This window comes from Diabrotica virgifera, chromosome 8 (assembly GCF_917563875.1).
Source record: "Diabrotica virgifera virgifera chromosome 8, PGI_DIABVI_V3a".
NCBI classification, from domain to species: Eukaryota; Metazoa; Arthropoda; class Insecta; order Coleoptera; family Chrysomelidae; genus Diabrotica; species Diabrotica virgifera.
The window spans coordinates 116,494,011-116,981,597 of NC_065450.1; the positions used below are offsets into that span (position 1 = coordinate 116,494,011).

Genomic DNA, 487,587 nt, shown 5'->3' on the forward strand with positions numbered 1-487,587 from the left:
TATTTTTACATAAAAACCAGGAAAAACACAAATTCTGGTAAACCGATTCTTCCGGTTCAGGAGCTCGATCTTATACATCAAAAAAAGAGCCCGTATACCAAATTTGGTTGAAGTCGGACTTTTGGTTTAAAAGTTATCGTGCTGTTAGTCACATATGTATCGTCGCCATTTTGAATGCCTGCCATTTTTGTAAAAGGTAAAATCTGAGATGGCCTCCTATCTAATTTTGAACCTTTATATGTGTAGTGTATGTGGTCTAAATTATATGCTTCTATCATTAAATGCACAATTCTTATATTTGCACGAATCCGCCGCACTAAATAACAAAATTTATTTTTCAAAATTCTTTCATTTTACGAACAGGAAATGATAAATTTGATAACTAGTCCAGAAAGCCACTGCGCATCCGCTAGGAAAAATATTCTAATTCGGATTTTTTGCAAAATCTTACTCAAAAAGGACTCCTTTTAACAAATTTGTATGTTGCCAGGACCAAAAGGTGGTCAAAAATTATTGAAACGTTTTTTTTTTTTGTTTTATTCCTAAAATTATTTTTTTTGCACGGAAAAAAGTTTTTTTAGGTTTTTTGGATCATTCCAAACAGAAAAGGTCTTTAGTGACTTTTCTTTAAAAATGATAGTTTTTGACATATAAGCGATTAAAAATTGAAAAATTGCGAAATCGGCCATTTTTAACCCTCAAAAACTATGTGAAAAACTGAAAATTTGAATGTTGCCAAGGTAGGTAGATATTGTTTAAACATCGATTGATGAAATTCCGAAGAGTTTTTTGCAATACAATATTCAAAACTCCTTTGTTTTTTAATTGCTAATCAAGCGTGCGCGACACTATTTTCCACCGACAGTATGGTGCAAATGAAAGGAATAAATTCGTTATTTCGTAAACCGGCGACTTTAAAGAAAAATACCGAAACAGGTCGATTTTTATTTTTAAGTTATGATATTGTGGCATATATGGTATACTAGTGACGTCATCCATCTGGGCGTGATGACGTAATCGATGATTTTTTTAAATGAGAATAGGGGTCGTGTGCTAGCTCATTTGAAAGGTTCTTCAATTCTCTATTCAGTAATATAAACATTTACATAATTATTTATACAGGGTGTCCAAAAAAATTTTATTAAATTAAATTATTTGACAAAAAAAGAAGTGGAAGGACACCCTGTCTAAATAATTATGTAAATGTTTACATTACTGAATAGAGAATTGAAGAACCTTTCAAATGAGCTACCACACGACCCCTATTCTTATTTAAAAAATCATAGATTACGTCATCACGCCCAGACGGATGACGTCACTAGTATACCATATATGCCACAATATCATAACTTAAAAATAAAAATCGACCAGTTTCGGGACTTTTCCTTAAAATCGCTGGTTTACGAAATAACGAATTTATTCCTTTCATTTGCACCATACTGTCGGTGGAAAATAGTGCCGCGCACGCTTGATTAGCAATTAAAAAACAAAGGAGTTTTGAATATTGTACTGCAAAAAACTCTTCGGGGTTTTATCAATCGATGTTTAAAGAATATGTACCTACCTTGGCAACATTCAAATTTTCAGTTTTTCACATAGTTTTTGAGGGTTAAAAATGGCCGATTTCGCAATTTTTCAATTTTTAATCGCTTATAATATGTCAAAAACTATCATTTTTAGAGAAAAGTCACTAAAGACCTTTTCTGTTTGGAATAATCCAAAAAACCTAAAAAAACTTTTTTTCCATGCAAAGAAAATAATTTTAGGAAAAAAACAAAAAAAAAAACGTTTAAAAAATTTTTGACCAACTTTTGGTCCTGGCAACATGCAAATTTGTTAAAAGGGGTCCTTTTTGAGTAAGATTGTGCAAAAAATCCGAATTAGAATATTTTTTCTAGCGGATGCGCAGTGGCTTTCTGGACTAAACAGTAAGAGTTATTATTAAAGACTGTTTAACTGTTTAGAAATTAAAATGTATTTATTGTTAATAAAAATTTAAATTTCTGGTGCAACTATAGTTCTATTAAATAATATACATTTAAAAAAGTTTTTATCATTATTAAATTATATTTAGGGGCCCGAAAATTGTGTAGTGCCTCGGGCCTGATTTGAAGTAAAATAGGCCCTGAGTGGCGGCTAGATTTCGTGTGTACAAGAGACCTTTTGAGTATAAATTGGAAAAGATTGATAAAGTAGTGCTAGCTACCATTGTGCTTCATAATTATTTGAGAACTCAGACTATTTCCAGTGCTAATTTGCAGGGGGAAACAGTGAAATCACTGTAGCGACACTTGGCAACAATCAACTTGCTTCTTTACCAAGGAACCGGAACAGATGTTCTAACGAAGCATTTTCCATCAGACAGAAGTTCACTGATTGTTTCAATTCGGCTAATGGGCCAGTTGATTGGCAACGTAGAGCGGTTGAGAGAGGGCAATTTTGAATATTACTAAAATAATTTCATTTATTTATATCTATTTTGCAAAGTAGTACCAACTATCTAAGCGAATCATTAATATTCAGTTCAGCGGGGTGCTATTGTTGGAGGTGTGGAATTCCATAAACAATAGATCTATGTCTTTTATGAAATGATCCCTTGTTTATGCATATTTCACACCTCTAATAATATCATCCCGCTGAGCTGAATATTAATGAGGCTCTTAGATACTTAGGTAGGTACGGGTATATGTTTCACAACGAATTTTTAATTTTATACCTTCAATGTATTTAAAATATTAATAATATCTCCAATTGTGATTTTAACTGTGTAATAAATTACATACTACCACACCAACAACGCATTATTTGCATGAGTGCATTTTTCTATAGTCAAAACTGCTTACCTATTATATTTATATCTCGTCTACATATTTTGTTTTTAAGCATAAACAAAAATGTAGATACATACCTAATATTATGAGGACAAATTTTATTTGAGGGTAATGCGATATTCACAGATATCCTTAGCGGATTTTAAATAATTAATCATTTTTCAATGATAATGTTGTGTAGATTTAAGAAATGAATAATACAAAATTTTTATACCTATATAAAGGGGATTACGCCATCATTTCTAGGCCTGGATCCCGCGTAGCAAAAAAGTTGATTAATAGCAAGCTGAAAATTTGTTACCTAATAGCTTAACGGTGTCTCGTCAGACACACTTTGATGTATGGGAACACTGGAACGGAGGAAGTTTTAATTGTGGAACAGTTTAAAAATTTGGAACGTCATACTAAGAAAACGTCCCATGTATTTTGTCGGACAGAACTTCCAACTGATTTGTTACCCTTTCATTAAACTCTCATGCAAAAATCAGACTGGTATTTATCACCAACTGTGCATTTTAATAAGTCCGACACGTAGAACATGTCAAATGACAGGAATAATGACAGGTGATAAACAGCAGTCTAATTTTTGCATGAGAGTTTAATGAAAGGGTAAGAAATCAATTGGAAGTTCTGTCCGATAAAATACTTGGGAAGTGTTTGTAGTCTGACGTTCCAAATCTTTAACCTGTTCCACAATTAAAACTTCCCCTGTTCCAGTGTTCCCATACATTAAAGATTGTCCGACCAGACACCGTTACGCTATTAACAAATTTTAAGCTTGCTATTAATCAACTTTTTTTTTGTTACGCGGGATCCAGGCCTATTCGTTTTAAGTAACCTTTTTTTCTAATAGTGTGTTCTTGTAAAGGCATATCTGGTATCGCCGTTTATTTTGTCTACGAGTACCTAATAAAGTTAGCAGAATTTTAATGACAAAGGGGTGTTGGTTTTTGATTATATGTACTAATATTTTTATTTATCACAGTAAATTGTACTTACTATTCGTATTCAGTTCGTTTCCTATCTTCTCCCATACCTCGTCTTTTATTTCGTCCTCATATAATCGTCGTGGCTGGTATCATATACGATGGAATAATTTCGAACGAGTTCTATCAGCTTTTCAACGTTCATCTCGCAAACAAAAACACAACTGAGAATTGAGTCACGCGTCCCACGAGCCAAGAAAACTACGCCGATGACAAACCTTCCCAAGCTAGACCTGCGAACGCATGAACTGATATTAGGATGCGCAGAACGGTCTACGCAGTCCGCCGGTGCAGGTTGTGTCTCGCTTAGGTTCAATTTGCGCCGGGCCTTAGGACTTCGTAAGTCCTAGGTTTTCACCCAAAGTAATCGAAAGTAGAACTGGAAGTCGATATTTGAACTCTTCGTGTAACTTTGCGTCGATTGATATACGATTTTACTAATTATGAGATTGATACATTTTTACTAAACTTTGGGTCATCATCATCATTGTTTAAAAAGAAATTATTTCAAAACCGGAACTAAAGATTCAAACTTATATATATTTTCAAAAAACATTTTTACCACATAGTATTGTGTAAGGCGACAATACATTACAATGTATGCATACAATACATTATGGTACATTATAATACAATAAAGATTCAAACTTAACTTTTCAATACGTCTCGAGTAATGTGTTATATATGTTATATGTACTATTTCTACGACTATAATGGCACTTCTGGTTAGAACTTTTTAACCGGAAATGATAGTAGAACCAAAATTTTACATTTTTTCTCATCTTGCTAAGACACGTCGAATGATATATTGCTTTTACTATTTCGGCGTCGGCGACTTTAAAACAGTAGGTATTTACGGTTGCAACTCTAAAACCGGAAGTCCGATGTCAAATTTCTTATCTTTAATACCATCCTTGGGTTATGTTATAAGCTTACATTCGACACCTCATTTGTCATTCTATCTGTATTAATAACGGAGGAGTTGTATTCACGGATGGACAGACAGTCATGAAACAGGAAGTATATTGATATATTTGTTCTCGTCTTGCGAGGGCGCGGCGAATAATATATCACTTCTACTATTCCGTTGACTTTAAAACAGTACTTCTGGTTGCTTTTCTAAAACCGGAGGTCCTAGGTCAAATTTCTCACCTTTAGTACCATCCTTGAATTATAAGCTTTTAATCGACACCTCATTTGCTATTCTACCTAGTATAGTGACGGAGGAGTTATATTCGCGGTCTGGCGGACAGACGGACAGACAGCCTAGGTCAAATTTCTCATCTTTAGTACCATCCTTGGATTATAAACTTTCATTTGACACCTTATTTGTCATTCTACCTGCTATAATACCGAAGGAGTTATATTCGTGGTCGAACGGACAAACGGACAAACAGCCAAGGTCAAATTTCTCACCTTTAGTACCATCCTTGGATTATAAGCTTTCATTTGACACTTCATTTGTCATTCTACCTGGTATAATGACGGAGGAGATATATTCGCGGTCGAACGGACAGACAGCCTAGGTCAAATTTCTCACCTTTAGTGCCATCCTTGGATTATAAACTTTCATTTGACACCTCATTTGTCATTCTACCTGGTATAATGACGGAGGAGTTGTGGTAACGGACAGACGGACGGACGGACGGACAAGCGGACGTGGACAATTCAAAGTTTTCACATTCTTTTAAAATTGGGTTCAGTTTAAACGTTCTTATAAAATTATTCTATTATTATTCTTGTAGGTACGTTTAACATTGATTGAAATTTTATTGTGAAAGAAATAAACAAGAAAGTATGACAACACTGTGACGCACAAACATAAGATTCAGATGTAGGTTACATAGGGTGAACTAATATACAAGCTGTCCTTAAAGTTCTAAATTTAAACAAAATGGCCCGATTTTCATTGGAAAGCCCCGGATTTGGGAGTTGGTCACACTAGGTATACATACATGAAAATCAGTATTTCTTATGGACTTCAAAACGCAAAAAATATACACTGTCTTCCATTTGAAATAAGAAAGTTCATTAAATTTCAAGAAAAACGGAAGATCTGACAACAATGTACCACTAATATCGGCCTTACGCACGACAATCTAAAAGAATCGTGCAAGCAGTTTCCGAGATAATTGATGCGTTCCATGCATAAAACTCACTCTGTACTCTGTACTCTGTATACAGTGATGAGCACGCTAATAACCGACAGAATAACGCAAAAGAAGGAAAACATATTAAGTTTTGTGAGATAAAAAGATATGATACTAGTGGAGGTGGGAAATTTAGCGCTAAAAACCTATAAATTTATGTTATATTTATTGTTTCCCACCTTTAGACGTATCGAACGAGTTTGTCAACTGCCACTGTGCCAGTGACAGTTTTAATTGACATACTCCTCTGATACGTCTAAAGATGGGAGACAATAAATATAATGTAAATTTCTAAGTTTTTATCGCTGAATTTCCTACCTCCACTCCACTAGTTTCATTTCTTTTTATCTCACAACTTAGTATGTTTTCCATTTTTTGCTTTATTGTGAATCATCAAACGGGCCATAGGAAACCCAATGGAAAATTCTAGATTGTTGAATTTCTGATTCCCTAATTGTCTTAAATCAAAAGTCATAAACTATTTGTAGAGAACTGAAATCTCTATTAAATATAAATGTCAGATTTGTTCTACTAATTAAACACATTCCCAAATTTTGCAAGAATATACATTTACCAGAGTATTATTAGTCCAATCGTGAGAGATTTGACCTCTAAAAATCATAGCCTCAAGCTGAATTTTGCTGAGAATATCAATTTTGGGGCGTCAAAAAAGATGAAAAAAAGTTTGCCACTCTTACGCGCGGGCTTCCCCCTAAAATTCCCATAAAAATCGTAAAAATGGCAAAAATCGCTCAATTTTTATTTATTTAACAGCTATAATAATATAGAAATTGACTTCATTTGGAGACAAAAGCTGTCCTTTTCGCCTTTTAAAGGCATTTTCATTTTTGTCGATAAGACACTACGCTAATCAAAAGATATTAACTGAAACAACGCAGCGACTGGCGATTTGAAACGTCATTTACGCACTCGTAATCAATTTTTTAAATAAAATGTGTATCAACTCAACGGTAAAGATTCGGTATCTTTTGATTAGAGTGTAGAGTGTCCTATCGACAAAAATCAAAATGCGTTTTAAAGGTGAAAATGGCAGCTTTCGTATCCAAGTTTTGCATTTTGTTTCAAATGAAGTAAACTATACAGCTGTTAAATAAATAAAAATTGACCGATTATTGACATTTTTTACGATTTTTATGTGGGTTTTTAGTAGGAATAATAAACTTTTTTTTCATCTTTTTAACGGTCCCAAGATTGATATTCTCAGCAAAATTTAGCTTGTGCATATTTTTGTAGAGGTCAAATCTCTCAAGATTGGACTAATAATACTCTGGCAATAATGTATTATATTTATGCAAAATTTTGGAATCTGCTTAATTAGAACAAATTTAACATTTGGTTTTAATAGATTTATGTTCTCTACAAATAGTTTCTCATGACTTTTGATGTAAAATAATTAGGGAATCAGTAATTCAACATTTTAGAATTTTCCATTGAGTTTCCTATGTCCGTTTGACGATTCACCACCCGGTATGTTAAATAAAATTAAATAAAATAAATCGAATCGGATCGAATCGAATTGAAGCGAATCGAATATAATAGAATATAATATAATAAGAAATATTCACTTCTGTCGGCACTCCGCCACTGCCACGCTCTCATTTTTTTTATTATTAGTGGACGTAATAAAAGAAAATAATTTAAACTCAAAATGTTTCCCCAACGACTTCTTCTGTGTATGCTTTGGTTTTATTTAACACGATGTTTGCAAGCACTTTTAGTTGGTATTTAGGATTAGGAGCATTATTCCCTGCTAATACATTGCTTCTTGTTTCCGCATTTTTTTCTGAAAAAATCTGAAGACTTAGAAATATAGTGTTTGATAAAATACACAAAATAAAAAAAGACTTGCAGCCATCTTCAAAGAAAGTTAGACGATACATTTTGAGATTATGTACACTCAACTTACTGATTTATAAAAAATAGAAATGTTTTGTAAACGCCTCAACTGAGTATGCGTGGTCATTGTAGTAAGTTCTTTAACGGTAAAATATTGCAAAACCTCTAACTTTTAAAGAACCGCTTGGATTGACATGAAATTTGGGATACACATAGCTAACAAGTCAAAGAAAAAAAGTGATATTGTGCCGATATGTGCTTTTACCCCGGGGTGGTTTTCACCCCCTGTTGGGGGTGAAAAAATATTCGTTCAAAGTAAGTCCGGAAATGGATAAACTGACTAATTTTAAGTAACTTTTGTTCTATAGAGTTTGTTCACTAAGTCAACACTTTTTGAGTTATTTGCCAGTGAATCTGTTCATTTTTTCAACAAAATAACCACGTTTTTAGACGGTTTTTCGCAAATAACTCAAATAGTCAGTATTTTGTCGAAAAAACATTGTTAGCAAAAATATAGCCTATAAAAAATAAAAAAAAATGGTGTATATATTACGTCTCTATACCTAGTAGAAGCATAGTTCTAGCTAATTAAAAATAGGTTCATATTCGTCAAATTTCAAATGGAATAATTTAACGTGAAATAACCAAAAATGAAGCACATTTCGGGGAAAACTCATTACAACTTATTTAAAGTGTTTAAAAAAGCTTCATTTTTGTTTTATAAAAAAAAAATTCTAGCATCAAAAGTAAACAAGTTAAGCTCAAAATGAAGTTAGTCCCTTTTTTTGGTAAAAAAATCGGGAAAATCACCCCTAATTAGTACGACTTACGATTAGTGAACTTAATCGTTACGACTTCACAAGTTTCTTGACTCGTGTATGTATTGTTTATATGATCTGTAAGTTTCATCGGTTCAAAGTCCTTATTTTTGAAAGGGCTGTAGTTAAAAGGGGTTGAACGAGTCACTGATCACGAATGTATGCAAATCTAGAAACACCAAATCTTAATCAATTTTTGTCTAACAGAAAAACAAAAAAATACATGATATTCAGAAAAGCAATGCTGACTTTTTTGTTTTCGAGATTTTTGGTGTCTCTAACAATTTTTAAGTTATTTTGAAAAAAAGCTTATTTTTCAAAATTAAAATTTTTAAAAATTTTACTTTAAAACCAAATTTTTTCAAAAATAAGCACTTTGAATCAATGAAACTTACAGATCATATAAACACAACATAAATAAAATAATTTGTGGAGCAGTAACGATTAATTTCATTTAAGTTGCTAATTAGGGAGTGGTCTTCCCAATTTTTTGTTTGCCAAATCAAAAGGGATCAACTTTATTTTGAGCGTAACTTGCTTAAATTTAATGCTAGATCTTTTTATAAAAACAGAAACAAAGCTTTTTTAAACACTTTAAAAAAGTTATAATGAGTTTTCCCCAGAAAGTGCTTAATTTTTTGGATATTTCACTTCGAAATATTCTATTTGAAATTTGGTGAATATGAATCTATTTTTCATTGACTATAACTCTGGTTCTACGAGGTCCAGAGACCTTGCTAAGAACGTTGTTTTCGACAAAATACTTACTTTTTGAGTTATTTGCGAAAAACCGTCTAAAAATGTAGTTATTTTGTTGAAAAATGAACATATTCACTCGCAAATAACTCGAAAAGTATTAACTTGGCAAAAAAGCTCTATAGAACAAAAGTTACTTAAAATTAGTCAGTTTATCCATTTCCGGACTTATTTTGGACATATATTTTTTCACCCCCAAGAGGGGGTGAAAGTCACCCCCAGGGCAAAAGCACACATCGGCACAATATCATATTTTTTTCTTTGACATGTAAGCTATGCATATGCCAAACTTCATGTCAATCCAAGCGGTTTTTAAAATTTAGAGCAAAAACTGTGAAATAATGTACTATTGTTTGAGATTTTAAAATTGATTGCATCCCAGCTAAAAAAATAAAAATCAAAAAATGACGGGAAGAATGGTGGGAGTTAAAGTTGCGCTGAGCCTTATTTTTTAATCATATAGAACAGGGGTGGCCAAACTGCGGCTCGCGAGCCACATGCGACTCTTTGAAGGATTACTTGTGGCTCTCGATTGTACCAGAGTTATTTTTCAATTTTTTATTAGATATGATTTAAAAAAAAATATTATCGTTCCATATGTGTTTCAAAACGTCTTTTAAATTACTGACAACAAACATGAAAGACTTTGTAACAAATTCCATTTCCATCCAAGATAAGAATGATATGACACATCGAAAACTGCGCTAACGAACATTACAGAAGAGCAGCGCAATGTGAAAGTCAGTAATCAACCGAATCCAGACCGATTTTTGTAAATTCTTGCTACGGATATGATATAATTTGTAATTTGGATTAGGTACACATTTTAAATTTTAGTCATTTCACTCGACTTAAAAAAATTTGTTAGAATATTAAACTAGAAAAACGAGTATATAAAAAAGCCGGAAGGAATATTGACCGACCTACAAAATAGATTTCAAGACTTAAAATATGTTAAATCGTCTCTTCATTTTTTCTGAATTCATTTGAAATGAACATAGTTCATAAGGTGAATTTTTTATTATTACCAATATATGACCCAAACAACATCTGGAGAATTAAAATTAATAGAGACGCAAGACGATCAAGCTCGAAAATAAAACTATAAGTCGACGCAGAATACCGAATTTTGGAAATTTGTACCAGAATCCAAGTAGGTACCCTAAAAAAGGATGCTTGTCGAATTATTTCCATATTAGGAACAATGTACCTGTGTTGACCATTTTATTCCATTTTATAATTCGTGAAATCCTAACACCTATCAGTATTAACTAACCAGCATCTAAAAGAATTACTGAGAAGTATTGCCACATATTAATCACCAAATTGTAAAGAATTATCAAAGTTCGAGCGAGTACTTGAACAATTAAAAATCTTTTTGTGCTCCGCTGTTATCTTTATATCGTAGTGCTATCAATAAAAATAGCAAACAGTTATTGTTATTTTACACTTGGACAATTTAACGTATGTATTAAAATTTTATTTACATTTTTTTGGTGTAAATATTAATTAGTATATCGAATAGTCACAGAAAGAATCTCCCTGCCCACCAGTGGCGTGGGTGCCTACAATTATAATGATAATCTAAACTTCAGAAAAATAATAGTAAGGGAAAACAAAGTACCTACATATACGAATAATTAATTAAATTAAATAAAAACTATAAATAAATAGCTTTTAGAGGAGAATTGATCTCTGAAGAGTCAATCTGGATTAATTCTCCTATCGTAAAGCAAAAAAGAGCAAAAAAAAATAATAAAATAACTACATAAAAAACTATTATATAGACAAAAAAAAATTGTAAATAAAAATGAAAATTTACCCTAAATTAGTATGGTGGTAGTAGGTGAAATGGAATGGGAAAACCAAAATCCAAAATCTGATAATATACAGAGTCACTCTCCCATGTTAGAGAAAGCAGATGTGAATCCAACTGTAAGAAAGTCCGGACTGGCACGAACTCCTCCACCTTTACTCAAAAATAGAACACACAGTATTTCTTCGAATGAAAACAGCATAAACGCCACCAATAGCCCATCTCAATGTGCCTCAACGTCGACATGCTTATCAGGTAACAAACCAGCACAACACACAGAAGCTACCGACCAATCTCTTCAGAATAATGATAATACAGGCTGGACGTTAATTCCAAATAAGAAGCGCCGATCCGAAGATAGTCCTCCGAATAGAAGTAAAAAGCAAACTACTATTGAGGATTATTGGTTACGGAAACCTACGCCAACGACCAATAGATATAGCCCCTTAGCTACTGATGATGATGATGTACAAGAAGAAAATGAAAATGAATCCAAAAAACCTCCACCAATATTTATTCAATATGTCGAATACATACAACCGTTACGTGAACTGCTTGACGAAAAAATACCAAATCAATATACCCTTAAATGCCTTAGGGATAACCAAATTAAACTTCAAGTTGATTCACCTGACAACTATTCAGATATTGTTAAAAGTTTAACAGAAAAAAAAAACACAATTTCACACATATCAGATAAAACAGGACCGTGGATTTCGGATAGTTATCCGCAATATTCACCCCACAACAAAAGTTAATGATATTAAAACGGCACTCGAAGAACTAGGACATTCAGTGAAAAATATTTCCAATATAAAACGAAAAGAGGATAAAAAGAAACTACCACTTTTTCACGTAGAATTGCTTGCAAATGCAAATAATAAAGACATTTATAAAGTCAATAAACTGCTTAACACAATTATTGAAGTTGAACCACCACATCCCAAAAGAGAAATTCCTCAATGCCACAGGTGTCAACATTTTGGACACACTCATAAATATTGCAACAGAATGCCTCGATGCGTAAAATGTGCAGCCAACCACTTGTCATCCGAATGTCCAAAACAAAAACGAATTACAGATGTCAAGTGCACAAATTGTCAAGAGAATCATCCTGCCAATTATAGAGGCTGTTTAGTTTATAAAGAGCTCCAAAGAAAACAATTTCCAAACCTGAGGGAGAAAACACAACCTAATCATCCAACTTCGTCTAGTTTCTCAAATACTCGTCGCCCATCTGTTACATATGCAAACGCTGTGGAAGGACGAAATCAAACCACCACCGCATTTGTCCCAAACACGAGCACTACACAAGAAAAACTGAACACAACAGAAACAAGTAACAGTTTAGAACTAATGGTCCAAAAACTTATGGAGAGAATGGATAAAATGTTCGACCTTCTCATAACTATGCTCTCAAAACTTAATGTATAACACTAAAATTAAAATTGGATACTGGAATGCAAACGGTCTCACAAACCATAGTCAGGAGATTAAGGCATTTATAAAATTAAGTAATCATGATATCATGATGGTCTCTGAAGCTCATATGACAAACAGGAGCTATTTTAGTATGCCAGACTTCTGCACCTATATCACACCACATCCAATGGGAAAAGGTCATGGTGGAACTGCGTTAATCATTAGAAGTAATATAAAACATCACGAAATAAATAAAGTATGTGAAATAAATATTCAAGCAACCTCGATATCCGTAGAACTTAGCAAGAGACATATAACGATGTCAGTTGCGTATTGTCCCCCAGGTAAAATAATTAAAGAGGAACATTTCTCTAGTTATTTCAATGGGCTGGGTCATCATTTCATTGTAGCCGGTGATTTTAATGCAAAACATACAAGTTGGGGTTCAAGATTGATAACAACACGCGGAAGAGAACTTATTAAAAGCTTAAACGACAATAATTTGACTCCAATTTCTACTGGACAACCAACCTACTGGCCTACGGATAGAAATAAAATTCCTGATCTCATCGACTTTGCTATCGTAAAAGGAATTAGTAGTGACTTTTTAAATATTAAACCATCCTTTGACCTTTCCTCGGACCATTCTCCCATATTTATTGATGTGACGGAACATGTATGCAATACAAATAAACACCCCTCCCTTTCAAATCATAAAACAAATTGAGGTCTATTCAGACTTAACATCCAAAATGCAATTAATTTAAATCTTCCTCTTAAAACAAATGAAAATATTGAGGAAGCAGTCCATCACCTTACAACAATCATACAACAGGCAGCTTGGAGCGCAACTCCAGATCTAAATCAGAGGAATAACTATGCACCATATCCACACCATATAAAAATCCTAATCAACTAAAAGAGAAAACTAAGAAAACAGTGGCAAACTTCCAGATCTCCTGGGGACAAAACTCAACTTAATAGGGCTACTCGCATTCTTAAAAGAGAACTACACAAATACAAAGATCAAGGCATAAATGAATTTCTGGAAGGTCTCACTGCGACGGATGACACAAATTACTCTATTTGGTAACTCTCAAAAAAACTTAAACATCAGATCAAGCATGATGGACCCATTAGAAAGGAAGATGGTGATTGGGCCAAGGCAGATGACGACAAAGCCCAAGCTTTCGCTAATCATCTCAGGCAAGTTTTTCAATCTCATCCCAGAATTGTCCCTACGGAAGAAGAAGAATTCATTCACAAGAGCTTAGAGGTACCCTACCAGATCTCACCTCCGATTGAAAATATCAAAATAAATGAAATTAAAGATTTAGTTAAAAATCTTAATATCAAAAAAGCTCCAGGGTATGATTTAATATCGGGAAAAATCTGCAAAAACTTACCTGAAGAAGGACTTCGGTTGGTTATGTACATATTCAAGGCTATAATAAAGTTAGGCTATTTTCCGTTTCAATGGAAAATAGCACAAATTATTCTAATACCGAAACCAAATAAAGATCCGCACGAACTACCATCTTATCGTCCACTCAGTTTGCTTCCCATTATATCTAAGATATTTGAAAGGTTACTCCTTCAAAGAATGAATCCTATAATCGAGAGAAAAAAGTTGATACCGGAGTACCAGTTTGGATTCAGGCAACAACATGGAACAATTGAGCAGGTACATAGGGTTGCCAAGGTAGCAAGAGATGCAATTGAAAAGAAAGAATACTGCACTGCAGCCTTTTTGGATGTCTCACAAGCATTTGATAAGGTATGGCATGATGGGCTGCTATCTAAAATAAAAACTCATTTTCCCCATCCTATCTATACACTATACACTTCTGAGATCCTATCTTACCAATCGATACTTCCAGGTTAGACATAATGAAGCAGTATCAAACATAACTCCAATTCTATCAGGAGTACCCCAGGGCAGTATATTGGGACCAACTTTATACTTACTCTACACAGCAGATATTCCACAACAGCAAACAGCACAATTGCTACATACGCAGATGATACTGTTATAATGGCCTCTAGCTCGGTTCCAGTTACAGCGTGCCAAAATTTACAACATCATTTAAATGGTTTAGAGAAATGGTTACAACTGTGGCGAGTTAAAGTAAATGGCAGCAAATCTGCACATATAACATTCACTTTATGCAGGGAAAGTTTACCATCTGTGCATATAAACAATACCATCATACCCACAAGAAATGATGTTAAATACTTAGGAATACATTTTGACAGCCGACTAAATTGGGGAAAGCACATCTGGAAAAAACGACTACAACTAGGAATAATATACAGGAAAATGTATTGGTTCATGAACAAAAACTCCAAATTAAGTCTATACAATAAATTATTATTGTATAAGTCTATCCTAAAGCCAGTTTGGACTTACGGTATTCAGATATGGGGTACAGCATCTAATTCCCATTTACTGAAACTTCAGCGTTTTCAATCAAATGTCTTGAGACATATTACCAACACTCCGTGGTATGTGCCTAATTATGTTATACATCGAGACATTCAGATCCAAAACATTAAAGACACCGTTGTCTCACTCAGTGGAACCTACAAAAATAGACTACTGAAGCATCCAAATACGCTTGCGCAAGACCTACTTAAGCGACCCAGGAGAGGAAGACTAAAACGCCGTGACCCATTAGACCTTTCTGTACCTGTAATTACTGAAACGTAGACTATATAATTTAATGTGTGTGTATTTTAACTATTGATGTTTTTCTTATATGTTCGTAAAATATGTTTTTGTAAATTGTTATTTAGATCTCAGATATTTTTATCAGAAATGTATCGCAAAGGATTTTCATCACTGGATGGATCTCCACTATGTTAATGTGATAAACCTATTTCTTATTGTTTTTTTTTTAATTGTAAAAACAGATTGCAGTAAATAAAGGATGTTTAAAAAAATAATAATAATTCGTGAAATCCTAACACCTATCAGTATTAACTAACCAGCATCTAAAAGAATTACTGAGAAGTATTGCCACATATTAATCACCAAATTGTAAAGAATTATCAAAAGAAGGAAAACAAAAATGTAATTAAGTTTTAATATTTCGTAATTTTTTTTAGGTTTTCAGTAAGTAAAAGTTCTGTTAAAAAAATTATAAATACCTTCTTTACATAATTTTTGAATACGTATTTGATTGCGGCTCGCGAAAAACTTCAACTTGTGAAAAGTGGCTCGGACTATTAAGGAGCTTGGCCACCCCTGATATAGAATGTAAATAAATTGAATTCTGGAAGTGAGGGCGTGAAATTTTGCCTATCTTAACTGGAGGTTCCTTCTTTTTTTTTGTAGGTGGGAATCTTCTTAAGACCGTCTGGGAAGGTGTCCCAGGTGTGTCGGATTCTGCCCGCCCTCTCTGTATCACGAGCCGCCTACCGACTAAACCCACCTCCTCTTTCTCCAGCCGACGGGTCTGGAACCGCTCTTAGCGAGCATATCTGACCCGTCGACCTTACTCATAGCTGCCCTCCGGCACTTCTAGCGTGCATTCCATGGATTGGTTGGCCGCTCGGCCGTCCCCGCGCACACGCCCCGCACGGTGAAGCGACCGCCTAGCTCAACCCGTGCGCGGGTAGGTCAACCGGGGTGTCCCCCATCCCAGGATGGAACTAACCATGCAACGCCTCGCCGCTCATGCGCGGCCGCTACGTTGCTACACCGGCTGTCGGATGACAACAAAGGCGTAGCCCGCTATGCTCTAGTGAGATGGGGGGGGGGGGGGGGTTCGTTGAGACTTCTCTTTTAACCTGAAATAGATATTAACTGGGCGCCAGGCAAGTTTGCCCCACGGCCCACGCCTAAAGTAGACTGCAACTCCAAACCTACCAAATTGTTGCAGTACCAATCATGTGGTGTATGGAACAAATGAAATTAAGCGATACCTCACGTAAAAATTATCTATTAATAATAAGTAAATAAGTAATAAATAAATTTAGTCCGTAAACCTGCAATAATTAAAAAATATAATAAACTGAATCATAATAATACCATAATATTAAACAACCACAACAATAACCTACAAAGTAACTAGATGCGTCAAAGCAAATAGGGCTTCTAGCCCTCAAAATTAACCGAAAATTAAGCGTCGCATGAGCTCAGGCGCAACCGCTGTAAAACAAAACAAAAAGTATAACAAACCGAAAACACACTAGGTACTATTCACAAATAAACTAAAATTAATAAAAGCTAAAGAACATAAACGCAAAAAAAGTAAATTAATCAAAATCCTTATCTTAATTTTGTACTGAGGTATCCAACGATGTATCCAATTCCAATAAGAAGAATAACCAGTAACATATCAACGACATAAACAAACGATTTCAAACACAACAAACTAAACGGAACTGAACGGAAAACATGGAAACCCTAAAAGAGAAAAATAGTATTAGAATATCTACTTGTATTTACACTATTATATTCTATAAAACTAAATCTGAAATTACTAAGTTAACCTGAACTGTCAAATTGACGTCTATTACTACAACAATTAATATTAAGAAAAATAAAAACTAAAAACTAACTGAAATGACGTCAGAGAAATAATTATATTTTAGTAGCAATGTCAAATAAGAAAAAAAAAATGAAAACTGTAAATTAATGTAGATTTCTTCAAAATGACGTCAGAGCAACGATTCAAATTCTATATCAGTCAATAAATAAGAAAACAATAGAAGATCTTATACTAACCTTTGGCCAGAAGGGTTTTTAATGGGGTACAGACACAAATATATACTCTTCTACTTCCCATAGAGTATTTCCATCATTAAATACTAATTACCCCTATAAATTCTGTGGTTTAAGGCCTAATTGCTGCAAAAGAAAATAACAACTCTCAGAAAAACTAATAAATAAAAATCTCGGAAATCAACAATGCACTTATTGCAGTGCTTAAGAAAGCGAATTAAGACATACCTGATGTTCTTTTCCTTCAGAATGGCTTCAGGAATCGTTACAGCGTATCTAAAATGGTGCTTTGAAAATAGGTCCCGTTTCATACGGTGTGAACTTGACAACAACACAAAATGTACCTACAACACTACAATATGCCAAGTTCAATTAACATAAATTCAGGCCGATATCCCCAATGAGGGTGATCTATCCAAGATCAATTGCCTGAAAACTTATGTTCCAAGTAGCACCCCAATTTTAGAATTCGACGACTGTCAAAGTGACTTACCGTAACGTATCCATGACAACCCTTGCCAAATCCAAAGTCTGCTATCTATTCGATTATTTATTTAAGAAAATAGGAGAAATGTGGGAAACGATATGAAAGAGTGGAATAATTTATTAAAAAAAAAATAATATTGAGACGGTTGAATTTTTAAAATGTAACAACCAGAGAATGTCAGTTGGCAGTTACGAGCAACTCCAGTCATTCATACTTTCATCTATCCACGCTGTCTCATCCACCCATTCATACTTTCTTTCATTTAACTCCAAACATTCCTTACTTTCATCTACACACACTTACTCGTCCACCCATTCATTCTGACGTTTAGATGGGGCAGTCTGTGTAGGTCGGATGTAAAAGGTCCTTCCCGACTGACTGTCCCAAAACGATACAAAACATGGTATAGCATACAAAGAAAGAACTAGAGTAAAAGGAGATGAAAAGAGAAAGTGGAGATAGAATTAGAGAGGAGAGAACAAAGAGAAAAGAAAGAATAGGAAAGAAGCAAAAAAGGAAAAGAAAATGTAAAGATAGAGAACATAAACAGGAAATAGAAAGATAAAATTGTTCAAAGAACGTTTACTTGTATAGATAAAATTAAGTAAATAAATAAATAAACTACAATAAAATAAATAAATAAATAAGTAAGACCATGTAAAAATAAAAATAGACAGTCAGTGTGGTTTTTAATGTAAAGGGTCCTCCCCCCGCTGACTGCCCGCCACGACACAAACACATTTTAAATAAATAAATATAGTGGTCATCCCGTCTGCAGACGCCTCTCCTTCTCTTCCTTGTGCTTCTTGGAGGTTCCTTCTAATTTATTTATTCCGTCCATAAGTGGAAAGTTGACGCGCCACTGTCGACAGTTGTTTCACTGAAAATTAACATACCTACTTTTGGGTAATGCTCATACGTTTTCTTTTAGGTTCTTCTATCCGATGGGAGGGTTGACATGGACGGGATATGACATGTAGACAGCAGCGCCGGATTAACCATTAGGCGGACTAGGCGGCCAACCTAGGGCCCGGGCATTTGATGGGGCCCGCGTCCCGCTCAAATGCATTGACATTGAATTATTTAAGTAGTTATATAGGAAGAAATATAAAATGTTAAATAAATCAAATAGGGATAACGGAGACAAAGGAAAAAGAGAATAGTTAATTTATGATTCCCTATCAAACTCAGTTTTTTATTTGTCTTCTGTCAAATAATTCAGGAAAATACAACTGCCTTCAAGCCAACATTAAGTAGTTATCTCCAACGGCATTTATACTCCATGTTCTAATCATTCCCTTAATTTGGTAATCAATTTTGCAAGCAAATTTTGCTTAGAAGCTGTTAATTATTTTGGAATGGTTCAAGAACTATTCGTTCTTAATCGTAAAATATTGCAAAACCTCCGAATTTTAAAGAACCTTTGGATTTTAAAGAAGAGCTTGGATTGACATGTAATTAGGCACACACATAGCTAACACGTCAAAGAAAAAAAAAGTGATATTGTGCCGATGTGTGCTTTTGCTCTTAGGTTGAGTCCACCCCTTCTCGGGCTTGAAAAAATATACGGTCAAAATACGTACGGAAATGGATAAACTCTTAATTCTAAGCAACTTTTGTTCTATAGAGTTTTTTCACCAAGTCAATACTTTCGAGATACTTTCGAGTGAATATGTTCATTTAAAAAAAAAACACGCTTTTAGAAAAAAATATTCTTAGCAAAAATATAGTTTATAAAAGGTGAGAAAATGGTGTATATGTGAAGTCTGTAGACCCAGTAGAAGCAGAGGTGTTAAAACGAGTAAGAGATGGACTACCCCAGCCAATTGAAACAATATCCGAAAATATTACCTCAACTAACCAAGATAGCCATTGCCACACCCTTAGCTTAGCTCAGTCACTCAGGTGTGTGTTCGTCTTGTCCTAACCTTAGATATATATGAACTCTGAAAATTTAGAATGGAAGCAAACAAAACAGTATTTTTAACTAATCATGTTTATTGTTAATAAAGATATAATAAAAATATGACTTAGTAAATTGCATTAACAAATGTATTCAAATTCTTGCCAAAAACTAACAATTCTGGATTATACTTATGGCTTTTGGTAGCTGATGGTAACTTCTTGATGTTGAATGGTACTGCTGTGGACTTCTCTTGACCTGGGCAGATGTTGTGGCCCTAGGTCAGTGCAGCTACGGTCTTGGTTGTTGCAGCGTAGATTTCATGGTCCCCATTGTGTCAGCCTTAGTTCCATCACCGGTGTGGATGGCTTGAAGCTCCCGAAGGGAGAAAGGTGCTTTCTATCCAAAAACTATAAAATAGAGACACATATCAATCATCAAGAAGAAAAACCAACGTGTGCCATCTGCCGTTCTAATCGTCAGAAAGAGTAGCAGATGACAAGAATAAATTAAATGAAATTTAGATGAGGAGAATAGTTAAAATTTTGATTACTCAACGTACATATATGTAAATTAAAAAGAAATATTTAATAGATGAGAATGTAAAATATAGAAACTAAACACATGATTTAACATTTGAAGGTTAGAGAAAAATCTTAGAAAAACTGTTATAAGATGCTAGGTATGGATGGAATATAATGACTGTAATAAATTATTAAAAAAGCTTTATGTAAAACTCACCCCAAGAGGAAGATTTGATTTGGAATAAAAATGATTTAATTTTGAAGCTTCTTTGCCTTTTATGACATTTCCACCACCCTTTTGAGAATGAAATACGGGGGCTGTCACTGTCATTAAAACCATAGAGGTATATATTAACATAGAGGGAGCCTACCTTCCGCGCTTCCTGACGACAAGATCTCATGGACTGGTTTGCTGCATCTCTTTCTAACACATTGTATCGAAAATCTATGATGACATTCAGTGTGAATATAGGCACGGAAGAGGAGGACAACTGTAGCAGCTTTACTATGCGTAAGAGTGAAACAGCACTAATCCAAATAAAAAAGATGGTGTCGTCACTTCACTCTGAATGACACTCTCTCTATGCTAATAGATTAAAATGCTCTATGATTAAAACGACATAGGCAGTGGCGAGCATGTTCATTGTTCCGTATTGAAAGACAGATATTTAGAGAGCAAAGGTATACGGGGTACGTTCAGTATGTTCAGTTGATGATTTAAATAAAAAGAAATATAGTAAATAGAAGATAATAAAATGATAATAAAAGAGGATAATAAAAGAGAATAATCAAAGATGATAATCAAAAAGGATAATAAAAGAGGGCACCAACGAGTTTTTAACGAAGAAAACTGGTAAAACAAATAGAAGAAAATTATTGTTAATGAAATATTAAAGAAAATAAAATGAAATAATTATTTAAAAATAAAATATCAAAGAAGTGACGTTTGTAACGTTACAGTGTAGCTAATGAAAAGTAGGTTCTTAGTCGTTAAATTCCAAATCGAATATTTCAACTTGAAATAATCAAAAAATTAAGCATTTTTCAGGAAAAACTCCATCATAACTTTTTTAAAACGTTTAAGAAAATACTTATTTTTGTTTTTAAAAAAGTTTCTAGCATCAAAAGTAAGCAATATACGCTCAAAATAAAGTTGATCCCTTTGTTTGGGTAAAAAAACTGGTGAAAATCACCCTCTAATTAGCATCCCAAATGAAATTAATCGTTACCGCTTCACAAGTTACTTTAATTTTGTATTGTTTATATGCTCTGTAAGTTTTATCGGTATAAAGTGCTTATTTATTAAAGGGCTGCAGTAGAAAAGACGTACAAGTCACTAATCACGAGTGTATGCAAATTTTAACAGCCATATTTTAACCAATTTTTATCTTATAAAAAAACACAAATCTAAAATATTCAAAAATAGAAAACCTATATTTTTTTACTCTAAGATTTTTGGTACCACTAATAATTTTTAAGTTATTTTGAAAAAAGACCTTTTATTAAAATTTCAAAAAAAATTGTTTTACTTTAAATCCCAATCTTTTGGTAAATAAGTAAAGTAAATTATAAAGCGGTAATAATTATTTTCAAGCGGGATGCACACTAGGGGGTGATTTTCAAGATTAACAAGCATAATTTGCTTAATTTTGATACTAAAACAAAACAAAAATAAAGGTTTTTTAACACTTTAAAAAAGTTTTGATGATTTTTCGTCGAAAAGTGCTTCATTTTTTGGTTATTTCACGTTGAAATATTCGATTTGCAATTTGACGAATAAGAATCTACTTTTCATAAGCTTCAGCACTGCTTATACTGGGTCTACATACTTCATACATACACCATTTTTTTACTTTCGTATGTGCTATATTTTTCCTAAGAATATTTTCTAGATAAAATACGTCATTTTTGAGTTATTTGCGAAAAACCGTCTAGAAACATGTTTCTTTTTGGTTAAAGAATGAACATATTATTATTCACTCGTAAATAACTTTAATAACATAACATAAATAATATAGAACAAAATTTACTTAGAATGAATCAGTTTATCCATTTCTGGACTTATTTTGAACGTATATTTTTTCACCCCCGAGAAGGGTGAAACTCACCCCCAGGGCAAAAGCACACATCGGCACAAAATCACTTTTCTTCTTTGACATGTTACCTATGTGTATGCCAAATTTTATATCAAACCAAGCGGTTCTTCGATTCGGAGCAAAAACCGTGAGAAAATGGAAGGACAAGTTGTTGCGAAATGTCGGTTAAAAGACTTGTATACTAGATGGTCAGCTAGATTTGATGCTGCTACTGCAGTACAAATTTTATTTAGGAAAATGAATAAGTATCAAATAGCTCTTTTAACCATTATGTGGTCTAAAGCTTTAGAACGTTTTAGTGCTGCTAATAAACATTAGAAGATACATACAACTGTAAATTTATCAGATGCAGTTATTTTACTTAAATCTTTAGCAAAAGTAATAGAAGTAAAAAATGAAAAATTATCTTTTTTATATTGTCGTAATCTATTTTTGTAGTAACTACTTCCCAAAACAACATAAATATCTGTAAATTTGTTTTAACTAAATGGTCGCTATAAAGGGGCCTACTTCTTATGGCCGCTTAGGGCCCCATGATGCCTTAAGCTGTCACTGGTAGACAGTGTTTCTCATGGTGGCATTATTTGTAAGCCGTCCCCCACGGGCGATAAATTCAGTTCTTTTTCTTCGCTATATTTTCTTACCATAGTAATGAAATCCACCTCTTCTTTTCAACCAGATCCTTTGGAACCACAAAGAATCTACATATCCCTCTTTAAATATAGTGTTTACAATGGGGGGCAAAGCACATTATTATTCTTATTATACAAAATAAATAGCTACAATGGTTCACGAAAGTTCCTAACCGTTGATTGGTGAATATCACAAAAAAACTATATTTCATAAAAAATTTAAAACCGAATTACTCTCGGCGCAAATTGAACCTAATAAGCGAACACAACCTGGCACCGGCGGGACGGGTGACCTGTGTAGTTATTTTTCTAGCGGGCGCTGGATCTTTCACAACTCTCACTGCAATGGGTAATGCAGAAATCGTCACGCGCAGGTCGCAAAATGAATAAGTACCAAGTCGGATATGACCCTATTCTTATACACCCAACTCGCATACAGATTAAGAAAATATTTGATGGATAATAATTTTGTATTACAAATGGGAAGGAAAAGAGAAGAAGAGACGATCTACTAAAGACTAAACCTAAACACCTGAATTATGGATTTTTGAAAACGTCACAGTTGACAGTTTTTAATTTTTGCTAAAAAAACCTCATCAAACCTAATTTAGTGTGAAAACAGTTGTTAATTCTTGTTAATTTTTTATTTATCGTTGATAAGAAGTCGAGGTCCGCTGGGATGAACAGCCTCGGCTTCTTTTCGCAGTGAATATCTGTTGTGAATTTTGTTGTGTTTGACATTTGATTTTTTGGAAGAAAACTTAAAAAAGACAAATCTGTGATTATCGTTCGAGGTGAACGGACGACTCATCCAAAGGGTAAGGGCCAAAACTATCTATATTTCCCTGTTAATTTCTAATTTGCATCGACTGGCATAGATTTTAAATTCGTCAATCTGCCGCATAAGATGGAGGAAGAAGTTCCTCCCGATCCTCCTCCACCACCTGACCCTCCTAATAAAATCAACCAACATGAATGTCAATCTCAACCTCCAATTATTCAGAAAAGTCTTAAAGGAAAAAAACAAATACTATTTTCGGAGACCGACATAGGTCCTTATGAAGTATTTGTCCAGGGTCAGGATAAAAATATTGGAGATTACCACGTGTTAAGTATAGCTAAATCTATTTCTGTTTTAAAAATTAAAGACATCACGAAAATCAGTAGAAAAGGTAAAAACAGGATAGGGGTATTATTTGCCACTAGAAAAGCAGCCAACGATTTCGTTGTGAGGAAAGATTGGGAAGCCCTAGGGTATGACGTGTTCATTCCATTTCATCAGATTTCTTGTAGGGGTATAGTAAGGGGAGTTAATAAAAGATTCACAGAGGAAGAAATAAAGGAGGCATCAGAAACCAACTTGGCTTTATGTAAGATATTAAGTGTAAAGCGAATGAACCGGAGAGTACAAGTGGATTCAAAGGTTGAATTTGTCTCCACGGAAACTATTATACTGCATTCGCTCTCGCGAGATTTTTTTTGACACTGACGTTAGTAATTTCTTTTTTGAAAAATTCAGTTGTCAGAAGTGACTGGAAATTACTACAAAACCAACGCACCTGCTCATATCCAATATTATTAATAGTAAACAGACATAAAAATAACATAAACCTTACGCCAATCAATATTTATTTATTTAAACCATTATAATGTATTGATAGCAAATGAGAAAATTATTTATTATACAAAATAAAAATATTTTGTAGAAATAAACTTCACAAAATTTTATTAGATTAGTAGACACTCCCACTATTTCTAATAATTCTTCTTTTTTTAATGAAAGATTAAATTGATTTGAGTTGATTTTAGCAGTTAATAGTGTGAGGTAGGAATTTTTGTGTTGTACGTTTCCTATTCCGAATGTCTCAAAAAAAATCTCGCGAGAGCGAATGTAGTATAGCATAACTTTTTCAGGAAAAACTATTCCTAAAGAAATTTCCATATATCAACTACCAATGAGGGTCACACCATTCATCATCCCTGTTCTTCAATGTGGAAATTGCTTACTTTATGGCCATTCTACGAACCAATGTAGAGGAAAAAAGAAATGTGCTAGATGCGGAACTTCTCATGAGGATTCTTCATCTAATACATGTACAAAATATTGCATTTTCTGCAAATCTTCTGACCATGAATCAAATAGTCGTAATTGTAGAGAGAGAGTCAGACAAAAAGATATTAAGGATCTAATGTCCTTTTCTAATCTATCTTTCTATGAGGCAAGTCAGCAGGTTCCTAGGATCCATAATATTTCATCTTTAAACATAAACGATTTCCCCCCCTTACATAGCGATCAGAATAATTCTAATGGCATCTTACCACAAGAGAGGAGGTCTGCAGCCTCAGCTCAATATTCAAAACCTTTTAGTCAAGTCACTCAATCTCCACCAAAAAGAAGAAGACCTTCAATACAAGAAAATACAGGTTATGATAAAATCTCCCACCAAAGACTACTTATTAATCCATCAGGTAGAAGAATAAATGAGCCTTCGACTTCAAAATTCAATCCTGCTCACTCTGATTCTCAAATCACTAACTCACAATCTTTATCCCAACTTCATTTGGATTTCAATCAGGCCATGTCTATGCTGAACCAATCTCACAGGGAGCTCGTCATGACCTTCATTGGGGACTTAATAAACTCAAAATCATACTCCATTCCTTACAATATGGCAGATCTAAAGACTAGCATAAACAAAAGTGTATCACCTTTCAATACAAATGTAAACCAGGGTCGGAGGGGAATAGAGGATCTCGAGCCTGAGGATTCGAGATCTTTTGACTCCTTGGTCTAGCAAACATACTCTTTATAATGAATCCTAACACTCCGATAACTATTATTCAGTGGAATATACGTTCGTATAACACTAATTCTGACAATCTAAAAATCCTTATAAAAAACCTTAACCCAGATATAATCCTTATTAGCGAATCTTGGCTCTCAAACCAACATGTTATAAGATGTAGAGGGTATCAAATAATCAGAAAAGATCGAGAGGATGGCTATGGCGGATTAATTACTCTTATCAAAAATAATATTGATTATAGGGAAATTCAAATTGCCAATCCAGGCTTCAATCATGATGTCCAATTCCAACTCACATTTCTCCCTAACTTTAATTTGAATATTCTTAATATATACTGTCCACAAGACAACTCTATCTCCAAATCCAACTGGTTTTCCCTTGTTAAATTACTTAATAAGCCATTTTTAATCATGGGTGATCTAAATTGTAATCATAAGGCATGGGGTAGTTCTAGAGACAGTCACAATGGTAGGATTATTTTTGATTCTTTGGAGGAACTTGAGCTAGTATTTCTCAATGATGGGTCCCCAACTAGACTGGTGGCCCCAGGAGGCAGTAAGTCGGTAGTAGATCTAACAATGGCATCAGTCGATGTGGCAACCAGTGTGGGCAAGTGGTCCACTATTTCAGATACTGGAACTAGTGACCACTTCCCCATAATATGTCAGATAGGTGTATGTCCTCAATCTCCCCCGCATTCATGTAAAAGAAGAAATCTAAAGAAAGCTGATTGGTCTACTTATCATAACAATTTAAACATCATTTTCTTAGCTTCTCCCAGGGAAGATTACGAATTTTTTACTAACTCCATATCATCGGTAGCTGATGAAACAATACCTTGGCTTCACCCTCCTAATAATTCCAAATACCACATTCCATGGTGGGATGACTCATGTGCTGAAGTCGTCTCTGCGAGAGTGTCTGCCTTAAAAAAATTTAAAAATATCCCCTCAATGGAAAACTATATCGAGGCTAAAAAGAATATAGCCAAATCAAGAAAATTCCTAAAATCAAAACGTAAAAATAGTTTCAGACTATTTTGCAGTAAATTAAATAGAAACACTCCTCTAAAAGTTGTGTGGGAGAAAATTAATAAGGTATCGGCTTCGAAACCTTCAATATATACACAATTGCCCTCTACTCCTATATCCCACGAAATTCTATGTTGCTTAACCCCCCTTTCTGCTGTCAATAAAGTATTGGTTAGATCTCCTCAAGCCCTAGAACCGCCATTTGCTCTCGACGAGTATCAGAACTCCCTCTCAATTAAATCTGACTCGGCTCCTGGTTTGGATCAGATTTCCTACTCAATGTTAAAAAATCTTCCCGTTGTTGGATCTTTGTTATTAATTCAACTTTTCAATGAAAGTCTTAGAACGGGTATAGTTCCTGTTCAGTGGAAACAATCAGTAATTTTACCTATAATCAAAATAGATAAAGATTGTAATAATCCGTTAAACTTTAGACCAATAGCTCTTTCTTCATGTGTAGGCAAAATGCTCGAAACTCTTATAAAGAATAGAATAGAGTGGATTGTGGAACATAATAAGATTTTTAATCCACTACAACTAGGATTTAGAAGGGGTAGAGGTTGTACGGAATGCCTTACATACCTCACCTCAACAATTCAAATAGGCTTCGCTCAAAATCAATACACTGTTGGCATATTTCTAGATATCTCTTCTGCTTATGATAATGTCAATATATCACTCTTGTATTCCAAATTATTAAAGTATAACATTCCAACCCAACTGGCTAATTTGATTTTCTGCCTTCTAAATGATAGAGAGCTATTTGTCAAAGACAAACTGGGACAAACCCATGGCCCAAGAAAATCAAGTCTGGGACTACCCCAAGGTTCCCCATTAAGCCCTATCCTCTTCAACCTATATTGTCTTTCCCTGTATAATTTAATCCCCTCTTCATGCAAACTAATTCAGTATGCAGACGATTTGGTTCTTCTGATTAGAGGGAGTGATATTAATGAATTGGTAATTAATGTAAATAAATTATTGATTCAGATGGAATCATGGTTGCTAGACCACAATTTAAATCTGTCTAAGAACAAATCTTCTGCAATATTATTTACAAAAGGAAACACGAAAATCTCTCCCCCTAACGTAATATTTTGTAACCAGAATATTGGTTGGGTGGATTCAGTCAAATACCTGGGGGTAAATATTCAAAAAAACTTAAAGTGGAATTCATATGTAAACTCAATAGAACTAAAAGTAAATCGTGGCCTGAATGTGATGAGAGCTCTTTGTGGGACTTATTGGGGAAGTGATCCAAAAACCTTACAAATTGTACACAATGGTCTGATTCAGAGCCATCTGGACTATGGCTGCCAGGTAATTTTCGATTGTCCAACTTCCTTAATTAAAAGATTGGAGAAACTAAAATACAAAAGTATCCGAATTATAACTGGATGCATGAAATCTACCCCTATTCATGCTCTCTTAAGTGAAAGTGGTCAGATCTCGCTTAAATCTAGATGGGAATGGCTTAGCTCTAAATTTATATTAAAAAATTTAATGTTAATTGGCAACCCAATTATTTCCGCTCTCGACCTGTTAGACTTGGCAATTCAAAGGAACCAAAATCATTGGAAAAACACAAGTATTCCATTTCTAGTGCTTTTAAAAAACAAATTTAAAAGTACTTATCCCAACTTATATTTAAGTGACTTATACCCATGCCATAACTTTGAACTAGACCATCAATTATCAACAATTCCAATCATAAATATCCAATCTAATCGTTCAGATGAACTTGCCTCAGTTCAACTCCAAAAAATAATTCTAAATAAACCTAGTCACACCAAATTCTTCACGGACGGCTCGGTTGATGATGAAAGATCAGCAGGCTTTGGTGTCTTTAGCCGAGAGATCAACTATTCTTATACCAGTAAACTACCTAAGTATACCCAAATATGTACGGCTGAGATTGTCGCAATTAATCATGCCCTCCAAATTATTTTGAAAAATGGGATTAAACAAGCAATCATCTGCTCGGACTCTAAAAGTGCCTTACAGAAAATAGGCAGATCAACCTATTCTATGGAAACAGAACATTCGTCGTTCATGACCAAGAGAGGCATCACTGAAGCGAAAGAAAATAACGTTAATATTAGTCTGGCATGGATTCCAGGTCACTCGAATATTAAAGGGAACATGGTGGCTGATAAACTAGCTAATATAGGTCGGAATGACTCCAGTAGTAGACATAACAATAGGTATCGTCTGGGTACTTTGCATTCTCCATTGCCTTCGTATTTGAATTTCTAGATCTCTGTACTTGGCGATCTTTTCAGTGAATTTACTACGTAGATTATTGTTGTTAGGTATCGCCACATCAATTAGTGTTGTTTGTCTTGTTAATTTATTAACTAGTACGAGATCTGGTCTATTATGTGCCACTGTTTGGTCTGTGAGCACAGTGCGGTCCCAGTTTAGCTTGTATAGTTGCCATCCTCAAGCATACTCTCAGGGACGTATTGATAATACGGGAGATGGTCCGTTTGGAGAAGTCCCAGCTTGATAGCTATCTCTTGATGAAGGATTTTTCCCACTGCGTCATGCCGTTCCTTGTATTCAGTTGCAGCAAATGCCTGGCAGTCCCCTGTAAGATGTTGGATGGTTTCTTGGGCTTGACATCCATATCGGCATCTGTCGTTTTGAACCTGAGGGTCTTTGATGATATATTTCAGGTAGTTTCTGGTTGGTATAACCTGATCCTGAATGGCCAGTAATGAACCCTCCGTTTCAGGGAACATCTTTCCTGATGTCAACCAGTAGTTCGACGCTATATTGTCGACATAATCTTGGCTGACCTCATTGGGATGTCGCCCGTGCAAAGGTTTACCCATCCAGGCGCGCACTTTTTCGTCCTTAGTAAGGTGGTTTATTCGCAGTTCTGCTTCCCTCAGTTTGATCGGTGTTGTGTCATCTACTGCGCAGATAGCGCGATGTAGAGTAGATGTCTCAGCCTGCATCTGAAAATAAGTTCTTAAATTAGCAATTTGTTTATCTAATTGCTCACCTATATCCATAAGTCCTCTTCCTCCTAAATACCGGGGTAATGTCGTTCGTTCTACTGCACTTTTAGGGTGGTGTTTTTGTGCCTTTGTGAGGTGTGTTCGTACTTTTCGCTGAAGATTTTCTATATCCGTTTTTGTCCACTTAACAATACCAAATGAATAGCTAAGCGCGGAACAAGCGTAGGTGTTTAGTGCCTTAAACAAATTTTTACTGTTAAGTTGTGAACGAAGCAGCTGTTTACCCTTCTTATAAACTCAGTAGTTATCTCAGTTTTCATTTGCTTATGGTCAATTTTCCGCGCCTGCTTTACTCCAAGATATTTGTACATATCGTTGTCGCCCATGGCCTCGATGTTCTGGCCATTTTGCATATCGAATCCACCGGGCTGTACCTTTCCTCTGACTATATTCAAAACACGGCACTTGTCTAGACCGAACTGCATACTAATATCATTAGAAAATGTTTCTACAGTTTTTAGCATCTCTTCTAGGTGTTCTCGAGTGGAAGCCATATAATATTATTAATACAAATGTATTATATTATTAATACAAATGTACTGCTCGAGTTTGAAAATAGATAATAAAATATCTAACAATAGCACGGGCAAATTACGTAAGCGTGAGCCACGTTCGTTATTCACTAGTAATGTCAACCCGGATTTAAACATAGACCTTCCCCAAATCTTTCCATAATCTGTCTGTCCTCGGCTGTGCTTTTCCAGTGAGTTCCTGCAGCTTTTACAATATCGCCCCTCTATTGCATCTGAGGTCTTTATCTTCTTCCTGTCCACGGTCTCCAGTTTTGTATTTCAGCATTTCATCTTTTTATCTTCCTGTCTCGCATTGTGGCCAGCAAATCTCCATTTTAACTCTGTTTTATGTTCAGTTTCATTTTTTTACTTTTGTTTTCTCTCTTATCCATTTGTTTGATTTTCTGCCTTTCAGTTTTATTCACAACATGGATCTTTGCATTTTTCTCCGGGTTATTTCTATTTTGTTTATGTTGACTTTTGTTAATGTCCATGTTTCTGAGCCATACGTCAGAACACTGATCAACTACATGGGTTTGTGTATTTGTGCTTTTTAGTATCCATCGTAACTTTCCAAACGCTGCCCACGCCAATCTGATTTTTCTTTGTACTTCAATTGTTATTGTTTATAATTGGATCTCTTTATTAGCTTTGATTATTTGACACAGGTAGATATATATTCTTCAACAACCTCAATATTTACGTTATTTATATTCATATTTATTCTATCATGATATTTGTTTTACTCATGTTCATTTTTTTAAATAAATACATTAAATACATTTTGTACCTACACTTTTATTAAATACATATTTGTATTTTTTTAGGGAATTTTCCAAGATATATATACAATATATACATATATGTATAATATCAATTTACAAATTATTGGGGAACAGCTTAAATGGAAGACTCAGTGTACTCTTTTCTACGATTCCAATATGTTGTTAAGAGTCGTTAACATCATTAGTGACGCAGTTTGAGATTTTAGTCAACGATGTTATAGGTATATGTGCAAAAAAGCGGCATTAACAAAACGAATTGCAGTGAATGTTATTAAAAATGAAAAATATAACTACCTATAATACATATAACGATGCAAAAAACCACTAATTATTAAAATCTTTTAAAATTCGTTGCACAGAAAGGTTTTAGAGACAATTATATCAATGAAACCTTTCTGTGCGACGAATTTTAAAAGATTTTAATAATTAGTGGTATTTTAATAACATTCACTGCAATTCTTTTTGTTAATGCCGCTTTTTTTCACATATATAACATTGTTGACTAAAATCTCAAACTGCGTCCCTATGATGTTAATGACTGTTAACGAAATATTGGAATCGTAGAAAAGAGTACACTGAGTCTTCCATTTCAGCTGTTACTAACATTACTAACATTTCAGCTAATTAACTAATCAGCTGTGATCATTTCTAGTTTATGTATATATAATATTTACAGTCAGCGCCAACATACTAGACACACAGGAACATTGAGCCATTACAGTCCTGGAACCTTCACTTGTTGCAATGAACCTTCACTTGTTTAGAACGTCAGATTAATATGACAGTGATGAAAATCACATCTGAGAACGGACCGGATTAGCCCATAAGCGTGGCATTTAGGTACCTCCCCATGTGTCTAGTACGGTGGCTCTTACTGTATATACATATATAGTGATGAGCACGCTAATAACTGGCAGAATAGCGCAAAAGATGGAAAACATAATACATTGCGAAATAAAAAGAGATGAAACTAGTGGAGGTGAAAATTATTGTTATAAATGTATACAGTGATGAGCATGCTAATAACCGGCAAAATAGTACAAAAGATGGAAAACATAATAAACAAAAAACCTACATTGCGAAACAAAAAGAGATGAACCTAGTGGAGATGGAAATGATCGTTATAAAAGTATAAATTAACATTACATTACATAGTTTCCCACCTTTAGACAGACGTATCAGAAGAGTATGACAACTGTCACTGTGATAGAAGAATTTTGTAAAATACTCCTGCCACAGACCACTAAAGGTGGGAAACTATGTAATGTAATGATATTTTATAAGTTTATAACTATAATTTCCACCTCCACTAGTTTCATCTCTTTTTGTTTCGTAATGTACAGTAAAACCTCAATATAACGGACCTCTATTTAACAGACTTCAGATATAACGTACCAAAAATAAGGTCAAATGTAAAAAAATTTAAAACGTCCTGTTAATCTTATACATACTTAACCCTGCCTTTACTAACATACATTGCCTAATAACGGGGTCCCCGTGGATCCCAAACGTTGTATTTTACAAAGAATTTCAATAAACTTTTTATTATAGCAAAATGAGGACACATTTCCAAATAATCTGATTTATTTTAAAGCTATTTTTATATAACGGACTTTCGGCTTTAACGGACACCCCGTCCCCCCAATTAGTCCGTTGTATCGAGGTTTTACTGTATTATGTTTTCCATCTTTTGCCGGTTATTAGCGTGCTCATCACTGTATATAATTACTGTGACAGGAATATTTTATAAAATTCTATTGTCACAGTGATAGTTGTCATACTCCTCTGATAAGTCTAAAGGTGGGAAACTATGTAATGTAATGGTAATTTATATGTTTATAACGATAATTTCCACCTCCACTAGTTCCATCTCTTTTGTTTCGCAATGTAGTGTTTTCCATCTTTTGCGTTATTTTGCCGGTTATTAGCGCGCTCATCACTGTAGGTATATAAATTTATGTTGTACTTTTTCACTGTCATCAATATACTTGTAATATTTACCTAACTGTAAGGTCAGAAACTCATTCTTTGGTAATATCTGTACTCTAGAAAGCTTACACATGTGCTTTATTAAAGTTTTGTTGAGTGTTATGATGAGTAGGGGTATTCAAAATGAGTCATTTTGGGTAAAAAACAGGTTTATTTGACATGTTAAATGTTTATGCAATTTTAAAAACATTTTCTCTTGAACAAATCGTTGCTTGATTAAAAATGTATGTCCACAAAAAGTAGCCATTTAATCTTTTTTCATTCAATCACATAAATAGAAAATTGCAATTGTATTTCAATAAACTGCGCTAACTTTAGAATACCTATGTATATTATAGTATAATAATAAAAAATTTAAAATATGTATTGTGATTATTTAGAATTTTTAATACAATTTGGAATGTAAAAATGGAATTGAATTATTGTAATTTAATTGATAACTGTCCTTTTCAAAAGTTTCCAAACTACTGACAATGTCCACTGCTGGATCCAATCTAGATTCCTGGTTTCAAAAAGTCTTGCATGTATTCTTTTGGAATGCAATTCCAAGGCAAATTGGTTCTTTATCGTAGATTTTAGATGTGCTTAAAAATTGCAATTCATTGCTGTCTTCTCTAATCCTAGAAAAATGATTGCACTGATTCTCCCCCAGCTTGCCTTCTGCTTTGAAATCTGTAAATTTCAACAATTTCCAAAGGGTCAAGATTGTAAAAATTGTCCATTGGTGTAACAACTTCAATGAATGTTTTATCTATGATCTGCTGGTCTGGTAGAAGTTGTGGCTTTAGAAATATACTTCTTTCTTCAAAAACTACTTTATATACAGCATAATAATCAAATCATTGTAATAGGTTAGGTAGGTAGCTCAAGTCTTCTTCTGTTTTTCTGCCCATTTATAATACAAAATTATTATCCATCAAATTATTATTAACATAAAAGTATTACATACATGGTCCATAATTTTTAGCGATATAATAGCATGAATCATTAACTCATTTTCTAAAATATATTCTTCAATTCTTCCATATATTTATTTTTCTTAATATGTATGCAAATTGGGTGTATATGAATAGGGTCATATCCAACTTGGTACTTATTCATTTTGCGACCTGCGCGTGACGATTTCTGTATTACCCATTCCAGTGACAGTTGGGAATGATACCCGACCCTTTTCTAGCGCACCGCATATTGTTCACAACAAAACCCAACCGTTGGCTGTCACTGCAACGAATAGAGGGACGGGCAAAATCAGTGCGGACGTGTAACGGTTACTTTTGATACCGGGTCTCAGTGGTAGATACTGATTACAAAATACTGATGTATCTGTATCTGATGTGTTTCATAGATTATAACAAGGCCTTTGATAAAGTGCGGCATGATAACAACGCATTACATATTTGCATTTTTCTATAGTCAAAACCAGTTTACTGTAATAACTCGCACCTTTGGAGAAACACTGACGTAATTGCAAATTTTTCACAAAAATTTATTTAATCAACACTACGATATTCCTAATATTCGTATTTCTCTAAAGGAACAAAAAAACAAAGAATTATAACTATTCTCCATTTCGCTAGATCAAGTGTACCTGTGTATATCAAAGAATGTCAGATTGTCAGTTGTGCGTGACACAACATTAGTATGCAATGGTAAAATTATGGAAATTTTCGGGGAACAATGAAATAGTTATTTTCTAATTTTTTGAGAAACAATACAATGAGATATTTGCTAATTTCCTTCCCTTTCAGGCACGCGGCTTTGAGGTGTTGTTTAAGAATAATTCTAATCCTAAAATCCTAATAACTAGGACTGTCGACAATAGATTTCTACTTCCTCTTGTAATTTGCGTCTCATTTTTGGCTTTAAGTACCTTTTAAAACTTTAAATGCCTACGTTTTCTCAACAATTAACAAATTTGCTTTTATGTACCTCAGTGTCCAGAAAAGTGCGAACTTTGCTAAAAACTAATTATTTTATCAGCCGATGCCCATACTATTATTATAAACAACACTGATTGTGATTGGATTCTCGTTGCAAAAACTGCTTACCTATTAAAGTCGAAGCGAAGATCGGTGGAATATGCGCATTTTATCAATGAAATTCAATATTTTTAAGATAATCCAGAAGCCGCTACAGATAAAATGTTTTAACGACCTATTCATCATTCAGAATTACTCAACGGATATTAGTACAGTTAAAATAATTAAGACGATAACCGGACAACATTGATTTAATGAGTAAAATTTAGTTTTTTTTTACTTTAATGACAAAAAAAGCAAGCCCATTAGCAGAACCCAATTGAAAATTATTTTGCACATTATATTTGAAACATTATTTGGTTGAAAAATCTCATTTTTGTTGGCAAAAAAAATATATTAATTTGTTTGGACTAAATTACAGTTGTGCTTATCTTAAAAAGGATATGTTACTATCAACATTCGCACAGTGTTGCCAAACTGAATTTTGTTATTTTGGGTGTAAATTTTTTCCACGGATCTCCGAGGGTACTTACATATATTTATATCTCGTCTACATATTTTGTTTTTAAGCATGAACAAGCCCGGTATGATGACACATTTTATTTAAGGGTAATGCGATATTCACAGATATGCATAACGGTTTTTAACAATGAATCATTTTTAATGATAATGTTGTGTAGATTTAAGAAATGAATGATATTTACAAAATTTTTATACCTATAGAAAAGGGATTACGCCATCATTTGTGACATTGTATTTCTAGGCCTGGATCCCGCGTACCAACAAAAAGTTGATTAATAGCAAGCTGAAAATGTGTTAATAGCTTAACGGTGTCTCGTCAGACAAACTTTGATGTACGGGAACACTGAAACTGAAACAGGGGAAGTTTTAATTGTGGAACAGGTTAAAAATTTGGAACGTCATACTACGAAAACGTCCCATGTATTTTGTCGAACAGAACTTCCAGTTGATTTGTTACCCTTTCATTAAACTCTCATGCAAAAATCAGACTGGTATTTATCACCAACTGGGCATTTTAATAAATCCGACAAGAGAACATATCAAATGACAGGAATTATGACAGGTGATAAATAGCAGTCTAATTTTAGCATGAGAGTTTAATGAAAGGGTAAGAAATCAATTGGAAGTTCTGTCCGATAAAATACATGGGAAGTTTTTGTAGTCTGACGTTCCAAATCTTTAACCTGTTCCACAATTAAAACTACCCCTGTTCCAGTGTTCCCATACTTTAAAGTTTGTCCGACTAGACATCGTTACGCTATTAACATATTTTCAGCTTGCTATTAATCAACTTTTTTTGTTACGCGGAATCCGGGCCTATTCGTTTTAAGTAACCTTTTTTTTTCCTAATAATGTATTCTTGTAAAGGCATATCTGTTATCGCCGTTTATTTTGTCTACGAGTAGGTACCTAACAAAGTTATTAGAATTTTAATGACAAAGCGGTGTTGGGTTTTGATTATATTGTACTAATATTCCTCATGTAATCCTTATTACTGGTATCATATACACAGGGATAATTCCGAACGAGTTCTCTTAGCTTCTCTACGTCCATCTCTAAACCAAAACCACATCAAAAGAATTGAGTCACGCGTCCCACGACACCAGAAAACTGTGTTTCGATGACAAACGTTCGCATGTGTAGACCTGGCACTGTATTCACTGATATAGGATGCGCAGAACTCTCTACGCACCTCTCCGGTGCCAGCTTGTGTTCGCTTAGGTTCAATTTGCGCCGGCACTTATGGTGGTATTATCCACACTAAACCATACTACACTTAAACAAAAAAGCAACAGAGGAAGCAAAATTTCAACTTTATAAGAATTAAAAAGGATTAAGATTGAGCATATCCTGGCTTTTCAAGCTTTGTTTTTTACAAATAACAATATGAGAATCTTGACGTCACACTTCGTTCGGCTGTCAGTCGAACGAGATATAACGATATATTTAAACGATATTTACGTATTATATCAGACATTTTCTACCATATAGAGTATTTAGAGCAAATTTCTATTACTGTATTGATACATTAGCATAAAACTAACAGTAAATAATCTCTTTTTTTTGTAAATCGCACATAAAGCATACACATAAGATTGTCCCACGCGACGTCAAGTTTACAACGTAACCAATAGAGTTACCGCTCCCAGCGGATAAGTTATGGACTCTTACGGTACCTAAAATTATTAACGAATTTTTTCTATCCAGCTCCTTTTGATCTATATTAAAATTTGTTTTTGGAAATACAAATAAGGCCTGTAGAAGCCAAGGGATACAAGTGCATTTTTGATACTTTTGAGAAAATCAAGTTTAAAGTTTAACACCTTTCCTAAATTCTACCGCTTGTTTTTCAAAATAGTTAGTGATTGGCTGGTCTTTTTAACTTTAAAAACTATGATGTAATAGTATATTTATATCAGATTGAAAAAAACTTGGCATTTTATAAGATATTTTAGAATAAGAAACAGCACTTATACCCATTGTCTTCCAATTAAATACTTGGACTGTACCTTTATTCTTTTAAATACAATTTAATTAACAAAACCCCGAATTTTTGTAAAAAAGTAAACAATTGCCATATAAAATGTAAAAAGTAGGAAACACACTAGAAATAAACTTAACTAGTCATCATCGCTGTCAAAGCAGTTATCTGGTTCGTCGGGTTCTTCCTGAATATTATCCTATGAGTACCTTGATCTGGCATTTGTTGTCTTTCCCGTTGTTGGTAAGGCAAATTTCTGTAGAAGTTGTAATGGATGAGAGGCACAAACTGCACTAATTCCATAAGATTAGCATATGTTGCCTGTTTTAATAATGGTTTCACATGGTAGATTATTTTGTAATATTTGAGGTTTTCCCCGACGATTCGGTTTCACGCTCAAATTTTCGAAAAGAGATTCAGTTCCTACACTGTTCTTGAAAAACAATGTATCAGGATGATCTTTATATACAATTAATCAAATCAACGCAAGATTTTTGTTATTTATGTTTGTTTGCTCTTAATATTGGCCATAAACACGTGTGCTTGGTTGTACAGTAATTTACAGCTGCAGCCACGTCTAAAATGTAACTAACTTGGCAAAAATATAATTACTAAAATTACTAGACATGGAGTTAAAAGCTAATAAGAAATTTTAGACGGTTTAGACCAGGGATCACCAATTAGCGGACCGCGGTCCGCATCCGGACCGTGGGCTAGTTTTGTGCGGACCGTCAATAAATTCAGAATATACCTAGTGGTTGGCAATTTTGAAAATGTTTGGCCAAGAAATTGTGTACTATGTTTTGCTTAACTTATGTGTGCGAAGCCGCTTTATCAAGAATGAACTTTATTAAAAATCGGTAGAGATCTCACTTAACAGATGAATATCTCAACTCTCTAATGAGACTCAGTTGCACTAAACTCACTCCAAACTTCAGACAGGTTGTACATAAAAAATGTCATTTTTCTCTCTGATAAATTAATTTTGTAAAGAGTTTTCCCCCTTATTGATATACTTACTAATCATTAATTTTGAAATTAAGTAAACTAATATAAAATTGTCATGTACATTTTTTATATTCATTTCCTCTCTACTATAGGTTAAGTAGGAGTACCTACTTTTCAGATGTGCATTTAATTAAAATAATTTTCAGATTTAATCAGTTTGCAACAAACACCTTGCATTGAAACTAATGTAAAAAAGATAACATGTTGATTAGCATTTTGTACTATGATTATTTATTTTAAATTCTTCAGTTTCCTTTCTACAAAATTGAAGATGTCTAAAAACTTCATTACCCTTCAAAATATAAATTCCTAATTTTTAAAATATTCTCAGTAACAATTTACAATACTGCTGTTTTCAAAATGTACTGATAATAAGATCAAAACAATACACAATGAATTTATATTTTATTTATTGTACCAGGAAAACTTACAGAAAAGTATAAAGTAACCAAAAAATAATCAGATATTATTAGTTTTCCTTTCCATATTAGTCCATGTGTGAGGCCACTTTCGTATGAAAAATGTTTCTGACTCGATTTCTTTGCGGATTCCTGTTCAAAAATGTCCCCTTTAACGTTCCGATGACCAACCTTTTTTTGTTACACGGATGACCAAGGGAGGGGGGAAATGACCCCAGGTCAAAATGTCAAAAATGACAAATAAAAAAAAATAATTTTTTTTTTAATTTTTATTTTTTTTTTTGGCATGGACTTTATGTCATTCAGCCAGTCACAAAATGAGTATTAGTGTCATGTGTAGTGTGTATGTTGAGTAAGTGTCTTGTTACTTTGCAAAGTCGATGTCATTAGCGTAAAAATACTTGTAATTACACATAATAGACGCTATTTTACTAAACATCAACTTCAGAATATATTTTTTATTCGTAAAATATAGGGAATTTTTATTATTTCAAAATATGAGGATATCTAGAATGATATTAAAATCAAATAAAAAAATAATGAGTTAAAAATTAAAAATACTTTTGAATTTATTAAAGAAAAACATACGCTGGGGTCACAATTTCCCCCGCTTGGTCATCCGAAGGTTAAATGGGTAGTGGGTAGGAACTCCTTGGAACTCCTTGGATAGTCCTATCAGGGAAACTGAATCAATCCCTGCCCCCCACAGATTCCAAGTGTTTCTTGGCCCGGGAAACTAGTACCTGCTTAGGGTCCCTTGTCCAGGGTTACGGATGAAGACCACAACGGCAGCCACGGCGGAGAGGGAAGCCTTCGGTACGGCGAGGATGGCGGAAGTGGCGACCCCGGATTTTAGGGTTAGTATAAAATCTATCACATTGAAATGGGAAGCACCATTTTCATTACTGTGTTAAGGTGGAGAAAAAGTTTCGGAACAGTTTAATACGGACACTTTTAGGCGACAATTACTATATTAGATTGATACGGCTAAAACACTGCGATGGGAAAGGCAACGGGAAACCACCCCATTATAATCCCTAGTAAAGTTATCACGAAATCAATTAGTGAAACGAATAACATTACTGATCATGGGCTGCGGAACTCAAGATCCGGCAGGGGAAGGAATACAAAATTAAACCACAGGGCTTCTCAGGTCGCTAGCCAGCGAAATCCCTGTGAGCAAAACATCACCAGACATAAGATGAAAATGAAGAATCCGTATAAAATAGCTACATGGAATGTAACAACTTTATATGAAGCCGGTAAGCTGAGAAATCTACTCTCTGAAATGGACAGACTAAACATTACTATCATGGGGGTATGTGAAACAAGATGGCCAAATACAGGGAATTTCATAGCACACGGATACGCCGTTTATTTTTCTGGAAATCAAGACCATATGCATCGAAACGGAGTAGCAATAATTATGAAACAGCATATTAGTAAATATGTGACTAACTTCATCCCAATGTCAGACAGAGTAATTTTAATACAGCTGAATGCTAAACCTGTAAATATAAATATCATCCAAGTTTATGCTCCCACTGCAGATGCAGATGAGCAGAAAATGGAAGAATTCTACCATCAAATAGAAGAAGTGCTAAAAACAACAAAGAAACACGAAACAACAATAATTATGGGAGACTTTAACGCTAAAGTTGGACAAAAGATGACACAAAACATCACCGGAAAGTTCGGCTTGGGAGAGAGAAATCAAAGAGGTGAGCGTCTAATAGAATTCTGCCAAGAAAATGACTTCGTCATTACAAATACCTGGTTTCAACTTCCAGAAAGGCGTCTCTACACGTGGAAATCCCCTCAAGATGGACATCAAGGTAAAATAGTACGGAATCAAATAGACTACATCCTAATAAACGATCGATTTCGGAACAATATTAAAGATGTAAGAACTTACCCCGGCGCCGACATAAACTCAAATCATAATTTACTCTGCTCCAAAATACAAATTAAATTAAAGAAACTAACAAAGCCAACTAAGCCTAGTAAGATATATCTCTACCCTCTTAAAAACACCCAAACGCGCGAACACATAGCACAGCAGATAAATAGTAAAATGCACAGAATATCAAATATACCAAACGAAAACAGAACTATTAACGAATGTTGGTACGATATTCAAAACTCGATTTTAGAGGACGTAAGGGAATCTTTAAAAACACCTACAATGTTGGCAAAAAATGAATGGATGAACCAAGAAATTCTAGACTTGATGGAAGTTCGACGAAAATACAAAAATAGAAATATTATCAAATACCGTGAAATTAACAAACTCATAAAAAGAAAAATTAAACAGGCCAAAGAATCCTGGCTCGAGAATTCATGTAAAGAAATAGAAGACCTCCAAGAAAAAGCATGACAGTTTCAACCTCCACAAGAAACTTAAATATACCTCCGGAATTAGAAAACAGAAAAATGCTCACGTACTTAAAACCGCAGACGGAAAAATTTGTGATCAAGAACAACAGTGCAAAGAATGGGAGAGACACATCAGTGACCTTTTTGACGATGCTTCTCGAGAAAATGCTCCAAATACTACCTGTGACAACCAATTAGACAGAGGTCCCAGTATACTGAAGTCAGAAGTCATAAAAGCAATACAACAAGCCAAAAACAATAAAGCACCTGGACCAGATCAAATCCCTGTTGAGCTACTTAAACTTTTGGATGAGGAAAACATTACCTACTTGACTACTTTCTTTAACAAAATTTACAACGAAGGAAAAATACCAGATGATTCGTTGGAGTCACTGTTTATAACATTACCAAAGAAAAGCAGGCCCACCAAATGCAGCGATTTTAGACTAATCAGTTTGATGAGTCACACACTTAAGATACTTTTACGTATTATACAAAACCGAGTATTCCTTCTGTGCGAAACTAGAATGGGTAATAAGCAATTTGGATTTAGAAATGGTCTAGGAACTAGAGAAGCACTATTTTGTATGCGCGTTCTATTACAAAAAAGTTGTGAATTCCGAAAGAACGTTTATGTTTGTTTCATCGACTTCGAGAAGGCATTCGACCGAGTACAACATGATACACTTTTCGATTGCCTGCAGGCAGCAGGACTTGACCACTACGATATAAGACTGCTGAAATACTGATATTACAATCAAGTAGCCTCTATCCAAATTGGAGACAGTCGTACTGAAAAACTGCCGATAAAACGTGGAGTACGACAAGGTTGTGTTTTATCACCCACCCTTTTTAATCTGTACTCTGAAGAAATCTTTAGGGAGGCTTTGGATGACAGACAAGAGGGAGTAAGGCTAGGCGGAGAAGTAATCAACAATATTAGATACGCTGACGATACAGCCATTCTTGCTGAAAATTTACAAGATCTTCAGACACTACTAAATCTAGTCAGTGAAGCAAGCTATCGGAGAGGCCTTAAAATCAACATTTCAAAAACAAAGTGGATGGCAGTTGGAAAGATTAATATAGATCAAGGCCAGCTTTCTCTTGATGGAGAGGAGTTAGAACGGGTAAATCATTTCAAGTACCTTGGCAGCTGGTTAAATGTAAATTGTGACTCTGATGAAGAGATAATAACTAGGATCGAAATATCACGGAAGGCTTTTATGACCTGGAAACCAGTTTTATGTAACAGAAACCTGTCGATGAATATTCGAAAGAAGGTGCTGAAATGTTATGTGTGGTCTATCCTATTGTATGGTTGTGAGACATGGACGTTAAAAACCACAATGCTAAACAAAATAGAAGCATTCGAATTGTGGTGCTATCGACGAATCCTAAAGATATCGTGGGTTTCGCACACTGCCAATGAAGATGTTCTTTAAATGATGAATTCGGAACGTCTGCTCATAAGCATCATAAAAAGGAGAAAAACAGAATACTTCGGCCATATAATTAGAGGACCTAAATACCATCTGCTTCGCGTTATAATACAAGGAAAAGTGGAGGGAAAGAGATGGATTGGTCGAAAGAAACTTTCATGGATGCGTAATATTAGACAATGGTGTGGCTGCACAGTAGAAGAATTATTTCGCGTAGCAGCCGATAGAGAGAGATTTCGAGAAATTGTAAACATGATGACGGCCAACGTCTGAATACAGACACGGCACCTAAAGAAGAAGAAGGTCATCCGAAGGTTAAACAAATCAGAAGGGTACCGGGTGAAACAATTTTTTAAGCAAATTCAAAATTATTTTTTGCCTCGACAAATGTGTTTTTAGGTTTCTTGGGTAATTGTTAACAATAAAGGTCTCTTGTTATATTTTGAAAAGTTGATAGTTTTCGAGTTATAAGCGATTTGAAATCTGAAAAATGCGAAAATATGCATTTGCGATACTTGAAAACTCAAGTTTTAATTAAATGACAGATCTTTTTTATTTAAGATGGCCCAAAAATGCTAAACACATATTTTCGCTGGCAAAAAAGGTGATGTTTTGAATTTGTTAAAAAAAATTTTAAACAATTTCTGCCCAAAAATTTCGCCCGGCCCCCTACTGATTTGTTTATAAGGGATAATTTTTAACAAGAATCCACAAAGAAACCGAATCAGAACAGTTAGACACAGGCAGCATAAATCCGGACCCCGGAAGTGTCATAGGTTTTCGAAACGGACCCTCAGGGAAACTAATTGGAGACTCCTAGTTTAGACAATAGATTTAGTTTACTAGACAATTACTAACAAGTATTAACGAGTTGGTTGCCAAACGATATAACTAACACTTGTTTGGAGGCCAAGGGATATAGTAGGGGAGGAAAGTATGCTAAATCTGCAGTCAGTAGGTTCTAAAACCAAAAAAAAAGTTAAGTAAAAGTAAAGTTTTCCATTTTAGTGGGGACTTTCCATTATTAATTTAATTTTCCATTTCCAACAATCGTTTTTTCCGATTATAGTGCCATTTATCCATAATTCGAAAAAATGTTTCAAATAAAAGTTACTTATTTTTACGCAAGGAATCCGAATCTGCAATAAAAAAATGGGGGCTCCTATTTAAAATTTTAAAATAACCCCCACCTCACCTCCGTGGGGGGTCGTGTTTGGTGCCATTCGATAGATTTTTCAAACATATTGAATAAGTGTATTTTTCAGTTTTTCGGTCTGATGTTCATTTCGCGAAATATCGCGGGATTCGTATTTAAAATTTTAAATTTACCCCCCACCCCTCTCCGTGGGGAGTCGTGTTTGGTATCATTCGATAGATTTTTGAGAAATATTGAGCACGTATTTTTTAGTTTTTAGATATATCGTTCATTTCAGATTCATATTCGCCCAAATCGTCAGATTTTTGAAATGTACACTGTTTTGCATGTACTTAACTTACCTTATCTTAATCTGGCGATTTCGAGTTTTTCTAAGGATAGATTTTTTTCGCCCCCCCCTTAACGAACTCCCCTGAGTTTAGAGCCAATATATGGTAGAGGTACATCTACAGGGTACCATGTTTCTCCCCATATGATAATCTGACGCGCTCGAGTTACTGCAAAAATACCCGCTTGGGCTCCCCTACCAATATAAACGTACTCATATCCAGTGGCTGCCAAATGGTAAACAAACTATTTTCAGGATATAAGTGAAATATCCATAGATGTCACTACTGGTTTTAAATTCACTTGTATCCTTTGTCCACATAACAGCATTAAAATGGGTATTGACTATATATTACTGTAATTATCTCCAACTTGGCCAAAATTGCACTTATACCCCTTGGCTTTTAGACTCCTCAAATACAATAATTAATAGGGATATATAGGTATCCTTAAAAAACGCCACCAATGCAAATTACTCTTTCCAATGCCTATTAGCAGAGAGTGCTAATAGACGTTACTAAAAATATTTTTAGATTGTTGCAGACTGATTAGGGCATTATTACAAAAGGAAGGGCAGCCGTTGAATAATTGTCCCTATCGTTATAATTTAGTTTTGACATTCGCGAAAGGGCTAGGGTTAGCTGGGGAGATATTGACCGCTCTGTTCATTGCTTGTAATTAATACTTAAACAAATCCTGCAACCTTGTGTAGTTATCATTGATAATACGATTTAACGTAGTTCTTCAATAGAAGATAAATACATATGCCATTTTGGATTTAAATTCTAGTTTTTTTATATATATTTAGATATATTTCAAATTATTCATCTGTTACCATTGATTTGAATATTTTTTCTCCTTATGGTTTTCCAAGTGTGGCTTGATCAGATCAATAAGGTGATTTGATTCCGTAAAGTTGCCTCAATAGCAACGTCTAAAAGTTCGTTAAAGTTAACCAAACTCTTTAATCTTAACATTAAAAAGTTCCAATAAACGTGTGTGATAGGTTTATCGTCGAAAGACATGGTTATGACTAGAAACAGGAATATATTATGCAAAATACATTATTTTCATATCTGGCATATTTTGCATAAATGTCATATTTTTACAAGGACTTGCGTATATTCCAATTTGCCAATATGTTCTGAATGTGTCGACCTTTTCTCTCGAAATTGTCAGTATACCCCATTCCACGAATATATGACCCTCTTGGATTATCGCGACAACGAATATTTGACTGTGCAAAATATGAAGAACGAAAGTAAATTGCAAATTATATTGTTGTTTATTGGAGTAATTATTAGAGCAAATACTTTCGTACTTCTTATGTTGCACACTAAAATATTCGTTGTCGCGATAATCCAAAACAGTCGTATATTCGTGGAATACACCATAGTAATTGTAGTGTATCACCAATGATACAAACCAAAGACGTATGACGTAGATATACAGGGTGTCCCGGAAAATAGTGCGTTCCTTGAAGGTATAGGTAGAAGGCACCATGTAGAACAAAAAACTCTTATAACATTTTTTTCTAAATGCAACCGTTTGACCAAAAAATTAAAATGTATTTTGGTATGTAAATTTAAATCTGACAACTATGTGCGGTACGCAAATTTAAGCATAGACAGTCCCATGTAAATAGATAGAAGATACTAAGATACAACAGATAGTTTTAAAGAATCCTGTTTAGTGTTTAGTGTCAATGCGAAAATGTTTTCAAATAGTGAGTGTATTACCTATTATGTTATTACCTATGAATGGTGTTTGTGAAAGGTTACTTGAAACATCTATTCGGTATAATAATTATTTTCAAGTAAGTACAACTTAATTATTTCAATTCACAAGTAAACAAATTACTGAGACATTATCTGGTGTATTTAAGTTCCACTGTAAACTATTAAAACTATGTAATTCAGTTAAAGCCCTCAGCAGTACTCAGCATTCAACCCATTTAAACCTTACTAAATACATAATACTAGTTTAGTTAAAAGACGTGTTTTTATGTTAAAAGATGTGTAATTCGTTTAAAATTATGCAATAGGTATTTCAATACATTTCAAAAGAAAATAATTTTAGTAAACAAATCGTAAATACATAAGTATTACCTACTATTAGGTTGGATTATTTTAAATACTGTTAATCACAATCACAAACGAGTTTTTATTATGTTATTATTCCGTAGTGCGTTCGATGTTGCCAGTTTATTAAAATTTCCAAACATTAAAATACAGGTATATGGAAAACAATGTTAACTTTTTTTTGGAAACGGCTAACTTTAGAAAAAAATGGTATAGGACTTTTTTGTTCCAAATTGTGTATTCTCTCCATACCTTAAAGGAACGCACTATTTTCCGGGACACCCTGTATTAATATTATGTGACACATCACAGAAGCTCGAAACAATCAAATGACAAAAAATGACAATCGATGAAAAGCCCTATTTATAGAAAAAGACAGCAAATACAAAATAAGTGATGGATGTGATCGTTCATGGGCTTTTCATCGATTGTCATTTGTTTCGAGCTCCTGTCATATGTTGCATAATCTTTGTATAATATTAATATACACGGATTATATGACATATGACAGAAGCTCGAAACAAATGACTGTGAATGAAAAGCCCTATTCTTTCATTTTTGTATGTAAGTACAAATTACTACAGTTAAACACACAGTTGTTATAAATATTTGATGGTTGAAAGTCATCACTTTTATAACTTTTAAAACAGTAATTGTCATTAATGTCACTTATTCATAAATGGAAGAATGTGGTGAGCAACTTGGATAGTCCATAGCGGCCAGCTGCAGCTTTTGAACTGAGTAGAGAGCTGTGGAAGAGTTTGTTATGGAACTCTAAGGACCTCATTGCCTTCTTTATGTATGAATAGAAAACAAAAAAGTTGTGACTGGCTAATTGACACCCAAGTCTATGCCATAAAACAAAAAAAAATTAATGTCACTGAATGTATTTTTTCGTAGCAACGAAGGGCATCTGACGTAATATACTTGACGACGGGATATTATCAAAAATTATCACTTTAATTTTTATTTCTGTAGCTTTCTATTGGTCAGAATCTCCTATGAATGAAATAATTTATTAAAATTCCCCGAGTAGATAATAAAATATGTTAATTTGAATCATTTTGAGAGTAACTGCTATTGTAGTAAGTGGTTTTAGGTAAACTGGTAAACAAATAACAACCCTACAATCGATATACCACACTCTGCGACGAGTCTAATCTAAATTTACAATCAAGATGCAGTAGAAATAAACAAACCAAGACACGTTAAATGCTACTGGGAGCACTCCCGAATCATAATTTACAATGTATACACATTGTAAATCCCAAAACATGATTTTCAAGTTTATACATTCAGTAGCATTTAATGTGTTTTGGTTTGTCTATTTCTATTGCATCTTGATTGTAAATTTAGTATAGTCGGATACGTGACTCTCTAATGCTTTCTGGCCTAAAGACAGAAGGCGAGAACGATTAAGGTACTTTTTACTGGCGCGGCAGTAAAAACGTACCGTTCATATACGTACCGTTGAAACGTACCAGTAAAAACGTACCGTATAAAGCGCTCGTTAACGCTGAAAGATCGTCGCTGAACAGGGTTGCCAGATTGGGATATTTTCCCACAATTTTGGGGTAATTTGAAAGCGTCTAGGGGAATTTTTCTAAGCAGAAATGGTTAGGGGATTTTTGGGGGGAACGGGAATTATGGATGATTTTAAGGGGTTATAGTAAGTTAAATTTGCGAATGTACATAGAACTGTATATTATACTTTCATATAATCGAAGACGATAGGACCTATGAATTAATTCCAGGGATAAGTAGTATAATTTTGGTTTACTGTTCTTTACATATTATGACTACTAATTTATTAAAATGCGGCAAAAATTTAATGAAGTAGGTATTTTTAAATTTTGAATTATCCTTCTTCTTGTCTTCTTTTAAATATTGCGTGTTCTTCTAATCATGGAGCACTTGCATTTCTAACATTTATTTATCCTCTATTTCCTCTGCTAGCAGGTATTTTAACAATAATTGTTTTCTTTTAATAATAATATTAATATTGTCCGTCTGTCGGTCTTTCCGTCCGTCCGTCCGTAAACACAATTTCTCCATCATTAGGTATACCAGGTAGAATGACAAATGGTGTGTGGAATGAGAGCTTATGATCCAAGGATAGTACTAATTGTGAGAAATTTGACCTAGGACTTCGGGTTTTAGAAATGCAATCGGAAGTACTGTTTTAAAGTCGCCGGAATAGTACCGACTGTCCCAATAAGAATGGCTCTCGGCCAAATCTCAGGAACCGTTTATAGTACAGCTTTGAAAAAAAAATATTTATAACAAAAGTTGCCTCGGTAAAAGCCAGGAAATTATTTTCGTAATTGTAGGTCCACCGCTAGAGGGCGTAATTGAATATCAAAAATTAAAAAATTAAAATTTTACAAAATTTACGTAATGAAATGGCAGTGGAAATTCAATCATCGTATTCTTCATAAAATTCTGCGCATATTTGATTTCACAAGTTTAAGTCTACCTTTGCAAATAAGAGGTGGGGGTCAGTGGGAACCTTCTTATGAAAAAATGGCTGTAAGTCCGGTTCTGCTAAAGCGAATTTTGCATACTTGGTCTTGTTGAAAACAGTTATTTTTCATCAATGTAAGTGTCTTATTTTTGAAATAGCCTTTTAAGTAATATGCAAGCTAGGAGGCGTGATTTAATTATTTTCAGAAATCTAGTTTTCTTTGGAAAATATTAAATACAAGTATGCATTTTTAATCCTGTATTACAAGATTAGACCAAGTTAGCAACATAATACCGAAAACCGCATGTCGATACCTTTTTTCTATCTCGAGATATCTCGATAAAGAAATGTGTAAATTTTAAACATTACTCTTACTGTCACCGGTAAACGAGGTTAAGGAAAAGTAGTGTGTTATGAAAAAAACAAATAAACATTTTCCAGATGTAAACGTATATAATTAATTAAAACAACAATAAGACAAACAACGCTATAAAATAGAACAAAGAAATAGAAGCAACTACTTACTTAGTCTTAGCGTTGTCTTCGTGACTGCCTAAATGTTCAAATTGTTGCCCATCATTTTCGATGCCCGCATTTACTCTTTCAAGCGTAGAATGAATAGCAACAGATTTAACTGTTTTAGACTTTTATTTATGGGGACGGAGTAAAGACCTTGTTTTTGCCGCTAGGCCCACTACGCGAGAAAACATGATCTAGAATCTGGAGAATACGAAACGCCATTAAAAGCATTGCGAAAGCAGAAATTGAGACTGCTGTTCAATCTACTCTTGAAAGAGTAAATGATGGGCAACAATTTGAACATTTAGGCCGTCACTAAGTAAGTAGTTGCTTTTATTTCTTTGTTATATTTTATAGTGTTGTTTCTCTTATTGTTGTTTTAATTAATTATATACGTTTACATCTGGAAAATGTTTCTTTGGTTTTTCCATAGCACACTATTTTTCCTTAACTTCGATTACCGGTGACATTAACAGTTGTTTAAAATTTACACGTGTCTTAAGATATCTCGAGATAGAAAAAAGGTATCGACATGCGGTTTTCGGTATTACGTTGCTAATTTGGTCTAATTTTGTAATACAGGATTAAAAATGCATACCTACTTGTATTTAATATTCTCCAAAGAAAACTAGATTACCGAAAATAATTAAATAACGCCTACTAGCTAGCATACCTATTACTTATTAGGCTATTTCGAAAATAAGACTCTAGCATTGACTAAAAAGAGCTGTTTTTAACAAGACCAGGTATGCAAAATTTGATTTAGCAGAACCGGACTTACAGCCATTTTTTCATAAGAAGGTTCCTACTCACCCCCTTATTTGCAAAGGAAGACTTAAACTTGTGAAATCAAATATGCGCAGAATTTTATGCAGAATACGATGATTGGATTTCCAGTGCCCTTTCATTAGGTAAATTTTGTAAAATTTTGATTTTTTAATTTTTGATATTCAATTACGCCCTCTAGCGGTGGACCTACAATTATGAAAATAATTTCCAGGCTTTTTAATAGCAATTTTAATTTTAATAGCAAGACCAGAACAAATGTATACTTCCGGTTTCATGACTGTCTGTCCGTCTGTTTGTCGTCCATGAAAATAACTCCTCCGTCATTGCACTAGGTAGAATGGCAGATGAGATGTCGAATGAAATCTTATGATCCAAGGATGGCACTAAAGGTGAGAAATTTGACCTAGGACAACCGGTTTTAGATATGCGACAGGAAGTACTGTTTTAAAGTCGCTGGAATAGTACAAGCGATATAGTATTCGACGCACCTTACCAAAACCAGATCAAATGTATAGGTATTTCCGGTTTCATGACTCTGTCCGTCTGTTCGTCGTTCGCGAAAATAACTCCTCCGTCATTGCACTAGGTATAATGCCAAATGAGATGTGCAATTAAAGCTTATAATCCAAGGATGTTACTAAAGTTTAGAAATTTGACCTAGGACAACCGGTTTTAGAAATGCGACCGGAAGTACTGTTTTAAAGTCGCTGGAATAGTACAAGCAACTCTAAAACCGGAAGTCCGATGGGAAAGTTCTCAAGTTTAATACCATCCTTCGGTTATAAGCTTTCATTCGACACCTCATTTGTCATTCTATCTGCATAAATAACGGAGGAGTTACATCCGCGGACGGACGGTCAGACGAACAGACAGTCATAAAACGGGAAGTATACATTTGCTCTCGTTTTGATAAGGCGCGTCGAATAATATATCGCTTGTATTATTCTGGCGACTTTAAAACAGTAGTTTCGCTTGCATTTCTAAAACCGAAAGTCCTAGGTCAAATTTCTCACCTTTAGTCCCATCCTTGGATCATAATCTTTCATTCGCCATCTCATCTGTCATTCTAGCTAGTGCAGTGACAGAGGAGTTATTTTCACAGACGACGGAGAGACGGACAGCTAGTCATGAAATCAGAAGTATACATTTGTTCTCATCTTGCTAAAGCGCGTCGAATAATATATCGCTTGTACTATTCTGGCAACTTTAAAACAGTGCTTCCATTCTAAAACCGGAAGTCCTAGGTCAAATTTCGCACCCTTAGTACTATCCTTGGATCATAAGCTTTCATTCCACACCTCATTGGTCATTCTACCTGGTAATGCCTGGTATAATGACGGAGGAGTTGTGTTTACGGACGGATGGACAGACGAACAATATTAATATGTATTATTATTAAAAGAAAACAATTATTAAGACTAAGTTTTCACTCTAATGGCATATAAAACAACATAATGCTATTCTACATCCCACCAGAATGAAAACAATGGGAAACTTCTCTGGTTACACCTCCGAGGCTTCTACAATTTGCAAGCCATACGGATGCTGAGACCAAGGAAGATGAGGGAATTCTACAATTTACAATTCACGTCCCATCTGCTCAGCGCGGTAAAGTTCCAACGAGAATGGTTCCCTTCATACTCCACACAGAGTAAATGTAAATAAAAAATGAATAACCATTTTCAATTTCGTTGCAAAACGAAAACACAGCCGAACCATATTCTAGTCCAATCAGAGAGTGCTGCAAGCACCCCTACCGGTTTCGAAACTTATTAGTCTCTCATCAGGAGGCACATATGCTGCTCTCCCCGATCCAACCAAAACAAACCCCAGCGTGCAGTCCCGGATTGTAACGAACGAAATGGCATAGATGCCCTAGCGGCAACTGCTAGCAAAAAGACTAAGTTTTAACTCTAATGGCATATAAAACAACATAATGCTATTCTACATCCCACCTGCTGGTTTGTTTTGGTTGGATCGGGGAGCGCAGCATATGTGCCTCCTGATGAGAGACTAATAAGTTTCGAAACCGGTAGGAGTGCTTGCAGCACTCTCTGATTGGACTAGAATATTATTCGGCGGTGTTTTCGTTTTGCAACGAAATTGAAAATGGTTATTTATTTTTTATTTACATTTACTCTGTGTGGAGTATGAAGGGAACCATTCTCGTTGGAACTTCACCGCGCTGAGCAGATGGGACATGAATTGTAAATTGTAGAATTCCCTCATCTTCCTTAGTCTCAGCATCCGTATGGCTTGCAAATTGTAGAATCCTCGGAGGTGTAACCAGAGAAGGTTCCCATTGTTTTCATTCTTGTGGGGTGTAGAATAGCATTATGTTGTTTTATATGCCATTAGAGTGAAAACTTAGTCTTTTTGCTAGCAGTTGCCGCTAGGGCATCTGTGCCATTTCGTTCGTTGCAATCCGGGACTGCACGCTGGAGTTTGTTTTGGTTGGATCGGGGAGAGCAGCATATGTGCCTCCTGATGAGAGACTAATAAGTTTTGAAACCGGTAGGGGTGCTTGCAGCATTCTCTGATTGGACTAGAATATGGTTCGGCTGTGTTTTCGTTTTGCAACGAAACTGAAAATGGTTATTCATTTTTTATTTACATTTACTCTGTGTGGAGTATGAAGGGAACCATTCTCGTTGGAACTTTACCGCGCTGCGCAGATGGGACGTGAATTGTAAATTGTAGAAGTCCCTCATCTTCGTTAGTCTCAGTATCCGTATGGCTTGCAAATTGTAGAAGCCTCGGAGGTGTAACCAGAGAAGGTTCCCATTGTTTTCATTCTGGTGGGATGTAGAATAGCATTATGTTGTTTTATATTCCATTAAAGTGAAAACTTAGTCTTTTTGCTAGCAGTTGCCGCTAGGGCATCTGTGCCATTTCGTTCGTTGCAATCCGGGACTGCACGCTGGAGTTTGTTTTGGTTGGATCGGGGAGAGCAGCATATGTGCCTCCTGATGAGAGACTAATAAATTTCGAAACCGGTAGGGGTGCTTGCAGCACTCTCTGATTGGAGTAGAATATGGTTCGGCTGTATTTTCGTTTTACAATGAAATTGAAAATGGTTATTCATTTTTGATTTACATTTACTCTGTGTGGAGTATGAAGGGAACCATTCTTGTTGGAACTTTACCGCGCTGAGCAGATGGAACGTGAATTGTAAATTGTAGAATTCCCTCATCTTCCTTAGTCTCAGTATCCGTATGGCTTGCAAATTGTAGAAGCCTCGGAGGTGTAACCAGAGAAGGTTCCCATTGTTTTCATTCTGGTGGGATGTGGAATAGCATTATGTTGTTTTATATGCCATTAGAGTGAAAACTTAGTCTTTTTGCTAGCAGTTGCCGCTAGGGCATCTATGCCATTTCATTCGTTGCAATCCGGGACTGCACGCTGGGGTTTGTTTTGGTTGGATCGGGGAGGGCAGCATATGTGCCTCCTGATGAGAGACTAATAAGTTTCGAAACAGGTAGGGGTGCTTGCGGCACTCTCTGATTGGACTAGAATATGGTTCGGCTGTGTTTTCGTTTTGCAACGAAATTGAAAATGGTTATTCATTTTTTAAAACAATTATTGTTAAAATATGTACCTGCGAGCAGAGGAAATAGAGAACGAAGAAAAAATGTTAGAAATGTCAAGTGCTCCAAGATGAGAAAAATATGCAATATTTAAAAGAAGACAAGAAGAAAGATATGTACTTCAAAATTGTGATAAAAGCCATTTATTAGGAAATTATTAAATGAGACATATTTATAAAAACCAGTTTCACTTCACAAACTGCTAAAAATCTCTCAAATAAAAACCGCGAAACACACACCGCCAATAAACCACACAAGCAGTACACCGCTTAGCTACAGAGTTACCAGATGTGATTTTATAAATCCCTCACTTAGAAACTGAAATGTCCTCAAATTGGAGCTCAAATCCCCCAAATTTAAATTTTTTCATTTAATTTTCCATTTCCATCAATCAATCAATCAAAGTTACTTATTTTTACGTAAGGAATCCGAATCTGCGATAAGAATGGGGGCTCCTATTTAAAATTTTAAAGTAACCCCTCACCCCACCTCCGTGGGGGGTTGTGTTTGGTGTCATTCGATAGATTTTTCAAACATATTGAATAAGTGTATTTTTTTGTTTTTCAATCTGATGGTCATTTCGCGAAATATCGCGGGATTCGTATTTAAAATTTTAAATTTACCTCCCACTCCTCATCGTGGGGAGTCGTGTTTGGTATCATTCGATAGATTTTTGAAAAATATTGAGCACGTATTTTTTAGTTTTTAGATCTATCGTTCATTTCGCGAAATATTCGCTTTTTTCTTGTGAAACTTTGTGACTCACCCATTTCCTTACGCTCCGCCCAAATCTTCAGATTTTTTAAATATACACTGTTTTGCATGTACTTAACTTACCTTATCTTAATCTGACGATTTCGAGTATTTCTAAGGATAGATTTTTTTTCGGCCCCCCCTTAACGAACTCCTCTGTGTTTAGAGCCAATATATGGTAGAGGTACATCTACACAATCTACAGGGTACTAGGTTTCTCCCCGTATGATAATCTGACGCAAAAATCGAGTTACAGCAAAAATCCCCGCTTGGGCTCCCCTACCATAAATTATATATATCGTATATTTTTATACAGTTCATGTGTGTTTGGTGTCATTATCTGACAAGTCCTTCATATCTGATACCACACGATTCTTTCTATTATATTTGAACCATCTTTCCTTGCCTATGGTTTTATCCCTTTTAATATATTGCTCGCGTTTCTCGTCGAATTTGTATACCTTCGATCATTTGTATGTCGATCATGTTTTGATGGTTAATGTCGTCAAACGTTTTTCGATAATCAATAAAACATGCATATACATCTACATTCATGTCCTTGCTTCGTTGTGTTAATTAATAGGTACCTAAGGCAAAGACAGTTTCTCGTGTTCCCAATTCGTTTCGAAATCCGAATTGAGTATCACTCATATGGAACTCATACTTCTGGTAAATTAATTTATGGATGATTCTGAGAAAAGTTTTAAAGACATCATAGGTCTTGGGCCCTTACAAAAATTATTACCTCCCTCATGAGACTTCTTTTATTCAGTTAATTATGTTGTAACATTTTTTTATATAATAGGATTACTAAATAATTAATATGCCTTTTGGAGTAATTTTTAGGCCCACTAGCCCTAATGACGGGTACGCCTATGGCCGTATCTGCAAATAACTGAGTTTATTATTCTAAACGGGACCATTTTTTATTGCAGCTTTGCCGAAACACAATGTTTTGGAAATAGACCGAAAGTCTCTTATTTTATATAGCTCCTGTTATTGTAATATGTTTAGTATAAAAGGTACCGTTAAAGAACCTCTTAAGAGGTTTACTACTAAGATTCCGTTAGGTACTCCACTCTATTGAAAGCGGGAATTTGTATTGCAATGTTTTATTGCTACTTTCCGTTTCAGTTATATTTCAAAGGAGACCTTTGACTGAATAACTTTTCCTTCTGAAAACAACCGTTAGGTCTCTTGACTTCATTTTTCGGTATGTGTATGATGTACCGTTACTTTACCTAAAAACCAAAATAGGTCGATTCTTTTTTAAGAGTTGCAATTTTTTGAGTGTGGATATATCCCCACTTTTTTTAAAGAAAAAGCATCGAAAAGATTGCTATTAGGAAAGGACTTGGCGGCTGAGTATCTTGGAGTGCAGACGTGTGTCTCTAGTATCTTATCTACAATATATCTTATCTGAGTGTGAATTCACTCTATCATCTTCCTGATTGAGATAACATATGATTAGATCCAAATCACAATATAAGTAACTTCAGTACTTGATTACTAGTTAAAGTAAAGTTAGATTCAGTGCAATTTAAGAAGCATCACCATCATAGTAATTACTGTAAGTGTCTTAATTAAACATACATCCAATTATCTATAAGAGTAGAGCTAATCTACGGACTATCTACCTCAAACCTTTCTTCATCTGTGGTTAAGGCTAACCACCGATGTAATCTAGTTCACTAAAGGACAGCGATTTCATTAATAGAACTGTTTATTCATAAATAAGGACTTTTCATTATCAAACATTAATTACAAACATTAACTATTTAATCAAAAGCTGTGGGATTGGCTATTTTTTATAAAACCGAGTGCGGGGTGGTTTTTGAATTTTGAACTATAAACTTTTGTTAACTTTGTACGCTTTGCCTTTAATTTTATTATATATTTGTTCTTTATATTTTCTATCCATCATTAAATTTACCATATCAGTTATCTCGAGATAAGCCCTAAAACAGTAAAGAGAGATTTTTCATGATAGATGCTTGATTTGATTTTTTTTTCATTAATGACCAGGCTCTCTTTACTGTGTTTTTAATTGTGCATGATTTTACCATATGATACTTGTATTTTTTAATCATAATTATTGTTTATAACTGTACACAACCACACATTAATTGTTGGTGCAGTTTTGATTTGTGTATATTGTTTCCTCTTTATTTCTTGTTGTTTTTTTGGGATTCACCCTTCTGGTGAACCATTTGTTCAATATATTGTTTTTTGTTTATTTCACGATTTTTATTTATCTACTCCTAATAAGTTTCCTGATAATAGATTACCTCTAAATATTTGCTAAGTAACATAACTATCCCTATATTATCTTCGACCAGAAGAAAGATCTCGCACAATAAGTTTTGTAGGCAAGTAGGTGGCCGACTGTCACCGAATATATTTATTATTTCGTTATGTAGTGTGTTGACAACATTTATTTCTTTTACTAATTAACTGTTCATATCCTTTCTGGTATTTGGTCTCAGAACCTAATTATCTTTCCTTACCTGTTTCCGTCTCTAAGGTTTTTTAATTTTCCCCTTGTAACCCCAAAAAGTTAAGTGGCGCCCTCTTTCTATCTTCCCTTATCTTTGGTAATTTTACCTATCTACCTTTTTATCTGTTTCTCTCTCTTCTCTAATCTACCTTCTCTTGTCTTATCTTTACCTATTTCTTCTATTGGCCCCATTCCACGTTCCAAAAGCTAGATTCGAACCCACGACTCGCTTTCCACCAACCATCTGGCTGCCGTTCTCAGTGTCTCCATTGGTGACATTTCTAGCACCATCCAAAAAAGGTTTCCGACGTTACAATGTCGAGTCGGACAACTTTTCTAATAAGGAAAATTTTCGAGAGGGACGTTTCGTAAATATAGAGGTTTTTAAGCTTTGGTGAGTCCGACAACTGGAGTACCCTTAAAAATTTGTTGTATTACCAGTAAATTGTATTTTTATCAAACAATCCTGCAAAAAATCATCATTTATGACTCCATAGTGCACTCCCAAAGACAAAGACGGAAAGTGACAAAGACGGAAATATTATTGTAGACTTAACAGAAAAAATTAATAGATGGAGTGAATACATAAGAGAATTGTTTGAGGACAACAGAAATAACATTGACAAGGTAAATGGTGAAACGGGACCTGAAATCCTAAAATGTGAAGTAGAAATGGCACTTAGAAATTCCAAAACTGGAAAGGCAAATGGACCCGATGAGGTTCCTACTGAATTACTAAAGCTCTTGAATGATGAATCAATAGGTATAATATTGCACGTATTTAACACAGTATACAATACTGGTATTATACCTCAAGAGTGGCTGCTGTCTACATTCGTTACACTGCCAAAGAAATCCAATGCAAAAGAATGTTCAGAACATCGAACAATATCTTTAATGAGCCATCTACTAAAGATATTTCTAAAAATCATCCACAACCGAGTTTATCAAAAGTTGGAGTCAGATATTAGTAATACACAGATGGGGTTCAGAAAAGGGCTAGGTACTCGAGAAGCTCTCTTCGGTTTGAATGTTCTTACACAAAGATGCCTAGACGTTAATCAAGAAGTACATGCATGTTTTATCGATTTTGAAAAAGCGTTTGACAGAGTACGCCACGATAGGCTAAGAGACATTCTTGAAAGAAAAGACATAGATAATAAAGATCTGCGAATAATTCTCAACTTATATTGGAATCAGAAAGCTAACATCAAAATAGAAAACGAGATATCAAAAGCAATAGAAATACGTAGAGAAGTAAGACAGGGATGCATTTTGTCACCACTGCTATTTAATGTATATAGTGAAAGCATCTGTCAGGAAGCCCTTTTGCAAGCAAATGAAGGAATCGTAATCAATGGAGAGGTTGTAAATAATATTCGATACGCAGACGACACTGTACTAGTTGCAAGAACAGTAGAAGAATTACAACGATTACTTACAAACATAAATATTGCTTGCAACAATTATGGCATAAACATTAATATCAAAAAAACCAAGTATATGGTCTTCAGTAAAATCATGACACAACCAGCACATATTAGTATAAACGGCATTCAAATTGAAAAAGTATCAAGTTATAAATACTTGGGAACTTTAATAAACGAAACTGGAGACCAAAACAATGAAATAAAAAGACGTATCGAAATTGCCAGGGCCACCTTCATAAAGATGAGAAAATTCTTCTGCAACAGAGATATAAGCATCCCTCTACGATTAAGAATGCTAAGTGGCTACGTATTTAACACGCTATTATACGGTGTAGAGGCCTGGACTCTCAAACAGAACAACATAAAAAATATTGAAAGTTTCGAGATGTGGTGCTACCGTCGAATGCTGAAGATAAGTTGGGTTGAAAGAATCACAAATCTTGAAGTAATACGAAGGATAGGAAGAGACCCAGAAATTTTATTAACGATAAAACGAAGAAAACTCGAGTATTTGGGTCACCTGATGAGAGGTCATAAATACGCATTACTTCAAAATATAATGCAAGGAAAAATAGAAGGAAAACGGAATCCAGGCCGTAGAAGAATGTCGTGGATGCGGAATTTGAGAGAGTGGTTTGGCTGCACCACTAATGAACTTTTTAGGTCAGCTGTAAACAAAGTCAGGGTAGCCTTGATGATTTCCAATCTCAGATAGGAGTGGCACAAGAAGAAGAAGAAGTGCACTCCCATATGGGAGACGCACGTATCATAAAGAATCATAAAATTTAAAGCCTTCACAGCTGATTTTTGAAGGATTATTTGATAAAAATAGGTACTTACAATTTACTGGTAATATTGTCGGATAAATTTTTAAGGATAAGTACTTCAGTTTTCGGACGCACCAAAGTTTAGGAACCTCTCTATTTACGAAACGCCCCCTTCTAGAAAATTTTCCGGACTTAACATGAATAACTGAATAAAAAAGTTCTCATGAGGGAGGTAAGAAATTTTTTTACGTGTGGGCCCAAGGTCTATCAACCTTAATATCCGATAATAAGCGTATTGTGAGGAATTGTATTTTTTTTGGTAACGTTGCCAATGTACTGGTTCCTAAAAAAACTGATACGACTCTTAAAGCGTATTTTGTAGAAAATTGAGCAGTGTATTTTGAAAGACAAATACTTATTATTAACCTACTGTCACTGTCACTGCCAAATCTTAAAATTTGTCAGATAACTTATTCTGTTCAACCTCAAAAAATAATAACAAAAACCCTATTTTATGTAAAAACCATCACTTATATGCATTATAAAATGCAGGAATTTAAAATAATATCAAAATTTAGACCTTAATAATTATTACAATTAATGAATTAACATATGTAATCAGTTGTTTGTTGTTTGTTTGTTTGTTTATTTTAGTATTTGTCTGTCATAATAAATATAATACCGGGTGTCCACTTATATATTTTCCCCCATTTTAACTGCCTATAACGTCTAAACGGCGCAAGATAGAAATATGCGGTTTTCGCTGAAATGTTTTATTTTAGTAAAAGTTTTGTCTGAATGGATTGAATTTTTTATATCGCTTTCAAATACGAAAAAAAAATGGCGGATTTTTGAAAAAAACGTTGTTGATTTTTTTTAATGAAACACCCAGTATATTTTTTTGTAAATTGAAAGGAAGGTCATTCACCTATCCAGCGATATAAAGTTTTTCAAAATCGGTTGTCAAATCACTGAGTAATTAATTTTTAAAATGAGGGGTGCAACGTGGATATCACATACCTAAATAACATAACTGAGCAAAATGATATTATGTTATTTTCCACATTGCATCTCTCATTTTAAAAATTAATTGCTCAGTCATTTGGCAACCGATTTTAAAAAAATTTATATCGCTGGATAGGTAAATGACCGTTTTTTCAAGATACAAAAAAATATACTGGGTGTTTTAATAAAAAAGTCAACAATGTTTTTTTTAAATCCGCCATTTTTTATTTAAAAGCAATATAAAAAATTACCTTACTTACCTAAAAACTTGAAAAAACGGTCATTTATCTATCCAGCGATATAAAAATTTTTAAAATCGGTTGTCAAATGACTGAGCAATTAATTTTTAAAATGAGATATGCAATGTGGAAATCACATAACTTGGTTTAGTTATGTTATTTTGGTAACCTTTCATTTTAAAAATTAATTACTCAGTGATTTGACAACCGATTTTGAAAAACTTTATATCGCTAGATAGGTGAATTATCTTTCTTTCAATTTACAAAAGAATATACTGGGTGTTCCATTAAAAAAAAGTCAACAACGTTTTTTTTTTCAAAAATCCGCCATATTTTATTTCATATTTGAAAGCAATATAAAAAATTCAATCCATTCAGACAAAACTTTTACTAAAATAAAACATTTCAGTGAAAACCGCATATTTTTATCTTGAGCCGTTTAGAAGTTATAAGCAGTTAAAATAGGGAAAAATATAAGTGGACACCCGGTATAATGTCAGACCAATCAAATACACTGCTCAAAATGATAAAATCTTACTAATAGTAGTATCTAGTAGTATAGTAGTAGTAGCTGTATGTACATTGTATCTACAATAATAATTGTATTATTTAATGAAAAAATTTTATGTATATAGCTAAAATCGTTTTTTTTTTTAATTAAACGTTTCGCAATCTTACGTGTAATTTATTATCATCGATTATTTATTATTCATATACAATGGGCTATTAACATACTATTGATTGGAGCAATCTATTATTTGGTTAAATAAAATAGGAAACGAAGACCGCACGCCAGGTGGATTATGCAATTTTTCTAATTTTCCCGGTGACTACTTGGCAAAGCCGTGCCAATCGTTTCGAATTGGTTACGGCCCTGAACAATTAGTAAAAACTCATTAAATATGCGTTACGTAAAGAAGATCACAGCATGCTTGTATAATAAACAAGCAAGCTTTTAGTACGGTCGATGGGATAAAAATTATTACATGTCAACCAAGACACAAGAGGCATACAATAATTACAAGGCAATAAGAAACGATGACAGACGACATCTTAAAATTGATGGAACAACGACGACTGATCAAATCTAATGAAACAGAATATAGACACCTGCCGAGAAGAATAAAAAAGGAGATCAAATTAGCCAAAGAAAAATGGATGAGAGAAAGGTGCGACGAAATGGAGGATGTGATATCTAGACACGACTTATTTAATGTGCACAAAAAACTAAAAGAAATAAGTAACATATTTAAAAAACGAGTTCCCTCTGTGCTCGTTGACAATAATAACAAAATTATTATAAATGAGCACGAAATAAGAAAAGAATGGCAACTGTATATATCAGAGTTGTTTGAAGATGACAGGAATAATATTGCCGATTTCTACCAAAACTGTACTGACGCGACGGCCCAGAAATTATGAAATGCGAAGTAGAACACGCTATAAATAGTGCTAAAATTAGAAAATCTTGTGGTCCAGATGATACACCAACTGAGTTGCTGAAACTAATAGGGGATGATAACATAAAAGTAGTAGTAAGACTTTTTAATTAAATATATAACACCGGAGTGATTCCCACAGATTGGCTCAAATCCATCTTTGTCGCAATACCTAAAAAACACAATGCGAGAAAATGCTCAGAATATCGATTAATTAGCCTAATGAGCCACACTCTTAAGATTTTCGTAAGAATACTTCACAACAGAATTAGACGCAAATGCGAAGATCTCGAAAATACCCAATTTGGTTTTAGGAATGCTATGGGTACCAGGGAGGCACTTTTTGCGCTTAACATACTATTACAAAAATGCCGTGAACAAAGAAAAAAAGTATTTGCATGTTTCGTGGACTTCGAAAAGGCATTCGATAAAGTACAGCATGTAAAATTAATGCAAATACTGAAAAATATAGGAATATATGACAAAGATATTCGTGTCATTAAAAATTTGTACTGGAATCAAACTGCTACGGTCAAAATTGGAGATAACTACACCGATGAAATCGCCATACAACGAGGAGTCAGACAAGGTTGCATTTTGTCACCAACATTGTTTAATGTTTACTCGGACCAGTTATTTAAAAAGGCACTTGAGAGACAGCCATATGGAATAAAAATCAACGGAGAACTACTTAATGTGATAAGATATGCAGACGATACAGTAATTCTGTCAGATAATATTGAAGGTCTCCAAATTCGGCTTGATCATGAGGTAGGAGAGGAAATGGGCATTAAAATTAACTCAAACAAAACCAAATTTTTAGTGTTTAGTCGTGACCCACATCCCGATGCAAAGCTTCAATTAAACGGAGTCCAAGTTGAGAAAGTTCACAAAATGACATATCTGGGAACTGTTATAACGGACCAACTAGATCCAGACATAGAAATAGAACGTAGAATAGCAATGACTAAAACTAATTTTATGAAAATGAAGTCATTTCTTTGCAATAATCATCTCAGTTTAGAACTAAGACAAAGAATGGTCAAATGCTATGTTTGGTCTGTACTTTTGTATAGTGCAGAAGTGTGGAAGCTAAAAGTATCGATCATGAACAAAATTGAAGCATTGGAACTGTGGATTCATAGACGGATGCTGAAGATACCCTGGACAGCCAGAAAAACTAATGAAGAAGTACTAAGGAAGGTCAACAAAGATAGAGAACTGCTAAAGAATGTTAAACATCGAAAAATGTCTTATCTGGGACATATAGTGAGAGGCAGTCGATATAAAATTTTACAACTGATCCTTAAAGGCCAAATAGAGGGCCGTAGAGGTGTAGGAAGAAAACAAGTTTCTTGGTTAAAAAACATTCGTGAATGGACTCAGATATCAAATGCAGGACAATTATTCCATATTGCAGAAGATCGAGAAGCCTTCGCAATGGTGATCGCCAACGTCGGATAATTCTGATATGGCACGTGAAGAAGAAGAAGAAGAAACGAAACGCATTCGCTTGTAAGACGAATAAAAAATTATCAATGGCGCTTTATAAGACGTCAAAGAACGGAGGTGAAGGAACTAATAGAACCAAAGCACATAGAAAAGGATACACGGATTGACTATGTAAAAAAGCTCTATGCAGAGGAAGAACAAATGACGCTAGAACCGGAAACACCAGAAATGACCACAAATGAAGAAATTAGTGTAAGTACACAAGAAGTTCGAAAAACACGTGAAAAGCTGCAGTTAAAGACAGGATACTAAACGAATTATTAAAATATTGTGTAGAAGTAATTACAGAAAAACTAACAACATTAATTAACAAAATTATAAAACACAATAAAATACTGAAACAATGGAGAAAGAGCGAACTAATTCTAGTATTCAAAAAAGGAGATAAATAGCAGACAGAAAAAGAGCAGAGGTATCAACTTGTTAAATACTACTCTAAAACTTACAACTAAAATTTTACAAGAACTAATAAATCAGATGAGCAACAGTTGAATAAGATGAAGTTTAGCAGATGAACAGTAGGGTTTTCATACTGGAAGATCGTGTACAGATGCAATAATCATCATAAAGCAACTGCGAAATCACCGTAGTATAATAATAGCGTTTATATGCCTGATTGATTTGAAGAAAAGATTTGACATAGTAAGACTCAAAGGTGTAATCTATCTTCTGTAAAATAAGGACGTTTCCCTAGATATCATAAAAACCATTGAAAACATCTGCTAAGACAACAAAATGGAAGTCAGAATAGATAGTCAACTTACAAAACCTATAGACATAGGCAGGGGACTCACTAAGCCCTATTGTCTTCAATTTAATCATGCTTCAAAAGCGCCAACAGAAAGAGGATACAGAATGGGAAACACAGAAGTAAAACATACTCTGTTACGCAGACTGCAAAGATTAGTCCACAGATTTAACATAACAGCAAAAGAATTCAATATGACAATCTCATTTCAGAAAACTAAAACAATAGTATTTAGCAAAGAACCAAAGATGTAAAATAGAAATTAATGGCATCAGTATTGAACAAGTAATGGACATAAAATACCTTGGAATTACCCTGTCCAGCTAAGGAGACCTGGACAAAGAAGTGAGAAATCCAGTACAAAAGGCTAATAGACTGGCAGGATGCCTCAATAACACTAGGTATATGGCGACACCGACATATTAACACTGAGATCAAGTCAATAAAGCAGATCAGAAACAAGACCCGATACAGCCACAACACAAAGACTACTCGAAACGGCATAGATGAAAGTGCTGAGAATAATTACAGGAAATACGCTGAGAGTTCGAAAGAGGAGTGAAGACATTAGAAGAAAATGTATCGTACAATGTACATATAAACGAATAAAAATAGAAAAAAGAATTGAATAACCACATAAGCAGAATTGGGGAGACATGTTTGGTAAAAATAACAAGAGATAAATCACCAACCGGTATAAGAAGTACCGACCGTGCAAAAGATGAAGTGACAACCTTCCATAGAGGTATCAATCGGTCAATGAACAAACTAAATTCCTTATACAGAGGAAGAAGAAGAAGATACTAAATTTTAGTGTCTAGTTACCTGTGTCCTAGTTACTTTTAAATTTAGTTAGCACTAATTAAAACTACTCTCATTTTGTCTACACTACAGCAGTTGGTTACGGTCTTTTCCCAATCTGTGGCTCTAAGCATTATCATCATACTGCATAAAAATTTTTAGATAAATTGGGGAGGAAATGAAAAGAAAGTCCACATATTGCTCTATTGTTGTAATTATCATGTATCTCCACAAGGTACTGTTCTTGGACCAGTACTATACCTTTTGTATACATTTGATATTCCGGAGAGAGAAAACATTCAACTAACGATATTTGCTGATCATACAGCAGTCTTGACTATAGGAGCAACTGTAGACGAATCTACTAATACTAATCTAATGGGTAAACCCTCACTACTCTACATCCCAACCACTCTGGCGTACCCCAAGGAAGCGTCTTTTTGGTCCCACACTGTACCTCCTCTTCACAGCAGATATACCAACTTCAGATCGTACAACAATTGCAACATATGCTGATGACACTGTCCTAATGGCCTGCCACGAAAATCCCACACCCTAGCTTCTCAGATACTACAAAGTCACTTAAATAGACTTGAAATATGGTTTAAACTGTGGAGAGTCAAAGTTAATAGCTCCAAGTCAACACACATTACGTTTACACTAAGCCAAGCCGCACACCAGAGAAACATGAAGCGAAAAACATGAAACATGAAACGAAAAACATGTTTCATGAAAAGAAAACACTGCTAAACAAATCTCAAAGTCCGCCTACCAATGAAACGAGTGTGATTCATGCTCATGACACATTTTTATTTTCGGAGAGTTTAATAAATGGCCGGACATATATTTGTTTAGCAGTGGTTTATTTCCATGAAACGTAATTTACGTTTCATGTTTCTTTGATGTGCGGCCTAAGGAAGGGGATCAATCCAGCTGTAACCTTTAACAACACACCACTGCCAATAAGAAGTGATGTCAAATACTTGGGGGTTTACCTAGACAGCCGCCTAACATGGCAAAAGCATATTTGGAACAAACGACTGCAACTGTGACTCGTAAATACATAGAAAGATGTACTAGTTCATGAATCAAAAATCACGCCTAAGTCTAGACTCTAGACAATAAACTGCTGATCTACAAATGTGTACTGAAACCCATCTGGACGTATGGCATTCCAATCTGGGTAACTGCCAGTGAAACAAATTTACTCAAGATACAGCGCTTGCAACCAAAAGTTCTGAGGCAACTGTGCCAAGCTCCTTGGTACATTTCCAACGATAATATACATAGGGATATCCAAGTCCAAACTGTCAAAGAAGAAATTATTTCTCTTTGCTCCAAGTACATACCACAATAGACTACAGGTTCACCCAAACATATTGGTCACCAATTTCCTGACACCCCTACAGAACAGAAGACTAAAAAGAACAGACACTCTTGACCTCAACACTAACTAATCATTCCAACTTATTACTATTGTACTAGTCAAATTAATTCAATTAATTATTAATGTATTAATTCAATTATTATTGTACTCTTTTAGGTATTCACCACTGGGTGAATTATGACTGTGTCACTTTCTTAACACTTATATGTATTGTTTATTATTTTGTATAAAATAGATTGCAATAAAATGGATGTCAAAAAAATGGATAAACGTTCAAAATGCAATGAATGGTATAGAACACAGGTCAAAAAAATGACGTATAAAGTTTAATGAACGAAATTAAAATCCCCGAGAATGAATCCCCGTTTTTTGAGAAGCGAAATTTTTTGGAGGGGAGAAAACAAAGTCTCTCCAGGGTGGTTTATACACAGATGTCACTGTGCAGGCTCCTATTTCGACGGTCAGAATTTCAATGTCGTTGTAGCATGTTTTTTCAGCTGATGTTACATCAATATCTCTCCTCACGAAGATGGCGCTTCCGTGTTTTGCACTTGGATGTTTAATGATAAGCTGCATTCCCTCAACGCCAGGTCTATGTGCTGATTTGTCACGGTGAGTCTCTTGAATACATAAAATATCACATTTGTGGATTTTACTCAGTTCAGACAAAACTTCCTGTTTATTACAAGTAATACCCTCAATGTTTATGGTCATCATTGTCAATGTAGGCTCTGAGAAGAGCCGTTGGTTCTCGTTTGTTTGTTCGGATCCAAGTAGAATTATCGGATCCAAGTAGAATTTTAATCTATATTTGAGTTTCATATGCAGCAGCTTAACTTAACTTATTAAATTTCTTAAGGTATTTGCAATTTGCAATTGTTTTTTAAATTATGCAATAGATTGTTACTGTTTTTGTTTCAATTCATTATATTTTATTTATATTGACGATTTATATAATTTTAGTAAATTGTATTTGTTATTGTTTTTATTTATGACTCTTGTAAGCTTTGTCTATAAAATTATTAAATTTTTCATGGCAATAGAGTATATTTCTATTCTATTCTATTCTCAACTGGTCTCGATCTATGGCCTACAATTTTGGGGCTGTACCAAAAAAAGCAATTATAGAAATCTAGAAACACTCCAGAACCGAATACTAAGGAATATTGTAGGTGCTCCTTGGTACGTTCGGAATGACGATTTATCTAGAGATTTACGTAAGTCGAATCTATTATAAATCAAATTAAGAAAGTCGCCAGGAGATATGAAGAGAGGCTCCATAAACATCCCAACCATACCATAAACATGAAGTACTTCTCAACCAACACCATGCGAAGGCTCAAGAGTACTAAACTGTTCGAGATTGTGTAATATGAGAAGTTGTGCAAGGCTTGAAGGCCACAACATGCATTGTAGCCACAACAAGAGGACGTAAGCAGTTAAAGCAGAGTCAGTGCTGTGTTGTGTAGCCAACAAAGAAGTGGGCGTTTCATGTCAAAAAAAGCTAGGATACACCAAGTGACATCTAGATTACAAACAATTTTAAGAAAATTAGCTAAAGATAAAATGCTGAATAATTAATTAAAAAATCATGTATCAAAATCTAGGAAAAGAAAAACACCGTTTTGGTCCGCACTTTTCTGTTTTTAGTTAATCTTCCCATCTAAAAAGTGCATAAAGCAAGACAGCAACACCATGCACTTATCAAGCAGCATGGTTTTCAAAACAAATTCGCCCAGTGAAGCATTTCATATTTTTCTCGTTGTCAGTAGGCAGAGTATCCACCATAATCAGTAGTAGGCTCGCTGGCTCGCTGCGGTAGATACGCATGGTAAGTGGCGGATGAAGAGAGGCAGAGATCGCGATTGCAACAATTGACACTCAGTCTCATTGCGATCGCCTCTTGTTTCAGATTTTAATCGCGTATCCGGTGCTTCAGTTGCGTCGCGATTAATAATATTTCAGTTTCGTTTTATAGCGGTAAGTCTATTAATAGTCCATTTACTCACGGTAAAATATTGCAAAACCTCCGAATTCTAAAGAACTGCTTGGATTGACATGAAATTTGGCATACACCTAGCTAACATTTCAAAGAAAAAAGTGATAGTGTGCCGATGTGTGCTTTTGCTCTGGAGGTGAGTAGTACCACTTCTCGGGGGTAAATAAAAAAACGTTCAAAATAAGTCCTGATGTGGATAAAGCGACTAATTCTAAGTAACTTTTGTTCTATAGAGTGAATTCGTTTTGAGTTATTTGCCAGTGAATATGTTCATTTTTCAATAAAAAAAACACGTTTTTTGAATATTTTTTGCAAATAACTCAAAGAGTAAGTACCTATTTTATCGAAAAAAATATTTTTAGCAAAGTATAGCTTGTAATAAAGTGAAAAAAATTGTGTTTGTATGAAGCCTAAGTGTTTAGAAAAAACATTAATTTTGTTTTTTAAAAAAGTTGTTTGTAACACCAAAAGTATTCAAGTTATACTATCAGTGGCGTAACAAACTCCGTCGGCCCCCCCCCCCCGCAGAATTGGAAATGGGGCCCCCTTTAAAAAATTACTAAATGCGACTTGTGTAACAAAAACTTATGTGTTATAGCCCAGTAAATCAACGTGTAATAACTCAAAAAGTAAGTATTTGATCGAAAAAAAACAATTCTTAGCAAAAATGAAGCTAAAAAAAATTAAAAAAATTAAGGGTATCGATCCAGTAAAAGCAAAGTTGTAGCTCATGAAAAATTGTTCTTATTCGTCAAATTCCAAATCGAATATTTTAACGCGAAATAACCAAAAAATAAAACATTTTTCGGGGAATACTCATTAAATTTTTTTAAAGTATTTTTGCTAATTTTATTTTCTTAATTTTTAATAACTTTTCTCAAAACGAAATAATATGGGTCATATAAATTCACATGTAAAATACAAACCAGATGCTAAGAGGGTCACGGTTTTACGAAACGGGATGTATCCTTAACCATATGTTTTTGATGTGTTCAGTTTAACAAACTGAATTCCCCATAAATTAATTACCTTATCAGACCTTATGTCAATAACTCACAATTGGACATGCATTCCAAAACGTTTCCTAAAACTGCAGAAATGTTTCAACTTTGAAACGCCAGATTTAAATAATTTATTGCCCTCTGGTCAGATGGTAGAAACACAAACAGATTAGCGTCTGTAGTTCTTTTCAGCCACTTAGGCTACGGCTCCACGGGCTGGAAATTGACGCTAGCAGTAGCCGCAAAACGAACTTAAGGTTCCGCAGAACGGAATAGGAATAGCCGAACTGTACCGACTACAGGACTTGTGCGTAGTCGGTTCAGTTCGGCTATTCCTATTCCGTTCCGTGGAACCTTAAGTTCGTTTTGCGGCTACTGCTAGCGTCAATTTCCAGCCCGTGGAGCCGTAGCCTCAGTCAGTTGGTTACAACACCCCAGAGGCATCGGCCGCTCGCTGGGCCGAAACAATAACAAACCCTCTTACGAGATGTATAAGCAAAACACCTTTTTGTACCAAAAATTAATAAGTATATTATTGAAAATTGTTTGTGTTTTAATTAATATTATTTTATATAAATGTTTCCGTCAACACACACACCTACCGAAACATTAAGTTTCTATCATCAAAACTAAGCGAGTTACTCTCCAATTTAAGTTACATTAACCTTTTTTTTGTAAATTTTTTTTAAAATCTCCCCCTATTTAGCACCCCAAATGAAACTAATCATTACCGCTTTACAAATCACTTAACTTGTTCATCTTTTATTGGTATGCGAGTATATCTACAATTTTATTAATACATATCTATCTGATGGGCAATTTCATTTTCAACACTACACTGCTTAAACAAACCTAGCGTATATGTGTGTGAAATAATATAGCAATAACACATTTTTACATATATATTAGACGACAAGATGGGGTCCCTGACATATTGGGGACCCCCGCAAGCTTCATGCTGCGGGGGCCTCTGTTACGCTTCTGTATACTATCAAAATATAGTTAATCTGTTTTTTTGTAAAAAGAAATCATAAAAATCACTACCTAATTTAATTAGCATTCCAAATGAAATTAATCGTTAACTGTTCACAAGTTACAAGTTACTTTACTTAGTAGAAATTGATCCTGAAGCACGAAAAGGGGGGCTTAAAACAAACGAAGCAAAAACGAAGTACAGTGGAACCTCGATTATCCGTCTCTCCATTTACCGTCACCTCTGTTAACCGTCAAGGTCCCTACATAAGTTGTATTGACTACATGAGCAATAATTGTCATCAATTCATTTTTTCTACAACCACTATTCAAAGTGCACTTTTCTGCACGGTTTTATGTTAGCAAACTTGATATTTTCTCACAGTATAAGATATTTGAGATTAGTGTGCAGAAAAGTGACGTTTCTGTGCCGCAAAGTGACGTTTCTGTGCCGCAAAGTTCTTTTCTGCACAGTTGACTACCTCATTCTGAGTAACGTTATAGCCAGGGATGTAGTGTCAAATTTGACCGGAGCATTTTAGCATGGCTGGTTTCTTACTATTTAGGTAGGTGCTCCAAAGCTTATTAAGAAATGATGTGTCAGCTGGCCCAAAACCGGGGATTTTAGTCAAGAAAAAGTAAAACATGAAAGTTGATGGACCAACGCTACAGCTTAAATGTCAAATAATTATATACGTTACTCAGAACATTTAATGGACTTGCTTACTTGGCGCCTACCTTTCACTCAGGAGATCGGGGTTCAAATCCTGGCGCGGAAAATTCTTTTTGTTTTTTAAAATGACATTTTATTTTGAAAAATATTTATTTTTCTAATACCACGTTTTTATTATTTATACGAGACAATATAAAAAAATCTGTATGTCTTTTATAGAATCGCAAACTATGCATTTTTGGTCATATTATGATTGATCTTAATAAGCAAATGTGTTGTACATGAACCCCTGAAGGTTCCTGAGTTAGTAAGACCAACAATCTAAGTGAAAAGGGAGATATTATTTGTTATTTTTTTGGACACACTGTTTTTTCTTAATTTTATATGTTGTAGAACCGACAGATACAACCCTAAATTTTCACTGTTCTATCACCAACCCCCATGTTTTAATAGCAATCTAAATATTTCCCTATTCTCTATAATATATATAAAATATAATATACAAAAAACAGTTTGTCTAAAAAGATAAAAAATGTCAGGAGGGGGGTGGGGTGGGGAGGCCACGTAGATTGGTCGTACTAACTCAGGAAGCTTCAGGGGTTCATGTACAGTAATTTTGCTTATTAAGGTGAATCATAATATTTATGATCAAATGTATATATTATGCTATTTCATAAGTTCTATGCATAATTCTATAAAAGACATACAGATTTTTTTATATTGTCTCGTATAAATAATAAAAACGTGGTATTATAAAAATAAATATGTTTCAAAATAAAATGTCAATTTAAAAAACAAAAAGAATTTTCCGCGCCAGGATTTGAACCCCGATCTTCTGAGTGAAAGGTAGGTGCCAAATAAGCAAGTCCATTAAATGTTCTGAGTAACGTATATAAATATTTGACATTTAAGCTGTAGCGTTGGTCCATCAACTTTCATATTTACCTTTTCTTGACTAAAATCCCCGGTTTTGGGCCAGCTGACACATAATTTGTTAATAAGCTTTGGAGCACCTACCTAAATAATAAGAAACCAGCCATGCTAAAATGCTCCGGTCAAATTTGACACTACCTCCCTGGCTATTATATTCTGTTTACATCCGTGGACTACCGCATTCTGAGTAACGTTATATTCTGTTTACATACGTGGTTAAACTTTAGACAAATATATAACCTATAAGACAATTATTATATTTAACTATAGCATAGAAACTAAATTATGGATGTTACAACTGTTTTATTTTACAATTTTATTCTTATTAAACATTTTATAATTATCAAATAACCAATAAGGATTTAGCAACCTGTGCAAGAGACGTCGAATGAAGTAGGTTTTGTGTAAATCCGTGACTGCATAAATACGAGTATAATGTCAATAATGTGTAATAATTGTTTAAATTTAAACAAATTAAGGCAGTGCATTAATTTTTTAACTGATTTCTGTGCAATTTATTTAGGTATAAGGAATTTAAATTGATTAGTAGGTATTAATTAAATACAGTTTAAAATTTATCACATAGGTACCTATTATAATTAATCGTCGTTTGGAAATTGTGATTTTTATTTTTAGGAAAAACTGTGCTTGTAGAAAAAGTATAGTGTGAAACACGTGCAGAAAGGTAATTTCTCACTCGTTTGAATTGCGGCACTCGCTTGCGCTCGTACCGCAACTTTTCAAACTCGTGAGAAATTAGTACCTTTCTGCACTTGTTGCACAATATACTATGTTGGAGCAATGCGATAAGCCAAACGAAACTCGCTGAAATGTACAGTTCTACAACAACTGCATTTTTATGGCTATATCAACTGTTTTATTTTCGTTTCCTAAAGATGACACAAACAAAATATGCAACAATTCATCGAGTGGTATTCTCGAAGAAGAAGCCAATATAGTAGATTGTATGATCTTACGCCGATTAAGAAATTCAGCCGTTGCAAAATGTGAAGCAACAATAAAACAACAAAGATTTCAGAATATTTTAAACCAAATTGACTCGATTGTACGAACACAAATCCCTCTTATATTTTTCAACAAAACATATAAATAAAATTTGAGAGTTGTACGATGAATTCTTAATTTTTTTTGTTAATGTTCTGTTATGCGTCTTTTCGATTATCCGTCATACCCTTGGTCCGGTGCCCTGACGGATAATCGAGTTTCCCCTACATGACCGTCAAAAGAACACCTGACAATGAAAATTATATCACAATAGACAACTATACTATTGAACGTAGCGAAATTCATGCACGTATTTCCAGCGGGAATCGTACATACTATGCTAATCAAAGATTGGTGACATCGAAATTATTAGACAAAAGAACCAAAATGACTATCTACAGAAAACCCTTAGACCCGTAGTAATCAATGGTTGTAAAACCTCTGTAATCACGAAAAGGGATGAAGCGCAACTCAGGACATTCAAGAAAAAAAATACTGAGAAAAGTATAAATATGGCCCGGTGCAAGAGGAAAACGGCACATGGAGAATCAGGAGAAACAACGAGGTTAATGAATTTAACGATATTATACTTCTTCATCATGTGCCGTGCTCGTTTATCGAGCGTTGGCTATCAAATTGGCTAAAGTAATTTTGTTGACGGCACCTCGGAAAAGGGATGCAGAGGATCTGTTAAACCATTCTCTGAGGTTTTTAACCCATGACATCCTTCTTCGACCAGGCACTCTTCTTTCGTCTACCTTGCCTTGTATTGTTAAATGTAGTATATTATATCTCGGATTCTACGGATATCTACGGATTCAGAGCACGACGGTCCACAACAGATAGTATTTTCTGCTTATTACAAATACTCGAGAAAAGAACACTGAGATGTCGAGAAGTGCATTTTCCTTCAATCGATTTAACAAAAGCATATGACACCGTTCCTGTTGCGAAGTTGTGGTAAGTATTGGAGAAAACTAGTATCAGCGTTACACTAATCGACGCTATTAAAGAGCTATATAAGAACACAATAGCAAAAGTTATAATAGGAAAAGAGGTGTCTAATGGCTTTCAGGTAACAAAAAGACTGAAGCAAGGTTGTTGTTTATCTCCCATACTGTTCAACATATATATCGATGAAGCACTCAGGCACTGGAAAAATAAGTGTAAAGGGATGGGGCTATCTATTGGGGATGAAACGTTATATACGTGGCACTATGCAGATGACCAGGTAGTTATTGCCCAAGACAAAGAAGACCTGGAGTATATGGCTAGAAAACCAATGGAAGAGTACAAAAAATGGCGCCTCGAAGTAAATGTCCAAAAAACACAATATCTTTGCGTAGGAGGAGAAAATACTACAGATGACCTCGACTTAGAAGATGAAACCAATAAGAAATGTGACCAATGTACATATTTGGGGGTAAAACTAACAAAGATAGGGAGAAGTGATGAAGCCATAAAAGACAGAATAACCAAAAGGAAAACAAGTTAGAGGTGCATTGAATTCAGTATTATGGCAAAAAAATATAAGACCGGAAACGAAAAAAAAAAGAATATAATACCATATTAAAACCAGTAATCGTCTATGGCTCAGAAATGTGGCAGTTAGCACAAAAACTTAAAGGTAACCTATTGGCAGTTGAAATGGATTTTTGGAGGAGAGCAGCGGGAAAGTCTAGATTAGAACATGTGAAAAATGAGGACATAAGGAGACAAAAAAAGTACAAAGATCAATTATAGTAGAAGACATCGAAAAGAAAAACAACAACTATTATGGTACGGACATGTTAGACGTATGAGGGAAGAAAAACTACCCAAAAAGATATTAGAATGTATACCACCAGAGAAAAGAAAACGAGGACGACCACCAAAAACATGGATCCAAGAAATCTCAAAAGCAATGTCAACAAGAAATCTATCTGAAGAAGACTGGCAGAATAGACAGGCTGGGCGAACGGGAACCCAAAAGCGTATTACGCTGTGAACGGTATATTATATCTCTCTGGGTGTCGCATAACATGGCCAAAATATTCAAGTTTTTAATTTTTAACTGTTCTGACGACTTCCGTGACTTTTCGCATCCGGTGCAAAACAACTTCGTTACGAACTCTATCCACCCAACTTATTCGTAGGATTCTCCGATATACCCAGATTTCAAAGGCTTCCAATGTTAAAGTCCAACCTTCGACACCGTAGAAAAGAGTAGAGACCACATAAATTCTCACTAATCTAATTTTCAGATTCAAAGTAATGAGTAATGTTGTTTCCACATAAAAGTTTCTTTATCTTAAAGAATGCAGTTCTGGCCTTCTCTATACGTATTCTTTCTAATTTCTTTGCTCATGTCCCAGTTCTCATTTAGATTACAACCAAGGTAGGTGATAATGTTAGTTCTCTCTAATTGTTCACCATAAGCTGTTACTACTTCCGCTTGTATTGGCGTCCTACTGACAACCATCACCTTGGTCTTTGCAGAGTTTAGCTTGGGTCCATATTCATCGCACGTTATGGTAATCCTAGATGTTGAAGTTCTTCGTAATTGCTCGCAATTAACACCGTGTCATCCACGTATCTCAAATTATTAATATTGACGCCATTCATTTTGATACCACATTGAGCATTATCCACTGCTTTATTAAAAACAAACTCAGAATAGATGTTAAATATTAGTGGGGACAAAATGCAGCCCTGCCTTACTCCTCTTCGTATTTGAAGTTCTTCAGACGTGTCCCGGCCAATCCTTCAGACGTGTTCCACTTTCTGAAGAATGGCAATCATTTCAGTATGTTTTACTCGATCAAAGGCCTTCTCAAAGTCAATGAAACACATATAAACGGATCTCCGACATCTCTGCATTTCTGTACCATAACCTGAATATAAATAGTGCTTCTCTGGTCCCAAGGTTATTGTGGAATCCAAACTGTGTATCACCAAGCGATTCTTCTATTTTTTGGTACATCATAGAGTGCAAAATTCGTAGAAATATCTTTAAAACATGACTGACTCATCAAGCTAATGGTTCGGTAGACACTACATCTTTTCGCGTTTGCTTTTTTAGGTATCGTCACAAAAGTCGACAGCAGCCAATCCGTTGGTACATAGCCAGTTTGATAAACTTTATTAAAAAGATGAAAGAGAGATCTTTTACCTAAACTCTCGAAGGGCTTTATTATTTCACTCGGTATTTCGTCTGGTCGCGTCGCTTTTCTGGTCTTTACTAATCTTATTGCTTGTTCAATTTCGTCCATAGTGATGTCAGGTCCTTTAACTACTTCGTTAATTTCAAGCTCGGGCCTTTAATCATTAAACCGTTCCTCAATTTAGTCTTTCCATCTGTCTATTTTATTCAAATCAGTGATAATCAGTTTTCCGTCTCTATTAACGATGTTTTTTGTTCTGACCTGTGAGTTCTTTTATTTTTTATACATATTAAATGAATCATGTTTTCTCTGCAACTCTTCAATTTCTAAACATGTTTTCAAAGTATGTTTCTTTTGCAGCTCGTATTTTAGTCCTTGTCTCTTTAGTTTTGGTTCTTAAATTTGCGTCTTTTTTCCATCCAATTCAAGATCTCATCATTCATCCACTGTTAATTCTTTTGATTTTTCTCTTTGAAGTTTGGGAGTTGAGTTGCTTTAATAATCGTTTTGATTTGGTTCCAATGATAGGCCAGGGTAATAAGGCAAAAATATACCCTGTTCGTGACACTCGAGCAGCCAAGGTACTGAAGCGTTTTTTCGACAGGTAATACCTATGAGAACAAATTGTAACTATTTCCTGCGTAGGATCTGGCGGCCATTTTTATTTATAAACAATTTAATGTCAAAAAACGGCATTTTTTCCGTTTTTTCTAAAATCAATGGAAAACACTGTACCTTGTGGTTACATTAGTACAAACATCTTCGTGAGTATGGAAAAAGCTTTAAAATGACGTATTACACAGATTGATATACTAATTTATTGTTAATATAATTGAGAAAAAAGGTCTAAATTTCAAAAAAATTAATTTTGCAATAACTATTGTAAAAATTAGTGTAGAGCTTTGAAATTTTTGTCAAATGAGGGTTCTGTAGTGCGTAATATGTGACAAAAATTTCGAAGCGATTTATTAAATTGTTTATATTTTATTCAAATTGTTTATCCCAGAGAGCTTATTTTTTGCAATAAAATAAGTTAGCAAATTTTGAACAGCCATATCCAAACCAACTTTTGTCTTACAGAAAAACAAAAGATACTGTAATATTCAAACGAGCGTTCGTATTTATATACGACTTTATTAATTTATTTATACAAGTTTTCTTTACAAATCTCTAGCTTAAACTAACTCTATTTACAAAATTTATTCCTATTTGTAGCCCAGCCGTTATTCTGGAACAATCCACGCTCATCCCTAGATATCAGCTCATCACGCCTACTTGAATTACGTTCTCGAACTCTCTTTATCCCTCCGCCGATGCCTCGAACATTTGATTGCGTCATTATCGAGTTGTGTAGCGTTATGCAGGGGTCGGCCAAGAGTTTTCTTTCGTTACACTGCTCCCCTCTTAAGATCTGAGCGTCCCGATCAGCAACTCTAGATGAAGGCCCAGGATGGCGGAATCTACACGACTCTCCAGCTCTGCATACACCCTTCAAGAAGAAATAACAGTCTACTGTCTTTGAATTCATTCGTAATTGTTATTCATTCGTAACTTCAGGCGGTCGACGTATTCTTCGCCTGCAACATGTTCCTCGGAAGGTCTGCAGCCAAACTCTAGGTCGCAGGGCAAACGAACTTCACGACCCAACATCAGGCAGGTTGGTGTTTGACCTGTAGTTTCATTCACGGCTGAGCGGTAGGCCATCAGGAATAAATGAATGTGTTGGTCCCAATCTCGCTGATGTTCAGATACAACTTTGGACAAGTGTTTACCCATCGTTCGGTTCATCCTCTCGACCATTCCATCTGATTGAGGATGCAGGGGTGTCGTTCTGGTCTTATTGACACCAATCAATTTACAAACGTTTTGGAAAAAAGCTGACTCAAAGTTTCGCCCTTGGTCGGAGTGGATCTCCAAGGGAACACCAAATCGGCTGAAGAATTCTTTAACAAGTACCTCTGCAACGGTACCAGCTTCTTGATTCGGTAATGCATAGGCCTCGGTCCATTTCGTAAAATAATCCATGGCTACCAGGACTGTCTCATGGGTGCTTTCTTTTTACCAACTGGACCATTACTGGATGCACACAGTTCACATTTCCGGCACCATCTTCTTACATCATCTTTACAGTTCATCGAATAGAACCGTTCTCGAACCTTTTGCAGAGTCTTCGTAATACCAAAGTGTCCACCTGATGTACCGTCATGCAACTGACGCAATACTTCTTACACTTTATTTTTAGGTACAATCAACTGAAGCTCAGATTTTGTACCATCATCGTTCTCAAAGGTTCTGTACAGAAGATCATCTTTTAGTACCAGGCAATTCCATTGGCTCCAGTAGGCCTTGACTTCTGGACTACATACACTAATGTTCTGCCAACTAGGTCTCTCAGCTTGCCGCATCCAATCCAATAGTCTTTTTATAGATGGATCATCTTCTTGGTCGTCTTGTAACTGTTGGGGCTGCCATTGCTCATTAACTACGGTGGTTCGTCTCAGTCCTGTGATCTATCTCGTAATCATATTCTTGTAATCGTTCTAACCATCTTGTCATCTGACCCTCTGGATTACGGAATTGTATGAGCCATTTTAGAGCAGCGTGATCGGTGCGAAGAAGGAACTATCTGCCATACAAGTATTTATGGAAATGTTCGCAAGCCTTCACTATACCCAGCAGTTCTCTTCTGGTACCGCAATAGTTTTTTTCTAGTTTCGACCGGACTTTGCTGAAATAAGCGATGACTTTTTCCTGTCCATCCTGGATTTGTGAGAGAACAGCTCTACGACACTGTTGCTAGCATTGGTACCCAAAACAAATTTTCCTGCCTGTCCCGGGTAGCTTAATATCGGTGCACTGATCAGAGCCATTTGTAGTTGTTGGAAAGCTTTTTGGCACTCTTCACTCCATGTATATTCTTTGCCCTCCTCCGTCAAGTTTGTTAGGGGCTTGGAGATATTATCAAATCCTTTGACAAATCGTCAGTAATATGTACATGGGTCAAGAAAACTTCTAATTTTATGTTTATCTTTTGGTACTGGCCAATCTTTAATTTCTTCAATCTTTTCAGGATCAGCTGTTACACCATTACTCGATACAATATGTCCCAAGTACTTAACTTCTCGTTGAAACATGTGACATTTCTTCGGACTTAAGTTCAAGTTCGCTGCACTCAATCGTTGAAAGGCTTCTATTAGATTCTTGGCATGTTCATCAAAGGACCTTCCAACCACAATTACATCATCCAAGTAAACCAGGCATGTTTTCCATGTTAGACTTCTTAAAACTGTGGCAGGGGCATTCTTAAAATTAATCTTTCAAATGTGGCAGGGGCATTACATAAACCAAACGGCATAGCCTTAAACTGCCAAAGCCCTGATACTATCGAAAATGCGGTTTTCTCCCGATCGACTGGCTCCATGTCTACTTGCCAATATCCACTTTTTAAATCGAGTATGGAGAACCAACGAGAACCGGAGAGAGTATCCAATGTATCGTCTATTCTGGGCAAATGATAACTATCTTTTTTTGTTACCGCATTGAGCTGGCGGTAGTTGATACAAAAACGCGTTGAACCATCTTTCTTCTTTACCAGAACTACTGGTGATGTCCATCGACTGTTCGATGGTTCAATTACCACTTCTTTGGCCATATCCTTGATAATCTCTTCGGCTTCATCTCTTTTCGCAAATGGAAGTCGTCTAGACCGTTGTCTGATTGGCTGAGCGTCTACGGTATTTATTTTATGCGTTACTATGCTTGTTTTACCCTTATCCTTCTTATCAATACCAAAAACATCTTGATACTCTATCAGCATATACCTCACTTTTTCCGTTCGTTCATGATCAAGATCTTGGCATCTTTCAATGATCATCTCAACAAGGTCCTTTGGATACTTCGACATCGATGATTTCTCATTGGTATTCATAGAGCAAATTGAAGCCACGGAAACACACTGTCCTATTAAAGCTCCTCTACTCAACTTGATAGCAGTTTCCTTTAAATTCATAACTTTTATAGGGACGACATCTCGAACTCTCACCAAAGTTTTTGCCGTTAGGAACTCAACATTGTCCACATCTTCAACGATCCTTAAACTTCCCTCTCGGCAATGTTCATCAAGTCTGGTCATCAGAATTTTCTCACTATTACCGGGTATGGCTACGTCGCATGTAGTTAGTAAGCGGATGACATCTTCTTTGTCGTCGTGAAAGGGCACGTCGTGAAAACTCTTCACCATTGATCCGGAGAACTCCATTTTGAACATCCAATATTGCCCCAACTTTTCTTAGTACGTCAATCCCTAATATAAATTCGTCGGAGATCTCGGCAATTAATACTTCGTGTTTAACTGTGGTCTGGCCAATGGATACTGACATATTAGCCTCGCCATATGTATTAATTAGCTCACCAGTCGCTGTTCTAAGCCTTACTGTTACAGGTGATAATTTAGGATGGCCTCGTACTACTTCTGGACGTACGATCTTCTTACAATTACGACGAATGTGGCCTACGTCGCTGCAATTCCAACATCTAGGCTCGCGTCTCTTTGGCATCTAGTTACGAAATACTCTCCGTATCATTTCCTCCAGACGTTCCTCGTTGTGTTCGTCACTTTCTTCAATGGTTCTTACTCTATGGCTTCGTGAAGTTTGACTAGCCGTTTCGTGTTCCAATGCAATAGCAAGTGCTTCATCTAAAACTTTCGGTCTTGCTAGTCGTAAAGCTTTCTGTAGTTCACTATCTTTCAGCCCATTCACGAAGGTATCTACCGCAATTTCTTCTAAAACGCTGTCTGGCACCTCTGGATAAGCCAACCGTACCACACGAGCCACATCTGCCTCAAATTCTTGCATATTCTCACTTGCTCGTTGACTTCTACTTCGCAGTTGTGCTTTGTATACTTGTTGTAGATGGGCATCTCCATAGCGTTTTTCTAGACGAGTGAACAAGGTCTGGTAACATCTTTCTTGACCCTTAGGAATTGACCTTAATATATCTGCAGCATCACCTCGTAGAGCAGCACTCAAGGAAACAGCCTTTTCTTGTTCGGTCCAATGATGGCGGTCGCAATAGCTTCGAATTGTCTAAGGTATATGGACCAAGAGGACTTTCCATCAAATGGTGGTAATTTGAACCTCAAATTATGCGACGTTTCGTCTCTCGGTGATTCTTCTTTCACTACAGGATCTAACGCTACTGCATTAACTAGTGGTTGCATCTTCGTATTGATTATTATGCTCTCTAATTCTTTGACCTTTTCTTCTAAATTCTCTAATTGTTTGATCTTCTCTTCTAACATTTTTTGTTGTCGTCTACACTTTTCTGTATCTTATCGGTTTTTCTAAAAAGTTCTTCGAATTTCTCGTTGTTCTGTCTACAAACCTCTTTAATTACTTGAGAAGTCTCGTCAAATTTTTTAGCAACGTTCTCGAATTGCTCGTCGCTTTTTTTACTAACTTCTTCAAGTTTCTCGTTGTTCTGTCTACAAACGTCTTTAATTACTTGAGAAACTCTCAAATTTCTCGTCTAATTTCTCATTATTTATCTTAGATGTTTCATCGATCTTTTGAGAAACACTTTCGAATTTCGATAAGATTGCTTGTTCTGCTGACTGGAAGTAGAACGTCTTTTAAAAGTCTTTCCGAATACCGAACAATTAACGCACTCCGATTTTTCCCCGACGAATAAAGTTCAAAAATCTTTTAAAGTCTTTCTCTAATTCACTTATTTATATCGCACTAAGTTTACCGAACACCACTGTAATATTCAAACGAGCATTCGTATTTATATACGACTTTATTAATTTATTTATACAAGTTTTCTTTACAAATCTCTAGCTTAAACTAACTCTATTTACAAAATTTATTCCTATTTATAGCCCAGCCGTTATTCTGGAACAATCCACGCTCATTTTTAGCTATCAGCTCATCACGCCTACTTGAGGTACGTTCTCGAACTCTCTTTACCCCTCCGCCGACGCCTCGAACATTCGATTGCGTCATTCTCGAGTTGTGTACCGTTATATGGGGGTCGGCCAAGAGTTCTCTTTCGTTACAATACAAAATATTTAGAAAAGCAAAACCTACATTTCTTTACTCAGCCTTTAAGATTTTCGGTGTTACTAATAATTTTTAAACAATACCTACATAAACAAAGTAAACCCTGTGAAGCGGTAACTATTAATTATTTCATTTGGAATGCTAATTAGGGGGTGATTTTCACGATATTTTTTCCAAGAAAAAACGGATCTACTTTATTTTGAACGTAACTTGCTTACTTTTAAACTATTGTTAGTTTGTTAGAAAGAAAAAAATAAAGATTTTTAAATACTTTAAAGAAATAATTGTTGCGAGTTTTCCCCGAAAAGTGCTTAATCATTTAATTATTTCTCGTTGAAATATTCGATTTGCAATTTGACAAATACAAATAAGAACCTACTTTTCATTAGCTAGAACTTTGCTTCTATTAGGTATACAGACTTCATACATACACCATTTTCTTTTTTACTGCTTTATAAGCTACATGTTTGATAAAATATTTACTTTTTGAATTATTTGCGAAAAACCGTCTAAAAACGTGTTTTATCTACTCTATCTCATAGTATGCATAAGTTTTTAGTTTGTGAAAACTGTCATTATCGATAGCAATACGTGAAGGGTTTAAAGTGTGCGTGAAGTAACAATGTATTTTAAATGGGATTTATTTTTTCGCACTGTTTTTTGGCACACTTTTTTGACAACAAGAGTTGCAGTTTTTTTATTTGTTTATCGTAGATAAAATATTGTATGAAACTGTGCGTTGAAGTACTTTTTGCGCACTTACGCGATGTATAGCACTAGCGCCGCTCGTGCTGTAAACATCGCGTGCGTGCGCAATAAGAATACTTCACGAACTGTTTCATAAATAACTATTTTTTTGTTGAAAAATGACATAATAATATGTTCATATTATGAATATATCATATTCACTCGCAAATAGCTCAAAAATATTGACTAAGTCTAAAAACTCTATAGAACAAAAGTTGCTTAGTATCTGTCAGTTTATCCACTTCCGGACTTTTTCGAACGTATTTTTTTCAACCCCGAGAAGGTAGTTCACCTCCAGGGCAAATGCACACACACACACACACCGCAGAATATAGCTTTTTTCTTTGACATGTTAGTTACGTGATGTGTATGACAAACTTCATGTCAATCCAAACGGTTCATTAATATTCGGAGCAAAAACCGTGAGTGAATGGACTATAAAGACAATAATTTTGTTCGTTGTCATGCATTGCGGAATCTTTCCGCGTTTCTACATGTCTTAATACTATTGTTTTGTTTTTAGATCATTTGTTTGACCTTGCTGTTTACCTCGTATTTTCTCTGATGGATGTGCGAACTTTCCGTGAAGTTGGATTACACGTGAGTAACTGATTTGCATTTTTATTCAGTTTATATGACTGTTAGGGCTTCCCCTAATTATCAATTTACGTGACACCATTAGGGGTTTTATATTTGAGTTTAGTAGAATATACAATATATTTATGGTATCTATATACATACTACGGATACTCATCAATGATTTCAATTTGTGTTAATCCATTATTAATTTGATTAATTAAATACATACTGATAATTAAATATGTATAGGGTTAATTTTAAGGTTAGCTTTATTTTTTTACTAAGTTATCAATTGTTTTATTTTCAAATCTTTTAAGCACCCCCTCTGTGGCTCAGTGGTAAGAGAGTCTACCTTTGGATTCAGGGGTCGTGAGTTCTAATCTCATCAGGGATAGGAAATTTTTCTGTTCTTGTGGGATTGGTACTCACTGTAGTGACTGCAGACGTTCGGATAAAATTAGCTCCTCTTTGTAAAGAAAATGAAGTCGACTTTTCGTAATCGTAATGTACACTCTTTTGCTTTTGTATTAAACCTGTAACTAGTCTTTGAACTATCTTCATTTTAAGCTATCAATCGTCTAAGCTATCAATCGTTTAAGCTATCGTCTGCCTTCCTCCTTTATTTCTTCACTCAACAAATTGTCGCTTCTTTACGTATCTGCACACCTACTAGGTATACCTATTTTTCTATACTTTTTTGGCATGGTGAAACAATTTTTTCTATTGTACTTTACTTTGTTAAACTTAATCATTGGTTTTGTAAATAACAGTCAACACTATACTACTTCTTTGTTCACTTGACATTTGTATCAGACATCCGACATCTATTTTAGTCATTTAGAATCTGTTTTTCTGTGGCATCTCAGCTTTTTATGAAAAAAAATCATTTTTTTCTCAATATTGGTATACAATTATATTCCTCTGGATACGTCACATCTATTATAGATGCTGTTCTATAAATTATGTATCAAAATATTCTTTTGTGTCGTAATTATGTTGTCAAAACGAGTCAACACTATACTACTTCTTTGTTCACTTGACATTTGTATCAGACATCCGACATCTATTTTAGTCATTTGGAATCTGTTTTTCTGTGGCATCTCAGCATTTTATGAAAAAAATTCATTTTTTTCTCAATATTGGTATACAATTATATTCCTCTGGATACGCCACATCTATTATAGATGCTGTTCTATAAATTATGTATCAAAATATTCTTTTGTGTCGTAATTATGTTGTCAAAACGAGTAAGTATTTTATTTTTAGCCACTTCACTTCTTTCAGTAGGTACACCTTTGCACCTAATCAAATTCTAACACATTACAGAGACGCACTTGTAATCGAATATGATGAATAAATTAATGGTTTTAAAAGATTCTACATTTCATAAATACGTAGAGAAATTGAAGATTTGAAAAACAATGTTTTTCAAAGTTTACAATTTGTTACAAAATTGACTTTTCTATGATCTTTTATTTATGTTTTTAGGCACTAAGTTTAATTTAAATAAAGGAAGACTTACTTAATATTATTTTATTTTACATTACTGATTTAATTTATTTAATACTTATAAATAACTCGAACTAACACATCTAATTTATTTACAATCTCAAATTTATGATTTAACTAACTAAAACATAATAATTCCAATAACTAATACATTTCAAAATACACGGCGAACAACTCAATCCGAAATACAATAATTATTACGCGTCGATAACTGACCGGACTGCTAAAGCTAAATGAATCCCTCGTTCTTATATACTTCGGTATCCCTCGTTCCGAATGCCGTAGAAAGTAATCGTGTTCTCTGGTGACGACGAGAAGGTTCGGAAAGAAATAGGCCAGGTTTTGAGCGGCCTATAAATAGTGTCACAAATTATTAAAATAAAACGGTGAGAACTCTTAATTATACAAACTTACATATATTATGTCTTTAATTTAAAACTCCCTTTATACTTCAACAATAAGTTTCTTTGTAAAGGAATTTTAATATTGTAATTTATCTATTTTTTTATTTCTGTCCAATAATAGATTTCAGATTGTTTATACAGTAACGGACAAAATGATGGAATAAATTAATATTTTCGCGAATGAGCGATTTGGAGAAAAATCCCGAAACTGGTCAATTTTCATTTTTAAACTATGACTTTTTAGCATGTATATCATACCGGTGGCGCCCAAAATCCCGACAGCCAAAATCCCGACGGCCAAAACACCGACACGCTAGAATCCCGACAGGAAAAATCCCGACATGCAACAATCCTCGCATAAGCAAAAATCCCGACCACTACATTTTGAATATTCATTGTTTCCTTTTCAAATGCAATATCCGAGTCATATTATAGAGTATTGAAATTGAAAAATTAATTACATACTTACTAATAAGTACGGGTATTAATTATTATGTATTTTAAAAGAAAAAATCATTAAACACTTCATATTATAATATAAAAGCTATACTTGCTGAACTGGAAGGTTGTAAGTGACAAGATAATATCTACTACATATATGAAAGTAAACTTGAATTCAGGACTTGATTATACATATTATTGGACTATATATTGGCAAAAAAAATAATTTAATTCATATACCCATTAGAGATGTATCAAGTCAAACTAGTTTGATTTTATTCAACAAACTTGACTTGACTTGAAAACCAAACTTTTTTTGTAAAAAAGTTTGACTTGACTTGATTTCGATATCTTTAGGTTTGACTTGAAATCAAACTTCTTCAAACAGTTTGAAGTTTGAATATCATATTGCGCAACGTGTTTATTTCCAATTCTAATTGAGAGCGTACCTACTGACTTTTGTTTTGACTTATTTGGATAGGTCTGAATCTGTACTCTGCTACTCCGCAAATTAGTTTGTAGTTCATATTAAGAAGTATGTGCTAGGCTTGTTTATTACGTTCGTTTTTAAGTGTGTGCTTTGTGAAATAATATCTGAACCTGAATATTTTTCGGCTCAGAACAAGTACCAGATCAAATTGAGTCTGATTTTGAAGGTATCTCTTTTCTTCCACTGCAGAAATTAAGAGAAAAAATCTGTAGTTGAAGTAGAATTAATTAAGAAAAATAAATATACTGATTTATTTGATATTGCGGCAGGTGATTTCAAAACAATGAAAATTGAAAAGTACATACTTGTATTATGTAAAAATAAAGAACAGTGTTATAAAATGACAATTAGTGAACTAATTCTTTAAGACGACATTGCAAAGTCGCAAAAAAATCATTAAACCTAGTCTATCAAAAATATAATATTTTGTTGTTCCTTCATAAATTTCTGTTAAAGGGCCGTTCAAGTATCGTAACACAATTTTACAACCTCTTTATCCCATCTGTACCTTTTCATCTTTTGTTGTGAAGAACGGTCCAGCTATTTATTGCCAACATGTGTTACTGTGCTTGATCTTAATTTTCATTTGAATACTATTGTCCTATTGTAACGTGAGCGGAGCGTAAGGGGGCTATATAATACAATCCAGGGGTTCTATGTAAAATATAAACGAAAGTTGAAAAGTTAGGAGATTGTGATTCCGTAGTTTTTTTTACTAAAGAGCAAACAGTAGCGATCAACAGGTAGCAACAAACGCGATCCAAGATTGCGGCTCTAATTTTGAATATTTTGTCGAGATATTTGGCACACATATTCGTAAAATATTAAAGAATGGCGGTACAGAGACCAATTTCAGAAATATGTTAGTATGTAGAAATAACTCTATACCTAAATAAAATATTTAAAAAAGGAGCCTGTACCGCCATTAAAAAAGACAAAAAAATACACTTTCTTCAAATAAACTTTTTTATCCCGTGCCTAGATTTTGTGTCACATTGGAACTACTAAAAATCGATTATTTTATAACAAGAAATCGAACATCACTGACATGGCAACATTTCGCGCCTATGTATACTTATAAAAATTATTGTTTTTGGTAGTATAAACATCACTGTCAGTGTCGAATTAACGACGCAATGTTGCCTCACTTTTGAAAGTTCGCAGAACTTTCGCAATCTTGGAACGCGTTTGTTGCTACCTGTTGATCGCTACTGTGTGCTCTTAAGTTAAAAAACAATGTTATGTAACGCGCTGTTCGAACCCCCCTCCCCCGTATGACGCGCCGTAACGTTTTACATAACCCCCTCCCCAAACTTCATCATCATCAGTAGCTCGACAACCCTTTTTAGGTCCTGACTTGTTCTAGGATTTTCCGCCATTCTGTTCTGTTCCTTGCTTTGTTCTTCCAATTGGTAATCTCAAGTGTTTTCAGGTTTTGTTCCACTTGTTCCATGTATCTAAGTGTGGGTATTTGGATCTTCCCTTTGACTTTCTCCCTACTGGTGTTTGCCTCATTATATGTTTTGGTGTTTCGGTCTCAAACATCCGTTTAACATGACCCATCCAGCGCAGACGTCCGATCTTTAAGGATGTTATGACGTCGCGGGTTCGTTGTATGTTGCGTATAGTTCAAAATTATATTTTCTGCGCCATACGTCATTTTCTTTCACCCCCTTATAATCGCTTTTCGACAGTGTCCATGTCTCTAATCCATATATAAGGACCGGTTTTATCAGGGTTTTGTATATTTTGCATTTGGTTTTTCTCGTGATGTTGTTAGATCTTAGATGTTTAATTAGTCCATTTACTAACTTGCGTTACCCTCTCCCAACTTGCGTTACGTAATAATTTAAAGATTCCAAAGTAGATTAAATTACACTTGGTATGATAAAAAAACTATCCAACGAATTCTTTGTTTTAATCTAGTGACACTCTAATATAAAAAAAGTTATATCGATAAAACGAAACTTACCAGCAAGCAATTCTAAGCATACAGGAATCATTTTCAAAAAATTTACCCTATTTTGATTATAATCGCTTCCTGTATGCTTCTTTTCATGAGCATTTTTCAGTGCGTCACAAATGATAGAAAAAAAGGTAAGTCCGTGATAATATACATTTTAGTGACATGACATTTTAGTTAAATCTGACAGTTGTCACATTTTATTTGCAATTTGGCATAAAAACAAATCAATTGTGTTTATTGCATTTATAAAATGGTATTTTCTTTGATTTGTATAGTCTTATAAATTGTACAGATTATATTCTTAGATATATTATATAATTCGTAAATAATTTTTTTTTCGATTATAGCCCCATCTATTGACAACTAGAATAAATGTTATAAATGTCACCGACGAAATGTAATCACCGACGTGACTTTTTTTCTGTCACATACAATTTAATGCGTTAGAAAGAAATCGAAAAACTGTGACGCACTGAAAGATTCTCATGAGAAAAAGCATATCAAGATACTTTTATATGGCACTCATTGTATTATTAATTTTCTTATCTTAATTGGCAACTAACATGTCAATCTCGACAAAAAAGTATATCTACTAAATAAATTATTTTTCAAACTCTTTCAAACTAGTTTGACAAACAGTTTGAATTTTCAAACCTGTACGATTGACCAGTTTGACTTGACAATTATTTGTCAGAAGGATTGACTTGAGTTTGACTTGAAATTAAGTCAAACTCAAGTCAAGTTCAAACATTCAAGTCAAACTTGTGCAACTCTAATACCCATGTTAGAAATTTTATTTAGAAAATTAGTTCATATTAAATGGTAAATACTTATGGCCATAAACAACACACCAGAAATAAATGTAATTATATGTTAAAAAGGAACTTATCAAACCTTTCGGGATTCTGGCGTGTCGGTATTTTTGTCCTCGGATTTTGGCTGTCGGGATTTTGGGGTAGACCCATATCATACTATTATAGTGAGGTTATTGTCTGGGAGTTATGACGTAATCGATATTTTAGCTCATTTATAAGGTTACTCAATTTTCTATTGAGTAATATTTATAAACATAATTATTTGAACATAGTGATGAATCTAATTCTTTTTTTTTATAGATACTTGTTCATGTCTGTTTTTTTTTAATTTCTAGGCACAGTAAATTCGGTGACAAACATTCGTATTCAACTTCTAGAGGAAAATTTAGGTACCTATATACAAATATACATATCACTAAAACATTTATATTTATTTATCACTATCAACAATTTCATTATCTATCTTTTTTGAAACACATCCGTTTTCGACATAAAAATTACGTAACTTTTTGTTACAACTATATCTACTTTAAAATAAAAAAATCATCCGTAAAATAATATTTAATTTTTAAACACTAGGGTTTATTATTATTGTCACCTCTTTAATACCACATTAACATAAATAATATTGTTTTTAAACTTTTTCGTTGTGGCATCAGTTAACTCTATTCCTTTACATTATTATAGCGATTTACGTTTAAATAAAACTCACGATTCGATTTATACACCATTTATTTACAACTTTTGAGTTTGAATTTATCTTATGCACTAAACTAAAATAATTTAATGGTTCCTTATATACTAAAACACAAAAATACTAGAAGGTTCGAGGAAAACGGATCCGCCCATCTCTATTTCATCAATATTCTAATCGACATTCGAAAATTCTGGAAAACCTATAACGCCGCGGTGATTTCGAGAGCATCTTTTAAGGTGGAACGGTCATACGAGAGGTCCGAATATAGAGGTCCTTATTCGTTACAATGTTATATCCGAGCTTATGATCGGAACACCGCTGCTTAGCTGTTTAAGTCATCCAACAATACTGCAGGCGGACAGTAAAGCCAAAATAAACAGGACATGTATCCAACACATAAGGCATAGAAACGAGAGATACACCAATAATACCATAAATACACTATTTATACAGTATGGTTCAAATATATGGAATACATTCGTTACTTCGTAAGCCGGCGACTTCGGGAAAAATCCCGAAACAGGTCAGTTTTTATTTTTAAATTATGAGTTTTTGGCATATACATATATCATACTGGTGACGTCATCCATCTGAGCGTGATGACGTAATTGATGATTTTTTTAAATGAGATTACTGGTCATGTTAGCTTATTTGAAAGGTTATTCAATTCTCTATATGGTAATATAAACATTAATATAATTATTTATAGAGGGCATACAAAAAACTTTTTTTTACTTAAATTAATTGACGCAACAAGAAGAATGTTTGTAATTTATTGAATTCAAAATTCATTTTACTGCTGTCCAAACACAAAAAAAAGTGTTTATTTTGACTAATGAACATTATTTTTCGCTTAAATTAAATCTTCACGCTTCTAAGGGGCAAATGAGTGGCAGCTTGACCATTGAAATTAATACACGAGCGGGACACCCCCAAAAAAGTGCTTAGTTTTCGAGATACTGACCACGGAGGGGTGAATGGCTAATTTTATTCATACTTTATATTTTCGAGGGTGCTGAAAACGAAAATGAAGTTTATTTTGAATTTTATGTGGGGGAACATTGTCAAAATCGCAATTTTAACCTAAAAATAAAAAAAAATGAAGTCACGTTTTTTCGTTTACCTCGCTACAACTCTGTTCCATTTTAATATTTTTTTCTGAAATTTTTACAGTATATTAACATTTTTGAAGACAACGGTACCCGTTTCAAGCTTTTATTCTTATCCTGATAAAGGTTATGAATTTTTCAAAGCCAAAGGTGCGGATTTGTGCATTGCAAAGTTTAATCGCAAAAGTTGTGTGAAGAAGTTTAAAATTTAGAATGAATAACCATTTTCAATTTCGTTGCAAAACTAAAATACAGCCGAACCATATTCTAGTTCAATCAGAGAGTGCAGCAAGCACCTCTACCGGTTTCGAAACTTATTAGTCTCTCATCAGGAGGCACATATGCTGCTCTCCCTGATCCAACCAAAACAAACCCCAGCGTGCAGTCCCGGATTGCAACGAACGAAATGGCATAGATGCCCTAGCGGCAACTGCTAGCAAAAAGACTAAGTTTTCACTCTAATGGCATATAAAACAACATAATGCTATTCTACATCCTACCAGAATGAAAACAAAGTCTTTTTGCTAGCAGTTGCCGCTAGGGCATCTATGCCATTTCGTTCGTTGCAATCCGGGACTGCACGCTGGGGTTTGTTTTGGTTGGATCAGGGAGAGCAGCATATGTGCCTCCTGATGAGAGACTAATAAGTTTAGAAACCGCTAGAGGTGCTTGCTGCACTCTCTGATTGAACTAGAATATGGTTCGGCTGTATTTTCGTTTTGCAACGAAATTGAAAATGGTTATTCATTTTGATTTACATTTACTCTGATTGGAGTACGAAGGGAACCATTCTCGTTGGAACTTTACCGCGCTGAGCAGATGGGACGTGAATTGTTAATTGTAGAATTCCCTCAGCTGCCTTAGTCTCAGCATCCGTATGGCTTGCAAATTGTAGAAGCCTCGGAGGTGTAACCAGAGAAGGTTCCCATTGTTTTCATTCTGGTAGGATGTAGAATAGCATTATGTTGTTTTATATGCCATTAGAGTGAAAACTTTTTAAAATTAAGCTTCCTAATCACGTTTATGTTAAAGTAGAGAGTACAAAGAAGTTTTCTGGTAAGTTTTAGATCAAAATGTTTTATAGAAAAAAAAAATAGGGCAACTTTTAATGTCGACATTAGAAATTCCCAATATACCTAACGATTATTTTTCGAGATACTGACCATGGGTGGTGAATGACTAATTTTGGTCTTAGATTATGTTTTTGACCGTGACAAAAACGAAAATGAAATTTATTTTAAATTTTAGGTGAGGGAATATTGTCAAAATTGCAATTGTACCCTAAAAATAAAAAAAAATAAATCACGTTTTTTGCGTTTAGCTCGCTACAACTCTGGTCCGTTTTAAAATTTTTTTCTAAAGTTTGTACACTATATATCGCTCACATTTTTTAAGACGATAGTTTCTGCTTTAAGCTTTTAGTCTTATTCTAGTGAAAGTTATGAATCTTTAAAAGTACAAGGTGCAGATTCGTAAATTGCAAAGTTTAATCGCAAAATTTGACTGAAATATAAATTTTAAAGCAAATTCAAAAATAAAACATGAGTACAAAGAAGTTTTCTGGAAAGTTTTGGAACAAAATGTTTTATAGAAAACAAATGGTGCAACGTTTAACATCTACGTTATAAATCCCCAAAATAACGCTAATTTTTCGAGATACTGATCATTGGTGGTGAATTGCTAATTTTGGTCTTACTTTATGTTTTTGATGGTGCTGAAAACGAAAATTAAGTTTATTTTGAATTTTATGTCTGAGAACATTAAACCACGTTTTTTTTAAAATTAAAAGTTGCACCATATTTTTTCTATAACACATCTAGATCTAAAACTCCCCATAAAACTTCTTTGAACTCTATGGTTTAACCAACATAAATGAAATCAAATAGATAAATTTTAAATTTTGTCACTTAATTTTTGCGATTTAACTCTGCAATTCACGAATCTGCACCTTTTATTTTAAAAAATTCATAACTTTTATTAAGAAAAAGGCTGAAAGACTACAGTTACTTTCATAATCTTCACAAAGGTGAGAAATATATGCTGCAGAAATTTTAGAAAAAAATATTAAAATGGAACAGTGTTGTAGTGAGTTAAACGTAAAAATTCGTGACTTCACTTTTTTTTTCATTTTTAGGTTAAAATTGCGATTTTGACAATGTTCCCTAACATAAAATTCAAAATAAACCACTTTTTCATTGTCAGCATCATCGGAAACATAAAACAAGACCAAAATTAGCCATTCACCTCCCATGGTCAGTATCTCGAAAAATAAGTGTTATTTTGGGGATGTATAACGTCTATATTAAAAGTTGCGCCATTTTTTTTCTATTAAACATTTGTAATTAAAACTTTCCAGAAAACTTCTTTGTACTCTATGTTTTAACATAAACGTGATTAATAAGATAAATTTTAAATTTCGCCTCTCAACTTTTGCGATTAAACTTTGCAATTCACGAATCTGCACCTAGTACTTAAAAAATTCATAACTTTTACTAGAATAAGACTAAAATCTTAAAAGAGATACCGTTGTCTTCAAAAAAATGAGCAACGTATAGTGTAAAACCTTGGAAAAAAATATTGGAATCGACCAGAGTTGTAGCGAGTTAAACGCAAAAAAACGTGATTTCACTTTTTTATTTTTATGGTAAAATTGCGATTTTGACAATATTCCACCAGCTGAAATTTAAAATAAATTTTATTTTCGTTTTCAGCACCGTCAGAAACATAATCTAAGACCAAAATTAGCCATTCACCACCCATGGTCAGTATCTCGAAAAATAACCGTTATATTGGGGATTTCTAATGCCGATAATAAAAGTTGCACTATTTTTTTTTTTTCTATAAAACTTCTTTGTACTCTATACTTTAACATACACGTGATTAAAAAGCTAAATTTTAAACTTCGTCGCTCATCTTTTGCGATTGAACTTTTTAATTCAGAAATCTGTACCTTTCACTTTAAAAAATTCATAACTTTTATTAGAATAAGACTGAAAGCTTGAAGTAAGTACCGTTCTCTTAAGAAAGGTGAGAAATATATACTGTAAAAATTTCAGAAAAAAAAACGTTAAAAGGGAACAGAGTTGTAGCGAGGTAAACGCAAAAAAACGTGATTTCTTTTTTTTTATTTTTAGGTTAAAATTGCGATTTTGACAGTGTTCCCCCTCATAAAATTCAAAATAAACCTCATTTTCGTTTTCAGCACCTTCAAAAATATAAAGTATAAATAAAATTAGCCATTCACCTCTCCGTGGTCAGTACCTGGTCATTTTAGGGGTACCTCCCGCTCGCCTATAAGCAAAAAGCAATGTTTATTTCTCAAATAACCATTTTATTCTGTTTCCTGACAGCAGTAAAATGTGTTTTGAATTCAGTAAATCAAAATTTATCAATAAATAAAAATTTTTTTAGACACCCTATATAAACAATTATGTTAATTGTGTCAGATTACGTCATCACGCCCAGATGGATGACATCAGTAGTATGATGTACATTATGTATATTCCAAAAACTCACAATTTAAAAATAAAAACCGACCTGTTTCGGGATTTTTCCTTAAAGTCGCCGGCTTACGAAATAACGAATGTATTCCACACATTTGCTCCGTACTGTATGATTTTAAGTGCATTGGGATCTCCGTCAACACAATTTTTTGTGTCACGAGTGCCGTCACATGTATCCGTTTCTTTTTGTTTTTTTATTATTATTAAAATGTAGTGGTTCCAATAGACTACTTTTTATTATACTACTGCCCCTATAACAGCCTCTTCAAAACCATGAAAGGTTAATTTATCTGCATAATAAAGGCCACACATCTTGAACTGTTCACTTAATATTTGAGTAGATATTACTTTACCCGACGCACTTATGTATACAAATTATAAGCTAACCCGTATATGCGTTGGCTTGTGGTTCTCCTTTAACCCGCATATATCCCACCTTTATCAACATCTTGTCTGATTAGCGATGATATCATGAACGAACTGATTGACCAATATCTATTATTATGATCTTATAACAATAATAATAATTATCACAGAGACTGTCGTCGTTGTTACATTAGACCAGGAGAGTTAAGTTTTTCCCAAGACACTCTGTAATACAGGTTTCTAAAACGTGCGTTTGAAAAATTTGGTGATAACAATATATGTAATAAACAAAATGTACTTACTATTTTTTACTTATAAACAATCCTACAGTATGTTGCAAATAAAAAGAATAAATTCGGTATTTCGTAAATCGGCGACTTTAAGGAAAAGTCCCGAAACAGGTCGATTTTTGTTGTTAATTATGATGTTGTTCTGAAGCTATTTCCTTGTGGCATTTTTATAATTAAGTATTTTCTATGGGAAATAAGCCACAATTTTATTAAAAAATGAATTTATTAACGTTTCGAAGCCCAAATCGGGTTTCGTTGCCAAAATACAAAATACTATTAAAATAAACAAAAATGTTGTTGCTAAGTAAAAAAATTCTTCTAATAATTTATTTAATCTGACTCATTTATATTGGCAGTTCAGACGTATATTATACATTTTAAAGTAGAAGACTTTAAAATGATATCGCCAATATTTATGAGTTGCGTTCCTGGGACGACTTTACTAAAAGATAGTTCATTCGATTACATGAAATCAATCCCAACTCAAGAATATCCGTCGCAAATATTGACACATTGCCTGTGTTCCTATTATTTGCAGCGAGGTTTCGAAGATTGTTGTTTACCTGTTCTCTTGTCCTTTCCAGTATAGTTGCGTCTTTCAGTTGCTTAACGTCTATCTTTTGTTTAGCTGCATTTTTCTGTAGTTTCTTGAATCTTATATTTACTACAGCCACCACCGGATTGTGATCCGATTCTATATCAGTGCCTGGATAGGTTTTTGTAGACGTGATGGAGTTTTTAAACCGGCTTCTGATTAGTATATAATCGATTTGATTCCTGACGATGTTGTCTGCATTATCCCTGGGTGATGTCCACGTGTACAATCTACGGCAGGGGTGGGCAAATACTTTTAAGCGCGGTCCAAAATGAAATTTTCAAAATGTCTCCCGGGCCGGAATAGTATATCACGTACGTAAGCTTGTGCACACGCGAATGTTATTGGTAAAGTTTTTCCCTATCCAAGAAATTATTTTGAGAAAACTACTATAAGTATCATTTTAAAGCATTTGGATAAAGAAATTTTACTGTGAATAATAGATAACAGTAATCATAAACAAGTAATTAGACTTCGTAAGTCCTAATTTTTTACCCAACGTGACCGGAAGTAGAACCAAAAGTCGATATTTGAACTCTTCGTATAATTTTGCGTCGATTGATAAACGATTTCACTAATTTCTAGTAATTTTTGACAAACTTTCGGTCATAACTTATCGGAGCTTAGCGTAAATGACGTCAAAACCGGAACTAAAGATTCAAGCTCGACTTTTCTAGACTTTTACGGGTCTAGTGGTCGACTGTTGATGTATCACATGTACTATTTCTGTGACTATAATATGGCACTTCCGGTTAGAACTTTTTAACCGGAAATGATATAAAAACCAAAATTGTACACTTGTTTTCATCTTGCTAAGGCACGTCGAATGATATATCGCTTATACTATTTAGGTGACTTTAAAACCGTACTTCCGGTTGCAACTCTAAAACTGGAAGTCCGAGGTAAAATTTCTCACCTTTAATAGCATCCTTGGGTTAGGAGCTTTCATTCGACACCTCATTTGTCGTTCTATCTGTTCTAATAACGGAATAGTTGTGTTTACAGACAGACAGACGGACGTGGACAATTCAACGTTTTCACATTTTTTCAAAATGGGTGAAAACATTTGTATTACTTGGGTGTACATGCGAACAATTTGTGGCCAGTAAAATATGTCACGTAATTTTTAAAGAAATATGGTCCAGATAAAAAATGAAGATATAAACAAGTGGACAAAATGAAATACTTTACTTAGGGTAGAGGTCTGGATTACGGAAGATCTAAATCCGAAATCGGAAATTGTATCAAGAATAGGACAATCAAGAGCAGCTTTTTTGAAGGTGAGAAAATTTCTGAGTATAACCAAAGACTCAATCTGCAAATCACATATAGGATAGTAAAATGTTATCCTTCTCTGTTATGTTAAATGTTAACTATATATTCTTCTTTATGGTGCCGAAGCGTGGACTCTTAATGTTGACTTAATGTGAAAGCTGGAAGCTTTTGAGAAGTGTTTTTAGGAGAATTTTGAGAATATCATGGACAGATCATATTACGGACGAAATGGTGATGCACAGAATGGGAAGAGACAGATTACTTTTGACCACTATTAAAAAGAAAAAGACAGCATATTTGGGGCACATACTTAAAAATAATAAGTATGAGTTGTTACAGCTGAATGTGAAGTATAAAATCGAAGGAAAAAGTGTTCTTTGGAGACAACAAATATCCTGGCTGAAACCAAAACATCACTGTCTCAAAGAGTGTGAGAACTGCACATTCAATTCTATGTAGTCAGTAGAATCTTGCTTTGTGAAACTATGTTGTATACTTTAAAGTAGGGTTACAGCTCTTCGGAATTATAATATTCTTTATTATTTACATATTTTATTATTTATATGAACAGCACACTATCGCCTGTCGATTTCAACAAAATTGCATTTACGAGTTTAAAAAAAATTGCTTGTGGGATTTTTCAACGGGCCGGATAAAGTAAGCGAAAGGGCCGGATCCGGCCAGCGGGCCGGCTTTTGCCCACCCCTGATCTACGGTTTGGTAATCTGAACATTGTGTTCATTACTACAAATTCTTTTTCTTGGCAAAATTGTACGAGACGTTCACCTCGGTCGTTTCGTTGTCCAAGTCCAAATTCACCAGTGCATCCATCAGTTTTCACCTTACCAACTTTAGCGTTGAAATCGCCCATGATTACGGTGACTTCTTCTTTTTTGGTCGATTCCAGAATGTATTCTAGTTGCTTGTAGAATTCTTCTATTTCCTCATCCTCTTTCTCTGCTGTGGGTGCATAGACTTGAATAATGTTAATTTTTCCTTTGTTAGACTTTAGTTGGATTGCTATAATTCGTTCTGAATATGGGGTAAAACTTAGTACCGATTTGTTGATCTCCCCCCGGAGATCCGATTGGGGAACATTTTACTCCGGAATTTTTCGTTTTGAACATTGCCATTAATGGTTTTTTACAAGGGAATCCATTTGGATATTTAATGCAGTGGTTTCCCGTTGCCTTCTGCATCCTGATGCCGTTGACCACTGTCTTGGTTCCTCCGCCTTCGAGACCGATTTCTCAGTCTCAGGACAACAGAGTGCCCTGCCATTTACCAGCTCATCTTCCCGAAGCCGTTGGCCGGTAGATGGGGGATTACTTATACCGGTAATCGCTCGGTTGGATGTTACAGGAAGTAGCAATAAGGGGTGAAAGGATGAAAATTAGTGCAGCCACTAAATATTTTCACCTCTGATTTCGTTGAACCTCCACCGATTTGCGTGAAAATTGGTAAGTAGTTAGTATACCATACCTCAAGAAACAAAAGTGGCATGGTGCCAACTTACGCTTTTACCCTGGGGGTGGATTCTACCCCTTCTCGGGGGTGAAAATTGTTTTATTAAAAATAACCACACAAATCGATAAAGGGACAAATCTTAACCAAAATTTGTTATATCAAGTTATTAAAATAAATCAATACATACTTGTTGAGAAGAACAAAGCTTTGAATGTTTCGTAAAAAAATGCATGGTGTAAAGCGGTTTTTCATAAATAATTCAAAAACTATCAGTTTTAACAAAATAGTAGTTGTGATTACCAAAATTAAAGATAATATAATATTGAATAGAGTATATTTTTTTCGGCTAGAACTCAAATCTAAGTATTCAAGCTTAAATAACGAGAAAACGATGCATTTTTTAATGGTAGGGGAGCAAAGTATGCTAAATGTGCAGTCATTCCAGCGTTATGGGGACCTATTGGGTTGTGAAGAGTAGGTCCTAAAACCAAAAAAAGTTAAGTAAAGATTTCCATTTTAGAGGGGACTTTCCATTTTAGTGGGGACTTTCCAATTTTTTTAGATTATAGCGCCATCTATCTATAATTCGAAAAAATATCTCTAACAAAGGAGAACCGGCAACGGTGTAGAGCCAAGAGAAGGTTATTGATATACCACCTACTATTTTACCGAATTTTGGATGTAGTAGTGGAAATTAAATAACAGTTTCCAATATAAAGTGTATATAAAAGTGCATACTGACGATATAAGTGAAAAAATAAACAAAAATTACTAATTAAGTGTGAATTTAAGAGTGTATAAACAAACAAACACAAAAAACGAGCATAGGAAGTGAACGAGTTTCAACAACCAGCTGGTAGACGGGTCACGATCCACGTCACGGCGACGTTGCCAGACTGTAGTAAAAGTCACGGAAAAAGGGATACCTATAAAAATTAAAATACTTAGCGAAGAAAAATAAAATACTCTAAGAGGAACCTAGCTTTTGAAAAGTCGATCTGGGCGAAGTTCCTATCGTTGAGATACCAACTAAGATACCGCGAAATAAACAAGAACATGGCGGAAGGCGATAATAAAATAAGACTATATAATAATAATAGTAAAGAACAAAAACTAGATCTATTATTAGAGATGGTGTCGGAGCTCAAAAAGCAGAGTGACAAAACCAGTGAAGATATAAAACTGATAAGAGAAGAAAATAAGATATTGAGACAAGAAAATCAAAAACTAAAAGAAGAAAATAAAGATATAAAAGAGAAGCTAGATGAAACAAATGATAGAATTGAATGGCTAGAGAGAGAGAGAAAAGGAAAAATAATATAGTGAAGTCAGGAATTGAAATTGAGACAGAAAATAAAACAGAACTTAAACAATTCGTGGAGAACATGATAAAAAACACTCTACCGATAAATATTAATGTAAAAACAGCTCATAAAATAGGAAGAAAAGTATGCTTAATTGAAATAAATAATGAAGACGAAAAAGAACAAATCATGAAAACCAAATACAAATTAAAAGAACTGCAGCAGGAAATGGTCTACATAAATCATGACATGACAACAAAGGAGCGTGAAAAGAACAAGCAAATAAGAAAAATGGCAAAAGAAGAAGAATTAAAAGGAAATAAGGTGAAAATTGGGTACAATAAAATAACTATAAATGGCGAGATATGGAAATGGAATAAGACTACGAAAAAACTAGAAGTAATAAATCCAAAACCGAATAGCAGAAATTGAAGGCGGCATGAAAACAAACACAACGAACCTGGCAAATAAAATGGACACGAATAAAAATATATATGAAGCTACAAATATAGTGAGGAACAAAAATGGTGGGATATATAAAAATACGGAACATAAGAAAAATGAAAAGGAAATCATAAAAATGGCTACATGGAACGTGCGAGGTATTAACGGTAACGAAGAGAAAATAATTGAAGAGATGAAACTACAAAATATAGACTACTTGGGAGTAACTGAAATAAAAAAGAAGGGTAGAGGAATAGTAGATCTAAATAAGGATTATCGCTTATATTGGTCAGGAGTGGACTTAAAAGAATGGGGCGCGGGAGGTGTAGGCCTAATAGTAAGAACAGAAAAGACAAATAACATAATAGGTGAAAGATATATAAACGAAAGATTATTGGTAGTGGAAGTAAAACTAGAAAATACAAATATAACCAGCATAATCGTAGCATATGTGCCAAATGATAATGCCAAAAAAGAGGAAAAAGATGAATTCTTTGAAATATTACAAGCAGAGATGGATAACGAAGGAGAAAACGGGTAAGACAGTCTGGATGCTAGCTGAGCCACCAAAGAAATATAGGGCTAATAACCCTTCAAATATAAAATGTATGCTTTACAGATGCATATTTACTTAAAATGCCTTGTGATGGGCAAAAGGCAACAGGAATAATGCCCTAAGGTAAGGTATTTAAATTCCCAACATGTGGGATGCAAAAAAATTGAGTTTACATTTCGATGACTTTATGGCAACTGAGAAGGAGAAGGAGAAAACATTATATTAATGGGAGAGCTAAATGGTAGAGTGGGAAGAGACAATAAAGGGATTGAACGATACCTAGGGCAACATGGAGAAAAAATGAAAAATAATAACGGAAACAGAATCATAGACCTATGTATAGCAAATGATATGGTTATAACGAATTCAAAATTTATGCACAAAGACATACACAAATATACTAGAGAAATCCCATCGAGAAAAGAAAAATCCATAATAGACTATTTCCTAATAAAAAGAAAGACCTAAAGATGATAAAAGACGTAAAGGTAAAAAGAGAGGCTGAAATAAGCAGTAACCATTACTTGTTGCTTATAATGGAACTAAGGGTGCACACACATAACACAACAGAAAAAAGAAAGAAGATAACTAAGGAAAAAATAAAAAGCTACAAATTAAGAGAAATAGATAGTAAAGAGGAATACCAGAAGAAGTTAACCAAACAGTTCGAGACTATAAAGGCAATTGACACAGGAATAGAAAATAAATGGAAGCAATTTAAGGAAATCATATTGAAAACAGCAAAAGAAGTATGCGGAACAACTAAAATCACAAACATATATTCGAAGAAAAGTAAATGGTGGACAGCAGAAATACAACGTAAAGTGAAAGAAAAGAAAAAAGTATGGAAAAAGTATCTAAAAACCAAATCGGAGAACGCTTACGAAAAATACAAAATGGCCAGAAACGACATTAAACAAGAAATTAAAACGGCAAAAAAGAAGTCTTGGGAAGATTTTGGACATAAAATGAATGAAAACTATTTTAATAACCAGAAATTGTTTTATGGTACATTGAAACAGCTAAGACAAAAGAAATCACATAGATTAAGAAATATAAGAGATAAAGAATGAAATATATTAACAACAGAAAGAGAAATAATGCAAAGATGGAAGCAGTATTTTGAAGAACTAACAGAATGGAAACAATATCAACAAGAAAGAGAGGAAGACATGATCGAAAATACAAAGGAAATGCAACAAATAACAAAAGAGGAAATTGCAGAAGCCATTGACAAATTAAAATTGGGAAAATCTCCAGGCCAAAATGAAATCACAGCTGAAATGTTAAAGTACATGAGTGAAAATTCAAAAGAAAAATTCAGAGAACTACTAAATGAAATAATCACAGCAAAGGAAATACCATCTGATTGGAAAACAGATATAATAATACCACTGTTTAAGAAGGGAGACGCAAGAAATTGCGAAAATTATAGGGGTATTACATTGACAAGCGTTCCTGCCAAAATATTCAATAGAATAATTGAAAAAAGGCTAAGGGAAAAACTAGAAATAAAATTAGAAGAATCCCAGCATGGCTTCAGAAAAGGAAGGAGTACCCAAGATCTGATTTTCATATTGAGACAAATAGGAGAAAAACTATTGATGAAAGGCAAAGAGATACATATATGCTTTATTGATCTGAAAAAAGCTTTTGATAGAATAAGAAGGGAAGATATATGGAAATGTTTAAAGAAAAATGGAATAGAAAAGGATATGATAGAAATAATTAAAGCCTTGTATAAAAATAATAAAATAAAAATAAGGACGCACAATCAAGAATCTGACGAATTCCAGGCAAAGATAGGACTAAAACAAGGCTGCGTACTAAGTCCATTACTTTTCTCAATGGTACTAGATGACGCAATAAAGCAATGCAAGGAGAAATCTAAAGACATGATATTGGGAAAATGGAAAATGAACAATGTACAAATACAAGAATTACTATTTGCAGATGATATGGTATTGTTAGCTGACACGGAAGAGAAACTGCAACAAATAATAAACACTTATATAAAAGAACTAAGATAAATGAACATGGAAATAAACACCGATAAAAGTAAAACAATGGTTATGGCAACTACAAAAAAAGTGATAAAAATTAAGGTAGAAGGACAAGTGTTGGAACAAGTAAACAGCTACAACTACTTAGGTACAATTATTGAAGAAGATGGTAAAATAGACAAAGAAATAAACAATAAAATAGGAAAAGCAGGGACAATTTATAATACATTAAGAAATGCGTTCTTTGGAAAGAAAGAGATACCCAAAGAAGTCAAAACACAAGTGTACCAAAAAGTGGTTCGACCATCAATCATCTATGGGAGTGAGTCGTGGACGCTAACAAAGAACAACAAAAGAAAAATCAATGCTACAGAGATGAGATTCTTGAGAAAAATAGAAGGGGTCACACGAAGAGACAAAATAAGGAACGACACAATAACTCAAGCTCTAAAGATAAAACCCATAGAGACAATTATAGGGGAACGACAGTTAGGATGGTTGGGACACATCCATAGACTAAACGACACAAGAATAACGAAAAAAGTATATGAAGTCAGAGTACAAGGGAAAAATAAAGTAGGTCGCCCAAGAATGAGATGGGAAGAACAAGTTAGACAAGAAGCAGAGAAGAGAGGACTGCAATGGAGTATGGCAAAACAATTAGCTCAAAATAGAACAGCATGGAAAAGATGTATCAAGGAAGCACCACAAGATTAAAACATATGGACAGAAAGATGGGTCAAATAAGTAATTTATATTCATTAAAATTATATTGTTAAAATAAGTATTGTATAATTATTAAAATACAGGGTGTAACAAAAATACAGGTCATAAATTAAACCACATATTATAGGACCACTAATAGTTCGAATGAACCTAACTTACCTTAGTACAAATATGCACACAAAAGAAGTTACAGCCCTTTGAAGTTACAAAATAAAAATCGATTTTTTTGAATATATCGAAAACCATTAGAGATTTTTTGTTGAAAATGGACATGTGGCATTCTTATGGAAAGAACATGTTAAAGAACAATCATAGTGAAATTTGTGCACCCCATAAAAATTTTATGGGGGTTTTGTTCCCTTAAACCTCCCCAAACTTTTGTGTCCGTTCCAAATAAATTATAATTGTGGTGCCATTAGTTAAATTCAATGTTTTTAAAACTTTTTTGTCTCTTAGTATTTTCTCGATAAGGCACTTTGTATCGAGTTGCGGCTTCTTTTTTAATATGTTTATATAAAAATTTTATGAGGGTTTTGTTCCTTTAAACCCCCCAAATGTTTGTGTACGTTCCAATGAAACTATTACTGCGGTACCATTAGTTAAACAAAGTGTTTTTAAAACTTTTTTGCCTCTTTGTATTTTTTTGATAAAGCATCTTTTATCGATATGTGGCTTCTTTTTTAATATGCTTCAAAATATACTTAAAAATGTAAATCATAAATAAATTTTCATATTATTACCAAGTCTCCATAATCGTACTTAACCATATACAAATATGTGGTGGATTTGACAAATGAATGGTGGGCTACAACAACGTTGTAAGCGACAAACATTTTACCTTCCCCGAGTTTTTCGTACCGCAATATTGGTATCCGTATTGTCATAAACGACTTGTCAATAAGGTTTTTCCATCTCCTGCATAATCTTAATTCTGTCGCTTACAACATTGTTGTAGCCCACCATTCAAATATTCAAATATCTCAATAAAAACTGACTTTTGGAAAAAGTACTAAGGGACAAAAAAGTTTTTAAAAACTTGTGTTTGACTAATGGCGCTACAATAATAATTAAATTGGAACGTACACAAAAGTTTGGGGGGGTTTAAAGGAACCAAACCCCCATAAAATTTTTATGGGGTGTCCAAATTTCATTATCATTTTTTCCTAAAATACTACTGCCGTAAGAATACCACATGTCCATTTTCAATAAAAAATCTCGAATAGTTTTCGATATATTGGAAAAAATCGATTTTCATTTTGTAACTTCAAAGGGCTGTAACTTTTTTCCGTGCACATTTGTACTAAGGTAAGTTAGGTCCAATCGAACTATTTTTGGTCCCAGAATATGCGATTAAATTTATGACCTGTATTTTTGTTACACCCTGTATATTGAAATGTAGATATTGAACTAGTTGTAAACATCCCAACACCGAAAGGTACGAATGGGCTTAATTGATTAAATAAAATAAATAAATAATATCTAACAAAATTTACTTATTTTTATGTAAGGTATCCAAATCTGCAATAAAAAATGGGGGCTCCCATTTAAGATTTTAAAGTAACCCCTAACCCCACCTCCGTGGGGGGTCGTGTTTGGTGCCATTCGATTGATTTTTCAAAAATATTGAATAAGTGTATTTTTCAGTTTTTCGATCTGATGTTCATTTCGCGAAATATCGCGGGATTCGTATTTAGAATATTAAATTTACCCCCACTCCTCTCCTTGGGGGTCGTGTTTGGTATCATTCGCTTTTTCTTGTGAAACTTTGGGACTCACCCATTTCCTTACGCACCGCTCAAATCGTCAGATTTTTGAAATATACACTGTTTTGCATGTACTTAACTTACCTTATCTTAATCTGACGATTTCGAGTTTGTCTAAGGATAGATTTTTTTCTGCCCCCACTTAACGAACTCCCCTGCATTAAGTGCCAATATATGGTAGAGGTACATTTTCAGGGTACAAGGTTTCTCCCCATGTAATAATCTGACGCGCTCGAGTAACTGCAAAAATCCCCGCTTGGGCTCCCCTACCATAAAATCGGTGGCGCCCAAAATCCCGACAGCCAAAATCCCGACGGCCAAAACACCGACACGCCAGAATCCCGACACGCCAGAATCCCGACAGGCCAAATTCCCGACATGCAACAATCCTCGCATAAGCAAAAATCCCTACCACTACATTTTGAATATTTATTGTTTCCTTTTCAAATGAAATACCAAATCATATTATAGATAGAGTATTGAAATTGAAAAATTAATTACTTACTAATAAGTATGGGTACTAAATTATTATGTATTTTAAAAGAAAAAATCATTAAACACTTCATTTTACAATATAAAAGCTATACTTACTGAAATGGAAGGTTGTAAGTGGCATGATAATATCTATAATATGAAAGTAAACTTGAATTCAGGATTTAATTATACATATATTATTGGACTATATATTGGCAAAAAAATTTAATTTATATACCCATGTTAGAAATTGTATTTAGAAAATTAGTTACTTAGAAAGAAAATTTTAGAAAACTACTTTTGTTTAGTAACAAAAAATAAAAAACAGATGGCCATAAACAAAAAACCAGAAATAAATGTAATTATATGTTAAAAAGGAACTTATCAAACCTGTAGGAATTTTGGCGTGTCGGGATTTTGGCCTGTCGGGATTCTGGCGTGTTGGTATTTTGGCCGTCGGGATTTTGGCTGTCGGGATTTTGGCTGTCGGGATTTTGGGGTAGACCCCGATAAAATATACTTATTAAATACTTGTCAAAGTACTTTAGAATACCTATCAAGTGAGCTCCAGGTGAAGTTGCTGGCATCAAAGCTAAACAAATTATAATGAAAATAAGAGAACCCTTTCGAATTCTTTACGAAAAAGTGAAAAATAAAACACTATTTCCACAAAAATTAAAATTGATGACCTATAAGACTTTCTTTATTTTAGGATAAGTAGTAACTTCAAAAATTTGGACTGGTTTGGAAAGCATATTTTTGAAAAAAAAATAAAAATAATTTAAAAAAATCATAATTTTTCAAATCTTCGTAAATTTAATTTTCTTTTGGTAATAACTCCCAAAAATAATCTATATACGTAGACAATGATAGAAAACCAAATTTTAGTTTTTTCTTTGGCAAATATTTAATTTTTTTTTATTATTTTTGTTGGATAAAAAATAACCGAGATAGAAACGTTTAAAACATAAATTTTACGGCGAGAACCATGTAACCGGGGCCCGTTAACCTTTTGTCTTAACAAAAATAAGGGATATAAAAGATTAACTTTAATACTATTTTATAGCCCTTGAAACTACATTTAAAGGGATTTTAGCTAAACCCGATATCATAAAAATTATTGGAGTTATTCTAAAAAAACATAACATTTTTTTATACATTTTCCTAAACCAATTTTTTGTTGATTACGCCTCAATGACGTTTGTCAAACTGACAAAAATAGAATTAATAGGGCTTTTCGTCGAGTGTCATTGGTTTTGAGCTTCTGTCAAATGTCGTATACGTATAATCCGTGTATAACATTAATATACACGGATTATACGACATATGACAGAAGCTCGAAACAAACAGATCCTGACGGATCTGTCATAATTTTGTCACTGAGATATTGTCACAATGGCGACCTCTTGTGGATTTCGGCGGAACTAAAATTGAGGCGTTTTTTCTTTTTATTGCCCTGCTATAATGGGTGTTTTTAATGTCAAATCATTGTTAAAATCGTTGTCACTATCTTCGAAAATCAATATAATTAATAAATTTTAATAAAAAAGATTTAATTAAAAGCTTACAAACCTTTTATCAAAAGTGTTCTTATGTGTGTGTTGTGTTGCAGAATATTTGGAGTAAATTTAGGACGAACACGTTCTTTTTGATTCTACTGATGCTGGTAGGCTACTAAATTTTTTACTTTATTGATTTTTGAAAATACTGACAACGATTTTAAGAACGATTTGACATTAAAAACCCCCATTATAGCAGCGCAAGAAAAAGAAAAAAGGCCGCAATTTTAGTTCCGCCGAAATCGACGAGAGGTCGTCATTGTGACTTAACATCGCCAATCACGGACAGGAAGGAGTTTTGTCAGTAGGATACGTGGCATTTCTATGACGTTTTATCAGTTAAAAATAGTCTAGTGAAATAGTCAACATAACATCACAAGAGAGTGAGAATAAATTGAAAACAATGCAACAATTTTTTGAAAACTTGTTGCCTGGCAATTCGCTCCGAGCGTTAACAAAGTGTCAAAGCAAAATCTACCGACCTGCTCATGGTGGCGGTTTTTTGAAATTTTATAAGGACGCTTTGTGTATGTTTAAATGAGACATTTAAAAAAATGCTGTGTCACGCTAGTGATATTATGTATTAATATAAACAGAAAATAAAAACGCACTAATCTGATATAAATTCTTCACTTTCCAATATTGATTTTGATTTTGTATACATAACCTCACTCTCGCAGTTTATGTCAAGAAATATTTATTAACGAAAAAGAAAATATTTTGTTGCACTATAAATTACAGTATAAATTAATATCTAACTAATGAATTATAACAATTGTATTCGGTTATTATCACTACAAAATAAAATGTTCAAGTTTAACAAAATAATCCCATAAGACTCAATGTTAAAACGTCCTTACAAAATCTGACAGCGTGTCACGTGACTGTAAGTAGAGGGGAGACGCACGGAGCCAATAGACACGAGAGCCCGCAGGACTCGAGTTACTATTGCCGAATGGAAACAAGTTTAAGAAACAAATTGGAGCATTATTTTTTATTTATTCTTACTATCGTGTTATATTCAAAAGATTAATTTTTAATACTTACATACAAAATTCAAGTCTTTGTATGTAAATAAACATTCAGTGACATTTATCACATCTAATGTTTTTCAACTTGTCAAAGTGAACAGCACAGTTTAGCAAATATTCAGACGAAGATATTAATAAAATATTAGTTAAAATTATTTATAAAATAAAAATACAGTTGTATTCGTGAAATAATCTTACCGAATTAAACTGGAGCGCTTAAAATTGCCGATATGTTTTGTGACAATTTGACATTGATGCAGAACTAAAAGTTTATTATGGTCCATTTTCTTAAATGTGGACAGATGTCAAAACTATAAAAATCGTTGTAACTAAACAGAAACAAAATACCTAAAAATTATTCCCACTATAATAATGTAAATAGAATATTCCAGGTATAATAATAATCTGATTGGACAGAATTAAACACGTGATGAAAAATCTTACTACACGATTAGAAATTAAAATCATTAAAAAATAATCACAAGTATTTCGTCCAGTGATGTGGGAGGGATATCCCTCCCTCCCACATCACTGATTTCATCTAATCCAGCTGCCATATTACCTTTTTTAAGTTGAATTGAGCTTTTGATACATAGCATATTTGATTTAATATATCTGTATAGTCCTGTTTATATACACAGAATATCCACCAAAAGTGTTACTGTGTTTTCTTGGCCATCTATATTGTTAGATTTTGCTTGTTCTTATAGTTTAAATAAATAAAGATAATTATTATTAATATTGTTTACCTATGGTTTATGGTTTGTTAAAAATAACAAAATCGGTACAGAAATCAAAAGAACTAAAACATGAACATTTATCTGTCGATAAGTAATTTTTTCAATGATAGCTACGGATTCATTTTCCGGCAAATTAGGCATGTTGTTTATCAGGTTGTGCTCTAAAGGTGAATAAATATTCATTGTTTATTTATATGCATATGTGCATTATCCAAAAATATCTCTTTATCATATCATACCTGCTTACTGCATATTGTTATACACAGTCACGATGTGATGTAATGTTTGTGTACAATAATTCACATATTTTGCTTTGTAGATTTTAAACATGCAACATGCCTTCGATTAATAAATAGTCAAAATAATACAAACAGTGTAGACTTTCATTGCCGGTATTTTGTAATGATACATTGTTTTTCGGACTTATTGGACCTGATTTTTTTGTTCGTAAAAAAAAGCAATAGTAAAGAATATGACATTACAGAAAACATTACATAGGTAGGTATAACAAATGAATATATGTAATAAGAAGACTAAAAAATGGAAAGGCACCTAGACATGATAAAATTAAAGCTGAAATGATTAAAAGTATGGGTAACAAAGGAAAACAAAAACTACTGGAATTACTCAATATAGCATGCAAAGAAATAAAAGTACCTACAGACTGGGAAATAAGTTTGATTGTACATATTCTGAAGAAGGGCGATAATTAAAATTGCAATAACTATAGAGGAATTACCCTGCTTAGCACAGTTGCGAAAATATACGAAACAATATTAGAAAAAATACCTAAAAAACTGAACCGTATAATAGAACCAACATTACAGTTGAGGGGTTCTTTACCCGTGTGAGAATCTTCAAAAGATCGTCTGGGAAGGTGTCCCAGGTGTGTCGGATTCGGTCCGTCACGCTTCACCGTGCGAGAATCGCCTACTGACTAAACTCACCTCCTCTTCCTCCAGCCGACAGGTCTGGAACCGCTCTCGGCGAGCATGTCTGATCCGTCGACCTTACTCATAACTCCTCCCGGGCACCCTCTGCGTGCACTCCGTAGATTAAGTAGGCCACCCAGCCGCCCCGCCCCGCACACACCCCGCACAAAGACCGGTCGGTGAAGACAACCGTCCCGTGCAGCCCATGTGCGAGTGGGGCAACCGGGGTGCCCCCAATCGAACATGAACTAACAGAAGGATACCAGTCGACAGTTACGAGCAACTCCAAGCATTCGTGCTTTCATCAATTCGCACTCACACCCATACCCATTCATTCTACAGTTAAAAGGAAGCAGTCAGTGAGGTTGGGTGTAAAGATCCTCCCCAACTACCTGAGACAAAACAAAAACAGACTAAAAAACAAGACAAAACAGAAAGGAAACAAAACAATACAAAGGCGGTCAGCATGGGTCAGATATAAAAAGTCCTCCCCCTGCTGACTTCCGCTTACCACACGCAACACACTTGAGTAATAAATTTTATTTAAAATAATAAATATTGTATAAATAAGATTGAAGAAGTAAATAAGGAGATAGAACAAGATAAAATAAATAAATAAATAAAACTAATTAAAATAAGACAGACAGCGCAGGTTGGATGTAAAGGATCCTCCCCCACTGGCTGCCCTCTACGACATAAAAAAAAACGTTAAAAAATAAATAAATAGACGGTCATCCCGCTTGCAGTCGCCTCTCTTTCTCCTCTTTGTGCTTCATTGTCTTCGTGACGAAAGCAATGATCAGGTCGAAGTCTCTCTTGCTCTTGATAGCTTTATCAATTAGCTCGTGAGGCTCGCCTAGAGGGGATCGCAGTCCCAGCTGTAGCTCGGTACGTCCCGCCTGGTATGCAGGGCACACGAAGACGACATGCTGCGCGTGATCCACTACTCCACACTCAGGGCATAGATCATCCACGGTTTTCCCTATACTATGAGTAAATTTTCTGAACGATGCATGTCCCGTTAAAAATTAAGTGAAATAGTAGTTGACGCGCCGATGCCGGCACTCGTACCACCACACCACATCCGGAATCATTCCCTTTGCCACATCTCTAGACTTCTTTTCCTTTCTTGTGGACCTGAACCTATTGCCCCGTTGCCCCTCTGGTACATTCGGACTCTTTCTCTGGCCAGGATGTGCACCGGCACAGACCCAGCTACCACCTGTAAGGCAATTGTTGATACGGTTCTGTACGCACTGCACACCCTAATCAGAGGTGTCATCTGTGTCTTAAGAAGCACGTCTTTATACTTTTTCATTCGAAGGACCTCGTGCCACACTGAGGCTCCGTATAAAACTATGGATAAGATGGATTGTGCCATTACCATTCTCTTCTGAGATCCGGGACCCGTTATTATATTTGGCATAAATTTATTTAGTGTAGAGGTCCTTTCTTCTGCCTTCCGACATGCTTCTTGTACGTGCTGTCCGAATTTAAGCTTGTCGTCGAAAATAATTACTAGGTACTTAACCGTCTTTTGGAGTCTTATTACGGAGCCTTTGTATTCGAATATTATGTCACCTCTCTTTCTTGGTCCCCTCAAGATAATGGCTTCTGTCTTCTCTACTGCTAACTTTAGATCATTTCTCTCTATCCAATCCGCGGTCTTCTGTATTGCTTCGTTTACTTTTAGTATTATTCCCCTATTCATGTCGTCCTCGACCAGTAAGGCTAGATCGTCCGCGTATGCAATCGCTCTCACTCCTTTCTGCTTGTTTACTTCTAGTACCCCGTTGTATAATATATTCAAAAGTAAGGGTCCAGGACTGACCCCTGGGGTACTCCCGCGGTCATCTCTTTCTTCTTTTTCTTCGATATGCATACGGTTCTTTCAGATAGGTAGTCCTTTATTATGTTGGACACATACTCTGGAGCCCCAAATTCGACTATTCGGTCTACTATGAGACCCCAGTTTGCTGTATTAAACGTATTTTTTATGTCCAACAGTACAAGGACCACCCCATCTTTTTTTACTTGCTTTAGCCGCGTCCCTTATCCAGGTCGCGGCGTCGATTGTCGACTTCTTCCGTGTCTTTAGCCGTGATTTACCTTTTCGAAATCCATATTGTTAATTTGATAACACTCTCTGATCTTCCAATACGCCTTCCAGCCTCTTCTTGATAAGCCCTTCGTAGAACTTAGCAAGGCAGTCCAGAAGGCATATTGGCCGATAAGAGGCTGCTGAATCGGGGGGTTTCCCAGGCTTTAGGAGTAGAACTAAGTTCGCTTCCTTTAAGTCCCTGGGAAACTCTTGCTTCTGCAGTAGGTCGTTGTATATTCTTCTGATCAAACCTGGTTTCTCCGTTGCTATTATTTTTATTGCCTCTGGTGGCAGCCCGTCAGGGCCGGGAGCTTTCCCTGCCTTCATCTCCTGACCAGCGATTCTTACTTCCTCTTCCGTGAACTCCTCTATCATCGTTGCAAATATAAAATTTTGATGATCCTTGGTAGGAAAGAGGAGCTCAGCTGATTCCATCCGCTGGTCTTCGTCGAGTCTATATGGGGCGATTATTTTCAGCGTCTTCATAGTGATCTTGTACGCATCGCCCCATATATCTTCGCCCAATGCTTTTATCAGGGTCTGCCACTTTTCTTTTGTGTCATTAATACCTGGCAAGATAAAACACATACTTTTTATCTAGCAACATTGTCTTTCACGCATGAAACTAAAGACAAATCAGATACCGCATGTTATTAAGTAAAGACACATGTTAGTTTTATAAACGCTCTAGAGTCAGTACATCGAAAAGAGATAGGTACAAAAAAGACGCTTGGTGACGTTTTCAGACTTTAAGTACAACTTGTGACGTTTCTGGTTTGTTTACTTGTCACTGTCAGTTTGTTAGATTTTTTGTTTTTTTTTGTCCTGTTTTTTCATTTAGAATATACTTATTTATATTAAATCAACAGTTGTTTTCACGTCTAATTTTATACTGGAGTTTTAAATTTTATGGTAAGTGTATTTTATTTTGATCCTAATTTACATACAAAGTTAACCTCATTCACAGTTGTTAAGATACGGTTTTGTTTAAATTTCCGTAAAAGTGAAATAAAAAACAGAAAGAAAATATTTTATTTTTAAATATTTATATTATAACAAATATTTAATATCACTAATGATATTAAAAGAATTTATTAAGCTACTTCAAATATAGCTGTAATTCTGCACCAAAATTTTAAATTTATTTTATAACGTCATATTTTATAATATAATCCGTGATCGGAGTAATAGCCACTTTCTGTCACTTGCTGTGGCGTGGAATAGATTTCCGACTTATTTCGTATGCTTTAAAAATGATGACGCACGGGTAAAGAATCGTGGACTTAAGTGTAGATCACTCCCAAAGTGGTTTTAGACCAGGTAGATCAATGAGGTATCAACAAAAGGCTTCTGAGAGGACAGGATATTGGTAGCTTTACAACGTTCCCCTACGTCTTCCCCTTTATTTGAAAAGAGTTTTAATGGAGCTTCCATTTTTTTATGCAGACAATTCAATGACTAATTTTGAAATTATGTCGAAATTTTTAAGAACTGGAACTTTCAAAACAAAAATTTCGATATAATTTCACAATTAATGTCATTAAATTATCTGCGCAAAAAAATGAAGTGAGCAATTAAATATAGTTTTTTGTGCTATTAAAATTTTGAAAATTTTAATATACAGGGTGTTGTTTCAAGGTCACAATTATTTAATTTTTTTTTTGTTAATCCGGACCTGACTTTTTCTTGTGATTACTAAATGGATCGTTGAAATGTAGTAAATACGTATTGATTATTTTTAAAATGAGTATTTGTTCATTATCTTTAATAATTTATTATTAAAAGTTAATAATACCATGCATTTTAATCAGAGTTCTTAAAAATGTCAATATAATTTAAAATTAAAGTCATTAAATTGTCTGCCTCACGCCTCAAACACATCGACACACTATCAAATAATTTGAAAAACACGTGAAGTTTGACAAATAATTTGATCACAGGGCCCTTTAGTTAGCCTTCGGGCCGCATAAAAAACGCTAGAGGGCCGCAGGTTGAGTATCACTGTTGTAGAGTGTCTCTAATCAGTGAGCAATTGCCTGAAATGCCATATTTGATCGCATATGAGGTGAAGTAATTTTATTTCCATTTTTTTTTGTTTTTTTGAGCATTTTTACTATGTAACGCTATGCATTACTATAGCTGGGCCTGGTGCTTTATTTAATTTAAGTTTTCTACTGCTAGTTTTTTATCAATCTATTTATTATTTTCATTAAAACATTTAACGTGCTTAATTTTTTTGCGTTTTTAGCTCAATGTTTGATAATTTTATTATCTTCCTTTAAATCTTTTTGGTGTCGTAACTTCATCGTATAAATATTACGCATATGATTTATCTTAGTCTATAAATAGTAAATTTTGATTCTTTTATCTTAGATGCTGGCGGATTTGTGAAAATATACAAAAGTTAGTGGATTTTAGGGATTTATTCATAAAAGACTTTCTTGAAGACAATCCATCATGATGCGAATTCATCAACGAAGTCGTAGAAAATATGTAGATACTCACGGCTATTAAGTCGATTGATAAATAGTAATAGGTGAAAACTCATCTCGCGTTTTTCATCTGTATTGACTATTTATGGGCATAGAATTTACACTCATCTAAACCTGTAAGGATCTGAATGTCTCATGTATATCTGTAAATAATTTTAAACATAATCTGGGAGAGTCGTTATTTAAAAAATCATTTATGTGTGACAATCTGTATGTATACCTATATACAGGGTGTAACAAAAAGTATTTTTTTTGTGTGAATTTGATGGCCTTGGCCGAGCGTAACAAAAAGGTAGGTCATAAATTAAATCAGATGTTTTGGGACCAAAAACAGTTCCAATGAACTTAACTTACCTTGTTACAAATGTGCACCTAAAAAAGTTACAGCCCTTTGAAGTTACAAAATGAAAGTAAATTTTTTCCAATATATCGAAAACTGTTAAAGATTTTATGTTGAAATTGATTCTTATGCCAGGAACATCTGAAAAAATAACAGTGAAATTTGTGCACCCCATAAAAATTTTATGTGAGTTTTGTTCCCTTAAACTCCCCAAATGTACGTTTCAATTCAATTCGTATTGTGGTACCATTAGTATTTTGCCTCTTAGTACTTTTTTTCGATAGGCTAGATTTTATCGAGGAAATTCATCACATATTTGTGTGTATGGAAGATTAGAGAGACCTGGTAATAATACGAAAATTTATTTATAATTTATATTTTGTTAGGCATGTACTCAACCATTTTGAAACATTAAAAAAAGCCATATCTCGATAAAAACTGGCTTATCGAAAAAGTACTAAGAGGCAAAAAGTTTTAAAAGGATTGTGTTTAACTACTGGTACCACAATAATATTTAATTGGAACGTACAAAAACATTCGGTGGAGTGGGGGAGTTAGGGAGCGTTGAAGTATTACGTAACGCGGTTTTTGAAGATTTTTGCCCCCCTCCTCCCCTACGTAACGCACCTTAATGGGGCCTTCACGTATTACCCCCCCCCCCAACCTGCATTACGTAATACTTGAACGGTTCCTTATGGGGTGTACAAATGTCGCTGTTATTTTTTTAAATGTTCTGCGATAAGAAACCCACATGTTCATTTTTTATGTGTACATTTCTACTAAGGTAAGTTGGGTTCAATCCAACTATTTTTGGTCCCAGAATGTATGATTTAATTTATAACCTACTTTTTGTTACACCCTGTATAATAATATGTCTGTGAATAAACTTGGGCTGGAGCTGGACTGTATATAGGTGTGTTCTCTTTTTTGTGTTTCCAATGTGGTTGAAATAATTGTATATGTACTGATTTAAATGTATTAATGGAACATGTATTAGGGAAACATTTACAAAACCAGTATATGAAACAAAATTTTTCTTACATTAAACATTAAAATTGCTATGGCAACAAATTACAATTCTTCTTCCATTCTTCTTTTAAATTCTTCAAGGTGGGCTAAAGGAAAACTGTACATACCCCCCACCTTAAAAGAAAGTCTTTCAACACTAAGTTTCAGCCAAAGGCAGAAGGCCCAAATTGGCTACGGCTCTTCTTATATTTCCTCTGGAGGTGCGTAGGGACGCCACTCGTGCTACACCATCAGAACCAGTATGGAGGTGGGTAACTCGTCCTAACGTCCATTGCATAGGACCTTGATGAGGCTCTTTAAGAAGAACAAGATCATTGATCTTTAATTTAAATTTATTTTCCTTCCATTTTTGCCTGGACTGCAATTCAGATAAATACTCCAATGACCATCTCTGCCACAGGTGCTGTAGAAGCTGTTGAAGTCTTTCGAAATGGTCCAGCCGATTAACGTTAATTTCTGTTAAGTTCTTCTCACGTATAGAGGTAAGAGGTCTTCCAATTAAGAAATGTGAAGGTGTGAGACAGGAAAAGTCGTCAGGATCGGAAGAAAGAGGAGTAAGAGGTTGTGAATTTAAAATTGACTCAACTTGAACTAAAATAGTTTGCAAATCTTCATACATGAGAAGAGCCTTGGAGAGAACACGCTTTAAATGTCCTTTCATGGACTTTACACCAGCCTCCCAAATACCACCGAAATGAGGGGAGTAAGCAGGAATAAAATGCCAAGCAATTCCTTGGGAAGCACAAGAGGAAGATATATTTTCATTATTAATATTTAAAAATTTTCCAAGTTCCAAAAGATGATTGTTGGCACCTACAAAGGTAATACCATTGTCTGAATAAAGGGCTTGGGGTTTTCCCCGTCTGGAAATAAATCGTTTTAAAGCTGCTATGAAGGCAATAGTTGTCAGGTCAGTAACGATTTCTAAGTGGACCGCCTTCGATGAGAGGCAAATAAATAGGCTAATATAAGCCTTATAAGTTTTAAATCCGCGACCGCGTCTGTCTTTTAAAACAAAAGGTCCCGCATATATAATAGTCAACTCCAGTGTTAATGAAGGGAAGGTATAGAGTCACTCTTACTTCTGGGAGATTTCCCATAAGGGGAAAGTTGGAAACGGGTCGAGCCTTAAAACAAATAAAACAGCGATAAACTACCTGACGGGCCAAAGCCTTGCCGTGTATTGGCCAATAGGTTTCGCGAATTGAATAAAGCAATTGTTGAGGACCGGCATGCATCAGGTGCTCATGTTCAAATAATAATTTGGAAAGACGATGCTTTGGAGAAATTATGATAGGATGTTTCTTATCATATGAGTAAGAAGATTGATGTAGTCTACCCCCCACCCTGAGTAATCCACTTGCATCAAGAAAAGGATTCAAAGATAACAGTTTACTGTTAGATGGGATAGTTTTTCCATTCAACAAGCTAAAATATTCAGTATAAAATGATTCACATTGAGAGAATTTGACTAAAATACTTAGAGCTAAATCAAGCTCTTCTACAGAAAGAGCTCCAGATTTCATCTGCTGGGCCTTAAGTACAGCAGATGAGTTATGAATGAATCTCAAACAGTAGGCAAACGAACGCTTTAAACGACCAATTCTAGAATATCTGTCAAAAGGAAATTTAAAACTTTCTATAGAAACCATTGAAATTATTTTTGGCTGTTTAGTTTCAAGTTTAGTTTTCAATTCTAAGGGTGTAAATGGCCATTCATCAATAGATTTCAACAAAAATTCGGAGCCATGCCATCATAAATTACAGGATATGAGACTAGAGGGATTGACTACCGTAGAAATAAAATCTGCGGGATTTTTGTTCGTGCTTATATGTCGCCAGGAAAAATTGCTGGTGAGAGATTGAATCTCTGACACCCTGTTAGCTACGAATGTTTGTAATAAATGAGGTGACGTTTGAATCCATGAAAGGTCTACAGTTGAGTCAGACCAAAGAAAAATATTATGAATATTAATGGATAAAGATTCAAGAACTTTCTTTAATAATCTGCTCAAAATCAGGGCAGAACATAGTTCAAGAAGAGGTATTGTTACCTTTTTCAAAGTTGCCACCCTAGATTTGGCGCAAAGCCATTCGATTTGAACCTTTCCAAATGCATTAATGGAGCGAACGTAAATGCATGAGCCATAAGCAAGCTCAGATGCATCACAAAAACCGTGAAGTTCATTGAGGAGAGAATCATGTAACTTGACGTTACGAGGTACCTCAAGATCATTTAATTTAAGCAGTTGCTCCCGAAAGGCCATCCATTCAGTATGAATTTTTGAATTTACTGATTCATCCCAACTTAAGTTCTCTAACCACAATTGTTGTATTAACACTTTGGCCTTGATAATTACTGGACTTAAGAGTCCTAACGGATCAAATATACTGACAATACTTGAAAGTATCGTGCCGTGCGCTTCGTTATCACAGTAGAAAAAACTTGGGAAGAAATAGTATATTTAAGCGAATCGGAGCTTTGAAGCCAATGAAGACTCAAAGCTTTCGTCCCATTATTGGAACCAAAGGTATATGTAGTGTCCTGAGATTCAATAATTTGTTTGATACCTTTTTGGAACGAAGACTTCATTGGATACCCATTTACGAAGAGGAAAACAACCTTTAGCTAAAATGGCTACGATTTGGTTACAATGCAAAATAAGTTCAGAAATGGAATCGGAGCCAGTTAGCAGATCATCCATATAGAAATCATTACCTATAATTTTAGATGCTTCAGGATACTCATTTAAGTGTTCCTCAGAAGTTGTATTAAACATCGAGTAGCTAAACAACTTGCCGAAGCAGTACCATAGGTCACAGTATTCAGACAAAAAGTTTGCAAAGGTTGGGAAGGATCTGATCGCCAAACTATTTGCTGAAGGTTTCTTTGAGAAGGATCAATTAAAATTTGACGGTACATTTTTGCAATATCAGCGGATACCACATAAGAATGTTGTCTAAATCTCAGAATTATTGTATTTAAATCATTTTGAACTACTGAACCTACCATTTGTAAGTCATTCAACGAAACTCCAGATGTAGTGGGTGACGAACCATTGAATATAACTCGAAGTTTTGTAGTTAGGCTATCTTCTTTTTCCACTCCGTGATAGGAAAATAGGAATTAACTGGAGACTCGTTCTTTTCGTGGAAGTTCCAAAAGATGATTGTTGGCACCTACAAAGGTAATACCATTGTCTGAATAAAGGGCTTGGGGTTTTCCCCGTCTGGAAATAAATCGTTTTAAAGCTGCTATGAAGGCAATAGTTGTCAGGTCAGTAACGATTTCTAAGTGGACCGCCTTCGATGAGAGGCAAATAAATAGGCTAATATAAGCCTTATAAGTTTTAAATCCGCGACCGCGTCTGTCTTTTAAAACAAAAGGTCCCGCATATATAATAGTCAACTCCAGTGTTAATGAAGGGAAGGTATAGAGTCACTCTTACTTCTGGGAGATTTCCCATAAGGGGAAAGTTGGAAACGGGTCGAGCCTTAAAACAAATAAAACAGCGATAAACTACCTGACGGGCCAAAGCCTTGCCGTGTATTGGCCAATAGGTTTCGCGAATTGAATAAAGCAATTGTTGAGGACCGGCATGCATCAGGTGCTCATGTTCAAATAATAATTTGGAAAGACGATGCTTTGGAGAAATTATGATAGGATGTTTCTTATCATATGAGTAAGAAGATTGATGTAGTCTACCCCCCACCCTGAGTAATCCACTTGCATCAAGAAAAGGATTCAAAGATAACAGTTTACTGTTAGATGGGATAGTTTTTCCATTCAACAAGCTAAAATATTCAGTATAAAATGATTCACATTGAGAGAATTTGACTAAAATACTTAGAGCTAAATCAAGCTCTTCTACAGAAAGAGCTCCAGATTTCATCTGCTGGGCCTTAAGTACAGCAGATGAGTTATGAATGAATCTCAAACAGTAGGCAAACGAACGCTTTAAACGACCAATTCTAGAATATCTGTCAAAAGGAAATTTAAAACTTTCTATAGAAACCATTGAAATTATTTTTGGCTGTTTAGTTTCAAGTTTAGTTTTCAATTCTAAGGGTGTAAATGGCCATTCATCAATAGATTTCAACAAAAATTCGGAGCCATGCCATCATAAATTACAGGATATGAGACTAGAGGGATTGACTACCGTAGAAATAAAATCTGCGGGATTTTTGTTCGTGCTTATATGTCGCCAGGAAAAATTGCTGGTGAGAGATTGAATCTCTGACACCCTGTTAGCTACGAATGTTTGTAATAAATGAGGTGACGTTTGAATCCATGAAAGGTCTACAGTTGAGTCAGACCAAAGAAAAATATTATGAATATTAATGGATAAAGATTCAAGAACTTTCTTTAATAATCTGCTCAAAATCAGGGCAGAACATAGTTCAAGAAGAGGTATTGTTACCTTTTTCAAAGTTGCCACCCTAGATTTGGCGCAAAGCCATTCGATTTAAACCTTTCCAAATGCATTAATGGAGCGAACGTAAATGCATGAGCCATAAGCAAGCTCAGATGCATCACAAAAACCGTGAAGTTCATTGAAGAGAGAATCATGTAACTTGACGTTACGAGGTACCTCAAGATCATTTAATTTAAGCAGTTGCTCCCGAAAGGCCATCCATTCAGTATGAATTTTTGAATTTACTGATTCATCCCAACTTAAGTTCTCTAACCACAATTGTTGTATTAACACTTTGGCCTTGATAATTACTGGACTTAAGAGTCCTAACGGATCAAATATACTGACAATACTTGAAAGTATCGTGCCGTGCGCTTCGTTATCACAGTAGAAAAAACTTGGGAAGAAATAGTATATTTAAGCGAATCGGAGCTTTGAAGCCAATGAAGACTCAAAGCTTTCGTCCCATTATTGGAACCAAAGGTATATGTAGTGTCCTGAGATTCAATAATTTGTTTGATACCTTTTTGGAACGAAGACTTCATTGGATACCCATTTACGAAGAGGAAAACAACCTTTAGCTAAAATGGCTACGATTTGGTTACAATGCAAAATAAGTTCAGAAATGGAATCGGAGCCAGTTAGCAGATCATCCATATAGAAATCATTACCTATAATTTTAGATGCTTCAGGATACTCATTTAAGTGTTCCTCAGAAGTTGTATTAAACATCGAGTAGCTAAACAACTTGCCGAAGCAGTACCATAGGTCACAGTATTCAGACAAAAAGTTTGCAAAGGTTGGGAAGGATCTGATCGCCAAACTATTTGCTGAAGGTTTCTTTGAGAAGGATCAATTAAAATTTGACGGTACATTTTTGCAATATCAGCGGATACCACATAAGAATGTTGTCTAAATCTCAGAATTATTGTATTTAAATCATTTTGAACTACTGAACCTACCATTTGTAAGTCATTCAACGAAACTCCAGATGTAGTGGGTGACGAACCATTGAATATAACTCGAAGTTTTGTAGTTAGGCTATCTTCTTTTTCCACTCCGTGATAGGAAAATAGGAATTAACTGGAGACTCGTTATTACATAGAGACATGTGACCCGTAGATAAGTATTCGTTCATAAAATCAGAATATTTTTCCTTTAACATAGGATTCTTTTGAAACTTACGCTCAAGAGACAAAAATTTACTTCTAGCAATAGATTTTGACTCACCTAATTGATCAAGACCTTAAAGGGAATTGTTACGATGAACCTGCCATTTTTGTTCCTCTCATGAAATGACTGAAAATGTTCCTCGCAAGAGATTTCTTCCTTCGAACGTGGGGAAGATGTAGAAATTTTCTCTATTTCCCAAAAGCGAGATATATCGTTTACATCAGATAAACGGGAAATATTACAGATTGTCCGGTTAGATGTAGTTTGAGCAATTGGACCAGAAACAATCCATCCTAATCTCGTTTTCTGCAAAATGGGACCAATGCGATTTAATTTTATCTGTCCCACACACAGCAAGTTATAAAATAGACCTGCTCCAATTAACAAATCTATCGATGAGTTAATATGAAAGTTAGGGTCACATAGCTGAATATTAGAAGGAATTCGTAATGAAGATATATCAACATTACAACCAGGGAGTTGATCACATATTGAGTTAGTAATTAGACAATTGATAGAACTTTGGAACGAGGAATAGCAAGAACCAATTCGTAAATTACAATTGTATTTTAAATTTGAGGAAACTTGACCAAAGCCAGATACTGATACATTCAAACGATTTTTTGCTATTCCCAATTTATCAAAAAAATTAGAGACAATATAATTTGATTGTGAAGCACTATCCAGGAGGGCACGACATTTGTGCGCAACTCCTGTGCTGTCAAAAACATTCACTAGAACTGTTGACAACAGAACAGACTTGTATTCTGTGACATAGTTAGATAGTGTTTGAGTACTGTGTACAGTCGAGTCAGATTGAATATTCGAAGATGACTGCACTGGATTGGAATATGAAGTTAAATTATCTGAGTTGTCCGTATTGATATGCAAGAGAGAATGATGCTTTTTACCACATTTAGTACACTTTCCGTACTTACAATTTATATTAATATGGCCTGAATGTATGGCCTTAAATGATTGAAATCGGGACACAGACTTATTTTATGATTGATGGATTTGCAGAAAGCACAAGAAGTTTGGGTGGCTACTAGAGCTCTTGAAGATTTCTTATCGAAACTGAATCGTTCTTTATTATTCTGTCCAAGGTTGGCATCAATTTTTTCCAAAACGTCAGCCTTACCTTTTAGAAAATTAATAAGATCCTTTAACGTTGCGTTTGAAGGTTTCTTAGATTCCCACTCCTGTGTAGTGTAGGAATCAAGTTTTTCTATTATAATAAATATAAGTAGGGTATCCCAGGTATCAACTGGTTGGTCCAATGATTTAAGTGACCTTAAATTACCTTGAAGTTCATCTATTAGTTACCTGATGCTTGATACAGATGGCTTTGTGATTTTTGGGAGAGAAAAAAAGACACTTGGTGTGATTCTATATTAATAAATCTTTAATATAAATATATAAATAAATCTATATTAATAAATCTTTTAATATTTTCAATATTAATAATTTACTATTAGGATTGAAAACTACTTCGTCTTTCAATGCCAGATGGCGCTAGCCACCTACTATCATCACTTCAGTTGCAATGGGTGGGAAAACCTCTCGATACGAATCAGTTAAAATATGGAGAACAGTGCCTACGTTCCTTTCGATGAAGGCTCCAATAAGAGCCGAAAATCGCGATTCAAGGGACTGGACTGCACTCCGTATTCTAATTGAAAAGTAAGATTGTTTTGCCTTCGCATTGCAACTGAATAAAAATGGTATACATTTTTATTTTATAGTCGTATTACTCCGTAGAGTAACTAGGTGCATTTTTCCGTTGGAACTTTACCAGCTGCAGACGGGGGATGTGAATTGCATAGTGTAGAATTCCTTCCCTCTCGTCTTCACTGCAGCATCCATTTGACTTGCAAATTGTAGAAGTCTTGGAGGTGTCACCAGGAAAGTGTACCAATAAGTTTTCAATTTAAAAATCTTTTAGTAATATTTTTAATATCTTCAATATTAATAATTTACTAGTAGGATTGAAAACTACTTCGTCTAATAAATCTTTGTTTGCAAATCTTTCACATAGCATTTGCCACGCGACTGAGAAATTACTTGAAGACACTGGCAAACTACTAATGACCTTTTCGGCAACACCGCTAAGAGAGGATTTCAAATAGTGGAATTTTTGAATAGGATTTATATCTGAATTATCCAAGATTATTGACTGAAACGAATCTCTATACTCTAACCATTTCTCATAGTTTCCGCTGTATTTTATAAGTTAAAGAGTAGGTAATTTAATGTTACAATTGATGTTAGGTCGACTAGAAGGACCTGCTTGGGATTGAACATCGTTTTCTGAATTAATGTTATGCATAACTTCATTGGGATTGGACTTTGATAGCAGCGATCGTGTTTTAGTAATAATAGAGAAATAATCTTTTTCGAAGAGCTCTCTTTGGGACGCTTCCTCCTCTAAATCGTTCACATGACATTCAATTTCGGATTGAATTTTATCGAAATTATCTAATAAATCTACAGCTTTATTTAACCTTAATTTGATTTCCTCTGACGGAATATTATAATCATCGTTGGAAATATTGGACTCTACATCTGTGATATAAGTTTTAAAAATTGTCAATTTAGATTTAAGCCCTGCTCTCTTTCTCTTGTACCTCTCAACGTTAGAAACTTGACTATGATTTTCAGTTTCGGACATTGTGACTTATGTTGAAGTAAAAAAGAAGAAAATAAAATATGACAGTAATTCTATAACGAGAAATGTCACGTAAACCTCACGTAAATGTCAGATAGTTTTGACAAACCAAATTAAATGCAGAATTGTCAAATACGAAGGATTGATATTAAAGAAGTAGGTAATAAGTTACAAAGTAACAACAAAAATTAATAACCAACTGGAAACTTAGGCGTCACAAGTGAATGATTAGACACTGTGACCTTAAATATCAAATAATCGATCAATAAAATAAACCAAAGAAATATGAATAAATTTTGTGACACTGACGAATGATTAGCGCCGAAATTGTCAATTTAATAGGAAAATTAAATATAATTCAATTTTATAACACTGGCGAATGACTAGACGCCGAAATTGTTAAACTGTTACGCCAAAGTACAAATTCGAAAAATAACAAGTATGAGTCAATTCTTATTCAACAAGAAAGTGGAATATAAGAAAACGAATATAAGTTCTAACCTTTTAACTTCAACGGCTAAAAGTCGGCTTCTCGTTATTTTTCTTATATCCGGCTCGAAGGACCAATGAATAAACTTGGGCTGGAGCTGGACTGTATATAGGTGTGTTCTCTTTTTTGTGTTTCCAATGTGGTTGAAATAATTGTATAGGTACTGATTAGAACAAGTATTAATAGAACAAGTATTAATAGAACAAGTATTAGGGAAACATTTACAAAACCAGTATATGAAACAAATTTTTTCTTAGATTAAACATTAAAATTGCTATGGCAACAAATTACAATTCTTCTTCCATTCTTCTTTCAAATTCTTCAAGGCTAAAGAAAAACTGTACAGTCTGCGTAACTTGGAAACATATGGGAAACTTTTTATTATCAATGTTACGAAAAAAATTTACTCCTAATGAAAAGTTAAGGTCTCTAAAACGTAAGATGCAACAATCAAATATCTGATTTTATCAATTTTATACGATGTATGTAAAAACACATGAATTTCGCACAAGAGTGAAGCACCTTTATACATCACAATATTCCAATTAGAAGGATGTAATTACGTATTAACACATCGTTTTAATTTACAAATTTTCATTCTAACAATTTTCAGTATTGTGGTACTCTTGATAAAGGTCTCTTGAGCGAAATTCATATTTTTTACATACCTCGTATAAAATTAATAAAATGTAATATTTGATGGTTGCATCTTAGGTTTTGGACCAATCAGAGCTTTTTATGAAGAATAACATTTTTTTGTAAAAGTGATCATAAAATTTTTCCCATATGGTTCCAAGTTACGCAGACCCACTGTATATGTATATAGAGATCTTTGAATTAAAATAAGATCAACGACTCTTTCCTGTAAGTACACACCTGTTTTGTAGTACCCTCGATCCTTTTGTGCATGCTGGTAAAAATCTCTTGTCTGTCTACCTGAAACTTGCTATCCCTTTCACGTTCAATTTCACAGTCTTCATATTGGAATCTCAGACCAAAAGGGTTAAAAAGGAATGCGGTTAATTATTACGATCTGAAAATATATCAAGATTATCCTGCCTGTTGGTTAATATTTAAATGAAGGCTTCATTCATCCGTCTAGCGCTAACGTCTAGTTTCATTTTGCTTGTTCATTTCTAGAAAAAAAATAGATCAAGATAATGTAAATTCTTAACTTATAATTTTTTATGTAAATTAAACTTATAATTTTTTGTAATACCTAATTATTAAGCTTATAGGCGAGGCAATGAAACACTAAGCCTTACCAATTTTCCGCAGCACGATGAATCACTGTACAACTTTTTGCAATCAATTGGGGAGAATGTCAGTGGCGGATTTAGACATTTGTCTTGGGAGGGGAAATTTGCGTTAGAGGGAACTCCCAATGATGCACCAAACAAAAGACATAAAAAGATAAAACCCCAAACTACATAAAAGACATAAATAATAACTTATTACCTTCCCTTAATTTTCCTACATAGCGTGTTTATTGGGTTGAATTTGTCTGTCTGTGGTTTAAGTTGCATGTCAGGTAATATATTTTAATAAAAAATTTGCAACTCGGAAAATATCGACATGAATGAGTTCAATTTTTTGTTACTCGAGGGGATTTCGAGGTTACTGAACAAAAAATATGATAACGACGATGGTCATCGAGCTACGTTGTACCCAGGGTGGACCTCGTCTCCTAGAGTTTTATGTTAATTTCACAAGGGTACGAACATGCCGAAGATACATGGATGAGCGCGGTGTAGGTCTCGATCGCGGTCGAGGTTGATATCGATGATGGGCAGACCATACCGAAGATACCTTCCTTTCAGTCTTCTTTGCGGTTTCCATATAACCAATACACCAGCCGTATCTCCGGCGACTTTCACGTGGTTTAAAAACCACCAATAAACTTTAATTTACCACGCGATCAGCAACTCGAACGCGATGTAAAACAAACTATTTTATTTTGGCATCTACATCGCTGTAAACCGCGATGATAGGTCGCGAGGGTTACGGGTGACACATCCTTGGTATATGCGATCTCATAAGAAAATGAAGGTTTGTTTTGACATTGATGTAGCTACCGTGATCGCGACCTACACCCCACACATCCATGTATCTTCGGCATGTTTGTACCCTTAATCAGTCGACAGTCATTACTCGGGGGTTATCGAGGTCGCTGAATACGAATTTGATTACGACGATGGTCCTACCTGATGCCCAGGGGCCCAGGTGGGACTTCGTCTCCTAAAGTTTTATGTTATTTTCATTCGAAATTAATTAAAATTCATAATCATAACTCAGGGGATTTGGGTTGCTGAACACGAATGTTACGACGGCGATAGTCTTCAAGGTAGTACTCATTGTGGACTGTTTCCTGAAGTTTTATGTTAATTTGTTATTTAAGGTTTTTATGAAAGCATGGTATCAAATTAGATTTAAAAAATATTATTTCTTGAATATAAATACAACTTTTTTTATTAAATAAAAAAAGATGATTAAAAAGTAATCGTGTCATTCAAATTACTAAAAAGGTACAGTTCCCTGGAGTTGGCTGTATACCATGTAGTTAAAAATCTCTAACATCGAAGTACAAAATCTTCTTAGTAGTAGGTATAATTTAATAAGATGCTAAAAAATACCAATGGATTTTTTCAGAATTTTTTTTCAGAACGAACGTTTTTAGACCTATCTGTCCATCATCAGTGAACTCGTATACTTTAAATAGCCCCAGAACCAAACAATGGTTATATTTATAATTCAATGTACATTCTAAAGTAGTAAAATTGAAATGGCTTAACGCCGATGATAGTGGATACCCTCCGGGAACATGATGAAAACACGGAAACTTTAAATAACCATCTTGGACCACGAATATCTGCCAAGTGACTTGTGACTTGGATTTGAAAAAAATGAATGCATTTAAAAATGATTGGCCCGAAATTTTGCGCCTACTCTCTTAGTTATGTCAGTATAGACTAAGAGCTGCTATAGGTAAAATTTGCTGATTATTTTAGGCACGATAAGAGCCTATAACTTAACAAATAGTAGAACCTAAAAAAAGACGTATACCCACCCATACACGTTTTTTCGTAAAATTGATAATAAAAGAGTTTCCCATATGGTTCCTAGTTACGCAGACACACCGAGCTCAAAAATGTTTGATTTTTCAAATTGTAGATATTGTCAGATTCAGGTTCAGCATAATCAAAAACAAACTAGAAACATTTTTGTTCAAAGTAAAAAATGAATTCAACGATATTTTTAAAATTATTTACACAAAACAATTGTTATTATTTAAACAACTAATAAACAATTGGCAACGTTGCTTGGCTAGATAAACAAGTTCGGAAATTTACTGTGAATAAATCGCGAAAATTCTTAAAACTGAGGTGAAAATAAAATTTAAACACCACACCAATTCGTATCTAAGGACAACAGCGAAGTGTACAAATAAAATTCGGAGTGAAACAAACATTTTTTAAGTAAATAAAACCTGCAGAGCCAGTGCTGGTCAAAAAAACAAGGTTAGCTATAAATAAATAAAACAGTCAATTATTGTATTCCATAAGAAGGTAACTGCTAAACAATTTTTGGCGGTGTTGCCAAATCTGAAAAAAGCACTGAGAAATAGGGAAGAAAGAAATAAATACCCTTTTAAATAGGCCAGTCTAAGAAGGGCAAAAATCTCCGCGAGGTTGAATCGGATTTTTGCACTTACCGCAGACAGCCAAATTATACGTGTGTAAAAAATATATTTAGTATATCAAATAGTAACAATCGAATAGTAACAACATGGAAGAATTCATAAAAGATTTGCGAGAAAAATTGGACAGAATGGAAACAAGGGATACGAGGATAGAGCAAAAATTGGATGGAATCCAAGAAGAGCTTAAAGAATTAAGAAATCAAAACCAGGAGCTGAAAAGAGAAAATATGCTACTAAAGCAAGAAATGAGTGAAATAAGAGCAGAAAATAAACAAATGAAAGCTGAAATTAAAGAAGTGCGAGAAGAAATGGAAACGCTAAGCAAACTAAAATTTAATGAGGCAGTGCCAAAAAGACTAAGCGACCTAGAGTATAGAACGGAAAGAGAGGAGAAAAAGAAAATTGAGAAAAACGTAATAGTCAGGGGAATTAAAATAGGAGAAGAAAATGTAAAAGAAGATCTAGAAAATTTACTAAAAATAAAACTCAACGTTGAAGCTAAAATAGAACAAACAGAGATAATTAGACCAAGAAATTCACAGCCGTTCATAATAGCAAAATTGAAAAATATACAAGATAAAAAGAAAATAATGGAACAAAAGAAAATCCTCAAAGGTACAAAAATATTTATCGACGAACAAAGAACCTATGAAGAACGAAGAATACACAGGCAAGTAAAGAAAAGAGCAGAGGTGGAAAAGGAAGCAGGGAAGAAAGTGAAGATGGGCTTCAAAAAATTATGGATAGACGATCAACTTTGGGAATGGAATAACATTATAAAAGACTTAAAGCTGAAGTGTACTGGAAACAACAGAGAAAATCCAAAAAACTGAAAGAATCAAACCGAAGGATAGTGGAAACAGACCCGGCTAAGGAAATGGATAATGATAATAATAAAACAATGTACAAGAAAAAGAGGAATAAAATTAACATGAATAAAAGAGCTAAACCCATTAAAATTGGATCATGGAATATCCAGACAATGCTAAAAGTAGGGAAAATGCAGGAAATTGCTTTAGAAATGGAAAAATACGAACTAGAAATACTAGCACTACAGGAGATACGATGGAAAAATGAAGGAACAGTTAAGAAGAAAAACTTTACTATGTATTACTCAGGATAAGACAAACAGGGGAAAAATGGAACAGCTTTTATGGTGAGCAAAAGAATGAGAGAAAAAGTTATACATTTCAAAGCTATTAATGGAAGAATCTCCTACATCAGAATCGAAAATAAACAAGCCAATATATCTTTAGTTAACTGCTACGCACCTACCGAGGAAGCAGACCAACAAGATAAAATGGAATTCTATGAACTTTTAGAAGAAACCTGCGAAAATATTCCTAGGAACGATATCTTAATAATACTGGGAGATTTTAACGCGCAAGTGGGAAAAGAGAGTGTAGCAGTTACGCTATTAACTAAATAAATCCCAATAAAATTTCATCAAATACCCCTAAATAAATCCCGTGTGCGACGCCGTCGATCGACTTAAAACGATATCTCTCTGCTCACGCGCGAAAACCTCGGCGGTCGATTTTGTCGATCCGGATCCGAATCGGAACTTCAGTTTTGGTCAAACTCAGGGTCTGAGCGAACGCGCTGTTTTTTTTGTTCTAAGTGGCGGATTTGGACGAGATTTTGGATAAAATGGAGCAGATATATCACTAAAATCAAGGAACATTAAGACCATTTTTTTTTGGAATAGCGATAATATCAAAACTCAATTTATCTTTGGTTTTTTTTTTTTACATAAAAGAAGTTTAAGGCCAGCGTGTTTCGTCTGTCCAAGTAAGTAAACTGTTGATATATTTCTCATTATTTTTCGTGGTAATGCATCATTGTAGTTAAGTTCATATATAATCCATATTATAATAATGATATTCATTTCCATTTACAAAGGAACAATCAATCAAGGCCACAGGGTTTTAGTGTTAAATTTAAATTCCAAATTGTAGCTCATATTATCCTTTAAATATTTGAAAAGAACATTGAAGGTCAAGTTTTTCCTAGTGTCCAAACCTAAATTCTAATATCTTTTATACCTTACCGTTACGCTTTTTACTTAAGTGTTTTTTATCTGGGATTTATAAAAAGTTTTAACGAGTATCTATACAGCCTTCTGTCACGCCCATCTAATGCGCACGTCCCTGTCATGTCTGAATTGAAGTAAACTTCAGAAATTTTGACATGACATATGGATACCTAACCTACCTAATATTTGATGTTTTTGTTTGGGCCTGTTCAATATGTACTGCTACTGTTATTGAAATACATAATAACTAAATTTAATAAACTTTATTGTAGATTCCGCCACTTAGTCACTTAGTTACGTCGTAACTTAGTCACTTTGCATTCCTTTGCATAATTTATGTCATTTGAAGTATGTACCAGTAACTGTTAGCAACTTTGCCATGGTTTACCCATAGAGCTCGCTGTTTTGTTGGAGAAAACCAGTACCTGACTTCACAACATTTAGGATTTTTCAGTAGGACTTGCCCACCACAGCATCCAACCAGTTTATCGTGCCAAAAGGACTCTCCTATGGACTTCATCTTGCATTCTTAAATAGGAACTGTGGTGAAAGATAAGTTTGTTTACTTTTATTATTTATATATTTTGGGTACTCTATAGTTGCTTGCACTGTAAACTGTTTGTATGCATACAATCGAGTGGAACTGGGTACATATTTTCGTGACAGATAGGGTTTTCAGGTCTTTGTTTTGTTCCATATTATAAATAGTAGTTTTTTCTAATTAAGTAAGTCTTGTTTAATAATAATCATAAATAATTGTAGCTTAAAATTTGATAGGGAATCGGGGGTAAAATTTTGTCGAGCTTTTAAAATAGGGAATATGTCTAGTGGGTTTTTACATTGTATATTAAGAGTCTGACCAGCTCATTTATATAAAACAATTATATAATAATTAGTATTTTTGCTAGATGAGATACTTAATTTTTGGTAACCGTAGCGTTCTTGTCGTGTATGTATCTCACTAGACGAGTTCAATTTAGGAAATATTACTAACTTTTAGTTGTAAGAACTTTGTGCTATTCACACGGACTTTTTGCTTTGGATTTTCTACTAATACAGTTACTTAGCGCAGCGTGTAGTGGTTAATTGTAAGTTAGTGGCTTTTTGGTCCTGTTTGACCATTCCACCACCCACTACCACTGTTATTGTGTTTTGATTTATATATTACATTGTCAATATATGTATAATATAGTTATTATTATTAATATATTTGTATGTATTAAGGTTGATGTTTTATTTCAGTCTGTATTACCAGTATATAATATAGCGGGACAAGATTAGTACTTAGTATTTTGTATTTCAGGTGGTTGTAACCAGTGTCATAGAGTTCCTGTTGTTCATTACTTCAAAAATCTCGAACCTGTCCAACTTCTTGGTTCTGAGAGCCGAGTTGTTCGTTCGAGTTGGCGCCCTTTGTTCTTCTTCTTTCTTTGTTGTATCTCGATATTATTTTATCTCTAGCATTCTTATCTATTTTCTTCCATTTTTGTGTTTGCAGGTCTCATTTTCTTTCTAGTTACTATCATTTCATTATCAAATTTTTTTTTTCTCATATCTCCAAAGCCACTATTCGGTGTATTGAAGCTAGCCCGAATTCTCACTTGAGATTTAGTGTCTCTCTGTCCTTTTGATTTTTCCCTTCTGAGCTAAGCCCCTCTTCTTTTTGTCTTAAATCTCTTCGCTCCTATTTTTCCCCATATTTCGTCAGTCTTCTTCTCTTCAAAAATCTCTATACCCAGAGTATAGAGGTTTCAATTGGCGCCCAACGTGGGGCTTCTTTTACATTTTTGGCTTTGAAAATATCTCATTTTACTTTTGGTTTTATCTTGGTGGTTTCATTGTGTTAGAGTTTCATTGATTGTGTTTTTAGATTTTGATTCGAATGTTCACTTTGGTACTTCAAATTTTTTTTGGACGTGTCTTATATCTATATCTTGAATAAACTTGTTTTGCTATAGTATACTGTGTTGACTGAATAAATTTATTTGTTTTGATTGGTTAAATATTTATTTTGGATTAATAATAAATTAAATTTAAATTAAAAATTTAAATATCTTGAATTTAAAGATTTCACATATTTTTACAAGTCCGGAGTAGCATTAAAAGTGAATCACTACCTTGAATTAAAAGTTTTTCGATTTTAGGTTTATCGGAAGTTGTAGCAGTACATTTCAACGGAGTTCACGACTGGACCAAACAAATAAACATTATTGGTATAGGTATCCACTCACAACATTAACTTGAGGACAGAGAGTAAGTTACACTTTACCTACTTACATTTTATCTCATTCTCGTGTTTATTTCCCAGTTGTTTATAATGGCATCGTTTAAGGTGGAATATCTGTTAACTCCTGAATTAGACTATGAATTGGGGATTCGTCAGTTGACTGATCCATCTTTAACTTCGGATGATGCTAAGATGGTCGTGTTGAGAGGTGCGTTGAAACAAGCTTCAGCAAATAGGAGTTATGCTGTTCTGTCAGCTTCCCATCTTAATTTTGTTGATGAGGTCCGTGAAATAGAAGTCACTATGGCAGATCTAAAGGCTCAAATTAGTTCTTTTGTTGGCTCCGATAGTGATGTCGTATATGGTCGCTTGACTTCCCGTTTAGGTCATGTTTCAGGTAGGGTTCATTTGTTAGAGTCAGTAAATGAGGAAGAGGATGCCATCAAGAAGTCTCTGAACTTCAAGATACTTAATCTGGAAGGCGAACTTGAGTATAAAGTAGTTCCACAGGCTCACTCCACTCCTCATAACCCTAGTGTTTCAGTAAATTCCTTCCCTTTCTTTAAGTCGGCTCCTATTTATAAATGGGGCGTACATTTTTCTGGTGGCTCTAATGAAAATGTTGTTGGTTTCTTGGAGAAAGTAGAGTGTCTGCGTCTAGCACGTGGGAATAGCGAAGAGGAGTGCTTTTCGTCAGCAGGTGACTTGTTTAAGGATTCAGCTCTTACTTGGTACCTCAATAACCGAGGTAGTTTTACTTCATGGCAACAGTTAGTTGCTAAACTGAAATCAGATTTTCTTCCTTATAACTATGACGACAACTTACTGGACGAAATTAAATCTCGTAAACAGGCTCCCCAGGAGAAAGTCACCATCTTTATCAATGAAGTTGTTAGTTTGTGTAACCGTCTGGAAGTTCCTCTTTCTGAGTCCCATACAGTAAGAATTATTAGGAAAAATTTGTTGCCGTCTTATCATCCGAGTCTGGCACTCACTGACATTCTCTCGATTGCTGATCTTACAGAAAAATGTAAGAGGTTAGAAGAAGTTTTGTCATGGTCTTCTGAACCTATATCTAGTGTCCCAAGTCGGTCAAATTTCAGAAATCAGGAATCAACCTTTTCTGATAGGCAAAATTATTCTCGGTCTGGTAATATCTCTACTTTTAATTCGAAGATTACCTGTTGGAATTGTCTTCGGTCCAAACATCGGTATTTTGAATGTTCTGAACCTAGAGGTCTGTTTTGTTATGGGTGTGGATGTCAAGGTGTACGTAAGAGTGAATGTGAATTCTGTTCGGGAAATGACAGAAGGGGTGACTCCCACTCCTCATCAAAATACAGGGAACACTCTAGAAAATCCTCAAGACCTAGAAATCAGTTTCTCGAGTCAGGAGGTCCATGCCCAAACCACTCAAATATCCCAACCCCCACCGAAAGACAAAAGACCACAGAACGGCAGATACCAACCGAAAAGAGGACGTTAGTCGACCATGTCCTTTGTGATTCTTCTGTAGTTTCTCCAAGTAGTACCTTATCTTCTTTTATTGATGTTGACATTAATTCATTATTAGTTCGAAAAAACAAGGATAATCGTCCATACCTTGAAATATCTCTCTTAGGACATTCTTGTTTAGCTTTACTGGACACAGGGTCCAATATCTCTATTTTAGGTTCTGTAGGTCTGGAATTTCTCCAGAATTCTAATGTTAAGATAGGAATGGATGAGAGTTTGCAAGTGACTACAGCTGATGGTCAAGTCCAACCAATTTTAGGTCAGTTTACAACTGAGATTTCTGTTAGTTCATGTAAAAGGATGATTACGTTTTTTGTTATACCTTCTGTTAAGAATTCAGTTATCCTAGGGATGGATTTTCTGAAAACTTTTAATAGTGAATTGAATTTTTCTGAATTTTCTTTATCTGTCTCTTCTTTTAATAACTCTTGTGTTGATGCAGTTAAAGATATGAGTAGACTCAATGCTCAGGAGTTAGAGCAGTTGAATAATGTCATCAAATCATTCTCTTCTATCTCTTCGAAGAATCAGTTAGGCAGAACTCATCTCATCGAACATCACATTGATGTGGGTTCGTCTAAGCCCTTCAGACAATACCAGTATCCATTGCCTCAAGCCTGGAATGAGAGCTTAGTTAAGGAGGTGGATGAAATGCTTAAGCTTGGTATTATCGAGCGGAGCTCGTCTAGCTTTTGTAGTCCCTTATGGATGACAAAGAAGAAGGATGGGACTTTTCGTGTCTGTTTTGACGGACGTAAACTTAACAGCATTACGATGAATAGGGATGCCTATCCTATACCTCGTATAGATATCATCCTCACTAAGCTACAAAATGCTAAATACATTTCATCCATCGACCTAAAGAAGGCATTCCTACAGATTCCATTAAGCGAAGAGAGTAAGAAGCTTACTGCCTTTGCAGTAAGTGGCAAAGGATTGTACCAGTTTACTACAATGCCTTTTGGTCTGGTGTCTGCTCCCCAGACTATGTGTAGATTAATGGATTTGGTAATAGGCCCTGCTTTAGATCCCTATTGTCAATATTATCTTGATGATATTCTAGTCATTACTCCTGATTTTGAAACTCATATCTCTGTATTGCAACAGTTGTTTCAGCGTTTAAAAGACGCCAATTTGACGATTAACTTAGATAAAAGCAGCTTTTGTCGTGACTCTATTAAGTTTTTAGGATATGTTGTTGATTCTCACGGCCTACATACTGACCCTGACAAAGTGTCAGCTATTCGTGATTTTCCTGTGCCTAAAAATACCACCCAGGTTCGTCGATTGTTAGGAATGGTGGGTTACTATAAAAAGTTTGTTAAGTCTTATTCTACCTTGTTGTCCCCTATTACTGACTTACTTCAAAATAGGAAAAAGGGACAAAATATTGTGTGGACTCCTGAAGCTAATGAAGCTTTCATTAAAATCAAGGAGGCTCTCACCAACTCCCCAGTTATGGTAGCCCCAGATTTCACTAAGCCTTTCTATTTAATGACTGATTGTTCAAACACAGCATCTGGTGGTGTACTCTATCAAATTGTAGATGGAGAAGAACACCCTATAGCCTACACCAGCAGGAAATTAAATAAAGCCCAGAAAAATTATACAACAACTGAAAAAGAGTTGTTAGCCATAATTACGGGTATTGAACATTTCAGATATTTTCTTGAAGGTCGTTCGTTTACGGTCATAACTGACCATAGTAGTTTGGTGTGGCTACAAAGTATGAAGAACCCATCTCCTCGTTTGGCTAGGTGGATTTTAAAATTGGCACAATATGATTATAAAATTGTTCATCGTAAAGCTGCAGGTGTAGTAGTCGCCGATGCACTATCTAGAACTTTTGATATTAATTTGTTAGATTTATCTACTTTACAACCAGATGATTGGTATCGAAAAATGTTGTATGATGTTCAGAATGTTTCAGGTAAATTTCCTGATTTTAAAGTTGAGCATGGTGTTTTATATAAACATGTTTTAAGTTCTATGGATGCCCTCACGGGAATGTCTGAGTGGAAGATAGTAGTTCCAACCCCAAACAGAGCAGAGGTTTTGGCCACTTTTCATGACCATCCTACTGCAGCGCATTTTGGCTTCTACAAAACTTTCTGTCGTATATCTGAACTGTATTACTGGCCCAAGATGCGTCAGACTATTCGTAGTTATCTCGCTCGATGCAAAATTTGTGCTACGTGTAAGTCGACAAATCTTCCCCAACCAGGTTTAATGGGTAATTATCGACGGATTGATTTTCCATTCCAGCTTATATCTTTAGATCTTATTGGTCCTTATCCTAGGTCGTATAAAGGTGCTCAATATGCCTTAGTAGTTGTTGATTACTTTACAAAATTTCCTTTGGTTCATACGATGTCTAAAGCAACTACTTCAGCCATTATCAAGTATCTAGAGAATGAAGTTTTCCTAATTTATGGTGTTCCACAGATCGTGTCATGCGACAATGGGCCCCAGTTCACAGCCAAGGCTTTTCGTGATCTCATGTCTAAATACAACGTACAAAAGATCTGGTACAATGCTAACTATCATCCTCAAATTAATCATACTGAAAGAGTAAACAAATCAATCGTGACTGCTTTAAGATCGTATTCTTTTCCTGATCAGAGAGCTTGGGATACTCATATCCACTCTATAGTACAAGCTATCAGGACTTCTTCTCACGAAATAACCAAATGTCCTCCATCGTACTTAATGTTTGGTCGTCATGTTCCTCTTTCTGGTGATTACTTTGGTAAGATTTCCGATAATGCCACTAATTTTCCTGCAATATCAGATAAGCTACACCGTTTAGAAGATCTTCAGCATCTTCCTGATATCTATGTGGATGTTCGCAAACGTTTAAAGGCATCTTATGATAGAAATAAGTGCCGTTATGATCTGAGAAAGCGAGCCTTATCGTTCAGAGTTGGAGATTCCGTTTTGAAGAAAAATTTTGTCAAATCAGATAAAGTGAATTTCCAATCTGCCAAGCTGTGTCAAAAATACATACCTTGCACTGTTATTAAGGTTATCTCTCCTTTGATTTATGAGTTGAAGGAAACCTCCACTGGCAGGAAACTAGGCAGGTTTCATGTCAAAGATTTACTTGAGGATAAGACTGTAGGTCCACATAACTTGTCTGATAATTCTGATGGTTCATATTCAGATGAAGATTAAATTGTGAGGGCCAGTTTGTTATTTATAATCTGTTTATCTATTTTGTTTACCTGGTTAATTTCTGTTTGTTGTGCTTTTTTTTTCTTATTTTATCTTATCTTAATGTTGGTTAATATCTTAGTTTATGAACTTGTTCATTTTCTTGTTGGCAATATATTTTTTTTTTAGAAAGCATATCATAGGAGTACAGGATGGAAAATGGGAATTTTCCCCATCTTGAATTCTGGGTTAAATGAGTATTTATAGGGATACTTAGAAAATACTGTTAAAACATTTTCTTTGAGTTATGGCTTTGCATGGTTCAAGCGCGCGGACCATGCCCATAAAGCTTATGTATTCACTTAACTGTGTCAGGGTTTAGCGTGGGTTCAGGACTGATCACCCTGGGCTTGTGCATTTCACTTGGCTCAGAAATCTATTAATATCTATAAGTTGTTCCTAGAGTGTCTCTTAGGTTGAAATTAGAATGTGTCATATAGAATTGGATCGTTCTGATATTCAGCTGTAAGTAAGTCTGTTTAACTTGGTTGTCATCTCCTATGCTGTTATCTTTTAGATGATTGGAGTTTTAACATATCTTATTACTTTAAGTTTGGTTACCTGTCTCTACCACTTGCTTGGATTAGTGGATGTGAGTATGTGAGTTACCTTATTTGTCTCCCTACTGAGCATTATGTTAGTAGATGTTCTTCTACCTTAAATATGAAAAGGTAGATATGAGTTTATCTTTACCTTTACCTGAAGTGAGTTTATCTTTACCTTTAGTTTGAGTTTATCTAGTACCTTTACCTTGATGCATTTATCTTTATCTTTATCTTGAGTTTACCTCGTACCTTTACCTTGACGAGTTTATCTCTTATCTATATCTTGATTGAATGTATATCTTATCTTTATCTTGATTATTATAAAGTCCTAAGAATCTGTCCTTCTCTGTGCTTGTCGTGAGTAAAGAATTGGACCACGTCAATAGTACAGTTTAGGTATTACAGTTAGGATTTTTATTACCTTTTACCTGTTGTGCATACCCTCTACCACGAGTAGATGCGGGCTTGCCAGTATCTTTACCTTTTAGCATACCCTATACCATGAGTATAGTGGGCTTGCTAGTATCTTTACCTATATTGTGTCTTCCTATCACTGCCCAAGAGAGTAGATGTTAAGGATTATCTTTTACCTTGCTTTTTAGTTGTTGTTGATATCCGGAACCATATCATATAGGTTTAGCTTTGTAGCAATGTAGTTTCAACTAGTCCTGATGAATTAGTCCCTCATTGAACTCTCGGGTGATTAATAGAATTTGTTCGCTCTAGTGTCAATGTTGGGTAAAGTTAATAGGATTTGTTTTAGTTTGATTGTTGTGAATGGTTCTGGTAATATTGTGTTAGGGGTTGTTAATAAACGCCTGTAATTTAGTTTTAATGATGGTTTATTAACACATGAGAATGTAGATAGTAAGTAGTGTTAAGAGTTAACTTACTCTATAAGGTTGTATAATTATATTTAGAATGTAAGCGATTAACGCGTAATTGTTTGTTTTTTTTCTTCAATCTTTGGTTTTACTAAATTAAAATTATCGCGTTGAATAACTTATGTCGGTCAGTTACCTATGTCGGTTAGTTACATATCCCTTCTATGTTTTATACTTTCTGCAAATATGATTAAATATATCTCGCGTGGCCTTTATACTGTCTGTATGACTTCGTTCCTGATTTTTGTTCCGCCTCCTCAGCAAATAGTATGGCTGTTGAGCCTACCATAATTATGGTTTTATACCACCACGTTTCTCCTTTACTGTGTCCATCCTCGGGTTCGCCCTAGCGTTAGTTCGCTCAGGAAAACTTAAAAAAAAAAAGGAATCCTTTGGAAGTTTTCCTTTTTTTTGCTGGAGATGAGGGAGAATGTAGCAGTTACGCTATTAACTAAATAAATCCCAATAAAATTTCATCAAATACCCCTAAATAAATCCCGTGTGCGACGCCGTCGATCGACTTAAAACGATATCTCTCTGCTCACGCGCGAAAACCTCGGCGGTCGATTTTGTCGATCCGGATCCGAATCGGAACTTCAGTTTTGGTCAAACTCAGGGTCTGAGCGAACGCGCTGTTTTTTTTGTTCTAAGTGGCGGATTTGGACGAGATTTTGGATAAAATGGAGCAGATATATCACTAAAATCAAGGAACATTAAGACCATTTTTTTTTGGAATAGCGATAATATCAAAACTCAATTTATCTTTGGTTTTTTTTTTTACATAAAAGAAGTTTAAGGCCAGCGTGTTTCGTCTGTCCAAGTAAGTAAACTGTTGATATATTTCTCATTATTTTTCGTGGTAATGCATCATTGTAGTTAAGTTCATATATAATCCATATTATAATAATGATATTCATTTCCATTTACAAAGGAACAATCAATCAAGGCCACAGGGTTTTAGTGTTAAATTTAAATTCCAAATTGTAGCTCATATTATCCTTTAAATATTTGAAAAGAACATTGAAGGTCAAGTTTTTCCTAGTGTCCAAACCTAAATTCTAATATCTTTTATACCTTACCGTTACGCTTTTTACTTAAGTGTTTTTTATCTGGGATTTATAAAAAGTTTTAACGAGTATCTATACAGCCTTCTGTCACGCCCATCTAATGCGCACGTCCCTGTCATGTCTGAATTGAAGTAAACTTCAGAAATTTTGACATGACATATGGATACCTAACCTACCTAATATTTGATGTTTTTGTTTGGGCCTGTTCAATATGTACTGCTACTGTTATTGAAATACATAATAACTAAATTTAATAAACTTTATTGTAGATTCCGCCACTTAGTCACTTAGTTACGTCGTAACTTAGTCACTTTGCATTCCTTTGCATAATTTATGTCATTTGAAGTATGTACCAGTAACTGTTAGCAACTTTGCCATGGTTTACCCATAGAGCTCGCTGTTTTGTTGGAGAAAACCAGTACCTGACTTCACAACATTTAGGATTTTTCAGTAGGACTTGCCCACCACAGCATCCAACCAGTTTATCGTGCCAAAAGGACTCTCCTATGGACTTCATCTTGCATTCTTAAATAGGAACTGTGGTGAAAGATAAGTTTGTTTACTTTTATTATTTATATATTTTGGGTACTCTATAGTTGCTTGCACTGTAAACTGTTTGTATGCATACAATCGAGTGGAACTAGGTACATATTTTCGTGACAGATAGGGTTTTCAGGTCTTTGTTTTGTTCCATATTATAAATAGTAGTTTTTTCTAATTAAGTAAGTCTTGTTTAATAATAATCATAAATAATTGTAGCTTAAAATTTGATAGGGAATCGGGGGTAAAATTTTGTCGAGCTTTTAAAATAGGGAATATGTCTAGTGGGTTTTTACATTGTATATTAAGAGTCTGACCAGCTCATTTATATAAAACAATTATATAATAATTAGTATTTTTGCTAGATGAGATACTTAATTTTTGGTAACCGTAGCGTTCTTGTCGTGTATGTATCTCACTAGACGAGTTCAATTTAGGAAATATTACTAACTTTTAGTTGTAAGAACTTTGTGCTATTCACACGGACTTTTTGCTTTGGATTTTCTACTAATACAGTTACTTAGCGCAGCGTGTAGTGGTTAATTGTAAGTTAGTGGCTTTTTGGTCCTGTTTGACCATTCCACCACCCACTACCACTGTTATTGTGTTTTGATTTATATATTACATTGTCAATATATGTATAATATAGTTATTATTATTAATATATTTGTATGTATTAAGGTTGATGTTTTATTTCAGTCTGTATTACCAGTATATAATATAGCGGGACAAGATTAGTACTTAGTATTTTGTATTTCAGGTGGTTGTAACCAGTGTCATAGAGTTCCTGTTGTTCATTACTTCAAAAATCTCGAACCTGTCCAACTTCTTGGTTCTGAGAGCCGAGTTGTTCGTTCGAGTTGGCGCCCTTTGTTCTTCTTCTTTCTTTGTTGTATCTCGATATTATTTTATCTCTAGCATTCTTATCTATTTTCTTCCATTTTTGTGTTTGCAGGTCTCATTTTCTTTCTAGTTACTATCATTTCATTATCAAATTTTTTTTTTCTCATATCTCCAAAGCCACTATTCGGTGTATTGAAGCTAGCCCGAATTCTCACTTGAGATTTAGTGTCTCTCTGTCCTTTTGATTTTTCCCTTCTGAGCTAAGCCCCTCTTCTTTTTGTCTTAAATCTCTTCGCTCCTATTTTTCCCCATATTTCGTCAGTCTTCTTCTCTTCAAAAATCTCTATACCCAGAGTATAGAGGTTTCAAGAGCTACAACCAAAATGTAGCAGGTAAAGAAACGATCCACAATGTCACGAACGATAACGGGGCAAAAGTTTGCAATCTGGCAGCAGCAACAAATACCTACATCGTCAGTACGAAATTTATTCATAAAAGGGAACACAAGATAACCTGGATGTTACCAGGGAGATCAGATGGCAACCAAATAGATCATGTTTTGATTTCGAAAAAATGGACAAAGATAATACAAGATGTGAGATCCTTTAGAGGAGCAAACGCTGACACTGACCACATACTCTTAATAGCCAAAATGAAGATGAAAATCATCAAAGCTAATAATAAAGTAGGAAAAAGAAGGAAGTGGAACTTAACCAAATTAAAAGTGCAACAAACAAAACAAGAGTATTCAGAGGAATTAGTACAAAAACTAAAGAGGTACAATGGCACGAACGTAGAAGAGGAATGGAAAAATATAAAAATGAGCATCATAGAGGCTGCGGAGCAAACCATAGGACCTCAAGAAAATAAAAAAACTAAAGAATGGTTTGACGAAGAATGTCGATACCAAAGTCAACTGAAAACGCTGGCACGAAACAAATGGCTTGAAAATAGCGGACAAGAGGAAAGAGAACAATACCAGAAAGAAAAGAGAGAAGCGGCCAAACTTTATAAAAGAAAGAAAGAGACATGGATCTCAGATCAGATGCAAGAGATTGAAACAAATAATAGAGACAACAAAAAATTGTTTGAATATATAAAACAACAATATAATGGTAACAAAGTGACCAGCAAAATAAGGAAAAAAGATTGGGAAAATCACTTTAAAGATATAAATACAAGCAACCAAGCAATCGACACAGAAGAAGAAGATATAACAGATAACCGAGATGAAGAAGAAGATGCACCTACCTACCAAGAATTTATAGAAGTAGTAAAACAACTAAAATCTGACAAAACTCCAGGACCAGATGAGATTAACAATGAACTTATTGCAAATGGAGGAGATGACCTTCTAAACCGTATATATAAATTAATGGTCAGTATATGGGAAAAGGAATACATGCCTGAAGAATGGAAGAAAGGACTCATTATACCAGTTTTTAAAAAAGGAGACCCAACGCTTTGCAGCAATTATAGAGCAATTACGCTATTAAATACAACATATAAGATCATGACAACAATTATAAGAAATCGGCTAACCAGATACACAGAAAAAAACTTAGGACCATATCAACAGGGATTTAGAAAAGGGAGATCAACAATTGATGCAATCCACGTTTTAACGCAAACAATCGAAAAAAGTTATGAACATGGCATAGAATTGCACATATTGTTTATTGATTTCCAGCAGGCTTTCGACAGCATCTACAGAAAACAGCTATTAAAAGAAATGAAAAATATGAATATACCTGCAAAATTAATAAGATTGACCAGAATGACAATGATGGACACAACAGCAAAGGTCAAAACAGTGGATGGTGAAACGAAGAATATCAACATAGAACACGGGGTAAGACAAGGTGACAGCCTATCGACAACGCTCTTTAATATAGCCTTGGTGGGAGTCATTAGAAACACAGGACTAACAAAAAAGACAATAATCCAAAGTTCTACACAAATAATAGGGTATGCAGACGACCTAGGGTTGATAGCCCGTGACAAGAGAAGTCTAGAAGATGCACTGCTAACATTGACAAGAGAGGCAAAAATCAGGGGGTTAATAATTAATCAGAAAAAAACAAAATACTTAATAAGTACGAGAAATCAAGACCAAGTAAATAGAATAAAAGAGATAAGAATAAGTGATAATGTATTCCAAAGGGTTGACTGCTTTAAATACTTAGGAGTGATAGTAGATGGTCAAAACAGAAGAAGCATAGAGATAAATGAAAGAGTTAAAGCAGGGAATAGGGCATTCTGGAAATACCACAAGTTACTTAACCCGCCATTACACGCGCTATGAGGAAATCCCTCACCATATTTGTTTATAACCAATGAAATTGTGTAAACTAGTACGATAACCTTAAGCACCCAGGAATGCCTTTAGCATGGTTCATGAGAGGGTATGAAAAAGTTATAGAATATTTCAGGCGGTCAGTGTACTGTGTGATAGTTGAAAGAAGAGACATCCCTCTTCAAGTGAGGGAATTCCTCACTGCGCGTGCAATCACGGTGAAATCACGTTTCTGTTATCTCAAAGAAACTTTTAGGTTTTTATTTAATATTTAGGTAGGTTTAATTAAAATATTATTGTTTGGATTAGGTTAGGAACAGTGGCACAGCGTGGGGGGTTTGGGGGTTAGAATCCCACCCATAGCATATAGAAATATATATAAAAGGAGGTAGGAAAATGTAACTTGTCTTTCACAAATAATACAAATAACTTTCGGTGCCCAAGCAAACCCCCCCCTCCCCCAGAGGAAAATTCTAGGTGCGCCACTGGTTAAGAACCCATTTTTAAATTAACCTATTCTAATTGGGAAATAAGCCAAAATTTAACTTGAAAAATTGATTTTATTGACGTTTCGAATTCCACCTCGGACGTCGTTATCAAAATACAAAATATTAATAGTTAATTACAAAAATGCCACAAAGAAATAGCTTCGGAACAGTTGTTAATTTTAATTTGTATTTTTAGTAAAATGAATTCGCGTAAAGAACGTTAATTTCTTCAGTGGCTTGCTGAAATTGAAAATTAAGAAAACTTGCTTTTGATCTATATTATTTTTACGTTTGTTTTGTTAAATTAATAAAAAAAATTGGTTTACGAGACTTTCTATAATATGTGAGTACAACCCATTATATATTTCTACATGTTGACATTCATTCTTCCTCGAAATAAGTCGAATTTATGTAGGTGAGGGCGACGCTCATACGCGTGCAACCACGTCACAATAGAAGACGCGTGTAACGGCGGGTTAAAGATAAAAACCTAAGCAAGAAAACAAAGACAAAGATATATAGAGCGGCAATTAGACCAGTCATCACTTATGGAGCAGAAGCAATGTGCCTTACAAAAAAAGATGAAGAAAAATTGAGAATAATAGAAAGAAAAATTATTAGAAGAATACATGGCCCAATCAAAACAGATCAAGGAGAAATACGAATTCTGATGAATCACGAAATAAGAAATCTAATGGAAGGAGAAGATATAGTGAGATTCATTAAAGCACAAAGGTTAAAATGGTTTGGCCACATCCAACGAAGAGAAGCAGATGCACTAATTAGGCAGATAACAAATTGGACGCCAGTAATAAACATACCTAGAGGAAGACCGAAAATAAGATGGGAAGACCAACTGCGAGAGGATATATCCAATATGGAAATTACAGGCTGGAGAGAAAAAATACAGAATAGGAAAGAATGGAAACAGATTACAGAAAAAGCAAAAAAACACGAAAATCTATAAAGGATAATGAAGAGGAATTATGCGGACCAATCCACCGCATGAAATGGATTAAAAGAGCTCATGAACCTGAGCGACCTATACTCTATACTAGAGTGACCGGTCTATATATATAATAAACAATTAGCGGTTAAATCTGTGAGTAGAACTTTTTACTTTAACATATACCTATGTATATATAAACTAACAAAAACAGTTTTAGAAAAATATATAGCTTGTTTGAATTTTTCCGAAACAATGCAAGTTTTCCTTCTATATTGACTCCCATATTAATTTAACCCAAAAACCTCAATGCACTAATTAAATAACCCCCTTCTGTGTACTTTTATCTCATTCATGTTATGCAGCGACAAATAAACGGTACAAAGAACAGAGACCAATCTGGCATAGAAAGCCACCTCTTTTTGAAGTATGCTAACGGAAATTGCCCATTGAAACATTTGCGTTGTAACTTTAACGAAGTTACTTGGAAAAAAGTTCAAGGATGCTTGTGGAAAAACAGCCAAAAGTCACGTTTTCTTAGCGTTTAATACTGCTCATATTTTATTTGCCTGACGTATAAAATTTCTTAAATCTAGCAACGCCTTTGCAAATAATTCTTTTGGTAAAAATAAAGCATTTATAACACTCAAAAGGAAAAGATCGTATAATATGAACATGAACATTCGCATCAAAATTAATTTACATCATTGTGAGTAAAAATTGTTGAATTGTAAAATAAGTAGTACCTACTTGTAATAAGGCATAAAATGTCCCCTGAATAATAATATATTTTGAGAAATTTATTTTTGATCAAGCTGGATTACTTACTTATTCGTGGCTTTACTCAGCATTTGTTTACTGGTTTGCTGAGCTATTCTCTTTGCTGTTTACCAGTTTACCACATCTCAATCGGTCATCTGTCCACATTTCTTGTTCCATTCTTTTAGTGTTTTTTCTATATAAAGTTTAAAATAAGGTCGGTGACAGGCAGCATCCTTTTTTTTTATTTTATTGATAACAGCATCAACCAATTTGGGTTATTAGCTGTACTATATAGTTGATACAAGGTTACTTAAATCTAACCGTATTTTTAGATAAATTACCATTTTTACAATTTATAAGTAGGGTTTACAAAATATTAACAGTATGTAGTTACAGTGTGTTTAAAGCATTAATGTATTTCAAGAAATTAAACATATTTGTAAATTAATGTTGTCCTAACACTGTTTTTATGTATTGTTAGGTATTGAGTGTTTTTGTCTTATATTAATATATTTAGGACACTCTAAAGATGTGTTTTACATTAATATCGTAATTACATAAGTCACAGATAGGGCGATTTGACTTGGAGATTAAGTAGCTGTGAGTTAGTCTGCTATATCCTATACGTAAACGAGTTTGTTTCACAAACTGCTGGCGATTTAAGTCTATCTCGCACCAAGATTCGATTGAGGGCTTTACTGTGTGTAGAGTTGATTGTGAAAGATTCCACTAGTTTTTCCATTCGTTTATCACATTTCCTTAAGGGACGATTTGTAGTCGGAAACAGACACTAAGTTCACTAACACTGAAGACGCACACGCACTGTGTATTGCTTCTCTGGCATGAAAATCTGCTTTCTCGTTTCTTTGAAGTCCAATGTGTGATGGAACCCATATAAAGCCTACTTGCTGTCTCGTGTTCTTTAGTACATGTAATTGTTCTTTTATTACAATACTTATAGGATTACTTGTATATATTAACTGTTCTATCGTATATAATGCACTAAGAGAGTCAGTAATTATGACAGATTCTGGAATTTTTTGAGTACGAATGTGAATGAGGGCTTGCATTGCAGAATTGAATATAGTTCTCCAGAGTAAATACTGCAAGTGGAAGATAATTAATTGTAATATAGTGTCTACAACTGCTGATCCCACACCATCAACAGTCTTAGACGAATCGGTATAAATATGAATCCTGGTTGAAGTCCTTTATCGACTTTAAACGGTTTTGAGTAGTTTTATCCGACTTTAATTCTACATTCATTGTCTTCGTAAAGTGATTTGACTGTGTAATTTTCACCAGTACTTATTCCAGTACGTCGTCAGTCTCCTGGCTTGCCCGGCAGCTTGACTGAAAATTATGTCAACGTAAAAATAAATTGTTCATACAAGAAGATTACTTGTGAGAGTCTATACGTATGAATACAGGGTGAGGCAGATAAACGGCCTATTAGAAATATCTCGAGAGCTAAAGGCAACAGAATCATGAAAATTTGAATGAAAGGGTTTTGAAGAGTGATCTATTTAATGAAAATATTTTCATCTAATTGCTACTTCCGGTTATACCGGGTTAGATAATTTTAGTATCCAGGGTTAGTCGAAACTCGGAATGAGTATTTTCTGAGTTTTTCGAGATATTTCTAATAGGCCGTTTATCTGCCTCACACTATATATTTGAAATTTACATGGAAATGGTAGGAGGTGTAACACTATGGAAATCAGGGGATGCATGCTACAGAGGAAAAAGTGTTGCCTTAATTGATCCCAGAGAGCTATTGAACCCTGGGAGATTATAGCGTTAGCACTGTAATTAATCTTACTATACACAATGGTAATGATCAAAGAGGTGATTCCGCCGTCTCTGCCGTAAATAGTGAGCGAGGTGTTCCGAAAGAAACGGACTTTGAGCCCATTGTTAAGAAGCGCTTCTCTAGAGCTCTGAAGCTCTGAAGAACACAAGAAGATCAAGAAATAGACAAAAACGGCTGCTGTGACGTGGATATGTTACCGGTCAATATCGACAATGGCCTGTTGAATTAGTCATTGTCGGCAATGGCCGGATATTAACGTTATTGTCCATAGAAACTTAACATTGGTGATAATTTTAAATTCTTAATAACATTTCCATCATTGTCCGCTAAATGTCAACAATGCCCGTTGTTAATCGGTCAATGTTGAAATTTAGACTAAAAGATAGGTTATGTTTATTATTTGCTTCATTTCTGTGCTCGTGCTAAAATTACTCGTAGTAAATTTATGTAAAAAGTGTTATAAAATGTCATGGTTCACTATTTTGTCAAAATAAAAATGATTAGCCTTCAAAAGTTATCTTATTTAAAAAAATAATAGGACATCCATCCATACCTAATTTTATTTATTTATCAACATTGGCATTTTGCCAATCAACGCCTATCAAAGCCTATCAACATTGGCTTTTGGCCACTGTCGTTATTGACCGGTTATTGATGAAAACTCGAGGGTAAAAAAATACCTCGATAATTCCATAACCCCCGCTCGAGAGAGTCGCTAAAAAACCAAGGAACCCTAAAGAGCAGACTACATCTTTTAGCACAAGATATATTTATCACAAAAGTATTCAAGATAACGGTGATACACATACACATTCTGATAATCAAGTATATTGCGCTCAAGCAGACCTGATCAACAAACTGAAATAAGCAGTGAATAAGGCTCCTATCGGAAGTCAGCATCTACTTCTGTAGTTCTATAAAACACCGATAAGCGCAGGGGCCCTCTGGGTAAATTGTTGTACTGACGATAAAAAAACTGATCTGGTGAGGGTTATGGAGAGGAATTGAGGGTAGTAGACTTGACTGTAGTCGATTATAATAATATGCTCAACCGTACCATCGTCCTCACCCGCTTTCACCATAAGGAGACTGATGAAGTAATAATTATCAGGACATGTCTAAGGAAACAAAATCAAGGCGTTAAGACAGAAGATTGGTTTTTTAAAAATTGGAAGAACGGTGAGGATGCAGGGAATTGAGTTCTGCTCATTTTAAGGCGTATTTTAGACTTGTAAAGATAATATTCAAAACCACCATAGGCCGCGACGACTCGAATAGGAAATTTTTTTTTAATTATTTGACAAAAAAAAAGAAAAATGTATGTATGTAATTTATTTAATTCAAAATACATTTTATTGCTGTCATAAATCAGAAAAAAATGTTTATTTCACAAATAAACACTGCTCTTCGCTTAAAAATGTCCAAACTTCCAAAAGGCAGGTGGCTGGCGGGAGCTGGTTTGAACAATGAATTTAATCGAAAAGCAATGTTTATATGTGAAATAAATATTTTTTCTGTTTTCGTGTAACAATAAAATTTACTTTGAATTAATTAAATTACATACATTCTTTTTTTTTGTCAAATAATTTAATTAAAAAATATTCTTTTGGACACCTTGTATAAATAATTATGTAAATAAAAATATATACCATTTTTACCTTTACCTTTACCTTACCTTTTTACCTTTTTAATTATGTAAATGTTTATATTACTGAATAGAGAATTGAATAACCTTTTAAATGTACTGGCACACGACCCCAATTCCCATTAAAAAATCATCGATTACGTCATCACGCCCAGATGGATGACGTCACTAGTATGACATATATGCCAAAACATCATAATTTAAGAATAAAAATTGACCTGTTTCGGGATTTTTCCTTAAAGTCGCCGGTTTGTACTATACTGGCCATTAATATTCAGCTCAGCGAAGTTGCTATTCTTCAAGGTGTGAAATTCTATCAACAAGGGATCTACCTGTTTTATTGAATAATCCGTTGTTTTTTTATGACTCTCTTAGTTTGCTTGCACAACTATACCTATACTTACACCAAATTTGTTATGCGTTATTGTTTGTGATATTTCAATCTCTATGCATTTGATTTTGAGCTTTGTTAATTTGCTTCTGTTATTTTTCTCCTAATTAAGTTTTAGCTGTAGATCTACGAACTATATCTGTTCATGTCATTCCATTCCATTAATTTTGTATTATTTTAATTGCATTGTAAAATGTAATCATCAAAAAACCACAAACACAATTAGTTGGAGAGTGTAGGTCAAATCGTAATATACGAAGTTGTTTTTTATTGGAGTTAATAGTAGTTATTGATTAATGGCTATATACTTATTAAGCTTAATCTTGTTTATTAACGAGATAATAAATGATTCTTTACTATATATTATACTATTTAAATAAATATACATTTAGTGAAAATTTCAATTCAACTTTCTCCTGTCAGTGAATTAGTTAGAACTATTATAAAGTTATTTCATAAATTGAATAATTATACAAAAATTATTCCAATAACGTAACGCTACAAAAATTATCTCTAATGAAGCCTATTAATATAGCCCCTACTGGCGTAAATCGTAATTATAAAGCAATTATAAATTTTGTTCCTGTCTACCGGTCGTTTCCACCTTCCAAAAATCTACGTCGATTTGCGTCCACACGTTCGATTAAACTGCACCAATGAACTGCACTGTCACATACGCTACGATAAATCTTTTTACCCGTGTTGAGCTGGCCCCCCCCACTTGCAAAAATTAAAAAACAAATAGCCCTGATTTATGAGCTATTTATGAGCTCTCATATTCCGCAAACTAAAAATTTTGAGCTCGTTCCACTGAGCAGGAATTTAATACCCTAGTGGGGGGGGCTGAGTCAGCCCCCCCCCACTACTTAAAAATAGGAATATTGAATCGGTTTTTGCGGCAGAATTACGAGCTATTTATGAGCTCTTGAAATTACATAGTTTCGATTTTTGAGCTCATCCCCTTCACCCCCAAACAACCCTTTAATTGATTTAACTTAAGAGAAAGATGCTGAGAAAACTTAAAATATATCGTATTGCGAATATAATTCCTATAGCTTATATACTCTAAGAATAAACTATTAAATCAAGAGCATTTCGATTATTGAGCTACAACCCCTTCGCCAGAAAACCACCCTATCTTCCCGGCTTAAGAGAAAGTTGTACTTAAAATGCGTTAAACTAATTATTTGGCGACTACATATCATTTAATAATTTATAACCTTCCAAATTACGCGCATTTAGATCAGTAAATTGCAATTTATTTTGTATAGTGCAGTCACTGAAGGTAAAAATCAACGATTACCTTCAATTTCGGTGAACCTTCATCGATTTTCACGAAAATTGGTCAGTGGTTAGAGGATACGTCAAGAAACAAAGGTGACATGGTACCACCTTGCGCCTTTACCCTGAGGGTGGATACCGCCCCTTCTCGGGGGTGAAAATTATTTTATAAAAAATAACTGCACAAATCAATAAAAGAACAAATTAAAAGCAAAATTTATTATATAAAGTTAATAAAATAAGTAAATACTTTTTAAGTTATTAAAGATCAAAGATTTTAATTATTTGTGAAAAAAATGCATGTTTTGAAGAGGTTTTTTGTAAATCACTGAAAAACTGTAAGTTTTTACAAAACAGTTAATATTAGTTTAATTCGTATAGCTTATATGCTAAGAATAAACTCTAAAATCACGCGCCTTTCGATTATTGAACTACAACCCCTTCGCAAGAAAACCATCCCATATTCCCGGCTTAAGAGAGGGTTGTACTTAAAATAATTTAAATTAATTATTTGTCGACTATATATTGTTTAATAATTTATGAGCTCGCAAAATATACGCATCTCAATTATTGAATTGTCATTTTCTTTCTATAGTGCAGTCACTGAAGGTAAAAATCAACTATGACCTTCGATTTCGGTAAATCTCCATTCATTTTCACGAAAATTGGTGAGCGGATTTTGATACTATCAACTTTTTCTGGATCTTATTTTTCATAGGTATTTCCAAGTACTTTGACAAGTATTTAGTACCTAAGTGTTATAAAATGCATCTCTTTCCCGTTATTTAAGCTTAAACCCTTAGATTTGAACAGTCGCGGAAAAAATATACATTTAATTACCAATAACTTACTTTAAATTAACATTAAAGGGTTTTTCAAGTAAGCAATTTATTATATTTTTTATTAGCTTCAATTTTAGTGATGAAAACTTTTTTGTAAAAACTTACAGTTTTTGAGTCATTTATGAAAAATCGCTCTAAAGCATGCATTTTCTTTCCAAAAATTAAAATATTTTATCTTTAATAACTCAAAAAGTATTGATTTATTTTAATCACATTATATAACAAATTTTGCTTACAATTTGTCACTCTCTCGATTTGTGGGGTTATTTTTAATAAAGTAATTTTCACTCCCGAGAAGGGGTGACATATACCCCAGGCTAAAACCCCAAGCTCTTATTGTCAATTCGTGAAAATAAATGGCGATTTACCGAAATCGAAGGTAATAGTTGATTTTTACCTTCAGTGACTGCACTATAGAAAGAAAATGGCAATTCAATAATTGAGATGCGTATATTTTGCAAGCTCATAAATTATTAAACGATATGTAGTCGCCAAATAATTAATTTAAATTATTTTAAGAACAACTCTCTCTCTTAAGCCGGGAATATGGGGTCGTTTTCTTGCGAAGGGGTTGTAGCTCTATAATCGAAAGACGCGTGATTTAAGAGTTTATTCTTAGAATATAAGCTATACGAATTAAACTACTATTAACTTTTTTGTAAAAACTTAAAGTTTTTCAGTGATTTACAAAAAACCTCTTCAAAACATGCATTTTTTCACAAATAATTAAAATCTTTGATCTTTAATAACTTAAAAAGTATTGACTTATTTTATTAACTTTATATAATAAATTTTGCTTTTAATTTGTTCTTTTATTGATTTGTGCATTTATTTTTTATAAAATAATTTTCACCCCCGAGAAGGGGCGGTATCCACCCTCAGGGTAAAGGCGCAAGGTGGTACCATGTCACCTTTGTTTCTTGACGTATCCTCTAACCACTGACCAATTTTCGTGAAAATCGATGAAGGTTCACCGAAATTGAAGGTAATCGTTGATTTTTACCTTCAGTGACTGCACTATACAAAATAAATTGCAATTTACTGATCTAAATGCGCGTAATTTGGAAGGTTATAAATTATTAAATGATATGTAGTCGCCAAATAATTAGTTTAATGCATTTTAAGTACAACTTTCTCTTAAGCCGGGAAGATAGGGTGGTTTTCTTGCGAAGGGGTTGTAGCTCAATAATCGAAATGCTCTTGATTTAACAGTTTATTCTTAGAGTATATAAGCTATATGAATTATATCCGCAATACGATATATTTTAAGTTTTCTCAGCATCTTTCTCTTAAGTTAAATCAATTAAAGGGTTGTTTGGGGGTGAAGGGGATGAGCTCAAAAATCGAAAGTATATAATTTCAAGAGCTCATAAATAGCTCGTAATTCTGCCGCAAAAACCGATTCAATATTCCTATTTTTAAGTAGTGGGGGGGGCTGACTCAGCCCCCCCCCCACTAGGGTATTAAATTCCTGCTCAGTGGAACGAGCTCAAAATTTTTAGTTTGCGGAATATGAGAGCTCATAAATAGCTCATAAATCAGGGCTATTTGTTTTTTAATTTTTGCAAGTGGGGGGGGCCAGCTCAACACGGGTAATCTTTTTCCACCTACCTCTACCGAAAGTATACTTTTCCGGACCTGATTGTAGGGAGCAAAGTTGTACTTTTCCTCCCTAGGGAGGAAAATATTTTTCCTCCCTAGGGAGGAAAAGTAAAAGTGACGTCATTCATGAAATATAACTTATTGACGCCCTGTACAATATCTATTTTCTATTACGTAAGTATCTATACATTTAACGTTTATTTATAAAACAGAATTATTTTGCAGAATGGTAAAAAACAGTAAATTGTTATTTTGATTTAACAATGTTTACATTAATAATTTGACTTATATTTGACAGTTGACAGTTATATTGTACCTACTTGCTAGTTTTAGTTCTAATAAATTTTGTTGGTTAGTTACATAAATAAATTAAGTAAAAATAAAAAAATGACTTGTTATTTGAGGAAGGTGGAAAAACCATATGTATAACATGGGAGTAAAGTGCCTTTTCCTCCCTTGAATGATTACTGCCCTCCGCTACGCGTCGGGCAGTAAACTTCATTCTCGGGAGGAAAAGTAGCACTTTCCTCCCTTGTTATACAAATAGCTATTACATTGGTGTATCATTGTTTGAAGGTTACATTCGTTAGATTTATAAATGCGAATGATTACTTGGAATACATTGTACCTACTTTGTATTTAAAAAAAAGTAATGTTGTTTTCATTAAATACTGAACTGCATTAATGGAACGACCATCTACCAGACGTTATCATAACCCAGTGTATATTTCGTCCCTGCCATTTCCAACTATCGAATGTGAAAAGTGGTACTTTTCAGGAGAGCAAAATAACTCGTTTATAGAAACTCCTAAATCAGCGCATTAACAAATGGGAAAGTTTTTATATTTTTTGTATGTAGTGTTTAATCCTTGTTAGATTGATAACAAATTTGAACTGCTTATCATTTTTTTCTTTCCAAAAAATCACATTTGTTACTTTGATTTTTGTATTAATAAAAGATTTGTTTCGGTCCGATGTTTCAAAGTAGCGAATGTATAATAGCGAATAACTGTATAATCAAATAATGAAAATCCGTGAAAATAAAATCATAAACTGCCTCACAAGAATTTCTTGGAAGCGATACTGAAGCAAAATTCGCACAAATTGTAAACACGTGCATTTTGTTCTTCTCAGCAGTTTAGCATTTTCGACAGTTTACAGATTATAATTGAATAACTGTTGAATAAATTACAACACAAACTAACGAATGTGACACATTCGATATTTAGCATTGTACAAAATATACCTTTAGTTATATTTATACAAAACAAAAGTATCGAATACAACCATTTTCGTCAGTTTGCACTAGTTTGCAGTCAACCAAATGGAAAAATGTTCATATTCGATAGTTTAAACAGCATATTTCCCGCGCTCCTAATGAAGCTACGAGAATTTGCCATAAGTTGTATCACATATTATAATGCGAGGACAAGGTATCGAATCTGAAAAACCCGATTTTTCACATTCGATAGTTGGAAATGGTAGGGACGATTTGTTGCAAAAGAAAAGTCTGAGATCATACAACGTGCCTTAAATAACAATGATGTTGCATATATATACAGTAATGGAAGCATAGGCGTAGCGTGACCTAATAATTTGGGGGGGCACGGGGTCTACGGGGGGGAGTGGTGGTCCCGTGGAAACTTTTTTGAAAACTACCACTTAAGAACTAAAGTAAAGTATATGTGTATTTTTGTTAAACATTGGTTTTAATCAATTTTTACTATATTGATGGATTGTAAAAAGACTCAATTTCAAAATATACAAGTTTATTCTATTCTAGACATAACTGCATGGACATTTATAACACAAAAACAAATTTGTGTACAAAACAAAGTTTTAAGGTGAACAGAACTACAGTAATGGTTTTCAACGAACCAATTTTCGTTAGTTCTAATGAAGCATTAGCCTCCTATCGGCTAGTTTTGAAAATCTGTCAACTAACTGATCTAGTTTTTTATCTTTCATGTATTCAGACGTCAATTCTTGCTCAATAGACATCAGGGCAAGCCCACTTAAGCGGTCTTCTGTCATGGTGCTTCGAAGAAATGTCTTTAGCCTTCGTAGTGTAGAAAACGATCTTTCTGCGCTTGCTGTTGTGATAGGCCACGAAAGTGATATTTCTAGTAGCTGCCAAACATCTGGTGCACTGGCTTGAAGATCATTCTCAATAAAAAAATCAGCCAACTCTTGGAACGTTACTCTTGTGGTTGCTTTGTCTGTTTTGACAAAATTGTTCTTTGCATAACAGTGAAAAAACTTAAGATGTGCAGAGAAACTTAAAGACAAGTTATAAAACTTTTGGATTGCCATAACAGCGTTGTTGTCAATTTCGGTCCAATTAAATAGTAACTGGGCAATGCAGTTGATTTTATCATAATCGTTCTTGGAAAAACGAGATTGCAAGTTTACAATTACTGTGTCTAAAGCAGCAAAGTAAATGTCAGTCTTGAACATCTGTTCAGGTGATTGATGAAATGCAGCATCTGAAGAGCTACTACTAGCTTCAAGTTTTTTCGGAATCTTCCGTTTGCGTGGTAGTGAAGGCCTTTCAACTGACAAACCTTTCATACCATATTTGTTACACTGTTCTTCTGACTCATTCCACATCTGAATAAAGCCATCATCATTTCTGTCCAGTTTTAAACAGTCAATGACTGATTCAACTTTTGCAAAAACCTTAGAAATGTCAAGAGATTCACTCTGCAGTTCTTTGGAGAGTATATCAGTCTGACTCAAAACGCTGTGCAATAGTTTTAAACTGAATACAAATTCAAATGTGCTGATTTGTTTGGCTAGACCATCAGCTTCGGCTGCAATTTTACGATTTGATACATCGTTTGCAATAACTTCCAAAGTTTCGTACACTTCAGGGAGCTGCTCTAGAATTACATGGATTGCTTTGTGTCGAACTGTCCATCTAGTTCGAGACAAGCTCACCAGTCTTTTCATTTTTGTTTCTCCGCTTTGCTTACATATTGATTCAAATATTGAAAACCTGTTAGCTGATGCATTAATTAAGTTATACAGGTTATTTACTATGGATAAGCAATTCCGAAGCTGTCTTATTTCTTCACAAAATCTCTGAACAGCCAGATCAAGCAAGTGGGCAAAGCTTTAGGCTCTTCTTCTTGGAACCTTGAGGCAACACCTTTGAATTTGCCGCTCATGTTACTAGCTCCATCATATGCCTGGCCGTGCATTTTATTTAAGCTTATACCCAACTGCTGCAGATACTGTTTAATAGTGTGATGTAAATTTTCACCAGTAGTGTCTGACACATCAACGAAGCCCAAAAACCTTTCATTGATTTTAATGTGTCCATCTATTTTAGTAATGTATCGAATGCAAATGCTAAGCTGTTCACGGGTTGAAATATCCGTAGTTTCATCACAAATAATTGAGTAGGCCAAAGCCTCACTCACCTCTTGGACAATTTGTTGAAGCATTTCACTTTTTATGCAATCTATTATCTCATTTTGTACCTGGGCACTTTTGTATGAATGGACTGGGGATTTCATTAATGTTTGGATTCCTTCCTCCATTTCAGTAGATCTCAGTTCTAGCAGTTCTATAAAGTTCCCCCTGTTAAATGAAGCAGTACTCTCATCATGTCCTCTTAAGGCAAGATTCTGTTTTCCAAGGAATAGGATGTTTTCAATTATGAATTTTAAATACCTCCTATTCATCTCAACCATTTTAGTATGTGCCGAGGACAACGAATCTGCTACCGTGCTTCCTGCTTTTCTATACTCATTGAGAAACTGTTTAGATTTTTGATGCATTTCACTCTTCTCATGTTTCCTGAATTTTTCCAAAGCTTTCTTCCAATTGTTCATGCCCAGTTTAGTGAATGACTCCTCCCCGCGACCAGACTTATGTTGACAAAATAGTCGGCATGGGTAACAAAATGCAGCGTCTGTAATGGGGCTATATTCGACCCAATTAAATTCACTGTACCAGGATTCTTTGAACTGCCTCGATTTGGATTGAATCTTGCTTACCTTAAAACAATCAACAGGCTGAAATGCTCCTTTTGCAATATCTGCACTTTGTACTCCCAATGAAGGATCTCTACTTTCGCCCTGGAATGTAGCATCACGATCTGGGCGTAAACAAGATGGCGATTCATCACCAACGCTACCTCCAGTGCTACTTCCCGCTAAATGTCTATCTTCATTTACACTTTCACTTGAATTTCCAAGTTTTTTAAAGAATGTTAGTACAGAGGACTGTTTCTTAGACATGATAACAAACGAACATCCGCAAAAATTACACAAACAATAGCAGCTCAGCTAGTAACAATAAGCTTATTGAACGAATAAAACGTGGCGACCACCTACACAACACAACACACGCGCACTGAGCTGGTATGATATCCCTCCGCCAGGCGTCGGCTGGGCTCGGGTGCATTCGATCGGCTGCTCCAGCTCGGGCGCAACCGGCCAGAGTCGGCTCACCGGCACTTGTAAATTTAGTTGTAACACGCGCATACTTTACACACACAGAATCAAATTAGATGCATACAGAAAAATAGACTAACGGGGGATCTATATTAGTTATTCATTCGTAACTTTTAGTATATACATATACGTAATTTAAAGATAATTTATATTATTTTTTTCTTTTTTTGCATAATGTTGGGGGGGCACGTGCCCCCCGTGCCCCCCCGGCCCGACGCCACTGAATGGAAGGATTATAATATGATATATTATACATACATAATTGAGGTATTGGGTATTGGTATACAAAATAACTATTAAAAATTTATTAGCTACAATGTCAAAGCATAAGAATGAAGAAACATTACAAAGTTTTAAGGATACATTTTATTATTTTATATTTTATTAATTATTAATTTTATTAATTTTATTGCTTTCAATCTTTTAACTTTTTGATTGTTGTCATGTCAAACTCCTTATGGTAGGGGAGACCAAGCGGGGATTTTTGCAGTTACTTGAGCGCGTCAGATTATCACATGGGGAGAAACCTTGTACCATGTAAATTTACCTCTACCATAATTATATTGGCTTTTAATACAGGGGGTTCAATAAGAGGGGTCCGAGAAAAAAATCTCATGCAAAGAGTGTATATTTAAAAAATCGGACAATTTAAGCAGGGCGTAAGGAAATAGGCGAGTCAGTATTCACAAAAAAAGTTTCACAAAAAAGCGAATATTTCGCGAAATAAACTCCAGATCGAAAAACTAAAAAATACGTGTTCAATATTTGTGCCACCCCCCTCTGTGTGACCCCCACGGAGAGGGGTGGGGAGTAAATTTAAAATTTGAAATACGAACCTAGCAATATTTCGCGAAATGAACATCAGATCGAAAACTGCCAAATGCTAAATATCGCATTAAATTCATTTATACTATTCATTTGTAACATTAACACTTTTTGTGTAGAATGAACCGTTCTCTCAGAAATAACGCTTGAAGCAAACGGCGATTTTATATGTCAGTTGTTTACGCTTATTTGATCTGAAACTACGACCCAGTGCGTCACTGTGGCTCACATGGTTTATTTTTCTTACTACCCCCACCTCCTTACAAAGGAGCTATGTTGAAAAGTCACCAAAAGCAAAAAAGCATCATTCGAGTTACAACTTTCAACGAAACAACATGTGTATATATAACCTTTGCTTTCAACATTGTTATCTAGTTTCTAAGTGCAGTTTTTTTAGTCAAGAAAGTTACGTGTAAATTCTAAAAAATATTTAACAGGTGCGAAGTGATACTACCCACCACCCCATTTAAGTTTAAACTTCAAGCTCCTTACAAAACACACAGTTGTGCGCGCAATATCAATTTTTTAATCAAATTTTGTATCAACTCAACGGTGAAAATTTGATATCATTAATTTGATCAGATTTATTTATTTATCGTATGGCAATTACAACACATTTAGAACAAAATTACAAACACTAGTAATATATAGTCTAGGCGCCAAATAGAGGTCACCGTGTCATTTTCAATTCTGATGGACAAACTCAACGGTTTCTTATGGATTTTGGGCTGCTGATTACAAATTTCGAGGGGGGATTTCGATCCGAGTGGTCAAAAAATTGTTATAAACATTTTAATTGTTTATAAGGCTCTGCCTCATAAACTAAAAGAGATAAAAAAAATGTTTCAAATAAAATTTGTTCCCTAATAAAAAACGAGGAAACAACCGTTTACTAAACTTAAATCCGACAATTAGAACTCAAGATATTGTAAAATTAGTGCACAATGCAAATTGCAAATTGCAAAATAAGTATTTTTCGAAGCTTTACCGATCGTAACTCGTCTTCTACGCATGTAAATGAGCCTTATAAGGTGTCCTTTTAAAGCTTAATTAAGAGGCTTCCAAACAAAGTTTGTTAAATTATTTGATCTTCATTTGTTTTAAAGTTATACCCGTTTGAAGTTATAATTTTCTTAAAAAAATTGTACATTAATTTGTTTATAAAGGTTTCAAGCAAACTTGAGCTATAAATATTTATACTTTAATTAACAATAATGATAAAACAACTCAAAAGGAATAATTTGAGCTTACGAAAATGTTTGTAAATTTATTTTTGGCTAAGATGTCGATATTTTAATACCGCGCTATGAGGCGTAAGATTGGCTCACAGTCAAGTAAGTATGTATTCTTCGACGCTTTATCGATCGTAACTCGGCTTCCACGCATGAAAATGAGCCAATATGTGATATTCATATAAAAATGGATCGAGTTCTTTTGCAGCATCATCATTGCATATAAAACGAGCATTTATGATGTGGCGGCATACACACAATTGACGGGACTTGATGATGCTGCAAAAGAACTAGATCCACTTTATATGGATATCATATAGATAATTAGACTCTGAAGGCTTAAAAAGTTTTAGTTTTACTGCCTACAAGAACAGACTTGTACCACCATGTAACTGTTAAAATTTCGCTAAGAACTTATGCAGATGTAAAAAAGCTGATATTCCCTGTATATCTCCATGCAGATGTGCAGATGCATGAAAAAAATGTTTGTCAAAATAGTATTAATAAATAATATCAACTTACTTTTTAGTTATACTTCTGAAATATTAGTTTTTAATGTTTTTTCTCATTTAGTGCAAAAAATAGAAGACAATGTAAATAGAATAAAAGGTGATACGAGGTACAGTATGATGATTTAATTATAAGAATTATATGATAAAATTTTATTAGGATCTTCAAAAATGAAAAATGAAAATAACGTATGTATACATAGAAATTATAATTTGCATCGAGAAGTTAGCGCGTGAACCTTTACGCGGTGAGCCGATCTTGCGCCTCATAGCGCGCGACATTAAAATGGACATCTTGGCCAAAAATAAACTTATGAACATTTTCATAACCTCAAATTGTCCCTTTTGAGTTTTTATATCATTATTGTTCATAAAAGTATAAATGTTTATAGCTCAAATTTGTTTGAAACCCTTATAAACAAATGAATGTACAATATTTTTAAGAAAATTGTAACTTCAAACGGGTATAACTTTAAAACAAATGAAGATCAAGTAATTTAACAAACTTTGTTTGGAAGCCTGTTAATTAAGATTTAAAACGACACCTTCTAAGACTTATTTGAATGCGTAGAAGCCGAGTTACGATCGATAAAGCTTCGATAAATACTTATTTTGCAATATGCAATTTGCATTGTGCACTAATTTTACAATATCTTGAGTTCTAATTGTTAGATTTAAGTTTAGTGAACGGTTTTTTCTTCGTTTTTTATTAAGGGACAAATTTTATTTGAAACATTTTTTTTATCTCTTTTAGTTTATGAGCCAGAGCCTTATAAACAATTTATAAACAATTAAATTGTTTATAGCAATTTTTTGACCACTCGGATCGAAATTCCCCCTCGAAATTCGTAATCAGCAGCCAAAAATCCATAAGAAACCGTTGAGTTTGTCCATCAGAATTGAATATGACACGGTGACCCCTCTGGCGCCTAGACTAATAGGTATATGACAAACTTTAAATAGTTACAAACAAACATCAAGTGTACTAATATAATCAATTGACTCTGAAGTTGCAAACAGGAAGTCTTCAGGGCTTCCATTGTGTCTTCAGGGCTACCATTGTAGGATCTTGAGGGACACTCTTCAATAATGTGGTCAAAGGTTTGGTTCTCCCCACAGTCACATTTAGGAGACGGCGAGTTCTTTCCCCATTTATGTAGCATGTATGCACATCTGCCATGTCTGGCTCGGATCCTATTTAGAGTGGACCATGTTTTCATGCAGGGCATGTTACTTTGCCATGCGTTCCATTCTTGGGACCATGCATTCGTGATGTTGAACTCCTCATGTATCATTCTTGCCGTTTTTAATGGTGGTTTTCTAGAGCGGAGAACGGTATTTCGTGCATCCTCGGTATCTTGGTGGATCGGCAGATTTATATTGTTCATGATCTTTTTGTATTCACGTGTAAGTGCGTCAACTCGTCGTAAATGTGGAGGTGGATGTGACTTAATACTGGAAGCCATTGGGTGGGAGTTGATTTAATTGTACCAGCTATCATCCTTATAGTGCTGTGCAGCTGAGTGTCGACCTTTTTTACGTGTGGGCTGTGTAGCCAAACTGGAGCACAATATTCAGCGGTCGAGAAAACAAGGGCTAAGGCAGTAGAGCGGAGAGTGGAAGCCGATGCTCCCCAGGTGGTACCGCAGAGCTTCTGTATGATGTTATTTCTTGTACTCAACTTTTGGGCAGTTTTTGTTAAATGCTCTTTAAATGATAGCGTTCTGTCTAGTGTTACGCCCAGGTACTTCGGTGTTTTGTTGTGGGTAAGTGTGGTATTTTCAAATCGTATGTTGAGTTCTTTTCCAGCAAGTTTATTGTTCAGGTGAAAGCAACTAACTTCTGTTTTGGATGCATTTGGTTGAAGTCGCCACTTGCGAAAATATTTGCCCAATATATATAAGTCTGCCGTCAGAACTTCTTCAGACGTTTCTAGTGTTCTGCATTGTGTAGTGACGGCCCAGTCATCGGCGTATCCGAACTTTCTTGATTGTGTTTCCGGCATATCTGCTAAGTATAAGCTAAATAGTAGTGGAGAGAGCACTGACCCCTGTGGTAGACCATTCTTAAGTTTCGTTGGTGGGCTGATATCTGTGCCTATCACTACTTGAAACATTCGGTCGTTGAGCATGCTATCTATTAGGCGTGCTATTGGTTTACAGGGGATTGCACGGAGAATTTTGTATATAAGGCTCTCTCTCCATACTGTATCGTAAGCTGCCGAGAGATCAAAAAATGCCGCTGAAGTTTTAAGTCTTCTTTGGAAACCCGCTTCGATGTAGGTGGTGAGTGACATTACCTGGTCCGCGCAGCTTCGTTCTGGTCGAAAATCTGCTTGTTCGACTGGGATCACCTGGAACAATTCTGTGCTGATTCTATTGTATATAAGCCTCCCTAATAGTTTGTAGATGGCAGAAAGAAGCGCAATTGGTCTGTAGTTTTTTAGGTTGTCGGCGGGTTTGCCTGGCTTTAGTATGGCTATTATCTTAGAGCGCTTTAGTTCTTGTGGAATATTTCCAGTTTCCATGATGTCTGTGAAAAATAGAGCCAGACAAACTTTTGTATACTTGCCACAATTTATTAGGAATTCAGGGTGAATATTACTCAATCCTGGTGCTTTTGCTGGCTTACCGTCTTTAAGATCCTCTGATATGTCTTCGCTGGTGAAGGGGAGGGAATGCTCCGTTTCTGTGACTACATGTTTTAAAGTTTTAAGTTCTCTCTAATTTTCTTAATAATGACCATGACCATGCCTGTCTGCTTGATTTCTGGAAGTTTAGACTTTCTACTGTTTCGGTCCACTTTTGGCTTGTAGCGGCGTCTAGGCTGTAAAGTAGTTCATCCCCTATTTCTTGGTCGCTAGTTTCAAGAAAGCTCTGATATAATTCCTCGCTATTTTCTGACCACCCAGGGATATATTCTTTGCGATAGCCTCTTGGTATGTATTTTTTGGCTACACTTAGCACGGCACCAACAAATCTGTGATAGTTTTTGATATTAGGTGTAATCCACCCTAGGCATTTATCCAGATCCGCAGAGAAGTCAATCCAGTTGGCCTTTTTAAAATTCCATCTTGGACGTGGGATAGAACTAATTAAACGGATTTGCGTCCCTACTTCTATTATTACTGGTCGATGTTGGCTGTGTGGGAAATAAGTTAGAACTCTTCGTGAAGCCCCTAGAGGTAAGTCTTTGTTGTCGGTCGAAACGAAGCATAGGTCGGGGTTGTATTCCCGCTTCCATGCCGCGGATCTGAAGGCTTAGTCGATCTTTGACATCAAACAAAAGGTACAGGCGTTCGTCTTCTGCCCATTTTATTAAAGCATTCCCATTCGCATCACTATTTTTGTACCTCCACTGTTCATGATGGCTATTGTAATCTCCAACGTATACAGCAGGGTGAGGATGTACTTCAATTGCTTGGGCTGGCCAAGACGTAGCAGGTGGCGCTTGTAAATGTTGGACACGGTAATGCTTGCGATTTTTGTGACCACATTATAAATACAGTCGTCAGTGGAAGTAGAGATTAGCGAAGCATTTTCAATATCTTCTTTGACATATGTGGCTGTGCCGTATGTTCGGTGGTAAGTTGCGCCTAATAGTTCATAGCCCGGTATTTTGCCCCTTTTTTGTAGTTGCTTCTCTGTTTCGCAGTGGGTTTCCTGTATAGCAACTAAGTCAATGTTGTTATCTTTTGATAGTTTTGATAGAAACTGGCTTTTAGCATAGCTTATGCATTCTATGTTTATATGGCAAATTCGAACTATAGGTCCGATTGGTCTGGTTGTGCGGTCCTCAAAAGGGCCGTTTATTTTGTTTATCGTCTTTCGTTGGAAGTGTTGTTTGGTCAGAAGATCCTAAGGATTGTCTGACTGCCAGTATGTGCTAGTTCATTTAGCATTACCCAGGGCGCACGTGTAGTATTCTAATTCTACTACGGACGCGAACTAGCTCTTCACCCCAATCAGAGTGTCCTATAGACAAAAATCAAAATGTGTGAATAATTTAAACTTTCACGTTACAAACGACCTCACGCCACTGGAAATGCTATCACGAAGACTGCATTGAGCTGAGTTTGTAGCTGACGTTATGTAATTTCAAAAAATGTACTTGTGCAGTCGAAAAGAAGCAGTTTTAAACGTTTTAGATCGTTTGTAATGTTAAAGTTTAAATTCAACGTTTTTTAGGCATATTTCAAATGCCTCAAATTTGTTAGCAAAACTCAAAATCGAAATTTCATGTTATAGGTTTTTAAGATTGGCTCTAAAAATGAAAACTCCATAGTGACCGGTCAATGAAAATGATTAAATTTTAATGATCTCATGAGAATCGTAAAAAATGGCAAAAATTGCGCAACGATTATTTATTTGACGGTTTTATAGAAACTGACTTTCGGCACTGACTAGAAACTTTCGGCAAAATTAAAAAATTGTCGATGAAAGCCACTCTCTTCACCTTTAAAAAACATTTTAATTTTTGTCGATGGAATACTCTGATCAAAAGATATCGAATTTTTAGCGTTGAGTTGATATAAATTTTAACAAATTGCTATGAGGCATGGCGCGCGTAACTGCCATTAAAAATCGCCGGTAGCTTCAAGCGTCATTTCTAAGAGAACAGTTCATTCATTCTACATAAAAAGTGCGAATAAATATTGTGTTCAAAATTATCTCAGCTAAATTTGTTGTTTGAAACATTTTTTTCTACTGCGTACAGATTCTTTGTAAATCAATGTTTTTCGTTTCCCTTATGAGGAAAAGGTGTTTTAGGGGAAAGGGTAGGAGTGGCAAACTTTTTTGCATCGTTTCGGGCTCCCAAAATTGACATTCTCAGTAAAATTTAGCTTGTTCGTATGATTTTTGGAGGTTCAGTGGCATTTTCGTCTGTGACGGCTGGTATAAACCCTCCTTGCATAATTATTTGACGTGTGGTATATAAATTATGTGTTGTATATGTATAATATCGGTTTACAACGTTCTTCGACGTCTTCCAATTTCCAATCTCCACCTCGTTCTGTCATTCCATAGATCGTCCTCGAGTTCTCTGTCCCTGATTTCTCTATCAACTCCTTCTCTCCAACTTCTTCTAGGCCTTCCTGGTCTGCGCCTTCCTCTTGGTTGCCATTCGAGGATTTGCCTTGGTATTCTATTCTCCGGCATTCTCCTTACGTGTCCGTACCAGCTGAGTTGTTTCGTCCTGATGTCGTCAACAATAGTATGTGTAACCCCCATGATTTCTCGGACTCTCTCGTTTGTTATTCTGTCGCGTCTAGATATTCCCGCCGAACGGCACCAGAAGTCCATTTCTGTTGCTCTAAGCATTTTCTCTGTTCTGTCTTTTAGGGGCCAAACTTCGCATCCATATGTTGTGATGCTTTTTATTATAGTGTTATATATTCTTTTTTTATTTTCCTTAGAAATATTTTTATCCCACAGTACGCTGTTCAGTAAGGATATGCCTTTCCTTCCCTGTATATTTTGTTCCTTAATAGCTGCATCTAATTTTCCGTCTTGAGTGATCTTTACTCCCAGGTATTTGTAGTCTTCACATAAATTATGTGTTCATTATATTAATACCTCTTTATTGGAAATATTGGGCGTCACTGACTAATATACTTTTATATGTATATTCCCATGCCTTAATAAGACTGCTAATAAAAGTAATTGCTATAAATATATTATATAGGAAGAGAATCAATTGATCAATTTCCGCTTTCACTTTCAAAGTTCCTAAGAAATTACTGATATAAATATACACGAATAAAAAGCCCGTTGACCAATTGATCGTAACGGTTTCATTACTTCGAAAGTATTTAAATTATGTTTATTTTTTGTTTATAAGGTAAAAACTCATTAGAATAATAAGTTACTCATGCAAATAGTATAAAAAGGAGCTGATGCATTATAGGCCTGGATCCCTCGTACCGTACCAAAAAAAGTTTATTAATAGCACGCTGAAAATTTGTTAATACCTTAACGGTGTCTAGTCGGACAAACTTTGATGTACTGGAACACTGGAACAGGGGAAGTTTTAATTGTGGAACAGGTTAAAAGTTTCGAACGTCAGACTACGAAAACGTTCCATGTATTTTGTCGGTCAGAACTTCCAACTGATTTGTTACCCTTTCATTAAACTCTCATGCAAAAATCAGACTGCTATTTACCATCAATATAATTCCTGTCATTTGACATGTAGTCCAGAAAATAAGGTATTTGTCGGAACACTTGAACAGCCAGGTTGCAAATAGGTTTTTTGGGTAATATATACCTAATACATTATGTATAAATACAAAAATGCCCGTCACAGTTCGGACGAGAATTTTAGTTATTAACACAAATGTGTCAAAAATGGCAGTTTTTTCGTTTAAATCGCTACAGGTAAAAATAGGGTAATTAAATATCTTATTTAGAGCATTCAACTTTTTGTAGATGAGCAAGGGCTCAAAACAGCAGTTTTCGAAGTTTTGTCCGATCATTTGCAAAATAAGACTAAAATTTCGAAAATAAAAAATTTGCTATAACTTCTGCGAAAATGAACTTAAGACTTTGATATTGCATGAAAAGTTGAGACAACCAGTAAATATCATGCACAAAAAAATTCAAGACGATTCTTCAATTAGTTTAAATTTTATTCAATTTGTTTATCCCAAAGAGCTTTTTTGCAATGTTATTGTTCAGAAAATAATAATGATACAGCAATTCTGTGGGAACTACATGAAAGAAGAACACTTATATTTTCAAAGAATTTTAAAAAATCAATCAAAAGTCATTTTTATCATTCCGAAAACATTTTACTAAAGTACAGTCGTTTTGGGCTTAAAAACAATTTGAATAGATTTGTTAATATTGACTGTAGAGTAAATCTACTTTGGGATTTCAAAAGCTGGTATTTTTACACGAATTTTCAAAAAAAACTTTTCGCCTAGTTCTAGGTTAAATGCGGTCAAAGTTAGCCATTTTTATTATTTACTTCACAGTTACTTCTACAACATAAAATTCTCCTGTATCAGTTTTAGTTACCATACTCCTCCGAAACGACAAGACCGATTTTTATGAAATTTTACACGTATATCCTGTAGGACCGAGAATAGATTTTAATCTATTTTTCATACCCATCAATTATAAGGGGGTTGCCTCCCTTACATTTTTTTAATTTTTTTTGGACAAAATTGTCTACCTTAATTTTATATGGTGTAGAATTACAAAATACATACAACCCTTAATTTTCACTCTTCTATCACCAACTCCCATTTTTTAATAGCCATCTATATATTTACATCTATAAAATCCTCCTGTTATAGTGTTAGTTGCCATACTCTTCTGAGACCGCTTGACCGATTTTTATGAAATTATATATGAATATTCGGTAGGTCTTAGAATCGATCGTAATCTATTTTTCATATCTCTGAGTGATAAGGGGGCTTCCCCCTAACATTTTGTAATGTTAAGTGGGGATATGTGTACATAACGTAATCTACAAGACTACGAGTATACACAAATTGAAAAAATTATGATCAAAATCCATCAACAAGCTCCGGTGATATTAATCGCAGCATACGTTTGAAGAATCAATTTCATTTTTTGAGTACACGGATTTTAATAATTCCCCTCCATCGACCACGAATCGATTTCGTTAGGACGTAATTTTTAAAGCTTTATTAACCGAAAATGAATAACCATTTTCAATTTCGTTGCAAAACGAAAACACAGCCGAACCATATTCTAGTCCAATCAGAGAGTGCTGCAAGCACCCCTACCGGTTTCGAAACTTATTAGTCTCTCATCAGGAGGCACATATGCTGCTTTCCCTGATCCAACCAAAACAAACCCCAGCGTGCAGTCCCGGATTGCAACGAACGAAATGGCATAGATGCCCTAGGGGCAACTGCTAGCAAAACGACTAAGTTTTCACTCTAATGGCATATAAAACAACATAATGCTATTCTACATCCCACCAGAATGAAAACAATGGGAACCTTCTCTGGTTACACCTCCGAGGCTTCTACAATTTGCAAGCCATACGGATGCTGAGACTAAGGAAGATGAGGGAATTCTACAATTTACAATTCACGTCCCATCTGCTCAGCGCGGTAAAGTTCCAACGAGAATGGTTCCCTTCATACTCCACACAGAGTAAATGTAAATCAAAAATGAATAACCATTTTCAATTTCGTTGCAAAACGAAAACACAGCCGAACCATATTCTAGTCCAATCAGAGAGTGCTGCAAGCACGCCTACCGGTTTCGAAACTTATTAGTCTCTCATCAGGAGGCACATATGCTGCTTTCCCTGATCCAACCAAAACAAACCCCAGCGTGCAGTCCCGGATTGCAACGAACGAAATGGCATAGATGCCCTAGCGGCAACTGCTAGCAAAAAGACTAAGTTTTCACTCTAATGGCATATAAAACAACATAATGCTATTCTACATCCCACCAGAATGAAAACAATGGGAACCTTCTCTGGTTACACCTCCGAGGCTTCTACAATTTGCAAGCCATACGGATGCTGAGACTAATGAAGATGAGGGAATTCTACAATTTACAATTCACGTCCCATCTGCTCAGCGCGGTAAAGTTCCAACGAGAATGGTTCCCTTCATACTCCACACAGAGTAAATGTAAATCAAAAATGAATAACCATTTTCAATTTCGTTGCAAAACGAAAACACAGCCGAACCATATTCTAGTCCAATCAGAGAGTGCTGCAAGCACCCCTACCGGTTTCGAAACTTATTAGTCTCTCATCAGGAGGCACATATGCTGCTCTCCCTGATCCAACCAAAACAAACCCCAGCGTGCAGTCCCGGATTGCAACGAACGAAATGGCATAGATGCCCTAGCGGCAACTGCTAGCAAAAAGACTAAGTTTTCACTCTAATGGCATATAAAACAACATAATGCTATTCTACATCCCACCAGAATGAAAACAAACGTTTGTTTTGGTTGGATCAGGGAGAGCAGCATATGTGCCTCCTGATGAGAGACTAATAAGTTTCGAAACCGGTAGGCGTGCTTGCAGCACTCTCTGATTGGACTAGAATATGGTTCGGCTGTGTTTTCGTTTTGCAACGAAATTGAAAATGGTTATTCATTTTTGATTTACATTTACTCTGTGTGGAGTATGAAGGGAACCATTCTCGTTGGAACTTTACCGCGCTGAGCAGATGGGACGTGAATTGTAAATTGTAGAATTCCCTCATCTTCCTTAGTCTCAGCATCCGTATGGCTTGCAAATTGTAGAAGCCTCGGAGGTGTAACCAGAGAAGGTTCCCATTGTTTTCATTCTGGTGGGATGTAGAATATCATTATGTAGTTTTATATGCCATTAGAGTGAAAACTTAGTCTTTTTCCTTTATTAACCGCTTTGTTGAAGTTCAAAGTTTACTAAAACTTTTACACAGAAACTATATACCTTAAGCTTCAAAATGGCGCTAGTTTGCTAGTTAGGTTGCTTAACTGTTACAAGCAAAGTAGCTGTGAATTAAATAAAAAAAGTGGCTAACTTTGACCGTAATCAACCTAGGCGAAAAGTTTTTTTTTTGAAAATTCGTGTAAAAATACCAGCTTTTCAAATCCCAAAGTAGTTTTAATCTAGAGTAGTATTACCAAAGTTATTCAAATTGTTTATAAGCCAAAAGTGACTCTACTTTAGTAAAATGTTTTCGGAATGATAAAAATGACTTTTTACTGATTTTTTTTTTAAATTCATTGAAAACATAACTATTCTTCTTTCACGTGGTTTCCACAGAACTGCTATATCATTCTTATTTTCTGAACAATAAGATTGCAAAAAAGCTCATTGGGATAAACAAATTAAAACTTTTTTGTGCATTATATGGACTGTTTGATTCAACTTTTCATGCAATATGAAAGTCTAAAGGCCGTTTTCGCAAAAGTTATAGCAAATTTTTTATTTTCGAAATTTTAGTTTTATTTTGAAATTTCCGAACAACAAATGATCGGACCAAAATTCAAAAATTTTACCCATTTAGACCATTTTTAACCTTTGCTCATCTACTAAAAGTAGGATACTATAAATAAGATATGTAATTACAGTATTTTTACCTGTGACGATTTAAACGAAAAAACTGCCATTTTTGACACTTATTTGTTAATAACTAAAATTCTCGTCCGAACTGTGACGGGAATTTTTGTATAGTCGGTTCGCTAAACTCAGACACAACTGGCTAGTGATTTTAGTGGGTAATTTTTTTGTTTTTTGTCAATTTTGCCAAAATTGGCAAAATTACTAACTATTTAGTAATTATTACCTATTTAGCAATTATTTTTTGTCAATTTTACCAAAATTCTCTTACTCATATAGACGAAAAAAAAAGGATGACCCAGAACGAGATAGCTGAATAACGTGGAAGACCACAAGGAAAACCATGAATATAAGACAAAGGAGGATAAGGACACAAGAAAAGTCCGAATACAAGGACATAAGCAGAAAGAACCATCCCCGATTATGATGCCAAAAGAAAAAAAGAAGTCTCGTACTCATAGCATGAGTTAGATTGTAGAGAGCGCAATAGGATTTAAAAGGATATTAGATATATAGATCAATCTCAAATCCATCGTGAGATATTGTTACAAATTAAAAGTCACACTAAACCACACCAAAACTCAACTTATTCTTTTTACACACCCTAACTTATCCCGTCTTCATCAAAACCAGATAATGCTTCACAGAGAAACCCTTAACTTAAACTTAAGACCATCATCAGTATCATACTTGGGCGTGAATTTACTGACACTCAACTGTAACACTGATTTCAAAATTACCACAAACGAGTGAGAAGAAGGGCCACTCTCCTAGGTGCACCGCGTGTTGTGTGGTGAATTAGGGAACATTCACCACCAGACTCTCCTCCATACTCCATACTCCATACTTACAAAACGTATATAAAACCCTATGTCGAGTACAGGGCGCTTTTCTACGTGGTGTCGTGGTGTCATATAAACGCCAATTGAACATCCTTATGGCAATCGATAGGAAGATCTTAAGAAGGTTATGAACCGAAGTCGCGATTATCATTCAGCATTCATGCACCAATCGCCATGCATCAATTACTGTTAAGCCGCCCTGCCATCGCCGAAAGTAAGTTGTTAGCAGAATTCCTAAACATAAAGTTCTATTTTTGGCAGCTAAGTTCATACACTTAGTAGACAACGAACTTCTTGATGGGCACTGTTCAACTCTGCGCAGCTAGACCCCTCAAATATTGTAAGTAACAACAGTAACAACCTGCATAACCCAACAAGCTGAATTTAAGGGCCGTTAAGTAACATGAGTTGGAATACTCCTTTGAATAGAAACATTGAATAAACCTCCGCCTCACCTTCATCCTCCATTTCTACGTAACACTTTTCTTACCAACTGAAGACTTACTTTGAAGAGGCGAAAAACTCTTATTGTTATTGCAGTCTGTTTAATCATTTCTATTGCATCTTCATCATCTTCATTCAATATTCGCTTGTCCACTGCTGGACATAGATCTCCCTCATAATTAATTTCCCATCTGTTTCAATCTTGTGCCTCTGTCATCCAATTCCTATGACAACGTTTTGGTGAACGACCTCTGCTACGGTGGGCGTTATCTGTTATCTATTGTCTCTGATTTCTACCGCAATCGAAGACAAATTAATCATCAGAAAGAAATTATTGTAAATGATAGTGTAAGCTCAGAAACAAATTATTGTATCTAATTTAATTACTACAATTAAAAAATATAATGTTTATATTGTTAAAATACATGAGATTTAAGCCACTGGTTTTTTTTGTTACCGGTCAAGACACTTTGATATTGATACCTATTTTTTATAATTTCGTATCCGATGCGTTTTCACTGTTTCTAGTAGAAGTGAAAAACGTATTTTAAAACGTTAATGTATGATAGTTCCTTTTTTGTTGTATATGTTTAAAATAACCTTGGTAGCACTTTCTTTTATTGCGTTTTTTATCAAAATAGTAAATAACTTATCCAGGACCGTAATCCACAATAGTATAATACCTCTCTGAGACCTCTGTGGAAAGTCTGTAGTCTGTAGTCACTCTGCTGGTATGTGGAGGTGTATTATCATACATGAAACTTACAATGCCTTCTCAGAACATGACACTTCCTCCGTTATATCTTTGAACAGATCTGACAGTTTCCGTTCTTGCGTATCTTCCTTGCTCTCTGTACCTACATGAATTCGTCGGTGACACAAATCCTGGTTTCGTCTAACAATAGAACTTTTTACCAATTCCCAGTTATCAAGTTTTGGTATTGAAGACACCAATTTAAGCGATCCATCTTGTGCAGCCTGGATAACTCGGGAACCCGTAAGTGTCTCCTGCTGTATACTCCTTGGACACGATCTGTCCAAGCTGCCTTTGTCCAGCTGATAAAATAACTGGCTTTGGAGCTGCAGATGAGAAATGGTTGGGTCTCTTCTACTTGTTTGGACAATGAAACTATCGTGGCGAGCCGTTGTTACTGTTAGCTACTTTGCCTTGCTCTATTTTAAGCTTTTCTAATTATTTCCTAGTGTTACGCCTACTATTGCAGCTATGTTCCTTTGAGACAGCGGTTCTCAATCTGTGGTACATGTACCACTGGTGGTACATATCATGATTTGCAGTGGTACACAAAACACAAAAAAAATTTAAATAGTAGTATGTACTTAGTAAGTCTTGATAATACAATCTAAAAATACAGGTGGTACCAAAAATAATAAAAGGAACAGTAGGTGGTACATGACTCAAGAAGATTGAGAACCGCTGCTTTGAGACATTCCTTGCTCCATAAGACCAATAATATTTCCCGTTTATAGTCCGATAACCCCACATAAGGCTTATAACGTACCGAGTTGTGCTATTTAATTTATCCGTTTGTTTATTTTTAACAAAAAACCTTTATTATTATTCGCAAAAATAACAAGTTTTTTCAAAAGAAATAAAAAAAATATTGGTTTGAAATAAGTACATGGTTATTCCATATAAGTTTGAGTGTAAATTATATAATATATTTAGAATTGTTGGATTGTCGTAAGTAATTGTACTTTTATTACTGAATATATTTTATCGTAAACCACAATATCCTCCAAATCATGGCTTGTTGTCGGTAACATATCAAGATAAACGATATCACCATTCATAGCCATGTCCTCATTAGATTAAGGTCTATTTGGTCTAGTCTAGAACGATCAGAAAAATGCAATATCAGAAATGAAATAGTATATTATGCAACGAGCATTTAATGGTGGTTATGGATTATGAAGGAGGTGAAGGATGGATTATGAAGCGAGTATGAGGAATACGAAACGAGCCGCCATGCGTATAGAGTACGAGCTTCATAATGATAATTAAATGCAAGTTGTATACACGATTTTTTCTGTGATCATTCACAACAAAAAATATATCCAAATTTATTAATTTTGTAACGCAAACAAATTAAGTAGTTTGTGAGTGTCAGTTTGTTTACATATTGAGAACTGTAGCGTATGTATTTGACTCGCCATTGGTCACTGCGCATATGCCACCTTCATCGCGAATGCCATATCGCGATTCTATTGGTTAAAAATCTGTATCGTAATGAAAATCTGTATCATAATGAAGTTCATTATGATACAGGTAGTGAAATCATAATTGATATATTATAGTATGAGAATAGAAAAAAAAATTAGGGCACTCGTGGGAGTGCCGACAGAAGTGAAAACTTCTTACGAAGCAATCCCCTTCGGGTACACACTCTATCCCTCCTCCAACCATTATAACTTCGTTCGAACTTATACGCAATTCAACCTATAGTATATAAATTACTAATATCTGCCGTGTCGATAACGATCGCGAGTTCAATGCTTTTCCCCATCCAAAGAGAAGTGATGTACCTACATTATTTACCCATTGGGTGCATCCTATACTATTTATAAATTCATACACATAATACATAAACGTACAGAATTTATTTCGGTGAAGCGATGACAGTCACGAATTCAATGCCTCTTCCCCATCCAGAAACTTCACAAAATCGCTACAGAAGTTTTCACTTCAAAAATACTTTAAACACTTCTTCTTATGGTGCCTATCCGTTACGGATGTTGGACACTAACATGGCTATTCTGACTTTGTTGACTGCTGCCCTGAAAAGTCCGGTAGTGGTTAAGTTAAACCATTTTCGCAGGTTATGCAGCCAGGATATTCTTCTTCGTCCTGGACCTCTTTTCCCATGCACTTTACCTTGAAGTATGGTCCGAAGTAGGTCATATCGTTGTTCATTGCGCATTATATGGCCCAGGTATTCCAGTTTGCGACGTTTTATGGTTACGACTAGTTCGCGCTCTTTACCCATTATATGTAGAACTTCTTCGTTGGTAACTCTGTCTATCCAGGAAATCCTCAACATGCGTCTATAGCACCACATCTCAAATGCTTCGAGTCTCTTCAGTGATGCTTCAGTTAAGGTCCATGACTCCACGCCATATAAAAGAACGGATAATACGTAGCATTTTAGTAAACGAACTTTTATTTCCAATTTTATATCGTGGCTGTTAAAGATTTTTTTCATTTTGACGAAAGCTGATCTTGCCTTCTCGATCCTTATCTTAATTTTCGTCGATTGGTCCCACTGTTCATTTAAGTTTGCACCCAAATAACAAAAGTTGGTGATTTGTGTTATAGGTTGTTGGTTAACTAGTAATTGACCAGGTGGTTATTTTTGCTTACAACCATGTATTTGGTTTTTTTGATGTTAAAATCAAGCCCAAACCTGCTACTTACTTCTGCCACCCTGGAGACAAGTGTCTGCAGACCTTCAAGACTGTCTGAAAAAATGACAGTATCATCAGCGTATCTTATGTTGTTCAATCGTTCTCCGTTTATAAGTATTCCCTGATCTATGTCCGTTAGCGCTAGGTTCATAATGTGCTCTGAATATGTATTGAACAATAATGGGGACAATATACATCCCTGTCGCACACCTCTTTTTATCTTTATGTCGTCTGTTAACTGATCCCCTACTCTAACAGCTGCAGTTTGTTCGTAATAGATATTGTTTATTATACGGCGATCTCTGCTGTCTAGACCAATTGAATTTAATATTTTCATCAGTTCGTCATGTTTTATTCTATCGAACGCTTTCTAGTAATCAACAAAACACACATATATATCACAATTCACGTCTCTACATCTTTGAAAGAGAACTTGTATTGCAAAAAGTGCCTCTCGAGTACCCAATGCATCCCTGAAGCCGAATTGTGTGTTTGTCATGTGTTCTTCACACTTTTTATATATTCTTTTATGTATAATTTTTAAAAAAGTTTTCAGGAGATGGCTCATAAGGCTTATTATTCGATAATCTTCACATTTTTTGGCATTGGGTTTTTTAGGGATTGTTATAAAGTTGGTCTTAGCCACTGTTGGGGTATTTTTCCACTTTGGTATATATTGTTGAAGGTCAAGGTAAGTCTTTAAACACTAATCACTTATAATGATTGGAGTAGGGACCGTTGGAACCCTTATGCGCTTGCTTCGCAAGCTCCTTCGGGTACACACTCTATCCCTCCTCCAACCATTATAACTTCGTTCGATTCGAACTTATACATACGCAATTCAACCTATAGTATATAAATTACTAATATCTCGAGGTAGAGATGAGGGTTGCGAATTCAATGCCTTTTCTCAATCCAAAAAGAAATTATATACCTATATTATACACGCGTTGCGTGCGTCCTATACTATTTATATATCTTTTTCTTCTTTAGGTGCCGTGTCTGTATTCAGACGTTGGCCGTCATCATGTTTACAATTTTCTTGAAATCTCTCTCTATCGGCTGCTGCGCGAAATAATTCTTCTACTGTGCAGCCACACCATTGTCTAATATTACGCAGCCATGAAAGTTTCTTTCGACCAATCCATCTCTTTCCCTCCACTTTTCCTTGTATTATAAGGCGAAGCAGATGGTATTTAGGTCCTCTAATTATATGGCCGAAGTATTCTGTTTTTCTCCTCTTTATGATGCTTATGAGCAGACATTCCGAATTCATCATTTGAAGAACATCTTCATTGGAAGTGTGCGAAACCCACGATATCTTTAGGATTCGTCGATAGCACCACAATTCGAATGCTTCTATTTTGTTTAGCATTGTGGTTTTTAACGTCCATGTCTCACAACCATACAATAGGATAGACCACACATAACATTTCAGCACCTTCTTTCGAATATTCATCGACAGGTTTCTATTACATAAAACTGGTTTCCAGGTCATAAAAGCCTTCCGTGATATTTCGATCCTAGTTATTATCTCTTCATCAGAGTCACAATTTATATTTAACCAGCTGCCAAGGTACTTGAAATGATTTACCCGTTCTAACTCCTCTCCATCAAGAGAAAGCTGACCTTGATCTATATTAATCTTTCCAACTGCCATTCACTTTGTTTTTGAAATGTTGATTTTAAGGCCTCTCCGATAGCTTGCTTCACTGACTAGATTTAGTAGTGTCTGAAGATCTTGTAAATTTTCAGCAAGAATGGCTGTATCGTCAGCGTATCTAATATTGTTGATTACTTCTCCGCCTAGCCTTACTCCCTCTTGTCTGTCATCCAAAGCCTCCCTAAAGATTTCTTCAGAGTACAGATTAAAAAGGGTGGGTGATAAAACACAACCTTGTCGTACTCCACGTTTTATCGGCAGTTTTTCAGTACGACTGTCTCCAATTTGGATAGAGGCTACTTGATTGTAATATAAGTATTTCAGCAGTCTTATATCGTAGTGGTCAAGTCATGCTGCCTGCAGGCAATCGAAAAGTGTATCATGTTGTACTCGGTCGAATGCCTTCTCGAAGTCGATGAAACAAACATAAACGTTCTTTCGGAATTCACAACTTTTTTGTAATAGAACGCGCATACAAAATAGTGCTTCTCTAGTTCCTAGACCATTTCTAAATCCAAATTGCTTATTACCCATTCTAGTTTCGCACAGAAGGAATACTCGGTTTTGTATAATACGTAAAAGTATCTTAAGTGTGTGACTCATCAAACAGATTAGTCTAAAATCGCTGCATTTGGTGGGCCTGCTTTTCTTTGGTAATGTTATAAACAGTGACTCCAACCAATCATCTGGTATTTTTCCTTCGTTGTAAATTTTGTTAAAGAAAGTAGTCAAGTAGGTAATGTTTTCCTCATCCAAAAGTTTAAGTAGCTCAACTGGGATTTGATCTGGTCCAGGTGCTTTATTGTTTTTGGCTTGTTGTATTGCTTTTATGACTTCCGACTTCAGTATACTGGGACCTCTGTCTAATTGGTTGTCACAGGTAGTATTTGGAGCATTTTCTCGAGAAGCAACGTCAAAAAGGTCACTGATGTGTCTCTCCCATTCTTTGCACTGTTGTTCGTGATCACAAATTTTTCCGTCTGCGGTTTTATGTACGTGAGCATTTTTCTGTTTTCTAATTCCGGAGGTATATTTAAGTTTCTTGTGGAGGTTGAAACTGTCATGCTCTTTTTGGAGGTCTTCTATTTCTTTACATGAATTCTCGAGCCAGGATTCTTTGGCCTGTACTCCACTGTAGATTAGTATATATTCGCCTAATCTTGATTGTCCGTTTCCTTTCTTTTTTGTTTCCTGTAGAGCGCATATATTTCTCTCTATATATAGTTTATCTGTATATATAGTTTATCTTCTAATACTTGGGTGATTTCTTGATCTCTAGTGTTGAGTGATCTGATGTTCTATATGGTAATTCTCATCAATGTTTTTCTTTTGTCCTTATTTCTCGCCATGGTCGTCTTCATATGATCAATCCGGTTCCGAAGCTTCACATTGTTTCTTTGAGCAGTATTCGTTTTTCCGATTGGTAGATTGCTAACCTTGCCAATCAACCCTCCACATTTTATCCGGGGTTGGGACCGGCTGTGGTAACCGCAGAGCTACTCGATCCACCCTGCAATTACCCCAGGCAGTGTTTTTATAAATAAATTTTTAATTAATAAAAGACCAACGCCGTAGTATAAAATTCAATAGAATCTAAGACTTGGTCTGGAATAAACTGGCGTCTGATCGGCCTATGAAGGAGCGGTACGGCAAGAGATAAGGGCTTGAGGCTTGGTAATACTCCTCCATAGATCCCTACCGAAGGGCGTTGACGCCTAAGAACGGTGTATATATATATATATATATATATATATATCTATATAAAGCATCTTTGGTATTTGGTAATGCGTAAGTTAGGTACCTTACTCGAGCTACTTCGGATTAAAAATTTTTCTACGTACCTATATTGATTTTGAACATTGAGATTTTATTTTCTTCGACCGAGTTTTTTTGGTATTTTGGGTATTTTTACGCGTAAAAGCGATAATTTTTATTATTAAGTATAATATATGAATTTCTTGAACATATGAAAATGTGAATGGAGCAAGAGGACCGAAACATAAAGGTAATGGTTCGAAGATTACCATCCTGTTGTTTATAACTTCGTCGCAGATGCCGGTCAACTTTGACCGACTGTATCTCTTCAAGTTTTTTGTTTTAAAAGAATCATCTTCCCTAGTCCTTTCCGCCAACACCGTTTTCGTAATTTAATTTAATTTATTAGTTACCGAGATATTCTATTTTTTTATAAGCCAAAAAATTGTTTATAACTTTAAAACATTCCTGAGACCGCTCAAATAGTCCAATTTAAATTCTGTAAAGTACGTACATATTTAAATTCTAACTCTAATAGCTGACATCCAAGTGAAGCTCAAAAAAGTCGAAGAAAACCCCAAAACACCAAAATCACATATATCAGCATCCAACAAAACGCTAATAGAAAATGACCTGAATATTCAGCTAAAGAATTCAACAAATAAAAACAATACAGAAATATGGAACACGTTTAAAGATCTTACCTGGAAAGTAATGTAAAAATATACAACAACGATGCAGAGGCACAAAAAACAACAATGGATGACTGATGAAATCCTGGAATTGATGGAGCAGAGAAGAAAACTGAAAGATAACAAAACAGAATACAAAGAAAAACAGAAACTAATTAAACAAAAAATAAAGGTAGCTAAAGAAAAATGGAAGTAGCTGGTCTTTATTATAAGAAAACTCCACATACTATAACCGATTCGTCGGGAAAAATGATAATAGACGAACACGAAATTCGAACTACCTGGTATAATTATATACTTAAATGAACTGTATAATGATGATAGACCCGAAGAACTGGACACTTTAGATGAAGGTGAAGGACCACAAATACTAAAATCAGAAATACAACATGCTATAAAATTGGCAAAAAACAAGAAAGCCATTGGTCCCGACAACATACCTACAGAAATGTTAAAGCTCATAAATGAGGAAAACATTGTAATACTAGTCAAACTTTTCAATGATGTTTATTCGACTGGTGATATCCCTGAAGATTGGTTAAAGTCCGAATTCATAACCCTACCAAAAAAACAACGTCCGAAAAACTGTAGCGACTATAGAATGATAAGCCTTATGAGCCACACCTTGAAAATCTTTCTACGTATCATCTACACTAGAATCAGAGATAAATGTGAAGAAGACCAGGATGAAACACAATTTGGCTTCAGAAATGGACTGGGAACACGGGACGCACTCTTTGCACTAAATGTGTTATTGCAGAAATGCCGAGATCAAAGGAAAGACGTCTTTGCTGTATTTATTGACTATGAGAAGGCCTTTGATCGAGTACAACATCACAAATTAATTAAAATATTAAAAGATAAAGGAGTTGATAGTCAAGATGTGCTAATCATAGAAAAATTATACTGGCGTCAAACAGCGACCGCTTGCATAAATGGAAAATCAACAGAAATATGTAAAATACAAAGAGGTGCCAGACAGGGTTGTATACTGTCCCCACTGTTGTTCAATTTGTATTCAGATAGAATATTTAAGGAAGCGCTGCATAATTTGGAATGGGGTGTGAAGGTTAATGGAATTCTGATAAATACAGATATGCAGACGATACAGTTATTTTAAGTGATGATATGAATGGATTACAACACCTTTTAAATGCCATTGACACAGTGGGAAGAGAGTTTGGCCTAAATATAAACTGTTCAAAAACAAATACATGGTATTTAGCCGTTTGGCCCATCAAGATTCACGTTTATATGTTGATGGTCATATAATTCAAAGAGTACCCAGTTTTAAATATCTTGGTTGCCATATTACTGAACAACTAGATCCAGATAAAGAGATAAAATGTAGAATCGAGATAGCCCGCACGACATTTTTAAAAATGAGGTCATTCTTCTGTAATGATACCTTGCAACTTCAACTTCGAAAGCGCATGATTAAATGCTACATTTGGTCAGTCCTCTTGTATGGTGTCGAAGCATGGACATTAAAAATATCCACCATTAACCGTTTGGAGGCCTTTGAAATGTGGCTGCACAGACGTATTCTGAAAATACCATGGACGGCTATGCTGACAAATGTGGCAGTCCTTAAGAGAGCAAATGCTACCCGCGAGCTGCTTGATAACATCAAATATAGAAAGATGGCCTATTTTGGACACGTAGTAAGGGGAGACCGGTATAATATTCTTCAACTTATTATGATGGGTAAAATCGAAGGACGCAGAGGAATTGGTAGAAAGCAGGCCTCTTGGTTGAAGAATATCCGGGAGTGGACAGGAATAAAGAAAGCAGAACACCTATTTAGAATAGCTCGAGACAGAGACAGTTTCGCCATGTTAATCGCCAATGTCAAGGGGACTTGATAGGGCACGTTAAGAAGAAGAAGAAGAAAGTACGTTAGATAGGTATCGTGCTTTTTATATGTAAAATCATAGTTTTTCTAGTGTATCATAATTATTCTGGTTAATATTGTAACTGTAAATTTTTAATTCACAATTTGATTGTTGCTGAACTATTTGTTCCATTTTTGCCGGCTTATGGAAAGATAATCTACTCCAAAAAAGCTTTTATGTCACCAAGATATTTAATTATTGATAAATAATTACTTCCCACTAAATATATGAAGGAGAAGGATTACAATTACTATGCAAGATCATAAGGAGCTGTTGGCATACCGGATGCATATCTAGAGATTGGACTCTTGCAACTATTCAACCATTACACAAAAAAAGGTGATAAATGTAAGTGTTCTAACTACAGGGGAATATCATTGTCGGTAGTTGCTAGTGAGGCAGTTATCAGAAAAAGCCCAAGAGAATAACAGTAAGTTGTTTTTCTGTTTTGTGGACTTGGAAAAAGCATTTGATCGGGCGCCACGTAACAAGATCTGGGAAATATTAATCCGGAGAAATGTGAAACCGAAACTAATCCAAGCAATAAAGAATATTATATAAATGAACACGTAATAATGTAAGAACAAATAACCGCTCAATCCTACGCAAGGATAGGTGTAAGACAAGGTGGTGTTCTGAGTACTTTGTTATTCATCACTCTAATGGACGAAATTGCAAAATAATGCAGGGGTAAGGTAAACAGAACTAGGGTTGGTGTGTATAAACTTCAACAAGTGTACGTGTCAGAGTTGATATATGCCGAGGACCTGGTAATAGGGCTTTTCGTCGATTGTCATTTGTTTCGAGCTTCTGTCATGCGTCACATAATATTAATATATCTACGGCATACGTCTTTGGTTTGTGTCATTGGTATATACCAATAACGTATGACGTAGATATATTAATATTATGTGACACATGACAGAAACTCGAAACAAATGACTATGAATAAAAAGCCCTATTGTGGCAAAATCAGAAAAAGACTTGCAAGTGAATGTGAATGTCTGAAATGAAGCTTTTAGAAATTTGGGATGAAAATAAATATTGAAAAAACAGAAGCTTTAGTAATATCGAAAACTTTGAAAATATAAATGTAAAGCTGAATAATGAGACCGTTACACAAGTAGAGGACTTCAAGTATCTAGGATCAATAATGAATGTACAAAGACATATACAGGCTGAGTGGTGAGGAATGTGCCAAACTTCAAGACTGTATAATATACGTAAAAATAATCAAAAATAACTTATAATATGTTGTTATTCGATTTTCATTTGTTTTCGAGGTATGGGGTGTTAAAATTTTTCTTACAAACTGACGATTTTTACTTATTGCTCTAAAACTGGTTGAGGTGTGCAAATAAAATTTGGTGGTTTTTAAGACATAGTTATTGCGCATGTTTTGACACACAATTAAGAATTTTATATTCACCATTGGCGCGCGTACGAGTAATAGTCTGAAATTTTGTAAAGAAAAAAATAGTACGCCACTGAGATATTTCAAACTAAAAATTATTTTTGAATTCCCTGTTCAATTTCTGACAAGTCACAATCTATCTTCATGTTTGTTCATACGATGCTTCGTTTTCATGCAAAAAATAAAATATCTTAACGCTTACAACGTATTCGGAATAAGTTTCTACACATTCATACAGAAACTTTGTCGAAAACTTTGTAAGCGTTAAGATCTTTTATTTTTGCATGAAAACGAAGCGTTGAATGAAAAAAGGAAATATAGATTTTTGTCAAAAATTGAACGAGGAATTCAAGAAAGATTTTTAATTTGAAATTTTTCAGTGGCGTTTTATCTTTAAAAATTACAGACTATTAGCCGTATGCGCGCCAATAGTAAATATAAAATTCTTAATTATATGTCAACACATGCGCAACAACTATGTCTTAAAACCCACCAAATTTCATTTGCACACCTCAACCGGTTTTAGAGCAATAAATAAATCGTCAGTTTGTACACCCCTTATCTCGAAAACAAATAAAAATCGAATAACAACATATGAGTTATTTTTGATTATTTTTACGTATATTATACAGTCTTGAAGTTTGGTACATTCCTCCCCACTCACCCTGTAGAACCAGAAATAAACAGCAGGATAATGAGTGCAATAAAATTATACTATGCACTAAACAGTTTTATTAGGAAAAAATAAATAAGCCTGAGAACAAAAATGAAAGTGTTTCAAACGGTATACGAGCCGGTGTTACTCTACGGTAGTGAAACGTGGACAGTTAACGACAACATCTGTAGTAAAATTCAAACATGTGAAATGCGATATTTACGTGCGGTATCCGGGGTGACCAGACGTGATCGTATAAGAAATGAAGACATACGCGAAAGGTGCGGTATTGGAAGGACCTTAGACAGACTTGAAACGAAACAGTTATCGTGTTCGGACATATGGCGAGAATGAATAAAGGTAGAACTGTAAAGAGGGTATGGAAAGCGGCATCCGACATCAAACGAGCCAGCAAGAACATGGAACGAGGCCAGCAAGAACATGGAACGCGGATATTGGAAAGGCTTGCGCAAGAAACATTGTATAGAAAAGCAGAGAGACTAGCTAATGACCGAAAGGCATGAATACGTCTGATTTCTCCATTTACCTCGACACCGTAAGGTGCAAGAGGACAGCTTAAGTAATAAGTAAGTAAGTAATTACTTCCCTAAAATTTTAGTTGAAAACGAAAGATTTTGTAGGGAAAACCCGGATTTTACGAGGAAAATTTTCGTCGAAGGAAATCGGGAAAAATATCTCTGTGCAAGATTAAATTACCAAAAAGGTTTATAGTTAAATAGTGGAATCACTGAAGGTGGATATGAGCAATTACCTCCGATTTCGTTGAAACTCCATCGATTTGCATGAAAATTGGTTAGTGGTTAGAGGATATCTCAAGGAACAAAGGTGATATGGTGCCAACTTGCGCTTTTACCCTGGGGGTGGATGCCACCCCTTCTCGTTGGTGAAAATTATTTTATTAAAAATAACTCCATAATTCGATAGAGGGACAAATTTCAAGCAAAATTTGTTACATAAAGTTATTAAAATAAATCAAAATTTTTTGAGTTATTAAAGATCAAAGATTTTAATTTTTCTTGAGAAAAATGCATGTTTTAACCAATTTCTCAATTTCTCATCAATAACTCAAAAAGTGTAAGTATTTACAAAAAAGTTATGATCATCAAAATTAAAGCTAATAAGAAATGAAATAAATCTCTTACTAGAAAAACCTTTTAATGTTAACTAAAAGTGAGTTATAGGTAATTGAATGTATATTTGTTTCGGCGAGTAAAAAACTCGTAAGTATTCAAGCTGAAATAACGGGAAATTGATGCATTTTATATTATAAACTTGTAAACATTTGTCAAAGTACTTAAAAATATCTATCAAATGAGTCCCGAACATGTTGATAGCGTTAAAATTTATCCTCCAAAATTTTTAAAAGATTTATCTTTTAAAAATTTTTCCAAAAAATATCATTGTTTTTTTTTTAATAACTCCGTTCGTGTTTACGATATTAGGTTCATCTAAAAACTGTTTAAAAGTTAATTCCAAGTGCTATTTAAGCACGTTAAACCTAATCTTCTAAACCCCTTACTTAAAAAAAAATAAAAGGTTAAATGACCCCGGTTGCATGTTGCATGGTTCCCACAGCAAAATTTAAGATTTAAGCGTTTCTATCTCGGTTATTTTTTACCCTATAGAAATAGTAAAACAGGTAAAATATTTGGCACAGAAAAAACTAAAATTTGGTTATACAGTGCTAGTCAAAAGTCCGTACCCCCCCTCGTATCTTTTGAACGGTTATACTTATAATAGTGAAATTTGGAGGGAGGAAATGAACGGATATAGGCTTCTTAACTAGTCATGACAGTTGACGTAATAGTGACAGATGACGTTACAGCGCCACTATGACAGATAATTTTAAATGGGACCTTATGGCAAGTGATACCTCGTTTTAAAGGTATTGAAAATACCTATTTAGTCATACTATTTTTTTTGGGTTTAAGTTGATTTTCATTTTGGTGAATAAATTAAATAAATATAACATTGAAGTTTCGTATTTAATTAATAAAAATTCAAATGTCCGCCTATGGCTTTTTTGTCAAAAAAGTTGACGTTTTTCAGTTCTCTAGTAATTTTTACGTCAACGTCAATCTTGTTGACAAGTAATCATAGGCGGAGGTTTGAATTTTTATTAATTAAATGCGAAACTACAATTTCATATTATTTCATTTATTCATCAAAATTAGCTTAAACTTAAACAAAATTAGTATGACTGAATAGGTAGTTTCAATACCTTTCAAACGAGGTATCACTTGCCATAAGGTCTCATTTAAAATTATCTGTCATAGTGGCGCTGTAACGTCATCTGTCACTATTACGTCACCTGTCATGATTGGTTAAGAAGCCTAAATCCGTTTATTTCCTCCATCCAAATTTCACTATTATAAGTATACCCGTTCAAAAGATACGAGGGGGGGTACGGACTTTTGACTAGCACTGTATATAATTTTGGTTATATATTATCAAAAGAATATGATAATTACAATAATTTTAAAAATTATGATTTTTTTAAATCATATCTTTTTCCAAAAATATGCATTCTAAACCGGTCAAAATTATCGAAAACATTACTTATGCTAATATAAAAAAGGTCTTGTAAGGATTACTATAAATTTAATGTTTTATTTTTCACTTTTTTCTAAAAAATTCGAAACGGTTCTTTTATTTTCATCATAACTTGCTTAATTTTGACGCTATTACCTTGTTCTGAAGCTCATTTGATAGGTATTCCAAAGTACTTTGACAAATATTTAGCAGGAATATTTTATACATTGCATCGTTTTCCCGTTATTTAAGCTTGAATACTTAGATTTGAGTACTCGTCGAAAAAAATACACATTCAATTGCCAATAATTCACTTTGAACTAACATTAGTTTAGTTCTTTATGTGAGTCAATTTTTTATTATCTTCAATTTCAGTAATTATAAATAACTTTATCTCACAATAAAACACTGAAAACTTTTGTTTTCTATACTTCCACAAAATTTATTATTTACAACTATGTGACTACAGCTGTTTCGGCATAGTGCCTTTCTCAAATTATAACTTTTTTGTAAAAGCTTATAGTTTTTTATTTATACGAGAAAAACCGATTTAAAGCATGCATTTTTTACCAAAAAATAAAATCTTTGGTCTTTATTAGCTCAAAAAGAATTGATTTATTTTAATAACTTTCTATAACAAATTTTGCTTATAATTTGTCCCTCAATGGGCTTATGGTATTATTTTTAATAAAATAATTTTCATCCCCGAGAAGGGGTGGCATCCACCCCCAGGGTAAAAGCGCAAGTTGGCATCATGTCACGTTTGTTCCTTGAGGTATCCTCTAATTACTCACCAATTTTCATGAAAATCGATGGAGGTTCAACGAATTCGGAGGTGAAAACCTTCAGTGACTGCACTAAAAATCTTTTGAGTTACACAACAATAATTGAAAAAAACTAGATTTTGGAGCGTTAATTTGTTAATAAACAAAATAGCACACTTTCTGTGAACTTAGCAAACCTAAAAGATACCTAAAAGAAACCTTAGATATACTAAAATCACAATAAAGATGCACTAGAAATAAACAAATCAAGACACGCTGAATGTTACTAGTAGCACTCTAAAATCATGATTTACAATGTATATACGTAAATTGTAAATCCCAAGTCAGCATTTACAAAGTTTATACATATATTGTAAATCATGATTCGGCAGTGCTCCTCGTAAACATTCAACCTGTCTTGGGTTATTTATTTTCTATCATAGTGCATCTTTATTGTGATTTTAGTATAGGAATATATATGCAACTTCAAGATTCGATTTCAGCAATAAAATAACTGATAAAAAACTTTCCCAACAATGTTCCGATATAATTAGCCCAAACTATGAATGAAATATTGGCATAGACATTTCGCTCAAGTGCGGCCCTGCCTCAATGTTGATGTATTGTCGCGAAGACCACATTATGCAGCAGGTCGTTTTCGTTCAGTCAGATCGTACGGTATTTGTAATCGCTACACAGTGAAATGAAAGTCACAGTGATAGAGTAAATACTGTTTTAATATTATGTGAAATACGTTTAATAGTTGTAGATTATAATTTTCTGTGTTTTCTGTTAATTTTCTTTCCAAAAAGGAATAAACGAACATCAATGCTGGTGAGTTAACCTATAAATTGTATCGCTTTTTTTGCACCGAATACAAATCCAAGCCAGTCGGTTAGCGGGTTTTAGTTATGGCTAATTTGTCTTTTCCCGGAATGTATGTTTTTAGGTTTAAAATATTTAATATTATTATTTAGGTACATACATGCCTACATGCTAAAATGAGGGTGCTTTTAGACATTTCATTTGATTACTACAAGTAGGGTGGATTCGCCACTTTAAAGGATAAAGGAAAGAGGGAATAAATAGAAAGGGTTGTTAATCTCTTTTTTAATTTCATATTAGGTATTACGGCTGTGTTTTACTGTTTATTCCATATTAATAATATTTAATTTGGTACGTTTTATCTTGTTCATTTAACGGATAAACAATTTTTTTGGACGTTTCTTCTAGATTGAGGAAGGTACATTTCGGATGACCGAGTTCAGTTAGTTGTAGTTAATCTTGTATCAAATTAATAAGATTAAAAAAATTATAATACGATATCGTACACTTTGTGCCACACCAAATCAGAAGGGAACGTATAAATACATTCATTTTTTTTAATTAGGTGATGTGATGTTTAAACATCAGTAATTGCACTATGACGAAACAAAATCTCAAGGTTAAAATACCTGTGTTATAAACAACAAAAGATAGTTTGGAAATACAACTCATAATTTAGAATAAATTAATAACAAACGAAAACTAGTAAACATTGTATTTGCAAATTTGCAATTTCTGCAAAATGATATTCCCATCTATCCACGCATTCATTGTCCACGCATTCACTTTAAAATATCGCAAAAGAAAAAAAGTGATATTGTGTCGATGTATGCTTTTGCCAAAGAATATATTACTCTTTGCCCTGGGAGTGAATTTCACCCCTTCTCGGGGGCAGTGGCGTAACCAGGGTGGTTTTGGGGGATGTACTTTGAACTCTATAAGCTTAACACCCCACTTAATTCCATACCCCCAGAGACCCTCCAGTAGTTGCAACCCCCTCCTTACGATCATCCTGGTTACACCGTTGCTCGGGGGTGAAAAAATAAACGTTCAAAAAAGTCTAGAAATGGATAAACTGACTATTCATTCTAAGTAACTTTTGTTCTAAAGCGTTTATTCACTAAGTTAATACTTTTCGAGTTATTTGCGAATGAATATGTTTATTTTTTAACAAAAACACACACATTTAGATTAGACCAGGGCGCATCTGTAAAAATATTAGTACATTTGGACGTTGGTTGAGAGGTGACTCAAATTTTTTTGCAGAAATTGCTTGAAAATAAATCAAATAATAATATTTGAGTTATCCTCCCTCTCAAAAAGGTCCGGAACATTGTTTATATAATCAAAATGTCAAGAAATGAAGGAAAAATTCGATTTTTTTCTTAGTTTTTTGATTATAACTTTAAAAGTATTCATTTCCGAGAAAAGTTGTACCGACATAAAAGTTCCGTAATTAAATTTCCTACAATATAAAATTGGTTAAAAATTTAAAAAATAGGCACCCTAGTTGCAAAATAGCAATAATTGCGAAAAAACCATACAAAAACAAGTATTCGCATTTTACGTTTTTCAACCATATATGCTACACTTAGGACCTTCACATTTCACCCAGACAAAACTTTATGATACAGTAAAACAATATTGTAAATTTAGTTAAGATCGGTTTCATAGATTTTGCAAAATTTTGTAATCCAGCTTTCGCAAAAAAAATTCATTTTTTCAAAATGTTACAGGACTGAAAATAAAGCAGATAGCAAGTTGAAATTTTTTTGCGTATAGAAGTGTACTGTACCTTTCATTTTCAATTTTGCAAAATTTAAATCGATTAAGACCACGGCGTCAGGAATTTTTTTTAAATAAACATTAAATATTGGTGCTACGCGCAGGACAGCGGATAGTTTGCTCTGATTGGACATTCCAATGACATTTGATAATAATTGATACATTTTCATTTTTATTACATTTCGATATAAATAAATAAATTTGTTTATTGCAAAAAAACACATACTCTATCCTTTGAAATAACACTTTAATTAGCAAAAACTTTCTTTGTTCATATATTTTAACTAAGAGAATAAAAGTTTATTATTTTTAAACATAATATGCAATTGTTTAAACAATATTTCACAAACAATAATAAAATTAGTTTGATTTTTGTGGAATTAAAATATTAAAATACAACAAAATATAGAGTAAGAAAATAATATATTAGATAAAGATTGGTAGAAATTTTGGTGGAAATCAACTTGTGTGAATCGAACACCGCTGTCCTGCGCGTAGCACCAACAACTAATATTTATTTAAAAAATTTCCTGACGCCGTGGTAATTAATCGGTTTTAATTTTGTAAATTGCAAATGAAAGGTACAGTACACTTCTATAAGCAAAAAAATTTCAACTTGCTATCTGGTTTATTTTCAGTCCTGTAACATTTTGAAAAAATTATTTTTTTTTGCGAAAGCTGGATTGCAAAATTTATTTTGCAAAATGTGTTGAACTGATCTTAATGAAATTTATAGTATTGTTTTACTGTATCATAAAGTTTTTCTGGATGAAATGTGAAGGTCCTAAGTGTAGCATAAATGGTTGAAAAACGTAAAATGCGAATACTTGTTTTTGTATGGTTTTTTCGCAATTATTGCTATTTTGCAACTAGGGTGACTATTTTTTAAATTTTCAACCAATTTTATATTGTAGGAAATTTAATTACGCAACTTTTATGTCAGTACAACTTTTCTCGGAAATGAATACTTTTAAAGTTATAAGTAATCAAAAAACCAAGACAAAAATCGAATTTTTCCTTCATTTTTTGACATTTTGATTATTTAAACAATGTTCCGGACCTTTTTGAGAGGGAGGATAACTCAAATATTATTATCTGATTTATTTTCAAGCAATTTCTGCAAAAAAATTTGAGTCACCTCTCAACGTCCATCTCAAAACAGATGCGCCCTGGACTAGATGGTTTTTGGCAAATAACTCAAAAGTAATAGTCAAGGCTGTATGCTCGTCCCAGTTAGGTAAATTATTCCAATTCATTTTTTTTTCGCACAAACTTACTCAAAAAGAGGTCCTTATAACAAATCCACAGGGTGCCAGGAGGTACCGCGGTCGGAAAATTGTTTTAACAATTTTTTTTAAACAAATTCAAAATATCAATTTTTTCACTTAGGACAAATTTTTTTAGATTCTTTGGTTCATTCTGAGCAAAAAAGGCCTCTGCGATTTTTCTCTAAAATTGATTGTTGTCGAGTTATACGCTGTGAGTTTAGCTGGTATCGCCAACTAGCGGTTTACTAGTGCAGCTTCACTTGGAAATTTAATCAAAAGATGTAATTAAATTAAAGCAGATTAATAGAAGTTTAAAACCTCTTCTACAGTGGATGATCGACCTGCGAGCCATAATATCGCGGTTTTAAAGAACGACGGTTTTACTCGCGGCTCGTTGGTGCTGATCGACTATCGAGCAAAACAGTCGTGTAAAGTGCCCACTTCACTCTCGCCGAAGTCGATCGAAGTTCAACAAGTACGAGAGTGTAGAATGCCACCTTGCGTAACCTTGCTTGACTTCGTTCTCGTTGTACTTCCGAAATCTGTCGGTCTGGTCAAAGGGATCTTTATCGGTATCGCACCGCTCCTTTGTCGGTATCTCACTTCGAACGAGTGTGTAGAGAGGGTACTTCGGACTTCGGTCAACTTTGGCGAAGTAACTTCGCCGAGAATGTAGAGCCCGTTTTAATAACCGTTCACTCACAGCCAACATGTCGTAACCTTGTTACTTTCTTTCCTGTAGGAAGCTCGCAATGATTGAATTTTTTCTTGACATCGGCTCTAGTTGAGTTTTGGGTTATAGCCCAATAAATGACCGTTTTGTAGTGTAATTTCCAGGGGCAACTCCGAATTGCATGAAAATTTGGATTTAGGTTCTACTTACAATACCCTCCACTTCAAAGTTGAAATTGTGCCGTTGGTTGCTTTTACTTGGGGGTGACATTTACCCCTTCTCGGAGGGTGAAAAACGCGTGTTTAAAATAAGGCCGGAAATGGATAAATTGACGTATTTTAAGTACTTTTTGTTCTATAAAGTTTTTTACGTAAGTCAATACTTTTCGAGTTATTCGCGATTTAAAATGTTGATTTTTCGACAAAAAACTACGTTTTCAGACCGTTTTTCCCACATAACTCAAAAAGTAAATATTTTACCGAAAAAAATATTTTTATCAAAACTATAGCCTATAAAAAAACGAAAAAAATGGTGTACCAGTAAAGTCTACAAATTGAGTAGAAGCAAAGTTGTAGCTCATGAAAAATATGTTCTTATTCGTCTAATTCCAAATCGAATAATTCAACGCGAATTCACCGAAGAAAGAAGCATTTTTCGGGAAAACCTTAATAACATTTTTAGAGTATCGAAAAAAAGCTTATTATTTGTTTTTTACAAAAGTTTACAGCATCGAAAATAAACGAGTTACACTGAAAAAGAAAGTTGGCCCCTTTTTTTTGTTAAAAAAAAAATCGTGAAAACCTCCCTCTATTTAGCAACCTAAATGAAATTAATCGTTTGGCTTTACCATCTATTTTAACTGTATGTGTATTGTTTATATGATCTGTAAGTTTGATTGGTTTAAAGTGCTTATTTTTGAAAACATTTGGTTTTTAGTAAAAAAAAATTTCTAAAAATTTTTGAAAAATTTCATTTTTTCAAAATAACTTAAAAAGTATTAGTGATAAGAAAAATCTTAAAGAGTAAAAAAATGTAGGTTTTGTTATTATAAATATGCTAGTTTCATTTTGTTTCTCCGTAAGACAAAAATTGGTTAAGATATGGCTGTTCAAAATTTGCATACACTCGTGATTAGTGACCCATTCAAGCTTTGTCAATTATAACCCTTTCAAAAATAAACACTTTAAACCGGTGAGACTGTCAGATCATATAAAAAATAGATAGGTAAGTAAGTAAATTGTTTGTAAAGCGGTAGCGATTAATTTCATTTGGGGAGCTAAACACGGCAAGATTTTCATGATTTTTTACCAAAAAAAAGAGGGCCAACTTTATTTTGAGCGTAACTCGCTTATTTTTAATGCTAGAACTTTTGTTAACAATTAAAACAAAGCTTTTTATAAACACTTTAAAAAAGTTTAAACGGGTTTTTCCCGAAAAGTGTTTAATTTTTCGGTTATTTCACCTTGAAATATTCGATTTGGAATTAGACGAATAAGAACGTACTTTTCATGAGCTACAACTTTGTTTTTATTTGATTGATAGACTTTACTGATAAACCATTTCTTTGGGTTTTTTTATAAGCTACACTTTTGCTAAGGATATTTTTTTCGATAAAATATTTACTTTTTGAGTTATTTGCGAAAAACCGTCTGAAAACGTAGTTTTTTTTAACTATTTAGAATGGGAAATAAGCCACAATATTATTAAAAAATGATTTTTATTTTTATATTTTTTAAATAAAAATCATTTTTTAATAATATTGTGGCTTATTTCCCATTCTAAATAGTTAAAATTGTAAAAATGCCACAAAAAAAAGTAGTTTTTTTGTCGAAAAATCAACATTTTCAATGGCAAATAACTCGAAAAGTATTGACTTAAGTAAAAAAATCTATAAAACAAACGGGGCTTAAAATCAGTCAATTTATCCATTTCCGTTCTTATCTTGAACGTATGTTTTTTCACCCCCGAGAAGGGGTGACTGTCACCCCCCAAGTAAAAGCAAACAACGGCACAATTTCAACTTTGAAGTGGAGGGTAACTAGAACCTAAATCCAAATTTTCATGCAATTCGGAGTTGCCCCTGAAAATTACACGGTATCGCCGAATTTCCCGTTCATTTACTGGGCTATTAATGTTTTTTATGATATTTAAGGGTTTAACATATTGATGGTGAAAGTTCCCAACCTCCTATGTCCATTTTTGGCTATTTTGTTTTAAAGAGACATAATATATGTATTTTTACTGTTTACAAGCTCTTATGTCGTTATTTCATATGGCTATCTACAAACCAATTAATGAAATAACGACAAAGGAGCTTGTAAACGGTAAAAATACATATTTCTTTAATTTAGGGTAACAAAACAAAATATCCAAAAATTGACATAGGAGGTTGAGAACTTTCACCATATATATGCGGTAAGTCAAATTGCTTTGTTTTTGTACTCTGGCGATTTGCATTTCCATAAACAAGAACAGTCTCGTAAACAATCTATAAATTCCAATAAAAAGTCGTGGCTGAGCGTTCGCATATCCATGATTAAACTGGTCTTTTCACTTCAACGGTCGCTGAAAACTGCCGGTTTGGCTCGCCAACCGTGATACACGTGCGGTTTTGAACGACGAGCCGAGTAAAAAATAAAACAAACTGACGTGCCACAAGCCAGGCTCGTCGGTATATAAAACCGAGGTATTGCAATGATACACTGGCGAGCTTTACCGACGAGCCACAAAACTGCGGTTTTACTCGCCTCTCGATCAGGGCTTTACAAGATCCTTAAGAAATTGTTGTCATTATTTTATTAGGTACTAAAGTGTTATTTTTAATTATTAACAATGAGATGCACCATTCCGACCGTCCAATCGTGCATCTTAAGCCGGATTTATGTTACAACGGGGACGTGGAAGAATCGTCTGATATGAAAAGCATTGGCTGGTTTATCTTACAACGGAACGGGGCGACACCGGGAAGTGCCGAGGACGTGCGATTTCTATTATTCTACGCGCCGTGCCGACCACGTCCCGGTGTAAGATAAATCAACCTTTTATTCTCACTCACATTGACGACCGCCTCAATACTCGCTTAGCGCTCATTGTTAATAATTAAAAATAACAGTTTAGTATAATCATGACAAAAAGTTTTATTTTCATAAAATAATGACAAAAATTTCTTCAGAATCTTGTAGGGGAGGCTTTAATCTTGATTTGGTCACTTTCTGACTTTCATAATAATTTTTAACCGAGTTATTAAGCCTTGAAAATCTCCATTTTCGCGTTTTTCGAAATTTAACTGCCGTATAACACAACAACAATCAGTATTAGAGAAAAATTACAAGAGGCCTTTCTTGCTCAGAATGACCCAAAGAATCTGAAAAAAATTGTCCAAAGTGAAAAAAATTAATATTTTGAATTTGTTTGAAAAAAAAAATTGTTTAAACAATTTTTCGACCGCGGTACCTCCTGGCAATCTGTGGATTTGTTATAATTTGAGTAAGTTTGTGCAAAAAAAGAATCGGAATAATTACGGGGGCGAGCACACAGCCCGGACTATAAGTATTTTATCGAAAAAACCTTAACAAAAAATATCTTATAAAAAACTAAAAAAAGGTGTATGTACGAGGTATCTAGCTAGACCCATTAGAAGCAGAGTTGTAGCTAATGAAAAATTTTATCATACTCGCCAAATTTCAAATCGAATATACATAGGCAAAAGTACTTTTTGAGGAAAACGCATTATAACTTTTTTAAAGTGTTTAATAAAAGCGTATTTTTGTTTTTTAAAAAAGTTTCTGGCATCAAAAGTAAGCAAATTTCGCTGAAAATAAAGTTGGTCCTTTTTTTTGTAAAAAAATCGTGAAAATCACCCTTAGTTACCATCCAAAATGAAATTAATGGATACCGCTTCACAAGTTGATTTAATCGTGTATGATTGTTTTTATGATCTGTAAGTTTCATTGGTTCAAAGTACTTTTTTTGAAGGGGCCATAGTTGAAAGGGCTTAAACGAGTTATTAATCACGAGTGTATGCCAGTTTTGAAGAGCCATTTCGTAACAAATTTTTGTCTTTGTCCAGAAAAACAAAAAATCCTAAATATTTGGAAAAGCAAAACCTACATATTTTTACTCGCTGAGATTTTTGGTATCACTAATAATTTTTAAGTTATTTTGAAAAAAAAGCGTTTTTATTATTTTTTTATCATTTTAAAATTTTTTTTTAATTAAAAATTAAACAAAAATTTACTTTATTCAAGAATAAGCACTTCGACCGATGACAGATCATATAAATAATACATACATAAGTAAAGCAACTTTTGAAGCTATGGACGGTAGCAACATATAGGGTGATTTTCCCGATTTTTTTTACCGAAAAAGAGACCAACTTTATTTTGAGCGTAACATGCTTACTTTTGATGATTGAAACTAAAAAAATCAAAAATAAAGCTTTTTTTGAAACACTTTAAAAAAGTTGTAATGAATTTTCCCCGAAAAAGTGCTTGATTTTTTGGTTATTTCACGTTGAAATATTCGATTTGGATTTTGACGAATACGAATCTATTTTTCATTAGCTACAACTCTACTTCTACTATGTCTGGGGACCTCATAGGTTTATACATCATTTTTAAAAAAATTTATGATCTATAGTGATATAGATGAATCTATATTTTTGCTTAGAATAATTTTTTTGTTAAAATACTTACTTTTTGAGTTATTTACGAAAAACCGTCTAAAAACGTGCTTTTGTTGTTGAAAAATGAACAGTATTCACTCGCAAATAACTCAAAAAGTATTGACTTAGTGAAAATACGCTATAGAACAAAAGTTGCTTAGAATTACTTTTTATTTTACTCATTTTATTCACTTCCGCACTTATTTTGAACATACATAATTATATTTTTAACCCAAATTTTACTACGGGAACCTGCATATTGACCACAAGTATTCAACAAATAATAAAATGCCTGTTTTATTAAATTTGAAACCAAATATTTATCCTTTCGTTTATCAAAAGCAGGTTCTTGTGGTAAACTCCAGGTAAACTTTTTACTGTAATATTCTTTCATCTTTCTATCATATTCTTTGGAATAAAAGAAGATTCAGCTTGTGGGTAAGAAATAAACAAAGTGTTTCGAACGTTAAAGTTTAGACGTTCGTCAAGTCTGTATATTCCGAAACGCAACGGCATATCAATTTGTTTATGTATATTTTATATTGACTTTTGCAGTATATTATATAATCAAAATGGAATTGCTCGTTCTAAAATTATTGTTGGTGCAAAATCTCGTGAATCTTGAAAATACGCATAACCGAAAAAAAATGAATCCAAAAAACTTTCAAGTATTTTAATTTCATACAGAATTGCACGACAGTGTCCGCTCTGTACATACTCTTACGTTACAGATTCAGTAATAGGTTTGCTCTAGCAAACAGTCAAACTAGTCAGAAACCGTCAGCAAACAGTTGGTCAATGAGAGAACATAATACAGTCACCGGTGCTATCCCCTCTACTCGCGCTGGTCCACTATTCGCTGATGGTTTCAAACCGTTTGAAACTGATGCTAGAACAAACCTAATGTCAGATTTCATCGTTTCGTTCGTAAATTGTCGTCATCAAATGAGTGTGTCAGGTTCATGAGATTTTGAAAGTAGTCTACAAGCATTTATCTCATATTATTTGTTTTTTTTTGTTCAATTCGATGTTCAATATGTATACCTATTTAAAACGCTAAAATAAAAACGCTAAAAACGCATTTTTCGGAATTTATAATTGTTTATTTGCATTTTACGCTCAAAGTAAGCATCATATAATATATGATGCTAATTATGATGATATAATATTAATATATAATCATCATCATTCTCTTTGCCTTATCCCTATGCGGGGTCGGCTTCCCTAATTGCATTTCTCCACACAATTCTATCTTGGGCCATATCAATGTTAATCCCCTTTACCAACATGTCCTGCCTTATCGTCTCCCCCCAGCTCTTCTTTGGTCTTCCTCTCCTACTCCTTCCAGGAATCTGCACTTCAGCTATTCTTCGTATTGGGTGGTTAACGTCTCGACGTTGAACATGACCAAACCATCTTAACCTATGCTCTCTCATTTTGGCATCAATTGGTGCCACACCTAGACTTCCCCTAATATACTCATTTCTAATTTTATCCTTCTTTGTCACTCCACTCATCCATCTAAGCATTCTCATTTCCGCCACATGCATTCGCTGTTCCTCTTTCTTTTTCACTGCCCAACATTCAGTTCCGTACATCATAGCTGGTCTTATGGCTGTTTTATAGAATTTTCCCTTCAGCTTCATTGGAATTTTTCTGTCACACAACACACCACTCGCTTCTTTCCACTTCATCCATCCAGCCCTAATTCTACTGCATGCATCTCCATCTATTTCTCCATTACTCTGTAATACCGATCCTAGGTACTTAAAACTATTGCTTTTTACAATCATTTCACCATCCAAAGATACCATTTTATTTGTAGTAGCTCCATCTTTAAATGAACATTCCAAATACTCTGTTTTTGTCCTACTAAGTTTTAAACCTTTTTCCTCCAGAGCTTGTCTCCACTGTTCCAGTTTTTGTTCTAAGTCTCTTTCACTATTTCCTACTAACACGACATCATCAGCATACATTAAGCACCATGGAATGTTACCCTGTATTTTCGCTGTTATCTGGTCCAAAACTAATGAGAATAAATACGGACTAAGCACAGAACCTTGATGCAATCCTACTTTCACCTGAAATTTATCAGTCTCTCCCACACCTGTCCTAACACTAGTCGTTACTCCCTCATACATATCCCTCACAATCTTTACATATTCACCAGGGACTCCTTTCTTATTGAGTGCCCACCACAGAATCTCTCGAGGAACTCTATCATATGCTTTCTCAAGATCAATGAATACCATATGAGCGTTTGTTTCTTTACTCCTGTATTTTTCCATCAACTGCCTTATAATGAAAATTGCATCTGTTGTTGATCTACCCTGCATAAAGCCAAATTGATTCTCGGATATTTCGGTTTCTTCACGTATCCGTCTATCAATTACTCTTTCCCATATTTTCATGGTGTGGCTAAGCAGTTTTATAGCCCTGTAGTTTGTACATTGTTGTATATCTCCCTTGTTTTTGTAAACAGGTACCAGTATACTGCTTCTCCATTCGTCTGGCATTTGTCCAACTTCCATAATTCTATTAAATAGACCTGCTAGCCACCTTGTTCCTGTCTCTCCCAATGCTCTCCATACTTCCCCAGGAATATCATCTGGTCCTACCGCTTTTCCTTTCTTTATTTTTTGAAGCGCTTGAGCCACTTCCTCGTTGGTTATTTTGGTGACCATTGCTGCTACTGTCTCCGTTGACTCTACAGGCTGTCTGTCAAATTCTTCATTTAATAAGCTGTCAAAGTACTTTCTCCATCTCTTTTTGACATCCCTTTCGTGAACTAGTATTTTATTATTTTCATCTCGGATACATCTAATCTGATTAAAATCTTTTGCTTTCTTTGCTCTCTGTTTGGCTATTTTATATATCTTCGTTTCGCCTTCCCTGGTATCAAGTTGATCGTATAGGTTTGAATACGCTTCTGCTTTAGCTTTTGCTACTGCTACTTTCGCTTTCTTTTTGGCGACCATATAGTTTTGAAGATCTATGTCCGATCTGGTTTCTTGCCACTTTTTATATAATTTTCTCTTCTCTTTTATGTTTCCTTGTACTTCATTTGACCACCACCAAGTCTCTTTATCTTCAAACTTCTTTCCTGACGTTTTCCCAAGTATTTCAATAGCCGTCTCTCTAATAATATTGGCCATTTTTCTCCAAATTGTGTTAGGGCTTCCTTTCATGTTCCAACATATTTTTTCTACTATTCTTTCCCTGAATAGACCTTCCTTCTCATCTTTTAGCATCCACCACTTGATTTTTTGTGGTCCTCTCCGATATTTTTGTTTAGTTTCGCTTTTTACTTCGATGTCCAGAACAAGCAGCTTATGTTGTTGGCTTACTGTCTCACTAACTATTACCTTGCAGTCCTTGCATTCACGTATGTCTTCTTTCCTTATCATGAAGTAGTCTATTTGGGATTGATGTTGTCCACTTTTGTAGGTAATAAGTTGAGTTTCTCTCTTTTTAAAGAATGTGTTAACAATCGCCATATCCAATGCTGTTGCTAATTCTAGCATGTCATCTCCAGCTTCATTTCTAGTTCCAAAGCCTAATCCCCCATGTATTGTTTCATATCCTGTCTTGGCTTGGCCTACATGTGCATTGAAATCACCTCCTATTATAACTTTCTCCTCCGCTGGAATATCACTCAGTATGTCTCCCAATTGATTATAGAAAGCTCTTCTTTCATTCTCACCCAGACCTGTTTGAGGAGCATACACACACACAACATTCAATACCTCTTTATCAATTACAAATTTCACTGACATCATTCTATCACTCGTTCTTACAACATCTACTACGTTATCTTTCATTTCACTATCAGCAATTATACCAACTCCATTTCTAGTGTTACTACTCCCTACATACCACAATTTATATCCATCACCTAGTTCTTTCGCCCTTTGTCCTTTCCACCTAGTTTCTTGAATACAAGCAATTTGAACTCTTCTTCGTTTGAGCGCATCCACTAACTCCAGACTCTTACCTGTAAGACTACCAAGATTCCAAGACCCTATCCTGATTTTTCTAACCTGCAATGGTGTTCCCCCTGAGATAGTCCTCACCCGGAGATCCGAATGGAGGCTCATTTTACTTCCGGAACATTTTACCTCAGGAGATGCCATCATTTCAGTATAAGTTTTTATTTCGTTTGGAGAAGGTCTTTTCATTATTATGGCCTGAAAAGATTTTTGGATATTTGATGCCTGAATGCCTTTTCTATCAGCACCATACCCTGCCCTGTCCTGCACGTTTAGCCAATACACCACCAATGCAACCAAAGTGCAGTATTACCCCACACCCGCCTGCATTTTTCTGTATAGGCCAGGATCCCTACTGTAAGGACTGCCCTATAAGCCAATGTATTGTTGCCCGTATCCCGCCACTAGGAGGCACGTACTTCATTCGGGATACCTAATATTAATATATAATATATAATATATAATATATAATATATAATATATAATATATAATATATAATATATAATATATAATATATAATATATAATATATAATATATAATATATAATATATAATATATAATATATAATATATAATATATAATATATAATATATAATATATAATATATAATATATAATATATGATGCTTACTTTGAACGTAAAATGCAAATAAACAATTAAAAATTCCTAAAAATGCCGTTTAGCGTTTTAAATGTGTATGTTGAACATCGAATTGAAAAAAAAACAAATAATATGAGATAATAGCTTGTAATTTCAGAACGAGCAATTCCATTTTTATTATATGTATACTGCACAAGTCAGTATAAAATATCCATAAACAAATTGATAAATAAACAAACATAAATGAAAACAACACAAGAGTAACTTTTTTCTAGACCAATTTCTTAGATATTAAAAAAATATTTGGAAGGGAAAAAAAGGGAATTTTTATAGTTTGTTTTAAACTTGTTATAAATAAATAGGTTGCCGTGGAAAATACATAACTGGGCTGTTCAAAGCCAAATATTATACATCGATATCGATACTCTTGTATTTATCGATAGATGGATATATGGACATTAGTTTTTTAGAACAATTAAAAAAATAAGACCACCATGACAAACTTCAAAAATACAATACAACATAGAATATAAATGAGCAAGCCTTAAGGGTTTGAACCTCATTGTCGAAAAACATGAGTTTACTTTACCATAGGGAATATCATCACTACATTCGTCATTTTCCAAAGAAATAATAATTGGTACAATTGTTTCGTCTTTTATCCTATCGAGTTTACAGAATTTTGCTTCTATTGCTATGACATGTTTTACCTATAGCTTTTTTCCAATTTAGGAACAAATTTTTTTTCATATTGAGTTATTATAATTCACAATTAAGTAAGTAAAGATTAAGATCATTCATTATTTTTATTTTGGAATTTTTGAAAACGATTTTCGCATTGGAGATCGAAACGTCAAAAAGGTCAAAACTCTGAAACTGTTTTCTCGTGGCATGTCTAATTTAAGTATGTATTACATTTATAAATTTACATTTATATTATGGAATTTAACCACAAAAATTGTATGTTTTAATTAATTAATGTTTTGAGGTTTCGATCTCCACTCCGGAAATCGTTCTTAAAAAGAAAAATAAAAATAATTCTGAAAAATTCTGGGAGTTTCAAAAACCTACTTTTTTTTCCGAATTTTTTAATTTCATCTTCTTTTTCAGAGTGATTTCCGCATTGAACATCGAAACGTCAAAACATTAGTTAAGTAATTGAAAAATTTAAATTTCATTACATCAATATACTTAAGTATTGTAGCTAAATCCCATATAAACATAATACAAATCTAAAATTTAATTATCATTAAGTAAAGTCAATTCTAGTTTAATCCCATATAAAAAAATCTCTGTATTTTAAATTTAATCTAAGTATACATATAAGTATCTTAGTAAGTATTTTTCACGCTATAAAATTGTATATATCTTGTTATCTCCATATTATTCCTCGCATCCCCTCTCCCAATTATTTCTAGCATTTAATGCGGGTTTATTTGTTGTTTACAAAAATAAAATAAATATTTTTTCCATTAATATATTTTTATATAAACATAATTACCCTTATTCATGCGTATTAATTAAAAAGGACACTTGCTTAAAAGAAGAGGTAATTAATTATTAATATCAAATCATTAATATTGTTTTAAATTCAACTATCTATGACAATTTTATTGCCGACATATGACAGTCGGAGATTATTGCTGATTTTTTTCCTAATTGCAACTACTTATGTTTGTTATTGCTTTTCTAATAGTCCTGTCGCCAGGGGGGGTACAACGGCCTCGTTAATTCAGATGGACTTACCCAAGTTTTTTTTATGTATTTTGACCCGTAGAACACGAATTTTTTGGGTAACAGTTGATCCGGATGTCGATAAGATTGTTATAGACCAAGAACTTGAGGAATCAAATAACAGCGATTTTTGGCAAAACAAAACAATATTTTGTATTTTTTGGGTCATTTTAAGCAAAAAATATTTCTACAAGTTTTTTAGTAGGATGCACAGTTTTCGAGATAAACGCGGTTGAACTTTCAAAAAATCGAAAAACTGCAATTTTTAAACCCGAATAACTTTTGATTAAAAAATAAAATAGCAATTCTGCTTAGCGCCTTTGAAAGTTCAAGTCAAATTATGTCGGTTTTGATTATTTGCATTGCTAAAAATTTATTGTGTTATTGTTAAACAAAGCTACAAACAACTAGTGCGTGAGTGATGTTTCTATGATTTCTCATTTAAAATCGAACGAGTAGGTAGAATAGGTACTAGTGCAATCAAGACTATTTCTACGTTACATGCGTTAAAACACATGTAAAAGCACGGGAAACCCTACGTGTTTATAGCTTTGTTAAACAATAAAAAAATAAATTTTTACCAATGGAAATAATCAAAACCGATATAATTTGACTTAAACTTTTAAATGCGGTAAGCAGACTTGCTATTTTATTTTTTAATCAAAAGTTATTCGGGTTCAAAAATTGCAATTTTTCGATTTTTTTAAAGTTCAACCGCGTTTATCTCGAAAACTGTGCATCCTACGAAAAAACTTGTAGAAATATTTTTTACTTAAAATGGCCCAAAAAATACAAAATAGTGTTTTGTTTTGCCAAAAATCGCTGTTATTTGATTCCTCAAGTTCTTGGTCTATAACAATCTTATCGACATCCGGATCAACTGTTACCCAAAAAATTCGTGTTCTACGGGTCAAAATACATAAAAAAAACTTGAGTAAGTCCATCTGAATTAACGAGGCCGTTGTACCCCCCCTGGCGACAGGGCTATAATCCGTTTATGGCCTCTAAATCTATTATCATCTATCAATAGTGAAAACGTAACAATATACCTATCTGTCAATAATGGAACATACTTTTTATATGAATAGATGGCGCTAACTAATTAGACTTTTCGAATACAGCGTGAGACAGATTATTAATTTTATTATAATATTCATGAGTAGAAGTGAAATACATATTGTATTTTTGTATGGGATTAAGCCACAATTGATTGTAATGACAATTACACTTTTAACTAAATTTTGCGTTTCGATTTCCACTCAGGAAATTGTTCTCAAAAAAGATTATTTAAGGATTGTATGAAACGAGTATAACGTGGAATATCTGCCAAAGTTTTTAAGAGGGTTATGTCGTTATGTGTTCAATTACAAATTAGTCCATTAATTGTAACTTCCTAATTTTTTATAGTTTCACCGTGTATAATTAAATAAATTGCCAAATCGTGGGATTTCTAATTGTACTTCATAGTGTTGCAATAGCTTCCTCGATTAAACTGTAGTTGTAAGCTTTCAAAGTATTCAAAGTTCATAGTTTTTGTTACTATGCAAAAAGTCAATAAACTTATTGATGGATCGTAGCATTTTGGTGAGATTATAAATTAGCTTTCTGGACTATTTTGAGCGACAGTCTATTTAGAATAGTTACCTCATTAACAACTGTAGTGCGTAAGTCATTGTTTGAAGTTACGTCGCTAGAATGTAATTATCAGTAGCTGTCAATAAAACCATATTTTTTACTCAACGACTTCAAACATTTATTATCATCGTCGATCGAGAAGAAACGGACATAGGGCATTAGAAAACAATTCGAACCTTATATTACATCTAGTTGTCCATTGGTCCTTCGAGCCGGATTCCTTTTCAACATTGACGTGTGAATTATTGACTTGGCCACGGTGTTGTATGCAACAGCCATACTTTGGCTGAAAAAATCTGAGTGTGGATTTTGTGCTCTCGCCCTCTCGGGACATCAAATTCTGATCATTTTGTGTTTTTCTGCATTACATATTTATGTAAGCATTATGCGTTTATGTATGTGTGTTCGTGTAACAATACACGTACAAACACTACACACAAACAAACTATACGAAGGTCAATCGTTAAGTTCTAAAGGGGTTAGACAGGACTGCATTATTTCACCACTAATATTCAACATATACTCTGAACAAATGTATCTAGAGGCATTGGAGGAGAAGGTACAGTGAAGGCATCAAGAGTAATTACATACCAAGAAGTAATCTTCGATATGTAGATGATACTGCTATGCTGGCCGACAACATCAAATATTACAAAGTGAATATGTATTACAAATCAAATTTATCCCATCTCTAATTGAATTGGTAAGACGTGTTTATGAGTGCTCGTAACTTTTATCAAGTTTTGTGATTATTACGGCTATAATTAAAAAGCTTTTAAAGCGCCAAAGAAACCATAAAGTGACAAAGTGAAATTGTGCAGAAAGTGAGCCAAGAAAACAAGCAGAATAATTTGTAAGTACAATTTCTTATATCTACATTTATTGAATAGAACAAAAATATCGCTTGCAAATTAAAGAACTATAAAAACCAGAAACTAATTAGTTCTGATAAGGTGACTTGATTTTGAGCCATCGAGGCGGGCTCGTCACTTTTTCGCAAACCAAACTGTTACAAAATAACGATTGGACTATTAAGTAACGGGAGTGAATATAAGTAAGTGAAAATAATCTGTATGTGTACAATTTCTTATATTTATTGGGAAAGAACAAAAATATCGTATGCAAATTAACGAACTATAAATAACAGTAACTATTTAGGTTTGATAAGGTGAAGAGCCTCCGCGCTTTTGAGGCGGGCCCGGCACTTTTTCGCAAACCGAACAGTGACAAAACACCGATTGGACTATTAAGTAACGGGAGTGAGTAATACATGCACGCTGCGCCACAAAAAATGGCTTCGAATTTGTTAACACCGGTAAAAATAATGGATAGATACAAAGTGGATTCGGACGACGACACATCAGAAGACCATAGAAAGAGGAACAGAGAAGAAGAGGAAGAATTGTTCCAAAAAAGTAAAAAAGTGTCTAGATCGCCTAACAAAACCCGTAACGAAGATAATAAGCTCGATCAAATTATTAAAATGATGCATGACTTAACCACAGAAACAAAAAATTTAACAACGGAAGTAAAAGAGATAAAGAATGAACAGAGAAAGTACTGGGAGGAATTAAACGACCTGAAAACAGAATTGGAGAAAGTTAAACAAGAAAACCAAACTAAACACAAGGAGAAGGAAGAAATGAAAAAAGAACTAAACGATATGAAAATACGTGTACAAAGACTAGAAAAGGAAAGGAAAGTAAATAATGTTGTAATACAAGGCTTGCCAATAGATACAATCGATAGAAATGCACTGAAACAAACTGTAGGAAACTTCATGGAAAAAGAAATGAATATCAATGTTCAAATCGAAGAAGTTATCAAACTGGGAGAAAAAACATGTTTGGTCAAACTACAGAACAAGTTTGAAAAAGAAAAGATCATGCAAAATAAAGCTAAACTAAAACACATAAAAGGCAATAAAGTATATATAAATAATGACATAACAAAAGAAGAACTACAAACACAGAAAAAAATAAGACAAGTCGCAAATGAAGAAATTAATAAGGGTAAAAGTGTTACAATAAAATATAATAAATTAATAATAGATGGAAAAACACACAAATGGAATCAATACAGCAACCAGCTAGAAGAAGACCAGGGAAATCCAAAAAACTAACAGAAGACGAAAATACACAAACAAAAGCACAAATCACGTAAGACAAGGCACAGAAAAAGGAATTGAGCAAGGACGAAAATAGAAATAGAGCAAAAACGAAAGATAAACATGAAATAGACATAAGAGAGAACATATTTATAGGTGCATGGAATGTAAGAACCCTACACGAAACCGGCAAATTGGAGCAGGTAAGCCAAGAGATTGATAAGTACAAATTAGACATTGTCGGACTAAGCGAAACAAGATGGAATGGTAGTGGATCAACCCGAGTAGGTGACCAACAGCTAATGATATATTCTGGGAATACGGATGTAAATGACAAACACGAAAAGGGAGTGGCAATACTGCTAACCCAAAAGGGGAGAAAGGCTCTAGTAGAGTGGGAACCAGTGTCAGAAAGGATTATTTGGGCGAGACTGAAGGCAAGATATTATAACATAATAGTAATAAATGTATATGCTCCCACAAATAAAAACGACGAAAATGAGAAGGAAGAATTTTACGAGCAACTACAAACAACGTTTAATAAGATTAATAATAAATATAGAAGAGATATAAAAATAGTAATCGGAGACTTTAATGCAAAAATAGGAAATGATAATAAAGGACATGAACATGTGATGGGAAAGGAGGGAATCGGAGAGAGAAACGACAATGGAAATCGATTAATCGAATTTTGTGAGCAAAATGAACTTTTAATAGGCGGAAGCATCTTTAAACATAAGCGGATACATAAGGAAACATGGAAATCACCGGGAGGGAGATACAAGAATCAAATAGACCACATAATAATTGAATATAAATGGAGAAGCTGGCTGCAAGATGTCAGGAGCTTAAGAGGTGCTGATGTGGGATCAGACCACATGCTAATCAAAGCGAGACTAAAAATGAAATTAGCCAGAGATAAAAACCAAAAAATCAGCAGAAGGAACAAGTACAACGTTGATGCCCTAAAACAAGAATGTATAAGAAATAAATTCAGTGAGAAACTGGCAATTAACCGAACAGTATCACAACAAACTGGAGAGTCAGTCGAAGAAACATGGAAATATTTTAAAGAAGTGATGACGAATACAGCAAAAGAAACAATCGGATTAAAAAGAAGACAAAATAAAAAATGGATTACCAAAGACACTCTACTACTGATAGAAGAAAGAAAAAAGATCAAAGAAGAAATTCTACAAAAGGAAGGATCGAAAGAAGAGAGGGCACTTGAAAGAAAATACAAGGCAAAAAACGCAGAAGTAAAAAAACAAGCCAGAAAAGATAAAAGAAACTATATAAATGAGATGCTAAATATATCAGAAGAAGCAGCGAAAGAAAACGACTTACGAACACAATATACAATCATACGAAACTTAACAGGAAAAGCACAACGAAATATACGAGAAGTAAAGGATAAACAAGGAAATAGGATAAAAAATGAGAAAGAAATAATACAAAGATGGAAGGAATACTTCGAAGAGATATATGCTAAGCATGAAATAACTCAAATCATAGAAGATGAAGTAGAATCACCAGAGCTAGAAGTGAATATTGGAGAAATTACAATGGAAGAAATTGGAAACACCCTAAAACTACTAAAAAATGGCAAAGCCGCAGGAATCGACAATATACCCATTGACATAATAAAAGCAGACACCGAGCAGTCAGTAGAGATGCTACATACACTTTTGAATAAAATATGGACGGACGAAGAATTGCCAAAGGAGTGGAAAGAGGGATTGATTATAAAAATACCCAAAAAAGGAGACCTGAGCAAATGCAACAATTGGCGTGCAATAACACTACTAAGTGCCACATCCAAAGTGCTGACCAAAATCATTTTGGAAAGATTGAAGCCGGAACTAGATAAAAAACTGAGAAACAACCAAGCAGGCTTCCGTTCCAACCATTCCACTATTGATCACATTTGCACCCTTAGAATTATCTTGGAACAAACAAATGAATGGAATAAAGATATAGATGTGAGTTTTATCGACTTCGAAAAGGCCTTTGACCGTATAAATAGGGCACAGATGTGGAAAATCCTTAGATTATATGGGATACCACAAAAAATCATAAACTTTATTAAACTCTTCTACGAAGGATACAAAGCCAAACTAGAACATTCAGGTGAAGTAACAGAAGAAATATCCATAGAAAGTGGAGTCAAACAGGGTTGTGTACTATCCCCTACCCTATTTCTTATTATGATAGATTGGGTAATGAGGAAAGTAATCGACGATCGAACAGGCATCAGGTGGAACCTTTTCAAACAGCTAGAAGATCTCGAATTTGCAGATGACATCTGCCTTATAACTGAACACCGAAATCATATGCAAGCAAAAATTGACAAATTGGCACAGTACTCCGACACGATCGGACTTCGAATAAACACAGAAAAAACTAAACTTCTAAAAAATAATAACCATCCAAATAATAAAATAATGATAAACGCTAAAGAAGTAGAAGAGGTAGACAAGTTCACATATCTGGGATCTGTCATGGAAAGGAGCGGGGGGTGTAAAAAGGATATACAGACGAGAATAACAAAGGCGCAACACGCATTCAACGCTTTAAATAAAATTTGGCAAACAAACGAAATATCGGAAACAACAAAAATTAAAATCTTTAACAGTTGCATTAAAAGTATACTACTCTATGGAGCAGAAACATGGAAACAGGACGAAAATACAACTAAAAAACTACAAACATTTGTAAACAAATCTTTAAGAAAAATCCTGAAAATATACTGGCCAAATAAAATAACTAATACAGAACTATGGGAAAGGACAAAGCAAACTAACGTATCTACTACAGTCAAGGAAAAAAAATGGAAATGAATCGGCCACACTTTAAGGAAAGACCAAAGCAGCATAGCAAGACAAGCACTTGAATACCAACCAGAGGGGAAAAGAAAGAGGGGCAGACCAGACAACAGCTGGAAAAGAACAACAACGAGAGAACACGAAAAAATTGGACTAAGATGGGGCGAAGTCAAAAAGAGAGCAAAAGATAGAAGAGAGTGGAGGGAATTAGTTCACAATTTATCCAGAGAATAAAAACAAAAGAAGATGCGCTGTCCCGGCCAGACAGCAATCTTACACTTTTGGCCAAGAAACGCATAAGCGCCCAATACTCCACAAGGAGGGATGGAACGAGAGAGAGATGTATTACAAATGAATATCAATTATTACAAATGAATATGTAGCAAATAGCTCTGCTTTTTGTGTATTACTTCTGGTCCAGTTTCCATTTTCTATTTAATAGGCGAAGAGTAAAAAATATGTCTTTTCAGTATTTTAGTAGCTTTCCATAAGGAATAATCAGTACTACTGTCATCTTATTTTGTATAGTGATGAGCGCGCTAATAACCGGCAAAATAGCGCAAAAGGTGGAAAACATATTAAATTGTGAGACAAAAAGAAATAAAACTAGTAGAGTTGTTAAATTTAGCGAGAGTAACATATAAATTGACATTATATTGATTGTTTCCCACCTTTATAAATAGGGATGCAAAACATTGCTCATTAATTTATAAAAAAATAACCGCCTGTAGCGTTTAGTGCAACATTAAAATTTGTTAGTAGTCTGGGCAGATTATCGGAGAATAGGCCATTTTTGGGAAAAGTTATTTACCCAAACCAATTTTATTGCTGGAATCGAATCTTATGATTCTGTATAATAATATTGTGCAATGTGCGCAGATAGTGTGCTACTTTTTTATAAACAAAATGGCGCCCCCAAATCGTGTTTTTTTCAATTATTGCTCTATAACTCCAAAGATTTTAACTTTTAACTAAAAAGAATTTAGTAAAAGATGGTTTTGCTTGTTTTTGATTCAGAGGGATGCACAACCGCTGGACAGCTGTTTCCACCATTTCAGGCTTTTTCAACAGCGCTATCGTGCACTCCTCTGAATCGACAACAGCTCAACCATCAATTTAAGGGCAATTTGAAAGATCATTCAAATTCCCATTGGGACGCGATCCAGCGCATCTCTTAACAAATTGAAGAGTCTCAGATGCAGAATTCACCTCTCAGATGCAGAGTCTCAGATTTAAATAACTATTTACCATTTTAATGGTGAATTCTGCATCTGAGACTCTTCAATTTGTTAAGAGATGTAGCTGGATCGCGTCCCAATGGGAATTTGAATGATCTTTCAAATTGCCCTTAAATTGATGGTTGAGCTGTTTTTCGATTCAGAGGAGTACACGCTAGCGCTGTTGAAAAAGCCTGAAATGGTGGAAGCAGCTGTCCAGCGGTTGTGCATTAGGGTGGTTCGAATAAAACTTTTTTTTTTATTTCAGATCGCTATAGTGCACAAAAGTTGTCATTGGTATAGACGTCAAAAAAGCACCAATTAATTTTTTTTATTAATTTGTCTTCCGGTCGCGCAATGCCACCGAAGTTAGCAAAAAGTTGTGAAAAACCTTAATTTTTCATATATTTTTTTACAAGGCTAGATGGTTTTAATTGCATTCCTATACCATGAGTTAACTACTAAAAGTACAGTCGAACCCGCTTATTGGAATAGCCTTCGTGCCAATCAGAAGTACATATTCCTATAACCGGGATATTCTAATAACCGATCATTAGTCGATAGTAGAAACGTTTCGGGACCTCAAATTTCTATTCCTTTAACCGGGATATTCCTTTAAGAGGTATTCTAATAAGCGGGTTTGACTGTATGTAAAATCAATATACAGGGTGTCCCGAGAAGATTGGTCATAAATTATACCACATATTCTGAGGTCAAAAATAGTTCGATTAAACCTAACTTACCTTAGTACAAAAATGTGCTCATAAAAAAAGTTACAGCCCTTTGAAGTTACAAAATGAAAACTGATTTTTTTTAATATATCGAAAACTATTAGAGATTTTTTATTGAAAATGGACATGTATGATTCTTATGGCAGGAACATCTTAAAACAAAATTATAATGAAATTTGTCCAACCCATAACAATTTTATGGGGGTTTTGTTCCCTTAAACCCCCCTAAACTTTTGTGTACGTTCCAATTAATTCATTATTGTGGTACCATTAGTTAATCACAACGTTTTTAAAACTTTTTTGCCTCCTAGTATTTTTTCGATAATCCAGTTTTTATCGAGATGCGGCTTATTTTTAAATATATTTACATAAAAATTTTATGGGGGTTTTGTTCCTTTAAACCCCCCAAATGTTTGTGTACGTTCCAATTAAACTATTATTTTGGTACCATTAGTTAAACACAGTGTTTTTAAAACTTTTTTGCCTCTTAGTCTTTTTTTGATAAGTTACCTTTTATCGAGATGTGGCTTCTTTTTCAAAATATACCTAAAAATGTAAATTATAAATAAATTTTCAGATTATCAACAGGTCTCTATAACGTACTTAACCATATATACAAATGTGTGGTGGATTCGACTAATATTCAAAATATCTCGATAAACAGTGGCTTATCGAAAAAGTACTAGAAAGCAAAAAAGTTTTAAAAACATTGTGTTTCACTAATGGTGCCACAATAATAATTTAATTGGAACGTACACAAAAGTTTGGGGGGTTTAAGGGAACAAAACCCCCATAAAATTTTTATGGGGTGCACAAATTTCACTTTAATTTTTATTTAAGATGTTGCTGCCATAGGAATACCACATGTCCATTTTCGATAAAAAATCTCGTTTTTTTCGATAAAAAAGAGTTTTCGATATATGAAAAAAAATCGATTTACATTTTGTAACTTCAAAGGGCTATAACTTTTTTGTGTACACTATTGTATATAGGTAAGTGAGGTTCAATCAACCTATTTTTGACCCCAGAATCGGTGGTATGATTTATGACCAATCTTTTCGGGACACCCTGTATATGTACTTATTATACATTTGTTTTATGTCTTCTGGTCGCCCAACATAATACGAAATGAGTAAAATTAGTAGTTTTTGCAAAATTTCAAAGTTTGACTGTTTAGTACAATTTTATCATACGACTGTTAGAGATGCTATAGTTTAATTATATTAAAATAATATATTTAAAATCCAAGCATATAAGATAAACTTTGATATTCAAGTGAAATTCGGTCGTGAAGCTTCGTCAAAAACAGCAGACTATCGAGAGGCGAGGCGAAAGTGACGAATGCCAGTGAACCGCACACAGCCACAAATAGAGATACATGTGGGAAGATCTCTACAATGGAGTATTTGTCTTCTCCATTACAACGAACTTCCATTCCGCCACCTTTTCCAACACTTAGATGGAAATACAACAGACTCAATAGGATATTCCGGACCGATTGGAAAGGCCCTACCTGATTGTGAAAGACTACCAGTTGTTGATTTTAATCCTATTGATTGTGAGATTCCAAAAGTTGACAAGCGAATTCTTAGCAAGGACCATTTGTACTTGCTTGAAATATCAGAAGTCATCAATTCAGGACATTGTTCAGAAGACTTTGTAGTACGTAATCCTGGCCCAATGTCACATTTAAGATGGCTTACTACTGCAAACCTAGTTTTGCGTTTCTACATCAGTGTGTCAAGCCCTTCTTAAAATCTGAGAAAGATTCTCTCATTCATTCTCAAATGTTTTATGCCTATGTGGGCCTAGACATGTTTACAAAATCAGTGCCTCTACAAGGTACTTACCAGAAGAGCTTCTTCAAGAAGCGGCGTTTTACAACGGAATTCTTACTTTGCCCATCCCGAAAATTAACTTTTGGCTATGATAACTGATAAAAGAAACCATATCCGAGGGCTAGGCACCAGGCGTATCATACAGGCAAAGCAAGCAATATCTGAAAGTGACTCTACCAGAATCTTTAAACCACCAAACCTATACTTTGAAGCTAAAGAGTATTACGAAATTATCAAATGGAACACCAGTACACTGACTCCTCCTGTTAAAAAACTGACTCCTTCTGTGTCCTACTGTTAAAAACATTGACTAATGAAGAGATAAAACAGTATGTAAGCAATGACTTCAAGCCTGTTATGAGTATAGATCAGGATCAGATAGGATCACGTACAACAAAGTCTTCTGAACAATGATCCTTGTCTTCTGAACAATGAAAAGTACAATTGATCCTTGCTAAGAATACGCTTGTCAACTTTTGGAATCTCACAACCGATAGGATTAAAATCAACAACTGGTAGTCTTTCATAATCAGGTAGGGCCTTTCCAGTCGGTCCGGATATCCTGTTGGGCCTGTTGTATTTCCATCTAAGTATTGTAAAAGGCGACGGAATGACAGTTTGCTGTAATGGAGAAGACAAATACTCCATTGTAGAGGACTTCCCACATGTATCTCTATTTGTGGCTGCCCGCGCTTCGCTGGCATTCGTCACTTTCGCCTCGCATCTCGGTAGTCTGCTGTTTTTGACGAAGTTGTGCGACCGAATTCCACTAGAATACTAGAATATCAAAATCTATCTTATATGCTTGGATTTTAAATATATTATTGTAATAGAATTAAACTATAGCATCTCTAAAAGTCGTATGATTAAAATATATTAAACAGTAAACAACCTTGTGGTCCTTGTTCTCTGGTAAAACTTTGAAATTTTGCAAAAACTACTAATTTTACTCATTTTGTATTATGTTGCGCGACCGGAAGACATGAAACACATGTATAAAAAGTGCATATATATTGATTGTACATACTGTTAGTAGTTAATTCATGGTATATGAACGCAATTGAAACCATCTTAGTATGGTATAGTTAGACCCAAACCCAGACATCCAAAGTGAAAGTTATCCTCCAACACCAAATTGTTTTTGGGGGGGAGAGGGGGAGAAATCTGCAAATTCCTAGTTCTTTTAAGTTTTTCGCTCAATATTTCTAAAACTAAGCGGTTTAGCATGAACAACCTTCTACACAAAATTGTTCTACATTAAATTTGAAATAAAAAAGGACTTATACATAACCCTTTCTAAAATGAACGGTTCTAAAGTTACGGAGGTAGTATAGTATAATTGGTCCAAAAAAAGGCCTAACCCAGACATCCAAACAAAGTAAAAGTTTTCGTTTAACACCAAATTGTTCTATATGATCCACATATTGTTCAGTAAAAAGTCACACCATTTTGAGCGTCCGAATTGGGAGGGAGATGGGAGAGAAACCGGTAAATTAGTAGTTTTTTTAAGTTTTTCGTCAATATTTCTAAAACTATGCCTTAGCGTAAGGAATGTTCTACATAAAATTTAAAACAAAAAAGGTTCTATACATAATTGTTATAAAATCAACGGTTCCAGAGTTACGGAGGGTGAAAAAGTGGAGGGTTTTTCGATACTTTTTATATTTACCGATTTCTCCCCTCCCTCTCCCCCCCCCCCCCCCCAAACCCGACGCTCAAAATGGGTGTGATTTTTTTCCGAACATTATGTGGACCATATAGAACAATTTGGTGTTGGAGAATAACTTTCACTTTGGATGTCTGGGGTTTTTGGTATAGATTATCATCATAATATTGCCCAAAAAATATAAAAGTATCGAAAAACCTCGAATTTCACCCTCCGCAACTCTGGAACCCTTGATTTTATAACAATTATGTATAGAACATTTTTTGTTTTAAATTTTATGTAGAACATTCTTGTATATAACATTGTTTACGCTAAAGCATAGTTTTAGAAATATTGACGAACAACGTAAAAAAACTACTAAATTTACGGCTTACTCTCCCATCTCCCTCCCCAAACCGGACGCTCAAAATGGTTGTAACTTTTTTACTGAACAATATGTGGACCATATAGAACCATTTTTGGTGTTTTGAGGAAAACTTTTACTTTGGATGTTTGGGTTAGGCCTTTTTTGGACCAGCTATACTATACTACCCTCGCTAAGCTTTCGGAACCATTCATTTTAGAAAGATTATGCATAGAGCCTTTTCTATTTCAAATTTAATGATAGAACAATTTTGTATAGAAGGTTGTTCATGCTAAAAAAAGGCCCTAACCCAGACATCCAAACAAAGTAAAAGTTTTCGTTTAACACAAATTGTTCTACTATGATCCACATATTGTTCAGTAAAAAGTCACACCATTTTGAGCGTCCGAATTGGGAGGGAGATGGGAGAGAAACCGGTAAAATTAGTAGTTTTTTTAAGTTTTTTCGTCAATATTTCTAAAACTGATGCTTAGCGTAAGGAATGTTCTACATAAAATTTAAACAAAAAAGGTTCGTATACATAATTGTTATAAAATCAACGGTTCCAGAGTTACAGGAGGGTGAAAAGTGGAGGTTTTCGATACTTTTTATATTTACCGATTTCTCCCCTCCTCTCCCCCCCCCCAAACCCGACGCTCAAAATGGTGTTGTGACTTTTTTTCCGAACATTATGTGGACCATATAGAACAATTTGGTGTTGGAGAATAACTTTCACTTTGGATGTCTGGGTTTTTGGTATAGTTATATCATAAATATTGCCCAAAAAATATAAAAGTATCGAAAACCTCGAATTTCACCCTCCGCAACTCTGGAACCCTTGATTTTATAACAATTATGTATAGAACATTTTTTGTTTTAAATTTTATGTAGAACATTCTTGTATATAACATTGTTTACGCTAAAGCATAGTTTTAGAAATATTGACGAACAACGTAAAAAAACTATCTACTTTACCGGCTTCTCTCCCATCTCCCTCCCCAAACCGGACGCTCAAAATGGTGTAGTAACTTTTTACTGAACAATATGTGGACCATATAGAACATTTTGGTGTTTGAGGAAAACTTTTACTTTGGATGTTTGGGTTAGGCCTTTTTTGGACCAGCTATACTATACTACCTCCGTAACTTTGGAACCATTCATTTTAGAAAGATTATGCATAGAGCCTTTTCTATTTCAAATTTAATGTAGAACAATTTTGTATAGAAGGTTGTTCATGCTAAACCGCATAGTTTTAGAAATATTGGGCCGGAAAAACTTAAAAAACTACGAATTTACCGATTTCTCCCCCCTCTCCCCCCCCCCAAACCCGGATGCTCAAAATGGGTGTGACTTTTTTTCCTGGACATTGTGTGGACCATATAGAACAATTTGGTGTTGAAGGATAACTTTCACTTTGGACGTCTGGGTTATGCCATCTTTTGGATCAACTATACTATACTATCTGGCCTTTAAAAAAATATATGAAAAATTTAAGTTTTTCACAATTTTTTGCTAACTCCTATGGCATTGCGCGACCGAAAGACAAATTAATAAAAAAATAATAATAAGTGCTTTTTTGACGTCTATACCAATGGCAACTTTTGTGCACTATAACGATCTGAAATAAAAAAAATAGTTTTTTTGAACCACCAACCACCCTATTGTGCATCCCTCTGAATCAAAAACAAGCAAAACAATCTTTTACTTTTCTATCTTTACTCAGATTTGAGTACTAGAAAGTTCCTCTTCTGTCCTTTTCCGAGACGAATGAAAACGGAATGTGATTGCAAGGAATACTTTTTGTTTTCTATATTCGTCGTCTGCGGTCTTATAAATTGTAAAAGTAGCAGATTAAGGATGTACCAGAAAGAACTTTCAACACGAAAAGTCTCAGATTTAAATAACTATTTACCATTTTAATGGTGAATTCTGCATCTGAGACTCTTCAATTTGAAAAAGAATTTAATGTAACAGTTGCCGAGATATTTTATTTATTTATAAGCCAAAAAATTGTTTATAATTTTAAAATATTCCTGAGGCCGCTTAAATCGTCCAATTTCAATCCTGTAAAGTACATTAGATAGGTAATATAGTGCCTTTTTATACATCAATCATAAGTATTCTTATGTATCACAATTATTATGGTTATTATAACGACCGTGAATTTTTAATTAACAATTTAATTGTTGCTAAACTGTTCATTCAATTTCCATCGGCTTCTGGAAATATAATCTATACCAAGAGGGCTTGAGTGTGTTGGTGTAAGGTTAAAATCTTTGGAGTTATAGAGGAATAATTGAAAAGCACACTATCTGCGGACTTTGCATACCTATGTTATTAATATATAGAATCATAAGATTCGATTCCAGCAATAACATTTCTGCTAAATAACTTTTCCTTGTATTTTGCTAATTAGTCCAGAGTATATAGATTCAAATCGGGAATACATTATCATTAAACTGTTAATAAATAATATCTAATATAATCTGACACCAGCCAGGTTAAGCTAGCGTAACAGATAATAATTCGTGTCCCTATTAGTTCAAGTTCAAATTAGGCCAAAAATTAATTAGCCAAACAGGTACGTGACTGCTCCTATTACAGACCCCATTTAATATTTACACACTTTAACCTCGGCATATGCGATTGTTTGCACTATGTTTTTATCAATTTTTAAACACCAATTACCTCATCAAAGTAGAAAAAAAAATGTGCGCTACCGTAGAACAGCATGCGTCAAACGTCAGTTGAATCAGTGTATAACAAGTTTTTCACTCACTCGCTTCGGTTCTTGCGCTATTTTTGGAGGTGCCCACATGGTATGACTAATTATTATTAGACTTTTTTAGGATGTTTTGTTATACACCGCAATCCAAACCTGAACAATTAAAAATGTATTTGGTAATGTTACAACAATTTTGTTGGTTAAAATGAATGAAAGTCGCGAATAATTTTAAACAACAGTTTCTGTAAGCGGTAATTATTTACGTACATCGGAATACTTAAATGTTTTTCTTTAATTACACTTGAAAAGGTAAATTATTGTTATAAAGTTTTTTATTAATTTTACATATTTCTGTGTTCGCAAATGATTAATTATGTATTCTTCTTATTATTAAAGTGCCCTCTCCTCAATGCAGGTTTGCTACTGAAATTGCAAACTCTTCTATGTCTTATTAGCTGTTCAAAATTTAGCCCTGTCCATTGTCGGATGTTTCTTAGCCACTAGCCACGACAGTCTTTTCCTTCATAGTCCTCTCTTTCTCTTGATCTTTCCTTTCACTATTAGTGGAGCATATTGGCAATTATTATTTCTCAATCTATATATTATATGTGGCCTAGGTAAGATGTTTTTCTAACTTTCAGTGTGATAAAAAGTTCTCGTTCCTTCCCTTATGCAGCAATTCTTCGTTTGAAGTATGCGATGTCCATGAAATAGGATTCTCCGGCAGATTCACATTTCAAAGGCTTAAATTTATTTACAGTTGATGTTTTATTTGAAACGACATTGAAGAGTCGACCAGACCTAGCATTTTGATAAACGTAGGTAGTCGAATTTCGAGTTTTATTACAGAACACATTATTAGTCTTTTGATTTTTACTAGAGATGCGTCAAACTAGTTTGATTTTATTCATCAAACTTGACTTGACTTGAAAACCAAACTTTTTTGTAAAAAAGTTTGACTTGACTTGATTTCGATATCTTTAGGTTTGACTTGAAATCAAACTTCTTCAAACAGTTTGAAGTTTGAATATCATATTGCGCAACGTGTTTATTTCCAATTCTAATTGAGAGCGTACCGATTTTTGTTTTGACTTATTTGAATAGGTCTGAATCTGTACTCTGCTACTCAGTAAATTAGTTTGTAGTTCATATTAAGGAGTATAATATGCTTGGCTTGTTTATTACCTACGTTCGTTTTGAAGTGTGTGCTTTGTGAAATAATATCTGAACCTGAATATTTTTCGGCTCAGAATAAGTACCACATCAAATTGAGTCTGATTTTGAAGGCATCACTTCTCTTCCACTGTAAAAATTAAGAGAAAAAAATCTGAAGTCGAAGCAGAATTAATTAAGAAAAATAAATATACTGATTTATTTGATATTGCGGCAGGTGATTTCAAAACAATGAAGTGAATACTTGTATTATGTAAAAATAAAGACAGCGTTATAAAATGACAAATGGTGAACTAATTCTTTAAGACGACATTCCAAAGTCGCAAAAAAATCATTAAAGCTACTCTATCAAAAATATAATATTTTGTTGTTCCTTCGCAATTTTTGAAGCTCTTACAACCTCTTTATCCCATCTGTATCTTTTCATCTTTTGTTGTGAAGAAAGGTCCAGCTCTTTATTGCAAACACGTGTTACTGTGCTTGATCTGGTTAATACAAATTTTAAGATTTTTTCACTTGAATACTGTTGTCCTATTGTAACATGAGCGGAGCCTGAGGGTGTAATATAATACAATCCAGGGATTCTATGTAAAATATAAACGAAAGTTGAAAAGTTGGGAGATTGTGATTCCGTAGTTTTTTTATTTAAGTTAAAAAACAATGTTACGTTGTAGCTGTGGGTCTTTTGGAGACTTGAATCATATATTTTTTAATTGCAATAATTATAACTTAAATACAAAAATTCTAATACAATCACTTATTCAAAAGAATTATTTACCACCTTACCATATCCATAATGTTGTATGTACCACTGATATGAACATATTAAATCTGCTAGTTAGTTTTCTCAAAAGTAATAATATATATTTATAAATGTTTATAATATGAATTTATTTTATTATCGTACATGATTATCTTGATAATTATGACATAAAAAAAATCTGTGGCAAATGGACTTGCATCCAAGCCAAAAACAAGCACACACACACACACACACACACACACACACACACACACACACACACACACACACACACACAACAATGTTACGTAACGCGCTGTTCGAACCCTCCTCCCCCCGTATAACGCGCCGTGACGTTTTACATGACCCCCCTACCCCCAACTTGCGTTACGTAATACTTGAAAGCTTCCAAAGTAGATTAGATTACACTTGGTATGATAAAGAAACTATCCAACGAATTTTTTTTAAATCTAATAACACTCAAATATAAAAAAGTTATATCGATAAAACGAAACTTGCCAGCAAGCAATTCTAAGCATACAGGAATCATTTTCAAAAAATTTATCGTATTTTGATTATAATCGCTCCTGTATCAAGATACTTTTATGTGGCACTCATTGTATTATTAATTTTCTTATCTTAATTGGCAACTAACATGTCAATCTCGCCAAAAAAGTATATCTACTAAATAAATTATTTTTCAAACTCTTTCAAACTAGTTTGACAAACAGTTTGAATTTTCAAACATGTACGACCAATTTGACTTACTTGAATTATTTGTCAGAAAGATTGACTTGAGTTTGATTTGAAATTAAGTCAAACTCAAGTCAAATTCAAACATTCAAGTCAAACTTGTGCAACTCTAATTTTACGAAATACTTTTTAGCCTTTTCTATTCTCGAAATTATTTCTCCCTTATGTAAACTTTAATGTTAATTAATTTCATTTTATTTTATACTCAGACGATATTTATAAACTGTGAGCAAGAAGATTCTTTGCTCTGCAATCCGGTTATCAATTAGCGTCATATTGATTCTGGGTCGAATGGTGTGCAATGGACGACCGGGCAGATGATTGTCGACGACCGAGCAATATCTGCGAAATGAGATACTGGAAGATTAAACTTAGCATTACCTAGAAAACACCGCGTCGCAACGTGGAATGTGAGGAGCTGCTACATCCAGGTAAATTACATATTTTAGAAAATAACCTGATCAAGGAGAAGGTAGGTATCTGCGGGATACCTGAGACACACTGGGAAAGCCAAGACCATTGGGAGGCCACTCACTACAATGTTTTTATGTCAGGAGTTAACAAATCAGGACAAAAAAGCGAAGCAATATTAATTCAAAAACATTGGGCAAAATATGTACATGAATACCTTCCAGTAAACGATCAAATAAACCATAAATAAGTACTAAACCAGCCAACATGCACATTATTTATAGTTATCTATATATGCCAACATCAACATCAAAACTTTATCTAACATTCCTAAGGAAGAACCAATGATGATAGGTACAGGAGGTTGGAATGCAAAAATAGAAAGAAACGAAAATAGATGACCATTTGAAAAAAATGAGAGCTGCGCATCGTTTAGGCGAGCGAAATGACAAAGGTGAATAGATCCTTCAGTTCGTCATCCGACCCAGGCAATAAAGCAGAAAAGAAGAAGTACCACAAATACTGAAATCAGAAATTGGGGGAGGGGAAGATGGAATAATAGATGAGGCTGAGACACTCAAAGAAATGGAAGAGGTAGGGATTGAAGGTAGGGTAGAATCTGCAATGAAATTTGGAATACCGGAAAGTTGCCAAATGACTGGGTAAGCTCATTTTTATTCCCATATATAGAAAAGGTTCACCGACAGATTGCAACAATTATTAGTAGCATTAATATCCATCATCCATGGTAGACTAAAATAAAGTCTCTTTCCACAGATTCCCCAAGAACAATGCGGGCTCGTCCCAGGTAGGGGAACAAGGAAATAAACCGAGATTTTAATATAGAAACATATTTGTGCTTTTTTGACTACTCCAAGGCCTTCGACAACGTAAATTGGGATAAAATGTAGCATTATTTTGGAAAATGGGTACGGCAGAACATCTAATCTATTTATTACAAGAATTGTATGTAAATAATACCGCTAATGTAAGAGTTAATAATGTGGTTTCAAAAATCTTTAAATTGAAATGTGGAGTTCGGCAGGGATGTATAATATCCCCCATTCTATTATGCACCAAGTTTTTGAGGAATGGAGGAAGAAAAATCAAGAACCTTCGATATGCTAATGACATCAAAAGGAGTGGAACAAATAATTATGAATAAGCTAAGCTAAAGTATTCTGGCTCTAAGATATTCTTTACGGTCATCTGGAGCATTTGCCGCCAGAGATTTCCCGTACAGTTGTTCTTCTCTTTCATAATTCATTCTGGCATATAACTCATCAAATGAACTTTTTGCTGAGAGGTTCTGATTCTGGATTGAGTATCTTACTTACTTACTTACTCCGTGGCGTTACAACCCGTCGTGGGTTTTAGCCGACTCTACAACATGCCTCCACTGTTGTTTGTCTTGAGCAACCTCCATCCAATTCTCCACACCCATAGTATTCAGGTTTCCTGCTATATTACCTCGCTACCATGAAAGCTTTTTTCATGCTGAGTTTTTAAAACACAGTGGCAGATTTACTAGACAATGGCTTGCAAAATTCTTCTCAGACATTCTTCGGACGGGAAATGTTCCTCATCAACTAAAAAGAGCAAAAATCGTCGCCATTTTAAAACCAGGGAAACCTAACGATCTACCAAAAAATTATCGTCCAATTGCACTTCTAAGTATGGTCTACAAACTTTTTGAAAGAATGCTATATAATAGAATTAGCCAAACAATACTTCAACATATACCTGTGGAACAAGCAGGATTTCGACCAAACCGCAGCTGCACAGACCAAGTCCTAGCACTGACTAACTACATAGAAACAGGCTTTCAAAAACAACTAAAAACATCTACTGTTTTCATCGATTTATCAGCAGCGTACGATACCGTGTGGAGACAAGGGGTAATATATAAATTAATGAGAGCGATTCCATGCAGAAAGATTACTGATGTCATTAATACAATGCTTTGCAATAGAAGTTTTCAAGTCATCATGGGCGATAAGACCAGTACCCAAATGAAACTGAACAATGGTCTTCCACAAGGATCGGTGCTGGCCCCTCTACTCTTTAGCCTTTATATAGCAGACATGCCTGAAACCATATCAAAGAAGTTCAGTTATGCAGATGACTGGGCACTTGCTACGAGCCATGAAGAAATGGAGACTACTGAGCAAATACTAACAAACGACCTGATTATCCTCGGGAGATATTTCCGACAATGGAGATTACAGCCCAATACCTCGAAAACGGAAGTATCATGCTTTCATTTAAACAACAGATTGGCTAATTACCAATTAAAAATCCACTTTGAAGACAGACTCCTCAATCATACTAAATACCCAAAATATTTAGGTGTGACACTCGATAGAACGCTAAGCTTTAAAGAACATCTTACAAAGACGACGGCAAAACTTAGAATACGAAACAATATTATACAAAAGTTATGCGGTACCACATGGGGTTCCTCAGCGAATACACTTAGGTCGACAGCACTGGGACTCGTGTATCCCGTTGCAGAGTATTGTGCACCGGTATGGCTCAACAGCCCACACACCAAACGTGTTGATGCCCAACTAAACCAGACTTTACGTATTATATCAGGTACAATCTAGGCCACACCAACGTATTGGCTACCAGCACTAAGCCACATAGCCCCCTCACAAATCCGTCGAGAACATGCTCTTGTCAGGGAGTATAGAAAAATTAACGCCGATCCTGTGCTCCGCTCTCACGTTGATATTAACGACAGAGACATAAGTAGGCTGCGTTCAAGAAAAAACCCTCTGGATTCTGCAAGGATACTAATTGAAAGGAATTTCGAAATAACCGACCGTTGGCAAGAAGATTGGGAGAAGAATGCTCCACCTGACATCCGAAATATGCCATGTATTACAAGCAAGCCAGAGGGCTTCAATCAACCAAGACGGATCTGGGCTACACTAAATAGAATTAGAACCAACTGTGGTAGGTGCTCTGACTCACTTTTTAGATGGGGAAAAATACCTTCTCCAAATTGCGATTGCGGTGCTGAAAGACAAACGGTTAAGCATTTGGTGGAGCAATGCCCCATCAGATTGTACAGTGGCAATTGGTCCGATTTTTTAATGGCGACCAATGAATCGATTCAATATATTTATCAACTAAATTTTCGTTTATAAAAATTAATTATTATTATTTTTAATGTATTGTGATCTTTATTTTTATACAAAAACTGTGATAGAGCCATACGCTAAATAAAAAAATAACCTCGCTACCTGAGTCGAGGGCGTCCGCGGGGTCTTCTTCCAGTTGGGACTTCCTCCCACACCAGTTTTACTGTTCTTTGGTCAGAATGTCTTCTGAGGTGTCCTGCCCATTGGAGTCTTCTGGACCTTATTTCTTTTGTGATGTTGGCATCTGGGTAAAGTTCTTCGAGCTCTTTGTTAGTTCTTATCCTATATTGGCCTGCACAGGCCCAAAGATCTTCCTTAGGGATTTTCTTTGCCAAACACGTAGTCTATCTTCGTTTGCCTTTGTTATTGTCCACGTTTCGCTTCCATATATCACAATGGGTCGTATGATTGTTTTATACACTTATATCTTCGTACGTCTTGTTAGGTGTTTCGCTTTTATAAGGTTTTGGAGGGCAAAAAGACATCTGTTGCCGGCCTGTATCCTATTGTTTATTTCTTGTGATCCGTTATTGTTTTCAGTTATTGTTATACTTAATTCTTCCAAGATACTTAAATTCTCTAACGCGCTTACTTCTCTCTAAGTTAACGTCATCGATGGTGATGTTCTGACCGATTCTGTCTCTGCTTTGGTTATTGCGGCTTATATACATATATTTCGTCTTGTTTTCGTTGATTTGGAGCCCCATCTTCTCTGCTTCCTTCTCGAACCTCACGAAAGTCTCCTTCATCCTTAATCGTGTGTTTCCTATTAGATCGATATCGTCTGCAAATGCCAGTAGGTTTGGTCCTACTCGATGAAATACTGTATTCGGTTTTTCGATTCTTGCACTTCTGATTATGTGTTCCAGAGCTAAGTTGAAGAGTTGTGGTGAAAGTGCATCTCCCTGCTTTAGTCCATTCTTTATTTTAAATGTCTCCGAGTATTTTTATCCACCTCTCACCTTACATCGTAACCGTTCCATACACATCCGTATCAACCTCACTAGTTTTCTTAGAAAGCGAAAGTTCCTGCATCCACGATGTCCACATTCTAGCCCTGCATACTCTATCAAATGCTTGTTTAGTATCTACCTATATTTTATTATAGGCAATAACAATTGCCTTGTTATTTGGGCTACATTGGGATTATAAATCATCTCGCAACTTTTTGATTATCACGTTTGCCGGTCTTCTGATGATGTGTCCTATCAATTCAGATGATGTCAAGTCCTAGGATTGTTTTTATTATTTTCCTTTACTTGATGTAACAGTATTTTTGTGATTTTTTAAGTTTAGACTGTATTCCTATTTACCTACTTGACTATATTCAGTATGTACTTAGTTTACGTGGCGTTATTCGTAATTTTGTTGTTTATATTTTTTTGTTTTATATTTTTACAATTCCATCAAAAATATCAGTGCCATAGGTATACAGTGCAGACCTAAATATTTTCGTAAATTCAATATTTTTGTAACTAAAAATATTTTGATGAAATCTTCGGACAGGTCGATGTATATTTTAAAATTATGATTTTTTGGCTTGTATTATCATACTAGTGGCGTGATGACGTAATCGATGATTTTTTTAAATGAGAATAGGGGTCGTGTGCTGGCTCATTTGAAAGGTTATCCAATTCTCTATTCAGTAATCTTCAGTAAGTACCGTGAACAAATTTTAGGCGTGGTCCATGACAATTTGCCGATATCGTTCTCCATCTTGAGCGGCATGTAATAATTGATCTGCTGATAAGCCAGTCCATTGACGAAGGTTTCCTTTCGAATGTCGATCTTTCCGTTGAGTATTAACAGCGGCATGCTGTATCTGCTACCTCTCATTATTATAACCTGGATATTCAAATTTTCTATTTTTTATCATCTTGATTAAGTCACCTTCGCCTTGACCTACTCTGTTTAAGACTTCTCTGTTTGAAATGCGTTGAACCCAAGATATTCTGAGCATTCTACGATACGACCACATCTCGAAGACTTCTAATTTGTTCATCATGTTAACCGTCATGATCCAGGTTTCACATCCATACAGGATACACATAACATTTTAGGAACTTGATTCTTAGTTGTAAATTCAGCTGAGAGTTGCTCAGAATATATCTAAGTTTCATAAATGCTCCTCTTACAATTTCTATACGAGTTTTAGTTTCTTCATCCGAATTTAGTGTCTCGTATATCCAACATCCTAGGTATTTAAAATTTTTAACTTTTGTTATCGGTTTATAGTATGGTATAACTAGATCCAAACCCAGACATCCAAAGTGAAAGTTATCCTCCTACACCAAATTGTTCTATATGGTCCACATAATCTTCAGAAAAAAGTCACACCATTTTGAGCGTCGGGTTTGGGGGGTGAGGGGGGAGAAATTGGTAAATTCGTAATTTTTTAAGTTTTTCGTAAATATTTCTAAAACTATGCGGTTTAGCATGAACAACCTTTTATACAAAAATGTTCTACATTAAATTTGAAACAAAAAAGGCCCTATGCATAATCCTTCTAAAATGAACGGTTCCAAAGTTACGGAGGTAGTATAGTATAATTGGTCCAAAAAAGGCCTAACAAAGACATTAAAAGTAAAAGTTTTCCTCCAACACCAAATTGTTCTATATGGTCCAGATATTGTTCAGTAAAAAGTTACACCATTTTGAGCGTCCGGTTTGGGGGGGAGATGGGGGAGAAGTCGGTAAATTAGTAGTTTCTTTACGTTTTTCGTCAATATATCTAAAACTATGTTTAAGCGTAAACAATGTTCTATACCAAAAAGGTTCTACATCAAATTTAAAACAAAAAAGTTCCTATACATAATTGTTATAAAATCAACGATTCCAGAGTTACGGAGGGTGAAAAGTGGAGGTTTTCGATACTTTTTATATTTTTTGGGCAATTTATAATTTTTTTACTGATTGAAAGAAATTTTCTTTAACAGGATTTGCTATTTCAGTGGCCGATGGTATGTTAGTGATAAGCCCTCAAAAAAACGTCAACCTCACCACCCAAAATCATCATCAATTGCCCAAAAAATATAAAAAATGTCGAAAACCTCCACATTTCACCCTCCGTAACTCTGGAACCGTTGATTTTATAACAATTATGGATAGGACCATTTTTGTTTTAAATTTTATGTAGAACGTTTTTGTATAGAACATTGTTTACGCTTAAACATAGTTTTAGATATATTGACGAAAAACGTAAAGAAACTACTAATTTACCGACTTCTCCCCCATCTCCCCCCCCCCCAAACCGGACGCTCAAAATGGTGTAAGTTTTTACTGAACAATATGTGGACCATATAGAATAATTTGGTGTTGGAGGAAAACTTTTACATTAGATTTCTGGGTTAGGCCTTATTTTGGACCAAATTATACTATACTACCTCCGTAACTTTGGAACCGTTCATTTTAGAAGGATTAATATAGGGCCTTTTTTATTTAAAATTTAATGTAGAACATTTTTGTATAAAAGGTTGTTCATGCTAAACCTCATAGTTTTAGAAATATTGACGAAAAACGTAAAAAACTACGAATTTACCGACTTCTCCCCCCACTCCCACCCCCCAAACCCGACGCTCAAAAAGGTGTGACTTTTTTCTGAACATTATATGGACCATATAGAACAATTTGATGTTGGAGGATAACTTTCACTTTGGATGTCTGGGTTATGTCATTTTTTGAATCAATTCTATCATACTATTATTACTGACAATTAGTGGCATATGGTCGACGTCTTGTTGGCTAACCACAAGTAACTTTGTCTTTGTTGTATTTATGCTAAGTACGTTATTGGAGCATTCTCAAAAAATTTTTTTTGGACAACCTGTATAATTATGTTAATGTTTATATTACTGAATAGAGACTTGAATATCCCTTTTATTTGAGTTCTAACACACGACCCCTATTCTCACTTACGAAAATCATTGAGTAGGTAGGTATGTCATCACGCCCAAATGTATGACGTCACTAATATGATATACTTACATGTCAAAAAATCATAAATTAAAATAAATCGATCTGTCCGAGGGTTTCGTCAAAATATTTTTAGTTGCAAAAATATTGAATATATGCAAACCTTTATGTCCTCACTGTATATTTCAGCCACTAACTTAAACTATGTACCTATTTCAATTAAGAAAATATTGAATTTTTTTGATCAAGTTTTGTGGTAACTATATTTTCTTATTCTTTTTTAAACTATGCTTATACCAAACCACATCTTTTGTTCTATAATAAATACTTGATTAGCCTTCGCGGTATTCATAATCTTGCGTTCTATGTAGAAACCAAAACTTGTTTTCTGTACCTGGTGAAATTGCGTGTATTAAAATTTAGAGATTCTTGCGTATGTATGTAGATATATTAACAAATTACTTTTTACAGTTTTATAACTGATTATGTCAACAATATAAATATGATACACAGACATATTTTAGAAAATTTATTACTTCCCGAACTACCAGATATTTGCCAGATGTTGTTTTTACGAAATGTGCATATTTAGCTTTCGACTACGGTGTTTTGGAAAAATTTTTGTTTAAAGTCTAAAGTTATGCGTTACAATTCACGGATCATAGGTTTTCTATTTTAATCCCTATTTTGGTACCCCCCAAAAAGTTTTTGCCAATAAAAGTAGTGTTATATCGCTTTTTCGCCACAAGAACTTGATTAACTGTGAAAAAGGGTGTTAATTAACATAGGCGTAACCAGGATGATCATAAGGGGGGGTTACAACTACTGGAAGGTCTCTGAGGGGTATGGTGTTAAGCGTATAGAGCTTAAATTCCATCCCAATGGGGAGGTTATAACCCCCAAACCTCCCCCTGGTTACGCCTATGTTAATTAACACCGGCGGTGTTAATCAGAACCGGTGCCATCAAATATGATGTTATAGCCCTTTCAATTATCTTTGAAACGATTGTCGGATAAACCTGATATCATAAAAATTAACGGATTTATACTAAAAAAACCAATATAATTTTTTTGGAAAAATTTTTTAAGTTGAGATTTTGTATGTAGGTATATATGGTGCGGAGAAGTCCAATTACTCGTTTGTAGTAAGAGATACGAAAAAAAATATTTAGATGAGATTGGGGCATACATAGGATCCAAATTTTAAAATATTTCCAAATATACAGGGCCACCCGTATTGAAAGGATAAAACAAACTTATCTTTTTTTTTAATAGAACTCCCTGTATATTTTTACATTTTTGGATTCTCCTCGATATTTTCTTTGTTAAAATATAAGGTTTTGCAATGTTATAAGCGAAGTTACAATGCGAAGTAGTTTAAAAGATAACGTTTTGTGTTTGTTAATTTCATAGCAATATGCACACCCTGCATTCCAAGTAGTCCACATACCTAACTGCTTTTATTTGGGAGTTATTGTGGATTCTTGCCAAACATTAATTGCAACAACAATATATTACGTGACATTTTATTAGTTTGTCCACGAAAATATTTAATCAAAAAATTTTTTTTATGATTTTCGATTAGGTACATGGGTGGTTACTAAAAGGGCCAAAAAATGAATTTAAAGTATAAAACATGCATATACATTTTAAAAAACATTTTTTTTATTCAAATAAACGAGATTACTTCTGCCAATACGCTGAAATCTGCATTTTCACCATTAAAAAAAAGGGTCGATTTCACCCCTAAAGTGCAACAAGCGCAAGTTGGCACCATATCACTTTTATATATTGAGGTATTCTCTAACCACTCACCAATTTTCATGAAAATCGATGGAAGTTCATCGAAATCGGAGGTAGAAACCTTCAGTGACTGCAGTTTCAGAAATATAAAAAATAATTAAAAAAAAGGGTGAATTTCACCCCTAAAATTCAATTAGCGCAAGTTCGCCCAATATCACTTATGTTTCTTGATGTATTTTCTAATCAGTCACCAATTTTCATGAAAATCGATAGAGGTTCAACGAAATCGGAGGTAAAAACCTTCAGTGATTGCACTTTCAGACATATAAAAAATTATGTTTAAAAAAGGGGTAAATTTACCCCTAATATCCAATAAACGCAAGTTGGGACCATATCACTTTTGTTTCTTGAGGTATCCTTTAACCAGTCACCAATTTTTCATGAAAATCGATGGAGGTTCATCGAAATCGGAGGTAATGGCTCATAACCACCTCCGATTGCACTACAAGTATAAACAAGTATAATGATTGTTTTTGGTATTTTATTTAATAGTTTAATAAAATATAAATGTTTGATGCATACAATAAACAAGGTAGATTGTTGAACTTCATGTCATTGCTCCTGTTTTAATCTTCACATAAGATTATAACTACATATAACAAAACAAGTATATTTACATGAGTTTAGAAATAAATATGATTGTCAAGAGCATTTTAGTACAATTAACACGTTATGGTTTATTTACGGTGTGCATGTCATTAGTCTTATCAAGTTGGCACTAAACAGCGACATAAATTTACTGTTTTCATAAATACTAGTACAACATTACACAATTCTCTTTCAACATTTTTATTTTTAGGTACTTAATTTTTTGTAATTTTTGCCTCTCTACATAGAATGTTTTTCTCATTGCATGCTATTACATAATTTGATGTATGGTAATCCAAAAAACTAAATATCTAACCAACGAATCTTTAGATATAGCTGAGAACATAACTTTTGACAATAATAATATAGAAAAGGTCGAGTCGTCTATATACTTAGGACAAAAAATCGAACTGTCAAAGCTTAACCTAAAGGCTGATTAAATAGAAGACGTTTCTTAGCATGGGCAGCATTTGGTCGATTACAAACAGTATTTAAATCAAACTTACCAAATACTCTAAAGGCAAAAACCTTCGCTCAGTAAGTAAGTATTGCCAGTTCTGACATATGGAACTGAAACTTGGGCTTTTAACAACAGCTTAGTCCACGAAATTCAAGTGACTCAGAGAGCTATGGAACGGAGAATGCTCAATATTAAGCTCAGTGATCGCAAATCCAATGAAGAGATTTTTTTTTATTATTATTAATGTTGTAATATTTACAATCTGTCCTCAACTAAGAACAATAGGTAAATTATTTGACAAAAATTGAAAATTTGACCTGTAGAGGGAGATCCAGTGATCACCTTCTTTACATAAATTAAATTAAAACAAATTAAAATAAGTTTAGTTATCACAGATTATTCGAATCTTCTTTCTAGGTCCACTACTTTGAATCTCTTCAGGCGTCGTACATCATTGTGGTCATCAGTGAGGTTGCTGGCTAACTCGTTTGGACGAGATTCTAGTCTCTTGGAATATTTTTTGTAATATTCTGTTATTACTGTTTTTATGGATGGCACATTGAGGTCTTGCTCTCTCATAGTTTGGCACGTACCAAGGGGCATTCAGCATTGTTCTAAGGACTTTGTTCTGGAATCTCTGCAGTATTTCTAGGTTAGTTTGACTGGCTGTCCCCCAAAGTGGATACCATAGGTCCACACTGGTTTTAATATAGTTTTATATATCAGCAGTTTGTTTTCAAGTGATAGTTGAGATTTACGACCGATGATCCAGTACATTTCTCGGAATTTTATTCCTAGTTGTTTTCTTTTTGTAAAAATGTGCTTTTGCCAAGTTAATCTCCTATCAAGATGGATTCCTAGGTACTTGACAGTATCGGTTTGTGGGAGTTGCGTTTCATTTAGTGTTACAGATGGACATGTTTGTCTTTTCATGGTGAAGGTTACATGGATGGATTTACTCTCATTCGCCTTTATCTTCCATTTTTTAAGCCATCTTTGTATATTATTAAGGTCTTTCTGAAGGGTGCTGGATGCTGTATTTGGATCATGGTGAGAGGCTAGTACAGCAGTGTCATCAGCAAAAGTTGCACACGTTGTTTTGTTACTTGTGGGTAGGTCAGCAGTGTAGAGCAAGTACAATATCGGTCCCAAGACACTTCCTTGTGGTACTACGGCTTTTATTGGTATTAGGCTTGTATATTCATTATCCTGCTTGACTAGGAAATGTCGGTTGGAAATATAGCTTTTTAGGATTTGATAAAAAGGATGGGGAAGGTTTTTCTTTAGTTTAAAGAGCATACCAGCATGCCATACCTTGTCGAAGGCCTGACCAATGTCCAGGAATGAAGCAGAACAATACCTTTTATTTTCTAGATCACTTCTGATGTGTTTTACCAGTCTATGTACCTGTTCTATCGTTCCGTGTTGTGTTCTGAACCCAAATTGGTGTTGGGGAATTAGTTTCCTTCCTTCTATAACTGGGGATAATTGTTTAAGGAGAAGTTTTTCCAAGATTTTTGATAGAACAGGTAGCAGGCTTATTGGTCTGTATGAAGTCACCTGAGTTTTATTTTTCCCTGGCTTAGGTATGAGAATAATTTGAGCAACTTTCCATTGTTCTGGGTAGTAACCTAGCCTAAATATTGCATTAAATACTTGCGTTATCATTTTCAGACCTTTGCATGTCAATTGCTGCAGTACTTTCCCGTTGATCAGGGCATACCCTGGAGCTTTTTTGGACTGATTTCATGCTGGATAATATTTCTAACTTCTTTAGTGGTGATTTTTTGTATAGGTAAGTCCATCTGGTAGGGCGATTCCAGGAAGTCATTTATTTCTTCCTCTGTGTCACCATCTTCCATGGGATGTGGCTGGAATACATTAGTGAGGTGATTTGCAAATGCTTCGGCTTTTTCCTTATTATTTCTACACCAGTTTCCCTCTTGATTTCGTATTGGTGGTATTTGTTGTTTCGGGTTTGATTTTTCTCGTGGCCTTCCAAAGGGAATATTCACTATCTGCGTTTGCTGATAAACCTGTAAGATATTCTTGTATTTTATTATTTTTGATATTATGCAATTGTAGTTTAATTTCCTTGGTGATTTTATTTAATTTCGTCTTGTTCTCAGGTGTTCTTTTTCTTCGCCACTCCTCCTTTATTTTTCTCTTTCTAGCAATCATTTCCTTTATTACAGTTGGGCAATAATGCTCTTTAAATTCTGTTTGGTAGCAGTCAGGGGTAGCATACCAAGCAGCTTCTTGTATAGATTTCTGAAGATTTTCTACTGCTGCGTAGATGTCACTTTCTGTTTTCAATGGGATGTTTATGTCAATTAGTTCATCTAGTTTAGTCTTGAAAATGCTCCAGTCTGTTTTGTTACTGTATAGTGATGGTTGTTTAGTACTGTTTGTTATTTGTGCATACCATGTCGCGATTACGCTAGAGTGGTCAGAGGGTAGATCGTAACAAGATTCTACTTTCGCCAATTTAACATTAATTCCTTTAACAATATAGAAGTCGAGTAGATCAGGTATTTTTGCATTGTCGGTAGGCCAGTAAGTTGGTTCCCTTGTGGTAAGGTAATTTGCATTGGTCGCATTTATAGCTTAAAGAAGTTCTCTGCCTTTTGTGGTAATAATTCTGGATCCCCAGCTAGTATGCTTAGAATTAAAATCTGCTCCTGATATAAATCTATTTCCTAATGTTTTAAAGATTTTTCAAACTGTTCCGTTTTGTTATTGTGCTTTGGCGGACAGTATATACATAGCTGATACTGTTAGTGGGTCTAGTTGATCTTCCACAACAATGCTGGTGGCCTGTAGATAGTCGCATTCATGTTTTTGTATTTCGTAGTGCTTTAGTTTATTACTAACTATTATTGCAGTGCCTCCATGTGCTTTTTCGTTGGGATGTTGCGTATGATAAGTTGTAAATCATGGAATGTTAATGTGGTTTTTGGATGTAAAATGAGTTTCTGTAATCAGCATTATGTCAATTTTTTGTGTGTTAATAAATAGTTTTAATTCTTCTACATGTTGACTTAAGCCATTGGCGTTCCATAATACTAGCTTTAGTAACTGAGTCATTTCTGGTTGAGAATCATGGTCAGGAGGTTGAGCATAGGAGGTCATTTGTTCCGTCAGTTTTTTTAACATGTCTTTCAGTTCTGACATGTCTGTGTGGTTATGAAGAGATAAGAATACGATCAAAAGTAACAGATGTGATCCAGAAGATTGCCATGTTAAGATGGAACTGAACAGGACACATAGGAAGAATGAAAGACAACCGGACGAAGCTAATTCTCGAATGGCGACCAAGAGAAAGCAAAAGAAGTAGAGGCAGACCTCACACAAAATGGACTGATGACATCAATCGAATGGCCGGCCACGAAGGGATGCAAAAAAGAATGCACGCACCTAAGGGAGGCTTACATCCGAAGATGGATGGAATAGCTGTTGATGATGATGATGAATCCAACCAGCATCAAAGATGCGTTTATTACAATTTAGAGCGCGCAATTACAATTTATAAACCGTCGGATTTCAGTAGATGTTAAGTCAGGATTTTATCCCTTATGCCTTTGAAAGTACTGAAATATGAAATCAATGAGAGTGAAATATGTGAAAACTGTGGGGTTTTTTTCTTTTGTAAAGAAAATACATGAGCTGCGACGATTTTCTTCCTTATGCTACTTTACGGAGTTGCCATAGAGAGGAGTATGTACTGATTCTAAATTTTTAAATTTTGGCAAGCAAGCAAGCAATAGTGATTAATCCAGCTTGAGAGACTTGCTTGCCCCTTGAAAATGACATTCAGGTGATACAATTTATTGGGGCTAGGAAGATTAACTCCTGTAAGCAGGAATCACTCCACCCCGTCCCACTGCTCCAGACCATCCACTTCCCCCCTATAGTGCTTATCGTGTGGGAGTCCCACACGAAATCCTACCCCGATCAATTCAGGCCAGCGTGAGGCCCTCTATTCCCGCTAGCTCTAGTCTAGTAGACTTATCTTCAGTCTGTATTGCTTGCTCGGGCCCCTCTTGGCGGCTTTTTGGGTTTTGTTAGTATTTTTTGTGGCTTGCGCCGATTGTTAGCGAACGGCTCCACGAGCGATAGATTTATGCCAGCAGTAGCAGTAAAATTACGGCGGCAGCACAGCTGTAAAATCATCGCTCCATGAGAGCGACAATTTACAACGTGCCTAGCACCGCACGTAATACAACAAAAGGAACTTTTAGAAGTGACCATCCCTATCCCTATATAAAATTTAGGTATACTGAATTCGCTCTATCGAGATTCACTTTGACACTGACGTTAGTAATTTCTTTTTTGGGAAGTTCAGTTGTCAGAAGTGACTGGAAATTACTACACAACCAAAGCACCTGCTCATAGCCAATATTATTAATAGTAAACAGACATAAAAACAACATAAACCTTACGCCAATCAATAATTATTTATTTACACCATTATAATGTATTGATAACAAATGACAAAATGATTTATTGTACAAAATAAAAATATTTTATAGAAATAAACTCCACAAAATTTTATGAGAATAGCAGACACTCACTATTTCTAATAATTCTTCTTTTTTTAATGAAAGATTAAGGTGATTTTAGCAGTTAATAGTGTGAGGTAGAAATTTTTGTGTTGTATATTTCCTATTCCGAATGTGTCAAAGTGAATCTCGGTAGAGCAAATTCAGTATATAAACTGGTAGATTTACCCCCTGGACCTATCCGTCTGCGACATGACCTTGACGACGCGCCTTTTCCCGATCTTGAGCGACAACTTACAGCTCCCTGGAATCGCCCAGTATTATCGCTGTTGGTTTCATTTATCACGCTTCATTTTACTGCTACTGCTGGCGTAAATTTGTCGCTCGTGGAGCCGTTCGCTTAGTGTTTTGTTGATTTTTTGATGGCCGAAGCCGTTTTTTGTGTTTTTTTAGGGCTTTTGTGTAAATTTTCTTGAGGGCTGCCTTAAACATATAAAATGAACATTAGTAAATACACTGTGATGCTAAAGGTGAACTTATGTCTTATTTTGATAGAGCTACGATTATCTGGACTTTATTATACATATATTTGCTGTTTGGGTCTTACGTGCTTCAATCTATGGTACACATCATACCTTAATATCTCTACAGGATCCGGTTTGAGTGGTCTTCTAGCTCAGCAAATTTTGTTCTGGCTTTTTCTACATCATATCCAGTACTCTTATTTGTTTTAGGTTTCTGAATAGGAACCGTTCGGCGACACGTATCTGTACACGCTTGCAGCTTCTCTGAGGTAGTTGTGTGCTGCTTGGATCTTCTTCTTTTTGAACAAATAAGAGCTACTGGTGTCCCTAATGGTGTTAATTATGACCTAAACATGGTTATAGGCCAGTGTCCGTGATTTTCTCTTTCATGCCATTTGAAAGTTTCAATACGATATAAATTAACAACGTAATTTATTATATTCACACTTTGACATTAATAAACGTCAAATACAGTTGCATCTAAAATAGCTCCAGAAAAAATTAATTTTTTAGTAGTTTAACTTAAATTAATTTTATAGTGGTTTTAATTATCATTGATAAGAAGTTTCAGTCCTATGGGTTAAACAGCCTAGGCTTCTTTTCACGGTGTTTAACTTTTGTGTGAACAGTTTAAAATTTGGCCATGGTTAAACGTACCTAAATATTGACATTCAGCTCGCAGTTTTTGTGACAATTAAAACATTTAAATTTCATCGTGGATAAAAACATTTACATATTGTAGAATAGTGATACAAAAGTGAAAATATTCTCCCCAGATGGGGGAGAATATAAAAAAGACGCCAGTGTGCGAACTAAATACTGCTGAAGTTATTAGTGATAGTAATCAAGACATGGATACAGGAACTATCACCACAAATTCTTCTGCTACAAGGGAGGTAAAACTTTTTAATATTAATTGTAATAGTTACGACTTTCAAAATTGTTGTGTTTATGTTGAGAAGACCAATGATCAGAATATTTCCCGTTTGCATCCAATGGTTGTTGCAGATATTTTACATCAAAAATTAAAGATTAATAATATTAAGCAAATTAAAAGTATAGGAAGAAACCGTGTTAAAGTAATCCTCAAATCTATTTTGGATGCAAACAATTTAGTCAATAATAGTCACTTAAAGGACGATAATTTAAAAGCGTACATTCCAAATCACCTCTTGGAAATCAAAGGACTGATACGCGATGTTGATACCAAATATAATATTGACTATTTGAAAAAATATATGAGCTCTAGTTCACCAATTATTGATATTAAAAGAATGCACAGGAAAGTAGAAAAGGATGGAAATACAGAATACGTCCCTAGACGTAATGTTATAATTACTTTTGAAGGCAATTGTTTGCCAAACTATGTTGTGATAAATTATGTATTTTTCCAAGTGGAAAAATTGTTGGGTAAAGTGACGCAATGTTATAAATGCCTCAAATATGGACATATTTCTAGACAGTGTAAAGGTACACAGGAATACTGTATACAATGTGGACAAATTAAAAATGACATACATACATGTGATGAAACAAAAAAGTATTGCATACACTGTAAAACTGATAAGCATATATCGATCTCTAAAAACTGTCCTTTTTTCGAACATCAAAAAAAAATAAAAAATATCATGATTGAACATAAAATCTCATATTTGGAGGCAAAAAATTTGAGTGACTCATCATTTTCTGGTCTTATTTCTAATAACAGATTTGAAATATTGTCAAATTCAGACAAAGAATTTCCAAAATTAACTAACTCCTCTGAAGTTAGTACATCTCCTTATTTCAAGCCATTGAGGCCTCACCTACAGAAACCCAAAAGTTTTAGCCAACCAAGCTGTAGTACATCAAGCACTGAGTATAGTGCAAATAAAAAAAGAAAAGTATCATCTCCAACTTCCGAAGATCCTACACCATATCTCATCCCTTTCAGATTTGGACCGTCTCAACCTTTACCTCCCTTAAATAAGGAAAGTTTTCCTAATACAGACAATGATAAAAATAAGTTAGTAGATTCCTTAGTACTTCTTTTCTCAAGTTTTATTCAAAATATTAATTGTTTAGAAGAGGCAAAATCACTTGACATGAATTTGTTAGCCAAAGGTATTAATAATGTTCTAGATAATATTTTAAAAAATAACTCATCTAATGACGAACAAATCTAAACTCAAAATAATACAATGGAATGCTCGATCAGCTGTTGCTAACAAAAACAGCCTTATTAACTTTTTAATAACCGAAGATATTGACATAGCTTTAATAAGTGAAACTTGGTTTAAACGGGATGTTGTATATATTTATAGAGGTTATAATGTGATACGCGAAGATCGCGATGACGGCTATTCTGGAGTTGCTATTTTAATTAAAACTGGTATTCCTTTTGAGCGCATAACAATTAAAAAAAATTATATTCAAGACTTGCTTGCTTGTGGTATTAAAATCAACTATAAACAAAGTTATTTAAGTTTACTCTCTGTATATAGGTGCCCAAAAACTAAAACCAAAACCGAAGATTGGGATAAGTTATTTTCTCAACTAAAACACCCTTGTATCATTGGAGGAGATATGAATGCACATAATTCTTTGTGGGGCTCATATAAAAATGATAATATAGGCCATCAAATTGTGGAGACAATTCAGAATTTAGATTATGTAGTAATGAATAATGGACAACCAACTTGCCAAACGAGTCCAGGAAACTCAGATTCCATGATTGATGTCACGTTTTGCTCACCATCCCTTTTTGATAAAACTTCGTGGTCTGTAGATCTTGATACCTTGGGATCAAATCATTTCGTTATAAAGGTTGTGATCGATGTCTTGGGAACTAATGCTAATACCATTTATCCCAGTACTAAGTGGAACATTAAAAAAGCAAATTGGTCATTATACTCTCAGCTTGTTGATACCTTATTAAACGAAAAACCTCACACATCCTTAAATACCCAAGAAAAATATAATTTCCTTATTGACTGTATTAATGAAGCTTCTAAACAATCTATTTCTGAATATAAACCATTTAAATGCAAACGGACTCCCCCTCCGTGGTGGGATTCGGAATGTGATCAATCCGTTGCAGAAAGAAAGAAGGCATTAATAAACTATAAAAACAATTCTTCTCCTGAAAATTTTTGTAAATGCAAAGAAGTAAATGCTCGTGTCAAAAAATTCCTGAAATTAAAGGCCAAACAAAGTTGGGTTGCATGGTGTTCAAAATTAAATAAACAAACTCCATCTAGTCTTATTTGGAATCAAGCAAGAAAAATGAATAGGAAAAAAGTTAATTTTTCATTACCTCTAAGTAATTCATGGGTAGACGATTTTTTCGATAAAATAGCTCCACCTTACGTAAATAACCAGTTAGATGTTATTAATTCTAAAACGCTTCCATCTGATCAGAATCATTTTCTCCTTACACCTTTTTCGAGAACTGAATTAGAATTTGCCCTTGATAATCGCGTTAGTACCTCACCAGGATACGATGCAATCAAATATCCTATGATACAACATTTACCAGATAACGCAAAACAATTACTTTTAAATATATTTGACCAGATAATTATTGAAGGCAACAGCATAATAGATTTTAAGCGTATTATAGTCGTTCCTATTCCCAAACCGGGGAAAGACCCTAAATTAGCTGAAGCTTACCGACCGATATCATTATTATCATGTATATTGAAGACTCTCGAACGGATGGTTAAGATTAGGTTGGATTGGTGGCTAATGGATCAAAATCCTTTACCCGCTAACCAACATGGTTTTAAAAAAGGTTATGGAACTTTAGATTCCTTAACAACTCTTGTTGTAGACATTCAGAACAGTTTTTCCAGGAACAGTTATGTGCCCGCTTTATTTTTAGACATCGAAGGTGCTTATGACTCTGTCTCTCTTTCAATTCTCCAAGAAAAAATGATTACATTTTTTAATATTCCATCACAGTTTGCTTCTAACATTGTAAACCTGTATAAAAATAGAATAATTTATTTAAAAAATAATCATACTCTTATAGGCCCTAGACTTAATAATAAAGGATTGCCTCAGGGCTCCGTTTTGAGCCCTATTTTATTTAACATTTACACAGCAGATCTACACAACATCACTATTAACAATATTGCATTTAATGTTGTACAATATGCTGACGATTTCTGTTTGTACACAGAACACAAGAAATATCAGCAATCCATTGAAAACTTAAATAGTGTCTATGGTCTCCATAACAAATGGTTTATTGAAAATGGTTTTGAATTATCATGCAGTAAATCACAAGTTTGTTTATTTACCAGACATAACTTTCCTAATATTAGCACAATCACCTTAGGTGGGCATAAATTTTCTTTTAAAAATAAAATTAAATATCTTGGAATGATACTCGACCAAAAATTGACCTGGAAGTTACATATTGACGACATGTTGAACAGGTGTAATAAGGGAATAAACTTTCTTAAATCAATTAATAGAACTTGGTGGGGATCGGATGTTGAAGTAAGTTTATTATTTTATAAAGCTTACATACGATCTATTTTCGATTACGGCAGTGTTTTGTATGGATCAGCAAGTAATGCACTACTAAACAAAATCAACGTTTTACAGAATTCAGCCTTACGAATATGTCTAGGAGCTATGAGATCCACTCCAGTACAAGCTTTATATTTGGAAGCCTTGGAACCTCCTTTAAATCTAAGACGAAGTTTTTTGTCCAAAAAATATTTAATGAAAGTATACTTAATTAACCCTCTTCTATACCAAAAAATAGTGACTTTAAGTTGCCATGATCTAACCAATAAATATTGGCAAAAAAAGAAATCTCCCTTACTGTGTGAAGCTTATAATCAAAATATAGTACTCTTAAAAAATATAGATAAAACGAACGACTTATTCAAAAACTACGCGTACTCTTCTTTCTTTTCTCCTACAGATATTATTGTACCAAATTATAGTGAAAACATATATTTAAATAAAAATATTCTTTTATCCATAACGAATAGTTACAATGAGTCAATAGCTCTATATACAGATGCGTCTAAATCTGCAGATGGAACTGGATGCGCCTTTTTTATACCATCGGGACATACAGAAAAGAAATTCAAACTGAAACCGGAGACTTCGATTTATACAGCAGAGGCTATTGCAATATATGAAGCTTTACTATATGTAGCTGAATTTGATTTCGCCCATATTATAATTTTGTCTGACTCCTTAGCAGTATTGAAATCTCTTGGTAAATATGGACCCCCAAACATCCAAGACTGCCCATACATTTATAAAATTAAACATATTAAACAAAATCTTTTAACCAAAGGAATCAATGTACATTTTATCTGGATCAAAGCACACGCAGGATTTGAACATAATGAGTATGTCGACTTATTAGCCAAAGAAAGCGTTTCATCCGATACCAGTATTCTACATAAAATAACACTGACTGATAGTATAATCTCTTTCAAGTCAACACTGCATCGGGAGTGGAGCTACCTGTGGAAGGAATACTCTTTTGTGAATCAAAATAGATACTCGTTAATTCAGCCCGATATTCCCAAATTTCCTTGGTACAAGTCTTGTAGAGCTTCTAGAAAGTACATAACTTCTATTATTAGAGTACGATTCGGGCACGCATGTTATCCAAAGCATTTATTTAAAATACAGGTTTTGGATAATGATAAATGTGAGCATTGTGAAGAGGAAAGTGATTTAGATCATATATTTTTTGGTTGTTCTAAAAATACAATTTACTCATCTAAATTAATAAATGATTTATTAAAATGTAAAGTAGCAACTCCTTGGAATATACTATATTTATTATCACTTGGTTCTGTAGATGTATACAACTCTTTAATTAACTTTTTAAAAGACAGCAAATTATCATTATAATTCCCTTAAACATTTTTAATTAATACCTTTGGTAGTTAGTAGTTTTAGCTGTTAAGCTTAGTGTTACTTAATACCTTTTAGTTGTTATCTTTGTTTTAAACCTATTTTGTATAACTTGATAACTTGTATTCCTTATGTGTCTGGCAGTATGACGGTAAGTCTAAGCCAAAATAAAAAAAAAAAAAAAAAAAAATTTATTATATTATCGGTAAACCAAACTGATCGCGAACATAAACAATAATGGAACCATGACCTTAAGACTATATACAGATACAAAATGTATAAAAATCAAAAGAGGAATTAGACAAGGATATACGTTATCTCCCAAACTGTTTGGAGTGAGACGCTAAAGGAATCAATGTCGATTTAGAAATTCTCTCATGCAGACGACATAGTTCTGATAACAGATCAAGGTTAATAGATTATTGCGTAGGTTGTCTCGTAACTTTAGACCAATCAAATGCTCTCTTTTTAAAGGCGGGATACGTCACTCATACGACAATTTTAAAATTGTCATAAGTTTCAAAGCTAATAAAAGGTTCAAAAAATTAAGTTTTGCAATATATTTTGGGATTTTTTTGGATATAACTATATTAAGTGGTTCTTATATTGGTAATTATATTCATTTTTCCCTTAAAAATCAATAGTCTGCTGACAAAAAACTATAATTGATTTAACACTTATTATGTGTGTTTTAAATGGACAAAACAGTTTAATTCACACAAAACCCCAAAAAATAGAACAAAAAGTTTAAAAGCAAAAATACTAATATGTAGGTCACTTACTTATGCTTTTCGTGGAATGTGCAGCATTTTTTATCATTTTTAGTGGTATGCAACAACAAAAGAACACGAATAATATAAATAATTATTTATTATTAGATTAAAATACAAAAAACACAACATAATATTAACATATTCAGACACGAGGAAGTGTTTGGTACATATTTTCGTGTTACCGCCACTCATGTAAAAAACATTTAATTATTATACAAAACTACTTACATATTATTATAACTGTTAAACTAACCTTTATATCACGGCTACGAAAACACACTTCACAAGTCATTACTGCCTTTGTATAGGACCTACATTAGTATTTAAAGTAATATTGTCCTTATATACTTAAAAACTCGACAAATATTAAACAAATAAACGATATTATAAGAAAATTACACAAAAATAAACGGAAATACAACCACAAACAACTGTCAGATTTGACTTTGTCGTACGAGTGACGTAGGTATTCCCCTCCCCCTCGCTTCCGCCCACATACTTACGGGACAACCTACCCCCTATCTATGAACCTTGATAACAGATAACTCAAAAGATATTGTATTTATGCTTACTGAGTTAGATGACCGAGTTAGCTAGCAGCTAGACAAAAGTCGACTGCAACGAAATAGTATTAGTTCACAAATACATGTAAATATACTAAGGTCATGAAATTAAAAATTTCAGAAACCGTCAAATTGATGAACTGCAAATAAGAATCACTTTAGCATCGAGCTCAGGTTTAATATACTAGACACAAATGAAGGAAAATTTAATGACAAAATTTAATTTCTTTGTTAATAATGTTATTAACCTTTTTTGAAACCCGTATTTGCGTACCATACGTTATAATATACCCAACAACCACTAATATTGATTGTATTTTAGAGGAAGTCTTCAAACAAAATATAGAAAATAAATCAAGAGTCTAAACTTAACTTACCATAATTATATTGAAATAGATATTTTCTGAAATAATCCGACTTTCTCATTAATAAACACAGTTTTTCTTCTATGCCAATTATATAATGACTATTTGAAATGTTATTAAGAAAGTTTATCATAGAAACCACCTGACATACGAATATTTTTATCTTTTATTACATTTTAATTATACAAAAATAATAAAATTATTCTTTTGTATATAAGTATAGGTGATATATGCATTAAGTATTTAAAAATTACCTTTTTCTTTCTTTTGGAAGTATGTATTTATACTAGAGAATATTTACCATTAACGAATCCATATTTTATAGTTCAGTCAATTCTACAGAATTAAATGTGGGTTAAAATAAAATAAAAAATAAATCAGTTTTAATTCTTTTAAATGTGATCCAAATTTTAATATCTTCTATAGAACTTGATATATTTTTTTGTTTAAACAACTACAAAAATCACTGAAATTTATTAGTTGTGTTATCTCTGTGTACTCTGTTATCGCGAGAAAAGGATATTATGATATGGCCAGAAATCATATCGTGGTAGAAATGAAAACAATTAACATATAGTACGGGATCCGAATATAGGTCGACTTGAACCCATATGTTTTCCGGAGGAAACAATTTTTTTATTAAATCTCATACATAGACAAATATTTCTAGCATGGGTTGCCTATCAAAATCGTGTCATAGCTATCCTTAAGGGAGGGCCGTAGGGGTTGAAATCAATATTTCAAGCACATTTTTTTGAAAGTATGTATGGTAGAATTATTTTATTTTTAAATTAAATAGGCATATTGAGTACAATTCATATATTATTCAAGAAGAAATATTGAATAATAAGCCAACGATGGCAATTTTTTAAAGGCACCTCAAAAAACAATGAATTTTGCGGTGGACAACAGAACTCATCCTTGGATCATGGTAAACAAAAGATTCAAAAAGATTTTATTAGCTTTTGAGTTTCTCGAGGCAACGCTGTGGAGTTGTTTTAGTTTTATCGAATTTTGACTTTTTGATATCACTCAGAAGTCAAAACAACGAATTTTTCAACATAGTTATTATTGTTAAACAAAAATATTCATAAAACAAAAAATATCTCGACAGCGTTACCTCAAGGAATGTCGGAAAATATATACAAAATTCCAGGTGAGTTGGTCAAGTAGTTTTTGAGTTACAATGTCTATAGCAGAGGTTCTCAATCTGTGGTACATGTACCACTGGTGGTACATATCATTATTGGCGGTGGTACACAAAACACAGAAAAAATTAAAATAGTAATACTTAGTAAGTATTGATAATACAATTTGAAAATATAGGTGGTACCAAAAATAATAAAAATAACTGTAGGTGGTACATCACTCAAAAAGGTTGAGAACCTCTGGTCTATAGCCTTTGAAAAAAGCAGTTTTGAGAAAAACGCGTTTGTATTGTCAACTTTTATTTTCAATTTCTTTTTTGTCTGTCAAATCGTAAAGTGATGCACACCGGAATATGTTTTTGAATCGCGGAGTAATTTACAAAAGAAAATGAAAACAGCGCTGTTGACCGTATCTCACTGCGTTCAAGCGCGCTGGCGCGAACTTACTGCGAAGCGAGTCGAACGTAATGAGATAGGGAAAAAGGGAAATAGTGTTGAATATCCCTACCTTCGACTCGCTTTGCAGCAGGTTCGCGCCAGCACGCTTGAACGTAGTGAAAAACGGTCAACAGCTGTTTTCATTTTCTTTTGTAAATTACTCCACGATTCAAAAAGATATTCCGGTGTGCATCATTTTACGATTTGACAGACAAAAAGAAATTGAAAATAAAAGTTGACAACATTTTAAACGCTTTTTCCTCAAAACTGCTTTTTTCAAAGGCTGTAGACATTCAGCCCTGTGATGGATGGCCGAAGTTATCTTTAACGTAAAGTTATCCTGTAGTTAAGTTATAATCCTCGAATTGGTGTGATGTATGATATTTAACTAACTACATGCGTTATTTCTTGACAGTTCTTGAGTTATCTGATATATCAACTGTCAGTTTATAACGCGACGTTAAACCTCAAGTTATGAGATAACTCTGTAGTTATGTAAAGATGTGTAAAGATAGGTTCATCTTTTGACTTGTTTTTAGATAGAAATCAAGTGAATATTCAACGAAGAACGCTTAGTCTAGTCGCAACATAGGGGGTCCCGTGGGCACTTTTAGGTCGCCGCGATTTGATGGTGGTATTATAGGTTTTTTGGGTCGCTGAATCCAATAGAAGTGTTCTGGAAGCCCAAATGTGGTGCGTTTAATTGTTATTAACAAATTATGGTAAAATTAGGTGTTTTTCAGGAATTATCAGAAGCCCTGTAAATAAATTGATAGTGTTAAGGTCTTCTCTGGTGTATTTTTGGTCGCTGAATCGAATGCGACTAGTCGCGAATACTCAATATGTGTTCTTATTTTGTTAGTAACAAAATAATTGTTTATTCGCCGAAAATCTCGAAATGCGTTATCTACAGTAAGTTTGTAATCTTTTTCATAGTATTTTTATACACTAAATCGATTGTCACTAGTCGTGATAGCTTAAACCACGTTCCGACTTTGTTATTAATAAATTATTTAAAAAATAACGGTTTATAGTAGGTTTATTCACAGTTTTTGCTCTAAATTTTAAAAAACCACTTGAAATGACATGAAATTTGGCATACAAGTAGCTAACATATCAAACAAAACAAGTGATATTGTGCCGAGGTGTGTTTTGACCCGGGGGGCGAATTTCACTCCGTTTCGTGGGTGAAAAAAGAAACCTTTAAAATAAGTCCGGAATTGGATAAACTGATTAATTCTAAGCAACTTTTGTTCTATACAGTTTTTTCAATACTTTTCGAGTTATTTGCGTTGCGAGTGAATATGTTCATTTTTCAACAAAAAAACCAAATCACTCAAAAAGTATTAACTTGTGAAAAAACTGTATAGAACAAAAGTTGCTTATAATTAATCAGTTTATCCACTTCCGGACTTATGTTAAAGGTTTCTTTTTTCACCCCCGAAAAGGGGTGAAACTCACCCCCAGAGTAAAAGCAGACATCGGCACAATATCACTTGTTTTGTTTGACATGTTAGCTACGTGTATGTCAAATATCATGTCAATCCAAGTGGTTTTTTTTTTAATTTAGAGCAAAAACCGTGAGTGAACGTACTATAGACCGTTATTTTTGCAATAATTTATTATAGGCCAATCAAGTTAGGTTTTTTCTAGACATAACGGAAAAGACGAGGTTTGACAGTTGAAATGTGTAGTATGAGATATTACAAAAAGACTACCATCTTGGGATTCATCAATTTTTTAGTGGAACATTTTTTAAATAAACAATCAAAACGTCAAACTTAGTTTTTTGCTCATAACTTAAAAACTTGTTTATTTAGAAATTTGACGTCCACAGATAACTTTTTCAGAAAAAAAAGATACATCGAATGAGATACGCTAAATGAAAATCGGTTAATAAACAAAAAAGTTATTGCAAAACGGAAGACAAAATCACTGTTTTTGAATATTGTTAATAACAATTTTATTGTTTATTAGAATATGTTTTAATATAACTAAAATTGAGGGCATTATGGTGTTTGAATGGTGTGCAAAAAATGGTCCAGATCTGTTTAATAGTTTTCGCAAAATTGAATTTGTTTATAAATTTTTTTAAAAAACGAGCTAATTTCTGAGGCTGGTCCAGTTAATATAGCTGAATGTATCTCAATAATCCGGAGCTCATTTTCTTCGCTAAGATGTATACTAACAGCCTATGAAAAAAAAAGTAAAAAAAAATTAAATATACGTACACAAAATTATTTGTTAATAAATAGCAGTTTTTAAGCTTATAAACAATTACAATAATTGCGTAGAAATTAGATCAAATTAAATGGCAATAAAAAATACGGAAAGCTGGTTAAAATACACAACTTCTAAAAAAAATTTTAGCTCGTACGACCCTTGCGGTCTGAGATAGCTCCTTTTTTTGAAAAAATCACTGATACGTTAATTAACAACACTAAGATCTGAAATTAACCAATATTTTATAAGAAAAGTCAAAGTTTTTAGCAAGAAAAAATGTTAAAAATTGTTTAAACAGTAGTGTTATAAACCAAAAGTATTTTTCCACCTACCTCTACCGAAAGTATACTTTTCCGGACCTGATTGTAGGGAGCAAAGTTGTACTTTTCCTCCCTAGGGAGGAAAATATTTTTCCTCCCTAGGGAGGAAAAGTAAAAGTGACGTCATTGTATTTCATTCATGAAATATAACTTATTGACGCCCTGTACAATATATATTTTCTATTACGTAAGTATCTATATATTTTAACGTTTATTTAAAAACACTCTGTATTTTGCAGAATGGTAAAAAACAGTAAATTGTTATTCTGATTTAACAATGTTTACATTAATAATTTGACTTATATTTGACAGTTGACAGTTATATTGTACCTACTTGTTACTTTTAGTTCTAATAAATTTTGTTGGTTAGTTACATAAATAAATTAAGTAAAAATGAAAAAATTACTTGTTATTTGAGGAAGGTGGAAAAACCATATGTATAACATGGGAGTAAAGTGCCTTTTCCTCCCTTGAATGATTACTGCCCTCCGCTACGCGTCGGGCAGTAAACTTCATTCTCGGGAGGAAAAGTAGCACTTTCCTCCCTTGTTATACAAATAGCTATTGCGTTCCGACTAAAGTAAAAAATAGCGGGCGTAGTCGACTGACTGAATAGTGCACGCGGTTGACGACGGGCAGCAACTCCTAAAATTACGTTATACCGACCACAAAAATCAACTTTAAAGTGAATAACAAATTTTCGTCATTCCTTATGTTTTCGAGGTCTCCAAATCCGAATATGGAGTTTATTTTTTTCTAGAATTAGTGGAACATGTTCAAAAATCAAATTTTATGCCAAAATGCGATAAATCAATTTTGATGATTTTTCAATTTTAACTCACTGTATTTTTGGTCGCTGTAAATATTTCCTTTTGAAAATTTTACTGTGCTATCTTTGAAGCATTTAGATAACAATGAGATTTGTCCAAAATGATTAAACACATTAAAAGAGAAGTTGTTAATTTTTAAACATTTTGTCGTCAGATTTCGTTAGTTTCATGCTTACTTAAAAAAGTTGAGTGACAAACTTTTTAGTTTATAATTTTAACTAACACAGAAATAAAATATAATTCATGAAGAAGTTTTCCAAAAAAATTTAATTTAAAATATGCAATAGGAAAAATGTTATGTGACTTTATAGACGAGCGGCACACTGGCACACCCCAAAAAAAGCTTATTTCTCGAGATACTGATACTAATTTTGGTAATAGGTACTTTATATTTTTGATGGTGCTGAAAACGAAAATTAGGGTTGTTTTGAAAAAATGCCCCTTTTTTGAAAAAATCACTGTTAGGTTAGTTAACAACACTAAGATCTGAAATTAACCAATATTTTATAAGAAAAGTCAAAGTTTTTAACAAAGTTTTTAGCAAGAAAAAATGTTAAAATAATATTCATAAAATGCAAGTTTCTACCAAAATATATAAATATAATATTAAGCTTCAAATCCGGTATACTGTCAATGTTAAAAATGTGCTACGCCCATTATTTTTTTTTACTTTAGTCGCAACGCAAAATACTTTTTGTTTATAACACTAACGTTTTAACAATTTTTAACATTTTTTCTTGCTAAAAACTTTGTTAAAAACTTTGACTTTTCTTATAAAATATTGGTTAATTTCAGATCTTAGTGTTGTTAATTAACCTAACAGTGATTTTTTCAAAAAAGGGGCATTTTTTCAAAACAACCCTAATTTTCGTTTTCAGCACCATCAAAAATATAAAGTATTACCAAAATTAGTATCAGTATCTCGAGAAATAAGCTTTTTTTGGGGTGTGCCAGTGTGCCGCTCGTCTATAAAGTCACATAACATTTTTATTATTGCATATTTTAAATTAAATTTTTTTGGAAAACTTCTTCATGAATTATATTTTATTTCTGTGTTAGTTAAAATTATAAACTTAAAAGTTTGTCACTCAACTTTTTTAAGTAAGCATGAAGCTAACGAAATCTGACGACAAAATGTTTAAAAATTAACAACTTCTCTTTTAATGTGTTTAATCATTTTGGACAAATCTCATTGTTATCTAAATGCTTCAAAGATAGCACAGTAAAATTTTCAAAAGGAAATATTTACAGCGACCAAAAATACAGTGAGTTAAAATTGAAAAATCATCAAAATTGATTTATCGCATTTTGGCATAAAATTTGATTTTTGAACATGTTCCACTAATTCTAGAAAAAAATAAACTCCATATTCGGATTTGGAGACCTCGAAAACATAAGGAATGACGAAAATTTGTTATTCACTTTAAAGTTGATTTTTGTGGTCGGTATAACGTAATTTTAGGAGTTGCTGCCGGTCGTCAACCGCGTGCATTATTCAGTCAGTCGACTACGCCCGCTATTTTTTACTTTAGTCGGAACGCAAAATACTTTTTGTTTATAACACTACTGTTTAAACAATTTTTAACATTTTTTCTTGCTAAAAACTTTGTTAAAAACTTTGACTTTTCTTATAAAATATTGGTTAATTTCAGATCTTAGTGTTGTTAATTAACGTATCAGTGCTTTTTTCAAAAAAGGGGCTATCTCAGACCCCAAGGGTCGTACGACCTAAAATTTTTTTTTAGAAGTTGTGTATTTTAACCAGCTTTCCGTATTTTTTATTACCATTTAATTTGATCTAATTTCTACGAAATTATTGTAATTGTTTATAAGCTTAAAAACTGCTATTTATTAACAAATAATTTTGTGTACGTATATGTATTTTTTTTTTTACTTTTTTTTCATAGGCTGTTAGTATACATCTTAACGAAGGAAATGAGCTCCGGATTATTGAGATACATTCAGCTATATTAACTGGACCAGCCTCAGAAATTAGCTCGTTTTTCAAAAAAATTTATAAACAAATTCAATTTTGCGAAAACTATTGAACAGATCTGGACCATTTTTTGCACACCATTCAAACACCATAATGCCCTCAAGTTTATGTATATTTAAACATATTCTAATAAACAATAAAATTGTTATTAACAATATTAAAAAACAATGATTTTGTCGTCTGTTTTGCAATAACTTTTTTGTTTATTAACCGATTTTCATTTAGCGTTTCTCATTCGATGTATCTTTTTATTCTAAAAAAGTTACCTGTGAACGTCAAATCTCTAAATAAACAAGTTTTTAAGTTATGAGCACAAAACTAAGTTTGACGTTTTGATCGTTTATTTAAAAATTGTTCCACTAAAAAATTGATGAATCCCAAGATGGTAGCCCTTTTGTAATATCTCATACTACACATTTCAACTGTCAAACCTCGTCTTTTCAATTATGTCGAAAAACGGCTTATTTTTTACTAACTTGATTGGTCTATTAATAACAAAGTCGAAACGTGGTTTAAGCTATCACGACTAGTGGCAATCGATTTAGCGTATAAAAATACTATGAAAAAGACTACAAACTTGCTGTAGATAGCGCATTTCGAGCTTTTTTTTTTCGAGTAATCGCGACTAGACGCATTCGATTCAGCGACCAAAATACACCAGAGAAGACCTTAACACTATCAATTTATTTACAGGGCTTCTAATAATTCCTAAAACACCTAATGTTACCATAATTTGTTAATAACAATTAAACGCACCACATTTTGGCTTCCAGACCACTTTCATTGGATTCAGCGACCCAAAAAACCTATAATACCACCATCAAATCGCGGCGACCTAAAAGTGTCCACGGGACCCCCTATGTATACTTCAGGTTGTCCATAACAATTAAAATCACGTAGGTAATAATCAGATTAAAACGGTAATTAACAATAACAAGTAAAGCTAATAATTTAAGAATAGAAGGGTAATACAATTTTAAAATTCATACAAAAGTCAAATCTAAATATAAGTTGAAATTTATAAACATATGTAGTGTTGCCAGAGAAATCTTTGTAAATGCACTGGAGTGACTGAAATAGTGACACAAAATGTACTAAACCAACACATTTTGTACAAAAACTTTAAAAAACGTCGTTTAATGTTACTTGAAGCAAATTTCTTATATCACAAAATTTTAGGTTTTTACTTTAAGATACTTTAGTTTAGTATCAAAAGTTTGGTTGTTTATTGTATCAAATTTATACAATTGTACCAACTCTAACAACGCTGCTTTAATGGTTATCTTCCCATCCTGTCAAGGCTGTGCCATGTTCCGATCAATCTCTCGCACTCACTCCAACTTGTACTATTTCTACATAAGGTTCTTTTTGTTACTTCAAACTTTGTTACTCAAATGTTATTTCTCTTTTTAACATTTAAGAAATAACTATCTCATAACGGTGACGGATACGTCACACCAAATTTAATACTTAAATAGTTATGGGCAACGTTATCCCTGAGAGTTATCTTAACTTTAATTGAAACGCTAAAGATAACTTCGGTCATCCATCACAAGGCTGATTGTACTCAAAAACTAGTTGATCCACCCACCTGGAATTTTGTATATACTCTCTTTAGACATTCCTTGAGGTAACGTTGTCGAGATATGTTTGTTTTATGCTTGTTTCTGTTTAACAATAATAAATATATTGATTTTCACCCTTTTTTGCAAAAAAATCGTTGTTTTGATTTCTGAGTGATATCAAAAACTCAAAAGTCGATAAAACTAAAAAACCTCGACAGCGTTACCTCGAAAAATTCATAAGCTAATAAAATCTTTTTGAATTTTTTTTACCATGATCCAAAGATGAGTTCTGATGTCCACCGCAAAATTCATTATATTTTGAGGTGTATTCAAAAATTTGCCACCGTTGTTGGCTTATTTTTCAATATTTTTCCTTAAATTTTTCTTGAATAATCCATGAATTGTTCTTAATATGCTTATTTAATTTAAAAATAAAATAATTCTACCATACATACTTTAAAAAAATGTGCTTGGAATATTGATTTCAACCCCTACAGCTTAAGGATAGCTATCACATGATTTTGACATGATAAAAATATTTGTCTATGTATGAAATTTAATAAAAAAATTCATCGGGATAGCACATGGGTACAGATCGACCTATATTCGGATCTTAGACTATTATATGTATATTATTATCTTCTTCTTCTTCTTCTTAGCCTTCTATCGTCCACGTTTGGACATAGGCCTCTCCCAACTCCTTCCACCGGTCTCTATCCTGAGCAACATATTTCCAATTTGTTCCGGCTACTCTTTTAATATCACCAACCCACCTCTTCTGTGGTTTTCCTATAATAATAGGATTTTTTTAGCTTTTTAGCTATTACATTACAAATAAATATTTACATATATTTAAATAACTATAACTTAAAAACGAAAAATCAACTAATTCTTAAAATACAATTTTTTTAACCTACTTTTGAAGACTTTAACATTTGATGAATCTTTTATGCTAGATGGTAGACTGTTATATATTCTTAGTCCTTCAACAAAAAGAGTTCTTTCCATGGCACTTGTATTGAACCTTTCAATATGATAATTATCAAATCTTAAATTATATTCGGCCTCATCTCATAAATAAATGATTTTGTAGTACCTCCGCCTATGGCTATTTCCACAATATTTTAAAGCGTAATTGAAACTTCCCTGCCTCCTGCTTCTCTCCTCACATATCCGATCTCAGTCTTCGTTTATTGTGCTATAGGTTCACACTGCGTAAATTAATTATTAGTAAATTAGTAGTGATTTCGACAACAAATTACCGGAAAACAATGCCTAAGCAGGGAGAAAAACGAAAAAGAAGTCTATCATCAGACAGAGGAATATATAAGATCTAAAAAAGTCTGGAAAAGAGATTAGATGCTCAGAGCCGCCGCTAATAGTTTGATCGCCCGCGTGCAATTCCAATTATGCCGCCCCCTCTTCAACTATAACTATATGGACTGGACTTTCACAAAGACCCTTAGTTTTCTTACATACATACATATTATGCTTTTTGCTGTGGGTTTTAAAGAGCCGCTTGAATTGACATGAAATTTGGTACACACATAGCTAACAATGCTAATATGTCAAAGAAAAAAGGGATATAGTGCCGATGTTGCTTTTGCCCTGGAGGTGGGTTTTCAGCCCTTCTCGGAGGTGAAAAAACATCAGTTCAAAATAAGTCCGCCATTGGGTAAACTGATTAATTCTAAGCAACTTTTGTTCTAAGTAAAAGCTTTTCCAGTTATTTGCGAGTGAATGTTCATTTTTCAACAAGAAAAACATGTTCTTCGACGGATTTACACAAATAACTCAAAAAGTAATTATTTTTTCGAAAAAATATTCATACCAAAAATATAGCTTAGAAAAATGTGAAAAAAAATGGTGTATATACTGAGTCTGTAGACCCAGTAGAAGCAGAGTTACAGCTAATGAAAAGTAGGTTGTTATCAGTCAAATTTCAAATTAAATATTTCAATGAGTTGTGGTTTATTTTTTGACAAATTTGACGAATAAGATATTACTTTTCATTAGCTACAACAACTCTGCTTCTGGTAGGTCTACAATACAGGCTTCATATATAGGTACACCATTTTTTTAAGTTTTTTATAAGCTATATTTTTGCTAAGTATATTTTTTTGGATAATATACTTACTTTTTGAGTTATTTACCATGAACTGTTGAATAGAAACGCATTTTTGTTTGTTGAAACATGAACATATTCACTCGCAAATAACTCGAAGAGTATTGTTTTGTAAAAAAAGCCCATAAAACAAAAGTTCTTTAGAATTGTCCATTTTATCCAATTACGGACTTATTTTGAAGGTATGTTTTTTCACCCTCTAGAAGGCGTGAAACCGTGAAACTCACTTTCAGAAAAAAAATCACGCATCGGCACAATATCACTTTTTTCTTGGACATGTTAGCTATGTGTATGCCAATATGCCAAATTTCATGTCAATCCCAGTGGTTCTTCAAAATTTGGAGCAAAAACCGAGTAAATGGACCATAATATTAGTTCAGAGAAATAAGGAAAAAAATATGCTGTTGGTGACACAACCCCCTCCAGGCCGAAACTAAATTTTTTGAGTAGTATTGACATGTATAATAATAACCTATATGTTTCCTGAAGCCGATTTTGATGATATAGGTACATAGTGTTATAAACAAATGAAGATCAAAAAACGGTAAATTTTCGCTTTTTTCGTCTATTACTAAAAAAATAGGCATTTTGGACGAGTTTGAGAGTAAGAAACTCATAAACCGTATAAAAAATTTCAATATGGCGTTCGCTTAATATGTCTATCCTTACCTATTGGTTGCTTAGAAAATTGCAAAATAAATCATAAATTTTGAGTTTTTATAAATATTCATAACTTATGTAAAAAATTAACTTAGAACCTTCTTATTACACCGAATGCTGAGACTTATGGTGCTTAATTTATACCCTAAATTTCAAAGCAATTGGTCAAATAGTTTAAAAGTTATTTAATTTGTTTATCCCAAATTATTTTTTTTTGCAACACTGTAAGTCAGAAAATAATGAAATTACAGTTATACTTTGGATAGTTTATGAAAGAAGAAAATTTACAGTATTAATTTAATTAAAAAAAGATACAAAAAATATTTATAAATATGCCAAAATTATTTTGCAAAAACATGTAAATTAAAAAAATGGGGGGGCTAACTTTGTCCCTAATTGTCCTAGGACAGTTGTTTTTCTTTCTAAATGTGTATAAAAATTCAGTCTTTCTAAATATGAAAAAATAATTTTTCTACGGGTAGCGGTTAAAAAGTTATTCTAATTGTTTATAAGTAAGCAAAAAATCGACATGTTTTTGCAAAATAATTTAACACTGTTTAAAATTATTTTGTCATTTATTTTAAATCAAGGTAATAGTATAGGTAAATGTTCTTCTTTCATAAACTGTCCGAAGTATTATTGTAGCCTCATAATTTTCTGACTTGTAGTGTTGCAAAAAAATGAATTTGGGAAAAACAAATTAAATAACTTTAAATAACAAGAGACAAGAAGTATCAACATTCCGTGTAATAAGATGGTTCTAAGTTAATTTTTACATAAGTTATGAATATTTATAAAAACTGAAAATTTATGATTTATTTTGCAATTTTCTAAGCAACCAATAAGGATAGACATATTCAGCGAACGCCATATTGAAGTTTTTTATACGATTTATGAGTTTCTTACTCTCAAATTTGTTTAAAGTGCTTAAATTTTTGGTAATAGACGAAAAAGCGAGAATTTAGCGTTTTTTGATCTTCATTTGTTTATAACTATGTATATCATCAAAATCAGCTGCAGGAAACATATAGGTTAATAATGTTGATGTCCATACTACTCAAAAAATTTGGTTTCGGCCTGGAGGGGGATGTGTCACGAGAAAAATCTTATTTGTCTGGACTATTAGACAAGGCGGAAACGGCGGGTTCGTTGGGAAAAATATTCCCATGAGATATTTTTGCATAATCACATTCGTGAGACGTCCCAGAATAAGGTTCAACAAGTCGCCCACGAGAAAAGTGGGCCAATTTTTTTTAACAATTTTTTTTTAATCAAATTGCAAAAAATCAATATTTTTGGCCCGGACTAATTTTTTTTAGGTTTTTTGGACCATTCTGGACAAAAAAGGTCTCTTATAATTTTTCTCTAAAGTTGATCTTTTTCGAGTTATAAGCAAGTTAAAATTTGAAAAACGCGAAAATGGCCATTTTTAAGACTTAATAACTCGGTCAAAAATTATTATTTTGAAAGTCAGAAAGTGACTAAATCAAAGTTTAAAGTCGCCGCTACATGATCCTGAAGAAATCTGTGTCATTAATTTACTATAAGCTGTTATTTTTAATTAATAACAATGAGTGGTTAGATCGTATTGACGCTGCTGTAAATGTGAGTGCGAGTAAGATGCACAATTGGACTGCTGGAATGGCTTCTCTCTCGCACTCAGCATTTACAGCCCCGCACACGTGCATGGCGCTTATTATTATTTCTTAAAAATAACAGCTTAGTAATAAAATAATGACAAAAATTTCTTCAGGATCTTGTAGGGGGGGCTTTAAACTTTGATTTAGTCATATATTGACTTTCATAATAATAACTTTTAACCGAGTTATTAAGCCTTGAAAATCGCCATTTTTCGTTTTTTTTTTTTCAATTTTAAATTGCTTATAAGTCGAAAACGATCAACTTTAGAGAAAAATTATAAGAGACTTTTTTGTCCAGAATGGTCCAAAAAATTAAAGAAAAAATTGTTCAGGCCAAAAATATTGATTCTTGAAATTTGATAAAAAAAAAATTGTTAAAAAAAATTGGCCCACTTTTCACATGGGCGACTTCTTGAACCTTATTCTGGGATGTCTCACGAATGTGATTATGCAAAAAAATCTCATGGGAATATTTTTCCCTTCGAACCCGCCGTTTTCGCCTTGTCTATATATCTATGATTCGAAATTGTGAGGTTTTGCAATATTTTACCGTGAGTGAATGGACTAATATTATATTCTTAAATAGTACAAATTGTTATAAAATTATTTAAATGTTTGCTTGTTTTGAAAATATGTACATTGAAAAAAGTGCCAATTTTTTTATAATTAAAATTTGAAAAATAAAATAACTCAATAATTTTATTATTAAAAAATGTTTTTGATCAAAACGATTTAAACGATAAAAAGAAAAACAGCTTTAAAATTTAATAAATTTGCTTTAGTTTTAACTTCGCGAATAATTTGCTTTATCAAAATGGATTTTATTTCGGTTAATGTAATTGAGGGGTGTAAAGTATTACATTTTTGACCTAATAAAAAATTTTAAAACTACATTAGTGATTTTATAAAACGCTTACCTTACCACTGACCACTGTAAGATCCTTCAGTTTGATCTTTGATCGATGAATGAAGCTTCAGCTGCTTTAACACAATCACTCAATTCACAATCACAAAGAATTTTGTCTTTTTTAGAAATTTATAATTTACACTCTCATTCCGTATTCGTATCGTAATCGTAATACATTAACTTGATGCTTACTTGGTGGAAGTAATAGTAATCACGAAGCCACTCAAATAATGAAAATGAATGACCTAACAGAAAAACAGTTTAGGGACAAAAAGACAAGCTCAGCATCAATTAATAAAGCGATAAAAAAGTGTTTCATAGTAAATGAAATATAATATTCCCAAAGTTCTCGAAATTTATTACCTAAACAAATATGAGTAGGTATACATTAAGATAAAGTTATATTTTTATGTTCAAACGTGCATATTCAGCTGGAATGAAATCGGACTAATAACTTACATCGACAGACTTTTGTAAATAAGGGATTATATTTCCAGTTAGTAATTCCTCTGACTCTATATTTAGTATATAAAAGAAATATACAAGATTTGATGTAAAAAGAAAAGTAGTAATTTTGCTCTCTGTCGTTAATTGTTATACATATTTGTTTGATTTCTGATTTGGCGCCCCCCAGGACATGGCGCCCTTGTGCGGTGCACGCCTTGCACGCCCGCTTACGGCGGGCCTGTAGATGCTATTAAAAACAAGCGAATACATCGTTCCAAACGCATTTCGTCTTATGAAAATAGTGCGACTGATATTCTTGACAGTAACCAGACAGAAATTTCGAATACGGAGCGGAATGAAAGTGAAGGTACGTTGTAATAATAATATTCTGTTGATTATGCATTACTCACCTAAATTATTATCGCATGTATAAATAAAAAACTATTGCTACAAATACCAAATATCCACTTCTACTATAAGGAGTTTGTGTGGACACCTGACCGAAGTAGGTATTTACATTGATTATTTGTCTGTGATGACGAATATTGACAATACTGGAATATTCAATATTTTTATTTTTCTCTTTTTCTGCTTTTCTTTTTGGAGACTATCCAAGTAAATATTTGTTTGTGATGACAAATATTCAGGACAAAACATTTTTTCTCTCTTTCTTCTTTTCCTTTTGGAAATTATCCAAGTAAATATTTGTTTGTGATGACAAATATCGGCAATAGTATAGTTAATACCGTCTGATAAAAAGTATGCAGAAGAAATTGATATTTGTTTGTGATGACAAATATTCAGGACAGAATATTTTTTTTCTCTCTTCTGCCTTTCTTTTTGAAAATTATCCAAGTAAATATTTGTTTGTGTTGACAAATATTCAGGACAAAATAATTTTTTTTTCTCTTTCTGTTTTTCTTTTGAAAATTATCCAAGTAAATATTTGTTTGTGATGACAAATATCGTCAATAGTCTAGTTCATACCATCTGATAAAATTTATGCAGAAGAAATTAATATTTGTTTGTGATGACAAATATTCAGGATAAAATATATTTTTCTCTCTCTCTTCTGCTTTTCTTTTTGAAAATTATCCAAGTAAATATTTGTTTGTGTTGACAAATATTCAGGACAAAATATTTTTTTTTCTCTTTCTGCTTTTCTTTTAAAAATTATCCAAGTAAATATTTGGTTGTGATGGCAAATATTCAGGACAAAATATTTGTTGGGATAACAAATTTTGTAGAGGAGATATACTAACCTATTGATAATGAATATTGTTTGTGATAACAATTATTGAAAATAATAATACCTTGCTGTTTGTAGTGACAAACAAGGGTTTGAAAGCATAGGGTTTGAAATACATGTTTGGGTTTCAAGTCAGATAGAAGGTAGTGTGCCTTTTGGATTGCAAGAAGATATTCTATCAATTCTGGGCGATGATAATAAAGTGAAAATGTCATTTGCAAGACCCATACAAACAGATATTGCCGCCCGATGAGCTCATATTTTAACTTCTGGACTAGAGAAAGATATCCGCAAAGACCTTACAAGCAAATATCTGCCTCCAGAAAATTGCAAGCTTGTGGCTCCTCCAAATGAAAATCCGGAAGTAAAAATAGCAGTAAGTGACTCGTTGGGTACTTCTTCAGCAACAAGTTGGTGCTAGTATGGCGGCTATAGGAATAGCCCTAACAAACATGCTTAGTGAAAAGGAGACAGGAAATAAAGAGCATATTAAGCTACTTAGCAATGCCAGCCGCTTATATTGGCAAATATTCATAATTCTGAGTCAGTTTTACGACGAGAATTAATAGCCAATAATTTAAATAAAGATATGACGGAGGTGCTAAAGGACACACCAATAACTGAAAATCTTTTTGGAAATGATCTTGACAACAAGGTCAAGACGGCGAAAAAGTTGGAAAAATCAGGGCAGCAATTGAAGGTAAAAAAGAGAAAAGAGAGTTACCAGAACGACAGGAGACGTCGTTATTAAACAAAGGGACAGAACATGAGGTTAGCGAGGTATGTGGTCGTTTAAAATTTTTTTTTTATCAAAGGTGGCAACAACAAGTATTAAAATACATAAAAGGTATGGTTATCCCATCTGTAAAGAAGCGAAAACAAACAAATGTAGCTTCTGAGGATAAGAGGTCAACTAAAGAGGTAAGAATTATTACAAACCTTATAAATAAATTAATGCTTAGTGGTGCAATATCTATAGTTGATCATAGTGATGATCAATATATTTCTAAGGTTTTTGCAATTCCAAAATCAGATGGATCATACCGTCTTATTTTAAATCTAAATAAATTTAGATTTGTTGAAAATCCACATTTTAAGATAGAAGGTAATAAAGTAGTGGTCAGACTTATATTTCAAGGTTGTTTCATGTCAAAAATTGATTTAAGATATGCTTACCATTTAATTAATCAGACTAAAACCAACATTACCTCTACGAATGTGTGCACATATTTAGGGTTTACTTTAGACTCCAATAATTTGACAGTAACATTACCCAACAGCAAAAAATTGAAGATTCTAAAAATGCTTCAATATTTTTTGCGATTACCGGAATGTAAAATTAGGAAATTTGCAAAAAATTTTGGAACTCTTGTTTCCGCTTGCCCGGCTATAAAATTTGCTTTTTTACACATAAAATTATTTGAACGTCATAAATATTTAGCATTGATCTGAGAATGAAAAGGAACACCACATAAATTATTTAGAGCTTCTCGCATTACCTTTTGGCATAAAACGTTTTGCATCAGAACTATCAGATTGTAACATCTTGTGTCGCATAGATAATACTACAGCGATCTCTTGTATCAATAGAATGGACAGTGTCCGGTTCGAAAAATTAAATTCGATTACAAGGCAGATCTGGATGTGGTGTGAGCAAAGAAATACTTATTTATACGAAGCAAGTTTTCGCATCCTAATAGCAAATGGCGAAGCAGTGGTGTGAGCAATCCTAATAGCAAATAATTAATATTGAAAAATATCAAAAATTACTAAAAGATTTTTAAATTGAAAACTTACTGGTACATCCCCATGTATACGCCTCCAAGACTTCTACAATTTGCAAGTCATATGGATGCTGCAGTAAAGACGATAGGGAAGGAATTCTAAACCTTGCAATTCAAATCCCCCGTCTGCAGCCGGCTAGGAACTGAAAGATGCACCATAGTTACTCTACTGAGTAATAAGAAAATAAAATAAAAATGTGTGTACCATTTTTATATATTTGGCTGCAATACGAAGGAAAAACAATCTTACTTTTTAATTAGAATAAGGAGTGCAGCCAGTCCCTTTAACTGCAGTTTTCTGCTCTTATTGGAGCGTCATCAGAAGGAACGTAGGCACTGTTCTCCTTAATCCAATCAAATCGCATCGAAATGTTTTCCCAAATATTGCAGCCAAAATGATGGTAATGGGTGGCTAGCGCCATCTGGCCGTAAAAATACGAAGCAAGTTTTCAATCCTAATAGCAAATAATTAATATTGAAAAATATCAAAAATTACTAAAAGATTTTTAAATTGAAAACTTACTGGTACATCCCCATGTATACGCCTCCAAGACTTCTACAATTTGCAAGTCATATGGATGCTGCAGTAAAGACGATAGGGAAGGAATTCTAAACCTTGCAATTCAAATCCCCCGTCTGCAGCCGGCTAGGAACTGAAAGATGCACCATAGTTACTCTACTGAGTAATAAGAAAATAAAATAAAAATGTGTGTACCATTTTTATATATTTGGCTGCAATACGAAGGAAAAACAATCTTACTTTTTAATTAGAATAAGGAGTGCAGCCAGTCCCTTTAACTGCAGTTTTCTGCTCTTATTGGAGCGTCATCAGAAGGAACGTAGGCACTGTTCTCCTTAATCCAATCAAATCGCATCGAAATGTTTTCCCGGCTGCAGACGGGGGATTTGAATTGCAAGGTTTAGAATTCCTTCCCTATCGTCTTTACTGCAGCATCCATATGACTTGCAAATTGTAGAAGTCTTGGAGGCGTATACATGGGGATGTACCAGTAAGTTTTCAATTTAAAAATCTTTTAGTAATTTTTGATATTTTTCAATATTAATTATTTGCTATTAGGATTGAAAACTTGCTTCGTATTTTTACGGCCAGATGGCGCTAGCCACCCATTACCATCATTTTGGCTGCAATATTTGGGAAAACATTTCGATGCGATTTGATTGGATTAAGGAGAACAGTGCCTACGTTCCTTCTGATGACGCTCCAATAAGAGCAGAAAACTGCAGTTAAAGGGACTGGCTGCACTCCTTATTCTAATTAAAAAGTAAGATTGTTTTTCCTTCGTATTGCAGCCAAATATATAAAAATGGTACACACATTTTTAAAATACTTATTTATTTGTTATATATAAATTCTAAAGATAACCGCGAGGCAGATAAATCGTCTCGCCAGGTTAACAAAGAGACGGAGTGGAGTTTGTCAAAGGACTCTTTTAAAAAAATAGTAGATATATTTGGTAAACCTAATATTGATCTTTTTGCTAGCAGATTAAATAAAAAATGTCCTATTTTTATATCATGGAAACGGGATCCAGAAGCATCAAATATTGATGCTTTTACAGTAGATTAGGGCTCTCTTGATTTTTATGCATTCCTCCTTTTTCCTTAGTATTGAGAGTACTTCAGAAAATTATAGAAAACAAAGCAGTAGGAATAGTTGTTGTTCCCCTTTGGAACTCCCTACCATGGTTTCCAATTTTTCAGTCCTTATTAATAAGTGAGCCGTTGATTTTTAAACCTAACAGACTTTTACTTTCTTTTAACAGAATGCTTCACCCTCTGTGGAAAAACCTTTCCCTGGTGGCAGGGAGATTATCAGGAAAGCTCTGTTAAGGGGAGATGTGCCAAAGGACTCTTTAGATATATGTTTATGTTCAATAACTCCTTCCACATTAAAACAATATAATTTAGGACTTAGATTATGGTGGGAATTCTTTTCTAAGGTTAACACTAATCCATATGAAGTTACTGGGCCAAGTGTCTTAGAGTTTTTGACCCTTCACTTTAAAAAGGGGGCAGCTTATGGGTAGCTAAATACGTACAGATCGGCGATCGCTTATATAGCAGGCCCAGAACTAGGACAGGATTATAGGAAAGAGATTTTTTAAAGGTATTTTCACTTTAAGACGACCTTTACCGCTGTATGAAAATACCTGGGATCCAGGCATAGCTCTGAAGTATTTGCGAACTCTTGAAAATAATACCATTTCACTTGAAATTCTTACAAATAATTAGTCACCTTAATGGCCCTTGCAATGGGTACAGAATAAAAACTTTAAGTCTTATTGACATTGATAATATAATAGAGCATGAGGGTAAAATTGAAATTAAAATCTCTGATAGAACAAAAACAACAACTATTAATAAAACTAAACCCTTTCTTGTCTTACCATGTTTTGAGAAGGATCCAGATATTTGTGTAGCAAGAGCCCTTAAAATGCATCTGGAAAAGATAAAAGATTTAAGAGGATCATGCAGAGCCTTATTGCTGACTCATAAGAAACCCTTTCATAAGGCCACTCCACAAACCATTGGCAGATGGATCAAGTTTATTCTACAACAGAGTGGCCTGGATATAAGTCAATTTAAAGCACACAGCACACGCCACGCCGCAATATCTGCGGCAGCTAGAAAAGGAGTCAGTTTTGACACTATAAGATTGGCGGCAGGTTGGACGCAAAATTCTAAGACATTTGCAAAAATTTACAATAGCCCCTTAGTTTGTAATAAAGAATTTGCAAATACGATTTTAAAATATGTAAAAGAACCTGATTTATGGTAAGAACTATAATACTTGTAAGGATTTTTTAATATAATTTTAGTTTAAGGTTGGATAAAACCTAATACCTTAGGTTATTGGCATAGTGTTAACTAACGGCCTCAGGGCATTTTTAGATAGGAACTTTATAATTTACGCATAGCAATATGTTGTAAATTATTATAATAAAGTTGTTGCAACGACTTTAAACATCTACAAAATCATTTATTTATGAGATGAGGCCGAATATAATCTTAAGATCAAACGAACTTACCTGAAGTGATGTTCGATCTTGATTATATGAGGCCTCATCGAAATAAATAAGTCCCAACCCACCCTAACAATTTCGAAAAATACCCATATGTTGCAACAACAACTTTCAAATAGACTTTGATCGGATATGTGAGGAGAGAAGCAGGAGGCAGGGAAGTTTCAATTACGCTTTAAAATATTGTGGAAATAGCCATAGGCGGAGGTACTACAAAATCATTTATTTATGAGATGAGGCCTCATATAATCAAGATCGAACATCACTTCAGGTAAGTTCGTTTGATCTTAAGATTATACTGACCTAACAAAAGTGATCTTTTAATGACATAATTATTGAAGTATTGAGGAGCTTGCTTGTTAATAATTTTAAATATTAACACCAAACATGACTCAGTTATAAGCTGATTAACATCTAAAAAATTTAATGTTTCCAGCATAAAGTTTATAGAGGTATACTTGCTACATCCAAGGACAATTCTCATAGCTTTATTTTGAAGCAACTGCAAACGATATACCTGTTCATTTGAGCATGAAATAAACAGTGACATACAATAATTAAAATGCGGAAATATTATTGTATTATACACAACCTTCCTAGACCATCGGGAAAGCCCTTTAGGTATTCTAGAGAAGTAACCGATTTTTTTACACAGAAAATTTATATGTTTGGTAAAATTTAACTGTGGATCAAAATAAAATTCCAAGATATTTAATTTCATCTACATAACTTATTATATCTTCACCTATTTTAATACTAAAATTTCCTTGATTAAATTTAGAACAATTTATCTTTGTACCCAAAATCATTCACTTAGTTTTTTGAGCATTTAGTTTCAATTTATTTGCCATCAACCAATTATTAAGAATATCTAATTCATCATTTATTGTTTGAACTAAATTATTAAAATCTTGTCCAGAGACAGAAATTAATGTATCATCTGCAAACAGATTTACAAATGAATTTTTAAGATAGAGATGTAGATCATTTATAAAATAAATAATAATGGTCCAAGAACGCTTCCTTGGGGAACTCCATATATAGTACCTATTTCGTCTGAAATATTATTATTTACTTTAGTTTTTTGACATTTACCGTTTAGATAATTTTCTAGCCATTTGAACACAACTCCAGTTATTCTATAATTTTTGCATTTCGTTAATAACATCATTCCTGTCGGTCGTTTACTTTGGTAAGGTCTCCAATGTTGTATTGTTGCATTCCAACGTTGGTCTTTTTGTCTAGCAGTGTGGCCTGCGAAACTCCATTTAAGTTTGGCAACTTTTGTTGTTATGTCCTGGACTTTTGTTTTTGATCTTACCCAGTGGTTCCTCTTTTTATCTGACAGTCGTATACCTAACATTGCTCTTTCCATTTCTCTTTCTGTTGTGGCTAGTTTATTCGTATAGAAACTTAAAAATGAATAAAGCAGATCTCTAGTTGAGCCAAGGACCAGCCGTTTCCCTCTATACTCCATTAAAATGTTACATTTTTTAAGCCATACTTTGCATTTGTTAGAGGAGTCAATTTTATTTCTTTAATGTGTAGGGGGGATCAGTAGAAGCTTAAGTTAAAGTTTTTGGGGTCGCCACCCTTGTCCCCCGGCCGCCATCTTGGAAACGGGGTGCAAAGGGGTTTCGCGCTATATCTCGTAAACTACCAGCCTTACGGAAAATCTAATTAAATATAAAATGTAGCAAATTAAATTTTCTACAATTTTGTTTCTATCACTTTTTATCTTCAAGTGGCCAACAAAAAAGATATAAACAAAAATATATAAAAAAAAATTTTAACAAGTTTCCTTTTGGAGGTTATAACTTTTTTTCAGTTCATTTTAAAATAAAATAACATATAATATAGCAATTTTGTAGAGGGTTTTCAGTGAACAATTTCCACTATAAATTTGTTTAATTCTATTTGTTTATATAGGTTTTACAGCGCTCCAAACTTTACCAGATTCTCGAATGCTCATAGGGATACAATAAAAAAAAGTTAGGCTTACTTTTCTATCTATACATATTTTTTATTCATACAATTTATTATGATTTTAACATTCCTATGCTATTATTAATCTGTTTTTGACCTTTCTCCCCACTATAAAACTTATAACCCTAAGCATATATAGAAAAGGCCCAAGAAGTTGTTTGCCGGTTCAGAAGAAGAATGACGCAACCGCAAAATGCAAAATTCTTAAGAAGAGCAAAAAACGAATTTTTGATATCAAAATCATAAAGTATGATCAAAATTAGCCATTCACCACACCGTGGTCTGGATCTCGAGATACAAGCGTTTTTTGGGGTGTGCCGCTTGTCTATGTCTATAAGCTTGTCTATAAGTTTTTTCCTATTGTATATTTTGACTTAAAATTTTCCCAAAAACTTCTTAATGAATTATATTTTATTGTTGTGTTTGTCACTCAACTTTTTTAAGTAAATATAAAACTAACGAAATATGATGACAAAATGTTTAAAACTAACAACTCCTTTTTTAATGTGTTTAAACATTTTGGACAAATTCCATTGTTATTTACATACTTCAAAGATGACACAGTAGAATTTTGAAAAGGAAATATTTACAGGGACCAAGGATACAGCGAGGTAAATTTGAAAAATCATCAAAACTGATTTTCGGCATTTTTGTATAAAATTTGATTTTTGAACATGTTCCACCAAATCTAGATAAAAATAAACTTCTTATTCGGATTCAGCGACCTCGAAAATATAAAAATAGGCCAAAATTGGTCATTCACCTTAAATTTGATTTTCGCGGTCGACATAACGATTGCTGCCTCTCGACTATAGATAAAGTATTTTTTTTTATTGTATTCCTATGAGAATTCGAGAATCTGCTCAAGATTGGAGCGCTGTAAAACCTAGATAATAAATAAAATTAAACAACTTTATTGTGAAAATTATTAATTGAAACTTCTTACAAAATTTTCTCATATTTTTGTGTATAACTTTTTTGTTGGTCACTTGACGATAAAAAGTAATAGATATAAAATTGTAGAAAATTTAATTTGCTACATTTTATGTGTAATGAAATTTTCTGTAGGATTGCTAGTTTGGGAGATACAGCGCGAAAGCCCTTTGCACCCCTTTTTCCAATATGGCGGCCGAGGGACAAGGGTGGCGACCCCAAAAACTTGAACTTAAGCTTCTACTGAACCCCCCTACACATTAAAAAAATAAAATTGACTCCTCTAAGAAATGCAACCTAAATGTAACATTTTAATGGACTACTACACCAATCTGTGAAAAAATCGTTGAATTGGCATAAAAATCTTATACAGATATTTGAAGGCTCTAAAAGGTATATGAGGGGTAGCTAATGAAAAATCCGTGAAGACGTACATCGGATTTTGCCTTGTTTTACAATCTTAAAAAGTGAAATAAATATTTTTTTCCTACAAAGAATTTCTTTAGGTGCCTTTTAGAGAAAAAGAGAACCTTTTAGATTGAGATAAAAATTATGTACTAAAAAGTTCATTAATTTTGATAGTTTCCAAATGAAAATTCATAAACAATTCACTAAGATAACTTGCAAAAAAAACCTTAAAGTTTGCTAAATTTCAAACAGATCGACCAAATAATAGTTTATAAAAAATAAAAACCTTATCTTGTAAAAGGTATATTTAAAATCCCTAAAAAGTGCTGTATCATAACAAAACGTTTTCGGAATCAATATTCCATCATCAGTGTTATCACAGGTTTACATGATAATTTAAGCCACCGAAATATACGGGTAAATACCCTTGAGTTGTTTTTAAACAGTTAAGGTTACATTATATTATACGATTATTATATTATACGAAAATCATCTGTAAGTCTTTACGGATTTGTGATCAGCTACCTTTCATAAATATACCTTTAAGAACCTTTAAGTATCTGTATACGATTTTTACTTGAGATCAATGATGTTTTTCAGTTTTTCAGTTCACTGGTCTACCCCAGTCAAGAAAAAAAGCTGAAAAAAATTTTATACTACAGATCTACAGTCTGATCAGTATTGGTATCAACGTTATCATTCAGTAACATTTAAAATATCAAAATCTGCAGAACCTCGACGATCTTTTTCATTTTCTTCGGTGTCTATGGTAAGAAAATTATTGTCTCCGGAGAAGTTTTCGCACATCTGTGTGCATTTCAAATTTTTTACATTTAGAAAATCTATTGAGATTGTAAATTCTTAACATGGTGTAAATCAAGCTTTTAAAAATTTCTTTGTATTTTTAAATATAGCCTAAAAGGTGTTTGTTATCCCTTGTCATCTTTTTCACAATAAACTATGTATAATTTTTACCAATTTCTAAGGCAAGCCGCACACCAAAGAAACATGAAAAGAAAAACATGAAACATGAAACGTGAAACATGTTTCATGAAAATAAAACACTGCTAAACAAATCTCAAAGTCCGCCTACCAATGAAACGAGTGTGATTCATGCTCATGACACATTTTTATTTTCGGAGAGTTTCATAAATGGCCGGACGTATATTTGTTTAGCAGTGTTTTATTTCCATGAAACGTAATTTACGTTTCATGTTTCTTTGCTGTGCGGCCTGCCTAAGGATATTGTATTGATTGTGGAAATTCGGCGGACACGTCATATTTCTGTTATTGTAGTACGTACAATATACCGATGGTGAAAGTTCCCAACCTCCTATGTCAATTTTTGGCTATTTTGTTTTGTTACTCTAAATTAGAGAAAAATATGTATTTTTACTATTTACAGCTCCTATGTTGTTATTTCATTAATTGGCTTATAGATGACCATACCTGAATTAACGACATAAGGGCTTGTAAACAGTCAAAATACATATAGACCAGGGTAATAAGCTGGAAATAGACCATGTTCGGGACACTCAAAGATCCAGGTAGTTGACTACTTTTTTAGTTATTGTAGATCTATAGAAACAAAACCTACTAGACCTGGGTCCCGCATAAGAAAGAAAAGTTGATTAATAGCAAGCTGAAAATTTGTTAATAGCTTAACGGTGTCTAGTCGGACAAACTTTGATGCACGGGAACACTGGAACAGGGGAAGTTTTAATTGTGGAGCATGATAAACGTGTCGTCCTGACAAGTTTATGATTGTGAAAAATAGCAAGTTGTTTTTAAGTTTATTGAATAACCAACGTTATATAATATATGAAAAAATGTTTGTCCGACAAAAATGTTGGGCATTTTAACGAGTCCGACACGTAGAAGATGTCACATCACAGGAATTATGTTGATGATAAATAGCAGTCTGATTTTTGCATGAGAGTTTAATGAAAGGTTAAAAAATCAATTGGAAGTTCTGTCCGACAAAATTAATGGGAAGTTTTCGTAGTCCGACATTCTAAACATGTAAGATATAGACAAAAATGCTGGTGATAAATATCTTTCCGACAAAAACGAAATTTAATTAAGTAAATTATTCCTTACAAACAATGACTGTTGTCGGAAAAAATTAAGGGGTAGATTTCGTAGTCGGACAATTTAAAAAAATAATTTTTGAAATTTTAATAATGGGTGATTATTCTATGTCAAAAGTACCTACAATCAATTACAATCGATATCTTTCGATTTATCTTCATTTAGTTACCTTACTGCAATACATTCTAACTAGTAGATTAGGCAAAGTATGGGCCACTCTGTGCATCGAGGTGTAACCGGTGTAACGCCAATATTATGCCATCTTTGTCTGTCACATGCGCGGGATCGCTTGGTTAAAAGAGATAGATAGGCCACCGACAGACTGTTTGCTCTGTATTCCCTGTCTACCCTTAATAATATGTCTATGAATACATTGCCATTTAAGAATGTCACTTTTGACAATAATTCATAATAAATTGCAATCGTAACTTCAAATTTAAACTAATCGATTTATTTTGGCAGCTAATTATTTCTAGCCATGTGACATATTATTCTTTTTCTCATGATCATCTTTCAGTGCGTCACAGTTTTTCGATTTCTCTCTAACGCATTAAATTGTATGTGACAGAAAAAAAGGCACGTCTGGGAATACTTCGGTAATTATTCTAGTTCGGTGATTATTCTAGTTGTCGATAGATGGCGCCATAATCAAAAAAGAATTATTTATTAAATAAAATAATAATATTATCAATATAATCTGTACAATTTATAAGACTATACAAATGAAAGAAAATACCATTTTATAAATGCAATAGACACAATTGATTTGGTTTTATTCCAAATTGAAAATAAAATTTGACAACTGTCAGATTTAACTAAAATGTCACGTTAGAATAAATGTCATAAATGTGTATTATCACGGACTTACCTTTTTTTCTATAATTTGTGACGCACTGAAAAATGTTCATGAAAAGGAGAATACATTATATATTTCATTTGTAGAAATTTGAGAAAAATTATGATATACAATTTTAATAAATAATTTATTTAGGTACCCTTCTTCAATGAAGCCCATTTTAACTCAAAAAGCATAATAGCACGAATAATGATATCCAATAGAATTTTGTAAATACGAACTTTGTAAAATGTTCGACAATCACTCAAAAATGTTCCGTTGAATTGTTTCACTTTTTCATTGGATGGCTTAAAATTTAAACTGTTCACACTCAAAAATAAACACAAAAACACTCCATGGTTAATATAAATTTTAATTTCCAACACACGAGGCAAACAGAAAGTCAGAGACCATGTGCTTTCAAATAATAATTTGTACAGAGTACAAAATCTCAGACAGACAAATTATGCAGCCTTCTACATACACATACTTACGTCTATGCTTATAAGCACCGAATTTTTACACTCTTCACATTTTTCAACGTCGTTTTACAGGGCTAAGATTTGGTTATGAAAAAAAAATGTATACAACGTTTTTGGGTCTAGGACGTTTCATCGCCGCCGTTTCGATGCCGCCAGTTCGATGCCGATGCCGGCCGATTCATCGCCAGTCAATTAATCGCTATCTGATATATTTCCGAATTTTCGACAGTTACAATTATTAGTTATTTTTAGTATTAATTAGGAATTCTAGGAAATGCGAGATATGACGGCGATTAAATGGACTGGCGATGAACCGGCGGCATCGAAACGGCCGGCGATGAACCGGCGGCATCGAAACGTCCCATTCCGACGTTTTTTGTAGGAAATTTTCCATACTTTCTGATGCGCCTAATAAGAAAACCGTAAGTCGTTGCCTTAATATGTTCTATAACATTTTTTTATTATCATTTTGAGAATATCTAGAACAAATTCCACCCAAAAAATAATTTTTATGCAATATATACATGCATTGATCTTTACCTCACTGTTTTTGGAGTGTGCATGTATGTATATACATGTGCAAGTATGTGAATATAAATAATAATATAAAACTAAAATAGCTTTATCAATATGCGACTAAGTCATTCTGAAAAAAATGATTTTTTATTTATTTCCTTGGATTTTCCCAAAATTTTTGTCCGACATATAACTTTTTGCGTTACAAAATATAATTTGTACATAAAAAAATCAAAATTAGCTTGCTATTTATCACCAACATTTTTGTCTATATCGTACATGTTTAGAACGTCGGACTACGAAAACTTCCCATTAATTTTGTCGGACAGAACTTTCAATTGATTTTTTAACCTTTCATTAAACTCTCATGCAAAAATCAGACTGCTATTTATCACCAACATAATTCCTGTGATGTGACATCTTCTACGTATCGGACTCGTTAAAATGCCCAACATTTTTGTCGGACAAACATTTTTTCATATATTATATAGCGTTGGCTATTGAATAAACTTAGAAACAACTTGCTATTTTTCACAATCATAAACTTGTCAGGACGACACGTTTATCATGCTCCACAATTAAAACTTCCCCTGTTCCAGTGTTCCCGTGCATCAAAGTTTGTCCGACTAGACACCGTTAAGCTATTAACAAATTTTCAGCTTGCTATTAATAAACTTTTTTTCTTACGCGGGATCCAGGTGTATACCTGTTTCCTGCCTAAAGTTCGCGTCCGTTTCTTAATGATCAACAATTTAGTGCAAAAATCGCGATTTTTTCGATTTTTTGCACCCCATTCAAAACCTAATCAATTGACATAAAACTACAAAATTTAATTTTTTAGAACATTGAAAAACCTTCAAAATGCCGATTTTTGAAGTTAAAAAGTTAATTTGTTGCTACGCAAACTGCAAAATAAGTGAAAATCGTTATTTGTTAATAACTTTTACTAAAACTACTTTAGAACTTTAAGGTTTCACCCAAAGTTGTGTATTGGGGTACTTAACAAACCCTTAAAATTTGAGACCGATCCATTAATTAGTAATTAGTTTAAAAGTTATTCTATTTGTTTATCCCAGAGACCTTTATTTTGCAATAACATAAGACAGAAAATAATGAAGATAAGGCAATTCTGCGTATGCCAAATGAAAGTAGAAAAGTGATACTATCAAAATGTACTAAAAAAGACAAAAAAAATTATCTAATATTGTCAAAAATAGTACAGCCAAATTTTTTAAATTTTGTAGTTTATAAACATTTAGAACAACTTTAAAAATATTGTCCGTACAAAAAATCATTTTACATATTCGAAAAGTTGGTATTCTACACGATTTTTTAAAAATGTTGTTCAGTTGGTGACTAGTCGTGGTAAGTGAAGGGGGAGCTGGGAGCCGACAAATGCATGAGTTCAAAAATTAAAAAAGGCAACTTAAAACTACTATATTTTCTATATCTCGGGATCTATTGAATATATTTTGACCTTTCTTTTTTTAATTTGTATGTAATTTTTCTGTACATTATAAATATGTAATTTGTCTATTTGCAATTTGACATTTATTAGTTAATAAACAATCTAATTTGTTTAAACAATTTTTGAATAAATAATTTTTCCCCAAAAATCTATGTTTTTAATCAGACTATCATTATTAATAATAGAAAAAGTTAAGTTATACTTTAATAAATAAATTATCTTCAATAAATAATTATCTAATAAAAATAATTTATTTATTAAATTGAACTTTAACGTTTTGTATGATCATTAATGATACTATGATTAAAAAAATAGATTTTTGTAAAAAAATATTATTTCAAGAATTGTTTAAACAAATTAGACTGATTATTAATTAATAAATTTATAAAAAAAGTGCATATTGTAATGTACGTAGAAATTACATACAAATTAAAAAAAGAAAGATGAAAATCCATTGAGTTGATCCGGAGATACAGAAAATTATATTAGTTTGAAATTGCTTTTTCGGTATTTTAACTCGGTGGATTCGTAGGTTCCCCCTAGTAACCGTTTGAACTTCAATTTTGAAAAATCGTAGAGGGTGCTGTGAAGATACAATGTTTATGCAAATTTTTTAGCAAAAAATACAAATCCCATTATTTAAAATGGCATCAATGAAATTCCTTAATTATTATAAACAAATTAGCTGTCATTTAAAAAAAAACAAATGGCTAACTTTGTCCCTAATGTACCCAGGCTAATTTTTTTTATATGAAAATTCTTGTTAAAATACTAGCTTTCCGAATATATAAAAATATTGTTCCTACGGACAATATTTGCCAAGTTATTCTAAATTTTTATAAACTACAAAATTTCAAAAATTTGGCATTAGGATTTTTGATTATTTTGATTAATTTTTTCATCTTTTTTTAATACAGTTTGATACTATTAGTCTTCTATTTTCGTTTGGCCTACTCAGAATTGCCCAATGTTTATTATTTTCTGTCTTATGTTATGGCAAAATAAATGTCTCTGGGATAAACAAATAGAATAACTTTTAAACTAATTAATGGATCGGTCTCAAATTTTGAGGGTTTGTTGAGTACCAAAATAACCAACTTTGGGTGAAACCCTAAAATTGTAAGTTAAATTTAGTAAAAGTTATTAACAAATATCGATTTTCATTTATTTTGCAATTTGTGAAGCAACAAATTAACTTTTTAACTTTCAAAAATCGGTATTTTGAAGGTTTTTCAATGTTCTAAAAAATTGAATTTTGTAGTTTTATGTCAATTGTTTTGCTTTTGAATAGGGTGCAAAAAATCGAAAAAATCGCGATTTTTGCAATAAATTGTAAATAATTAAAAAACGGACGAGAACTCTAGGCAGGAAACAGGTAGGTTTTCTTCCTATAGGTCTACAATAACTAAAAAAGTAGTCAGCTACCTGGATCTTTGAGTGTCCTGAGAAAATCCTTATTACCCTGGACTAATATTTCTCTTTAATTTTAGGGCAACAAAACAAAATATCCAAAAATTGACATAGGAGGTTGGGAACTTTCACCATCGATACTGAATTTCAAACAAACTTTTTGTTCAACATTTTAGAGAGTTGTGATAAAACAATTTAACACGTAAATATGTAATTGTTAAAAGCTTTTGTGTTTTGAGTTCTGTCCGTTTTGTACGATAACAAAAAGCGCAATGGACAGAATTCACTTTGATAAAATATTTTATAATATTCATAATGCCTGACAAATCAAGCAGAGTTCATATCTATGTTTTAAAACTCGCTATGTTATGTATTGTGTTTTTGTTTTTCCTTTATTTAGTTAACAATCGAAGCGAATTTTCAAAAAGTTATTAGTATTAATGTTTTTATATTTCTCTTCTTCTTATAAGTAATTTTGCTTGTTCATTGGCTGGTTGTTGCCTCTATGGAAGATTGTTACTCTAGCCAGACTTACCTCTTGGTCATTTGTCCCTTGCTATTTGAATGACTCTTGTGTCCACCATTCATGTGATTGTTCCATTCTTTTTTTTTTTTTTCTATTTAGTGTCCACTAGTTTATACCGTTTGCTTTTGATGATAAGTACTTTTGAATATTTAAACGTTTCCATTTCTTCAAAATTATATCCATTGATTCAAGAGACTTGCATTTTTTCTTTGACTGATAGTTCCCTCAATTGCTGTTCGAATTATATATCTATTGTTTTTTCATGTTTTTTTTTCTAATGAACTACTATAGTTATGTCATGCATATCCTATTGTTCGGATATTTCTTATCTTTCGTGTACCCGTGTTTGACATATTTTTGTCAATATTACCAAGGGCTATAATAAACCTTTAAAATAGCGCCTTGTCTAAAAGTCTAAACCCATTTTCTATAGTTTAAAATGTAATCAATACTGATTGATCTCATACATTTGAAGGTAATTTTATAAATAATATTAATAATTGCTATTATGATATTTTAAAAAGAAAACTATGAGTAATATATATAATAAGTTTTAAGTACTTATCTGATAACAGAGTGACTAACTTTGATCAATACTTTTTTATGAAAAAGTACCACTACTCATCATTTAAAGTAGATTATGAAGTAGGTACATAAAGTGTTCGACGACAATAATAATACAAGCCTTAAAAACAGTGTTTGGTTTTTTGATTTTAAATTTTCTGAGTTTTGTGTGTATTTATTGTGAATATGTGTAAAATTCGGCAGTACAATTTATCTTAAGAGTGGCAAAGTGATATATTTAATAGTTTTGTAATTTTTGTGGATTATCTGGGGGTATAAAGGAAGGAATTGTCTATTTCGGTAAGATAAGAAACTGACATAGAGTTCCTTAATTACTGTCATTTTCGATTTTTGTTTTCTTCTATGAGTAATTCGTACTGGGTGCTTCTTACTTTTGCCAATTTTTATAACATTATTATTATATAATATAGACTATAGATAGACTATATCTATATTATATACTTCGAATTATCGGATTATATATGTTACAGTTCAAGTTGATTCTCAGTTAGAGTTGACTCCAACTGAAACGAGCAGTAACAGTTGATTTTAAAAATTTAAATCAACTTTTACTAGTTGGAGTTGACTCTTCCTGGATCGATTCAGTAAATGTTGATTATACGAGAATCTCAAGTGCATTTTTGATGAGTGTGCGTTTCTTTGTTTTGACCGTTTCAACTACTTATTAGTATAGTCTGTAACGTCGCCCCCGTTTGGTAAATTATTCTGATTCGATTTTTTGCACAAACTTACTCAAAGAAATACATCCGTATAACAATCCTTATAACAAATACACAGGGTGTCACGCGGTACCGCGGTCGAAAAATTGTTTAACCAATTTTTGTTAACCAATTTCACAAAAATAATTTTTATCCACTCTATCTCATATTATGTAATGTAAAGGTTTTATTGTGTGAAAATTGTAAATATAGATAGCATTACATGAAGGGTTTAAAGTGTGTCTGAAGTAACAATGTATTTTAAATCGGTTTTACTTTTTCGCACTGTTTTTTAGCACACTTTCATATAATTAAACATCCTTAACTTTCGCCTTCGGGAGGAAATTAGACACGCCCTTGCAACGGCAACTGAAATGCTCACAAAACAGCGACCACGGAAGCAAAGATGGATGACAGAGGAAATATTGGATTTAATGGACGTCAACTAAAAAACAACAAATCTGTAGGAAAAGATGAAATGCCAGCTGATCTATTGAAGTTAATCAACGAGGAAAACTTAGACCTTCTTCTTGGACTATTTAATAATGTTTACAATACAGGGACTATCCCTAAAATATGGCTTGAATCAGTCTTCATACCACTGCCTAAAAAGAAGAATGCCAAATTATGCCAGGACTTCCGCCTTATAAGAATATTAAATAACATTCTGAAGCTTTTCTTGCGTATCATACAGAACAGAATATATTATAAAACATATTGTAAAAAATATTCTGTCTTCAAACTCTGGCACAAAGATACAAAGATCAGCAAGCAGACCTTTTTATCTGTTTCATAGATTTTGAGAAAGCGTTCGATAGGGTGAAGCACAAGACCTTGATAGAAAGATTGAACGACATCGGAGTCGACAAAAGAGATTCTAAAATTATAGAGGCTATTTATTGGAATCAGACAGCAATCATAAAGACCAATGGTAATACGTCAAGGCCAATTGAAATACAACGAGGTGTTAGACAGGGTTGTGTGCTATCACCCATACTTTTAACGTCTACTCTGAGGTAATATTTGTGAACTCTTTATCGCATTCTTCAGAAGGAATCAGGATAAACGGGCAGAGAGTAAATAACATCCGGTATGCAGATGACACAGTATTAATGACTGATTCGGACCATAGTCTGCAGATACTGTTGGATAGGGTTACTGAGAGTTGTGAAAAAATGGGGATGAAGATCAATACTGCGAAAACCAAAGTTATAAGAATATCAAGGAACAAAAATTTACCTCTTCCAATAAATATGTGAAACACCAACAGCTTGAATACGTAAGCCAGTACAAATATCTTGGTTGCTGGTTCAACAATCAACTTGATTATAAACAAGAAATCAAGAGCGAGAATAGAGGTAGCCCAACAGGGGATTATCAAAATGAAAAGCTTATTTTGTAACAGTAGCATTAATATCAGCCTTAGATGTCGTTTTCTGCATTGCTATGTGTGGTCAATACTTTTGTATGGAACGGAGTTCTGGACACAACACAACACTGATGAACAAGTTGGACGCCTTTGAACTCTGGCTTTATAGAAGAGACTTGAAAATACCTTGGACAACCCACACCACCAACGAATATGTTCTGAGGAGAATAGGTACAGATAGGGAACTGCTAAAAATCATTAAAGTCAGAAAAGTTAGCTACTTGGGACACATAATGAGAAACAAAAAGTACCGCCTCACGCAACTGATCTTCCAGGGTAAGATTGAAGGAAAACGGGGTCCCGGTAGGCGCCAGATTTCATGGCTTACAAATATCAGAGACTGGACTGGCCTTGATTCAACATCTTTGTTTTGTTTAGAGCCGCATTGGACAGAGACAGATTTGCCAGTGTAGTCGCTAACCTCCACTAAAGGAGAAAGCACCACAAGAAGAAGAACTTTCGCCTTGTCATGGTGGTGACATAAAGTGAGGTGAGCAATAAATTACAAAAAAAGTTTTGACAGTTTTGTGGTTTGACAGAAGTTTGAATTTTTAAATGCCAAAATGGTGCATCTCACTCGCACTCACATTGATAGCTGCGTCAATACGCTCTTAGCACTCATTGTTAATAATTAAAAATAACCGCTTAGTAATAAAATAATAACAAAAATTTCTTCAGTATCTTGTAGGGGGGTCGTTAAAATGTGTATGACAGTAATGACAGATGACTTTTGCATATTGTATACCTACCTAATTACTAAATCTGTAAAGTTTTGATTTATTTTGTATGAATATAATTGCGAAACACTACAGAATTTTACTTTTTGACATAAATTTTATTAATAATAAGATAAATTTTGTACAATATTTTTAATAATTAAAGTAAATAAATTTTAATTTCACTCAAATAAATAATCGATTGCTGCCATTGACCACTTACATTCAATCTCGGTTAATTTGATTAATAATCGCGGCAGGTAAAGTAACATTCTTCTTTCAATACAAGTGTTACTTTACTGCCGAAAATTAGGGCAAATGAGTGCAATAATGGATGATTTTAGTGACGTTTGGCGATAAACAATGATTTTAAACAAATTCGCTAAAATAATTTTTTCACTTCGCACAAATTTTTTTTAGATCCTTTGGGCCTTTTTTCTCTAAAATTGACTGTTGTCGAGTTATTAGCGACTTAAATTTTGAAAAACGCCAAAATAACCATTTTTAAGGTTTAATAACTCGGTTAAAGATAATTATTGTGAAAGTCGAGCGAGCGGCCGTGGAGTAACGGCATAATTGCTGGCCTCATACGCCAGTGTACGTGGGTTCGAACCCTGCCAAAGACAAACCATTTTCATTTCCAATAATGACACGAGCCGTCTCACCGTGCCTCGCAGAGCACGTTTAGCCGTCGGTCCCCCTGGGCTAGTGTACATCGACACTAGTTACTTGAAACAGGGTTAAATATGTAATTGGCGCCGGAACTGTCCGAAAGGCAAAAATGCCATACGATATTATATATTACGAAAGTCAGAAACTAAAAAAAATCAAAGATTAAAGCTACCTCTATAAGATCCTGAAGAAATTTTTGTCATTATTTCATTAATAAGATATTATTTTTAATTATCAACAATGAGCGCTAAGCGTGTATTGAGGCGGCCGTCAATGTGAGTGCGAGTGAGATTCACCATTGGACGGCCGGAATGGTGCATCTCTTTAGCACTCACCATTGACGGCCGCCTAATACGCACTTAGCGCTCATTGTTAATAATTAAAGATAAAGCTTAGTAATAAAATAGTGACAAAAATTTCTGCTGGATCTTGTAGAGGGGGCTATAACCTTTGGTTTGGTCACTTTCTGACTTTCATAATAATGGATTTTAACCGAGTTATTAAGCCTTGAAAATGGCTATTTTCGCATTTTTCAAATTTTAAATCGCGTATAACTCGACAACAATCAATTTTAGAGAAAAATCACAAAATACCATTTTTGCTCAGAATAACCCAAATGATCTAAAAAAATATTGTTCGAAGTGAAAAAATTATTTTTGTGAATTTGTCTAAAAAAAATTGTTTAAGCAATTTATCGATCAAGGTACTGCCTGGCACCCAGTAGATTTGTTATAAGGACCTCTTTTTGAGTAAGTTTGTGCAAAAAATTCGAATCGGAGTAATTTACCTAACGGGGGCGACGATACAGCCTAGACTAATTTGAACATTTTTAGTAACATTTAATTTCTAGAATCGGCTGTTTGTATGAATCAGAATCAACTTTTACTAAATGGCATTGGGAAGAGTATACTTTTCCTAGTTGGAGTCTAGTTTTACTAGTAAATGTTGAATATAAATCTTCATTTTATATTTATAATCAACTTTTACTGAAACCAGCCGTTAGAGTTGACTCCAACTAGTTGGAGTCAACTCCAACTGGATAATCAACTTGAACTGTAACATATACATAGTTTCAAAAGTTATGCATCACTTAAAATTATGCTCATTTTCATAGTTGATTTTTTCGTGAACAAATTAACTAATTCCGCTAATTATTTTTATTATTTTAGATTTTTTTTGGTATTTACACAGTTGGGCAAAGGTTTACTCAAACTTTTTTTTGAACTTATACCGGGTGAAAGAAAAGATATGTTTTTCTTATGTCAAGTTTGAGACACTCTGTAGCGAGGACAAGATACATATGTGGACATAAACCAAAATGGTATTGTAGTCTTATGTTTCATGAACATTTTGTTTTTTGAATGCCCCGAATATCATTAGAAACAAAGAAATTACACTGTTTTATTCTTTAACATGACGTGTTTTAACTGAAACAAAACTAAATTAACAATAAAAAATAACGGTTAATAATCATTTAAAACAGAAAGGCACGTTAATACTTTAGCTGTCGACCAAGTGAGCGGTATGCACAGCGCAACATAAATGAAATGAGATTGTTTAAGGGAGGTTCTGTGATGTTTTGTGGTGGAATTTCCTTGAGAGTAAGTACAATTTGGTGTCTACGGGAAGCTCTTTAAAGAGCGAGAGGTACATTACGCAGAGAACTTTCTGTGAACACTTTGTTTCTTTCGCAGTATAGGTATAAAGGAAATAATTTCATCTTAGTGTCTGATAAACCATGGCCTCCTTACGCATCGCATGTCGTCAGTTAAAACACATATTAAAGATTAAAACGGTTTAGTTTCTTTGTTATTAAAAATATCAGAGAAACTAAAAAAATAAAGGATTCACAAAATGTGAGACATAACATAATTTCGATTGTACCTTTTCCTCCCTACAGTGTGTCTCAAACTTTTGTTTCAGTTAAAACACATGTTCAAGATTAAAACCGTATATTTTCTTTATTTCTAAATATATCAGGGACATTAAAAAACAAAATGTTTACAAAACATAAGACTACAATACCATTTTGGTGTATATCCACACATGTACCTTGTCCTCGTACAGGGAGTCTCAAACTTAACATCAGAAAAATATATCTTTCTTCCACCCGGTATAAATTTAAAAAAAAGGTTGAGCAAACCTTTGCCCAACTGTGTAAATACCAAAGAAAAATCTAGAATATGTAATAAAAAAAACATTAGCGGAATCCGTAAACCTGTTCATGAAAAAATCAAGTATGAAATGAGCATAATTTTAGCTGATGCATAACTTTTGAAACTATGTTTATAACTTTCCTCTATTTGTGCTCAAAACAATACAGTAGCTAAGGTATGAATGTACTTGGTAGGTATATAGATATAGGTATACATTTCTATTAAATTCCATATGTACATAGCGTAAGTACACGCTGTCAAATAAGGCAGACTTGGCGATCTTCATTCGTCGCGGTGAGGTCAGTCATTTCTTTTTGTCGTTCAAATGTCATAAATATGTCATTCCCCGGTCTTCATGTCCAATTCTCGGTTGTATAAATTAGTTTTAATTTTTTGTAGATAAATTTCGCAAAAAATGTTCAGCGATAAGTTCTTTGCCTCATATTTGGTTTATTTGTTGCGGATCTGATTCAGTGTTCTAAGTAATAGTAATAATAATTCATGTTTACTATAAAATATTTACGATAAAATTCTGCTCCATAAAATTTCTGTGGCGCTTACTCACTTGATGATTTTAAAAATATAAATAGATTGTAAACTTATGTTTACAGTATATGAAGATATAATTATAAAAAAAAGCTGAGCACGATTAATTCTTCATGTTATCTCTCTATTACTTTATCGGGTCCGGACATGTCATTAATAAAATTTCGCCCAGTACCGGGCTACGTCGGTTCCATCTTTGTTGGCGAGCCACAAATCTTCGAGGGTACATCCTATAAGGACAGTTTCTGCATATAAGAAGATGTTCCATATTCTGTTTTTCTCCACAGTCGCAGTTCACATAATCTTGGTCTATTATCCCCCATTTTACCATGTTTGATTTAACTTGAGCTCTCCCGCTCTTAGCCTATTCATAGTTTTCCACGTTTTAACACGTTCAGTGCTGATGACGCACCGGTGCGTCAAACTATTTCTTGTAGAGGGGCGGATGACGCACCGGTGCGTCATATACCATATCGAATATAATGTTTATTTATGTACTTGTAGTGTGTGTATCGTAGGAGTGATAGCACTTGTGGTAATGTGTGTACTTATTTTGTTTTGTTTTTAACTCTTATAATAACACACATATTAACAATAATGGAGATCCAAAAATTTCAAAAATATGTATCAGGCCGGCAGGAATGTTACTAATATATGAGTAGCACTGAACGTGTTAAAGTCTAGAAATTGGCCGGTCCATTGAACCTGGGGAGAGGAAAAAGAGTCGGTTCATACTGCACCGTTCCAAGGAAGTCTTTTCTGGATTTTAGTCGCTTTCGTGGTGTTATAGGATAGGGCATGCCGCTCGTCCGCGATCTGTTTAATTTTCTCTACGTACTCTGCGACGTCTCCGTGCGTTGAGGGTTCCGTAAAATCCGCTGCTTTATATGAGGCTGTATAAGCGAATGGCCACACTGGTGATAATTTACGGCGCCGTAAGAGCAGTAAACCCATTGGTTGACTAACTCCTCCACCAATTGTAGATGAAATAGGAGTTAGTCAACCAATACCTCGTCAGGTTTACTGCTCTTACGGCGCCGTAAATTATCTCCCGTGTGGCCTTAGCGTAAGGCCACACACGCGATAATTTACGGCGCCGTAAGAGCCGTAAAAATAAGCGCGAAAATGGGTCCCACGGTGAGAATAGTAGATGGCCAGACTGAGCTGTAAAATATCGCGCAGCAACATCGAATGGGCCCATCTTTGGCGTCGTGTCCCAAACGAAGGGACGAATTCATTGTATTAGCCGTCGCGTAGTGTTAGCCGTAACAAAAAATAAATACCAAGATAACTAGTATGTAGTGTACTGAACGAAATTTGTAGCTTATCTAGCCACAACAACGACCAAAAACCTGTATTTTCATCTCGAAACACGCCGTAATTTACATCCCCGTGTGGCCATGCTTTTTACAGCGCTTACTGCTGCTTAATTTTACAGCGCTTAGGCTCTTACGGCGCCGTAAATTATCGCCCGTGTGCTCTTAACGCTTTGGCCACACGGGCAATTTTTTTACGGCGCGATAATTTACGGCGCCCATGGATTTGTCTACCTCCTCCACCAATTTTAGATGAAATGATTTCATCGCCCGTGTGGCCAAAGCCTTAGCTTACAGTAAATTTGAGAGTGGCGTTTGTTTCATGCACCCCGTTGCTATCCTGCAAGTGTAATTTAGCGCAAGTTTATAATAGCGTTTGCTATTGAATAAACTTAGAAACAACCTGCTAGTTTTCATAATCATAAAATTGCCAGGATGACACGTTCCACAATTAAAATCATGTTCCACAATTAAAACTTCCCCTGTTCCAGTGTTCCCGTACATCAAAGTTTGTCCGACTAGTCACCGTTAAGCTATTAACAAATTTTCAGCTTGCATTAATCAACTTTTGTTGGTACGCGGGATCCAGACCTATTACACATAGGTACCAATCTGAATGAATAAAACTCAATGTTTTACGACAAAAGAGAAAATATAATAAAAATATCACAAGGAAAAATTCCTGTAACTGGCTGTATACCATAAATCACAAAAAATAAAATCCTTATCTTGTAAAAGGTATATTTAAAATCCCTAAAAAGGGCTATATCACAACAAAACGTTTTCGGAATCAATATTCCATCATTAGTGTTATCACAGATTTACGGTTTACATGCTTTAAGCCAGTGGTTCCCAACCTTTTTCCGATGATCGCCCCCTTAGACATGTTTCGTCATTTATGAATACTACAATCGCCCCCCCCCCTCTCAAATTAAATTGAAACAAATAATTAATCAGTACAAATAGACAAGTGGAAAACGGCGGGTTCGTTGGGAAAAATATTCCCATGAAATTTTTTTTGCATAATCATATTCGTGAGACATCCCAGAATAAGGTTCAAGAAGTCGCCCACATGAAAAGTGGTCCAATTTTTTTTAACAATTTTTTTTTAATCAAATTGCAAAAATCAATATTTTTGGCCCGGACAAATTTTTTTAGATTTTTTGGGCCATTCTAGACAAAAAAGGGCTCTTATAATTTTTCTTTAAAGTTGATCTTTTTCGAGTTATAAGCAATTTAAAATTTGAAAAACGCGAAAATTATTATTATGACAGTCAGAAAGTGACTAAAACAAAACTTAAAGCCCCCACTACATGATCCTGAAGAAATCTGAGTCATTAATTTATTACTAAGCTGTTATTTTTAATTAATAACAATGAGCGGTTAGATCGTATTGACGCGGCTGTAAATTATGTGAGTGCGAGTAACATGCACATTTGGACTGCCGGAATGGCATCTCTCTCGCACTCAGCATTGACGGCCGCCTAACACGTGCATGGCGCTCATTATTATTATTTAAAAATAACAGCTTAGTAATAAAATAATGACAAAAATTTCTTCAGGATCCTGTAGGGAGGGCTTTAAGCTTTGATTTAGTCACTTTTTGACTTTGAGAATAATAACTTTTAACCTAGTTGTTAAGCCTTAAAAATCGCCATTTTTGGTTTTTTTCAATTTTAAATTGCTTATAACTCGAATACAATCAACTTTAGAGAAAAATTATAAGAAAACTCTTTTGTCCAGAATAGTCCAAAACAACTAAAAAAAAATTGTCCGGGCCAAAAATATTGATTTTTTCAATTTGATTAAAAAAAATTGTTAAAAAAAATTTGGACCACTTTTCATGTGGACGACTTTTTGAACCTTATTCTGGGATGTCTCACGAATGTGATTATGGAAAAAATCTCATGGGAATATTTTTTCCAACGAACCCGCCGTTTTCGTCTTGCCTAAAAAGGTACGTATCCGTATTTATTTATTTTTACAATTCGTAAAATGATAAATGGTTATATGTAATGGCTTCCTTGGGTCTGGTGTCTCTCACATAATGTCTTTATGTCTGGCTTAATGTTGGTTAATAGCAACCTCAAATCCCCTCTTTAAATTACGTCCAGCCTATTTCTTTATTTGTTTTTCAATATGCATACAAGAACTAAAACCTTTCTCCCCTAGGTATATTGTGGGGAATGCCGATAATCGTAATTTGATTTCATTCCACAAGATTGGATACACTTCTTTTATCTGCGGTCAAAATCTTTCATAGCCACACTCCTTAAACAGACTTTCAATTTCAACATCATGTTTCAAATCAATCAAGCTTTCTTGAAGATAAGGACATGCCGTTGAAAGTTCCACGCTAAAAGGATTGATAAACCAAGTTGGCACTTTCGGACTAGTCAGATCTTGGAAAAGGGGCTGCAAATTTCTTTCAATATTTGAAGGTGAAGGCAATATGTTCGAAGATCCTCAGAATTACCACAACCACAAGAGGATTTCTTGTTGGGAAATTTGGTCAGATCTCTTCTCTGCATATTTTGTTCAAAAATAGATAATTTGTCACTGAATACTCCGACTACTCCCTTCGCTTTGGCCATATTTATGTTCTTCCCTTGTGGTTGCAGGTTCATTTCGTTTAATTATTCGCATAGTACAGTTAAAATGATTACACTGTAACAACTATTACGCAAAAGAAATTGAACGTTTTTTCTACTTTTAAGGACAAAAAGGCAAATTAATTAGCGAATCGAATTAAAAATTATTTTTCACATCAAATTTTAGTATGCTAAATTTTCAGTTACTCGAGAGTTATGGAAAAGTATTGGGTTGTGAAGGGTAGATCCTAAAACCAAAAAAGTTGAGTCAAGTTTTCCATAAGTGAGCGACTTTCTATTTTTAATTTAATTTTTCATTTCCAACAATCGTTTTTCCGATTATGGTGCCATCTATCCATAATTCGAAAAAATGTCTCGAAAAAAAGTTACTTATTTTTACGTAAGAAATCCAAATCTGCAATAAAAATATGAGGGCTCCAAGATTTTAAAGTAACTTCCCACTTTCGAAGTCATTCGATAGATTTTTCAAAAATATTGAATACCTGCATTTTTCAGCTTTTCGATCTGATGTTCATTTCGCGAAATATTGCGGGGTTCGTATTTCAAATCTTAAATTTAGACCCACGCCCCTCCGTAGGGGTCGTGTTTGGTATGATTCGATAGATTATTGAAAAATATTGAACACGTATTTTTTAGTTTTCCGATCTGACGTTCATTTCGCGAAATATTCGCTTTTTCTTTGTGGAACTTTGTGACTCGCCCATTTCGTTATACCCCGCTCAAATCGTTAGATTTTTTAAATATACACTGTTTTGCATGTACTTAACTTACCTTATCTTAATCTGAAGATTTCGAGTTTTCCTAAGGATAGATTTTTTTTTCAGACCCTTGATGAAGAGCCAATATATTTATGGTAGAGGTACATTTACAGGTACAGGGTTTTTTCTTCTGTGATTTTCTGAGGCGCTCGAGTAACTGCAAAAATCCCCGCTTGGGCTCCCCTACCATTTGAAACATTATTTGGTTAAAACATCTCAGTTTTTTGGCAAATATATATTTTAACTTGTCTGGATTCAATTATGGTTCTGTCGATATCTGAGAAGACTTGGTATTTACACAATGTCGCAAAACTGAATTTTGTTATAATCGGTTTAAATTTTCTAGTCCATTTGCGAGGCGACTATACCTATCGAATTAAATTGTGTCATGATTCATAGCCCTCTGTTACTAGACGAGATGCTTGTGTTATTATTACCATATTACTTGCACGGGTATACATATTCACTTTTTATTATCCTATGGATATCCGATCGGAAGTATTGTATTTTTTTCTCAACTACCCATTTCTCGTTTCCCGGATTCTAAACGCCCCCTTATCGCCCCTTTTCTCTATCGCCCCCCATATCGCCCCCTTCGCTCTATCGCCCCCCTGAAAATCTTAAATCGCCCACCGGAGGGCGATCGCCCCCCGGTTGGGAATCACTGCTTTAAGCTACCAAAATATACGGGTAATTACCCTTGAGTTGTTACCTCAACTGTTTAAAAACAACCCAAGGGTATTTACCCGTATATTTTGGTGGCTTAAAGCATGTAAACCTGTGATAACACTGATGATGGAATATTGATTCCGAAAACGTTTTGTTGTGATATAGCCCTTTTTAGGGATTTTAAATATACCTTTTACAAGATAAGGTTTTTATTTTTTTAGAAAATATATCTACATATCTACTTTTTGTCACTTGCTTGGTTATTATTAGAGGAAAGGCTGTAAATATGGGCTGGTCTTGTAATATGGGCTAGGTGGGTTTCACAGCTATTCGTTGCAGATCTCTACATTTTGACTATTTCAAATGGTATTTGACGAAGTTAAACTATCACCGTAGCGATAGCACCACTGTGGTAGATATTTCCCAGTTTATAATAATTGTTTGTCGGTTGGTGCGAGTGTCAAAACTTTTTCGGGTAAGTTGATAAATTCCAGTATTTAAAAATAAACACGAATTTCAAAAAAAAGTCTGTGTCACGTTGAAGCTCTATTATTAGTCTTCGATATATGCTAATGAGTTTTCTTCAAATTGTCTGCTTTTAGACATAACTTCTTTTGTTGTGCAAAGCAAGCGTGTTTACAATATGGGCTATGCCTCTGTTTTCATTATGGGCTAGTGGCCCATATTTAGAACAATGTAGCAATGTAGGCAAAACGAAGTAGGAAAAGGCAAAGAAAAAAGAAAAGGAAAAGAAATAAAAAAAGAAAAACGTAAGCAGCTTACCAAAGTCACAAAGAACCAAAAAAAGAAATCGGTTTCTAGTAGCGAGGATGAGGAGGAATATGTGCCTGCAGATGATGAAAGCGATTACAATGAGTTTCCTTCCACACAGCCTCCACAAGACGCAGCTGACGTAACGTGTATGTTTTGCGAAGTACTTTTTTCAGAGGATAATCTTGGTGAAATATGGGTCAAGTGCTTCTGTTCCATTTGTGGGCACATAACGAGTGCGCTGGGGCCGAAAAAGAAGAATATGTGTGTGACTTTTGCAAATAGTTTTAGCCTATGAGTTATTTAATGTATTTTTTGTATTTTAGATATTAAAATATATTTGTCACGCATTTATCTCATTTCACACAAATTTAAGACACATTTTTCGGGGTAGCCCATATTTAGGATCATTATTCAAACGGCGCAAAAGTACAATTTTTCATTATTTATACATTTCAAACAGTTGTATATTTTTTAATCAATTTGCACTTTGGGCAGGTTATAAGTAACTAAATGTAGGTATTCTTGCATACCTTTGGAAATAAAATAGAATTTTTATTCTTTTTTTACAAAGAAAAATAAAATGGGTAGCCCATATTTGCATCCTTTCCTCTATATATGTGCATAATAATAATTACGAATACAGAGTACTTTATAATGAGAATCATTAATTAGTAATACGACATTAAGTGCCTAGCATTCTTTAAATATCCTGATAGTCAGTTGCACCAATCTACTAATGGAATGATGATGTATATCAATTAACAACAAACAACAAAAACAACTTAATTACGTTGGTGTCGAACAGATCCATCTATTGTTGTGTTTACTTTTGATTTCGTTTTAAGGTGCACGATTGCATCTTGGAAATATTACTGAAAGTGTTACACTAATCTGAACGTTGCGTTGTTGTGAAAGAAGAAATAAAATAGACGATGACCGTTAAATCAAATGGACTGTAGGTAATAGGAATATACGATTATAATGGCTGCGTTAAAAAAAGAAACAGTGGGTACCTATATATATTATTATATTAAATAAGTTTTAGATTTATTTAGACGTGACGTTGTAGTTATTATGTAAATATGTATACTTGTATTTAATTTTTAAAACATTTTCCGCACCTAATTAGAATTTGGTGTTTTAAAAACTTTGTAAAATTCTCCTATCACAGTGTTAGTTGTTGCCATACTCCTCCGATTCGACAAAAGGTGGGAAACTATCAATATAATGTAAATTTATGGGTTTTTATCGATAATTTCTCACCTCTATTAGTTTCTCTTTTTATTTCACAAACTGATAATTTAGGAGAAAGAAAGAGGACTGCGGAGATCAAAACAGCACGACTGTCGAAACTGCGTAATTTAAAATATCCATTTGACAATCGCCTCTAGGCGAACGATCGTATTAGCTTTCAGAGTCCAAGCCTCGGTGCTACGTATCAACATTGATCAAATATAGCATTTGATCATTCTTTGACGTAATTTTAGGTTTAAGCTGTGATTAGACGAAAATCTTTAATTTTAGGAACGTTGTACGAGTTGCTTAATTGTGCATTTGATCTCTTACTCAGGTCTAGTTGCTCTGCAATGTGGCAACCCAGATATTTAAAGTGCGTAACTCTCTCAAGGCTTTGTTGATCTATCTGGAGTGAAGCATTTTCGTAAGGGTGGTGACTAAATAGCATAAAAGCTCTCCAATGTATATATGTATGTATAAAAAGAGTGATTCCTAATGTGAATAAAGTCTCATTTCTTCTTATTATAAAAAATACCCGAGATCTAGTTTAATTTACAATGTTTAAACTATAAGTTTGTGATGTGTCTTGTTTTAAGTGTGTAACACTTTTTTCTGTGTTTTTTATATCTGATTTGTCTTTTCCCAATTTTCTCGAAATTCACAATTCTGTTCCACAGTATATTAATACCAGGTGGCCTTAATTCTATCTCATCTCCTTTAAAAACCACCCTAGATATTATCTTCATCTCTGAGTTTTCTTTTCCATTTAGTGACCCACATTACATCGCGGTCATTACCTAAAAATTTTCAATAAACAAATACATAGCACATATCTCTAAAATCTACCTCTAAACATAAATAAAAATAACTTTATAAATCCACATCACTTTTCAGAACAATTCACATCAATTAATTTTATTAAAATTTAAAAACAATATTTTGCTTCTCAACAACCTCCGCAAGGCACATCCCTCTATGTAGTTCGATTTGTAACGAAGGTGAAAACCACTAGACTACTAGACAACACCATAGGATACATCAACACTTAGCACGCGTCTATTCTACTGTATTCCTTGAACTGGCTTCATTTTGAGTGGAGCTTTACCAAAGACATGAAGATGGACAGTAAATTGTAGTGTCCGAAAACTGTCCTTTTGCCCTTTTGACTCATAGGCCTGGATCTCGCATGCCAAAAAAAAGTTGATTAATAGCAAGCTGAACATTTGTTAATACCTTAACGGTGTCTAGTCGAACAAACTTTGATGTACGGGAACACTGGAACAGGGGAAGTTTTAATTGTGGAACAGTTTAAAAATTTATAATATCAGATTACGAAAACGCTCCATGAATTTTATCGGACAGAACTTCCAGTTGATTTGTTACCGTTTCATTATTCTCTCATGCAAAAATCAGACTGCTATTTTTATCACCAATATAATTCCTGTCATTTGACATGATCTTCGTGTTCCACTCATTAAAATGCCCAGTTGGTGACCAACACCAGTCTGATTTTTGCATAAGAGTTTTAATGAAATGAACGTTTTTGTAGTCTGACGTTCCAAATTTTTAATCTGTTCCACAATTAAAACTTCCCCTGTTCCCGTACATAAAAGTTTGTCCGATTAGACACCGTTAAGCTATTAACAAATTTTCAGTTTGGTATTAATCAACTTTTTTTTGGTACGCGGGATCCAGGTCTACCACTAAAACAGATTGTGAGTGAGATTTTTGTTTCTACAACCCATTTGAAATAGACTCACCCTACAACCTATTATCATTTTGAAAGTTAAAAATGAGATACAAATTACAATAAAAAGTAGGTATTTATTATCCGCGGTTTTAGTGCCGTCTGAAAGGGCAAAAAGTTTCAAATTTGTCATTGTTTTTAACATTACATATTAATGTTGTATCACGCATAACTTTTCGACTTTGTTGAATGCAACAAAAATACACGTCCTCTAGCAAAATAGGAAAGAGTTACAATACATACTAACTCTGTGTCCCCGGACAAAGGAATATCGTAGTGATGATAACTCAATTTGTGAAAAATTTGTATTCGTGTCATTGTTTTCCCGAACGTGCGATATTATTATCTCCTTTTGCATCTGTATCATATTGGGACTAAAATACATATCTAAATTCTAGTTTATTGTATTTTTCTATTCTCATACTATAATACAGTGGTAGGGGAGCAAAGTATGCTAAATGTGCAGTCACTCGAGCGCTTTGGAGACCTAGTGGGTTGTGAAGAGTAGGTCCTAAAACCAAAAAAAGTTAAGTAACATTTTCCATTTCAGTGGGCGCTTGCCATTTTTTAATTTAATTTTCCATTTCCAACAATCGTTTTTTCCGATTATAACTCCATCTATGCATAATTCGAAAAAATGTTTTCAATAAAAGTTACTTATTTTTTCGTAAGAAATCCAAATCTGCAATCAAAAATAGGGACTCCTATTTAAGATTTTAAAGTAACCCCCCACCCCACCTCCATAGGGGGTCCATAGGGGATTTTTTAAAAATATTAAATAAGTGTATTTTACAGTTTTTCGATCTGATGTTCATTTCGCGAAATATCGCGGGATTCGTATTTAAAATATTAAATTTACCCCCCACCCCTCTCCGTGGGAAGTCGTGTTTGGTATTATTCGATAGATTTTTAAAAAATATTGAGCGCATATTTTTTAGTTTTTCGATCTGGCATTCATTTCGCGAAATATTCGCTTTTTTCTTGTGAAACTTTGGGACTCACCCATTTCCTTACGCCCGGCTCAAATCGTCAGATTTTTGAAATATACACTCTTTTGCATGTACTTAACTTACCTTATCTTAATCTGACAATTTCGAGCTTTTTTAAGGATAGCTTTTTTTTTCGGGCCCCCCTTAACGAACTCCCCTGTGTTAAGAGCCAATATATGGTAGAGGTACATCTGCAGGATACCAGGTTTCTCTCCATATGATAATCTGACGCGCTCGAGTAACTGCAAAAATCCCCGCTTGGGCTCCCCTACCACAGTGATGAGCGCACTAATAACCGGCAAAATATCGCAAAAGATGGAAAACATATTAAGTTGTGAGATAAAAAGGGATGAACCTAGTGGAGGTGTTAAATTTAGCTATAGTAACTTATAGATTGACATTACATTGATTGTTTCCCACCTTTAGACGTATCGTACGAGTTTGAGAAATACCACTGTCACAGTGACAGTTTTAGTTGACATACTCATCTATACGTCTAAAGGTGGGACACAATCAATATAATGTCAATTTATATGTTACTATCGCTAAAATTAACAACTCTACTAGTTTTATTTCTTTTTATCTCACAATGTATTATGTTTTTTTCATCTTTTGTGCTATTTTGCCGGTTATTAGCGCGCTCATCACTGTATATCAATTATGATGTCACTACCTGTATCATAATGAACTTCATTATGATACAGATTTTCATTACGATACAGATTTTTAACCAATAGAATCGCGATATGGCATTCGTGATAAAGGTGGCACACGCGCAGTGACCAATGGTGAGTCAAATACATACGCTTTGACAGTTCTTAATATATAAACAAACTGTCAAACTGACAAACTAGTTAATTTGTTTGCGTTACAAAATTAATAAATTTGAATATATTTTTTGTTGTGGATGATCATAGAAAAGAATTGTCAAAGTACTGTCAAAGTATAAAGACGTATTTAAAAAGTTCTTTCCAAAACTTTAAACATTTCGAAGTTCTAAACCTTTTTGAAGGATCAGACAGGCTGCCGACGAGTTTGTACAACATCGAATATCTCAAAAATAGGTACCTATACATTTCGTGGGGCAGAAAAGTAAGTTAAAAAAAAAAAACAATTATAAAGAGGACCGATGGAGGTAAGTCCAAATATTTACTCAAATCTTCCGCTGTTTGATAATTCTGATATTGATATTGATCAAAATATTGAAAATTTAACGTGCAATGCCTTAAACGGCGTTTCTAAAACACCTAAGGCCATAGCGGAAAAGAAAAAACAGAACAACATGGAACCAGAACACGAATCAGAAATAGTAGAGAAAAATAAAACTAAAAACAAAAATAAGAAGGCAGCAAAACGTCAAAGGCCGAATGAGTGCCAGGAAGATGAAGATTCAGTGGCTGAAATGAAAAAGCAACTAAAAGAAAAGGACGAAGAAATTAAAAAACTCAGAAACCAAATCCATCAATTGAATGAAAAAATCAATGGACTACAAAATACAATAATAAACTCTCAAGAAAAAGTAATCGAAACTATAGATAAAAGATTCGACGAACTTAAAAACGAAAACCAGACAACCGATATACAAATAAATGAAAAAAAATCGATGACAGCAATCCCAAAGAAAAAAATTGAAGATACTAATAATAACATCGCAAATACAAAAAATTTACCCATAACACCCACAACAAAAACAAATGAAGATTTCCCTTCCCTGCCAAAAAAGGTCGGAAAAGACAACAGCGTGCCATCAACATCTAAGGTACAAGAACTATTTCCTTCCCTACCGAATAAGGGCAGGGAAGAGACAATGGAAACAAGCGAAATTGATAATATCCTTATCACCGAACAAAACAATCAAGAAAGCACTATAAACAGGTCCAAACCAAAACCACCCGTCATAAAACTACAAACAGTAAACGAAACAGGAACAATATTGAAAATTGCTGAAACTCAAAAGATATACACAGACAATAAAATCTCCAAAAACGGAAGAGAAACACTCATTCAAACAAAATGCCCTGAAGATTATAGAAAATTTACCCATATCTTGGAAGATTATAACAAAGAAATCAAAATTCAGTGGATCGCCTTCCCATTAGACGAAGATATCAAGCCCAAAATGGTTATTAGAGGACTTCCCTCAAATACAAAACCTATAGATATACAAACGGAACTATTAAATAAACATGAAATAAATACAATTAACGTAACAAACATGAAGTCTAGGAAGGCAGACAAAAAATCTCTGCCAATGTTTATAATTACAGTGGAAAAAGAAGACGTACCCAAAGCCAAGAAAATTACCAACCTTATGTACATGAGAGTAGTAATAGAAGATCTAAGAAAGAGCAACGGACCAACTCAATGTTTTAATTGCCAGGGCTTCCACCACGCCCAAAATGCATGCTTCAAAGACGCTAGGTGCGTAAAGTGCGGAGAAAATCACAAGAGTAAATTCTGCCAAATTCCAGCAGAACAAAAAGCAAAATGTGCTAATTGCCAAGGGCAACACCCGGCAAGTTATAGAGGATGCCCAAAGATACCTGCCTGGGGAAGACCCAGACAAATAACAATAGAAAACAGAACACAACAACCTAAAAGAAACAATGGGCAATCGTACGCCCAAATCACCAAACCAACCCAAAACCCAACAACAGATTCGACCATATTAATTTCAAAAGAACAACAAAAAGGACTGGCCACGATGATAGAAGAGTTAGTCATAAAAACGGTAAGTGAAGCGATTAAAAATGTAAAAATAGCACTGAACTAAGGCACGAAACTAGGGGATACCTGAAGATAGGCTCCTGAAATTCAGGCGGCATAAGAACTAATACAAACGTGCTGGACGAATTAATAAATAGATATGAAATGGATGTCGTAGCATTGCAAGAAACTAAACTAACTCATACCATCAATATCAAGTTTCCAGGATACGACATCTACAGGAACGACCACAGAGCAAATTCAGGAGGAACTGCTATTCTAGTGAGAAAAGGAATAAATCATACATTACAACATACGCCACCACTAAACACTATGGAAGCAACAACAATAAAAGTCCAGATGAGACAAGGTGAAATAAGGATCACTTCAGCATATGTAAGGCCAACAGATCCTTTAAACGACGACGACCTGAATACGTTCCTGAACGCCGAAGAACCGTCCATAATAATAGGAGACCTAAACGCCCGATCCCCTAACTGAAACGATAGAGCTACAAACAGAAACGGTAGAATACTGAATAATTATCTAGTGAACAACGAAGACACCATGGTGATTGGGCCCATCGAACCAACATACTTTCCTGGAAATGCTCTACCAACCCATTTAGATATAGTAGTGGCCAAAAGCCTAGGACTACAAACAGACATCCGAACCTTAAACGAAGGATCAGCAGACCACAACCCCATACTCATAGAAATAGGTACATGGGACGAAGATAACAGAACAACAAAGAAAAGAAAGAAAACCAAGTGGTCTAACTTCAAACGCCTAGTGAGCATAGGAATTGGAAACATTCCTACAATTGACAATCCACAAGAAATAGAGGAAAAAGTCCTAGAGCTCGAAAACATCATAAAAGAAGCACTAAGAAATAGCACTACTGAAGAAGAATATGAAATTCATATGGGAAGATTTAGAGACATAAATCAGGAAATAAAAGAAATGATAAGGGAAAAGAACAGAGCCAAAAAGAGAGCCAGAAGAACAAGAAACCAGGAAGATAAAAATAGGGCAAATCGACTGAATCGACAAGTCAAACAGGCACTAATAGACCATAGAAGCCAAAAGTGGGAAAACTACATAAAAGAAATGGAGGAAAGGAGCCAAAATATGCAAGAAATATGGAGGCTCCAAAGAACTTTAAGAAACGATAGAAAACCCATTCCCCCACTACATGGAGAAAATGGGATCGTCTACACAGAAGATAAAGCCGAGGTGATGAGAAGGACACTTGAAAGAGAGTGTACACTGAATTATCACCAAGACGAAGATATAGACTTTATCGAAGAAGTCGAAGAAACAGAACTAGAAACGCCCGAAGAACAAGAAGAAATAATAAATCCCACATCACCAAGAGAAATAAGTGAACTGATTCGAAAAAGTTCACCAAAGAAAGCACCTGGTCCAGACGAAATCGCTAACAGAGCTCTGAAGTATCTTCCCTCGAAAGCAGTTGTGTATTTGACAAATATAACAAACGCAATACTAAGATACAGGCTCTTCCCAAATCGATGGAAGGAAGCCCATGTAATTATGATACCCAAGCCAGGAAAGAACCACATATTTCCTCAAAATTACAGGCCGATTAGCTTACTTCCAGCAGTCAGTAAGATAGTGGAGCGGGTCATCCAAACCAGGCTCCAATCAGAGACAGACAGGCTAGGCATAATCCCAGAATCACAGTTTGGATTCAGAGCTCAACATTCCAGCGAACTTCAAATATTAAGACTTACCGAATATATAGTAGCTGGATTCAATGACCAACAATATACGGGAGCAGCCTTTCTGGATGTAAGCAAAGCCTTTGATAGAGTGTGGCATGAAGGACTGACATACAAAATGAGAGATTATGGATACAGCGGGGCCATGACGAAACTCATCTCCTCGTACCTAAGCGACCGGAAGTTCAGGGTCCGGATAGGACCAGTTCTATCAGAACACGGAATGCCGGAAGCTGGAGTACCACAGGGGGCAGTTTTATCACCCCTTCTGTATACCATATATACAGCAGATGTTCCAAGAACACCCGGAACATTGATCAGCCTTTATGCAGACGACACTGCAATTGCTGCAAAACACATGAACCTAGATATAGCTGTAAGAAATCTACAGACGGCATTGGATACAATAGAAGAATGGAGTATCCAATGGAAAATAGCAATAAATCCAGATAAGACCCAAGCGGTTATCTTCAAAAAGAGAAGAGATAACCCAGAAGAACAGCTAACATTGCAAGACAGACCCATCGAATGGCAAAACGAAGTTAAATATTTAGGAGTCACAATGGACCAAGGTCTTACATTCACATCACATGTCAACGCAACAGTCCAGAAAACAGCAGCGGCCAGATCGGCAATAAGAGGACTCACAGGAAGAAGAAGCAAATTAGCTATGAAAACAAAATTAAGACTGATAAATAGCATTATACTGCCAATAATTACATACGCATCTCTTGCATGGGGTCACATAAGTCAAAGTAACAAAAAGAAGATACAAGCGGCACACAACAACTGCCTCAGAGAAGCTGCAAACGTGCCCAGATACGTCGCCGAACGGTTCTTATTTAGAGACCTAAAACAAATAAGAGTACTGGATATTATGGAGGAAAAAGCCAGAACAAAATTTGCTGAGCTAGAAGACCACCCAAACCGGATCTTGCAAGAGATATTAAGGTATGATGTGTACCATAGATGGAAACATAGGAGACCCAAACAACAAATATTATTAAATATATAATAAAGGCTAGATAATCGTAGCTCTATCAAAAGAAGACAACTTGCTCACCTTTGGCATCTCATTATATTTATTAATGTTGATTTTTATAATTTTCAGACATCCCTCAAAAAAAAATATACAAAAAACTTCAAAACGGCTTCAGTCACTAAACAAATCAATAAAATATTAACAATAGGCGAAAGCCACAAAAAAAAATATTAGTAACAAAACCCAAAAAAGGGCATGAGGGGCCCACATCCTCGAGCGCCGAGTCGCCGAACTGGACATAGCCCAGAGCGGGGACTCGGCGCCCGAGCAAGCAAAACAGATCGAAGATAAGTCACTAGAGATAGCGGGAATAGAGCGCCTCACGCTGGCCTGCATTGATCGGGGTAGGATTTCATATGGGAGTCCGTGTACCCAAGACTCCCATATGATAAGCACTTTGCTGATTGAGAGCCCCTATAGCGCATCAGAGTGCTATCGGGGGGTAAGTGGATGGTCTGGAGCATTGAGGCGGGGTGGAGTGATTCCTGCTTACGGGAGTTAATCCTCCTCGCCTCAATGAATTGTATCACCCGAATGTCATTCTCTAGGGGTGAGCAAGTCTCTCAGGCTGGGTTAAATCACTATGCTTGCTTGCTTGCTTGATCATAGAAAAAATCGTGTATACAACTTGCATTTAATTATCAATATGAAGCTCGTACTCTATAGGCGGTTCGTTTCGTATCCCTCATACTCGCTTCATAATGACCATCATTAAATACTCGTTGCTTAATATACTATTAAAACTATTATAAGAGCGATCCACAATTATTTTCATTAAAGCTATGCGAGCAAAAAATACGATGTCTTGTTTTACTCTGAATTTGTATCATTGATTTAAAAATTAATTTTGATTAATATTGTAAAACATAAAAAAATCAGCCAAAACCTTTAACACAGACCTTTCATAAAAAATCTAAAAAATTAACAGAATTATAAGTAACAATAATAAATAAAAAAATATGTTGTTAATGTTCATCACCAACATCTCTATATAAGTCTGTCTTCTCATTGAGTCTATAACATTGTTTAGGACCCACGGAGTATTATTAAATTCTTCAATATGATTCTCACAGGATACAGGAAGTAGCAATAAGGGATGAAAGGGGAAAGTTAGTACAGTCATTAAAGGTTTTCACCTCCTATTTTGTTAAACCTCCATCGATTTGCATGAAAATTGGTGACTAGTAGTTAGAGCATACCTCAAGAAACAAAACTGATTTGGTGACACTTGCACTTTTACCCTGGTGGTGAATACCACCCCTTCTCGCGGGTGAAAACTATTTTATTAAAAATAACCCCACAAATCGATAGAGGGACAAATTTTAAGTAAAAATTGTTATATCATGTTATTAAAATAAATCAATACTTTTTGAGTTATTAAAGATCAAAAATTTGTCTATTTAAGAGCATATGCGTGAAGTTACGGATGATAAAAAGAACATGGTAATTAATTGTATGTTAGTAAAATATTATTTTTATATTATTTCGATATTTAATTGAATTTTTTCTATCGATATAAACTTAGTGGCGGTTCTAGCCAGGGGCAGGGGGGCAGCTGCATGTCCAGAAACTGGGGGTGTCCAATAATGGGTACATTTGACATATTCGAATACACTTTTGCTAAATTTAAAATATCGAAATAATATAAAAATAATATTTTAGTAACATACAATTAATTAATTAATATGTTCTTTTTTCATCCGTAACTTCACGCATGTGCTCCTTAATAGACAAATATTTGATCTTTAATAACTCAAAAAGTATTGATTTATTTTAATAACATGATATAACAAATTTTACTTATAATTTGTCCCTCTATCGATTTGTGAGGTTATTTTTAATAAAATCGTTTTCACCCCGAGAAGGGGTGGTATCCATCCCCAGGGTAAAAGTGCAAGTTGGCACCAAATCATTTTTATTTCCTGAGGTATGTTCTAATTAATTAATTAATTCTAACTAGTCACCAATTTTCATGCAAATCGATGGAGGTTTAACAAAATAGGAGGTGAAAACCTTTAAAGACTACACTAACTTTCCCCTTTCATCCCTTATTGCTACTTCCTGTATCCACTGAGGTGTCAGCCTGAAAGGGGTCATAATTATCAATAAACAATAGACACATTTCACATGCCAAACTCCATATTAATTATGACGATGATTTTTCGGCTCTAGCTCTTAGACTAATAGGATCGAGCGAGGAAATAATAGGTGTATTTAAACTTATGACACTATTGTCGAAAAAGTTCAAAATAAAATTCATTTGGCATAGCTTGTAGGAATTCGAGACCAGTCTTGCTGAAAATATCTTTCTATTAATTCTTGACAGTATCTTGAAGTAAAAGTTATTAACAGTATTTTCAGCATTTAAAATCCATTCGAAAAATATTGGTTCTACAATACGTTGCTTGCTTATTGCATCCTAAAAGTTTCTGTGGATATAAAAGCGTTTCAATAAAATAATGCGGATTATCTGCACTCCACTTTCTCATATTTTGAGAATTTGTGTAGCCAGAAGCAGGGCCGCCGAGAGGGCGGTACAGCCGGTACATTTTACCGGGGCCCCGCGATGTAAGGGGCCTGGCGTCGACCAGACCAAAGACGTAATTTTTCCTGTTTTTTTTTGCTCTTCACTTTATGTCCATAATACGTTTAATTAATCCTCGGCTATATTTAACATGACCTTTAGTTGATTTGGTGTAAAATTTTAACAGCAATAAATCACAGAGGTCAAATGCTGCAGTGCAGTCAGATAACTATGGATATGGAGATTAAAAATATAGCAGGGCTTCTAGAAATTGATTGAAGAGTATAAAGAAAAACGGCGCAAGAAGCCTGTGAGATTTCTTGATGATTGCCTGGGCCTAGTAGTGATGCGACTGATAATTTTGAGCCCGACGCAATTTTTCGATGTGAACTATTTAATATTGTTAAATAATAAGCAATTTAACCAGAATATTTAATGCGGCAAATGAAATTAATTCGCTATTTAACATTTGGACATTCCGAGATGACGATGACGAGAATATTAAGAAAAAAATTGATATATTGCGCGAGTTTTATTAAAGAAGACATCAGTAGATAATTGGTAGATGAAATTTTTCATTTGAGAGCGATATTAAAGGATAATATTGGTAAATCTCAACTTTCTCCAATCTTCTTCTTTACGTACCATTTCCGCGACGAAGGTTGGCAATCAACATTTCTACTCTAACTTTTGACACTACTAACTAGTTTTGATGGGAAATAAGCCACAATTTTCTGAGATTTCTCTGCCAGGACATTTTTCTTCTACCTATGAGCCTTCCCTTTTTTTTTAATGAATTTGATGGCCTTGGCCGAGCCAATTAGCCAGACATTTTGTTATTTTAAAAACAAACAAATTTGATTTTTCAATCAGAGGAATTTTTTCTGTATTTCTAACTCTAAATACATAACAAACTAACAATTATTATCTACAATTATTATCTAAATAATACTCTGTTTTGGTTGTTCATTTTTTTTTGTAAATTTTTATTTTTTTTTGTATTTTTTTTGTATTTTTTTTGCATTTTTTTTATATTGTTAATTTGTTTTTTTTTATTAATTTTTTTTTTATTGTTATTTTTTATAAATTGTTTTTTTTACTACGCTAAGACGTAAACCCGATTCATCCTCGCTCAGGCTTACATCTTCTTAGTTTTTTTTTTCTTTTCTTTTTCTCTTTTTTTGTTCTTTTCTTTTTTCAATTATAATATACAATAATTACTTAAATCTACAGGATTTAAAACAAAATAACAACAAACCAAACAAGTTTTGTTTTAACAAACATGAGCCTTCCTTGAACCTTTCCCTGCAATTTCTCCAATAGATTTAGTTAATAAAATTAAACATCTCAAATTAGATTCATTATTTCCTATCGTCGTTATTGCGTTAAGAATATTTTGTACATTACCAGTGACAGTCGCAGAAGCGAAAAGATCCTTTAGTTTTCTTTCCCTCTTAAAAATGCTGTGATATCTACGATAGAACAGGATTGGGTAACTCGTCCATCAACTTTGTGCATTGAGAATGATTTAGTAAAATCATGCGATTTTTCGAAAGATATAGACATCTTTTTCAATCAGAAAACTCGAAAAGCACCTGTATTATAAATATTTTCACTATTATACATTATAATGAAAATTTAATAAAATTTATGTTTGAAATGTTTCTTATTACATATTTTTACTATTGATAATTTTATTTCTATAAAAGTTGAAAAATTTTTCCCCTCTTCACTTTTTGCCGGGGGCCCGGTCGTCACTTCTTGCCGGGGCCCGCTCTTCCCTCTCGGCGGCCCTGGCCAGAAGATGAAACCAACATTCGTCAGTAAAAAAGGTTTTGCCTAATACATCATCATCATTAGTATTGAGATTGTTTAGAAACCAATTACAGAAGGCTAGCCTTTGGGGATAGTCGTTTAGGGTGATTTCATGGAAGGTCTGTAAACGATACGGATGAAAATGTAAATCTTGCTTAAGAATACGCTGACAAGTTCTAATATGAAAGATCTACCTGTTGATATAAATGCCGAATTTATGTATGTGGTTTATCTCCAATAACTATTCTGACCAATTCGATGTTTTCTTCAGTTCGCACTTTAGGCCTGCCTGCCCCTGGCTTGTGAGTTACGCTTCCCGTTTTTCTATAAACATCTACAACGCGACAAATAGTTCTGCAAAAGACGTCAAAATGAACCGCAACATTGGGAAATTCTTCAACAAAATCTTCAAAAGAATCTCGGTTAAAGTAAACCCATTCTCCGTTAATTCTTTGTCCATTTCTAAAATACATTTCGATATACTTCTGTTCATCCGTGAAAACCATTTTTAATAATATTTTTGTTTACTAAAAAAGAAGTTAGCGCAAACTGGCAAATATATCTGAATTAATGATAGACATGCGCTGTATAACTATCTCTGTGCTTCAGAGTCAAAACCCACTATGATGACAATAATTTTGGATCAATGGATATATTCAATGTAGTAAATGCATATTAAAGTTAAATTAAATCTAGCACTTGAGTGGGCATAATGTTTACATCAAACATCTGTGCAATTGCAAATAAGTTTTGCTAAAGAAAGACTCCGTTTATTTGATACCCTACATTTTATCACAGTTTGTTAGGAAACAGGCTTAACGCCGAAGCCGTACCGAATATTTGATAGGATTTTCTATAAATAGTTTATGTTTGGATTTCAACTACAAGATGTGGAGTGTGTATTTATGAAGGTAATAAACCAAACAAGCAATGGTGAGTTATTTTACATTTTCCTCCCGGCTGTTGCTGTTATATATACTGCCAAGTTTAAAAACAAATGGTTGATGTAAAATTGATTTCCGATTATTTTCGGTTTTCCTTGATTTTAGTTTGCTTGTAACATTTTGACCCCTGTTTGTACCAGAAATGGTACACAGTAAGGTTTACCACGAGCCGTGTGCTTCATAATATAGTCAATTATACAGTATGGTGCAAATGTCTGGAATAAATTTGATATTTTGTAAATCGGCGACTTTAAGGAAAACTCCCGAAACAGGTCGATTTTTATTTTTAAATTAGGATATTTTGGCATATATTTGATACGAGTGACGTCATCCATATGGACGTGATGACGTAATCGATGATTTTTTTAAATGGAACTAGGGATCGTGTGATAACTCATTTGAAAGGGTATTCAATTCTGTATTCAGTAATGGACGACGTCACTCGTATGAAATATATGCCATAATATCGTAATTTAAAAATAAAAATCGACCTCTTTCGGGATTTTCCCTTAAAGTCGCCTGTTTACGAAATATCGAATTTATTCCATTTGCGCCATACTGTACACTCAACAACTATAATAGTCCGTCTCGCCTTGACTTTACAGTATAACCAAGTATAACGAACATAGTGATGTGAGTTGTAAAATTACATAACTTACGTTACATAAATTACACGTAACTTACGGTAATATTACATGATACCCGTAACTTAATGTAATTTATGTAATTTTTGGAATTTACGTAATTTATGAAATTTAACGTAACTTATGATAAATTTACATAAATTACCGTAATTTATGTAATTACTGGTAAAATTACATATATTATGGCAACTTATGCGCGCGCAATTGTCGTAAGTGCGGTGCGCCGGTGCCGGCGCGCGCGAACCAGTGGGTGCTATTACGCTCGTCGCTCGTTAGTCGTTCCTTAGTCTGAGTCAGGCAGGTTATGTTTACATTTCTGTTATTGTATGTGTAATGTGTATGTATAAGTTAGTTTTCGACTGTTCTTTCTCTATTCATTCACGCAGCGTTGGTTACTTTACATTTATTTATAAGGAAGCACAGAAACTATAAGGTAAGAAATATATTATTTCTACAAACAGCAAAACACGTGCCGGTGATGTCCATAGCAACCTTAGATTGGGAAACACAGGGGCGGGCCTATCGCATATCGACTGTACGTTAAATCTAACGCGCGTCATTTTATATGTGGCTACAGTACTTAATTCTGAATTCGGTTTACCAAGTTTTATTCGATTTTTTAGATTAGTTTACTGTACAATAACTATAAGAATGATAGGAGCAACGGGGTACTTGTGCATGTAGCATGTGTAATTGAATTACACTGACATAACTTACTAAATAAAAAATTTTGATAACGTTGAGGGCAAAATAATGTAGTTGTCCGATCCAGTATTCTGCTTATTCGAATTTCATTAAATTGTTACACAGATTCAATTTTAATCTTTCTTCTATTTAAGGATGCCTAACAATTTTTTATGCCCTCGTGCCCATCAAATACTTTGAAAAATAATGTTTTTTCCCTTCTTAATGTTTAAGTCTACCTGAATATTTTTTTTAGGTCATAAAACATGGTGAAACGTAAGACAGATATCTGGCTTTATTTTGAAGTGTTACCTGCGGGTTCTTCTAATCAAAAGACCATAAATGTGAGGTGTAAATTTTGCAAGAGTGTACATGCAAAAAATGCTACAAGAATGAAATCTCATCTTCAACAATGCACTTATGTGCCGCATATGATAAAACTTAAATTCAATATTTTAACTCCAAAGTCAAAGGGGAATCACTCTAAATTTCCATTTGAAACATCCATGAAAAAGATCACATCGGCAAAATTGGATAACGATAACACTGATGCTGCTTGTACATCATCAACGGTTTCCACAGCATCAACATCTGCTTCTGATAACATTCATGTGGAAACACCTGTTTGCACAAAAATCAACAGAATACAATCATTTTGTGATCGAATGACACACGAACAAAATAACGAATTGAATATTTTGCTTGCTAGAGCTATTTACACCAGTTCAGCACCACATTCAATTACCGAGAATGAAGATTGGAAATTGTTTTTTAAAAAAATTAGACCTTCATACACCTTACCATCGAGATATATGTTATCAAATCGTCTCCTGACCGAAGAGTACGAGCGAGTTGAAGTTCAAGTTAATGATAAAATTAAGCAAGCTGACAATTTATCATTGCAATGCGATGGTTGGTCCAACTTGCGAAATGAAAGTGTAATTAATTTCATTGTTACAACACCCGAACCGTTATTTGTCAAATCAGTACTAACAAAAGCAGAGAAGCATACCGCAGAATATATAACAAAATTAATGGTTGAAGTTCTGGAGGAGTATGGACCTAAAAAATTTTTCGCTATTGTGACTGATAACGCAAAGAATATGAGGAAGGCTGTGAGACAATGTGAAGAGATGTATCCCCATCTTGTATCATACGGCTGTTTAGCGCACACATTACATTTATTGTGCAGCGATATTTTGAAATTATCTTCAATAGAGACACATTTGTCACATATTATACATATCGTTAAAACTATTAACCAGTGTCAAGTACTGAGAGCTCAATTCACAGAAATAAGAAATGAGATGAAGTGTGGAGTGTCTCTTAGCCTACCTGTAAAAACAAGATGGGGTTCACATGTAAAATGTCTTCAAGATCTGACTAAATGCAAGTCCGTCCTACAACGTCTAGCAATATCTCCAGATAAAACAATTCAAGATAGAATACGCAGCGCAAAAGCAAATTTACTTGATGAAGGATTCTGGATAAATTCTAGCGCTCTTGTTGAATTGCTTAAGCCAATTACTGAAGCAATAACACGTCTTGAAGGAGATTCTTCGTCAATTCATTTGGTTTGTGAAACTTTCGCGAAAATCGGTAGTAACATATCTACTCATTTAGAATGCGTGAAACTAACGGATTGCGAAAAAACAGAAGCGATGGATAAATTTATATCAAGGAAGGAATACGCCCTTCAACCGATCCATTTTGCCGCAGACTTACTAAACCCTCGGTCTGTTGGTGCAAATTTATCATCAGCCGAAAGGATTGAAGCGATGAAATACATTACTACTATGTCAACCACGACCACGATAGAGATTGGTGATGAAGGAGTGTCAAAGATTACTGAGGATTTAGGAAACTATTTAGCTAAAACAGACTTTTTTGGCGAAACATTTTTATGGAACATACTCGATAATGTCTCTTTGGTTACATGGTGGAAAGGATTTTGTGGACATTCATGCCTCTCCAAAGTTGCAGTCAGGATATTGACAATGCCGTGCACTTCTGCGGCAACAGAGAGAAGCTTTAGCTCCCAGAGCAGCATTCATACGAAGAGAAGAAATCGCCTAACAACTCAAAGGGCAGCAAATTTAAATTATATACAATATAATTCAAAATTGCTGAAACGTTCACGACAACATCACATACAAAGTCAATATCCTATAGAAGAGACTGTACAGAACAACGTTTCGATAGAAGGTAGAAACTTACAGAAGGAGATAGAAGTAATTGAAAACCATATTTCCGAAGAGGAAGAATTAGACGAGGTAATTTTAAATTTAGGCATTTTTTAGATATGTGATATGTGCATGTGATATATGCAGTTTGCTTCTTTTCCGATTTTCCAATGCATTCCACCGTTTTCGAATAAAAAATTATAAATCTTATGTTTTCAGACAATATCATCATGGCATTCAAATACAACAGGAAATGGAAATTCCGACGATGATTTTAATTTTGCTGACTTTGCAATGACCGATGATGAAATTGATCAAAGAATGGAAACTAGGGAACAGAGACCAGCACGCATTTTGAGACAAAGCAAAGTGAACATTTTAGAAAACGTCTTAATGAAATCGGTAAATTAGTGTAAACACATACATATTTATTGTTTATATTCCAAAATTATCAATTTCAGGGTAAAGGCACAGAACAACCCCAAAAAAAAACGGAAGTCGAGAAGGATACTTCAGATGCCGAAAACAAGGTAGTTAGATCTGTATATATTATATTATAAACCCATTATTTTTACTCTCTATGTTTACACTTTCCTATTTAATTTCAGGATGCAGTTCTGGATTTGCCGGAGATAAAAAAAATTACACAAGGCTCATTGGAAGAGCAAACAATTGAAACTTCGACGTTTTATAACAAGAAGGTCTCCAGTTGTCTGCGAAAAAGGAAGTTGTGATTTATAAAAGCCGCTTAAAACAAAACTAAAGAACCTATGTTTTCATTTCTTTATTATTTGTATGTATTTCTTATCCACTTTTCTTTATTTCATAAGTATGTAGTTACTTTGTGTTTATTATATTCAATATGAATGCAAACAATTGATTTTTTAATACAATGAACATAAATTACATAAGTTACATAAATTACATCTGGTTTGTAATTTTTGGGTAATTTTACACGTGTAACTTACAATTTCTGAAATTACACGTAATTTCACATCGCTAAACGAACATAGTAGGCAATGCAGTCCTAATGAGAGTTTTTAGCGCGGTGATGCCGATTTTATCAAAAAGAAATTTGTCATCGAACATTAGAGAGATTAAATTAAAATTGTTCTAGAACGGCAATCTACAACCTTAGGATTCATATGTGTAATAACTATAGTATATCAAATAAACTTAAACGCATATATCCTAAAATAGTAGACTGCCTTTCTAAAATAGTTTCAATTTAATCTCTAATGTTCGATTACAAATTCCTTTTGATAAAATCGGCATCACCGCGCTAAAAATGCGATACTTTATAAATACAGAGTTTTGCAAAAAAAAATTGTTCAAAAGATCTTATCAAAATATGGTATAGTTGCCATCAAATTATTATTCTTCTTTAAGTTCCATCTTCTATCGAAGGTTGGAAATCATAATTTCTATCCGGACCCTGTTGACTGCCGCTCTAAATACAGTCCGTCTAATTTACTTACCGTTGCACGTCATTATCTACGTTAGAGGTCTAAGTTGACATTGTTGCCCAATCACAAAAAATTCTTGAATTCATTTTAAATCAAATACATTAACTACACAATTTTTGCGGAAGATTATACAGCAAATCCAATTAATATTCAATGTAAATAAATAAAAACTTTAGAAATAGAAAACAAGAATTATATATAATCAAGTTATAATCTTACGTTACAGTACATAATAAAAACAGTAAATATAATGAAACAAATACTTATAGTAAAGAATATAAACAAATATGAAGTGTCATCACCGCAACTGTCAAATGTTACCAATTTATGCCAAAATATCACCTTAGTTCGATTATAGTTACAGTGTATTCCGAACAAATGTGCTACATAAAAACGCTTTAAAATCCATTTATACAAATTAAATGAAACATATTATTGTGTATTTCTTTCAGTTAACATTAATAGAAATCTTTAAATATTATTTGTATGCGTATATAATAAAATATGTCTAGTGGTTGTAATGCCAGTGTACTCGGCAAAGTGATTCTAAAAAGGAACACACCTACCGCCTAAATATTTCTTGTTGGTACCTTGTGACGTCACGGACTATGACGCGGATGACGTGCAACAGTAAGTAAATTAGATGGAGTATAGTTTTGTACTACTCCATTTGAATCATTCCCTTAAATTCTTAAGCCAGGATATTCTTCGTCTTCCCACATTTCGCTTTCCTCGGATGTTGCCCTGCATAATAAATTGTAATAATGAGTATTTTATTTATTATATTATGTCCTAAGTACCGATACGGTCATATTTGCAAGTGACATGGAAGATCTACAGTATGTACATAATACAACATGCATACAATGCATGTGAAAGGTACGGACTGCAAATGAATCTCAAGAAAACGAAATCAATGATATTCTCAAAAAAAACACAAAATGTAGATAACCTGATCATCAATAATACACCGATCGAAAGAGTAACAACATATAAATATTTAGGAACGTGGCTAACCGAAGATGGAGATCAAACAAAAGAAATCAGATCTAGAATAGAAATGGCAAGAAACACGTTCATAAAATTGAAGGACTTACTTTGCAACCGTTACCTTAATCTAGAGATCCGCACAAAAATGCTACGTTGTTACGTTTTTTCTACTTTACTATATGGCATGGAAGCGTGGACAATAGAACAGTCTGAAATCAAAAATTTAAACTCCTTTGAGATGTGGTGCTCCACAGAATATCGTGGACTGAAAAAGTAACTAATATAGAGGTGTTACAAAGAATGAAGAAAGAATGTGAAGTCATAAAAACTGTTAAAATTAGAAATATTCAATATCTGGGTCATATAATGAGGGGCGAGAAGTACGTATTACTTAGGTTAATTATGCAAGGGAAGAGAAACCCAGGACGACGCAAAATATCCTGGCTAAGAAATTTGAGAGAGTGGTTCGGTTGCAGCTCATTAGAATTATTCAGAAGTGCGGCCAATAAAATTAAAATAGCGATGATGATTTCCAACCACCGATAGGGAAGGAACCTGAAGAAGAAGTCCTAAGTACTCAAGTTTTCGGCTTTTGATAGTTAATATTATTACGGCTTCATTTCCTGTCTTTCTATTATAGTCTGTTTTGAAACTAGGCGGAGTAATTCAAATTTACCGCGTCTGTAATTGGTCCAACCTCAGGCAAGTTTACTCCACTCCTATGAAATTTTGACATTAATGACATTTATAAAATTTTGACACCATTGGCATTTCATAGGTTAATTAAGTTATATCAGCGATTTTTTGTATTTTCTGCGTTATTCCTTTAATTTTTATTAGCGAGTTTATTTTTATCAGTATTATTTATTATTAATTAGTTAAAAAAGCGACTTTAGCGACGTATTAGTAGAATAAAATATTTATGGATTACCGTCGAAGGCCGATATGATCAACCAAAAAGGAAGATGTATTTGGTAATTTTTATAGTGACTCTCTTGGGTGTGAATCTGTCTTTTTAGTTTACTCCTCCTGGTTTAAAAACAAAGCTTAGTTACTTCCACGTTTGACATTCTTTGAATTCATGATATTCGTAGGATTCTTCTGTAACACCAAAATTCAAAGGCGGTCAACTTATTCAGATGGACTTTTAATGTCCACGCTTCCAAGCCATAAAGAAGAGTAGAGAACACGTAAAACCGAAGCATCCTTAGGCGTAGTTCTAACCTTATAATCCGACAACATAGAAACTTTTTATTAATGAATGATGCACGTGCATTTCAATACATGTCTTAATTTCTTTGGTTTGGTCTACATTTGATGTTATCCATGTTCCTAAGTATTTGTAATTATCTACATTCTCAATTACAGTATTTTCAATAGTCTATTGGATGCTTGCATGTGCTGATTTAATCATGATTCTGCATTTAGTTTTCTTTAAATTCATCTTCAGTCCGTACTCATGACAGCGTTCATTAAGGCGTCGCGTCGTATTACGTTCTGTAAATCATTGTTGGTATCCGTCATTATTACTGTATCAACTGCAAAACGTAAGTTATTCAAAACTTCTCCATTGATAGAATAGATAATACATATACCTTCTGTTGAATCGGAGAGCGCTTCTGGAAATACCGGCTCACTGTAGACATTGAAGAATAGTAGAGTAGGGATAACACGCAACTCTGATGGACTCCTATCTGTATTTTGATATTTTGGGTGTTCTGGTTGTCTACTCTTACCTTGATATAATTTATAGATTAGATATAATTTTTTAATATCACGACTGTCAATATTTTTGCTTTTTAATACGTGTCTTCAAGCTTTTTTGTTGAACCTTATCAAATGTCTTTTTAAAGTCTACATAACTTAAGGTACATGTCCTGATCCATGTCCATGCATCTCTGGGCCAGCACATTCAAGCCGAACAAAGCATCTCTTGTACTCATACCATTTCTAAAGCCACATTGTGCGTCATAATTTCATACTTAAGAGTTGTATCAATTCTGCTGTGTATTATTTTCAAAAATGTATTAAGTTTGACTCCTTAGCTGTGGAGAAAGCCACCTCTCTAAGAGAAGGAACTCTGAAATCAAACCCTGGTCCTCCAAGTTGGTGGTTAAGGCATCGGGCTAACTCCTCGGTACTTGTAAAAAGAAGCAAATGTTAAACGACCCAGTGATCAGACTCGGATGAATGGACGGATCACTCGGCAACGAAAAAAGCAACGAAAAAGGACTATGAATTTTGGAACGTGGAACGTTCAAAGCCTCTCAAATAAAATGGATGAAGTAATATTAGAGCTAAAATACATGAAAATGGGCATCGCAGTAGTGACAGAAACTAAGAGGAAAGGCCAAGGATCACAGAAATTGGGCTACTATGATCATTTTTATAGTTGAGTTCCAAAACACATAAGAGCTCAACAAGGAATATCGATCTTCATACGCAGAACACTAAGAAAGCACATAACATTGTGGGAAGGAATAAATGAAAGAATGATAAAGGTCAACATGAACATATATGGCTATAGAATAACTATTTTGGGAGTATATGGTGTAAACGAGGACGCACTGGTAGCTAACAAAGATGAGTTCTATGAACAGCTGAACCATGAAATCGTCAAAATAGGAAATGCCAGAGAAATTATATTATTAGGAGACCTAAATGGCAGAACAGGCAATAAAAAACAGGATGGCGTAGTAGGCAGATACGGCGAGGAAGTACTCAACAATAATGGAACAAGAATAATTAACATCTGTAAACAGAACAATTTAAGAATTATGAACGGCTTCTTCCAGCATAGATGCATTCATAAATATACTCGGACCCAACCTTCTACGAACCAGAAAAGTATAATTGATTATCTTTTGATAAAACAACGGAGTCGAATGAAAATTAACGATGTAAGGGTTTATAGAGGAGCAACATGCGGCAGTGACCATCATCTTCTAAAAGCGGAAGTACTGTTCCCCGGAATGAAATCTCCAAAAAATCTAAATCCACGAGAACAAGTAGGAAACAAATTGGAACCAAAAAAGAAATACAACCTAGAAAGCTTACAACAAACAAGCATAAGAACGCTATCGAAAAGTGACTGGACGAGAAACTGAAAGGACAATATACATATTTATAAATACGGAACGTCTTCATACACATATAACACAATATATACACGAAGCTGCATATGAGGCATTGGGGTAGTACAAAGACAACATAAGAAATAGACCATACTGGTGGGACTTAGAAATAGCCACCGAAATATTCGATAAGAGAGAAAAGTACCGGAAATATATGAGTACACAGAAAGATTCCGATAAGGTTTTATACAAAGAAGCACAAGCAAGAGTGCGGAAAAAATTACACAGAAGAAAAACGAAACGTGGACAAAAAATGCAATCAACTTAACGCCTATATAGGGGGGACAAGAAACACAGAGAGCTGGAAATTCCTTAAAACGTTGAGAACAGATACCAAAAGGGATATAATAACACCGATTACTCTGGAAAAGTGGGATGGCTATTTCAAGCAGTTACTAGTAGAAAATAGAGATTTTATTAAAAACGAAGATCACGAAAGTTTCAATGTAACTGTCAGTGGCTCACCGATTCGGTTAAGACTGGAAGAAGTACGAAATGCATGCAAATCCCTAAAAAATAGAAAAGCGTCAGGGCCTGGCGATATAGCACCAGAACTGCTCAAATACGGTAACAACACCCTGTATGAATACCTAAGAGATCTATTTAATAGATGTATGAATGGCGAAGTCACACCACAAGAATGGCAATTGTCTGTAATTTCTACAATACACAAGAAAGGCAGTAAAAATATATGCGATAATTACCGGGGAATATCTGTCATAAGCACCATCAGCAGAGTTTACGGAAAAATTATCAAAAATAAAATAGAAGAAGAATACAAGGACTTAGAGGCCGAAGAGCAAGCCGGTTTCCGCGCTGGCAGATCCACCACTGACCACCTATATTGTGTAACACAGTTAATGGACAAACAAATAGCCTACAATCAAGAACTGCATTTAGTGTACATAGACTTAAAAAAAGCCTACGATACTGTACCACAAAGTAAACTTTGGGAAGCCCTCGAAAAAACTAACATCAGTCTGAACCTCATTAAAGTTGTAAAAAATCTATACCACCATAATATAGCAAAAGTTAAGCTAGGCAAGGAAATCTCGTCAGGATTTAAAGTGAATAAGGGTCTTAAACAGGGCTGCTGTCTATCGCCGACACTATTTAAAATATATTTAGAGCAAGTTTTGAAATCCTGGAAAAGGAAATGTAAGAATATGGGTATACCGCTAAATGATGATAACATGCTATACACTCTATGTTTTGCGGATGATCAGATTCTTATGGCCCAGGATTATCACGATATTGAATATATGACCCGAAAAATCATAGACGAGTACCGGAACTGGGGTTTAGAAGTGAATACCAAGAAAACGGAATATATATGCGTTGGAGGTATACAGCAGGATCTAGCGTTGGAAAATGAAATAACTATTAATCAGTGTCAGGAATATAAATACTTGGGTCTTAAAATTACACAAGATGGAACATTGGACAAGAATATCCAAGAAAGGTGCATACAAGGAAGGAAAGCTATCGCATTATTAAACAAAATCCTATGGGACCAAAGTATCTCCAAAGAAAATAAACACAATATCTATAACAGCATTGTTAAGAGCATTATAACAAACAGCAGCGAAGTTTGGCCACTTAAAGAAAAATCCGAAAATATGCTCAGAACAACTGAAATGGACTTCTGGAGAAGATCTGCTGGTATATCAAGAATACAAAAAATCAGAAATACAAGAATATTGGAGATAATGGATGTAAAGCATACAATAATGGACGATATAAAAACAAAGCAACTAAGATGGTTTGGCCACGTACAACGTATGGAAGACGACAGATTACCCAAGCAAGTGCTACGATGGGCACCAAAAGGACGGCGGAAAAGAGAAAGACCTAGGAGAAGCTGGATAGAAGGAATCCATATGGAAATCAGAGAAAGAGGCTTGAACGAAGACATGTGCTACGATCGAGAGCAATGGCGATTGGGAATCGGAAGACGTCGTAGAACGTTATGAACCGATTATATATGTTACAGTTCAAGTTGATTCTCAGTTAGAGTTGACTCCAACTAGTTGGAGTCAACTCCAACTGAAACGAGCAGTAAAAGTTGATTTTAAAAATTTAAATCAACTTTTACTAGTTGGAGTTGACTCTTACTGGATCGATTCAGTAAATGTTGATTATACGAGAATCTCAAGTGCATTTTTGATGAGTGTGCGTTTCTTTGTTTTGACCGTTTCAACTACTTATTAGTATAGTCTATAACGTCGCCCCCGTTAGGTAAATTATTCTGATTCTATTTTTTGCACAAACTTACTCAAAGAAATATGTACATCCGTATAACAATCCTTATAACAAATACACAGGGTGTCACGCGGTACCGCGGTCGAAAAATTGTTTAACCAATTTTTGTTAACCAAATTCACAAAAATAATTTTTATCTACTCTATCTCATATTATGTAAAGCAGCGGTTCTCAATCTGTGGTACATGTACCACTGGTGGTACATATAATATTATTTGCGGTGGTACACAAAACACACAAAAACTTAAAATAGTAGTACATAGTAAATCTTGATTATACAATCTAAAAATATAGAAATACAATAAAATAAACTTTAGATGGTACATGACTCATAAAGATAGAGAACCGCTGATGTAAAGGTTTTATTGTGTGAAAATTGTAAATATAGATAGCAGTACATGAAGGGTTTAAAGTGTGTCTGAAGTAACAATGTATTTTAAATGGGTTTTACTTTTTCGCACTGTTTTTTAGCACACTGTCATATAATTAAACATCCTTAACTTTCGCGGAAGCAAAGATGGATGACAGAGGAAATATTGGATTTAATGGATGAAAGAAGAAAATGAATATTACCATCCTTGGATTATAAGCTTTCATTTGACACATCATTTGTCATATCGGAAAAGAAATGAAAGGCAGAATTTACAAATCAGTCATCAGACCAATAATGACATACGCGGCAGAAACACAACCCGACACAGAGAGGACAAAAAGATTGCTCGAAACAGCCGAGATGAAAACCCTTCGAAAAATCGATAGTAAGACTCTATGGGACAGAGCTAGAAGTACAGATATACGACGGAGATGCAAGGTGGATAACATTAATAACTGGGTAAGAACCAGAAGCAGAAGAATAGAATAGAATGTAGTCAGGACAGCGAGAGACGGTTCCCCAATAGGAGGACGTTCAGTGGGAAGACCACGAAAGATTTGTCATTCTACCTGTTATAATGACGGAGGAGTTATATTCGCGGACGGACGGATAGACAGCCTAGGTTAAATTTGTCACCTGTAGTACCATCCTTGGATATTAATCTTTCCTTTGACACCTCATTTGTCATTCTACCTGTTATAATTAACGAGGAGTTATACTCGCTGTCGGACAGATGGTACTAGGCAGTACCGTGGTCGAAAAATTGTTTAATAGTTATTTATGTACCAAGTCAGTAAAGTGGCTCTTTATCGAACGAGTCTGATATTACGAGCAGAGGAAGCGAATCGAGCAACACACGCGTTCGATAAAGAGTATTGAGGTGGTGCGTTCAAAATTGTATCGTCAATCATAAAAAGCATTAACACTTACTTACAACTTTGAGGAAATTTTTTTAATTTTAGACGAAATAAAAAATTCGTATGACAGTAATGACAGATGACTTTTGCACGATGGCCTGTTTTGATGTTTAATCGATAGTTATCAATATTGTATACCTACCTAATTACTAAATCTGTAAAGTTTTGATTTATTTTTTATGAATATAATTGCGAAACACTACAGAATTTTAATTTTTGACATAAATTTTATTAATACATAATAAGATAAATTTTGTACAATATTTTTAATAATTAAAGTAAATAAATTTTAATTTCACTCAAATAAATAATCGATTGCTGCCATTGGCCACTTACATTCAATCTCGGTTAATTTGATTAATAATCGCGGCAGGTAAAGTAACATTCTTCTTTCAATACAACAAAGTGATACTTTACTGCCGAAAATGAGGGCAAATGAGTACAATAATGAATGATTTTAGTGACGTTTGGCGATAAACAATGATTTTAAACAAATTCGCAAAAATAATTTTTTCACTTCGTACAAATTTTTTTTAGATCCTTTGGGCCTTTTTTTCTCTAAAATTGACTGTTGTCGAGTTATTAGCGACTTAAAATTTGAAAATCGCCAAAATAACCATTTTCAATGTTTAATAACTCGGTTAAAGATAGTTATTGTGAAAGTCGAGCGAGCGGCCTTGGAGTAACGGCATAATCGCTGGCCTCATACGCCAGTGCACGTGGGTTCGAGCCCTGCCAAAGACAAACCATTTTCATTTCCAATAATGACACGAGCCGTCTCACCGTGCCTCGGAGAGCACGTTAAGCCGTAGGTCCCCCTGGGCTAGTGTACATCGACACTAGTTACTTGAAACAGGGTTAAAGGTGTAATTGGCGCCGGAACTGTCCGAAAGGCAAAAATGCCATACGATATTATATATTATGAAAGTCAGAAACTAAAAAAAAATCAAAGATTAAAGCTACCTCTATAAGATCCTGAAGAAATTTTTGTCATTAATTCATTAATAAGATATTATTTTTAATTATCAACAATGAGCGCTAACCGTGTATTGAGGCGGCCGTCAATGTGAGTGCGAGTGAGATTCACCATTGGACGGCTGGAATGGTGCATCTCTTTAGCACTCACCATTGACGGCCGCCTAATACGCACTTAGCGCTCATTGGTAATAATTAAAGATAAAGCTTAGTAATAAAATAGTGACAAAAATTTCTGCTGGATCTTGTAGAGGGGGCTATAAATTTGGTCACTTCCTGACTTTCATAATAATGGATTTTAACCGAGTTATTAAGCCTTGAAAATGGCCATTTTCGCATTTTTCAAATTTTAAATCGCGTATAACTCGACAACAATCAATATAACTCGACAACAATCAATTTTAGAGAAAAATCACAAAATACCTTTTTTCTACGAGCGTGCAAAAATGTCTACTTTCGCGAACGCGTTTTAGTTTAGAAAGTTTTACTTTTCCGCACGCGTGTTACTTTTCCGCACGCGTTTTACTTTTCCGCACGCGTTTTACTTTTCCACACGCGTGTTAATTTAGATATGTTAATATGGCCTTAAATAATTATAATACATACAATAAACTAATATTTAGATATTATTTACTAATTGATTTCAAATATATCTTATTGTGTTTATGTTTTAATGGAATTAACGCGAGAATTCGATGAAATAAAATAATTTTGACATAATATTCGAAAGTCAAATCAATAGACAATAACAGTGGTTTTGAATCGTCGTCATGGAAACCAAGATCGTCGTCATGCTAACCAATTATGCTGAAAGTTTGGTTTTGACAACCTTGTCAAAGAATTAATTTGTGTATGTATTTTCATATTAATTAAATTAATTGATTAAGATTTGGTCATTTTTTAAAGACTCATAGAAAAAATATTGTTCCTAACGCTTGCAGAAAGTCTCTTTTCCGCACTCGACTGCTTGCCGAACTCCGCCTGCCGAACTCCGCGTCGTTCGGCAAACTGCAGTCGCGTGCGGAAAAGTATGACTTTCTGCACTTGTTAGGAAATAGTATATTGTGCAACAAGTGCAGAAAGGTACTAATTTCTCACGAGTTTGAAAAGTTGCGGTACGAGCGCAAGCGAGTGCCGCAATTCAAACGAGTGAGAAATTACCTTTCTGCACGTGTTTCACACTATACTTTTTCTACAAGCACAGTTTTTCCTAAAAATAAAAATCACAATTTCCAAACGACGATTAATTATAATAGGTACCTATGTGATAAATTTTAAACTGTATTTAATTAATACCTACTAATCAATTTAAATTCCTTATACCTAAATAAATTGCACAGAAATCAGTTAAAAAATTAATGCACTGCCTTAATTTGTTTAAATTTAAACAATTATTACACATTATTGACATTATATTTATGCAGTCACGGATTTACACAAAACAACTTCATTCAACGTCTCTTGCACAGGTTGCTAAATCCTTATTGGTTATTTGATAATTATAAAATGTTTAATAAGAATAAAATTGTAAAATAAAACAGTTGTAACATCCATAATTTAGTTTCTATGCTATAGTTAAATATAATAATTGTCTTATAGGTCATATATTTGTCTAAAGTTTAACCACGGATGTAAACAGAATATAACGTTACTCAGAATGCGGTAGTCCACGGATGTAAACAGAATATAACGTTACTCAGAATGAGGTAGTCAACTGTGCAGAAAAGAACTTTGCGGCACAGAAACGTCACTTTGCGGCACAGAAACGTCACTTTTCTGCACACTGCATGTCAAATATCTTATACTGTGAGAAAATATCAAGTTTGCTAACATAAAACCGTGCAGAAAAGTGCACTTTGAATAGTGGTTGTAGAAAAATTATTTTGTGAAGTGAAAAAATTATTTGTGTGAATTTGTCTAAAAAAAATTGTTCAAACAATTTATCGATCAAGGTACTGCCTGGCACCCAGTAGATTTGTTATAGGGACCTCTTTTTGAGTAAGTTTGTGCAAAAAATTCGAATCGGAGTAATTTACCTAACGGGGGCGACGATACAGCCTAGACTAATTTGAACATATTCAGTAACCTTTAATTTCTAGAATCGGCTGTTTGTGTGAATCAGAATCAACTTTTACTAAATGGCATTGGGAAGAGTATACTTTTCCTAGTTGGAGTCTACTTTTACTAGTAAATGTTGAATATAAATCTTCATTTTATATTTATAATTAACTTTTACTGAAACCAGCCGTTAGAGTTGACTCCAACTAGTTGGAGTCAACTCCAACTGGATAATCAACTTGAACTGTAACACATATATATATATATATATATATATATATATATATATATATATATATATATATATATATATATATATATGTATATATATATATATATATATATGTATATATATATATATATATATATATGTATATATATATATATGTATATATATATATATATATATATATATATATATATATATATATATATATATATATTAAGTTTGACTCATTAGAGCTATTGTTCTGTAATCTGGACAGGTTGTTGCACTTGAATTTTTTTGGAAATTACTACAAAGGTCGATTGCAGCCATTGTCTGGGGATTGTGATAGTCTGATATTTGGATTAAAGAGTTCAACTATTCCAGGGGTGGCCAAATTGTGGCTCGCGAGCCACATGTGGCTCTCTGAAGGATTATTTGTGGCTCTCAATAAATGTACCCGAATTACTTTTAATTTTTGTGTTTCAAAATTTCTTAAATTACTGACAACAAATATAAAAGACTAATAAGTGTAACAGCAGGACTTAGAAAAGGGGGCCCCTTATCACTGTTGCTATTCAATTTGGCCTTAAAATATGTAATAAGTAAAATATCATCTGAGCTGACAGGAAGATTTGCGAATCGAGGATCAAAACTATTGTTGGCCTTTGCTGATGATCTAGGTCCAAGGTGCAGTCGTTCATTCTACAAGAGACGTGAGAGAGTTGTTTTTACAACTCAAGAAAGAAGCAGTAAGTCTGGGCCTTAGAATAAATGAAGATAAAACTAAATACATGCTAGTAACCCAAAATCCAAGACCAAGAGTTAGGTAGAACATAACTATTAATGACCACAACTTCGAAGTAGAAAAAGAGTTTAAATATCTAGGGGCAGTAATCACACATGACAACCACATATAGAGGTCAACCACATAGAGGTCTTGGCAAGGATAGCTGCGTGGAACAGAGCATTATACTCCCTATCATCATTATTAAAATCTAAGCTGCTTAAATAATAATCTAAATTAAGATTGTGCATGTTAATTGTTCGCCCACTGTATAATATGGAAGTGAAAAATGGACTCTATATCAGCAAGAAATAAATATACTGCTAGTTTTTGAAAGAAAAGTTCTCAGAATGATAAATGGCCTTCAAAGAGATGAATTGACAGGAGAGTGGAAAAGGTGCTGCACAACTGAATTGGTAACTGTGTATAGTACTGAAAACATCATCAGACATATGAAAGCTAACCGGATAAGATGTGCAGGTCATGTGGTAAAATCAGAGTAAGGCAGAATGTTACAAATTCAGTGTTTTTTTTATAGACCAGACGGTAGAAGATCAGTAGGCCGTCCCAGACAAAGATGGAAGAATGATGAAGAATCGAAGTATCTTGAAATAGTGAAGGCTGCGTATAGAATTATTTTCATATTTGAAACGACGATGTGAACACTTTTATTTCACTTTAAAATTTGTGAAATCCAAACATTGAGAGAAAAATTTAATACCTTTTTTACAGTTTTTAAATAATTGTTTAATTGCGGCTCGCGAAAAATTTTAAATTTTGAAAAATGGCTCGGACTATCAAGGAGCTTGGCCACCCCTGAACTATTACATTAATAACATTTTCATTAATGAGTTTTAATAATTCGGTGGGTACATCATTTGGTCCAGTAGTAGCTTTACTCTCTTTTGTAGTGATGTGGTTAAGTTTCCGGCAGAGGTAGAAAGTAATAAATTTTTGTACATTTAAGTAATTATTATACCTGCTATCCAGTATGTTTACCCCGTGAAACTTAATGACACCACTCAAATACAAACGAATATATAATAGAATTAAGATTACGGTTTCTGCAATAACTTGATGACAACTCTACTCATTGCTTGAAGTTGCACAAAAAGCACAACACAGAGTCGATTGTTTCACATTCCTTCCTCATATCCTTAAAAATATTAAGGTTTGAGGAGAAAAGCAATGAAACTCATTGTTTGGTTTAAAATATGATTTATATAATAACATATCGTTAACAAACGAACAATATAACCAGAATTGATTTCACTATTGTATTGATCGTAGTGAGAATACTTTCAAATCGTACGTAATTATAATGATGTTATCTAATATCTAATTCAATACAGGTATATTCCTAAGTAACTGTTACTTAGTAAAATGTAATATATGCATAAAATATAATAACCTTAATGCACTTTGTTTTCCTAGTACGGCGTCTATTATAAAGGATTATATTGCAGAATTTAATGGAGGAAAAGCAGACAATAGTTGCAAGTGGTCGTAAACTCATTTCCTTGTCTTTATAGACATAGTGCATGAGATGACTTAAGAAAAAAGTTTAATATTCTTCATTAATTTTCTTTCTGAATTTAAATAAACTGATAATATCTTATCTCTTTTAAGCTTCCTGTTTAGGTTGTAAATAATGATGTCTGAAGTTTTCTCGGTATAAGTAACTTATATATTACAGTAAAACCTGTCAATAACGGTCACTAAAAATGACAGAACTATTGGCAGATATAAAAAGGTGGCCGCTAATACCAGGTTTTGTAGTCCACAAATTTTGGTTTGGGGAACTTTGAAACTGGCCGGCTAGTTCAGGTGGCCGGTTTTGACAGGTGGCCGTTAACACAGGTTTTACTGTATAAGGTTTTCAGATATCTACTAGACGAGCAATTTACCCCTGACAAGACGCTTAGAAACGGAATATAATGACCTTTTTCGCATTTCTACTGCACCAAACCTTCACTCCAATCATCAGTGTTAATAAAAGTTCTAAAAGTATAAATTAATTAGTTAAGAAAAAAATGATTTAAAAGATTGACTAAGGTTAAAAATGCAAAAGGCATACTTACAATAATGGGCATGCCTGAGCCACCAAAATGTTTTGGGTAAAAACCCATTAAATGTTGAAAATTGTTATTATATACCTCATATTTTTAATAATATTTAGTGATGTTGCAAATATTCCTGGATATTACCCAGGGCAACACAGGACTCTTCCTACGTGGTTGGATTTTAAGGATTGAAACTTTACATAATATTGGAGTTGAATGGCAACTGAATACAAAAGGACAGTTCAGTTGATATCCTTCTAAGGTCATTTTGTATTCAGTTGCCATTGAACTCCAATATGTGGCGTTTCAATCCTTAAATTTAAACCACGCGGGAAGAGTCCTATGTTGCCCTGGGTAATATCCAGGAATATTTGCAACATCCCTAAATATTATTAAAAATATGTAGTATATAATAACAAGTTTCAACATTTAAATTGTTTTTACCCCAAACATTTTGGTGGCTCAGGCATGCACATTATTATAAGTATGACCTCTTGCATTTTTAACCTTAGTCAACATTTTAAATCATTTTTTCTTAACTAATTAGGTTATACTTATTTTAGGGCTTTTATTAACACTGATGATGGATTTTTAATCCGAAACCGTTCTGTGATGTAATGTAACCCTTATTTCTTCTTCTTCTTCGTCTAGCCATTCACGTCCACATCTGAACATAAGTCTCTTCAAGTCTTCCTTTCCATTGTTTTTTGTTGTACGCTACTTGTAGCTAATTTTTCCCGGCAGTTCGTTTCAGATCATCTGTACATCTCATAGGAGGTCTGCCTCTGGGTCTTTTGTGTTCGTATGGTCTCCAGGTTAGAATTGTTCTGTGCCATTTGTTAAGATCGCTCCTAGCTACATGTCCAGCGTATTCCCATTTCAATTTTAGTGATTTTTGTACCACATCGGTAACTTTGGTTTTCTGTCTTATCCATGTGCTTGTTTTAGTATCCTTAAGTGATATGCCAAGCATTGCTCTTTCCATCGCGTGTTGAGTGACTCTGAGTATGTTCATATTCTTTTTTGTGATTGTCCATGTTTGTGCCCCATATGTTAATATCGGAATAATGCATGCATCAAAAACTTTAGATCTAAGATGCAGTTGAATTTTCTGATTTCTGAGTATATAGTTCAGTTTGCCGAATGCTGCCTGTGCTAACTTTCTTCTTCTTTTTATTTCTTCCGTTTGAATTTCCCTATTTAGTATTATTTTTTGTCCTAAGTATATATATTCTTCAACTTTTTCTATAACTTTGTTGTTTATTATTGTCATCGTTTCTTCGGAGTGCATGACTTTTGTTTTGTTTAAATTCATTTTCAGTCCTATTTTAGAAGATTCTGTGTGTAGTTCTGAAAGCATGATTTGCAGTTCTTGTAGGTCAGTAGCTATCAGGATTATGTCATCCGCAAATCGTAGATTACTGAGGTAGCTGCCATTGATGTTTATTCCCTTCCAATTGTATATATTCCCTGTATATTTCCAATTTAGATTTTTAAAAACATCCTCCAAAACTAAGGTGAACAGTTTGAGTGATAGAGTGTCTCCCTGCTTGACTCCCCTGTTTAATGGTACAGGGTTCGTGTATTCATTTTCATTCCCTTTAGGCAATCTTAAATATACATTTTACACAGGATCTAGTATTTTTGTGATTTATGGTATACAGCCAGCTAGAGAAATGTTATTTTTTCTCATGGATTTTTTTATTTGATTCTATATATTTTTCAAAGTTCATATGCATTGTTTTTTAATTTTCCAAGTGGGCCGGAAATTGTTATTAATAAATAACATAACAATAAAACAATTTCCCGAATCGCTTTGAATAAATTTCTTCAGTCGTATCTCATCGAAATACATAAATACTTTTTCTCTCTTGGTAATTTATCGAAAATTTATCGGTAATTCTACAAAAAGCTTTATAATCTTTAAAAACCTTTATGTAAGAGTAAGAATATTTTCACAAGGATAAGCGGTTTGTATCTTGCTGAAAATATCGAACCAAATATTTCAAATACACTGCGAGGCATGAGTTAGGGATATAGAAAATTATGCTCATTTTCATAGTTGAGTGTTGCCTTTTTTTTAAGTATTTACACAGTTTTGCAAAGGTTTATTCAAACTTCTTCTTTTGTACTTATACCGGGTGGAAGAAAATAAATGTGTTTCTTATGTTAAGTTTGAGATACCCTGTAGGGAGGACAAGGTACAAAAATGTGAGTATACATCGAAATCATATGGTTTGTGAACATTTCATGTCTTATGTTTTGTGAACATTTTGTTTTTTGAATGTCCCTGATGTCTTTAGAAACAAAGAAAATATACGGTTGTGTAGTTTAACATGTGTTTTAACCGAAACAAAAGTTTAAGACACCCAGTCGGGAGGAAAAAGCTGCAGAGGTGGATATACATCGATATAATGTTATAGTCTCATATTTTGTGAACATTCTATTTTTTAAATTTCACTTATATATTTAATAATAAAGAAACAAGACAGTTTTACGTTTAATATGTGTTTTAACTGGCGACATACGATACGTGAAGAAGCGATGTCTTATACCACTAAGATGAAATTATGTCCTATATATAGTGCGAAAGGAACAGAATGTTAAAGAAAAAAATCTGTGTAATGTACCTCTAGCTATTTAAAGAGCCTCCACGTAGACACCAAATCCGTACTTACTCTCAAGGAAATTCCACTTCAAAACATCACAGAGCCTCCATTAAACAATCTCCTCTCTCTTATGTTGCGCTGTGCATACCGCTTACCTGGTCGACAAATATCTCTTATAGGTGTCGATATTTGTCGAAAACTGTTATTTTTTATTGTTAATTTAGTTTTGTTTCCGTTAAAATACATGTTAAGAAGTAAAACCAGCTATTTTCTTTTTTTCTAAAGATATCGGAGATTCAAAAAACAAAATGTTCACAAAATATAAGACTACCATTCGATTCCGATGTATAGTCACATTAGTAGCGCGTCCTCCTTACAGGGCGCTTCAAACTTAACATAAGAAAAACATTTCTTTTTTCCTCCTGGTATAAGTACAAAAAAGGAGTTTGAGTAAACCTTTGCACAACTGTGTAAATACTAAAGAAAAATCTAAAATAATAAAAAAAGATTTAGCCGATCTGTTAATCTGTTCACGAAAAAATCAACTATGAAAATGAGCCTAATTTTCTATATCAATCACTTATGCCTCGCAGTATATGTGGTTGTATGTACGTTGCGCTGTAACTGTAAGTGTGTACAGCGTATAGTATACGAGTATAGTATTCGAGTATAGTATATACGAATACAGCGATACATACACTCGGCTCATAGAAATTTTTGTTTAAATTTAAAACTATTTTTCAGTTTTAGAAACATTGAGAAATAAATGTTTCAATTGCAACTATGTTACAACAGTGTTACATTGCAACTCAATACCTTCGAACTGCAAAGCTAGTTTTACTCACTCACAGTCCACATTGAACGGCATGCTGAAGATGCCCACGTCCTGTTCGATAACTTTGAACTCTTGGAATCTTCGCTCAAACTTATCATGAAGACATTTCACTCTTTTCTCGTAGCTCTTAAGATTATTCTGAAGCTATTTCCTTGTGGCATTTTTTATGATTAACTATTTATATGTGGAAATAAGCCACAATTAAATTGAAAAAATAATTTTATTAACGCTTCGAAGCCCAAATCGGTTTCGTTGTCAAAATAATTTTTTTTGTATTTTGACAACGAAACCGATTTGGGCAACGAAAATAAAATTATTTTTTCAATTTAATTGTGGCTTATTTCCCATCTAAATAGTTAATCTTAAGATTATCTTTCCTAACTGTAATAATTTTTAGCTTTGAAAAATGAGTCAATTGAATTCAATTGAATTTTAAAAGCTCGGATATGTCCACAAATCTATCTATCTATCTATCTATTGCCCTTCATTTGTCCAAAGTTGAACGTAGGCCTCCCCCTTATTTTTCCAGTCTTCTCGGTTTAGTGCTAAACCTGTCCGAGTGTCCATCTGGTCCCTGCGTATCTTTTTAGGTCATCCGACCATCTCATCTGTAGTCTGCCCTTTCCTTATTTATGGCCCCTTTATTATGGTCCCTTTTCTGCTCTTGTATCCTGCGAATTTCCATTCGAGAGTAGCTGCACAGCTGCATGTTTGTTTACGTCTTTCAATTTCTGATCCATGTATTTTTTTATCACTTAGCTTGATACCTAGCATCTGCCTTTCCATTGCCCTTTGAGTCTTGGCCATCTTTTCCATATTTTCCTTTGTGAAGGTCCATGTCTGTGCTTCATATGTAAGTACTGGTAGAACACATAGATCATATACTTTTGTGTGTATGCCCAGTACCTCCGCACAAAAGTATGCCCACAAATTTAATGGATTAATTGATTTCTTCCATGGAGTTTAAGGTTCAATTTATTGATGTGCTTTAGAAGATCGGTAAAAAGTTACAAAGTCAGAAAGCCATAAAATATCTTTCAAATGTTCACATGCATCCATTCCTTTTTCTTTCATCAAAGAGATTATTTTATCTTTAAGATCCGAAACGCGATTTAAAACCCGACCTGCACTTGGCCATCTTACTTTAGTGTAGTAAAGTTCATCAGAATATTCAGACTACAATAAATCAAGAAACTCATGGAATTGTAATTTGTCTATGATTGAGAGCTCATGAACGAATGCGATTAACACGTTTAATAACAACATCAATCACATATTTCATGTCGAGACCAGATTTACACAGGGCTTCTTGATGTATGACATAATAAAGAAATACTACTTAGATACAGTCCTATGTTGATAATTTTTGGGGTTACTCAAAACCATGTCGCGGGCCTGATTGGGTAGCTCAAAAGACCGCACTTGGCCCGCGGGCCATACTTTCCCCTAGATCCCATGTCTGGTCTAGATTATAACTACCTATATTAGATTAGTTTTTATGTTTACGGTTTTATCATATTTTGTTTAGGCCTGATGCAATTGTTGAAAATTTTGTCACTTATTTCTGCACTACCACTAAATATCAAATTCGTATTTTACAATATAAAAAATGTTTCTTGTACTCGAATCAATAATTAATTTACAAACCGAGTTTCTTCTTTAAATCGATTAATATCACATCACGGCCTCTATTTTTATCTTTTCTTCAAATATAAAAGAACCTTAATTGTATTGCTAATTAATAACGATGACTGACATATTATTTTCTTTTCAGGATTTGACAAAAGACGAACTCGACATCACGGCAGACAGCATTGACCATCTGAGAACCAAATTGGAAAGTCATGATATTGGTAAGTTTTTTTAATAAATTTTAAATGTATTTAAGAGATACATTTATTTCTTTTTACAAATGGTGCTGGCAGTATTGCCAGAGACGCTTTACTAGACCTAATAAGTATTCATAAATTCCAATTAATTCTCTAATATTTATTTGTTTCGATACTTCTGAAACATATTTTTTTGTTTTAGAAGAAATAATTATATTAATTAAATTAATGACGTTTGAGTGTCAAATGATAATTAAATTAATTAGTATACACTAATAATAATGAACATGTGCGAGCGTTTCGCAAGTTAAAACTCATGATATCAAATATATAACTAAGTTGAGCCATAAAAAATACTACCGGGTCCGGACGGGATTTATCAATGTTTCTACAGAAGAGAAATGGCATCTATACAAAATTATGACACTAAAGGCTAGCTTAGGACTGGAGTCTGGAGTGTGTGCCTAAAACATTGCAAAACCAGACAGGAAAAATACTTTGGGCTAATTAGCAAAATACAAGGAAAAGTTATTTAACAGCATTTTATTGCTGGAATCGAATTTTATGATTCTATATATTAATAATATAGGTATGCAAAGTCCTCAGATAGTGCTACTTTTTTTTATAAACAAAATGGCGCCTGAAAATCGTGTTTTTTTCAATTTTTGCTCTATAACTCCAAATATTTTAACTTTACACCAAAAACACCCAAATGAAAGTTCACCGTAATTAAAATCTGCATAAAGACATGTTTTTCCCGATTTACTTCGACGAAAATTTTCCTCGAAAAATGCGGGTTTTTCCATCAAAATATTTAATTTTTAACTAAAATTTTAGGTTAGTAATTATTTATCAATAATTAAATAACTAGACGATATAAAAGCTCTTTTGGTATATATTATATTTCCAGAAGCCGATGGACATTGAATGAACAGTTTAGCATGAATGAACAATTAAATTCGTTAATTAAAAATTTACGGTCGCTATAATAACCACAATAATTATGATGCATAAGAATAACTATGATTTTTGTATAAAACGGCAATATACCTATCTAATGTACTTTACAGAATTGAAATCGGACTATTTAAGCGGCCTTGGGAACATTTTAAAATTATAAAAAAAATTTGGCTTATAAATAAATACAATATCTCGGAAAATATTAAATTAAATTTAATAATGAAAACGGTATTGGAAAGAACGCGGCAAGACGCTTCTTTTAAAAGAAAAAATGTTTAATTACGATGAGTGGTTCCTGAGACACAATTGGTCAAAGTTGACCGTCATGTACGGCAAAGATATAAACAATAGGATGGTAATTTTCAAACTATCACCTAAGTCACCAGACTTGGTGAAAAAACTCAAGAGAACAAAAGTTACGCAGAATTAGTTTATCCATTTCCGGACTTATTTTGAACGTATGTTTTTTCATCTCCAAATAGGGGTGATACACACCCCCAGGGCAAAAGCATACATCGTCATAATATCACTTTTTTCTCTGACATGTTATTTATACGTATCCCTAATTTTGATTGCAGCACACCAACAGCAATTTTTTTTGTATTCTGACAATAGCTCTCAATGTGAAAGCTAATTTTTTAATAAAATTTTAACTTCTTCAGTCTTCAATTATATTATTTCCGAAAATATTACAAAACTGAAATATGTACTAGTACAAATAAAATAGCTTTCAAGTATTTTATGACATTTACTTTCTTATTTTTCCAATGCAGTCAACACGCACGTAACATGCTGAATAACGTAACTCATACATAAATAAAAACAAGAAACACTGTTACAAGTACAAGAATTACATAATGATATTTTAGATCTAATCTAAGATTTAAATATCCTTATTGCAACATTTGAGCATATATTATAGTTAACAACTATTTTTGTTGTTTATGACATATTCACACTAAAATATAACTGTAAGTACCGGTAGATATGAACACTTAACAAATTTATTAGAAGCTTTTAAAGGAACTGAAAACATAAATTTAATATAACAGAAAGTTTGTACTATGGAAGTGACAGAATACAGTGCTCGACAAAGGTAGTGGGACACTTTTTTGTCAGATCACATTTTTGCTTCTTATTTGCGTGTTTTCTTAAGTCCACTTACCGAAATTATTATTCCACTAGCTCTCCAAGACGAAATTTTTAAATAATACGACGTGTTCTGAGGAACTAGAAACCTCGAATAATTTTAGTGATGACAACTTTAGTATGGTTCTGATTAATATTCGTTCTATAAGAAATAAAACTGACGAATTATTTTTGTTTCTAGAGGAATTGGGATTTCCCCAGATAGTTGCTGTTACAGAACACTGGCTTGCAGTCAACGAGCCTTTTTTTGTAGAGAAATATACCACAATTGCTAGGTATGATCGTCCAAACTCAGCTCATGGAGGCACCCTAATTCTTTCTGCAAACAATGATTTTTCTGTAATAACAAAATATGACTTTTTGTTGAAAGAAGCCTTCTTTGAATTTTCCTTAGTTTTTAATAAAAATCTTAATCTTTACATTACTTGCATCTATAGATCACCTGACTCTTCCGTGGAACTATTTTTTCAGAACCTGCTAAATTTGTTAGATGACTTGCCTCACAAAAGCGGAAAAATTCTATGCGGAGACTTCAACATAAATTATGCTGCTGCTTGTGCTACCCAAATGTTCTTGGTCAACATATTTGAAACATATGGTCTCTCAATGCACGTTAATTCTCCTACAAGGATTACAAAAACTACATCTACCATAATTGATTATATTGTCTCCGATTTCTCACCCCTTGATGTTTGCTCTACAGTTATTAATGCGGAACTATCGGATCATGAAGCAGTATATACGAAATTTAACATCTTCAGCAAACCCTCCTCGAAAACCCGACGTTTAGGTAGGATTTTTTCCGCTCGGAATTTTCATAAATTCCAAAATTTATGTTTAACTTCTGACTGGCATTTTCCTTCTACGGACGTGGACTATAATTTCAGTGATTTTTTGGAGAAGCTTGTCTGTATCTTCAATAAGGCATTTCCTTTAATTACGATTAAGCCAAAACGTCGCAAACCCTGGACTACCAAAGGTATCCGCATATCAGCAAAAAATATGCGTTCACTACTTTATATCAAGAAATTTACTACCAACGTCTCTGTCACTCAATATATCACCAATTACAGAGTCACATACCTAAAACTCATCAAATCAGCTAAAAAAGCCTACTATCAAAATCGTCTGGGAAGCTCCAAAAGTGTTGCAAAAGAAACTTGGTCCATAATAAACGATCTTCGAAATAAAACCCACGCAGCTCAAACATTTGCCCTTCCAAACCCTGAAAATCTAAACGAATACTTCATTAACGTGAGTAAAAATATAACATCAACTATTCAGTCTCAACAAGATCCCATTTCCTATCTCCCTAATTCAGAAATTGTCTCGAATTCATTCTTTATAAGACCAATCTATAAATCTGAATTGATCCAAACGATCAATAGTATCAAAAACAAATCATCTTGTAGTACTGATGGACTATCCATAAAAATCTTCTCAAATCTCACAGATAATGTGTTAGAACTCCTCGTGTCACTAATTAATGATTCCTTTGAAAACGGTAAATTTTCAGAGTGCCTAAAGACAGCCATTATTATTCCTCTTCATAAAGGTGGCGAAAAATCTAATGCCTGCAACTATAGACCTATTGCCCTACTACCGGTACTCTCCAAAATTATTGAGATGCTCATAAAAACCCGACTTATGTCCTTTCTCGTTGATAACAATATTTTATCACAAAATCAGTTCGGCTTCTTAACTAATAAATGTACAACTGATGCCATGTTTTCTGTACTTCACGAGGTTTACCAAGGACTATTCCAAAGCTTTTGATTGTGTAAATCACAACATTTTGATTAAAAAACTTAATTACTATGGAATTCGAGGTATTTCTTTGAATTGGTTCAAATCTTACTTAGATAATAGGAAACAATTGGTTAGAGCAAATGATACTGACTCTAGTCTCAAAAACATTATATGTGGAGTACCACAAGGTTCAGTATTGGGTCCTCTACTTTTCCTGATCTTTATAAATGACATCACTAATTTAAAAATCGATGGAAAAATTTTTCTTTTTGCTGATGATACCAGTATCACTTGGAGCAACTCAACTATTGCAACTCTTCATGCAACTATAACTTCTGATCTTCTTACGATAAAAACCTGGTCTGACTCTAATTTACTCTCCTTTAACGTGGATAAAACGGTAGCATTATCATATAAAGGTGCTCTTCAACCCCTGCTTGTGAATAGCAGCCAGATCTCTACCGTTGATTCTGTAAAATTTCTTGGTATTCTTTTAGACAGCAACCTCAAATGGTCCCTTCATATCGATTTGTTAAGTAAGAAACTCGCCTCAGCCTGCTATGCCATAAGATCTGTTTCGAAGGAACTCAATTTAGCATCTTCTAAAATAACATATTTTTCTTTATTCGAGTCTCATCTTCGATATGGTCTTCCTTTTTGGGGGTCTAGTACAGCTGCCCAATTTGATGTTATTTTCAAATTACAAAAAAGAGCATTAAGATATCTGTTTGGCCTCAGAAGAACAACCCATTGCAGAAGTTACTTTAAAGATCACAAAATTTTAACCCTTCCATCTTTGTATATTTTAGAAACTGTTTGCTTAATTCGTAAACACATGCATGTCTTTCCAGCAAGGCCTCATCATGACTACTCCACCAGAAATTCAACTTTTGATGTCTATTTACCGATCCCGTCTTCTGAGTTAGTAAAGAAATCTATACTATATTCCGCAAAAAAACTATACAACCATCTCCCTTTACAACTCAAATCTGCAACATCCTTTCTCAAGTTCCGTAAAATGACAAAAGCTCATTTATCTAAAAGACCATATTATTCAGTAGAAGAGTTTCTTAATGACTAACTAAGAAATCACAGTAATGTACAAGTAACTAAAGTGTATTTATCTATATTTGGGTGTCACATACAGCAGCTTAAACTTATTAGTTCCTTTGTTTGTGTTTTATTATATTATGTTGTATGTTCAATTTTGCAATTTATAGTAATTTTGCAATATATTGGTTTTTGTTTTTTTACTTCACTTTTTTAACTTGTTTATATTTTTTTTATTGACGATTTATCTAATTTTATAAAATTGTATTTGTTATTGTTATGTATATCTTTTTCGTGAATCTATGTTAAGCTTTGTCCATAAAATTGTATAATTTTCAGTGACAATAAAGCATATTTCTATTCTATTCTATTCTATTCTATTCTACCGTTGGCCATTAACATGGCAAAACCATCTCTTCCTTGAACTATTCTAAACAGTTGTTCTGCGCTATCTCTATTCCGGTTTATTCTTATTACGCCATCTCCTTTCAAAGGTTGGTGATCCAAGTGGCAGTTGTAGTTTTGGAAACTGCTGGACAAAAATTTCTGCGGATGAGCGGTCAAACCATCTTCTCAGGTCTTTCAGCCACGAGTTCTGGCGTATTCCTACTGATCTCTTCCCCTTTACTTTAACTTCCAATATGATTTGAAGTAATTCATACCTTTAACAGTTTCACCTGTCAACTCATGACCCAAGTATTATATTTAAAAAAAAAATAAAATAAAAATTCCATTTTTATTCAGTTGCAATGCGAAGGCAAAACAATCTTATCTTTCACTTAAAATACGGAGAGCAGTCCAGCCCTCTGAATCGACGATTTTCGACTCTTGTTGGAGTCTCATCGGAGAGAACGTAGGCCTGCTTCTCCATACTTCAAGTGATCAACATCGAGAGTTTATCCCCCACCCGGCAACTGACGTGAATGGACTAGGTGACTAGCGTCATCTGGCAATTGAAAGATGAAGTAGGTTTCAATCCTAATACCAATATTATTAATATTTAAAAATATTAAAATATTACTAAAAGATTTTTAAATTGAAAACTTATTGGTCCATTTTCTTGGTAACACCTCCATGGCTTCTAAAATTTGCAAGCCAGATGGATGCTGAAGCGAAGAAGACAAGAGGGAATTAAAAAAACTTACAATTCACGACCCCATCTGTTCAGCTGGTAAATTGCAACAGAAAATGGACCTAAGTTACTCAAAGAAGTAACGACCAATATAAAAATAAAAATTCCATTTTATTCAGTTGCAATGCGAAGGCAAAACAATCTTATCTTTCACTTAAAATACGGAGAGCAGTCCAGCCCTCTGAATCGACGATTTTCGACTCGTGTTGGGAGTCTCATCGGAGAGAACGTAGGCCTGCTTCTCCATACTTCAAGTGATCAACACCGAGAGTTTATCCCCACACCGCAACTGACGTGAATGGACTAGGTCACTAGGTGACTAGCGTCATCTGGCAATTGAAAGATGAAGTAGTTTTAAAAATATATATATATATATATATATATAAATTCGGGTTCAAAACGTCCTCATCTTCTAATCCTCGTACACTCATTGATCGTCTTACTCCCTGTATCCATGTCGTTCTTGGCCTTCCCCTTTTTCTGTTTTCTGTAGGTATCCATTTCATAATTTTCTTTGGCAGTCTTTCCTCCCCCATTCTCTGAACATGTCCGTACCACGTTAATTGTTTCTTCTCAATGCATTCTACAACCGTTTCCTGTAAATTCATTCTTCGCTTTACTTCCTCATTTCTAACCCGGTCCAATCTCGATGTTCTACTTGCTCTTCTTAGGGCGTCCATCTCAGTAGCTTCTATTTTTCGTTTTTGGTGTTCCTTTATTCTCCATATTTCGGATCCGTATACCAATATGCTCTTAATCATGGTGTTGTATATTCGCATTTTTCTTTGTTTCCCTATCTCGGTACTCCACAAAACTCCGTTCAATGATTTAATTATCGTTCTTGCTTTATTTATTCTGCTCTTAATTTCTGCATCGTCAGTACCTTCCTTGTTGAAATTAATGCCCAAATACTTATATTTATCACAGCTAGTTATTTTCTGATTATTGTCCAATATCATATCAGTTAAATCCTCACCTAGGCATAAATATTGTGTTTTTTCTACATTCATCTGCAATCCCCATTTTTCGTATTCTTCCTTCAATTTGCGAGTCATATATTCCAAATCTTCTTTATCGTTTGCACATATTACCTGATCGTCTGCAAACTGAAGGGTGTACATGCAGGTGTTGTCGTCGATTTGGATGCCCATTCCACTGCATTTTCGTTTCCATATTGTAAGGGCTTTGGCGACATAAATCTTAAACAGACTTGGTGATATGCAACATCCTGGTCGTAGACCTTTGTTGACTGTAAACAAATCTGTTATTTTGTTTCCTAATTTTACTGCAGATTTCATGTCACTGTATAAATTTTGGACAGCTTTTATGAGAGTAAAGTTAATGTTGGAGTTTTAAAAATCTTTTAGTAATATTTTAATATTTTTAAATATTAATAATATTGGTATTAGGATATTCCTCGACACCTAATGGTAAAAGAGGCAATCGATTATGTATGTATGTATGTATGGTATTAGGATTGAAAACTACTTCATCTTTCAATTGCCAGATGACGCTAGTCACCTAGTCCATTCACGTCAGTTGCGGTGTGGGGGATAAACTCTAGGTGTTGATAATACTGTTTAGAAGATTAACTCCATACGCAGAGGAAATAATAGGCGACTACCAAAGCGGATTCAGACCGGGAAGGTCGACTATAGACCAGATCTTCGTCCTACGCCAGGTGTTGGAAAAAAACTGGGAATTCAACCGCGATGTACAACAAATCTTCGTGGACTTCAAACAAGCTTACGATTCTGTTAGCAGAGAAGCATTGTGGGAGACTATGGTAGAAATGGGAGTACCTGGAAAACTGGTACGATTAGCAAAGGTGAGCACGGAGAACGCTTCCGCACGAATCAGAGTTGGCAGCAACACGTCGGAGGAATTCCTCATTGACACCGGACTTAGACAAGGAGATCCTCTCGCCCCCCTGCTGTTTAACTTCGCACTGGAACATGCAGTAAGGAAAGCTCAGCCACAACTGACAAACGGATTTGCCGCCCAAGGATCAAAAATACTATTAGCCTTTGCGGATGACGTGGACACAATTGCACAATCCACCACAGATGCAAAAGAAGTTTTCACCCTATTCGAGAACGGAGCCAAGGAAGTTGGTCTTAAGGTCAACGAGGACAAGACCAAGTACATGGTGGTTACGAAGAACCCAAGACCAAGGGTTAGACAAAACGTAACAATTAATGAATACAATTTTGAAGTCGTCAAAGAATTTAAGTACTTGGGAGCGATCATAACATCAGAAAATAACTATGAAAAGGACGTGGCAGCCAGGATTATTGCAGGAAACAGGGCATATTACTCGTTAAGGACCCTACTTAAATCAAAAATACTCTCAAGAACAGCAAAAATAAGAGTATATAAGACAATAATTCGTCCCACAATAACGTATGGAAGCAAAACCTGGACTCTGAATCAGCGGGAAACAACAAAATTACTGGTACTTGAAAGAAAGATACTGCGGACTATCTATGGGCCTTGCAGAGAAGAGACAACAGGAGAATGGAGAAGAAGACACAATGATGAACTCCAGACAATATACTGAGATGAAAACATAGTACGCTACATTTAATCAAACAGAATACGATGGGCGGGTCACGTACTAAGATCAAGTGACGAAAGACTTCTAAACGCCACATTCTGGGAAAGGCCCGATGGAAAAAGGTCAGTTGGTCGCCCAAGAAAGAGATGGAAGGACGCAGTAGCCAGCGATCTACGCAAAATGGGAGTACAGCAATGGGAAATAGCTGCTCAGGACCGATAACAATGGAGGGAAATAGTAAACGCGGCCAAGACTCACACAGAGTTGTAGAGCCAAATGATGATGATGATGATGATGATGATGTTGATCACTTGAAGTATGGAGAAGCAGGCCTACGTTCTCTCCGATGAGACTCCAACAAGAGTCGAAAATCGTCTATTCAGAGGGCTGGACTGCTCTCCGTATTTTAAGTGAAAGATAAGATTGTTTTGCCTTCGCATTGCAACTGAATAAAAATGGAATTTTTATTTTATTTTTATATTGGTCGTTACTTCTTTGAGTAACTTAGGTCCATTTTCTGTTGGAATTTACCAGCTGAACAGACGGGGTCGTGAATTGTAAGTTTTTTTAATTCCCTCTTGTCTTCTTCGCTTCAGCATCCATCTGGCTTACAAATTTTAGAAGCCATGGAGGTGTTACCAAGAAAATGGACCAATAAGTTTTCAATTTAAAAATCTTTTAGTAATATTTTAATATTTTTAAATATTAATAATATTGGTATTAGGATTGAAAACTACTTCATCTATTATATTTTTCTTTCTTTGATTATTCTTAGTAATTCTTTTCGTTTGCTCATGCGCCGGAATACCTCGTTGTTAGTAACTTTTTGTACCCATGGAATTCTCAGCATTCATCTGTTACTCGTATATACATAGATAAAAAAAACACATAACATCTGATCATTCAAATTGTGAGCGCCAGACTAAGGCCTGATCTTGTAAAAAAGGTTTTTATGTTCATGTGTGTTTTCCTTGCTTGTTCTACTATTGATAGGATTTCTTTTTGTGGGTTACACTGGCTATTGACATTTACTCCCATATATTTGATGGAAGTTGAAGTTACCTACTTTATTATTTGTCCCTTGCCATACAAATGTACGTTTATTGGTGTCTTTGAAAATACTAAAATTTTAGTTTTAGAAACGTTTAGGTGTAAACCAAACATTTGTGTAATATCTATAACGCATCTCGGTTTATTATCTGATTTTTTTTACCCAAAAGTCTTGCTTTTTACGTTTTCCTCTTTATCCTTCGATTCTTTCGATTTTTTCCATCATAACCAGTTGCAGAATGAGAATATTATAGCAACTTTCCTGCTGTTCAGGCCATCAATCAGCTCCGCATCTGCGCTGTTAAGAGCTGCTTCGTTTGTTTACATAACACTCCACAGTATGTTTAGTGTTCTATATACAGGGTGTTTGGTAAAGAATGGGCCATAGCTTAACCTTAGATTCCTGAGGTTAAAATAGGTCGATTTAAGCTAACTTACCTTAGTACAAAAATTGATAATAACCTAAATACGGGGTGTCAAAGTTAAACTTTTATTTTATTTATTTTTGAATATTTCCCGACAGGCATGGGACAACAACACAAAATTTGGTAAGTGGTGCTGGTATTGTACAATCCACTAAATTATGTTAAACAAACTTTTCTGGCTACTACCAGAGGCGTACGACGGGGGAACATGAATGGTTGACCCTTTCCAAATTCTACGCCACTGGCGGAATTGCTATTTTAGTGCAATTTTTTAATTCTCCAATACTTTCTATGTAAAAAACATACTCTTCATTCGTGACGATAAAGCCATTAGTTTTCGAGATATTTGAAGCTAAAATGTAAAAAGAGTGCCTTTTCATTTTTAACTTCAAATATCTCGAAAACTAATGACTTTATCGTTACGAATGAAAAGTATATTATTTGCATAGAAAGGATTGAAGAATCTAAAAATTATGCTAAAATAGCAGTTTCATCAGTGGCGTAGAATTTGGGAATTGTCAACCATTCACTTTCCCCTGTCGTACGCCTCTGGTAGTAGCCAGAAACGATTATTTAACATAATTTAGTAGGGTGTACAGTGCATACACTTTCTGCCAAGTATCACACGGATATGTAAAATTATTTTAAAGTATTCTTTTTAAATAATAATTTATTCTTTATTTAAAACTTTAAGAACTATGTGTGCCCGGTACTATAAAACTATTTGACATATCCTTATGGTACTTGGCAGAAAGTGTAGGTACTGTACACCCTACTAAATTATGTTAAATACTCGTTTGTGGTTAATACCAGAGGCGTACGATAGGGGAAAGGGGGTGAATGGTTGCCAAATTCTACGCCACTAATGAAACTGCTATTTTAGCATAATTTTTAGATTCTCAAATACTTTCTATGCAAATTATATACTCTTCATTCGTAACGATAAAGTAATTAGTTTTCGAGATATTTGAAGTTAAAAATGAAAAGGCACACTAATATTGATTAATGTATTATGCTTCTTCGTTTTTAGCTTTAAATATCTCGAAAACTAATGGCTATATCGTTACGAATGGAGAGTATGTTTTTTACATAGAAAGTATTGGAGAATCAAAAAATTGCACTAAAATAGCAATTCCGCCAGTGGTGTAGAATTTGGGAAGGGTCAACCATTCATGTTCCCCCGTCGTACGCCTCTGGTAGTAGCCAGAAACGTTTGTTTAACATAATTTAGTGGATTGTGCAATACCAGCACCACTTACCAAATTTGGTGTTGTTGTCCCATACCTGTCAGGAAATATTCAAAAATAAATCAAATAAAAGTTTAACTTTGACACCCTGTATTTAAGCTATTATGAACATTTGTGATAAGGTAAGTTAGCTTAAATCGACCTATTTTAACCTCAGGAATCAAAGGTTAAGCTATGGCCCATTCTTTACCAAACACCCTGTATATATGTAACCACATTTTAAGAGCCTTTAAGCGATTATTAGTACATATTTTCATGGTTCGTGCTTCGACACTACATAGATGTATATAAGAGAGATGACCAAATAACTTTTTTTTGATCATCCACTTCCGAAGTTGAAGTTTCAAGTGAGCTCAAAAATGAGGTCACTTTTCTGTAACGATATGTTTAAAAATTTTGTATGAGTTATCTCAATTTTACATTTTATCTCCTTATTTATAAAAACATATTGATATTTTATATATATTTCCAAAAATCGTTTTACAAAGTCGAACATGGTAAACTAAGACATCCCTGGAAACACATACACCTAGATTCCAAGGATATTAGTTGAATCAAAAGTCTATTATATTATACTACGGAGTTGAATCTTGGACACTCACTGAAGCGATGGAGAAAAAACTTGAAGCTTTCGAGATGTCGCTATACAGGCGAATCCTGAGGATATCATGGACGGACAAGATAACCAACGAGACCGTACTACGAAGAATGAGGAAAGAAAGAGAAGTGATGTAGGTAGAGGATTAAAAGAAGAAAGTTAGAATACCTCAGCCACAGAATGAGAAACGGCTCTAAATACAGATTACTGAAAATAATCATTCAAGGCAAAGTATTCGGAAAGTGAGGAATTGGGAGAAGAAGAATATCATGTTTAAACAACTTGAGGAAATGGTTCTCCACAACAACAACTAATCTATTTAAAGTATCAGTCAATAAAATAATTATAGCCAGAATGATCGCCAATATTCGAAACGAATAGGCACCAAAAGAAGAAGAAAAATTTATACTACAATCAAACAGCGGTCATACGGGTGGAAGATAGTGAGACAACCCAAGTGAAAATTCAAAGAGAAGTCAGACAGGGATGCGTGTTGTCGCCACAAGTATTTAAGGTTTACTCCCAACTAGTGTTAGAAAATTCTCGAGAATGAAAAATCCGAATATTCTCGAGAATATTCTCGAGAGTATTCTCGATATGGAGAATTTTCTGAGAATAATCCCATGACGCACTTAAGAATATTGTTGAAGATGAAAAATAGGGTTTTAAAAATCATGACCTTATATACAAAATTATGAGACGAAACAACAGTGTTCTTTGTATATAAAAAAATACAAACACAACAGAAAACACAAAATTTCTTTGATAAAAAAATTAAATTTTCTTCTTAACAGCAAATAAATCGATGTGGTATGATAAACGATGAGACCTCAGATTCAGAATCTATTTCTATCATTAGCTCATCCTAGTCATCTACAATCTGCATTTCAATGTACTGATGAGTTATGGGATTTTGTTTTTTACGAGTGGCCAGCTCAGTCATGGATTGGTCTACGTCCAACAATTGTGAGCAATAAAAGTTACCTTACGAGCCCGTTCAGCAGTGAGCCGGTTTCTTTTAGAGGAGTGGATAAAAAAACCATAATACCTATTTTAGTTCATTTTGTTCCGAAACATGTACCTTTTCACCATATGATTAAGTCTAGTTTTTCAATTGATTTTACAACGTATGGTTTTCCAAAAAATCCCTCCTTAGACCAATAAAGTGCCAAACCTGTCATTATTTCAGCCGACTCATCACCTTTAAAGTTGTTTTATCTACAAACTCAGTTTCCTCAACTTGTTCTTCTCTGCTTAAATGAACACCATTCTAAATATTTGCACGTTAATATTGCACCAAAACAATAAATATTCACACTGTAAACACCCTTGCTAGTGGTTCATGGGATTGGCAAAAACAATATACCTACATATTTTTTTAAATTATAGTAATTTGACCCGTATCTAATTTTTATTTTTGTTTCGGTTTTTGAAAATATAGAAAAATTTTAGCCGAGAATATTCTCGAGAGAATTTTCTGGCCGAGAATATTCTCGAGAATCTCTTCAGAATATTCTCTTCTAACATCACTACTCCCAACATACATATTCTCAGGGATCGGACTAGAACTAACCTCGGTGTTGAACAGATATTTCACATTCCAAAATATAGGGAACCGTTTAGAAGTAAGTGATTACCAACCTTCGCTAGAAGACGGCACAATAAGAAGAAGAAGAAGATGTGGGTCTAATTGTTCTGTATTATAGCAACCAATATATTTTAAATTGGATACTCGTTGTATTGGTTGTTCTTCTTTTTTCCGTTCCTCTTCTATAATAGATTGGATATAATCAAGATTAGTCATCCGGGATACTTTTCTACGGCCCAGATTTCTCCGTCCTTCAATATGTCCCTGCACTATATTTTTTAGGAGTGTTTATTTTTGTCCCAGCGTTAGATGGCCCAAATATTCTAATTTTCTGTTTTTTATGGTATTACTTCAGGCCTTTTGCCCATTCGCCATAATACTTCTTCATTTGTGACTCGGTCAACCCAACTTATTTTTAATATTCATCCTTAGCACCAAATTTCAAAATTCTCAATACTTTTTATATTGTTCTTGTTGAGATTCCATGCTTCCACGCCTTACAACAAGAGATTTAACTTTTTTATGTTCTTAATAGATACTCTTTTTCTAGAAAGAGACTAATATCACGAGTATTAAACAGTTTCTTCATTTTTATAAGATGGACCTAGCAATTTCAATACATTTTTGATCTCGATATTATTATCACTTTTCTCATTAAACACAGCTCCCAGATATGCTCATGCTCATTATGCAAGTTATGCTCATTTTAAAAGTTGATTTTCTCGTTAACTCTTCTCGATTCCGCTAATTTTTTTTATTATTTTAGATTTTTGATTTGGTGTTTACAGTTGGCAAATGTTTACTCAAAGTTTTCTTCTGGGCTTATACCCGGTGGAAGAAACGAAATGTTTTTCTTATGTTAACTTTGAGACACCCTGTGGGAGGATAAGGAACAAGGGTGTGTATACATTGAAATCATGTTGTAGTCTCATATTTTGCGAACATTTTGTTTTTTATTTTGCTTGATATCTTCAAAAACAAAGAAAATGTACGGTTTTATTTTATAACACGTGTTTTAACTAAAACAACACTACTGTCTTCTATAATATGAAGTAACCTTTGTATATGAGAAACAACACACTAATACATCAAAAGAAAAAAGAGAGGGAGGAAGGTAGAATGAGCGAGGGAGCAAACGTGGCTTTATTATAAGAGTCTGAAAATGAGCATGACCATCTTTACTGTAGAATTTTACGAAATTTCAACAATTAAATTTTGAAATAATTTGTATTTCATCATGAGATATAAAATTTTTTCGGAACAATTTTCAAATTGCTGTTTCCTCAATTTGCTATAGATCACACAATAAAGATATACAGGGTGTAACAAAAATACAGGTCATAAATTAAATCACATATTCTGGGACCAAAAATAGTTCGAATGAACCTAACTTACCTTAATAAAAAAAGTTACAGTCCTTTGAAGTTACAAAATGAAAATCTATTTTTTCGAATATATCGATAACTATTAGAGATTTTTTATTGAAAATGGACATGTGGCATTCTTATGGCAGGAATATTTTAAAGAAAAATTATAGTAAAATTTGTGCACCCCATAAAAATTTTATGGGGGTTTAGTTCCCTTAAACCCGCCCAAACTTTTGTGTACATTTCAATTAAATTATTTTTGTGGTACCATTAGTTAAACTCAATATTTTCAAAACTTTTTTTACTCTTAGTATTTTTTCGATAAGGCAGTTTTTATCGAGTTGCGGCTTCTTTTTTAATATGTTTACATAAAGGGGGGGTTTAGTTCCTTTAAACCCCCAAATGGTTGTGTACGTTCCAGTTAAATTATTACTGCGGTACCATTAGTTAAACACGGTGTTTTTGAAACTTTTTTGCTTCTTTGTATTTTTTCGAGAAGGCACCTTTTATCGAGATGTGGCTTCTTTTTATGATTCAAAATACCTATATATACCTAAAAATGTAAATCATAAATAAATTTTCCTATTACATATTACCAAGTCTCCATAATCGTACTTAACCATATACAAAAATATGTGGTGGATTTGACAAATATTCAAAATATCTTGATAAAAACTGACTTTTCGAAAAAGTACTAAGAGGCTAAAAAGTTTTTAAAACATTGTGGTTAACTAATGGTTTTACAATAATAATTAAATTAGAACGTACATAAAAGTTTGTAGGGGTTTAAAGGAACAAAACCCCCATAAAATTTTTATGGGGTGTCTAAATTTCACTCTAATTTTTTCTTAAGATACTGCTGCCATAAGAATGCCACATGTCCATTTTCAATAAAAAATCTCTAATAGTTTTCGATGTATTGGAAAAAATCGATTTTCATTTTGTAGCTTCAAAGGGCTATAACTTTTTTATGTGCACATTTGTATTAAGGTAAGTTAGGTTCAATCGAACTATTTTTGGTCCCAGAATATGTGATTAAATTTATGTCCTGTATTTTCGTTACACCCTGTATATTTGTTATTTTTTGTCAGATGTTATCCAAGATTTATGGAAAAATAAATAGTCGACATTTTATTATGCTTCCGCAAACATACATTTTAACTAATTATTTTACTCATACGTATAAACAGTTAACAGCTTTCTTAGTAGAAATCTATTTTCAGATGCAGTCGTTAATTATATTCGAGGCATTGACATTATGGGCAATGAAAATTAAAAAGACGTAATGTAAAACTGATAAAATAGACCAGTGCATTTAGAAGAAAAAACACCGGAGTAAATCAATTTTATCGCCAACCGTCACTAAAGTCATTCATTATTGTACTCATTTGCCCTCATTTGCGGCAATAAAGTAACACTTTATTGTACTGAAAGAAGAATTTTACTTTACCTGCCGCGATTAATCAAATTAATCGAGATTAAATGTAAGTGGTCGATGGCAGTAATCGAATGGCGAGTATTTGAGTGAACTTAAAATTTATTTACTTTAATTATTAAAAATATTGTACAAAATTTACATTATTATTAATTAAATGTATTCTAAAACGTGAAATTCTGCTAAGGGGTACAAGTGATAAAATGGTTCAATTGAGAAAAACGAAGTCAAAGTTAAATTTACATAGTAAATTCTACAGCAAATTAATCACTTATAAACTTATTTAGAATTAATTTTATACCTTTTATTTATCTAATTGTAAAAGCTTTTGTAAATTTAGTATTTATTTTCGTTCAAAATATTTGAAATTTGGAGAAAAAAAACGTTCGCATTTGTACTCCTATGCTTCAAATTTTGCACTTGTTTCTCTTTGCCACTTAAGTACCTTACGAATTTCTTAAAACTTAAGTACCTTACGAATTTCTTAAATTCTTAAACTAAAATAAAAGAAAAATGACGTAAAAATTAAACATTTTTATTTATGAAAACTTACTTGGTACATTTTGTGTTATTATTTCACTTATTTTGAATACCTTTTTAAGGGCTTAATTTGCCAAGATACTAAACAAATCACCAAAAATAATATCTAACACCTTACAGGCAAAGGGATACAAATGAAGTTATACCTGTTTGCCGCAAACTGTTTTAAAATATTTCGTAAGTAGTCAAACTAGAGCCTGCGATATGTCGCCATCAGTAGTTTAATTCATCTGTATCTCTTTCCCACTAAAGTTTTAATACTATCTAGTATTATTTTGTGCACTTAACTCAGTTTACAATATTTTGTCACTTGTACCCCTTAGCATCTAAGCCCCTCAATTATATTCATACAAGATAAATCAAAACTTTACAGATTTAGTAATTAGGTATTCAATATTGATAACTATCGATTAAAGCCTTCATGCAAAACCGGCCTTCATGCAAAAGTCATCTGTCATACGAAATTTTTATTTCGTCTAAAATTAAAAAAAATCTTAAATTGTAAGTAAGTGTTAATGTTTTATATTAAGGTATATTAAGGGCCAGCTTTTGTTACTCGGGGGGTTTTTGGGGCCGCTGAACATGAATACGCAATCAGAACCGATTTCCGGAGCACCTGGCGCCCAGGTTTACTGCTAAGCTACTCAATTGATGCAAAGAGATTACTCGGGGGGTTTTGAGGTTGCTGAACATGAATATAACATCAGAACCGACCCTCGGAGCACCTAGTGCCCAGGATGACTGATATGCACGTCAACTTCGGAAATTTCGAGGGTTTTCGGTTTTCGGAGGTCAGTTCTGATGGCATATTCGTGTTCAGCAACCACAAAAACCCCCCGAGTAATCTGCTTGCATCAATTTAGTTCCAAAAGTCCTCGAAACTTCAGAAGATGACGTGCCTCGGCAGTCACCCTGGGTCCCAGGTGCTCCGGGGGTCAGTACCTACTGATGACGTAGTCGTATTTAGTGATACCAAAAACCCCCCAAGTAATATGTTTGCATCAATTTAGTTTCGAAGACCCTCGAAACTCCAGATGACGTGCCTTAGTAGTAACCCTGGGCACCAGGTGCTCTGGGGGGTCGGTTGTGATTGTGTATTCATATTCAGTGACTCCAAAAACCCCCGAATAACAAAATCGGGCCTTTCATATATTGCTCTCCTTTTCTCTTTTTCTTAGCGGTATCACAACAAGAAATAAATACACAATAACTATATAGGAAATATCTAATGAGAGGAAACTTTTGCAACTAACACAAACCTGTAATATTAAAGGTTTGAAAAGTTAAACAAAATACTTAACTTTTATTGTTGGAAACTAAATTTTTCTCATAACTTCATCCGTCTTCATACATGATCATTCCTAGATGTTACATATATTTTACTGTAGGAAACTTATTAAAAAGTTATAGAAATAGAATAGTCAAAAAAGAGAAAAAGAAAAGCTGGGACAAATTTGGAGAAAAAATGGAAGAAAATAGTAAAAAAACGTAAAATTTTATAAAACACTGGAAAAATTACGAACCAAAAAGAAATAAAACTAAAACAAATAATGACCAAAAACGGAACAATATTAGATGACAAAGATACATATAATGACAGATCGAGAGAGCAAGTAAAAGCAAAGGAAAATGAAAACAACGCAATTGGCATATCAGAGGAAAACACGGAGGAAACAAGCTATACAGGAAGACGAACTAGAAAAAGCAATAGGAAAGATGACTGGAAAAACTCCTGGGTGCGATGGAGTTACGAAGTTAGTCCAGAGATGTCGAAATATATAGGAGAAAAGGCAAAGAAAACTTAATTAATCTAGTATAGAAGAAAAAAATTGCCTAGAGGATGGTCTAATAGTCTAATACAATAATTGCATCAGTACACAAGAAGGGAAATGCAAGAGACTGACAGAACTATAAAGTCATAGTGTAGTAGCAAAACTATACCAAACAATAATAGAAAGTAAAATCAGGATAGAAATAGAACATAAACTAGAGGACAAACAAAGTGGATTAAGAAAAGAATATAACACATAAGACCTTATCTTCCCTATAACAGTAAGTAGAGAAAGCCTTAAATAAAAATAAAGAAGTATTATAAGTTTTGTAAACATGGAAAAAGCATTTGATTTAATAGAAAGGAAAACCATATGGGAGAGTCTGAAAAAGAAACAAGTAAAGGAAGGCGTATATATATGAAATATATGAAAACAATAAGTACAATAAGAACACTAAATATGCAATTGCAATCATTTAAAACAATGTAAGGAGTTAGTCCATTCTGCTATTGTTAGTCATTAGTCCATAGAGCACAATGGAAAAAATGAGGGAGGCCTATGTCCAGCAATGGATGCAAAGGGGAGGAGGAGGATGATGATGATGAAGGAGTTAGAAAAGGAAGTAATTGAAGCCCAATTCTTTCTATAAAAATTTAATAGATGAGATAAGTGGTGAAAGTATGTAAAACTTTAAAAAATAATGTGTGTATACGATTGAAGAGAATGCAAATAATAAATGCAGAGAAAATGAGAAGAGAATCGAACGGAGCAGAAAACTGGATCTTAAAAAGAAGACACCAGATTATGATACAAGCAGCAGACATTAAATACCTCAGAAGAACGATAGGGGCAAGAAGTACAGATATACTCAAAAATAAAGAAATAAGAGGCAGACTTAACAGCAAACCTTTACTTGATAGGTACAATATAGGAGAAAAAATTAGCATGGTTCGGTCATTTAACACGAATGGACAGTAACAGGCAAGTGAAAAGAGTGGAAAGAGCTAAACATTATTGAAAATAGAAGACCAATAAAAGAGTTAACAACGACATAGCGGATATTATATTACAAAATAAGAGCAAATCTTACAAGAAGCAATAAAAATGGCGAAAAACAAGAAAGAATGCAGAAAATTTATTAAAGACTAGAAGCACCTACTTCGACTCCAAACGGTAGAAGAGGAACGATTATGTATGTATGTATAGTATGTATGTATATCATTTGATTACCATAATTGAACTAAAACTTAATATCATTGTTGAACAAAAATTCCATTTTGTAAATCATGAGGAAAACCCAGGAAAAAAAGCTATATCTTAACATAAAGTAGTCGACGTAACATTTAGCTCAGTATCAATATCAAATTCTACCGTGCGTCGGTCTTCCAAGACAGAATACCATTTAGAAATCTCATTATGATCCTGTATATCCAAAACAAAGACTTACAACCATTTAATTGACTTCGACAACCGGTTTCGATCTCTACAGTATGCAGAGCATCTTCAGGTCGGCGTTACAAGTGATTAAATGCTACAATTAAAGAAAGCCAGAGTTGGAACATTGTCTGGTTGTATCAAAATGCTAATAGAAAGCCAAAATTTGTGATACAAACCCTACAATGATACAAACTAACTGACATCCCTTACGGCCGGTTTCATAAAGTAAAGTTAACTTGTGGTTAAGAGATAACCAGAGGTTACTCCAAAATATGCGATTTAGTTTCAGGTCAACGGCGAAGTATGATTAACTCACAGAATTCTTAACCAGAGGTTGGAGTGGGTTACCCTTACGGGTATACCCAGAAGGGTAACAATTATGAAACTGAAACGCATATTTTGGGGTAATTTTGAGGTTATCTCCTAACCACAAGTTAACTTTACTTTGTGAAACCGGCCGTTAGTCCTTTGACTGGGAACAATACAATCTTACAACTTATTCCTATTTGTCTTTTTCCTTACTTCGACCTTTGCCCATAGCTCAAAAACGCCGAAGAGCAAATACCTTTACAATCGTACAAGTGCATACACAGAGTCAATTGACACTTTAGCTGCATTTACGAACATTTCCATCCGAACATTGTCTTTCTCATAACTAATACATCATCTATCTCTGTTTCACATCACACATCTGCCTTCAGGATCCATTCCAATTCACTGTGTTTTGACCTACGAAACATGTCCGCTTACCCAGTCCTTCACCTAGCTAGGTCCATGTCACCAGCCCCCCCTTTTTCAATTTGAGGGTCAAAAAAAGCTCATTCGTTTGTATTGCGTTAGTACTGGATTGTATCACCCTTCATTCGTTTGTACTGCCCCCACCCTTTTAAATCTGCCTGGAGGGGCTGGTGACATGCCATCCCCCCCTTTTTCGATTTGAGGGTCAAAAAAAGGTTCATTCGTTTGTATTGCGTTAGTACTGGATTGTATCACCCTTCATTCGTTTGTACTGCCCCCACCCTTTTAAATCTGCCTGGAGGGGCTGGTGACATGCCATCCCCCCCTTTTTCGATCTGAAGGTCCGGGATGGGTATGTTCGTTTGTACTGCGTTAGTATCGGATTGTATCGTCCTTATTTTGTTTGTACTGCCCCCACCCGTCTAGATTGGCCTGGGGGGGCCAGTGACATGCTACCCTCTACTCTGCACTTTTTGCCTTCTGAAAGTCGAAAATAGGCTATTTCGTTTGTACTGCGTTAGTACTGGATTGTATCACCCTTCATTCGTTTGTACTGCCCCCACCCTTTTAAATCTGCCTGGAGGGGCTGGTGACATGACATCCCCCCTTTTTCGATTTGAGGGTCAAAAAAAGGTTCATTCGTTTGTATTGCGTTAGTACTGGATTGTATCACCCTTCATTCGTTTGTACTGCCCCCACCCTTTTAAATCTGCCTGGAGGGGCTGGTGACATGCCATCCCCCCCTTTTTCGATCTGAAGGTCCGGGATGGGTATGTTCGTTTGTACTGCGTTAGTATCGGATTGTATCGTCCTTATTTTGTTTGTACTGCCCCCACCCGTCTAGATTGGCCTGGGGGGGCCAGTGACATGCTACCCTCTACTCTGCACTTTTTGCCTTCTGAAAGTCGAAAATAGGCTATTTCGTTTGTACTGCGTTAGTACTGGATTGTATCATCCTTCATTCTTTTGTACTTCCTCCACCCTTTTAAATCTGCCTGGAGGGGCTGGTGACATGCCATCCCCACCTTTTTTGATATGGGGGTCCGGAATGGGTATGTTTGTTTGTACTACGTTAGTATCGGATTGTATCGCCCTTATTTTGTTTGTACTGCCCCCACCCGTCTAGATTGGCCTGGGGGGCCAGTGACATGCTACCCTTCTACATTTAAAACAGGGGAGGATTAATGCTAGGAGTAAGGACACAAAATTAGCCAAAACTATTATAGTAACACCGCGGGTGTAAAATTTGGTAAATTCGTCAAAAATGTAACGAATTACATTTTGAAACTGAAAAACAGGCTTGCAAGCCACTCTCCATGAAGAATGGAAAATTACACCCTCAGATGGATCTCGGAGTAGTTCTACGCTACCGATTTGAAAAATGGTACATGTATTTGTTGGAGATATTTTGAACACCATTTTCGATCAGAAATCAGAGGAGCGACCTTGCCTTTTCCTCCCAGGAAGAAATTTATCCATCCCCTCAATAAATTTTACAGTTTTACACGCTATCGATATGAAAATGAAAGATCTCATGCGGCGCATTCCGAAATGCACTCTTCGTTGTACAATTTCAACCTCTCTGTTGAAAACTTTTCAATCGTTTTTAAAACCATTCATTTTGGAACAAAGTCGTAGGGAAATAAAATAAAGATAATTGAATTTTTTATGATATACGACTATAAAATACACTTAATAGGTTTTGCATAATAATTTTGCAATCTAAATTTTTTTAAAAAAGTTAAAATTTTTTATAAACTTTCTGAACAAAAAGTAGACCATTATTTAGAAGTTTGCTCATTTTTTTGCATATAAAGATACGCCCTACCTATCTAATACACTTTACAGAACTTAAGTTGGTTTATTTAATCGGCCTCAGCAATGTTTTAAAGTTATACACCATTTTTTGGCTTATAAACAAATACAGTGAGGACGTTTGAGTTAATAAATACGAATAAATTCATTTTTCTGTTATTTATCAAATAAACATTTTTTTCTGTTTTAGGACAACAGTAAAATGTATCTCGAATTAACTAAATTAAATACTTTCTTCTGTTTGTCTCAATTAATTAAAAAAAAAATTGGGCACCCTGTATAAATAATTATGTAATAAATAGATAATTGAATAATGTTTCAAATAAGCTAGCACACGACCCACATTTTCGTTTAAAAAAATCATAGATTACGTCATCACACCCAGATGGATGACGTTAGTAGTATGATAGATATCCCAAAAATTATAATTTAAATATAAAAATCGACCTGTTTAGGGATTTATCTCCAGAGTTGCCCATTCTCGAGAAAATGAATTTATTCCAACTCAAACGTCCCCACTATATTTGTTTATAAGCAAAAAAATTGTTTATATCCTTAAAACAGTGCTGAGGCCGCTTAAATAATCCGATTTTAATTTTGTAAAGTGTATTGGATTTGTAAAGTACCTCTCGATATGTAAAAAAATTAGCAAACTTCTAACAGGTCTACTTTTTGTTCAGAAAGTTTTTAAAAAATTTGAACTTTTCTAAAAAAATTTAGATTGCAAAATTATTATGCAAAATCTATTATGTCGATTTTAATAAAATTTGGTGGACGGATTGAGTATGTTGTAAGAACTTTCTAAGTAAAATACGAAGGTTCTAAGTGCAACCAAATTGGTTGAAAAACATTGAATAAAAAGAGGCTTATTTTGCCCTCTTATTTTGTATTTATTGCTATTTTGCAGAAAGGATTATCATTTAAGATATTTTATAGCAGTCGTGTCGTATATCATACAAAATTCAATTATCTTTATTTTATTTCCCTATGACTTTGTTCCAAAATGAATCGTTTTTACAAGCAATGAAAGTTGAAAAAAATCGATGTTTTTCGAAATTTTTAAATATTTAAATTTTTTTAATAATGTTCCAAACATATTTGAGAAGGAGCGTAAGTCAATTTTAATTACTGAAGTTGTTACCTAATTTTATCTGCAAAAATCGGAATGCCACCTCTCACATCCACCTCAAAACAGATCCGCCCTGGTCTATACAGCGATAATTCCATAGTAGAAATCGAAAATTGCAATGTCATTGTTTATTTAATAGGTCAGTTTGGCATTTAATATACTTGCAAATATTTTTCTATAAAAATGTCTCGTTTTGGCACTGAATCTGTAGAGTCAATTAACACGTTGACGGACAGTGCGTCAAATGTATAAGCAAGTTTTTGACACTATATTTATTTTACAAATAATGAAATACCTACGGAAATTCTGAATCTTATTGCAGTCATAAATGAAGAATACAAACCTTTCTAGAAAACAAATTGCCAGAACATAGCAGCTGCAATTATTGTTATCTGGTCTCTGACATTAGATGGTAAGAAAGATATTGATTGTGGGAACTTTTCATTTAATGTTCCAAATACATACTTTTAATAATTTTCGATTCCAATGAATTCTGCCGTATGTATGTTTCAGTTAATCAGTTATCCAGAGAGGTTGAAATTGTACAACGAAGAGTGCATTTCGGAATACGCCGCATAAGATCTTTGATAATCATATCGATAGCGTCTGAAACTGTAAAATATATTGAGGGGATGGATAAATTTCTTCCTAGTAGGAAAAAACAAGGTCGCTGCTCTGATTTCTGATTGAAAATGGTGTTCAAAATATCTCCAACAAATACATGTACCATTTTTCAAATCGCTACTACTCCGAGATCCATCTGAGGGGGTAAATTTCCATTCCCCATGGAGAGTGGAGAGTGACTTGTAAGCCTGTTTTTCAGTTTCAAAATTTAATTCGTTTCATTTTTGACGAATTTACCAAATTTTACACCCACGGTGTTACTATGTGCAATGTTTGGCTGATTTTGTGTCCTTACTCCTAGCACTAATCCTTCTCTGTTTTAAATGTAGAAGGGTAGGGGTAGTACAAACAAAATAAGGGCGGTACAATCCAGTACTAACGCAGTACAAACGAAATAGCCTATTTTTGACATTCAGATGGCAAAGAATGCATAGTAGAGGGGTAGCATGTCACTGGCCCCCCAGGCCAATCTAGACGGGTGGGGGCGGTACAAACAAAATAAGGGCGATACAATCCGATACTAACGTAGTACAAACGAACATACCCATCCCGGACCCCCACATCGAAAAAGGGGGGATGGCATGTCACCAGCCCCTCCAGGCAGATTTAAAAGGGTGGAGGCAGTACAAACGAATGAAGGGTGATACAATCCAGTACTAACGCAGTACAAACGAAATAGCCTATTTTCGACATTTAGAAGGCAAAAAGTGCAGAGTACAGGGTAGCATGTCACTGGCCCCCCCAGGCCAATCTAGACGGGTGGGGGCAGTACAATCAAAATAAGGGCGATACAATCCGATACTAACGCAGTACAAACGAACATACCCATCCCGGACCCCCAGATCGAAAAAGGGGGGGATGGCATGTCACCAGCCCCTCCAGGCAGATTTAAAAGGGTGGGGGCAGTACAAACGAATGAAGGGTGATACAATCCAGTACTAACGCAATACAAACGAATGAACCTTTTTTTGACCCTCAAATCGAAAAAGGGGGGGATGGCATGTCACCAGCCCCTCCAGGCAGATTTAAAAGGGTGGGGGCAGTACAAACGAATGAAGGGTGATACAATCCAGTACTAACGCAATACAAACGAATGAGCTTTTTTTTGACCCTCAAATCGAAAAAGGGGGGGATGGCATGTCACCAGCCCCTCCAGGCAGATTTAAAAGGGTGGGGGCAGTACAAACGAATGAAGGGTGATACAATCCAGTACTAACGCAGTACAAACGAAATAGCCTATTTTCGACATTTAGAAGGCAAAAAGTGCAGAGTACAGGGTAGCATGTCACTGGCCCCCCCAGGCCAATCTAGACGGGTGGGGCCAGTACAAACAAAATAAGGGCGATACAATCCGATACTAACGCAGTACAAACGAACATACCCATCCCGGACCCCCAGATCGAAAAAGGGGGGGATGGCATGTCACCAGCCCCTCCAGGCAGATTTAAAAGGGTGGGGGCAGTACAAACGAATGAAGGGTGATACAATCCAGTACTAACGCAATACAAACGAATGAACCTTTTTTTGACCCTCAAATCGAAAAAGGGGGGGATGGCATGTCACCAGCCCCTCCAGGCAGATTTAAAAGGGTGGGGGCAGTACAAACGAATGAAGGGTGATACAATCCAGTACTAACGCAATACAAACGAATGAGCTTTTTTTTGACCCTCAAATCGAAAAAGGGGGGGCTGGTGACATGGACCTCACCTAGCTATCCTACTAGCATAATCTGGACGTTTAAACATGTTACGGATGAACTTACAAATCATCCCTTGTAACGGCATGTAAGTAGATCAAAATTAAATTTTTTTTAAATTTAATTTAATTTAACAAATAATCATAAACCGCATACATCTGTGTGCGTGTGAGTGCTTATGAGTACCTGTTTGCTCATAATATGTGTGCATACGTATGTATTTGTTTGTTGTTCTGAAATGTCAACATTTACGATTTACATACCTTTCAAAATGTTGGCTTTCTATTAACATTTTGATACAACCAGACAATGTTCTAACTCTGGCTTTCTTTAATTGTAGCATTTAATCACTTGTAACGCCGACCTGAAGATGATCTGTATATTACAGAGATCGAAACCGGTCGTCGAAGTAAATTAAATGCTTGTGAGTAAGTCTGTGCTTCTTTACTTCATTTAACTCTTATTTATAATGTATTTAACACTTTTCCTGATATAAAAAAACCGTGAATTTCATTATGAATGTCTTTTTACGGCATTGTAATATTAGCATTTCAATTATGCCGTTAAAGTATAGAAGATATATTTATTATCTTCTTTTCCCCAGACTGATTAATATTCTGATGAAGAATATCGTTGTCAATCAAATAATTATCTACACCTGTGTTTATGATAAATCTTGAAGGTATTTAGTATTCTTTCGGTTTTAGAAATGTGATTCTGATAGTTGGAATTCCATTCTACAGAGCCGTACTGAACAATATACGAGCATATCCTTATCGTGTAGAACTGTAGAATATACCATAGTTAAAAATATAGATTATTATTTCAATTATTAATTAAAATCTGGAAGCCGAAATTTTCGAGTCTTTACAATTTTTAAATTGTAGTTTTTTAGTTTTTCACCTCATGTTTATCCTTATGTAATATTACCTCCCTCACCTTTATATTGTAGAAATCGTAGATCGTAATCGTGTAGAAGTCGATATGAAAGGCATCTTCACGTGAACAGTGATCTTGTCTAATTCCTTATTTGTAAATCAATTTAAGTTGGTTAGGGTACTGGATGAAGAGTATAGCTACTTGTTAATTGAATATTTCCACTTCGCCACAAACCTTGCGCTTTTATTCCTCCATATATTCTGCTTGGGATTGTTCGCTCGAAACGTTTAAGCAGATCTTGGTCCTTGCCCAATGTATGTATGTGTATTAAGTGTAGGTATGACATATGGGCATATGTTCATAATATGCTTATATTTAATATTGTACCAAACAGAATTAGTATAGGATCCGATATAAGGTCGAACTTCTAGCTGTATATCGGATAAAAATTATTGGATATGTAATTTAGCATGTTAACAATTACAAAAAACAAGGGGTGTCTGATCTAATTCTGTTCTAACTATAATTAATTAATAATTAAAAAATGACTTTTTTTTATAAATTAAAAAAAATTTCGAGCCAGGCAGGTATTATTTCAGATTTTTTGGATCATTTTAAACAAAAAAGGTATTTTTTCTCTAAAGTTGATCGTTTTTGAGTTATAAACAATTTAAAACTGAATAAAGAACGAAAGATGACGATTTTTAAGGCTCAAAAACAGAAGTAAAGAATATCATTTTTGTAATCATCAAATACCTAAATTCAAGTTCAAACTTTCTTCTATCAGGTCCGCTAAGAATTTTAGACATGTTTTATTCTAAAACATTTTTTTTAATTGTTAATGAGGAAGGTTTCTTATGGGCAGATTGACATTAACAACTAAAAAACAATGTTTCAAAATGAAATAAGTCCAAAATACTTATCAAGAACTGATAAAATAAGGTTTGAACTTGAATTTAGGTACTTCGTAGTTTCAAAAAAGATATTATTTACTTATGTTTTGAGCCTTGAAGATCTTTAACTTTCGTCCTTTTTTCATTTTTAAATTGTTTATAACTCGAAAACGATCAACATTAGAAACATTTTTAAGGCTCAAAAACGCCGGCGGAGACTACAATGCCAAAAATACCGTTTGGGGATCACGTATAACAACCACTAAAGGCCGAGAACTATTAAAGGCAATGAATGCAAATAACCTCAAATACCTATCTACTAATGAACCTACTTACTGGCCATCAGACATCAACAAACTTCCAGACTTGTTAGACTTCGCAACCATCAAAGGTCTAGATATTAAAAAATGCAAGGTGACCACATCTGATGACCTGTCCTCCGATCACTCCCCGATAATAATCACAATACATTCAAAGATCTTAAAAAAAGAAATGCCCCCTACATTATATAATAAAAAAACCAATTGGGATGAATACAGAAACAATTTAGATAACCTAATATCACTAAATATACCACTTAAAACAGAAAATGATATAGACGTCGCGACAGAAGACCTAACGACAAAAATTCAACAAGCTGCATGGAACGCAACTCCAATAATATACCGAGAAGGAGAAGCAAACGAACTACCCCAATCAATTAAAGAGAAAATAAATATTAAGAGAAAACTGAGAAAACAATGGATGAAAAACAGAACACTAGAAAATAGAAGAAAATATAACAGAGCTACCACAGAATTAAAACAGACATTATCGAACAGTAAAAATGAAAACATTAAGAATTATTTAGAATCTCTAACCCCAACAGAAGCCTCAGACTACGCACTATGGAGGGCTACAAAAAAGCTTAAACAACCTCAACAGTTTAATCCTCCAATTAGAAACGGAAATAAATGGGCAAGGAATGACAAAGAAAAATTAGAAGTCTTTACTGAACACTTAAAAAAAGTATTCCATCCATACGATCCAGAGCAGCATTCAGAAGATAAAGAAATAGACGAAACACTTAATGCACCCTTCCAAATGGACCTGCCTGTAAAAAAAATTCTAGTAAGTGAAACCAGAAATATAATAATGAATGAACTTGACATTAAAAAAGCACCAGGATATGATCTTATCACAGGAAAAGTGCTTCAGGAATCAACACCCAAATGCTTTAAATTACTAACATATATCTTCAATGCCGTCCTCAAACTAGGGTACTACCCAAAGATCTGGAAAGTAGCACAAATAATAATGATCCCTAAACCAGGCAAAAAATTAGAAGAAGTTACCTCTTATCGACCTATTAGCTTGCTACCAACTATCTCCAAAATTTTCGAGAAAATATACGTCAAAAAGCTGAAGTCGATAACAGAAATGATGCACTTAATTCCAGACTACCAATTTGGATTCCGAAACAAACATGGCACTATCGAACAAGTACATAGAATAGTTAACAAGATTAACGATGACTTCCAACAAAAACGTTATTGTTCTGCTGCATTTATTGATATGTCACAAGCATTCGATAAAGTTTGGCATATTGGACTCTTCTACAAAATTAAGAAGCTACTTCCATATCCCCACTTCCTGTTACTAAAAGCATACCTAACCAATAGACACTTCCTTGTCAGACAAAACCAAGAATACTCTTTTCTGAACGCCATAAAATCAGGGGTACCACAGGGCAGTGTACTCGGACCTATCCTTTATTTGTTGTACACAAGTGATCTTCCTACTACACCGATGGTTACAATAGCCACATTTGCGGACGATACAGCTGCTCTTTCTTCACACGAAGACCCAAAGATGGCATCAAGACAACTTCAAATCTGCCTTAACAACATACAAAAATGGCTGTCGAAATGGCGCATGAAAGCTAATGAACTAAAATCTACACATGTAACATTTACACTCCGTAAAGAAACTTGCCCACCAGTACAACTTAACAACAACAATTTACCTCAAGTCAAAGATGTAAAATACTTGGGAATCCACCTAGACAGAAGACTAGCATGGCGAAAACATATTTTCACTAAACGCAAACAGTTAGGACTAAAACTAAGCCGTCTATATTGGATTATCGGCAGAAACTCGAAGTTGTCTCTAGAAAACAAACTACTGGTCTACAAAGCCATTATAAAGCCCATTTGGACCTACGGTATCCAGCTCTGGGGAGCAGCTTCTAATAGCAACCTAAATATAATACAGAGGTTCCAAAACAAGACGATAAGGCTGATTCTTGATGCTCCATACTACGTACCCAACTACGTGATCCAACGAGACTTAGCAGTTCCAACAGTGCAAGAGGTGATAAGTGAATATAGTGCAACATATCGCGAAAGAGTGTCTGAACATCCTAACGAGTTAGCCAAGCGGTTGTTTGAAGACTTACATGAACATGAAGAAAGAAGATTAAAAAAATTCAAACCAAGAGACTTAATTAATAGGTTTAAGTAATTAATTTTTAATCTTAATTTTTAATTTTAAGTTTAATCTTTGTAAATAATAACATATTGTAAATATTAGAGGTAATGCCACAAAGTTAGCAATAGCTACATTATAAAACAGGGTGCTTAATGGAGCATCCTGTACATGTCATAATCATTTATCAACAAAGACGCTTATTGTCATTACTGATAGATTGCAGAATAAAGGCTCAAAAACAGAAGTAAAGAATATTAATCATCAAATACCTAAATTCAAGTTCAAATTTTCTTCTCTCAGGTCCGCTAAGAATTTTAGACATGTTTTATTCTAAAAAATTTTTTTTAATTGTTAATGAGGAAGGTTTCTTATGGGCAGATTGACATTAATAATTAAAAAAACAATGTTTCAAAATGAAATAAGTCCAAAATACTTATCAAGAACTGATAAAATAAGGTTTGAACTTGAATTTAGGTACTTCGTAGTTTCAAAAAAGATATTATTTACTTATGTTTTGAGCCTTGAAGATCTTTAACTTTCGTCCTTTTTTCATTTTTAAATTGTTTATAACTCGAAAACGATCAACATTAGAGAAAAATTACAAAAGACGTTTTTTGTTTAGAATAACCCAAAAAATCTGAAATAACATCTGCCCGGTCGAATTTTTTTAATTTATAAAAAAAGTCATTTTTAAATTATTAATTAGTTACAACAGCAATGTTTTTTGTAACTGTTAACGTGCTAAATGAATTACATATCCAATAATTTTTATCCAATAAACAGCTAGGTCAATAGACTATATTTATTATCTATGTTTGCTAAATGAATCAAGCAATACAAAACCACGAAAAAATAAATTGTAGTTAATTTTATGTGGTATAACAAATAATAAAGTTGATAATATTATAGATGGAACAAGAAAACAGCGGTAACCTATTTTGTATGTACAATGTATATGTATAGTGTACATTTTATATTTTGTGCCATCCAAAGTAGATGGTGCTATTCTAGCAGTGTGTCCGTCCATTCTATAAAATGAAAAATTGGGTTAAGAATCCTCCCTTTTTTTTAATCTGTTTTTGATTACTACCTCTACCTGATAGTGCCAACTGTAGGCCAAAAAATTATAAAAGAAAAAAAAATTAAAAACCATAAGAAAACCATAGACGTGTATATTAACATAGACCGAGCTACTGGCCTCGCATGCTGACGGCAAGATATCTTATGCATGTTCTTTCTGTCTCTTTTTAGCACATTGTATCGAGACACTTCGTACTTCTACTTCTCCCCACAGATACTGTCATAGCTTTACTATTTGTAAGGGTGAGACAGAACTAACTACGAAAAAAAAACATGGTGTCGTCACTTAGTTTTACAAACTACTCAATCTAGTTAAGATATACGTCTATGAAGAAAACAGCTGTAATCGGTTGTATGTACTTCTATAGTGCTATACATTTCGTGTCATTCAAAGTAGATGCCACCAATCTAGTAGTGTGTCCACTATAAAGTGGAAAAGCGGGTTCCTCTCTTTTTCTCTCTGAGTATGTTTTCGATTACTACCACAGCCACTGATGATGCCGAGTTCAGGCGAGCTATCTAGTGTGAAAGAACAGTTCTTTTGAGACCTAAAAGACAGCCTACCGTTACGTAATATTCAGTTATCTTTAAAACAAACTACAGAAATTTAATTTTGAAAAATACAATGATAAAGGAACTTTTACTTTTTAGAAGTCCAACAAACTGGTGATTACAACCTTCTGGTCCCTGTTGAAATACTCCTAAAGCTTCAGAAAACAAACTTTAGTGAGTGCGCAGACTGCAGACTTTCGGCCGATAGTTTAGTCGGCTTCTTAATCAGTACAGAGAGGAATGCAGATGCGCACACTACACCGATTCACCGATGCATATCTCTCTGTACTGATTAAGAAGCTGACATAAACTATCGGCCGACTAAAAAGTCTGCAGTCTGCGCACTCACTTAGAGTAGGCACAGTTGTTATATCTGCAGACTCCTCACTCATATTTATCATATATCATATATCTAAAATTGACAAAGCGGACAGATCAACATTTAGTTTCTACCAAAATACTTAGAAATACCATAAATACCTTGAACAGATCTTTTAGAACCCGAAAATTGATGATGATAGGCCGATGATGATGATAGGCTTTCCCAGAAGTCTCGATCTTTTGGATTTAAATATTGTTGTTTGGTTGTAAAATAAAAAAAAGATGTTTCAGTTGGTAGTGTGAAAAAGTTTAAGTGAGAAGTGGCACTTAGAATAAATTTTATTGTAACAGAAAGATCTGGAAACAATAAATCATATAAGCAGGCCAAACATGCGAATGGTGGTGATATATTGATGGATTGTTTTTATGTTCGTATGTATGCCATTTACTGCTGCGGCGGGTATTGTACATTTTCACACTTTAACTAACTATTGACTTATTACTGTTGAAAACATCTGGGGCAAGATTGCAGCTTGAATATACATACATATTTTGACATAAACTTGTGTGTGAATACATACGTTGAACTCTCTGAAATCAAAGTTTACACGATGTCTGACTGCGAAAAAAAAAAACGTTAAGGAAACAAATCTCCGCAGGCCAATAAATTGGTTTATTACTGTTTAGTTAAAATGAACCGGAATTATTGAAAAGAAAATCCATTTAAATATTATTGCATGAAGATGAGAAAGTTAAAGTAGGTCCGGTAAATATATATATATATATTATCAAAGGTAATACCACGAGTCCTCTAAATTTTATCGATAATTTTTTTTGTTTTCACGAAAACTTCTTTATTTGGTAAAATTACGAAAACAAACCGAATGATAAAATCACGAGTCCCAAGGACGAGTGATTTTATCCATTTCGGTTTGTTTGAGTGATTTTACCCTAAATAAAGAAGTTTAAGTATTAAAACGAAAAAATTTATCAAGCAAAATTTAGAGGACGAGTGGTATTTGAAAAGATTATTTTGTGAACCAATATGTATTATTAGTAAATACATAGGTTCTGTTTGACGTTTATGAAAAGTTTAGAAATATTTATTTTGAAAATAAAAACTGTAGAAAATCTGAGTATATCGTGGTTAGTGTTTTTAAAATATCTATGTACCAGGGCTGTTCATAAATTAAGTTAGTAAACACAGGTATGTACGTATTATGTGAAATTTAGGGTACCTTAAGTTTTATCAGGGAAGAGACTGTTTTATCAAGGAAGAGGCTGTTTTATCAGTATTACACTCAATGATTGGCTAGAACGACGCGTGGTGATTGGCTGAAAAAGCAAAAACGTCAGAATTTGACAGGTGAAAAAAATAATCTTCCATAATATACAGTGTTTAATTTGAAAAGGTGATTTATAATTTGGTCCTTACAGAAAATGTAAAAATATGCAAAAACACGTCAAATTAATTTGTAAGGGGGCAATTTTGTAGTTTTCAACTAAATTACATCAATTCTCTAGCACAGGGGTCACCAATTGGCGGACCGCGGTCCGCATCCGGACCGTCGCGTCGGCTAGTTTTGTGCGGACCGCCATTAAATTAAGAATATACCTAGTGTTTGGCAATTTTGAAAATGTTTAGCCATGAAATTGTGTACTATGTTTGGCTCAACTTATGTGTGCGAATCCGCGTTATCAAGAGTGAATTTTATTAAAAATTGGTACTGATCTCAGCTTACAGATGAATATCCCAACTCCCTAATGAGAATCAGTTGCACTAAACTCACTCCAAACTTCAGACTGGTTGTACATAACAAAAATGTCATTTTTCTCTCTGATAATTTAATTTTGGAAAGAGTTTTTCCCCTTTGTTATACTTACTATAATCATTTTTTTTATTTAAGTAAACTGTAATATAAAATTGTTATGTGCGTTTTTTTATATTGATTTCCTCTCTACTACAGTAGGAAAAATGAAAGAATACCCATGAACGAACATATAAAACACGCTGTATTTTTCTGTCACCGTGTCACACAAAAAATTGGCCAGCGCAAGTACATGTAATAATTATTATTACATGTAATTGCGCTGGGTAATTTTCTTTGTGACACGGTGACAGGAAAATACAGCGTGTTTTATATGTTCGTTCATGGGTATTCTTTCATTTTTCCGACTGTATATTATGTTAAGTGGGAGAACTTTTCAGCTGTGCATTTATTTGAAATAATTTTCAGATTTAATAAGTTTGCAACAAACAGCTTGCATTGAAACTAATGTAGAAAAGATAACCTGTTAATTACGATTTTGTACTATGATTATTTATTTTAAATTCCTCAGTTTTCTTTCTACAAAACTGAAGATGTCTAAAAACTTCAGCATTCAAAATATAAATTCCTAACTTTTAAGATATTCTCAGTAACAATTTACAATACTGCTATGTTCAAAATATACCGATAATAACATCAAAATAATACACGATGAATTTATATATTTTATATTTACTGTACCAGGAAAGCTTTAAGTCTACAGTTAGACCAGGGTAATAAGCATTTTCTCGGGACACTCAAAGATCCAGGTAGCTGACTACTTTTTTAGTTATTGTAGACCTATAAGAAGAAAACCTACCTGTTTTCTGCCTAGAGTTCGCGTCCGTTTTTTAATTATTAACAATTTAGTGCAAAAATCGCGATTTTTTCGATTTTTTGCACTCCATTCAAAACTAAATAGTTCACATAAAATTACAAAATTTAGTTTTTTAGAACATTGAAAACCCTTCAAAATGCCGATTTTTGAAAGTTAAAAAGTTAATTTGTTGCTACGCAAACTGCAAAATAAGTGAAAATCGTTATTTTTTAATAACTTTTACTAAAACTACCTTAGAACTTTATTGTTTCACCCAAAGTTGGATATTGGGGTACTTAACAAACCCTCAAAATTTGAGACTGATCCATTAATTAGTTTAAAAGTTATTCTATTTGTTTATCCCAGAGACCTTTATTTTGCAATAAGATAAGACAGAAAATAATGAAGATAGAGCAATTCTGAGTATGTCAAATGAAAGTAGAAGAGTAATAGTATCAAAATGTATTAAAAAAGATAAAAAATGATTAACATAGTCAAAAATCCTAATGCCAAATTTTTAAAATTTTGTAGTTTATAAACATTTAGAATAACTTTAAAAATGTTGTCCGTAGAAACAATATTTTTATATATTCGAAAAGATAGTGTTTTAACACGAATTTTCAAATAAAAAAATTTAGCCTGGGCTCATTTGGGACAAAGTTAGCCATATGTTTTTTTTAATTCACAGCTATTTTGTTTATAATAATTAAGGAATCTCATTAATGCCATTTTAAAGAAGGGGATTTATATTTTTTCTTAAAAAATTTGCACAAACATTATACCTTTACATCACCCTCTACGATTTTTCAAAAATGTAGTGCAAACGATTACTAGGGGGAACCAAATCCAGCGAGTTAAAATACCGAAAATGCAATTTCAAAAGAATATAATTTGCTGTATCTCCGGATCAACTCAATGGATTTTGATCTTTCTTTTTTTAATTGGTATGTAATTTTTACGTACATCACAAATATGCAATTTGTTTATAAATTTATTAATTAATAAACAGTCTAATTTGTTTAAACAATTCTTAAAAAATATTTTTTTACAAAAATCTATTTTTTAATCATAGCATAATTAATGATCACAGAAAAAGTTAAAGTACACTTTAATAAATAAATGATTTGTATTAGATAATTATTTATTGAAGATAATTTATTTATTAAAGTATACCTTAACTTTTTCTATGATTAATAGGGATAGTATGATTAAAATCATGGATTTTTGGGAAAAAATTATTTTTTCAAAAATTGTTTAAACAAATTAGACTGTTCATTAATTAATAAATGTCTAGACAAATTACATATTTGTAATGTACAGAAAAATTATATACAAATTAAAAAAAGAAGATCAAAATATATTCAGTAGATCCCGAGATGTATAAAATGATAGTAGTTTTAAGTTGCTTTTTTTAGTTTTTGAACTCGTGCATTTGTCGGCTCCCAGCTCCCCATTCACTTACCACGACTAGTCACCAGTTAAACTACATTTTTAAAAATTCGTTTAAAATACCAGCTTTTCTAATATGTAAAATGTCTTTTTCTACAGACAATATTTTTAAAGTTATTCTAAATGTTTTTAAACTACAAAATTTCACAAATTGGCATTAGGATTTTTGACTATATTAGATAATCTTTTTATCGTTTTTTAGTACATTTTGATAGTATCAGCTTTCTACTTTCATTTGGCATATTCAGAATTGCCCTATCTTCATTATTTTCGGTCTTATGTTATTGCAAAATAAAGGTCTCTGGGATAAACAATTAGAATAACTCTTAAACTAATTAATGGATCGGTCTCAAATTTTGAGGGTTTGTTAAGTACCCCAATTCCAAACTGTGGGTGAAACACTAAAGTTCTAAGGTAGTTTTAGTAATAAAAGTTATTAACAAATAACGATTTTCATTTATTTTGCAGTTTGCGTAGCAACAAATTAACTTTTTAACTTTCAAAAATCGGCATTTTTAAGGTTTTTTAATGTTCTAAAAAATTAAATTTTGTAATTTTATGTCAACTATTTAGCTTTTGAAAGAGGTGCAAAAAATCGAAAAAATCGCGATTTTTGCACTAAATTGTTATTAATTAAAAAACGGACGCGAACTCTAGGCAGGAAACAGGTAGGTTTTCATCAAATAGGTATACAATAACTAAAAAAGTAGTCAGCTACCTGGATCTTTGAGTGTCCCGAACATGGTCTATTTCTAGCTTATTACCCTGGTCTAAGTGACCAAACAACAATAGGATAGATATCATTAGTTTTCATTTCCATAATAGTCCATGTGTGAGGCCTCTTTCGTATGAAAAATATTTCTGACTCAATTTCTTTGCGGATTCCTGTTCAAAAAGGTCCCCTTTAAATCAATCAGAACGGTGCCGGGCGTAACAATTTTTTAAACAAATTCAAAATTACCTTTTTGCTTCGAAAAATGTATTTTTAGGTTTCTTGAATGATTTTAAACAAAAAAAGATCTCTTGTCATATTTTTGAAAAGGATAATTTTCAAGCTATAATCGATTTAAAATCTGAAAAATGCGAAAATACGCATTTTCGATGCTTGAAAACTCTCAAGTTTCGATAAAAAGATCTTTTTTGTATAAGATGACCCAAAAATGCTAAAAACATATTTTCGGGGACAAAAAAGGTGATGTTTTGAATTTGTTAAAAAAAATTGTTAAACAATTTCTGCCCAAAAATTTCGCCCGGCACCCTTCTGATTTGTTTATAGGGGATGTTTCTTAACAAGAAACCGAATCAGAACAACCAGACACAGGCAGCATTAAATCCGGACCCAGGAAGTGTCACAGGTTTTCGAAACGGACCCTCAGGGAAACTAATTGGTGACCGCTGCTCTAGCAGGGCTGACACAACCCACAACCCCCAAAACGTTTAATGACAAGCAGGGTTGAGTGTAAGCCCTTTTTTAAGGTCGCTCAACTACCTTCTTAAAAATACCACATACATTTTTGCAAAATTTTTGAAGTTCTGAACTCGATACCTACTCCGGTACGGATTACGGTTTTACTTGATTTTTCCAAAAATACTCAAAAAATACTCTAAATTCTCGAATACTAAAAAAAATCAATTTGGCGTTTAATACTCAAAAAAAAATTAGAGTTTTGAACTCAGTACATACATAAAGGTTTCACTCAATTTTTTCAAACGTACTAAAAAGAAATATAATATAGATATGTTATATTTTTGAAAATGTGATTGAAACAACATTTAAAATGAGGTATCACTCACTCAACCACTGTTCAATCACAATATACACAATACTGTTTCACCGTACACCGTGTATAGGTAATTGTGAAATAGGTATATCGATTAACAGCTTAATTAGAGTTTATTCAACTTTCTACAAACTGAGTAAATGGCCAAATGGTATTATTTCTAATTGTACTTCCTAGTGTTGCAATCGCTTCCTAGTTTAAATTGTATTTGTAAGCTTTTAAAGTTTTTGTTACTATCCTAGATGCATTAAGCTCTATGCTGAGGTATACATTATTAATGAACTTATAAATGAGGGGATTCGGGTTTTTTGAGCGTAGTCTATTATAAAAAATCAATGGGAAAATCCCAATAGTTGGCTGTATACCATAGTTTAAAAAACCAATACAGAAGTAAAAACTTCGAGATGTATTCTGGTATAAAATCGTTTATTTAAAACTATAAAATGTCATGGATTGCAGAACGTTTTCGTTCTAAACAGAACATCTTCAGTGCCTAGAATGAAGTATTTCCACGTTAGTTTAAAGCAAAAGGTTAAAAATGTGACTGTTAAAATGAAAAATGTGGGAATACTTACATCCTGCCGAGTATTTTGAAACTAGCACACTGTAAATAGTGTTAACATCATCGCATATGGTTTACATAATGTAATATATTAAAATGTTATGACTACAAGTCGATGTTAATAGATAAAGTGGAACACATGCTAAAAGGGTGCCATGGTTCCCTGCTCGAAGATGCTAGGTACTTGCCAATTCAATGGGCACAGACCAACTGAGAAATTAGGAAGTGGATATAAAATTTGACAAGGGTGACATGACAAATTTATATCCACTTCCTAATTTCTCAGTTGGTCTGTGCCCATTGAATTGGCAAGTACCTAGCATCTTCGAGCAGGGAACCATGGCACCCTTTTAGCATGTGTTCCACTTTATCTATTAACATCGACTTGTAGTCATAACATTTTAATATATTACAGTATGTAAACCATATACGATGATATTAACACTATTTACAGTGTGCTAGTTTCAAAATACTCGGCAGGATGTAAGTATTCCCACATTTTTCATTTTAACAGTCACATTTTTAACCTTTTGCTTTAAACTAACGTGGAAATACTTCATTCTAGGCACTGAAGATGTTCTGTTTAGAACGAAAACGTTCTGCAATCCATGACATTTTATAGTCTTAAATAAACGATTTTATACCAGAATACATCTCGAAGTTTTTACTTCTGTATTGGTTTTCTATTATAAAAATTTACTTAACCAATAACTGTAGTGTAATGATTCAGTAGCTGTCAATTAAACCGTATTTTTTTACTCCACGACCATTTATTTATTATCGTCGATCGAGAAGAAACTGACACAGGGCATTAGAAACAATTCGAAACGTATATTACATCGAATTGTGCATTGGTCCTTCGAACATCCGCCCCCACTAGAGGGTTAATATAATTTAGTTGAAAATTGGTGTACAAAATGTCCCTCTCACAAATAAATTGTGAATTTTTTTGTCGTGTTTTTGCATATTTTGAGGTTTTTTATTAGTACATTATTTCACGGTTTTTGCGGTAAATTTTGAAGAACCGCTTGGATTGAGATGAAATTTGGCATACGCAAAGCTAACATGTCAAAGGAAAAAAGTGATATTGTGCCGATGTGTGCTTTCGCCCTGGGGTGACTTCCCCACTTGGGGGTGAAAAAATATATGTCAAAAATAAGTTCGGAAATAGATAAACTGACTAATTTTAAGTAAATTTTGTTCTATAGAGTTTTTTCGCCAAGTCAACACTTTTCGAGTTATTTGCGAGTGAATATGTTCATTTTTCAACAAAATAACCACGTTTTTAGACGGACTTTCGCAAATAACTCAAAAAGTATTTTGTCGAAAAAAACGTTCTTTGGAAAAATATAGCCTGTGAAAAAATAAAAAAAAATGGTGTACTCTTGAGGTCTCTTGACCTCGTAGAACCAGAGTTATAGCCAATGAAAAATAGGTTCATATTCGCCAAATTTCAAATAGGCTATTTTAACGTGAAATATCCAAAAAATAAAGCACTTTTTGTGGAAAACCTATTATAACTTTTTTAAAGTGTTGAAAAAAAGCTTTATTTCTGTTTTTATAAAAAGTTTCTAGCATCAAATTTAAGCAACTTACGCTCAAAATAAAGTTGCTCCCTTCTGTTTTGGCAAAAAAAAAATCGGGAAGATCACCCCCTAATTGGCAACCTAACTGAAATTAATCTTTACCGCTCCACAAATTATTTAACTTAAGTTGTGTTTATATGATATGTAAGTTTCATTGACTCAAAGTGCGTATTTTTGAAAACAATTGGTTTTAAAATAAAATTTTTAATTTTGAAAAATATGCTTTTTTTCAAAATAACTTAAAAATTGTTAGAGATACCAAAAATCTCAAAAAACAAAAAAGTCAGTATTACTTTTCTGAATAACTTTTATTTTTTGTTTTTCTGTAAGACAAAAATTGATTTGGTGTTTCTAAATTTGCGTACACTCGTGATCAGTGACTCGTTCAAGCCCTTTTAACTACAGCTCTTGCAAAAATAAGGACTTTGAACCGATGAAACTTACAGATCATATAAACAATACATACAAGAGTAAAGAAACTTGTGAAGTGGTAACGATTAAGTTCATCTGAGATACTAATTAGGAGGTGATTTTCCCGATTTTTTACAAAAAAAAAGGGACTAACTTTATTTTGAGCGTAACTTGTTTACTTTTGATGCTAGAAATTTTTTTTATAAAATAAAAATTAAACCTTTTTTAAATACTTTTAAATAATTTGTAATGAGTTTTCCCCAAAAAGTGCTTCATTTTTTGGTTATTTCACAATAAAGTATTCCATTTGGAATTAAACGAATCTGAACCTATTTTTCATTAGCTATAACTCTGCTTTTACCAGGTATAGAGACATAAAATAGACACAATTTTGTTCAATTTTTTACTGGCTATATTTTTGCTAAGAATGTTTTTTTCGACAAAATACTTACTTTTTGAGTTATTTGCGAAAAACCGTCTAAAAGCGCGGTTATTTTGTTGAAAAATGAACATAATATTCACTCGAAAAGTATTTACTTAATGAAAAAACTCTATAAAACAAAAGTTACTTAAAATTAGTCAATTTATCCATTTCCGGACTTACTTTGGACGTATATTTTTTCACCCTCCAGAAGGGGTGAAAGCCACACCCATGGCAAAAGCACACATCGGCACAATATCGCTTTTTTCTTTGACTTCTTAGCTATGCGTATGCCAAATGTCAATCCAAGCAGTTCTTTAAAATTTAGTGGTTTTGCAATATTGTAATGTTAAAGAACGTACTATATAGAGACCAAATTATAGAGAATGGTATTTTTGGAGTTCGGAACTCGATACTTAATATATTTACGGTTTTACTTGATTTTTCCAAATATACTCCAAAAATATTCAAAATACATACTCCAAGACTTAAAAAAGGAGGAGTTCATACTCCAAAAAAAATTTGAAGTTCTGAACTCGATACTTAATATCTGTACGGTTTCACTTGATATATATCTAAAAGTACTGAAAAGAAATATAATGTATGTGGTAATTTTGAAGAGGTGGTTGAGCGACATTTAAAATGAGGTATAACTCATCCTCCCTTTCCATTAAAGCTTTTGGTGGTTGTATCCGCCCCCGCTAGAAGGTTGATTAAGACCAAGACGACTTCCAAACTAAAGGTGGGACCATGATGTTAGGGAACAATCAGACACAATATAACTGAGGGAAACAAACAATCGTTGGTAGAAAGGGTCCACCCATGTAATATAGGTTTTTTATAGGGCTTTTCAGCAACAGATTATACACGGATTATACGAAATATGACAGAAGCTCGAAACAAATGACAATCGATGAAAAGCCCTATTACAAAAATACGCTTACGTTATTCGAGTTTTCTGAAGTCAGAACCCCACAGCGTTGACAAAACATTAAAATAGAAAATAATGTGAATTATTTTCAAATGTCAAGTTGACATTTGGAAAATACGGTATACGCTCTGAGCTTCGCTGGTGGCGCTCCTAGCGGATTACTAATTCAACTTTCACCGGTAATTTTTAAATTTATTATTTAATTGTTATCGCTTAATATTTACAACGCAAAAAAGTAATTAAATTGTAATCGATTTTTTTAAGATTTTGCTAATCATTTTGATGTTATAGAATAGAATAGAAATATGCTTTATTGTCATGAAAAATTTAACAATTTTATAGACAAAGCTTACAAGAATCATAAAAATAAGAACAATAACAAATAACAAATACAATTTACTAAAATGATATAAATCGTCTACATAAATAAAAATAATGAAGATAAACAAAAAAAAAACAGTAACAACCTATTGCAAAATTAAAAAAAAAATTTGCAAATTGCATAATCTACCTTAAGAAATTTAATAAGTTAAGTTAAGCTGCTGCATATGACACTCAAATATAGATTAAGATTATACTTATAAATAAGAATACTGTACTTTCTTAGTTATTGGTTAAGAAACTCTGCTGTTGAATAATATGGTCTTTCAGATAAATAGGCTTTAGTCATTTTACGGAACTTGGAGAAAGATGTTGCAGATTTAAGTTGTAGAGGGAGATGGTTGTAAAGTTTTTTCGCAGAATATAATATAGATTTCTTTACTAACTCACTGGACGGGATCGGTAAATAGATGTCAAAGGTAGAATTTCTGGTGGAATAGTCATGTCTAGGTCTTGCTGGAAAGACATGTAGATGTTTACGAATTAAGCAAACAGTTTCTAAAATATATACAGACGGTAGTGTTAGAATCCTGTGATCTTTGAAGTAGCTTCTGCAATGTGTTGTTCTTCTGAGGCCAAACAGATATCTTATTGCTCTTTTTTGTAATTTAAAAATAACATCAGATTGGGCAGCCGTACCAAAACCCCAAAAAGGGAGACCATATCGAAGATGTGACTCGAACAAAGAAAAATATGTTATTTTGGAAGAGGCTAAATTCATTTCCTTAGAAACAGATCTTATTGCAAAGCAAGCTGAGGATAGTTTCTTGCTTAACACATCAATATGAAGGGACCATTTCAGATTGCTATCTAAAAAAATACCAAGAAACTTTACAGAATCAACGATACTGATCTGGCTGTTATGAAGAGGTAAGGGTTGAAGAGCTCCTTTATAGGACAATGCTACTGTTTTATCTACATTAAAAGAGAGTAAATTTGAATCGGACCAAGATTTTATTGTAAGTAGATCAGAAGTTATAGTAGCATGAAGAGTTGCGATATTTGAGTTGCTCCAAGTGATACTGGTATCATCAGCAAAAAGAAAAACTTTGCCATCGATTTTTAAGCTAGTGATGTCATTAATAAAGATAAGGAAAAGTAGAGGACCCAATACTGAACCTTGTGGTACCCCACATACAACATTTTTGAGACTAGAGTCTGTATCATTTGCTCTAACCAGTTGTTTCCTATTATCCAAGTAAGATTGAAACCAGTTCGAAGAAATACCTCGAATTCCGTAGAAATCTAGTTTTTTTATCAAAATGTCGTGATTCACACAATCAAAAGCTTTGGCATAATCACAAAAAACAGTGGCAGTGTGCAGATTATTGTTTAATGCTTGATAAACCTCATGTAGTACAGAAAACATGGCATCTGTGGTACATTTATTATTTAAAAAGCCGAACTGATTTTGTGATAAAATATTGTTATCAACGAGAAAGGACATAAGTCGGGCTTTTATGAGTCTCTCAATAATTTTGGAGAGTACCGGTAGTAATGCAATAGGTCTATAATTGCAGGCATTTGATTTTTCACCACCCTTATGAAGAGGAATAATGATGGCCGTCTTTAGGCACTCTGGAAATTTACCTTTCTCAAAAGAATCATTAATTAGAGAGATGAGGACTCCCAACACACTGTCTGGGAGATTTGAGAAAATTTTTATGGGTAGTCCATTGGTACTACACGAAGATTTGCTTTTGATATTATTGATTGTCTGAATCAGTTCAGATTTATCAACCGGTCTTATAAAGAATGAATTCGAGACCTTTCCTGAATTAGGGAGATAGGAAATGGGATCTTGTTGTGACACAATAGTTGATGTTATATTTTTACTTACATTAAAAAAGTATTCATTTAGATTTTCTGGGTCTGGAAGGGAAAATGTTTGAGCTGTGTGAGTTTTTAAATGTTCTATTGATAAAATATGAATTTCTTACTAAGATTATTAGAATAATTTATAATTACATATTACGGAACAGTAAAAAAACTTAAATTCAGTATTTAAAACGTAAGTATATTTAAGGTAAAAATATATACCACAGCTTTGACCAACTAATATTTTTTATAATTAATGTTTTTAATTTTAATTTTAAATTAATCACTTTGACATTTATGTCAAATTTCTGGTAAAGGTTCACAGACTTGTCACTACTGGCGCTCGCGAATTTGTAAATATCCCCTCTACGTACGAGCTCACAGCGTATAGTCCGAAATGGAATTTTCTCTGTTTCGGATTGAGATTTCGTATTTCGCTGCACTGAGAAAGACATCTTGTTTAGATGCGGAAAGTCTTTTGTACGATTAAAGTTGATCAAGTGTGATGTTGTATTCTACAACGGCTCATCTACCGTAAAATATATCGTGAATTTTGTTGATTATACGTCATGTTTTGTCCTAGTCCATCGTCAAACTAGCAAAGACAAAAACAATTATTCGCGATGTAAAGTCAAATGATGACCTCGTGGATTTCGACTGAACTAGCATTGAGAGTGTTTTCAATGTCAAACGCTGAGCGCGCATGCATTTGAAACAAGTAGGTTCATTATATATTTTTACATGTTTTTTTACAAATATTATATACAACATTGGCGCCAACTTTTATTGAAAGGTGAAAATTCGATGTAGATTGCCCAATAATAATCAATTTAAAACATATAAAAATAAATAATAAATATTACTTACTTGTTTCAAATGCATGTGCGCTCAGCGTTTGATATTGAAAACACCCTCAATGCTAGTTCAGCCGAAATCCACAAGAGGTCGTTGTGACTAAACATTGCGAATACAATAAAATCTAAAGCTTGTCACGCACGGGAAGCTAAACTATAATATATATTGTAGATTTATTAGCGCAGAATGCCCCGAACGTATCCTGAACTTAGCGTTCTCCCTCTGGGTAAGTTCAGGATACGTTCAGGACATGTTCCGCGAATAAATCTATAATATATATTATAGTTTAGCTCCCCGTGCCTGACAAGCTTTATAATATACAGGTCATAAATGAAATCATATATTCTGAGACCAAAAATAGTTCGAATGAACCTAATTTACCTTAGTACAAATATGCACATAAAAAAAGTTACAGCCCTTTGAAGTTACAAAATGAAAATCGATTTTTTTGAATATATCGAAAACTATTAGAGATTTTTTATTGAAAATGGACATGTGGCATTCTTATGGCAGGAATATCTTAAAAAAGAATTATAGTGAAATTTGTGCACCCCATAAAAATTTTATGTGGGTTTTGTTCCCTTAAACCCCCCCAAACTTTTCTGTACGTTCCAATTAAATTATTTTTGTGGTACCATTAGTTTAATTCAATATTTCTAAAACTTTTTTGCCTCCTAGTATTTTTTCGATAAGGCAGTTTTTATCGAGTTGCAGCTTCTTTTTTAATATGTTTACATAAAAATTTTATGGGGATTTTGTTCCTTTAAACCCCCCAAATGTTTGTGTATGTTCCAATTAAACTTTTACTTCGGTACCATTAGTTAAACACAGTATTTTTAAAACTTTTTTGCCTCTTTGTATTTTTTCTAGAAGGCACTTTTTATCGAGATGTGACTTCTCTTTTAAAATGGTTCAAAGTATACCTAAAAATGTAAATCATAAATAAATTTTCATATTATTACCAAGTCTCCATAATCGTACTTAGCCATATACAAATATATGGTGGATTTGACAAATATTCAAAATATCTCGATAAAAACTGACTTTTCGAAAAAGTACAAGGAGGCAAAAAAGTTTTTAAAATATTGTGTTTAACTAATGGTACTACAATAATAATTAAATTGGAACGTACACAAAAGTTTGGGGAGGTTTAAAAGAACTAAATCTCCATAAAATTTTTATGGGGTGTCCAAATTTCACTATAATTTTTTCTTAAGATACTACTACCATAAGAATGTCACATGTCTATTTTCAATAAAAGATCTCTTATAGTTTTCGATATATCGGAAAAAATCGATTTTCATTTTGTAACTTCAAAGGGCTGTAACTTTTTTTATGAGCACATTTGTACCAAGGTAAGTTAGGTTCAATCGAACTATTTTTGGTCCTAGAATATGTGATTAAATTTATGACCTGTATTTTTGTTACACCCTGTATACAATAAAATAGTTTCTGTGAAGAATAATGCATTATTTTGAGTTGTATGAGTCTTGTAAAGAAATTGAGATTATTTTGATTTATATACCTACAAATTATTTCGAGTTAAGCCGTTCTTAAAAAATCCAGTTGGAATTATTTCAGATTATAAAAATGTCTCGAATATTTAGGGGTAGAATCATATTAAAATTAACTTCTGTCAAAAACAAAGAAGAGGGTGTATTATGGAAAGTCAAAGAAAGAATTTTCAAATGAAGGCATTTTTAACGATAATTTACTGCAGAATGGCAGTCTTTTTTAGTTTTTACACCTTTGTGAATTTACATCTTTGTGACATATGATTGTAAAAAAAAGTAAAACAATTTTAATAAAGAGTGTCTACGACCGAGGTACCGATATCCTTAATAGCTATGGAGCTTATTGTATTCTTCTAAAAACATAATTATGACATATAATTGTTATTTTAAGTTTTTTATTTAATTTTTAATTTTTTCTTCTTTGCAGTAAAGCTAAGAAAATTCGAAAAGCTATCCACAATGATTCCCGATTCAGATCGAACTTCTGAACCTATATTAAACGAAGGTGGACTGATTATACCCAAAAAACTTCCAAATCCTGTCAAGGAAAACATTGAACGACAAAATCTTCACAGGGAGCTATTATTTAATCAAAAAATGTAAGTCTAAACTTTAAGATATCCGTTTATATTATTTTTTAATTATTTAGTTCGTTTTTTTGTCGCCCAATTTTTTTGCAAAATTCCGATATATAACGTATGTTTTTAAAGTTTTCAGAAAATTTTAGATTTAAAAGTATTATTGGTAGAAAGCATTGGATCAAGTTGCCATTGGAAACCAAAGTTAATAAACAACTTAAACGATATAAACAATGCGTCAGTTTTGACAAATGCGGTTCGTTAAGATATCGTACAAACTTAATATTCGTCAAAGTATTTATCGTTTAGTTGGACATGTACCAAAACGCGATATTGTACGAATTTTTAGTGCTTAAGGTATTTCTGTGTCAACGATTTACCAGACACTTAAAGAGTGCGAAAATGGTATAACATGCATTAATTTGCCCAAAAGTGGAAGACCAAGAGTTTTAACTCCTGCTCGAGAACAGAGATTAGTTCAGAGTATGAAGAACCAATTAGGAAAATCTTTGCGAAATGTTGGCCGAAGATATAATGTTTCACGAATGACTGTAAGTGGAACAATTACTAGAAACAATTTAAAACGATATAAAAGAAAAAAAGCTCCGACATACACACCAGCCAAGTTAGAAAAAATTCTAGATGTTGCCTTGCATTGAAACGTATTCATTTTCCTGGTAAAATTCTCATTATCGATGATGAAAATTATTTTTCCACCTACCTCTACCGAAAGTTTTCGGACCTGATTGTAGGGAGCAAAGTTGTACTTTTCCTCCTTTGGGAGGAAAATATTTTTCCTCCCTAGGGAGGAAAAGTAAAAGTGACGTCATGGTATTCCATTCATGAAATATAACTTATTGACGCCCTGTACAATACCTATTTTCTATTACGTAAGTATCTATACATTTTAACGTTTATTTAAAAACACTCTGTGTTTTGCAGAATGGTAAAAAACAGTAAATTGTTATTCTGATTTCACAATGTTTACATTAATAATTTGACAGTTGACAGTTATATTGTAACTACTTGTTAGTTTTAGTTCTAATAAATTTTGTTGGTTAGTTACATAAATAAATTAAGTAAAAATGAAAAAACGACTTGTTATTTGAGGAAGGTGAAAAAACCATATGTATAACATGGGAGTAAAGAGCCTTTTCCTCCCTTGAATGATTACTGCCCTCCGCTACGCGTCGGGCAGTAAACTTCATTCTCGGGAGGAAAAGTAGCACTTTCCTCCCTTGTTATACAAATAGCTATTTCCACCTACCTCTACCGAAAGTATACTTTTCCGAACCTGATTGTAGGGAGCAAAGTTGTACTTTTCCTCCCTAGAGAGGAAAATATTTTTCCTCCCTAGGGAGGAAAAGCAAAAGTGACGTCATGGTATTTCATTTATGAAATATAACTTATTGACGCCCTGTACAATATATATTTTCTATTACGTAAGTATCTATATATTTTAACGTTTATTTATAAAACACCCTATATTTTGCAGAATGGTAAAAAACAGTAAATTGTTATTTTTATTTAACAATGTTTACATTAATAATTTGACTTATATTTGACAGTTATATTGTACCTACTTGTTCGTTTTAGTTCTAATAAATTTTGTTGGTTAGTTACATAAATAAATTAAGTAAAAATGAAAAAATGACTTGTTATTTGAGGAAGGTGGAAAAACCATATGTATAACATGGGAGTAAAGTGCCTTTTCCCCCCTTGAATGATTACTGCCCTCCGCTACGCGTCGGGCTGTAAACTTCATTCTCGGGAGGAAAAGTAGCACTTTCCTCCCTTGTTATACAAATAGCTATTGCTTTATCCAATTCCGAAAGGAAAGACAACGACGGATTTTATACACGCAATGTACAAGATGCACCGGACTAAGTTGGGTTTAAGGGAAAAGTGAAATTTGTCGATAAAATTTTATTATGGTGTGCCATCTCAGAAGCTGGTGTTTCACAGACGTTTGTTGGACGTGTTCGCGGTGAAGCTCTCAATGCTGACATTTATGTTGACAGGTGTCTTACAAAGCTTGTTCAATTTATAAATACATACTCATCACCCCAATGATAAAGTCATATTTTGGCCCGACCTAGCGTCATGCCATTACGCCCAGAGAAGGACAAATTGGTTAACTGCTCAAAATATAAATTTTGTTCCCAAGCGCGACAACCCTCCAAATGTGCCTCAGGAGAGGTCTATAGAAGAATTTTGGGCTGTTTTGAGTCGAATGGTGTACATATATTAATGGCTGGGAAGCTCAAAATGAAGATAATCTAAGGCGAAGAATTTTGCAAAAATTTCGTGAGATCGATATAATAGCAGTCCAAAGGATTGTTGCACATGCAAGACCAAATTTACGTGCCATCGAAGACCACGGACCTCTTTCTGTTCTATAATAGTTATTTATGAAGCAGTTCGTGAAGTATGCTTTTTGCGAACGCACGCGATTTTTAGAGCACGAGCGACAACGGAGCGAGTGCTATAAATCGCGTAAGTTCACAAAAAGTACTTCATGCACAGTTTCATATAATATTTTATCTACGATAAACAAATAAAAAAAGCTATAACTCTTCGTCACTGGAATTTATTTCTATTCTACAATTTTTAGAACTTTGACATTTAAAAATTCTAACTACTTTCAAACCACAAAACTGTCAAAACTTTTGTTGTAATTCATTGCTCATATTGTCATGAGCATGACAACGCGAAAGTTACAAACAGTGCGAAAAAGTAAATCTCATTTAAAATACATTGTTACTTCACGCACACTTTAAATCCTTCACGCACTGCTATATATAATGACAGTTTTCACAAACTAAAAACTTATACATAATATGACATAGAGTAGATAATAGTTATTTATGAAACAGTTCGTGAAGTATGCTTTTTGCGAACGCACGCGATTTTTAGAGCACGAGCGACAGCGGAGCGAGTGCTATAAATTTCGTAAGTTCGCAAAAAGTACTTCACGCACAGTTTCATACAATATTTTATCTACGATAAACAAATAAAAAAAGCTGTAACTCTTCATCACTGGAATTCATTTCTATTCTACAATTTTTAGAACTTTGACATTTAAAAATTCTAACTACTTTCAAAACACAAAACTGTCAAACCTTTTGTTGTAATTCATTGTTCATATTGTCATCACCATGACAACGCGAAAGTTAAGGATTGTCACCATGACAACGCGAAAGTTAAAAACAGTGCGAAAAAGTAAATCCCATTTAAAATACATTGTTACTTCACGCACACTTTAAATCCTTCACGCACTGCTATCTATAATGACAGTTTTCACAAACTAAAAACTTATACATAATATGACATAGAGTAGATAAATAGTATATTATTCAACGAGCATGTAATGATGGCTATTACTCACGATGATGAAGTTTGCGACACGAGCCGTAGGCGAGTGTCGTAATTCATCAGAGTTTTAATCGAAGAGTTACTGTTCTTTTATCGCGTTGTCTAGTGTTCTGTTTTGAGTTATTCAGTTTTTTATATGCTGTCCAGTTAAAACGTACTCGTCTATTAACGTACAACGTACTCCTCTCATGAGAATATATCTCATGAGGTCCTGGATGGAATTCGGATCAATATTTCTCAGTTTTTAGTAAATTCGCCGTCTTAATTGTTCTGAAGCTTGGGCTTCTCAGTCTTGACGATAAACCTTGCTAGTCAGTAAAGTTCAAAAATCTCTGAAATTGGGCCAGCCCAAGAAATGCCTTGGCCCAGCCCCTTGACTAGCCTGCGACAAGTTTGGAGAGCTTGCATATTTGAAAAAAAGGCGTGTGGCGTTGTCAAAGCCAGTTTTTGGGTATCTTTTGAGTAATGACATGATGCTAGGTGTGACCAAAACATGGTATCGTTATTATAGACTACAAATAGGACATTTAGAACAGAAGACACCGAATAAATAGATTTTTAAATACAGCGCCTATTGACTTGCAACTTTTGGATTGTGTTCAGGATGGCGCCAGGAAAAAAATTGTACAATAGAAAAATGAGCGAAAATGCCTAATTGGATTTTAAAGTACATAAAAAGCTTCCAGAAATGCATTAAATTGTCAAAATCGGTATATTAAGGGCCAAACTTGCTTACTCATGGGTTTTTGGTGCTATTTAACACGAATATGACATCAGAACAGACCCCCGGAGCACCTGGTGCCCAGTTTCACTGCTATATCAAGTCATCTTCTGAAGTTTTGAGGGTTTTCGGCACTAAATTGATGCCAACAGATTGCTTAAAGGGTTTTTGCTGTTGTTGAACACGAATACGCCATCAGAACCGATACCCGGAGTATCTGGTACCTCGGGCTACTGGTAAGGCACGCCATCTTCTGGATTTTCGAGGATTTTTCGCACTAAATTGTTGCAAACAGATTACTCCGGACGTTTTTGGGGTTTTTAAACACGAACACGATATCAGAATCGACATTCGGAGCACCTGGTGCCCACGCTCAATACTAAGACACGTCACCTTCTGGAGTTTCGAGGATTTTGAGACACTACATGCATGAAAATAGATTACCAGGACATTTTTAGGATCACTGAACACGAATACGCCATCAGAACCGACCCCCCGGACCACCTGGTGTCCAGGGTCACTGCTAAGGCACATCATCTTCTGGAGTTTCGAAGGTTTTGGACACCGGTTGATGACCCCAAAAGCCCCGAGTAATCTGTTGATGACGTTCATTAGCAGTCCAGATGACGTTCATTAGCACTGATCCTATGCACCAGGTGTCCGGGACTCGGTTCGGTTGACTTAGGGCGGATTTATATTACGACGGGGACGTGGACAGCATGAGGCACGTTGAAGAATCGTCTGATATGAAAAGCATTGGTTAGTTTATCATACAACGAAAGAGGCGACACCGGGAAGTGCCGAGGACGTGCGCTTTCTATTGTTCTACGCGCCGCGCCATCCTCGTACCGCTGTAAGATAAATCAGCCTTTATTCATATTCAGCGACCCCAAAACCTTCCGAGAATCAAAATCGGGCTCTTAATATACTGAATATGACATGTTTATGCACTTTTGGATACATTTTATATACTATAAATTCAATCATGCATTTACGTACATTTTTCTATTGTAGACTCTTTTCTGAAATCATCCTGAAGACAATGCACAAAGTTGCACGTCGATAGGTGCTGAATTTAAAAATCGATTAATTTTTTCCTAAATACCCTGGTTAATAAAACGTATAGTGGTAGACTTAAAAATTGCCAAGACATGGTGTCTATTCATCTATTGATTTTTTGATATATCCTGTAGCTATAATATGCTAATTTTAGCATTCCTACATGGTCGATACCTACTTACATTAATTAGTTTACGTCTAATGAGCCCGCATAAATCATAAGAGGATATGAAACACATTATGTACGCAACTTACATTATGCAGGTTGAATATACGAGTGAATCTCAAACATTTATCTACTAACACACTACAGGTATATTTGTATGTTATTCTAATACATTATCTTTTATCAGATGTCTTGTACACTTTATGGATTTGTGATTTTGAGCAATTTTTTAAACATAAAAATATACCACATTATAATAGCAATTTAAAAACATAATGCATTTGCATTTCAACCAGTTTATAAAAAGGTGATTAAAGCAGTTTTCTGAAATGTGTAATAATTATAAACACTGAACGAACTGTAGTTCATCTATAAACACTGGAAATATGGAATATAATGGAAGTAGAATGCGTAATTACAAAAGAGTTGGAAAATAGCTCTGCAGTGGTACGGGTATGTAAAAAGAATGCCAGTGTGCAGGTGGTCGAAAAGAATATTAGATTGGGGACTCGCTGCGAAGAAGACCTGCTACAAGGTGGAAAAAGTGCATAGGAAATGCTATGACAGACACTCCTTTTTTAATTAATTTCAATGTAGTATTAAAAACAAACAAAAAAATATAGAATATTATAAACGACATCTGGATAATTTGAATTGCAGACACCAAATTATTAATTATATTTTTTAATAGCTCAGGGTTCTTATTTGGGTTCAGAAATACTTTTGTATTAGTCTTGTGTTCCATACCAAACAATAGTAGAAGGATATAAATAAAATTCAAATTTGTTCAGTTCATTACAACATAATGTTCAAATACCTTGGAAGATTATTACATGTATCAACATAATAAATTAGACATATATCAATGTTTCCCTATCATGACAAATTAAAAGACGCAGTCCAAAGTTAATTTAGCTCACAATAATTTAGCTTTAACAAATAGGTAACTTTCCAGAAAATTTTCAAAGAAAAACTATGCAAATTATTTTATTTTAATGCGCCGTTTTAAAAAAAATTTATCTTCTTAAGGTGCCTTCTTCATTACTGAAGGTTGACTATAACTACAGCAAATTGCTCTCTATCTTGAGCTGTTCTTAGTATTGGCTGTGCGTTTCGACGGTACCGCTCTCTCGCGGTTTGAAACTTTTCTGATAAAATGGTGTATGTGAAATGTACAAAACGAGAAAAATAGATAATTATCTAGAAAAACACAAATTATGAACTGAAATATTATTGTAACCTGATTACTGAACGAATACACAGAATTAATAGTAAAAGTAATTATGTTTTTTTTTATTTTATTCATTATAATTTTAATATTTTTTAATATATAAATTCGTGCGACTACATGACTGCTTACGCAAGAGGCCATTGAGAAAAAGAAGAAGTTTATGTGAAATTTAGAGGTTACCTCTGTTTTTATTGGCTGTGAGTTTCTTCGGTAGCGCTCTCTTGCGGTTTGAAACTTGTACTTTTCTAATAAAATTGCTAAAATTCAATGCACAAAACTGCCACTAACAGCTCTAGCGAAAACTGTCAAATCCCCTCTACTCATCGGCTCACAGCCAATCGAATGTGTGTCCAATTTCTTACGTTCTTCAGCCAGGGGCATTTTCGTCTTCCTGGACCTCTTCTTCCTTCCACTTCCCCTCCATTATGAGTCGTAACTTTATGCCTTTGTAATATTGTGCTAGAAAAACCAATTAACTCTAATTATTTCGACTCGTAAAAGTCCCCGTTTTTTTATATTTAAATTAGAAATGTTCTTTGATCAAAACTTCTAGAATAAAACTCATTCCTTTGTTCTGCTTATACGAAATCTAGATAAAATGTGCTAACAATCCTTCCTATTTCATTTGGCTGCCAAAATTATTTGGTTAGGAAGATGTGGCTACAACTACTGCAAATCTCAAATACTGCAAACTTCTCCCACTGAGCATTCCTCGTCCAGAGCTGCTTCCACTTTTTAACATCTTACTCTCAAATTAGTTTTACATCGTTAAAAAAACTGCCGGCACTAGTTCACTTTCTTAGGATTCGATATTTTTCTCTCAACATAACATAATTTGTTTAAAAAACTTTTTAAATAAATTAGGACACTTTTGCATAGGCGAATTCTTGAACCTTATTCTGCGGTGTACTATGAAAGTGAATATGCAAAAATATCTCATTGGAATATTTTTTCGAATGAACCCCAGCTTTTCGACTTGGCTATGTAAACCAATTAAGTCAAGGCAACTTCAGTGAAAAGAATTGGAAATGAAAAGAAAAATCACACGGCTACAAAACAAATTTAAACAAACAACCTCTAACTCATTCGTACTCATTATTTCAAATTATGCTAGTGAGCTAGTGATACAACACTCGACAAGCATACAGAGTAATTTACCTCATTGGTATTCTTAATGTGCTACGCCTAAACCACTTGGTATGTCGGTTAATTTTTGTCAGGTTTCCATTGGCAATAACTACTATCAATGTACCGTTTGTTCAGTCATGTGAACAATGATATTTTAGTAGGTAGGAAGACAAATGTTAAGCGTCGTTTAAACACAACGATAAGTCACAGCAACTAGTTGTGATGACAAGTTGAAACGCTGTTTAGACGCTGCGATTCAATGCGATACCACCTTCAACCCAACTCCAACTTTGATAAGTTGTGCGATGCACCGTTTACACACAATGATAAGTTGCAACAACTCGATTGACCTTGATAAGTTGTTTGATTTATCGCTGTGTTTAAACGACCCTTTACGTTTGAGTACAGCATACAAAAGTTTATTAGAGCATCAGATACAGTTCGCTGCAAACTATAATTGGAAGATTAAAAAAATCTTTTGTGATCAATATTTGTTACAATTTTTATTGTATAATCAACACAGTTAATAAAACACGAATTAGAAAAAATGTACGCAATAGCAACAGATGTGCAATCAGCACATCTGTTTTATCTAACAATAAAAAACTGAAAACGTTTGTTTTCTATACTTCCACAAAATTTATTATATCTAAGTGACTACAGCTGTTTCGGCGGAGTGCCTTTCTCAAGTAATATAGTTTACAATGTGTTTGCCTTTTTAATCTTCAACTGAAGAGGTTGAGGAGTGGGGAGCTGTTTGTCTCGAGTTGGTCATTCAGAATTATATCTGTATTTTTCAGTTTATTAATTTCCATAGATTCTAAAAAAGATAGCTTAAGGCCTTTATTTTGAATATGTAGAATTTTAAACTCTTCATTGAAAGAATGATTATGATCTAGAAGGTGAAGTGCGTATGTAGAAGTGTCTGTTTTTCTATTGTTGAATGCCCTTTTGTGTTCTGCTATCCGTTTGTCAAAAGTTCTGCCAGTTTGACCGATGTACGTTTTCGGACAGTCACCACAAGTTAGTTTGTACACACCACTCTGTAGTTGCTTTCTCTTTCGGCTTTTATTGTTCTTAATATATTTGCTTAAGTTGTTGTTAGTTCTGAAAGCTGGTGTTATTCCTTTCTTTTTTATGTATCTGGCTATTGTTGTTGTTATCTTGCCAGTATATGTGAGAGAGCAGAAGGTACTGGGTTCTTTCTGTGGTGGTGGATACACTAATTTCAGGGCTTTCTTATGGAGTTTTTGGTTTAAAATTTTGTTAACTGTTTGTTCGTTATAGCCGTTGTTTACTGCTATTTGTTTAATGATGTTTAGTTCTATTTCGAAGTTATTTTTTGTCATGGGAATTTCTGTCAGTCTATGTATCATGCTATGGTAGGCTGCTAATTTGTGTTGTGTAGGATGGGATGATGAATTGTGTATAGTTGTGTCAGTATGGGTAGGTTTATGATATATGGAGAACTCATGTTTGTTGTGTAGTCTGGAAATCGTTACATCTAGAAAGTTTATAGAGTTATTCTGTTCTGTTTCTACTGTAAACTCAATATTATTATGAAGTGAATTAATATATGATATATTAATGAATTTCTATCATATATTAATTCACTTCATAATAATATTGAGTTTACAGTAGAAACAGAACAGAATAACTCTATAAACTTTCTAGATGTAACGATTTCCAGACTACACAACAAACATGAGTTCTCCATATATCATAAACCTACCCATACTGACACAACTATACACAATTCATCATCCCATCCTACACAACACAAATTAGCAGCCTACCATAGCATGATACATAGACTGACAGAAATTCCCATGACAAAAAATAACTTCGAAATAGAACTAAACATCATTAAACAAATAGCAGTAAACAACGGCTATAACGAACAAACAGTTAACAAAATTTTAAACCAAAAACTCCATAAGAAAGCCCTGAAATTAGTGTATCCACCACCACAGAAAGAACCCAGTACCTTCTGCTCTCTCACATATACTGGCAAGATAACAACAACAATAGCCAGATACATAAAAAAGAAAGGAATAACACCAGCTTTCAGAACTAACAACAACTTAAGCAAATATATTAAGAACAATAAAAGCCGAAAGAGAAAGCAACTACAGAGTGGTGTGTACAAACTAACTTGTGGTGACTGTCCGAAAACGTACATCGGTCAAACTGGCAGAACTTTTGACAAACGGATAGCAGAACACAAAAGGGCATTCAACAATAGAAAAACAGACACTTCTACATACGCACTTCACCTTCTAGATCATAATCATTCTTTCAATGAAGAGTTTAAAATTCTACATATTCAAAATAAAGGCCTTAAGCTATCTTTTTTAGAATCTATGGAAATTAATAAACTGAAAAATACAGATATAATTCTGAATGACCAACTCGAGACAAACAGCTCCCCACTCCTCAACCTCTTCAGTTGAAGATTAAAAAGGCAAACACATTGTAAACTATATTACTTGAGAAAGGCACTCCGCCGAAACAGCTGTAGTCACTTAGATATAATAAATTTTGTGGAAGTATAGAAAACAAACGTTTTCAGTTTTTTATTGTTAGATAAAACAGATGTGCTGATTGCACATCTGTTGCTATTGCGTACATTTTTTCTAATTCGTGTTTTATTAACTGTGTTGATTATACAATAAAAATTGTAACAAATATTGATCACAAAAGATTTTTTTAATCTTCCAATTATAGTTTGCAGCGAACTGTATCTGATGCTCTAATAAACTTTTGTATGCTGTACTCAAACGTAACATTTGTCTTCCTACCTACTAAAATATCATTGTTCACATGACTGAACAAACGGTACATTGATAGTAGTTATTGCCAATGGAAACCTGACAAAAATTAACCGACATACCAAGTGGTTTAGGCGTAGCACATTAAGAATACCAATGAGGTAAATTACTCTGTATGCTTGTCGAGTGTTGTATCACTAGCTCACTAGCATAATTTGAAATAATGAGTACGAATGAGTTAGAGGTTGTTTGTTTAAATTTGTTTTGTAGCCGTGTGATTTTTCTTTTCATTTCCAATTCTTTTCACTGAAGTTGCCTTGACTTAATTGGTTTACATAGCCAAGTCGAAAAGCTGGGGTTCATTCGAAAAAATATTCCAATGAGATATTTTTGCATATTCACTTTCATAGTACACCGCAGAATAAGGTTCAAGAATTCGCCTATGCAAAAGTGTCCTAATTTATTTAAAAAGTTTTTTAAACAAATTATGTTATGTTGAGAGAAAAATATCGAATCCTAAGAAAGTGAACTAGTGCCGGCAGTTTTTTTAACGATGTAAAACTAATTTGAGAGTAAGATGTTAAAAAGTGGAAGCAGCTCTGGACGAGGAATGCTCAGTGGGAGAAGTTTGCAGTATTTGAGATTTGCAGTAGTTGTAGCCACATCTTCCTAACCAAATAATTTTGGCAGCCAAATGAAATAGGAAGGATTGTTAGCACATTTTATCTAGATTTCGTATAAGCAGAACAAAGGAATGAGTTTTATTCTAGAAGTTTTGATCAAAGAACATTTCTAATTTAAATATAAAAAAACGGGGACTTTTACGAGTCGAAATAATTAGAGTTAATTGGTTTTTCTAGCACAATATTACAAAGGCATAAAGTTACGACTCATAATGGAGGGGAAGTGGAAGGAAGAAGAGGTCCAGGAAGACGAAAATGCCCCTGGCTGAAGAACGTAAGAAATTGGACACACATTCGATTGGCTGTGAGCCGATGAGTAGAGGGGATTTGACAGTTTTCGCTAGAGCTGTTAGTGGCAGTTTTGTGCATTGAATTGTTGTTTCGATAGAAATTCATTAATATATCATATATTAATTCACTTCATAATAATATTGAGTTTACAGTAGAAACAGAACAGAATAACTCTATAAACTTTCTAGATGTAACGATTTCCAGACTACACAACAAACATGAGTTCTCCATATATCATAAACCTACCCATACTGACACAACTATACACAATTCATCATCCCATCCTACACAACACAAATTAGCAGCCTACCATAGCATGATACATAGACTGACAGAAATTCCCATGACAAAAAATAACTTCGAAATAGAACTAAACATCATTAAACAAATAGCAGTAAACAACGGCTATAACGAACAAACAGTTAACAAAATTTTAAACCAAAAACTCCATAAGAAAGCCCTGAAATTAGTGTATCCACCACCACAGAAAGAACCCAGTACCTTCTGCTCTCTCACATATACTGGCAAGATAACAACAACAATAGCCAGATACATAAAAAAGAAAGGAATAACACCAGCTTTCAGAACTAACAACAACTTAAGCAAATATATTAAGAACAATAAAAGCCGAAAGAGAAAGCAACTACAGAGTGGTGTGTACAAACTAACTTGTGGTGACTGTCCGAAAACGTACATCGGTCAAACTGGCAGAACTTTTGACAAACGGATAGCAGAACACAAAAGGGCATTCAACAATAGAAAAACAGACACTTCTACATACGCACTTCACCTTCTAGATCATAATCATTCTTTCAATGAAGAGTTTAAAATTCTACATATTCAAAATAAAGGCCTTAAGCTATCTTTTTTAGAATCTATGGAAATTAATAAACTGAAAAATACAGATATAATTCTGAATGACCAACTCGAGACAAACAGCTCCCCACTCCTCAACCTCTTCAGTTGAAGATTAAAAAGGCAAACACATTGTAAACTATATTACTTGAGAAAGGCACTCCGCCGAAACAGCTGTAGTCACTTAGATATAATAAATTTTGTGGAAGTATAGAAAACAAACGTTTTCAGTTTTTTATTGTTAGATAAAATGAACTTCCATCAAGTAACGGTCGAATCCATCAATTACATCTGTTTTATATAAATTTAGAAATATGTACTTTACTTCTAATAGTTTTCAATTTTCACAATATCCGATATTAACTTTGGAGTACTTCTAGTCCCTTCCAAGCACATTTAGTTAGTTTTGGAGAATTTTCCATGTCATCTCTTCTTCTTCTTCTTCTTCTTATACTTGTTGTAGATCTGTCAATCTGAATTCCGACGTTGAAGTATTTCTTGAGAGGTAGACTGCCAGCTATCTCTCCATATTTTTGGTGGTCTCTCCGGTGGACGCTTGCCAGCTATCTCTCCATATTTTTGGTGGTCTCTCCGGTGGACGCTTGCCAGCTGGTTTTCCTTCTAGCGCAATTATTGGTACTCTGTGCTCCTCCATTCTTTTTACATGACTGAACCATTCTCTTTCGTCTTTGTCTGCCCCATCTTACTACATCTTGCACGCCACATTGTTCCCTGATGATGTTGTTTCGTATTCTATCCCTTCTTGTCTTCTCTGCTATTGCTCTTAGTGTCTTCATCTCGGCTGTTCGTAGCATGCATTTAGTTTTATTGTTGTCTTCTCTTGATTCAATACCGGCCATAACAGGTCTGATGCAAGTTTTATACATTCTAACTTTGCCGTCCATTCTCTCATAGTATGGTTTATTCCAGACCACATCTTGCAAACATTCAGACATGACTGCGGCCTTGTTTATTTGTCCTCTTAGGTTTCTAGCTGGGTCATGATAACTTGATAAATCTACACCTAGATATTTGCACTGGGTTAACTGTGCTATGGGTTTCCCGTCTACCACGAGCTTGTATCTAATTGGATCTTTCGCAATGGTAATGCATTTTGTTTTCTGCGTGGATATGTTCATGTTGAGTGGTCGACATGCTTGGTAGAATCGATAAAGTTGTCTTTGTATGTCATCCTCATTCTCTGCAATCAGGGCTGCTTGCATCGATGCATCGATGTCATGTAAATTCTTAAAATTGTTACTTTATAGTAGATACTTGCTGTAAGGTTTATTGTGCTGTATTGTTTATAAGTTGAATTAAAGTAACAAATAAACGGGGTAAACACTGGAAAGCCAGAAATGAATTAAATTCAATAATAAGAACAAGTATGCGCCTAGGTAGAGTGTTGCCAAGCCCGGAAACAACGCCATTTATTGTCCAAGTCACGAAAATATAAATTTTACATAAATGTCAGTTATTTTAAAAATAAGATTGAGGTTATATAGATAACATTGCAACAATTATTCAAATTTATATTTTAATTATTTTCATTAAATGTTATGTATTTTTATTAGAATTGGTTGTTTTGTAAAAGTCTGAAATGCGTATAGCTAGTGCGATAATGATTCGGAGAAAAAAGACGTTAATGCAGAACAGAAACTAAATGAATCTGAACCATATAGTAAACAAAATTCTGGTGACCCATTATGGGCTGTAGTGGAGCTTGCAATAATAATTGGTTTCACACTGATTGTGTAAAAATATCAACTGATAATAGATAATTATTAATAATTAATAAATATTTTTCTCGATCTTTTCTAGCATCAACTAAAGTGAGGTTAAACTAGAGTAAACGCAAAATAAACAAGAACAAAATACTGATCAACTATTCACTCCTACATTAATACGGAAATAAAGTCTGAAAATGGTGGAGCCAATCAGCTTTTAACGTAGACCTTGGCAACACTCTCTCTAGACGCCTACTGGTAAGAACCTAACATGTCAGTTTGTATGTTTGTATTTACAATAAGAGCCAGAAGAAAAAGTAATTACAGAATGATGTATACAAACTGACATATGTGGGACAAAAAAACTGACAAAAAAAATAAAAGTTTCTATTGGGATTCGAACCAACTTACCACGCGGCTGGTATTTGCGTTGTATTGGGATTCACTCGCATTAAAACTTCGCCACAGAGACAGCTTGTCATTATGTGCGAAGATCGTCTAACTAAACAGATTAACCTTTTGACATTTTTAACTTACGTAAATCAAATTATTTTGATTTTGAATTGAAATGATTTAGAATTGAAAAAATACAACAAAACATAGAGTAAGAAAACAATATATTAGGTGAATATTGATGGTAATCACATTTTGATGGTAATCAAATTATGTAAATAAAAGTATTACATACTACTTATGTATTTTGGTAGGTTCAAGGTAGGTATCGGAGCCCGTATAACGACTAATAAATTTCGCAATCACTTGCGCCGTGCAAAGTGGCTATGTTCAAATATCATAACAAAATTTGATCAACTATTTATAAAACACTTACCAGTGAAAGATTCTTTAGCTTTGAATAAGCGAGATCTGCGGCAGGCATACTAGTCACAGTTTGATGAGCTTTCACATTGGCATGCAACTAATCATCTCTTCTATGTAAATAAGTCCAAAAATATAATATGAAAACTATTTAAAAAGGCAGTATAACCATTAACTAACTTTTTGTTTGTTGTTTCTCTTCCTACAAATTTTAAAACGCAACAAGCATACATTATAACCAAACCACAGTCCCACAGCTGCCATATTGGATAATTTTTGTCATGTCATTTGAACATCCAATCATAACAAAGTTATAATGCGCATGCGCCCGGTCGCTAGGTTTTACCATATAAAATTTCACCGTCATTACGCCCGTAAAGAAGTATAACTTCAAAAAATACAGATATAATTCTGAATGACGAACTTCCCCACTGAGACAAACAGCTTCCCACTCTTCAACCTATTTAGGTAGAGGCTTTAAAGTACATACACATATTATAGTAAAATAGAGCACTTGAGAAAGGCATTCTGCGGAAACAGCTGTAGTAACATTAAGAACAGTGAAAGTGGCCAGCCACTGTCGCCGATCCTCGCTACTAGTGGCGTACATTACAAAATCGCCTGTTTAAGCCACTTTGTGGATCCACTCAGTAGAGTTGCGCAAGTTTGACTTGAATGTTTAAACTTGACTTGAGTTTGACTAATTTCAAGTCAAACTCAAGTAAATCCTTCTGACAAATAATTCAAGTCAAGTCAAACTGATCAATCGTACAGGTTTGAAAATTCAAACTGTTTGTCAAACTAGTTTGAAAGAGTTTGAAAAATAATTTATTTAGTAGATATACTTTTTTTGTCGAGATTGACATGTTAGTTGCCAAGTAAGATAAGAAAATGAATAATACAATGAGTGCCACATAAAAGTATCTTCAAAATAGGGTAAATTTTTTGAAAATGATTCCTGTATCTTAGAACTGCTTGCTTGCAAGTTTCGTTTTGTCGATATAACTTTTTTATATTTGAGTGTTACTAGATTAAAACAAAGAATTCGTTGGAAAGTTTTTTTTATCATACCAAGTGTAATTTAATCTACTTTGAAAGCTTTCAAGTATTACGTCACGGAAGTTGGGGGAGGGAGGTCATTTAAAACGTTACGGGGGGGAGGGTGTTCAAACAGCGCGTTACGTAACATTGTTTTTTAACTTAAATAAAAGAACTACAAAATCACAATCTTCCAACTTTTCAACTTTCGTTTATATTTTACATAGGACCCCTGGATTGTATTATATTGGCCCCTCACGCTCAGCTCATGTTACACTAGGACAATAGTATTCAAGTGAAAAAATCTTAAAATTTGTATTAACCAGATCAAGCACAGTCACACGTGTTTGCAATAAATAGCTGGACCTTTATTCACAACAAAAGATGAAAAGATACAGATGGGATAAAAATGGGAAGATGGGAAAAATATTCAGGTTCAAATATTATTTCACAAAGCCCACACTTCAAAACGAACGTAATAAACAAGCCTAGCATATACTTCTTAATAATATGAACTACAAACTAATTTGCGGAGTAGCAGATTCAGACCTATCCAAATAAGTCAAAACAAAAATCAGTACGCTCTCAATTAGAATTGGAAATAAACACGTTGCGGAATATGATATTCAAAGTTCAAACTGTTTGAAGAAGTTTGATTTCAAGTCAAACCTAAAGATATTGAAATCAAGTCAAGTCAAACTTTTTTACAAAAAAAGTTTGGTTTTCAAGTCAAGTTTGTTGAATAAAATCAAACTAGTTTGACTTGATGCATCTCTACCACTCAGTAGCACTACAGAGTGGCTCGTCTGTTTCTGTTCTAAAGATCTTTGGAACGATTATTGAAAACAAAAGTTTTCAGTTTTATTTTTAGATTACTGCAAACAATATTCTGAATACTTAATGTGTATTATTTGGTATCCCAAGAATTAGTAGAATTGTCCGTATAAAAAGGAGGTTTTACTAAAACTATTAGCAATTGCTCCAAACAAGTCTTTTTTCACTGCATAGTTACATATACTGTTCAATAACCGGAGAATTTGTTTTCATCAGTTAAATGATTAAAAGCATCAAAAAACGGCTGCAATGTATTTTTCGCAGAGGAAAAATATTAGCTAATAGATATTTAATATAGTTGTTCCATTTTATCTTTACCCATGCGTCACGATTCATTTTCAAACAAATTAAATCAAAACATAAAGTGAAACGTACGTCGATGTGTATATACATTGTGTATACTGTATACTATATTATATACTATGCACATCCACGTTCGTTTCACTTTATGTTTTGACTTAAATGTTTTGAAAATGTATCGTAACGCATGGGAAAAGTTAGAATGGAAGAATAATATATCCGTTTTATAAATAAAAGTTATTCCTGGAGGGGGCTAGAGGCTTGGTCAAGTATTATTAGTAGAACCAATGATATGTATTGATGTGATCTTTATTATTGATATGAGATAATATTCTTATATGTTACTTAATTTAATCAATGTATTAATACTAATCTAATTAATTAACCAGATCACATATCAATATGTTTTCAATCTCAGGGCGAATTATAAATTAATTACTTACTTCCGTGGCTTCTAAATATTTCTTAATGGTTCCTAATCGGGATAGAAAAGAAAAGAGTAAAAAAAATACACATATGGGTTACAATTATAATCAAAATATTTTTTATTTTATTTAAAAAGGCAATCAATGCTTAATATTTGCTATTTCTTATTATTCTTAAACATAACATTTACAAATGGGAATCTTATTTCCTTTTGGTTTTCAATTGAAAGTTTTTATTAACATTTAACTATTAGGAGTTATTAGGAACAACTCTATTTAAGTTTGATGAAGCTTTTCTGATATTATTGATTATGTTATTCAATTTTTTATGTGGAATTTAATACGAAAACCCATACATTCATGTCCAAACAAATGAGACTGACCTTTTCCTGGTGAACTGAAAATGTCCTCACACAAGACCCTTTCCTGCTATCCTTGGCTGCGATCAAACCTCGTCCTGGCTTCCAGTGATGTTCTCCTTTGAAAAACTAGCTCGAATAGCTCTCGTTCCTGCTTTTGTCGTGATGCTGTGTTCTACCTTTTTCGAAACTGCTATCAGCTACCGGGACACTCTGGGCTCAAGGAGGTTCTTTTACTCTCGACCTGGCCTACTTCTCGTTCCACGATAAATACTCCACACTCACGGAACTACACCGGCTTTCTCACTCCTCGAACACTACCGTCTACTACTCGACTTCACTTCTCGACAGCTCAAAACATTCTGCTCTCACTTTGTCATCCATTCCCCTACTTTCTAAATATCCCTTCCAGATTCACAAATCAATTTTCCACCACCAACTCTCATTCGTAATATTCCTCAAAACCAATTTTTAATCTTTCTAAATATGCTTAATGGATTTCAAAAGAAAATATTTAATTCCCATTCTAAAATACTTTCTAACTATTTACAAATTTTAATGACCTATTCTCTCTTTCAAATGAGTCTTATTTAGCATAGGCTAATGATCGAAACCTTCCGCGAAAAACGATAATGAACTATCATCTATTTCACTGAGTTTTATTTAGCATAGGCTAATGATCGACCTTCCGAGAAGAACGATAATGGTACGCGTCATTCACTTTGTTTATCTAAGCACATTGTTCCGAGTTTCGTACGCTTATTCTAATCACTTCTTAAAATTACATATAACAATTTGTTGTATACAGGTTGTTTTAAATTTATATGCCCGTGGTTGAGAAAATTGAAATTATTTTATATTAAATTGAATTTTGTTTATAATTATCAAAATTTAATTTTCATATCAAATAGAAATATAACAAATCCCCGCCTTGTATTCGATAAAATTTATCTGCATTTTTAAATAAATTTTCTCGAGGCAAAACCATCTCCCTGTATATTTCCTTACTTTAATCTACTTCTTATATCCGAACTTACTATCTACTTCATGTAATTCTGTCTTTTATTCGTGATATTTGTATACATCGTGAATATTATAAATTCCTCGGATCTTTTCCGAGTTCCTGTGCCTCAACTCATAACTATTTATCCCATTTTCATTATTCACGATGTACGGGCCTTCGAAAACAGGCATCAACTTTGCGCAAATGCCCCCAGGAAGATTTGATACTCGTAATGCCCTCACGAGTACTTTTTCACCCTTTTGGAAAGTCACTGGTCTTCTTTTTCTATTTTGTTCCTGTCTTTGGATATATTTTTCGTTGCTTCGCCGTAATCTTCTCTGTACGGTTTCAATCACCTGTTGATATTCTTTTGGCTCTTGGTCTTCCCATGGCCTTATCGGCAATACACCCTTCATGATGTATTCTGGGGTCTCTTTTGTTACTGTGCTCGGAATTGTATTTAGATACCTTTCTATTTCCGCCATTTTCCTGTCCCAGTGGCGATGTTGACCATCTGTTGCAATGCGAAGAAATTTCGTCACTTCCTGTATGAATCGTTCCGAAGGATTACTCTGTGGATGCCTGATGCTGACAAAATTTGTCTCTATTCCTCGTTCTCGAAGTTGTCCCTTGAAACGATCATTTCGGAAATACGTTGCATTGTCCAGTAGGATCTTTTTTGGTGTTCCTACTATGGCTATAAAATTGTCGATTTTTCTTAATATTTCCTCCCCCTTTGTGGTGCGGCAACTATATAATTTTACGTATTTTGAAAACACATCCACCATTACCAGAATATGTTTGTTCCTTTTAGTGGTCATAATTAGATCGCTTAACATATCTATTGCTACAATGTCTAGTTTGTTTCGGGCTTCAATATTTTTGGCAACATTTTCGTTTTTGAAATTCCGACTCTTATATTTTTGACATACATCGCACTTCTGGGTAATTTCCTTTGCAATGCGGTAATCCTGTCGGCTGATGTAATTTTCCCTAAAAACGAGCCAAACTTTTCTGCTACCGATATGCCCATTGTCCTCATGTAATTTCTTTATTATCTTTTCGGCCAATGTCTGTGTCACTAAATATAGTTCCTTTCCGTCTATTCTCTTAAAATATATGTCATTTTCTACTTCCGCTCTTCTTTTCTCTCTTTCCTCTAGGTCTTCTTGGTTTGTCCTTATCTCATTTAACGAATATATCCCTTCTTCTTGTATTAATCTATTTAGTCCCACCTGTAGAGTAATTGTTTCCTTTTTTTCCGTGTCCTCATCCCGTGTTAGAGCGTCGGCTATTATGTTGTCTTTTCCTTTTATATATCGGAACTCAAAATCATACTCCTGTAATAATAGAATACCTCTATGTATTCTATTATTTACTAATCTATTCTTCATGATATGTACTAAAGCTGCATGGTCTGTTTCGATTGTGAATTTTGCTCCCAATAAGTAAAACCTCAATTTGTTTACGCAATATAGTACACTGGCAAACTCCAATTCTGTAACACTATATTTTCTCTCATGTGTTTTAGTCACTCGCGATATAAAACATATCGGCACTTCTTGGTCGTTTTGTATTTGAGACAGAACTCCTGCAAATTTTTGTATGGACGCATCAGTTCGGAGTATAAAAGGTAAATTGTAAATGGGGTGGTATATTTTCGTTCCTTTTGCGAATTCTCGTTTTAATGTTTCGAAAGCTTCCTCCTGTTCTTCTTTCCAATTCCATTTTATTCCTTTTTTAAGCAACTTTATCAGAGGGATTTCCTTTTGGCTCAAATCGGGAATCAGTTTTTTAAAATAATTAATCGTGCCAAGAAAACCTCTCAATGTTTTCAAATTCGTTGGTCTTGGGTATTCATCTATGAGCTTGACTCTGTCTTCGGATAATCTTACTGTTTTGGTGTCCAATTGAAAACCCAAATAAATGACTTCTTTTTGAAAAAATTGACATTTTTCAATGTTTAATTTCAATCCCGCTGTGTCCAATTCTTCCAGAATTATTTCTATGTGTTTCAGATGACTCTGAGTATCTTGTGAAAAAATTAATAAATCATCGATATAATGAACTATGAAATCTTCGTGGCGATTCAAAATGGTATGTAGAGCTCGGACGAGTGCAGCACAAGCACTCTGCAATCCAAACGGCACTACCTTAAACCGGTAGACAATACCATCAATAGAAAAAGCGGTGTAGTTTCTACACTTTTCAGCTAACGGTATCAACCAAAAACTGTGTTTTAAGTCAATTTTCGAAAATATGTGTGACCCGGTGATTCTTCCAAAATGGCCTCGATGTTTATAGGTGATTCATATTGTGATACAGTGTGCTGGTTGATATTCCTGGCATCTAAACATAATCTCAATTCTCCACTGCTTTTCTTTACTATCACAATCGGGTTAACATACGGTGAATCACATCTTTCGATGATTTGATCTTCCAACATTTTATTTATTTCTTCTTTCACCTCTTGTCGATACTTGTATGGAATCGGGTAAGTCTTTGATCGAAAATTTCCCAAGTTTTTCACCTCAAATGAATGTTCGTATTTTTTAGCCACTCTGTTTTCCTCATTGATCAAATTTTCGTAGTTTCTTAACATCAACCGCAATTCTTTTTCTTTCCCTTCTCCACATATCAATTTTCTGTCTTTTTTCTCAGATTCTTCACACATGTTTACCGTGCATTCTGCATCCTCGTTTGCATATACCTCCTCTTCAAATACCACTGTTTCAATCATATTCTTTTCACTTTCATTTTTTAGCTTTATTTCTTCTTCTCCTGAGCCCGTCTCTTCTTTTGAGGAATCCCAGGTTTCCTTTGTTTCTGATACTCTCAAATTTTCTTCTTCTGGGCTCAACTCTTCTTTTGAGGAGCCACAGGTTTCATTTTCTTTTATCTTTTTCTGACCTTTTCTCCTTTTTCTTCTTTGTCCTTGCTTCGCTGCCAAATTCATTTCCACTGTTTGTTCTTTACCTGATTCGTCCGTATTTTGTTTCTCATGTTCCTTGTCCTGTTCTTTTTCTTCTGTTAGTTTCATCGTATTATTTTTAAAATCTATCACTACGTGTTTTTCTGCCAATTCGTCCACTCCTACTATCATGTCATGTGACATGTTTGGCATTATTACACATTGTAGTGCATACATATTCTTGCCCAGTCGTACCATTACTCGTATGCCTTCATTTATAGTTGCCAATGTCCGTTTGTTTGCGCCCACTAAATTTACCCTAGGTATTTTATAAATTAAATTTGTTAAGTTAACTTCTTCTATTAGTTTTCTGTTGACCAATGTTATTTCAGATCCAGTGTCTATCATAATTTTAATTGGTTTCTCGTTGATAAATCCATCCACAAATTTTAAATTAACTCCATTTTTCTTTTCGTTGTTTCCTGCCAATTTAATAAACTCCTTGGGGTGACAAAAGATTCCTGTTTGATTTTTGGTTTTTAGTGAGCGCCGTCGTGAAAAGACGCCGGTTGCTCATCGTTGTTTATATTTTCGTCATAATGTCTCTCTCCGTCATATTCATCTGTCTGGGTATTATTTACTTCTCTTCTATTTTCTCTTGGTCTGTCGGATCTGTTTCGGTTTTCTCGATATCCCTGTTCATTTTGTCTACCATTATTTCTGTTTTCTTGATTTGAGCGTGTGGTGTTTCTATTCTGGTATTCTCGATTTCTGTCCTCATTCCATTGCCTATTTCTTTGTTCATAATTTCCTCTTCCGTTGTCTCTATTTTCGTTTTCCCTTCTGGGATTAAAATCTCGTCTTGTATAGTCCCTCCTATTTTGATTTCTATCTCTGTAATCTTGTGTTTCTCGGGGCCTGTAATCTTCTCGCGACCTTCTTGATTTTCTTTCTCTTAGACGTGATTCTCTTATTTGTAGGAATTGGCATAAACTATCTATGTCTTTGTAATTTTGCAATGTGATATGGTCTTCCAGCGTTTCCTCGAAATGTCTTGCAATCAGTTCGACTAATTGTTCCGATGAGTAATTATATTGTAAATGTTTTGCATTATTGTAAATTTGCAAAGCATATGTCCTTTCTGATACACCCATCCTATCATTGTATTTCCCATTTTGCAATTCCTTGTTAATTTCCAATTGTTGGACCTTTCCCCAGAAATAATTCAAAAATTTTTGTTCAAATTGTTGCCAATTGCCGAATTCTTCTTCTTTACTATCGAACCATAGGCTTGCTTCATATTTGAGATGGTTTCTGATAGTTTCTTTTGCTGTATCGAAATTTCCGATGTGTTGTATTTTCTTTTTCAGGCTATTAATGAACGGCACTGGGTGTAATCTTCTTACATCCCCGCCAAACCTTATCTTCACGTCATCTGTGCTATGTATAACCATTTCTCTTCTTTCTCCGACATTTTGTTGCGTATTGATTTCCGCAATCTTTCTTTCCACTTCTTCTATGTCTGCTTGAATAGCGTTTTGCAACTTGTTTTCCAAACTTTCCATTTCTTTTTTCTGGCAATTCGTTAACTCCTTCATTTTATTTTGAATTTTCATTTCTTGTTCTTTCATGTGGTCCTTCATTCTCATTTCTTGTTTTTGCATGTGATCTTTAATTTTCATTTCATACTTTTCTATGCGTTCCTCTATTTTCTTATTGTTCTCTTCTATCGCTTGTTTTGTTTCCTGTTGATTGTCATCGATTTTTTTCTCCACTTTATCCATTTTCTGATCCAATTTTTGTTGTGTTTCATCCATTTTTCGATCCACTTTTCGTTGATTGTCATCCAGTTTTTGTGACTGGAGTTGCATCAGTTGTAATAGTTTATCTATTCCTGATAATTCTTGCTGTTCTGATGCCATGATTGTCGTGTCTAAAATATCTTCTTGGTCTGAATGTTCTTTTTGTTTTTTGTTGTCCTTGCTTTGGCTTCTTGTCACAGACATTTGTTTTCAAGAAGTATTATCCCCGCCAAATATGAAATTTTACTAGTATGTTACCAAGACGACTTTTTTTTTTACCCAAATATTATAAATTGTCAATAAATATATCAAATGTAAATATCGTAAAAATAAAATATTAAATCAGTTATGTAAAATTTGTACCTAAAGAGATCTAAAATTTTATGTTATCAAATGTAAGTATCTCACTTTTTACCACAGGCATATAAATTTTCAAATACCGGCTTTACTCTTTCTATCCTTCAAATTTGCCACTAGAAATACTTTACAATGCTTTCCACGTTGGACGACAGTTGATGTGATCTTTATTATTGATATGAGATAATATTCTTATATGTTACTTAATTTAATCAATGTATTAATACTAATCTAATTAATTAACCAGATCACATATCAATATGTTTTCAATCTCAGGGCGAATTATAAATTAATTACTTACTTCCGTGGCTTCTAAATATTTCTTAATGGTTCCTAATCGGGATAGAAAAGAAAAGAGTAAAAAAAATACACATATGGGTTACAATTATAATCAAAATATTTTTTATTTTATTTAAAAAGGCAATCAATGCTTAATATTTGCTATTTCTTATTATTCTTAAACATAACATTTACAAATGGGAATCTTATTTCCTTTTGGTTTTCAATTGAAAGTTTTTATTAACATTTAACTATTAGGAGTTATTAGGAACAACTCTATTTAAGTTTGATGAAGCTTTTCTGATATTATTGATTATGTTATTCAATTTTTTATGTGGAATTTAATACGAAAACCCATACATTCATGTCCAAACAAATGAGACTGACCTTTTCCTGGTGAACTGAAAATGTCCTCACACAAGACCCTTTCCTGCTATCCTTGGCTGCGATCAAACCTCGTCCTGGCTTCCAGTGATGTTCTCCTTTGAAAAACTAGCTCGAATAGCTCTCGTTCCTGCTTTTGTCGTGATGCTGTGTTCTACCTTTTTCGAAACTGCTATCAGCTACCGGGACACTCTGGGCTCAAGGAGGTTCTTTTACTCTCGACCTGGCCTACTTCTCGTTCCACGATAAATACTCCACACTCACGGAACTACACCGGCTTTCTCACTCCTCGAACACTACCGTCTACTACTCGACTTCACTTCTCGACAGCTCAAAACATTCTGCTCTCACTTTGTCATCCATTCCCCTACTTTCTAAATATCCCTTCCAGATTCACAAATCAATTTTCCACCACCAACTCTCATTCGTAATATTCCTCAAAACCAATTTTTAATCTTTCTAAATATGCTTAATGGATTTCAAAAGAAAATATTTAATTCCCATTCTAAAATACTTTCTAACTATTTACAAATTTTAATGACCTATTCTCTCTTTCAAATGAGTCTTATTTAGCATAGGCTAATGATCGAAACCTTCCGCGAAAAACGATAATGAACTATCATCTATTTCACTGAGTTTTATTTAGCATAGGCTAATGATCGACCTTCCGAGAAGAACGATAATGGTACGCGTCATTCACTTTGTTTATCTAAGCACATTGTTCCGAGTTTCGTACGCTTATTCTAATCACTTCTTAAAATTACATATAACAATTTGTTGTATACAGGTTGTTTTAAATTTATATGCCCGTGGTTGAGAAAATTGAAATTATTTTATATTAAATTGAATTTTGTTTATAATTATCAAAATTTAATTTTCATATCAAATAGAAATATAACAGTATTTAATACAGAGTTTTGGCGAAAAATGTAATTAAGAAATGTACATCGTGGTAAAAGCAATTTGCTGTGAATTTCAACGATTTGATAACCATTCTACTAATACGACTCATAAAATACGGAGCAATTATTCATATTTCATTCATGGCTATATCGTTCTCATTTCACTTTAAAGGACTGCAATTAGAACATGCATTTATATTGGAAAACTGGCTACAAAATTACTACGTGATCGACTGTGGAACGAAATATGAATTCAAAGTGCATCATCGTATTTGTTTCATTGTTTACTGTAAAACATTACTTTATTTCGAACAATAGCATAACTAAAGTAAATCTCGTAATAAAATGAAACAAGCTGTAATTTATGAGATGGTTAAAAGCAACTAGCATGGATAAAAAATAGAAAATTTTACAAAATACAATTTAAAAAAAAATGTTTTTATTTGGCTTATATTAAGGCCTCGACAACTAATGGTTATTGGCATGGTACAGTTGATTTTGCAATCAGATACCTAGTGTAATGTGTAGTGAGTGTGCTGAGTAAATGTCTTGTTACTTCGCAAAGTCGACTACACTGTCTGTACAAAGAGTCGCTAATTGTATCCGAACATCTGCAGTCCCTCCGGTGAGTACCGATCCCACAAGAATAGAAACTATTTTCATTTATTAATGTTTAATAAATGAAAAATTTTCTACCCAGTTGAGATTAGAACTTACGACCCCTGGATCCGAAAACAATATTAATAAACGGTTTTCGTTCGTGGCCCTCAAAGTAGATGGCATCTTTGTACGCTTACCACTTGACTGGGAAACGATTAGGAGAGGTTTGTTGATCTTTCGTGCTTGATTTTATATCGTCATAATCAAAATAACATCATAATTAAAGCCATAATTATTTATCGCTTAATTAAAATATGCAGGGATTTATGTCGTTTGCTCTTGTAAGCTTTTTTTAGACTGCGACCAAAAGGGTGGTGTGACTGTACCCATAATAAATAGGGCAATTTTACTTAAATCATCTTTTTTGCGGTTTTTTTTTTCTATTTAATCAATCAAAAATAATAAACATACATTGATTTAATAACTAACGATTATGTGGTTTATTCGAATTTCGCCGAAACATACTCTTTATTCTACGTTTCTGGCACACCGTAAAAGTGGCTGGCTATCACTTGCATTATCTGCTGAAATTATAATTTTTTATTGTGTATCGTTACATTAGAAACGAAATGATGTAAATAAGACCTCTATTATATAATATAATCTTCATTAATGCATTCGAAATGCTAATTATTAAGGATGCATCATATTCAGAAGTAGACAATACTGTATTCTGGGAGCCGAGCCGTTCCAATTACCCATTTGAGCTCAATTATAGACTAATGTTTTAATGAACCTTGTACAATAAAATCATAAACTAGAGTCTCATTACGTAGTGGATTTATTTATGTAATTTAGAAAGCATAATTATTATCTTTTATTATTGGTAAAAACGCCTTTGATAATGGAAATGGAATTAGAACTGTTTGACACACATTCCTTGATTCTCTCTATTGTTAGATATGATACTATTTGAATCCAATACTCTTGTCTTAGTGTAGAACTATAGTGAACCATCGCACCTCGCCAGGCACAAAATATGATCTACCATGGCGGGTGGTGATATGCGCGGCGAGGTTCACTATATTTCTACCCTTAGTCCCGACTATTACAAAAGACTTTTTTCTTAGTTAGAAAGTTGCAAACTAGAGTTACAAACTATGACTATCTATAATAAGGAAAAAATGGAGAAAGACCAAAATGATTCAATCCTACTACGGTAGGGAAAAAGGAAGTTTAATACTTTACTAAGTCTACTACTAATGACTGGACAATATCTGAATCATCAACGATATGTTGACGATGTAATTCTGATAGCTGGTATAAAAATAGATTTAGAATTGACGTCTGAAGAACTGTATATCTTAAAACGATTTCTCAAGACCATATTCCTTTGCAAAAATGGACTAAGACAGGGTGATGGACTATCGTGTCTCTCATTTACCTTGCATTAGAAAAAATACCTGGCATTAGAAAAAATAATTCGAGAGTTTTAGATTAATACGAATGGTACTATCTTTAATAAATCAGTACAAATTGTCGGATACGTAGTACCCCAGTTAATAGGGAAAAAACATGAAAAAATGTTAAGCAGGGTTTTGAAGGTGCTTAACGGTAGACAAGAGATAACTGATGATAATTCCGTGAAGACGTACAGCTAATTTTTCTTCTTCTTTTTTTTAAACAGGTACAAAGAATGAAAAACTCAGTTTTTTGACTATAAAAAGTTTCTTGTTAATTTTAGAGAAAAATGTTTTAAATAAGTGTTGTAGATCTTAAAAAGTTCTTTAAATTGGTAGTACTCATATTAATATACATAAACAATTGACCTAGATAATTGCAAACAACTCTTATTTTTGCACTAATTTTTAAATATTAATAACTTTACCTTTTACATCATATTATATAATTTAACTACTTTAAATTATTCCATTTAATGGTTTATTTAAGAGAACTAAATTTCAACCAGATTGACCAAATAGTTTATAAGTTATTCAATTTGTTTATCCCAGAGAGCAATTGTTTATACAACTGTTCTTGCCGTAACAGTGAATCTAGAGATATTTAGCAAATCGCAATCAATTATTCGAGACTCTACTTTTAAGATGCATTAAGAAAAAATTAACATTTAATTAAAATTGTTATTAAAAATCCCGTTTGAAAAAGACCCTACTTTCTAGGTTATAAACAATTTGAATAACTTTGACAGTTTTTATGTCACACGCTTGCATGTAGGCTCACTGAAAAGCTGGTGAAAAAATACATATTAAAAAAGAAAAAATAATTTTATATGACAAATAGAAATCAAGTTAGTATTTTTTTTATAAATCAAATTTTGCATTGTTTATAAACATTAAGAGCTGAAAATTTAACATATTGTATATATGGAAATCTATATTTTACGATGCAGTTTATAGATTGCATATGCAGTGAAATAATAAAAACTTATGACCTGTTAAACTGATGGTACTCGTGAAACACCACCAACGAAAGTGAAGGTGGGAACTGTTCAAGCTTCGCTTCCTTTTTTGGAAAAAAACTGCAATATAGTATCACCTTCCATAGCACGCACAATCTTCTTTTTTAACTGGAGTAGCTCAAGAAAATACTAAAAATTGTGCAAATTTCACCTTGCACAATTGGAAAATTGGAAATTCTCGTGAAAATCAATTGATTCAATTTTACAATAAAAGTTATTGAATTTTATAAGTATTTCTTAAAAATTCTTTAAGTAAAGTATATTTTTTATATAAATATAAAATAATTATAAATTAGTACAATACATTATTTTTTTTTATTTGAAATAATTAAAAACTAATTTTTGTTTTATTTTATTTTTGAATTGTTATGAAATGTTATTTAATTTAATGAAGCTATTAATATTTTGTTTAGGTAGGCATCTAATAAGTATAAATATGTAAGATGTTTGCACTATTTAATGATCTATGTTTAAGTTCAATAATTGGAATAAAATTCATATATTTGTTTTGATAGTAATATATATTTTAATATATTTAGCAATTGTAATATTTATAATATAAATGTATAAATATCATAATTAATTTAATCATACAACTACTTAATTTTTTTTGTGTTACCAGATCAATAACTTTGAATAAATATTTTTTTGTTATGAATGATCAGAGGAAAATCATGTATCACAACTTGCATAAACCTTTTTGTGGAGTACCTACAAAAAATCTTTTTAAAATTTATTTTAAAACCATTTATTTAGAAAGTGGGAATAGACAATTTAAAAAAAGTAATGAAGTAGTTACTAATTTTAATTTAAATAAACGAATAAAAACATTGTTTATACTAATTAGATACCTACCTAGACAAATATTAATAGTTTCATTAAATGAAATTATAATAGAATTAAACTTTCCTTTAATTTTTACGAAATTACCGTAAAATTAAAGCAAGTAATAGCAAACTGCAAATTTTTTCAACGTGTTTCAAATTGGGATTCCATTTTAAAAAATAAAACGAAGCTATTCTCACCTTCAGATTCGTTGGCGGTGTTTCACGAGTACCATCAGTTTAACAAATCATCACATTTTATTTTTTCACTGCATATGCAATCTATGAAGTGGATCATAAAATATAGATTTTCTTAAACAACTTATTCAATTTTCAGCTCTTAATGTTCATAAACAAAGAAAATATGAAATATTGAAAAAAAAATTCTAACTTGATTTCAATTGGTCATATAAAATCCTTTTTACTATTTTAATGTGTATTTTTTCACCAGATTTTCAGTGAGCCTAAATACAAGCGTGTAACATAAAAACTGTCAAAGTTATTCTAATTGTTTATAACCTAAAAAGTAGGGTCTTTTTCAGGCGGTTTTTGTAATAACAATTTTGATAAAATTTTAAAACGTTTTCAATATATCTTAAAATTATAGTCTCAAATAATTGATTGCAATAATTTGTAAAATATCTCTAGAGTCACTGTTAGGGCAAGAACAGTTGTTTAAACAATTGCTCTCTGGGATAAACAAATTGAATAACTTAAAAAATATTTGGTCGATTTGATTAAAATTTATCACACTGAAATAACCCATTAATTGGAATAATTTAAAGTAATTAAATTAAATATCGTTGTGCATAAAATACAGTTATTAATATTTATAAATTAATGCAAAAATGAGAGTTTTTTACAATTATCTCGGTCAATTGTTTATATATTTCAATATGTGTCCCACCAAATTGAAGAACTTTTTAAGGTACTTATACAATATTTATTTGAAACATTTTTCTCTAAAATGGATAAGAAACGTTTTATAGTCAAAAAACTTAGTTTTTCATTCTTTGTAACTGTTTTAAAAAAAGAAGAAGAAAAATTAGCTGTACGTCTTCATGGAATTATCATCATTTATACCTCATATATCGCTTAAAATCTTCAAAACCCTGCTTAACATTTTTACGTAAAATCGATGATTTTTTTCCCTATTAACTGGTGTATAGGTAATATAGACATCATAGGTAGGTCCACAGAATCTCTGACTGAAGCATTTCGGTCGTTAAGAGCATGTGCACAAAGAATGGAACTAAATATTAAAGTTGAAAAGGCAAAATATATGTGTTGCACTAGGTCAAGCAACTCGACACCTACAAGAATAATAATTGTCGACCTAGAACTGGAAGGTGTCGACACCTTCAAATACTTAGGCTCGCTGCTAACTAAAGATAACACTATCAGTGAAGAAATTAAAAGAAGAATAGTGCTCACCAATAAGTGTTACTGTGGCTTAAAAAGACAGATGGCCTCTAAAATACCTAGAAAAATTAAATTGACTGTCTGCAAAACCGGCGGGTGTAATTTCCTCACCAAAATAATCTTATACCTGAGTTTGGAAGGGTATGTCATAATCCGACAGGTATTTTTCTCACCAAAACTGAAATGGTTGTTTCAGGTAGATTTTACTAAAAGGCATTCAAGGAAATTATTTATCTACTATAAAATTACAGTAGGTACCTATAATAATTGATTAATTAATTTTATAGTATTTTATTTTTAGTCATAATTGGAATTTTGACAAAAATGGCATGTTTAATAGAAAGTAATCTCGGTATTTGAAAATTTTATTTTTTGTAAGGTGAAAGTTTTAGAAAGTGAAGAAGTGTTCTGGAGGCAATAAAATAACTTTTAGTGCGAAATTGAATACTATTGGGGCAAATTTTACAATAACTAGAAGTAGCCTACAACATAATCATGAACCAAATCTGCAGAAGACAGATCGAAAAATTGTTTCTAACTCTTGTAAACGTAGAGCCGAAGAGAATATACTAAAAAACCGCCAAAAATCATTCGCCAAGAGCTTGCAGCTAATTTGCCTGAACAATTCCTACGATTGATGTCTGTTACTTAAGAAAAAATATATATAATTATCGACGAAAGTGATGCCTGGTCGACTTCCTTCCAATATTGATGAGGTTCAAAAATTTGTGAAGAGCTGTGCTCAAAAAACAACCAAGGAGGAAAATTTTCTCTTTATAAACTGTGTCAAAAGTAAGATAACTGTATTTAGTTGTGAATGTGAAACAAATCTAAGATTTTTAGCAACATTGAATTTTATACAGAGAGGGGCAAAATTATGGAATATGTATATTCATTTTCTCTAAAATGGACGATTTTGGACAAAAAACCCCGAAACACGTCGATTCTTATTTTTAAATCATAATTTTTTGGCATATCTATATTTCATATTAGTGACGTCATCAATCAATCAATTAATCAATCAATCAATAATTACATTAATGTTTATATTACTGAATAGAGAATATAACACCCTTTCAAATAAGCTACCACACGACCCCTATTCCCATTTAAAAAATCATTGATTACGTGATCACGCACAGTTAGATGACGTTACTACTATAAAAATATAGGCCAAAAAATTGTAATTTAAAAATAAAAATCGACCTGTTTCGGGGTTTTTCTCCAAAATCGTCCGTTTTAGAGAAAATTAATTTATTTCATAATTTTGTTCCTCTCGTATATTATATGTATGGCACAATTACCGTACCACATATTATTTGCAATTATTCACTATTCATGGGCCAATTAATGGGCATTATATTTCTTTATTATACTGTTTACTGTCAAACAAAAAAAAAACAGAAACTTAAAACAATCTTTTCTATTTGTTAAAATGAGAAATTTTTAAAGCTCTCGAAATTGAGTTTAATCCTAATAGTAAAGTTTTTGTGGATTTTGAAAAGGCTACATTTATACATAATGCAATCATTCAAATGTGTCCAAACACTGAAATACATGATTGAAGATTTCACCTAAGTACACCAAACTTGGTATAGAAAATTCAGTCTCTTGATTTAACATCAGAATATACAAATGATTCTGAAGTAGGCTCAAACATACTTTTGGCCTTACATTATATAAAACCGGAAGACGTATCAGATTGTTTTGTATTTGATTTTTAATGTCATGCAAACTATAAAATGAATTTTTCTTTATTACTGCAGTCTGCAAGTAAGCTGAGGAAAATGTAGAAAATTTACGTATGGCTGGTCTATTATTTGACAAATAATGACATTATTTTGAAGTCTATTAAATACGATATAACGCCCAAGGGGGTGTTATAGAAAAATAACGCCCTATCGCCTATTAAATTTAAATAACGAGATAAAGTTAAATACTGTCAAGTTGACAAATAAAACTCTAAGTAAAACTATGGTTACCACAATTACGTTACGACTATTTCTGGTAAATGTAATTATTCGAAAACTAATTAATTCAAAATTTATTCAAATTTTTTGCATATAAAGAATAATTTAGTCGGACATTAAACGTTGAAGGCATCACGGGTATTATAATAATAAAATAATAACGCTTTCGGTCAACGTATATACCTCGGGCCGAAGGCCCTCGGTCTATACACTATTGACCTCAAGCGTTATTATCTTTATATACCCCATGGTACCTTAATAACTATAATAAGTTATCAGTCTAATCAAATGACTATAATGGATTTTGTAAAGTGTATTTCTTATTATAGTAAATAATAAATACTTAATAAGTTATACGTTTTGCACATTATCTATATTATAAACTATTATTACAACGTAAGGAAATGAATGTCTTTTATTCGGATTTCGGATGCTTTCATAATAATCATTCTTAAATTAAATCTATATTTTTTATTTTATTACCTGAGTGAGTTGGTGAGGAAAATACCTACCGGATTAATACGAACCCTTAAACTTGGTGAGGAAATTACCTGTCGGATTATATGGTTCTACTGGTTGGTGAGGAATTTACCTCCGCCCTGCAAAACAGTAATAAGACCAGTAATAATAATAATAATATGATTCAGACACTTGGTCACTTACACAGAATTACCAAGAACTGTTCAAACATTTTGAGCGAAAAATCCTAAGAAGAATATATGGATGGATAAAAAAACAAGGTTTGTGGAGCAGGCGTTACAACTTTGAGTTGTATAGAAGTTTTGGGGAACTTGAGGCTGTAAAATTTATTAAGATAGCACGCCTTAGGGCGATGCCACATTATGCGTTTTGACCGGATGCGTTTCCACCGCATCCAGTCAAAATATCAGGACCTCAATCAATCAGACTAATGGAACACCTGGTGCACAGGGTTACTGCTAAGGCACGTCATCTGGAGTTTCGAAGCTTTTCGGCATTAAAATTATGCAAACAGATTACTCGGGAGTTGTGGGGCCGCTGAACAAAAGTACGTCATCAGAACCGATCCCCGGAGTACCTAGTGCCCAGGATCACTTCTGAGGCACGTCGTCTTCTAGAATTTCATGGGGTCTCGACACTAAATTAAGGGGATAGACGCAAAATCTTGGTACCATACTATTTAAATGCATTCATTTTTTTAACCCTGAGAAAACTAATAAATATTTTTTTTTAATTTAAACGCAGAATGAAAGTTTACATTATTACCGAGAGCCGAAAGTTCCTTAGTATAAACAAAAAGTTTATTTTGAATGAAATATTTAAAATTTAAAAATCACACTAAATTTTCATTTTTTTTTCTCCCCTGTAACTTATTAAAATAAACATTATATTAGAAGTTTTCAGGGACTTGCAGCCCTCTGTGTTTAAATTTTTCAAAAATCCCTATTAGTTTCCTCAGGATTAAAAGAAATGAATGCATTTAAATAGCATTCGGCCAAGATTTTGCGCTTACCCCCTTAATACAAAAAGATTAAGGGTTGCTGAACACGAATATGACATCAGATCCGACCCTCGGATCATCTACTGCCCAGGGTTACGTACGTCCCGGATGCCAGCTGTACCGGGAATGGGTTCTGATAATATAATCGTATTCATTAACCCCAAAAACCCTCGATTAATCTATTTGTATCAATTTGGTGCTAAAAAGCTTCGAAACTCCAGACGACGTGCCTTAGCAGTGACTCTGGGCACCAGGTGCCTGAGGGGTTAGCTCTGATGGAGTATTCGTGTTCAGCATAACCCCAAAAACTTTCGATTAATCTGTTGCCATCAATTTAGTGCTGAAAACCCTCGAAAGTTCAGATAACATGCCTAGCAGTAACCCTGGAGATATCAGGGACCCCAAAATCTGTCAGATTCGGTTCTGATGGCGTATTCATGTTCAGGGATCCCAAAAACCTCCTAATGACAAAATGTGGCCCTTAGTATAATGATTTTGACGTGTCTATGTACTTTTGGATATATTTTATGCACTACAAATTAAGTTATGCATTTCCATACATTTTTCTATTGTAGGCTATTTTCTTGAAGTTATCCTGAACACAATGCAAGAAGTTGCAAGTCGTTAGGTGCTGTATTTAAAAATCGTTTTATTCCTGTGTGTTTTGTGTTAAATGCCCTGGTGTAACTAGGTCCATGTCACCAGCCCCCCCTTTTTCGATTTGAGGGTCAAAAAAAAGCTCATTCGTTTGTATTGCGTTAGTACTGAATTGTATCACCCTTCATTCGTTTGTACTGCCCCCACCCTTTTAAATCTGCCTGGAGGGGCTGGTGACATGCAATCCCCCCCTTTTTCGATTTGAGGGTCAAAAAAAGCTCATTCGTTTGTATTGCGTTAGTACTGGATTGTATCACCCTTCATTCGTTTGTACTGCCCCCACCCTTTTTAATCTGCCTGGAGGGGCTGGTGACATGCCATCCCCCCCTTTTTCGATTTGGGGGTCCGGGATGGGTATGTTCGTTTGTACTGCGTTAGTATCGGATTGTATCGCCCTTATTTTGTTTGTACTGCCCCCACCCGTCTAGATTGGCCTGGGGTGGCCAGTGACATGCTACCCTCTACTCTGCACTTTTTGCCTTCTGAATGTCGAAAATAGGCTATTTCGTTTGTACTGCGTTAGTACTGGATTGTATCACCCTTCATTCGTTTGTACTGCCTCCACCCTTTTAAATCTGCCTGGAGTGGCTGGTGACATGCCATCCCCCCTTTTTCGATATGGGGGTCCGGGATGGGTATGTTCGTTTGTACTACGTTAGTATCGGATTGTATCGCCCTTATTTTGTTTGTACTGCCCCCACCCGTCTAGATTGGCCTGGGGGGGCCAGTGACATGCTACCCCTCTAATCTGCACTTTTTGCCATCTGACGTCGAAAGTAGGCTATTTCGTTTGTACTGCGTTAGTACTTGATTGTATCACCCTTCATCCGTTTGTACTGCCCCACCCTTTTAAATCTGACTGGAGGGGATCCCTTTTTTCGATCACGGGGTCCGGGATGGGTATGTTCGTTTGTACTGCGTTAGTATTGGATTTTATCGCCCTTATTTTGTTTGTACCGCCCCCACCCGTCTGGATTGGCCTGGGGGGGGCAGCGACATGCTACCCTCTACTCTGCACTCTTTGTCTTCTGAACGTCGAAAATAGGCTATTTAGTTTGTACTGCGTTAGTACTGGATTGTATCACTCTTCATTCATTTGTACTGCCTTCACCCTTTTAAATCTGTCTGGAGGGGCTGGTGACATGCCATCCCCCCTTTTTCGATATGGTGGTCCGGGATGGGTATGTTCGTTTGTACTGCGTTAGTATCGGATTGTATCGCCCTTATTTTGTTTGTACCGCCCCCACCCGTCTAGATTGGCCTAGGGGGCCAGTGACATGCTACCCTTCTACATTTAAAACAGGGGAGGATTAATGCTAGGAGTAAGGACACAAAATTAGCCAAAGCTATTATAGTAACACCGCGGGTGTAAAATTTGGTAAATTCGTCAAAAATGTAACGAATTACATTTTGAAACTGAAAAACAGGCTTGCAAGCCACTCTCCATGGGGAATGGAAAGTTACACCCTCAGATGGATCTCGGAGTAGTTCTACGCCACCGATTTGAAAAATGGTACATGTATTTGTTGGAGATATTTTGAACACCATTTTCGATCAGAAATCAGAGGAGCGACCTTGCCTTTTCCCACTAGGAAGAAATTTATCCATCCCCTCAATAAATTTTACAGTTTTACACGCTATCAATATGAAAATCAAAGATCTCATGCGGCGCATTCAGAAATGCACTCTTCGTTGTACAATTTCAACCTCTCTGGATAACTGATTAACTGAAACATACATACGGCAGAATTCATTGGAATCGAAAATTATTAAAAGTATTTGGAACATTAAATGAAAAATTCCCACAATCAATGTCTTTCCTACCATCTAATGCGAGAGACCAGATAACAATAATTGCCGTTGCTATGTTATGGTAATTTGTTTTCTAGAAAGGTTTGTATTGTTCATTTATGACTGCAATGAGATTCAGAATTTCCGTAGGTATACCATTTGCAAAATAAATATAGTGTCAAAAACTTGCTTATACATTTGACGCACTGTCCGTCAACGTGTTAATTGACTCTACAGATTCAGTGCCAAAACGAGACATTTTTATAGAAAAATATTTGCAAATATATGAAATGCCAAACTGACCTATTAAATAAACAATGACAGTGCAATTTTCGATTTTTTTACTATGGAATTATCGCTGTATAGACCAGAGCGGATCTGTTTTGAAGTGGATGTGAGAGGTGGCATTCCGATTTTTGCAGATAAAATTAGGTGACAACTTCAGTAAATATAATTGGCTTATGCTTCTTCTCAAATATGTCCGGAACATTAATAAAAACATTCAAATATTTAAAAATTTCGAAATACATCGATTTTTTTCAACTTTTCAATCGTTTTTAAAACGATTCATTTTGGAACAAAGTCGTAGGGAAATAAAATAAAGATAAATGAATTTTTTATGATATACGACTATAAAATACACTTAATAGATTTTGCATAATATTTTACAATCTAAATTTTTTTAAAAAAGTTAAATTTTTTTATTAACTTTCTGAACAAAAAGGAGACCATTATTTAGAAGTTTGCTAATTTGTTTACATATAAAGTTACGCCCTACCTATCTAATACACTTTACAGAACTTAAGTTGGTTTATTTAATCGGCCTCAGCAATGTTTTAAAGTTATACACAATTTTTTGGCTTATTAACAAATAAGGACGTTTGAGTTAATAAATACCAATAAATTCATTTTTCTGTTATTTATCAAATAAACATTTTTTTCTGTTTTAGGACAACAGTAAAATGTATCTCGAATTAACTAAATTAAATACTTTCTTCTGTTTGTCCCAATTAATTAAAAAAAATTTGGGCACCCTGTATAAATAATTGTGTAATAAATACAGAATTGAATAATCTTTCAAATGAGCTAGCACACGACCCACATTTTCATTTAAAAAAATCATCGATTACGTCATCACACCCAGATGGATGACGTTAGTAGTATGATAGATATCCCAAAAATTATAATTTAAATATAAAAATCGACCTGTTTAGGGATTTATCTCCAGAGTTGCCCATTCTCGAGAAAATTAATTTATTCCAACTCAAACGTCCTCACTATATTTGTTTATAAGCAAAAAAATTGTTTATATCCTTAAAACAGTGCTGAGGCCTCTTAAATAATCCGATTTTAATTTTGTAAAGTGTATTGGATTGGTAAGGTACCTCTCGATATGCAAAACAATTAGCAAACTTCTAACAGGTCTACTTTTTGTTCAGAAAGTTTTTAAAAAATTTGAACTTTTTCTAAAAAAATTTAGATTGCAAAATTATTATGCAAAATCTATTATGTCGATTTTAATGAAATTTGGTGGACGGATTGAGTATGTTGTAAGAATTTTCTAAGTAAAATACGAAGGTTCTAAGTGCAACAAAGTGGTTGAAAAACATTGAATAAAAAGAGGCTTATATTTTGCCCGCTTATTTTGTATTTATTGCTATTTTGCAGAAAGGATAATCATTTAAGATATTTTATACCAGTCGTGTCGTATATCATACAAAATTCAATTATCTTTATTTTATTTCCCTATGACTTTGTTCCAAAATGAATCGTTTTTAAGTTACAAGCAATGAAAGTTGAAAAAAATCGATGTTTTTCGAAATTTTTAAATATTTAAATTTTTTTAATAATGTTCCAAACATATTTGAGAAGGAGCATAAGTCAATTATAATTACTGAAGTTGTCACCTAATTTTATCTGCAAAAATCGGAATGCCACCTCTCACATCCACCTCAAAACAGATCCGCCCTGGTCTATACAGCGATAATTCCATAGTAGAAATCGAAAATTGCAATGACATTGTTTATTTAATATGTCAGTTTGGCATTTAATATACTTGCAAATATTTTTCTATAAAAATGTCTCGTTTTGGCACTGAATCTGTAGAGTCAATTAACACGTTGACGGACAGTGCGTCAAAAATGTATAAGCAAGTTTTTGACACTATATTTATTTTACAAATGAAATACGGAAATTCTGAATCTTATTGCAGTCATAAACGAACAATACAAACCTTTCTAGAAAACAAATTACCATAACATAGCAGCGGCAATTATTGTTATCTGGTCTCTGACATTAGATGGTAAGAAAGATATTGATTGTGGGAATTTTTCATTTAATATTCCAAATACTTTTAATAATTTTCGATTCCAATTAATTCTGCCGTATGTATGTTTCAGTTAATCAGTTATCCAGAGAGGTTGAAATTGTACAACGAAGAGTGCATTTCGGAATGAGCCGCATAAGATCTTTGATTTTCATATCGATAGCGTCTGAAACTGTAAAATTTATTGAGGGGATGGATAAATTTCTTCCTAGTAGGAAAAGACAAGGTCGCTGCTCTCTGATTTCTGATTAAAAATGGTGTTCAAAATATCTCCAACAAATACATGTACCATTTTTCAAATCGAGATCCATCTGAGGGGTAAATTTCCATTCCCCTTGGAGAGTGGATAGTGGCTTGCAAGCCTGTTTTTCAGTTTCAAAATTTAATTCGTTTCATTTTTGACGACTTTACCAAATTTTACACCCGCGGTATTACTATGTGCAAGCATAGTACTCCTAGCACTAATCCTTCTCTGTTTTAAATGTAGAAGGGTAGGGGTAGTACAAACAAAATAAGGTCGGTACAATCGAGTACTAACGCAGTACAAACGAAATAGCCTATTTTTGATATTCAGATGGCAAAGAATGCATAGTAGAGGGATAGCATGTCACTGGCCCCCCAGGCCAATCTAGGCAGGTGGGGGCGGTACAAACAAAATAAGGGCGATACAATCCGATACTAACGTAGTACAAACGAACATACCCATCCCGGACCCCCATATCGAAAAAGGGGGGGATGGCATGTCACCAGCTCCTCCAGGCAGATTTAAAAGGGTGGAGGCAGTACAAACGAATGAAGGGTGATACAATCCAGTACTAACGCAGTACAAACGAAATAGCCTATTTTCGACATTCAGAAGGCAAAAAGTGTAGAGTAGAGGGTAGCATGTCACTGGCCCCCCCAGGCCAATCTAGACGGGTGGGGGCAGTACAAACAAAATAAGGGCGATACAATCCGATACTAACGCAGTACAAACGAACATACCCATCCCGACCCCCAGATCGAAAAAGGGGGGGATGGCATGTCACCAGCCCCTCCAGGCAGATTTAAAAGGGTGGGGGCAGTACAAACGAATGAAGGGTGATACAATCCAGTACTAACGCAATACAAACGAATGAGCTTTTTTTTGACCCTCAAATCGAAAAAGGGGGGGATGGCATGTCACCAGCCCCTCCAGGCAGATTTAAAAGGGTGGGGGCAGTACAAACGAATGAAGGGTGATACAATCCAGTACTAACGCAATACAAACGAATGAGCTTTTTTTTTGACCCTCAAATCGAAAAAGGGGGGGCTGGTGACATGGACCTGGTGTAACTGCTTAGATCAACAAAGTAAATATAAATATAAACCAATAATAAATTGCATCTGTTACAGTGTAATGAGAGATCATAAAACTTCTTGTCGAGCAGTGGTAATATAATTTTATGTCTGCGATTACAAGCGGAAACACCCTGTACGCATCATTCAATATCTGTATAATTATAAAAAATAACCTTAATTGTTCGTCTCAAACATGCATTGCGCTCGCTTTTCTAGGCATTAGTTTTTATTTTATCTCTTATTCAAACTCTCTGAGATTCTGCAAGTTACAGGCAGTGAATGCTTTTCTTAGATATTCAGTCTGACTCAGGATTGTAACAAAAGAATTCAGTTACTATATGTAGAATTTTTTTAAACGTTTCCACTCTTTTTCTGTTTTAGGTAATAATAGATATACATTGTATTATAACATATCAGTATAATTTTTATATAATATTATATGCGATAACTCGCATAGGATTAGCCTGGGCAGCGTTTGGTAAACTGAGCTATGTATTTAAATCGGACTTACCCATATGCCTGAAAAGAAAAATCTTTGACCAGTGTGTATTGCCTGTACTCACTTATGGAGCGGAAACATTAACACTCACAAAAAAGGTAGTGAACAAGATTCGCATAACTCAGAGGGCTATGGAGCGCCAGATGTTGGGTGTCTCCCTGAGGGACCGAATCCCAAACGAAGAAATAAGTCGTAGAACAAAAACAGCGGACGCCGTCGAAAGAATCACGTCGCTCAAGTGGAATTGGGCAGGATACGTCGCCAGATTGTCAGACAACCGATGGACAAAACGTATTGTCGAGTGGAGGCCACGAGAAGAAGCACTACGGAGCAGAGGACGACCACCAACCAGATGGGCTGACGATCTGAAGCGTATTGTCGGCAACTGGATGCAAGCCGTACAAAACAGAGAAAGATGGAAAGAGCTGAGGGAGACCGATGTCCAGCAGTGGACGCGTACAGGTTTATGATGATGATGCGATAACTCATGCTTTCTTTTTGATTGATTTAAATAAATTAACAGGTACCATTGATATGAACCTGTTCCTTATACAGTGGGGACGTTTGAGTTGGAATAAATTCATTTTCTCGAGAATGGGCGACTCTGGATATAAATCCCGAAACAGGTCGATTTTTATTTTTACATTATAATTTTTTGGCATATATCATACTAGTAACGTCATCCATCTGGGCGTGATGAAGTAATCGATGATTTTTTTAAATTAGAATAGGGATCGTGTGGTAGTTCATTTAAAAGGTTATTCAATGCTCAATTCACTAATATAAACATTAATATAATTATTTATACAGGATGCCAAAAAAAATTTTTTTTAATTAAATTAATTAAGACAAAAAGAAGAATGTGTATAATTTATTTAATTCGAAATACATTTTACTGTTGTCCGAAAGTAACTTTTCCAAAACCAAAATCATGGTATTCCACAAGAACCCCCAGGAACAAATTACACCCAACATACAAATATAATATATCACCCTTCAGAGTTCTCAAAGCTTCATATACCTGAGCAGAGAGCTAAATAGTCAGCTAGACCACTCAAAAGAAATTATAAGACGCATTGAAATAGCAAGGTCTAGTTTCATGAACATGCGTAAAATGCTCTGTAACCCCAAACTATCAATCACAATCAGATTGAGAATACTCAAGAGTTATGTGTGGTCTCTATTACTATATGGCTGTGAGACCTGGACATTAAAACAGTATGACGTCAACAAACTGAATTCATTCGAAATGTTGTTGTACCTCCGAATGCTAAGAATAAGCTGGACTAGCAGAACTACGAATGAAGAAGTACTGGAAATAATGAACATACGTCCTAATCTGGTCAATACAATCAAAATTAGAAAGACGTCATTTAGGACACATAATGCGTCATAGGGAATTGGAGCAGCTCCAGGTAATATTAGAAGCCAAAATCGATGGTAAAAGGGGTATAGGAAGAAAGAAAAAATCCTGGCTCCGAAACATCAGAGATTGGACTCACACAACAGGGAATGACCTAATTCATCAAGCCCAGAACAGAGAAAAATTTGCCATATTGATCGCCAACCTCAATGGAGAAGGCACTTAGGAGGAGGAGGTTGCCCGAAAACAAAAAAAAAAATGTTCATTTGATACATAAATATTGTTTTTCGCTTAAATTGAATATTAAAACCCTTTCACCCCCAGTTACTAGTTTTTTTTAAGTAAATAATCCCAGCGACTTTAAATTTGGACATACGCAAGCAAGCAAGCAATTTGATTCAACCCGACCCATGGGAGATGTTCACCCTTTCGAAAAAAAGGACATTCGGGTGTAACAATTCATTGGGGCGAGGTGTTCTGGCCCGAGTATAAATACAGGGATCACCCCACCTCGCTCCAATGCCCCAGGCCATCCCTTTCCCCCCTATAGCACGCTTATGCGCGATAGGGGCACAACTATCAGCCAAATGCTCTTCACAATGGAACCCTGGGTAATAGGATTCCAATGTGGTACCCTAATCGAATGCAAAACTAGGCCAGCGTTAAGCGCTCTAAGCCTTTTATCCTCTTATTTACTTATCCGCGGGAACTAAAATTGCTTGCTTGGGCTCCAAGCCATTGTACCGAGTCCTAATGGGCTCCGTCCAATGGCTTGACGCTCTAATTTTATGTTGGTTTTTTTTTATTTTGTGTGATTTTTTTGGTGGCTTACGCCTTTTTTATGATTTTTTTAATTGTATTGTGGTTTTACCTGATCATCTGTCTGGTTTCTTGGATGGTTTCCTGGACTACCTTGGTCACTATGTTGGTGACTAGTTTGACCAGGTATTCTTCGTCTGGGAGGATCGCTGTGGTGGCTTGTTGGTTTTCGCCCTGCGTGACTTTGGCATAGGAAACTCCGTTTGCCTGTTGTCGTCTGTAGATCTGTTGTTGTGGCCTCTGTTGTGGTGGTCTATACCAGGTTGGACTTCTTGGGCATCCTCTGTAGCTTGCGGGGTGACTTCCTTTGCAGTTTGCGCAGGTTGCCTTTGTTTCCCTGGGTCTTTTACAGGTCTTCGTGTGGTGGTCTTCTCCGCATTTCACGCATTTGGGGTGTTTGTGACACGCGTTCTGCGCATGGTGGAAGCCTTGGCACTGTCGCTTTTCTTAGGTCTTCTACCTCTATCTTCATGTGACACAGATTGGTGATCAGCTTAGCCTATTTGGACATACGGCGTAAGTTTTCATGCTTATATACCAACGGCCGTACGTTGTACCTCATAGGAACGAACCTACACTGAAAAATGTAATAACTTGTACAAAAAAAGATATTTTCTATTAAAATGCATGATACCGTTGAGTGAAAAGTATAAAGAGACTCAACCAAATGTACTAATTTGTGCCAAATTTTTCTCACGGATAGATGGCACCTGTACAGGATTCTCCAGGATTTCCCACACTTTTTACTTATTTGGATTAGAGATTCAGTGGCGTATTGTTTTATAAATATTGTGGCGAACATTATAAACAGCAAATATGAATCCTAAAAGTCATATCTGTTCATATCGGGGGTGTAAAAATAACACAAAAAGAGAAATACATTTAGGTTTTTTTTTATTGATATGATACATAATTTATACTTTTATGATACATAATTTATTTTTAATTTATAAAACAGTTTGGCATGCACAAGGCAGGTTTAGTAGGGCACAAATTGCAAAAGTATCTAGTATCGCGTCGTATTCTATTTGAATAACACAACGCATCTTCGTTGTGGACGCTGACGACGAGCAGTAGGTAGAAATGTCGAAGGAGTATAACGACAGGTCCGTCTGGAACTACAATATGTTGTCTTCGACGTCGTCTACAGAGTGGCTCATTTGCGTCCAATCTTTCAATCTCTTCTGAACGCCCTTCCACGAAATACACGATTACAAAATTTAGATAGGTCAATAATGACATATTTCTGCCGCTTAATTCTTTGTAAACATAATGGGAATTTAATACTGCACGTTGAAGGAAATGTAATCCTAATTTCTTAAACCAGGTGTAAGATTTTCGGCAGCAATTATAAGAATGAAGTAATTGGTCTATTTTATAGACGCCACGCATGCAGTGAGTGTATTGTTGAATTGCTGCGGGTTTCATAAAAAATTCTCGTTGCCCACCTGCAACATATCTCTCTCTTTCCGTAAGTTCTGCAGTGAACTCTGTCGATAAAACATAAACATCCCTTGTGTCAAAATATTTTAAAATCAGTATATTATTTTTTCTTGAAAATGCTGATTGGTGTCTATTGAGTAGAGAATTTTTTAGAATATGTGGAACCCCTCTATCTGAACGTATTGTACCAGTAAGTAGCGTTTCTCTTTCTAATAAATATTCAGCAAGTCTAGTGCTACTGTACCAATTATCTGTATAAAAAGAATAACCCAAGTTCAGCAAATTTCTACCAAGATGAACTACAATCTTTTCTGAAAGGGATAATCTAGCATTAGCAACATCGTCAGGAAGAGCAAACTGCTGCTGACCCTGACCAGTATAAATTTCAAAGCTGTACATGTATCCATCCGAGGAACAAAGGCTAAAAACTTTTACTCCGAACCTGGACCGCTTTGATTTAATATATTGCCGAAAATGTAAACGGCCTTTGTACAACATCAATGATTCGTCGACTACAACTTCTTTGGTTGGTAGTTATGTTGAAATGTTCTTTCTAAATGTTCTAGAAATGGTCTAATACTGCATAATCTATCATTTGCTTGTAGGTTATTTGGATCAGCAAATCGTAAAAATTTTAAAATTGATAAAAATCGGTTTCGACTGAGACCTTTCTCTCGAAACCACGGAGTATTTAGATTAGCGCGCGTACTCCAATACATTGATATCTGCGCTTTTTTATTCAAACCCAAATTTAGGACATGTCCAAAAAAAAATTCATTTCTTCTACTGTTACATCGCGCCATTGTAGTCCATGAATTTTAAAATTGACTTGCGGATGATTTGCAAAATTTAATTGTGCTTTAGAATTTGTGCATTGCACAATAAAATGAAACAAGTCAACTGGTAAAAAGGCATCTACACACCTTGTAAAAAATACATCTTCGTCAGGAAACACATCTGGATTTGAACCTGGAATCCCAAGGAATTCTGGCACATCAGGTCGAATATCTTCAAATGGATCACCTATCATATTCCACGCAGGTGGATTGTTACCAACAGATGAAGCATCACTATTGTCTGATAAAAAATCATCATCACTACTATCAAAATATTCACTTTCAGTGCCGGACTTAATATTGTCGAACAAAAAGTCGGGGTCTGAATCACTGTCACTCATGATAAGAAATAGTTTTCGAGATAATATAAAATAATTTCAAAGAAGAAACTAAATCGAAAACTAACATATTTTCGATTTTATTTATTTATTTTAACCATAAGTAGCCTATCAGCAGGGACACATAAACTTTCCTCCGGATTATTAATTTAATCCTCAAGAAACTCTGTACCTGCAAAATATAGAATAGAATAGAATAGAATACTTTATTGGTATAGCTTTACAGCTGCCATCATAAAGATGGATATACACGTCAGATATACAACACAATATAGTCACAGACACATAATCAAATACCTATACATACACTTAAATTTTAGATTTAACATAATGTACATTGATAAATATGAAAATTATTAATATTAGACAGAACTCATAACAGCAATCTAGTTGCTAAGTATTCTTCTACACTGTAGAATGCATGTTTACATAGTATACTTTTCACAATTCTTTTGAATTTCACCGGATGCAAAGATCTAACTTCATTTGGAAGATGATTATATAGCCTGACCCCCACATAATCTGTGGACTTCTCAAATTTGGATAGTTTGTGACCAACAGTAACAAACTGATTGGCATTCCTAGTTGAGTATGCATGTAAATCAGAATTTCTCTTGAATGAATGTAAATTATGCTTAATATACAATATGGATTTCAAGATATATATGGAAGGCAACGGTAAGATATTGTTATTAATGAAAACTTGCTTACAAGTATGCCCAAAAGGAATATTGAAGATAAGTCTAATAATTCTCTTCTGTTTAATAAACACTGTGTCTGATTTTGTGGAATTACCCCATAACGTAACATTATAAGTAAGGTGACAATAAACCAAAGAATAATATACATTAATGAGAGTTTTAATACTGAGTGTTCTCTTCAACTGTACTAAAGCATAGAATGAACAATTTAGTTTCTTATTAACATATTCAACGTGAACATCCCAACTCATAAACTGGTCCAAGAATACACCTAAAAATTTTATGTTTGGAATATTTACAATTTCAGGAATAGACACAACTGGCATATTTCGTTTGCATCTAAAATGTATATACGATGTTTTATCAATATTCAGTTGTAGCAAGTTTTGTGTACACCATGTTTGGAATAATCTGATAACCCTTGACACTCTATTTTGAAGCTCTACGTATGTATGTGCTGATACAATCACAGATGAGTCATCTGCGTACATTACAATGTGGTCATGAGTAATATGATCGGGTAGGTCATTGACAAAAATAAGAAATAGCAGTGGTCCCAACACAGATCCCTGCGGCACTCCTACATCTACACTGAAGATGTCTGACCTTTCCTTGTTTAATTCAACATAGAATTTCCTCTCCAGAAGATATGAGTTCAATAAATTTAACATGTTACCTCTTATTCCGTGGACATACAATTTGTTAAGGACAAATTCAAATTTAAGACTGTCGAATGCTCTGGAAAGATCAAAGAAGATACCCACTACAAGAAGACCATCATCAAGGTGCCTATAGACAGATTCCATAAATACTTCAGTAGCCCCCTCTGTTGATCTTCCGGATCGAAAGCCATGCTGTTCTGAACACAGTGCATTATTTTTGTCCAAAAACTGTATGATCCTAGTGTAGTAAGCTCGTTCAAAAATTTTTGAAATTACATTTAACAAAGAAATAGGTCTATAATTATCAATACAAGTGTGATCGGATTTTTTATATACTGGAACAATTTTACTTAATTTTAGGTTTTCAGGAAATTCACCTGTGTTGTATACTAGGTTAATTAAATATGCCAGCGGTTCTGATATAACATCCTTGATGTGTTTGATCATTCTTGTGTTTAATTCATCATTTCCAAAAGAATGTTTATTTTTAAGACCACAAATAATATCAAGAACCTCATCAGATGTTACTGGAAAATAAACAAAACTGTCTATAGTCCACCTATGTGATAAAGTACAGTTTTGAGGGTTATTGTCAAGCCTATTTTTTAGTGCATTATTTCTGTCATTGAAATGGCATGCAAAATATTGAGCTAAATTTTTATCATCAGATATTAGTTTGTCTTCAATTTTGAGTTTAATTTTATTAGTACTTTGCTTTCTCCCTATAGTTTTATTTACTATACTCCACATAGTTTTTTGTTTATTATTACTACTTACAATTTGAAGATAATTGAATTCCCTTTTCTTTTCAGCAATAAGATTATTGTATTCCTTCTTGGTAGCTTTATACTCATTCCAGATGTTACTATTATTAGAGTTTTTAGCTTCATTAAATAGGTTTTTTAATTGTTTACTCCTAGCATATATGTCATGATCAACCCAACCTTTACTTTTATGCACGTCCTTACCTATTTTACTTTTAAGGGGACAGTTTGAAGTAATAGCAAAGTTTAAAGTATCCATAAATTCGATAAAAGCGTTATTAGTATTACTTTCATTGTATACCTCGCAAAAACCAATCCTCATTAAGTCTTGTTTTAGGATGTCTAAATTATTATCATTTAAACACCTAAAACACTGCTGTTTTATATTAGATTCCATCCTATCCTGATTACGACCTACAACAATGTCAAAAATAATGGCAAGATGGTCACCCATATTGGGTTGATTGACTTGACAAGTATGATTCATAGTGATATTATTAGTAGCAATGTAGTCAATTTTTGTTTTTGTTACTTTATTGTTATTCATGAAAATACGTGTTGGTATATTTGGGATATTAAGAGACAAACCAAACGATTGAAAAAGATCATCTAATCGAAGTTTTTCATTGCTCTGAATTAAGTAGTTGATATTAAAGTCTCCACAGAGATAAATTTTATCAACAGGGTTGTGAAAATGACCTAAAATATTAAAACAATTATTTATAAAAGAATCTAGATTGCTGTTAGGCGTTCTGTACACATTAATGACTAGAAATTTATATACATTCTTATCTGGATCTAATTCAGTGTTTACCTGTTGGAAAGTTTATTTAATTATTGTATTCAAATTTTGGGTATATATACCTGAAATCAAATGAAACCCTTTTAATAAAACCCAATGATAGGTTTTCCCAAAATGTACTTAGTACTAATTCTGATCTATTACTAAATATAAAGGTCGCTTATTTTTCTACCTGTCTAATCTTTGGAAAAAATTGTTTGTTTGAAAAGGGGTCGACCCACGATATACTAAACTGTGACTAAACTAAATAATTGAAGACAGATACTAATTTTCAATATTTATTTACAGTGGAACCCCGATAAGTCGGCCTCCGATAACCCGGATGGATTTTCATCAGATAAAATAAAAATGTTTTCACTTTGACTGATTTTTTTTACCAAGAAATAAACAATAATGTATACAACTGTACGTAATTTAGATGTACTGAACATAAGTATTTCATTTTTTTGCAATTATCAATTATAATTAAGTTTATCTGTAAGAGTACCGTATTTTATTAATTTTTACCATATTCTCCGGCTAACCCGGATTTTCGATAACCCGGATCTGCCGCGGTCCCGATTAATCTTATGGAGGTTCCACTGTATTTATTTATTTATTTTGAAAGGTTTTTTTCAGTGTAAGCAAAAAATCCAAATAAAAACAGTTCAAACGTAATAAAATAAATTTGACGTACGTCGTACGTCCTGAAGTATAGTAAGTGGACGTACGTCGTACGTCCACTGGTGCTGAAAGGGTAGAAAATGAATGTCGACTCGATTCAAGTTTTCTGTTTAACCCAGGTATGACAATACCAAAAGGCACCGTTAGGAAAATATTCCAATTTACGGTTCAGAGAACCTGTATGAATCGAGTCTTTGTACTCTCATACAGAGTATGGCATTAGTATCTAAAATAGAAAATCTACGGTTTCGTTTAAATTTAAATTTGTCTCCTGCCATCCCCCTTAAAAGGAGGCTCTGCAGAAGACAAATTTACACCAACACGTCCGTAGTTTCTCGGTATAGGGGGATGGCAGGAGACAAATTTAAATCAAAACGAAACCGTTGATTTTCTATTTTACTAATACCATACTCTGTATTAGAGTATAGAGACTCGATTCATACAGGTTCTCTGAACCGTAAATTGGAATATTTTCCTAACGGTGCCTTTTGGTATTGTCATACCTAGGTTAAACAGAGAACTTGAATCGAGTCGACATTCATTTCACTTATTCCCCGTTAGAGTGCGTTCTAACCATACTGCTGTATAAATAGTTTATTTTATACCGAGAAACTACGGACGTGTTGGTGTAAATGTGTCTTCTACAGAGCCTCCTTTTAAAGGGGGATGGCAGGAGACAAATTTAAATCAAAACGAAACCGTAGATTTTCTATTTTATTAATATTAAAGCTGCCACCCACCTGCCCCTTAGCAGTTTAAACATTTAGTGAAATGCAATGTTTATTTTTCAAATTAACATTTTTTCTGTTTTCTGACAGCAATTAATTTTGCATTAAATAAATTACATACATACATTCTTCTTTTTGTCTCAATTAATTTAATTCAAAAAAAATGTTTTAGGCACTTTGTATAAATAATTATGTTAATGCTGATATTAGTAAACAGAGAATTGAATAACCTTTCGAATGAGCTATCACACTACCCCTATTATCATTTAAAAAAAATCATCGATTACGTCATCACGCCCAGATGTATGACGTCACTAGTATGATATATATGCCAAAAAATTATAATTTAAAAATAAAAATCGGCCTATTTTGGGATTTATCTCCAGAGTCGCCCATTCTCGAGAAAATGAATTTATTCCAACTCAAACGTCCTCACTGTATATACTTTTATTTTGAAACATAAAAAAATGTATTCTTACATTGGTACTTTAAGTATGATCTGTAAATGGTATTGAGCCACAATTATTGGTGTAATGAAAATTACATTTTTAAGTAATCTTTGACGTTTCGATTTCCACTCCGGAAATTATTCTCAAAAAAGATTATTCTAAAAAGTTCTGGGAAGATTTTATAACCTGGTTTTTTAGATTATGTATTTCTTTTAAAAAAATGGCATACTAGTCTTGGCCCTATATTTTGTGGGCCACAGCAGTGTGTAGTTGAAAAAATTGTTTGAAGGTGATATTATTACCCTAGGGCCTAGGGATATCAAATTCTGACTGTTTTGTATGTTATTGTTATTTTGTGTTAATTTGTCTGTGTAATCTGTACCGTAGATGTGATTATGTAAAAGATGATTCTTTTTTATTTTTGTACGTGGTTGTATGTTCGTGTATTGTATGTTGAATATTTGTTGTGTATGAGATTTTCGATGATTTTTACTTCGATTTCCTTTACTCCGCTATTCAGTCGTGTGATGGATGACCGAAGTTAAGTTTAACGTTTGAGTTAAAGTTAAGATAACTCTCAGGAATAACGTGCTCATAACTGTTTAGGTAAAATTTGGTGTGATCTGTGATGTATCGCTCCCAGTTATGAAATAGTTATATCATCAACGTTATATTAGAAAGCAGTTTTGAGGAACAAATTTTGAAGTAATAAAGATAACCTTATGTACAAATAGTACAAGTTGGAGTGAGCGCGAGAGATTGTTCCGAACATACCCGTCGTCGGCTACTGCCGATGACCGAACAGCAAACAGCTGTTTGGGTTCCTTGGTGTTTCTAAGTTGCTTTCAAACGGTAGATAGAAACAGGGTTGCCAGATTGGTGTATTTTCCCAAAATTTTGGGTTAATTTGAAAGCGTCTATTGAAATTTTTCTAAGCAGAAATTGTAGTGGGATTTTTTGGGGGCGGAAAATTATGGATGATTTTAAGGGGTCATGGTAAATTAAATTTGCGAATGTACATAGAACTGTATATTATACTCCTATATAATCGAAGACGATAGGAACTATGAATTATTTCCATCGCCCTCGTTGATATTGTAGTATGAATTTTGCTTTACTGTTCTCTTCATTTGACTAATAATTTATTAAAATGCGGCAACAATTTAAATTTGGGGACTTTGGGGTATTTGAGCTTCAATTTCAGGGAATTTCAGTTTCTAAGTGGGGGATTTATAAAATATCATCTGGCAACTCTGGATAGAAAGCTCAGTAGGTACTTAAAATAAAATTTCAACTTATATCGCTCGATTTGATTTTTGTATAATTTTTAAAATTGTATTACCCTTCTATTCTTAATTATTAAATTACTAGCTTCTAAATTCACTTGATTTCTGTCTAAAAACAAGTCAAAAGATGAACCTAACCTTGCATAACTACAGAGTTATCTCATAACTTGAGGTTTAACGTCGCGTTATAAAGTGACCAGATAACTCAAGAACTGTCAAGAAATAACGCAAATAGTTAAGTTAAGTATGATACATCACACCAATTCGATGGTTATAACATAACTACAGGATAACTTTACGTTAACGATAACTTCGGTCATCCATCACAGGGCAGATTGTTAGTATGTTTGTTGTTGAGTTCTTTTTTTAGTATTGGCAACCAAAGCCTGCTGCATTCTGCTGATCGATGATATGTTTCTTAGTTGAGTAGGATGAGGGCTGCCTCTTTGACTTTTCTCTTTTTCATGTCTGTTTCTTTCATGATTATTGATGCATGTTTTCACTGTACCCTATGTACTTTGAGCCAGGCATGTTTACAAATCTTTTTTTTGTATAAACCTCAAAAAAAGATCAAAAGAAGATAAAAAGTGGGTATAAACCTCAAACAAGTCTATGTAAAGATGAAAGTGGGCAAATAATCAGTGACCAACAGAAAGTCACAGTAGATAACACAGAACACAAGTCACAGAACATAAGTAGACATGGAAGATGAAATGGGTATGATCTACGTAGAAGAGAATGGAGTAGAAGCTCCAACCATAGAGGAAGTTCTCGAAGCCATTAAGGCCCAGAAAAACAATAAAGTTCCGGGAGTTGACGAAATACCAGCAGAACTATATAAGGTAGGTGGCGACCACCTATCAAGTCACATTCACGCGCTCATCAAAGACATATGGCAAGAAGAGTAAATACCCGACGACTGGAAGAAAAGTATATTATGCCCGATCTTTAAAAAAGGAGACAAACTCCAGTGCAAAAACTACCGTGGAATCTCTCTACTATGTACAGTATGTAAAGTCCTCACGTATATTATAAACCAGCGGCTCCAACCACTAGCAGAAAATATTATTGGAGAGTATCAGACGGGCTTCCGACGGGGAAGATTGACACTGGATCAAATATTTACAGTCAAACAGATCTTGAGCAAATCATGGGAACACGATATAGATGTTCACAACGTGTTTGTAGACTTCAAACAGGCATACGACTCAGTCAAAAGGAACAAACTATACTATATATTGGCTGAATTGGCAATACCACACAAGCTAATAAGACTCATTAAAGTTACAATGGATGAACCTCAGGCATGTGTACGAATACAAAACCACCGGACAGACTTCAAAATTTCGCAGGGAGTAAAGCAAGGAGATTGGCTGGCCCCAACATTGTTTAACCTGGCACTGGAGTATGCGGTTAGGCAAATGCAAACTGGACGAGGAAATCTACTGACCAACCGAACGTTTCAACTGGCCGCTTAGGCCGATGATATTAATAGTATGAGTAGAACATCAACAGGAGCACAGGAAACATATACAGAGTTAAAAACACAAACAAAAATGCTAGGTCTGGAAATTAACACAGAAACAACAAAAATAATGACTCAGGCGAGAAGAAATACAGTCCCACAAAACATTATACATGAAGATGACATTGAAACGGTTGGAAAGTTTACATACCTGGGAGTATAAATATATGCCGACGGATCAGAAGATGGAGAAATACGGAAGAGAATAACGCAGGCAAACAGAGCTTATTTTGCCCTCTCCCAAATATTTCGGTCTAAAAGTGTCTACCTTTATACCTGTCTATAAAACCTTAATTCGACCAATAACATGCTACAGCAGTGAAGCCTGGGTCCTGAAAGAAACATCCAAAAACAAACTCGACACATTCGAAAGGAAAGTACTGAGGAGAATACTAGGACTTGTGAGGGAAAACGGAATCTTCAGAAGTCGATACAAAAACGAGCTTTAACAACTTTGTAAGGAAACCCCCCTGTCAGACTTTATTAGAATACAAAGATTGCAATGGGCCGGACATGTGATAAGAATGGGAGAGGATAGGCTACCAAAAAGAGCACTGAATGCTAGAATGCAGGGAAAGAGACCGGTTGGAAACCCAAGAAAGCCCTGGGAAGACACAGTAAACAGCGACACACAAGCCCTTTTAGGAGTCCGTGTATGGAGAAGAGCAGCCACAGACAAGCAAGGATGGAGGCAAAAAATAAAGGAGGCCAAGGCTCAATTTGGGCTGTAGTGCCGTAGAAGAAGAGAAGAATGTTTGCATATCTGTGTATGTCTAACTCCCTGTTTTTCATGTATGTTTCTTGCTCGTTTTAGTGCTCTTGCAGTTTCTTCCTCATAAAAATTATTACATTCACAGAGTATTTTGTAGATGCGGTTCTTTGACCTCTCTTGTGTGTTGTTGGGTTTGGTTTTGGACAGGAAAGATCTGAGTGTGTTTTGGTTGTTTTAAATGTTGTGTGATGTACTTGTTTCCTATCCTTTTCAATTTTTGTGATAAGCTCTTTACATAAAATGGTATTGTTGTCATCTATGAATCCCTTCTTGTGAGTGTCTGGTAGTGTTTTGTTGTTTCTTTTCGTCTTGTCTATAAATGACAACAGGTAGTCCTTTTTAGTCGAAACCTTTGATAAAAGGTTTTTTCTGTATGAAATGAATTTTCATTGCAGGAGGTGCTTCGGCCTCTATCGTATAGGGAGTAACTTTGACTTTACTTTAAAAACTTTAAATTAACGTTGACTATCCAATCGTTAGTTTAGTGTTCCATTTCGTGGAGTAAGTACATATTTTATAAATAATATGAAAAATATTCTAACCTCTAATTAATTTGCCATATTTATGTTAATTCTCATATGGACGACATACGTTTGACTTACGTTTTGATTTACTTCATATAAAATTTAATGATGGCGCACATACAATGACCAGAGACATGTTAACCGTAGACAAGGCATACTGAGCAAAAAGCGTAACGCGCGGGCATCGATCGGTGGTCCGTCATATGAGCGATACCGCTCATATGACGGACAAAGATGACGCATCGAAACGAGTACATCAGTTATTAGAGAGATATCGCAAGGCATTTTTACCGCACGCTAATAGCGGAATACGCTATTTTGACATGTACGCAAGCGAAAAGTGAATGTTACGCTAATACCGGATAACGTGTCCCGCTATTTAGGTCGAAATAAGAGACGGTAATAACGTTAACGCTAATTTGACATTTGGGATAAAACATAAAAATAATTCATAGAATACAAATTTTATAAACTAAAAACTGAATCATCTTGTTTCCTGTGTTGAGAAACATGTGTGTTCTTATTTTGTCTACAATAGACGACTTTTTGTGGTTAGGATATTAGTTATTCAGATATTTTGTATTATTTTTATACTGATTATCTATATTTATTGTTGGTTAAATCATTAAAATTAAAATGTCGACCTGCTCAATATCAAATTCATTTTTCAATAAAAAAAACATTTATGATGTTTATAGTATTCCTCAACATTAATTTCTAGGTTAGGGGACATCCATAAACCACGTCGTAAAAATTTTGGAGTTTTTAACACCCTCCCCCCCCCTTCCGTCGTAAAGCGTCGTTTGCAGTTGACCACCCCCTCATACCGACGCCGCAATTGCAACTCATGACCCCCTTTTTAGCGATGTTATTTTTAATGTCCATGTTATTCCTAGATTTTTAAAAGTTAGCTCTCAAAGTTTATTTACGAATGTCTCCAAATCGGTATTACTATGTAGCTCATTAATATCTGCGTACTCTATCAATTAATTGACTGTTGACTCTACAATTAATAATTATTAGCCTTATAGGTACAAAAGACAACACTTTTATCGGAGTTCCTATGCTTTCTTAACTGCATCATATATATCTTGATTATTATTTTGTTTTGATTTCAATGCCATTTCTTTTATTAAGTATAAATAGATACAATGTACTAACTAAATAGAATAGTATATTTTATTTTTATTCATTCTATTAGAATTTTTTCACACAGAGTATTCAGTAAATAAGTGAACGGTTTAATATTTATTGCTTCCAGACGTTGTTCTGAAAAGAAGCGTTTGTTTAAAGACATAGGACAATGTTGCATTGTTTGTTATTCTGTATAAAACTGCTAGCAATATTAAGGCTGTAAGTGATAAAAACGAAATGAAAAGTATGCGATAAAAGTAATATACAAATTCGTCTTCCAATTGCCAGATGGCGCTTGCCACCTATTATCATCACTTTGGTTGCGATGTGTGGGAAAACCTCTCGATGCAATTTAGTTGGAGTATGGAGAACAGTGCCTACGTTTCTTCTGATGAAGCTCCAATAAGAGCCGAAAATCGCGGTTAAAGGAACTGGACTGCACTCCGTATTCTAATTGAAAAGTAAGATTGGTTTGCCTTCGCATTGCAACCGAATAAAAATGGTACACATTTTTATTTTATTTTTCGTATTACTCCGTAGAGTAACCAGGTGCATTTTTCAGTTGGAACTTTGCCGGCTGCAGACGGGGGATGTGAATTGCAAGGTGTAGAATTCCTTTCCTTTCGTCTTCACTGCAGCATCCATACGACTTGCAAATTATAGAAGTCTTGGAGGTGTTACCATGAAAATGTACCAATAAGTTTTCAATTTAAAAATCTTTTAGTGATTTTTAATATTTTTCAATATTATCAATTTACTATTAGGATTGAAAACTTGCTTCGTCTTTCAATTGCCAGATGGCGCTTGCCACCTATTATCATCACTTTGGTTGCGATGTGTGGGAAAACCTCTCGATGCAATTTAGTTGGAGTATGGAGAACAGTGCCTACGTTTCTTCTGATGAAGCTCCAATAAGAGCAGAAAATCGCGGTTAAAGGAACTGGACTGCACTCCGTATTCTAATTGAAAAGTAAGATTGGTTTGCCTTCGCATTGCAACCGAATAAAAATGGTACACATTTTTATTTTAAATTCTTTTTCATTCTAAAATAGGGTATATTTTTTATATTCGTGAACTTCAAACGACTTCGGATGTGCACTTATGGCCCCCTCCCCCCTGTCGTATACCGTCGTAATAAGCAAAGTCCCCCTCCCCCTTTTCAACGACGTAGTTTATGGATGCTCCCTTAAATTTAATCCCAAACGTCGGTTGTCATAATAACGTTAAACCCCGCCCCAGAACATTTGCGATAACTCTGTTGATGCCTGTCTTGAAATACACCGTTATCGGTTATTTACGTCTTGACACGGTATTAACGTTAGACTTTGCGATATGTATTGCCTTACTACAATAGACGTTTTTCTTACGTATTGGCCACCTGAGATACGCCTCTGTCCAATTGTAATGGCAATTTAACCGGTGTATGGTTTCACCTTCACTTTCTCTGATATCTTAGAATAATTGCACACCATACAATAATAAAAAGACGAGATCAATATTCTAAACAAGGCAATCATTTCAATAACTACTAATGAATAGAGCTAAACAGATGACTGAAACGCTTCAGGTATTGAACCATAACCATCTTTGTGTTTGTCCAGTGACGATAAAAATCAATTATATAAGTTTTGTTTGTTTGTTTTATTTTCTGAATTAATTTAATTATTTCGCGAGGTCCATAGAAGAATTTTTAACTTTTACTTTTCAGTCAACCAAGTGATAGTTTGGTATAAATTTTAACCTGTTACGAAAAAAATATGGCATGATTGTACCAAAACTAAAGATGTTTTGCATAACAGTCTGGTATACTAATTTGTTCTACATGCCCTTTAAGATTTAGAAAGAATATTAAACGTGGTTTTGCCATATAAATTATTTCTTGTGAATATTTCATGCCTTGTAGGCCCTTATATGGTTATTAGGCCGGGCCGAAAGAGGGCAAAAAAAATTTTTTTGGGAAATTTTAAACGGGCTAGTAAAAAAAAGTTGTGTATGGTAGTCCTAATACTGTGTACCGAAAATAGGCCGAATTAAATTATTGTTGACCGGGCCCCCGGGGGCCTAAAAAAATTACTTTTTTTTGCTTTATTTTCTGCGCTGTGAACTGTGCAGCGTTTTGCTTGAATAAATATTATGCACAAAAGGTTTTTATATTGAACTATTATGCATATATTTAACATTATTTCGTACATTCATTTAACCCAGAACTCACCACGATGAGGTTGCTGCACGGTGAGTTCCACTCGCCCACCCTCCTTTGCTTAACATTTTTACTTACTCATTCCTTGAAGCATAGTGTCGACATTTACTTTCAAATATTGGCTAATTCTTTCTGGCGTCAAGTTTAGCTCGAATATAACCATCTCTAGATTCTTCAGCACACACTTTTATTGATGCATCAGTAATTATCTTCACACACCTCTCCACTGCTTGAGTATGGCAAGGAAAATTGTCAAACTTTGGAACTTATTTCAGCATGTCCCACAATTATTCTTCGTCTGCTAAATGCTGTATTAGAGGAGGATCTGTTACAGTACTATTCATCCAGTCTATGAGATCTATGTAATCTTCTGCATCGAAATTGATTTAAGGATTTGTGATACTATGAAAGCACAATTTTTATACCGGCCTTCCTACATTTTAAAATCCTTCTGAGAGCATCTTCTCTAATACGTTGACGTTAATCTGTTAACATACAAATTTGAATGACTTCCGGGTGCGCAAAGGAAGCATTGTCTTAAATAACTTTATTGATAAATTGATGAGACATTATTCTGAAAATCTCTCGAGGGCTGCATTGATTCTCATAGATGCCTGGCACCATATTCCAATTTTGGCTGTGTTTTTATCTCAAACCTCATACGTGAATATACTTGTATTACAAACTCAGCTAAAATCTTTAAGCTTTCTCAAGGATCAAGCTACACATCAACTCTAAGAATGCGGTTAGCTGTCGTGAACCAACGTGTTTGTGCCATCTTCCCTGGACTTTGAGAACCTTTCCCTTTGGGAACTTTTCCCTCTCTGTCAAACTTTGAGAACATATTCCATCTCCAATTATTGCTTAGGATAGTTTGGACAAAAACTATTGATCTGAACTTGGATCATTTTCATTTACAAGAGGCAGGACAGCTTTTATGGTGTTAAATTTATTAACAGGCATTTTTTCGTAATTGGGAAGAAGGGATCCAATCGGCGCAGAATATGAATAGAGACCTTTTGTGTGGTCATCTAGTTTTTGCAGCAAATATCGCAAGGGAAGTTCATTAGCGTGCAACGGGCACACACTCAACTGTAATAGTTTATTTACTCGCCTTTCTATAATTCGTATGATTCCACCTTCCTGCCCGTATTTACATTAATTTGAACCATCACATCCCATAACCCCTAATTTTCTTAGATCTATATTATGGTTTTGTAAGTAGTCTAATATTCCTTCGACAATATCTATGACATGAGACTGGCTAAGATCCAAGTACCCAATATATAAACTACCGGGTCCTTCAATTAAAGCTATATAGTCTTTAGTTTTCATAATTCGTCTCGCCTTTCCGAATACCATGGTTTGATCTTTCCTTTCATCAAAGTGTAGCCCTTCAATATTGACTTGTTTCAATTTTTATACCCATGCTGGAGTTGCCGTCTGTTTCCCTTAACTCCTCTCCGAATTTTATTTTTGTCGATGATAAGCACTGTATTATCTTTGAAGATTTATAATCAAGTATATTCAAATGGGAAATAGCCACAATTTTACCTAAAAATGATTTTATTAACGTTTCGACGCCCAAGTCGGGTGTCGTTGTCAAAATACAAAATAATACTAAATAAACAAAAATGTTGTTGCCTAGTAAAAAATTCTTCTAATAATTTATTTAATCTGACTCATTTATATCGGCAATTCATTAAATATTAAACATTAAACGTTAATAAAATCATTTTTAGGTAAAATTGTGGCTTATTTCCCATTTGAATATACTTGATTATAAAAATGCCACAAGAAAATAGCTTCAGAACAACATTTGAAGATTTAGTTTAGATCTTCTAAAACGGCATTTAAAAGCATAAGTAGTTTTCCTGTCTACTGTATTATCTTTCTTTTGCTTAATAATATAATATGACAACAGAAGCTTTTTTAATAGCCCCAAGCATTTTTTTAACAATATAAAAATATAAAAATTCTTTAAAGGCCGGGGGGGCCCCTTAATTACTTTCTAAATCGTCCCAAATTTGGTATAGGATTATATAAATACTAGTTACAACTTTTAGCAACTAGCCTTGTACAAGAATTTAAAAAAAATTTCGACCCAAAAAAAAAATTTTTAAGGGCCAGGGAGCCCGGTTAAATATTTTTTAAACCGTCCCAAATTTGGTATAGGATTATATAAATACTAGTAGTTCCAACTTTTGGCAACTAGCCGTGTAGAAAAATTTAAAAAAAATTTCGGCCCGGCCTAATGGTTATTATCTATACTCTATACTCTATACTACCTTAGCACAGTTGCATACTAATTCCCTAATTCATTAAACCAAAAATTTTCCAATTTTTTTTAGAGAAAATCGTTTTTAGGGCGGGGGTCGACTTCAGACGCACACTGTATATAGAATAATATTGATCTTGACCACCGTGATGTTGTAATCTCAGTTATAGATATGGATTCATATTTATAACATACATTTTTATGGACTTTTCTGGGACTTTTATATATAAGATTTTTTTTCAATATTGTTGAAAGCTATTATTATTGTATACTCTATAAAACATATTGTTCAAATTTTCAAAATAAAACTATCTATTTTTTTCCTATATTCTGAAAGTGACTTTTCAACTTTTGTTTCCCTAATCTCAATTTATCCCAGTAAATGATCGTTTTGGAGTGTAATTTACTTTAAAGTTGTACTTATGCCGTTGTGACTGTCATGAAACTATTCAAAGTAATTGTTTTTTCATTCAAAAAATACATTAATTAATAGTATTGTTACTCAGCTTTAAAAAAAACTTTATTCAAACACCAAAAATTTTTAAATACTTGATATCTTTTACAACTTTAATACAATGACAACTATGCCAACTTCAAAAACAACTGTTCTATAAACTGTCAACTTTCTATGTTTATATTATATTGTTTCAATGTACCCGTGTGTCTAATAGCGTGGCGGTTCCTGTATATATTGTATGTATTGGTCATATTATGATCTGTAAGTTTGATCGGTTCGAAGTGCTTATTTTTGAAAAAATTTGGTTTTATAGTAAAAAAAATGTTTTTAAATTTTGGAAAAAATGTCATTTTTCCAAAATAACTGAAAAAACATTAGTGATACGAAAAATTTCAAACAGTAAAAAAATGTAGGTTTTGCTTGTATAAATATTTTGGTTTTATTTTGTTAAAAATAACGGTAAAGCGGTAACAATTATTAATTTTTACGGGAGGGAGATTTTTACTATTGTTTGTACCAAAAAAAAAGACGGGGACCAACTTTATTTTTACTAACAACTAAGAATATTTTTTTTTGTTGAAAAATAAACATTTTCACTCGCACATAACTCGAAATGTAACTTAGTTAAAAAAACTCTATAGAACAAAAATTGCTTAAGATTTTTTTATTTGTTTTAAAACACAGTTTTACATGATAGCTTAGGATTAGTCAATTTGTCCATTTCCGGACTTAGTTCAAACGTATGTTTTTTCACCCCCGAGAAAAGGGTGACTTTCGCGTCCCAAGTAGAAGGAACCAACGGCAAAGTCCAACTTTAAAGTGGAGGGTAAGAAGAACCTAAATCCAAATTTTCATGCACGTCGGTGGTGATCCTGAAAATTACACGCTATCTCCTTATGACGTATTTTATAGACAAAATACTTCTTTGTAATTTTAAATAATTTGATCGTTTTGTCTTCATATTCCAAAGGAGTGGTAAATTAGTGTCATAAACTGCAGCCCATCCTTCAAGGTTGGGAATAGTGAGAAAATTTGAGTAGGCGTCAATTTACAGTCACATATTATTTATTCTTATCTTTTAGGATGTTGACCTCTTTAGAGATCTCTTCAATTTTTATTATCAGTGGGATTTTTTTACTGCAACTGAATCACTTTGGTGCATTTTTACATATCTGCTATATCCCGTGTAGGCGAAGCAATAAAGCGCTAAAATCGGCCTTACCTCCGAAAAAAAACGACAAGACGGATCTTAATAATTCTTTTTGCATTCGATTCGTGAATGCTCCAGGAAACTTTGTGACCCCTAGTCATGATGTAATATAGAAAAACTGCATACAAAAAATGCATTCCTAAAGTGCATCTCAAACAGACAATAAAAAAAAATCAGAACTCGTTAATTATCGGCGGAAATTAGTTCAATTTTGATACTTGAGTTCTTTCAAGACGACAGACTAAGTAAAACACAGGTTAAAACAAAATAAATATATTCATTGTAATTATGTACAGATCAAAATAAAAATAAAATATAATTCTGTTTATCGTCCCGTTGCAGAGAAGGCCTTCTAGTCTAGGCGCCAGAGGGGTCACCGTGTCATATTCAATTCTGATGGACAAACTCAACGGTTTCTTATGGATTTTTGGCTGCTGATTACGAATTTCGAGGGGGGATTTCTATCCGAGTGGTCAAAAAATTGTTATAAACAATTTAATTGTTTATAAATTGTTTATAGGGCTCTGGCTCATAAACTAAAAGAGATGAAAAAAAAAATGTTTTAAATAAAATTTGTTCCTTAATAAAAAACCAAGAAAACACCGTTTACTAAACTTAAATCTAACAATTAGAACTCAAGATATTGTAAAATTAGTGCACAATGCAAATTGCAAATTGCAAAATAAGTATTTTTCGAAGCTTTATCGATCTAACTCGGCTTCTGCGCATGCAAATGAGTCTTATAAGGTGTCGTTTTAAAGCTTAATTAACAGGCTTCCAAACAAAGTTTGTTAAATTACTTGATCTTCATTTGTTTTAAAGTTATACTCATTTGAAGTTACAATTTTCTTAAAAATATTGTACATTCATTTGTTTATAAGGGTTTCAAGCAAATTTGAGCTATAAACATTTATACTTCAATGAACAATAATGATAGAAAAACTCAAAAGGAACAATTTGACGTTACGAAAATGTTCATAAGTTTATTTTTGGCCAAGATGTCGATATTTTAATGGCGCGCGCTATGAGGCGCAAGATCGGCTCACCGCGTAAAAGTTCACGCGCTAACTTCTCGATGCAAATTATAATTTCTATGTATACATACGTTATCTTCATTTTTCATTTTTGAAGATCCTAATAAAATTTTATCATATAATTCTTATAATTAAATCATCATACTGTACCTCGTATCACCTTTCATTCTATTTACTTTGTCTTCTATTTTTTGCACTAAATGAGAAAAAAACATTAAAAACTAATATTTCAGAAGTATAACTAAAAAGTAAGTTGATATTATTTATTAATACTATTTTTACAAACATTTTTTTATATCAGTTTTTTTATATCTGCATAAGTTCTTTTTTTTATTTTAACAGTTACATGGTGGTACAAGTCTGTTCTTGTAGGCAGTAAAACTAAAACTTTTTGAGGCTTCAGAGTCTAATTGTCTATATGATATCCATATAAAGTGGATCTAGTTCTTTTACAGCATCATCAAGGCTCGTCAATTGTGTGTATGCCGCCACATCATAAATGCTCGTTTTATATGCAATGATGATGCTGCAAAAGAACTCGTTCCATTTTTATATGGATATCACATATTGGCTCATTTGCTTGCGTAGAAGCCGAGTTACGATCGATAAACCGTCGAAGAATACATACTTACTTGACTGTGAGCCAATCTTGCGCCTCATAGCGCGCCATTAAAATATCGACATCTTAGCCAAAAATAAACTTACGAACATTTTCGTAAGCTCAAATTATTCCTTTTGAGTTGTTTTATCATTATTGTTAATTAAAGTATAAATGTTTATAGCTCAAGTTTGCTTGAAACCTTTATAAACAAATTAATGTACAATTTTTTGAGAAAATTATAACTTCAAACGGGTATAACTTTAAAACAAATGAAGATCAAATAATTTAACAAACTTTGTTTGGAAGCTTCTTAATCAAGCTTTAAAAGGACACCTTATAAGGCTCATTTGTATGCGTAGAAGCCGAGTTACGATCGATAAAGCTTCGAAAAATACTTATTTTGCAATTTGCATTGTGCACTAATTTGACAATATCTTGAGTTCTGATTATCATATTTAAGTTTAGTAAACGGTTATTTCTTCATTTTTTATTAAGGAACAAATTTTATTTGAAACATTTTTTTCTATTTCTTTTAGTTTATGAGCCAGAGCATTATAAACAATTTATAAACAATTAAATTTACAATTTAATACATAATTTAATTAACAATTTTTTGACCACTCGGATCGAAATCCCCCCTCGAAATTCGTAATCAGCAGCCAAAAATCCATAAGAAACCGTTGAGTTTGTCCATCAGAATTGAAAATGACACGGTGACCTCTATTTGGCGCCTAGACCATTCCCTGGATAGACGTCTGCAAAAAAAGCAAAATTAATAACAAAGCGAAATATCCTTACACCTCACTGCAGTGTAAGATGCAAAACAGTTTACCGTGTAAGATTGCTACCGTTTAATTATGAGCCTGCGAATTACTTAAACACGGTACACCTCGCTGCTCAAGTCGGCCTGCCTCAGTTTGCGAGATCACGTCAGTAAGGTGCACATCGTTACTCAGGTCGGCCTGCCTCGCTCACTTCGCTTTGCTGGTATTGGAGCCCAGAGCTGTCGCTTCAAGACTGAAAAATCTCCGTTCCGTGGCCTCCTTAAGTATCTTTCTGCCTGGGCTGTTTCGGAGAAGTGAAAATGAGTGGGGTCTCATTCTGCGTGGATGGTGGAACTCGTACGGTTCTAGCTGTCGGTGCATGCTCGTGGCGTATCATTACAAGTTATCTGTCAAAGTTATCTTAACTTTAACGCAAACGTTAAAGATAACTTCGGACATATACATCACAGGGCTGAATAGCGGAGTTTCTAAATAACGTACAAACACCATTGAACCTGTGGTTTTTCTTAAAAATTCAATACTTCATACAATAGCATCAAAAACATATAATATTCAGTATTTTAAGCATTCTAAGTTAAATATATTATGTTTAAATGGAATTAAGCCACAATTAATTGTAATGGAAATTACATTATAAACTGCTGTTTGACGTTTTGATTTCCACACCAGAAATTGTTTTCAAAAGAAAGAATTTAGAAATTGTTGTATTCACAGGGTATTTTATAGATGCAGTTCTATGATATTTGTTGTGTGTTGTTGGGTTTTGGTTTTGGACAGAACAGATCTTAATGTATTTGGTTATTTGGAATGTTGTGATGTTGTACTTATTTCCTATTTTTAATTTTTCCGATAAGCCCTTTATATAAATGGTATTGTCCTCACCTTTAAACCCCTTCTTGTGAGAATGTCTGGTTTGCTTGTGTTTGTTGTTTCCTTTCTTCAATATTGAGAAATTCCTGGTTTATAAACCACAATGGGTAATCATTTTTTGTTAAAATCTTTGTTAACAGGTTTTCTTCTTCCTGAAATACATTTTCATTACAGCATGTCTTTTGGGCTTGAGCCTTTTTGTCCACTTTTATATGTGGTACATTGACTTCCTTTCTTTTGGAAGAATGCCCAATGAAACAACCTCCATGTCGCCATATCAATGTAAGTATATCTTCTTATACCCACATAGGTAATTAATCACCTATTATTGTTAAAATAGTTATAAGCATATCTCTTAATTGATCATAGAAACCTTTTCATCTTTCTCACCTTAGGCTGACATAGGAGTACACCAAATTCATCACTTTTCTATCAAATATAAATTTCACTTTATCATTCGTTCGTACAGTTTTACTCAGCACTCATCCAGACATTATTTTCTTCTTTCTGTGCCACGTTAGGTCCCAATAACATTGGCAATTACATTGGCGAGCTGTTCGGTACTGCGCATTCATGTCCAATCGCGAATATTCTTGAGCCATTACATCTCCTTCCTTCCAATTCCTCTACCGCCCTCAATTTTACCTTTCATGATTAGCTGAAGAATTATATACGTTTCCTCCTAGAACATGCCCTAGATATGAAATTTTTCTTACTTTAATTGTTTTCAGTAACATACAAACGAAATTTGCTCCATTTAACACAGATTCGTTAGTCTGCATCGCTTTCCAGGGTATTCGAAGCATTCTTATATGCAACCACATCTCAAACGCCTCTAGGCGATTGATCGTTTCAGCCTTCAGGGTCCAGGTCTCGGGCCATGTAACAATACTGACCAAATATAGCATTTTTGATAATTTTATTCTTTAACGTAATTTTAGGTTTGAGCTGTGGTTACAGAAGAATATTATTTTTAGAAACGTTGTGCGAGTTGCTTGAATTCTGCATTTGATCTCTTTAATTGGGTCTAGTGTCTAGTTGATCTGTAATGTAACATCCCAGATATTTAAAGTTAGTCACTCTCTCAATGTTTTGTTCATCTATCTGTAGAAAAGCATCGTCGTGATTACGCATTTCTCTTCCTATCGTGTTTACTCAATCCAATAGCTCTTGAAGGACCTGGAGATTATCTCATAAAATAACTATGTGGTCAACATATCTAAAATTATTCATCAGTTCGCTATTAATTTTTACTCTATATCAGTAATTATACACATAGTTTCAAAGTTAGGCATCATCTAAAAGTATGCATATTTTCAAAGTAGTTGATTTTTTAGTGAACAGATTAACGGATTCCGCTAATTTTTTTATTATTTTAAATTTTTATTTGGTATTCACACTTGGGCAAAGGTTTACTCAAACTTCTTTTTTGTACTTATACCTGCTTATACCGAGTGGAAGAAAAGAAATGTTTTTCTTGTGTTAAGTTCTTATTGTTAAGTTAAGTAAAGGAACAAAGTGTTCGAAGAAACAAACTCTGTGCAATGTACCTCTCGCTATTTAAAGAGCCTCCACGTAGACAAATCCGCTTTTGAAAAAAGGCAAACCCCCAACCGACGTGGAATCCTATAGACCAATTTCATTAATCAATACTCTGGGTAAAGTTCTTGAGCTAATCCTAAAAGAGAGGCTCAATGACTTTCTCGAAAACCACAATATCATACCAAAATTCCAATACGGATTCCAGTCAGGTAAATCTACTAAACATGCATTAATAGATTTCACTACCAAAGTTACTCAAACCATCAACGATGGTTCATTCGCCATAGCCACATTTCTGGATGTGCAGAAGGCTTTCGACCAGGTCTGGCACGACGGGCTTGTTCGGAAACTTCTGGACATCGGGCTACCATTGCAATTTACCAAAATTGTACACTCCTACCTCCACAACCGTACTGTCAGAGTTAAAATAGGCGATCAAAGATCCACCCCCTTCACTCCACAAGCTGGAGTTCCCCAGGGTTCAGTCCTAGCACCGCTGTTGTACATCATATACAACAGCGACATCACTAACCAAAATATCCCAGGTACTCGGCTGTTTCTCTATGCAGACGACACGACTCTGCTCTCAACAACCTCTCGATACAACCCAAGACTCCTCTTCAGAAGAGCCCAGGCTCTGTTGGACGGCGTCGGCGAATGGTGTTGTAAGTGGAGAGTCACGCTGAACGCGAACAAAACAACAACAATTGTGTTTCGCGCCCCTTCTGTGTCAAATAGAATCATACGCAATGAAGACGACCAATATCCACTGAGACTGTTGGGAGAAAGGCTTGTTGTTAGCCCGACTGCGAACTATTTGGGAGTACTGTTTACCAGGACTCTCAACTGGGACGCAGATCTAAAGGCAACTTTAGATAGGGTAAGGAACAGGGCCAGACTTCTCAACGCTCTCTCGGGAAAAATTGGCAAGACACACAAGAAGGCTCTCATTCACACTTACAAGACCTTTATTCGACCCCTCATGGAGTACAAATCATGTATCTACTCTCTTTGTTCAAGACAAAAACAAGAGAGGTTGTTGAGAACAGAACGCAGAATCTTGCGTAGATGCAACTATGAGCACTGGCGATATCCCTCAAACGAAATCCATAACATCTCGAACACCCCCAAAATCACCGAGAGAATAAACTCTCTGAACAGGAACTTCACAATCAAAGTAATCAACGGCCCCCCTTCCGACACACAAGAATCTCTCAAATGTTCCTGTTCATCTTCCGGCCACGTACTCCACCGAAAGCCCAAACGCAAAAAGATTCATGTACCGTCCGCTCTAATGCAAACATGCATTGACGAACTCCCGGTGGAGTACGAAAACATCCTTGAGGCTACCCCGTTAGCCTACCGTACCCACCTCTAACATTTCCTCTTCCCTACCCCGAACAGGGAGAAGTTGGTTTTTTGCGGTTTCCCAACTTCATTGCACAATTATACCTGTTCGTCCCAAGAAAATAGCCGCAACTATTTTCTCCACTCGAACGCACACTGTCCACGCTGCGCTCAAAACCACCTCCTGACCGCCGACGAGGGACGCAGGTTCGCCTGTCGTTGTACAATGGTTTCTAGGGAGACTGGTCGAGAGCAATGCACGGACAGTACACGTAAATGTCTATGGAACCAACAACAATCCATCAAACTTTCTTCTCTGTTGACTTCTTAGCCTTCTGGACACCACCGTCCGGCATAACCCAGGATCCAAGAACACCAGGACACGGCGCTTGCCCCAGTGTGTTTTTCGGACTGTTTGCTTTTGCTGCCAACACAATACATTCACCTCAAACCCTGAAGAGGACAAAATCCTAAACGGGGAAGCACATTGAACGCATTTCTTCTAAACATTATCTAGACAAGCAAATCAAACAATGTGGCTGTGGCTAGACAAATCCGTACTTACTCTCAAGAAAACATCAAAGAGCCTCCACTAACAATCTCGTCTCTCTTATGTTGCGCTGTGCATACCGCTCACTTGGTCGACAAATTATCTTAAAGTGTCAACCAGAATTGTTAACGTTATGTTCCTTTTTGTTTTTAAAGGTTTGTTACCTGTTATTTTAGGTTTGTTTCAGTTAAAACGCGTCATGTTAAAGAATTTTCTTTGTTTCTAAAGATATCAGGGGCATTCAAAAAACAAAATGTTCACAAAACATAAGACTACAATACGATTGCGATCTATAAGCATAACCACTCTTATTAGATACCTTGTCCTCCCTACAGGGTGTCTCAGAAAAATATCTTTTCTTCTACCCGGTACAAGTTCAAGCAGAAATTTGACGAATCCGTTAATCTGTTCACGAGAGAATCAACTGAGCATAATTTTAGGTGATGCATAACTGTTGAAACTATGTGCATTAACTATATTTCTAGTTTCTTTTAGCTATACATATATACCACAATTTGTTTCCATCACCTACTTCATTCGCGGTTTGTGTTTGTGTACTTTGAGTGGTGTCCGGTCATTAAAATGGAAAAGTGTTCCAGTTGTAAAGGTGATTTTGATATGAATCAGATATTTTCCTGTGATAGCTGTAAAAATCTATTATGTATGGAATGTGGTGATCTAACGGCATCAGAGATCAAGTGCTTACAGTTAAAAACCAAACGAAAATTGAAATTTTATTGTGATGCCTGTGAGGAAGGTTTTTACAAAGTTCCAGTGCTTATTAAGAAGGTTGCTGAGATGAAAGAAAATCTTAATAAATTATTAGATCAACGTAACACTAGTACTACCAGTCCGGTAAACACTGTTGATAATTGTAGTATGGAGAATGTTATTTCGGAGTTGTGTGACAGACAAAATAGAGCAAACAATATAATTATATACAACATCAATGAATCGAACAAAAACATTCAGAGCGAACGTAATAAAGAGGATAATGCAGTGGTTAAAAAGGTTTTGCAAAATTTTTCAATAGAAAAAGACAATCTAAAAGTATTTCGCATTTACTGGAGATTAAAGTTCCTGGAGTAAAAATTTCGGCAGATGAAACTAAGCTTCAAAGAGAATACTTCCAGAAAATAAAGAAAGACCTTGAAAACATCACTGCAGCAGGGGATAATACCAAAACTATTAAATACATTAATAATAAACCAACTATTGTTAATAATAATGGACTTATTAGAAGAAAAAACTAAAATATGACCCTAGTATACGTCTTAATACTGATATATTTAAATGCCCAAAGTCTTCTATGCAATAAAGATCAAATTGAAGGATGTTTGGTTCCATATGATCCTAAATTAATCTTGGTAAGTGAAGCTAGAATAACTAATGACATTGAAGATGTCGAAATTAACATTGAGGGGTACAATGCAGTAAGATGTGATTCGACGAGTCGTCATACTGGTGGTGTTAATATCTATGTAAAAAACTGTTTTCACTACTCTGTTTTTAAAACTTTTACTCTGGAGGGAAACTATTGTTGCAAATTTATAAAAATAGCAATTGGTTCGTCTCTAGTGGTTGTTGGTTGTCTGTACCACTCTCCATCTTCCTCTGATGCAATTTTTCTGGATAAATTTGTGGATATTTGTGAACTTTTTGCATCTGATTCTTTATGTATTTTAGTAGGGGATTTTAATTTGGATTACTTAAGCAACAGTTTTTATACTAATAAAATTAAAAATATACTAACAATGTATGGGATTAGCCAGCTAACTGCTGAGCCCACCAGAATTACTAATGTAAGTAAAACTCTTCTTGAGTATGTGTTAGTTAATCAAAATAATTGCGTGTCTGATGTCCATTCTTCACCTGCAATTACCGATCATTCAGTAATTTCAGTGAATTTTTCAAACTGTATTAATAACTTTACTAATTTATCAAGATCTTTTAGGAACTTAAGTAGTACTAATATGAATAAAATTAAAACTGATTTGATTTCATACCGTTGGTCTTTGGATAATGTTGATGTAAATATGTTATACCAAGAGTTACGTGATACTTGTGGTAGAACATTAAATAATGTAGCTCCCATCCAAACGTGTAGTTATAGGGGTCACTTGCCATGGTTTGATAATGAAGTAGCCAATAAAATAAGAGCTAGGGATAGCAGCTACAAGGTGTTTAAGAATTCTTTGGGTCAAGAAAGGGATAATAATTGGTTAACTTTTAAAAATCTTAGAAATGAGGTTGTGAATATGTTGAAAGTCAAAAAGGACCAATACTACTTTGATAAAATTGACAGAAATAAAAATAACTCTAAATTAATGTGGAAGACTTTAAAAAAATTAGTTAACAGGAACGGTCGGGATTTTCCAAATAATATAGAATTTGAATTTAATGGTCAGAAAAGCGTATGTCATGATAAGGTGGACATTGCAAACATTGGACATTGTGTTAATAGCATAGAGGATATAGTTAACAGTATGGAATTACAAGATTCTTGGATTAACGTTAATAGTAATTTATATATGCCCTTTACAAAATTTAAATTAATATCACTTTCTGACCTAAGACACATCATTAACTCTCTTGATAGTAAGTACAATCCACAAGACGTTCTTTGTAGTAAAATGATTAAAGAAGTATTTTAAACCATAGGTCATGTTATTTTAAATTTAATTAATACTTCCCTAGATGGTGGCATTGTTCCATCTGACTTAAAAATAAGTACAGTTGTTCCTATCCCTAAAGTGACAAATACTATTAAGTCGAGCAAATTTAGACCTATCAACATGTTACCGGCTTTGGAGAAAGTATTGGAAACGGTTGTATACGAGCAAATTCTTGATCACATAGATTTGAACCATATTTTAATTAATCATCAATCCGGTTTTCGTCAGAATCATTCATGTGAAGCGGCTGTTCAACTCTCAATATGTAAATTTAAACAAGAAATAGATAGAAATAATTATACAGTTGCAGTTTTTCTAGATCTTAAACGAGCGTTTGAAACGATTGATAGATACATTTTATTGGATAAGCTAAAAACCTATGGCATTAATGGAGCTGTTCTGAATTGGCTAAGGAACTTCTTATAGGTCTGGATCCCGCGTATGAAGAAAAAGTTGATTAATAGCAAGCTGAAAATTTGTTAATAGCTTAAGGGTGTCTAGTCGGATAAACTTTGATATATGGGAACACTGGAACAGAAGCAGTTTTAATTGTGGAACAGGTTAAAAATTTGGAACGGTCACACCACTAAAACGGCATATTTATTTTGTCCGACAGAACAGACTTAAACTCTCCGAACAGAGATTAAACTCTCATACAAAAATCAGACTTCTATTTATCACCTGTCATAATTCCTGTCATTTGACATATTCTACATATTCCACTCATTAAAACGCCCATTTGGTAATACATAGCAGTCTGATTTTTGCATGAAAGTTTAATCTCTATTCGAAGAGTTTAAGTCTGTTCTGTCGGACAAAATACATGTGCCGTTTTCGTGGTCTGACCGTTCCAAATTTTTAACCTGTTCCACAATTAAATCTTCCCCTGTTCCAGTGTTCCCATATATCAAAGTTTGTCCGACTAGACACCCTTAAGCTATTAACAAATTTTCAGCTTGCTATTAATCAACTTTTCTTTCATACGCGGGATCCAGACCTATTAACTGACAGAAAGCAAAGAGTAAAAATCTCTGATGTATTATCCGAAACTGTCAGTAATAACGTTGGTGTACCGCAGGGTAGTGTACTTGGACCATTGCTTTTTATATTATATTTAAATGATATAAATTTGTTTGTGGACTGTGAATTTATTAACCTTTTCGCTGATGATACCCTTTGTACAAGGCTTGTAGCGATAGTTCTATTGAAGGGGCGGTTGACAAAATGAATCACGTTTTATGTTCAGTGTCTAAATACTTAAAACTTAATAAACTTAAATTAAACGTAAGTAAGACAAAAGCCATGATAGTTACATCTAAATTTAAGTACAGGAGTCTTAATACTAACAATATAATGTTAAACATTGATGGGGAACCAATTGAACTAGTGACACAAATTAAATATCTGGGTTTTCAATTAGATAATACTCTTCATTCGACAAGCATCTCGAGTATACGTGTAAAAAACTCGCAAAAAATTGTATTTCTTTACAAGAATTTCTAAGAATTTGTCACTTCAGTCAAGGATCACTGTATATAAATCGATAATCCAACCTCATTTTGATTTTTGTGCATCCATCTTATATCTTTTGAATCTTAACCAACTAGCCAAATTACAAAAATTACAGAATCGTGGAATGAGGACCATTTTACGTGCAAGTAGATTAACACCTGTCAGATTGATGTTGAATACTTTGCAGTGGTTTTCTGTATCGCAACGTCTTTTTTATTTGACCATGATATTGATTTTTAGAATAGGGATGTTCACTAATTTTTAAATATAGTTAAATTCAATAGATTACAAGATATATAAAAACGTAACAATCATAAAACTGTTTAAAAATGTATATTTTTTAAGATAAATGAGTTCATAATGTTGATTTTCTTGGAGGCTAGAAAAACGGTACCCTGCAGCGAGGTTACGGTCTGTGACGTCAGCAGTCGTAACGTCTTTGATCGACGACTAGTTTTGTATACTTATTTACTCAGTGTATTTGAATGTGCGCAGTTTTTTACGTATTTAATTATTAAAAATAAAGAGAAATAAGTGGTGTTTTGTTCCTGGGTGTGTAAATACATCAAAAAACAGTTCTGACAAGATTTTTATTACCGTTCCAGCCAATTTAAAACAGAAAAAGAAATTGTTTGTTGGCTAGAACTTAAAATAACTAACTTAAAGAACTAACTTAATAAAATAAACATTATAGAAGTTTTCCAGAGACTTTCGGCCCTTGGTAATAATGTAATTGTTCTTTCTGCATTTACATTTTTCAAAAATACTTATTAGTTTTCTCAGGATTCGAAAAAAATGAATGAATTTAAATAGCATTGGACCAAGATTTTGCACCTACCCCCTTAAAGAGTAAATGAAAAAGTTTCGGGGCCTCAAATTTGTATTCCTTAAACTGGGATATTCCTAAAAACGGGATTCTAATAATACATACAGTAAAAGCAAACCTTGAAATAACTACATGTAGATGTTAGACTTTATATTATATTAAAATCATTAATAATTTAGTGAAAAGATTGGTTGAAATGAAAATGTATAATACCCAAGTTCAAAAATATTTTTTACCTTGGAACAGTTGTCAACTCGAAATACGAAACAACCGAAATAAGATCTAGAGTTGAAAAGGACATTGCAACATTTAACAACATGCCTGAGAAATATTTTCACCCATTGCGACATAATATCTCTCCCACTAAAAATGCGGCTCCTAAAATGTTATTATTTCCGGTCTTGCTATATGGCGCAGAGGCCTGGACAATAATGGAAACATTAATGAAAAAGCTAGAGGCATTCGAGATGTGGGTGTACCCACGTATCTATAAAATATCCTGGGCGACCCACACCAACGTACAGGTATTGCGTCGAATGGGAAAACAAAAAGAAATCTCTTTTACAATTAAGAAACGAAATCTTAAATATTTCGGTGATATCATGAGGCATGATAAATATCGTATACTTCAACTGATAACGCAAGGTAAAATAGGGAGCAAACGCGGACCCGGAAGAAAAGACACTCATGACTTAAAAACTTACGCCAATGATTTGGACAAAAATCGATCGAGTTATTCAGAAACGCCTCAAATGAAATTAAAATTGCCATGATGATAGCCAACGTCCACAACAGACAAGGCACATGAAGAAGAATAAAAATATTTTTAATACACCTAACCAAGGTAAAGTAATAACCAGCCAATGTATGTATACAATATGCATGCACACAATGCATGCATACAACTTTCTCTATTTTTTTTTTGTGGAGTATTAAGCATTTATTTTTTTAGCTTAAAGAAGACATGGAAAATTATATGCAATATACACTGAGTAAAGCTGTGGTAGATTTATTTTTTTACAAGATGCCAATAAATCATACACCATTGTTACATCTACACTACAGTCGGTAGTTTATACGAATCGGCTTTCTGAAAACCTTCTTCCCTTTTATTTGTTTATTTTTGTAAAACCCAAAATATGTCCTTACGAACAGTCTATCCACTTTAAACTAAACAAATTCACTATAAAACTCCACTTTAACCCTGATAAAACAAGAAGAGAACAAAATAAAATGACCTGAAACGTCAAACAGGTAAACAGTAACACTATGAGAATGGCGCGCGCTTGGGGTATGCAACTAGTGACGTCAGACCAATAGAGAAGCGTTCTTGAAATTTAAAATAATGCTAGATTTCTAATAAAGATTTTTTATATAAAGGCTTTTTCAATTTTGTTGAAATTTTGGACAATTATTCCTAGGGTGTTTCTTAATCGTTTTACATGTTTGAAATGACTTTTTAATTTTTTGTGAACATCCCTATTGTACATGGATTGGCACCTAAATATTTTCTCGATCTTGTTAGTTACAATTCAGATATTCACCCTTATTTTACGAGAAAATCTAATAATATTTACATCAGCAGAACCAATACTACAGGTGCTATGAACTCACTTCTCTATAAGGGTTTTGATAATTTCAATAAGTTGCCAACGGAACTCAAGTTGAAGACCTCAATGAACATGTATAGGAAAAATTTAAAGAATTATGTTGCAAATCGTATTTAATGTCTCATGTGGCTTCTAAATGTGTTTTTTAACTGCGTGTAGTTTAATGTAATATTTTGAGTAATGTAATATTTTTAATGCTTGTATTGTAATGGAATATTTTAAGTGTTTTTTTGTTTTTTGTTTTATTTTTATTATTATGACTTGGATATTGTATCTTGATAACACTTTTCTATTTATCAAATAATTGTTAAATAATTTAAATTGTATATTATACATTTTATAAAATATCTCAATTGTAACTGTATATTAGGGTTACCTAATCTTTGAATAAATTCTTCTTCTTCTTTTACTCTTCGATGCAAGCAATATGTACTTATTGTAAAGCGCATCCACAAAATTAGCATGCAATTAACATCACGTTTGAACATATTATTTCATTAATAAATTTCCTTTTGTGTCAGTTTTAAATGTATTTTTAACAGCCATATTTATCATTCTTTTTGCTTCTCTCATTTTTCACAATAATTAATAATTAATTAGAGTAATTATTTCTAACTGCCAGATATATCTACAAGAGCCGACTTATTACATAAAGTTGTAATATTTCCGTCACATCTGTTCAACTAAGTGGAATTGCATTCTTAAATACGACTTGTTTTTCTTTAGAAATGTAACATGAGTTTGTATACAAACAGCGCTTAATTAACATCTTCCGTTCATGTCAAATAAATTTAAAATAAACATTCTTTTGTTTATTTGTTTTTTTCTCTATGTATTAATGTGATATTCAAAGATCGGTGTGCTCAAAGCACTTGATTAGATAATTAACTAATTAATTAAATTTAATTTTAATGATGCACTTATGATTTAATCACACTATTTAATGCTCTAATCTCAGGGTTTTATATTCTCGTGCTTCAATATCTCCTTTGCTTTACATATGATAAATAAGGTCAAAGATTAACGGAATAAAACACATATATGGTACAAAAGCATCTATTGAAATAAATTCACCCTCAAAATATCCTCTAAAAATAATATCTCCTATTCTGATTATTGAAATAACCCTACCACTATCTAAAGTACTTATTGAAATTTGCGTTATGAATAATTCTACAAAAAAAATAAAACTGTCTCTCGGATGATGAGTTGTCCAAATTCTTGTCTCTGGTCGCCTACAATTTACTCTTAGCAGCCCCCTATGTAGTCAGCAATCTCGCAACAAATTATTGCAAGCCTATTGTCATTAATGACCCCCTACAGATGCACGTATCTTTCAAAAAACAATGCTAGCCTTTTCTCCTCTCGATAAACTGAATCTATTTCTCGTTCCGGCATGCAACGGTGACTCTTGGAATATAAGTAGAACAATATAACTTACAATGCTTTACGTGATGAGCTTCCGTCAGGACACTTATTTCAACAAACTCACAACTATTCACTTATCTGCCTTACTACTTCAGGAGACTCTTAGAGATCACCTCTAGTCGACTTAACGATCATTTAACAACTGACTCTTCTTCCACCCTCTAACATTTCGCTAAACTCCCATTCTTCATACCTAGCCCCTCCTTTTTCCTTCTTCACCAATCCGAGTTCCTCAATTTTATCCCCATCTACCTTTCAGATAACAAACACCAATTTTCCCTACCATTAGAAATTTCCTAAAACTAATTACATGCCAATCGGTTTTTTTTTCCTTTCTTAATATCTAAACAAAGATTACATTCATTTAAATTTCTAAATACAATTATTCCCTCGCCGCAAAAGTCCATTTGGGAAACCCGGTCTCATTGTCCAAACACATAACCACTTTCTTATCATACTAACTGTACAAAGAAAATACTTAATCCCTATTTAAATTTTGTTTACCTACGGCCATCCAAAGATAATTGACTTTCATTTCTTCGAAATGAATTTTGGTATATTTTTATTATATGTTTTAACTTTTCTAAAATATTAAGATCGAAACCATATTAATTCAAATTTTACATATCTTAACAACTCCCCGCCATTTGATTTGCCGAAAAAATTCTGTTATTTATTTAAATGACACAAGTTTTTTTTTAGGATCAAATTATTCCATTATGTTACCAAACTCTACTCATGATACTTATAAATGTCGTGAATGTTAAAAATACCCCGTATCTTGCCTGTCTCTATATGCGCTAATTCATAACTATTTACCCCATTTTCCGTATTGACCCTATATGGACCTTCAAATACCGGCATCAATTTAGCACAAATACCATTTTGTAAATTGGACACCCTCAGTGCCCTCACTAAAACTTTATCCCCTTTCTGGAATGTAACCGGCCTTCTTCTTCGGGTCCTCTCTTGCCTTTGGAGATATTTCTCTCCACTTCGTCTCAATCTTCGTTGAACCACCTCGATCACTTCTTCGTATTGTCTGGGGGCGGTGTCTTCCCACGGTCTCGTAGGCATTGTTCCTTTCATTACATATAAAGGCGTCTCCTTGGTAACCGTATTTGGTGCACAGTTCAAATACGTCTCTATTTCAAACACTTTTCTGTCCCAATGTCGATGATGTTCTTCCGCAGCAATTCTTAGAAATTTTGTGACTTCTTGTATAAAACGCTCTGATGGGTTGCTCTGTGGATGTCGGATGCTTACAAATTTTGTATTTATGCCTCTCTCTCTTAATTCCCCTTTAAAACGGTCATTCCTAAAGTATGTCGCATTGTCCAACAAAATATTGTCTGGTCTTCCCACTGTTTCGATAAAATCGTCTATCTTCCGAAGTATTTCAGCTCCTTTCGTGGTTCTACATGGGTACAGTTTTAAATACTTTGAGAAAACATCCACCATAACTAATATGTGTTTATTCCTCTGTGTTGTTGTTATTAAATCGCTCAACATATCAATGGCGACAATATCCAGTTTCTTCCGAGCTATGACGTTTTTTGTGATGTTTTCGTTTTTGAAATTCTTACTTTTACACTTTTGGCATGTCTCGCAATTTCGAGTCATCTCTTTGGCTATTGTATAGTCCTGTCGACAAATGTAGTTCTCCCTGAACATAAGCCACACCTTCCTGCTTCCAATGTGTCCGTTGTCACAGTGTAATTTTGCTAAAACTTCTTTTGCCATCTGTTCCGTGATTACATATAGTTCTTTACCATCGACCCTCTTAAAATATAAGTTATCTTCTTGTTCGGCCCTTTGCTTTTCTCTTTCATCCAGTTGTTCCTGATTTTCCCTGATCTGAGCCAAAGAAAATAAGCCTGCTTCTTCTCTCATTATGTTCATGCCAACGTGGAGAGTTTTGTGGTCCTCTTTGCGGAATTGTTCATCTCTCGTCAACGCATCAGCCAAGATATTGTCAGTTCCTTTGATATATTTAAATTCAAAATCATACTCTTGAAGTAAAAGAATGCCCCTATGAATTCTATTATTTACCAGCCTATTTTTCATTATATTTACCAAAGCTGCATGGTCTGTTTCAACGGTGAATTTTGCCCCTAGTAGGTAAAACCGTAATTTATTTACACAAAATAACACACTGGCGAACTCTAATTCAGTAACGCTGTACTTTCTCTCATATGTTTTGGTTACACGGGAGACAAAACAGATTGGCACCTCTACATCGTCTTGGATCTGTGATAACACCCCTGCGAATTTTGTTATGGAAGCATCGGTCCGGAGAATGAAAGGTTGATCATATCTTGGGTGGTGTACTCTTACAGCTGTGGAGAAAGCTCCTTTTAAATTTTTGAAAGCCATTTCTTGTTCCGTTCCCCATTTCCACCTAACATTTTTCTTAAGTAATGCTATCAACGGTATTTCTTTTGTGCTGATGTCTGGTATTAGTTTTTTGAAATAGTTTACCATTCCCAAAAATCCCCGCAATGTTTTTAAATTGGTTGGCCTAGCGTAGTTATTTATAATTTCGATTCTATCTTCTGCAAGACTAATCCCTTTTGTGTCTAATTTGAATCCTAAATACAGTATTTCCTTTTGGAAAAACTGACACTTTTGAATATTTAATTTCAATCCCGCTTGATCCAGTTCTTCTAGCACAGTGTGAATATGTCGTAGATGGCTTGTTATATCCGGTGAGAAAATTAATAAATCATCTATGTAATGTACAACAAATTCTTCATGCCTATTTAAGATTGTGTTCAATGCGCGAACCAAAGCAGCGCATGCACTCTGTAGGCCAAATGGTACCACCCTAAATCGGTATACCACTCCGTCGATCGAAAAAGCGGTATAATTTCGACATTTCTCTGCCAAAGGTATTAACCAAAAACTATGTTTCAAATCGATTTTGGAAAAAATGTGTGACCCTGTGATTCGTCCAAATATGGCTTCGATGTTCAAAGGCGCTTCGTATTGCGCGATTGTGTGTGAATTAATGTTTCTTGCATCTAAACATAATCGCAAATCACCACTCGATTTTTTAACGCATACTATCGGGTTGATATATGGAGAGTCACATCTTTCTATCACCTTGTCTTCGATCATTTTTTCAATTTCCTGTCCGACGCTTTGCCTGTATTTATACGGGATTGGATATGTCTTGGATTTAAAATTTTCTAAGTTTTTAACTTTAAAAAAATGTTCATAATTTTTAGCCACTCGGCTTTCTTCATTAATCAAATCTCCATAATTTTCTAGAATCTTCTCTACTTCCTTTTCCATGTTTTCTCCACATTTTAATTTTCTTTCATCCTCATTTTGTTCGCATGTGTTCACTGTCCATAATATTTCTTCATAAAATTCTGGATTCTCGTCCATTATTGCCATTTCTTCTCTGTCCTCATCCTTTATTTCTTCTTCTGTTTTTTTTATCTTCAATTTCCATTTGGTATCCCGAGCACCATGTTTCTACTGCTTTCATTTCTCTTATGAGAACTTCCTTTCCTTCCTGCTTCCTTTCTGTTTTATCGTCGATTGCCGACAATTCTTCCGTATCTTCGATTTCCTGTCTTTCTCTTGTATCCGCCGTGTTTTCCTTCTTTCTTTTTGAACTCTTCTTCTTTTTCTTCCTTCTTTTTTTTTTCTGGTTGATTTTTTTCTTGTACTTTCGGTTTTTCCTCTACAGTCATATTGATTTCTTTATGTTTTTCCTGTTCATTTATCTTTTCAACAATTATTTTCCTCTCTATTTCCGTTTCTTCTTCTATGTTGTCTGGTTCTGCTCTGATTTCCAGTTTATTCTCCGAAAAATTTATGGTGATGTGTTTTTCACTCAATTCATCAATTCCCGCTATCATATCATGGTTTAAATCTTCGATCACCACACATTGCATAATATAGTATTTGTCTCCCACTCTGATCCGCACTCCCAAACCTTCATTTACTGTCGTCAATTTTTTGTTGTTTGCACCCACTAAAACAACCCTAGGAATTTTGTACACAAATCTGTCCAAATTTAATTCTTTTACTAGTTTCTTATTGATTAACGATATCTCCGATCCAGAATCAATCAAAATTTTAATCGCTTTATGTTTTATAAATGCATCTAAGAATATTAAATTGGAATTAGAACTTTGTCTTTCATTTCCCGCCAACTGTATAAACTCTCTCGGATGACAAAATATACCGGAGAGTTGTTTATGTTTGTTCAGTGGATGCTTTATTGAAAATCCTGTCTGGATTCATTGCATATATCTTCTTCCTCGTTTTCTATTGTTACATGATTCATCTCCCTTCTATTTTGTCGTTGGAAATTCTGATTGTTTCTACCGTCCCTTTGTTCGTTCGTATTCCTAGTCGGAGGATTTTGTGCATCTCTGTTTCTGTTGTGATTTTCATATGTTCTATTTTTTGCGTGATTCCTGTTATCATAATTTTGTTGTCTATTGTAATTTTGGTATTCTCTCGGCCTATCTTCGTTTGTTGATTGGGCATGTCGGTTTCTCTGGTCATAATTTGATTGATACCTTCTTGCCGGTCCATTATATTGTTCATGTTGTCTTCTGTTTCGCATTTCTCTTCGTTTTGCTTCCCTTACTTGAAGGAATTGGCACAAACTATCAATATCTTGATAGTTTCTCAAAATCACGTGGTCCTCCAGCGTTTCTTCGAAATGTCTGCTTATCATTTCTACCAGTTGTTCGGTAGAGTATTTGTAGTCTAGATATTTGGAATTGTTATATATCTGCAAAGCATATCTTTCCTCCGATATTCCCATTTTCTCGTGATATCTTCCATTCTGTAGCTCTTGGTTGATTTCCCTCTGTTTAACTTTCCCCCAGAAATAGTTGAGAAATTTATTTTCGAAATCTGTCCAATTTTCAAACTCATCTTCTTTACTTTCATACCATAACGCTGCTCCTTCTTTCAGATGGTTTCTAATTGTTTCTTTGCAGTCGTCAAAATATCTAATATGTTGCAATTTGGTTCTCAAATTTTTAACAAATGGTACTGGGTGTGTTTTTCTAATATCCCCGCCAAATTGTATTTTCGCGTCGCTTGTACCATGGATAATCATTTCCCTTCTTTCTCCACAATTCTGTTGATTCTTGAGTTCCGCAATTTGTTTTTCGTTTTGCTTAAATTTTTCTTCTATTTCTCGCCTGTCTTCTTGTATTGCATTTTCAAATTTGCTTTCTAACTGTTCTAATTCCATCTTCTGCACATTCTTAATATCCTTCATTTTAGTTTCTATTTCTTCTCGTTGCATCTCCAGTTTCCTTTCTGTTTCTTCTCTAACTTTTTCTAAACAGGCTTTCATTTCATTTTCATATTTTTCCAAACGCTTTTTCAATTTGCCATCATTCTCTTCCAATTTCTGTTCTATTCTCTGTGATATTTCTCTTTGTGTTTCTTCCATGGCTCGTTTTGATTCCTGTTGATTTTCTTGCATTGTCCTTTTTGTTTCCTGTTGATTTCTATCCATTTGTTGTGACTGGAGTTGCATCAGTTGCAATAGTTTCTTTATTCCTGTTAATTCCTGTTCTTTTCTCTCCATAATCGTTGTATCTCCTTCATTATCCAATCCTTCTTCAACAATTTTTTCCTCTTCTCTGTTTTCTTGCATTTTGCTTTGCCTCCTTGTGGTCGACATGTTGTTTCTTTTCGTTACTGTTTTCTTTGTCCCCGCCAAATGTGAAATTTTACAACACTCTATAAGTTGCAGAACACGACAAATATTTCTCCCCAAATTTAATAAATTTTCGCCACAAATATCAAATATGCAATCAGTAAATTTCAAAATAAATATCAAATGTACGATTGGTAAAAAAAAAATCAAATAATTCAATGGCAGTAAATATCCAATACCTACGATCAATCCATAAATCAAAATTATTTTTACACCTGGAAAAATTGTCAAATTATCTCTGGATCACCTGTAGTTATTCCTTATCTCTTTCCCTACCATCAAATGCAAAGCTGCGATATTTTTTAAGCCACCACGTTCTGGGCTCCAGTTAATGTGATATTCAAAGATCGGTGTGCTCAAAGCACTTGATTAGATAATTAACTAATTAATTAAATTTAATTTTAATGATGCACTTATGATTTAATCACACGATTTAATGCTCTAATCTCAGGGTTTTATATTCTCGTGCTTCAATATCTCCTTTGCTTTACATATGATAAATAAGGTCAAAGATTAACGGAATAAAACACATATATGGTACAAAAGCATCTATTGAAATAAATTCACCCTCAAAATATCCTCTAAAAATAATATCTCCTATTCTGATTATTGAAATAACCCTACCACTATCTAAAGTACTTATTGAAATTTGCGTTATGAATAATTCTACAAAAAAAATAAAACTGTCTCTCGGATGATGAGTTGTCCAAATTCTTGTCTCTGGTCGCCTACAATTTACTCTTAGCAGCCCCCTATGTAGTCAGCAATCTCGCAACAAATTATTGCAAGCCTATTGTCATTAATGACCCCCTACAGATGCACGTATCTTTCAAAAAACAATGCTAGCCTTTTCTCCTCTCGATAAACTGAATCTATTTCTCGTTCCGGCATGCAACGGTGACTCTTGGAATATAAGTAGAACAATATAACTTACAATGCTTTACGTGATGAGCTTCCGTCAGGACACTTATTTCAACAAACTCACAACTATTCACTTATCTGCCTTACTACTTCAGGAGACTCTTAGAGATCACCTCTAGTCGACTTAACGATCATTTAACAACTGACTCTTCTTCCACCCTCTAACATTTCGCTAAACTCCCATTCTTCATACCTAGCCCCTCCTTTTTCCTTCTTCACCAATCCGAGTTCCTCAATTTTATCCCCATCTACCTTTCAGATAACAAACACCAATTTTCCCTACCATTAGAAATTTCCTAAAACTAATTACATGCCAATCGGTTTTTTTTTTCCTTTCTTAATATCTAAACAAAGATTACATTCATTTAAATTTCTAAATACAATTATTCCCTCGCCGCAAAAGTCCATTTGGGAAACCCGGTCTCATTGTCCAAACACATAACCACTTTCTTATCATACTAACTGTACAAAGAAAATACTTAATCCCTATTTAAATTTTGTTTACCTACGGCCATCCAAAGATAATTGACTTTCATTTCTTCGAAATGAATTTTGGTATATTTTTATTATATGTTTTAACTTTTCTAAAATATTAAGATCGAAACCATATTAATTCAAATTTTACATATCTTAACAGTATGTAGGCTCATTAAAAACAATGAAACGATTTTCGGAATGATTCAGAGTAACAAGTGTAATTATTACGAATTTGATGTGTTACAATGATTAGTTAGCTAGTGAAGACATTATTTAAAGTTATAGGCCAGGGTAATAAGACAAAAATATACCCTGTTCGTGACACTTCAGCAGCCAGGGTACTGAAGCGTTTTTTCGACAAGTAATACCTATAGGAACAAATTGTAACTATTTCCTGCGTAGGATCTGGCGGCCATTTTTATTTATAAACAATTAACTGTCAAAAAATGGCATTTCCCCCCTTTTTTTTCAAATCAATGGAAAACGGTGAAACTTATGATTTTTTTAGTATAAATATCTTTGAGATTATGGAAAAAGCTTTAAAATGACATATTAAAAAGTTTGATATACTCATTTATTGTTAATATAATTGCGAAAAAAGGTCGGAATTGCAAAAAAAATATTTTCGCAATAACTGTTGTAAAAATTAGTGTACAGGTTTGAAATTTTTGTCAAATGGGGGTTCTTTGGTGCTTAATATGTGATAAAAATTTCAAAGCAATTCATACAATTGTTTAAATTTTATTCAAATTGTTTATCCTGGAGAGCATTTTTTTGCAATAACATAAGTCAGAAAAACATGACGTTAGCAACTTGGTTTAATAAAAGCGAATAAAAAATGCATTTATTAGTAATAAATAATTATGCAAAAGTATCGTAAATCTTTCCTTATAAACTTCTTGGATAACTTTTTCCAAAAAAATTAACTTTTTTACCCTGTTTTAAGTGCACAACTACCAAGTAATGTTATTTATATCATAATTGATAAAAAATTGTAATATATATAATTTCTTATATAGCCAAATAAAAAGTTTACAAGGAAAGATTTACGATACTTTTACATAATTATTTATTACTAATAAATGCATTTTTTATTCGCCTTTTTTAAATCAAGTTGAAAGTATAGCTCATGCTCTTTCATTTAACACCTGTGGAATGGTTCTAACGTCATGTTTTTCTGACTTGTTATTGCAAAAAACTGCTCTCTGGGATAAACAATTTGAATAAAATTTAAACAATTGAATGAATCGCTTTGAAATTTTTATCACATATTAAGCACCAAAGAACCCTTATATGACAAAAATTTCAAAGCTGTATACTAATTTTTACAATAGATATTGCGAAATTATTTTTTTTTGCAATTCCGACCTTTTTTCGCAATTATATTAACAATAAATGAGTATATCAAACTGTGTAATACGTCATTTTAAAGCTTTTTCCATAATCTCAAAGATATTTGTACTAAAAAAACCATAAGTTTCACTGTTTTCCATTGATTTGAAAAAAAAGGTAAAAATGCCATTTTTTGACACTTAATTGTTTATAAATAAAAATGGTCGCCAGATCCTACGCAGGAAATAGTTACAATTTGCTCTTATAGGTATTACCTGTCGAAAAAACGCTTCAGTACCCTGACTGCTCGAGTGTCATGGGAAAAACCTTATTACCCTGGAATATTAATGGAAATGATAATTTGATTTTATCTGTAAATAAAAAAGGGGCCAATATAGGCCGAATTATTACAACCAATTTAATGTGGAGAAATATACAGGGCGGAAACCACAATGATTTGTTAGTTCTGTTCTTGTTTTAAAAAATCATAAAAAATGCTGAGACCCGTCGCGACGGTCGATTTTTGTAGTACAAGGTGTCCAGAAACTCCCCTGAGAAACGAAGACCGGAGTACCGGAGATTCCTCAGATAATTTTAAGACAATTTAACCCAATTCACCTAGTCCGAAAATGCTTCCTAAGGGAGCTAGAGCTCTTTAAAGATGGCGCCTTGTAATTAGTTTTTTTAAATACCTTCAGAACGCTTCTATTAGAAAAACAAAAATTGGTACACCTATTTATCTTCCAGAGATAAATCGATTTAATAAATTGCGAATATCTAGTACCGGTCATAGGGCGTTCGTTTTGGGTAAAGCGACGGGTATTTTATCGCATAACATTTTTGTCTTTAACTTTTTAAGAATTTTTGATACTGGATTATAAAATTCTAAGGTATTCTAGTACTAAAAGGTACTCTTGATTTAGGTCGGTAGGAAACACCATTTTCTAGAAAAATCAATTTAAAAATTTTTCGTTTTTTGAATTTGAAAAAAATATAAAAAAAATTGTCTAGAAAAAAGAAAAATACGTTAATTTATCTTCCTGAGATAAATCGATTTCATTATAAGTAAGCATTTTCGACACTAGATTATTAAATTATGAGGTATTTTAGTACTAAAAGTTACTCTTGCTTTAAGTCGGTAAAATACACCGTTTTTTTTTTTGAAAAATTTTTTTTCAAACTCAAAACACGAAACATTTTCAAATCTATTTTTCTAGAAAACGGTGCATCCTACCGACTTACAAGAGTACCTTTTAGTACTAGAATACCTCACAATTTAATAATCCAGTATCAAAAATGCTTAAAAGTAAAGGACAAAAAAGTTATGCGACAAAATAACCGTTGCCCTTCCCAAAACGGACGCCTATGACCTGTACTAGAAATTCGCAATTGATGGAATCGATTTATCTCTGGAAGATAAATAGGCGCACCAGTTTTCGTTTTTCTAAATAGAAGTGTTCTGGAGATATTAAAAAACTAATTACATGGCGCCATCTTCAAAGAGCTGTCTAGCTCCCATAGGAAGAATTTTCCGACTAGGTGAATTGAGTTAAACTGTCTTAAAATTATCTGAGTAATCTCCGGTCTTCGTTTTTCAGGAGAGTACCTGGACGCCCTGTATAAATGTGCGCTTTTAAACATAAATTTAAATGTACAGGGTGATTGATGCAGGCCTAGTATACTATAAGCTTTATTTTTAATAGAATACCCTGTATATTGTTATATTTTTAAAAGCTCCTTATCGATCTTATCTTAACGAACTATAGCATATAAGGTCTATTATGAATATTATAGGGTGAAATTTTGAAATTATACAGTGTGAAAACCACTTATTGAATAAAATTGTTTGTCCTTGTTTTAGAAAATTATAAAAAACGCTGGTACACGTCAACTTTTAAATTAAAATGTGCGTATTTTAAACATAAATTTTAATGTACAAGGTGATTCATGCAAGTCTAGCATAGTCCATCATTTATTTTTAATGGAACATCTGTAACAAAATACTACTTTGCAGTAGTATTTGTAGAACTAGAATGCTAAGGTGAAATGAGTAAGTGGGTGAGGAACTGATAATAGAAGTATGGGGAGACAGAGGCAAACTAAATAGAATTGGCTAGCAAGAGATGCAAAAGAACAGCTTGACACTCAAGGATTGGTACGGCTCGTTTGCACGCCTGTCGAAGAACAGTAGCTCAAACTAAAGAGGGATGATGACTAGAACCAGAAATATGAATATAAAAAGAGAGGCTTATAAAATAGATAGAATAAATATTAATATAATAAAAATAGAAAAATATAAGAGATAAATAAAATAGACTAAATTGCGGGCGCCAGAAGTAGGGATGGACCGAACTCCCAGGTATCTTACACTGCTGTAAATTATTCAATATATTAAATTATTAAATTCAAAAATGGGAAAAAAAATAATTGATATACAAACAAATAAATATTTATTAAATATAACTACCTAGATTATTGACAACCTCTGAGTTATGACAAGTGAAACTATGTAACTCTAAAATGACAATTTGACTCAATTACCTATCTTAGTATAAATATATAAGAATATAAGTATAAAACTATAGTTACATTAGTACTGGAGTAGCTCTTATATGGAGCGTACCCCCCCCCCCCCCAACTTACATATACTAGGTTAAATAACAACCTTCACCAAATAATTGTACGATTATAATACGTACAACGTCAAATCCTATAGAAATATGAATAATAAAAATACCTCAATAATATAAATAATAAATATATATAACTCTCAATGAGTTGACGGGCAACAAGCTCCTAAGTGAACCAACGAAGTCCTGGATGCAAGAGATCCTTTTGCTGACTCGTGGTTCTGAATAATTAACAAGTGAAACTAAAAGCTATCCTGAGGGGATAGGGATTAGGGAGTGAATTTAATTTAATTACAAATGAATTTAAGTTAAGTAAACAAAATTTTGAATTTAAATTACATAAAAAAAACAAGCTAATGATATTAAAATATATATAGTTATATGCAAAATATGGGAAACAAGTCTAATAATGGTGATAAAAAAAATAAATGTAAGGAACTACTGTATGGGAAAAGGTTATTTGGGCCCAAAATATCCTCTTTTACAAAGAGACATACAGGTGTGGAAGCGCTACTGAATTATGTGTATGTTAATTACTTAAATGTTCTGGATATTATAAAAAAAAATAAGTGTATAAGTGTACTGGTATAGGTAGATAACTATTGCACTGTTAAATATAAAAAGTTCCCGAAACAAACCCGATTGACCTGATATTGTCCCCACAAGTGTTCCTTGCTACTTCTCAGTAACGTCTTCGATCCCTAGTTAGGCACAGAATGGTGCTACACAGCTAACAGTAACATGGCAGTTCTCCAAAATGCAGCATAATGAAGTAAAAGAAAATTACATGGCTTTTAGAACTTGTCCCCTGGATGACTTGGTCGTAAAGCGGTCCCTCTCAGGTGGTAGGAGTAGTTAAAGATTTTTCCCCAAGTGGCAGATAGCCACAATTCACTGCTGGAAATATTCAATTATTATTTCTTCAGCCCACTAAACACATATATAATAAACTCGGATAATTTAACTTGTCAAAATAATACTATGACTTGAAACATAAGATTGAAATATTCGCCGCTCTACTTGAATAGGCTATCTGCCACTCGAGTTGAACGCTCTGACCAAAGTGGCATATTTTCCGTGCAACGAGGACGATGTCACAATACAGTTAATTTGGTTGCCGCTAGGAGTACACCAGATATACAAATATACAGGTCTGCTAATCTATAGGTTTGTTATGACGTCAGAGAAAGACGAAATATTTACTAGTTATTGTTTTAAGTATAATTTAATAACAGAACATTATTAAAATTTAAATAAAATAACAATAAAGATCATTAGAAGTTAACGAAATGTTATAATCCCCTCCTGCTAGGAGAAAAAAAAATTTACGCAAAAAATTTTTTTTTTCCTAAAATTCAAATTATCATAACCAAGTGGTAATAATCTATTATTATACGGTGATCCGCAAGATTACAAGTAACCACGAATTAAGGATCAAGGGAAAGAAGTATAATCACTACACCAAAACTATGAATCGCAAAAGATGACTTGAAGTCATATTAAAATGTCAGCGACATTTTGTCTGAAAGCCAAAACATAAGCTAAATAATATACTAAAGTTCGTAATGACAAATAAATGTCGAACTGGCACTAAATCCAAAATTGAACTATCCATGGACATCAAATTTAAAAAGGGTATATCCAAGGACGAACAACCAGGCAAAGGTATGAGCCAATTCGCACCATAACCCAAATAAATATTCTAAAGTAAGACAAAAGAAATCAAAACTAAAATCAGTGAAGAATCGAACACTTAATCCAAAATTGAACTACCAATGGACACCAGATTCATAATAGCATATCCAGAGAAGAACAATCCGGAATATTTATGGAACAATTCTCACTAATACTAAATAAATTAAATTAGGTCTATCGACTAAAGTAAGTCGTTGACTAACAAAAATTGGTCCGTGCTGTTGTTCACTAGCTATAGCTATAGCTGATAACGTACCAATTGTAATAATAAAATCTAAATGGTGAACTGACAAGGTCTATGACACCATGATAAATGATAGAAAAAAATATGACAAGAACGAGCAACCAATTTTGAATAAAACTGTAGATTCATACGTTCTCGCATACATAGAATTATCCAGGAAATATTCCTGAATCTCAACAACAAACTAATGCCTCAGGAAAGAAGAGGAAATCTACTAAAATAAGCAATTCATTTGTCCAAACACCTCAAATACTAAAAGGAACCTACTACCTATGAAGTACGGGGCATAATGTAAACTAAATATTCCCTATCAAATGCTAAAAAATGTAACTGGAATAATTGGAATAATTACACAAGGATGGTCAGGGCATGTGGCCAACATTTCCTGACCAGAAATATTTTGATGAATAAACATCTGCATACTCTGCTATGAAAACATAGGTTACGAAATCGGATAGCAGTGATCAGTTGCTGAATTTCGAACCCACGCATTCATTAGGTTACCTAGGAACCCAAATTACAGAGCATTGGCAGACTAGTTCTTAAGAAGAAATCCATACATACATCTGAATTCCAAACTAATTCCAGAATCAAACTCAGGGCATAAGGATATGAATTATTATAAAGTATTTAAGATATCTGTGACAAATGTTGATAAAGTAAACCAATATCAAATTAAGAACCACCCCATCTTTCCACTATGACAAATCTCATAACCAGATAATAAAAGATATATATACAAAAAATAGTATGTACCTAATCAAATATCAAAAATACAACACACAACCTGAGATAAGTAGTGTATAATATTGTTAGTTCCACAGTTCCATACCAAATATCAATATTAAACCAACGTACTTGTATGAGCCTACATATTCAAATATATAAATATACAATAATCAACAACCCTTCTATGCTAAGGAGTGAGGTGCGCACTCTAAAAAATACAAGTAGGTTCTTATTAAGTAGGTGATCCAACTGACAGGGTTAGTAATTAATAAGGTTGGTTCATAATAATTAAAGTGCAGCATTAATAATGAAAAAAAAATGATAAGCTCATACATAAGAGTACTACATAAATAATTAACCTAATGATTCATACATTGGAAGTCATCTAACAACCATGCCAAAAGATAAAAATTGAGCTATGTACCTGCTCTATCTGGTGAATAAAATACTAAACTAAAATACTGAATCTTAATAAGGATCGAGCTAAAGACAAATAGAGGAAGAGGTTAGCTCAAACAACCCTATAAAGTTAATCTTCTTCCGAAGATGACGAATCAACCTCATCCATGGTGTTATCAGGCAGTAAATCCTTTATGTGAAATTGTCCAATTCGTTTGTTAGTCGAATTGTCCTTCAATTCATATACTAAAGGAGATATTACCTTCACAACCGTACAGGGAATATATTTCTGGCAAAATTTTGCCGAAATAGCATCACCCTTATTAGACTTTACAAAGTTTCGCTTCAACACTCTATCTCCAACGAAGAATCGCAGATCTCTTTTCCTCAGGTTATACTGCTGCTGGTTCCTGAGATAGGAAGTTTTTAACTTCTTCCGAATGTCAGAAAAAATTTGAGGTAGAGTCTGGAGATCATCTAAGCGATGAAGGTTATCGGATATCTGAGGGAGATTTGTGGAAGTGTCTGAAATTGCACCAAAATAGTCACCAGATAAAGCAACATGTCTACCAAAATTGAGATATGCAGGAGAACATTGGGTAACCTCATGGACAGAGGTCCTTATGGCTTGAGCTATGGAATGGATATATTGATCCCAAGCTCTGTGATCTGGGAATGTATAGGACCTTAGGGCTGTGACAATACTGCGATTCACTCTCTCAGTATGATTGGCTTGAGGATGGTAGGCAGCATTATAGAAGGTCTTCTGAACCTTATATTTAGTTAGAAGGTCTTTAAAAGCCTTCGAAACAAACTGAGGACCATTGTCACATGACACAATTTGGGGAACATCAAACAACAAAAAGACTTGTTCCTCTATATATTTCAAAATTGCTGGAGTTGTGGCCTGACGAAGAGGGCAAACTAAAGGAAATTTGGTGAAATAATCCACAACTACCAAGCAATAAGTATTACCCTTATAACTACGAGGATAAGGTCCAATGAGATCCAACGAGATCATCTGCCAAGGAAAATTAATATTCCTAAAGGAACCCATGAGTCCAGCTTGTGGTAAATTACTGGGTTTACAAGTTGCACAAACTATACACTTAGAGATATACCTTTTGATAGACTTGCGCATGCCAGGCCAATAATATAATTCGGCAATTCGATTAAAAGTTTTATAAAAACCAAAATGTCCAGCAGTAACTTCATCATGAAACATACTTAAAATGTTCTCCCTATTTGGCGTAGGTACAACTATTTTCCAATCTGACATATTGGATAAGGCCTCCATAGTACTTAAGATATGTTTGTAGAGTACATTGTTCTCTACCTTAAAATCAGGATAATTTTGTGGGTCTTGAGTAACCCTATCAATCATATTCTGATACCACTCGTCAGGAGTTAAGGTGGACAAATCTAAGACATTAAGATCATGGACACGGGAAAGAGCATCAGCAACCACTACACCGTTGGCCTTTCGATGAACAATCTTATAGGAATAGGCAGCCAGTTTGCATATCCATCGGGAAAGTCTCTGATATGGGTTTTTCATACTATGAAGCCATACCAAGGAACTGTGGTCCGTAATTATGGTGAAATTACGGCCCTCTAAATAATAACGAAATGCTTCCAACCCATGTATGATAGCTAAGAGTTCTTTCTCAGTGGTGGAATAGTTTTTCTGGGCCTTATTCAATTTCTTACTCGTGTAAGCTATGGGATGTTCCGAGCCATCTTTCAACTGGAACAATTCGCCACCGGAAGCAGTATTAGAGCAATCAGTCATCAAATAAAAATGCTCATTAAAATTAGGTGACATCATGACTGGTGCGCTAGTTAAAGCCTCTTTAACGCGCCTAAAAGCTTCATCGGCCTCAGGAGTCCAGGTAATGGTCTGCCCCTTTTTCCTGTTCTTCAAAAGATCCGTAAGAGGTGACAACAAGGTAGAATACGAAGGTACAAACCGGCGGTAATATCCACATATTCCCAATATCCTACGGACTTGGGTGGTGGTCTTAGGTATAGGAAAATTCTTAATAGCAACTATTTTCTCAGGATCAGTCCTTAGACCCTGATTATCAACAACATAACCCAAAAACTTAAGACTAGGGCGACAAAACTGACACTTATCCAGATTAATTGTTAGATTAGCTTCCTTAAGACGTAAAAACAATTTATCTAAAATTTCCATATGAAGGGAAAAATCAGGAGTGACTACTAAAATATCGTCCAAATAATAGAAAACATAGGGCTCTAACTGTGGACCAATGACTAAATCCATCAGACGACACATTGTCTGAGGAGCAGAAACAAGACCAAAAGGCATGGTGACAAACTGGAATAATCCTTTACCACTGACAGCAAAAGCAGTATACTTCTTGCTCTCTTCACTCAGTGGGATCTGTAAGAAGGCCTTAGACAAATCTATCGAAGAGATGTATTTGGCATTCTGAAGTTTGCTCAAAATCACATCAGTTCGGGGAATTGGATAAGTATCCCTGTTAGTGGTGATACTGTTTAGTTTTCGACCATCAAAGCAGATCCTTAAGGATCCATCCTTCTTCTTCGTTAACCAGAGCGGGGAACAGTAGGACGACGTTGAATGTTCAATGATATTTAAAGCAAGCATCGAATCTACTTCTTTTTCTAAATCTGCCTGCCAGGCTTGAGGTATGGGATACTGATATAATCTGAAAGGAGTAGGATTTCCCACCTCAATAGTGTGAGATATTAATGAAGTACGGCCTAGTTTGTCATTTGAAGAAATAGTAGTAAACTGAGAGATCATATTCTCCAATTGCCTTTGTTCAGAACTAGATAAACTGGAAAAATCATGAATAGCACTAAGGGTAGACAGATTAAATTCAGATATGGAAAAAGAAAAATCAGAACAACTTAAGGTGCTATTAAAAGCATTGAAGAAGTCCATACCTAAAATTATAGAATTCTGTACAGAAGGAATAACATAAAATGTAATTTGCCTACATAAATTGGCCACTGTGATTTCAATTTGTAGTTTGCCTGTAATAGACTGAACTGTACCATCTGCTGTAGATACTTGCAAGGATGAAATGGGCATAATGGGAATATTAGCATTTTTCAATAAATTTAATGAATGTGCTCCTATCAACGAAATATTAGAGCCACTATCTAATAACGCTAAACACGATTGTCCTAAAATTTGGATAGGTAAATATGGCCTATTATCATTTTGTTTCCTAACCAATAAAGAATTAATATCTAAATCTAAAATATTTGGTTGGCTACAACCGTTATATGGAACTACTTCACCATCAAAATTATTAACACTACTAATTAAAGAAGAATTTGTGGGTTTGTAATCATGTGAATCCTGCGAATTCAACGTATCCTGACTCAAAGTTAATTTCTGGACTGATTTTGATTTGTGGTGTGTGCTTGTTTCTTGAATGATACTCTCTTCCCTTTCCGACTGGAAGATGGGTTTGAGTTGCTGGGTGTGCTTGGGCCAGCAGTCTCGTTTTCTGATGGGGTTTGATTCCCTGATTGGGTGTTGGACGGAGAAACGCTCAGGGGACGGACCTCCGACATTTCGTTTCCCGAACACTTAAAACAATTTCTTTTGAGAGTATTTTCCCTACCGCAACCGTGGCAGAAAATACGAGTTTGTGGGATACCACAATCATTGAACTTATGATTAGACTGGTGACAATTCCAGCAAACAACAGAACTAAGAACAGAAACATTATGTTCATGGCCCGTATTTTGCCAAGAACGTTGTCTATAGGAAGTTGGCTGAGAAGAGGAATTAGAAGAGGGTCAAGATGAAGATGAAGGCTGAGAAGACCAGGATAACGTTTCCTCCAAACGTTTGCACTTTACAGTGAGATCATCAATACTCTGGATGTCCATAAGAGCTAACTGTTGATGGTAAAAAGGCAATAAACATTTTAAGATGATTTTTATTTTGGACAAATCAGATAAAGGAGTATCTAAACGGCTACACATGCCTAATATAGTATTAATGAACATAGTGACAGACTCTCCTGGTTTCTGCTTACGGTTTTTTGATTTCATCCAAGAGATCATCCTGGTATGAGTAAGGAAGAAAATCTGACCTCAACTTGCGAACGAGATCAGACCAGCAAGACAAATTACCCCTATTATTCATGAACCAGGTGAAAGCAGGACCGGTAAAGAATTCGGCTGAAGCCGCAAACAAATTTTCCTCGGAGACCCCTCTAGATACACGAAGACACTCAACCTTTTCTAAAAATGAAATCACATCCGTGTGCTGTTTTTCACCTGAAAATGAAACACCCCATTTGTGTACTTGAACGGGTTTGGAGTATGTGAAACTAGGAACGACACTTACTGGAGCATTAGGAGTAGATGTGGCTATGGGGTTAACCTTAGAATCAAGCTCACCCTCCAATGTAAGGATTTTAAGAGAAACAGACTTTTTAAAAGGTTCCTGCTCTTCCGGAGTACAATGTAACAAGTGTACACGGCCAGAAATATGAGTTAGACGAGATATTAATCGAGCATATTCAGTGTCTTGTACAGTTCCCATAAACTTCTCTATTTTCTTAGACAAGCTATCCAACGTTTCGGATATTCCTTTCCGTTGGTCCTCAAAAGGGATATGTACAGCTGAAAGTTGAGTGAAACTCCTATTGCCTGCTTCTTGCTTCAAAGCACCCCGCAAAAGATTGCGTTTTCTATCGACTGTTGCCGACTCCTCTGTTACTATGTCCCTAATTTTTAACTCATAGTCCAATTCGTCCACCAGAAGATGTTCAACTTTAAAAGCACACATGATGAAACAAAAATTTTTGACAAGCAATCCAAAGGTCAGAAATACGAAATATACTTAAGTTTGTACGCAAAATATATAAGTTCGGAAAAATATTAGCAACACACCAACAAAATCAAAAATGGCCAGCAAAATATATGTATCAAATAAATAAAGTAAATAAGGTATAATCAAGTAAATATAGTACCTAAATATTGGAAAAAAAATTAATTATTATACTTGTACTAGAAAAAAAAATGTAAGTATTAACGATTACTGTACGTACAAATACAACACTGGCTGAAAGAGTAAAATAATATAATCTAATATACTTCGTTTCAAATTCAACCCAGAATGTAAGCTGTATGACAAAACTATAAACGAGGTTTCAAAATCTCAACTAATTAATAGATACAGCAGTGACAGTGTACCTGTTTAGTATTAGTAAATAGTTAAAGACAAAATAACTCAGAACAGAATGTATAAAAAGATATCAGAAGGGAATAATATAAATAAAAGAAAAAAAAATGAACTAAAAGAACTACTGTCTTAGAACCTCTAAAAGGTTGGCACCAAGTTGGGCTGCCGATGTAACAAAATACTACTTTGCAGTAGTATTTGTAGAACTAGAATGCTAAGGTGAAATGAGTAAGTGGGTGAGGAACTGATAATAGAAGTATGGGGAGACAGAGGCAAACTAAATAGAATTGGCTAGCAAGAGATGCAAAAGAACAGCTTGACACTCAAGGATGGGTACGGCTCGTTTGCACGCCTGTCGAAGAACAGTACCTCAAACTAAAGAGGGATGATGACTAGAACCAGAAATATGAATATAAAAAGAGAGGCTTATAAAATAGATAGAATAAATATTAATATAATAAAAATAGAAAAATATAAGAGATAAATAAAATAGACTAAATTGCGGGCGCCAGAAGTAGGGATGGACCGAACTCCCAGGTATCTTACACTGCTGTAAATTATTCAATATATTAAATTATTAAATTCAAAAATGGGAAAAAAAATAATTGATATACAAACAAATAAATATTTATTAAATATAACTACCCAATAACAACCTCTGAGTTATGACAAGTGAAACTATGTAACTCTAAAATGACAATTTGACTCAATTACCTATCTTAGTATAAATATATAAGAATATAAGTATAAAACTAGAGTTACATTAGTACTGGAGTAGCTCTTATATGGAGCGTACCCCCCCCCCCCCCAACTTACATATACTAGGTTAAATAACAACCTTCACCAAATAATTGTACGATTATAATACGTACAACGTCAAATCCTATAGAAATATGAATAATAAAAATACCTCAATAATATAAATAATAAATATATATAACTCTCAATGAGTTGACGGGCAACAAGCTCCTAAGTGAACCAACGAAGTCCTGGATGCAAGAGATCCTTTTGCTGACTCGTGGTTCTGAATAATTAACAAGTGAAACTAAAAGCTATCCTGAGGGGATAGGGATTAGGGAGTGAATTTAATTTAATTACAAATGAATTTAAGTTAAGTAAACAAAATTTTGAATTTAAATTACATAAAAAAAACAAGCTAATGATATTAAAATATATATAGTTATATGCAAAATATGGGAAACAAGTCTAATAATGGTGATAAAAAAAATAAATGTAAGGAACTACTGTATGGGAAAAGGTTATTTGGGCCCAAATTATCCTCTTTTACAAAGAGACATACAGGTGTGGAAGCGCTATTGAATTATGTGTATGTTAATTACTTAAATGTTCTGGATATTATAAAAAAAAATAAGTGTATAAGTGTACTGGTATAGGTAGATAACTATTGCACTGTTAAATATAAAAAGTTCCCGAAACAAACCCGATTGACCTGATATTGTCCCCACAAGTGTTCCTTGCTACTTCTCAGTAACGTCTTAGATCCCTAGTTAGGCACAGAATGGTGCTACACAGCTAACAGTAACATGGCAGTTCTCCAAAATGCAGCATAATGAAGTAAAAGAAAATTACATGGCTTTTAGAACTTGTTCCCTGGATGACTTGGTCGTAAAGCGGTCCCTCTCAGGTGGTAGGAGTAGTTAAAGATTTTCCCCCAAGTGGCAGATAGCCACAATTCACTGCTGGAAATATTCAATTATTGTTTCTTCAGCCCACTAAACACATATATAATAAACTCGGATAATTTAACTTGTCAAAATAATACTATGACTTGAAACATAAGATTGAAATATTCGCCGCTCTACTTGAATAGGCTATCTGCCACTCGAGTTGAACGCTCTGACCAAAGTGGCATATTTTCCGTGCAACGAGGACGATGTCACAATACAGTTAATTTGGTTGCCGCTAGGAGTACACCAGGTATACAAATATACAGGTCTGCTAATCTATAGGTTTGTTATGACGTCAGAGAAAGACGAAATATTTACTAGTTATTGTTTTAAGTATAATTTAATAACAGAACATTATTAAAATTTAAATAAAATAACAATAAAGATCATTAGAAGTTAACGAAATGTTATACATCCAGTATATTTTTGTGTTTTTAAAAGCTTCTTAACAACCTGACCGTAACAAACTATCTTATGCAGGGTCTATTATGAATAATATTTAATGAAATACTTAATGCTTAAAAGTTACATAATATACTTAAATAGCTATTTAGAGTCTGTATTGTGAGGGTCTTACCTCAGGACCAGCAACCCACAATGTGGGGGAGTCCTACGTTGCCTGATGTAAAATCAAGGAATAGTTTAACCTTTAACTACCCGCGCATCAAGTTATAACATAACTATACGCGTGGCGTACTTTATACGCCACAAGAAAATACACTTAAAAACAGCGGATTTGTTTATTTTTTTTTTTTTGAAAAAATACACTTAGTTGTTTGTTATAAACCTTATTCGGCATCAGTGAATACTTCTCAGAGTTCCTTCTCAGTAAGCCAATTGGGATTTATAACTGGAATCATGGAATAACTGGATTCCATGATAAATAAAATTACTAATAAAAAATTTTTTGAAATGTGATTTTTTACAGGAGAAAACGTATTGTTTATAAAGAAAAATATATTTTGTGCCATAATGACTAAAAAACAATTGAAATATGTACTCATATTACGACTTATATCAATATAATCGTGGCGTATATTGTCCACCACCGGAAACAACAAATAATAAAATGTAAATTACGATCTTCCCAGAACGCCGATTATAACGAAACTAAAACCAAATTGTAAAGCACATTCTAGTGATAGGTTAGAGTTAGAGAGATAAACAAGGTCAAAAATTAAATTTTTAAATATATTTGCAGTAGAATTCTTATATTTGGCGTACAAAATACGCCAGCGCGTGTAGTTAAAGGTTAAACATCACATAATATTTTATGTAAAAAATGTAACTTTGTTACAACTTTCCAATATTTAAAGGATTTTTACCATTATATTTTGATGACCCAAGCATATAATATTCCTGTAGGCAGCACTGATGATGACATTTTTATTTCGAAAACGTTCTGTGATGTAACCCAAACGGATATTTTTTAATATAAATATACCTTTTATAAAGGATTTTGATTGATTTTTTAAAAAACAATGTTACCTAACGCATTGTTCGAAACCCCTTCCGGTCCTTGTAATGCACATTAACGTTTTACCAAACACTCCCCCCCCCCTCCAAATTAAGTTACGTAAAATACTTGAACGGCCCCGTACATAAACGTGGTGCACACTGTATTAGCCAAACCAATTAAGTTAAAGTCCGGTTTGCAACATACAAAAAGGGAATTGAGTGAACAAAATGTCGCACAATACAATTCTATAAACGTCCACGATATTTAAAAGTTGATGATCAATGCTGAGAAATCCAAACTTTTTCTTATTGTATTTTTTCTTTTTTAGAGGTAAAAATGTATTAAACCAAAAATCCGAACTACAACGAGCCCTAGAGAAACAAAAGGACAATCTGGCAAGAAAGAAATTAGACGAACATATAGCGGAGCAAACGCCAGAACTCGAAAAGGTGATTGCGGACAGAGTGAAACGCCTGCAGAGCTCCCACGAAGATAAAGTAAGCAATGTTAACTTTTCTGTTTGTCAACATTAATTTAAGACAAGTGTGTGTGGATTATGAATGCGGTAATAAACACTGGTTGTCGTTGTTTTGCGTAATCTTCAATTGTGTTAATAAAGCGGTCAATGGTATTTGACAGGATTGGGCCAGTCATATTTTCTTGCATTTGCATATCTGGAACAAGATATTTTTATAATGCCCTAAAGTGAAGCAGTCGTTACGTACGGGTCTCTTTAAGAAAACAAATTGAAATAAAAATACCACCACGCATATCACGTATCACCATGTTTGTACGATCAGTAACAGAGGGCGTTAAAATAATTTAAATATATATGTTACAGTTAAAGTTGATTATCCAGTTGGAGTTGACTTTTCCTAGTTCGAGTCGACTCAAACGGCTGGTTTTAGTAAAAGTTGATTATAAATATAAAATGAAGATTTTTATTCAACATTTACTAGTAAAAGTAGACTCCAACTAGTTAAAATATACTCTTCCCAATCCCAATGCCATTTAGTAAAAGTTGATTCACACAAACAACTGATTCTAGAAATTAAATGTTACTGCATATTATGTTCAAATCGTGATATGTATAGTCCAGGCTGTATCGTCTCCCCCATTAGGTAAATTATTCCAGTTCGATTTTTTTGCACAAACTTACTCAAAAAGAGGTCCTTATAACGAATCCACAGGGTGTCAGGTGGTACCGTAATCGAAAAATTGTTTAAACAATTTTTTTTAAACAAATTCACAAAAAAATTCACTTCGGACATTTTTTTTACATCATTAATTTGGGTCGTTCGGAGCAAAAGAGGTCTTTTGTGATTTTTCTGTAAAATTTATTGTTCTCGAGTTATACGCGATTAAAAATTTGAAAAATGCGAAAATGACCATTTTCAAGGCTTAATAACTCAGTTAAAAATTATTATTATGAAAGTCAGAAAGTCACCAAATCAAATTTTAACGACCCCCCTACAAGGTACTGAAGAAATATTTGTCATTATTGTATTACTAAGCTGTTATTTTTAATTATTAACAATGAGCGCTAGGAGCGTATTGAGGCGGCTATCAATGTGAGTGCGACTGAGATGCACCATTGGACGGTCGGAATGGAGGATCTTACTCGCACTCACATTGACGGCCGCCTCAATATGCTTTTAGCGCTCATTGTTGATAACTAAAAATAACAGCTTAGTAATAAAATAATGACAAAAATTTCTTCAGGATCTTGTAGGGGGGGGGGGGGCTTTAAACTTTGATTAGGTGACTTTCTGACTTTCATAATAATAGTTTTTAATCGAGTTATTAAGCCTTAAAAATGGTCATTTCGCATTTTTCAAATTTTAAATCGCGTATAACTCGAAAACTATCAATTTTAGAGAAAAATCACAAGAGACCTTTTTTGCTCCGAATGACCAAAATAATCTAAAAACATTTGTCCGGAGTGAAATACTTAGTTATTTATAAAAGAGTTCGTGAAGTATGCTTTTTGCGCACGCACGCGATGTTTAGAGCACGAGCGGGCCGAGTGCTATACATCGCCTAAGTGCGCAAAAAGTACTTCCCGCACAGTTTCATACAATATTTTATCTACCAAAAAAACAAATAAAAAAACTGCAACTCTTCGTCACTGGAATACATTCCTATTTTACAATTTTTTAGAACTTTGACATTTAAAAATTCAAACTTCTGTCAAACCACAAAACTGTCAAAACTTATTTTGTAATTTATTGCTCACATGTCATAACCATGACAAGGCAAAAGTTAAGGATATTTGATTATATGAAAGTGTGCTAAAAAACAGTGCGAAAAAGTAAATCCCATTTAAAATACATTATTACTTCAGGCACACTATAAATGCTTCATGTACTGCTATCTATATTTACAATTTTCATACAATAAAAACTTATACATAATATGAGGTAGAGTAGATAAGAATTATTTTTGTGAAGTTGGTTAACAAAAAGTGGTTAAACAATTTTTCGACCGCGGTACCGCCTGACACTGTGTATTTGTTATAAGGATGTATTTGCTTGAGTAAGTTTGTGCAAAAAAATCGAATCAGAATAATTTACCTAACGGGGGCGACGTTACAGCCTGGACTAATAAGTAGTTGAAACGGTCAAAACAAAGAGACGCACACTCATCAAAAATGCACGTGAGATTATACTCGGATAAATTGTATTATCTACTTTTAGTAACAAGAGTTAGGAAGAGTCAACTTCAACTAGTAAAAGTTGATTTAAATTTTTCAAATCAACTTTTACTGCTCATTAGCATTAGCTCGTTTCAGTTGGAGTTGACTCGAACTAGGAAAAGTCAACTCTAACTGAGAATCAACTTGAACTGTAAATATATATTATATATATATCGCGAAAATCTCCTTCTTTTCATTATTTTTAAGCAATTTTGCTTAATCATTGGCGGATTGATGCCTCTATGGAAGGTTGTCACTGCATCTTGTGCGTGGTCGGCCGATACTTACATGCTTATGCGGTTATACCATATTTTTTTCTATTTGGTGTCCACTCGTTTATACACTGTATAATACATTCCATTTTCTTCTAATGTCTAGTCTTGTAGTAGTTGTGGCTATGTCGGATCTTGTTTCTGGTGCATGTGGGTCAAGGGCAGGTCTAATAGGCTCCGGTATGTCTAAGATAAACTTAAAAAACTAAAGCACAAACCAATAATGCTGAAGTTTTGTCGCTCAGATCAAAAAACTCTTTTTGGTGGCATTGGTATGGGCATTGTTTAAGGAAATTGTGGTAATGAACGAGTAGTAAGTAGGTGAGGCGATATAACAGTAAAATTGGATGAATCTCAATGAAACTTTTTGCATTCGATTCGCAAAAGCCTTAAGAAACTTTGTGATCCTTTATGATAGTGAAAATGATGATCACGAAATAAAAATTACGTTTTGAACAAGAAAAACGCATATTTCAAACTGCCTTTCGATGTGATGAAAAATGATTTGTAGTTCGGAAATAATTAAGGATCAATTTGGCTACCCGGCGGGTTATTGCGGTCGCTGAACACTAATATCATGTTGACGATGGTCTCCGAGACACCTGGTGCCCATAATGGGTATCATCTGGCGTTTTATGGAAATTCGATACAAAATGAGTGCAAACTCATTACTCGGGGAGTTTTTAGGGACGCTGATCACGTATACCATGACAGCGATGGCCTCCAAGGCACTTATTGACCAGGACGGGGCTAGTCTTCAGGAGTTTTGTGAAAATTAGTTTTTGGGATCTCTGATTAATTAAGAATACCATGACAGCGATGTAGGCCTGGATCCCGCGTACCAAAAAAAAGTTGATTAATAGCAATCTGAAAATTTGTTAATAGCTTAACGGTGTCGAGTCGGATAAACTTTGATGTATGGGAACACTCGAACAGGGAAAGTTTTAATTGTAGAACGTGATTTTAATTGTGGAACGTGTCATCCTGACAAGTTTATGATTGTGAAAACTAGCAAGTTGTTTTTAAGTTTATTTAATAGCAAACTTTATATAATATATGAAAAAATGTTTGTCCGACAAATATGTTGGGCATATTAATAAGTCTGACACGTAGAACATGTCACATGACAGGAATTATATTGGTGGCAAATACCAGTCTGATTTTTGCATGAGAGTTTAATGAAAGGGTAACAAATCAATTGGAATTGCTGTCCGACAAAATACATGGGACGTTTTCGTAGTCTGACGTTCGAAACCTGTAACCTGTTCCACAATTAAAATTTCCCCTGTCCCAGTGTTCCCGTATATCAAAGTTTGTCCGACTAGACACCGTTAAGTTATTAACAAATTGTCATCTTGCTATTAATAAATTTTTTTTTGGTACCCGGGATCCAGGCCTAATAGTCTCCGACGCAGCTGGTGATCAAGACGGGCCTGGATTTTTGTAGAAAATCGGTATAAAATCAATAAAAACTCGTTATTCAGAGGTTTTTGGAATTGCTGAACACGAATATCATGTCGGCGATGGTCTCCGAGGCCCCTGATTAGCAGGACCAATTAATCTGTATGGAATTTCCATAAAACTACTCTAGTCGAGTAGCCTCATGGGCTCTAAGTGTCTCTGAAACCGTTGACGATATAATATATTCAGCGGTCCCAAAAACCTGCGAGTAACGAGTTTTCATTGATTTTGTAGCGAATTTTTAAAAACACCAAGGGATGAGGCCTGTACTGGTCATCAGGTGCGTCTGATACTATCGCCGTCAAGATATTCTAACTCTTCACAGAAAAATTTAAAGATAAAATTTTATTTTTATAAAAAGTATCAAGATACAACATTGATATTGTTATCATAGCATGCTTTAAACATTATAGTCATTCTGTTGCCAAAAAATTAAGTTCAATAATAGTCTAAGAGCTAGTGAACCTTCCGACTAACGGTCGTCCTGTAAGGCTAGAAATTTGTCTAGTGATAATTTATAGCACACTAAGACTAAAAACCATGACCTGGCAGGCATCAGCCGTGCACGTGTATCTACCTGGTGAATCGAAAAGTGCAAATTTAGGTGGTAAAATAAACTTTCTCCTGTAAAGTTTAAATTTAAGTATGTGTTTGAGTAAGTCATTTAGAAGAAATGTTTACAATGACAGGCGATTCTGAAGAGCATAAGACCTTGCCAGGCGAGGGGAAAGATTATGGGTTTTTCCTAAAATTATTTTTTTTGCATCGAACAAAGTTTTTTTAGGTTTTTTTAATCATTCCAAACAGAAAAGGTCTTTGGTGATTTTTCTCTTAGGTTAATAGTTTTAGTTATATAAGTGATTGCGAAATCGGCCATTTTTAACCCTAAATCGGCCATTTTTAACCCTAAATCGGACATTTAACTAAAAGTTTCAATGTTGCCAAGGTAGGTAGACATTCTTTAAACATTGATTGATGAAATCCCGAAGAGTTTTTTGCAATACAATATCGAAAACCCCTTTTTTTAATTGCTAATCAAGCGAGCGCGACACTGTAGTATAAATGAGGACGTTTGAGTTTGCATAAATTCATTATCTCGAGAAAGGGCAAATTTAAAGAGAAATCCTTAGACAGGTCGATTTTTATTCTTAAATTAAGACTTTTTGGCATATATATAATACTAGTGACGTCATCCGTCTGGGCGTGATGATGTAATCGATGATTTTTTTAAATGAGAGTAGGGGTTGTGTGATAGCTCATTTGAAAAGTTATTTAATTTTCTATTCAGTAACATAGACATTAACATAATTATTTATACAGGGTGTACAAAAAAATTTTTTTTAATAAATTAATTTAGACAAAAAGAAGAAAAAAATATTGTTTGTACACCCTGTATAAATAATTATGTTAAGGTTTATATTACTGAATAGAGAATTAAATAACCTTTCAAATGAGCAATCACACAACCCCTACTCTCATTTAAAAAAATCATCGATTACGTCATCACGCCCAGATGGATGACGTCACTAGTATTATATATATGCCAAAAGTCCTAATTTAAGAATAAAAATCGACCTGTCTGAGGATTTCTCTTCAAATTAGCCCATTCTCGAGATAATGAATTTATGCAAACTCAAACGTCCTCATTTATACTACAGTGTCGCGCTCGCTTGATTAGCAATTAAAAAACAAAGGGGTTTTCGATATTGTATTGCAAAAAACTCTTCGGGATTTCATCAATCAATGTTTAAAGAATATCTACCTACATTGGCAACATCGAAATTTTTAGTTAAATGTCCGATTTAGGGTTAACAATGGCCGATTTCGCAATTTTCAAAATTTTTAATCGCTTATATAAAAAAAAAACTATTAACCTAAGAGAAAAGTCACTAAAGACCTTTTCTGTTTGGAATGATTCAAAAAACTTAAAAAAAACTTTGTTCGATGCAAAAAAGATAATTTTAGGAAAAATCCCTAATCTTTCCCCTCGCCTGGCAAGGTCTTATTCTCTTGAGAATCGCCTGTCATTGTACACATTTCTTCTAAATGACTTACTCAAACACATACTTAAATTTAAACTTTACAGGAGAAAGTTTATTTTAACCCCTAAATTTGCACTTTTCGATTCACCTGGTAGATACACGTGCACGGCTGATGCCTGCCAGGTTATGGTTTTTAGCCTTGGTGTGCTATGAATTATCACTAGACAAATTTCTAGCCTTACAGGACGACCGTTAGTCGGAGGGTTCACTAGCTCTTAGACTATAAATTGTTCCTTCGGGGTGTAACACTTTTAATGCCACTGACTATCAAACTCGTATTTTAGTAATATTGTAACCCATGTTATTATTTATGTTTGTAATTAATTAATTTATATCTATTTTGCAGAATGAAGATGACAAAGTTATAAACAAAGAATTGCTCCAAATGCGAATGAACCTAAAGACTCGAACTGACGCTAACAAGTAGCTCACAATAAAAGATAATCATATTTTAATGTCTATTATGTATTTGTGTATGTATCCTTTACCGAATTTATTAAAAATAATTAACTTCACGTAAAATGTAGGCAGTATGAATATGTGTATTAAATTGCGTGGAGAGGATATAGAAAATACGTATATTTTTCCATTCAAATAATAAATATGTAGGTAGGAAAATGTGGTGTAAACATTAAAGTTGAATTGTTGGTATTTGGATGGGCGGCCAATTTTTCTATTATCTGCAGAAAGAGTTAATGCTCAAGTAAAATAGTAACACTTGTTAACCCAATTTGAACCGGTATGATAAGGTGTCTAATGAGTAAATTTATATTTTTTGTTAGTTAATAGGATGCCAAAGAAATATCTACTACGCTTCTACGCTAAACAAGTTTGATCATTAATTAAAATATATCAGGAAGAATTTCATATCGCCAGTATCGGCGATTTTTACGTGAGTGGTCTGAGAAGTTCGTGGATTTATAGTGAACACGACAATTTATGACTTCAAAGAAGTTTTTTTAACATGATCATAATATTAAAACATTTCGTCTAGCTCATTCCAAAGCTAAAAATATTCCAAGGTACTCATCTATAATAGCTGCAATGACTTCTTGATTGTCGACAAGTGCTGACCGATTTCAGTTTTAAGAGTAGCTGAAAGTCCGATGAAACCAAATCTTGGGAATGGGATGGCTGTTTCAGCACTCACTAGGGCAGATCGCTCAATTTCCGTATTACCAAGACACTTTTGTGGACGGATGCGTTGTCCCGAAGGAAAATATTTGTCTCTTTAGGCCAGGTCTGAAGCATAGAGTCGTATTCTTCATTTACATTTTCCAGGATAATCGAGCTATGACTTTTTCCGTCGATGTTACCCACCTCACGTGTTTTGGAGCTGAGGATTTGTAGTCCTGTCGCCAGGGGGGGTACAACGGCCTCCTTAATTCAGATGGACTTACCCAAGTTTTTTTTATATATTTTGACCCGCAGAATACGAATTTTTTGGGTAACAGTTGATCCGGATGTCGATAAGATTGTTATAGACAAAGAACTTGAGGAATTACATAACAGCGATTTCTCGCAAAAGGAAATATCTTTTTGTATTTTTTGGGTAATTTTAAGCAAACCAAAATTTTAAGCAATTCCTACAAGTTTTTTCGTAGAATGCATAGTTTTCGAGATAACCGCGGTTGAACTTTCAAAAAATCGAAAAATTGTAATTTTTGAACCCGAATAACTTTTGATTAAAAAATAAAGTAGCAATTCTGCTTACCGCATTTGAAAATTTAAGTCAAATTATATCGGTTTTGATTATTTGCATTGCTAAAAATGTATTATTTTATTGTTAAACAAAGTTATAAACACCTAGTATGTGAGTAATGTTTTCAATGATTTCTCATTTAAAATCGAACGAGTAGGTAGAGTAGCTAGAAGTGCAAGCGAGGCAATTTCTACGTAGCATGCGTTAAAACGCATGTATTAGGTACGGGAAACACTATGTGTTTATAGATTTGTTTAACAATAAAAAAATTAATTTTTAGCAATTCAAATAATCAAAACCGATATAATTTGACTTAAACTTTCAAATGCGGTAAGCAGAATTGCTACTTTATTTTTTAATCAAAAGTTATTCGGGTTCAAAAATTGCAATTTTTCGATTTTTTGAAAGTTCAACCGCGGTTATCTCGAAAACTATGCATTCGACGAAAAAACTTGTAGGAATATTTTTTGCTTAAAATGACCCAAAAAATACAAAAAGATGTTTTGTTTTGCGAGAAATCGCTGTTATGTAATTCCTCAAGTTCTTTGTCTATAACAATCTTATCGACATCCGGATCAACTGTTACCCAAAAAATTCGTATTCTACGGGTCAAAATATATAAAAAAAACTTGGGTAAGTCCATCTGAATTAAGGAGGCCGTTGTATCCCCCCCCCTGGCGACAGGACTATTGGTTTCTGTCCACTGCTTATTTATACTGTTAATCTTTTGTTTCAGCTAAAAGTCCTTGTTTAATCCATTATAATATGACAATGTAATATGTCAGTGCAAAGTTTTGCGCAAGTATTAGTAATTTTTATACGACGCTCTTCCAAAACTATAGGCAGTTTATCGATGATTTTTTGGATTTTATTGGATACTTTAATTAAGCTTGACCTCTTAGTGCTAAAATGGAAGATAAGATTCTATACAAAGTTACCAGCCGCAATTGAATTTCGATCGGTGTTAAACTTCTTTTAGGAACGATTGAATATGGCTGCCTAGTGCGTAATAAGCTTCAGTTCCGGCGATTACCTCTTCATTGGTGCTAAATTTCTTTACAGCGTGTATTCTCTTGAGGTCGGCGAAGAGGTGGTAGTCGTTGGGAGCCATATCTGGTGAATACGGTGGCTGCGGAAACGATTCGAAGCCCAATTCATGAAATTTTGCCATCGTTTTCATTGAGTTGTGACAGTGTGTTGTCTTGATGAAATAGCACTTTCTTCTTCTTCAAATGGGACCGTTTTTTCGCGATTACGTTCTTCAAACTCTCCACTAACGCAATGTAATAGTCCCTGTTAATAGTTTTTCCCTTTTCAAGATAGTCGATGAATATTATACCATGCGCATCTCGAAATACTGATGCCGTAACCTTTCCAGCCGACTGCTGCGTCTTTCCACGCTTTGGAGTCAGTTCATCACATGCAGTCCACTCGGCTGACTGTCGATTGGACTCTAGAGGAATAATCACGCGATTAGTGCTATAGTCTCTAGATCGAGAGACGAGAACTTTTCAGACCAACTTAGTACAGAGTTTAAAGAAGGAGAAAAGCTGACAGGTTTCAATATATTCTCGAATAGAAAGTTCTGAAATAGTAGTAGATATTTGGATCGTCAAATTGTATACTTATCGGAAATAATGACAATCAGTTTTTAATATTTACATAGAAATCATAAAATATGTGCCAATGTCGTATCTGATTTGTACAGGTATTTCAGTATCTGCAGTGTCTGTAGTAAATATAGACAATTTTACAATATATTTTGTCACTAAAAATGCCGTTCGTCTTCAGTACCATTAATTTATAATATTTGAAGTATTTATAATTCATTTTAATTTAGTTTGAACTTGTAAAAAATATTGATTATAATTTGTTTTAGTGATTACAATTCTTCGAATATTATCAACTTGGTGTTCTAACAGCGAATTAAGTATTATGTATAAGTTGTTTATGAGTATTAAGCTAAAATAATATTTAGATATAAAAATAAGAAACTCTATACTCTATAGTAATAGGTGGAATTCTGAGGTAACGTGATTGCCTTAAGTGCTGTAGAGTATTTTTTATCTTTTGCGCATTTTGTACTTTGCAATCCAGGTACAAACTGTTTCGACCGGAATTTTTTATATCTTGAGATATTATTTAATTACTCACTCTGGTACTAACCATTTTTTTAAGTGTATAACTCGGAGATTCGCCTATTGCAAATAGAGCAACCTATGGATACCAACAGGATAGAAATCTTTACGAACAAGGTTTTAATTTATTGTAACAGTCATAAATCGAATTTAAGACTATAAACGAATTTTTCGGCCTATGTATATGTACATACAAGTAACTAAAAGATTAAATGGATAGATAATATTTACAAGCTGACAGCACATTATATTTATTCATTAGGGGGCGACGATACGAGGACAGATTAAAAGACATGACATCATTAACCGTTCATTTCTTAATTTTCGAATCTTTGGCTATGCAATGCAGTTGATAGTGCTAACTTGTGAAAGACCCAAATTTATACGTATTAAATTATAATAAGTTTTAATTGTTCCATTTGTCGCTGAACTGAATTTACAATAAAATCAAAATTTGTACATGGGAGTCCGGTCCTGAACATGGTAACACAAACTGTGTTTACATTTCAGTCCCAAAAAATCATCTTTTTTCAAGTAGTTTATATCCAAATAAACTTGAAAATAAGCAAAAAGTAATAGTATATAGTGCAGTTACCTTACGGAATAAACCAGTGAGTTTTTATTATTTATTTATTCAAAACATTACAAAGCATACCGTTTGTAAGGTTAAGTGACGGCCGAAAGGCCAGTTCTCGGAACTAGTTCTGGTTCTGAAACTGGTTCATAATTACTAATGAGTATACCAAATGATACCAGATCCGACCTAACTAATTTGTCAACAATCATGACTGAAGATCATCAACAACCTCAAAACAAAACCTCATATTCAACTGTGCTTAACAATGCTTCTTCAATTCAATTTCCTTCAAAGCTGCAAGCAATTTTATTTAATTCGCTACCTGATACTAAAATAGAAGAGTACTTAATAGCACTTGGTGAAGTTGTTCATCCACGGAATATTTTATTTTCATCAAGGCTATCAAATAACAGAATATGTATTTATCTCTCCAGCGAATCCCTGGTGGAAAAATTTATGTCCGGTCCAGCAGAAATAACAATTAAAGGCGAAAATCTAAAAGCACGAAAATTGATAACTCCAAACGAAAGACTGTTACTATCGGGTGTTTGCCCTTCTATTCCACATATTCTAATAGAGAATGAGTTAACCAAATTCGGTCTTAAATTAATGTCACCTTTAACCTTCCTTAGAATCGGTAGTCAACTTCCAGAATTTCAACACGTCCTCAGTTTTAGAAGACAAACTTATATTCAACCACTTGCAGATATAGACCTTCCCTCTTCTTTCTTAATGACATATGATCAAACTTCGTATCGCATATATTTAAGTTTAGATAAACCTTCATGTTTTATCTGTAAGAACACAGGTCACATTGCAGCAAATTGTTCAAATCATAATCAACAAAACGATTCCTCTCATATCCAACACCAACCGCAACAACCAATACAACAACAACCAATACAACTACAACCAATGCAACAACAACCAATACAACAACAACCAATACAACAACAACCAATACAACAACAACCACAAGAATCCCCCAAGTCTATTCCATCACCCCTAGAAATGGAACCAAATCATCCAGTCGGTAATTCTAATGCCGAACCTTCACTTAACCAACAAACAGATACTAATTTAATGCCCCCCGTATTAATTATGGAAACTAATTGTATATCTAAGGATCAGTCAACGACCAATAAGAGAACAATTTCGGAAATTAATACTACTCCATCTCCCACTGAAGAATTAAATAAAGAATTTAAAGTACCAACACAAACCAAAAAGAAACAAAAAAAGCAAACTGAATCTACCAGATCAATTCAGGAAATAATGATGCCAACAAAAACAGTATTTCACGATACGTCAAATAATTTTAACTTAACATATGAACAAACACTTGACTTTTTTGAAAATTATACTAGCTCGACTGATCCCATTAGTTTATTACAAACATACACAACGGATATACCCAATTTTATTTACATGTTAACAACAATTAAGCCATATTTTACAGAAAAAAGCATGAAAACCAAATGCACTAAATTAATAAACAAAATCGAAAAAATGCTAGACGATCCCGCTTATCAAGATAGTGATTGTTCGACAAATTCAGCTCCAGAAATAAACTAAAATCTTCGAACCGATACTACAAACTCCTCCGCCCTGGACCTTTCCTCCCGCAATATGTGATCTAACTCTTTCTAAATACAATAAGCTTGATACCCCTTATGCAACAATTAATCAATCTTTTCTCAACATACTTGCTTCTTTCCCAGATCATTGTTATATTTATACAGATTCATCTAAGACTGCTGATGGTGTGGGATCGGCAGTTGTAGATTCAAACAATATATTACAATTTAAATTATCTTCCACTTGCAGTATTTACTCTGGAGAACTATATTCAATTATGCAAGCCCTCATTCACATTCGTACTCAAAAAATTCAAAAATCTGTCATAATTACCGACTCTCTCAGTGCATTACATACGATAGAACAGTTATATACAAGTAATCCTATAAGTATTTTAATAAAAGAACAATTACATTTACTGAAGAACACGATGCAGCAAGTAAGCTTTATATGGGTTCCATCACACATTGGACTTCAAGGAAACGAAAAAGCAGATTTCCATGCCAGAGAAGCAATACACAGTGCGTCTTCAGTGTTAGTGAACTTAGTGCCTGTTTCCGATTACAAACCATTCCTTAAAGAAAAAGTGTTAAACAAATGGGAAAACGAATGGAATCTTTCACAATCATCTCTACACACAATAAAGCCCTCAATTGAACCTTGGTGTGAGATAGACCTAAATCGCCAGCTGTTTGTGAAGCTAAATCGTTTACGCATAGGGCATAGCAGACTTACTCACAGCTACCTAATCTCCAAGTCAAATCGCCCTATTTGTGACCTGTGTAATTGCGACATCAATGTAACACATATATTAATAGAGTGTCCTAAATATCTTAATGAAAGACAAAAACACTCCATACCTCTCAATATAAAAGCAGCCTTAGGATCACACTGTAAGCTTACGCATTTGTTTAATTATTTGAAAGACATTAATGTTTTAAACAAACTATAACCACTGTTAACATTTTATAAACCCCATTCTTAATTTGTAAATTATTATATTGTTTCCTAAATGTGAACTTATGTAATACCTAATCAAAATGCTATTAGATTTAAGTAACCATGTATCAATGACAGTACAGCTAATAACCCAAAGTGGTTGATGCTGATAATAAAAAAAAAAAAAAAAAAAAAAAAAAAAAAAAAAAAAAAAAAAAAATTTGTACATTCGATTGTGCGTGAATTTATTAAGATCTGCTGGATAATCTGCCCTTTGTTATCTCATTATTTCGAAGACTTTCTCTCTCATACACCGACTATAAGTACTCTTTCAGACTAAGACACTGGTGTCTGACACCGGTGTCCGCCACCGACAGCAAATCATTGTTTTAAATGAACGACTACAAACGAGCCACTTTGAGTGTCTGGCTGATTTAAGTGGTTCATGCTTTGCTGCAATTGAACACCGGTGGCGGACACCGGTGTCAGACACCAGTGTCCTAGTCTGAAAGGGTATTAATACTGCGCATAGACGCCATCCTCCACCGGCACCTTTAGAATCTGTGCTCTGTAAATACCTATATGATGACGACATTTGCATACAGTCGTACTTTTATTCTTATTAATTAATTCATTAAATTGGTTTTAATACATTTTATGCAGAGTATCCCTGTTTTCTCTGAAACACTGGTTAGTTTACTCCATTTTCTCTGTAGTTCACGTACAGTTGCTAATGATAGCGTACAAAGGGAACAGGTTAAAATATTTGTTAGCGACCTCAGGATGATAAAGAACAGAGATAGTTGTAAAAATTTATTTAAAAGCTGTCAACGACTAACAATCATTTCAAAACTTACTGATTTTTCTAAAATCGTTATCTTCTATGAATATTATAAAAATCATTTTTTCGGCCTATGTCACATTATTTATCAATCTGCGTAACGTTGAATGCCTTCTTGATAAGTTCGAAAAACTTAATTGATTACACTGTAATTAAAAATATGTTTTTCATATTTTGATACACAGTTTTTATATGGCGTTTTATCATTTTTCATCACATCGAAAGCGACTTAATAAATTTATTTTATTAAAATGTTGAATGGGTTGCATGTGAGAGTTCATTTTAAATGAAGTAAAAGACAGACGTACTCTCAATCATTTATTGTAACTTCCGACGACCGGTTCTGCTCTCTAAAGTATGCAGAGCATCTTCAGGTCAACGGTTACAAGTCACTAAGTGCTACAAATAAAAACCAGAGTTAGAACAATGTCTGGTTGTAAAAGATGTTAACGATCCATAAGATCAAGCCAATATTGAACAACATACATAAAAGTAGTTAAGATAGCAGACAAATACATATGCATGTAAACTCGGGGGCTGTAACAAACGTCCCTAAGCTCACAAACATATGCAGATGTATGCCGTCTATAATCATGCAATTATAACGTGTCATACTTACATTCGGTTACAAGGAGCTACTACCTCAGTATTTATTAACATGATATTTCTGCTTAAGTTATGCTAACGGGGTATGGTGAATTGACGGAGAATGTTGCAAAGGTAAACAAGTTTATGGAATTTGGGAATTCTTGAGGGTGAAGAGATAGCTGGTGAAAGACAACCAACAAATCTGTGTCCGTTATTCTGTTTGTGAAGTAGACTAAAGTGAATGTCATATATATTATACATTTTTTTTGCATATTTTTTTACACATTTTTTTTTCACCATATCCCGTTAGCATAACTTAAGCAGAAATATCATGTTAATGAATACTGAAGTAGTAGCTCCTTGTAACCGAATGTAAGTACGACACGTTATAATTGCATGATTATAGACGGCATACATCTGCATATTTTTGTGAGCTTAGGGACGTTTGTTACAGTCCCCGAGTTTAAATGCATATGTATTTGTCTGCTATCTTAACTACTTTTATGTATGTTGTTCAGTATTGGCTTGATCTTATGGATCTTTAGCATCTTTTACAACCAGACATTGTTCTAACTCTGGGTTTTATTTATAGCATTTAATGACTTGTAACCGTTGACCTGAAGATGCTCCACATACTTTAGAGAGCGAAACCGGTCGTCGGAAGTTACAATAAATGATTGCGAGTACGTCTGTCTTTTACTTCATTTATTTTATTAAGTGTAAGTAAAGATGAGGAATATCATTCAAAGCTTAAATAAATTGGCCTCGAATGGCATGGTAGCGACAAGGGCTTGTGAACATTCATTAGTCATAGTATATCATTAGTAACGCATAGCAGAGCATATCTAAGATATGGGTCGTATCCTAACTTCACTCAGCTCAAAATGTTTCCAACCACGTCAACATCTCGCGTGCGCTTTCTGGTACATAGCTGACTATTATTAAAATATTATGGATAGTTGATACCGTTTACGCTGTTTACAGCATCCATTTATATCGATAAACTTTTTATTGTCCTCTGGTTTCTTAGTTTATTATCATCATACTTCACTTCAACTATGTAACCTACTATAGTACCAATTCATAGTGATTCCAAAAATTGGCATTGTCTGCAAAGTTTTGTTTGATATGTTTTGAATCATGCTTTGATTGATACTCCGAAATAGGTGAATGGATA

General features: G+C 34.0%; 1 protein-coding gene across 5 annotated transcripts; it reads left to right on the forward strand.

Moving 5' to 3' along the window:
- Window positions 1–68,190: 68,190 nt before the first annotated feature.
- On the forward strand, window positions 68,191–480,870 carry LOC126889709 (protein FAM107B). 5 transcript variants are annotated; one of them, XM_050658242.1, is made up of 6 exons: window positions 68,191–68,365; window positions 83,444–83,520; window positions 325,362–325,440; window positions 372,430–372,601; window positions 471,906–472,074; window positions 478,394–480,870. In XM_050658242.1, the coding sequence occupies exons 2-6, from the start codon at window positions 83,485–83,487 to the stop codon at window positions 478,472–478,474; spliced, it is 537 nt and encodes a 178-aa protein (XP_050514199.1). In that variant the 5' UTR covers window positions 68,191–68,365; window positions 83,444–83,484; the 3' UTR covers window positions 478,475–480,870. The 5 variants fall into 5 exon arrangements, with proteins under 5 accessions (XP_050514199.1, XP_050514200.1, XP_050514201.1 ...); XM_050658243.1 differs by having other exon boundaries at window positions 68,200–68,216; XM_050658244.1 differs by lacking the exon at window positions 68,191–68,365 and adding an exon at window positions 68,394–68,520.
- The last annotated feature ends 6,717 nt before the right edge of the window (window positions 480,871–487,587 follow it).

Excerpts from the sequence above, each read along its gene's own strand:
- LOC126889709 (XM_050658242.1), top strand. The coding sequence starts at position 83,485 with ATGGATGTGCGAACTTTCCGTGAAGTTGGATTACAC. Across the intron at positions 372,602-471,905 it reads CTATTATTTAATCAAAAAAT|AGGTAAAAATGTATTAAACC; the intron begins GTAAGTCTAAAC and ends TTTCTTTTTTAG. Across the intron at positions 472,075-478,393 it reads AGAGCTCCCACGAAGATAAA|AATGAAGATGACAAAGTTAT; the intron begins GTAAGCAATGTT and ends TCTATTTTGCAG.